General features: G+C 33.6%; 20 protein-coding genes and 5 long non-coding RNA genes across 39 annotated transcripts; 17 read left to right on the top strand and 8 right to left on the bottom strand.

Annotated features, from left to right (window-relative positions):
- The first annotated feature begins 5872 nt into the window (after window positions 1-5872).
- LOC111420574 (guanine nucleotide-binding protein subunit gamma-1-like) lies at window positions 5873-6597 on the top strand. The gene has a single exon (XM_023053591.2). It carries the CDS (start codon window positions 6129-6131, stop codon window positions 6339-6341), a length of 213 nt encoding a protein of 70 aa, XP_022909359.1. The 5' UTR covers window positions 5873-6128; the 3' UTR covers window positions 6342-6597.
- Window positions 6598-6673: 76 nt separating this feature from the next.
- On the bottom strand, window positions 6674-13195 carry LOC111420571 (DNA fragmentation factor subunit alpha-like). Its single transcript, XM_071194903.1, has one exon. The coding sequence runs from the start codon at window positions 12905-12907 to the stop codon at window positions 12338-12340; it is 570 nt and encodes a 189-aa protein (XP_071051004.1). The 5' UTR covers window positions 12908-13195; the 3' UTR covers window positions 6674-12337.
- On the top strand, window positions 11543-73607 carry LOC111420570 (ganglioside induced differentiation associated protein 2). The gene is made up of 11 exons (XM_023053588.2): window positions 11543-11559; window positions 14860-14994; window positions 31888-32087; window positions 39362-39504; window positions 39570-39702; window positions 39825-39934; window positions 50912-51151; window positions 51474-51642; window positions 66688-66841; window positions 66898-67236; window positions 72594-73607. Exons 3-11 carry the CDS (start codon window positions 31897-31899, stop codon window positions 72633-72635), a joined length of 1521 nt encoding a protein of 506 aa, XP_022909356.2. The 5' UTR covers window positions 11543-11559; window positions 14860-14994; window positions 31888-31896; the 3' UTR covers window positions 72636-73607.
- On the bottom strand, window positions 40496-42688 carry LOC139429273 (uncharacterized). Of its 2 annotated transcripts, none has more exons than XM_071194901.1 (2): window positions 42539-42688; window positions 40496-42478 (listed from the first exon to the last, which is right to left on the bottom strand). In XM_071194901.1, the coding sequence occupies exon 2, from the start codon at window positions 41633-41635 to the stop codon at window positions 40559-40561; it is 1077 nt and encodes a 358-aa protein (XP_071051002.1). In that variant the 5' UTR covers window positions 41636-42478; window positions 42539-42688; the 3' UTR covers window positions 40496-40558. The 2 variants fall into 2 exon arrangements, with proteins under 2 accessions (XP_071051002.1, XP_071051003.1); XM_071194902.1 differs by having other exon boundaries at window positions 41059-42478.
- LOC111420573 (uncharacterized) lies at window positions 42756-43836 on the bottom strand. The gene is made up of 3 exons (XR_011639959.1): window positions 43093-43836; window positions 42899-43026; window positions 42756-42832 (listed from the first exon to the last, which is right to left on the bottom strand). It is a non-coding gene; the product is annotated as an uncharacterized lncRNA (long non-coding RNA).
- Window positions 73608-78308: 4701 nt separating the features above from the next.
- Window positions 78309-79551, top strand: LOC111417715 (uncharacterized). The gene is made up of 3 exons (XR_011639955.1): window positions 78309-78459; window positions 78537-78792; window positions 79152-79551. It is a non-coding gene; the product is annotated as an uncharacterized lncRNA (long non-coding RNA).
- Window positions 79552-79853: 302 nt separating this feature from the next.
- On the bottom strand, window positions 79854-519795 carry LOC111418340 (discs large 1). Of its 12 annotated transcripts, none has more exons than XM_071194892.1 (22): window positions 519510-519795; window positions 487845-487976; window positions 284145-284278; window positions 211932-212036; window positions 196879-197046; window positions 150132-150167; window positions 136478-136516; window positions 122919-123194; window positions 122343-122561; window positions 121776-121926; window positions 121616-121715; window positions 100868-101081; window positions 100325-100476; window positions 99914-100163; window positions 92386-92488; window positions 92166-92216; window positions 91730-91771; window positions 91354-91440; window positions 87251-87400; window positions 81134-81416; window positions 80981-81072; window positions 79854-80931 (listed from the first exon to the last, which is right to left on the bottom strand). In XM_071194892.1, exons 1-22 carry the CDS (start codon window positions 519526-519528, stop codon window positions 80825-80827), a joined length of 2910 nt encoding a protein of 969 aa, XP_071050993.1. In that variant the 5' UTR covers window positions 519529-519795; the 3' UTR covers window positions 79854-80824. The 12 variants fall into 12 exon arrangements, with proteins under 12 accessions (XP_071050993.1, XP_071050990.1, XP_071050987.1 ...); XM_071194889.1 differs by lacking the exon at window positions 519510-519795 and adding an exon at window positions 508051-508138; XM_071194886.1 differs by lacking the exons at window positions 487845-487976; window positions 519510-519795 and adding an exon at window positions 326277-326618.
- Window positions 126049-127346, bottom strand: LOC139429274 (uncharacterized). 2 transcript variants are annotated; one of them, XR_011639954.1, is made up of 4 exons: window positions 126759-127346; window positions 126401-126705; window positions 126251-126342; window positions 126049-126193 (listed from the first exon to the last, which is right to left on the bottom strand). It is a non-coding gene; the product is annotated as an uncharacterized lncRNA (long non-coding RNA). The 2 variants fall into 2 exon arrangements; XR_011639953.1 differs by having other exon boundaries at window positions 126401-127343.
- On the top strand, window positions 187181-188024 carry LOC111418349 (larval cuticle protein A2B-like). Its single transcript, XM_023050869.2, has 2 exons — window positions 187181-187241; window positions 187297-188024. Exons 1-2 carry the CDS (start codon window positions 187236-187238, stop codon window positions 187948-187950), a joined length of 660 nt encoding a protein of 219 aa, XP_022906637.2. The 5' UTR covers window positions 187181-187235; the 3' UTR covers window positions 187951-188024.
- Window positions 187221-289186, top strand: LOC111418336 (larval cuticle protein A2B-like). 2 transcript variants are annotated; one of them, XM_071194904.1, is made up of 2 exons: window positions 187221-187241; window positions 288620-289186. In XM_071194904.1, exons 1-2 carry the CDS (start codon window positions 187236-187238, stop codon window positions 289124-289126), a joined length of 513 nt encoding a protein of 170 aa, XP_071051005.1. In that variant the 5' UTR covers window positions 187221-187235; the 3' UTR covers window positions 289127-289186. The 2 variants fall into 2 exon arrangements, with proteins under 2 accessions (XP_071051005.1, XP_022906618.2); XM_023050850.2 differs by lacking the exon at window positions 187221-187241 and adding an exon at window positions 288519-288562.
- On the top strand, window positions 238216-239051 carry LOC111418344 (larval cuticle protein A2B-like). Its single transcript, XM_023050864.2, has 2 exons — window positions 238216-238309; window positions 238374-239051. Exons 1-2 carry the CDS (start codon window positions 238298-238300, stop codon window positions 238962-238964), a joined length of 603 nt encoding a protein of 200 aa, XP_022906632.2. The 5' UTR covers window positions 238216-238297; the 3' UTR covers window positions 238965-239051.
- LOC111418341 (cuticle protein-like) lies at window positions 239822-240978 on the top strand. Its single transcript, XM_023050861.2, has 2 exons — window positions 239822-239922; window positions 239978-240978. The coding sequence occupies exons 1-2, from the start codon at window positions 239911-239913 to the stop codon at window positions 240878-240880; spliced, it is 915 nt and encodes a 304-aa protein (XP_022906629.2). The 5' UTR covers window positions 239822-239910; the 3' UTR covers window positions 240881-240978.
- On the top strand, window positions 246981-247751 carry LOC111418346 (larval cuticle protein A2B-like). The gene is made up of 3 exons (XM_023050865.2): window positions 246981-247064; window positions 247127-247337; window positions 247398-247751. Exons 1-3 carry the CDS (start codon window positions 247041-247043, stop codon window positions 247679-247681), a joined length of 519 nt encoding a protein of 172 aa, XP_022906633.1. The 5' UTR covers window positions 246981-247040; the 3' UTR covers window positions 247682-247751.
- On the top strand, window positions 253204-254470 carry LOC111418343 (pupal cuticle protein Edg-84A-like). Its single transcript, XM_023050863.2, has 2 exons — window positions 253204-253668; window positions 253730-254470. Exons 1-2 carry the CDS (start codon window positions 253609-253611, stop codon window positions 254273-254275), a joined length of 606 nt encoding a protein of 201 aa, XP_022906631.1. The 5' UTR covers window positions 253204-253608; the 3' UTR covers window positions 254276-254470.
- Window positions 254646-272053, top strand: LOC111418339 (uncharacterized). The gene is made up of 9 exons (XM_071194953.1): window positions 254646-254806; window positions 254861-255459; window positions 259642-259749; window positions 262628-262649; window positions 262701-263276; window positions 263875-264139; window positions 264190-264220; window positions 271158-271230; window positions 271290-272053. Exons 1-9 carry the CDS (start codon window positions 254795-254797, stop codon window positions 271983-271985), a joined length of 2382 nt encoding a protein of 793 aa, XP_071051054.1. The 5' UTR covers window positions 254646-254794; the 3' UTR covers window positions 271986-272053.
- LOC111418347 (larval cuticle protein A3A-like) lies at window positions 270206-270963 on the top strand. The gene is made up of 2 exons (XM_023050866.2): window positions 270206-270356; window positions 270412-270963. Exons 1-2 carry the CDS (start codon window positions 270345-270347, stop codon window positions 270856-270858), a joined length of 459 nt encoding a protein of 152 aa, XP_022906634.1. The 5' UTR covers window positions 270206-270344; the 3' UTR covers window positions 270859-270963.
- On the bottom strand, window positions 275509-276342 carry LOC111418342 (larval cuticle protein A3A-like). The gene is made up of 2 exons (XM_023050862.2): window positions 276241-276342; window positions 275509-276183 (listed from the first exon to the last, which is right to left on the bottom strand). Exons 1-2 carry the CDS (start codon window positions 276244-276246, stop codon window positions 275575-275577), a joined length of 615 nt encoding a protein of 204 aa, XP_022906630.1. The 5' UTR covers window positions 276247-276342; the 3' UTR covers window positions 275509-275574.
- LOC111418334 (larval cuticle protein A2B-like) lies at window positions 276997-277730 on the top strand. Its single transcript, XM_023050848.2, has 2 exons — window positions 276997-277069; window positions 277128-277730. Exons 1-2 carry the CDS (start codon window positions 277064-277066, stop codon window positions 277671-277673), a joined length of 552 nt encoding a protein of 183 aa, XP_022906616.2. The 5' UTR covers window positions 276997-277063; the 3' UTR covers window positions 277674-277730.
- On the top strand, window positions 381703-383328 carry LOC139429275 (uncharacterized). Its single transcript, XR_011639957.1, has 6 exons — window positions 381703-381948; window positions 382029-382157; window positions 382213-382404; window positions 382471-382775; window positions 382836-382998; window positions 383049-383328. It is a non-coding gene; the product is annotated as an uncharacterized lncRNA (long non-coding RNA).
- Window positions 440997-442299, bottom strand: LOC111415487 (PCI domain-containing protein 2). Its single transcript, XM_023047189.2, has one exon. The coding sequence runs from the start codon at window positions 442212-442214 to the stop codon at window positions 441018-441020; it is 1197 nt and encodes a 398-aa protein (XP_022902957.1). The 5' UTR covers window positions 442215-442299; the 3' UTR covers window positions 440997-441017.
- Window positions 453332-454943, bottom strand: LOC111415490 (uncharacterized). Its single transcript, XM_071194899.1, has 2 exons — window positions 454851-454943; window positions 453332-454796 (listed from the first exon to the last, which is right to left on the bottom strand). Exons 1-2 carry the CDS (start codon window positions 454863-454865, stop codon window positions 453453-453455), a joined length of 1359 nt encoding a protein of 452 aa, XP_071051000.1. The 5' UTR covers window positions 454866-454943; the 3' UTR covers window positions 453332-453452.
- Window positions 455864-457082, top strand: LOC111415488 (deleted in azoospermia protein 2-like). Its single transcript, XM_023047190.2, has 2 exons — window positions 455864-455933; window positions 455993-457082. The coding sequence occupies exons 1-2, from the start codon at window positions 455919-455921 to the stop codon at window positions 456992-456994; spliced, it is 1017 nt and encodes a 338-aa protein (XP_022902958.2). The 5' UTR covers window positions 455864-455918; the 3' UTR covers window positions 456995-457082.
- Window positions 462644-463937, top strand: LOC111421246 (uncharacterized). The gene is made up of 2 exons (XM_023054388.2): window positions 462644-462729; window positions 462781-463937. The coding sequence occupies exons 1-2, from the start codon at window positions 462715-462717 to the stop codon at window positions 463816-463818; spliced, it is 1053 nt and encodes a 350-aa protein (XP_022910156.2). The 5' UTR covers window positions 462644-462714; the 3' UTR covers window positions 463819-463937.
- LOC139429276 (uncharacterized) lies at window positions 464511-465351 on the top strand. The gene is made up of 3 exons (XR_011639958.1): window positions 464511-464687; window positions 464750-465175; window positions 465238-465351. It is a non-coding gene; the product is annotated as an uncharacterized lncRNA (long non-coding RNA).
- On the top strand, window positions 473010-487535 carry LOC111421243 (uncharacterized). Its single transcript, XM_071194952.1, has 9 exons — window positions 473010-473375; window positions 473441-473596; window positions 473646-473713; window positions 478917-479564; window positions 486152-486901; window positions 486958-487057; window positions 487109-487213; window positions 487270-487425; window positions 487482-487535. The coding sequence occupies exons 1-9, from the start codon at window positions 473010-473012 to the stop codon at window positions 487533-487535; spliced, it is 2403 nt and encodes an 800-aa protein (XP_071051053.1).
- Window positions 519796-526771: the final 6976 nt, after the last annotated feature.

Below are 526771 nucleotides of genomic sequence, written 5' to 3'. Positions count from 1 at the left end.
TAGTTTCCTATAATTGTCAAAAAACTGTTTCACATTAGTTTGATTAAAAGCACTAGCTCTTGCGAGGCTAGTATTTTCAGGTTTTCGATGGGATAAATCTTGGTTTCTTTTCATAAAAGCAGCTATCCAGTCTTCGCCTGCCATTTTGTTTGTGCTTGACTGTGTATTCGTTGGCCAAAGCACAAATATTAAATATATTAAATATTGTTTTAGTTTATTTTCTTCTCGAGCACTAAACACACTTCTTGCTGCATATTTAGACGTATTTTTATCATATCCATAATCTCCATTTTAGTTTTTACGAAATCTTTTCAAGCGATCCTGGAGTGTCGACTTTCGAATATTGTGTACTGAAGCCGCCTGTCTAACAAACATTCCAGTTTCAACTATAGCAGTTATTGCCGCTTGTATGGCATTTTCTGACATACTGGCAGTCTTTCAGTTTTTCGTATGTATAATGTTTCGTATGTTGCCTCTTAGTACAAAAAACTATAATTTTAATTTGTAGAAAGATTTGTTGAAATACCGGCACCACCTTTTCACAGCAGCCATTAACAGAACTAACACGACGTTTGTCCACCGTGCACACTGTTGCAACTATTTTAGACGGTGCCCTGTCTCCCCTACTTCTTTTATGGCGGCGATGTGTGTCAAAAAAGTCGAAGACCAAACGTTACAGTAATATTCAAGTTTGTTTCGTGCAAGCGTAAAGTAGAGAGTAAGTACTGGTTTGATGTTTTCAAACTCTAAGCTATTTCTAGTAACAAAACCCAATATCCTTCACAGTAGAAATGCGCGATAGATGATCCGTCCCTATACTATAGTCAAAGTACATAACGTTCCTTTTCTGGTTGTGTGTCATCCCCTGACACTTGGATGTATTTAGGATCATTCTGTTGTCAGTACACCATAAAGACAGTGTTAGTTCTAGATTTAATTGTTATGCAGTGCTAGACCAAGAATTAGAATCAATTGGGTTTAGCCGTCTTAAGAGACGTCCGGCTAAATCCAAATGTTTCTAGTTCTAGGTCTAATGTTGGTTCTAGTGACAGTGCAAGTATAAAACTAGAACTAACACTATACCTAGAACTAGAATCATTTTACCAGAACTAGAAGCCGTCTTTAGAGACGTGCAGCTAAACCCAAATGATTCTAGTTCTAGGTATAGTGCTAGTTCTAGTTTTAATTGTTATGCAGCGCTAGACCAATAAGTTAGTAAATTTCTAGTTAGCAATAGAATAAATAAGTAATAAGGTAGATTTTACTTCTAGGTATAGTGTTAGTTCTAGTTTTAATTGTTATGCAGCGCTAGACCAAGAACTAGAATCATTCGGGTTTAGCCGTCTTAAAAGACGTCCGGCTAAACTCACATGTTTCTAGTTCTAGGTCTAATGTTAGTTCTAGTGACAGTGCAAGTATAAAACTAGAACTAATACTATACCTAGAACTAGAATCATTTGGGTTTAGCCGTCTTTAGAGACGTGCGGCTAAACCCAAATGATTCTAGTTCTGGGTATAGTGTTAGTTCTATATAGTAATAGTGTTAGTGTAAAACTAGAACTCACACCATATCTAGAACTAGAATCATTCGGGTTTAGCCGTCTTAAGAGACGTCCGGCTAAACCCAAATGATTCTACTTCTAGGTACAGTGCTAGTTCTACATAGTAATAATGTTAGTGTAAAACTAGACCTAGAACTAGAAACATTCGGGTTTAGCCATGCATCTTCAGACAAAGATCCAAACAGTCAAATGCCTGTGAGAGATCAGTGTAAACTACATCAACTTGTCCACGACGATCCAGCGCCTCAGATACATATTGAGCAAAACTTAGTAGATTAGTGGTAGCAGATTTACCTCTGTGGAAGCCATGCTGACATTCCGACATTTGTGCCTTAGTATAGAATTCAATTTTGGATGCTACAATTCAAATAGCTTTGCAAAGTTATTGATGGCTATTGGCCGATAATTTGCTACAAAGCACTTACCTTCCTTCTTGTAAACCGGGCAAATCCTGCTTAACTTCCAGATCTTTAACTAAAGTTCTTGACTAAAAATGCAGGAATTTTTTGAAAGATTGAACCATTTCGTCACTACTGCCTTCGGAGATACCAAAGGTGACAAAATTAGTATCATAAACAGCGTGATCGTTACCACGCGAGGTTCAATTGATGCAGGACAGTACATAGACTCAAAATGATCGGCAAATAAGTTAACTACTGTTGGCTAATTGGACACATTTTCACAATATCAATCTTATAGTATTGTTTTTGCTCATGTTAACAAAACTCCAAAAGTTCTTTGTTTCCTTTTTTATGTCCCTCTCCAAAGATTTTGCATATACTCGACGATCTTGTCGTATAATCCCAACAAAGTCGACTGAAACTTGTGCGATGATATCTGCAATCAGTTTTTCTATACAATTTATGGTGGTGTTTTTTAATTTAAGTATTCCTATTAGGTCAGTTGAATACCATACAGGATATTTCGACCACGTATGCTTGCCTTCAGATTTAGATGAACTCTAGTGTTTCGTCTCTACATCTTACACAAAGATGCATTTGTCTAATTTTGAAAAAGGTAATCTTGTTGAGATTAGGAATTACAGAGTTAAATCATTACTGTAGTGAGTTTTGACAAACTTTGAATATACATGCTCTGTCGTGGCATGTCAAAATTGTTTGAAGCACAGCTTTGTCTATGGTCCTTCCACTGTCACAAATTTATTCCAATTTGTTAGGGAAGAGTTTGATATGAAATCAATTAGATGCTAATTAATTATCTAATTAACTAATTAGTTAAGTAACTAGTTAACAGACAATTGACGGAATTTCTGAAGGCTGAGCGCATTGTTCTAGTGAATCAGTGGTGTCAGGGAAGTACATTGTTGTGAAATTGCTCTGAACAATATAGTGGATGATATTGTTACTGCAACTGAGTCCAATAGAATCGTACCACGGGAGACGCGATTATGGATTTTGTACAACAGGCAATAGACTGTTTTGAGAGAGGCGAGTATATCACAACTACGGTCTGTAGCCTCAGCAAGGCCTTTGATTCTGTGAACCATAATTTATTAATAAAGAAGCTGAGTAGATATAACTTTGATAACAGTATAATTAAGACGATTTAATCATACCTTGGTGGCAGAAGACAAATGTCTGTTATAATGGTAGCTACTCTACTTCAGAGTACATTTCTATTGGAATTCCACAAGAGTCAGTGTTGGGGCCCCTGCTTTTCCTCATTTACATAAATGACTTACCTGCTTCAAAATCTAAGTCTTCAATCATATTCTAGGCTGGCGACACTACTTTAATCAGCAGGCATAAAATCCTCATTGATGCTGTTACAACAAAACAGCTGAAGCTGTCTTTACACTCAGAGGCGTTCTGCCAGATCTGATGGGTGAGCAATTCATAGATTTTTTGAGTGTTAGCTTGAACTCTACATTGAAATGAGAACAGCATGTAAGTATACTTTGAGGAAGGCTGAGCAACAACATTTTTGTGTTGCGTATTTAAGGTGGCAATGTAGCTGGGGAAATTGCTCGGGTTGGTCTAATTTTTTATAGATCAAAAAATATTAACAAGGGAAATGCTATTTATATTAGAGTGTCTGTTGTACTTGCACAACAATGTAGATAAATATACTGCCCACAGAGATATAACAATCATAAGCTAAAACCTAAATTTTGCAAACTGTCTAAGTCACAGAAAGGTGTAGATTTTACAGCGCTCAAGTTTTATAATAAATTACCTTTAACGGTTACACTTTTACCTCTGAGCAAGTTTGCAACATTGGCAAAGCAATTTCTGCTGTTGAGAGGTTTCTATTCTTATTCGGAGTTCCTTGAATATGAAGTTTTTGAAAGGGATTTTGTGGCATTGTATAGCTCGTTAACTTCAGCAACTGTTTATCTTCTTAAAAGATTTGTCAATTGCTAGGCGATTAACCTTTAATTTTCAAACCCAACTACTGTGGTCTTGGTCCCGTCTTTATGGAAGGAAATTAAAGAGCTGCTACTAGCTTCCAAAGAATTATGGAGGACTGTAATGAAGTGATAAATATTTTTGTATCAAACTTTTAATTTCCTAAAATCTAATACCATTAACTACTCAAACATTTTTTTAGCCAAGATCATTCAAACTATTTTTATCGGCTGATAAGAACTATTAGATAACATTTGTATTTGCTTATTATTTAAAAGCACTAACTCCATCTAAACACCTTAATCCAGTTTTCTGGTGATCTAATTTGCAATGAAATAATTTCATAAAATTTTTTTCATTTATGATTTGTGCCATAACCACAAGCCGCATACAATGCTGGTCAAAATTAAAAAAAAATTAATGTATTAAATCATTATTAAAACGTTTCAAGTAATTAAATGTAATTGAAAGTTGTTAAGTTAGCGCATATGCGGCTTTGATGAGAATCTAATCATAAATAACGGATAACTTAATTGCAATCCCAGCGAAAATAGACGACTACAACGTACTATGTATTAAATAGAACTCATCAATAACTCTATTGATAATAATAATCAAAATATTGCATCAGTCCAGGCACGAAAAACTGTCCAAGAGTACGATGAGTGTTACGATAAGCGAAAACCGAGGCAATTGAGGGGATAAGTTAAGTAAATATTAATTACATTTATACAGAGACATAGATGCCTAAAGTAAAAGGCGGAGGGGAAAAGATTAGATAGATTACGTAATGTTTGGTCACAGTTTTTTCGAGTGGGTTGAAAACATGTTACCCTAAAATAAAAGACAAATAAATAATGGATCTTTCTCGTTTCTGATTGTTACAAAATAAAAAACCGGTGTTAACATTTTTATTTAATTAGGAGTATTTTTTTTTGTCTTCGCAGAAATCGCAAGCACTTTTTTTTAGGTATTTAGTGTTTTTAAAACGAACTATAATAGCTGTCGCAATCAAAATTTTTTTGCACCAAGTGCACAAAACGTTAGAAAAACTGTATTTTCATGCATATTAATACGCTTTTAACGGTTTACTACGACTCAAGCGAAATTTTCCGAATTATTTCAACCTGAGTGGGTACTCTAAATTAATATAACAAATTGAATGTTTGTTTTAAAAGATATCTACTTCATAAAAGGTGTTTTCAGCAAATTTTAAATCATTTTTTTTTAAATTTAAGTAAAGTATTTCTGTTATACAGAGAAACGGTTTATATTCAATTAACAACGTTTTGACGTAAATTATAATTTAATTTTCTTTTAAAAACTTGTTTACTGAGATTGTTATTAAAGAATAAATAGCAATTAGCACTCTAATAGATTAATTTAATGATTCAAAATTGGGTTTTTATTATTTTTAGTGAAGTAATTAGTTTTTATTTTTTTGGTAATTTTTTAAATTAATATTGAGTTATTATTAATTAGTGCAATTTATTAATTATAAATAATTTAAAGCATTTCCTTCTTTACCGACAATAACCAACTCAACTTACTTTGTGGTAAAAATCCCTAGATAAATAACCAAACTGTCAGTTGTAGTTTCAAAACAAACTTTTGTATTCCGTGTTTTAGAGCAAATTTTTATTTAATCTCAACGTAAATTGGAATAATGATGAATATATAAGGTAAACAAAAGATTCTTTATTATTTAATACAATAATTTAAAAAAAATGATTTAATTTTGGAAAACTAACCTAATCTAAAATTAAAGATTTTTTTCACCTTATAACATTTATTATTTATATTTATTTTAAAATCCCCATTTTGTGTTAATAATTTATTTATTTTTCTTAAATAAAATAAATATTTTATTAAAAAGAAAAAAATAACACCAACATAAAAACTAAAATAATATAAATTCCCTATATTAAAATATCACTAAACTGTCATTTACAATTTCAACACACGCTATCTGTCACTTTGTGCCAATTTAAACGTTTTTTTGGATGAAACTGAACCATTTATTAAGTGAATCGGTTATTAATTCGATCAAAAAGTTCCAATAAATCGCTTTGTGCGTTATCGGGTCAAAATTTTCGCAATCCTTGCGGGAATTAGTGCGCGACCGCACCCACTTGGTTCAATTAAACGAAATCCGTCTACGGAAGAAGCCAACATAGGCCTCTCAGATACCGCGTTGATGGACATGGTTGTGTCAAATTTACAACAACAACGTGCTGTGACGGAGCAGTTGCGCCGCGAGGCCGGTATAAAAAGAATTCCGGTGTCGCAAGCTGTCGAAGAGATCATCAAATACATCTCGGAACATGAACAGGAAGATTGTCTTTTGGTTGGGTTTTCCAATCAGCGTGTGAACCCGTTCCGCGAGAAGAGTCCGTGTACGATTATTTAAAAGGATGTATTTATTAATTTCGTTATTATTTAAAAGAAAAATGGATAAAAGTATCTTAATTTTTAATATTTACAATGCGCCTAAATGTAATAAGAATAACCTCTTTTAAATCGGTGTTTATAGAGGATAATGTATCTAAAAATGTGTTTGATTTAATCTTTTTTTATTTTGTAAGGTTTATCAATATAAAAATGTAATGTAGGTTCACTATATCTGAGTAAAATAAATAAACAATAAAAGGATGTACTTGTAAAAATATGTTTGACTCTATCCTTTCTTGTTATTTTTGGAAAGATGAATCATCAGGATTTTTTTGGTTAAAACAAAACGACTTTCTACGTATTTTTTATTAAATACAATCCTTACCCATAACTTTCATTCCTTTTTGTTGTATACAATGGTAGTAATTTTACATTGCTAGTCTTTTTATTATGAGTAATATGGTGTAAAATGGGATTTACAGGCAAATAAATATCCTACAAAAAACGTTTTTTTTTGGCAATAATATAAACATCCAAAAAGGACTTTTCTATGTATTTTAAACAGATTTTCTTATATTGTTAAGGTAGATAATTCACTTTAACAATTTATTTATTAAAAAGAACTAAATTTTTGATTCTTATATTTAGGGTTTTATCATGTAAATTGTACAAACTTTTTTTGTGTTTTAAAGTTTATCTACCTAATCAATATGAACAAGATCTGGTTAAGATCTAAACATATTATCACAGCTAAAGGGGTAAAAATCTACAAATTTAATAATGGAATTTAAAATACATGGTTTTATACAGTGAATTTCATTTAAGATGCAATATACAAAAATATATTTCCATAGAAAACAGGGCGTACCTACTTAGTTTGTCCCATATAAAATGCAACATGTCAATATAATTTGACATTACAGTGAAATCTCGATATAACGGATTAATACGGGGAAGGCAGTGTCCGTTATAGCTCAATAAAAATGTGGAATAATCTAGTACTGAATAAAAAATAGAACTAGACTAGCACTAAAACTAACACTAGAACCAGAAATATTCCGTTTAGCCGCATAAAATATCACTATATTGCAGATTTTTATTAAACTAGAACTAATAACTAGAAACATTCAGGTTTAAGAAAAATAATTAAAATTCATGTTCACCACTTGGTTGGTCAACAGTAATTTTATAAATCTGAATCTGTTGTGGATTTAAGTCTGAAGCTAACTTCAGCCACATGTCTTAAGAGACGTCTCGCTAAATCCAAATGTTTCTAGTTCTAGGTCTAAAGTTAGTTCTAGTGACAATGCAAGTGTAAAACTAGAACTGACACTAGAACTAGAAACATTTGGGTTTAGCCGTCTTTAGAGACGCGCGGCTGAACCCAAATGATTCTAGTTGTAGGTATAGTCTTAGTTCTACATAGTAATGGTGTTAGTGTAAAACTAGAACTAACACTAGACCTAGAACTAGAAACATTTGGGTTTAGCCGTCTTTAGAGACGCGCGGCTAAACCCAAATGATTCTAGTTCTAGGTATAGTGTTAGTTCTACATAGTAATAGTGTTGGTGTAAAACTAGAACAAACACTATATCTAGAACTAGAATCATTTGGGTTTAGCCGTCTTTAGAGACGTGCGGCTAAACCCAAATGATTCTAGTTGTAGGTATAGTGTTAGTTCTACATAGTAATAGTGTTAGTGTAAAACTAGAATTAACACTATACCTAGAACTAGAATCATTTGGGTTTAGCCTCCCGTCTCTAAAGACGGCTAAACCCAAATGATTCTAGTTCTAGGTATAATGTTAGATCTACATAGTAATAGTGTATTTAGTGTATTTGGGTTTAGCCGTCTTTAGAGACGTGCGGTTAAACCCAAATGATTCTAGTTCTAGGTATAGTGTTAGTTCTACATAGCAACAATGTTAGTGTAAAACCAGAACTAACGCTAGACCTAGAACTAGAAACATTCAGGTTTAGCCGCATGTCTCAAAAGACGGCTAAACCCAAATGTTTTTAGTTCTAGGTCTAATGTTAGTTCTAGTGACAGAGCCGTCTTTAGAGACGTGCGGCTAAACCCAAATGATTCTAGTTCTAGATATAGTGTTGGTTCTACATAGTAACAGTGCTAGTGTAAAACTAGAACTAACACTAGACCTAGAACCACAAACATTTGGGTTTAGCCATGCGTCTCTTAAGACGGCTAAACCTGAATGTTTCTAGTTTTAGGTCTAATGTTAGTTTTAGTGACAGTGGTAGGTAACGCTAGTTAGCATAAAATATCACTATATTGCATATTTTTATTGAACTAAAACTAGAACTAACACTCGACCTAGAACTAGAAACATTCGGGTTTAAGAAAAATAATAATTAAAATTCATGTTCATTACTTGGTTGGTCAACTGTAATTTTATAAATCTGAACCCTAAACTTTCTAGGTCTAGTGTTAGTTCTAGTTTTTATTGTTATGCAGCGCTAGACCAAGAACTAGAATCATTCGTGTTTAGCCGTCTTAAGAGACGTGCGGCTAAACCCAAATGATTCTAGTTCTATGTCTAAAGTGGTTCTAGTGACAGTGCAAGTGTAGAACTAGAACTAAAGGTGAGTTTAGACATGCATACATTTAGTTACGCCAGTTCTATTTGCACGTCAGTAAAGTCAGTTTACACTACATGTGCGAAAACATAAAAATAAGTGACACGCCAGTTTCATTTTTTAAAGTGCAACTATATACACAAATTAGGACCTCAACCGAAACGAAAATAGATATATTTTAGGTTTAATTTGGATAATTGAACGTTATCTATCGTTGAATGTGTTAACGTTATTGGGATTTAATTTGAATGCAATGAAACATAACCTAAATTTGACATTACTCATTTATGTTGTCATGGTTACATGTTTTTATACTCATCACTGGCGCCAGTGATTTCATGATTTCAACTTGCATGCCAGTTGATGTTTACACATGCAATTTAATTTTACTGGCCCGCCAGTTTTTATTGGCGCCACTAAATCCATGCATGTCTAATATCATTATAACACTAGAACTAGAAACATTCGAGTTTAGCCCTAGTGACAGTGGTAGGTAGCGTTAGTTAGCATAAGATATCACTATGTTGCATATTTTTATTGCACTAAAACTAGAATTAATACTAAACCTAGAACTAGAAACATTCGGGTTTAGCCGTACGTCTCTTGGGACGGCTAAACCCGAATGATTCTAGTTCTAGTTTTATACTATCACTACAACCATGGGCGTCGCCAGAGAGGGGCAGAGGGGGGCCACTGCTTTCGAGAACTGAACAACTATCGAATGGGATGCCATATTTTGATCTGGAAACCAAGGAAGTTCAAGAAGTATTCCTCGGATTCGTCAAACTTGATGCTTTGGATGCGAAATGTATTGCAAAAGCAATAGATGAGTTTTCGGCAGAAGATCTTGATCCGGACAAATGTGTTGGTTTAGGATTTGACGGTTGTTCGACGATGTCCGGGAAAGAAGGTGGTGTGCAAGCAATCCTACGCAGAAAATATAAAAAAGTTTTGTGCTTTCATCAAAGATATTATTACATTTTTTCAAGAATCAGTTTTGAGACGCAAATTGATACCAAATGTTTCCAAGCTTTGCGAAACAAGGTGGAGCGAGAAACACAAAAATATTAGTGTTTTTAATGAGAATTTTCCTATTGTAATGGAGGCCTTTGAAACCTCGTCACGGGAAGAAAATAAGAATAAATAATGCGATTAGAAAAAATACTTATCAGCTCCATGCAGCAGCTTCTAGAGTTTCGTTTATTCTCAGCTTTATTTTGATAGCCAAATACTCGGCTATGATGGAACCTGTGGTAAACGTGCTCCAATCCGTAGCTTTGAATGCAGTTAAGGCATCCCAGCACATTAGCCTCCTTTTGGAATTTATAGAAAACCACCGTAACGGTCCAGAAAACGTCACAAATGGAATTATTAGGGACGCTACTATCGTCGCAGAAAAACTTGGACTGGGAGAAGACATGAAGTCGTTGCCCCGTATTGTTGAAAGACAACAACATCCCAGCGGCAAGCCCCTCAGAATTCTTTTGAAGTTCGCTTTTCTGAAGAAAACACCCCGTCATTTTCCTTATGTAAATTACACCCAGCTCAAAAGTTAGACATGTCCCTTGAAGACCTCGTAGAAGCTGGTGAAGTCTTTTCCCAATTTTACAATTTATCAAATATCAACAACGAAATCGAACAATGGAAAAAACTATGGCAAGATAAACCTGACTCAAAAGAAGTAAGTGTTGTGGATGTCATAAAAGATGCCGACATTTTTTTCCCTGAAATGAGAAAAGCCTTTATAATTTTGGTCACTTTACCCTGCACGACATATACTGTTGAACGATCTTTTAGCAGCTTGAGGACAATAAAACCTGGCTTAGAAGAACTATGACAGAATGTCGTCTCAATTGTCTTCCCATGATGAATGTGTATAGGAAGCATATTTTTGAAAACTTTGAGGGTTTTATTAATAGTCTGGTTGACCAATTCGCGAAGAAGCCACTAAAATTATGTTTTAAATAATTTGGTGTTATTTTTCAATTTTTTTGTCGTGCCTCCCCTGGCCCACTGGCTGGCGACGCCCTTGACTACAACTAACACAAGACCTAGAACAAGAAACATTGGAATTTATCCGCACGTCATTCAAGACGGCTAAACCCGAACGATTCTAGTTCTTGTGTTAGTTCTAGTTTTAATTCTTATTCAGCGTTAGATTGTGGTACGTCTACGACAAGTAGAACTAACACTAAACCTAGAACCAGCAACATTCGGGTTTAGCCATGCGTCTCTTAAGACGGAATCTCAGAGTTATCATAAGGACGTCACCTTTTTTAAGCAAAACGTTTTCTTTGCAAAATTACCCAATGCCTGTACTATGAAGCTATGTTGCATTTTATATGGGACAGTGCAAGTGCACAGTAGTTTTGTAACTATGATTACTGCATTCATATATTGCGAGTTATATGAAACACCCGGTATAAAAAAAAACAATCAAAAAAATCCTCTTTGTCTTCATACACGACAGGATGTTTAATAATAATGTTGTTATTTTAATATTTTGTTAATAAGTATTCGTGTATAAGTGTATTTTATAATTATGCTTTAAAAGTTTTGAAACTTCACATTACTATTTCGATTTTCTTTATCCAGAGTTATCAAGGACCTTAAAATTTATGGCGAATTCAATCTAATTCTGGGTAAGTACTCAAAAAGAAATTTCTATTACAATAAAGCTTACAAAAGCTTCTGATCTGCAGAGCTTAAAAGATTTAAACACAAACTATATAAATACGAAAACTTTGCAAACAGATCAAAAGATTATTTGGTAATAATTATTACATTTTGCTTTAAAACAAGTTGTCCTATTTGTTTGGCTCACTATTTTCATTATAATCTTATATTATCTACCATTTAAGAATTAACTAAAAGTTTAAAACATAAAATTTAAACAATCAGCAAATACATTACAAGTACACAATGTGTAACAATACCTAAAAAGATTTAAAAAGTATTTGTTATAACTAACATGTTTTAAATAAAAATGATTTAGTTTCAAAACTTTTAAACCATCTAATACACAAGGTGGTAAATACAATAAATCACCCTGTATACTAATATAATTAAATAAAGGTGTTATATTCATCTCAATTCACGTATTTAGTGTACAATGTGCGGTTCTTAAAATGCCTTAAAAATCAATCCTTATTAGTTACAATTAGAATTTCGTGGCGTCGATTGTGTTCGTTTATATTTTTATTATTAACTTTTTGCTTTTTTAAAGTGTATTTACCATATTTAAGTCGATACCTTTGAGCAAACAGATCTCGTAATAATAATCAGTGACGATTTTTTTATTTTTTCTTTGTATCATGTCCGGTTCAGTCTTATGAATTGTAATTAATCAATTGGCTTCAATTTTCATTGCTTTATCATCATCAATTTTCTTTGTAAATCGTTTTTTTTTTTAAATTTTTATTACTGCGTATTAGCAGATTCGGCGGCTGCCTCTTTTTCTTGATACAACCTCAACAAATCCATCGCATCTTGCGCCTGACGTTTCTCACTGAGATACCTTCCGGAAGCTTCTTTGAGTTGCTCCAAAAAGATTTTATCCGGAAAGGTGATGTCAACGATTGAATCGGGATCCATATCACTTAATAATTCTAATTCGGGCCCTCCCAATAACGAAACGTGACACAAATTACTTTTTAATTTTCCAACTAATCCTGCTAATTCAGGTCCGGATTTCCCATCGTCTAATTGATCCGTACTAATCCTGCAATGAGGTAATTGTGGGGCCCACTTTTGATCCTCCGATAGCGCCATTAAGTTTGTATGGGGGTCCAATGTAGCGAAATATTCGTCGTCGTCGATTTCCGTACCATCATTTTCTAATACTATCGTTATTTGACCCATCGTACCCAATTTTTCACGAATTTTTAAGGTTAGGTCTTCCAAAGAGTTTGCAACCACACCTTTTCTATGTTCCCGGGCGTAGTCGGTGATTTTAAAGGGTTTACCCGCTGTATCTAAACCGTCGTCCATTTGATTTTTATTATAAAATCGGCTATTTGTTGGGTTTATTTAAATTGGCGTCTTTAATCCGGCAGTGATTATTTTGATGTAGTTATAAAAAAAACTCGACGATTTTCACTACAGTTCCGCAACACAACTAACTTTTGATCGGATGGATTTTCTCTTCATTCAAGGGTCGCGCATGCTTCCAGAAGGTTTATCGATTTTCCGTATGAGATGAGTTTAAAATATGGGTAAAGAGGTAAAGTGGATGTTACTTGTTATAATTAAAATAGTTTTTGTTATAAAGATTTATTTTAAAATCTATTTTTAATTTAAATTTGAGGTTAATTTAGGTTATGTTTGAATTGTTTATAAACGTCAAAAAAATTATACTGCCACCTATTCAATTTGATATGAGTTAATAAATTATTGTTGGAGCTTTTATTTTATTGATTTAAAAGTTTTTTTATTTGTTAATTTTTAATTTATAAATACTGATACAATTCTTTATTATTTAATAAAAATAATTCTAAATTTAAACGTAAAAAAGAATAAATTTTATTACGCCATCTATTGGGCTATCTTGAAATTAATTAAGTTATTTAACTTTATACTTATTTTTTGATATTGAGTTTAAAATGTAGGTAAAGAGGTAAAGTGGATGTTACTTGTTACAATTAAAATAGATTTTGTTATAAAGATTTATTTTAATATCTATTTTTAATTTAAATTTGAGGTTAGTTTAGGTTATGTTTGAATTGTTTATAAACGTCAAAAAAATTATACTGCCACCAATTCAATTAGATATGAGTTAATAAATTATTGTTGGAGCTTTTATTTTATTGATTTAAACATTTTTTTATTTGTTAATAATTTATAAATACATATACAATTTTTTTATTATTTAACAAAAATAATTCTAAATTTAAACCTAAAAAAGAACAACTTTTATTACGCCATCTATTGGGTTGTCTCGAAATTAATTAAGTTATCTAACTTCAGACTTATTTTTTGAAATTGAGTTTAAAATGTGGGTAAAGAGGTAAAGTGGATGTTACTTGTTACAATTAAAATAATTTTTGTTATAAAGATTTATTTTAATATGTATTTTTAATTTAAATTTAAAGTTAATTTAGGTTATGTTTGAATTGTTTATAAACGTCAACAAAATTATACTGCCACCTATTCAATTAGATATGAGTTAATAAATTATTGTTGGAGCTTTTATTTTATTGATTTAAAAGTTTTTTTATTTGTTAATTTTTAATTTATAAATACTGATACAATTCTTTATTATTTAATAAAAATAATTCTAAATTTAAACGTAAAAAAGAACAAATTTTATTGCGCCACCTATTGGGTTATCTTGAAATTAATTATCTAACTTCACACTTATTTTTTGATGTTGAGTTTAAATGTGGGTAAAATAAAGTGGATGTTACTTGTTTCAATTAAAATAGTTTTTGTTATAAAGATTTATTTTAATATCTATTTTTAATTTAAATTTGACGTTAATTTAGGTTATGTTTGATTTGTTTATAAACGTCAAAAAAATTATGTATACTGTCACCTATTCCATTAGATATGAGTTAATAAATTATTGTTGGAGCCTTTATTTTATTGATTTAAAAGTTTTTTTATTTGTTAATAATTTATAAATACTTATACAAATTTTTTATTATTTAATAAAAATAATTCTAAATTTAAACCTAAAAAAGAATAAATTTTATTGCGCCATCTATTAGGTTATCTTGAAATTAATTAAGTTATCTAACTTCACACTTAATTTTGACGTTTTTTTGACAATTAATTTATTGTTATAACAACACTGCTTTAAGGTAAAGTAATTTCTAATAACAATTTATTAATGTTATTATTTGTTATATAATGTAGCTATTATAGAAAAGATGGAGTGGTTTGTAGTTGTTTATTAGCGCATGCGTACAATAATAATAATGTGTTTGTTGGGTGTTTTGCAGGATGTGTCACCGGAGTCCGGATTTGACACTAGGTGTTGTTGTAGCGGTACAGGGAGTGCGTGGAGTTAAAGAAAAAGTTGTTCGTTTTGGGGACCATTCGGGGCTAGGAGGGAGAAGGTGTTACAAGGTAGAAAGGTAAAAAAAACATTTCTAATTTAGTATTTAATTCCGCCCTTAAAACTCGCCCTTTATCTTAAAAAACTATCTTCGAAACTATGGATAGAAGAGATTTTTGTTGACCTTGTCCTTGCATTTACTTACCAATTGAAATCTCCTTCCCCCCAAGTACCCCTTATTTACATTTTTTAATTTAATTAAGATGTATTAGGTTAATTTGATGTTAACGTAAGAAATTCCTTGATTTTTTCTTCTAAAAAGCGGAAATGGAACTCATCGTTTAATTTAAAGTTGGAGAAAAGTTACGATCGTTTTGGGAATTCCTTGTTTTATTACGGGATAAGGTCCCCCTTTTCTCGTTATTTTTCTACGCTTAGTTTTTTTGTGATATTTTCAGGACTATTTGGAACTAATAATGACATAAAGTAAGACAACTTGATTTATTTTGAAATAAAAAGTGTTAAAAAAATGTAATTTACTGAAACCTTGATATAAAATGATCGTTGTTGGACTAAACGTACAAATAGCAATAAAAATTGCATTGCACTAATCAAGCTATTCGACTAAAATCAATACCATACCGAATAGTTTTACAGGTTTTGTTCGAAGTCATTTATACACCTAATTGAATGTACATTTTTCCCCTCAATTTAATTTAATCTCTGGTTAAAAGTCCAAAATGCAATGATTACCATAGAATTTGTATTTAATTTTTTTTAACTCGTGACTAATAGAATCGTTTCAATTTAAATCTCATTCAATTTGACGTAAACATGTTTAAAAAGCGTAATTATAGCTAATAAAAAGAGGCGAGTGCATACTTTTGTATCTACATACTATTTTTAGTACGTATATAATCTTTAGTTTAAAGGTTTGTTTTGATAGAAAATGTGAATCTGATTCATTTTTATCTTGTTATTTAAACGATAATAAGAAGATTATTTGTGCTAGGTTTAATACTTCTTATGAGGATGTGAAAATTATAATCTTTTTGATGATATAAGATTTTTGTATCATTTTTTTTATGCATTTATACTATTTTTAGAAAAAACATGAATCAAATTATATAAATAATCGCGGAATTTGTTATTTTTGGTACTTTCCAGGAAATGTTGTTCTGGTAAATCAAATATAATTAACGTTAAATTACATCTGTTCAGAGTTTTTTTATATGTTGTTTTTATATATCGTTTCTAAGAAATTGTTAAAAATTAAAATCAAGGTTTTCTTAAATAATATCTTGAGATTATTCTTGATATTTTACAAGGAATTTTGTTAAAAATTACCGCTATTTAGTAATTTTTTGTTAAATGTTGTGTAACCAAAACAAATTTGCCCGGTTTTAGTTATATTAAAAACGACCGCATAAACTTTAGTTACCCAACAAAATGTAATTAAATTTACGTGTTTGTTCCTGTTAGATTTGTCACCGTTTAATGTATATTTAATAATTTTGTTACAAATTTCCTTCATTTACTTTTCATTCAAGTTTCTTTGCCAATTAATTTTATTTAATAAACAGGTTTTAAAAAAACAGATATATTGGTTTAACCCTTTGTGTCCCTACGGTACTTTAAAACACCGGTAGTTTTAAATACTCATTTTAAACTATATAGTCATCTATTCGGCGTATTTAGAGCTGTCGATACTTTCTACTATACAAGAAAGAACCTGTGTCAAAAATAACGCAATCCGTACTGTAGGGTTTTAGATATATTTAAACTTATTCATCCAGATCAATCCAGGTTTGAGGTTAGAAGTTTAGTGAAAAGTCTTGTTGCTGAATTTTGTTGTTCAAAAAGGTATCTCTTTGATAAATGGTTATTAGGTGTGATTTGTAAGCAGCTTCGTGTATTATTTACGTATTGCAATTACAATGTTCAAACATTTCTTAATTTTATTCCGAAAAAGATACATTTTGTGACCTGTTACATAACAGGTGCAATATTGAGATTGATGTAAAAATAAGCCAAACGAATACAGATACATTTTGGTACTTGAACAAAGCTTGGACTGATGAGAAGTTTTGGTTGAGGCTGAAAAAGTTTGTGTTGAATTAGAAAATCACCCGTTGGATAATTCTGAACAGACATAGATCTAGGAGATTGTTGGAAAATTGTTATGGAATCATCACCGATTACTCATTAAAGCATCTACTTTTCAATGATCAATTCCGTTTTGAAATATCACTCTTACTTTTTCTGATTTTAATTAGTAATCTTAACCGTATTTTAGAGTAACTTTAAAAATTGTTGAAAAATCGATTTCTTGGAAAATTATTATGGAATCATCACCAATTATTAATTAAAGCATCTACTTTTCGGTGATCAAGTCCGTTTTGAAATATCACTCTTAGTTCTTGAGATATAAATTACTAGAGTTAATTAGAAATCTTAACCGTATTTGAGTAACTTTAAAAATTTCCGAAAAATCTATTTCTTTTGAAATAGTTATGAAATTATCACCAATTACTAATTAAAGCATCTACTTTCCAATGATCAAGTCCGTTTTGAAATATCACTTTTAGTTCTTGAGATATAAATTACTGGAGTTAATTAGAAATCTTAACCGTATTTTGAGTAACTTTAAAATTACCTGAAAAATCGATTTCTTGAAAAATTGTTATGGAATCTTCACCATTTATTAATTAAAGCATCTACTTTCCAGTGATCAAGTCCATTTTAAAGTATCACTCTTAGTTCTTCAGATATATATTACAGGAGTTAATTAGACATCTTAACCGTGCTTTTGAGTAACTTTAAAAATTCCGGAAAAATCTATTTTTTGGAAAATTATTATGGAATCATCACCAATTATTAATTAAAGCATCTACTTTCCAGTGATCAAGTCCATTTTGAAGTATCACTCTTAGTTCTTGAGATATAAATTACTGGTGTTAATTGGAAATCTTAACAGTATTTTGAGTAACTTTAAAAATTCCTGAAAAATCGATTCCTTGGGAAAATGTTATGAAATTGTCACCAATTACTAATTATAGCATCTACTTTCCTATGGTCATGTCCATTTTGAAATATCACTCTTAGTTCTTGTGATATAAATTACTGGAGTTAATTAGAAATCTTAACCGTATTTGAGTAACTTTAAAAATTCCTGAAAAATCAATTTCTTTTGAGATAGTTATGAAAATATCACCAATTACTAATTAAAGCATCTACTTTCCAATGATCAAGTCCGTTTTGAAATATCACTTTTAGTTCTTGAGATATAAATTACTGGAGTTAATTAGAAATCTTAACCGTATTTTGAGTAACTTTAAAATTACCTGAAAAATCGATTTCTTGAAAAATTGTTATGGAATCTTCACCAATTATTAATTAAAGCATCTACTTTGCAGTGATCAAGTCCATTTTAAAGTATCACTCTTAGTTCTTCAGATATATATTACAGGAGTTAATTAGACATCTTAACCGTGCTTTTGAGTAACTTTAAAAATTCCGGAAAAATCTATTTTTTGGAAAATTATTATGGAATCATCACCAATTATTAATTAAAGCATCTACTTTCCAGTGATCAAGTCCATTTTGAAGTATCACTCTTAGTTCTTGAGATATAAATTACTGGTGTTAATTGGAAATCTTAACAGTATTTTGAGTAACTTTAAAAATTCCTGAAAAATCGATTCCTTGGGAAAATGTTATGAAATTGTCACCAATTACTAATTATAGCATCTACTTTCCTATGGTCATGTCCATTTTGAAATATCACTCTTAGTTCTTGTGATATAAATTACTGGAGTTAATTAGAAATCTTAACCGTATTTGAGTAACTTTAAAAATTCCTGAAAAATCAATTTCTTTTGAGATAGTTATGAAAATATCACCAATTACTAATTAAAGCATCTACTTTCCAATGATCAAGTCCGTTTTGAAATATCACTTTTAGTTCTTGAGATATAAATTACTGGAGTTAATTAGAAATCTTAACCGTATTTTGAGTAACTTTAAAATTACCTGAAAAATCGATTTCTTGAAAAATTGTTATGGAATCTTCACCAATTATTAATTAAAGCATCTACTTTGCAGTGATCAAGTCCATTTTAAAGTATCACTCTTAGTTCTTCAGATATATATTACAGGAGTTAATTAGACATCTTAACCGTGCTTTTGAGTAACTTTAAAAATTCCGGAAAAATCTATTTTTTGGAAAATTATTATGGAAACATCACCAATTACTAATTAAACATCTACTTTCCAGTGATCAAGTCCATTTTGAAATATCACTCTTAGTTCTTGAGATATAAATTACTGGAGTTAATTAGAAATCTTAACCGTATTTTGAGTAACTTTAAAATTACCTGAAAAATCGATTTCTTGGAAAATTGTTATGGAATCATCACCAATTATTAATTAAAGCATCTACTTTTCGGCGATCAAGTCCATTTTGAAATATCAGTCTTAGTTCTTGAGATATAAACTACTGGAGATAATTAGAAATCTTAACCGTATTTTGAGTAACTTTAAAAATTCCTGAAAAAACGATTTCTTGGGGAATCGTTCTGGAATTATCACCAATTACTAATTAAAGCATCTACTTTCCCGTGATCAAGACCATTTTGAAGTATCACTCTTAGTTCTTGAGATATAAATTACTGGAGTTAATTAGAAATCTTAACCGTGCTTTGAGTAACTTTAAAAATTCCTGAATAATCGATTTCTTGGAAAATTGTTATGGAATTGTCACCAATTACTAATAATAGCATCTACTTTCCTATGATCAAGTCCGTTTTGAAATATCACTTTTAGTTCTTGAGATATAAATTACTGGAGTTAATTAGAAATCTTAACAGTATTTTGAGTAACTTTAAAAACTCCTGAAAAAACGATTTCTTGGGAAATAGTTCTGGAATTATCACCAATTACTAATTAAAGCATCTACTTTCCAGTGATCAAGTCCATTTTGAAATATCACTCTTAGTTCTTGAGATATAAATTACTGGAGTTAATTAGTAATCTTAACCGTATTTTGAGTAACTTTAAAAATTGCTGAAAAATCGATTTCTTGGAAAATTATTATGAAATCATCACCAATTATTAATTAAAGCGTCTACTTTACGGTGATCAAGTCCGTTTTGAAATATCACTTTTAGTTCTTGAGATATAAATGACTGGAGTTAATTAGAAATCTTAACAGTATTTTGGTAACTTTAAAAATTCCTGAAAAAATTATTTCTTGGAAAATTATTATGAAAACACCACCAATTATTAATTAAAGCATCTACTTTCCAGTGAGCAAGTCCATTTTGAAATATCACTCTTCGTTCTTGAGATATAAATTACTGGAAGTAAGTAGTAATCTTAACCGTGCTTTGAGTAATTTAAAAATTCTTGAATAATCGATTTCTTGGAAAATTGTTATGGAATTGGCACCAATTACTAATTAAAGCATCTACTTTCCAGTGATCAAGTCCGTTTTGAAATATCACTTTTAGTTCTTGAGATATAAATTACTGGAGTTAATTAGAAATCTTAACAGTATTTTGAGTAACTTTAAAAATTCCTGAAAAAACGATTTCTTGGGAAATAATTCTGGAATTATCACCAATTACTAATTAAAGCATCTACTTTCCAATGCTCAAGTTCGTTTTGAAATATCACTCTTAGTTCTTGAGATATAAATTGCTGGAGTTAATTAGAAAGTTGGAAAGTGACACTGAAGTAGTAAAACCACGTGGCAATGGGCCCAAAAAGAAGAACAATCGATAGAAAATGGAGAAAATGGGAAAAACAGACTGAAATTCCAGGATGCAATTATCAACAGGAAATAATTGGTGATACTTTTGCAACTTGCAATAATCCTACAGATTATTTTTTAACACTGATGGGTAACCGTGCGAAAGATATTACCTTTCAAAGTAATTTGTACGCCACCCAAAGGAATGAAATGCTAAACTTGAAAGAAGAAGACTTGCTGTGTTTCCTTGGCATACATTTCTTTATGAGTTATCACAGTTTGCAAGCTATAAACTCTTCTGAAGTAATGTTGAAGATTTGGATGCACCACTTGTCATACGAACAATGACCCGTAACACGGTAACTGCATTATTCCTAAGAACAATACGGATAATGTATACAAAATCTGTCCGTATTTTGAAACACTTAACCGTTAGTTCTCCAGTTATTATCATGGCACTAGGCTGTTGGCTGTGGATGAATCCATGATATCCTTCAAAGGGTGGTCAAGTATGAAACAATTCAATCCCATGAAGCTCATAAAAAGGGGTTGTAACCTCTGGTGTTTAGCAGATAAGAAAGGGTACATAAAGAAATTTGATGTGTATCAGAGAAAATCTCCTGAAACTGAAGAAAAATTTGAAGATTATGGATTAGGTGAAAGGATTGTCCTTCAACTTATTGAAGATGAATGGAATAAACATAGAACGATTTATGTCGATAACTTCTTTACAAGTATCCGTCTTTTGGAAAAACTGAAAATTGAAAAAACCTTAGCTTGTGAAAAAATTTGGTAGATGATAAACGAATGGAAAGAGGAGATTATGATTACGGGATTTCAATTTAGATATAAGTTAGATTAGTAAGTGCGTGAAATTTTGCTTTAATTTTCATGGAACAGAAGAGACCACCGTAAAAACGAAGCAAAAGATTGGAACGAAAATTGATGTGCGCTGACCTTCAGTCGTTGATGATTACAATAAAAATATATGTTCGGTAGATCATGCCGATCAACTTCGACATGTGTATGTAATCGACCGCCAAGTATGCCCATATTTGTATGAAACATTGAATCTAAAAATATCTCTCAAACTAATATGTACATTATTTGCTACATAGATTGTGCGTACATCGAATTGACCTTGTAACTGAAATGAAACGAAACGTTTAGCCGTCATTTATAAATACGTAAGTAATTTTACCGGTAATTTTAAAAATCATTGACGTCAATTTCGTTAAATTCCGTCTATGTCAAGTCGATCTTTCCGATGATAAAACAAACACTCAACTCAAAATGAAACCGATCGAAACAAAAAGATTTCGGCAAGTTACACTAAAAAGATCACATCACTAACAAACTTCGATTTTAACGTATCTTTATCCAACAACTTCAACTAACATACTCCTTACACCTACACCAAAAGTTCAAAACGTTTCACCCCTAAAACTCGATCTAAATATAGATCAAAGTTAAACGTGACATTTAAAATTTAAATATAAAGTACGACAAAAAAAAGGATAATCTTTTATGTATATGTATATTTTTTATTTATTTGGTGAAATCAATAAAGTTAAACCGTTATTATTCGATTTGAATAGTCCAGCATCCGGTTACTGTGACGACGAAGAAAACGTCACTGAACGATCGCCGATGACGTCATTACACGCTCGACCCAATTTCCGGCAACCGACGGCCTGAATAAGGTCGCTGGTTTCACGAACTTTAAATGGGTTACCCATTCACGGGCGTTCGCAACGCATGAATGAAATCAACCGACGTCATCAAAAAAAAGAATTAAATTGAAAAACTAATTGATACCTCATGTGTGTAGCCGCCTTAAATATTGAAAATGTTATAGGGTTCGCTCGAAAAGTCGAACGAGATAAATTTTTAAAGTTGTTTCTTTTTTGATCGATTTGAAACGTGCTTCGTTAGAATTGCGTGACAATGTTATTATATTTATAATGTCGCGACATTACCGTTTGGTGCATTAAAAGTTGGATTGATCTGGTGACCGTTCGTGCTTTGCTCGACGATTGAGTGAAGATTTAAGGTTTTGCGCTGAAAAGGTTATAAATCAAAAAGTAGTAGATAAATTAAAGTTTTAAATTTACCTGAAAGGTTTTCCTGGAACAATTTGAATTGGTAAAAATAAACTTTACATCGAAACTAATTTATTTCTATGGTAATGATACAATTTCACTTTAAAGCTATTTATTCTAATAATAAATTATGGAAAAAATTGCAAGGTCTTCAATTATGAAGAAATGAATGCTACAACTTTTATCCTAAAAGTTTTTTTGTAATATGTTCCCAATCCCATGTGTTACCATGTAAAACCACAGATATATCAAATTTTCATATTTTCGTATTTTTCTCAATATTTATGCGTCTGAGAGCAAAAGTAAAAGAGAGCAATATTGATAAGAATAAAAATTTGCTATAACTTTTGTTCTGACCATTTTTTTGTAATATGCCCCAAATCTTATGAGTTATCATTAAGAGTATGTAAAAATCCGAAAACATTCAATTTTCACATTTATGATTTTTCCTGGACATTTATGTATCTAGGAGAAAAAGTGAAGAAGAGCAATATTGTTAAGAATACAATTTGCTACAACTTTTATTCTAAAAATTTTGTTGTAATATGTTCCCAATCCCATGTGTTACCATCAATACCATGTAAAACCACAGATTTATCTAATTTTCATATTTCCGCATTTTTCTCGATCTTTATGCGTCTGAGAGCAAAAGTAAAAGAGAGCAATATTGCTAAGAATATAATTTGCTATAACTTTTGTTCTAATAGTTTTTTTGCAATATGACCCGAATCTTATGAGTTACCATCAAGAGTATGTAAAAATCCGAAAACATCAAATTTTCACATTTATGATTTTTCCTGGACATTTATGTATCTAGGAGAAAAAGTGAAGAAGAGCAATATTGTTAAGAATACAATTTGCTACAACTTTTATTCTAAAAATTTTGTTGTAATATGTTCCCAATCCCATGTGTTACCATCAATACCATGTAAAACCACAGATTTATCTAATTTTCATATTTCCGCATTTTTCTCGATCTTTATGCGTCTGAGAGCAAAAGTAAAAGAGAGCAATATTGCTAAGAATACAATTTGCTATAACTTTTGTTCTGACTATTTTTTTACAATATGCCCCAAATCTTATGAGTTACCATCAAGAGTATGTAAAAATCCGAAAACATCAAATTTTCACATTTATGATTTTTCCTGGACATTTATGTATCTAGGAGAAAAAGTGAAGAAGAGCAATATTGCTAAGAATACAATTAGCTACAACTTTTATTCTAAAAAATGTTTTGTAATATTTTCCGAATCCCATGTGTTACCATCAATACCATCTAAAACCACAGATTTATCTAATTTTCATATTTCCACATTTTTCTCGATCTTTATGCGTCTGAGAGCAAAAGTAAAAGAGAGCAATATTGATAAGAATACAATTTGCTATAACTTTTGTTCTGACCATTTTTTTTACAATATGCCCCAAATCTTATGAGTTACCATCAAGAGTATGTAAAAATCCGAAAACATCTAATTTTCACATTTATGAGTTTTCCTGGACATTTATGTATCTAGGAGAAAAAGTGAAGAAGAGCAATATTGCTAAGAATATAATTTGCTACAACTTTTATTCTAAAAGTTTTTTTGTAATATGTTCCCAATCCCATGTGTTACCATCAATACCATGTAAAACCACAGATTTATCTAATTTTCATATTTCCGCATTTTTCTCGATCTTTATGCGTCTGAGAGCAAAAGTAAAAGAGAGCAATATTGCTAAGAATATAATTTGCTATAACTTTTGTTCTAATAATTTTTTTGCAATATGCTCCGAATCTTATGAGTTACCATCAAGAGTATGTAAAAATCCGAAAACATCAAATTTTCACATTTATGATTTTTCCTGGACATTTATGTATCTAGGAGAAAAAGTGAAGAAGAGCAATATTGCTAAGAATACAATTAGCTACAACTTTTATTCTAAAAAATGTTTTGTAATATTTTCCGAATCCCATGTGTTACCATCAATACCATCTAAAACCACAGATTTATCTAATTTTCATATTTCCATATTTTTCTCGATCTTTATGCGTCTGAGAGCAAAAGTAAAAGAGAGCAATATTGATAAGAATACAATTTGCTATAACTTTTGTTCTGACCATTTTTTTTACAATATGCCCCAAATCTTATGAGTTACCATCAAGAGTATGTAAAAATCCGAAAACATCTAATTTTCACATTTATGAGTTTTCCTGGACATTTATGTATCTAGGAGAAAAAGTGAAGAAGAGCAATATTGCTAAGAATACAATTTGCTACAACTTTTATTCTAAAAGTTTTTTTGTAATATGTTCCCAATCCCATGTGTTACCATCAATGCCATGTAAAACCACAGATTTATCTAATTTTCATATTTCCACATTTTTCTCGATCTTTATGCGTCTGAGAGCAAAAGTAAAAGAGAGCAATATTGCTAAGAATATAATTTGCTATAACTTTTGTTCTAATAATTTTTTTGCAATATGCCCCGAATCTTATGAGTTACCATCAAGAGTATGTAAAAATCCGAAAACATCAAATTTTCACATTTATGATTTTTCCTGGACATTTATGTATCTAGGAGAAAAAGTGAAGAAGAGCAATATTGCTAAGAATACAATTAGCTACAACTTTTATTCTAAAAAATGTTTTGTAATATTTTCCGAATCCCATGTGTTACCATCAATACCATCTAAAACCACAGATTTATCTAATTTTCATATTTCCGCATTTTTCTCGATCTTTATACGTCTGAGAGCAAAAGTAAAAGAGAGCAATATTGCTAAGAATATAATTTGCTATAAGTTTTGTTCTAATAATTTTTTTGCAATATGCCCCGAATCTTATGAGTTACCATCAAGAGTATGTAAAAATCCGAAAACATCAAATTTTCACATTTATGAGTTTTCCTGGACATTTATGTATTTAGGAGAAAAAGTGAAGAAGAGCAATATTGCTAAGAATACAATTAGCTACAACTTTTATTCTAAAAAATGTTTTGTAATATTTTCCGAATCCCATGTGTTACCATCAATACCATCTAAAACCACAGATTTATCTAATTTTCATATTTACACATTTTTCTCGATCTTTATGCGTCTGAGAGCAAAAGTAAAAGAGGGCAATATTGCTAAGAATATAATTTGCTATAACTTTTGTTCTAATAATTTTTTTGCAATATGCCCCGAATCTTATGAGTTACCATCAAGAGTATGTAAAAATCCGAAAACATCAAATTTTCACATTTATGATTTTTCCTGGACATTTATGTATCTAGGAGAAAAGTGAAGAAGAGCAATATTGCTAAGAATACAATTAGCTACAACTTTTATTCTAAAAATTTTGTTGTAATATGTTCCCAATCCCATGTGTTACCATCAATACCATGTAAAACCACAGATTTATCTAATTTTCATATTTCCGCATTTTTCTCTATCTTTATGCGTCTGAGAGCAAAAGTAAAAGAGAGCAATATTGATAAGAATAAAATCTGCTATAACTTTTCTTCTGACCAATTTTTTACAATATGCCCCAAATCTTATGAGTTACCATCAAGAGTATGTAAAAATCCGAAAACATCTAATTTTCACATTTATGAGTTTTCCTGGACATTTATGTATCTAGGAGAAAAAGTGAAGAAGAGCAATATTGCTAAGAATACAATTTGCTACAACTTTTATTCTAAAAAATGTATTGTAATATTTTCCGAATCCCATGTGTTACCATCAATACCATGTAAAACCACAGATTTATCTAATTTTCATATTTTCGCATTTTTCTCGATCTTTATGCGGCTGTTTTCGTCTAATTGAGGATGAAATCAATTTATAGTTCGTGCCGAAAGGAACAAGAATATTAAGCAAGTAGCACTATTATGGCATCTAGAATTGCACACAAGTTTGTTTTTAAAACACGCACATCGATTTGTTTGGCATTGCTTCTTAGAAGGCTTGCAAGAGCATTTAAAATATCCTTGACCGGACAGAAACACATTTTGTTAGGCACATATTTTATGTCTAAAAACTGAGTATCAGCTGCAACAATGTCCGAACGATTATCTAAATGTTCTAATGTTAGTTCTAGTGACAATGTTGTATATCTTCAGACGCACGGCTAAACCCGAAACTTTCTAATTCTAGGTCTAGTGTTAGTTCTAGTTTTAACTGTTATTCAGTGTTAAATTGTTGTATATTCTTCATTGAACTAACATTAGACCTAGAACTAGAACCATTCAGGTTCAGCCGTCTTAAGAGACGCACGGCTAAACCCAAATATTTCTAGTTTTAAGTCTAGTGTTAGTTCTAGTGCTAGTGTTAGATCTAGTTTTAGTTGTTATTCAACTCTAGATTGTGGTATATTTTTATTGAACTAAAAATAGAACTAACTAATATAGAACACATCGGTGTGGATTCATTTAAACAGTTTGCTTTACAGTTATAAATTTTTGTTTTTTGCTACAACGGAAACTCCCTTCTTCGTATTAATCCACTATGTCTACTTTGATTTGTGTATTTATGCTTTGCTCCACAATTGAGTGAACATTTCAGGTTTTGCGCTGAAAAGGTTTAAATTAAAAAGTAGTAGATAAATTAAAGTTTTAAAGTTACCTGAAAGGTTTTCTTAGAACAATTTCAATTGGTAAAAATAAACTTTACATTGAAACTAATTTATTTCGACACATCTTTTATGTCTAGATTTTTAGACATATGTCTAAAAACTGAATATCAGCTGCAACAATGTCCGAACGATTATACCATCCCTTAATTTTACCAACTGCAGACCCTAACTGGACCGCGTTATACATCACTTGATTTTCATGCTGTCTGGTTGATAAAGGTTCTGGTTAGCAAAAATGCAGAATACCTAAAATACTATTTGTTTTAAAGCATAAGCACCAATCACGTTATACAATTTTAAGTCCGTTTTGTATTATACGTCTAAGAACCGACTGAGATACAATTTTTATTGCACTAAACTAGAACTAACACAAGACCTAGAATTAGAATCTTTGGGGTCTAGCCGTTTTGAGAGACGTGGGACTAAATCCGAATATTTCTAGTTCTCGGTTTAGTGTTAGTTCTAGTGGCAGTGGTAGGTAGCGCTAGTTAACATAAGATATTACTATGTTGTATATTTTTATTGAACTATAACTATGACGAGAACTAAAAACAATTGTCAATGCCAACTTTAATTTTATTATTATATTCGTAATCTTCATAAAATAACCTTTCAAGTTAATCCAAACTTGACGCATTTATCTCAAAAAACCAAAAAGTTCGAATTTTTAACTTTTAATTTTGACATATTTGTCAACTTCATAAAAAATCCTTTAAAATGAGTCCAAACTCGACATATTTAACTTTAATATTAATAGAAATACAATCACTTCCGGTTTGAAACGTCAACGTCAAATTTGACATATTTATCATCTTCATTAAAAAACCTTTAAAATGAGTCCAAATATGACGCAGTTATCCCAAAAAGCAAAAAAGTTAGAATAAAAAGCATTAAACCCGAAGTTAGCAACAATGAAGATAGCAATTTAATTTTTAAATGTTAATACCAACCTTAATTTTTGATTTTTTTTATTATATTTCCATGTTTGTGACAAATTTTAACACATTTTATAAAAATTAAGAATATGACAAACTAAAATTGACATTTCAAACCGGAAGTTGCTTATATCTCGAGTAATATTGGAATTAAACGTATCATGTGTGGACTAATTTTAAAGTATTTTTCAGGGCGATTACAAATATGTCAAAATTGACGATGACATTCTTAACCGGAAGTTGATCATAACTTCATTAATATTGTAGATAAATATGTCGTGTTTGTACTCATTTTAAAGGATTTTTAATGAAGATTAGAAATATGTCAAAATTGAGGTTGACATTTTAAACCTGAAGTTAGTTGTCATATAACAGAAGTTTTATAACTGAATTTAATCTAGTGTTAGTCACTTTTTCCTTTCTTTTTATTTTTAACGTGTTTTAGGGTCATTTCACATTGATTAAAGGTTTCTTATTATTTCTTATTATTATTTAACCTGTAAACTTGTAACACATCTTCCTTAATTTCATTTTACAACTTTTTAAACTTTAATTATGTAAGTTAGTAACTATTGATCTGATTTCGACTTTGATGTGTGATCTTTTTTAACAAAACAAAAAGAAATATTAATGCCCGGTTGCACCGTTTACATAGTTGAGCATAACTTAGTTAAGCAGTTCTTATAGTTAAGAAGAACTTAAATTTTATGTCTATTGCACCGACACAACATATACAATGCTCAACTAAGTAACGTTTAAGTATCGGTTATTTGGCAACAACGCCATAAAATTTAGTTATTTTTATAAATTTTAGTAATTTTTTAGGGTTTTTCGTGTTGTCAAGTTAATGTCAGTTGACATTTGACATATACCATGTAAATAACATTTCTACTATTCGTATCATTCCCAACTTCGCGAATATTCGAAGAGTGTTGAGTTATATTGTGAGTTATAAGGACGTTATAAGCAACTGGTTCATTGGAGACACACAGTTGTTTCTGTACAAAACAAGTAGATAGTATTAAAATAATCTAAATTCAGCCTATAAAAGTATAATTTAAAATAATGTATACTACTTACTTATTAGACTTCTATAAAAAATTCTATAATTTCTTGTATTTGTCGTAGAACATACAAACAACTTTGTTTTGTTAGACGAAATCTTTTAAAAAAATTATATTCGTCCATTTCATTCACTACTTACGCATTACTTAGCCTTTAAGCAATGCTTATGTATTACGGTGCAAACGGGCATAAGAAACTTGTTTGTAAAATGGATAGGATGAGAGATGTTAATCTATTTGTAGAGTCTCTGAAGATGGCCAAGGGCCGAAACTGGTTAGACTTAAATTCTATATAAATTAAAAACTCTAAAATTAAAAGTATAAAATCAAACTCTAGATTATTTTCTTCAAAAATTTTTACACGAATCATTTTGTCTCTAGTTTTAGTGATTAAATTTATGCCCTCTGTGCTTGTGATAGCTGTCATCAGTGTTCTGTGATAAAAATGGACAGACACTCATTTTTATCACAGAACACTGATGACAGCTATCACAACAGCTATCACAAACAATTTTTAATAGTTTGAGCTCGGTTTGTTAGCATTATGGCATTCGTCTCTGTTGGTAACAATGGTATTTTGAAGGGAGCACAATACACACGATGCATTCTTTTCTTTTGTACAATCAATACACATTACTACTTCTCGGGACTCGTTTATTTTATCTTGCAAATCAGAAAAAGGCATTAGTAAAAGTTTGTACTTTTGATTACTTCCATTGCAGTATTTTCAGTATTGACTGGTATCTCCATAACAACTGGTATTTCCTGTTGTTGTTCATTTAACTGTTCATTTTGTTCTTCTGCTATCTTCATCGTACTCAGCAACACGTAAATCACTTGTATCTTCAAGTTTCCTTTCCTCCGCTCTTGACAGTATTTCGTTAAGATCCTCTTTTGTTTGTAAATTTTTAATTCTGTCACTTGATAAAGTTGTTGAGGATAAACCAATCTTTGGGTTTGTTCCAAATAATGCCCGTATGGACTACGACCAATAATTCTATGATGGGAGCAGTTTTTTTGAAACTGAATGAAGTAGTAGCCAATTGACCAACCTGAACATATTCTCCACATCCTGATTACATCGTTCTTCATCTTTGACCTTTTTGATCTCAACAGACGTACACAGATAAATTTTGTTAAATACTCTTGATAATTAAATAACCATTTGTAGTTTCCATCCTGACATGATTGGTAATTAATCAAGTCTACTTGAGCCAAATTTTCTTGAAATAATCGGCTTGCTTACAAGATTTGCATGTTTGTTTTCTTTTTTCTTGTGACATGTTTCACAAAACTGCAAAAATGTCTCAATAACAGTAAATGACTAAACAAAGCGCCGGCAGAGGCTGTAACGCTCAATCATTTGAGTGTTTACTAAAGTCTTCGTAAGGATCTAAAACAGCTTTTTTATGAACATTGTGTCAAAGGCCTTCTCTAGATAAATGAAGACGAAAAGGGTGTGAGCAAACCCCTCGCTTTTAGGTTACTTGTTGGAGGACAAAAATATTGTTGGAGGATATTGGTGGCCCAAAACGAATTTTTATGAAATTCAAGCTTTTAATATGGCATAAATAAAAAGAAAGAAATGCAACAATGAATTGCAAGATATTCGGAATTCCAAGCAAAACGTAAAGTGTTTTCATTCAACGCACAACAACGCCAATTTTCTGCGCTGACAACTATCATTAGTGAAAGTCCATCAGAAGATTACAAACTGCGACGCTAATTCCCTAGACAAGAAATACCAAAGCTATTCACATCATTGGAAATGTCATAAAGGCAATCTCGGGTATTCTCGATAATGAAGATGTTATTAGATCGCCGAAATTGAGCAATAACCGGAAATCTGTTATTTCGAGGTTTTCTTGTAATATTAATTTATTTATTCACTTTGTAAATGAAAATATAATTTACAAATATGGGTAGTCGGTCAAAGTTGCATTAGAAATCAATAAAAACCGAACAACGGGTAGTTAATGTATTATCCACTGGACGGAAAAGAATTCCCCTTTGACCCGGTTTTTAGCCATGCATACGCGAGGTCGCCCGCCCTTTCGCGTTCATTCTCCGTTCAAGTGGTGTTATACACGTTCTATAAACCTCAATCACCCCCCCGATTCACCTCTCAGGGACTCAGAATATGAGTGACAGGTTTATAGGTCATTGAATAACACCCCTACTTAAATCTTCTTCAAATCCTTTTTTTTTCGATATTATTACTTTGCCTAAAATTACGTAAGATTTAATTTTTCTATAATTTCGAAATGAAAGAAGTGAATCTTAAAAACAACTCATTCATTGTTGTGTATTAAAAGAAACGACTTCTGTTGCAACCGTTTTTCTCAATATAACGAACAAAAAAGATAAGTTATCGTATTAAAAACAAAGATCCACGCTTATTCGAGGTCATAAATACGTTTGTATGATGTTATCGTGTAAAAACAACTATTATTTCGAAGAGTTATTAAGTTAAAGTGACCTAAATACGATTAAAAAAATAATATTAATGTTATCATTTTTTCAGTATACCTTGATGAGGATTATTATGAACCAAGAACCCCTTGGGGTCGCCCCCGATGTCATCTGTCCCGCGGGACTTCCTAGGTGGAGCGAGGTGCCGGCCCCACCGTTTTTAACCGATTATAGTGCCCTGGGAGATATTCCTGCTCATTCTACGGCCCCGTTTCAATACGACCCAGAAATCAATCACAAAATCATCTTATGGTAAGAAGTGAAATATATACTATAATATCCAGCTATGTCGAGGTCACTTACGGCCGAGGCGTTACATTTAATGTCTCGGCTCCAGACCCGAAAATAATAGGTATTTTTAAAATTTTTTTGCAATTAGACGAAAGAAGTTTTCTAAAAACCGATTGCAGGATGTGAATAAGCCACTTTTCTAGTTTATTATACAGGGTCATCCACGACGACCGTCCATTAGAACTTTACAGGGTTCTGGCCAAAATAAAAATTTGAAAATTCAGATTTAAGTACAGGGTTTTCCAATAAGAGGTGTTATTTTGATATTCAAAGAAAAATGCCATTTTTTAGTATAAATGATCGGATGTTTATTTCATTATAAAGAAGAAGGTATGCCGTTAATAGTGGAAAATAACATTAGGCAAATGACCACCACGACCACGCTTACAGGACAATATCCTTTCCATGAAATTTTCCATCACCAAATTGCAAAGTGGCTGTCCTGTGTCCTCAATTTTGCTTGTTGACGAAGCCACCGAGGTGGAAATGGGGCTCATCACTCAAGATGATTTTTCGATGGAATTCCGGATCATTTTCATGCATTTCAACGACCCAATCAGCAAAGATACGACGTTGTTGATGATCGGACGGCTTGAGTTCTTGTGTTAATTGAAGTTTATAAGCCTTAAGACCCAAATCTTTATGCAAAATACGGTGTGATGACGTTTGTGGAATGCCTAATTCCAAAGAACGATGAGGAATGGACAAACCTGGGTTTGTCCATTCCGTTCTTCAACACTTTCGGCTACAGCAGCAATATTCTCGGCTGTTCTTGAGCGACGTGCACGGGTTTTATTCTTCACATCACTAACTTGTTCCAACAGCTCGAATTTTTCCACCAATTTCTGTATTGCGGTCCGACAAGGTGCTTCACGACGACCCAAAAATGTTCGAGTTTTACGAACCGTCTCTGCCAAAATTTCACCATTTTGATAGTGAATTTTAATAATTTCAATGCGTTGTTGAAGCGTGTATCGTTCCATTTTTATTAATGGCGTACTTTCTACTTGTCAAATGTAAAAAAATGACAGCTTCAAAAGTGACATCTACCGAAATAACGGGCTATTCAAAATAACACCTCTTATTGGAAAACCCTTTATTATCAATTGCGTTCTCTTCGACTAAAATATTTTCAGATATTTAACACTTCCGGTTATACCGGTAGTCGCCACCTACTTTATTTTTTTAAATGGAACACCTGTATATTTTTACATATTTGGATTTGTCTGTTTTCAAGGTTTATGAATAACTTTACTTTTTGCAATTTGATTCGGCCGTTCTCGAGTTATTCAAATTTTTCTAGAAAAATCTGCTCCAGCAGACATTTGTTCAAAAAATCAGAGAACACTCGATTTTTGGGATATCAATTTAGGATTCAGAACATGCTTAAGCAACATGATGGACTATGTTTTGGTGCCGAGTACGGCTGTCTAGAACGTTTGGTCACTTTACTATGGCACGTTACCTTTTCGAAACTTGGAAGTACCATAACTTCATTTTTTTAAATGGCACACGCCATATTTTTTTACTTACTTGTCTTCGGTGTCTCATTTTACATCTTTTATATTCCATATGTCCTATAGCTAACATTTATAGTTTGGGAGATAATTAGGGTTTTTTGAAAAATGCACACACATCATATCGATATTTAACCTAGCGTGCCATGAATACCTAGTGCGACCTAGTGAATAACCGAATGAAGTGGAGGATTGAAAATTTGCAGACTTGTGATGTTTGATGCCAGCTTTTAACTAAAGTATTTTCAGGTTCTGGGTGCTTGTGGTTACACCGGAAGAGGTGACAATTTTCATATTTCAGGTTCTGGAATATGAAAATCTTGGGTCAAATGGAACCCAACCCTGACTTTTATTAAATTTTTCAATCAAAAATGTCAACTACAAGGTTAATTTTTGTAATTTGTAAATCATCTACTTTGACCGGCGGAAAAAAATTTTGTGTTGGGAATGTTGTTGTGGTTATGTATTATCAGAGGATCAGTAAGGAAAGAGTAAATAGTTTGACATTTTCTAAAGCTATGGTTTATTTCTGTTGGTGTGATGACTAGGTTACTTTTTGTAGTGATCTGTTCTCAAGAAATGCCACGTTTGGAATTTAGTAATGAGGATTATTTGAATCTGATAATAATATGATATGGAGAGTGCAACCAAATAATTGTGCGTACGTGTCGGCTGCAACATACAAGTAGCCTAAAATCAAACACAAATTTCAAAAATGTTATGAAATACAGGGTGTTCCATTTCAAATATGAAAATTGTCACCTAAGTACCCGGCAAATGAAAATATTTTAGTAAAAAGCTGGCATCAAACATCACAAGTCTGCAAATTTTCAAAAGGCCACTTCATATGGTTATTCACTAGGTCACAATAGGTATTCATGGCACACTAGGTTAAATACCGATATGATATGTGTGCATTTTTCAAAAAACCCTAATTATCTCCCAAACTATAAATGTCAGCTATAAGACATATAGGATATAAAACGTTCGCCGTGGATGACCCTGTATACATATTTTATTTATTAACAGTTATTAAAATTGCACCCACTAGATGTCGGTAATGTTAGGCTTGCAAATCGTGCGGGGTCAAACTGTGCGCAGGATTTCTCCTAACGCGTAAGTCGAATAATTAAAACTTGAATACGACTACTTTAGTAAACTCAAAAACTAGGGAACTACGTAGGATTTTTTAAAAATATTCATTTTTGACGAAATGGTGACGATTTTACAAGAAATATCGTATTTATCGATAAAAAACGTATATAAAAATGGTTGTAAAACAGAGAATCTGAGACATATCGAAAAACGGCTACATACTTACCTAGAATAAGAAAATACAAACTTTTGAAAAAAAAATCTTGAAAATCCGTTGAAAATTGTGGAATTTATCGTGTGCACAGATTGGAAAAATGTAGTTTCCAGAAAAAATTGTATATTTTTTCTAGATACATCTAATCAGCGATTCCTGCATCATACTTATTGCTTATTTTCATCTTCTGCAGCTTTTCTGTCTGACAGTAGGCTTCTACGAGCTTCTTTAGCCTCAGCAGTCATGGAGCACTCAGCGCGAGCAATGCGATTTAAATCCGTTTCATGACAAAAGTCGAAGCACGATCTTCCAATTGTTAATTTCAGTGCTTGCATTATTTCCATAATGCTTGTAAGACAGTCATTAAAATTGCAAGCAGCTATATCAGACGCAATGTCAACCACTTTCTTGTCACTGTGAATAGTTTTTGGTGCGATAGACCATAATGCGGCGTTGTAACTTTCTTTTTGCCAGGAACACCACGAGTCAGCACCAACTGAACAATCATCATGCTTTGGAGTTTCATCTGTTGAAATTTTATGATACAAAGTAGCCCAGATCTCTTTTTTCATGTCCTTCACGGAATCGCAATTTCTGCGAATAGCCAATCCATAATATAAGGAAAGTTCATCAATTAATTTTCCTTTGCCTCCTAATCCGCGGGTGTTTCTTTTTAGATTTCGTAACCGTGTGCCCATTCTGAACGTGATCGACGCATTCTTTTTTGGTTACTATTACACTGTCATAGGGCTGAGCGTCCATAATATCTTTGAAGGTTTTGCTGTCACCGTCTCCTACGTAAAAACAGTACTTCAAATTATGTTTTTCTTCGGATCGTTGAAACATCTCTACGACGGAGTCCACTTCCATTTTTCCTAAAGATCCGACATGGTTTATTATATCACATATTTCTTTATGATCTTCGACCCAATCTTGAAATTCCGCAGTATCTTCTTTACCTTTCCAGTAACTACACTTTTTACAAATTTTTGACTTTATACAGGTGTTTTAAAACAACGTTTAAATATCTATAGGGGTAGTACTACAGTCGAAAACAAGTCGAAAAGTGTTAATCAACATGGGTCCGAAAAAATCAACCGTTTTCGAGATACAGGATGTTCAATTTTTTTGGGACTACGTTTTTTCTTTTAAACTATAACTATTACAGATTTGATACTTGGCAAATCGGTACAGTATGAAACTGTCTCTTTTTGAGAATAGTATGATGTTTCCATTGCTTCCGGTTGGACCGGAAGTGAAAATAAATACCACTATTTTTCAGAAAATTCAAAAATTTCATTTAACGTTTAGTTAGATAGCTTAATTCTAAACAACATTAATTCGAATAAAAAAATTGTACTCCTTAAGGTTTCCGAGAAAAAAAACATTTTTTAAAATAAATTATTAGAAAAATTGGATTGACACAATGTAATACTAATTCTTTCGGTTTTTATAAGTTTCACAAATCGATGCAATATGAAACTGTCTCTTTTTGAGAGTAGTATGATGTTTCCATGTTTCCAACTTATACCAACTGAAAGAGTTGGTATAAGTTATTCCATTACAAAATGTTATGCCAAGTGTACGGCCATTACTTACCAAAATTTGGCCATTACAAGGAGTAGGCTTTGCCTTGCGTACAATCTGCTAAGATACATTAATTTGACGTTTCGTTCAAATTACGAAATAACCAAACTCCAGTAATTTGATTTTGCGAAACCTGAAGTGAAATCGTTTGCAATGGTCTTGTATTCAAATGATGAAATGAGCGATATGGTGTTTATGTACGGCCGTGCTAATGGAAATAGTTTGAGAGCACGTCGTTTCGCCGGCTACCTTCACATGTTACGTTTCAGTCACTTTTTCACCGTCTTAAAGAAACTGGATCGTTTGAAAAAAGGTCTTATAATACCGGACGGCAGAGATCCGTATGTACACCGGAAATACTAGAACAAATTTTAAATACAGTTGCTTAAAATCCCGAAACAAGTGTGAGAAGCATTTCGGCTCAAGTGTATATGTTGTTTGGAGAACTCTCCATGAGCAACTTATTTACCCTTACCATACCCAACGTGTCCAAGCCCTCAATCCTCCGGATTACCACGCACGGTTGACATTCTGTCAGTGGTTTTTACGAGAAGCTGCTGAACGTCGTGGATTCTCAGCTAACATACTTTTTACCGATGAAGCTGGTTTTACCAGAAATGGAATATTTAATTTCCACAATAATCATGTGTGGTCTGACGAGAATCCTCGAACCGTTGTTGAAACCAGACGTCAACAGCGTTTTAGTTTAAATATCTGGTTAGGCGTCGTAGGGGATAAGTTGTTGGGACCGATAGGTTTACCACAACCATTAAATGGTCTAACATATTTGGATTTCTTGGAAAACACTCTACCTCAACTTTTGGAAGACTTGCCGTTAAATCAAAGATTAAATCTCTGGTTTATGCAGGATGGAGCTCCCCCGCACTTTACGCGTATTGTTAGACAACATTTTAATGAAAGGTTTCCTGGGAGATGGATAAGGCCCCATTGCATGGCCTGCACGTTCGCCGGATTTGAACCCGCTAGACTTTTGTTTATGGGGCTACTTAAAAAGCTTAGTGTGTGCGACACCTGTAAACGATGTTGAAGACTTGCGGCAACGAATAGAACAGGGTTGCCAGACAATTCGTGAAAACTACGGGTTATTTGAAAGAGTTCGGGCTTCCTTTGAACGTAGAATGAGAAACTGTATTGATGTTGCAGGTCGACATTTTGAACATCTTCAGTAAAAAGCTTCGTTTTGATTAGTATTACGTTGTGTCAATTCAATTTTTCTAATAATTTATTTTAAAAAATGTTTTTTTTTCTTGGAAACCTTAGGGAGTACAAATTTTTTTTTCGAATTGATGTTGTTCAAAATTAAGCTATCTAACCAATAGTTAAATAAAATTTTTGAATTTTCTGAAAAATAGTGGTATTTATTTTCACTTCCGGTCTAACCGGAAGCAATGGAAACATCATACTACTCTCAAAAAGAGACAGTTTCATACTTTATCGATTAGCCAAATATCGAATCTGTAGTAGTTATAGTTTAAAAGAAAAAACCTAGAGTGCCAAAATATTTCAACATCCTGTATCTCGAAAACGGTTGATTTTCCGATCTATGTTGATTAACACTTTTCGACTTGTTTTCGACTGTAGTACTACCCCTATAAATATTTAAACGTTGTTTTAAAACACCCTGTATTTGGAATTACCCGTTTGTTCGATAGAAGTCGGGTAAAATTTTCTACGAAAATGAGTTTTTGTGATGCTATTTTATGTTTTTTTTAACTTTTTTGTACAACAAGGTCAAAATACCTGTATATACAATGGATAAAAAATGAAACAAAAAGTGGATACTGAAATCTTAGAATTTTCGGTGAGGTGTGTTACAAAAATCAATTTTTTAGGCAGAAAAATATTCCAGAAATGTTTTCTGTCAAATTCTGATTCTAAACAGTAAAATCAAAAATCATTTCAAAGGTGGCATACCCCCTTAACTAAACAAGACTTGCGTATTAAGTCCTGATTAAGCCGAGATTACTTGCTGATAAGGCACAGTAATGAGTTTAATGATTAAAATTATTATATTTTAAGTTTATATAATCGATAGAGAACAAAGAAAAAAATTTGAAAAGATTCAAAGAAAAAAAGGCTGAAAATAGAGGCAATAAGGGATTTGAAAAGACGTAGAAGGACGCCCACTATATTATTTAGCAGAAAGGCCGTGTCGCCCCCGCGAACTCGTTTTGTATCCTTGTCCCGGTGAAAGCGTCCCTCAACCCGCAATATAGTACATACAGAGAAACGGTGCATTTCAAAACGTCCATTTCCGTTCGAATAGAAAACGCGGCCGCGTATCAAATTGACAGAATTGAGTTTAAACCTTACCCGCACTCCCCACGCAATGACATCGTTTATAGAAACCCAATTCCATGTGTTCGCTTCGTTATCGATATTATGCGTATGACCTGCACACGGTTTTGTTATGTAACTGAGTAAATGATAGTTTTAAAGAAATGAAAGATAATATATTTAATATATTATGTAATGTATGGGGAAATTCAATATTTTATGGAAAATAAGGCTACAATGTCAGGGATATAAATAGAGATATTATTTCAAAATATAATTGAAATTGTGTTAAACTTTTTACTGTGCACAATTTATCCAAATTAATGTTTAAGAAATCTCTTAAATCATCAAATATTCATTAGTATGCTTGTTAATGCTAAATCACCCAGGATATGCGTTTTTAAAAATTTATAATTATAAATAAATTAGTAAGAATAAATAGAAAAAATCAATTTTTTTATATAAATAAATTAAGACTAAAATTTTATCTTAACTTTATGTGTTTTCTATTTTTATAATTCAAGGTCTGGTGATATATCTTCCTTACAAGTAGACGCAATAGTAAACTCGACTAATGAATCTATGACTGACAGCAACCCAATTAGCGATAGAATATTTGAAAGAGCGGGACCTGGATTAAAAGAAGAAATAAGTTTGGATATTAGAGGTAAAAAAAAAATATTTACATTCCTACTTTTTTCTTACTTTATGTATTATCCTAATTTTTTTTAGAGTGTGGTACCGGAGAAGTTAGAGTAACTCAAGGTTACGAATTACCGGCCCGTTACATAGTACATACCGTGGGGCCGAAATACAACATCAAGTGCCAGACTGCCGCCGAAAATACTTTACATTCCTGTTATAGGTGAATAAATTATAATTATAAATGATTGATTGAATCATTTATCAGAAAATGATCTGATAAGAAATAATGTTTAAGTCAATTAATATCCGAACTTCGTTAGTTTAACTCCATTTTTTTTGTAGGAACGTGCTGCAAAAATCCCGCGAACTTGGGATACACTCCATAGCGTTGTGTTCTGTCAATTCTGTAAAAAGAAATTATCCACCTGATGAGGGTAGTCACATAGCTTTACGTAAGCATATTATTTATAAACATTTTTAATTATTAATTTTTAAATTGAGCTAAAAGCGGTTATGTTTAGTTTTTATTGAATATACCGGAAAATTCTGGAATTCAAGTGGTTGTATTGATAACATAAGAAAATTTAGATTACTTTAATCTATTTGATGTTTTTTTTTGACGGTTAATTAGCGCCATCTGTTAGATTTAAGTATTATTAATCGATTCGTGTAAGTTGGGTTGCATACTTATTTTCAAATTTATATACAATGCAAGGTTTATAGAACATAAGGTTACCTCATTCCCTATGCCTCTGTAGTATCGATTATTACCCCGCAAATTGACGTCACTGGTTCGATACAGTCAGAATAAAAGATAGCCTATACATGTGCCTATACGTGACAACACGATGCGAGGTTTAAATATTTTATATAGACTGTACCACAGTATGGGTGGTGTTGTGTTGTTCATAGAACCAGCTACGTCACTGACCCACCTTGCCTCTCAGAGGAGGAGAATCGGTATTGGGTAACCTTATGTTCTATAGACCTTGTATACAATGTATATAAATTAATTAATAATAAAATACAGATGGAAAGTATACAAAAAAATCAATTTTGGCATCTAGTCATTCATTTCACTCTGAACTTAAACTAGTATAAAAGTAACTGTGGCATTTCTTTATAGCGTTGGTTTTCACTAAATACATCAGATCCTCATATTTTTTTTTAGCAACAGGTAGAGGATTACTGTAAACTTTTTTCATTTCAAAACCTGAAAAAGTGGAGAGAGGCGTCCTTGAACGTCTTCCACTAATTAATTTGACTTCTTTAAAATCTGGGCACTTAAAAGATGTCTTATAAAAAAACGAGTCTAAGTGACTTTTCTCAACCCTAATTACTGAGGCGTCAGCCATTTTGAAAGTCTCTCCGTCTGTGTTTTTTTGAAAATTTACAGTGGTTTGTTCAGTTAAGTGCTTTAAGTCAAAAAAGTCTTCATGCGACAGCTCTATAACGTTATAAGGTTTGCCAGTTTTTTTGAGGTTTGTATTATAGCTGCATACTGAGATGGCGTATAAATGGGACCTGATTTTAAAGCCCTTTTGACGTTCCTTTCTATTAAAGAATGGACGTTGCCCAGTAATAAGGTATTTATGATTAATTGCTTTGATTTTATAATTAGCTACGGCATACAAATAAGCTGCAATGATGAATTTGTTTTTTTGTTGGCCTGTGCAATTATCAGAATAGAATACTATTTCAAGATTGTCATTATTACAAACAGCAGCTTTTTCTTTTAAGTAGTGCAATAAACTTGTTCCTATTTCAATTGCTCCTCTCTTCCCTTGTCCCTCATGCCACAAGTAACAGTTTACAGATCCTTGTCCTTTTTGAGTAAGATCTGCCACCGTAAAATTGTAAGTTGACAATTTGGATCTGTAATAAAACGATGAGACTTGCCCGTTAGGAGTTGGTAGAGTAGCCTGCAAATCGAAACAAGCAACTTGATACAAGGAAGAACTTCTCTCTTTGTCTGTTTTCTTTTCTTCCCTGCTCAATTGTTTTTCTTCAATGTGAGAGTTATGTTTGTCTTCTAACTTTTTCTTCTCTTCTTCACTAGAATTTTCAAAAGTGACACAAGCTTGGCAGTGATCTTTTTTTGGCACGAAGAAGGCTATATTAAACTTGTGATTAAATTTCCCTGGTTTTCGCATTCAGTTTTATAATCACGATGTAACTGAGCAATGGTCTTACTTCCTTCGATATACAGTTTTTCAGAATGCTTTCTTGTATAATGACTCTCGATGGTAGGAATAGAGGAGATGTGAGCCCGAACACCTTCTTTTATACTCTTGTCAACTTCTTTATGGTTAGAATGTTTTCCTCTGTTATCTTCGCTCAAAGTACAATTTTTAATTTTTGATTTTATTGTTCGGATGCAGCGCGCAGTAATACCCAGGGTTGCTATGAAAAATGTTTTACAGACTCTCAATTTCTTACCATCTTTTATAAAAAAAAAGCATGATTTGCAGCCCTGCTTTCGGTATTGCGTGGATACTTGTATGTAGGGTTAACTTCTTGCATAAGTGATAGAATGTAAGTACGTTGTTTTACAATATCACTCATGTCCCAATAGTTTTGAAACAAAAACAACCTTTCTTCTTCAGTAAACTTGGTGCTGCATTTCTGTTTGCACTTAGAATCATCACATGGTGGTTTTATTTGTCGTCCTGCAACTTCTAATCCTTTTCCCAACGTTTTGTACGATTTGCCAGAGTTTCTCAAACGTTTAGCACGGAACTTTTTCCAGTCTGATGGTTCTGCTTTTCTTTTCCTTGTTCTTTTCTTCTTAACGTCTGTTTTGTCTGATGATTCAACAGTATTAAACAATTTATTATGTAAATCTGAACTTGACGATGAATCCGTGTTATAATTCGGATCTTTAATTGAATCATCTGATGAATAGGGTTCACTGTCAGACGAGTCACTCGATGAAGATGAAGATGAAGAATCGTCTGAATCGTATTGTTCTTCCTCGTCATCTTGCTTGCTTTTATCTGAAATTTGCGTAGGTTCACTGTTAATAACATCAAAAAATGAAAAAAAGCGCAGTTTACCATTAAGTCTAAGCAGTTGTTGTTGTGCTCCAGGAGCTACATTTTCTTTAACATCAAGAATGATAATATTTTGATCATTTTGAACATTAACGTCCATATTATCGTTAGCACTTAGAATAGTGGAATATTGTTTATTCCTATCAAACGTGTGACCTAAAATTATATACATTAATGGGTATTTATACGTATAATTGTTAAATCACAATGTACTTGCATTTTCTTTCAAAGCGTGGAAAGATGGTTTATCTTTTGTGTCTATAGTTGGTCCACTGTGAAGCACTTGCGTAAACGTTTCTGCAAAAAGATACTCACCAAGTTAATGTTATCCCTATATTTACTATGAAGTCTAAAAAAAATTACCACAGGTTTCAGAAGATGGAATTGCAGTGGCGTCTAACTGGGGGATTGAGACAGCAGTTAAAATAGAAGCTTTCCACTGTTCACTTTATTGTGGGTCTCGTTGCTTAATAGCAGTATTATTTTTCAGCCTAAAAATTGCATTGCATTTATTCAATATTTTTTTATTAACTTTTCTGGAATTTATTATTTCATACTTTATTCCAATGATTGACAACATCTTCTCTCCTCTCCCATCTTTTGTGCCAAGAGTGCTATCCATTTTCTATAGTTTATTACCATTTATCATAAACCACAAAACGACGCACAATGGTCTATACCGGCACAGCTAAGGAAACGACTTTAAATCTTCAGGCAATATCGTCATAAGTCAAAATAATCATCACAGTGTATCACCTATATTGGCACATTTAATGAAAGTGGCCAACAACACAAAGTCTAGAGTGGCATAAAGCAAAATGTGCCACTAATGCATACTCAAATCGATGCTACTTCTTCAGATGTGTCACTATTGCTTACACAAAACAGGACTTTACCTCGAAATGCAACGACATACTAAAAATATGCGACTATTGAAGTAACAGGGTTGGTGGAACACATGAAATGCATGAATGACACATTGTGCCATCTAGGAGGGACTATTCGAACTAATATTACACCAGTGTTGATGGATGAAACTGCATCAAATTTTATATTTATACTTGTGTTTAAAGGCATTTTGTATTTTTTTGAGATGTGCCACTATTGTCGCCGGTGAGCGACATGTGTCTCGGAAATGCGTGTACAATAGAAAACCACAGATTCCTGGGCTCAAAATAGGTTAATTACTTAAAGTTAAGTTATCTATATTCAAAGTTGCTTCGTTTCGCCGCTAGATGACTTCAAAGTTAGCAGAAAAATTCTTTTATTTTTTATAACTCGAAAACGCGTAAATCAATTGAAACCATTTTTCAATGTTCAATTTACGTCTTTTTATGGTTTTTGATACAATTTTAAAAACACAGGAATGATGTACACCAGTTATTTTTAATAGCCCATTTAGTTCTGAACCGTTTTTGTCTCTTATAAGATTTTGATTACATAAGTGGTTAAGCCAGAAAAGAGGTATTTTTAAATATCTGCAAGCCTTGTTTACGTGATTACAATTACAAAAAAATATTTCCAAATATTTGGTGATTTGGCACTTGACGATTAAGAAACTCAAACGCTTTTGCTACCATTAAATTGACATTAGTCATAAACTAAAATCATATCTACTTGCTCATCATATGCGTAAGTATCCATTATAAAAATAACGTTAAACACGATTTATTAATGTTAACTGACAGTGAAATGCAAAGCGTACTAGAGTTATGTTTTATCATTACAATAACAATAACACATGCATTATCCTTTTGTTTCTTAGAATTGATTAAAAGTTGTTCTTTCTAGTACTGAAATAACTAAATACGACTACGTTTTTTCCTAACACTGTATGCTTTGAGGATCATTGAATTCTCACGCTTTTGATCAATTAATGATATTGTATTCACGTTAAACATAAATCGCAATTAGTTGAAATCAGTGCCAACTACGATGAGGTAAAAAGGCCTGCAGATATTTAAAAATACCTTTTTTCTGGATTAACCACTTATGTAATTAAAATCTTATAAGAGACAAAAACGGTTTAGAACTAAATGGGCTATTCAGAAATTATAATAATGTAATCGTCGCCTGGTCAGAAAAAAAAATATGGAGTAATATCCAATGAAATTTTCCATCATTCCTGTATTTCTAAAATTGTATGGAAAATCATAAAAATACGTCCATTGAATCTAATAACTCACTTCTGAAAAATGGTTTCAATTGATTTACGCGTTTTCGAGTTATAAAAAATAAAAGATTTTTTTTTGCTAACTTTGAAGTCTTCTACCGGCGAAACGAAGCAACTTTGGATATAGATAAGGAATCTAGATAGAGCCAAGGAATCTGTGGTCTTCCGTTGTAGACGCATTTTGGAGACACCTGTATAATATACAGATGTCCCAGTATAGATGTTACAATAGGTATAATAACCTAACAATTTTTTAATTTTATTTTAAGGATGGGGAATTAAGCTCTACTTGGTGTGGAAAGAATTTCGGCCTTCACAGTGAAACGAAAACTATTTTTAGTGCAGGTAAAGTAAATTTTTTGTTTATGATACGGCAAAATTTCATAAGAAAAGTAAAGTTGAAGAAAGAAAAGTTGTTCAGAATGAGAAATTATGGCACTGCGCAAAATTTCAGAAAGATCTACCTACGTTCATTAAACTACCATATTTTAGATTAGATCAGAGTGAAGAAAAACAGCAATGAAAAATGCCATGAAAAAAAATGTATTATCCCTCAGTTTTAGTTCACATTTCAATTACTCTTGCATTGTGTTAACGTTAGAACAGAAAATTTACGTCGTACAGTGTTTAGAGAATTTAGGCATGGTATAGAAAATTGTGCAACAAAAGGTTAATGTTCTGTTGAATAAACGACAGTTATGTTTACGTTAGATTTTTTATAAATAAATAAAATTATACAATATTTATGTTATTTAAACTAAAATGTGATGGTTCAACCAAAGTAAATAGATCCTTCTGAAATTTTGTACAGGACCATAGTTTCTCATTTTGAGTTTGAACAACTTTTCTCCATAAAATTTTTCTGTATCATGAACAAAAAGGTTACTTTACCTAAACTACAAATAGTTTTTGATTCACTGTCAATGCCGACTTTGTTTTCAAAACATGAAATTATTCTTAAAATTCTCTCCACACCAAGCAGTCATTATACCTTTTGTAACATCTATCCTGGGACACACTGTATACAGGGTAATTCAAATACGACCCCACCATTGGGATCTCAAAAACCATAAGAGATACAGAAATGGTTAAATGGGGGCAAAGTTGCGTATCTTAGAGCTCATCATTTTTGAACTAAGTTTTTGGATCTAGCCCTTTTAGTTTTTAAAATATGGCCGAAAAATAAAAGTTTGTAAAAGCCATCTTAAATCAGTATTAGTCTACTATTTTAATTGTAATGACATGACACTAATGACAAAGAATAATGTCACTTTCGAAGTATTCTTCATAAGTATTGTTTGTTGGTTTCTATGGAAACCAATTCAATGTTTTTTTTTTTAATGAAATACATTGTCTAACATATCATTGAAATCAGAATTACTTATCCTATTTTTTGATATAAAAATCCAATATAACCGCCATAAGAAAAACAAAAGATGGCGCTAATAACTTGGAAACAAATGAATATCGATAGTTTCTGTTCAGACCAAAAAGCTAGTCTTAAAAAAGTGTCTTAACAATGTAAAACTTTAAAAACAGTTGCATTAGGCGTTATCGACTTATTAGAAAAAATTAAAATCAGCAAATTTCAGCTTTTTCAAAATATCTCAAAAACGAAAACAGTCAGGATTAATTTGAAATATGATTTGTTGCGAGCACTAAATTCTGCGAAACATTCCCCATTTAATCGTCGCTCTATCTTTTATACTATCCGATATATAGTCTCCGATATTTCTGGTGGTTTTTATGACCCTCAGAAACAGTAGTGGCACTAATTATCACCCGGAAAAAGTACCTGGACATGATTTATGATAGGTCCTCCTAGGGAACTAGGTCCAGGGACGCACTTCTTTTTTATTTTATTTTAAATTTAACAAAATAAAACAGAAATGTAGTAAAGAATATAAATTTACTTATACTTAAATGATTTTACAAAAAAAGCAAGTATTAATTTATAATATAAAAATTAAAACATATTTTTTATAATTATCTTAGAATTAGTGTGAAAAGATAATAAATTTTATAATAATAATCATAAATTATTTAAGCAAATGTACTTTTTAGATAGATTTAAATAAATTGTTGTATTTTCACACAAAGTAATGATATTTAAGTTTTTAAATATTATGTTATTGAAATTTTCGTTAATGTGGATCTGAACAACTCACGCCAGAGTTTGGGGTTCGTAAACTACCTGTATACAACCCCATCTTTGTTCGTTATATGACTGCAATTAAGTCATAAAAACCACCAGAAATATCGGAAACTATACCAATGGTGAGCATCGAAATCTGAACACACTGTTTATATTTTGTTAAATTGATGCGAAAGATTTTAAGGGGTGTTTTTTCAGTAAAAATTGAGAGTGGTTTCATATAACTTTTTGCTCAAAACCACTTCCCACCGAGATAGAGCCCTCTAAAGTTAGAGGAAAAAATTGTTTTTATTAAATAAATCCACTATGGAAGAATTTAGAAGAATGAAATTTGGCAGATAACTGTTGTTAATAAAATGACACCTTTTGACGAGTTTTGTAACATTAAAATGTTATTACAAGGGGGTGAAAAAACCAACTCCTATAGTACTTTGCATCAGAACTTTTGAATGCGTCTACATTTTTCTATTTAAAAATGTGTTTATATATTTGATTTAAATAGAGGTTTTTGCCTCTTAACATTTTCTCTTAAAATCGTTAGTTTGACCATAAAACAATAAAATAATACTGTAACTTGGAGGAGAAGGGGTTATGAACAAAAAGTTATATGAAAGACCCCTTAATTTTTGCTGAAAATCATTCATTGAAATCTTTCGCATTGATTCAAAAAAACCGCTGACAGACTTCTAGAGCAGATAATACATGAAAAATTAAGATAAATAGTCTTAATATACATAGGCTCGCAAATGTCTCCTTAACGAGATATAGCGAGTCAAAGTTTCTTTAAAATTAAACATTATCTGCAATAAAAAGCCGTTTTTTTTTTAAATATTGTCTTCGCCATTGCTAATTTTATCAAACGGGCTGTATTTTCGTCTAAAGTGATCAATTATCTATCAATTGGTCTCTTACAAACCTTTGATCAAAGCAAGAGTTTTTAAGAAAAACACGTTTTTAGAAAATTTGTTAATCCAATCAAAAACTGTTACTTTAATCAAAGTTTTGTAAGTGACCAATTGATAGATTATTGATCACTTTACACGAAAATACTGCCCGTTTGACAAAATTAGCAGTGGCGTTAAAAATATTTTAAAAAAGGAAATTGCAAATAATGTTTAATTTTAAAGAAACTTTGACACCCTTATATCTCGTTAAGGTGGCATTCACAAGTCCATGTATATTAAGACTATTCATCTTATTTTTTGATGTGCTACATGCCCTAGAAGTCTGTCAGCGGTTCTTTGGATTATCCTGTATACAGGCTGATTCTCAACCTATACGTATAAACTGAGGGATTTATTCCTCAGGACAAATAATGACTAATAGATGAAAAAAATTGTAGTAAAAGTTTTTTAGATAATGTGTCTGATAATCTAGATAATGTGTTTCCTGGAAGATGAAGAGGTCGAGATGGTCCAATGGCCTGGCCACAGTGATCGCCCGGCTTCAATCCTCTTGATTTATACTTTTCGGGTCACTTAGAAAGTATGGTGTACGCCACAGAAGTTAATACTCAGCAAATATTGCAAAATCAGATACATGCTGCTGCCCAGACAATCCGTCAATACCCTAGTTTAGGCCGCGCTAGTGTGGGATCGTGGATTCGGAGAGCCTAATTGATAGAAAATAATTTCAAACACTTGCTGTGATGTTATTTTAAAATGTTCTATGTTTCCTTGATTTGAAAGTAAATATCACGGATATCTATGAAACAGAAAATCTTTTGCTACTAATTTTTCCCCTATTACTCATTATTCATCATGAGGAGTAAATCGCTCAGTTTATGCGTGTAGGTTGAGAATCACCCTGTATAGAGTGTCTCACGTAACTGGTTCATTAGAACTTTTTCGCGTACCACTATTCGTAGAGGTTTAAAATTTATCGCGTTATTAAATTCTACCGGAACTAGACCATGACTTCGTTATTTTAAATGGAATGCTATAGTTTTTATTGCAGCTTTTAATTGTATGTAAAAAAATATGTTGACCTTGATAAAAGTTATTGGTAGTTAGCATTTTTCATTTTCGAGTTATTTTGATTTTAAGCGGTTTTTTGACAAATTTCACCATGCTCTTTGAAATCCCATATCATAGCCAACCTTCATTCAAAAAAGCTCTTAATTGGCACGATTACTCTTCCTATGTTGTCAAATAGATTGTCATTTGTTGTATCAGAGTACCTTATACAGCGTGGTCAAAAATTGAATTACTGTTTCTCCATATTTAATGGCGAGAAAGTAGAAAATTTTAAATTAAATGGAACGTCCCATATTCTTTTAGCCTATCAGAATGATAATTTAATTCTTTACAAATTATCAATAAACATTCCTATACCTAGGATTTATTGTAGTTTCCTTCATGTTGGGAAATTTCTCAAAACATTCACGGAATGCATGTTTTTTTTTTAATAAAAAGCCATGGAATTTTGACTTGTTGGTCCATGTTTGTATTATTGTTGTCATTAGTTAAATTTGACGATGGGTGTAAGTTATTGAACACAATGGCAAATTATTTCAACGCCGGTATTTGAAATTTATTCTGTATTAATGGCGGATGTAATAAACTTTTGGACAGGATGTGTCGAACACTTAATTAGAGATGCCTAACAAACCTAACGCCCATCACAAAGAATAAATTTGATAAAGATTTTCTTAGATGTGGACATATCGATACCAAAACAAACCGTTATTTCTGCTCAGCAGTAATGAAGACAACGAAATAAATATTTTATCTTATTTTATTGCATTTCGAAATTTAATGTAATAAAAAATTTATGGGAACAATGCTATACAGGCTGTTCCTAGAATTTGTTTGCTCAGAACTTTTTTATTCAATCATAACCCTACATTCTAAATTTTTGCAGTTTCTAATACTAATTTTAGTTTAGAAATTTTTATCACTCTTAGAATATTGATAAAAATCATCGTTTTCGTGTTAAATGCAAAAATGTTGGGTTGTAGTTCAATGAAAAATATACAACAATACAACACTGAATAACAACTTAAACTACCACTAACGCTAGCATTACAACTTACACTAGATCTAGAACTAGAATCATTCGAGTTTAGCCGTCCTTAGAAACGTGCGGCTAAACCCTAATGTTTCTAGTTCTAGCTCTAGTGGTAATTCTAGTTTTACACTAGCAATGTAGAACTAACACTATACCTAGAAATAGAATCATTTGGGTTTAGCCGCACGTCTCTAAAGACGGCTAAACCCAAATGATTCTAGTTCTAGGTATAGAACTAGAAACATATGTATTTACCCGGACGTCTCTTAAGACTGCTAAACCCGAATGATTCTAGTTCCTGGTCTAGTGCTGCATAACAATTAAAACTAGAACTAACACTGTTATTATGTAGAACTAAGGCTATATCTAGAACTAGAATCATTTGGGTTTAGCTGCACGTCTTTAAAGACGGCTAAACTCAAATGATTCTAGGTCTAGTGTTGTTTTAGTTTTACACTAGCACTGTTACTATGTGGAACTAACAGTATACCTACAACTAGAAAAAATCACCGTTTTCGTGTTAAATGCAAAAATGTTGGGTTCCGATTTCAATAATAGCACTAAAAATTATTTATTTATTCTAGTTTTAGTTCAATGAAAAATATACAACAATACAACGCTTAATAACAACTTAAACTAGAACTAACGCTAGCATTACAACTTACACTAGATCTAGAACTAGAATCATTCGGGTTTAGCCGTCCTTAGAGACGTGCGGCTAAACCCGAATGTTTCTAGTTCTAGCTCTAGTGATAATTCTAGTTTTACACTAGCACTGTTACTATGTAGAACTAACACTATACCTAGAACTAGAATCATTCGATTTTAGCCGTCTTGAGAGACGTGCGGCTAAATCCGAATGTTTCTAGTTCTAGGTATAGTGTTAGTTCTAGTGACAGTGCAAGTGTAAAATCAGAACTAACACTACACGAACTAACGTTCTAGTTCATACAACAATCGTTAGCTTTTGTCATTATCTTCTTTTGGTGTATTGATACAAACATTATATTATTAATATTTTTTAATTAAATTAATTAAGGAACCGTAAGAAGATTTTTGGAGAAATTCGGCAGCTCTTTAGACATTGTAATATTCGTAGTGGACTCAACAGATATCGGTATATACGAGGTACTTCTTCCTTTGTACTTCCCCCGATCAAAACTGGAGGAGGAAGCGAGTCGTTGGCAGCTTCCGTCGGACGTTGGAGGACCCGATGGCGAACCAATGTTACCCGATCGACAAATTCGGATCATTGATAATCCGCAACACACGTTACATCGTAAGCTTTTTTTTTTTAAATTTTAAATTGAATTGAAAAGCAAGAAAAAGACATGCTACATAGAAATTGTTTAAAACGTTGAATAAATAAATGAGTTATTCAAATAGAACGTCACTCGACACTTGATAAGACTTTGAAAGTAAATTGTCACGCATTCTCAAATTTCCAACCCGGGTTACACTTTGTGTTTGTCCTTAACCTCGGCTTGTTAATATGATCAACGAGTGTTTTGAATATTCTTGTAAGGAAAAAAATTATAAAATGAATTAAAATTAAACTTGATTGTTTTATTTTAAGTTGTTTTTTTTTGTTGATGTTTTAGCCGATGAAGAATCGATTGATTTAACGGGACAATTAGAGACTTTAGTGACAGTCGAACATGCGTTTAGTCAAATGCAGGGTGATTTGGATCAACAAAGACTTCTTGGAGAACGTCCGTACAACGATCCATTAGCTGATTTAATGGTTAAAGAGATTCAACACCAAGAACGGTAAGTTTTATTTACACTTTTAATATTATCTATGTGTCGGGGCTTTACTTACAAGGAATATTACCCGTTTGTAATGTTTCTTTACATTTGGATTAATGAACTTGTTTTTTTCTTTCGCATTTAATCTTGAAATACGACATTAATTGTCTGCTGATGTTAAGATAAGAATTGAACTTTGAAATTTTGTTGAATTTTCTGTTAGTTTAATTAACTAAATTGATTAATTTCGCTTATTCGTTTTATTGAAGCGAATAAAATTATAAAGCGAAATGATGAGTTATATAATTTATATAATGAGGAGTATCATAGTCGCTAATGTCTTTATATTATGATGTCGGTTAATTGATTTTTGTTAATTAAATCGTATACGGCTTGGAGAGATAATCGTGAGAAAATAGAAAAATAAACCTGTAGGTGCGAAATAATAGCTCACTTCCTTTATTAACGATTTAACTTGTTTTTTCTTCTATTTACAACGCACTATATCTATATTTCATGTAGATGTAGTACAATACTTTAATTCAATAACTTTATAATACAATTTTTGGTGTTTGTAACAAAAAATTACTACCTCCGTTCCAAAATAAGTGTCTTTTTTGTAGGATTATTGAATAAACAAAAAAAAGTTGTAATTATGAATTTATTTATAGAACACATATTCATTGATCATAATAGGTCGGGTATGTTTATGACACTAGAAATTTAAACTAGTGTCAATTACTAAATCTTGGTAAAAAAAAAGTTAATTTTATACACTACTCTCCAAAATTATGCATTAAGTTTAAAGTTATTTTTTTTTGAATCAACGGATGGATTTTGATGATTCTTTCTTCACGGTATAGGTTGATTTTTAAGGAAGAAATGTATTGATGGTTTCTGACAATTGTCAACGTTTTACCCATATACGGCCTGCAAAAAGAAATGTATGTTTTTTCTTCTAATTTTGCAACACCCTGTGGAATTTATCAGAAAGAACCGCTACATTCCATTTACATTATGTTAGATTGGCAACCCTTCTCTACATTTTCGTTCAAGAATCATCTCGATATCTCTTTTATCAAGGAAGATACACAAGTTTAAATGTAACGAATTTTTATTAACATTTTAAACAAGTAGGTGAAAACTAAAAAACACTACATAATCCTTAATCAATTCTCTCAAAATCACCTAATAACGTGTATTTCCACCTCTCTTACGTATCACTTCTTCACAACGGCGAGGCATACTTAAAATCAAGCGTCGAATTTGATCTTGATCAATTGCATCCCAAACCTCTCTTACCATTCTCTCAACGTCGTCCAAAACTATAGGTGGTGGATGTCGGCCCCTTAACAGACGATCAATATTATCCCATAAATTCTCTATTGGATTGAGATCAGGGCTACAGGGTGGCCAGTCCATGGTTTGTATACCAACTTCATCCAAATAGTCACGGACCGTATAGGCAACATGAGGTCTTGCATTATCATGCATTAATAAAAAATTATTTCCTATGTAAGGAGCAAAGGGTACCACGTGTTCCGATAAAATGTCTGTAATATACCTTTCACCTGTTAATGAACCTCTTCGCAAAGAAACAAGGTCTGTTCGTGCTGTAAACGAAATTCCACCCCAAACCAAATGCGTCAGATTTACTTTACTTATCTTGCTCATAATAAAAGCGTTAATGATGCTAGCATCAAGGAGAAAGTAAAAAAGGCGAAGCCACCATCGTTTGCTTCTTCTTCCAACTGTGTATATGGTTTTGATCTGGTCGAATTTATCCACGCCTCCCATTCGCTTTTAGTATACTGCTTAATGGCTAAAGGGCAGCGAATTGGCACTTTACTGCCGTCTTTCTGAGTGCTCAAAGTAGTACAAACTCCGACTTTTGGATGGAACGCACTGCTCAAAAGTAGTACCTCCTTATTACCCTGCCAAATTATAAAAGCAACATTGTCCTTCACACGCCATTTAAATTCACCCTTAGATAGCTTTAGTTTTCTAGCGTTTGGACCTTTTGTAAGTTGAGATAATCCTTCTCTGTGCCTACGCACGGTGCCAGTTGCATATATGTTATGTTCATACAAATATTCTAAAAGTTTGTTATCTGTGAAGAAGTTGTCAAATGTAACGTGAACATTCTTTATATTGTTATCAATTAAATGTTGCGTCAAGTTCTTCACGACTTTTGCTCCCAGCCCTTTTTCCACTCCATCCGTTTTCCCAGTATAAATACTAAATTCATACAAATATCCTGTCTCACTGTCGCATCTACACCAAATTTTGTATCCCCGTTTGATGGGCTTGAGAGGTAGGTATTGCTTTAGCGAAGACCGTCCTTTGAAGAGTACCATTGACTCATCAACACTCTGTGAAGTAGATAAATTGACATTATTTTTACAGGATTCGTTAATAATATTTATCAATGGCCTCAGTTTGAACAACCTATCGTATTTGGGACTATTTCTTTCAGATTGTCGCGCGTTATCATTCAAGTGTAGGCTGCGCATAATTTTCTTGAACCTTTTTACTGGCATTATTTCTGCTATGTCATTTTCTCGAAAACCTGGATCAGACGACCAATACAGGTCTATCATGGGCAGAACTTTATAGCCCATTATTATGAGAATGCCTAAAAAGGCTTTTATTTCATCAGTAGTCACGGGCGTCCACTCTTTTATTTTCATTTGGTCGGCATATAAGTTTCTTTGCGACACAATAAGTTCTTTTTCTTGTTCTCTTTCTAAGGATTGAAGCTTTGCTTAGTAGTCAAAGGAATCTTGTCAAAATCTTCAGCAACGGGCCGAGAAGTCCAATATGTTTTTTTCCATGTCTCTTCTTCGAGATCAGAATCATCAGTGTCGTCAGGTGAGGTACTGAGTTCGGAAGTTGAATATCGAGATCGCGTCAACCGCCTAGCCGGCCTTACAGTAATTGAGCTACTATTTTCAATTTGTTGACTTACATACACGAACAGGTCTTCACTTTGTAAATCAGCTGGTGGAATGGCTTCAGTATCCATAATTTCTGATGATTGTAGGCTGGTCTGATTATGCAGGAGGTGCGGAGACATTGACGGATCATCGGGATTTTCCAGTATTTTTTGAAGCCGAGCGGTGCTGTACGGAGCTTCTTCCTCTTCGGCTTCCAGGTTATCGTCAGACACTTCTGGGTCATCAGGCAACCCAAAAAGCTCTTCAAGCGCATGCTCTATTTCGAATTCTGATAAACCTTTGTCTAAGCCACTTTTTGCACTCATCTGCCAAAGCAAAGCAAAAAATATAGCAGCCACTCGCAGGCAGAGGGAATATGCTTCCCACCACAAAAAGCAATTTATTTGAAAAACCAGGATACCCAAAGATAAAAATATGTGTCAAAATACTTAGGACAAATCCAATATAACATGTAAATAATAAAACTTACCTCAAAATCTCGAAGATCTACAAAATAGACCGTTATACAAAATTTGGTACGAAAAAACACTATTTTTGAACATTCAACAGGTGACAGCAAAAAAACAATGTTATGACAGTTATGCATTTCTTCACGTCATATTATTGACAGATCACTAAATAAGTTGTCAACTTACAAAAGAAAATTAAATTTGATTATTTTCTTATAAAAAACTTAAAAAAATTATGGTGGTAAAAATATCACCTCTGCCCTAAAAAGGGTTAAATAAAGTTGTCGGTCGTATGTTGCACTGTGCATAGCGTTCATTGGGCCGTCGAATTACTCTTAAACGTCTATCTGAGCTGTATAAACAAAACCTTGATTCATCTGTGAACAGTACTTGTTCCCAGTCATCAGCATTTCAGTCAAGATGTTCTCTGGCAAATTGCAATCTCCTTCTACGATGATTTGCGTTTAAATTTGGTGCTCTGGCAGGAATCCTTGCATGTAAATCACCTTCGGCGAGACGCCTTTGTACAGTGTTAGTACTAATTCGAATATTATGAACATCTGCTACTTGTATCTGTAAGTTTCTCATTGTAACAAAACGTTCCCTTAAAGCGCGAAGTCTAATAAAACGATCTTGGTGTAGTGTTGTGACTCTCCTTCTTCCTTGTCCAGGTCGTCTTGTATGATCATATGTGTCTTGAAATCGTTGAACGGCACGTGATATTGTTGTATGAGAAACTCCTAATATCAAGCCTATTTCACGATAACTTATTCCTTCATTGGCTAAAGTAACTGCCTCAACACACTCATCGCAGTTTAAATGTCTTGAAATACGGTCCATGTCAAATAAACACTTAATAACCCAAAGCAGCAACTTGCTAAATGCGTAAATAAAATTGACAAGCACTTCTGCCAAACTGTTTGATATTTCATAGCCTGCTTGTTTCATTAGTAAGGACTATATTTCAACAAAATTAAGTCAAACTTAAAAAATGTGTATCTTCCTTGATAAAAGAGATATCGAGATGATTCTTGAACGAACATGTAGAGAAGGGTTGCCATTCTAACGTAATGTAAATGGAATGTAGCGGTTCTTTCTGATAAATTCCACAGGGTGTTGCAAAATTAGAAGAAAAAACATAAATTTCTTTTTACACCCCGTATATGGGTAAAACGTTGACAATTGTCAGAAACCATAAACACATTTCTTCCTTAAAAATCAACCTATACCGTGAAGAAAGAATCATCAAAATCCATACGTTGATTAAAAAAAAAAAAACATACATAATTTAGGTGGTGCGATGATTTTGGAGAGTAGTGTATATTCTCCGCCAAGTATAAAAATTGAAAAAAATCATGTCAGAAACTATACGAAATTATAAAGGAGTGTTGAAAAAACGTAATTTAAGCAACGAGCAGCGACAAGGTGTCTTACAATATCTGCTGAAAAACGTAAGCACGGTGCAATTAAGCAGTGCAGCACCAAATTCAACGTTTGTACGCGGACAATAAACCGAATTTGGAATACAGCAAAACAGGATTATAATGTTGGATCTTGTACAGCTAACGTCGACTCAAAGAAAAAAGGAAATTCTGGGAGGAAACGTAAAGACAGAGAAGGTATAAAGAAGTAAATCTCGGAAGTTTCCATAGCACAAAGATCAACCATTCGCAGTCTTTGTAACAATATTAACGAGTTATTGCCAACAGCGCACAGAATTTTGAAGGAAGGAGTCATAAAGAGAGTTTCAAGTACATTGAAACCTGTTTTGACCGATGACAATAAGAAGCGTCGATTAGATGTTACAAGAACCTAGCCTATATTTTCAAGAAATGTTAGAGTTTGTTCATATTGATGAAAAATGAGAAAAAAAAAAACACCTCATTGAACATGTAAGAGTAAAAGATTAGTAACAACACCTGTTGAAGTTACTCGTCATTAATGTAACGTAATTTATGTGGGCATGATTACCAAAATAGTTATTCCTGCTATAAAAGAAAAGTGGCCGAAGGGTTGGAAAAAAGATGCCCATCAAAATTCAACAAGATAATGCTCGACCACATTGTACTGGGTGTTTTTTTAAGCCCAATAGAACTTTAAATTGAAAAAAGAACACAAAAATTAAATTTTAATCCAAAAGATGTTTTTATTCTAAAGATAATGGGCATAATGCATTTCGGGCATAGGGGCACCGCGGCTGTTCTTGACGAAGCGCATTCTGGACGTTCAATTTTGGGTACAATGATGCCACCAGCGTGCGAATCACACCAAACTGTGCATTTTTCTGCATGTAATGGAGTCTGTAGGGTCTGTTGTGGATTGATTTCACTCCATATGCAGTAATTTTGTTTATTAACAAACCCATTAAACCAAAAATCAACCTAATCGCTGAACACAATTTTGCGATAAAACATCGGATCAGTTTCCAACTGCTCTAGAGCCCAATCGGCGAAAGAACGACGCATATGATGGTCTCGTGGCTTTAATTCCTCCACCAGCTGGATCTTAAACGGGTGTGGTCCAAAATCATTGCGTAAAATTTTCCACGTACTGGACGGACAGCCCCAATTCCTGCGACCGACAATGAATCGATAAACTTGGATCTTCTTCCACATTTTCGTTAACAGTGGCGAGATTTTCTTCAGTACGCACATTCCTTCGGCGTGTTGGTGTTATTGCATCATTTAGAGAGCATGTGGTATGAAATCTATCCACAGTTCGACGGATGACTTGCTCAGATGGACGATTATGTGCGCCATACAAATTACGAAGTCGTCTATATGTTGTGCGAATTGATTACTGATTTTCAAAGTAAATCTGGTTAATTTGGTAGCGTTGTTCAAGCGTCAATCTGTTTATGATGATTTGCCATAGTATACTGGTCATAAATATCAAAAAGTGAGCGCAGTATAACAGTTCGTTTAACAGTTAACCCTTTCGTAAGTTCTATCTGGCTTAAAAAAACACCCTGTAGTATAGATGATGGTGAAGTAATTCGGGCCGGAACAGCTGATGGATGGAATATTAGTTTGATTTGTCAGCCACTACACAGCCCTGACATTAATGTTGTTGATTTAGGCTTTCTTAATGCAATTCAGTCTATACAACATAAAAGCTCGATGCATAATATATAGATGAATTAATTGCTGCTGTTTTGAAGGCATGGAATGATACACCTGCATATAAATTAGACAATGTTTTTATGACACTGCAGAAATGTATTAAGTCCTCCGTGCTTCATAAAGGAGGTAACAATTACAACATCCCTCATACAGACAAAGAAAAATTACGGTTTTTCTGGACAATTACAATGAAATGTAATTTGTTCAAAAGAAGCTGTTGAAACTGCACGGATGGCATTAAATAGTTTATAATTTTTATTTAAATTATACTATAAAAAATTTGGTTCAATTATAATTTAATACAGTTCTGTTCATAAATTGAAATAGAGTAGTACTTATATTTCACTTTTTTTTAAAGTTGACACCTATTTTGGAACAAATAAAATATACAAATCGGACACTTATTTTGGAACGGAGGTAGTATTTGATTATGAATAATTTTTATAAATAACTTAATAATTAAACTTTTCATTGTAGTTTGAGACTGATTAAGCACTATCACTAAAACTAAACAAGGCCTAGAATTAAAATCATTCAAGTTTAGCCGTCTTGAGAGATGTGTGGCTAAATCCGAATGTTTCTTTAGAATCACTATCATTAGAACTAACATAAAACCTAGAACTAGAATCATTCGGGTTTAGCAGCACGTCTTGAAAGACGGCTAAACCCGAATGATTCTAGGTCTTGTGTTAGTTCTAGTTTTACACCAAAATTATCACTAGAACTAACACAAGACCTAGAAATAGAATCATTCGGGTTTAGCCGCACGTCTTGAAAGACGGCTAAACCCGAATGTTTCTAGTTCTAGGTCTTGTGTTAGTTCTAGTTTTACACTAGCATTATCACTAGAACTAACACAAGACCTAGAACTAGAATCATTCGGGTTTAGCCGTCTTGAGAGACGTGCGGCTAAACCCGAATGTTTCTAGTTCTATGTCTAATGTTAGTTCTAGTGACAGTGGTGGGTAGTGCTAGTTATCATAAAATATTACTATGTTGCATATTTTTGTTGCACTAAAACTAGAACTATCACCACGATACTCTTTAGAAGAAACGTATTTGTGGTAGAGATTTTAATTAATAATATAATATTGATTAAACAAGAAATTGTGCATCAATAAATCTTTTTGCGAAATGAATTAGTAAAAATTTATGATGACTGTATATTTCTCGCCCCACCACGATTAATTAAAACAATAACGAAGCAGTAGCGGCGTCAGCAAATAGTGTTAGTAGTGTGGCGGCAGCGTTGCTACTTCAATTCAAAATCGTATACAGACGCGAAACGTTTTCAGTCAGTTGGTTTCCGCGCTTTAACGAAAGTAGTTCGTTGCATATTTTCGATCGTTTCTTATATTACAAATTTCAATACATATTTCGTTAATAAGAATTAAAATAAAATGGAATCGGTCGTCGTTCATGACGTCGTGGAAATCGTCGATGATAGAACTGAAAATTTAAACGAAGAAGCCGAAAACGACGAGTACAGCATTTTTAATTTGTACAGATTGCTTGGTATAGCAGAAACTGTTGATGAAGATCGGTACGTTTATATTTTTTTATTGATTTTTTTTATTGTAAAAAGTAGGATGGGAAAAAGATATAAAAAGATCTTGTTGCATATAAAACTTTCTTTTCTCTCCGATCCAATGATTAATTTTTCGCGTTTCTCACGAAATCGGAGTATTGAGTCGGTTTACGTTTCGCTTCCGTAAGCGTTTCTGTCCTAAAAATAGGCTCGTTTCGGTTCGGAAATAGATTTTCTACGCAATTCAAACCATGTTTGAGTAAAAATAACTGATATTTAAACACTTTTTTTGATAAATTTGTCGCATTAACGCGTTGCAGATGAATATATTATTATCTAGAGGACACGGGTGCGTTATTTTATGACTACCTGGTGGCGCACATTTATTTTTGATAAGAAAAAACCGCATTGTTCAAAAAGGCACGTTTTGACGTTTATTTACATTTAAAGAAAAAGAAAGAAATATGTAATAAGTCGTCGTTTTGCGTTGCAACATAAGGTTTATACGACGTTTCGGTTTATACTTATTGCTGTGTTTAAAGTAGGTTTGTAGAGTAACTAAGATTTACTAACTCAAGATTTTATGATTCCTCTTTTATGTGAAATTATTGTTTGATTAAACTGTATTTTTTTAGTTAATTGTTGAAAAAAGATTCTAAGAATTTAATGAAAAATTTTATTATCGCAAAAATTTGATGATGTTGGATAAGAATAATTTAGAAGTATTGTAAGCATTCTTTTAATTTTTTGATATATTTTTTTTAATTAATGTGTAATAAAAATTTAGGTTGGGTTGATTATTAAAGATAACTGGGGAATCATACTTCTATCTACTTCATTTCATATACGGGGAATTTCATGTAACTCGCAATATATGAATGCAGTAACCATAGTTACGAAACTACTATGCACTTGCACTGACCCACATGAAATGCAACATGGCTTAGGCCCACTTTTACCACCTCTTGTTAAATTTATCCGATAGATAAGTTGGCGCTCTTAGCCAATAAGAGCGTTTAAAACCGCTGTAACCATGGTAATTACCTATTGGTTAAATTTATCAAGAGGAGGTTTTTAAAGGAAAAGTTTTGCTTTGAAAAGGTGACGTCCTTATGATAACTCTGAGTTTCCGTTTTAAGAGATGTGCGGCTAAACTCAAATGATTCTAGTTCCAGGTATAGTGTTAGTTCTACATAGTAACAGTGCTAGTGTAAAACTACAACTAACACTATATCTAGAACCAAAAACATTCGAGTTTGTTTAAAGCACAAGTGTTTAACGCACTTGTTTAAAGACCGCTAAACCCAAATGATTCTAGTAAATAATGTAATACGTATATTTAACCTTTCAACTACTTCAATAAAAATATACAACAATCTACCGCTGAATAACAATTAAAACTAGAACTAACACTAGACGGCTAAACCCGAACGTTTCTAGTTCTAGGTCTAGTGTTAGTTCTAGTTTTACACTGGCACTGCTACTATATAGAACTAACACTATACCTAGAACTAGAATCATCTGAGTTTAGCCGCACGTCTCTAAAGACGGCTAAACCCAAAGTTTCTAGTTCTAGGTCTAATGTTAGTTCTAGTGACAGTGCAAGTGTAAAACTAGGACTAACACTATACCTAGAACTAGAATCATTCGGCTTTAGCCGTCTTTAGAGACGTGTGGCTAAATCCAAATGATTCTAATTCTAGGTCTAGTGTTAGATCTAGTTTTACACTAGCACTGTCACTATGTAGTTAGGTTTAGAATCATTTGGCTTTAGCCGCACGTCTCTAAAGAGTGCTAAACCCGAATGATTCTAGTTCTAGGTATAGTGTTAGTTCTAGTTTTACACTAGCACTGTAACTATGTAGTTAGATAGTTTGGTTTAGAATCATTTCGGTTTAGCCGCACGTCTCTAAAGACTGCTAAACCCGAATGATTCTAGTTCTAGGTATAGTGTTAAGTTCTAGTTTTACACTTGCATTGTCACTAGAACTAACATAAAACCTAGAAGTAGAAACATTTGGGTTTAGCCGTCTTTAGAGACATACGGCTAAACCCAAATGATTCTAGTTCTAGGTCTAGTGTTAGTTCTAGTTTTACACTGGCACTGCTACTATATAGAACTAACACTATACCTAGAACTAGAACCTAGAAACTTTGGGTTTAGCCGTCTTTAGAGACGTGCGGCTAAACTCAAATGATTCTAGTTCTAGGTATAGTGTTAGTTCTATATAGTAGCAGTGCCAGTGTAAAACTAGAACTAACACTATACCTAGAACTAGAATCATTTGAGTTTAGCCGCACGTCTCTAAAGACGGCTAAACCCAAAGTTTCTAGTTCTAGGTCTAATGTTAGTTCTAGTGGCAGTGCAAGTGTAAAACTAGAACTAACACTATACCTAGAACTAGAATCATTCGGCTTTAGCCGTCTTTAGAGACGTGTGGCTAAATCCAAATGATTCTAATTCTAGGTCTAGTGTTAGATCTAGTTTTACACTAGCACTGTTACTATGTAGTTAGGTAGTTAGGTTTAGAATCATTTGGTTTTAGCCGCACGTCTCGAAAGACTGCTAAACCCGAATATTTCTAGTTCTAGGTCTAGTGTTAGTGGTAGTTTTACACTAGCACTGTTACTATAATTGAACTAACACTATACCAATAAACGTAGTAACGCACAATAAACGTAAACATGCTGCAGAACGCTATTGATTCGTTTCTTAGACGAATTCAAATTTGCGTTCAACAACAAAGACTGCTGTATTGAACAGTTACTTAAATTTGTTTTTTTATTTATTGTTACTTAACATTTAATTGTTTTCTTAATGCTATTAATGCACCAATCCATACTTTTTCATCTTATACGAAATAAACTTACTTACATACCGTACTTTCTCGAATCTTATCCGCACTCGAATCTAATCCGCACCTCGATTTTAAAAATGTAATGATGGTAAAAAAAGTTGGTTTTCCAATGTAATCCACATCCGATTGTAATCCGCATTTGATTTTAGAGCATACAAAATTTGTAAAAAGGGTGCGGATTAGATTCGAGAAAATACGGTATATAAAATTTTTGTTTTACCGAGATTCAATTTTTTTAGTCGTATATATAAACCACCTCTTCTCAGTGTTAATTTGTTTTATTTTTTATAAAATTAAAACATTATTTCTTCGACGCTAGTCAGTTAGTGACTGCTCAAGTAGTTGCAGTCACCGATACGTGATATTATTAGAATATAATTTAAAATGTAAGATTGTGCTAAGAGGATTTGATGTTTTAATTTAATTTTAGATGATAATTTCTTGATAATGAGCAATATAAAGCTCGAAACGTCGAAGAAATAATGTTTTAATTTTATAAAAATAAAACAAATTAACACTGAGAAGAGGTGGTTTATATGTATATACGACTAAAAAAATTACTTACATATGTTTAAAATTGTTGTTTGTGAATTTCATAGCCTATTTATTGTGGAAAAATCACGTTTATGTCGACATTTTTGAAACAGTCTAATATCTCAAAATATACACGTATTAGAAATACCATATGCTTAACAAAAATGATAGGTAAAATTAATAAAGCCTTCCGAAGTCTTAGAAAAATACAGGCTGTACCATTTAAAATAACAAAGTTATGGTTATACAAATATTGCGTAAATTAATCGCATCTGGTAAACACCCTGTCGACCCATATCGATAAACGGATATGCCAAATTGCAATCTTGAATATTTAATAATATTGCTGATAAATGAATAAACAAAATAATGAATAACTTGGCAACTTTGCATGAAGTTGTAGCATTTAAGATAGCTAATCAGTATATGTAAAAAGATATATAGAGTTCCTGTTAAAAAAATTAAGATGAGTACGGTTCTGGAATAGTGAAACTGTATTGCTGAAAATAAATTTAATCGATGCAGCTTTGATGGTAATATATGATGGCATAAAAATTAACTCTAACTAAAAAGACCAAAAAATTCTTTATCATAGCCATTGTGTGTATTATTTGGGACTTTCCTCATTAGTTGCAACAACCCAGATTATCGTGTTTACAAGTATGAAACTTATAAAGTAACTTAAACATGCTATTTCGCAAGATTCGCAACAAAAGCATTATTACAATGTTGTCATTTCTTTACGTTATAAAATAATTAGTTCGAATGTTAATAACCTTATACTTTAACAAAGTCTAGTTTTATCAATCGACTTCTTTTATCACCTCTTTAACAAACTCTTAATGTGCAACATTATCTTTCCTTCTTAACACTTGGTTGATGATGAAATTATACACACTATATGATGACCAATATCGCCGCACGTCTCTACTAGATTCTAGTTCTAGGTATAGTGTTAGTTCTAGTTTTACACTTGCACTGTCACTAGAACTAATATTAGACGTTTTAGAAAAATTTGAAATATTTGTCTTTAGTCGTACGTCTCTTAAGACGGTTATACCCGAATGATTCTAGTTCTTGGTCTAGTGCTGCATAACAATTAAAACTAGAACTAACACTAGATTTTACTGTAAACTTCAGGTTTTACTGTAATGCCAAATTATATTGACATATTGCAATTTATTGTGGGACAAAGGAAATTTTAAATATATTTTTATCGCCAACCGGCAGCAAAAGCATACATTATGCTATCCATTTGCGGCAGTAAAGTGACACTTTGTGCTACTGTCTAATAAACTGTGCATTTAGCGGCAGATAATAGTATATTAAAAAACTAATTGCGTAAGACACGCTTGAAATGCACGAATTCAAGTTTAAAAACGAGTGGCCAAGCCACGAGTTTTTTAACGAATGAGCGTTCTCCGCTTTTTTTTTTAACAAAAATAAAATAAATTTTGACAATGTAGGGAAATAGGTATGTAGTAGTTGGTAACACCGTAACACTTGAAAATAGAAATTTGAATTGACAATTAGAAATGTCAAAACACAAAATGTATTCACATGAAAAAAATGTTTCATGTACACCTCCCAAAATACGAGAAATTGCTCAGAGTTCAATGTCCTCATCATTGTGGACCTTGTATTCGATGCTAAGAACGTGTTTAAACATCCATAGACAAAAATTGTCACATTGACAACTAGAAAAATTAATGACCCAATGTCACCAACTTGAATTGGTTCATAAAATGTTACTAAAATCTCATTAAAGCATCCGATGCTGTAAGGAGTCTCATTACAGCACCCGTTTGAGTACTGTAATAGCTTTCATTACAGTCGCGAATTACGAAAGGTACTTTACCTAATTTCATTGTGAAAATTAAATTTTACATGTCTTTCTGACGTTATATTTTAAACGTGTCACATTTTTATAACTAGCGATGTAATGATATCATTACATCACTAGTGATGTAATAAATTCCATTACCTAACTACAAATTGACTAATAGAATAAGTCAACTTTTGAACAAAAATTGCTTTTTCAACAGAATTAGATCAAGTTTTGTACTTAACACGTTATGAAACGGTTAATTTTGTTTAACTCATATATAAAATATATATTAAAATTAAAAATTAGTGTTTTCATAACTGATTACGTAAACAACTATTACGTGCCGTAAATTTTGATAAACGCGTTAAAAAAGGCTTACTTTTTTTCACGGAGCTGAATTTGAACCATGTACCTCCTACTTGAAAGGGCACTTTCCTTTCCACTATACTACCGACATTTGATATGTAGTGTAACGAGGTATGTTAACAAAACAAATCGTTTGTCACATATGTCATATAACTGGTAAGTTACAATATCTTTAAATTTTGCTGTTGGCGATAAAATGTTGTATGCAACACGTCAGCAAAGTCACTTTATCGAACTCGCCAGTTACTCATCTCGCTCGCTCGACTCCTAAATTCAGACTCGTTCGATAAAACATCATTTTGCTGACTTGGTACATAAATAACTATTGCATCTTAAACGAAATTTATTGTAGAAAAATGTTGAAAATGTTTCCCCATTAGTTGCAACAACCCAGCTTATCGTATTTGCAAGTATAAAACTTATAAAGAAACTTAAACATGCTATTTCGCAACAAAAACATTATTACATTGTTATTTCTTTACGTCATAAAATAATTAGTTCGAATGTTAATAACCTTATACTTTAATTAACAAAGTTTAGTTTTATCAATCGACTTGTTTTATCACCTCTTTAACAAGCTCTTAATGCGCAACGTTATCTTTCCTTCTTAACACGTGGTTGATGATGAAATTACATGCAATACACACACAATATGATGACCAATTTGAAGTTGATGTAATTTTAATTACTAAATCTCGGCCTCCAGCGATCTTGATTTAATTAGTCAATGATCTAATAAATAAAGTATAACTTTGTTACTCAACTCTAAACATTTAAATTGAACAATGTTAATTTAAATCAACATATAAATCAATACATAGAGTATTAAATGAAACCTATTTATAAATCTAGAAAATGTCACTAAAACATTGTGTCCAGATTTGAATTTTTTATTTTAGTGACGCGCATAAAATAAAAATAAATCCTTGAAAGTCGAATTCGATTAAATCACCATCCGGTTAAAATTGAAATCGGTATAAATAAATTTAAATAAAAAAAATTGTTAATAAATTTAATCTGGATAAATCAGTCAGAAAAGGTTTTCTGTGTTGTAAAGAACTTTAATATAGTCGGGGAATAATTCCGATAGTTGAATTTTGCAAAATCAGGGTACCGTGTATACCTGACGATGCAAAACTTTTCAATTAAACCAAGCATCATCGATCCCTTTATTGTACCTTTCCCAGACAAAAGCGGGTCCCTTTTCCACGGAACACTGGGTGAAGTTGGTTGCGGCAAGTAAACTTTGAAATCGGCCTCCACAACTTTAAACAATACTTGTCCGATAATGTCTCTCCCTTCGACGCGACGCGTTTCTAAACAATACGGACTCTGAATGTTTTATCTTTTGGGTGCAATCAGATCAAAACTATCTATTACCTAAATGAACATAATGTTGAATATGATTTACTTATTTTTTCTAGATACGAACGTTTATTAAGAAGAGCCAAGGCGGAAGATTTAACAGAAGTTTCCGGTATTGGTTGTCTTTACCAAAGTGGTGTTGATAGGTTAGGAAGACCGGTGGTTGTTTTTATTGGAAAATGGTTTCCTTTTAATAAAATTAACTTAGATAAGGTACGTTACATTTCCAAATTAACTCCTCGAAATAATTTCATTTTAATCATTTTTAGGCTTTATTATATTTGATAGCTTTACTTGACCCAATAGTAAAAGGTGATTACGTGATCGCCTATTTTCATACCTTAACAACAAGTAGTAATTACCCATCGTTTTCGTGGTTGCGCGAAGTCTACAACATTCTCCCATATAAATACAAGAAAAATTTAAAGGCCTTCTACATTATTCACCCGACGTTTTGGACTAAAATGATGTCGTGGTGGTTCACTACGTTTATGGCACCAGCGATTAAACAAAAAGTTCACAGTCTTCAAGGCGTCGAATATTTATATTCGGTTATGTCACCCGACCAATTGGAAATACCGGCGTATATCACCGAATATGATATGTCTGTAAGTAATTATTCAAAATTTATTAAATACTTATAAAATCTCAATATAACGGATTAAATATTTTTAAGTCATACTGTTAATATTATCTATATACAGGATGTTTAGAAATTGGCGGATGATGTACACTGTGTTAATTAATTATCGTAGTCAACGTCATCATTACAAGTATGCAACCAAATGTGCAAATCGCGTAATGCAATACCAGTACTGTGATATTGGTTGCATACTTGTAATGATAACGTCGGGTATGATAATTAATTAACACACTGTTTATGTAGCGACATTCTTCGTCGACTCTGAATCGCAAATGTTAATGTTAAAATGTTGTATCATGCTTTGTATGGTTTACAGGAAGCACTTAAAAGAAACGTAAATATGTGGCAACATTGTATTTGTATACTACTGTGTAGTAGGTACTGTAATATTCTCTGTATTTTCAAAATAATATACAGGGTAGCTGATATGTATGGAAACGGTCAGTTATCTCCTAAAGTAAGATAGCTAGCGAAAATTGTTGAGATACAAAAGTTTTAGTATTTTTTAAAACCTATTACAATAAAGACAAATTAAGTATACAGGGTCAGTCAAAAAGTTATGACGAAACAAAATTACGCGTTTTTTAATTATTCCATATTTCAGTTCATCTCGAAATTCTAAACAAAATTCATGTAACACATCAGACTTTAACCTAACCGTTTTCCAGATATCGAGCTTTTAAAGATTTACGAATTTATCTAATTAGTGACGTAATTTATCTTTGGGCACAATTTATTTAAACTATTTTTGTATTTTTGACATGTGTTATGTCACTACGTTGCTATAGAGATGAAAAACTTTCAAAGGTACCTTGATGAATTATGAACATAATCGACAAATATATTTTTGTGCAATTTATAAGAGTGATTTTCAAAGTTCAATATCTGGAAAACAGTTGAGTTTAGGTTTATGATGTGCTGCTACATGGATTTTGTTTAGAATGTCGAGATGAACCGAAATATGGGTAATATATAGGTGTTCCATTAAAGAAAACACAAGTTGGTTTCGTCATAACTTTTTAACTGACCCTGTATACTTAAATTGTCTTTATTGTAATAGATTTTAAAAAGGTAAAACTAAAACTTTTGTATCTTAAGATCTTTTTGCTAGCTACCTTACTTTAGGTTTCCATACATATCAGCGACCCTGTATATTGAAAAATAACACAAAAATTATGTACCAAAGCTAAGTTTCTACATGCATGGATTACTGGCGCCAGTACGAAACCAGTTTAGTGGCGCCAGAAGTTGTTTCCACATAATTGTGTACTGGCACAGTAATAAAAATGGCGGCAAGTGATGTGCTTCGCGCTAGCATCAATATGGTAGTCCAAATGTGCTCCTTGGAACTGCACACATTATTAATAAAAAAAAAAGCGAATACATAGTTGCTGGGTTAGATCGTGAATTGCACGTAGAAATAACCTAGGTGCGTCTAGTACTTTAATTAGAGAATTATACCATGAAGATCAGCAAGCACTTTTTAATCATTTAAGAATGACTGAAGAGAGTTTCATGTTTTTGTTGAGGCAAGTATTCTCTAGAATACAAAAACAACATACGCATATGAAAGATGCCATTCCAGCTTACGTAAAACTGCAAGCAAACTTTAAGATTTTTGGCTTCTGGAGATTCTTCTACATCCTTGCAATATATGTATCGTTTGCCAAAAAGCACAATTTCTAAATTTATATGTGAAGTGCTTTATGGTGAAATACTTTATGGTATTCAATTGTATACGCATTGCGTATACTTCGTATTTTTGCTTTTGCCGAGGTTTCGTCAAAATTAGGAACTGTTTTCTTCATAATTAACTATCCTTCTAACAGCTTCATTTCGTACTTGTCGGTCCTTATATTGTGGATTTTTCTGGTTTCACAAACAAGGATATTGTTCATACAACAACACAATATATTTCTAGAAATAGTACTGTTTGTTCTGATGTCCATTTTTTGAACGGTTTATTAGTGGATTTGTTCATTTTAGTTGAACGAACACGTTAATAGTTACACGTTTTCTTTATGAATATTGTTACTGGCGCCAAAAAGTAGAAGTAGCGTCAACTTTATTGGCGCTATGATTACAGGCACCAATTTGTTGGCGCCAGTGGTTTTTTTGCTATTTCCATATGCAAATGAACTGGCACCAGTAAGTCGTGCATGTGGAAACTTAGCTTTATAGTGAGTTTACACGGGTATAGATTTAGTGGCGCCAATAAAAACTGGCGCGCCAGTAAAATTAAATTGCATGCGTAAACATCTACTGGCATGCAAGTTGAAATCATGCATGCATGGATCAGAAAAGTTTGCACCCTTCTGAAATCACTCGCGCCAGTGATGAGTGTAAAAACATGTAACCGTGACAACATAGATGAGTATCCACAAAAACGCAACATTTTTTAATGTCAAATTTAGGTTATGTTATGACACGATCTTTTCGTCGTATCTTTTTCTGTATTTCTTTTATCTTTTTAATAAGACTTGAAAGTGTTAAACACAATAAATATAATGTAATCTTTTAAATTAATCAGAGGACGTAGAAACAATATACTTGGTAAATGATACAAGTATGTATGTAGTATTTTGATTGATAAGTTTTATATCTAACTAAAAGTACTAGTATGCTCTACATACAAATTATTTACAAAAGAAATATAAATAAATAAAAATGAAGAAAAACGAATCATTTATTCTAGGGCAGTGGTTCTCAAACTATGGTACGCGTACCACTGATGGTACGCGAGAAGTTCTCAAGTGGTACGCAAAACAGTTTATATTTGCATTATCATTATTGTTTTTTTTTTGTTCAGTGGTACTACCTGATTTTTAAAATAGCCTTAGTGGTACGCAAGGATATAAGTTTGAGAACCGCTGTTTTAGGGGCAATAATATTCGGGAATGTTCGGCGATAATCGGTCGCTGGTCCGATCTGTGCACGTTCATTGTTTCAACTGGTTTCGACAAAGGTTGTTAGTAAACAAACCGCGTGTTACGTTGGCTTCAAGTTTTGGTGTTCACAACTGCTTCTATATATACAAATTTCTTTGGTCTAAGCCAAGGACAGTACAATCTAACAGGACTGCTACATCCATTGTTGTGACAACCTGCCCGCAAACTACGTCACACCATTTTCCACGCCCAGCTGTTGTTATGGTCTATGCGTTTGCTGTGTTTTTAGAGGTTATATCCTAGACTTATTCATATTATTTTTGAAGTTTTATGTTTTTAGACGTATTAATGTCTATCATATAACCTCTAAAAACGCAGACAGTTACCAGGCGTGGCAAATAGTGTGACGTAGAGCGCGGGCAACCAACCCGTAGTGGACTACAAAAATACAATGGATGCAGCAGTCCTGTTAGATTCTACTGTCCTTGGTCTAAGCACAATAATTGTAATCTACGAGGTATCTTTTAACAAATTACGTATTATCTAAAATAACAAAACTACTGAAATAATAAATCGTCTTATTTAAATCGTTTTACAGCTCCTTAAAAAATGAGGATGGCGTTGACAAGTATTTTAATTCTTCTTTACTGACCTCAAAAATGGACATCAAATTATTTAAAAAAATAACATGCGATATCTATGTAACTATTAAGTTTTTAACAAAACATTATTAAGAAAATCTCTTCAGTTTTACCTCTAGTACCTACTCTTTTAGTCTGCTCCGTATGTTATAAATCACCCTGTATAGTACCCAGAATTAAACAAAATTGGAATTAAAAATGGCTGTAATGATGCTTTTTTACATTTACAGCAACATCCCATAACTATTCTAAATGCATTACTAAACTTTGTGAACAATGTGTGCATCAAAATGGTAACAACTTTGAACAAAAGCCATATTTGCATTATCTTTAGTTTTTAATAATTTTTCGTTTTTTGCAAACAAAAATTAGTAGATACATAATAAGTCATCAATTAAATAAAAGTAATATAGTAGCAAAAATATTATAGTATTTTCAAAATTCTTTGTTTATTCCTGTATCCTAGCAACGCGATTATTTAATTTATCATAGCCTACTTATAAAATAATGTATTTTATTAAATTTCGTGGTTAATTATAAAGGTAAGTATAGAGTATTATATATCTTTGAAAAGCTTGAAAAAATTCTAATTCAATAAAAAAATAAAATATAGGTGGTTCCATTTAAAAAAATTTAAGTTATGTTTATAACTCAAAAACCGTGATGACTAGAAAAATTCTACATGCACCATTGGATTCTACGTAAAAAAATCTATTAGAACCCGTTTTTACTTTTTTACTAAGTTTCCAGATAGCCGAGAAACAGGGAGTGTCTGAAAATTGTAAATTTTGAAACACTCCCTGTATATCAAAAACAAAGAGAGCTCTGAAAAATTGGTTTGCGCCATTGTATGTTTCACAAAAAAGTAGCTCAGGTTCGCGAAAACCGCAATTTAATAACATAATAACTGAGATACCTTGCCAATTTCTAAACACCCTGTATATTTAATACATCAGTATATTTAAATATAAATGTTTAGCGTTCAAAGATAGAATCAATAGGTAAAATTAACACTAGATCTAGAATTAGAAACATTCGGGATTAGACCCTTGTCTCTAAAGACGGCTAAATCCAAATGTTTCTAGTTCTAGGTCTAGTGTTAGTTCTAATTTTAATGGTTGTGCAGCGCTAGAACTAGAACTAGCCGTCTTAAAAGACGTACGGCTAAACCCAAATGTTTTTAGTCCTAGGTCTAATGTTAGTTCTAGTGACAGTGCAAGTGTAAAACTAGAACTAACACTATACCTAGAACTAGAATCATTCGGGTTTAGCCGTCTTTAGAGACGTACGGCTAAACCCAAATGATTCTAGTTCTAGGTATAGTGTTAGTTCTACATAGTAACAGTGCTAGTGTAAAACTATAACTAACACTAGACCTAGAACTAGAAAGGTTCTAGTTCTAGTTTTAATTGTTGTGCAGCGCTAGACCAAAAACTAGTATCATTCGGGTTTAGCCGTCTTTAGAGACGTGCGGCTAAACCCGAATGATTCTAGTTCTACGTATAGTATTAGTTCTATATAGTAACAGTGCTCGTGGAAAACTAGAACTAACACTTGACCTAGAACTAGAAACATTCGGGTTTAGCCATCTTGAGAGACGTACGGCTAAATCTCTCTCTAGTTTTCTAGTTTTGTCTAGTCTAGTGTTAGTTCTAGTTTTAGTTGTTATTCAGCGTTAGATTGTAGTAATAAAACTAACTAATACAGAACACAACTCTTTTCCCTGTATTAGTCCGTTATATCGAAGTTTTACTATCAAAGTTTATTATAATAATTATAACTTTTTTTTATAGATAAATGGTTTAAGATATTTCCAACCAGGTGCACCAACGTAAGTAATCCTTTTTTAAGAAGAAAATGATTCGTGTTTAAAAAACTATCGCAAATAAGTAAAACAAAAAAATTAAGGAAATTTTGTGAATAAAAGTGATACCTTCTTGCAATATATTTCGTAGCGTGATCGTTCGAATCGTTAAAAGACTTGAACTAATGCGCTGTGCCAACCTCCTTTGTGTAACGAAAAAAAAGATATAAAAAAATACTTACATAAATCTTGTGCAAAAGGAGAACTAAAAAAAAAAATAATAAAAATTTGTTAGAGTTGTAGTTTGACCATCACATTCCTATTAAAAAAAATAATATCTCGATTTTTAAAATTGATTTTGTTGAGATCATCTAGACGTAGTAGTTGTTGGTAGTGTTGTAGATGTTTTTTAGGCGATAATCTAATCGAGAGGATACGCTTTGTTTTTGGGGCGGGAGAGAGAGGGTCTTTATTGTTGTTGTTGTAAAAATAAATAAAATAGAATTTGCTTTCGGTATAAACTAAGAAATAAAAAATAAAATGAAAAAATTATGAAAGGGGTAAGCGTACAAAAAATAAAAATATACAAAGACGATAATGTTGATTATTGTATCCCATTGCGTTTTTTTTAAATTCTATTATTCCAACTTTATTGTCTTATAAACGTTTTTTAAAGTATGATTGTATGTTTGCACTTCCGTGTAGTTTATTATTAGATTATATTTAAACTAATTTTTGTTATTAATAAATATATAGATTTTTGTATAAGATTCCAAGAATTATTAAAAGCAATATTTATTGTACTAATGTAAAAATAAGAACAAAATTATGTATACATATAAATATGTTAATTAAAGCCATGCCGAAATGGAAAAAAAATAAACAATGTAATATATATTATAAAACTATACCTACAATTCTTATGCAGAGTGAGTTGTTGACATGTCTTAATTTTATAACAATCGTGAAAAGTTGAAAAATAAAAAAATGTTGTTCACCCTAATTTAAATGGTATTTTGTTGATTATATTAGCTTTAATTAGTATAGGTTGTAGTCAAGTTTAATGAAGTTAAAGTCTCTAGATTTGCAATAAACGACATCTATCGTTGCAAATTCAAATCAAATTGGTTCATCACCTTACTAATTTCGTTTAGTTCTACAGTTCAACTATAGATGTCTTATTCGTGAGAAACTCGGTCAATGAAATATTTGTACAGTCTTAATCAAAAATTAAAAATTGCGTTCAAACCTTTGATTATATATAATATGGATTGAGTCAACGAGAGAGATAGCTTGCGCAAGGTGATCGAACCGAGATAGACATAGAAGCGTACTGACATATAATGGGCGTGCGTTAATTTATAAGATAAAAAACTATCAATTAGAAGTAACATTTATAATACTTACAGGTAATGTGAAACTGTATTATCGCGAACTTTGCACACGAAACAATACATTTTTAAACATAACGGTGGACTTGCTGTGACACAACAAAACGATAAACGTCAAATGGAAGAGGTTTGACACTTTTGTGCGCATGCGCCCGTCTGTTTAGTACCGTTTTATGTCTATCTTTGTTACACTTTCACATTATCGCTTTCCATCTGCGTCTATTCACCTTGAGCCACATTTTTGTTAGTAGATATATTCAGTTAGCTCAATCCATATTATATATAATCAAAGGTTCAAACCAAAGCTGACGACGATATCATTTGTGTATGATTGTGCAAAAGACAATCGTTGTGCCCTTCACCAGGAGACAATAACTGGATGAACTAATCTGCTCAAGGTGAAAAAATTCCTTTTTCAAAGGAAGTCAAATATCGAGGAGTAATCCTAGACAAAAACTTCTCATGGAATAGATATTTGTGGGGAGTTTTACACAAAGCTAGATTGTTCCAGTGGACTTGTAGTTTTTGTGGAAAAAATTGGGGTCTTACCTCTGAAGGCTGTACTGGCACTATGTGACTGTGGTTAGACCTATGATCACATACGGAGCAGCAGCCTGATATAGGAAAGTCCAACAGACTTCAGTTATCAGTAAATTTCTTTGCTAAATTCAACGAATAGCTGGATTGGTAATCTCTGGTGCGATAAGCACAACGTCAACTCTAGGAATGGATGTTCTGCTTGGCCTATCTTTTTTGCATTTGCATATAGAGAAAGTGGTTAGAACCAAGGACAGTAGAATCTAACAGGACTGCTACATCCATTGTATTTTTGTAGTCTACTACGGGTTGGTTGCCCGCACTCTACGTCACACTATTTGCCACGCCTGGTAACTGTCTGTGTTTTTAGAGGTTATATGATAGACATTAATACGTATAAAAACATAAAACTTCAAAAATAGTATGAATACGTCTACGATATAACCTCTAAAAATAAACAGCAAACGCATAGACCATAACAACAGCTGGGCGTGGAAAATGGTGTGACGTAGTTTGCGGGCAGGTTGTCACAACAATGGATGTAGCGGTTCTGTTAGATTCTACTGCCCTTGGTTAGAACTACTATTTACAGATTTAAGCAATATGCTCAAAATCACGTCATGTCTTAGCAATGGGCTGCGGAAGAGATTAAAGCACTGATATTGTGTTATCAATGCCGCCAGATTTTCGGAATCACTATCAGTTAATTATGATTAACTCGTTTATGCCCACAGTTCCAATAATGGAACATCCCCGTTTTTCTCCGCTCCACGCTTTGTTGTTAGTCATAACGTTATTTTGCAGGTAGTAACACGTTTCCAGTAAACACGTTGATTAGTGAGGGTGATTGTTTAACGAATTATTGTCAAACAATCACTCTCACTAACCCACGTGTTTACTGGAAACGTGCCTTTAATGTGTAGAAAAAGTTGGAAATTTCTTTCGTAAAAAATGGCTAGTAAAAGGTAAGTGATATTTTCTATTGTTAAATTAATATCCTCTATTATTTTGCGTTGTGTTTATTGCCCTAACAATTCTCAACACATTTCCATATATCATCTATAATAATAGATAGGATAAATACAAAAGATCCAATATTGGAACTATGCTAAACGGGTCCATAAAGATTTTTAATAATTTCAGATCCCTCACAAGTGCAAACTCATTCAAGTAATAATAAAAGATGGGGATTTTTAGGCCGCTAATGTTTTTATCACTCCTCTAGATGATGGTACTGAAAGTGTTAAAGATAGCGAGAATGAAGACTTCTGCGACGACATCAATAACTGGATGGTCGACAGCTTCAAGCGCAAGCTATGGCGAAAATTACAAATCATGGACGGACTTTCACTATTGGTGACAGCGACACTGACGAAGAGTCAAGTGGTGACAATGAACCTTTGTCAGAAATACAAAGAAAGTTATCGAAAAAAAGAAACTGCCAAAAATCCGATCTTATTCCTGGGTTTCCTTCTGATTCGGTGGAAAGCTTTGAGTTTTATCTTGATGATAGTATTATATCATTTTTGGCAGAAATGACGACATTATATGCACAGCAAAAGGGTGAACTTAATTTCCGAGTTTCCAATGAAGAAATAAAGTGTTTTTTTGGCCACATTCCTATTATCTGCCTATTGTGTTGATCCTAGATGTAGAATGAGGTGGGAACAAAGAACCGAATCTTGCAATATGGCACTAGTGAATTCTATGTGAAAAAATAGATTGGAAATGATAAAAAGATATCTCCACTGTGCTAATAATAATAACCTTCCTACGAGCGACAAATTTGTAAAACTACGAGAATAGACATTATAAAACATCAATCAAACACCACCAACATAAAAAATTTCTTTCAGTATTGTCCTCACGGTACAAAAAAGTCATTATTTTTGTGTGGTGGGCAAATACCGTATTTTCTCGAATGCAATCCGCACCTTTTTTACAAATTTTATGTGCTCTAAAATCAAATGCGGATTACAATCGGGTGCGGATTAGATTCGCAGTCGTATAGTTGTAATTTGGAAAATAGTAAAATAAAATCACATCATAACAATAAGACTTATTAAGGGTTTTAGAACGATATTTACATTTTTATGTGTCATTTTCTTCCCATACTACGTCATCTTCGGATTATACAAAACTTCTTAAATGATGTTATAATATTGTTTTCAGGGATCGTTTTCCATGTCGCCTACACTCACTGAGCAAGTTCAGAAGCTCCTTTAATTGCTCCCGGTTGTGTTAATTCTCGAGTTTGTTAATATACATATACATACACAGGTTGTAGTATGGATGTTATTCCACCAGGTATTATTATTATGACAAGAAGTCTAAACCAAGGGCAATCAGTCTATGATTAATTAATATCCTTATTTAATAATCCTCCTGGTCTAAGACTCCATACTTGTCTTAATCATCAGCTTTTCCATTATCCGTCCTTTTTGTTGTGCCCTAACTAGGACGTTATTCAGGAAGTCTTTCAGATTTCAGAATGGTTTTTCTCAATATTAATAATGTCGGCAACTTTTCCCTATCACTTGTTACTGCTAGCATCAATGTTATGCGCAATTTTTCGGAACCACTCGTTTATAAAGAAATTTCCCACACACCTCTTCTTTCCAGTGTGTAATTGGGTGGCATATCCAGATATACTACCATTTCGTTGACATTTACAGTTTCAGACAAATTGAAATTTTCTTGAAAATCATTAGGAGCTTTTGGGAAATTGTAGTTCTGCGCCTCAACCATAACACCATTCGGCGCATAAATCCCACAGTCCAACCTTAGCTAGTATTAAAATTTTTTTAGTCCCTCCTTTCATTTTTCTTGAGAGAACTAGAAAACTGCCTCTTCAATTTCATGAAATCATCTCTTCTTTGACCCGGTAAATTTTTTGCACGATGCCTCACAGTCTGCAATAGCTACCTTGTCTTTCCGCAACAGCCGCAACGTTACTCTCATTAACAGCAAAAATTGTACCAGCTTTTCGATTTCCTTAACGCTAACTTAATAACAACTCTTTAAACTTTGCTGTATAGAAGAACCTTTTAGATTTTTGCTACTTTTTTTTAATAATTACGCTATTATATAATTATTAATAATTAAGCACACACCACGTTCGAGCTACTACGAGAGCAGCATATGAACGGAATTCGTGCTAGGCAATACTATTTTTTTTTTATTATATTTATTTTCCAAATTTTTCTGGCTTGGTAAATTTGAAGTCTAGTCTAATAAAAACTCGTCCTAAGCAAGATTTCTTTAGATGTATCAGCGTCAGTCAACAGAAAAAATATATATTTATGGTTAACAACAAGCATCGCATCGTTTTGGTGTTGTCGAATTGCTCAAAGAAAGATGCGGATTACATTCGCAAACTAAATTTTTTTACCACTATGCATTTTTAAAATCGGGGTGCGGATTAGATTCGAGTGCGGATAAGATTCGAGAAAATACGGTAATACTATGGGATTGTCTGGTGCAATAACGGTATAAACGCCACGTAACTTATCCCATTATTACACCCGTCTACAACACGGGATAAGTAATTTTCTCTCGCAATTCTGATTCAGTTAGCAGAACATAATGCGTATTTATGTTAAACGATAAATATGAATTGGCTCTTCATTTGTTATTCCGCGCTAGATTATTTTATATTTAGCTATAACGGACATTGCCTTCTCCGTATTAATCCATTATATTGAAATTTTAGTGTAATGTCAAATTGTATTGACATGTTGCATTTTATGTGGGATAAAGTCAAGGTTTATATATTAACTTATATTTAAACCTTGGGATAAAACTCGTTAGAACCGTTCTTTGAAAATAACAAATGGCCGACGTCTTAAGTTGTCATCAAACTCGTTGAAGAAAAATAGTTAAATAAATGAACGTTATTCCAGAAAACTAATAAATCTTTACCCACAAGTAAGTATTGATCAAAATTATAGGAAACTCTTGTGAGTTGTTCTTCGAGTTTGATTCTTTGATTTTTCTTTTTGTAGGTTATGTTAAATAAGAAAATAAAATTATCATCCGACTCACTGCGAAAAAGAAAGGATTGGAGTTCAATGTGGTATCTGGATTATGGATTGTCTCTTGTGTTCTGGGCACTAACTAATTTTCTGGATTGTCTACAGGATTCTTCTTACGGGAAATTGAACTGCTTGTTCTTCGGAAATAGGGTCTTGGATGATCTCGAAGAAGTATCAGTAGTTCTCGGCATAGGTTGTAGGATGATTCTCTTTTTATTTTAATATCGTAAGTTGATTTGACTTTAAAAAATTATCTTAAATTTTTGTTGTTATCTCTCGAGATTCAAAATTTCTTCTATCTGACGACGTGGATTCAACGCTGGTCAGACGACGACTCTTTCACTCCCTGTTCGCGATCTCCTTATATACCCCGGCACTCCAACTGTTTTTTCCTCGTTTCTGATTGGCTCTTAGCTTCGCGCCCTTTTCAAAATTCAAAATTCTTGCTTCGAAACTAGCGTCATCTCTTGATTTTTCTCGGAATTAACCTTCAAAATTAAATTCTTTTTTTCGTTGATTTCTCCCTTATTCCTTTATGAAACGTAATAAAACTTCGTATTCAACGTTGTCTTTTCTTGTTTTCAGACATACATTGGAGTACACGCCAAATTTCAACAATGAGTAAAGTTAGAAAAATTCAAATTTAAATCAAGGATTTCTTCCTCAAAATAACGTTAAAACCTCAAAAGATGGATGAAAAATGTGCTTTAGGAGCTGAACTATAATAATTGATACTTTTGGAAGCAAACAAAACGGTTTAAGATAAAATTTTCACCAATAAAAAATCTCTCTGTCACAATTTCTAGGTTATGTTCTCTCGGTGAACTAAGAGAATGTTAAAATTATCAAATGTAATAATAGAATATTTTAAAAAATATTTTAATGTACTTATCAAAGCCTATGTAAACAAATTTAACGATTCTATCGATAAATTACTGCTCAAAAGCAAAAATATAAAATTAAAAAAAATTTCTCACAATTAAAATGGCGTTTTAATTCATATTATTTCAATCTTTGTTTCTCCAAAAATAAGTCGTAGCAGAGTTTACAAGTCGTTTATTACAATTCAAGCCAATAAAACTGGCACTGATTAACAGATTCGTCGAAATTGCGTCAAAATGCATGAAGTTGCACGTATTATTATCTATAGTATTTGCTGTTACTATTTGTTTTTGTACTATAGTCTATTTTTGCCATAAAAACTGAAATGTTTAAGGATTGAAGGATATATAAATGAGGTTGTGATCGGACCAGATTAGGGAGATAAAGAATGAACTAATAACCAAGTTTATTAGTAAAATTTCTTTATTAACTCAAATAAGTTAGGTCACAACTTTTATCTCAAATAACAATAACATTTCTTTCTTCTGATTCGCTACACATAGATAAATTTTAAGTGTGTATGTACATCATCTCATCGTCGACGATAATAATAATAGTAATAATAATAATAGTATGGACATTCGCGTCGCATATTATTAATCAATTTTTATACTTTCTTTACTCATTTATATAATCAATCGTTAATATATATATTTATAATATTAAATATTGGCAGGGAAATCTCTTATATAATTCAAATATACATACACTACAAAAAACACATGGATAAAACTATTACGGCTAAAACTCTGCTCGGTTTTAATCAACATTTGCCTATTATTTTCATCTCTTAGTTTAATTTAAAGTACCTTTTTTTTAAAATTTAATTTAAACGATTGTTGCTTTTTACTCTCGAGTATATCATTTTTTGAAAAGGATAGTCGCTTTAAATAATTTCGGCTCTCTATTACTATATTTTTAGGCATACCACTGCCATGTTCCAGGGGTTTTCGCATTTCTTTTAAATCGCTGCTTTTTTCAACTCCCAACAATTTAATCAAAATGCATCAAAACATGGTAGTATACAAATACCAAAGAGAGAGCACTAATTAATTTATGAGGGGAGCAATAATTTGTTTTCCTTAAATAACAAATTTCATTTAATTTAAATTTGTTTTTACCGAATCCGACGCATCTCCAAGATACAAATAGAGAATGTTAGAGATAGAGAGAGGAGATAGAGACGAGAACTATTTTTGTTTTTTTTTTTTTTAATAGGGGAGGAGCGGGCCTTTGAGATTATTAATTACTGTTTTCCCACCTGCAAGCATCTTCGCGCCATTTTGCGTTTCTTTCATTAACTTCATTATCAATAATTATTAATTTCAGTGGTGACGCGTCATTTGAGGAACCGTCCACACCGCAGGGGCTAAGCGTCACAGCTTTTCTTTCGTCGGTACCCATATCGATGGGCCCGATTGTTGTGCAATAACATCTTTTACTTGAGCGTAAATATCTTCTGGTGTATCTCCTTGAACAACCGCTAAAATTCGATTTTTATATTATTTGTTATGTTATATTAATGTATTTACCTGTAAAATATTCTCCAAATTCTTGTTCCATTTTTAAAGCTCTTTCAAACGTTTTTTTCGCTTGATCTTCAGTCATTCTTTTATTCATCTCACTAAAATCATGAAATACAAATAAATCGTGATTTAAAAAAAAAATTGTTAGCTGAAACTTACAGTATTGACTCGACCGATTTAGGTTTAATAAATATTGCAATTGGATATAATTGCGCTACTTGTAACCGTTTGATTGCATTTCCGCTTACATCTAAAATACAGTGTTTACCCTTATCGGCTACTTCACGAACAGATGCCACTGATGTTCCATATAAATTATCATTGTATTGCCCGGCTTCTATAAATAAGTGATTTTGGATATCTTTTTCCATTTGTTCTCGTGATGCGACGAAATGATAATCTCTACCGTCCACTTCATATTCTCTTTTAGGTCTCGTAGTATCTAGAAAAATAAGAATTTTAATATTATTAAAATAAAAAACACATTTAAATAATTTATTTCAATTTAAAGCTATTTGCGAGATATAATATGTCGAAACAACCACATGACCACATAAAATAAAATCAGCATATACAAGACTTGCGTGAGACCTGTTATGATTTACGCTGTGGAAACAAGGGCTGAAAACTCTACAACAAAAAGAATCATTCGACCCTACGATCCATAGCACCAGGCTACACCCTGATGGGCCATAAGAAAAGCGGAAAATCTAAGAAAACTACTACAGCCCGGGAACAGGTGCATAGCTCGAAGACCCGTTCGTGACGTCACACATGGATAGGCAACTATTATTTCACAATTTCAATTAGGAAATACAGCGTAACTCGGTTATAACGATCTTCCGGTATCTATTTAAGATAATCTAAATAAATTTGCCTATAACGAATGCAATTATAACGAACTAATTATTATTGAAGAACCACTTCAATAACGGTTATAACGAACGCTTACCTATTTTCGAGGGAATTCCTGAGCGAAATACCTACGACAGGTTTGATTCTACTATTTTTTAAAAGATGGCGCCATGATATTTTTCTTATCTACCGGGGAATCACAAAAAATATTAATGGGATATGGAATTAACTAAGAAAAAACGTAAAATGGCCTTGTTAGTTGATAACCAGAGCCGCGACACGTTGTCGGGCAAGTCATTGGCGGCTCGTCTCCTTCGTCATCACGCCACATATAGTATACCACGCCACTGGCTGAGTATTAGTCGGACAATCAGCCAAACACGTATTGAACGCTGCACCGCGGAGAACCCCTCCAAATCTTACATGGGCCAGCATTCAACCAGTATCGTTACGTTGCGGCACATCGATGTGTTCGATAGAAGCATGTTACTACTGCCTATAATCCCTATAACCGTTTTATACAGATGGTGACATCAACAGCCCGAAACGTCGCGGCTCTGTTGATAACTGCCCTACTCATCCAAAAATCCCTAACTTAAATTCGATCCAGTTGATCTTTATGTCACCGAATACAAGCAGTGAACGTCAGCCAGTGGACCAGTGGATAATTCATTCTCTCAAAAATCGTTACCGATAATCTGTTTTATTGAAAATTGTGCAAGAAATAGACGCTAATCTTCTATTAAAGTGGTAAATGATCACCGAGTCCACGATTAAAAATTGCTTCAAAAAAGCCGGATTCTCTGTTAACAATGAAGCAGAAATGTTTAATGAAGAAGACGACGTGAAACTTACACAGTTTATTTCTAAAAGTTGTATTGGTACCGCCGAAATGAATCTTACACAAGGCGTACAGCTCTGTTCAGATTTAATGCGAATCGTCCGCTGTTAGCTCCGACATGATGCTGGTACTGGAAGAAGACGGAGATATCTTTTGTTTCTATTCAATTCGATTTCTGAGACTAAAGTTACCCTCTTCCTTAACCCAGGTAAAACCGTCCCAGTTTGAAGTGGGCCGAAATGAATCACCCTTTTTTTAAATGTGTTAATTTTATTTTATTTTAAAATCTTTTGATATTTTTAAGAACAACAAATATACGATTTTTTATATGTTGCTCTAATAAATGATTTTAGAGTATTTCTATAAATAAAACGTCAGATAAAAATCTCAGTAATATAATTAATATAATATAAAACTTATAAATAAAGCTTTATGAAACTCTCCTTCAAGTTTTAAATAGAATTAATTATTCAATATCAAAATTACGTGCATTCAAATTTCTCCGATTTCATAAACACAACATGCCTCGTGTTCCTGGTCAACGAGAGTCAGGTTTGACTACGAGGCGAGCAATTATTACACTTCATCAAAAAGGAATAGATAAACGGGAAATTGCCGAACGTGTAGGCTTATCAGTAAGATTTGAAGAAAACGGGAAAGTTGGCCTTACAACATCTAGATCAGGCCGAAGACTTATTCTTAATAATGCTCAACAATGAAGGTGAATTGCTGAATACGTCACCGCCAATCCATTTACAACGACCACAATTATCAAGGATTTAATTCTGCGCAGTCACTGGCCAGCGCAGTCACCTGATCTTAACCCAATCGAAAATCTATGGGCTTTTGTGGAAAAACAGTTCAATAAAAATGCCAACTTTCCGATTCGCAACGTGGATAATCTGCGCCGCAACATTACAGTTGTGTGGGAATTGTTTCACGGCAAAGATGTATGCGAAAGAGTAGTAAATTCGATGTCCACCAAATTACAATGTTGCATAGAGAATAATGAGTATTATACAAAATACTGATAATATTTGATGGTATAATGGACCTTATAAAATTCTCCCCAATTAGATTATTATAATATTTATTATATTTTATATGTATAATAATTTGTTTGTATAATTTGTATAATAATATATTATATAATAGTAATATAATATTTATAATAGTTTGTATAATAATATATTATATTTCTTGTTATATAGGAGTATTATATTTTATTATTTTGATTTTATTATATTAAAATGGTTTGCGATATATTTCAGTATATAGTTTATATATAACTTACTATCAATATATAATTTTCATTTCTTATGAGGTTCGACTTATCGTTCCACTGTATTACCAAAGTAATACAGTAATTATTTTCATATACTTCAGGAATTGTGTAAAGTAAATGGATTGCTTATACTTATTTATTTTCTTAATTTTTCTTTGTGATTCAGTCATCTTGGCCATAAATCACATTACCCCGTTCGGAACTTTTACAACACTAGCAGGTAAAACCTGGATTGAATGCCTCGTGAACGTAGGTCGTTTCTAGTACAATTTTATGCCTCTACGAGCGGCTCTTTTCGCATTATATTTGAACAGAACTGTACGTATAAAGTACGTATACAGGTCTGAATGACGTGCCAAAACTTCAGGGGGTGATCCTTTAGGCAATTTTAAGGGTACTTTCATATGAACCAAAATTTTCCGCCGTTTTTGGAGGGGTGTAGCTCCTTAGGGGAGCCGAAGTCGCCCATAGTGCATATATCAAAGTACCCTTAAAATTGCCTAAAGAATCACCCCCAAAAGTTTTTATAAACCTATAAACTGTGATAAAAATGTGGCAACTTCGGAATTTTTAACAGATGACGAAATTGCCGCTACAGTCCTGAATAAAGAGACATGCGAACGAGATGATGAAGAGAAGGATAGTGATGTTGAGGAAATTGAAACGTTGTCGAATCGTTCTGCATTACAAAAATTGTATGAAACTCGGCGGTATTTACAATTTTACTAATGTATACAGGATGTCTCAGGTAACTTGTTCGTTAGAACTTTTTTAGGTTCCACTATTCGTAGCAATTTTCGAATGTTGGTAACATGAGTTGTTCATTCGGAACTTCGATCTAAAATATTTTTAAGATGACTTCGTTATTTTAAATGAAATGCTTTAGTTTTTATTACACTTTTTAATTGTACATAAAAAAACATGTTGACTTTCATAAAAGTTATTGGTACTGTGATGATATTAGCAAGAGCTGGCGTTAGTACATTTAATAATATCTAAGGATATTAAAAAAATTAGGTTGTTCAGAAAATAACAAAACAAGGGGAGTTGAGTTTGAGCTTCCAACGCGAGCGGGTCTGTCCGAATTGTATATTCTTTATAAAGTTTGTTGCAGGTTTGTATCTGATTCTGGAGGTAGAGTGTTACTTTGCGATAATGCCGTTGTGATTCTGAGAGTGGAGTCGTGAGACAATAAGACATTTTTTTTGTTGCTAAGAAACTAAATTTTAGAAACATTACAGTTTTCGAGTTATTTTGATTTTAAGCTATGAATTTTGAGCCGTATTTGTTAGAGCATATTTTTGCTTATTTTATCTATACGAGCATATTATATGTTGCATATTGGCGAACAATACAGTATGTCTCCGAATTGTGTCCCCGTAAGGTATAATTGACGATACATTTTTGAATTCAAATTCCATCTTTTATAATTAAAGTCTGGATGTCATAAAACGAAATATAACCAAGTTTTACGTCAAACGACCTCAAAGTACCAAAGTTAACGCAAGAAGTTTGTTAACCGTTGCAGGTAAAGTGGTTTTTCTGAGCAATGTACAGCAAAAGTTGATTAAGATAAAATGTTTGTTATGTTAAATTATAGGGATATGCCGAATTTTATTAATTTAGGATATAAAATCAAAATGTAACTAAATTAACATAAAAGCTTATTCAATGATACCACCACCAACACTAACACATAATTCAACCCTTTTCCGACATTGTTTATAACTTTTTCTAATATAGTCCAACGGAATTTCTTTAATAATAGTTTCAACTTTTTGTTTTCAAATCAATTAATATTTGACGATAGGTTAAAGCTAAGTTATCAAATGATAATTGTTAGTTCACTCAGATCATTTGTTTTTATTGTAAAACGCAATATTAGAAAAAAATTTTCAAGAAAAAACTCATTTTTTCTTTTGAATGCTAAATAAATAAAATTCGGCATATTGCTATAATTTAACATAACAAACATTTTATCTTAATCAACAGAAAGACCACTTTACCTGCAACAGTTAACTTCTTGCGTTAACTTTGGTACTTTGAGGATACTTGACGTAAAACTTGGTTATATTTCATTTTATGACATCCAAACTTTAATTGCAAAAGATGGAATATGAATTCAAAAATTTATCGTCAATTATACCTTACGGGGATACAATCCGGGGAAACACTGTATAACATTTTTCAAAATAAATGCATATCTTCAATCAAATATTTTGCAATAAGATTCTAATAAGTTCCAGTGTCCAACAAATATGTATCAGCCAAGAAAATATCCTCGGTAAATCAACATCTAGCATGTTTAAAACACATAGAACTGGAAAAGAAATCATGAGAAGAAAACTACTCAAGCTTTTTTTGCTGAATGTTCCACATCCAAGTCAAAAGATATTCACTTTGAACAAGATCTTTGTAGCACACTAATTTCCGCTGATATACCTCTATATAAAATGCGCAACAAAAAATTAGTATCGTTCCTAGAATCATACACAGTGTATAAAGTACCTTTAGAAAGTACTCTTCCCACAAACTATGTTAAGGAATTTTACAAAAACACTATAGATTAGACCAAATACAGAAATCCATCAACGATCGCTTCTTGCAGATGTCAATAATGACAGTATTTTGGATCATGATGAGTTGACTGCTACACAAAATTTCTTTTTAAATACAGCAGTGCTTGATAAAACGAATTACAGCAGATTTTACTCTCGTCACTATGTCACTAACTTCGAATTAATTGGGAATGTGTTTGATGCATCCGATGAAGAGGACGCTATGTCAATCAAAATGCGGCCTACTACATGACAATTTAATAAAATCAGATTTGATTTTCATTGATTCGTCAAATTATGGCTTCCTTAGTGCATCAATAAAAACATTGGAAACACCTGTGCTTCCGCTTTCTGCACAGGTTGAAGTAGTTACACAAGCTCAGGACTCAATTAATGGAATAAACAGTGAAGCTGCTAACTTAGTAAAGAAAAAAATAGCTATGGTTATTTAAAAAAATCATGGTTTTTCAATAACAATAAATACACTGTTAGTGAAGCACTGGCATTTAGATTTGCACCTATAACTTCAGCAGAAGTGGAACGAAGTTTTTCAATGTATAAGAATGTTTAACGAGCAAACAAAGTTTCCTTGTTGATAATTTAAGTGAGATGTTCGTCATTTATTATAAATCTGTTTCTGTCTTATTTTCTATTTCTTTCTATTTGCTTTTGTATTTTCTTCAATATTTTATTTTTAATTATAAATTGTTGATAAAATATTAAATTTATTTACTTACGTGGTACACAACTACCAAATTTCTCTGGAAATTCCGATATAAGATCATCATTGATACGATCCTTGAGAGGTCCCAAAACGATAACTGGTCGTGTATAAGCGATTTGCATCTGTTGAACTGGTTCGTATGATAGAACGCACTCGTCGTTAGCTGTAAAATAGAATTAACAATGCAAAAAAATATAACCAGAAAACAGAAAAATTAATAATAAATTGAGGATTTTGGTGATTTAATACAATATAAGAATTCGGATGTTGTATTTTTTTAAGTTGTAAACTGCTACGCCACAAAAATCTCTAAATAAAAGCCAATTCAGAAACAGACCTACTTCGGCCAATTTTGCTCTATTTAAATACGGAAACCCAATCCAACGTGTGTGGGGGGAGTACAGAAGGGGATAAAGAGCATTTCTACGCACGGGTGGCGAGCAGGTTTTTGTTCAAACTTTCTAAAAATTAATCAAAGGGGTTCTACTAATTCTAATTGTTGATATTTTTTAATTTCATTATTGTTTTTAAATTAATCTTTTATAACCATAAACATAACCGATTTTAATCATTAAGATGAAATGAGAATGATTGTTAAAAGTATAAAGTAGATTATTATTTTTGTGAAATCAATCGGTTATATTTTAGTTTTGTTTAAAATGTTATGAATAATAATTAATAGTTATTTTTAGAAATTATTTTTTTATAGAAATAGTTTTTTATATATATTTTTTTTTTTGATATTTACAGTTTAAAAAATGTGATAACAAAACCAAAAAAAAGCGATTGGTTCCACTTAGAAATGTTCAAATTACAAAATATGTAATGTAGTTAAAAAAATTAAATAGTAAAAATAAAAAAAGTTGCTAACTTGCAAATTAAACGTAAGAAAAAAGAATATGTTCATTTAAATTTTCAAACCAAAAATTCGTTTCTTTAATAAATTATTTTTTTGAATATTTAATAATTAGAATTAGTTAATAATTAGTTAATAATTTATAAAAGAAACTCATCTGAAGAAAAAAATATCAAAAAGATACGGACACCTACTTACTGGTAACAACGAAATAATTGGGTGTAATAATTCAATAATCAAAATTCTATTTCCTCTAGTTCCTAAGAAAAAAATAAATCGCATCTCGCATAGTTTCTGGCATTCTCTAAGTCTCGTTTTAAAAGAGAGCAGACTAATAATCGCTAATTATTAAAGGGGGAGCCAATATGCCACAAAAAATACAAAAAAAAACTGGGTTCTTGGAGAATATTTAAGAAAAAACGAAACATTGATGTTAAATTGTAAATAATTTATAAACATTATTCTAATTTAAAGATTAAACAAAATTCACAGTTATATATTACCACAATGATGAAGATTGAAAACGATAGGAAACGTCTTGATGCAATATAGTATTTTGTATTACTCGATATTAAAAGAAGTACCGAAAGTGTTGGAACTTACAGAGCAAAGTTATGGGAAGGTGCTGCAAAAAGACAAGGAAAGATAAAGTTAATAATGTTGATATCATGCAAGAAGTTGGAATTGACATAAGTACATTAGAAACAATCGAAATAAAAAGACTTAAATGGTGCGAATGTAACTTCCACGTAAATGTGACTACCAACGTCATCGAAATCGGCCGAGGTTGCTTCTTAAGTTAGATTCAAGTGAGATAGGTGCGACTCGTAATACGCTATGTATTTGGATTCACAAAGTTTTGGTATCCTTGAGGTCTAGACAAGAAAATGTCTGGATGAATTCTGGCTAAATTTTGAACTCCTAGAAAAAGTCTGAAATTGTACTGCCCATAAAACATTCCGTTTAGCCGTACCTCTCTTAAGATGGGTAGTAGGTAGCACTAGTTAGCATAAAATATCAATATGTTGCATATTTTTATTGAACTAAAACTGGAACTAACATTAATGTTGAAATGTTTGCTAAACCCGAATGTTTCTAGTTGTAGGTCTAGTGTTAGTTCTAGTTTTAGACTAGCACTGTTACTATGCAGGACTAACAGTATACCTAGAACTAGAATCAGTTGGGTTTAGCCGCATGTCTTTAAAGACGGCTAAACCCGATTGATTCTAGTGCTAGGTATAGTGTTAGTTCTAGTTTTGCACTAGCACTATTACTATGTACGTAATGTACATTGCTAGACCAAGAACTAGAATCATTCGGGTTTAGCAATTTTAAGTGACGCACGGCTAAACCCGAAACTTTCTAGTTCTAGGTATGGTGTTAGTTCTAGTTTTGCACTAGCACTATTACTATGTAGAACTAACACTATACCTAGAACTAGAATCATTTGGGTTTAGCCGCACGTCTCTAAAGATGGCTAAACCCGAATGATTCTAGTTCTAGGTATAGTGTTAGTTCTAGTTTTGCACTAGTACTATTACTATGTACGTAATGTACAGTACTAGACCAAGAACTTGAATCATTCAGGTTTAGCAATTTTAAGAGACGCATGGCTAAACCCGAAACTTTCTAGTTTTAGGTATAGTGTTAGTTCTAGTTTTACACTTGCACTGTCACTAGAACTAACATTAGACCTAGAACTAGAAACATTTGGGTTTAGCCGTACGTTTCTTAAAACGGCTAAACCCGAATGATTCTAGTTCTTAGTCTAGCACTGAACAACAATTAAAACAAGTTAGTTCTACATAGTAACAGTGCTAGTGCAAAACTAGAACTAACACTATACCTAGAACTAGAATCATTTGGGTTTAGCCGCACGTCTTTAAAGACGGCTAAATCCGAATGATTCTAGTTTTAGGTATAGTGTTAGTTCTTGTTTTAATTGTTGTGCAGTGTTAGACCAAGAACTAGAATCATTCGGGTTTAGCCGTCTTAAGAGACGTGTGGCTAAACCCAAATGTTTCAAGTTCTAGGTCTAATGTTAGTTCTAGTGATAGTGCAAGTGTAAAACTAGAACTAACACTATACCTAGAAGTAGAATCATTCGGGTTTAGCCGTCTTTAGAGACGTGCGGCTAAACCCAAATGATTCTAGTTCTAGGTATAGTGTTAGTTCTACATAGTAATAGTGCTAGTACAAAACTAGAACTAACACTATATCTAGAACTAGAAAGTTTCGGGTTTAGCCGTGCGTCTCTTAAAATTGTTAAACCCGAATGATTCTAGTTCTTGGTCTAGCACTGTATATTACGTACATAGTAATAGTGCTAGTGCAAAACTAGAACTAACACTATACCTAGAACTAGAATCATTCGGGTTTAGCCGCCTTTAGAGACATGCGGCTAAACCCAACTGATTTTAGTTCTAGGTATAGTGTTAGTTCTGCATAGCAACAGTGCTAGTGTAAAACTAGAATTAACGCTAGACCTAGAACTAGTACTATTAAGCTATAATGGTTACTGCATTTATATATTGCGAGTTATATGAAATTCCCGGTAGAGTAGTACACTGATTGATTGTGCTAATGAGAACTGACACACAGATTGTCTAAAAGAATCATGGAATGAGTGCCACACAATAAGGCGAAGGGCGGAAAGTTCAAGACAACATGGAGAGAGAATTTGGCAGAAATAATCGATATTAATTTATCGATTTCAGAAACAAAAAAAAAGAAAAATAGAATATGCCTCGTGATGAGAAGTAATTTTTTTAATACTGTCATTAAAATGACCTCAAACAAAATGTGTTTCGTTTTTTCTTAATATTAAAACAGCATTCCATAATTAATTCAAGAGGGCAAAAAACTTCTAACTTTGATAAGTTCATTTTTTTTTAGTATGCATAAAAGCTCGCAGGGTTAATTTAACATCAGAATTTCATAAAAAAAAAGATAAACTATAAAAAAAGTATAAAGTGGAATGAAAAATTGTTAATTAAATCACAAAATTCATTCCATCAAAAAATTCGAATAAAAAATAAAATAAATGTGCTCGAAAAACTAAACACTTAGTGGGCGAAAAATCAATAATCCAAAAAAAGTTAAAGAAAATCCAAAATCTATTTAGAAAAATAAGAGAAATAAAAAAAAAACGTATTGATACAAAAAATAAAATAAGAAAAGGCGCAAATAGGCCCTCAACCCGTATTAAATTTTTAAAATTGTTTTTTTTTTCGCATGCAACCACAAACACTAACACTTACTATAGTCGTCTGTATTATCATTATTCTCCAGATAAATTAACGTGATCTCTTCCATATAAGGCAGTTCTACGCGATACAATATTTCGCCTGCATTTTCGGTACACAGAGAACAAAGCGAAAACAAAAAGAATTCAATGTAGTAAACCAAAAAACACAACGCTCTCTTTTTTGAATTTGTTCATTTCTTTTTGATATGATAACGATGGTTTTTTAGTACTGTAATGCTTTTCAGTGGAGTGAGTTTTTAATTTTGAAATGAGATTAATATCAAAACAGAAGATTCGAAAACGATCTTAATTTTTTCTTCTAAATTATCATTATTAAGATATTTTCGTTTTTTTTATTTTAATTCGATACGAACTAACGGATACTGTACCTTCGGCGTTGGCGTCTTCTTGAGTATAGCACAGCATGAAAGCTGCAACAATAATACAACAGTGACAGACACGCCCTGGGTTCTTTTATTTAGCGTTTTTTTTTCAAACATCAAACATGTGTATGTTCTTTTTTGTGTAATGTAATCATTTTGTGTGAAAAATCCGTTTAAAAAATTAATAAAGATTAATACATTTCAGATTTACACAAAAAATTAGTAGATTTAAATTATCATCTCAAATATTTTTTTTGTTAATAATGTTTAGTAGGATCAAAAATGATAAAATAAAAAATCTGTACAAAGATTTAAATTAATGAGTATTTACATTATACATTTTGTACAATAAATGTACACAAAAAAAAGAAACTTGGTTTCTTATTCACAAAAATTGACGAAATATTTTAGATAATTAATTAATTTAAAAAAAAATACTTACATGATGGGTTTGAATCGGAATCTATGGCGTTAGGGGTAGTACATTGGGAATCTACAGGTCGAAATAAACCAAAAAAACGACTAATAAATAAATTATAAAAGAAAAAAATTTAGAAACGTATTTATATTATTATTACAAGTATTATTCGTGTATCAAGTGTACCTTAAAAAATGTGCAATTTGTTTTTATTTTTGAATTTACGTTAAATTGATTAACTTACGTTCCTGGTCCGAACCGTCTTCCGACTTGTCGTCCTTACTCTTCATAAACGGGAACTTCCGGCTGAATGAAAAGTTTTTCTTTTTCCTATCTAAAGTTGATTGCTAAAAGTTAAGCAAAAAGTTCATTTAAAAAATTGCTACAAAATTCGAAATTAAACGTTATCAAATAATTCATTCAATTAGTTTCAATCACCCATCATTACACAGTATATATATTTTCTAATTAATCAAAATCAAAATGATCTCTCATGATAAAAATTAAATTGGGAGCTTCGAACCACATCTACAACAAATTTTTACCCCTACACATTTTAGGAAAAGAGTTTTAACGTCTTTTTGTAAAGCTTAATCACTTCAAACTAGGGGTACACTTAGTGATGTAAAAAGTGATATTACCGATAATTTAAGTAATATTACCTGCTAAGTTACCGTAATATTACTCGTAAGGTAACCCTCTAATAAGAGACATCTATCGTCCAAGAGTTCAGTTAAAATCGCTCTATGATGTCTGAGGATGTCTGTAATATCAAGGAAATCGGGGAATACCAAGGGATAGTGACGAGTTGAAAATGTGCATGTATGAACGCATCAGTGTTGCCCAAGGTCCGTTGAGTAAACATACTGTATAAGGTTATCCAACTCCCTATGAACGCTGTTGTTATGAACGTATCCCCTCCGCAAAGGCCTATAGACAAAGGTCTTGTTGTGACGTCATTGGAAGAATTGTCATTTCTGTTTTTATTTATTAACGTAAACCAACAAAAACTCTTTATTTCTTGAGATTAATAACACTTGTTTAATTTTTAAATAATTATTAACATAAATATTATTATTATATTATATTAAATTTATATTATATCATAGTATGTTATATTTTTCCTCCAATGACGTCACGTTTCCCACCTCACCCCGCCAACGTCAAGTTATTCGAGTTGGATAACCTTATAACCAATACTCAACGGACCTTGGTGTTGCCAAACGTACGATAATTATCGTACATGTACAATTATTTCAATTCGAGTGCTCAAGATTCCGATAAATAACCTCAGGCTGACATTGAGATGACCAGAGTCATACTAAGATTGGTTTGCATGTTGGCTTTGGCAGAAGTAGGACTTGGTGCGATCAGTTGGTTCAACATGGCAAAAAAAGTTATTGAGATGAACTCATGGAAAAACAAATTTTTAGTGTAAAAAGGAGGAGCTTCAACTCAAGAAATAACACTGCCATGGGCAAGACTGATATAACTCGCAATGCAGTAACCATAGTTACGAAACTACTAGCACTGTCCCACATAAAATGTAACATAGTTTAATAGTACAGGCATTGGATAGTTTTGCAAAAAAAAGTTTTACTTGGAAAAGGTGACGTCCTTTGATATGGCTTAATAGTAGCAGTTCTAGGTATAGTGTTAGTTCTAGTTTTACACTTGCACTGTCACTAGAACTAACATTAGGCTTAGAACTAGAAACCTTTGGGTATAGCCGTACGTCTTTTAAGACGGCTAAACCCGAATGATTCTAGTTCTTGGTCTAGTGCTGCACAACAATTAAAACTAGAAATAACACTAGACCGAAAACTAGAAACATTCGGATTTAGCCGCACGTTTCTCAAAACGGCTTTTTACCAAAAGATGTGCTTATAAGCCACCCACTCGATACATGTTATGAAATCCACTCTTGAATGTTGAGTATGAAAGGGTTAAAGAGTGTGTTAACTCAAAAATAATGGTCGAATTGTAGAAACGATTCGATCTCCAATTATGTTGTAAATACCCCATTGCCGGTTTTTTATAAAACAGTACACACAAAATATAAACATTTAGCAACTTTCTTGGCAAGCCAAATTGAGAAAATCATACAGGATGTAGGCGTTAATCGCTTTCTTGCGATTGTGACAGACAATGGAGCGAATATAAAAAAAGCAAGAGAAATAATTTTCAATAAATATAAACATATCATTAATTATGGGTGTATATACCTTTTGGTCCAGAATATTTTGAAATTAGAAAAGGTTGAACGAGTTTAAGAAGACAGTGAGAAAACACTTCAATCGAGAAAATTTAGTTAGACAAACAAAACAAATATGTTTCATTAAAAATGCCTGTAAAAACAAGGTGGTTTTCTTTTATTAAATGGCTAAAAAGTTTTTTGAATACAAAATATGCTGCTCTCCAAATCTTAGCAGTTGATCCAGATGCAAAAATAACATTAAAAAAAAACAACAAGAAGCTGTTTATTGGATAACAGTTTTTTTGAGCAGATTTTCATAATGTACCACGTATTAAAACCAATTTGGGACTAGAATTAAATATTTTGAAACAAATGCTCCTACAATATCAAAGTTATTTGACACCTTTTTGGAAATAGAAGTTGCTATTATCACGACAATTATTATCAACATCGATATTTCAAGATGAGCAGGGCACAATTTAAAGTATTTTAATGTCAAGAATGAATAAATCGATAAAACCGATACATTTAGCTGCTAATTTATTGGAAACAGCAAATAGAGGACAATATTTAAGGCCAGAACAAAATTTGATTGCCACAATATTTATTTTTGAAATAACTAAAAGTTTTCAGAGGCATAATAATCCTGAAAACATAATTACTGAACTTACTGAATACAAAGTGAGAAGCGGTTTCTTTGCAAAAGAGTTCGTCATCTCTAGTGAAAAATCAAATTTAGTTACGTGGTGGCCAGGAATCGGTTATTTATAGGCAAGGATTTATTCACAGTCAAAGAAGAACGAATCGACTGACCGTTGAAAGAGTTGGTAAGGTCACATACAGAGTGTTTCTGTAAGTCGTGGCATAATTTTAATCACAAATACTAGAGTGAAAATGACAATTCGTGTAAAAAATTTTGATCTAAACCCATAAATGGCTAAGATTTTCTTCAATATTTTTAATATGGTTTGTTTTAGAAAGATTAAATTTGGCAAATAGCGCAATTTTATCATAAGAAATCGTTTAAGATCACTATTGGAAATATCGAACCACGGGATCAATCTATACAGAGTGTTGCCAAAGGTTATTTCTTTAAAACTTTTTTATTATATCATAAACCCTTAAATTTTCTATCATTTAAAAATTACTTTCACTCTTAGAATGTTTTCATTAATCGTAGGTGCCTATAGAAACAAATTGTAAATAAAGACAACCTGATAAAAAAACATTTCTAAATATCGAAAGATATTTACGTGAGACAGGAAATTTAAGATAGAAATAGAAGAAAATATTTTGAATTTTGTGGCAGATCGTTTTACTGCTAGTACACTGTTGATAGCAACAGTTTAGACATTTCAGAATGTCCAAAGGTACGTTTTGGCATGTCGTACATGAACACCAATTGTATCCATCCATTTGTTGAGAGTACACAAACTTAAAATTGCTGATCATCCGTTAAAAATACAGTGTTGCCATACTATGATGGAAAAATGTACTATTGATGCTGCGATTTAAAAAAAAGTACTTTTTACAGATAACCATTAATTTGAGAAATGCTGAAAAACTATTATACTGAAAAAAATCCAGATTTCATGCGAAGTTGAGTAATAATTTGACAGATTTCTTTTAAACGAACTTAAATCTTTTTGTGAATAACTTGAAAACAATGCGTCTAATCAAAAATTTGTAAGAGTAGAAATAATTTCAAAATGAAAGAGGCTTTTAGAAACGTGAGGAACTTGATATCAAATTTAGACACCTATATTGGCTTATTGGCAGAAAATCAACGCTATCACTAAGAAACAAGTTGCTAATATACAAGCAAGTATTAAAATCAAAATGGACATACGGAATCCAACTGTGGGGTTGTACCTGCAAGACAAATGCAAGTCTGATTCAAAGATTCCAGAACAAAGTACTAAGGTGCATAGTGAATGCAGCCTGGTATATAACAAACACCGACCTCCATCGCGACTTGAAAGTAGCATCGGTGTTATCAGAAATTGCATCATTCGCATCTAAACATGAGAAGAGAATGCACGATCATCCCAACATCGAGGCCATCCAACTTCTCGACAACGAGGATGTCCTGCGTTGCCTTCAGAGGATGAAGCTGTTCGATTCAGTGTCCTAGCGCCCGAATCGATTCAAACGCGAGCAATAGTGCGGAATTATAACAAAAACAATAATAACCTAAACGTGTGTTCTGCGTATCGCAGTGGGCGCGTTTTTGTGTTTTGGTCTTAAAACAGTAAAAATCCGACAATATTTATCTATATTATGGGTAAAGCAGACCACTGGGAAAAGCTGCAAAACATTATCTAGTTTAATTTGGTGTTAAAAATAAGTAAGTAATTATAAAGTAATAAGTAAATATGTATTTACTAGGTGTGTTATACAATTGTGCTGTGTATAATATAGAAAAAAAAATTTTTTTCACTCAAGTACTTGCGATTAATATTATGCCAAAACTTACAGAAACACCCTGTATATATCAAACAACCACAATTTAATTAATAAGAAAACACGTCAAGAGGAAGAAAGCGCAGAAGAACATATGGACGATAATGATAAGGTGGACAGTAGAAGTGCTACTGATAACTTCGTCAGAGATGAGGATGAATATGAGTATGAAGATAATCTACCACTTTCAGTACTGATTGAGAAATGAAAATTTTATGACATACTTCTTATTATACAGGGTGATTCACATAAGAACCGACACAGAGCAGGGACATATAGAGGACAATAAATTAAGATGATTTAACGTAACTTACCTCTATACTAAGTTGTACACCTCAGGAGTTATAGGCCTTCAAAGTTGAGTCTTAAATTTTTAAAAAGTCAATATCTTCGTAATACATTAAGCTAGAAAAACCAAATTTGGTATACGTTATGAGTGTACCAAGGGTATTAATTGATAGCAAATTGAACTCAATTGAGGCATTTCATAGGGTTGATTAAGGGTGATGGTATCCTAAATTTTAACAAATTTTTTTAACCTTTTGGCGGATTTAATACATTACTACTTCATTTTATGTAGAATTTAATTCTAAAACTTTTCTTACTCTTATTATTTTTTTAAAAACTATGTCGCTTTCACAAAAAACTTAAATAACTAAAGACACGTATTTCGTAATGTTACTTAAAATAAGAGAAAATTTAGTAGTCGGCTATGAAATTGTAAGTCAAACTTGACAAATAGGTTATAAAGTTATTTGACGACAAGGTTTTCTCTATCTTTTCTCCATCACCTTTCATTCATGAGTTATGATCGATTTTAACACCAAAAGTACCCAATTTTGACATTTTGGGAATTTTCTCTTTATCACCTGAAAATCATTACATCTAAACTAAATTTGTTTATGGATGACGTCTTCTTAGTTGACAATAAACAACATATTCCTAAAAAACTTTTCTCCATCACCTTTCATCCTTGAGTTATGATCAATTTTAATACCAAAAGTACTCAATTTTGATATTTCGATGATTTTCTCTTTTTATCATTAGAAAATCATTATAACTAAACCAAATCTGTTTACGAGTAATGTCCTTTTAGTTCATAATAAACAATTTATTTCAAATAAACTTTTCTCCATCACCTTTAATTTTTGAGTTATGATCTATTTTAATACCAAAAGTACTCAATTTTAACATTTTGGTGATTTTTTCTTTATCACTAAAAAATCATTATACCTAAACTAAATTTGTTTATGAAATTGTTTTTTTAGTTCATAATAAACAATTTATTTCTAAAAAAAACTTTTCTCCATCACCTTTCATCCTTGAGTTATGATCAATTTTAAAACCAAAAGTCTAAATTTTGAGATTTTGGGGATTTTCTCTTTATCACTAGAAAATTATTATGCCTAAACTAAATTTGTTTATGGATGAGGTCTTTTTAGTTCATAATAAACAGTTTATTCCTCAAATTACGTACAATTTCACAGCCGACTACTGAATTTTCGATGATTTTAAGTAGCATTAACAAGATACGCGTCTTTAGTTTTTTGAGTTTTTTATGAAAACGACAATGTTTTTTAAAAAATAGTAAGAGTAAAAAAAGTTTTAGAATTAAATTCCACATGAAATGAGGTAATAATGTAGTAAATCCACAAAAAGGTTAAAAAAATCTGCCAAAATTTAGGGAACCGTCACCCTTAATCAACCCTTTGAAATGCCTCAATTGGTCTCAACTTGCTACCAATTAATACCCTCGGTACACTCATAACGTATACCAAATTTGGTTTTTCTAGCTTAATGTATTACGAAGATATTCAATGTTTTAAAAATTTAAGATCCAACTTTGAAAGCCTATAACTCCTCAGAGGTACAACTTGGCATTGAGATAAGTTGCGTTAAATCATCTTAATTTATTGTCCTCTACATGTCCCTGCTTTGTGTCGGTTCTTATGTGAATCACCCTGTATACGCATATTTTGTTATAAATATATTTAAAATAACAAATTACGACTTAAAATCATTTCATGAATAAACGTTAAAAAGTGATACAGTACCTATGTATATCTAAAATGTATACAATATGGGTATAATATTATGGTAAAATTACATTTTCTTAAATTTCCGGTAATTTTGCATGACTAGGTACACTCTTTATCTGGGTAACTAATGATGTGCTTTCTTAATTTCTCTTTATTAAATAATAGTATATTATTCAACAAGCGTATAATGGCGGCTGTTACCCACGAAGAAGAAGTTGCAATACGAGCGAGCGAAGCGAGCGAGTGTTGTAATCTGAGTGGGTAACATCCATTGTACGCAAGTTGAATACTATACTTTATCTACAACTATTTAATTTTGAAAAAAAAATCAAAAAAAAAAACTTGATAGACATTTCAGACATAACCTCAATATAAGAAAGCTGTCATTTCTGTTAACATTTTATTTTTTGATTAGTAGGCCGTGTCAGAACTGTGGAATAATGGCTTCATTATTCAACACTTTGTCAGTCATGGGTAATGCATGTAATCCGATAATTCAATAGTTGTAGATAAAATCATTTTTATGCTAGAACGTCTCAAGTGATTATCTCTTTTCCCACTAGACTTGAAAGCGATAAAATAAAAATGAAAATAAACTTAAGTAGTATAGCTCATAAAACTGAGTTTCAAGAACAGTTAAATTTGTACTTAAAAAAAGCTAATGATTATTAGCTAACATAAATTCCGAAGATAAGCGGTTATATAAACCTGATCCATTAAAAAACCGTTTCATTCAATCTACAAACAATGTCTTGTGACCACAGCTTTCTTCTGGAATTACTTTTCACTTATAACAGCTATATACTTTTAATTTGACAATCCATAACTGTGACCACAGCGAGGTTTACCAGGTTTTATATGAGATACAGTTATTGCTGGTACAACAACCAATCAAAACTTGAGTTATCACTATGAATTAGTTACTATTTACATAACTTAATTCATCTAAAAATATTTTCATTATGGCTTATTACTCCTTAATGTTAGTGTAAGTATATTGTTAAATGTAGCATCTTGTAAAGTTTATATTTAAATAATCAGTGAAATGAAAAAGAATGAAAAAATCATCTTACTTTTTCTAAAATTGCTGGAGTATGTCCTTGAAATTTAACAGACCTATCTCTTGCCCGTTGTTTCCGTTCCCACCTCCGCTTCGAGGGGACAATTCCCATTCCCTGTTCATCCCCCGTATTAAGTACTCTCCGCGCTTGCCACCATTCATCATCGCTTGCATTCGTCACGTGCAAAATATCCCCATACTGGAAAGCCAAACCTCTACTTGGAAGACCATCATCTTTTAAGGGATCATAATCGAACAGTGCCCTAAAAAATCAATTAATAAGATTAAATAAATAATTACATCATTTAGAATCAATTTAAATAAAAGAATATTTTAATGTTGTAGAGAAAGTTGATAAAATATTAAGAAAGCTTTTTAACTCCTTTCAAAACCATTTTACTTTTTAAATTTTTAATTAACTTACCTAACATATAAAGATTTCTTTTGTGTAGTCTTCATAAGTGTCCCAGTAACTTGCTGTGCTAATTGCTGTTTCAAATCGTGTATTTTCGCTTCGAACCGATTATATTCTTCAGGTCTGTACTGGACAACTATTGTTACGGTTTGATTAGTACCCTGCGCAAAAAAAAGACCAATTCAAAAACTTTGAACTAAATTTAAATCAAATTATAACCGATTCTGCGTGAAACTTATGACAGTAATTTAATATGATTCTTTAAACTCATATCTTTTGAAACAAGATTAGAAACCTTTCCGGGTCGTAAAAGTTATTATAGTCAGAAAAGGAATCGTGTAGTACATCGTATGCCGTTAAAAAGGAAAAACGATGTCGGTAGACCTCAACCAAAACCGTATCCTTGAATCTGATACAGTCGCGTCGCTCGTAAAACAATTGTTTAACCTCATACGGTTCACCTTGTCACAAAAAATGTATGAAAAAAAATGTCATAAGAAAAACCAATAACCTATTTATTTTAATTTCATTAATTAGATTTTAATTTTTTACCTTGAGTGCTAATGCAGCCTCTTCATGAGTAGCGTTCCTTAAATTAACCCCGTTAACGCTTAAAATTTGATCTCCTCGTTTTAATTCGCCGCTTAAATCGGCGGGACCCCCGGCGAGTATAAACGATATGAAGATTCCTTCGCCATCCTCGCCGCCGACGATGTTAAATCCGAGGCCGGAATTGCCTTTTTGCAAAACGACAGTCCTCACGTCCCTAAAAACGATAATAACGAATTAAATTAAAGAATCATTACAAAAAAATCATTAAAAAGTTTAAATTAACATCAGAGATCAAAGTGTATTTTGACGATCATCGTAATTTTTTTAAAGGGAATTTATAAAACTCAACCTATTAAAAAAACACTTCCAAAAAAGTTCTCATCATTTTAAAGTTTCTCATTTTCAATTGATCTTGATGGAATATTTAAATTCGCATTTGTTGGGAATGGATCTTAATCGATTTGTTTGTGTAGAAATTAATTTACCAAATCAAAGTCTGTTTCTTCATGTATCATGATAAATTTTAATCACAATACAAAGAAAAAATAAACCGCAATGACTTTTTAGGTAGTAACATCCTAAAAATAGCATATCCAGGTGCATGGCTAACAGAAACATCTAACCACCTCCCTTCCCTTAACGTCATACCAAAGAACAGGGAAAAAATCACAAAAATAGGCACCCAGGGGTTATCGGCTTACCCAAGAAGCCGTTTCGACGGTTGTTTCTTGTCTTTACACTGCATCTTTTTACCCTAACCCATTCCGAAAAACCGACAACCGACCCTTTCACTACATCCCCATCAACTTTTAACCCCTGTAACTTTGTTAATTTTAACACCATACGGTGGCAGTGGCGGTGTCATAGGCGATCATTTTGCGCGAAATTTAACGGAATGACTGGCAGACAAACTAGACACACATCGGCTTTGTACAAAACGGGCGCAGAACTTAGGGGCGGTTTTTGCGAGAGACATGCGCACCAACGGTCATGGAACCGTCGAAGGGACCCCCTACAGGTGGTGATCGATATTGGAACGACATCAGTACCAGGAGGAAGAGAAAGAGGAAGGGAATTGGTTGATTTGACGTTTGAAATCGAGTGAAAAATTTTGATTTTGAAATTTGATTTGTTCAAGAGGATTAAATTGAATTATTTATTTATCCATTTGGAAGAATCATATTTAGCTGAAAATATTAAAGGGTGAAAAATTCACATTTTTTACTATAAAAGAGTGTAGAGTTATGACGCATTGTCCATTATTATTACATTTTTCCCATTTGCATGAATTAAATTTTGTTGCAAAAAGTTCTAAATTGTATTTTTAATAAATTGTTTTATTAATAATTAGTGTTTATTCTTTAAATCGAATTCCAATGGAAGCGTTGTCATGGAGACCGTAATAAACGATAAATCATGGCCGAGTTATAACACACCATACTTTTTGGACAGCCCGATTGAATAATGATCGATTAATAAAAAATAAATAATAAATGCGAATTAGCTTTGTTTATCCGACTAATATGTGTTATAGTTTTGCACTAGTATTGTCAGTAGAACTAATATTAGACTTAGAACTAGAATCACTCAGGTTTAGACGTCGCGAGAGACGTGGCTAAACCCTAATGTGTCTAGTTCTAGGTCTAATGTTAGTTCTAGTGACAGTCCAAGTGTAAAACTGGAACTAACACGATACCTAGAACTAGAATCTTCGGATTTAGCCGACTATAGAAACGTGCGGCTAAATAGGGGGTTCTAGTTTTACACTAGTACTGTTACTATGTAGAACTAGCACTATACCTAGAACTAGAATCATTCGGGTTTAGCCGTCTTGAGAGACGTACGGCTAAACCCGAATGATTCTAGTTCTAGGTCTAGTGTTAGTTCTAGTGACAGTGTTAGTTCTAGTTATGTCTAGTGTTAACTAGCGCGACAAAAAATGCGAATTAGCTTTGTTTACAGGATAGTAACATAGGTTGTGCACCTACTGTCATAAAGAATATAAACTTTTAATGGGGTTATACAAGTATGGATATTTGCGGTGAAAATGAGATGAGATTTCCCAGAAAAAAAAAATATATAAATAGATATGGATCATCATATTTTTATAAACAAATTGATGGCATCAAGGAGAATACATTTTCTCAAAATCATTTTCATTTCCCAAACTTGCTTGGATAAGAATCAAATAGATATGCGCTACAAAAATTAAATGAAATTTAGCTTTGATTGCTAACCCCATATTGATGATGTGGATGAAATTACCAAATGAAACCCTGTATGAAATGAAAACCCTCTATAACTAATTATTATTGATCGAAAAGCCTATTACTTATATAATTTTCAATTATCGTGTACCATTATGTTACGAAACAGATTCGCGCAGACACGAACGTCATGTTGTAAGAAAAGCACTAAGCCTCTCGGAGAATAAAAAAACAAGAAATATTCTCCAGATGATTTTAAAATATAACAATTTGTTAACAATTTTAGATAATTTAGATACGTTAATTTCAAAGATTTCAGAGAAAATGTAATATATACATTTTTAAATGCGAACGTGTCACTCATCTAACTGCAAATGTAAATAAGGGCACGCTAGTTTCGCGCCTTAATACATAAATAATCATTTATCAATAAAAATACACAACAATCTAACGTTAATATATATAAACTCAAGGTATTGAACTAAAACTAGAAGTAACATTAGACTTAGAACAGTCTCTCAAGACGGCTAAACCCGAATGATTCCAGTTCTAGGTCTAGTGTTAGTTCTAGTGATAGTGATATTGCAAAACTAGAACTAACACTAGACCTAGAACTGGAATCATTCGAGTTTAGTCGCACGTCTCTCAAGATGGCTAAACCCGAATGATTCTAGTTCTACGTCTAGTGTTTGTTCTAGTAACAGCAGCAAAGCAAAACTAGAACTAACACTAGAACTAGAAACATTCGAGTTTAGCCGCACGTCTTATAAGACGGCTAAACCCGAATGATTCTAGTTCTACGTCTAGTGTTAGCTCTAGTGACCGTGTTAATGCAAAACTAGAAATAACACTAGACCTAGATCTAGAAACATTAGGGTTTAGCCTCACGTGTCTCAAGACGGCTAAACCTGAATGATTCTATTTCTACGTCTAGTGTTAGTTCTAGTGACAGTGCTAATGCAAAAGTAGAACTAAAAACATTAACGTTTAGCCCCACGTGTCTCAAGACCAGTGTTGTTAAATACCCGGGTATTTATTTTCAATGGTAGATTTCCTTGATGTATACCCCGGAGTATGTACCAAAGATGGGTATTTAGAGGCATTTATAAAATTTTATTTAAATTGATTTAATGGCAGTTTTGGCAGAGTCGATTATCGATATACCAAACTTCTACAAGAATGCTACAATGACGGTAAAATTGCATGAAAGTGCTGAAGAGAGAGTAGTAAAGTACTGATTGTGAGTAAAACAAGGCGATACACTGTTGAACCCAAATTGTTCATCACAGTCCTGGAGAGTGCATTTAAACAACTGGATTGGACCCAAAAAGGCATAAACATTGATGGCAAATGCCGAAGTAATTTGCGCTACGCGGACGATATAGTTCTTATTTCGGATAGCCTTGGAGAGATTAAACTAATGCTGAACGACTTAAAGGAGATGTGTGCAAGAGTCGGGCTAAATATCTACAAGGAGAAATCAAAATTTATGACAAATCTTGTTCCCAGCTCTAACATCAACATTGGGGATAATAAGATTAAGAGGGTTGACAATTATGTATATCTTGGCTATGAGGTAGCCTCTGCCAGGAGGGTCCAAGTAACGCAAAGATAAATGGAGAGGTCGATCCTGGGTGTAACTCTGAGGGATTACATACGAAATGAAGACCTATGAAGAAGAACTGGCGTAAATGATGTGTTGACCACATCATGTGGCAAAGCTTAAGTGGAACTTGGTGGGTTATGTCGCAAATGAAGAATGAGCAGTGGACAAAACGGTTGCTTGAGTGGATACCGCGAGCGAACAGACGAAGTAGACGTCAAAAGAATCAAAAGAAGACAGCACAGAATAGAATCGAATGGAATAGAACAGGGGAGGTCTATGTCCAACAATGGATGCAGAGGTCTGCTTGATGATAATAATCATAATAACTTTATCTATAAGTACGAACTTGATCTAATCTAAATTACGACAGATTTGTCTGATGATATGTCTTCAACGTCCATTTCATCATCTTCGTCTTCATTTTTTTTTTGGAATCTGATATATTTTCACTGTTTATCGCTTATTGTATCACTTTTATACGCACTGTTTGTGTATTTACCCTGCCGGACCAGGGTATATACCTGGATAAATACCCATTTTAGAAATAGCTACCCGCCAGGTATTTACCCAGCACCCATCACTGGTCAAGACGGTTAAACCTGAATGATTCTACGTCTAACTGTAATATTAGTTTTAGTGACAATACTAGTGCAAACATCTACGCACTGATTTGATGAAAGGACCAAGTTGTTTCGAGGAAATCACCATACAAGCCATAAAAATAGGCAAGCTGGAAAAGTTGATTGATTGTTGCTATGTTGTAGGAAATCTCTCGGCGAACAAAAGAGGAAGAGATTTTCTCCAGATAATTTTAAAATAAAATCAATTTATTAACTATTTTAAACAATTTGGATTAGGTTAATTTCAAAGATATCAGAAAAAATATAATATGAACATTTTTAAATGCAAACATGTCACTCATCTAACTGTAAATGTAAATAAGGGCACTCTAGTTTCGCGCCTTAATACATAAATAATTATTTATCGATTAAAATGTTCTTATTCTGCACCAATTGACACATCTTTAAATAGTGGTTAAAAGTTTAAAACCACAAACTGATTTAATTTGTCGATAAAGTTGTTTAGGTCAATATAACAAGTAATATGAATGTTGTTAAAGAAGTAGAATAAACAGTTCATCCATAAAAAAAAGCGAACAGTAATTTAAATATGCTAATTAGGATGATTATACCGTATTAAACCAGACGTCGTTTCCGCGAACATTTCAAAAGCTGTAATCATTTTAACAGGCTTTTTGTAAGCGCGTTTAAAACCGGGTAGAATCTCTAGAAAGTGGCGGGTTAAATTACGGTGTGTTAAAGTTGGACATAAAAGAATTGAGGTAAAACGAGGAGTATTTATCCAATTATATAAATCTTTTTATCACCAAAATTACCAACAATTACACTAACTAGAGTGAATAAAGTGAGTGACGTAAGTATGTTACACATGGAAATAAATAATTTTCTACATAAAAATGACTTGTAATAAAACCACAATATTTTAATTTTAAACCCTTATCTTAAAACAACCAATAACATATCATTTGAATGATTAAACATTGTAATCTAATAATTGTTTGTACACCACGGTACATTAGCCTGATTAATGATGGCGAACGAAGGTCGTACCACAAATTCTCGCGTATTGTGTTACTCTTGTAAAACGTACTGAGAATATTACAAAATATTTTTTTTACATTTTCTTATTTACACATTTTATTCGTCGTTAATATACGAATTGTGAAAGGTGCCGCAAGTACACTTGTCAACTCGAAAGTGTTATTAAACGAGTAACAAAAATTGAAGAAAATTTATTGTCACCGGGTGAAAGGCGAGAAGAATAAATATTTGCTTGTCACAGAAAGATAATAATATTCGCGACCAACTTCACGATCATTACATCCGATACATCTAAAAAAAGAAGAAAATTATTACCTTTTAACCTTGTCTTTATTCTTGAATCTTCGACTCAATGTAGCAAACGTTGTCCTTAACGGAAATGTATTCTGCTTATTTCGCGTCATCTTCGACTTCTTCTCAACTTTATACATTATTTTAAAATTTTTTCAATAATCCAAACTTGTTAGATAAATTTCTTAAAAATCTGTGACGCAATCGAATTCGAATCGATTTCCAACCGAATTAACATGCAACTTTCGTAAGACGAACTTAATGGTGGGAATATTTAATTAACCATCTAACTGGGAATTCGTGACACATTTGAACTGTTAATCGACGTGAAGGCATTAAAAAAAATAATATACCGGTTTAAAATCGCCGAAAAGAGAAGTAAAAAACGGTTCATTTACGCGCATTACTCGCAAAGCATAGAATTATGACGCGGCGAAAAGAAAAGGATTTTGGCCTTCCCCTTAATTTAATTAATCGGATTATCTTTATGTAAAAATAAAAGAAATAAATAAAAAACAGGTCAACTTTGACCGACCTTTTGTGAGACACCCGTTGACCATCGAATTATAATCGGACCCCACATTAATTCACTGAACAACCTTTGTTTTGATTTACAAGACGACCCTGATTTTTGCACAAACATGTAACTTTAACATTTATTAAAAAGAAACTGGGAAAAAAACATTACGATAATTGATAATACATTAAAACCGCGACATTACGGAGTAATACGGGGAAGGGAGTCCAAAAGTTCGTAATATGAAACATTTTTAATTTGCACTTTAAAGACTCTGAAGATGCACAGCTAAAACAGAAACTTTCTAGTTGTAGTTTTAGTCCAATGAAACATATACAACTAACACTAGCTTTAGAACTAATATTAGACCGAGAACTAGAAACATTCGGGTTTAGTCGTGAGTCTCTTAAGACGACTAAACCTGAATGGTTCTAATTCTAGTGTTAGTTCAATGAAGAATATAATACAATTTAACGCTGAGTGACAGTTAAAACTAGAACTAATACTAGACTTAGAACTAGAATCATTTGGGATTAGCCGCACGTCTATAAAGATGGCTAAACCCGAATGATTCTAGTTGTAGGTCTAGTGTTAGCGGTAGTTTTACACTAGCACTGTTACTATGTAGAACTAACACTAGAACATACCTAGAACTAGAATCATTTGGGTTTAGCCGCACGTCTCTAAAGACGGCTAAACCCGAATGATTCTAGTTCTAGGTATAGTGTCAGTTCTAGTTTTATACTTGCACTGTCACTAGAACTAACATTAGATCTAGAACTAGAAACATTTGGGTTTAGCCGTACGTCTCTTAAGACAGCTAAACCTGAATGGTTCTAGTTCTAGGTCTAGTGTTAGTTCTAGTTTGACACTTGCATTGTCACTAGAACTAATATTAGACCTAGAACTAGAATCATTCGGATTTAGCCGCACGTCTTTAAAGGCGGCTAGTGCTAGCTAACGCTAAACCTAGAAACATTAGGGTTTAGCCGTGAGTCTTAAGACTTCTAAACCTAAATGTTTCTAGTTCTAGTTTCGAGGTTCGTTATACAGGGGGTGATTTATTAGCTCACCATTAAACTTTGACATATGATAGCTAATCCAATTACCAAAAAAAAATGTTAATGAACATATGTCCTATTTTAATTATTTACGAAATTATAACACTTTGGGCCGGTTGTACCACCTCCCGATAAACTATCTAACGGATAATTACCATGGATACAGCGGTTTTAAGCGCTCTCATTGGCTAAGGGCCGGTTGTACCAACTCCCGATAAATTTATCCGATAGATAAATTGGCGCACTTAGGGCCGGTTGTACCAAGTCCCGATAAATTTATCCGATAGATAAATTGGCGCACTTAGGGCCGGTTGTACCAACTCCCGATAAATTTATCCGATAGATAAATTGGCGCACTTAGCCAATGAGAGCGCTTAAAACCGCTGTATCCATGGTAATTATCCGTTAGATAGTTTATCGGGAGGTGGTACAACCGGCCCTTAGGCTCGTTACTACCATCTTCTGGTTAAACTATCTAAGGGATTAATACCACGGTTACGGCTATTTTACGCGGTCTGATTGGTTAGTAGATGGGTTTATCTATAAGATAAATTTAACTAAAAGATGGTAGTAATGGACCTTAGCCAATGAGAGCGCTTAAAACCGCTGTATCCATGGTAATTATCCGTTAGATAGTTTATCGGGAGGTGGTACAACCGGCCCTAAGTGCGCCAATTTATCTATCGGATAAATTTATCGGGAGTTGGTACAACCGGCCCTTTAAGTATTAATTTTTATATCATAATTAACTGCATCATTTTTTTTAAAACACATAAATATTACAAATGTTGTTCAAAATAGTCTCCTTCTGCTAGAATACATGCTTCACAACGACGATTTCTTATTTCAGTAGCAGCCATTTGTATTCTGTTTAATAACTGTTCACGTGTGTTAATTTCCACTTGATACACAATTTGTTTCATTTGACCGCATAAGTAGAAATCCAATGGATTAAGGTCGGAGGATCTAGGTGCCCAAGCAAATGGACCATTATTACCAATCCACTTGTTTGGAAAATATTGGTTTAACCATTCGACAACTACTCTTCCGCGATGAGGTGGGACACCATTGTGCTGGTACTACATATTTTGAATTACATTAAGAGGTATATCTTCAAGTAACTCAAAAAGTGTATTATTCAAAAAGAATCTGTAATTTACAGCGTTCAAACGTCCATCAAGTACATGCAAACCTAGTAAATTGTTGTTGAATATTCCACCACAAACGTAGATGCTGAAACGTTGTTGAAATTTCCTTGGTCTAATCGCAAGCGGATTTTGTAATGCCCAGATATGTTCATTATGGTAATTATTTATACCATCTCGTGTAAAACATGTTTCATCTGTCCATAGAACATTTGAAATGAAGTCATTGTTTTGGACATGTTGCCGCAATAACCATTCACAAAATGCTAACCGTTGCTGATTATCTCCAGAGCTTGAAGGATTATCAATGACAGCATTAATTACAGCTTCTTCGTCCTCTACATTAACTACATGCGGTCGAATAGCTTTTGCTGGAGCAGGTTTACCCGTTTCTCGAAGTCTTCTAAAAGAATCGCTAAAAACTGAATATGGCAAATGACACTGTGGAAATCTTTCTTGATATTCTCGTACTGATTGTCGAGCATTTCCATTGCAAAAACCATATTAAAACCAAAATTATATCAACATACTCTTCAGTGCTATAAGCGTACATTTTAACTATTAATACTGACTATTAATAAATTCGCTGCAGAAAACTTTAAAGTGTTATAATTTCGTAAATAATTGAAATAGGACATATGTTCATTAAAATTTTTGTTTGGTAATTGGATTAGCTATCATATGTTAAAGTTTGATGGTGAACTAATAAATCACCCTGTATAGAGGTATTACTGTTCTAATATTTCATTCAATAAAAATATACAACAATCTAGCGCTGAATAACATTTAAAACTAGACATCCTTGATTTATACATCATATAGATAATAACTCGGGGAATACCCTGAGTTGGATTCTATCGAGATTTTTAGATAATTCATAATTTTTATAGCACGATTAAAACTTCTTAATAAAATAAATAACATTAAAAAACTATTAAGTTAAAAAAAATCATTAAAAACCTTTTTTTGTTTGAATATTATCCAATTACAGTTGCAATTAAAGTTAACGATTGTTTGACAGGATAAATATTGTTTGGCATGACTCAATAATTACGTTCTCGACGGTAGTTGTAATTATCTTCGAGATCTTATGCAGCGTTGAGAGAGTTGAAAAATATTGGTAATTTCGAAATTCGATTTGCCCGTGCTCACCGACGACGACCTATTTGGTTGAAGAGAATTTTCCAGCGACGACGACGCGTTCGATCAACCCAACTCTCAACTCGCGTAATCGATTCCGTCGCTACATAACTTCCGGTCGGTGGAAAATGGATTTCCCGCCCGGCTGCCGTATCGTTTTCATCCAATCAACTTCCACTTCACCTCAAAAACCGCAACAGAAATAGAGTTTTTAACAAACTTAAAAGTTTCGCATTACTTAAAGTGTTCCTACAGAGTGTTTACTTTTTTTGAGGAAACTTTCAAAATTAGTTAGACAAACTTTTGAAAATATTTTGCAATCTAGCTTCGAATAATTTATTAATGAGATTAAAAATTATAAAATATTTATTTTTTTATTAACTGTGTGTATTTCACGTAAGAATAAACTGTATATAAACTGTATTTTAAATGTTATTCAGTTTTTATTGAATGAAAAATTAGAACAGTAAAACCTCGAAACTAGATCTAGAAACATTCAGGTTTAGAAGTCTTAAGAGACTCACGCTAAATCCGAATGTTTCTAGTTCTAGGTCTTGTGTTAGTTCTAGTGACAGTGCTAGGTAGCGCCAGTTAGCACTAGACATCACTATGTTGCATATTTTTATTGAACTAAAACTAGAACTAACACAAGACCTACAACTAAAATCATTCGGGTTTAACCGTCTTGAGAAACGTGCGGCTAAATCCGACTGATTCTAGTTCTAGGTCTAATGTTAGTTCTAGTGACAGTGCAAATGTAAAACTAGAACTAACACTATACCTAGAACTAGAATCATTCGGGTTTAGCCGTCTTTAGAGACGTGCGGCTAAACCCAAATGATTCTAGTTCTAGGTCTAATGTTAGTTCTAGTGACAGTGCAAGTATAAAACTAGAACTAACACTAGACCTAGAACTAGAAACATTCGGGTTTAGCCGTCTTGAGAGACGTGCGGCTAAATCCGAATGATTCTAGTTCTAGGTCTAACCTTAATTCTAGTGACTGTGCAAGTGTAAAATTATAACTAACACTATACCTAGAACTAGAAACATTCGGGTTTAGCCGTCTTTAGAGACGTGCGGCTAAACCCAAATGATTCTAGTTCTAGGTATAGTGTTAGTTCTACATAGTAATAGTGTTAGTGTAAAACTAGAACTAATATTAGACCTAAAACTAGAAACTTTCGAGTTTAGCCGTCTTGAGAGACGTGCGGCTAAAGCCGAATGATTCTAGTTTTAGGTCTAATGTTAGTTCTAGTGACAGTGCAAGTGTAAAACTAGAACTAACACTAAACCTAGAACTAGAAAGATTCGGGTTTAGCCGTCTAGAGAGACGTGCGGCTAAATCCCAATGATTCTAGTTCTAGGTCTAATGTTAATTCTAGTGACAATGCAAGTGTAAAACTAGAACTAACACTAGACCTAGAACTAGAAACATTCGGGTTTAGCCATCTTTAGAGACGTGCGGCTAAACCCAAATGATTCTAGTTTTAGGTCTAATGTTAGTTCTAGTGACAGTGCAAGTGTAAAACTAGAACTAACACTAGACCTAGAACTAGAAAGTTTCGGGTTTAGCCGTGCGTCTGAGGACGCACGGCTAAACTCTAAACTTTCTAGTTCTAGGTCTAGTTCTAGTTTTAATTGTAATTCAGCGCTAGATTGGTGTGTATTTTTATTGGACTAAAAATGTAACTAATAATAGACCTAGAACTAGAAAGATTCGGGTCTTAAGAAACTCTTTTTAAGAGTTAATTTTCTTACAGATAAACTTTTCAAAGCACCAAATTTCACGTTAACCACCTTCTTTTAATATTTTCTACAGGAAAGACTGTTAATTTACACTTTTACAGCATAAATAATGGCGATAAGTAGATAAACATGCCTGAAAGTATATCGATATAGAAATTCACTAAATTGGAATTTAAAACTTTTGTTACATTGAGAACTTGTGAGAACGCAGTGTATATTTTGAAATTATTGTATGTCTTTGGTACCACAACTACAAACTATATCTTATGGTTATTGCTTCAAAGAAAAGTGAGATATTGATCATAAAACGAATTTAATGCATTTAGTTTATCCATCTATTTAAATCGAGGAAATTAATAAATAATGAAAGACATAAAAGTTAGATTGGGATTTGTTTTGAGTCGATTGCATCAATATTTCTTGAAATAAATCAAGAATAACAGACTTATACACGTGTTCTATTCTGGTCGTACTCGTATAAAATTGGAAGATCTTAATTTAAACGGAAGCCAAAATAAAATCCCTAAGGTTTCACAAAGATCTGAACACGATAAGGGTTGCACCCATACAAATAAAAGAGATCTTGGAATCCATTTATTCATATCACAAGAATTTATTTCAAACAAAATCATTTAAATAATTTTACTATAAAATTTCTTCATTCAGATTATTGAGTCATCAAAATGATTTGAAATAATTCTTATTAATCATTGATTAGTATCATAAAAAAATCGTTTTTAAATTCTTCAAAATTTCCCAAAATTTTTGTGGGATTACTTTTTTCTCTTTTTTAATAAGTTTTGTTTAGAAATCCCGCCCGGATTTCTCTTGGGCCATTTTTTTTTTGTTAAAAGCAAACCAAACAAAACGATCGATAAATCAAAATATCCGTTCCGCACGTCCATATAGAAAACTGAGCATAAATCAACCGTCCAAGCCGTGTAAATCAAAATCGCGGCTTTCTGTTTTATCATAACTCGACGACCTATCGTCGATTGATTTTTCTCTCTCTTGTATTACGAGCGAAATTCGAATACGATTTATGTCACAGACCTTTTTAGAACGACAACGAAAAAGGTAATCACCAAAAAAAAAATCTATTGATTTTTTTTTACATATTATTTCACAAAATTTAAACACTTTAAAAACGTTTTACACCGAGCACTGATACATTTACAACTCACTACCGTCACTAACGGCGAGCTCTTTACTACTGAACGGCATCGACTTGGATTTTCCTACTACTACCCAGAGCTTGCAGACTTACAGTCAATGTTTGTATAGATACAATGCGCAAACAAAAGTTTATTTATTCAAAAAATTAAAATGTTTAAATAAAAATTTATAATTTGTTAAAAATAATTCCTTTTTTTAGTTTACATTTTTTTAACATCACTATTTAACCTCCAATCTAAAATGTGTTACAAGTTCATTTTAAACAGGTAAAGTCTTTCGTCCTTCTTTCACTTCTCTTCCCGTTCAGCGTTCACTTAAATTTTTTTTTAAATCCACATTTTTTACTTCTTTGAAGGGTACGCTATGTCTACTAAAAACCTCCCTTTTTCTTTAGGGATTAGAAACGGATGGGGAGGTTTGTAAATGAGGTGGGGTTGATGGCGTGTCTGCCTGGTCGTCGCAAGAACAGTTTACACAGGCCCAAAAAGATTAATGTTCGTTTCGCACGATATGCCCCGTTTTCCATTTATTCTTTATTCATTTTACCCGTGGACTCTTAAATTTGTCGCGACTAACGTTCACTTTGCATACAATCATCGCATACAATGTCGGTGCCTTTCGGTAAATTTTGCTGCGACGACCTTCGGAGGTTGTTGTCACGATTGAAATGGGGCCACCGGCGACGATGAATGGAATTGTTGAAGTATTTTTCTTTTTTTCTTTAAGATCAATTCAAAGCGAAAATAACGATTTTTTGAGCAAAAATTTAATGATTTAGTTTATTCGCCTCATTAACATAGGTATTCTAAGTGTCAGTAAAGAAAATTTATTCGATTTTACTGTTATTTACTAACCAAGTAGGTTTGATCAATATCAGAGAGCTCTAAAATTTAAAGAATGTGATTGAATTAGTTCTCATTCAATATACAGTAAAACCTAGATGTAACTGACTAATATGGGGTAGGAAATGTCAGTTATAGTCAAAAGTGGATTACAACTAACATAATTTTTGAAGAAACAGCCCCCTCCTGAATGACTTTCCTATTTCGTAGTCACCATATTTATCAACATACAACACAAAAGCATTTATTGCTGCAATGTCAATAAAATTGAAAAATAAAACCAACAGCCATCGTTTTGTATTACGATGGTAGGAATATTCCTTGACCGTTTTATCTACTGTATCAACCGTGCCTTTGTGATTATTGTAGTCGAGAATAACTTGAGGCTTATAGGCTGTCTGTTCACCTGACACATTCAGTTCAGAATGTTGTGTGCTTAGCAATTGAACACTTCTATTCTTCTTTGGTACGTAAGAAACTAGAATTGCATCTTTAGAGTACAGGATTTCACTAAAATCCTCTGGATGGATTTTTGAGGGAATAAATTCCTTTGCGATTTTCTCTTATTGTTCCTGTTACAGTTTTGTTTTGGTCTAGAAGCTTCTGTGATTGCTGCAGCGATGTAAAGAAATTATCAGTAGTTACGCCATATCCATTGCTTAATCCGTCAACTAAATCTAAAACGACTCTTTTACCTAAAAAAATGCAAATAATTACATAGTCTTAGCTACTTGTAAGTATACACGGTGTTCAAAAAATCACATTCATGTTTATACCCTGCTCTTTTCTGGTGGATTGTTTATCATTCCTGTGTACACTTGTAGATTCCAGCAATATGAATTTGTTGAATCGCACAGGGCCAAAACTTTGACAACATACTTATGAGGTTGAGATTTTATATACAGGGTGATTTATTAGCTCACCATCAAACATTGACATATGATAGCTAATTACTAAGTAACACTAAGTTTTTATTTTAATATCATAATTAACTGCAACATTTTTTTTAAAACACATAAATATTACAAATATTGTTCAAAATAGCCTCCTTCTGCTAGAATACATGCTTCACAACGTCGAATTAAAGAGATCTTCAGCCGAATTAAAATCTGGTTGAGTTCTTATTTCAGTAGCAGCCATTTGTATTCTGTTTAATAATTACTGTTCTCGTGTGTTAATTTCCACTTGATACACAATTTGTTTCATTTGACACTATACGTAGAAATCCAATGGATTAAGGTCGGGGGATCTAGGAGGCCAAGCAAATAGACCATTATTACCAATCCACTTGTTTGGAAAATATTATTACAACTATTCTTCCGCGATGAGGTGGGGCACCATCCTGCTGGTACCATATGTTTTAAATTACATTAAGAGGTATATCTTCAAGTAAATCAAAAAGTGTATTGTTCAAAAAAATCTAATTTACAGCGTTAAAAACGTCCATCAAGTACATGCAAACCTATATAAATCGTTGTTAAATATTCCACCCCAAACGTTGATGCTGAAACGTTGTTGAAATGTCCTTGGTCTAATCGCATGCGGGTTCTGTAATGCCCAGATATGTTCATTATGGTAATTATTTATACCATATATTGAAATGAAGTCATTATTTTGGGCATGTTACTGCAATAACCATTCACAAAATGCTAACCGTTGCTGATTATCTTCTGGCTGTAGAGCTTGAACATTGGATACATTGGAAAATTTTATTAACTATCATATGTCAGAGTTTGATGGTGAGCTAATAAATCACCCTATATACTCTATACGGATACCTTCCTCTAAAAGGTACAAGCTACTCATCGATACAAACTCCAGCATTAGAAATGTAGGATTTTTACAGTTTGAAGCAAAAATGTCATGAATATGACGAATAGCTGCCAATTTATCAACTTCACGTCTATCTGGTCGGGTTGCTAAATCGTCAAATATTTAGTATGAACCTAAGTAAAGATTTCATTCTGTTTCGAGACATTGTGGAACAAAAAATTGGTTCTTGAAATGATGGATATTTAGTACTTCATAATTCCAATCTTGGTCATGGTTTGCTTTGAAGGAGAAAGAAAGCATTTATTTCTACCATGTCAAGGGGTTTCTTGAATGACGACATCCATAATTTCGCGAAGGATATTTCTAGAGGATCGTCTACTCAACCTAGGTATGATTTTGTTCCATATTATACCATCTTACTTGAAAAGTAGTACTTGTGTTATCATTATCCTCAGCTGAATCACTTAAATTTGAACTTTCATGATCCGATGGATCATCTTCCAACACTTCATTTTCGTTTTCTGATACATTTTATAGACTCTAACTCTGGCATGGTAAGATATTTTCGTGCCATTACAAGACTGTCACTGACTGAGACAAACTTGCATCTAAATTGAGATTATAGCTTTGTTCGTTGGGACTGCACTACTCTGCACGACATGGCACTCGTATGACGTCATAGTGCAAGTAAGTTCAATGTCATGTCAACTTAGTGCAGGTCAGAAAAGTGTATAAACCGTGGTCGCAACGAACAGATTTTTATCAAAAAAAGTGTATAATATGTTGAGGTTATGTTAATGTCAAAAAAATATAACTTTATAATAATGATTTTCTCTTTTTATAATAATTTTATTACAACTTCACCAACAGCTTTAATTTTATCTTCTGCAGAGTTCGAGAAGAATTTGGCCTTAACAATGACGGGCTGATTTGGAATTTTTCCTTTGCCTAATAATTTATAATAACCCTAAAAAAAGAAACAAATTAATATCTTATTTATAGTCTGTTGTCCATTTATCTATCTACTATTTCGTCCATTTTCTACTGCCTCTACTGGGGTTTAATGTACTGTGTTCTCTAATACAACAAATATTAATTATTATAAGGTTTTATTTCTTAATATTTAATATGAATATTAATTATTACAAAACACGTTTTCAAATATTCCGCCATTTTCGTTACACTGAATTACACTGCACTTAATCGAAAGCAAGTGCAACAAATCTGCACTAACTTGCACCGGCTGCACGAAGTTGCACTACGCATGGCCCAACGAACAGTATGAGTGCAGCTGCACTAAACTGCACTATCCCCAACGAACACACAACATCTGCACTAAACTGCTTAGTGCAAGTGAGTGCAAGTAGTGCAGTCCCAACGAACAAAGCTTATGTCAACACATTTAGCGCGCGGATTTCAAAAATAATCTTAAATTATCATTGTACCCAAGTAGTCAAAACATATTTTTTGACAAATCTAGTTGCTCGATCAAGGTAAAAATAAAGTACATACTCATTTAAACATACCAGAGATTCTAAAGGAAGATTTATAGTATGATTGCCCTTTAGAAATACTTCAATTAATATTGGTGATTCTTATACAATGGCAGAAAAGGTGTTACTTCGTAAGGAATCTCGTTTTCTAAAAAATCCAAACTTTCAATATCAATAGTCTAAATACATGGAGTATCTATCGCTCGGTCATATGATCGAATTTTTAGAAGAAATCTCTTCAGTAGGCCAACATTTTGTTCTTCCTCATCATGGAATGATAAAATTGCTGCTGATATTGAATTGCCATTTAAGCAGATTTTATGTAGCGATAATCCATCTGATCCAATAAAAATCTGTCAATTGTGCACTCTAGAAGAACACTCTAAAACTTTAATATTTGGGTACGACATTATTTTAAATGATATTTATATAGACGACATTTTATCGGGTGCTAATGGTACAATGCATGCTAGAGAAAAAATTCAACAATTAAACAAGATTCTTATGGCGTGCGGTTTTTTTGCCAAGAAATGGTCATCTAATTCATAAGAAATAATTAGCTCGCTACCTGAAGAAAATATTGCAACTTCTGATTCATGATCCTTTGAAAATAATTTGATATATCCAACCTTAGGCCTAATATCTAAAAGTAATGATGATAGTTTCATTTTCTGTGGAAAAACATTTTGATTGGCAACATTCGGGTTTAGCCGTCTTGAGAGACGTGCGGCTAAACCCGAATGTTTCTAGTTCTACATCTAGTGTTAGTTCTAGTTTTGCACTAGTATTGTCACTAGAACTAACATTAGACTTAGAACTAGAATCATTCTGGTTTAGATGTCTTGAAAGACGTGGGGCTAAACCCTAATGTTTTTAGTGTTAGTTCAACTTAGTTCAATAAAAGTATACAAAAAGTACCTTGTTAACGTAATAACCTTGATACTTGAAAAACTATTTAAATAAGATTGTTAAAACATTGCACTTGATAATATTTTCGATATGATTCACTCCAAACAAATTTTTTATAGTTGAGTAACAAAATTTTCCTTAACGACTTACTTTTAACACTTTTCCAATTCTTTTCTAGTTTCGTTTTATACTTTCTTTATCAATTTAGAAAAGCTACAATGTTTGTCAAGAGAAATAAACTAATCGTTCACGTCGTTGCATAAAACATGAAAGAAAATCTCCAACTCTAATTACACAGATGTCGTGCCGGCGTCGCCGCCATCGCTCGGTAAATACAAAAAGGACCATTATGCAAAGTGAAAATTTCGCCTTATACGGGAAAATCGGACCCTAACCTCGTTCGCGGACTCTTTTAAATTAGTATAAACGAGAAATAAAATTTTCGACGCTCTTTCGAGACGCGCGCTCTAGAGAATAAACGGTCCTTTTAAACTAAAAACCACGTAAATGGCGGTTTGCTTTCTATACTGGCCGATTAAAACTAATGACACCGTCACGTTCGCTACGATTCTCTTCTCTTATGGAAGACTTCTTGAACGTCGCCGTTTCGCTTTACACTTTGAAGACGATATTTTGACATACTTCCTGGTTTAAAAAGACTTTTTTTTAAGAGGTGCTTAAAAAAGCGTTTTTATGTAAGACTCTTGGAAAAAAGGAAAAAGCTTTAAAAGGTTTTTAAAAAGCTGAGATTTTTTTATTTTAACCGCTACAAATGTATTAAATTTCGCTCGTATTAATCCTATCGTTTGTAACACGGTTGAAAACAATCTATTTACTGTTGAGCCGTTGCCCAGAGGCTCTACCCGAGTTCATTCATTAGACTAATAGCAATTAATATGTCTGCCACGCCTCAGGCCGCCCATAGAATGTTCGTTTGGCTTATTTTCCATCTAAGGACAGAGAGTAGAAACTCGACAGCGACTGCATCCGGGAAGTTTGCACGCGTTTGAAACTTTGAAAAACCTCACCAAACGACGTTTTGCAACAAATCTCACTTTATATCACTACTATTTACTATCCTCTTTAATGTCGATAAGAAAATAAAAAAAGATTACGTGCAAGTACTATAAAGCGTAATGAAGATATTAAACATTGCTTAAGAAAGTCTCTAGGCACTCACTGACGTATAGAAATTGTGGTTGTGGTAAAATTATATTCTTGGTTTAACCTAAATTGGTTGATTTAATATTTTGTGGTGTAATATGAAAGATTACTATTAATATTCAATTGAATGAGGGTTCATTTTCAAGGTCGATGTTGTTAAATTGAAAATTATTGATTTTATTGTGGTTATTAATATAAGATGTTTTTAATTGAAAAACTAAGTTGCTAAATCTAATTGCCTAGCATTCAACTTTATAAAATGTTATACTTAAAATTCAATATCTTCAAGTAGGCCACATAAATTCTGAGTGATAAAAACGGATTAAGATCACCATAGAAGAAATTTGAAATTAGGCGATCCTGGAGGTCATCGTATATCCATATTTCTGCTGACTTCGAGAATGAACTCTCAGAACAGTGATTGTTATTCTTGCTGTGTGGTTACTCGCAACATCTCATCAACATACACGATAATTCTTTTTAAAGAGAATCATTTACATATCTACTAAGATGAAAATGAACTTCATTTACAGCTATAACATTTTCTCGCGAACTCGAATACCAACGAGTCGATGCCTGGACTATTTGAGTTACTGTGCGATAGGAAAGTTCGAGAGCAGTGCCATGGCGACAAGCAGATCTTTGAGGGCTTATCTCGATCGCTACTTGGACAGCTTCCACGTTCTTGTTTGACTTCATCTCTTTCTCGTGTATAACTTGTTATTTCAAAGTTGTCATCTCAATTCATAATGTCATAATTGTGTTTATAATTTCATTTAAGTTTGGAATCTTCAATATCTTTCAACGCTTACTATTAGCCTTACCATCGCCGTATTATTAGTTTTTTTTACGAAAATTGCCTTGGATAGCTTTGCTAGATTAGAAGCGACTATAACTTATAATTTTCTTTCAAGCTATATTTTAAATTACCAAACTTTATTGTGAACCACTTAAAACAAAATAAGAATATTAATGATGTGCAAAAAAGCACATGGTCCACACTCCCACATAACGAGGTTATATCAGAATGAAAAAAATAATAATAAATAGACAAATCGCATATAGAACGGTTCGGTTTAGATTCCCACGACCTTTCAAAGATGTTGCTCTACATTTTACATCGTGCCGATGCTTAGTAAACGCATCCGTCCTGTTTTAATAAACATTAACCTATAAACATAACTAATATGAATAATTATTTGGAAAAAAGTTCGATGTACATAGTTAAAAAGGTCAGTATTTAAATAATAAGACTTGAAGACGATGACTTAGTAATCAGAAAAAAGTGGGAAAAGAAGGTTGCGTAACTTAAGATCCGAAGACCTTGACTCGAAATTTATGAGTGGTTGGGCAGTGAGTCAATGAGTTATGATTCAGCAAACGCACGCGGATAAAAAATAACAATAATAATAAAGATTCTGATAAGAAATTGTTCAAAAATGTAAACTGATATTTTTACACTAAATAAACATCAATATTTTATGATAACCCAGTTTATTTTTAGTTACTTACTTCATTAAAACGAACGTATTAATTTCAATCACTTCCGGTTGATAAAAGTAGTAACCCGCCCACAGTTATTAAACAAAAATAACATTTTCTCTAATCGTGTTATAACATGAAATTGTTAATTAATTTTAAATAAATCAAGAACCACACCGTTTAACTATAAAACAGCCTCGGGAGAGTTGTTATAAAATACTCTTCGCGACCAACGCGACAGTTTTGAAGTTCTTACGAAGACTGCCTCCGCGCGTTCGTTTAAATTGTTATTCCATGGGTGTCCGTGTCTTTCATTCAAGCCGAACCGTCATTCCATTCTTACTGCATTGTGTGCTAATACGCGCATCATACTAAAACGCGAAGCGACCACTTTAATCGTACCTCCAGATCGTTCCGAATAAAAAAACAACGACAATAAAATCAACCGAAGAACAACAGAATGTTAAAACCTTAAAATCCGTTACAAGCATTTTTCAAACCATCTCACATTTTAAATGATTTGATCTCTCGATTGAATACCCGTTGAAGAGGAAATTTCAGAAATGTACTTACCGCGTTATATCTTCTTGGCTGACTGCCCTCGGTGTTGAAGGTGCTAAAGCCAAAGAAGAGGAATGATGACTTTCTGGGTAAACGTGAGATCCTTTTGTTGCTGAAAATTTATATAAATGTTTTATTTAATCAACATAAAATTTTTCTTTTATTGATTTACATAATTGTGGTGAGTAAGAAGGTTCTGGGGTGACCGGCATCATAAAGGCACTGTCTGGTTTCGCGACGATCAGCACCACCCTATCTTGGGTTGTCTTTAACGTCGCCACCGCGTCTTCGTGAGTGACGTTTTCCAAATTTGTCTCTCCTCGCTGTAACAAAAAATAGAAACAAATTGATTAAAGCAAAAAAAAAAAAACTTGGAACAAGCTCGGTGTTTACACCACGGTAAAACCAAGTCGTAAATTGACGTAAATTTACGGCAGTTGCTTACAACGTTTTTATAAAGCTGAAGCGAACTTTTACAAAGTTTTACTCCAATAGGTTTTATGAATTTACACTATAAAAACGAAAAGAAATTATATTTTCATCGTTATTGTTATTTGACAAACACAAAAATGTATTACGAAAAATTAAAATTAAATTACTTTGTAAAGCTTTAAAAGTTTTAATTATGTTTTCATAAAGTAAAAAGTTGAAAGCTTGCATTACAAACTAAAAAAGTTTAATAAAACTTAACTTTTCCAATCCTTTAATAAAATAGTTTTACAATTTAAAATAAACTTACAGCACTATCCCTAACTCCGACCAATTTATCTCCAACAGCCAATCGTCCGTCCACTTGGGCAGCACCCCCTTCCATGACCTTAGTAACATAGATTCCATTGTCTCCGGGAATATGTTGGTTTCCGATCCCTCCGGCTATGCTAAATCCTAAACCCTTGTTTCCCTTCACCAGCTCAATTTCGAGAACGCGTAAATTTCTTGATTTCCTCCTACGAACCCACTACAAGAAGAAAAAGGATTGAATTAAAAATTTGAAATAATTATTAAGTTTTTTATTAAAAACCTTTCCAATAATCACCACCCCTTCAATAGCAAAATCATAACTTTGACTAAATTTAACAATTTTCTTTGAAATACCCGGAGAATAAAAGACGTACATCTTTTAAAGAGTCCCAAACACAACTAAACAATGGGTTTCAAGAAAACCGACTGCAACAATGTCGCAAAGCGCCGTGTTTGATTTACGTTAACCGCAGTATCTCGCGTGATGATATTATGAAAGATAACGGGAAACGTAAACGAAACGATGAGCGATTAAAACTTTGAATATTGATTGAATTAAAATTTAAAATCTCACCAATCGAACGGAGTTTCCGGCTTTTTTCAAGGCATCGACGGCGGCCGCATGGGGTACATTCACCACCGAGACTTCATTGACTTGGAGAATGGAGTCATTCACTTTAAGGCGACCGTCGGTGGAGGCAGCGCCGCCAGCTATAAGTTTTGTGATGTAAATCGCCGTGTCGTCGCCGATGTGAGGGTTGTCGGTTCCGCCGGCGATACTAAATCCCAAACCGGCGGTTCCACGTTCCAACATAATTTCTTCATCCTCCCAATCATCATCCCCATTCACCTAAAATAAAAAAGAAATCAAATTAATCAAGAAAATAGTAAAGTTAAGTAATGATTCTTAACATAAAGTAAATTAACTATTGGATTAATTTAACACGAATTGGTTAATAAATAAATATCATCAGTTGAAAATATGAGATGAAGCATCCGGTCCGTGAGAACATCTATCTTGCAGAACTTATTCAACAAGATGTGATAATGATTACTGGTGTGAAGTTATCCATAAATCCCAGCAATAAACTTAAAACATTAATAATTCCGTAACCAATACGATTTGGGTAACCAAATTTCACACACAGGTCACTCTTACCCTCAAGAACAGCTAACCACCCCCATTTGGTAAAAAAAAAATTTTTCAACCCTCACCCCCGAAAAAGGGATGTTTTCGCCCTGATGGGCACCTTCGAATTAAACGAAATTTTACCACATAATAGAACACACTTCTAAGTATTTTTATCAATTTTCAAAACACCGTAAGCCCTAACGGTTTTCGAGAAAAAAAATCAGTATTATAAACCGCGGATGGGACTTTAGGGGTGAATTTGACCCCGTTGAGCACCTTCAAAATTGATGAAATTTTAGGATGATTTAGAGGATGCCTTTAGCAATTGAAATCAACCATCCAAACACCGTAAGGTATAACGGTTTCCGAGAAAAAAAATGTGTTATTAGACACTATAGGTACACAGCCCGGCGCGGACTTTGGGGGTGAATTTGACCCAGTTGGGCACCTCCAAAATTGACGAAATTTTAGGATGATTTAGAGGATGCTTTTAGCGATTGAAATCAACCATCCAAACACCGTAAGGTATTACGGTTTCCGAGAAAAAAAAAGTGTTATTAGACACTATAGGTATACAGCGCGGCGCGGACTTTGGGGGTGAATTTGACCCCGTTGGGCACCTCCAAAATTGACGAAATTTTAGGATGATTTAGAGGATGGCTTTAGCAATTGATATCAACCATCCAAACACCGTAATGTATTACGGTTTCCGAGAAAAAAAATGTGTTATTAGACACTATAGGTATACAGCGCGGCGCGGACTTTGGGGGTGAATTTGACCCCGTTGGGCACCTCCAAAATTGACGAAATTTTAGGATGATTTAGAGGATGCCTTTAGCGATTGAAATCAACCATCCAAACACCGTAATGTATTACGGTTTCCGAGAAAAAAAAAGTGTTACTAGACACTATAGGTATACAGCGCGGCGCGGACTTTGGGGGTGAAATTGACCCCGTTGGGCACCTCCAAAATTGACGAAATTTTAGGATGATTTAGAGGATGCCTTTAGCGATTGAAATCAACCATCCAAACACCGTAATGTATTACGGTTTCCGAGAAAAAAAATGTGTTATTAGACACTATAGGTATACAGCGCGGCGCGGACTTTGGGGGTGAATTTGACCCCGTTGGGCACCTCCAAAATTGACGAAATTTTAGGATGATTTAGAGGATGGCTTTAGCAATTGATATCAACCATCCAAACACCGTAATGTATTACGGTTTCCGAGAAAAAAAATGTGTTACTAGACACTATAGGTACAGATCGCGGCGCGGACTTTGGGGGTGAATTTGACCCCGTTGGGCACCTCCAAAATTGACGAAATTTTAGGATGATTTAGAGGATGCCTTTAGCGATTGAAATCAACCATCCAAACACCGTAATGTATTACGGTTTCCGAGAAAAAAAATGTGTTATTAGACACTATAGGTATACAGCGCGGCGCGGACTTTGGGGGTGAATTTGACCCCGTTGGGCACCTCCAAAATTGACGAAATTTTAGGATGATTTAGAGGATGGCTTTAGCAATTGATATCAACCATCCAAACACCGTAATGTATTACGGTTTCCGAGAAAAAAAATGTGTTATTAGACACTATAGGTATACAGCGCGGCGCGGACTTTGGGGGTGAATTTGACCCCGTTGGGCACCTCCAAAATTGACGAAATTTTAGGATGATTTAGAGGATGCCTTTAGCGATTGAAATCAACCATCCAAACACCGTAATGTATTACGGTTTCCGAGAAAAAAAAAGTGTTACTAGACACTATAGGTATACAGCGCGGCGCGGACTTTGGGGGTGAAATTGACCCCGTTGGGCACCTCCAAAATTGACGAAATTTTAGGATGATTTAGAGGATGCCTTTAGCGATTGAAATCAACCATCCAAACACCGTAATGTATTACGGTTTCCGAGAAAAAAAATGTGTTATTAGACACTATAGGTATACAGCGCGGCGCGGACTTTGGGGGTGAATTTGACCCCGTTGGGCACCTCCAAAATTGACGAAATTTTAGGATGATTTAGAGGATGGCTTTAGCAATTGATATCAACCATCCAAACACCGTAATGTATTACGGTTTCCGAGAAAAAAAATGTGTTACTAGACACTATAGGTACAGATCGCGGCGCGGACTTTGGGGGTGAATTTGACCCCGTTGGGCACCTCCAAAATTGACGAAATTTTAGGATGATTTAGAGGATGCCTTTAGCGATTGAAATCAACCATCCAAACACCGTAATGTATTACGGTTTCCGAGAAAAAAAATGTGTTACTAGACACTATAGGTACAGATCGCGGCGCGGACTTTGGGGGTGAATTTGACCCCGTTGGGCACCTCCAAAATTGACGAAATTTTAGGATGATTTAGAGGATGCCTTTAGCGATTGAAATCAACCATCCAAACACCGTAATGTATTACGGTTTCCGAGAAAAAAAAATGTGTTATTAGACACTATAGGTACACAGCGCGGCGCGGACTTTGGGGGTGAATTTGACCCTGTTGGGCACCTCCAAAATTGATGAAATTTTAGGATGATTTGAAGGCGGACTTTTGATAGAAAAAAAACTTTTGATAGAGAAAGAAATTTATTATATTAATGGTCTGTTTTACTTATAATTAAATTGTGTAATGGATTGAGAATATGATTATAATTACTTGCTACCGCGTTCCAGACCGTTTCCAACCCTTGTTCATTTAAGTAAATGCCATCCCTGTGTAGAAATTTGTATTAAATACATAAGAAAAGAAACATTTTTACGTTTTGTTACCCTTCCATCATGGTTCTGTTAACAATTGCTTCAATGTCGGTACAATTGATTTGCTTTTCAGCACAAAACCGTCGAATGTAATGATTGATTTCCTATAAAGGCATGGAGAGTATTTATTTATAGCATGACAGAGAAGTTATAATATCTTACGTTCACAGACTCGAAGTTTTTGCAGGGAGGAATTGTGCAAATTTGTATTCCTTTAGGATTTAAGGAAAGAAGGAAGCGGAAGAGGTGAGAATATTGGGACTTCAGTTGGGATGGTGATGTTTTATGGAGTATATCTTTAGTTCTTATCATTATAACGATATGACGTTCAACAATATCTCCACAAAACCAAGGGTAACATGTTTTTGGAATACACTTTGCGCGCCGCAAAAGTTTTAGTATTGTTTGACCGCCTACTGCTAAGTCGAGGAAATATTTTCCGTTGCTTGACTGTTTTGGTTGTCGTCCTAAAATATATACCATTAGTAGGAATTAATTTCACATCTGTTAGAACAAATACTTTGTAGTTAGTTCTAGTACGTAGCATTCGGCAAAAATTACTATCGCCCAAAAACAGTAATTTCGTCGACATCTTCACTGGTCACTGGTTTTAACAAGAGATAACTAGAACAGCTGATCTCTGCAATAGCTGAGGAATCTTTATATATTATAAGTTTACTCCTCACCTTTCGGGCAAAATCTAAAAAATGTGTATGACGCTCTAAAACAACACCGAATAAGTCGGCAACTATTTTCCCGGAATGCACTTATAATGCAAAAAATATGGACATATTTTTTCCTTAATACCTGCGCCTTTTGTAACTGCACGTGGCGGAGTTCTTACCCTTTGCCAGTAACGACTAAAAGCCCATAAAACTACAAAATGCCTTTCTTAACAAAATTTATTTTTTCCATGAAATATTAAGAGTTTCGCAGTTTTCATAATCTATTAAAATCGCTAAAGGCACCTACTATCTGCTCTACATACGTGTACAATTTAATAACGAAATTGTTTCTCTGAAGCCGTGGTCGGTGTTTGGATGGTCGATTTAAATTGCTAAAGGCATCCTCTAAATCATCCTAAAATTTCATCAATTTTGGAGGTGCCCAACGGGGTCAAATTCACCCCCAAAGTCCGCGCCGCGCTGTATACCTATAGTGTCTAATAACACATTTTTTTTCTCGGAAACCGTAATACATTACGGTGTTTGGATGGTTGATTTCAATCGCTAAAGGCATCCTCTAAATCATCCTAAAATTTCGTCAATTTTGGAGGTGCCAAACGGGGTCAATTTCACCCCCAAAGTCCGCGCCGCGCTGTATACCTATAGTGTCTAGTAACACTTTTTTTTTCTCGGAAACCGTAATACATTACGGTGTTTGGATGGTTGATTTCAATCGCTAAAGGCATCCTCTAAATCATCCTAAAATTTCGTCAATTTTGGAGGTGCCAAACGGGGTCAAATTCACCCCCAAAGTCCACGCCGCGCTGTATACCTATAGTGTCTAATAACACATTTTTTTTGTCGGAAACCGTAATACATTACGGTGTTTGGATGGTTGATTTCAATCGCTAAAGGCATCCTCTAAATCATCCTAAAATTTCGTCAATTTTGGAGGTGCCCAACGTGGTCAAATTCACCCCCAAAGTCCCCGCCGCGCTGTATACCTATAGTGTCTAATAACACATTTTTTTTCTCGGAAACCGTAATACATTACGGTATTTGGATGGTTGATTTCAATCGCTAAAGGCATCCTCTAAATCATCCTAAAATTTCATCAATTTTGGAGGTGCCCAACGGGGTCAAATTCACCCCCAAAGTCCGCGCCGCGCTCTGTACCTATAGTGTCTAATAACACATTTTTTTTCTCGGAAACCGTAATACATTACGGTGTTTGGATGGTTGATATCAATTGCTAAAGGCATCCTCTAAATCATCCTAAAATCTCGTCAATTTTGGAGGTGCCCAACGGGGTCAAATTCACCCCCAAAGTCCGCGCCGCGCTGTATACCTATAGTGTCTAATAACGCATTTTTTTTCTCGGAAACCGTAATACATTACGGTGTTTGGATGGTTGATTTCAATCGCTAAAGGCATCCTCTAAATCATCCTAAAATTTCGTCAATTTTGGAGGTGCCCAACGGGGTCAAATTCACCCCCAAAGTCCGCGCCGCGCTGTGTACCTATAGTGTCTAATATAACACATTTTTTTTCTCGGAAACCGTAATACCTTACGGTGTTTGGATGGTTGATTTCAATCGCTAAAGGCATCCTCTAAATCATCCTAAAATTTCATCAATTTTGGAGGTGCCCAACGGGGTCAAAATCACCCCCAAAGTCCGCGCCGCGCTGTATACCTATAGTGTCTAGTAACACTTTTTTTTTCTCGGAAACCGTAATACATTACGGTGTTTGGATGGTTGATTTCAATCGCTAAAGGCATCCTCTAAATCATCCTAAAATTTCGTCAATTTTGGAGGTGCCCAACGGGGTCAAATTCACCCCCAAAGTCCGCGCCGCGCTGTATACCTATAGTGTCTAATAACACATTTTTTTTCTCGGAAACCGTAATACATTACGGTGTTTGGATGGTTGATATCAATTGCTAAAGCCATCCTCTAAATCATCCTAAAATTTCGTCAATTTTGGAGGTGCCCAACGGGGTCAAATTCACCCCCAAAGTCCGCGCCGCGCTGTATACCTATAGTGTCTAATAACACTTTTTTTTTTCTCGGAAACCGTAATACATTACGGTGTTTGGATGGTTGATTTCAATCGCTAAAAGCATCCTCTAAATCATCCTAAAATTTCGTCAATTTTGGAGGTGCCCAACTGGGTCAAATTCACCCCCAAAGTCCGCGCCGGGCTGTGTACCTATAGTGTCTAATAACACATTTTTTTTCTCGGAAACCGTTATACCTTACGGTGTTTGGATGGTTGATTTCAATTGCTAAAGGCATCCTCTAAATCATCCTAAAATTTCATCAATTTTGAAGGTGCTCAACGGGGTCAAATTCACCCCTAAAGTCCCATCCGCGGTTTATAATACTGATTTTTTTTCTCGAAAACCGTTAGGGCTTACGGTGTTTTGAAAATTGATAAAAATACTTAGAAGTGTGTTCTATTATGTGGTAAAATTTCGTTTAATTCGAAGGTGCCCATCAGGGCGAAAACATCCCTTTTTCGGGGGTGAGGGTTGAAAAATTTTTTTTTTACCAAATGGGGGTGGTTAGCTGTTCTTGAGGGTAAGAGTGACCTGTGTGTGAAATTTGGTTACCCAAATCGTATTGGTTACGGAATTATTAATGTTTTAAGTTTATTGCTGGGATTTATGGATAACTTCACACCAGTTAATGATTTAGTACGGATGAGTTATGTTCATAGAGAAGCAAGTCGATTGGAATAATTTAATATTTTGAACCGAAAGCTATTATTATTTATGAAAGTTGATTTATAAATTTCCCGTAATCACTACATACACCAGATTCGTTTTTTTTCTTTCCTCTTTGTAGATTTTCGCTTTAAATCAGATGAACGCGCAATAAATATCAAGAGTTGAGTGGTGCTACACCCTCAGAGATAAAGCGTTAAGTTGCTACAAGTCCAAAAAGTTACAAAAACAAGCGCCTTTGTCTTGGTGCAAGTTTCTTTACACAATTAGTAAGGAAAGATAGTCAAATTAAAGTCCTCAACAAGAAGTGTTGAGATGCTCAACTCCAATTCCTCCAGTAAGTGGAAGACGTTAGCTCAGTTAGAGTATAGCTTTCATAACTTTAGACGTGTCTGATACCTTCAGACAAGATTTACTCCAAATCACGAGATACAAATGTCTTAAGCAATATGTATTGACATAATACAACTGGAACCCACCATATTCTCGTCTTTGCAAATGTTCTCTTTAAACCGGATGAACACGCAATAAATATCAAAAGTTAAGTGGTGCTACACCCTCAGAGATAAAGCGTCAAGTTGCTATAAGTCCAAAAAGTTACAAAAACAAACGACTTTGTCTTGGTGCAAGTTTCTTTACATAATTAGTAAAGAAAGATAGTCAAATTAAAGTCCCCCGCAATAAGTGTTGAGATGTCCAACTCCAATTCCTCCAGTAAGTGGAAGACGTTAGCTCAACTAAAGTATAGCTTTCATAACTTTAGACGTGTCCAACGCCTTCAGACAAGACTTACTCCAAATCAGGAGATACAAATGTCTTAAGCAATATGTATTGACATAATACAACTGGAACCCACCATATTATCGTCTTTTTTTCGTCTTTGCAAATGTTCTCTTTAAATCAGATGAACAAGCAAAAAATATCAAGAGTTGAGTGGTGCTACACCCGCAGAGATAAGGCGTTAAGTTGCTACAAGTCCAAAAAATTTCAAAAAACAAACGATTTTGTTGTGGTGCAAGTTTCTTTACACAATTAGTAAAGAAAGATAGTCAAATTAAAGTCCCCAAACAATAAGTGTTGAAATGTTCAACTCCAATTCCTCCAGTAAGTGGAAGACGTTAGCTCAGCTAGAGTTAGCTTTCATAACTTTAGACGTGTCTAACACCTTACAGATAAGACTTGCTATAAAATCAGGAGATACGATTGTCTAAAATAATATGTATTGACATAATACAACTGGAAACTAAACATACTGGAATCAACCACCAGATTCTTGTTTCTCCTTTCATTTTTGCAAATTTTCTCTTTAAATTAGATGAACAAGCAATAAATATCAAGCGTTGAGTGGTGCTACACCGGCAGAGATAAAGCGTCAAGTTGCTACAAGTTCAAAAAGTTACAAAAACCAGCGACTTTGTCTTGGTGCAAGTTTCTTCACATAATTAGTAAAGAAAGATAGTCAAATTAAAGTTCTCCACAAAAATTGTTGAGATGTCCAACTCCAATTCCTCCAGTAAGTGGAAGACGTTTGCTCAGGTAACGTATAGCTCTCCTAGATTTAAACCTGTCTAACGCCTTGCAGACAAGACTTACTCCAAATCAGGAGATACAGTTGCTTTAAGCAATATGTATTGACATAATACAACTGGAACCAACATACCAGAACCAACCACCAGATTCTTGTTTTTTCTTTCGTCTTTGCAAATTTTATCTTTAAATCAGATGAACAAGAAACAAATACCAAGCGTTGAGTGGTGCTACACCAGCAGAGATAAGGCGTCAAGTTGCTACAAGTCCAAAAAATTACAAAAACAAGCGACTTTGTCTTGGTGTAAGTTTCTTCACATAATTAGTAAAAAGAGATAGTCAAATTAAAGTCCCCCACAATAAGTGTTGAGATGACCAAACCCAATTCCTCCAGTAAATGGAAGACATTAGCTCAACTTGAGTATAGCTTTCAAAAATTTAGACATGTCTAACGTCTTATAGACAAGACTTACTCCAAATGAGGAGATACAATTGTCTTAAGCAATATGTATTGACATAATACAACTACAATAAAAGAAAATTTTGTATTATAATAATTCACTTTATTGACCAACAAAGATCAATTATAGAACAATATTACAAGAGAACAAAAGAAATAGCACATGCTATAAAACAAATATAACTCACATAAATACTCCTACACTATTATTATTAGTTAGTTTACACATCCTCTACACCGGGGAGTTGGCTAAAATATTGGATTTGCAATTCCTCAGATAAAACTCGCTGGTACTACGAATCTCCTATGTAAATCTCCTTTGAATCCTTTCCAGTATAAGTCTATGACACACATATAGTGGTGACCAAATTACAGAGCCATATTTCATTTAGGACAATACAAAGGTCAAAAATCAGCAGAAGATACAATATCTTCAATGTGCGGAACAAAAGACAATTTCCGATCAAAAGTAACTCCCAGATCCTTGATTCTAAATAGTTTCTCAAGAAGAACATCTATATAATAAGAAGATGGACGAGGAGACAGCTAATCGTTAGCTGATAACGGCTACACCATTCCACAAAGACGCCCAAGTCCGACTGAAGACTGACAACATCACGGTCCGAAAAATTACGTCAAAACAGCTAGTATAGAATTTGTCTAGAAGGTTATTCAAGAAGACAACAAATAGTAGGGGGCCTAGATTAGAGCCCTGAGGAACACCAGACCTAGCCGTAAACTCTATAGACACATAACTGTTGTAGTACACATAATTTATACGACCCAACAGGTAAGAGGTAAATAGTTTCATAAACTTAGGAGATAGGCCAAAAGCACTAAGTTTATACAAGAGGATGTCATGATGAATCAGAACGAATGTCTTAGAAAAATCAATGTATACCACATCCACCTGACCGCCCCTATCCAAAGATTTACAAATCACATCAGTAACCACCGCGAGAATGGTAATCGTTGAATGACGCTTGATAAACCCATGTTGATATGGTGACACAAATGACTGAACCTGGGGATAAATCATCATGTAAATAATCTGTTCAAATACTTTAGCGAAATAGGACAATAACGATATCGATCAATAATCAGTAATGTTGGTACGTTCGAAATGTTTGAATATAGAAATAATGCGTGAGTGCTTCCAAAATTTAGGAAACGAGCAAGTGCTTAAGGATAGGTTAATTATTATATAAAGCGGAACTGCAAAAACTGCACAGCAATCACGAATGAAAAATGCAAGAAGATCATCATAACCAGCAATAAATTTATTAGGTAATCTTTTTAGGAAATGAAAAACCTGCTCTTCAGTTACACATCATTTTGTCAGGAAGTCGAGAGGTCGTAGTTTTCTGTCTTATATAACTCCAAAAGTTACGGGGATCAGAACTAAGCGATTGTTCAGCACTAATAGTAAAGGAAGCATACGCATCAGAGATTTTCTGTTTAGTTAAACACCTGTCTTTTATATTCCACTATTGCTTCTCCTACGCTTCTTCCTATAATACTCTTTCAATTTTAATAGCTGCTTAATTTCTGGTGAGTACCAAAATAGGGTATGAGAATCTACGACACAATCTCTTAGGAACAAAGAAATCCAAAGTCTCATGCAACTTTGTATGCAAAGCATCATCCGCATTAACCTGCACATTTAGAAAAGCTAGAAAAGTTGGCTCTTCGAAAATTATAGCGACCACCCAAATCATCATGGACAAGATTAAACCGATGATCAGTATTTGTCAGAACCAAATCCAATAGACGATTGTCACAGTTTAATATATGATTGAGTTGACGAAGGTCCAGAAAGTCACAGAAATTACGAAATAACTCCGTTTTTCCACATTTGATTGATATGCCAGGTGCCTTAATACATTCAGGCAAATTAAAATCACCAAGGGTAGGTCAATTCAAAGCTTTATGTTCCAAGGCGTCCAAGAAACATAGCAAATCAGGTTGCGGATTATCAGGAGGTATGTACAACACCACGATATACAGGGTGTGTCAAATGTCTGGAATATAGCCAATCACTTCGCCATTTGTAGTTTTAAAGAAAAATGTTTTATACACAATTTTCTTTATTAAGCGTGACGCATTTTTTGGCGATATTTACTTGTTTATATTGTTTTTGTTTCGTTGCTATGGCAACCAACATTGTTATTTTAAATAGGATGCATGTTCTTTTTGCATACTTTGATGGAGGATAAACATATCAAATATGGTTGTATAACAAAAAAATTGAGAAAAAATGTGTTTTCTGAAAATATTAAGTCAGCAATTAATAGCCTTAAATGTCAAAAAAATGACAGATTCAATAAATATGAAAAATTAATGACGTATAAGTACGGTGATACACATTTAATGTAGTTTCGTCATTGGTAGCTGTCTTCGGCCGTCCATTTTTTGGAAGGTTTTTAACACTTCGGTGTTAAAGAATTTTTTTTTAATATTTTGGATACTGTGGATTGTGTGATTTGTGTATCCGGGTAAATATTATTGAACAGTATACAAACTTCACTTTGAGTGCGTTTTCTATCACCATTATTAATATTTGGATCCTTTGTCGTTCGCTTAATTGTGCCATATTTGTTTAAACTGTCAATTATTTGACATTTAAAGCTGTCAACGGCATTATACAGATGGCCCAAAACTCACCTATTTTTAGAAAACGCGTTTTTTCTCGATTTTTTTCTTATACAACCATATGATTTGATGTGTTCATCGCGTAGAGGGATATGTCCTCTATCAAAATATGCAAAAAAACATTTGCATCCCATTTAAAATACCGATATTAGTTGCCATAGCAAAGAAACAAAAAACAATGTAAACAAGCAAATATCGCCAAAAAATGCACCACAATTAATAAAGAATTTTTTATTTGAAACATATTTCTTTAAAATCACAAATGGCGAAGTTATTGGCTATATTCCAGACATTTGACATATCTGTATAAGGTCACTGACCATAAAGAGCACTACCAAATCAACAATCGACAAATGGTACAAAAGACTGAATATCTGTAGAATCAAACAGTTCAACATCATAATGACTAGCTACAGCAAGCAGAACTTCTCCACCTCTGTTATGTCCAACCAAATCAAACTTACCATCAGCTAGTACGAGGTTGCACTTATGCACTAATAATGTATTAGATCCAAGATCTAAATTAGTTTCCGATAGAGCAATTAAATCATAGATACAATTAGAACAATTAACATCAAATTCACTCGTTTTTGTACGAAGACCATTAACATTTTGATAATATACATTAACAGATTGATACATTTTGTTGGGCAAAATCAGTTTTCCGAAGCCTTGACTTGAATGCCATGGATGTACTTTAGTGCCAAACCCTTTTAATTCAGTCTTCGCTTTCCTATAAATATCAAGCTGGAAAGGAGTACGATCATTAATAGGTATAATGAAGTTTAAGTGTTTCCAAAAAGTTTTGGTTTATAATGTAATAATAAGGTAAACTCGAGGAAAGCTATTCGGTTTCAGCTTTGACAGACACACCGTTACAAGTACAACAACTTTCCCTGCATATAAAAAAAAAGAAACTTTTTTCATTAACCCCTTTTTTGATCCATCAATTATATTATTAAATTACTCATTACTTGGTGTTATCAAAAAAATGCTGATCTGTGCGTTTTCATTTGCAGTTGTATTAGAATTTTTTGGTGTTGATAACTCATTATGCAAACACAATCAAACTATCAACGATACGAACTACCGAATTCGTAAAAATGCTTTTTGAAATTATAACTGCCTGTGAATATAATACAAACTTGTGCATATACAAACAACTCGTACCCAATTCACTGGTTAGGTATATTACACAGCGAGTAAATTCGCCAGCGAGTATCGAGTAAACAGATCAATGTAATTGACGCTCAACTTCAATGCCAAATAAATCAATGTAACCACCAACAATTTAGTTATCATCAAGTTTAAATTCACCAATCAATATGTTACGTTATTACTAAATACATTAATTATTATCGTTATCTGCTTGAAGAAAATATAAATTATTGGTTAGACTTTAAACACGTGTTTAAACAAAATTTCAAATCAGTGCCAAATTGAAATCGGCACGAGCCGACCAATTAATAACCTAACGCCGTGTAATTTAAATCTATTTTTACAAAAGCAAATTGATTATTATTAAGCCAACCGTAGATAAAAATAACGCCTCGAAAATACAGATATACACACGCAGACACGGAGAGATGGATCATCGCTAAAACTGTATCGCAGGCTTTTCCAGACACAATCCGCCGTTTTTAATGGATTTTGTCGCTTTAAATATAACGAGATCGTAATGCTTAAACACCCAAATCAAATAAAATCGCGTAAAATTAAATATCAAAATAGCTTTTTAAATTATTTTTTTTATTTACCAACCCTAAGTGATGAAGAACTATAATGAAAACCAAATTTTTTGTCACTTTCTGCACTTGTTTTATTACGCGAGAATCCCATTTTTTTCTCAGACATGCAAAAACGTGTTGGAGAACCCGAACGAAATGTTTTTCGTGGTGGCGGTGGGGACGCGAGCGTCGCGACGCCGTTCTCTACACACTGAACGTTACTGTTTAGAAGCGTCGCGACGCGCCCCGGGCGTCACGTAATCGACCATTGTAAATTCGCCGAGCTGGCAAACGATCTCAACTAAACTACCTCTCTATTTCACTACATATAAAAAAATCAACCTTGAAAAAATTAAAACAAATTAATTTTTTTTTAATATTTTAAAATCGATATCAATTTGAACGAAAGAGGTACTTAAAACTACTTTAAGGAAAAGGATACGAAAAAAAGAGTTTAAAAAGGAAGTTGAAAATACTTACGGGTTTGATGTCGCTTGAGCTTAAAAGCGGGGAGTGGGCCTGAAACAAAAACAAGACACAATTTCAGTCTTAGAGTTCTTTTCAGAGTTCTTACTACGATTCCTTTTCATTTAGATAAAGCCGCGACGTCGGCGGCGGGGCCAGACGAAAGATTTATCGGGAAAGGTCCCATAATGGAAACGGATTCCAAATTCCGCTGCCGATATCTTGATTTATTATTATTATTTTCAGGAGGTTTTAAAAACTTTCCAACGATTTCAGGAATTTCAGAGGCCAACTTTCCCAATAACCCGCGTTCCGAGAGATAAATGCCGAGATAACGGGATAGTTACTATACTAAATTACGTTACAACAAAAACGACGGGAGGTTGTTGCGGGCGTTCGATAACTGCGACGCACGGGGGCACCCCCTATTTTATAAGCGGAATTAATTGCGCGTCGAAACTTGAAACTTGTCAATCGGGAACAGCTCGATTTCCAATTATACGCGGACATAGTATTTCCCGAACACTAAATTTACTACCACCCGTCAGTCAACAATTGGAAATGATTGAAGGTTCATTATATTACGGCCAACGTTTCGGTTAATATACTAATTGGAAAATAAGGTTTTTAATGCAAATCGCCCAACAATTTTAATGCACACACATTCGCACAGCAATCCACGTCGTAGCGTTCAATCTACGTGGCTTTATATTTATACCAAGCACGTTAAAATCTAAGAGTACTGCTACATTCCGGAAACAGGTGTACAGCGCGAAGGCCCGTTTGTGACGTCATCGATGAATAACAATTAAAACTAGAACTAACACTAGACCTAGAACTAGAATAGTTTCGGGTTTAGCCGTCTTGAGAGACGAGCGGCTAAATCCGAATGTTTCTAGTTCTCGGTCTAGTGTTAGTTCTGGTGACAGTGTTAATGCAAAACTAGAACTAACACTAAACCTAGAACTAGAATCATTCGGGTTTAGCCGTCTTAAAAGACGTGTGGCTAAATCCGAATGTTTCTAGATCTAGGTCTAGTGTGAGTTCTAGTTTTGTACTAGCACTATACTTGAACTAACACAAGACCTAGAACTAGAATCATTCAGGTTTAGCCGTCTTGAAAGACGAGCGGCTAAATCCGAATGTTTCTAGTTTTGCACTAGCACTGTTACTAAAACTAACACTAGACCTAGAAATAGAATCATTCGGGGTTCGTCGTCTTGAGAGACGTACGACTAAACCCGTAACTTCTAGTGTTAGTTCTAGTTTTAGTTCAACAAAAATATACAACAATCTAGCGCCGAATAACAATAATTATAACTATAAGTTCGTTTTTTTTCTATAATACTTGTCAATATAAATTTTTTAGGGTTTCTGTTGGTATTATCTAGGGACCCTTATAAAATTTATGTTGTTTTCCTGATTTTTAGTAATATTTTCAGTAACTAAATAGTTGAGGTTAAAACGGTTAAAATACTAATAAATTTAATTAAAAAAAAATTAATTGAATGAAATAGAACAAAACAAATGGTAAATAAACACCCCAAAACATTTTTTATTCATCGTCTTCATCACTGAATTCATCTTTATTACCTTCTGATTCAGACTCTTCGAGGTTTATGATAAATGGAGGAAGATCCTTAAAGGAAGTATTACCCATATGAGTATGCCAGTCTTTTTCTATTAAGTTCTCAACGTGAGTTATGCAATTGTTCCATATTTCTGCTGTGCAATTTGACAAAGCAGTATGCCACACGTTAATCACACGATTTTTCTCGTGGAAGGACATCGTTGAATCGTTGATATGCTTATTGTAATAAGTCTTGCAATAGGCCCAAACTAGTTCTATTGCATTATGTTGACAATGATACGGAGCAAGTCTCAACACTTCAATATTATGCTGCAGAAGAAGATCATCGACGACATACCTTTTTTTATTCCCAAAGTTGAGCGTTTGTTTCGCGTTCATTAACATTTACATTATGTTCAAATAAAAATTGTATTAAAACACTTTTCTTTGATGATCGTGTGGGTGTTTTTTCTTTGAGGACTGAATGATAGGGCGCATTATCCATTATCACAACATTTTTGCCAGATAAATTTTGTACTGCTGGAATTAGATTTTTATTGACCCAATTATAAAAGATTTGGAAATTCATCGTCTTGTGATAATCTTTATCAGTATTCTTACTATTAAAAAAGTAATAAGCAATTTTCTAAAAAGCCACCTCTGTAACCTGCATGTAGTACAGTAAACCTGTCTCCTTCACTTTTTATTTTTATGTTAACCGAACGTTTATCATAGTCTTTTACCCACCTACGTAATTCAGAACCATTCTTATATATCCAAGTTTCGTCCAAAAATACAAAATTTATATCTTCCCCCGAATATTTTAACTGTAGATAGCGCATCAAAAATATTACTTTAGCTGTAATCACATGATTTCTTTCCATTAAAATTTTTCGACTATTAATTTTTTTAAATTTGAAACCCATGTCTCGAATTACTGTATATAATAAACTTCGTGAACCAGTGAATTCGAGTTCTCTTTTTGCAAAATATAACAGTTCATTTAAGTTAAAATGTTTCCCTCTAATCAAATTTTGAAAAATTTCAGCTGCAAGCTGTTCTCTTAAATAATAATTGTTAAACCATATCTCTTTTGTTTTTCTTCCTGTTTGTGCATTTTGCAAATTTTCTCTATTACGGTATATATTGTAAATAACAGTTTTAGTAACCTGATAAATAATTTTGAATTAAGGAAAACGAATTTGTTGAAATACTAAAATACATTAAATATTTTACAAAGACGAATGACTGTAAGTTCCAATTTGCACCTTAGTACTGCTCGTTTTAGTTCGACTCCCAATAAATTGCGTTTTTTTCTTGCGTTCATTTATGACATATTTATTTCAAAACATGATAAAACAAAACTCCCTGTTAATTTTGCCAACTTTACAACAATTTGACAGGTATTATAGAAAAAAAACGAACTATAGAACTACCGTCCTTGATTTATACATAGTATACAGGGTAATTCAAATTCGACCCCCACCATTGGGATCTCAGAAACCATAAGAGATACAGGAATGGTTAAATGGAGGCAAAGTTGCGTATCTTAGAGCTGGTCATTTTTCAACAAAGTTTTTGGACCTAGCCGTTTTAGTTTTTATAATATGACCGAAAAAGAAAACAATGACTTTTTCGTTTTTTACGTTATATCTTCTTTATTTTTCGTTTTTTCGTGAATCTGAAAAAACATTCTTAAAGCAACTTTTTATGAAAAATGTCATGACACAACTAGAAATTTTCTCTGACGTTTCGTTTTCGTGAAACTGTCATCAGGTTTATTTTTTCTTATGAACGCCATATTTGATTTTCACACCAAAAATCCTATTTTTTGAATAGGATGAATGAATTCTGATTTCAATGATATATCACGCAATGTATTTCATTTAGAAAAACATTGAATTATTAAAAAAAGAATAAACCTGATAATAGTTTCACGAAAAGCAAATGTCAGAGAAAATTTCTATCTGTGTCACAACATTTTTCATAAAAAGTTGCCTTAAGAATGTTTTTTCAGATTCATGAAAAAACGAAAAATAAAGGAGTTATAACGAAAAAGTCATTTTTTGGTTTTTGGGCCATATTTTAAAAACTAAAACGGCTAGATCCAAAACCTTAGTTGAAAAATGATGACCTCTAAGATAAGCAACTTTGCCCCCATTTAACCATTTCTGTATCTCTTATGGTTTCTGAGATCCCAATGGTGGGGGTCGAATTTTAATTACCCTGTAGACAACTCTGGGAATACCCCGAGTTTATTTTTTATCAACAAGGAATAGACCAACTTGGTAAATAATCAGAGTTGGATTCTATCCAACAAATTCTATATAGTGCTCATATATTCTATGAGCACTAACATTTATATTTAAATATACTGACTTAAGAATATTTTGGCCGTTATATCCGAAGTTCGTTATATTGAGATTTTACTATATTAATCCCAACGACATCCCAATCCATTAATATTTAATAAATTCCAAAAAGATTTAATTAATCCAAATAAATATTCCAAATTCATTTTATAATCTTTTAAAATATAGCATAAAATACAATCATAAACCTTAATGACTATAAAAAAAACGAATATAATAATATACCTTGGGGATAAACAGAACTAAATCAAACTATAAAAGAAAAAAAACCCATCGCAAAAAATTTCGCAACGGGTACAGAAAACGATACGATAGAGTGGACCATATTGGACTTACCAAAGTTATAAATCGAGTCATAAACTTTTGGGGTCCCAATATCGTTTATAAGCGTCATCAATTCAACCCAACCAAAGACTGTATCAAGCAGAAAAAGAAAAGAATAAAAAAATGCTTAAAAAGATTATTGTGAGAGGCAAAAAATCGCAAGAAGTTTTAAGGAACATCAACGCGTACGTTACAGATTTTGGAGATGGTAATATAGAGAAGAATACGTGATTTTCTGAGGGAAACGAAAACGACGGGGACGTGTCTACGAATTAATGGGCCATTTGGAGTCGTCACGAAGGTAGTTAGGAAATCGAAAAGATATTAAGTTCATCCTTGTATTCGTTCGGAATCTAAAAACGAATGTTTAAGAATCACAACGAGATTTTACGTTAAAAGCTACAAACTTTTACATCCATTAAATACATTAAAAAAAAGCTGCAGTCATTGTACAGGATGATATTTTGGCAAAGTTATTTAAATCTCAACATTGTTTTTCAATGCTCCCTTTTGGAACTATGTGAAAAAAGTCCTGCAAAATCAAATACATGAAAGCGAACACCAATTTATGAATGAATCTCTAAACAATCCTAATGTATAGGGGAAAGGTGGGTAGGTTTCGGTCGTTATTGGTTACAGATTTAACAAGCCTGGGGTGTATAAAAGAAAAATTCACCGCTAGAGAAAAACTCCTGTTCAGCAAAATAATGTATCCGTAAGAAATATAGCATCAGATTTAGGATTTTCTCGATCTGCTTTACAAAGACATATACAGCAAGCTAAAAAATTTGCTGTCTGAGTGGTTTTGCGGAGAGTTGCTGTCTGAGTATCTACTGACATATAGTAAAATTCATTATGGATTGATGACAAAGCAAACCCGAAAATTTGCATACGAATGCAAAATTAAGAGGAACACTAGTAACGATGTGTTGCTTTCGTATTTCCAAGAATATAAGTAAATGAACCCATGCTTATGAATGGGCCGGAAAATAGCTTGGGATTAGTCCATAAATCAGAATGGAGGATGAATGAGAATTTTGTATCAACTTTAAATCATTACATAAAACATTCGAAAGTTTCAAAAGAAAATCCCTGCTTGATATCATTTCTGTTAACCTTTCCGCCGCATTGTAGCCACCGGCTACAACCGCTAGATGTTTCTATATTTGGACTATTTAAAGCGCGCTACAATGCAGCTTCTGCATGGATGACGTCAAACCCCGGAAGAACTGTAACCTTGTACCACATTCTGGATTAAGTAAAGTTGCCTGCGATGTTTCAATGTCCAGACAGATTATTTTATCCGGATTTCAAAAAGCTAACGTTCACCCATTTAATCTTATTTTATATTTTACCACTGATGATTTTCTGACGTCTGCAGTTACTGATCGTATACCAGCAGAAATCCTAGAAAGTCCAGGCCCACTGTCAAAAAACGTAGAAACACAGGAAGTTTTTACATCGGAAATTTATGAGAATTCTGAATCGTTCCAAATCCACCACACCACTATCCAATAGAAACCAATAGCTACTTTAAAAAATATAACATTAATAACTCCTAAATCCGTGATGGGATATCCCAAGGCAAAACCAAGAACTGCATCAAATAGAGGTCGACAAAAGGGACGTACAAGAATTTTAACAAGCACGCCTAAAAAAGATAAAATTGAAAGGCATAAGAAAACGGCAAATACAGTACAAAAGAATTTAAGAGAACAACCTTCAAAAAATATCAAAAAGAAAAAAATACCCATACCAGAGGAAAGTGATACAGCTGACTATGATGTAGGTGACAAAATGTCAGAAAATTTTAAGAATTCTGCGATTTCCGCTATTGTTGGAGATTACATATTAGTCAAATTTCCAACGAAACGAACCTGTCTGCATTATGTTGGGAAAATAGAGCAGATACAAGAAGAGGGTAACTATGTCATAAAATTTCTTCGAAAAAAATCAAATTCTTGGACATTTTACTACCCCGAAGAAACGAATATATCTAAAATTGATTTTTGTGATTTAGTTTTACGTGGAAGTCCTCCTTGTAATGCAGCTAAAACAAGTAGAACACAGAATTTGTTTACTTTTGATATAGATTTAAGAAGTTTTGAAAATTTGTGTTGATTTAAAGGTACCTACAATTTAATATTATTTGTATATTGAGAATTTGTATTCACTTTTGCCATCTTAATCCGAAGTTATGGTAGAAAACTAAGAAGGAATTAAAGGCTAAAATGAAAAGTCTTTTAAGTTCGTATAGGAGAGAAAGAAATAGAGAAAAGAATAGCAATGTAACTGAATCAGGTTACTTTAGGCCCACTTCCACCACCTCTAATTAAAGTGGTTGATATCTTCAGCTAACGAATAGCGCAATTGGTTTACCAGTTTGAGGTTCGGTATAAAAATTTATCTGTCGAATAGGTTCGACTCGTTTTTTACTAGATGGCGTATCATTTATATCTAACCTCTGTTTTGACATAAACTAAAGTGCGCGGCGTGTCTCGCATATGCCGCGTAGCACTGCGTTCTTTGATACGTCCAAACTGGCGTGCGGCAAAATTGTGTCCGACGTACGCCACGCACTTTGTGGACACACCTTAAGAATAACACTCGAAACTTAATTTTTTTCCTCTTGATTGACGTTATCTTAAGTAGAATCAAATTTCATAAAAAACAGTAAGTTTTCGGATATTTATAGTGATCCATCATCGTGGAACAACCCGTATTGTAATCATGTAAAATTTTGAGTTCATCCATTTTCTCGTTGCCCTACAAAAATCCGAGATACTTCAATGTAGGGCACTCCACTTTATTTAATCTACCGTCATGTTTATATTACTTCCAGCGCTGTGAATAAAACAAAACGCGATTTGAAGCTGCGGTCATAAACTTGTAAAATGTCAAAATAACATGAACCCGATTTAATATTAACAGAAAATTGTTTTTAATTCTTCTAACTTCTTCCGCATAAAATGATGGTGTTTGTGCAAGCAAAACACTCAGTGTCCATATTGAATTAATTAACGCTTTTTGATAAAACCGTCCTTGAGTTCAATAAAAATATACAACAATCTAGCGCTGAATAACAATTAAAAGTAGAACTAAGACTTAGAACTTAGAATTCGAGTGTAGCCGTACGTCTCTCAAGACCGCTAAACCTGAATGATTGTAGTTCTAAGTCTAACGTTAGCTTTAGTGACAATACTAATGCAAAACTGGAAGTAACATTAGACCTAGAACTTGAAACATTAGGGAGCCCCATGTCTTTCAAGACGGCTAAACCCGAATGTTTCTAGTTATAGGTCTGGTGTTAGTTCTACTTTTAGTGTAAGAAAAATATACAACCATCTAGTGTTGAATAACAATTAAAACTAGAACTAACACTAGACCTAGAACTAGAAACATTCGAGTTTAGCTAAACTTTAGTTAACCCTAAACTTTCTACATTCAGCGGCATAAAAAACTCATCACCTAAAATGATGACCAGTTTCAAACTGCAATAACTTTTGAACGTATTGCTCGATTTGAATAAGGGTTTTTTTATTTGAAAGGTCTACCCTTTGTCAATATTTCTGTAGGTGCCTTCCCCATTTTGGCGCTCTTCAATTTCAGGAATGGTGACTAACGCTAATGCGTGTTTTCTTTCATACACTTTGAAGCTTGCTGTGGGGTGCACCGACAAAAGAAAATAATTTTAATCATAAGGAGCTTGTAGTCTTGTCTGTTCTGATCACTTCTGTTTGTTCAAGTTTCTATTGTTGTTAACACCAAAGTTACAAGCTCTAAAAGATAACGCAGCTTGTTCGACAGCGCCATCAGAAATTAAAGCAAGTCATGGATGTCGATGAAATTTTATTAAACTGGTATTTCCTGTCTTCGCTTGAATGGTATTCCTCATCCTTCGAGGCATACTTCGAATAAGGTTTTGAATTTCATTTTGGGGAATCTGGTTCCACTATTCTGCTAGCGCTATTCGGAGATCATCTAGCGTTTGTATAACGGTACCACGGGCTCTAATTCGTTTCCCTAGCATATCCCACATGTGTTTTATGGGGAGTTAAATCATCCAGGTATTGGGACATTATGCGGGCTGTATGGGAGCGAGCATTATCGTGCATGAACAAGAAGTTGTCACCAATAAATGGGCCGAAGGAAACACGTGTTGAGCCAAAATTTCTTCAATATACCGATCCGCGTTTAGATATGATAAAGCAAAGCTCCGTACGTGCTTCGAAGCACATTCCCCCCAAACCATTACAGATCCTCCCTGGTATTGTACTCTTTCAGAGAAGTTGCACTGAGCATAACGTTCTCCTGCTCTTCTCCAAACTCTCTCTCGACTATCTGGAGAGTACAAGCCGAACCTCGACTCGTCTGAGAGCAGTACGTTTCGCCACTCTGCATTGGTCCATTGAATATGATCTCGTTCAAATTGTAATTAAGCAACACGATGTTCTCGAAGCAACTGTGATCCAGTTGCTGGTCTCTTTGATCTCAATCCCGCGTCTTCAAATCTCTTTCTTACTGTGCGTTCACTCACGTTCACCCGACGCACTTGTTCCAAACGATTTCTTATCTCAAATGCTGTGGTATGTCGATTTCGTAACACGGTCGTTACAATATATCGATCACCACGAGGTTGTCTTCTTCCTGACCCAGGTTGTCTGATAAAGGTGCCAGTCTGCCGAAATCGTTGAATGGCGCGAGAAACCGTACTCTATATATATCGCCAACAACAAGAGCAACATAACGAGTGCTACAGTACTGCTCAAAAGTATATGACAATTTGGTTTTTCCCACATAACTTTGAAACTTTATGAAAGCAGACCATTTTTTCACCATAGTTTTTGCAATGCATTTCAAATGACATAGACTTATGTAGAAGAATCCATTTCAACTTAGAGTTACTACTTAACTATTTTTATTAAAATACGAAAATACGCTATAAAGTGATGTCAACAAAAATAAATGATAACTCAAGAAATATTAACATAACAATCGTGAACGACAATCAGTCATATAGAGCAACCTAGTACTTGGTTGGGTAACCCATACTGTTGATCACAGCCTGACATCTGGGCATGGAATAGATCAATGCATCGATAGTGGACTGGTCGATCTTCACCCACTTCGCCTACAGCTGTTGGAGCTTTTCGTCGGCGGAAGTGGTCCGAATGCCCGTCAACTTGTGTGAAAGAGTGTCGCACAGTGGTTTGAAGATGTTGAGATCCGGGCTCTGGCTGCACCAGTCCATTACCGCCACTCAACGCTGCGCGATCCAGTTGGACATTCCTGGATGTGTGCTTGGGATCATTGTCTTGCTGAAACAGCCAACACCGACCCATGTTTTTGCATGACCAGGGAAGCATGTCATCTTGCAGACAGTCCCTGTCACCCCCACACCATGACGGAACCACCGACATGCTTCATCGTGGGATGCAGGTGCTTGGGCTTGAAGCGAGTGCCCGAAGGGTGTTCCGAATAGCAGGAGCTTGCTCTCGTCGCTCCACAGGGACGTTCTTCGACTGCTGCCGGGTGCAGTTGAGGGACGCGTTCGCCTACTCCACGCGCGCCTTCCTGTTCTTAGCTGAAACGAGTGGTTTCATTACCGGACATTGACCAATGAGTCCTGCATCCTTCAGCCTCCTCTTGACCCCCAATGTCCACCGTCGTGAACCGTGTGTTCGCTCTGCACAGCATCGCGCCGTTCCTGTCCTCCAGCCGAGTGGTGATTCGAGGTATTTTCGTTTCTTCGTCACGAAGCAACCAAGTGTCCTCCACGTCTTCAATACCGATGATATCTGCGTGGTGAGCTGCATCTGTGTGCATCCTTGTCGAGCACCCTATACGATGGCCTTCTGCGGCAATTCCGACAAATGTCGAACTCCTTTCTTTTTACTCATTCTTAAGAATAATATTTCATAACTTTCAGAAAATATCACGTGAAAATAACGCGAAACAAAAAATTAAAATAAAAGTTATTTCTAGGCCTGACATCGATTTTCAAAAGAAATTTGTCACGCCTCTATGCTTTGACATATATTGTATCCTCTGGAATATAATATAATTGTATTCACTCGTTATGCATTGCTTGAAAATTGTGTGAAGATTCGTCCAGTATTAGAAAAGTTATGTAGGAGAAACCAAATTATCATATACTTCTGAGCGGTACTGTACGTCCATCTTCCATCAAAGCCACTGCCTGAGCGACTTCTGCAAGACTTAAAGGCATTTCTTGTTTAGCACCAGTGTACGACGTTAACGACACTAAACGTCACTGAAATGTTTTCGTCAATTTATATGACTTGCTTTAATTTCTGATGTTGCTGCCGAACAAGCTGCGTTATCTTTTAGAGCTTGTAATTTTGGTGTTAACAACACTAGAAACTTGAATAAAAAACAGAGGTGATCAGAAGAGACGAGACTACAAGCCCATTATGAATAAAATTATTTTCTTTGGTCGCTGCACCCCACAGCAAGCTTCAAAGTGTATGGAAGAAAACACGCATTAGCGTTATTCCCCATTGCTGAAATTAAAGAGCGCCAAAATGGGGAAGGCGCCTACAGAAATATTGGCAAAGGGTAGACATTCCAAATAAAAAAAACTTTATTCAAATCGAGGAATACGTTCAAAAGTTATTACAGTTTGAAACCGGTCATGATTTTAGGTGATGCGGCTTTTATGCCGCTGAGTGTAGTTCTAGGTCAAGTGTTAGTTCTAGTTTTGCACTAGTATTGTCACTAGAACTAATATTAGACTTAGAACTACAATCATTCAGGTTTAGCCGTCTTGAGAGGCGTATGGCTAAACCTGAATGATTCTAGTTCTAGGTTTAGTGTTAGCTCTAGTGATAGTGTTACAGCAAAAGCGGGTTTAGCCTCATGTCTTTTAAGACGACTAAACCCGAATGTTTCTAGTTCAAGGTCTGGTGTTAGTTCTACTTTTAGTTTAAGAAAAATATACAACCATCTAGCGCTGAATAACAACTAAAACTAGAACTAGCTGAAGTAGGACAACCCTTATTGTAATCATGTAAAATTTTGAGTTCAACCATTTTCTTGTTGCGCTACAAAAATTCGAGATACTTCAATGTAGGGCACTCCACTTTATTTAATCTACCGTCGTGTTTATATTATTTCCAGCGCTCTGAATAAAACAATACGCGATTTAAAGCTGCGTTCATAAACTTGCAAAATACCAAAATAACATCAACGCGATTTAATATTTTAAAATGGTTTTTAATAACTTCTTCTGCATAAAATGATGGAGGTTTTTGTGCAAGCAAAACACTCACAGTGTCCAAATTAAACAAAGAGGAGACCTTTTTGATAAAGCCGTCCTGTTGCTTTTTCTTCCTCCTGGACGTCATCCTATAAACCCGATTTTTATTCCTCGATCCTTTCACCGTACATAGTCACACAGCACCTTTCCTTTTTTTTTCTTAAGATTTTTCTCACTTATCGCGGTTTACTCGCACGACACTGATGGTGAGTTTAAAAACCGATCACGTGGATCTTTCGTGGACATCTGTATACATAAAGGAATATTAAATAAAGGAAATTTGAATTTTTTAAAAGGATAAATAAGCAGTAGGATGAATCAATTATGGGTTATTACAAAATTTTCCCAACCGGTGATTTTTCGTGGTTTCTTTGAAAAAATGGGATATCATTAAAGTTTTTATTTGAAAAATAAAAAACTTGTCTTCAAGGTTAACGAACAAGTTACAATTATTTTCTAATAATGATGCATTAAATGCGTGTGACACGATACGCTTGTTACATTCTATGAATGTACTTTTTTCTTTTCAATAATAAATCTTGAAACCTTAAAAATAAATAAAAATTATTCTGTAACCTGCAACCTTAGGGTTCAGGTTTAATGACCTTCCCATAAACAGTTATTTGAACTATGCCGTGCTATTTTTAGCGTCCGCCCAGCAATAACAAACATAACCTTCAAAACCGAATCTTTTTAACCAGGTAAGCACATATTTAAGTCATTAATCCGTGAAATTATAAGGCAATTATAATGAAACAACAATTTAAATTTATAAACTAAAACATAACCTCAAAAACATTTCAAACACAGTTATATCCAATCCTTTTATGATTTACCTCAAATAAAAGTTAAAATTATATTCGATTAAGTGATTTAATCGTTTTTAAGGCCTAAAAACCTTTTTGCTTTTGAAATTGAATCAACGCAGGTGTTACGCGTCGGTTTTGTAGGTTATGTTCGACGAACAGGTAACGCCTATGAATTCTATGATATGAAATGGGGTGAAAAACCACCGGTAAGGGTCGTTATTCGTTGGGGGATACCTGGAGGTCCAACAGGTGTCGATCGCGGGCACTTTCACTACCCGGAAAACGAACAATTCGCCCGAAAATCGGGGGGCGAAAAGTAGTTGGGACGCGACGCCGTCTAGCACTACACCGAACAACATGAATGTAGTCGATGTAGTCGTTAATCACTTTCATACTAATAACAAAATTAAATTTCTTTTTTAAATTAATTTTTGTTTTAAACAAAAATATTTTTATAGAATTCTCATTAATAAAGTAAGAAAAAATTAAATGTTTTCTAATTCTCCTTTAAAAAATAAAAAAGTACACTAAAATGAAGATAGGTACGAATTCATTTGAATTTAAATGAAGTTTTAAAAATGTAAATATTTAATTTTTAAATGTAAATTTCCTCTTGTGGAATCGTTTAATTAACGCTTAATAAACTTATAAAAAGTAATATTTAAAAATTAACTTTTTCAAATTAATAAAGGTGTCATAATTTCAAAGTTAAATAAGACGAAGTTAGGTACGGATATATTTAAATTTTATATTAAATTTATATTCTATTTGGATAATAATTTAAATACATTTTATATAAATCAAAAACAAAATAAATAGCAACAATTTAAACCAGATAAAATAAGAATAAAATAAAACAAAATCAAATACACGTTAAACGAAAAGCAATTATTTACGGTGTAGTGAAAATATTAATAAAATCGCACTGTAATAATTTCGTTTTAATTCGGTTCCCATTAATTTAAAATTTAACTTATCAATGCGAAATAAATAAATAAAATTCGTTAGTCGTATAGATGACCCAAATAACACGTCCGCGTTTCGTGTGTTATCTACATACACATTTTATTGTTTTACCACGGTGCTACTACAATGTTTTATAACGACGATTTTATTACATTTTACGACCGAGAACATCGACAAAGAATTCAATCTCCAAAAAGCCTTCAGGGAATAAAGTTTTATCTCGACGCTTTTTGAGTGGGTTATGTAAATTTTTTGATGGAATCGAAATTGACTGCAAAATAAACTTCTTAACGAAATTTTCAGATAAAACATTGCAATTCGCTCAATAGATTTATTAAAAATTACTCACCTGATCACTATCATTTCCTTGCCAACTATCTGTGCCCTAAAACAAATAAAATAATTTGCTTAATTTTGTTTAAACGTTTTTATAGATAATTATTAAAAATTAAAATAGTAGTCAAAGCATATTAAACATGTGGTAATCCGAGGGGTTTTCAACATCGTAATTCAAACGCGGATTAATTTCGAAGTATATAATGAAATCCCATTGTTCGTTGTCTCATACGCACACACAGATGTAATAATATGGGGAGATAGGGGGTATCAAGAGTGGGTTTTGGGGTTCTGAACGCTTTTGGGGAAAGGATAAATTATTAAAAGTCACTTTTAATTGGGTGTCTGGCACGGGCTGTTAACCCCTTTTAATGCTCGAAACGTGTACGTCCCGCACTACATAACACCCTCTATATACATATATGAAGTGGAGAAAGAGAGGGGTTGGAAAGCTGTTTGCGCTTCCTCTTTAATGGCCATCCAACATGAAGCAATTAAAAATTTTTGGCTTTTGACTTTTCTAATTGAATTTGAGAGGAAAATCAAATAAATAAAATTAATAAAAAGGGTTTTAAAAAACATTCAGTTCAAAATTACAGTAAAATCTCGATATTACAGATTAATACCTGGTAGAGAGTGTCCATTATATGAAAAATTTTTAATTTGCTCTTTAAGACGGCTAAAGAGTGTGTCTCTTATGACATGACGGATAAACTCGTTACTTTCTAGTTCTAGGTCTAGTGTTAGTTCTAATTTTGCATTAGTATTGTCACTAGAACTGATATTACCCATCTTGAGAGACGTGGGGCTAAACCCTGATGTTTCTGGTTCTAGATGTAGTGTTAGTTCTAGTTTTGCATTAACATTGTCACTAGAACTAACACTAGACCTAAAACTAGAATCATTCGGGTTTAGCCGCACGTCTCTCAAGACGGCTAAACCCGAATGATTCTAGGTCTGGTGTTAGTTCTACTTTCAGTGCAAGAAAAATATACAACAATCTACCACCGAATAAAAAGAGGATACTTTAATTAATAATTGGTGATATTTCCACAAGGATCCTTTTAGAAATTAATTTTATAGCGAATTTTGAAAATTATCGATGAAAATTGCAACGTTGAAAATTTTATCAAAACTTCAAATATTGTTTTCTCAAAAACTCAAAGTTATTTTTCAAAACGAGTTGGTTCATTGGAAAGAGCACACTCTTATTAACACTTTGGGAAATTTTCATACTCATATTCCAAGAAGTGGATTTTATACGAATTTTTAAAACTTAATCAGCGAAAATTGCAAAATTCGAAAAAATTGTCGATAATTTCAAAAAATTTTTTCTCAAAAACTAAAAACGATTTTTCAAAATGGCTTTTAGCATTAAAAAGAGGATACTTTAATTAATAATTGGTGATATTTCCACAAGGATCCTTTAAGAAATTAATTTTATAGCGAATTTTGAAAATTATCGATAAAAATTGCAACGTCGAAAATGTTATCAAAACTTCAAATATTGTTTTCTCAAAAACTAAAAGTTATTTTTCAAAACGAGTTGGTGCATTGGAAAGAGGACACTCTTATTAACACTTTGGGAAATTTTCATACTCATATTCCAAGAAGTGGATTTTATACGAATTTTTAAAACTTAATCGGCGAAAATTGCAAAATTCAAAAAAATTGTCGATTATTTCAAAAATTTATTTCTCAAGAACTAAAAGTGATTTTTCAAAACGGCTTGTTGCTTTAAAAAGAGGATACTTTAATTAATAATAATAATTATTCAAAGGTACAAGTATTGCTTGAGTAAACTTGTTATAGAAAAATCATGTGCTATGGCTACATCAGTACCTTGCGAACGATTGTTTTCAAAAGCAGGTATTCTATTACATGATAGTCAAAGGAGCCTGAAAGACAGACCTGGGTAGTAATTAATTACTTAGGAATTAAATTACGTATTAATTACTATTTTTGGCCAATGTAATTGTAATTGAATTACTTTTCATAACAAGTAATTAATATTCGTATTTGCTATTCTTCCAGAAAGTAATTGGTAATTGATGTGAAATCAAGTAATTTCATTATCTAATGAATTACTAGAAATTAAATTACTTGTTGGACTATATTGGTAATATTTCCACAAGGATCCTTCAAGAAATTAATTTTATAGCGAATTTTGAAAATTATCGATGAAAATTGCAACGTCGAAAATTTTATCAAAACTTCAAATATTGTTTTCTCAAAAACTAAAAGTTATTTTTCAAAACGAGTTGATTCATTGGAAAGAGGACACTCTTCTTAACACTTTGAGAAATTTTCATACTCATATTCCAAGAAGTGGATTTTATACGAATTTTTAAAACTTAATCGGCGAAAATTGTAAAATTCGAAAAAATTGTCGATTATTTCAAAAATTTATTTCTCAAGAACTAAAAGTGATTTTTCAAAACGGCTTGTTGCATTAAAAAGATGATACTTTAATTAATAATTGGTGATATTTCCAGAAGGATCCTTCAAGAAATTAATTTTATAGCGAATTTTGAAAATTGTCAATGAAAATTGCAACATGGAAAATTTTATCAAAACTTCAAATATTGTTTTCTCAAAAACTAAAAGTTATTTTTCAAAACGTTTTGGTTCATTGAAAAGAGGACACTCTTATTAACACTTTGGGAAATTTTCATACTCATATTCCAAGAACTGGATTTTATACGAATTTTTAAAACATATTTGACGAAAACTGCAAAATTCGAAAAGATTGTCGACTATTTTAAAAATTTATATCTCAAGATCTAAAAGTGATTTTTCAAAACGGCTTGTTGCATTAAAAAGAGGATACTTTAATTAATAATTGTTGATATTTACACAAGGATCATTGAAGAAATTAATTTTATAGCGTATTTTGAAAATTATCGATGAAAATTGCAACATCGAAAATTTTATCAAAACTTCAAATATTGTTTTCTCAAAAACTAAAAGTTATTTTTCAAAACGTGTTGGTTCATTGAAAAGAGGACACTCTTATTAACACTTTGGGAAATATTCATACTCATATCCCAAGAAGTGGATTTTATACGAATTTTTAAAACTTAATCGGCGAAAATTGCAAAATTCAAAAAAATTGTCGATTATTTCAAAAATTTATTTCTCAAGAACTAAAAGTGATTTTTCAAAACGGCTTGTTGCATTAAAGAGAGGATACTTTAATTAATAATTGTTGATATTTCCACAAGGATCCTTTTAGAAATTAATTTTATAGGGAATTTTGAAAATTATCGATGAAAATTGCAACATCGAAAATTTTATCAAAAATTCAAATATTGTTTTCTCAAAAACTAAAAGTTATTTTTCAAAACGTGTTGTTTCATTGAAAAGAGGACACTCTTATTAACACTTTGGGAAATTTTCATACTCATATTCCAAGAAGTGGATTTTATACGAATTTTTAAAACTCAATCGGCGAAAATTGTAAAATTCGAAAAAATTGTCGATTATTTCAAAAATTTATTTCTCAAGAACTAAAAGTGATTTTTCAAAACGGCTTGTTGCATTAAAAAGAGGATACTTTAATTAATAATTGGTGATATTTATACAAGGATGATTGAAGAAATTAATTTTATACCGAATTTTGAAAATTATCGATGAAAATTGCAACGGCGAAAATTTTATCAAAACTTCAAATATTGTTTTCTCAAAAACTAAAAGTTATTTTTCAAAACGTGTTGTTTTATTGAAAAGAGGACACTCTTATTAACACTTTCGGAAATTTTCATACTCATATTCCAAGAAATGGATTTTATACTTAATCGGCGAAAATTGCAAAATTTTAAAGAATTTTTAAAGAATTGTCGATTATTTCAAAAATTTTTTTCTCAAGAACTAAAAGTGATTTTTCAAAACAGCTTTTTGGATTAAAAAGAGGATACTTTAATTAATAATTGGTGATATTTACACAAGGATCATTCAAGAAACTAATTTTATGATGAAAATTGCAACATCGAAAATTTTATCAAAACTTCAAATATTGTTTTCTCAAAAACTAAAAGTTCTTTTTCAAAACGAGTTGGATCATTAGAAAGAGGACACTTTTATTAACACTTTGGAAAATTTTCACATTCATATTCCAAGAACTGGATTTTATACGAATTTTTAAAACATATTTGACGAAAATTGCAAAATTCGAAAAGATTGTCGATTATTTCAAAAATTTATTTCTCAAGAACTAAAAGTGATTTTTCAAAACGGTTTTTTGCATTAAAAAGAGGATACTTTAATTAATAATTGGTGATATTTACACAAGGATCATTCAAGAAATTAATTTTATAGCGTATTTTGAAAATTATCGATGAAAATTGCAATATCGAAAATTTTATCAAAACTTCAAATATTGTTTTTTCAAAAACAAAAGTTATTTTTCAAAACGTTTTGGTTCATTGAAAAGAGAACACTCTTATTAACACTTTGGGAAATTTTCATACTCATATTCCAAGAAGTGGATTTTATACGAATTTTTAAAACTTAATCGGCGAAAATTGCTAAATTTGACAGAATTGTCGATCATTTCAAAAATTTATTTCTCAAAAACTAAAAGCGATTTTTCAAAACGGCTTGTTGCATTAAAAAGAGGATACTTTAATTAATAATTGGTGATATTTCCACAAGGATCCTTCAAGAAATTAATTTTATAGCGAATTTTGAAAATTATCGATGAAAATTGGAACATCGAAAACTTTACCAAAACTTCAAATATTGTTTTCTCAAAAACTAAAAGTCATTTTTTAAAACGAGGTTATTCATTGGAAAGAGGACACTTTTATTAACACGTTGGAAAATTTTCATACTCATATTCCAAGAACTGGATTTTATACGAATTTTTAAAACATATTTGACGAAAACTGCAAAATTCGAAAAGATTGTCGATTATTTTAAAAATTTATATCTCAAGATCTAAAAGTGATTTTTCAAAACGGCTTGTTGCATTAAAAAGAGGATACTTTAATTAATAATTGTTGATATTTACACAAGGATCATTGAAGAAATTAATTTTATAGCGTATTTTGAAAATTATCGATGAAAATTGCAACATCAAAAATTTTATCAAAACTTCAAATATTGTTTTCTCAAAAACTAAACGTTATTTTTCAAAACGTTGGTTCATTGGAAAGAGGACACTCTCATTAACACTTTTGGAAATTTTTATACTCATATTCCAAGAAGTAGATTTTATACGAATTTTTAAAACTTAATCGGCGAAAATTGCAAAATTCGAAAAATTGTCGATTATTTCAAAAATTTATTTCTCAAGAACTAAAAGTGATTTTTCAAAACGGCTTGTTGCATTAAAAAGATGATACTTTAATTAATAATTGGTGATATTTTCACAAGGATCCTTCAAGAAATTAATTTTATAGCGAATTTTGAAAATTATCGATGAAAGTTGGAACATCGAAAACTTTACCAAAACTTCAACTTTAAAACGGGGTTGTTCATTGGAAAGAGGACACTTTTATTAACACTTTGGAAAATTTTCATATTCATATTCCAAGAACTGGATTTTATACGAATTTTTAAAACTTAATCGGTTGTTCTGTAATTGAACTTGATTATTATCTGCAGTGTCCAACACCTAAAAGAGATACTAATTCCTGTAAATGGTGGAGTACTAAGTAATAGGTTTTTAATATCCCAAAGCAGGATATTTGGTAACTATCCGGTATCCGGCCGGTTTTTAAAAAATGACCGGATAGGCCGGATAACGGATAGTTGCCGGATATCCGCTCCACCACTAATAATGATCTTGCGATCTTTGATTCGAGGTTCATCATAATGATTGAAAGAAGAAATTTGAAAAAACGATGAAAATATATTTATTAAAAAATATTTAAAATCAGTGCTACTAGTTTCGGGAGTAACTTCTCCCTTCTTCTGGCACGACTGAAATGTACTAATTATTTGTTATTATTAAAATTAACTAGATAATATGAAGTTAATAGTTATCGTCAAATTACGAGATTTTAGTCGGAGAGTAGAATTTAATTAACATCTCAAACGATCCATGAGAAAAAGTATAGAAAATACGACACATTGAACAACCTCTAAAGTTTAAATTCCAAAAATTCCAAATTATTAACAAAGTTAAAAGCCTGATGGGCAAGATATAACAAAAGAATTTAAGAATTGAATGTTAAAACATGATTTTCATCGTTAAAGAAAAGCCAAAAAAGTTTGAACGTTCTAAAATTAAAGCTGAAAAGATAAGATTATAAGAATTTATGATGGAAGCTTAGAAATTTTTTTCTTTCGACTAATAATGATGTATTAAATTGTTGATTGTATTAATAGTATGACTTAAAAGTATTTTATCCGTTATATTCGAAGTCAATTTTAAAGAGATCCAGGTTTTACTGTATTGAAAAGGAAATAATCATTTTAGATATTTTTTAGTTGTTGAAATATTTAATACAATTTCTTATCCTTTACTGGAGAATCAAAACGGTGAATTTGAATAATTGAAAATCCTCTAGAACGACTTTTCATTCAAAAGTTGCTGCTCGCTGTTTGTCCAGTTGAAAAACACAGAATAAAGAAATGAAGTGAAACGAGAAAAAATTGAGTTTTCGTTTCCTGGTTTGTATTTAAATATTCAAGGGTGCAATTTCCAGGAAAGAAAAACTATTTATTTTTACCGTGCCGGGTGACGTCCATTATCTCACCCTCAACAACGTCGTTTTACAATATGATTTATTTTATAACATAAATCACTTGGACGCCGCGCGACATTCCATTTTTCTCGCTTTTCCCCTATTTTTCTCCTTTTGGACAAGTTCCCAACCGAAGAACAACCACCCGTTGGGTCGTTTCCACACCAACCCATATGTAACCAACATCAACGCAACACCCTTGAGGACATTTTGAAAAATATCCTTCTGAAATCTAATTTTAGCTCTTAACATTTGATAATTTTAGGGGTTAATGTGGAAATTACTAAGTACAAACGTTTTAGGGGGTATCAGGAGTTTGGGTTCAGCTCCGTTCAATTCTGGGTAGAGAATAAATCAACGGAATACGAGCGGGTCTTGCGTCGAGTTGGTCTATGCTCTTAATTAAAGAGGAGCCGATAATTAATAGCGAAACCCGTCGGGAGACAACCGGAATGCGCGTCCGTCGACATTCCACGCCGATGTAACGACTTTGACCCTTAACTCGAACTGCTGAGGTGGAGGTGATGGACGCCACTGGCCTCAAGCATCCCAATAATACCTCTCGACTAAACCCAACCGATTCGAATAGTTTTACTTACAACGTGAAATGATTTTAAAGTTTTCAAGAAGTCAAATCAAATGAACTTTTTTATTGGAATTTGGTATGTTTCAAAATAGTTCTAACTTTCTACATGATCAGATAAACATTGTATCGGTGCAATTTAGTTGACGTGTATTTCATCCTAATTGGGTAGCTTGATTTCCGATATCTACGACATAAACCAGTGAACAGTATCTGATTGAAATGATCAAATATTCGAATAATTGATGTGGAATACGTAATTTCTCGTTTAAAATATAACAAATAAAGTTTATACAGTTAAACGTGTGGGTAAAGTATTATAGATGGGAAACCAAAAAATTTCAGAAAAAGTAGGAGAGGTTAAAGATCCGCAAAAAATACCCAATTAAATGGAAGAAAAAATCAAAAGTCTGTAGATAGACCAAGAATGCTAGAAGAAAGCTAGAATAGGCAAGAATATAGAATATTCAAGTAATGAAGAACAAACAGAAGGTAAAGAAGGAACGAGAAAAGAGGATCAAAAGTTTTGCATTAGCACTGTCACTAGAACTGATATTAGACTTAGAACTAGAATCATTCGGGATTAGCCATCTTGGAAAACGTGCGGCAAAATCCGAATGTCTGTAGATAGACCAAGAATGCTAGAATAAAGCTAAAAAAGGAAGGAAAAAAAAGATAGAATATTGGTTCAAGTCATGAAGAACAAAGAGAAGATAAAGAAGGAAGGAGCATAGCAAAGAGGATCAAATGAGTTAGAACTAGAATGTTTCTACTTTTAAGTCTAGTGTTAGTTCTAGTTTTGCATTAGCACTGTCACTAGAACTAACACTAGACCTAGAACTAGAATCATTCGGGTTTAGCCGCACGTCTCTCAAGACGGCTAAACCCGAATGTTTCTAGTTCTAGGTCTGGTGTTAGTTTTACTTTCGGTTCAAGAAAAATTTACAACAATCTAGCGTCAATCTAACTAATTAAAACTAGTTAGTAAAATGTTTCTTATTTCATCGTAATATCTCAATTGGTCCTTGAGATACGTTTTTTTAAATTTCTATACTTAAACCCAACAACAATCAAATGCAGAGTTTAAAAAATCAAATGGCACACTCAATCTTCATTAAATTTGCTTTAAAATGTTTCTTATTTCATCGTAATATCTCAATTCATTCTTGAGATACAATTTTTTAAATTTTTATACTTAAAACCAACAACAATCAAATGTACAGAGTTGGGTTTAAAAAATCATAACAACGATGTTTATGGACAATAAGAAATTATTTATGGCACACTCAATCTTCATCAAATTTGCTTTAGAATGTTTCTTATTTCATCGTAATATCTCAATTCGTTCTTGAGATACGATTTCTTCAATTTCTATACTTAAACTCAACAACAATCAAATGCAGAGTTATGTTTAAAAAATCATAACAACGATGTTTATGGAAAATAAGATATCGTTTATGGCACACTTAATCTTCATTAAATTTGCTTTAAAATATTTCTTATTTCATCGTAATATCTCGATTCGTTCTTGAGATACGATGTTTTAAATTTCTATTCTTAAAACCAACAACAATCAAATGTGCAGAGTTGGGTTGAAAAAATCATAACAACGATGTTTATGGAAAATAAGAAATTGTTTATGACATACTCAATCTTCATTCAATTTGCTTTAAAATATTTCTGATTTCATCGTAATATCTCAATTCGTTCTTGAGATACGACTTTTTAAATTTTTATTTTTAAAACCAACAACAATCAAATGTGCAGAGTTGGGTTTAAAAAATCATAACAACGATGTTTATGGACAATAGGAAATTATTTATGGCACACTTAATCTTCATTAAATTTGCTCTAAAATGTTTCTTATTTCATCATAATATCTCATTTGGTTCTTGAGATACGATTTTTTAAATTTCTATTCTTAAACTCAGCAATAATCAAATGTACAGAGTTGGGTTTAAAAAATCATAACAATGATGTTTATGGCCAGTAAGAAATTATTCATGGCACACTCAATCTTCATTAAATTTGCTTTAAAATGTTTCTTATTTCATCGTAATATCTCGATTCGTTCTTGAGATACGATGTTTTAAATTTCTATTCTTAAATCGAACAACAATCAAATGTGCAGAGTTGGGTTGAAAAAATCATAACAACGATGTTTATGGAAAATAAGAAATTGTTTATGGCACACTTAATCTTCATTAAATTTGCTTTAAAATGTTTCTTATTTCATAGTATTATCTCATTTGGTTCTTGAGATACGACTTTTTAAATTTCTATTCTTAAAACCAACAACAATCAAATGTGCAGACTTGGGTTTAAAAAATCATAACAACGATGTTTATAGAAAATAAGAAATTCTTTATGACATATTCAATTTTCATTAAATTTGCTTTAGAATATTTCTTATTTCATCGTAATATCTCAATTCGTTCTTGAGACTTAGAGCTAGAATCATTCAGGTTTAGCCGTTTTGAGAGATGTGCGACAAAACCCGAATGTGTGTAGATAGACCAAAAATGCTAGAATAAAGCTAGAAAAGGAAAGAAATAAAAAGATTGGTTCAAATATTGAAGGACAAACAAGGACAAGTAAGAAGATAAAGAAAGAAGGAGCATCAACTTAAAAGTGAGAATGAACTTCAAGCGAGAGTTAAGGAGAAAAAAAAGGTGGATTCCTTAATTGAACGTGTGATGATGCTCGAAGAAGAAGTAGTGCCATAAATGCAGAACTGAGGACGAAGACAAATGCGCCAGGAGTACATCGGAAAATATAGGCATACCGAAAGCAAAATCAAGATATATAAAACGGTTATGAGATTCATCTTAGCATACGTGGCAGAGACAAGATCAGATATAAGCAGGACTCTACACATGATGAGAACACTAAGTAAGATACAAGGCAAAGATGACAGACGGGATAAAAACGCAAAAATAAATGCAATGATGAATGGTGAACTTGGTGTACAGAATGTTATCCCTAGATGGTAAGATTTCAAGTATCCTCTATCTCTTTGTTAGGATGCGATGTAACCTTGCAACTTCTTGGCGCTACTCTAGAACTCCATACTGTCTCAACAATACCGCCTATTATAATATTCTCTCCTTTTTTTAGTTCTTATGGTACTCTCGCTCTTTTTAATTATAATAGTTTTTGTATTTTTCTGGTCTTTCCAAATAATTATTCCACTCTATCCTTTTTGACAGTAATCCATTAATTGTCGCTGGTAATTTAGTCTTCAAATTCTTATTAAACAATTCAGCAAGAGAAATCTTGATGGATCTTATAGCAAGTTATGCTGATTAAGTAACATCATTAATTTAAAGTCTAGAAGATATATTTCTAGGATAATTTGTACACAACTAAATTTTTTTAACTATCTCAAACCTCAAATCTTATATTTTAACTCCACCAAGGACTAAATTAATTCAAAAAAAGTGAATTCAAACGCAATGTATCAATAAAACTCATAGTTAATAATAGGTATAATTGTAATTAAAACTAGAACTAACACTAGACTTAAAAACTTTCGGGTTAAGTCTTTCGAAAAAGTTTTTCGAAAGTTTCTAGGTCTTAGTGTTAGTTTTAGTGATAGTGCTACTATTAGTTCTAGCTTTAATTTAAATAACACCGGCCGTGAAAGCCTTCGTACTTATACAGGGTGTCTTAAAAAAATGTACTCACACTTTAACTGTCGCCAACATGGTTTTAATATTGTAGGTGTAATTAATTAATCACAGCATGGTAGGAAATCAATTTAGTTTGGAAGAGAAGTTTGCCCTAAAATGTTATTGGAAGACCGAAAACGCAATTGAAGTACAAAGACGATTCAGAAGGGAATTTGCAAAACCGCCACCAACGCGACGGACCATTGCTCGCATGAGAGATAAATTTGAAGCAGATGGAACCGTCTAGAACATCAGCAAGAAACGTTCTGGACGCCCACGGATATCCACGAGCCCTGGAAAAGAAGAGTAGGGGGAGGAAACACTCATTCGAGCACTACAGAAATCTCTTCGACAAGCTGCCTGGGAAACCCACATCTTAAAAGATAGCGTCTATCGCATCATGAAGCGTCTGCACTGGAACATGCTCTCAACGAAGACGATTCTGACCGGCAAAATCCGATCCTGGCAAAATGTGCAGAAGATGCAGGGTTTCCACACAAAATTGTGTGGAGTAATGAGGCATCCTTTAAATTAAATAGGTCCATTAATCGCCAAAATTGCACATACTGGAGTCTTTTTAATGGAACTGTCACTGGTGTGAGATACCTAAACTTGCTACAGGAGTTAGTCGGCCCACAAATTTCAGAGATGTTTGATGATGACCGAGATTTACTTTCAGCAAGATGGAGCACCTTCCCACTATGTACCATCGCTATGTACAAGCTCACCTCGATGCAGCAATGCAGAAATTGGAAATTAGGACAATGTAGCGATATTCCTAATCACCTGTTTCGTAACGTTTGTGAATCAACAATCTCATCTTCAATTACATTTGTCTTCTGTATTCTTCATTTCACTCCATGTTCATAAATAATGTTTTTCTCGTCATTCGAGTTGATTGATGTTAGATAGTTGACCCAAATAATGCACAAGTTAAGTTAAAATCTGCATAAACATTTGTGTTTATTACATACAAATCTATTAATGTTTATGTTACCTTTTCAACACTTATAGAATAGAGTGAGTATTGTTTGAAATAATTTGTTAAAATATTTACAATTTCATTAAATAGATTTCTGAAAGTTTCAACATCAATGAGCAAATTTGTTCAGTATTATTCCAACAATTAATTAATTATTACCGTTAACAATTGTTCGATTTATTGCGTACGGTTCGTTGAAACTGGATAATCTTTAAATAACATTTACGTTTTGTTGAAATACATCTGTTTTGTTCTCGTTTGTATGAATACGTTTGTAGTTCAGCGTTGGTTATTATCGCGGATTTTCCACACATATACACACCCTACCAGTTTAAGCCCTCCCCTCATTCTGCTATTTAACACCACCGTCTATTTTACTCCCTGTTATTTAACTCCTTCCCATTCAAACATTAAACTTATCGACGATGCCAGCTGTATTTCTCTTTCTCTCTTAACTTAACACCTCTCCCCTTTGAGTCTGGAGAGCTACGTTAGCATTCATTGCAGAATGGCAATTCTATTCTATTGCTGCAATAGAAACTAGCCACCAGAGTATTGTTAACAAAGAGACGTTAGTAAATCTTGATTATTTTGATTGTTAATGAAATTGGAAAATTTAATAGTTAAATATAAAGAATAATAATTAAGTGCTTCTTTTTAGGGCAATGATTTTTTTGTTGAGTTAATAGGATGGAAATTGCGAAAAATGGAAACAGAAAACCGTGTAAAGTGGAAATCTGTAGGTACGCGAAATACGGTCGATGAGCATTTTTGAATTGCAAAAATGGGTGCAAAAAATTGCTTCATGTGTTTTTTTTTGTGTGTGTTATTTTCTAAAAATTTCCTGTATTAGAGTTTCTCATTTAGATTTTAGTATAAACCCTTCCAAATTTTAATTACTTTTATGTTTCATTGTTGACTCTGTTTTCCAATTTATTTATGGAATACAAAAATACATACCAACATTGGCCATCTAACCATTAAATACACTTTAGCTCTACCAAAAAATCTAAATTTTCTTAGCCTTTTCAGTTTTCTATTACTGAATCCCATACCATTCACATTTTTAATTTAATTATAAAGTCTTAAAAACTCTATTAACAATAAATAAATTAATTATTTATCACTTTATAATTAAATCTTAAAATTTAAGATTAATTCGTTATTTACTTATTAATTTTATTAATTAAATTATTTTTGTTAACCACGAGGTTTTTGATTTAGAGTTAGTGATTTATCTCAGAATAAAAACGGATCGCGTGCGAAGTCCAGCAGACGACTGCACAGGTTTCGTCCGGTTTTCAGCGGGCGGCGCGCGCATCAAATCACCTGAAACGCCACGGAATACTGAAAATCCCGACCAGCCACCACGCAGCCTCTTCGAGGGAAACTTTTACAGACAAGCAACCTGACCTCTGACACGTCTTAACGTCGCCAGAAACTCACGATGAATCTCCCGGATTATTCCATAACTTTCAAAGAGATTTGCAGTTTTCCTTACAACACCTACCAAGCTTCTCCAGCTTCAACTACAGCTTTAACGTTAAATATTTTTACGAACAGTTTTAAATTTAATTCAAAGAAAAAATTTTTACTTCCTAAAAATTTTTTTTGGATGCTTTTGAGGATAATTTTAAATCTGTATATAGGCCTACATCGAATTATTCTTTCTTTCTATGACGAAATTATCAGTAATAGTGCTTTAAATTTGTTTAGTTTACAACCTATTTCAATGAAGGAGATTGATAATGCTATAGTTAAGCTAAAATCAAAACGTATAGAGGGGCCTGACGGAGTTCCCTCGTATATTATTAAAGGCTGCAAAGAATCGTTTCTAACACGCTTATATATCATCTTTAACTTGTCAATTTCAACAAATACATTTCCAAATCAATGGAAACTTGCAAGGGTTACGCCAATTCATAAATCAGGCCACACGGGCGATATAAAGAATTACAGACCTATTTCGGTAATCTCTTGTTTTACAAAAGTTTTCAAGCAAATAATTTATCACAGAATATTTAATCATGTTAAAATTGCGTTACATATTGACCAACACGGATTCATTCCTAACCGCTCTGTCGAGACCAATTTGTGTATCTTTTCTGACTATGTGTCCAGAGCATTGAGGTCTTATATATAATCTAGAGAGCGTATGTGGTGGTGGTGGGGGTAATCAGAAAGTCAGACATGTTGGATGTACCGACCTGAACTTAGCTATAGTTTCAAGTCTCTATTGTACCTACAATTATAACCTCACAATTCTCATAAACATATTGTTATTTTTATTAAAATTTGATTTTTGATGAAAGTTTTCGAATTCTTTTCGTTTCACATATGTTTTTTATAATTTGGTAGGTTGGACGATTATTTACAACAATCCATAAAATGTTTCTGGTTACTTGACTTGGAATAACAATTGAAGACCAAACCATTTTATTTCTAACAAAGACTGCCATGCAAGAACAAAATTGCTTTCCTGTCAATGTTAATCGGTCAAACTGTAATTTAGTAAACTTAAAGTGTTTTTTAAATACACTTTATTATTATGGAACCGGGGAAAAACGGATAAATATGGTTATTGCTTTATTTAATGAAAAATTTCCAAATACTGGATTTCAAAATAGCACTTGTTGGCGTTTAATCAAAAAATTTCTTACAGCAGGAAGTGTTCACTATAAAAAACAGATTATTATGAAACTGATTTGAAACTGAGTTAACTATGATTAACTGTTTATTTTTGTGGGCGAACACACACTTAATTTTTTGTGAACATTTTAAGAACGGTTTGTTTATTTCTCCCGAACAATCTGAATCTCAAAATAAAAAATTGTAATAAAGTACTATTGATGAAATAATAAACAATGGGTTTTGTCAAAGCAGGCCGATGATTTCGAAAATTTGCATATGACCATAACTTTTCATGATGAATAAAATTTCTTAGTAATATTTTAGCATACTGTAAATAGAAAAGGTACTTTACCTGACACACAAGAAGTTTTCGCTTCAGTGTCAACATTAACTTGATTTTTAAAACTTGAAAATATGTTCAAAATTAATCTTTAACCAAGCAGGGCTAAATCCCAAAAAATGACAATTAATATCGAAAAAAATTTACATTTTATAAGAGTCGTTTCACCTATCCGGGGACACACTGTATATACTGATTTTGCAAAGGCGTTTGATAAGGTGGATCACAAAACCCTTCTACATAAGCTGGCGCTTTATAATTTCTCTTATCCAACTCTTACTTTCTTTGCATCGTACTTATCCAATAGGAATTACTATGTCACATATAAAAACACACGCTCAGATGTGTAGGGGATAGATTCAGGGGTTCCGCAGGGCAGCAATCTAGGACCTTTGTTGTTTCTATTATTCATAAATGATTTACCTTTGCTAATTAATCCATCTAGAATATTCACATCTGTTCGTGATATAAGCCAGTTCTTACAGTCTGATCTGGATAATGTGTATAATTGGTGTCGGCTGAAAAAGCTTCACTTTATTGTGGCCAAATGTGAATCAATGACATATTTTTTGGGGAGGAAGCCGATAGAATTTGTGTATAGAATAAATAACATAAATTTGAAATCATTTGTCAGAAAGAGGGACCTAGGTATTGTTTTTACCAACAATTTATGCTTTGCCGAGCACGTGAAAAGCATAACTTCCGCGGCACTTCGTCTTTTAGGATTTATTATAAGAAATGAAATTATTATTCAATTCATTGGTGCGATCTTAATCGGTATACTTATTAAAAACAATTTAATGCCTTTATCGGGTATTAGATCGTACGAATTTGCGCGTACATTATTTGATATAACTAAGTTATCTATCAGAAGGAAAATCATATCACTGTTTTCTATGTAAAATATTAAATAATAAAATAAATGCACCTTTGACGGCATACTGTGGACGATTGAAAAATCTATTTTACATTCCTCGCTTTACCACTGAGCTCAGAAGAAATTGTCCTTTTATCAGAATTCTCTTGCTATATATAACAAACTATCCATGGCTTCCTTCATCCCACTATTTGGCTTTGATGTAAAAACAGCCCATTCTTCTGTTCCCTTTTTATGTTTATTGTTTTATTTTGTTTATTTTTGCTTATTTGCTTTTTTATTGTTTGCTTATATATCGAGTACGGCTTAGTTTAGTTTAATATTTAATTCGATTTTATTTAATTATTATGTATTAATCTAGTATAGGTAATTCCGAAATCTGTAATTAGGGGAAACCCTGTTTATTTTGGATGAATAAATAAATAAATAAATAACAAACCACTGGTCTACAGTGGTTTTATTGCCCTAGATATAAGATTGATTATGGATATATTTATGCTCACAATTCATGAAATTTGCTCACTTTTTCTTTAAATTTTTATTTTCATTTTACATTACAAAAATCGGAAAACAAGAAACAAAATAACTCATATATTTATAATGTCAGTTTTGTTTTGAAAAATTAGGATACATCGAAGTAAGTAGAGAGGAAAATGTCGAAAATATATGTTATATTTCCATAAAACACCTTTTATGAGCTTTTCTTTTATAATTTTTCGGGGGCCAATCTCTTTTTAAAGACCAGAAGTAATTTGCCATCATGTGACAATCCAGATGATACCGGAGATAACTTGATACTTATATTTGCTCCTAGAGTCCGAACGTTTGTCAGCATATTTTGTACAATTTCTTCATAATTTGGTGCTTTATGGAAATTTTCGACTACCAACACAAAACTTTTCTAAGCTTCTCTTTCCGGAATAGTCACAACTTTAATAAAATCTGTGTTTTTCATCAATTGCCGTATTTGAGGACCATCAAATATTCCACCTTTCAACTTTTCCATTATTATTATTATTATTGCTGCCGGGCTGAGGAAAGCGGCCCCTCTCGTTACCGCGACCTATAAGATCTATTGTAACTTTAGCCCTCCAAAGGTTTAGGGCAAATGTAGGTCCTTAATGAACCTTAGTATTGTCCTGAGGTCTTGAACCTTTATGTCGGTCGGTAACAGGGGAGTTTTACCGAAGACGTTGTGCCTTAGACGGCCTCTGGCGACGCAATTGCACAGTATATGTTCAGCAGTTTCTGACTCGTCGTTGCATAGTCGACAAGTTTGATCCTCAGCTTGTCCAATGTGGAAGAGGTGGTATTTTAGGGGCACATGGCCGATTAGGTAGCCTGAGAGCGTTCTTAGATCCCCTTTGCTGAGACATAAAACCTCTTTGGTTTTGTTTTGCGACGGAGTTATCATACTCTTCGCTTGTCTGTGACCTGGAAGTTCTTTCCAGCGTAAGGCTATCTTTGAAGCCTCCCAGTTGTTGATTATTTGTTTTAAGTGGCTTTTTTGTAGTCCACATCCAGGTTGGGGTCCAATGAAGGGCGTGTTTGCTGCCTCTAACTTTTCCATACTAAGCTTCAGAAATTTTCTACAAATGTAATTAGAACAATCTCCTTCCTTGTCTAACGCTTTTACAAGTTGCTTTATCATTCCTAACTTAATATGTAATGGTGGAAGTATGATATTGTCTCTGCTCACCAACACCAACGGCTCCCTTATTATATTGGCTTTACCGATAGATAAAGAATTTCTTACAGGCCAAACATCTTGTTCCCAATGAAGTTGCTTTGCTCTACTGTCCCACATACAAATGAAGCAAAAATTAACCATTTTCAAATCCACACAGATCGGCCATTGATGCTCCGAGCAATTAATTTTTTCTAAAACTAATTTTATATTTTCATATTGGCAATTGGAATTGATGCAAATTTATTTCCATTGTGCAGTAAGACGCATCTTAAACTTCTTTTACAACTGTCAATAAAAAGGCACCACTCAGTAGGTTTGTATTCTTTTAAACCCATGTCTAGAAGCAGCTTCGCGATATCATTACAGTACACGAGTCCTTCATTTTCACTAAAAACTTGTAATAACTCACTTTCTCGCGTTCTGTATGTTGTAATTGTTACTGTTGGAGCCAATAAATTTTTTTCTTTCAATCTTGAGGCTAACAGTTCTGATCCTTGTTTTGCTAAATTGAGATCACGTATTAAATCACTGAGTTCATTTTGAGAAAATAACTTCGGCGTAGATGTTTCACCCTCCCATTCAATTCCACTGGTAGACTGTCTCGACTTCTGTGAATTTGGCAACATCATTGTTTCTGAGGCGAATTACTTTTGAAACGTAAATAGGTCAAAAAAACCTTTAGCATCTACTACGCAAAAGTAACAATCATCGAAATGATTTTTAGGCTCCATCCAGATCATTCCACTGGTAGACTGTCCCGATTTCTGTGAATTTGGCAACATCATTGTTTCTGAGACGAATTACTTTTGAAACGTAAATAGGTCAAAAAAACCTTTAGCTATCTACCTAAATTCTTAGGCTCCATCCAGATCATAGGAATACCAAAGTCTAATCCAGAATATTCTCCTTTTTTCCACAACCGTAAAGACTCAACACAGGACTTACAAACTTTATGAGGAATCCATGATTTACTTAGTTTGTCCATTTTAAAACCGAAATATTCAGCATAAGTCTCCTCAACAAAGTCTGTGATATTTCTTTTTTTTTATATAAACACCGCAAATATAACGAAATAAATCACTACTATATTTACACTTACTTCGTGACGAACTCATGTTTTAAGAGACAAGACAAATATACAGGGTGATTATTGATAGCTCTATGACAAACTTTGGCAGATGAAAGGTGATGCGATTCTAAGGAAAAAATGTTATATGAATATGGGTCCGATTCATTTTGGTTAAAAAGTTACAAGCCTTTGAAAATTTTACACAGTTTAATAGGCAAATGAAAATGTAACATAAAAAATAAGCTTAAAAATTACAAAAATTGTTCGAAATGTCCGCCTTCAGCTTGAATGCACGCCTCACATCGACGAAGCAAAGATATTTGGATCATTCCGTATGCTATTAGCTGCATCTTGAATTCTGTTCGGTAGTTGCTGACGGGTAGTAATTTCTACATGGTACACAAGCTGCTTCATGTGTCCCCAGAAATAATAATCCAGCGGATTTAGATCTGGGGATCGTAGACTACTGGACCTCCATTGCCAATCCATTTGTTTGGAAAATGTTCATGTAACCAAGCGATGATTTCTCTTCCTCGATGTGGTGGTGCACCATCGTGCTGATACCACATATTTTGAACGATGTTAAGTGGTACGTCGTCGATAAAATCGAAAAGGTTATGTCCCAAGAAATTTCTGTACATATTTGCATTTAAGCGTTCATTTATCACCCATACAGGTAGCAAAGAATTGTTAAAAATGCCACCCCAAACGTTTACACTAAACCGTTGCTGAAATCTTCCTGGTTTAATTGCATGTGGATTTTGCAAGGACCACACATGTTCCTTATGATAATTATTTATGCCGTCCCTAGTGAAACACGCTTCATCAGACCACAGATCTTGGGAAATGAAGTTATTATTTTGAGCATGTTGCTGAATAATCCAGTGGCAAAATGCTAAGCGTTGCTCAGTATCTCCAGGATGTAATGCTTGAACATTTTGGCGATGAAACGGATGTAACATTTCTCGATTTAATACACGCCATACAAAACTTTGGGATATTTGTAACATACTCGCTATACGCCGAGTACTAATTGAAGGGTCGTCAAGTACTAAATCAATAACACGTTCTTCATTTTGTACATTCACATCATGGGGCCGAACGGAATGTAGTGGAGCGGGGTTACCTGTTTCTCTCAGTCTGCGAAATGATGCACTAAACACTGTATGGGCAGGTTGATGTCTATTTGGAAACCTACGAAGGTATTCTCTTGCTGCTTGCCGAGCGTTTCCGTTACAACGCCCGTATACAAAAATAATATCTGCATATTCAGAAGAACTCAGTTTTGTCATCACAGCCAACTCTGTATTTGTGTTACTATCCGTCAGCAACTACTGGACAGAATTTAAGATGCAGCTAATAGCATACGGAATGATCCAAATATCACACGTCGTGTGATAGAATCTTTACTTCGTCGATCTGAGGCGTGCATTCAAGCTGAAGGCGGACATTTCGAACAATTTTTGTAATTTTTAAACTTATTTTTTATGTTACATTTTCATTTGCCTATTAAACTGTGTAAAATTTTCAAAGGCTTGTAACTCTTTAACCAAAATGAATCGGACCCATATTCATATAACATTTTTTCCTTAGATTCGCATCACCTTTCATCTGCCAAAGTTTGTCATAGAGCTAATGAATCACCCTGTATTAGAATGGGCATTCAGTAATTGAAACAAAATATTAACACATGACAACTTATCCAGATTCACGTGTAAGTACTTCAATATTGTCAAATAACTGTGAGCTCAGCTGTTCTGCGGAGCAAGGAGTCTGAGAGTGGGGATCACGTGAAGTTTGTATGCGCGAAAAAGTTGCGCAGAAGCCTAATCATGACTGGGAAAATAAATTTTATTACTAACAAGCCGATAATTGTTCAAAATATAAGATATGTAAAAATCATAAAAAACAGAGCACAATCAGTACTTTTATGAATATATTCGTAATCTGGGCACTTGAAAACATAAAAATTTGCAGATATCTAGGACATAGGTTTACCAGGAAAGTAAATTAATTATTATAGAAGCGGAAAATAATATAACTGATAATAAACCTTCTATTTTGTTGATACTTAACGATGTTTGTAAAGAATGAATTATTACTAGAACGTGATAACCTAAGGTTTATGCAAAACTGAAGGAACTCTTTCCAGTTCCTTACCTTCTCTCTTACTTTTACACTTCTTCGCCAAGAATTACAAGGTTTCACTTTCTTTCAAAGCAGTATAACCCAACACAACGCAACGAAACGCAATATAACGCATAATATCAATTTTGTTTTCGCTACCTGCACTTTTCTATCATAACCTTATGCCCTTCTTAGTTATTTCCACATTGCTGTTTCTTTCATTCTTCTATAAGCTATTCATTTACAGTATTCTCTGCCATATTTCTTTACATTTCTAATCTCTTTTTACCGGAAAAAGGTCAAATTCATACTGGTTATACGGATTGTTTTGGTAACAACTTCTAAACATTCTTTTTAATTTCTTCATCTAAAACCGTTTTTGTTATTTCTCCAATTTTAATTCTTTTTAGGATTGAGGTGGTTTCCTGGAAAGACATTCCATTAACGAAGGGGTTTAGAAAGTTTTTCTACCGCGACGAGTTAATCTTTCAACGTCGTAAAAGCTATGGAAAAACTTCCTACAACTCCTAATCCTCTTCTTACAAAAACAAGGAAAAAGAAAACACGAAAATAAACAATTATTATCAACACCTTATTCATATCTAAATACTTTAATAAATTCTTTAAATCGTGTATTTTAAGTGTCTGAAAATGCATTTCTCTTCGTTGTCGTTTCGAGTATTTCACCACTTTGCAATCTTCTAAATTGAATTTTAAACAAGTCCCACGAAAGAAAGATGAAATATAAAAAGAGAGTTGAAGAAAAAAGAAGATAAAGGAAGAGTGGGGATTGAAAACGCAGTCAGTGAACGCAATTACGTAACGCGGGGCTCACGTGGAAATGAAAATCCCGATGGAAAACAATAGCTCGCGGGTTTTTCCCCTTTTGCATCATCGTCGTCGTCGTTTTCAGTGCGTCGTCAAAGGGACATCCATTTTCATACAGAGCAATACGAAATGTGTCAGTTTGGACGAGAAAAATGGACGGATGAGAATGAAAATGGGTGGTAAGAGTTGGCAAACTGGAATTGAATTGCGGTGGAGTTTTCAAAAGAAGAGGTGAAAAAAAATCCGCGCACAGAGTAACCCTTTTGAAGTTTTTTTGCAGTTTGTTTTCCGGTTATTTCATTTTTGGACATAAAGGACTTTTGAAAGTAATAATCTTAATAATTTTCATGAAAAATCGGGAGAAAAAAGAATAGTGCACTGAACGTTATCGGAATACACTTACCGCCGGGGAATAACTATGGTATACGTAACCGATTTGACAGTTTTATCGTGAAAATGCCGTTTCCGCGCAGTTCGCGAACTCAGTTAGCTTTAAGTTCGCCATCGAAAGATTTTCCACAGTAAACACATCGATTCTCGAACGGTTATTAGATCTAGGTCATAGTATAAAAGTGATTTATTACCCATTATGCTACTCCAAAAATTTTTAGTAAAAGAATACATTAAAATCATACTTTTTATTATACCATATATATGGAACTACCTATGATCACCTATGGACCTGCTAGTTGAAGAGATAACGGATCGTAAAATCGTAAAATGGAAGGAGAGCTGCAGCAACCGGGAACAATGAACAAAAAAACTCATTCTAGATGTATAAGAATGGGTGTCGAGAGAATTGGGTGAACTAGATCATTTTCTGATATAAGTGGGCATGGGATAATGAGGACGAGGCGACCAGAAGAAGTCGTCATGGAGAGGACACGGTAATGCCGCTGTGGGTGACAAGAAGCTTCCAGGTACTAGGAAAAAATGTGTGCGAGTAGTCTAGTGTCAATTAGGAGGCAGCCAGAGACGAACCACTCCGAAGTAATGCCCTCAGTTTCTAGAGGAGAGGGCAAAGGGTTTTGGTCGGTCGGTGATTCTTAAGCAGATTTCCTAATGTCCTCTATATAAAGAAGAGTTCGGTTGGGTTGAGTTAGCTTAAGTTGGGTTGAGGGACTTTTTGGGACGTCTACTACAACAGAATCCTTCGCATAAGAACCGAAGTGAGAGATGCGGACGACTTTATGGTCATGGTGCAGACTGCAACACCAGAAACTGTTGTAGACACATGAAGTGGTGAGGATAGGAGAAAAATTTGGAGACATGGTACTGGAATTGGCCCCTCAAAATACAGAGATCGTTATATTGGAAGAAAGGAAGAAGCTAGAGAATGGATCCTAGCTAGATCCAGATTGAAAGGGCGGTAACTTAGTAAGCAGCACAAGATCTGCTAAGTATCTGGGATTCTACCTTGATAAGGACTTGTATGACGATGAAGAGATTTATACCTTCGGTGCCTCTGTATGCAGCTTGGGCAAGAGAGACATCGCTAAAACATATCATGTAGAAGAAAATGCTAAGAGCGATAGAAAGAAAAGTAGCAATTTGTGTCACCTCTGCATGCAGAACAGTAGCAATAGAGACTGTTGGTGCCGTAGCCCATATGATTTGCTAGCGTGGGAGAGCACTAGAAATTGATAAACCAGAGGGGTACAAAAAGGAAGTTAACAATGTATGTATGCGATAGTAAGAAAGATGGCAGCAATACATAGCATGGAAGGATGTCCTGGAAACGGAGGATACTCTATCATGGGGCTACTAAGGAAATTATGAAAGTGAAGGAGCGAGATGGCGGAAAAAAGAAGAGTGATGAAGAGATTTCCTCTAATGAAGAGTACATGCATATTGCGATTCCAGGATGCTGAAAACCTAGAAGTGAAAGAAATGGGGGGAATTTTTAGTATCGTAACTCTGATGACTGACATTTAGTTCAGTAGAGTTCCACACTCCAGATCGAATCAATTTTTTAATTCATAAGCTCAGTGCATAAATCATTTCTCCTCCCCAGTGCCAAAAAAAGAAATGTTAAGTTGGATTGAGTTAGGTTGGTTGAGTTTTAATATATATTCAGGGTGTGTTTTTTCTCTTTTTAGTATGGAGATTTCAAAAACTAGCGGAGATAGAGAGACGATTATATGGAAAAGACTTGCAGTTTTATGAACTCAATTTAATGAGCTTTTTGTTTTTTGAATGAAATGCATGGCTAACCAGATATCTTAAAAAAAACATTTCTTTATTATATCGTTCGATACCTATTGCTCAGTTATTATTGATTTTAGGAAAAATGTGTAAAGGAAAAATTTGTAGCGTATTATATGTTTAATAAAACAGTCTAACTGATTTTTTTATTTAAGCAATAATTTTTGAGTTATGACACAAAGTTGTAATTTTTTTAATGGAAACCATAGTTGGCCATAACATTATAAAAAGGCCTTTTCTCAACGATTCTAATGATATACCACGTGACATAGATATTTTTATTAATAAATAAATTATAACCATTTATTCTGTTAATTTGCAAACTGCTCAGGTAGTATGCTATAAATACGTTTGGTTATGACAGCTTAAGGTAAACGTAAGTTTTGTTTAGTTTCTAATTAACGTTGATTGAGATTTTGTAAATTATAATCAATATCAATTGTTTTGCTCAAGAAAAGCGTTACATTTATTGCCATAAAAATGCAGTACAAGCTGCAGAACAGTATTTTGAACAATATTTTGATCATCGCCTACTTTTAACAGTCTAATTAATAATTTGGGCGAGTATGGTTCTTTCTGTAAACCAACTAAAGATGCAACAGGCGTCAATGAAGAGACAGAAGTAAATATATTAGCACGAATCCATCAAGATCCATCGGTTTCAACACGACAAGTTGCAACTGAAGCAACTCAACTGTCGTAAGAGTACTAAAAAGCATAGATTTCATTTATGTAAAATGGCAGTTTCACAAATACTACACTCAGATTACCAGATTGCAACTGGTGGATGGTCTCCGCCAGAAGCTCATTCCGGGGGGATTACCAGCATACGTGCCAGTACTCGAGTCGAGTACTTTTTATCGTCGATGTATTTTCGATAGTTCGAAGGGCAGCCATGGAATCTGTATTATTGCTAGTTTTAGCAAATTTCTACACGGAATTATTCGAAGAAGACGCTTTGAAGAAGAGCCAGTGGAAACCAAAACTATGGCTTTGACATGTGGATGACACTTCTTGGATCATTTGAACTCACAACATTCTATGATCAAGTTTACCATGGAAATAGAATCTGCCGAAAAACTACCCTTCCCAGATGTGTTGGTCACCAGGACGACAAGTGGAGATATAGATCTTGGTGTATATCGGAAGAAGACCCATACCAACAGGTATCTGCAGGCATCATCATCCCCAACAGAAGAGGTCCGTGATCCGTAGTTTATTTCAGCGAGTAGCGAGAATATGTGAAGGAAATAACTTGAAGAAGGAGCAACACTTTCTACGAGGCGTGCTGCAGAAGAAGGAATACACTTCGAGGGACATCAACCGGACCATCAAGCAGCGAAAGCAGAGGGAGGACGCGGTAAGTAGAAAACCACTTGGATTTATCTGTCTTCCCTATGTTTCAGGTGTAACGGAACGAGTTGCTAGGCACCTCAAGAAGAACGACATCGTAGTGCGGTACGGATAGCCAAGGACAAACTAACTCCATTAAAAGGAGCGAAAGTCTACCGACTATCGTGTAGTTGTGGGAAGGTTTACGTTGGCTAAACTGGACGTATCGACGAGTACCGCATCAAGGAGCATGAAAGGGATGTGAGGTGGAAGAAGATCTAGCAGTCAGCGGTTGCGGAACGTTGCCATGCAGAGGGACACCGAATAGACTTTGGTCAAACAAAGGTGCTCGCTAGGGACAACAGATACTGCCAAAGACTGACAAGAGAAGCCATAGAGATCCATCGACATAGAAATAACGTCAACAGAGAAGATGGCTGAGAGCTTAGCAGAACATGGAAGATGGTGGTGAACACGAAGACCTCCTCCCGCCTCACACCGGACGCGACGCAATTAGTTAATAATTAGCTTGTAATTAGCGTTAATAAATTATTAATTAGTTTTTCGACTTATACATACAGGATGTCCCGAAATTCAACATCACGCCGGCACCGGGTGAGAGGCCAACCCTGTTCTAGTAAAAATAAGAAAAAAATTCTATGTCTCTTAGTTTAAGTAGTAATAAACATATTTTTGAAAGTGTTAAAAATCGTTCCCGTACATTATATCTTTAGGTACTACGGTCAGAAATCTATCAATATTAGCAAAATCTTCTACAAGGTGATCTACTATAAGTACGAAGGCTTTCACGGCCGGTGTTAATTGAACTATAACTAGAACTAACACTAGAAACTGTCGGGTTTTGCCAGGCGTCTTTTAAGAAAAGGTTTGACGTTTTGGATGCCATGTTGCAACCCAAGGTTTATACAGGGTGTCCCGCAACGATTGTACAAGACTGCATCAGCGTATTCTCTGATCGAAAATAGACAAAAAAAGTCTAATAAACACAGGTCTGAAAATGTACCATTTCGAGATATTCAAAGTTTTAGTTTCATAAGTTGACCTATTGTTAACATCATTAATTGTAACGATTTAGATGCAGTAATTATATGATTACCATGGTTACGATGGTTAAGATAAAATTTAATAAATAATAAGATAATATTAAGTTAATTAATACAGTTCATTAATAATTTAACAAAACAAGTAACAAAGACTGTCGAAGAAAATCGTTCAACTAGCATAAAAACAACGAATATTTAACAAATTGGAAAAGATTCATGTCATAATTTGTTTTACTGTGTCAAATGCATTACTAATTTTATTTTTCAAATCCTGCACAATTTGAACGTCTTCAGAATAAACTATTTGTTTTAAATATCCCCAAAACCAAAAATCTAACGGATTTAAATCTGGTGAACGATGTGGCCACGGGACAGGACCTCCTCGGCCAATCTACTTATTGCTAAATCTGTTATTTAAGTATGCTCGAGTAGCGCGTGGATAATGTGCTGGTGCTTCATCGTGCATAAAGTAGCAATTTTCTAGAATTTGTTGAGGTAATTCATCAAATGCCTCTGTAAGGTCATTTTGTAAAAAATGTATGTAAGCATCGGCTGTCAATCTCTTTGGAAGAAAAAATGGACCTAATAACTGATCACCTATAATTCGAGCCCATACATCAACACTGAATTGCCACTGATGATGAGTTTCTAGTATTGCATGGGGATTTTCATCATTTCAAACATGTGCATTATGAATATTAAAAATTCCGCTTTAAGTAAATGTTACTTCATCTGTAAATACAATGTTTATGGGAAAGTCGACGTTTACTACCTCTTCCTATATGGCTCACCTACAAAAAATCTCTCTTTTTTCGCCATCATTTTCTGTTAGAGCTTGAATGGTCTTGTAAGGATAAAGCAACTGCTCCCTTAACATGCGGTGAACGGTTGTTTTGTTAATGTTTCTTGTGCAGAATTTTTTCTAATGCTGGTTGAGGCCTTTTCATCAACTCTTCTCAAAATTGCTTCTTCTAATTCCACCGGCCTTGTAGATAGGGTGTAACAATACACCATATCCGCCATCTCTTCCTTGGAGTAATTAATAGGAGCCATACTTAATAGTTTTATTAAATTAAATAGTAAAATAATAATTTCGTGAAGTATTATTATTTTTTTTTGATTAAACTACTTATCGTAATCATAGTAACGACTTAATTATTATAAAAACAAATTTAAATTCATGATGTTAACAATATCAACTTATGAAACTAAATCTTTGAATATCTCGAAAATGGTCCATTTTCTGACCTATGTTTATTAGGCTTTTTTTGTTTATTTTCGATCATAGAATATGCTGATGCAGTATTGTACAATCGTTGCGGGACACCCTGTATATTAAAGGTTGTCTAAGTACCTATGCTGCAATATTTTGATTTAGTTTGTGGGCGAGGGGCAAGAGCAGGAATGTTTCGTGACGTAAGCGATCACGGATTGCGCACGCAACCTCATGGCCATGTGGTGCTCCTTGCATTTGTTTAATTTGAATTACTTGGCGGTATTATTTTCCACATGTGACGTAATGCGCAGTATGGTTGCGTACGAATCTAGACAACCTCTTATACATAAACCTTGGTTGCAACCTTCTTCAGAAACTGGTTCGAAGTGACGATATCGAAAATCGGGAACAACATACATGTGTTGTGCCTTCGTACTTATAGTAGATCACCTTCTAGAAGCTTTTGCTAATATTGATAGACGTTCTGTTAGAAAAGCTACAAATTCTGTTTTAAAAAGATGTCACTTGTGCATTAACCATTATGGTAAACACTTTGAACATATAAAATAAAAAATATAAATATTCCTACGCGTGGAGAGAAAAGTAGGACCTAACAAACGTATTCCTACGCGTGCAGAGAAAAATAGTACCTAACAATATTTATGTCTTAATTTAACTATCATTAAATTGACTTCATGAAACTGCAATTCTTTCCCTATTTAATCGTAAAGAGCTCAGCTAGTTTTCGAAATCTCCATACTAAACATGGAAAAAAACTCACCCTGTATATTCTAGACCAAAATAAAATTTTATTTTCTTACCTTTCGATAGTGCGAAGCCGAATTCGTATCGGAAATAGAAAACGTATCGACGAAACTGTCGAAACGAACCAGTTTTTTCGGTGCCGCCTTTTTTCTCGGGCATAGCGAACACATAACGACCCCGTTTCTCGGTGGCATCGCAAAATAAAAATACCTCCGATACGAAAATAATAAAACCCCCCCAAATTTCAATTCTTTCAAAATTCCAAAATCAAATAAAAAAGCTCATCACCCCCATCACTTTAAGTTTTGCTCAAGCGCCATCGCACGGTTAGTTTCCAAGTTATAAATTTCACAAACGACCGCCATCTGTCGGAGTTATCCCAACTATTTTATTCGTAGCCGCCGCCGCACTGCTGAAATTCTCTCCTATTATTATTGATTTTTAAAAACTAGGTTTTCGTGAATATCTCATAACACGTGCGTTGTTTATTTACAATGTCCCTATCGATTTTTGACGCGAAAATGATTGCCTCAGAGGCCGAATTGAGCGCGTATTAATTTTTGAAATATCGTTGGCAAGTAGGCGGCGTTTTGGCAGCAGAACGCAAATTCGATCGTAAATTATCGCATAAACGGCAACACTTTTACGGTTTGACAGTTTTATCCAGAGATCGCAATATCGTTCAATCTAAATACTTCAAGTCATTAATTTGAATTTCTTATTAAGATCAATGTGTTAATAAATATGAACTTTTGTTCTACTTTGTTAATTGATTTAAACTTGAAGTTGAATGAAAAAATTATAAAATTGATGTGATGATATTGTCGTGATTATCACCCATCTTATTACAATTACGATAATAAATTACAACTTGAAGCCGCTTTTACGGTTTATTTCATGAAACCTTTTAAAATCGATATTGAACTTTCATTCACGTTTTATGTAAAGTTCATTCATAATTTTGTTAGCAACTTGTGGAATATCAAATTGTATTTAAATTTTTATCAAAATCATGTTTTATTTTTAGGACAAAAAGTGAAAAATGGACGAAATTGAATTTTAATACTGATTTTTTTGTTAATACTGAAACACCTCGAAAAAGCTTTAATTTGATACTACTAGGTCAGTTTTGAGACGTTGAAGACATCGTCGTCGACGACTTTTTGGAAATCAATAATTTCCAGGTCCCCGACGGATTGTTGGGTTTCGTTTTCGACGTTGCAACGTCCACATGCATCACTTTCAGCGATTGTCATGTAGCCCGGACACCTGAAACCGCCCCGGCATTTCAGTTCGGAAACGCACACGAGACCACCGCACCATCAAACCAACTGTCATTTACAATGCGACAAAACGTGGTGTGGTAAACGGGTTGGTGGTGGTGGAAGTAGAAACGATTCGATTTGGTGGCGGCGCCGGTTGTTGGTTTCGAAAGGGGGAAAGATGATGTCGTAGCGTTTCTACTATAGATGGCGTGGTTAACTAAAACGAAATCGATTCGGATTTTAAAGCTTTAAAACGTTCTAAAATATTCATCCCTTTCTGAAACAATTTATCCATTATTAAGTTAGATTGTTAAATTATAGAATAGAGCGGAGCTTGAATATACAGTGAATTTTACTTAAGATGCAATATACAAAAATATATTACCATAGAAACCAGGGCGTACCTTGTCCCACATAAAATGCAACATGTGAATATAATTTGACATTAATAAATAACATCTAGGTCTAATGTTAGTTCTAGTAACAGTGGTAGGTAGCGTTAGTTAACATAAGATGTCACTATGTTGCATATTTTTATTGCACTAAAACTAGAACTAACACTAGACCTAGAACTAGAAAGTATAATAATAATAATAATAATAATATTTATTGATCACAATGTACTACACTTCAGAATAAACAACTAAAAATGGTTTCCAATAAACAACTGATCAATCTTATGGTAAGGTTCAATATATATTGTTCTTCCACCTCACCATAAAGTATATAAAGAGAAAAAAAAACAGTATAGCGTGTTAAATATAAAAAAAGAATCGCGACAACGGTATAAAGCTGTAAACAAAACAAGAGTTTTAACATATAATACTTAGGTGAATACTACCAAAGGCCACAACAAGTCGTTATCGATACCATGTCAGTACTCGAAAGGGTTCCCCAGAAATTAAGAACAAATTTAGGTAGAACAAAAAGATTACAAAAACATTCAAACGCAAAAGCAAGATCTGTGACTATTAAGAGATTTGCAGGTATTGCGAACACTGCTGCCCAAACAGAAAATCAGCATAGCGCCTCCTGGCGGTGACGGCAGACCTACACTCTGTCAATGCGCAACCAGAAGGGAGCTCATTAATTACTTTGCATATCTGGTATGAGAAGCATTTTTTAAAACTCATAGTGTGGAATATTGGTGGAGATAGCCTTCCCTTAAACCTCACATTAACCGAGTGCACGTCACCCCGAAAAGACAACTTTTTTACAAGATACGCTGGTTTATGTAGAGTGAGTAATTTATGGTAAAAACCTACAGCATGCAACATTCTTCTCCCCTGTATGTTCAACCACTTTAAAACCGGCAGCTTACAGCTGACGTGATCTCTGCGTTTCAACCCAAAAATTAGTCTGATACAGGTGTTTTGTACCTTTTGAATTTTCCTCTTCAATGCACAGGACAGAAAGGGTGCATACAATGCATCGCCATAATTAAACATTGATAGTACTAAACTTTCGCATAGGCGCACTTTTGCACTATGATTAACAAAGGCTCTGTTAGTATAAATAATTCTAAGGCTACTGTAAGCTCTTTGAACGCATTTATTGACGTGTTCATTAAAAGTAAGGCCCTCATCGATTAAAATGCCTAAGTTTTTTACTGTTTTTTGAATAGGTAGTAATTCGTTATTTACACAAATTTGTAAGTCATTAATGACTTTTTGTTTTTGTTTCTGAGGACCAAACAAAATAACGTTTGATTTTTTCTGATTAATTTTAAGTCCATGTCGGCTTGAGGTGATACGCAAATATTCTAGATCACTATTAATTCGCACACAAGCCTGTTTTATATCATGAGCCGGAAAAGAATAGTATATTTGCGTGTCGTCGGCGTAAAAATGGGTCTTGCAATGCATAACCCCTTGGTTAAAGTTTGATGTATATAAAGCATAAAGCAAAGGCGAGAGTATAGAACCCTGAAGAACGCCCGAACTAGTGTATTGATATTCAGATTGTTCATCACCCATAAATACGGCTTGTTGTCTATGTGTTAGAAAATCATATAATAAGCGGGTAGACTTATCATCAAAACCGGAATACCTCAAAATTGATGCCATTGTCTCATGATTGACCGTATCGAACGCCTTTGAATAATCTAGAAGGCAAAGAACTGTTAAATTACCTCTATCTGTTTCACGAATTATATCATCAATGATATGCATCAATGCTGTCGTGCAACTGTAACCCCGTCTGAAACCTGATTGGTTCTGTGGTAGTATGTCACTCTCCTCCACAAAGGAGATCATTTGTTCATAAAGAATTTTTTCTGCAACCTTTGCTAATACTGGCAGAATACTACTGGGTCTCAGGTCGCTAAGTACCGTAGGTTTAGAGATTTTGGAAAGCGGTTTTATTACGGCTTTCTTCCATGTCATTGGAAAAACACATGTTTCGATGCACGCATTTATAGTATCGCGAATATAAGGTAATATATGTGGACAGCACAATTTTAAGCATTTAATATTGAGACGATCATGACCAAGCGCATTGCTCTTAATTGAATTAATTCCACGCTCCACATCCATATCCTCCACCACGCGAAAGCCAAAAGACAAGTTATTCCGTTTGTTGGAATTATAAAAGTTGACCAGTTCTAAGTCAGGAACACCCCCCCCGATACCGCTGCAATAAAGTAATTATTGATATCATTGGGTGACCCAAGGTGAGGTAGAACTGACATGTTTTTTCTTTTAAATATCGGGTTTAGCCGTCTTGAGAGAAGTGCAGCTAAACGCGAATGTTTCTAGTTCTAGATTTAGTGTTAGTTCTAGTTATGCACTATCACTAGAACTAACACAAGGCCTAGAACTAGAATAATTCAAGTTTAGCAGTCTTGAGAGACGTGCGGTTAAGCTCGAATATTTGTCGTTCTAGGTCTAATGTTAGTTCTAGAGACAGTGGTAAGTAGCGCTAGTTAACATAAGATATGACCAGAGCCCGGACAGTTTAGGAAACGTGCGCCCCTCCACACTAAACGAATGCCTTGATAAGCGTATGCTTCGATTTAATTCATTGAATATTGAGACTGGAGTGGGAGGCGTTTTAGGATCACTTTCCTAAACTGTCCGGGCTCTGGATATGACTATGTTGTATACTTTTATTGAATTAAAACTAGAACTAACACTAGACCTAGAACTAGAAAGTATCGGAATGTTTCTAGTTCTAGGTCTAGTGTTAGTTCTAGTTTTACACTAGCACTGTCACTAGAACTAACACAAGACCTACAACTAGAATCATTCGGGTTTAGCAGTCTTGAGAGACGTGCGGCTAAATCCGAATGTTTCTAGTTCTAGGTCTAGTGTTAGTTCTAATTTTGCGCTAGAACTAACACTAGACCGAAAACTAGAAACATCCGGATTTAGCCGCACGTCTCTCAAGACTGCTAATCCCGAATGTTTCTAATTCTAGGTCTAGTGTTAGTTCTAGTTTTACACTAGGACTATCACTAGACTAACACAAGACCTACAACTAGAAACATTCGGGATTAGCAGTCTTGAGAGACGTGCGGCTAAATCCGGATGTTTCTAGTTTTCGGTCTAGTGTTAGTTCTAATTTTGCGCTAGAAGTAACACAAGACCTAGAACTAGAATCATTCGGGTTTAGCCGTCTTGAGAGACGTGCGGCTAAACCCGAATGTTTCTAGTTCTAGGTCTAGTGTTAGTTCTAGTTCTACACTAGGACTATCACTAGAACTAACACAAGACCTACAACTAGAATCATTCGGGTTTAGCCGCCTTGAGAGACGTGCGGCTAAATCCGAATATTTCTAGTTTTCGGTCTAGTGTTAGTTCTAATTTTGCGCTAGAACTAACCCAAGACCTACACCTAGAATCATTCCGGTTTAGCCGTCTTGAGAGACGCGCGGCTAAACCTGAATATTTCTAGTTCTAGGTCTACTGTTAGTTCTAGTTTTACACTAGCACTAGAACTAACACAAGACCTAAAACTAGAATCATTTGGATTTAGCCGTCTTGAGAGACGCGCGGCTAAACCTGAATATTTCTAGTTCTAAGTCTACTGTTAGTGCTAGTTTTAATTGTTATTTAACGTTAGATTGTGGTATATTTTGCCACTAAACACGTGCGAACGCATAAATTTAGTTTAGTGAATTAGCAATATGTAGTATAATATAATAACAAACATGTCGGGGCGATGGAGCGAAAATACTACTGTGAAGTTTGTTAGTAAAAATGTCAAACATGAATGTTTATGGCGTATTAAATGTGTTACTTATAAAGTACAGGTACAGGTTAGCAAAACAAAAAGCTTATGAAGATTTGAAAAAAGTTATGAATATGCAGGTTTTACAGAAAAGGAGATAAATTTGAAAATAAAAAAAAATTAAGGATTCTATGAAATCTGTATCTAGTGCCTATACTGCTTATGTTCCATCTATAAAATGCTTTCAAATACTGGATAATATGTTAAGAGATAGTAATAGAAGAGCAACTGATGCTCCTAATGAAATTCTTCTCATACACTTTCTAACCAATATACGCTTATTAAGTTTTTCAGACACTTCTTCTTCAATGTTCATCTTGAGTACCACTGTCTTGAGCGTATTAAATGTGGTCAGTTGCCATCTAGTAAACGTTCCAGCGGTAAGTGGCTACTCGCTACTCGAGTAAATTACTAAACATGTCAGTACGAGCCTTTAAGACGATTTCTAAATCCGGCTTCGCGAAGGTAGAATGTTGATAATGGCAATAATATACGAAATGCTCTTGTTTTCAGTGAAGAAAAGACATCATTTACTCCCGCCCAAAATTCAAAGAGAGATTTATTACTAAATTCTCTCTTGATTTGGCCGCTTGCAGTAAAGTCTATAAAGATTTCTTCTTTTGGGAGACCATTGGGAGAAGTTCGAAATGGATCACTTGCTACTAAGTTCTCTTCAGCAAGAAAATACTTTTTAAAATTCTGTGCCAACATGGCTTAATGACTTTCTATTATTACAAAAACAACTTTCACATACTGTTCTTCTTTCTTGTATGTTTTGACACACTCATTCACATTTGAAAACATTTCTAGTTTTTTTTTGTTTCACATTTCTGCTCCATAGCTCCAACTTTATACAAAAAGCACTAACTTTATAATTGCTATCCAACATATGAGTTTGCTCCTTGAAGTTGTAGTTTCAGGGCATTTAATTTCTCGAATATATCTGGCCTCGCATTAAAATAGCAACGTCGAATATTCTGCACCCATATCTTTGCAAGGTGCATTAAAGATTCTTGATTTTAGGGGTCTCATTTTTAAGTAATTTACTACAGTTACAACCGTCGTTAGCACAATGTTGAGACCAGGACTCATTTCTTTGGAAGCCAGAGCTTCTCTGTGGATCACGCAATGGGTCCAGAAACATTGCGGAGATTTTTGTTCCACAAGTGGTTGGGTTATGCACCACATATTCCAACGCAATTCTTCTATTCTATGTTTGCCTCATTAATAAAATCATTTAAAATATCAAACAAAGCGAGTGCTGTTGCTTTGAGTTCTATAGGTTTGCAGAAAAGTAGTTCTTCTACTGCCGATATACCATCACAAAATCGGAATTAAATGAGCGTCTTTATTGCTATATGTTGCCTCGTCAAGCTGAATCGAAAACAATTTGTCACGCAACATTTCAAGAAGCTGATGCTGTACATCTGGGGCTATATCACCAATTCGCCGGGCAACAGTATCATTTGAAAGAGGTAGGGATTGCAATTGTTTGGCAAAATTATCTCCAAACCTAATTTCTACAATCTCCATCGCAGCTGGCAAAATAAAGTCTTCACCAATGGTGTGAGCCTTTTACATCTGGCTGTTTTATATGATATTTTATAAGAGGCAAGTAAAGCTTTTAAAAGAAAAACAGAATATAGCTGCGGGGTTCGATCGTGGATTGCACATAGAAATTACCTTGGTGTAAGTACTTTACTTACAATTAGAGAACTATGTCATACACATCAAATATACACATTATTATGTCATAATTATGCACATCGTCAGCTGATGCTCTACTTCTGCACGACTTTAAAACCTTGTATTCACTTGTATACGCATTGCGTATACTTGTTTGTCTTAGTTTGTCTCTTTTGTATTTTTTTTCCAAATTTTGTTTGTTTTTCTTGTTTTGCTGTAGTTTTAAAAGATTTTTCTTGCTTGTTATTAATGTAGCTTTCTGGGCAATTGCTCTAGCTCGAGAAGATGATTGGATTGAAGCATTGGATTCAGTTTTAGAGGCGGTCACATTTCATGAAAAACGTTCTCCAAATTTTCGATTGTTCTAGTTTGACATACATTAACAAGAGTGTCATCGAATTCACTGCCACTTGATGACATCGATATTGGCTCAGGCTCAGTGCTTGGTTTAGGTTGCAAAATATCTGATGATGCAAATTGGCTATCTTGAAAAAGCTCTTATAAAGCTCGGAAAGCTTTTTCGGCAGTTGCAACTGTAGCTGCTTTTCCATATGCTTCATTCAGCAATTTACAAATCTGCATTTGGCTTATTTCGTCCCCTTTACATTGACCAAGAAAAGTTTCTTGTGTCTAAGTGATAGTATATTATAGTATAAGTGAGGAAACTATGATTTTTCATTAACGCGTATGTCGAGCTTTATAGAAGTGAAATATTTAATTAATTTTCCACGTGTGCTGTCCACCGTTTTCTAGTTAACATCCGTTACGTTTAAACAAAGAGCTGTTCCAAATTTCTGCTGTGTGTGATATGTCCATCTAGTAATAAAAGTGCCTTTTGTTAATGCTACAATTGACGTGATGTTCAAAATGTTGAGCAACATAAGTTGTCTATATTAAGAATACATTAACTTTATAGTTTTCAAGTTACGATGGTGGTCTAATCAAGGCAACGCTCCAACTTCAGCTACTCTCCCCTACTTCGTATTTTTGCTTTTGCCGAGATTTCCTCAAAATTGGGAACTGTTTTCGGCATAATCACAAGTATTCTTCTTAAGGCTTCATTTCTTGCAGTTCGGTCATAATTTTCTGGAATTTTATGATTCCACAAACACGGGTATTCTTCATATGTTTCCAAAAACGTTATTATTTGTTGTGATGTCCACTTTTTTGACAGTTTATCACAAAATTTTATACAGAGACGTTTATACAGTTGCTCGTCAACTTTATCGGTGCTACTGGCGTCAATGGATTATTGCTATTTCCACATGCAATTAAACTGGTGCCAGCTGACTGGCGCCAGTGCATGTGGAAACTTACCTTAAGTTGCATTTTATGTGTCATCTATTTCAAGTTATATGAAATTCCTGGTATATTAGAAATCCCTACAATACAATATTTATAAGATAATTACGACATTAACGTATAAAATATCGATTACTCAATACATTATTAAGATTTATAATGTCGCAAAAAAAAATTATACATTATTTTTATATTAAAGTGTCATTTACAAGATAATTAATAAGCTTCTCATAAATTGATACAAATAATCTCTTATGTCGATCAACTTTCTATCTCGTTCTATACAAGACTGCTCCAACAAGTTAAAATCTAGGTCACCTTTCATTGCGGTCTAAATCATCGGTCTCATTTCCCAAAAATTTATTTATTGACGATTTGTGTAACCTTCACGAGGACATTTAAAATTCCGTGGAAAAAGTGAACACGCGGGGCGTGGTAAGCAACTAAATCCAGTTTACCGTCTTCGTTGTTACCACATTGTTCTGGTATAAAAAGTCCGCCCGCCGAATTCGAAATCAGAAGTCGCTTGGATTTCGATATAGAAACACCAACAAGAATAACAATGAAAGTAAGAACACAACCATTCTTAAATTGTAATTTTCTAATAATATCTTGTTTTATAGCTCTTCATTTTCGCCGCTATCTTGGCTTATGCCAAAGCAGGAGTTATTAGCTCTTACGCTGCCGCTCCTGTAGCTTATGCAGCCCCCGCTGTCCATACTTATGCTGCTCCAGCCGTTCATAGTTATTCTGCTCCAGCCGTTCATAGTTATGCAGCCCCCGCTGTCCACACTTATGCTGCTCCAGCCGTTCATAGCTATGCCGCTCCAGCTGTTCACACCTACGCCGCTAAAACCATCGCTCCAGTTGCTTATACCGCCCCAATTGTTAAAACCGTTGCCCCAGCTGTAGCTGTTGCCAAAACCATCGTCAATGAAGAATACGACCCCAACCCACAATACTCTTATGGATACGACGTCCAAGATGGACTCACCGGAGACTCCAAAAGCCAAACCGAAACTCGTAATGGCGATGTCGTCCAAGGATCTTATTCTTTAACCGACCCAGATGGCACCAGAAGAACCGTCGATTACACCGCCGATCCCATCCACGGATTTAACGCCGTTGTACGCAAAGAACCTTTAGCCGTTGTCGCTAAAGTTGCAGCTCCGGTTGTTGCTAAAGTCGCCACTCCTGTTATTGCTAAAGTAGCTACTCCTTTAACTTATGCCGCCCCCATCGCTAAAGTTGCTGCACCAGTAGCTTATTACCACTAAGAATCATGTGAATTGACTTTGTATATATGTATTTATTTTTGATTTTTTTAATAAAGAAATGATTATTGCATAAATTTGTTTTCACCATAAATTCATCTGTTTTAAGTATTCATTTCCTCTCATTAATTCCATCATGATCCTTTTAGATGTTTTCTTTCGAATCTCTAAATAAATCAACCTAAAAATCTCAAGAACGATGTAGCAAATTTAATGAAGATGTAGTGCTTCAAAAATGATTCCTTATTTTGCATAAACTTCGTTGTTATGATTTTTTAAACCGAACTCTCCACACTCATTTCCGTGGAATTAAAAAAAAACGGCTTTTGTAAAAATGTTAAATTTAAAAATGAATCATTAATTACCCAGAGAGGCTTATACTCGACTCTTTAGCAATATGACATAAAACTGATAGAGTAACAACATTTGTGAAACATCAATCGATAGATAATTGAATATTTAAATATTAAATTTAAAATTAACTAGATTAGCTTATACTCAATTCTCTCACGCTTTTATAACAGATTTACAATTGGCAGAAAATTAATTAAAACGACTGAGTAAATCGAAAATACGATTACATAAACTAATTTGTATTGTACATTGTTAAAATGGTGAAATACGGTTTAAAACAACAGTTTATTGATAAATAAAATGTTTAAATCATCATAAATTGAAAATTATGAAAAATGTTGTTATTTAAAAGGTTAAAAAATTTTATTAAAACTCGAAAGCGGGAAAATGCAGAAAATGATGTGGATTAAAATTGTTGAGAATTATTTTAGTTCTAGTGTTAGTTCTACTGACAGTGTCGTCTTGAGAGACGTGCTAAACCTGCATGATTCTAGTTGTTGGTCTTGTGTTAGTTCTAGCGCAAAATTAGAACTAACACTAGACCAAAAACTAGAAACATTCGGATTTAGCCGCATGTCTCTTAAGACGGCTAAATCCGATTGATTTAAGTTATAGGTCTTGTGTTAGTTCTAGTGATAGTGTTAGTGTAAAACCAGAACTAACACCAGATCTAGAACTAGAAAGTGTGTCTGAAGAGATCTAGTGTTAGTTCTACTTTCTACTACCCGTTCAATAAAAATATACCACAATTTAAGGCTGAATAACAATTAATAATAACACTGATTGACAAAAATGAACTTTTAATTTATCACATACACTTTTTGGGCATTTTTGACTTTATTTAGACTCCCTAAGGTGGAAAACAGACGTAGAAAAATTTTGGTACCCAAATTTTTTTGGCTTGAAGCTGGTCTCTTGCTTCCATTTGCCTTGGTATCGTTTTTCCATGCTGGAAATATCCTGATGGAATCTTTCTCCATGTTCAAAAATTTCTTCCTTTACTTTAGCGTCACTAACTTTAGGAACTTTTTCTTTCAAGTACATAAAACCTGAATCGTTGCGATCTATGGCTTTGACAAAATTTTTTATCAGACCTAGTTTTATAGGTAGTGGTGGCAGAAGTACTTTGGTGGGCTCGAAAAGAGGAAGATGTAAAACTTTTTTATTTCCAGGAGGACTCGTGCTTTGGCCAGTCTTTCTTGTAGTAATGATTGTTTCGATCTCTGCTGTCCCACTCACATAAAAAGCAACAATACTTTGTAAAACCCAGCGGCAATCCGGGAAGTAACGCAATGACTTTGAAGTTACCACATAATTTAAATGAAAATTGATTATACCAAATTTTTTCTAGTATCGATTTCATGTTTTCGTAAGTTTCTTTCATGCCGTAAGCATATGCTACCGGAACAGAGTGTAATCTATTTTCATTTTGCAAGAGTACAGCTTTTAAACTGATTTTTGACGAGTCTATAAACAAGCGCCAATCTGGTGGTTCAAATTCAATATCGACCAAGTTCGTGACCGAAGTAATATTATTGCAATACACTACATTTTCTTCTTGTGAGAAGTATTTTGTTAGTTCTTTGTCACGGCTACGAAAAAGACACACCTTCGTATCGGGATGACGCAAATTTCTTTCTTTCAACATGGATCCTAATACTTCAGACTGCCTTTTTGACAATTTTAAGTCGCGAACCAGATCGTTAAGATCAGCTTGAGTTAAGAAATGAGGTTCGTCATATGAAGGTAAATCGATGACATCATTTGCTGCGTCATTTGTCTGATTTGGCATTGCAGGTACAAGTAAATCGGCACTATGACGAAGTGGTCGTGATGCAGAATGTACATTTGAATATTTCACAGTATGTTTTGACGCCACATTCATTCCATTTATACTAGTCAAGCAAAAGTAGCAATCAGATACGTGATCTACAGGTTCTGTCCAAATCATGGGCTTTCCGAAAGCCATATATCGCATTCCTTTGGCCCGTCCTGTAAGATTTTTTACGCATGTCGTACGTATATGAGGCGCCCAATACTTATCTTGATGAGCCACAGAGAAACCAAAATATACACGATCACACTGCTTCACCAGTTCAGTGAAATTTTGTTGCTGGCTTTTGAAAGTCAGTTCACCACATAAGTAGCAAAAACTGTTAGGATGATTAATACATTTTCTTTGCATGAAGCTAACAATGATTATCGTATGTATGCTAAACTCACAATTTTACACTGTTAAATGTAGTAAAATCATAAGTGGCTGTCACACCAAATTTGTGGGTGACAGAAAAATATAATTTCTGTTTTATAATAAGGGCATGCAGTAAAATAATAATTAGCATACAGAATCCGTGTGGCAAAAACCTTGTTGATCAGTGTAATTAGACCTAGAAATGATTCTAGTTCTAGGTCTTCTGTTAGTTCTAATGATAGTGCTACTGTAAAACTAAAACTAACACTACACCTAGAACTAGAAAGTTTGAAATAACAATGGCACTCTTCCTCATCAAAACAACAATAACTTTATAAATCTCAAAACAATTTCTGCTTAAAATCGTTACAACATCAAGTGGCAAGGAGAAACTAAAGAACTTATGAATTCCGGCAGATATGATTCGTATTTATCGCAGTTGAAAAATATATGATTCAAATCCCCCGTCTCAAACTCACATGAACAATTGGGAGACTGTAAAACATTAATTTTATTTAGATGGGCACGGTAACATCCTTGGCCGGACTTCAGTCTGACAACAGTTGAAAAGAAAGTTCTAGAAACGTCACGCCCACTATACCATTGATGGTAAAGTGTACGAGGATTAACTCGAATGTACTGAGTCTGCTTGTGCTAATATGTTTGATTCCAGTGTCTCCTTTATAAGTTTCTCCCTGCAGATAGATGAGACCTCAGAAGAAGAAAGTGAGTTTTTAACCAGCTTATCGTTCTGCAAGGCTGTCTTAGCTAGCTTATTTACATGCTCATTATGGACAAAAGTTTTACCACATGGCCAATATCATTCAGCCTAGTGACATTGTTCAAAATGTCTACTATAAGCTGGTACTTCGAGAAATATTTCCTGTGTTTTATAGATAGTACGACAATTTTTGAATCGGTAAATATACTAACGCTACTATTTGGACGTATATTTCTATCTATATACTTTTAAGGCCTCCAAAATTGCTATTGGTTCCACCGCAAAAATACTAGTGGATGGATTAAGTTTAAAACTGGCATGCTAATATAATCAATAGCGGGTATCAAAAAAGCACAACCAACACCACCACTTGCAGATTTGGAAACATCAGTATAAATAAACAAACTACCCTCTATTAACACCCTGCAGTTGTTGATCAACAAACAATTCTTTGTTTTTCCTAACATCATTCTCTGTGTTGGGGATGGTTTACCCAACGTAAATTTAGGGCTGCTGACGAGGATTGTTGAAAGTATAGATAGGACTAACGCTCCACAGTTGTATTGACGTACTTCTTACTACATTAAGAACTTGCTTACAACTGACTTAAACCTATCTAAATTCCTAATTGGCAAAATAAAGACAAGGAATAAAAGAAAGAGAGGAAAGATAGGATTGATGACCAATAGGGTCGACACAAGTCGCGGGCAAGGTATTTCGCGAATATTGCTAAGGAAAAGGATCATGTTAAACAATCTTATTACATTAATAGAAAAGAAAATGATTTTGGCTTTTAAAATAAAGAAAAGAGAATAACATTAAGAGAAGAGAATAAAAAGAAATAAAAATTATACACTCGCAACATCTGCTCTGTGATCTCGGACATAAATATCTCGATCGCGAAAGATGTTTACAATACTACGTGTCACTTTAGCTGGAAATCCAACAGAGTTCATCTTTTGCTCCAATAAGTCCAGGTTTACCGAATTGTATGCGCTTTTCAAATCAAGAAATAATCTGGTGCAATATTGATTTTTTGAAAAAGTAAGAAGTTGAACCTCGGTAACCAAATCTACCACTGCATCCAGCGAACTAAACGATTTTTCGAAGCCATATTATTGACAAGGCAGAATTTTAATTTGATTCAAGACGCGAGAAGATTTTATTAATCGCTCGTATTTTTTCAAAAAACACGATAGTAGTGAAATAGGCCGGAAAGAATCTGCACCACAAGACGGGTAATTCTTTGGGATGGGCACAACTACAATACTTTTGAATTCCTTGACATAATTAAATGCATCTTAAGTGAAATTCACTGTATAAAAATCTTTTTACCAATTATTTCACATTTTTTCAAAAAAAAAAAACACATACAGTGATACAATAAAGTAATATAATATATATGTTTATTGATGATGCAACAAAGAATTTACAAGCCCACAAAAAAAATAATACATAAAAGTAAATAAAATAATAAACACTCTGAAATTATCAACAAAACCGGACTTAATAACAGCGCATCATCAAAAAGAGCCGAGTCAATGCAGACATAGCTTGTCTGCTATTGTTTTTCATCGGCCCTTTTATAATAGAAATAATAAATAAATTGGTTTCAAACAAGATAGCACTAACTATATATATATATAAAAACTATATTAACAGAAGTAAGCACCTAAATTAGTTAGCAATGAAAGATAACAATAATAAGGAATAATAAAAAAAAATAAAACAAAATTAAAGAACAAAGACATAGCAAAATGAAGAAAAGGTTGAACAAGCTGCCGCGAACAATCTCCCCCTGCCCTGTTAGGTCATACAATTCAGAAATGTAAAAAGTGAATATTACCTCTTAATAAGAACTTAAATTTAAAATTTAAATTTAAATGCTGTTCTACTCAATCAAAAGAATTTTTTTATAATATGACTTGAAACTTCGCTCACTCAGCTGCTTGACTGAATCAGGAAGGCTATTCATAATAGTAGTTACATTATAAGAGTAAGATCTTTTAAAGATTTGAAGTTCATGGCGTGGTATGCATAACATGTACCGATGTCGTATATTAATATTGTGCACGTCACTGCGACACCTGATTCTATTGGCTAAATATGGTGGACATTTATACATAATAATTCTGTGAAAGAGACAAGCAGTGTGAAGGATTCTACGACGCGTCATATTCAACCAATTTGCCCAATTCAGAGTGTGTGATATGTTTTCCCGTCTTTTAATACCATATATAAACCTCAGACATGAGTTCTGCACTCTTTGGATACGCACTTTGGTTACAGAGTCTAAGCATGGATGATATAAAGCATCTCCGGACAGAACAAGAGCTTCACATAATTGGATTTTCAAACGTTGGTTAAGTAAGCTCCTGTTACTGTACAATAATTTAAGCGTCACGTAGGCTCTACGAATTAGTGAAGAAACATGTCCACGGAATCGGAGTGCGGTATCAAGACGTATACCCAAATCACAGCACTCGTCCGTAAAATTCAATTTAACACCACCCACTCCGACACTCAGAGACCCCTTGACCCTGTTCACCACACCACCACTCCCAAATACCATAACTGCTGATTTAGACGGATTAATAATCAAACAATGATTTGAAGCTTCGTGGGCCAATTTGTCTAAATCAGAATTGATAGCTCTTTCAGCCTTGTCAATGTTATTCTCATTGAATGAGTAATAGACCTGAGTATCGTCAGCATACATGTGAGCAGTGCAATAGTCTAGTACTTTTGGTAAAGCAGCCGTATAAATTAGATAGAGCAGAGGGCCAAGAATTGAACCCTGCGGCACGCCTGAGGACACCACTGCTGCTGAAGATTCCTTTCCATGAAGCTTAACAGTTTGTGACCGATTCAGGAGGTAACTATTAAAAAACTTTATGGCACCCTCCGAAAGGCCAATATGGTGGAGTATTGCTAAGAGAGTGGGGTGGTGAATGGTATCAAAGGCCTTAGAGAAGTCCAAGAGAATCAGGATCGTGGCGCTTTTTTGGTCAATTGCATGGAAAATATCATCCGTGACATCGAGAAGGGCTGTCGTACAACTGTGTCTTGAACGAAAACCAGACTGACGGACTGGTAGAATATTAAATTTATTTAGATGCAGGGTAAGTCTACATAGAGCCCGGAAAATGATAATGTCTCAGTTCTCGAAATGTATTTCAATGAAAATATGAAATTATTTCCATATTTTACATAAAAACTAACTACATACATATAAACTACATATATAAGTTATTATTAATCAAAGGGAACACAAAACATAATCATATCTTTAACTCAAAAAAGTCTACATACAGCCCTAAAAAAAGTCTATCGGTGGTCGTTATAGCTCAATAAAAATATACAACTATCTAGCGCTGACCGCTGACTAATAAATAAAACTAGACTAACACTAGCACTAGACTTAGAACTTAAAACATTCAATTTAGCCGTACGTCTCTTAAAACGGCTAAACCTGAATGTTTCTAGTTTTAGGTGTAATGTTAGTTCTAGAGACAGTGGTAAGTAGCGTAGTTAGCATAAGATATCATTACGTTGCATATTTTTATTGGACTAAAACTACAACTAACATTAGAGCTAGAACTAGAAAGTATCTAGTTCTAGGGTTAGTTCTAGTTTTACACCAGCACTATCACTAGAACTAACATAAGACCTAGAACTAGAATAATTGGGGTTTAACCGTCTTGAGAGACGTGCGGCTAAACGCGAATGTTTCTAGTTTTAGATTTAGTGTTAGTTCTAGTTTTGCACTATCACTAGAACTAACACAAGACCTAGAACTACAACAATTCGGGTTTAGCCGTCTTGAGAGACGTGCGGCTAAATCCGAATGTTTCTAGTTCTAGATTCTAGTGTTAGTTCTAGTTTTGCACTATCACTAGAACTAACACAAGATGTAGAACTGGAATAATTCAGGTTTAGCCGTGTTGAGTGACGTGCGGCTAAACCCGAATGTTTCTAGTTCTAGGTCTAATGTTAGTTCTAGACACAGTGGTAAGTAGCGCTAGTTAGAATAAGATATCACTTTGTTGTATATTTTTATTGAATTAAAACTAGAACTAACACTAGACCTAGAACTAGAAACTATCGGGTTTAGCCGTGCGTCTGAAGAATGTTTCTAGTTCTAGATCTAGTGTTAGTTCTAGTTTTACACTACCACTACCACTAGAGCTAACACAAGACCTAGAACTAGAATAATTCGGGTTTAGCCATCTTGAGCGACGTGCGGCTAAACCCGAATGTTTCTAGTTCTAGGTCTAGTGTTAGTTCTAGTTTTACACTAGTACTATCACTAGAACTAACACAAGACCTAGAACTAGAATAATTCTGGTTTAGCAGTCTTGAGAGACTTGCGGCTAAGCCCGAATGTTTCTAATTCTGGGTCTAGTGTTAGTTCTAGCTTTACACTAGCACTATCACTAGAGTTAACACAAGACTTAGAGAACTAGAATAATTCGGATTTAGCCGTCTTGAGAGACGTGCGAGTAAATCTATTCTTGTAACCTTCACTTCGTAGCACAAGTCGAACTGTTTCGACTTTGTATTAAAATAATATAGACTTCTAATACCCTTCGTTTAAAAAATTCATTGAATTATATTTCAGGAGTTGAGATATTATCATTTTCTGGGGTGTATGTAGACTTTATTTTATCACTGTATGAATAAACAAATCTTAAATTTAAAAGATGTTTCAAATTTATTATGACTTGACAAGTTTGTCAAAACATTTTCTTAACCCCACAAGAAAAAAAAATTTTTTTTTGTGCTTTTATTATGTTTTCAGGTTAATGGAAAGAGTGTCTCGCGTGTTTATTGACACGTTAATCCGCGAAATCCCGATGGAGATTTGCCAGAGCAATATTATTTTGAGTCGTCCGGAGATACCTTGGCACGTCTACGTAAGCTCAAAAAGCAAATTTTGAATACAACCAGACGGTTATTGTTATAATTCCGACGACCTGCGTTTCTATTTGACTGCTCCCACCCACTAATTTAATTTTTTTTACTTCGAAATATTTTCAGGATCACGAGATTCCAAACAAAATCGTTGCCAAAAACTTTCCAATCTTTTTTTTTCGGCTTATAAACGTTCCAATTACGCAAATTCGGTTTAAAAAAACGTTGAATTATTACTTAATCTAACCTAAATACCTTGTATTTTAAAAATTTTAAAATTAAGAAAGAAATTTTTTGAAATAAGATGATTTCTCTTGCTAACTGAATTTTAAAAGTAACTTTAAAATTCTCTCTTTAATAAAGTTAGGGGATTTCTGTTTAAAACGGAAGTAAGTATCATCGTATCATCAAACTTGGTCAGAGTTAAAAGTAACTTGGGTATTTAATATTAAAATACCACTTTAAATCTTTGTTAAAAGATTTTAAAGTGAACTATTTTAAAATCGTCCTTTAGATTTTAAAAAGTATATTTTTTTACAAAAAAAATGATTGACGTGACTGTTAAAATTTACAATTCATTTCGGCGAAAGCTTCAAAGCTTTCAAAGGAGTAGTAGAAAAAACATTACGGCTTTTTTCAACGTCCCTTTTGATCTACGCGGCCGTAAATGTACGAATTAGTTCTTCCATTAAATTGAATTATCCACTTAAAAACTGTTATTAAACAAAAATCATTTTTTACATTCATTTACCTTAAAAGTTTCCTTTGGACACGAAATTTGTTCTCTATCAACTGAACTTTTCCTCCTATTACATCGTTCCAAAGATCCATGTTTGGACATACCATCCATGGCGATATGATCGCGGATAATCGGCGGTGATGGAGGTGGTGGCATTTCATCTTCTTGATATCGGGGTTTCTGAAATAATAAAAAATTCAATCATTTCTCAAGTCAATCTTTCAAAAAGCTTATTTGTGTACGTTCTAATTTTACCAGAACATTTCGAAAACGTAACATGTTACGGTAAACATTCCCTGTTGTTTAGAACGTTTGCCAATTCCGCCCGGATGACAATGAGTTCAAAATTTAAGTTTATTTGATTCCAAAATAAGATTGCTTTTTAGAAATAACTATTTTTTTTAATTTTGTACAAAACAATTCCATGAAAATATTCCCGTTTAATGTTGTAAGCAACACGGATAATGTTTATTTTTAAAATTTTTTATTGACGGCATTGCAAAGTTGTGTTGCGTGCAAAGTCTTCTGGAAAACGGACAAGCGTACATGGATACGTGGCCTTTGCCGTGTTTTTGTTTGCGTGACTCACGAAATATCGCACGTCTTGCGAGGAAGAAAATTGTGTTTTGTTGAAATAAAACGGTAAATGTAAAGCGCTTCGTTTATTATTCAAGGCGGTAATGAATTTATATTTCTAATGGTATCACATACAAATGTATTTTTTTAAATTTATTTATCTACTTCCATTTGGAATTTCAAATAAAAACAAAAACGTATGAACATAGATTTAAATTTAAAGTGTTGTTGATGTAGAAAGAAAATTTGTTTATGATTTTATTATTTTTAGACTTTTTCGCACAGGCAAATAAAACTTTTATGTTGCAGATTTTTCCTGTGAGGGTTCTTAAAACAAATCATATCTTTCACAAAATAAATTTAGACTGTCGTGCCTGGAATTCCACGAGAATTCCAATTTCATAAGATACTGTACTTGGGACTTGGAAAAACTTCAAGCGGCAGTCAACAAAATTTATAATTGGACGAGGTATTGAAAAATATAGCTTAACAGAATATCTTGATCTCCGTTTAGTCTGAACTGGAAGCATCTGAAACCTGGGTACATTAGAGTCAAAAATATCTCTAATCAAAGAGACCATAATAGTAACTATCTGAACTTACATATTTGCAGTTTTAAGTAGCTTGTATGAGGCTGACCGAATAGATGCAGCACGTATAATTAATGAAGCGACAGATCGATAGTCTGGACTTACCATTATTAACATATAGTTTATGATATAAAGAGGACGACTTAAGCTTTAATTTGCGATATAACTCGCTTCTGATCTCCCAAAAGTATAGGAGATGTGATTTTCTAAAAATTGACTTCAATCAATATTTACCAAAATTTATAATTTTTTATAAATCATTTTTCCTCCTTATTTCCATTATTAACATATAGCTTATGATACATCGTTTTAAAGAGGACGATTTAAGCTATAATTTGAGATACAAATCATTTCTTCATTCCTCAGAATAATCCGGAAGCGATTTTTTAAACTTTACGTTAATTTAATATCTTTTATCTAACCTCCTTTTTACATCATTTTAAAAAATTCTTTTCTAACAAACTTTATAATTTCAAATAGGGTATCATACGTCGCTTTAAAGAGAATAATTTAAGTTTTAATTTGCGATATAACTCGCTTCTTATCTCCCAAAAGTATAGGAGATGTGATTTTCTAAAAATTGACTTCAATCAATATTTACCAAAAATTATAATTTTTTATAAATCATTTTTTATTTATATTTCCATTATTAACATATAGCTTACGACACGTCGTTTTAAAGAGGACGATTTAAGCTATAATTTGAGATATAAATCATTTCTTGATTCCTAAGAATAAACCGGAAGCGATTTTTTAAACCTTATGTTAAATTAATATCGTTAATCTAACCTCCTTTTCACAACATGATTTTAAAAAATTCTTTACTAACAAATTTTATCATTTCATACACGGTATCATACGTAGTTTTAAAGAGAATAATTTAAGCTTTAATTTGCGATATAATTCGCTTCTTATCTCCCAAAAGTATAGGAGATGTGATTTTCTAAAAATTGACTTCAATCAATATTTACCAAAAATTATAATTTTTTATAAATCATTTTTTATTTATATTTCCATTATTAACATATAGCTTACGACACGTCGTTTTAAAGAGGACGATTTAAGCTATAATTTGAGATATAAATCATTTCTTGATTCCTAAGAATAAACCGGAAGCGATTCTTTAAACTTTACGTTAAATTAACATCGTTAATCTAACCTCCTTCTCAAAACATGATTTAAAAAAATTCTTTTTTAACAAACTTTATCATTTCAAATAAGGCATTATACGTCGTTTTAAACAGAATAATTTAAGCTTTAATTTGCGATATAACTCGCTTCTTAACTCTCAAAACTATAGGAGATGTGATTTTCTAAAAATTTATCTCAATCAATATTTACCAAAATTTATAATTTTTTATAAATCATTTTTCCTCCTTATTTCCATTATTAACATATAGCTTATGATACATTGTATTAAAGAGGACGATTTAAGCTATAATTTGAGATATAAGACATTTCTTCATTCCTAAGAATGAACCGGAAACGATTTTTTAAACTTTACGTTAAATTATTATCGTTAATCTAACCTACTTTTTACAACATGATTTTTAAAAATTCTTTTCTAACAAACTTTATCATTTCAAATAGAGTATCATACGTCGTTTTAAAGAGAATAATTTAAGCTTTAATTTGCGATATAACTCGCTTCTTATCTCCCAAAAGTATAGGAGATGTGATTTTCCAAGAATTGACCTCAATCGATATTTACCAAAATTTATAATTTTTTATAAATCATTTTTCCTCCTTATTTCCATTATTAACATATAGCTTATGATACATCGTATTAAAGAGGACGATTTAAGCTATAATTTGAGATATAAATCATTTCTTCATTCCTAAGAATAAACCGGAAGCGATTTTTTAAACCTTACGTTAAATTAATATAGTTAATCTAACCTCCTTTTCACAACATGATTTTTAAAAATTCTTTACTAACAAATTTTATCATTTCATACACGGTATCATACGTCGTTTTAAAGAGAATAATTTAAGCTTTAATTTGCGATATAACTCGCTTCTTATCTCCCAAAAGTATAGAAGATGTGATTTTCTAAAAATTGACTTCAATCAATATTTACGAAAATTTATAATTTTTTATATATCATTTATCCTTGATATTTTCATTATTAACATATAGCTTATGATACATCGTTTTAAAGAGGACGATTCAAGCTATAATTTGAGATATAAATCATTTCTTCATTCCTCAGAATAATCCGGAAGCGATTTTTTAAACTTTACGTTAAATTAACATCGTTAATCTAACCTCCTTCTCAAAACATGATTTAAAAAAATTCTTTTTTAACAAACTTTATCATTTCAAATAAGGCATCATACGTCGTTTTAAACAGAATAATTTAAGCTTTAATTTGCGATATAACTCGCTTCTTAACTCTCAAAACTATAGGAGATGTGATTTTCTAAAAATTGACTTCAATCAATGTTTACGAAAATTTATAATTTTTTATATATCATTTATCCTTGATATTTTCATTATTTACATATAACTTATGATACATCGTTTTAAAGAGGACGATTTAAGCTATAATTTGAGATATACATCATTTCTTCATTCCTCAGAATAATCCGGAAGCGATTTTTTAAACTTTACGTTAATTTAATATCTTTTATCTAACCTCCTTTTTACAACATCATTTTAAAAAATTCTTTTCTAACAAACTTTATAATTTCAAATAGGGTATCATACGTCGCTTTAGAGAGAATAATTTAAACTTTAATTTGCGATATAACTCGCTTCTTATCTCCCAAAAGTATAGGAGATGTGATTTTCTAAAAATTGACTTCAATCAATATTTACCAAAATTTATAATTTTTTATATATCATTTATCCTTCATATTATCATTATTAACATATAGCTTATGATACATCGTTTTAAAGAGGACGATTTAAACTATAATTTGAGATATAAATCATTTCTTCATTCCTAAGAATAAACCGGAAGCGATTTTTTAAACCTTACGTTAAATTAATATCGTTAATCTAACCTCCTTTTCACAACATGATTTTAAAAAATTCTTTACTAACAAATTTTGTCATTTCATACACGGTATCATACGTCGTTTTAAAGAGAATAATTTAAGCTTTAATTTGCGATATAATTCGCTTCTTATCTCCCAAAAGTATAGGAGATGTGATTTTCTAAAAATTGACTTCAATCAATATTTACCAAAAATTATAATTTTTTATAAATCATTTTTCCTTCATATTTCCATTATTAACATATAGCTTACGATACGTCGTTTTAAAGAGGACGATTTAAGCTATAATTTGAGATATAAATCATTTCTTGATTCCTAAGAATAAACCGGAAGCGATTTTTTAAACCTTATGTTAAATTAATATCGTTAATCTAACCTCCTTTTCACAACATGATTTTAAAAAATTCTTTACTAACAAATTTTATCATTTCATACACGGTATCATACGTCGTTTTAAAGAGAATAATTTAAACTTTAATTTGCGATATAATTCGCTTCTTAACTCCCAAAACAATAGGAGATGCGATTTTCTAAAAATTGACTTCAATCAATATTTACGAAAATTTATATTTTTTTATGTATCATTTATCCTTCATATTTTCATTATTAACATATAGCTTATGATACATAGTTTTAAAGAGGACGATTTAAGCTATAATTTGAAATATAAATCATTTTTTCATTCCTAAGAATGAACCGGAAGCGATTTTTTAAACTTTACGTTAAATTAATGTAATTAATCTAACCTCCTTTTTACAACATGACTTTTAAAAATTCTTTTCCAACAAACTTTATCATTTCAAATAGAGTATCATACGTCGTTTTAAAGAGAATAATTTAAGCTTTAATTTGCGATATAACTCGCTTCTTATCTCCCGAAAGTATAGGAGATGTGATTTTCTAAAAATTGACCTCAATCAATATTTACCAAAATTTATAATTTTTTATAAATCATTTTTCCTCCTTATTTCCATTATTAACATATACCTTATGATACATCGTATTAAAGAGGACGATTTAAGCTATAATTTGAGATATAAATCATTTCTTCATTCCTAAGAATAAACCGGAAGCGATTTTTTAAACTTTACGTTAAATTAATGTCGTTAATCTAACCTCCTTTTTACAACATGATTTTTAAAAATTCTTTTCCAACAAACTTTATCATTTCAAATAGAGTATCATACGTCGTTTTAAAGAGAATAATTTAAGCTTTAATTTGCGATATAACTCGCTTCTTATCTCCCAAAAGTATAGGAGATGTGATTTTCTAAAAATTGCCCTCAATCAATATTTACCAAAATTTATAATTTTTTATAAATCATTTTTCCTCCTTATTTCCATTATTAACATATACCTTATGATACATCGTATTAAAGAGGACGATTTAAGCTATAATTTGAGATATAAATCATTTCTTCATTCCTAAGAATAAACCGGAAGCGATTTTTTAAACTTTACGTTAAATTAATGTCGTTAATCTAACCTCCTTTTTACAACATGATTTTTAAAAATTCTTTTCCAATAAACTTTATCATTTCAAATAGAGTATCATACGTCGTTTTAAAGAGAATAATTTAAGCTTTAATTTGCGATATAACTCGCTTCTTATCTCCCAAAAGTATAGGAGATGTGATTTTCTAAAAATTGACCTCAATCAATATTTACCAAAATTTATAATTTTTTATAAATCATTCGTCCTCCTTATTTCCATTATTAACATATACCTTATGATACATCGTATTAAAGAGGACGATTTAAGCTATAATTTGAGATATAAATCATTTCTTCATTCCTAAGAATAAACCGGAAGCGATTTTTTAAACTTTACGTTAAATTAATGTCGTTAATCTAACCTCCTTTTTACAACATGACTTTTAAAAATTCTTTTCCAACAAACTTTATCATTTCAAATAGAGTATCATACGTCGTTTTAAAGAGAATAATTTAAGCTTTAATTTGCGATATAACTCGCTTCTTATCTCCCGAAAGTATAGGAGATGTGATTTTCTAAAAATTGACCTCAATCAATATTTACCAAAATTTATAATTTTTTATAAATCATTTTTCCTCCTTATTTCCATTATTAACATATACCTTATGATACATCGTATTAAAGAGGACGATTTAAGCTATAATTTGAGATATAAATCATTTCTTCATTCCTAAGAATAAACCGGAAGCGATTTTTTAAACTTTACGTTAAATTAATGTCGTTAATCTAACCTCCTTTTTACAACATGACTTTTAAAAATTCTTTTCCAACAAACTTTATCATTTCAAATAGAGTATCATACGTCGTTTTAAAGAGAATAATTTAAGCTTTAATTTGCGATATAACTCGCTTCTTATCTCCCAAAAGTATAGGAGATGTGATTTTCTAAAAATTGACTCAATCAATATTTACCAAAATTTATAATTTTTTATAAATCATTTTTCCTCCTTATTTCCATTATTAACATATAACTTATGATACATAGTTTTAAAGAGGACGATTTAAGCTATAATTTGAAATATAAATCATTTTTTTGTTCCTAAGAATGAACCGGAAGCGATTTTTTAAACTTTACGTTAAATTAATGTAATTAATCTAACCTCCTTTTTACAACATGATTTTTAAAAATGTTTTTCTAACTAATATTATCATTTCAAATAGAGTATCATACGTTGTTTTAAAGAGAATAATTTAAGCTTTAATTTGCGATATAACTCGCTTCTTAACTCCCAAAACTGTAGGAGATGCCATTTTCTAAAAATTGACTCAATCAATATTTACCAAAAATTATAATTTTTTACAAATCATTTTTCCTCCATATTTCCATTATTAACATATAACTTATGATACATAGTTTTAAAGAGGACGATTTAAGCTATAATTTGAAATATAAATCATTTTTTTGTTCCTAAAAATGAACCGGAAGCGATTTTTTAAACTTTACGTTAATTTAATATCTTTTATCTAACCTCCTTTTTACAACATCATTTTAAAACATTCTTTTCTAACAAACTTTATAATTTCAAATAGGGTATCATACGTCGTTTTAAAGAGAATAATTTAAGCTTTAATTTGCGATATAACTCGCTTCTTATCTCACAAAACTATAGGAGATGTGATTTTTTAAAAATTGACCTCAATCAATATTTACCAAAATTTATAATATTTTATAAATCATTTTTCCTCCTTATTTCCATTATTAACATATAGCTTATGATACATCGTATTAAAGAGGACGATTTAAGCTATAACTTGAGATACAAATCATTTCTTCATTCCTAAGAATAAACCGGAAGCGATTCTTTAAACTTTACGTTAAATTAATATCGTTAATCTAAACTCCTTTTTACAACATGGTTTTTAAAAATTCTTTTCTAACAAACATTACCATTTCAAATAGGGTATCATACGTTGTTTTAAAGAGAATAATTTAAGCTATCATTTGCGAAATAACTCGCTTAACTTCCAAAAGTATAGGAGATGTGATTTTCTAAAAATTGATCTCAATCAATATTTACCAAAATTTATAATTTTTTTTAACTCAAACTCCTAATTTCCATTATTAACATATAGCTTATGATGCATCGTTTAAAAGAGGACGAATTTGAAATATAAATCATTTTTTTATTCCTACGAATAAACCGGAAGTGAATTCTTAAACATTGCTTGGTGATTTTACAATTATATCTTAATAACAGTAATAAATATCTATATAAAAATAAAATACCTGTCCTTCTTCAACCCAACAACAAGAACATTTAGAAGTATGAGCCCCATTATTTCCTTTTGCATGGTCCTGAGGTAAATTCTGTTCTTGTCTCAACTTCTGCCTCCGTTTTCTCACTTTATTAGGCACTCCGTACATGTAATTTGAGAATCTCCTTCTCGAATGTCTCACAATTGATACCCAATCGATCATTGTTTATCACAAAAACACCAACAGGAACAAAATGAAAACCCGAACACAAAATAAGAATTTTAACCTTCTTTTTAACTGAATTGTTACAAGTCGATGTTCAAAAAATGTTGTACAATTTTTTATTGAACGTCTTTTAAGTGTTTTTACTGGTTTCTTGGTGTGCAACAAAACGACGACGCCAATTTCAGGCCGGCGTCTACTACTGAAAACGAAGCGTTCGTTCAGGATTTTCAGCTGGTGAACTTCTCACATCAAAATTAGATCGTGCAAAAGAGGAAGGGGGCGACTACGGCGACGGCGACGTCGAGAGACGTGGTTTTTCGCGTTTCCGCGCATTTTCCCGTTGTGTTCCGGTCCTTAATAAAAGTGGGAGACCCGAGTCGAGGATGCTCGATGACCCACTCAACGTAAGCTAGGATCAGGAACCGTTCGATTTCTCACCTTTTACTAAACCCCAAAAAAAAATTAATTTAAAACATAATATGTTGTTGTGAATGTCGGTTCTATTTAGATTTAAGAGAGTTTTATTTAACTCACGGGAATGTAAATAGAACAAATTGTTGTCGGGGGAATGGAATTTAAAGGATTCCGGTGAGAATGAGTAGTGAGGAGTTTAAAATTTTCTGTTCTGTGTGTCATTCATTCATGTAAATGCAAAATATTTTTGGCAAACGAATTTAGTTTGTTGGGAATACATAAAAAACATGGATTTTTGTATATTAATGGGGCGCGGGGTATTTTGAAATATGGTTATTGCATAAAGTTGTGAAATTTAAATTAATGGTTTCGTTTAAAATAAATTTTAAATGTAATGGAAATATGGAAAATGCAGAAAATAAACAAATTAAAAAGATAGTTCGAAATAAATACGCTTTTATCTGTTTTATTAATAAATATCAAAGATGAATAAATAATAACGGGATTTTATAATAGATTATTAAATAAGTTTTAATAATTAGAATAGTATATTGTTTTATATGGAAGAGAAGCAGTGCTTTTTATGGCGTGGTCTGTCGCTTAGCGACGAACGCAGTGAGTCGCTAATGACAGATGAACCGTTAAAATTGTGGCAACTTTGTTGTCATTTAATGACGTTTGAAGAAAAAAGTAATTAAATATTATAAAAGTTGTATAATCGACATTTTAACTGTCAAATTTGATAGTTAGATTTTAATGACAAAAGTCACTCATGATAGCTTAAAGACAAAATTGACAATTTGACATTCTAAATGACCTATTTACTTTATTTTCTGCTAACAATTGACGTTCTAACTGTCAAATTTACTCATTTTGCATCACAAGAAGGTTTTAATGTCAAAAGTGTCATCTGAAACTGTCAGCTTACAGTTTGATATTTTAAATGACATGTCAACCTCAATTTTTGCTACCAATTGACGTTCTTACTGTCAAATTTGCATATTTTGCATCACACGAAGATTTTATGGTCAAAAGTGACATCTAAATGGTAGCTTAAAGACAAAATTGATAGTTTGATATTCTAAATGACATATTTACCATATGCTACCAATTGACATTCTAACTGCCAAATTTGATCATTTTGCATCACAAGACGATTTTAACGTCAAAAGTGACATTTGAATGACATATTAAAGATTAAATTACAATATTCTTGTAGTTTGACATTCTAAATGACATGTCAACCTCAATTTTTGCTACCAATTGAAGTTCTAACAGTAAAATTTAATTACTTGACATCACACGAAGATTTTAATGTCAAAAGGAACATACAGTGTGACCCATTTGAAAGCGGAGCACCCTCGTAAAATCTGTATTGTTATTTGAAATGGGCATATACCAAATTTCATCAAAAATGGTTACAAATTAACACCGTTCAGATAATTGAAAAATATAATTTTTTATCAATTAATTTCATGTGTAACAAATGTACCTAAATAGTTTTTGTATTGTTGTCTGTATTTTATTAACTTTTTTGTCATGGTTTACTAGATCAAATCAAATAAATTCATAAAAAATGATATTTTTCAATTATCTGCAACGGTTTTAATTTCTAACCATTTTTGATGAAATTTGGTATATTTCAAACGGCGTTTAATGCAGTGGTGTACTCAGATTTTTTCTAAAAAATTTCCTAATATGACTGATGATTTCTTCATTTTTAGCACCTAAAAAGTGAAATAGTAGGCCTTGGCTTTACTAAGAAAAACATGACTCTTTGTCCGAAGGTACAATTCTTTATGGTCTACAATTCAAAAAAAAAATTTCGAAATCGAATAATAAATACATATTTTACGAAGGTGCTCCGTTTTCAAATGGCTCACACTGTATAAACAATAGCTTACAGACAAAATTAACAATTTGACATTCTAAATGACATATTTAGCTTATTTTCTGCTACCAATTGACATTCTGTCAAATTTGATCATTTTGCATCACAAGACGATTTTAACGTCAAAAGTTACATGTGAATGACATATTAAAGATTAAATTACAATTTTTTTACAACTTGAGATTCTTAATGACATGTCAACCTCAATTTTTGCTACCAATTGACGTTTTGAGACGTTTTGATTTCAATCAATATTTACCAAAATTTATAATTTTTTATAAATCATTTTTCTCCTTATTTCTATTATTAACATATAGCTTATGATACATTGTTTTAAAGAGCACGAATTAAGCTATATTTTGAGATATAAATCATTTCTTCATTTCTAAGAATAAACCGGAACTGATTTTTTAAACATTACATTAAATTAATATCGTTAATCTAACCTCCTTTTTACAACATGATTTTAAAAAATTCATTCCTAACAAACATTATCATTTCAAATAGGGTGTTATACTTCGTTTTAAAGAGAATAATTTAAGCTATCATTTGCGATGTAACACGCTTCTTAACTCCCAAAACTGTAGGAGATCCCAGTTTCTAAAAATTAACTTCAATCAATATTTACCAAAAGTTATAATTTTTTATAAATCATTTTTCCACCTTATTTCCATTATTAACATATAGCTTATGATACATCGTTTTAAAGAGGACGACTTAAGTTATAATTTGAGATATAAATCATTTCTTCATTCCTACGAATAAATCGGAAACGATTTTTTAAACTTTAAGTTAAATTAATATCGCTAATCTAACCTACTTTTTACAACGTCATTTTTAAAAATTCTTTTCTAACAAACTTTATCATTTAAAATAGGGTATCATACGTCGTTTTAAAGAGAATAATTTAAGCTTTAATTTGCGATATAACACGCTTCTTTGCTCCCAAAACTATAGGAGATGCGATTTTCTAAAAAATTACTTCAATCAATATTTACCAAAATTTTTTATTTTTTATAAATCATTTTTCCTCCTTATTTATTTATTTATTTACACATTTATTTTCCATTATTAACATATAGCTTATGATACATTTTAAAGAGGACGACTTAAGCTATAATTTGAGATATAAATCATTTCTTTATTCCTAAGATTACATTCCTTAAATTACAATTTTCTTACAATTTGACATTCTTAATAACATGTCAACCTCAATTTTTGCTACCAATTGACGTTCTAACTGTCAAATTTGATTATTTTGCATCACACGAATATTTTAAGGTCAAAAGTAACATCTAAATGACAGCTTAAAGACAAAATTGACAAGTTGACGTTCTAAATGACATATTTACCTTACTTTCCGCTACCAATTGACGTTCTAACTATCAAATTTGATCATATTGCATCACCAGAAGATTTTGACGTCAAAAGTGACATGTGAATGACATATTAAAAATTAAATTACCATTTTCTTACAATTTGATATTCTTAATGACATGTCAACTTCAATTTTTGCATCCAATTGACGTTCTAACTGTGAAATTTGATTATTTTGCATCACACGAAGATTTTAATGTCAAAAGTAACATCTAAATGATGGCTTACAGACAATATTGACGGTTTGATATTCTAAATGACATATTCAGCTGATTTTCTGCCACCAATTGACATTCTAACTGTCAAATTTGATCATTTTGCATCACAAGATGATTTTTACGTCAAAAGTGACATGTGAATGACATATTAAAGATTAAATTGACGTTCCAACTGTAAAATTCGATCATTTTGCATCACATGAAGATTTTAATGTCAAAAGTGACGTTTGAATGACATTTTAAAGAGTAAATTACAATTTTTTTATAATTTGACATTCTTAATAACATGTCAACCTCAATTATTGCTACCAATTGACGTTCTGACTGTAAAATTTGATTATTTTGCATCACACGAAGATTTTAATGTCAAAAGTGACGTTTGAATAACATCTTAAAGATTAAGTTTTAATTATAATTATAATTTACTTACAATTTGACATTCCTAATAACATGTCAAGCTCAATTTTTGTTACAAATTGACGTTCTAACTGTGAAATTTGATTATTTTGCATCACACGAAGATTTTAATGTCAAAAGTAACATCTAAATGATAGCTTACAGACAAAATTGACGGTTTGATATTCTAAATGACATATTCAGCTGATTTTCTGCCACCAATTGACATTCTAACTGTCAAATTTGATCATTTTGCATCACAAGATGATTTTTACGTCAAAAGTGACATGTGAATGACATATTAAAGATTAAATTGACGTTCCAACTGTAAAATTCGATCATTTTGCATCACATGAAGATTTTAATGTCAAAAGTGACATTTTAAAGATTAAATTACAATTTTTTTATAATTTGACATTCTTAATAACATGTCAACCTCAATTTTTGTTACAAATTGACGTTCTAACTGTAAAATTTGATTATTTTGCATCACACGAAGATTTTAAGGTTAAAAGTGACGTTTAAATAATAGCTTAAAGACAAAATTGACAGCTTGACATTCTAAATGACATATTTAACTTATTTTCTACTACCAATTGACATTCTAACTGTCAAATTTGATCATTTTGCATCACAAGAAGATTGTAACGTCAAAAGTGACATTTGAATGACATATTAAAGATTAAATTACAATTTGATATTCTAAATGACATGTCAACCTCAATATTTACTACCAATTGATGTTCTAACTGTAAAATTTGATTGTTTTACATCACAAGAAGGTTTTAACGTCAAAACTGACATCTAAATGATAGCTTAAAGACAAAATTGACAATTTGACAATCTAAATATGCCTTAATTTCTGCTACCAATTGACGTTCTAACTATCAAATTTGATCATTTTGCATCACAAGAAGATTTTAATGTCAAAAGTGACGTTTGAATGATATCTCAAAGATTAAATTACAATTTTGTTACAGTTTGTAATTCTAAATGGCATGTTAACCTCAATTTTTTTTCAGTTGTTCTTATATCAACGTTTGAAGACGTACGGCTTAACCCGAAACTTTCTAGTTCTAGGTCTAGTGTTAGTGCTAGTTTTAATTGTTATTCAACGTTAGATTGTATATTTTTATTCAACAAAAAGTTGAACTAACACTAGACTTACAACTAGAATCATTCGGGTTTAGGCGTACGTCTAAACCCAAATGCTTCTAGTTCTAAATCTATTGTTAGTTCTAGTTTTGCACTAGGACTGTCACTAGAACTAACACTAGACCTAGAACTAGAATTATTCGGGTTTAGCCGTCTTAAGAGACGTACGGCTAACCCGAATGTTTCTAGTTCTAGGTCTAGTGTTAATTCTAATGTTAGTTTTATTGTAACTAACAAACACAGAACGCAACAAAGAGGATGGCTGTTTGAATTTATGTAAAATTCTATTGAAAGTCTTTTGGTTATAACGGACACTTCCTTTTCAATATCAATCCGTTATATCAAAGTTTTACCGTACTATAAAGATCCTTCTTTAATTTAAAACTCTTTACGACCTCCTGTTAGGTTAAAAAATAGAATATTAACGACCTTTGCGTACACATTTAGAAAATTTAATAGTTTACCCAAAGCGTAAGACTCGGGGTGATTCATTTAGAAACGTTTTTGCTAAAGAAAATCAATTTTCGCAAAATAACTTTTCGATGAATCACCAGAAAAAACTAACAAAGAGTTACCAACAAAATAAAGAAAAAAACTATTTCAGCACGTTTCGTTTCGTGTAATTACAAACAAACTTTACATTGTTTTACTACCGAATTTTACGACTTTTGGTAAACCTCTTTCTCTATAACGATTTTATGCCGTTCCGTCTATTTCCAGCAACTTTACGATTCGCCGTGATTAGATGACCGAAAAACTAGTTCACTTTAAAGTACTATTTTGTTTCATAAAATTTCCAAAAAAATAATATATGTGTAAAACTGTGTAGGAGTAGATTTTACCGTTGGGAAATTACTGTGCCCCGGTTAAATGTAAACGCCAAATTAGTCGCCTCTCGACGAGTTACCGCCTGTTTGTTTGTTCTATCACGTGCCGGATAGGATAAAGTTAAACATTGTATCGTCTCATCCACCGCTTTGAATTTAATTCTAAATAAACAAGCGTTATTCTAAATAATTAAACGATATTTTTGATATAAACAATATCAAATATTCGCTTGAACAATTATTTTAGCTAATTTTTAATTCAAACACTTCCTTTTTAAATGATTTTTCACTTCTTAATAAAATTTCACTTCAATCTTGAAATTTTCGGTTAAAATTTTCATTATAGATTTAATAATTTTAGATAGAGATTAACAATTTTAGGTTATGTCCCGGGACGAGCGCGAAAGCACAGCAAAAGCAGACTGGGTACAGCTCGGACTTGCACAAGCGCAGCTAAAGCTCGACCTAGAGAGCTTTTGTTACCGGGCAACCTCATTACCCACAAATTCAACAACAATTTTCACACGCATCTTCGTTTAAAATCTAATCAACAATAATTTTCTTTTTTTAATTCAAAAATAACAAAATTTTTTCAAAATTTACTAATTATTTGATTCAGAGACATCTTTCGTTAGCTCCACAACGTTCAACTTTTTTAAGCTCGCCGTGAGATGGCGCTTAAAGTAATCGATTCCACTTACTTGAATATAAGTTTGATGGATGTTTTCTCTGCTGGCCGATTGAGTTTGAAGGTTGTGCAGGGCATGGCTTATTTGAAGGGAGGATTCCCTGACATCAGTGCAACCCTGAAATAAAAATAAATGATGAAAATACAGAGCAACAATCCGCAAATTGCATATTGGGGGAGAAAATTGGTGTGGTTGTGTTTCAATTTGGAGCGAATTTAGTTTTGGGATGAGTCCAATTTCGTTCCATGAAAGGGAAAACTAATCCTATTTTTAAGATAAAATATATGGTAATAACAAAGTAAATTTTCTATTTTAGTATTTAAGTTTGCTATCTTTATATTAAAAAAATGTATATCATATACTTTTCTCTCAAATGCGTAAAGCTGGGTTTAAAAAATCATAACAGCGATGTTTATGGGAAATAAGAAATAATCTATGGCACACCAATTCTCTATTAAGTTTCCTTTAAAATGCTATTTATTTCATCATGATATCTCAATTCGTTCTTGAGATACGATTAATTAAATATCTGTGATTAAAATCTCTAACAATAAATTATGCAGAGTTGGATTTAAAAAACCATATCAGCGATGTTTATGGGAAATAAGTAATTATTTATGGCACACCAATTCTCCATTAAGTTTCCTTTAAAATGGTGTTTATCTTATCATGATATCTCAATTTGTTCTTGAGATACGATTAATTAAATATCTGTGATTGAAACCTCTAATATTAAATTATGCAGAGTTGGATTTAAAAAACCATATCAGCGATGTTTATGGGAAATAAGTAATTATTTATGGCACACCAATTCTCTATTAAGTTTCCTTTAAAATGGTGTTTATCTTATAATGATATCTCAATTTGTTCTTGAGATACGATTAATTAAAATCTGTAACAATCAAATGTACTGAGTTGGATTTAAAAAATCATAACAGCGATGTTTATGGGAAGTAAGAAACTATCTATGGCACACAAATTCTCTATTAGTTTCCTTTAAAATGCTTTTTATTTCATCATGATATCTCAATTCGTTCTTGAGATACGATTAATTAAATATCTGTGATTAAAATCTCTAACAATAAATTATGCAGAGTTGGATTTAAAAAACCATATCAGCGATGTTTATGGGAAATAAGTAATTATTTATGGCACACCAATTCTCCATTAAGTTTCCTTTAAAATGGTGTTTATCTTATCATGATATCTCAATTTGTTCTTGAGATACGATTAATTAAATATCTGTGATTGAAACCTCTAATATTAAATTATGCAGAGTTGGATTTAAAAAACCATATCAGCGATGTTTATGGGAAATAAGTAATTATTTATGGCACACCAATTCTCTATTAAGTTTCCTTTAAAATGGTGTTTATCTTATCATGATATCTCAATTTGTTCTTGAGATACGATTAATTAAAATCTGTAACAATCAAATGTACTGAGTTGGATTTAAAAAATCATAACAGCGATGTTTATGGGAAGTAAGAAACTATCTATGGCACACAAATTCTCTATTAGTTTCCTTTAAAATGCTTTTTATTTCATCATGATATCTCAATTCGTTCTTGAGATACGATTAATTAAATATCTGTGATTAAAATCTCTAACAATAAATTATGCAGAGTAGGATTTTAAAAATCATAACAGCGATGTTTATGGGAAATAAGTAATTATTTATGGCACACCAATTCTTTATTAAGTTTCCTTTAAAATGGTGTTTATTTCATCATGATATCTCAATTCGTTCTTGAGATACGATTAATTAAATATCTGTGATTAAAATCTCTAACAATAAATTATGCAGAGTTGGATTTAAAAAACCATATCAGCGATGTTTATGGGAAATAAGTAATTATTTATGGCACACCAATTCTCCATTAAGTTTCCTTTAAAATGGTGTTTATCTTATCATGATATCTCAATTTGTTCTTGAGATACGATTAATTAAATATCTGTGATTAAAATCTATAACAATAAATTATGCAGAGTTGGATTTAAAAAACCATAACAGCGATGTTTATGGGAAATAAGTAATTATTTATGGCACACCAATTCTCTATTAAGTTTCCTTTAAAATGCTTTTTCTTTCATCATGATATCTCAATTTGTTCTCGAGATACGATTAATTAAAATCTGTAACAATCAAATGTGTTGAGTTGGGTTTAAAAAATCATAACAGCGATGTTTATGGGAAATAAGAAATTATCTATGGCACACCAATTCTCTATTAAGTTTCCTTTAAAATTCTTTTTATTTCATCATGATATCTCAATTCGTTCTTGAGTTACGATTAATTGAATATCTGTGATTGAAATCTCTAACAATAAATTATGCAGAGTTGGATTTAAAAAACCATATCAGCGATGTTTATGGGAAATAAGAAATTATTTATGGCACACCAATTCTCTATTAAGTTTTTTTTTAATATGCTTTCTATTTCATCATGATATCTCAATTTGTTCTTGAGATACGATTAATTAAAATCTGTAACAATCAAATGTGCTGAGTTGGGTTAAAAAAATTATAACAGCGATGTTTATGAGAAATAAGAAATTATCTATGGTACACCAATTCTCTATTAAGTTTCCTTTAAAATGCTTTTTATTTCATCATGATATCTCAATTCGTTCTTGAGTTACGATTAATTGAATATCTGTGATTGAAATCTCTAACAATAAATTATGCAGAGTTGGATTTAAAAAACCATATTAGCGATGTTTATGGGAAATAAGAAATTATTTATGGCACACCAATTCTCTATTAAGTTTTTTTTTAATATGCTTTCTATTTCATCATGATATCTCAATTTGTTCTTGAGATACGATTAATTAAAATCTGTAACAATCAAATGTGCTGAGTTGGGTTAAAAAAATTATAACAGCGATGTTTATGAGAAATAAGAAATTATCTATGGTACACCAATTCTCTATTAATTTTCCTTTAAAATGCTTTTTATTTCATCATGATATCTCAATACGTTTTTGAGATACAATTAATTAAATATCTGTGATTAAAATCTCTAACAATAAATTATGCAGAGTTGGATTTAAAAAACCATATCAGCGATGTTTATGGGAAATAAGTAATTATTTATAGCACACCAATTCTCTATTAAGTTTCCTTTAAAATGGTGTTTATTTTATTATTATATCTCCATTTGTTCTTGAGATACGATTAATTAAATATCTGTGATTAAAATCTCTAATAAAAAATTATGCAGGGTTGGATTTAAAAAACCATATCAGCGATGTTTATGGGAAATAGGTAATTATTTATGACACACCAAGTCTCTATTAAGATTCCTTTAAAATGGTGTTTATTTTATCATGATATTTCAATTTGTTCTTGAGATACGATTAATTAAAATCTGTAACAATCAAATGTGCTGAGTTGGGTTTCAAAAATCATAACAGCGATGTTTATGGGAAATAAGAAATTATCAATGGCACAACAATTCTCTATTAATTTTTCTTTAAAATGGTGTTTATTTCATCATGATATCTCAATTCGTTCTTGAGATACGATTAATTAAATATCTGTGATTAAAATCTCTGACAATAAATTATGCAGAGTTGGATTTAAAAAACCATATCAGCGATGTTTATGGGAAATAAGTAATTATTTATGGCACACCAATTCTCTATTAAATTTCCTTTAAAATAGTTTTTATTTTATCATTATATCTCAATTCGTTCTTGAGGTACGATTAATTAAAATCTGCAACAATCATTTGTGCTGATTTGGATTTAAAATCATAACATCGATGTTTATGACTTTAATAATAAATTATTTATATTAAATTTGCTATAAAATGGTCTTTATTTCATTATTATATCTCAACTCGTTCTTAAGATTCGATTCTTTTAAGTTTCTGGTTTAGAATTTAACAATCAAATGTGCTGAGTTGGGTTTAAAAATCATAACAACAAAGTTTATGGAAAATAGGAAATTATCTTTGAAGCATTTTCATTAAATTATCTATAAAATGTGCATTATTTCATTATTATCTCAAGCCATTCTTAAGATACGATGTTTTACGTTTCTATTTTAAAACTGTATGTTTAATGTTCGCATTGGCTAACAGTTTGCAGCTGATGATGTACTTATAATCCGAAACCGGTAGATTTTTTAGGAACCTATATTCTAATATCTAGCTTAAAAGAAATTGACATAAAAAATGACATAATAATTTTATCGTTTCAATTATCTCCAAAATAGTTTATTTCTGTCCAAAACATTTGAGAAGTAGTAATAAAGTCTTTATTGTTAAATAAGAAACTTTTAAGATTGCTATCTTTAATTGAAATAGTTTTTTTGGTTCACATTATTAATTATCAAAAAGTTAATTGGAAAGTTAATTAGAAAAGCCTCCGTGTGCTATACTGTCCTAAACTCTAATCAGGACTAAACTGAAATTCCATTAAATTACCGGTGTATTTCTGATAGAAACCACAAGTGGAGAGACAGCGAATGTAGTGAGTAGTACAGCGATCGATATTATCACCTAAAGGTTCGGGCGGCGGAGTTCGTGGGAACGACAACAGATGTCGCGGGTCGTAATTCAGTAAAATAATTGCGAACGCTGTCACGTGACGGGAACGTATATTTTGTAACGCCATCTGGTGGATTTTCCCTCAAATAGAGACGAATCTTATCGTTCTCAAAAATGAAAAAAAAGATTAAAACTCATCCTGCTTTTCTTGTGGTAGTTAAAATCTTGACATTTTCCAACTTTATTTACTGTCGAGATTATATTTGTGACGTTTAAGTTTCCTTAGGAGTATTTCGAATGTGAACCAGTTTATTAAAAATAATTTGCGGTTAATTGAAAATGAGAGGAAAAAAAGTTTTAACTTCGCGAGTTGACCTTTTGGGCGAAATCTCGTTTCTGCCAACGCGAAAATTTAAATTTATCGTATCTGGGCGTGGTCGTAACGTTGTATAAAATAATGTCGCCTCATATCTCACCTACAAGTTTCTTGTTTGTTATGCAACAACGTCGCAAAACTCGCGAAATAGCTCCTCATAAATTTTACAATCTACATTTTAATACTTAAAAGTGAACGTAAAAAAAACCTCATAAAATAAACAAGATTGTTTTTTAATTAATTAATGTATTATTTATCACCTATTAGCTGTAAATTTTGTTTTGATATTTTAAAGCTCCAAATGTTATTAAATATCATATCGATGTTATTAATCGTTAAAATATAGGGTAAAAAATTTTATAGAAATATTAATGAAAGTAAAGTATCAATAAAGCAGATAAAAGCCCGAAGAAGATTAATTAAGTTATAACAAGAAAACCCAGCCCAAGTAATTCCATGGGGACATTAAAGTAGATCAACTCCCCTAATTTGGCAATATTAGTCCCAAGTTGTTTGTATGTCTTAAGTTGGAAAATTGAAATGAGCTAAACGTGAATATGGAGATAATTCCAAATATATCAAATTTGGGATATTTAACTTTGACGCCTTACAGGTTGGTAACACTGAATGATGAGATAAAATCATCTATCTAAGATGTTTTTCGGATTAATATGGTACCTTTTTTATATAAAAATTTTTTTATTATTTCTAGATTGTAAGCCATCTTAAAAGACGTACGGATAAACCCAAATGTTTCTAGTTCTAGACCTAGTGTTAGTTCTAGTTTTAATTGTTACGCAGCGCTAGAATGTTGTATATTTTTATTGAACTAAAAGTAGAACTAACACTAGACCAAGAACTAGAATCATTCGGCTTTAGCCGTTTTATGAGAAGCACGGCTAAACCCGAAAAAAAAGTTAGTTCTAGTGACAGTGTAAGTGTAAATCTAGAACAAACACTATACCTAGAACTAGAAATATTTGTGTTTAGTCGTCTTAAGAGACGTGTGGCTAAACCCAAATGATTCTAGTTCTAGGTATAGTGTTAATTCTACATAGCAACAGTGTTAGTGTAAAACTACAACTAACACTAGACCTAGGCTCTGAAGACGCACGGCTAAACTCGAATGTTTCTAGTTCTAGGTGTAGTGTTAGTTCTAGTTTTAATTGTCATGCAGCGCTAGATTGTTGTATATTTTTATTGAACTCAAAAAACTAACACCATACCAAGAACTAGAATCATTCGGCTTTAGCCGTCTATTTCGAATAATTCTAGTTCTAAGTATAGTGTTAGTTCTAGTTTTACACTTGCACTGTCGCTAGAACTAACATTAGACCTAAAACTAGAAACATTCGGATTTAGCCGTGCGTCTCATAAGACGGCTAAAGCCGAATAATTCTAGTTCTAGGTATAGTGTTAGTTCTAGTTTTACACTAGCACTGTTACCATGTAGAACTAACACTATACCTAAAACTAGAATCTTTTGGGTTTAGCCACGCGTCTCTAAAGACGGCTAAACCCGAATGATTCTAGTTCTAGGTATAGTGTTAGTTCTAGTTTTCTACTTGAACTGTCACTAGAACTAGAAACATTTGGGTTTAGCCGTGAGTCTCATAAGACGGCTAAAGCAGAATGATTTTAGTTAAGAATTAATTAACACTAGTCGTTGAAGATATTATTTCTTTCCATTTTTATCAATTATAATAAAAATCTACTATGTTTTTTCTTTTTGTCCTATTTATAAAAATGGATAGTATTGTTTTTTAATTCTACCGGTTTCGGTCTTTTTTACGAAACCATCTTCAGGACCTTCGAACTACCTATTTTAAATAATACAATTCATTTCATTTTATTTTACGAACTTAAATATAAAATGTCAAATATAAGACAATTGTTGATGATATGGAGGTTATGTCTTCGAAAATTAAACTTACTTTAGACCGAAATAAAAAACATAAAATATCCATTTTAATAAAAAGTACAAAAAGAAAAAACATAGATTTTTATTATAACTAAAACTAGAACTAAAACTATACCTAGAACTAGAATCAGTTGGATTTAGCCGTGCGTCTTTTAAGACGAAAAGATAGCAAAAATTGAGGTTGACCTGCCATTAAGAATGTCAAATTGTAATTTAATCTTTAATATGTACAGGGTGTCCAAATTTCGATGGGTTTGCAGGGTATCTCAGTTATTATGAAAGATTAGAAAGTTGCGGCTTTCGCGAACCTGAGCTACTTTTTTGTAAAACTTGCAATGGCGCAAACCAAATTTTCATAGCCCTCTTCGTTTTTAATATACAGGGAGTGTTTGAAATTTACGATTTTCAGACACCTCCTGTATCTCGGCTATCCGGAAACTTAGTAAAAAAGTAAAAACGGGTTCTAATAGATTTTTTCACGTGGAATCGAATGGTGCACGTAGAATTTTTCTAGTCATCACGGTCTTTGAGTTATAAACACAACTCAAATGCTGAATACTCAACTTCTAAAATACTTAACTCTTTATAACTCAAAAACCGTGATGACTAGAAAAATTCTACGTGCACCATTGGATTCTACGTGAAAAAATCTATTAGAACCCGTTTTTACGTTTCCGGATAGCTGAGATACAAGAGGTGTCTGAAAATCCTAAATTTTGAAACACTCCTAGTATATCAAAAACGAAGAGGGCTATGAAAATTTGGTTTGCGCCATTGTAAGTTTCACAAAAAAGTAACTCAGGTTCGCGAAAGCCGCAATTTTCTATCTTTCATAATAACTGAGATACCCTGCACACCCATCGAAATTTGGACACCCTGTACAGCGTATAGGTATACCTATACGCTGATATGTATGTCTTTCAAATGTCACTTTTAAGCATAAAATAGTGTAGCATAAAATAAGATAAATATGTCATTTAGAATGTCAAATTGTCAATTTTGTCTTTAAGCTATGATTTAGATGTCACTTTTGACATTAAAATCTTCGTGTGATACAAAATGTCCAAATTTGACAATTAGAATGGCTATTGGTAACAAAAATTGTGGTTAACATGTCATTTAGAATTTCAAACTGTAAAAACATTTTTTCTTCAAACGTCATTAAATGACAACTTTGTTGTCGTGTTTACTCGCGGTAGAAGTAAGTCATTGTTGCATAACGACGGTTGCTAAGATCAACATAGCAAAAAAGTACTTCAGCGTTATGGCGCTAAAGTAAATTTCACTTTAGCGCCATAACGTTGAAGAACATTTCACTTTAGCGCCGTATTATTTGCAACGTTTGAAGAAAAAATACTATGTTTTATTCGGAAGAGAAGCAGATTCGTTTGTGGCTGGTCCGTCATTGCCGGACTCACTTCGTTCGTCCGGCAAACTGTCGGACACGCCACAATTTTAACGGCTCATCTGTCATTAGCGACTCACTGCGTTCGTCGCTAAGCGACAGACCACGCCATAAAAAGCACTGCTTCTCTTCCATATAAAACAATATACTATTAAATTTATTCTTTAAGATGTCATTGAAGTGTCAATTTGGACATTAAAATCTTCTTGTGATGCAAAATGATCAAATTTGACAGTTAGAACGTCAATTGGTAGGAGAAAATAAGGTAAATATGTCATTTAGAATGTCAAACTGTAATAGTTAAAAAAATATTGTACAATACTCATGCGCAAAGGATTTTCCAGCATTCGCACGCAAATGCAGAACTCACTCCCTTCGGTCATTCGTTCTGCAAACTAGCGTGCTCATGTGAAAAGCGAGCCTTTCCGCATTTGTATCGTACAATATTTTTTGTAACGAATAAAACGTCCCTGTGTGACGATATGAGTTGCATCTGGGGTTTTTGACAGGAAAAAATCAGCCGAAATTCGAAACGTCAATATTGATTTTATTGATTGCAAATTGATTTTTATAGATTTTTTTAAATATTTTAAAACTGTGTTATCTGCACACGAATGTATAAAACGTTCTTATTAACCTTTTCTTATAAACATGCACATTTGGTCATTATTATTATATTCCTGTTAGTTGCGGTAACAAAGCATTTGTGCGGGAAAACGCGTTTCCCGCACGTCCTCTCTGTGCGGGAAATAGGTATCTAGATGCTATGAGTACAAAAAAACATTTTTGCGCTGCATGACAATTAAAACTAGAACAACACTAGACCTAGAACTAGAAACATTCGAGTTTAGCCGTGCGTCTTCAGAGCCTAGGTCTAGTGTTAATTGTAGTTTTACACTAACACTGTTACTATGTAGAACTAACACTATAACTAGAACTAGAATCATTTAGGTTTAGCCGTACGTCTCTTAAAACGGCTAAACCCAAGTGCTTCTAGTTCTAGATATAGTGTGAGTTCTAATTTTATATTAGCACTGTTACTATGTAGAATTAACACTATACTTAGAACTAGAATCATTTGGGTTTAGCCGCACGTCTCTTAAGACGGCTAAACCCAAATGTTTCTAGTTCTAGGTATAGTGTTTGTTCTAGATTTACACTTACACTGTACTAGAACTAACTTTTTTTTTCGGGTTTAGACGTGCATCTCATAAAACGGCTAAAGCCGAATGATTCTAGTTCTTGGTCTAGTGTTAGTTCTACTTTTGGTTCAATAAAAATATACAACATTCTAATGCTGCATAACAATTAAAACTAGAACTAACACTATACGTAGAATTAGAATTATTCGGCTTTAGCCGTCTTATGAGACGCACGGCTAAATCCGAATGTTTCTAGTTTTAGGTCTAATGTTAGTTCTAGCGACAGTGCAAGTGTAAAACTAGAACTAACACTATACTTAGAACTAGAATCATTTGGGTTTAGCCGTCATAAGAGACGTACGGCTAAACCCAAATGATTCTAGTTCTAAGTATAATGTTTGTTCTACATAGTAACAGTGCTAGTGTAAAAGTAGAACTAACACTAGAACTAACACCAGATCTAGAACTAAAAACAATCGGGTTTAGCCGTGCGTCTTCAGACTATGTCTCTAAACGCTACGATTGTTTCTAGTTCTAGGTCTAGTGTTAGTTCTAGTTTTAATTGTTATGTAGAAATAGAATTAACACTAGACCTAGAACTAGAATCATTCGGCTTTAGCGGTCTTATGAGACGCACGGCTAAACCCGAATGTTTCTAGTCTAATTTTAGTTCTAGTGAGAGTGTAGTGTAAAGCTAGAAGTAACACTATACTTACAACTAAAAACATTTGGGTTTAGCCGTCTTAAGAGACGTGCGGCTAAACCCAAATGATTCTAGTTTTAGGTATAGTGTTAGTTCTAGTTTTATGTTGGCAATAAGTAGCGATAAAAACTTTAAGTTTGGTATAACTTAACCTTAAGTGTTCTTTTGTATCCTGAAAAAGTTTCATTTCTTAATTTCTTATCGTTTCGAAGAAAACAATTTCTTTCTTTAACCTCACTTCAATAATCGTCAAATTATATTGGCAATTTTTAAAGTTTTATATAAAATAAAGTTCTCTCCCTGGAAGCTTTTAATTTGGTGTAAACTAATCTCAATTATTCTTTTATAATCTGAAAAAGTTTCATTTCTTAATTTCTAATCGTTTCGGAGAAAATCATTTTTTAACCTTACTTTCAACAAACATCAATTTTAGTCAGCGTAATTACAATAAGTAAAATTATTTTTAACAATCGCATTAATATAATATTTGTAAATTATAAAATTGCAATCAACGAGTCGTTTCGTAAATTATAAAGTTCGGAGTCAAGTTTATCACGTCAATTAGTAACGGAGGACAGACCCCGTCTTATTACAAAATTTAATTAGTACACTAACGATGTTTTCTCTATCGAGAACTTTATAAACTTTTAATCATTTTATTTTCCCAAAAACTTTAAAAGGTCGTTTCCTCGATTTAAAACTCAATTCGCCCCGAAATTCACTAAATAGAGCAAAGCCAACCAAACCGTACTTCTATTTTATTTCACTTCTAATCTTGTTCGTTTTTTTTGGCTTCTTTTTATTAGAACAGAGTTAGTAAAACCAAATCCTTGTAACTCTAAACAGTGTGGTCAGACTCGAATTAATACGCCAGCAGGCTGTTATGTAGCATTAGCACTGTAAATCACGAGGGCCGGCAATTTTTATTTGAGATAAACTGGACGTGGACTAATAGCATTTTACGCCCGATTAATCCATCGATTTTTTTTCATTCTGCGAATATAAAGATAAAAAAAGTAACAAACAATATCGAATAATTCGTTCATATTTCTGGGTACTCAAAACAATTTTTTCGAAAATATCGTTTTCAATTTTACTCCGTACAATAATAAACGTTTTAAATAAACAAAAATTTTTTTTAAATCACTTTACGTCATATTACACGAGAGAGATGACGTAGAAAGTCAATGGTAATTCGCCACGTGAAGCGTGAAACTCAACGTTTACGTGCGTGTGCGTTAAGTGGAACCCAGACTACAACGTGGTTCGAATTTCCATAAACCGCTATTAGATCGACCTTATACAATTACACCGGTTGAAAACGACACAATCAAATGGAAAAAATTATTATGTGTATCAACAAGATAGAGAGAGAAAAAAAGACAAGGCCGTAGTCACGTCTCGATTTCCTAAGTGTGTCGTGACGTGTATTATGGCAAACCACTTTCGCTGGTGCAATGAAAAAATTTCGTTTTGGTGCATACGAAAAACACAAAAAAAAATTGTGCAATATCTTTTTCCAGTACTAATGTCTCAACATCAACTACATGATGAGAAAACTTGAAAGATTACGAAATACCTAATACAGTACCAGGACCTGGTTACAAAATATTTTTAAGTCATACTAAAAATGGTACGTCTTTTAAGACGCCTAAACCCGAAACTTTCTAGTTCTAACTCTAGTATTAGTTCTAATGCTTAGTTTTAGTTTTAGTTGTTATTCAACGTTAGATCGTTGTATATTTCTCATCGAACTAAAAGGCTTAATTGAACTTTGAGTTTATAAAAGAATATTTGAGGTTAGTTTATACCAAACTTGAAGTTTTTCTCGCTGCTTATTGCCAACATAAAACTGGAAATAAAACTAGAACTACCTAGAAGTAGAATCATTTGGGTTTATCCATACGTCTCTTAAGACTGCTAAACCCAAGCTTCTAGTTCTAGGTATGGTGTTAGTTCTACATAGTAACAGTGTTAGTGTAAAACTAAATCTAACACTATACCTAGAACTAGTACCTAGGGCTAAACTCAAATGATTCCAAATGATTTGATGATGTAGTTTTACAATTGCACTGTCACTAGAACTAACATTCGACCTAGAACTAGAAACATTCGAGCTTAGCCGTGAGTTTCATAAGACGGCTAAAGCCGAATGATTCTAGTTCTTGGTCTAGTGTTAGCTCTACTTTTAGTTCAATAGAAATATACAACAATCTAGCGCTATATAACAATTAAAACTAGAACTAACACTAGACCTAGAACTAGAAACATTCTAATAGTTGTATAGTTCATACTATACCTAGAACTAGAATCATTCGGGTTTAGCCATACGTCTCATAAGACGGCTAAACCCGAATAATTCTAGTTCTTGGTCTAGTGTTAGTTCTACTTTTACTTCAATAAAAATATTCAACAATATAGCGCTGCATAACATTTAAAACTAGTCGTTGAAGTTACTATTTCTTTCCATTTTTATCAATTATAATAAAAATCTGTTTTTTCTTTTTGTCCTATTTATAAAAATGGATATTTTATGTTTTTTAATTCTACCGGTTTCGGTCTAAAGTAAGTTTAATCATTAATCATATAATTAATCATTTGGGTTTAGCCGTACGTCTCTTAAGACGGCTAAACCCAAATGCTTCTAGTTCTAGATATAGTGTTAGTTCTAGTTTTATATTAGCACTGTTACTATGTAGAATTAACACTATACTTAGAACTAGAATCATTTGGGTTTAGTCGCACGTCTCTTAAGACGGCTAAACCCAAATGTTTCTAGTTCTAGGTATGGTGTTTGTTCTAGATTTACACTTACACTGTCACTAAAACTAACTTTTGTTTTTCGGGTTTAGCCGTGCATCTCATAAAACGGCTAAAGCCGAATGATTCTAGTTCTTGGTCTAGTGTTAGTTCTACTTTTAGTTCAATAAAAATATATAACATTCTAGCGCTGCATAACAATTAAAACTAGAACACTAGGTCTAGAACTAGAAACATTTGGGTTTATCCGTACGTCTATTAAGATGGCTTATAATTTAGAAATCCAAAAAACATCTGAGATAGATGATTTTATCTCATCATTCAGTGTTACAACTTACCAACCTGTAAGGCGTTAAAGTTAAATATCCCAAATTTGATATTTTTGGAATTATCTCCATATTCACGTTTAGCTCATTTCAATTTTCCAACTTAAGACATACAAACAACTTGGGACTAATATTGCCAAATTAGGGGAGTTGATCTACTTTAATGCCCCCATGGAATTACTTGGGCTGGGCTTTCTTGTTATAACTCAATTAATCTAATATATTCACCTGAAAAAAATGTCTCCCGAAATAAGAGAACTTGCTCAGAGTTCCATTAAAACACTACTTCCAGAGAAGTCTCACAAAAGGTACGAACAACAGTACGCTAAATGTAAGGCGTGGTTCAAATTTTCACATTAACAACTAGAAGAATTAATGACCCAATGTCACCAACTTGAACTGGTTCCATAAAATGTTACTAAAATCTCATTACAGCATCGGATGCTGTAAGGAGTCTCATTACAGCACCCGTTTGAGTACTGTAATAGCTTTCATTACAGTCGCGAATTACAAAAACCTTTTACCGACGAAGGGTTAATAACCAGCTTGTAATTCAACACCTCCCAATGTTTTTTTTGTTTATTACCGACTTGATTACTTTAGACCGAAACCGATAGAATTAAAAGACATAAAATATCCATTTTAATAAAAAGTACAAAAAGAAAAAACATAGATTTTTATTATAACTAAAACTAGAACTAAAACTATACCCAGAATTAGAATCAGTTGGATTTAGCCGTGCGTCTCTTAAGACGAAAAGATAGCAAAAATTGAGGTTGACCTGCCATTAAGAATGTCAAATTGTAAGAAAATTGTAATTTAATCTTTAATATGTATGTCTTTCAAATGTCACTTTTGACATTAAAATCTTCTTGTGATGCAAAATGATCAAATTTGATAGTTAGAATGTCAATTGGTAGCATAAAATAAGATAAATATGTCATTTACAATGTCAAATTGTCAATTTTGTCTTTAAGCTATCAGTTAGATGTCACTTTTGACATTAAAATCTTCGTGTGATACAAAATGTCCAAATTTGACAATTAGAATGGCAATTGGTAACAAAAATCGTGGTTAACATGTCATTTAGAATTTCAAACTATAAAAACATTTTAAATTTATTCTTTAAGATGTCATTCAAGTGTCAATTTGGACATTAAAAACTTCTTGTGATGCAAAATGATCAAATTTGACAGTTAGAACGTCAATTGGTAGGAGAAAATAAGGTAAATATGTCATTTAGAATGTCAAATTGTCAATTAAGTTTTACTGTAATGTCAAATTATACAGTGTGTCCGTAAAGTAACGGATATAGGCGATAAAATAATAATAAACGCTTTATGGAAAAATCCCTGAAACGGGTCTAAAGATTTAAATTTTTTGGTGTAGATTTCAAATTTATATACATATATTTTTTTAAATGGCAATCCCCCATTTTTATTACGGAATATGAAAGAGGATTTTTTTCTAAATCTAGTACAGTCAATGTTAATATTGGTTACATAAGAAAATTTTCGAGAAAAATTACTTTAAAGTTTAATTACTTCAAATTTGTATAAATCATAAGAATAGCAGTAGCCATGAGTAACTATGGTAACCAATTATTTTAAACAATTCCCTGAGTGTCAAAAACTTATTTAGTAAAGCTTCTTGAAGTGTGGTGGTGCGCCGTCTTGTTGGAATAACTGCCGTTGGAATTGAGTAGTGTCAACACTATCGGGATGGAAGGAATGACATCGCTTTGAAAAAATTTAAACATTTCTTTCCACTTAAGGTTTCCTCAAATCTTTTGCGGATGTTGGTTGAGCGACTTTCTTGGCTAATTTGGATTTTGGGTAGCGCAGTACCGACAACTTTGTCTATTTACTTATCCACTCAATGTAAATGACCCTTCGTTGACAAATTATGTTTTTGACAAAGTCTTCGTCATCGTTGCAAAATTGTTGTTGCAAAAACTATAGTTCGTTTTTTTTCTATAATACTTGTCAATGTAAATTTTTAAGGGTTTGTGTTGATATTATCTAGGACCCTTATAAAATTTATATTGTTTTCCTGATTTTTAGTAACATTTTCAGTAACTAAATAGTTGAGGTTAAAATACTAATACATTTTTAGATAAATACGATTTTAACGAAGTACGTATTTATTGTAAAAACATGCTACAAAGTAATTAAATAGAAAACACCTTTTCTAGGTAAATAAATTGCAAATAAACACCCCACAACATTTTTTATGCACCTTTTCTTTTTGAATAATGAAAGCTCAAACGTCAGTGTGACATATCTATTTCAAAACATGATAAAACAAAACCTCCTGTTAATTTTGCCAACTTTACAACAATTTGACAAGTATTATAGAAAAAAAAAATGAACTATAGGATTCATTGCTCGTGAATCAGGTTTACTTTATGGGAATGATATTTTGCGGGTTTTAAAATTTTATGAATCGTTAATTTACCAAAATTAGACCCAATACTCCTTACAGTAACATGAGGGTTTTCTTGCCCAACCAAAACCACGATTTGTTGAACTTCCCTTAATACATTTAGTAGGTCAGACTTCGAGAAATGCTTCGAGAGATGGCCATGCTGTTTAAATTTAGTCACAGCTAGGCTCACCAAACTTTTAATAATGAGTTGACGATCTGAACATGTTGTATTAAAGAGGTCAACTACTTACTAAATCAGTTTTTGACACTTGGGAAATTGTTTAAAATAATTGGTTACCATAGTTACTCATGGCTACTGCTATTTTCATCATGTTAACAAATCTGAAGTAGTTAAACTTTAAAGTAATTTTTCTTGAAATTTTTCTTATGTAAGCAACATTAATATTGACTGTACTAGATTCAGAAAAAAATCTTCTTTCATATTCCATAATAAAAATGGGGGATTGCCATTTGAAAAAAATACCAATGACGTCATAACTCGCTTAAAAATGGCGGAAGAAATTTAAAATCTACACCAAACAATTGCAAAAAATTTAAGTCTTTAGACCCGTTTCAGGAATTTTTCCATAAATCGTTTATAATGATTTTATCGCCTATATCCGTTACTTTACGGACACACTGTATAGACATGTTGCATTTTATGTAGAACAAAGTAAATAGGTACGTCCTGGTTTTTATTATGTTTAAACAAATAAATAATTAAATTCGTAACTATTCGTAACCTCTCTGGTTTTAAAACTCCCGCCAAAAAATAGCTTTGAATAACTACAATAATTAATAATAATTTAATTATATTAAAAAATATAGAATAGTCTTATAAAATGGCACCAATTGACGATTAAGTGGTTATCACCTAGTTCTGAATATACCATACTTGCCATATTATCATTTGCAATATATATTACGAGACATCTACGGGTATGCGTTATATTCTTGTAGAAAACCAAGCCCACGATTAGATTATTCCAGATGATTTATTTAAAAGTGCCCTCCTCTAAAAGTTGTTAGCATAATTTTCTCATTATTTATATATAAAAACAGTGAGTCATACAACATGATACTTTCATAAAAATAGTTTAACCCTTGTAGAAAGATCAAATAAAAAGTAAAGAAATGAAATGAACCAAAAGATGCAATAAGTCACATGAATCGTCCAACAAAGAACAAGCGAAACTGTGGCTTTAAATCAAAAATTACAACTCAACGTACACGAATAACTCGACGAATGATATATCGTCGACTTAATGTATGCCCTATCGTGAACGACGACCCGACGGTGAGTAAGAAATGGGTTATTTGAATTAATAAAGGAATAAACCGATTTATTATCTCCCATCTCGAGTTTTCTTGTTGAAGACGTTTAAACCCCAAACGTCTTATTATGTTCAAAAACAGATTAAAACTGTAGCTGTTGAAAAGCTTATTACTGTAGAACTTGAAAACTATGTTAACTATGTTAACATATGTTTCCTGTTGAAGGATTTATTGTATTAGTCGACCATGAAAGCATAACACTTATGTGTGTACAATAAAAACGGTTAATAATTGCAAGAAATTAATAACAAGAAAACACAGCCCAAATAACTCCATGGGATATTAAAGTACCTCAACTAACTTATAAACTCTCTGGAATTATATTTAACCTCAAGACATACAGACAACTTGGGTCTATTTGGCAACAATATTTGGGAATTTTGACATTTACGCCTTATAGGTTGGTAACGCTGAATTATGAGGTAATATCATTTATCTTTTCGGGTTAATATGATACCTTACTTGTATAAAAACATTTTTCTATGACCATTATTACCGAAATTCATGTTGAAATGTCAAATTCATGACATTCAAATGTCATTTGAATGTTCTATCACTTGCACCTAACAAAAACTTTATGTTGAAGGGAAAGTTTCTTTTGACTGCAGCGCCAACTTTATTTTTGTATAATAAATAACAACTGAAGTCATTTACGAACTTTAGCAACAACTTTTTACAAAACTACAATATCTCAACCCATTCCAGAGATACTTGGCCTCTGGAATCTAGCGTTGAATAACAATTAAAACTAGAACTAATACTAGACCTAGAACTAGAAACACTAAAAAAACGCACGGCTAAACCCGTTGTTGTATATGCAGCTCTATTGTTGTATATTTTTATTGAACTAAAAGTAGAAGTAACGCTAGACCAAGAACTAGAATCATTCGGATTTAGCCATTTAGACGCATGGCTAAACCCGAATGTTTCTAGTTCTAGGTCGAATGTTAGTTTTAGTGACAGTGTGAGTGTAAAACTAGAACACTATACCTAGAACTAGAAACATTTAGGTTTAGCCGTCTTAAGAGATGTACGGCTAAACCCAAATGATTCTAGTTCTAGGTATAGTGTTAGTTTTACATAGTAACAGTGCTAGTGTAAAACTAGAACTAACGCTAGACAAAATCACACATTTAGCTTATTTTCTACTACCAATTGACATTCTAGCTGTCAAATTTGATCATTTTGCATCACAAGAAGATTTTAACGTCAATAGTGACATTTGAATGACATATTAAAGATCAAATTGGAATTTTCTTACAATTTGACATTCTTAATGACATGCCAACCTCAATTTTTATTACCAATTGCCGTTTTAACTGTAAAACTTGATTATTCTGCATCAAACGAAGATTTTACGGTCAAAAGTGACATCTAAATGATAGCTAAAAACAAAATTAACAGTTTGATATTCTAAATGACATATTTAGCTTATTTTCTGCTACCAATTGACATTCTAATTGTCAAATTTGATCATTTTGCATCACAAGAACATTTTAACGTCAAAAGTGACATTTGAATGACATATTAAAGGTTAAATTACAATTTGACATTCTTAACGACAGGTCAACCTCAATTTTCTGCTACCAATTGACATTCTAACTGTCAAATTTGATCATTTTGCATCACAAGAACATTGTAACGTCAAAAGTGACATTTGAATGACATATTAAAGATTAAATTACAATTTGGCGTTCTTAACGACAGGTCAACTTCAATTTTCTGCTACCAATTGACATTCTAACTGTCAAATTTGATCATTTTGTATCACAAGAATATTGTGACGTCAAAAGTGACATTTGAATGATATCTTAAAGATTAAATTACAATTTGGCATTCTTAACGACAGATCAACTTCAATTTTCTGCTACCAATTGACATTCTAACTGTCAAATTTGATCATTTTGCATCACAAAAACATTGTAACGTCAAAAGTGACATTTGAATGACATGTTAAAGATTAAATTACAATTTGGCATTCTTAACGACAGGTCAACTTCAATTTTCTGCTACCAATTGACATTCTAATTGTCAAATTTGATCATTTTGCATCACAAGAACATTTTAATGTCAAAAGTGACATTTGAATGACATATTAAAGGTTAAATTTCAATTTGACATTCTTAACGACAGGTCAACCTCAATTTTTTGCTACCAATTGACATTCTAACTATCAAACTTGATCATTTTGCATCACAAGAACATTTTAACGTCAAAAGTGACATTTGAATGACATATTAAAGATTAAATTACAATTTTCTTACAATTTGACATTCTTAATAACATGTCAACCTCAATTTTTGCTACCAATTGACGTTCTAACTGTCAAATTTGATTATTTTGTATTACACGAAAATTTTAATGTTAAAAGTAACATTTAAATGATAGCTTAAGACAAAATTGACAATTTGAAATTCTTAATGACATATTTACCTTACTTTCTGCTACCAATTGACGTTCTAACTATCAAATTTGATTATTTTACGTCACAAAAAGATTTTAATGTCAAAAGTGATATTTGAATAACATATTAAAGATTAAATTACATTTTTCTTACAATTTGACATTCTGAATGACATGTCAACCTCAATTTTTGCTACCAATTGACGTTCCAACTGTAAATTTAATGATAGCTTAAAGACAAAATTGACAATTTGACTTTCTTAATGACATATTTACCTTACTTTCTGCTACCAATTGACGTTCTAACTATCAAATTTGATCATTTTACGTCACAAAAAGATTTTGACGTCTTAAAGATTAAATTTACAATGGGCGCGTTCACCAGAGAATTCCGTTTACGTTGGCAAACGCAAACGGGTTATGATTGCGTTGGTGATTTGGTGAACGGCCAATTTTTCTATAGACATATGGTTTGATAACAACAGATGGCGCTTTAATGACAATTATTTACAATTTTAATTAAGTTATAGATCGTACCGCTCAATTTATCATGAATTTCTTCATTTTCAAAGATAGTATACACTAACCCATTAAATAAATAATTTCGGGCTTCTGCCATTCTTTTTTGTTGATTTTAAATTTAAGATGACACAAACACCAAACACCGTCATAAAATGGTGGCCATTAACCCAACACGTTTGAAGTTAGCGTTGCGTTCACCAGAAATGTTGCCAACAGTTTGGTTTCCGTTTGCAAACGTTGATAGTTGGTGAACGCGCCCATTATTCTTACAGTTTGACATTCTAAATGGCATGAATCATTGTGGTTAGCCGTCTTGAAAGACGTGCGGCTAAATCCGAATGTTTCTAGTTTTCGATCTGGTGTTAGTTCTAGTGGCAGTGGTAGGTAGCACTGGTTAGCATAAGATATTATTATATTGTATATTTTTATTGAAGTAAAACTAGAACTACAATCATTCGGGTTAGCCATACTGAGACACGTGCAGCTAAATCCGAATGTTTTTAGGCGGTCGGCAACATCTCGAATTTAGAGTATCTCGAAAAATAGAGTATAGATAAAAAGCAGAAGAAAATGGTTGGCATAATGGAAATTATTTTAGTGATTACAGTGTTGATGCATAATCACGAAGTGCCCTGTATCGTATCAAAGTTGTTTTGGAAGATTTTTTAAGGATTCAAGTATATCTTAAATTCAATAATATTAGAATTTTATCTCATGCAAATATACTCAATCACTCTGTATATTTCCTTATACAAAAAAATTGATAGTGAATGAAAAATGTGATCCTGAAGACATTCAATTTTTTGCTATGTTCGTGACCTTCAATGGGGTTTTGTCGAGCAAGTTACGACATCGTGAGGCGAACGTGTCGGTCTTCTGGACACGCAAAACGAACTCTAGGAGAAAAGAAAGAGTCGAAGTGTGTGATGTGAGAGGGAGAAAGACGCTGGTCGTAGGATCCGCATGGTGGGCGGCCAATGGATTTATAGCGTCCGCTTTTGGACGTCGTTGTGACCGCCGGTTTTCCGCTTCGCTTACGAGATAATTGCTGTGACCATTTTGAAAGAGAAGTCGGGTCAAAATCAACTACTACAAATTAACTTCTTATGACCATGTTTAATTTATTTTATTAAAAACTTTTTAATTGTAACTTTTAGTAAGTACGACGTGGTGGCAAGTAAAATACGTACAATATTAATTACCATAGGGCCATAGTTAAACTAGTTGGTCGCCAAGTGAACAGAAACCGCCGCAACAGCAGCGCGGTCGGAGTATGGGCACGTTCCCGAAGGAGTTGTTCTCCGAAAACTCCTTGAATCCGATCCGCAGTCGCCATTAAACGTAATCGTTAGCCAGACCAGAATGGATTCTAGTCTCTCTGTCAATGAATTAATATAGTCTCCATTCCCATTCAAAGTACACGACGAAACTTCGGGAAACTTGGCCCGCACGGAAACTCCCGCTCAAATTGGCGGATTAATACCAATTTCTCGATCCGTTTAATAAAGATCTCATTCCGCTCGACGGAGGTTTTGAGAAATATTCGCGTATCTCTCGCTCACTCCTCTAATTTTATAAGGGTAATCCTTAGGGATCGGCGAAGCGGTTCTCGTATTTGTTGTAACGGTAACGTTCCGTCGTTTCCGTCCAGGTTTTACGGTCCGGGTCTTTCGGTTGCGTCTCAGAAACAATTTAAACTCTAGCGTTTGGAGTTATTCCCCAAGGAATAACGGCTCTCTCCCCATTCTGGACAACCCACCATTGCAAATTGTACCGCAAATAAACCTTAGTTTGCCTTTCGTCTTTAGCTTACGACTAACTCGCCTGTTAAATACTAACAAAGGATTTTTGACATAAATGTTTTGGACGTATAATGACGTGATGTTAATGATAATATCAAAGATGATCTATTGGAGCGCAAGTATAACATTTGTAAAGTAACCCAAATGTTAAAATACAAAACAAAAGAGCCTCTTCCTTTATAACAAACATATAAGGAATGCGTGTCAAAATCGAAGAATACAGAAAGCCAAAACAAATGCCCCAGTGCAAAAGGTGTCAAGGTTAGAGCCACACCAAAGGTTAGTGCCACAAAAATCCGAGATGTGTTAAATGTGCTGGTGAACACTGGACCAGCAAATGCACTAAAGCCAAAGAAATCCCGGCTAAATGTTTCAACTGTGGAGAAAATTATCCAGCGAACTACCGAGGATGCATTGTGATTGAGGAATTACAAGCCATCAGGAATAAGAAAACAGTAAATTCAAATAAAATAAAGCCAGGCGTCTCGTATGTCGAAAAAGCGAGTGGTGACACTGCAGAGAAAACTGTAAGTACATTAATCGATAAGAAGGCTGACAGTAAATTAGATCTAATACTAGAAAGAGTACTTCAACAAGAAGCAACAATAATTTCATTGACAGCAATTTAACCCATTTAGTCCCACTGGTGTGCGTCTTTAAAATTATTTTACAGCCATACATTACCAGACTTCAAGGTGCTAGCTGTTTGTACAACACTATAAGGTTGTTAGGCTATACATATCAAAATATTTCATAATTCTTGCTATTTAAACCATATTTGCATCAATTCTTTTCTATTGAACATTTCTGTTCAAAATATACAATAGAAATAAAACTATTTTTAGTACATAAAATTCTTTAAAATTTTGACATTTACAAGTTTTTAGTGCATATTTTCCTCATATATATCTTGCAACGCGAAATAAAAATATGAATTCTGAAAATACGTCTTGAAACATTAATGGTGCAAAAACACACCATTGGGATGATTGATGAGATATAAAGGTTACATTATCTTTCATATTATCAGAAACCAGTTTAGACGCATTTATTCGGTGAATTCCCTAGAAATAGTCGTTTATGGACATAGTGTGTCAATATATGTGTAGTAAGTTTAGCGTTCATTTACATGAAGAGTGCTTCGCGAGTTATCACAACAAATGATTATACCCTGTTCATTCCATTGATGCGTTTTTGCACCAAGTTTAGTACTTATAAATATTTCTTATCTTAAACTTCATACTAAAGTTGGTATTTGTTAGCATTATGTTGTATTAGTATTATTATTTATTTACGGCTAATTTATTACTTAGTTAATAAATAATAACCAAAATTTTTGTGTGTTGTTGTTCATTTATCTCACCAGCGCAATTTTTTTTAAACAACTGTGTACATTTTTATACTTTTCATTCCATCTTATCTTAACGAAAATTATAAAAAATCGATTTTTAAAAACCAAGGAGCGATTCAAAAAAGAAATAAAAATGTTTAAAAAGCAGTGTGGAAGAATCGTATATTAATATCAACCATTACAATATTTATCACACAATTCACCCAAGTAATGTGGCTGGAGGTGGAAGTGCAATTAGTATTAAAAGGAATGTTGACCACTATTTGAACAATACAATTAGTACTGAACAACACCAAACCACAGTGCTAAAAGTTCAAACTATTAATGGCTTAATATCTGTAGGAGCAACGTACATACCACCGAGACATAATCTCAAAAGAGAAGATCGAGGCACAGCTTGACAACAAATTACCTACTTGATTTTTTTATTACGAAAAATATATCGCTTAACTTTTTAAACATAGAAGAAGAGTTAGGGCTGGACTCAGATCACCCACCAATAATTATTACTCTAAATAACAAAGTATGTAACAAAGAATGCTTTTTATTACTAACTAATAAACTCACTAAGTGAAAATTGGAATCTATTTCAACAAACATTAGACAATAAAAGTCATCTTAATGCTCTTATGAAAACAAACGAAGACATTGACAATGAAGTAGAAAAGTTCTTAAAAGACATACAAAACGCAGCCTGGGCCTCAACACCAATGTTAACACCAAAACCCAAATCTAATATTTATCCTAAATTCATGAAGAGACAAAATTGCAGAAAAGCGGAAAGCAAGAAAGAAATGGCAATAGAATTCCTAGTGGGAAAAATAAATTAAATAAAATAACACCCGAATTAAGAGCATTAACAGATAGCCACAAAGATAATAATATTCAAAATTACATAAAAGACCTTACTGACGATGCCAGTACTGATTATTCTCTGTAGAAGGCAACAAGAAAGCTTAAAGTTCCAAAAACACACCTCCAATTCGAAATAATAATGGAAATTGGCCTAAGAGCAATCAAGAAAAAGTTAATTTGTTTGCTGAACATCTGAAAGAAACTTTTACATCAGACAGTCCAACAACTATGCTAAATAGTGTCCCTAGCGTAATTCAAAGTGATCAGCAGAGTAATATACCATGTATAAGAATGAAAGAACTTACAGAAATATTTTCCAAGCATATGGAAATTTGCTGAAATGATAATGATACCAAAACCTGGTAAACCCCCCACAGAATCTCATTATTACCTTTACTATCAAAACTGCTTGAAAAATTACTATTAAAAAGACTAAAACCTGTCATAGAAGAAAAAGCCCTAATACCAACACATCAATTTGGGTTTCGGAATAAACATGCAACAATAGACCAAATGCATAGAATAACGAATACTATCGAAATAGCAAAGGAAGAAAATAAAGTTTGCTTCGCCGTATTTCTGGATGTTGCACAAGCTTTCGACAAAGTCTGGTTGGATGGTCTAAATTACAAAGTAGACCAAATACTACCATCAACGTGTAGTTGTATCTTTCTGATCGATATTTTAGAGTAAAATACGAAAACGCTTATGCACCACTAGAAATACTAGCCGGAGTTCCTCAAGGAAGTGTGCTTGGCCCAACACTGTACTTACTCTACAGATTCGACCTTCCTCAGGTACCAGAAACTTTAACAGCTACATTCGCAGATGACACAGCGATCTTGGCTTTTGCAGAAAATGAAGTAGTTGCAGCCAAAAAGATACAATTGGCCTTAAATTGAATAGAAAACTGGACCAAACGATGGCCAATAAAGCGAAATACAAATAAATCGACATACTTAAACTTTAGTTATAAGAAAATAAACTATGTCCCAGTACACATAAATGGCAATACAGTTCCTTACGCCGATACCACAAAATATTTTGGTATATTATTTAATGATATTAAATGGATATTTTATTTTTACTTCTCTACCGGTTTCGCCACATAATTATAGCATTATCGGGAGAATACGTCAATGGTTAAAAAAGCATCCTATGATAGAAGTTACTGAAGAAGTTACACCAAGGTGCATGACACAATAACGTTTCATAAAATTTAATCCTTTCTAATCGAAATTTTATAAGATACTCAGTGTAATTTAAGGGTGAAAATACATAAAGAAATGCCCAGTAACTTCTATCATAGAATGCTTTTGTAACCGTTGACGTATTCTCCTGATGATGCTATAATTATGTGGCGAAACCGGTAGAAAAGTAAAAATAAAATATCCATTTAAGGTGCAAAAACGAATTTTATTTACATATCTTGATATGACGCTGGATGATAAACTCAAAGGGAAAGCTCACTTCAAAAAAAAACGTGAGGAACTTGATATCAAATTTAGACACCTATATTGGCTTTTTGGCAGAAAATCAATGATATCTCTAAGAAAAAGTTTCTAATATACAAGCAAGTATTAAAACCAAAATGGACATACGGAATCCAACTGTGGGGTTGTACCTGCAAGACAAATGCAAGTCTGATTCAAAGATTCCGGAACAAAGGACTAAGGGGCATAGTGAATACACCCTGGTATATAAAAAACATCGCAACTTGAAAATAGCATCGGTGTCATCAGAAACTGCATCATTCGCATCTAAACATGAGAAGAGAATTCACGATCATCTCAACATCGAGGCCCTCCAGCTTCTTGGCAACGAGGATATCCTGCGTCGTCTTCAGAGGATGAAGCGCATTTTTGTTTTGGTCTTAAAATGGTATAAATATGATAATATTTGTCTATATTATGGATAAAGCAGATTGGACCACTAGGAAAAGCTGCAAAACATTATCTAGTTTAATTTGGTGTTAAAAATAAGTAACTAATTAGTATGTATTTACAAGGTGTTATACAATTGTGCTATGCATAATATAGAAAAGAAAAAAAAATGTATAATGACAACCTACAAATTCATTCTTAATACAGTTACATTGAAGAGTATATAACCTAATTTTTCCAACACAAACTTTCTATGCAATACGCGCTTTTTTAAAACTTACATGTTGTGAATATCAATTAGTTGAGCGTTCTTTGATGACTTAATTGTTTTGCTTTCTTTAAAACTCAAAGAATAATTAAAATTTATTGCTGTATTTTTGGATGCACGAGATGTGTTGAATTGGATTGAACTAAGAAAATCTTTTTTATTAACTTTGATCACGTTTCGTTTTAAACTTTTCCAAGTCCTTAAACATTCAAGTTTGTAGTCCACTCATGCCGTTCGATACCCTAAATTTAAGCGACCGATTTCTCTAAGTTATTTACGATTCAGTTTACGCACGAATTGTGTCGCCAATTACAAAACCCATCGGTATAAAAACGTTGTGATGTCGAAGTGGTGTCATCAGTTGATCGTCGTACATCAACCAACCATCAATAAACAAACCAACAATGGCCTTTAAGGTAAGAAGTGATTACAAGTGTAGTGAAAAAGTGATAATTGAGTGAATTTCGGTTTTGTTTCCAGATTTTCGTCTTTTTAGCTGCTGTAGCTGTGGCGAGGGGTGGAGTTTTAGCTCCTGTAGCTAATGTAGCCATCGCCGCCAAGTTAGCAGATAGCGAATACGATCCAAATCCTCAATACACCTTCGCTTATGACGTCAACGACGCAATTACGGGAGATTCAAAAAGTCAAATTGAGAGTCGTAATGGAGATATCGTCCAAGGCCGTTATGTTGTTGACGATCCTGATGGTACAAGAAGAACTGTGGATTACACCGCTGATCCATTAAATGGTTTCAATGCTGTTGTTAGTAAAGGACCTCAAGTTAAAGCTGTTGTTGCACCAGCTGTAGCGAGAGTTGCAGCTCCAGTTGTGGCTGCGCCTGTTGCTGCTAGAATTGCTGCACCAGTTGGAGTTCCTGCGCCTATTGCTGCTCCAGTAGCACCTGTTTTAGCAAGGGCTGTACATCAAGTTGCACCAGTTGCTTACCCAGCTCCCGGTTTTCCTAAAATAGCTGCACCCGTAGCTTATACATCACCAATCGCTGCACCATTTTCTTACCCACAACCTGTTGTTAACCCTGTTGCATACACATCACCCTACACTTACGTGTAAAATTTAAGATCAGACTATTTTTTGTATGATAAAAACTCGAGCCTACTAGAAAATGTAATATAAATATATGTATATAAGCAGCAAAAATTTGTTTTATTGTAATTTTTTATCAAAAGGTGATTGTGATTCAATTTAAGTTCTTGAACTTCGTGACATTGAGCGAGAGCAAGCTCAACGACTGTGTCCATACCTAAGTAATCAAATTTAAAGTTTCGATTAGTTCAGAAAGTGAAATAATCCTTCAACTAGACCGTGAAGGAGTTAAGGTCGGTCGACGCGAATTCCGAATTGACAATTTTACTCGTTTCCTATTCGAATGCGGATTACTTAATAAAGGTTTTACCTTAATAAAGTAATATGCAAAAGGCGAACGAATACGTGGGAGCTCTCCAATGTCCTTGCGATAATCGTGACTCAACTGATTTTATTGTGTTGGTCATTGGAACTGTACCGGAGATTATAATTGCTATGGGAACGATATTATTAGATCTTTGTTGATAAGATCAATTCCGAACATAGAATGTTTGTTTTTATTAAATTTAATTTCTTAAAAATCGCAAATATATTAATATAACAAATATGTTACATCAGAAATACATTGACCTCGTCACAACATTTTAATCAAACACCAGAAAAGAAAATAAATATTAATATCAACCTTCTAAAACAACGTTCTAAGTCGATATATAAAAAAAATTACTGTTAATGTATGGAATCAAATTGGTAATAATTACCTTTTACATCATACAGTTATCTTATTTCCAAAAATGTCCGTTCTACTCGGGTGGCGCACACGGCGTTCGTCCTTGCTATTGGAGCGGTGAATTAACTTCTTAAAAAAAATCTTAGACAAGCCGGAAAGTACCACTATATAAAAGGCCGACGTTAACTCGATCATAGCGTCATTCAATTACGAGTGTCTTAGTAGAAGAGAAATAGATCTAAAATGGCTCTTAAGGTACTAAAAGGTTTTTAAAACATCAATATCAAATTAACGTATACTTTACTTCCAGGTAATTATTTTTGGAACTCTTTTGGCTTTAACCACAGCTAGTTACGCTCCAATTGGCATCACCAAAACCGTCGTTGACACAGAATACGACCACAACCCCGAATATACTTATTCATACGGTGTTAAAGACGTTTTAACTGGTGATTCTAAAAGCCAATCGGAAACTCGTCATGGAGACGTCGTCGTTGGGCAATATTCTTTATTAGATTCTGATGGAACGAAGAGAACCGTTGATTACACCGCCGATCCTCACAATGGATTTAATGCCGTTGTTAGTAAAACACCGATTGTTGCACCAGTTGCTAAAGTTGTTGCCCCAGCTCAAGTTGTAGCTAAAGTTGTAGCTCCAACTTACTCAGCTCCAGTTCAAGCTTATGCAGCTCCAGTTGAAACTTACGCAGCCCCAATTCAAACTTACGCAGCCCCAGTTCCAACTTACGCAGCAACCAAAACCATCGTACAAGCACCTACAGCGTACGCAGCTTCAATTCCATCCTACTCAGCTGCAAAAACCATCGTTCAAGCTCCCACAGCATACGCAGCTTCAGTCCCATCGTATGCAGCTGCCAAAACGATTGTGCAAAGTCCTTCAGCATACGCTGCTTACTCCGGAGTAGTCGCACCAGCTGTTGCTAAAGTGGTAGCTCCAGTTTACTCCTCCTTAGTAGCTCCAGCAGTATCAAAAACAATTAGTTATGCTGCTGCCCCAGCAATTTCGGCTTACTCCACCGGTGCGGTAAGCTATGCAGCCCCAACTCTCGGTTATGGAGTTCCAAAATTGGCTTATGCAGCTCCAAATTATTATTCATCAGCGGTGGGAAGTTACGCCTCCCCGTTGTTAGCTAAAAGCGTTATTGTACCGGAATATACGGGATACGCATCACCTAAATACGTCAAGTGGTAGATTCAGGTCGAAGGAGAGAGCCAAACATTCCTCGTATTATTACTGTTACCGATAGGCTTAGAATAATTATAAAAAATAAATAAATTATTGCTGCATTATGACTGTGTTTTAATAACTAATTTATGCAGCAACCAAAACCATCACATAAGAACCTTCAGCATATGTAGATCCACTTAAATCTTATCCATCTCAAGTTGTAGCTCCAGTTGTAACTAAAGTTGTAGCTCCAACTTCCACATCTCTAGTTCCAACTTATACGCAATTCCAACTTACCCTGCTACTAAACCCATCGCTAAAGCTACCACAGCATGTGTTGCTTCACTTCTATCTTTTCCAGCTACACAAACGATTGCGCAAAATCTTTGAAGCTACATACTTTGAATCAGTTATTGCTAAAGTACTACCTTTAATTTACTCATGTCAGTAACTCCAGGAGTATCAAAAACGATTAGTTATGATGCTGCCCCAACAATATCGCCATCCTCCACTGGAGCGGTAAGCTATACAACCCGAACTCTTGGTTATGGAGTTTCGAAATTGACTTAGGAATCCCTAACTTATTATTCATCGGCGGTGGGAAGTTACGCCTCTCCATTATTATCTAAAAGCGTTATTGTAACGAGATATGCATCACTAAATACGTCAGTTTCGCAAAAAAAATAAAATTATCATTACCGATAGGGATGGAATAATAATTATAAAAATAAATAAATTATTCTTGCATCATGACTGTGTTTCGTTTTCATAACTAAAACTTTAACTTCCTCGTTTCAAGCTGCCGCTAACGAACGAAAAGCAGGAGAATTCCCGCTAGAAAATGTTGGAGACGAAATTGACTTCCGAACAAACTGGGTCCGACTCCATCAGAAACTTTTGCGAGGTCCCTGATTATAATAAATAGGCGAGTCGGGGATCGCGGGATCTATTAAAACTCACGTCTCCATCGAGGGGCCAACTTTGGATTCGATGTATTTCAAGAAGATTTTCGGTTCGTAGATAAAGACAAACTATACTGGGACAAGTTACAATTAGGTTAAGCAACTTCGAAAAGCGTTTATTTGAATTTCAATATATCTGTAAGTGTATTTTCTGTTACATATTTTGTAAGATAAGCTTAAAAAAGATGTATACAAAGTTGGCGGTTTGTAACTTAACCTCTAAAAGTTCTAGTTCTAGGTCTAGTTATGCAATGCTAGACCAAGAACTAGAATCATTCGGGCTTAGCCGTCTTAAGCGACATGCGACTAAACCCAAATGTTTTTGTTGTAGGTCTAATGTTATTTCTAGTGACAGTGCAAGTGTAAAACTAGAACTAACACTATACCTAGAACTAGAATCATTCGGGTTTAGCCGTCTTTAGAGACTTGCGGCTAAACCCAAATGATTCTAGTTCTAGGTATAGTTTTAGTTAGTGGTGGAACGGATATCCGGGTAACAACGGATCATTTTTCTGCTCGTGATGCTGGCATGTGTGGGGTTCTTGTGCTCTTGGACTATTCCAAGGCATTTGATAAAATTAATCATGAGCTACTCGTGGCAAAACTAAAATATTATGGGTTTGGAGGTTGTTCGTTGCGCTTGATGGCGTCGTATCTATCAAATAGAACACAATCTGTTAAATATAATGATAATGTTTTTCCTTCCATCTTAATAAAATCAGGCGTTCCCCAAGGGTCCATGCTGGGACCACTGTTGTTTTCAATTTACACAACAGATATCTTAAATCTTAAACTACACTCAAGTATACAAGCATATGCTGATGCCGACACTCAGATTAATTCTAAATTTAGATTGTCTGAATTTGATGAAGCTATGACTAGGGTTAATCGTGATTTGGAGATGGTGGCTCTGATTTCTTACCAACACTGGTTGCAAATCAATCCGAACAAGTCATCCATACTATATTTTGGTAACAAAAAAGCTCTTGAGTTTCTTTCCGGAAACTCAAATATTATTATTGCAGGTAGTTTGATCCCTGTTGTAAATGCAGCGAGAAGCCTTGGTCTGGTAATTGATTCCAAATTGAGATTTGAGGAACACATTAAAAATTTGGTGCAAAAGTCGTTTGCTTCGTTGAGATTGTTGTACTCAAGTCGTCATTTTTTAAATCATAATTTGAAGAGAACATGAATCGCTTGTACTCTCAGTGTTTAATTATTGCGATATCATTTATGGCCCTTGTTTGACGTCGGTACGCAAGTTGAGATTGTAAAAATTCAAAACTGCTGCTCAAGATTGATATTGAGTCTACGTAAATATAACTATGTCTCTCATGCATGGAAAGGGTTGAACTGGATAAAAATGGACAATCGCTGGCGGCATCATATGGCCTGTTTTGTTCATAGCTTGCTGACTTCCCCTACGCCTCCTATACGTTTGCGTGAGTTGCTCATTGGTAGAAATACAGTGAGCGGGCTTTCTACGCGTTGTTGTAACATGTTTGAAATTCCTCGTCATACAACGGCAATGTTTCAGAGATCTTTTTTTTATAATGCCATTAAATTATATAATAATCTTTCAGTTGATTTAAAGCAAATGAATTCAACACGTTTTTCCAGGTAGAGTAAGCAGTTATTTTTGTCATTATCATAGATGTGAATAAGATTCAGATGATTAAGCTCCGCTATTATGTAATTTATTATGTATTATGTTTTAGTTCTTTAGAGTGTTAAACTTTTATTTGATAGAAAAGGCTTGACATGTTATTATTCCTTTTATTTGGGAGAGTAACTGATTTTCAAGGCTATTCTGTACTTAGAATAGCCTTGAAAATTGATTTCTTGGAATATGAGTATGAAAATTTCCCAAAATGTTAATGAAAGTGTCGTCTTTCCAATAAACCAACACGTTTTGAAAAATATCTTTTAGTTTTTGACAAAATAATATTTGAAGCTTTGATAAAATTTTCGATGTGGCAATTTTAATCAATAATTTTCAAAATTTCCTATAAAATTAATTTCTTGAAGGAACCTTGTGGAAATATCACCAATTATTAATTAAAGAATCCTCTTTTTAATGCAACAAGCCGTTTTGAAAAATCATTTTTAGTTCTTGTGAAATAAATTTTTGAAATAATCGACAATTTTCTCGAATTTTGCAATTTTCGCCGATTAAGTTTTAATAATTCGTATAAAATCGATTTCTTGGAATATGAGTATGAAAATTTCCCAAAATGTTAATTAAAGTGTCCTCTTTCCAATGAATCAACCCCTTTTGAAAAATAACTTTTAGTTTTTGAGAAAACAATATTTGAAGTTTTGATAAAATTTTCGATGTTGCTATTTTCATCGATAACTTTCAAAATTCGCTATAAAATTAATTTCTTGAAGGATCCTTGTGGAAATATCACCAATTATTAATTAAACAATCCTCTTTTTAATGCAACAAGCCGTTTTGAAAAATCACTTTTAGTTCTTGTGAAATAAATTTTTGAAATAATCGACAATTTTCTCGAATTTTGTAATTTTCGCAGACTAAATTTTAATAATTTGTATAAAATCGATTTCTTGGAATATGAGTATAAAAATTTCCCAAAATGTTAATAAAAGTGTCCTCTTTCCAATGAACCAATACGTTTTGAAAAATATCTTTTAGTTTTTGAGAAAACAATATTTGAAGTTTTGATAAAATTTTCGATGTTGCTATTTTCATCGATAACTTTCAAAATTCGCTATAAAATTAATTTCTTGAAGGATCCTTGTGAAAATATCACCAATTATTAATTAAAGAATCCTCTTTTTAATGCAACAAGCCGTTTTGAAAAATCACTTTTAGTTCTTGTGAAATAAATTTTTGAAATAATCGACAATTTTTTCGAATTTTGCAATTTTCGCCGATTAAATTCTAATAATTTCTATAAAATCGATTTCTTGGAATATGATTATAAAAATTTCCCAAAATGTTAATAAAAGTGTCCTCTTTCCAATGAACCAACACGTTTTGAAAAATATCCTTTAGTTTTTGAGAAAATAATATTTGAAGCTTTGATAAAATTTTCGATGTTGCAATTTAAACGATAATTTTCAAAATTCGCTATAAAATTAATTTCTTGAAGGATCCTTGCGGAAATATCACCAATTAATAATTAAAGTATCCTCTTTTTAAAGCAAAAAGCCGTTTTGAAGAATCACTTTTAGTTCTTGAGAAATAAATTTTTGAAATAATCGACAATTTTTTCGAATTTTGCAATTTTCGCCGACTAAATTTTAATAATTTGTATAAAATCGATTTCTTGGAATATGAGTATAAAAATTTCCCAAAATGTTAATAAAAGTGTCCTCTTTCCAATGAACCAACACGTTTTGAAAAATATCTTTTAGTTTTTGAGAAAATAATATTTGAAGTTTTGATAAAATTTTCGATGTTGCAATTTTCATCGATAACTTTCAAAATTCGCTATAGAATTCATTTCTTGAAGGATCCTTGTGGAAATATCTCCAATTATTAATTAAAGATCCTCTTTTTAGAGTTGCTTCGTTAGTTAAATCAGCGTCAAAAAAGTTCATTTTATATCTTTGATCCAAATAAGTTGACATATCTTATCAGCTTTCTTGTGGCAGTATAGAGTATCACTTCAAAAGTGCACCAGAGATTATAACCATAATGGCCGGATAGATATGCCGGATAACCGGATATCCGGTAGAAAGGGATGCCGAATATCCGGTATTCGACTTTTCGCAAAATCACTATCCGTTCCATCACTAGAGTTAGTTCTACAGAGTAGTAGTGCTAGTGTTAGTTCTAGTTTTATGTAGAACTAAACACTATACCTTAAACTAGAATCATTCGGGTTTAGCTGTCTTAAGAGACATACGGCTAAACCAAAACGTTACCAGTTCTAAGTCTAATGTTACTTCTAGTGACAGTGCAAGTGTAAAACTAGAACTAACACTATACCTAGAACTAGAATCATTCGGGTTTAGCCGTCTTAAGAGATGTGCGGCTAAACCCAAATGATTGTAAACCTAACTGTCTAACTGCATAGTTACAGTGCTAGTGTAAAACTAGAACTAACACTATACCTAGAACTAGAATCATTCGGGTTTAGCCGTCTTAAGAGACGTGCGGCTAAACCCAAATGATTCTAATTCTAGGTATAGTGTTAGTTCTACATAGTAACAGTGGTAGTGTAAAACTAGAACTAACACCATATCTAGAACTAGAAACATTTGGGTTTAGTCGTCTTAAGAGACGTAGGGCTAAACCCAAATGATTCTAGGTTAAGGTGTAGTGTTTAGTTCTACATAGTAATAATGCTAGTGTAAAACCAGAACTAACACTAGACGACGCACGGCTAAACCCGAAACTTTCTAGTTCTAGGTCTAGTGTTAGATCTAGTTTAATTGTTATGCAGCGCTAGATTGTTGTGTTTTTTGTTAAACTAAAAGTAGAACTAACACCAGTCCAAGAACTACAATCATTCGGCTTTAGCCATCTTTAGAAACGTGCGGCTAAAGCCAAATGATTCTAACTTTTGCGAGGTTCCTGATTATAATAAATAGACGAGTCGAGAGGCCAACTTTGAATACAATGTATTTCAAGAAGATTTTTAGTCCGTAGATAAAGACAAACTATACTAGGACAAGTTACGATTAGGTTAAGTAACTTCAAAAAGCGTTTATTTGAATTTCAATATATCTCTAAGTGTATTTTCTGTTACATATTAATTTACATATTTTGTAAGATAAGCTTAAAAAAGACGTATACAAAGTTGGCGGTTTGTAACTTAACCTTCTTCGAAGGTTTAAATTCCACATTGCGAAACTACTGCGGATGCAGATTAAGCGAACTAAACCCGCGACTTACTTAACTTGGGATCTCGCGATCTGGGATAACACCATAAATCACGACACGTTACTCCGATGCTTTTACAGTTTTACAGTGCGTATCTTAAGTGATCCCACACACGTTGCGGCAGTGAGTTATTCGAGCCGATCCCTCTAAGGACACCAAACGAAAAAGACATACCAACAAAAAAAACCAGCATAAAAGCTCAAAGGTATCGCCGCACATTTTTTTGATTGCGTACACGTTAGAGTCGCTATTCCTCCCCGTAAGGGACCCGATGGGAGTGGCTAAGAATTTTTAAAATTACCCTAGGACTATAAATACTCGATGGTGCATTGGAATCTAGCAGTAAGATTTGAATACCCCTTCAAAGATGGTCACTTGTTTCTCTTTTAAGGTTGGTGTCTTGTGAATTATATTAATTACAAAAATAGTTTTTTTGATTTAAATTTTTCTTAGTTTGTTATTTTCGCAATTCTTGCGGAAATAACTTCATCGAAATCATCAATCATTCCAGTTCACGAAGTTGAATATGCACCAATTACCACAAAAATCGTTGATCCAAACTACGATACTCACCCACAATATTCATTTTCGTATGGAGTTGACGATGTTGTTACTGGAGATTCGAAAAGTCAAACAGAAACGAGACATGGTGATGTTGTAACTGGTTAGAATTGTTTTTTTTTACTTTGGGGTTGTGCTAAAAAAAGCTTTTTGCTTTGTTTAGGTCAATACTCCTTGATAGAGCCTGATGGTACAAGAAGGACCGTTGATTACACAGCCGATCCAATTCATGGATTTAATGCTGTTGTAAGGAAGACGCCGATTGTTGGAAAAGTTGTGGCTGTCCCAAAACAAGTTGTTTCACCCAACATTCTTACGAAGGCTTTGGTTGGACCTGTTAGTTACGATGGGCACATTTTTGCAAAATTTCCTTTTGCTTATGGAGTTCCAATCAAGACATTAATACCTTATCATGATGCGATAGCGTATTCTAAGTTGCATTATTAAAGTTTGAAATGTTAATTTAACTAAAAGGAAATGTTTTTGGCAATATAAAATATAAATTCAATAAACTCTTTGAGTTGATTAATTTATTCTTTTCCATAATCCTAATTAATTATTTATTATGACATATTTAATTAATGCGATAATTAATTGATTAATGTATTTATGACGACTATTCATTATGTAATTATAAATTAATTTAATTTGTTATTGTCTTATTATGTGTTTTTGCATCATGTACAAATCATTTCAACTTTTCAAAATCATAGGGATTATGATCGAATATACAGTGAATCTCACATAAGATGCAATATACAAAAATATGGAAAATATATGGAAATAAAAATCAGGGCGTACCTACTTACTTTGTGCTACGTAAAATGAATCGTCTGAAGACGCACGGTAAACCAAAATGTTTCTAGTTCTAGGTCTAGTGTTAGTTATCACTAAAACTAACACAAGACCTAGAACTAGAATCATTCGGGTTTAGCCGACTTGAGAGACGCGTGGCTAAACCCGAATGATTCTAGTTCCAGGTCTAGTGTGAGTTCTAGTTTCAGTGGATCTAGTGCTAGTGGAAGACAAGATATTGATTGCAGAAGACTATATGCTGCTGGCAAGAGACTAGTTTTGTTGGCAGAAAAATAGATACTGTTAATGAAAGACTAGATACTACTTGCAGAACACTAGATATGTTGGCAGAAAACTAGATGTTGATTGTAGAAGACTAGTTACTTGCTTTGTGGTTTCCCAAAAAATTTTAAACTAAATATTTAATGTTGTAAAGTAATAATTAGCATTCAAAGTAAGTATGGCATAAACCTAGTAGGTTTATATATATCAGTGTTATTAAATAAATATAAATAACTTTCACAAAAATGAGTAGGTGAGTAGGCTAGCATCATTAAAAACAAATCTTTCAAGTTTAGTTTTTTGAAAAATTCTACGACGTCCTCTTCACCATCTTCAGGTAAAAAACGCGTAGTTGGGTTGGGTTGTTCAGCCAAGCACTCTTCTTTGTTCCATAAGTTACTGGAAGCTAGGTTCTCTCTCTCATGACGCTATAATACGACTTTGGACCTTGGTGGTCTTGCTCTTTAAACATTCCTAGGTATTCCTTCGTCTTCCCGTTCTCCTATTCCTTGCATTTTTTCGTTAAGGATTACTGTTGCTAATATATGCTTCATAGCGAAGTATGCAGTATTTCCCATTTAGGGTCACATTTACTAGAAGATATATAAACTGCTCTACTTCTTCTATCGTTTCTACATATATTTTTATTGAACTAAAATTAGCTACTAAATTTTACCTAGAACCTAGAACTAGTTCAGCCGTGCGTCTGAAGACTGACGGCTAAACCCGAAACTTTCTAGATCTAGTATTAGTTCTAGTTTTAATTGTTATGCAGCGCTAGACAAAGAACTAGAATCATTCGGGTTTAGCCGTATTAAGAGATGTACAGCTAAACCCAAATGTTTCTAGTTCTAAGTTTAATGTTCGTTCTAGTGACAGTGTAAGTGTAAAACTAGAACTAAAACTATACCTAAAACTAGAATCATGCGGGTTTAGCCGTCTTGAGAGACGTGCGGCTAAATCTATATTACGAGTTGTATGAAATTTCCGGTATATTAACCAAGTCATGTTTTGGCATCAAAAATTTGACCGATATTAAACTCCAGTAACTTTTTAAGGTTTTTTGCATTGTAAAGTTTATGCTAGTTACTATTAACACTTCATGTCACTTATTCGATAAATGTTCTCACCTAACTTATTTTAACTCCCTAAGGTGGAAAACAGGTGTGGAAAAAATTTGTCACCCTTATTTTTTTTGTGACTTTATTTATAACTAACCTTAAAATATGTTTCTTAAAACTAAAAGTAAAAATTTTTCGGAGTAGTTGACTTGAAATTGTGCCAACATACTTCTATTCCTTGATGGAAATATTTGGATGGAACCTATCTCCATGTTCGCTGCTAACGGCTCCTAGGTTCTCGGAAAATAAGTCGAAATAGGAGTGTAGAAAGGGTATTTTAAGTGACATATTACAACCTAATGCTTGAAATGTTGAAAGTAGTCACATCAAAAAAAATCTGGCGATGGATCCCACTGGGAAAACATAGAAAAGAAAGTCGCTGGAGGAAATTAAGTATTGCTATTAGAGGACTAGATATTACTAATGAAATGCTAAAAACAACTAATAAAAGATTAGATACTATTTGCAGAAAACTAGATACTGTTGACAAAAGATTAGATACTGCTGGCGGAGCATTAGATCTGTTGGCAAAAGACTAGACAGTGCTAGTGGAAGACAAGATATTGATTGCAGAAGACTATAAGCTGCTGGTAAGAAACTAGTTTTGTTGGCAGAAAACTAGATACTGTTAATGAAAGACTGGATACTAATAAAAATTTAATGTTGTAAAGTGATAATTAGGGATCCAAGTGAATCTTGTATCTACCGAGGTAATAACATCCAATGAAAGAATTAAAGTCGAGGGATATATTTATCATCCCCAATATTATTATTCTTACGAAATTTTACCTCTACCTCCTTATATCGAACAACAATTGTACATTCAAGAACAAGATTATCTTATTGGACATTATAATTTAAAAAGCGGCGATGGGAAACAAACTATAATCGATTACGCTGGAGAACCAGTTCATGGATTTCATGCTGTCGTTAGTGGACTAGATATTACTAATGAAATGCTAAAAACAACTAATAAAAGATTAGATACTATTTGCAGAAAACTAGATACTGTTGACAAAAGATTAGATACTGCTGGCGGAGCATTAGATCTGTTGGCAAAAGACTAGATAGTGCTAGTGGAAGACATAATATTGATTGCAGAAGACTAAAAGCTGCTGGTAAAAGACTAGTTTTGTTGGCAGAAAACTAGATACTGTTAATGAAAGACTGGATACTAATAAAAATTTAATGTTGTAAAGTGATAATTAGGATTCAGAGTCAATGTGGCAAAAACATGATGAGTAAGGCTAGCATCATTAAAAACGAATCTTTCAAGTTTAGTTTTTTGGAAAATTCTACAACGGCCTCTTCATTATCTTCAGGTAAAAGAAGCATAGCTGGGTTGGGTTGTTCAGCCAAGCACTTTTCTCTGCTCCATAAGTTACTCGAAGTTAGGTTCTCTCTTTCATAACGCTATAATCCGACTTTGGACTTTGGTGGTCTTGATCTTTAAACATTCCTAGGTCTTTCTTGGTCTTCCCGTTGTCCTGTTCCTTGCATTTTTTCCTTAAGGATTCCTGTTGCTAATATGTGCTTCATAGAGAAGTATGCAGTATTTCCCATTTTGGGTCATATTTACTAGAAGATATATAAACTATACGATATATAAACCATTCCATCAAGCTATCAAGATCCGACTGCATCGAAGCCACGTCATCATCCGAGGTCATAGGGCGAAATATCTTAAGATCGTCAGCATTGTTACATATTTCAGTTGTATATTACAAGCAAAAAGATGAAAAAGTCAAAGAAGTGGGAATTGTGGTTTTGATTTTCCGTTAGACAATTTTTGGTCATTTAAATCGTACCATAACAGAGCTATGAATGATGTTACGGCTACACCAGAGAATGCTGAAAGACTAATAATAACATTTATTGGAGAAGCGGTTTCGAAGTTAGTGCGTGAGATATATCCATTGTACAATGATGTAATCTGACGTTGAATGATGACGATCATGAATTTCTTCTATCAAAGGTGACGTCCCACTCCTAAACGAAGATGAGAGTACTGGAACAGCTGTACCGTTCATAAACTCTTCATCAATACCAAGAAGACAGTCTACTTCTTCTATATCTTCTCTATATATATTTTTATTGAACTAAAATTAGAACTAACCCTAGACATAGAACTAGAACCTAGAAGTAGTTTAGCCGTGCCAAACCTGAAACTTTCTAGTTCTAGGTCTAGTGTTAGTTCTCGTTTAAATTGTTACGCAGCGCTAGACCAAGAACTAGAATCATTCGGGTTTAGCCGTCTTTAGAGGCACACGGTTAAACCCAAATGTTTCTAGTTCTAAGCCTAGTGTTAGTTCTAGTTTTAATTGTTATGCAAGAACTAGAATCATTCGGGTTTAGCCGTCTTTAGAGACGTGTGGCTAAACCTAAATGATTCTAGTTCTAGGTTTAATGTTAGTTCTAGTGACAGTGAAAATGTAAAACTAGAACTAACACTGTACCTAGAACTGGAATCATTTGGGTTTAGCAGTCTTTAGAGACGTGCGGCTAAACCCAAATGTTTCTAGTTCTAGGTCTAATGTTAGCCTTAATGACAGTGCAAGTGTAAAACTAGAACTAACACTATGCCTAGGGAATGATTCTAGTTGTACGTATAGTGTTAGTTCTAGTTTTACACTAGTACTGCTAGTATGTAGAACTATACCTTAGCCGTGCGTCTCTTAAGATGGAAAGTCAGAGTTATAAAAGACGTACGGCTAAACCCAAATGTTTCTAGTTCTAGGTCTAGTGTTAGTTCTAGTGACAGTGCAAGTGTAAAACTAGAACTAACACTATACCTAGAACTAGAATCATTAGGGTTTAGCCGTGCGTCTCTTAAGATGGAAAGTCAGAGTTATAAGCAAAACTTTTCCTTTGCAAAACTACCCAATGCCTGTACTATTAAGCTACGTTGCATTTTATGTGGGATAGTTCAAGTGCATAGTAGTTTCGTAAATATGGTTGCTGCATTTATATATATTGCAAGTTATATGAAATTTTTTTTACGTTCCCATGAATTGTGTAATACATTTATACAGGGTGTATCACGTATGAGTAGAAAAAAATTTGAGGGGTTATAAGCCCCTTTTTTGTGAATAAAATATTCTTATAACACAATGTCCTATTCTTTGCCATTCTTAAGATATGATACGATAAAGTTAAGTGTTTGAAAGTTTAAGTACTGCTGTATAAAAAATTATACTAAGCAGGCTTTGCTTGTGTATATAGCTTTAATTTGACACATAAAAGTCATTTTGAGATATTTTTTTGAGGTTGTTTATACGAATAAATTTATCACTTCTGTTTTATCACTCTTTAATGTGAAAATTTACAAAAATTTAGGTTTTAATAAATAAATTTGCTTATTGTATTAAAAACAACAAAATTACAAAACTAGAAACAAATTACAAATTGCTAAGCAACGCCTGCTTCCTATAATTCATTATCCAGTAGTACTCAAACTTGTGAACCCTTAACTTTATCGTATCATATCTTAAGAAGGACAAAAAATGAGACATTGTGTTATAAGAATTTTTTATTCAGAAAGAGGAGACCTATAACCCCTCAAATTTTTTCTACTCATACCTGATACACCCTGTATTTTTTTTCGTTTTAAATCAATCAATTACATACACTTAGTTTCCATAAAACATCCAAAGAGAATTGAAATGTTTGCCACACCCGAAGGCGTATCTGTTTAGTTTAAGAAACAGGGGGTATCTCTCACGTGCAAAAACTATAAATCACCTACGGCACAAGCCACAAGATCAGATACACACATTCGGTCGTAAAGTTCCGTTGATATATCGCCTGGTGAATCTACGAGATAACGCCTTCTCAGACCAATAAGACCAAACACTTCGGTCAATATGGCGATGGGAAGAATAAGAAAAAGACGAAGGTCCATTACAAGTTTGTGGCGTAATCGGTCAAGTTCGATATCGAGCTTTGGAGACGACAAATTGTGTTATGAACGAAAATGAAACAGAGATAGTCCTTAAAATTTCCGCTTTAAAAAGTTGCGTTAACGAGAGATTTGCAGCAATATCCGTTGTTATGATGCCGATAAAAAGGTACTTGTACAGCATCTTAACGACGCAATTTCCCGGTTTTAATTAAAAAATTAAACGGCCAGAAATATTAAAAGGGGTTTTTAACGGTCCTTGCTGATAACGGTCTTTTATGTCGACCAGTCTCGGTCGAAAACTTTGGAACGATCACATCAAAATGGACCTAGCCATTGTAAGTTTAAAAGGTGCTTTTATTACGTTCTTAAAAAAAATCTTTTCTAATACAAATCTAGATCATTTTATCTACGCTTTATGGGATCCAAGTGAATCTTGTATCTACCGAGGTAATAACATCCAATGAAAGAATTAAAGTCGAGGGATATATTTATCATCCCCAATATTATTATTCTTACGAAATTTTACCTCTACCTCCTTATATCGAACAACAATTGTACATTCAAGAACAAGATTATCTTATTGGACATTATAATTTAAAAAGCGGTGATGGGAAAGAAACTGTAATCGATTACGCTGGAGAACCAGTTCATGGATTTCATGCTGTGGTTAGTGGTTCAGAAGTTCATGCAGCTTTGGCTGCGGTTTTAGCAAAAACGTTAAAATTCGGCGGAGCGGATGCTAATACTAATGAACAAAACATCACACTTCCTAATTACCAAGTTCCGGTAATAAATACTAATGACATGGAATTGGTAGGGATTCAAGGAAAAAAGAAGAAATTTTGGGTCCCACATAAACAGCATGCTATTGTAGACGGTCTCAATCCGTCAGATATACGCAAACAATTAAAACGCAAAGGTTTACTTAACACTAAATATTAATAAAAAATAAATCTGATTCGATAATTATGGGTCGTAATTTTAAATGTTACACGGACCTGAAAGTAGTCAATTAATGTGGCCTCCACATATTTCTTTCTCAATGTATTTCGTCTCGACTTGAACAAAGATAATTGTAACAACTTTTCGAACACGTTTAAAACCTTGTAAAAATATTATTTTAATAAAGAAATTAATGCGTTATAAAATTAGTTTAGAAAAAGATCAAAACAATAAGAAATAAATACGACACGCACACATTAATCACCTACTCGTTATGTACCGATTCAGGAAACAAGGTTCCCATGAAGGTCGCCGAAGAACTTCTTGTGTGGTTAAAACCCGCCGGACGCTTGTACGTTGACATTTAGGTGTTTTAGGCGGTTTTTTTGTGTGTATCTGGTGACCTTAAAATGGGAGTGGTCTCTGTGATACGCTAAAACTCACTATATAAACCTCCCGTGATCATTTCGGAAGCATAGTTTGTTCAGAATCCGACATCTGAAGAAGTCTTTTGCTAAAATGGCCTGCAAGGTAAATAATAATCCATCATTCAATTCTTCATAATTAAATATTTTTCTTTTTCAGTTTGTAGTCTTTGTAGCATGCGTGGCTGTTGCCTCTGCAAGTGTAGCTCCTCTTCATTACGCAGCTCCAGTTGTTGCAAAAACTGTTGTACAAGAATTGGATCATCAACCTGAATACTCTTACTCTTACGGCGTTCATGACTCTATCACTGGAGATTCTAAAAGCCAAGTTGAAACCAGATCTGGAGATGTTGTTTCCGGACAATATTCCTTGATCGAAGCTGACGGAAGCAAACGTACTGTTGATTACACCGCCGATGCTGTTAATGGATTCAACGCCGTCGTCAGCAAATCTGTACCAACCGTTGTTGCCCCAGCTCCAGTTGTTGCCAAAACCATTGCCGCTCCAGTTGTTGCTAAAACCATCACCCCAACTGTTTATGCAGCCTACAACGCCCCAGTTGTAGCTAAAACTTATGCTGCCCCAGCTGTTGCTGCTTATGCTGCACCTACTGTATACTCAGCCCCGGCTGTATACTCATCCCCAGCTGTATACCCAGCCCCATCTGTCTATTCAGCTTACACCGCTCCAGTCACAAAGACCATAGTGCAAGGCCCATCGACGTATACCGCTTATTCCGGACCTGTTGCTCACGCTTGGTAAATTCTTTTTGGAAAATTAAAAATAAAAAACATTTTGTAAATAATCATGTGACAAATCAATAAAGATTTTTATTTTTCGACCATATTTCTTGTGTCTTGATGACTAACCTAAACCATCCGGAATTTCATAAACAATTCTTAACGCCTATAATAAATAATCTAATAAAACCGAATCCCAAAATATTAAATTGGGAAACTTCTCGGAACATCTTCGAACGTTTCAGTTTCTTTATACGAGACTAAGATAACGCGGCTACTAGCCCCGTGAACACACAACTTTCTCGATTCGAGAGACAACGATAAAAGTTCGATGGAAATCGTATTTTCAACGCCGTCAACCGAACGAACTTTTGGTTTTTCAAAACTTTTGGTGATTTTCAATTTATATAGGACCTGCAGTATGCTCTCGCTTGTAACTGAAAATTTAATTGGCTTCATCGGCGCGTGCCTAAAACGGTTATTTGGATATCACGGTACCGAACGTGTACCGATGACTAGGTGCATCATAAAGACTATCAACGAGAAATTACGACCGAATTGTAGTATGAAATATCTTTTTCTGCAAATGATTGTAAAACTGATAGAATCACAAATGGGAGAAACTGATTTTTTTGTGCTAAATTTAGCAAAGACGAACAGATCCTTCTTCAAAAACAATATTGTATTAATTCTGCCATGTCACAATATTTTTTTACAACAAGCTTGGAAGCTAAACTAATTAATATTACGTTTACTATACTCAATTTTTTGTGGAAATACCTCAAAAATGTCGCTGAAACACTTGTAACACAACAAAAACACTTTAAAGTTATTTCCAAAGTAGGATATGGAAACTATGTTTTTGCAAAAACTTTGTAACATGACAGAAGTACTGCAAACTTATTTCTGAATTAGGCAAAACATGGCAGAATCACTATAGAGTTATTATTTATTTTATTATTATTATTGCTGCCGGGCTGAGGAGGGCGGCCCCTCTCGTTACCGCGACCTATAAGATCTATTGTAACTTTAGCCCTCCAAAGGTTTAGGGTAAATGTAGGTCCTTAATGAACCTTAGTATTGTCCTGAGGTCTTGAACCTTTATGTCGGTAGGTAACAGGGGAGTTTTACCGAAGACGTTGTGCCTTAGACGTCCTCTGGCGACGCAATTGCACAGTATATGTTCAGCAGTTTCTGACTCGTCGTTGCATAGTCGACAAGTTTGATCCTCAGCTTGTCCAATGTGGAAGAGGTGGTATTTTAGGGGCTCATGGCCGGTTAGGTAGCCTGAGAGCGTTCTTAGATCCCCTTTGCTGAGGCATAAAACCTCTTTGGTTTTGTTTTGCGACGGAGTTATCATACTCTTCGCTTGTCTGTGACCTGGAAGTTCTTTCCAGCGTAAGGCTATCTTTGAAACCTCCCAGTTGTTGATTATTTGTTTTAGGTGGCTTTTTTGTAGTCCACATCCAGGTTGGGGTCCAATGAAGGGCGTGTTTGCTGCCTCTTTGGCCAGCTTGTCGGCCTTCTCATTGCCCTCAATGTTGCTGTGACCTGGAACCCATCATAGGGTAACATCATTGCCCCTAGCGAGTTCTCTCAGGTTGTTGGTGCACTCTCTGATCAGTGCGGAGCCACACGTGTAGGCCTGAATTGCCTTTAAGGCGGCCCGACTGTCTGTGAAAATGTTTATGGATGCACGTTTTTGTCCCTTTTGAACCTTCTGTAGGTTCAAAGCGGTGCAGAAGTTTATAGCAAGAACTTCTGCTTGGAAAATTGTTAAGTCCGAGCTGAGGGGCAATTTGATGTGGCTATTTGGTCCACTGATGCCCATGCCTACTCCAGATCTTACTGTCTTTGAAGCATCGGTGTACCAGGCTAGGGCTCCTCTTTTTAGTTGAGGCCCTCCTTTCGCCCAATCATCCCTGCTACTAAATATGACCTTATACGGTTGGTTGAAATTGTATTCCGTCGGTATAAGGTCCGTTTTAATTTCAATCAGGTGATTTAGACATGGGTCTTTGAGGATCTCGAGGTGTCCTCTGAGATTACCCTGCATCAACTTGACTGAAGAAACTGTTTTCAGTGATAAGGCACTTAAGGCTGCCTCCTTTTGTATATATATGTGGAGCGGTGTGAGACCAAGTAGGGCTTCCAAAGCAGCCGTCGGACAGGATCTCATTGCACCCGTTATGTTAAGACATGCTAACCGCTGGATTTGTGCCAGCTGTTGTTGAGCTGTCTTATGTTTTGTTTTTGGCCACCAAACCAATGAGGCGTAGGCGACCATGGGTCTGATTATTGCTACGTAGGCCTAATGAGCCATTCGTGGTTTGAGGCCCCAGTTCCTTCCTAGGAGCCTGCGGCAGATCTGGTTTGCCATGATGGCCTTTTTCCTCACCTTATCTAAGCACTATAGAGTTACTTCTAAAGAGGATTAAAGTATGGAAACTAAGCTAAGTAATGTTTACGTTAAGTAATGTGTACAGGTTGTCTTACCATCAAAGTAAAGTTCTTTTTCTTTGCTCAGTTTATCTTTGCGCATGTCTTTAACCTTCCTATCCACCTCTGTTCGGGTCTTTCGTTATTCCTGTCATAATCGCGCCCCTTTTCTTGGAATTATACCTCAAATCATCGAGTAAATCGAATAAACCCGCTTTCTTGCTATCAATGAAAGAACACAATTTATCGGTGGTTTTTCTGTGATCATAACGCGATGCTAAACAATGCAAAGCTTTACTAACCAAGTGAGAATCGCTTTCAACTAAAACTTTATAAACCACTTTATCCACTGACGGTTTTAACTCATCCAAATCTTTTCGAGATAAATGAGACATTATTAAACTTTTTGAAAAAACGTTTATGAAACGTTTTTAGGTTGACAACAAAGTAGGGATATTTGACATTATGATTTAACACGAGTGAAGTTTGTAATGATGAATTTATTAATAGATGGCGCCACTAATTCATTCAATTGGTCTAAAAAGGTACATTTGGACAAAATAATAAAATTAAGTAAATGTTTCTAGTTCTAGGTCTAGTGTTAGTTTTAGTTTTGCACTAGTACTGTCACTAGAACTAACACAAGACCTAGAACTAGAATCATACGGATTTAGCCGTCTTGAGAGACGTGCGGCTAAACCCGAATGTTTCTAGTTCTAGATCTAGTGTTATTTCTAGAGACAGTACTTATGCAATACTAGAACTAACAGTACACCTAAAACTATCACTAGTTCTAGTGGCGTTAGATTGTTGTATATATTTCATTAAAATAACACTAGACCTAGAACTAGAAAGTTTCGGGTTTAGCAGTGCGTCTGAAGACGCACGGCCAATCCGAATGGTTTTAGTACTAGGTCTACTGTTAGTTGCAGTTTTGTAGTAGTACTGTCACTAGCACTAACACAAGACCTAGAACTAGAATCATAGCTGGTTTAGCTGTCTTAAGAGACGTGCGGCTAAACCCGAATGTTTCTAGTTCTAGGTCTAGTGTAGTTCTAGTTTTGCACTAGTACTGTCACTAGAACTAACACAAGACCTGGAATTAGAATCATACGGGTTTAGCCGTCTTGAGAGACGTGCGACTAAACCCGAATGTTTCTAGTTCTAGGTCTAGTGTTATTTCTAGTGTTATTCTCTGATTTGTTATATAATTTACAAAAAAAAACAAAAAACTGATTGATAAATAAATAATCCAAGAACAACATATAAAATGTGGTAGAATCAAATTAATTTTTAGAATTCAATAAATATTGTATCGTACATCATCGTCCACCATCCTCTTCATCTACGGCATCGCCTCTTCACATGGTACCAAAAAAAGATTCTGATGACTGGAGACCATGTGGGGATTACCGCTAATTGAACAACGTTATTGTGCCAGATGGCTATCCGCTACCTCATATACATGATTTCAATATTCATTTGCACGAATGCAAAATCTTTTCTAAAATCGACTTGGTCAGAGCTAACAATGATTTTTGGCCTTCGAAATGCAGCGCAAACATTCCAAAGGTTCATCAATGAAGTACTTTCAGGACTAACCTTCATTTTTGTATATTTAGACAATATTCTTGTGGAAAGTCGAAATGAAGAACAACACATACTTCATTTAAAACAATTATTTCACAGATTAACTTCCTACAATATCAACATACAACCCAAAAAATGCATTTTCGGTGTTAAATCATTGAATTTTCTTAGTCATCATGTTTCAGCAGATGGCATTCGACCACCCCAATCAAGAATCAAAGCCATAACACATTTTCCAAAGCCAACGACTCTAAAAGAGTTACAAAGATTTTTGGGAATGTTAAACTTCTACCATAGATTCTTACCTAACATTTCAAATATTCTTGATTCCTTATACACACTTTTAAAATCACTTCACTATCAAATACAAAAAACAATTTCAGCAACATCTTGGACACTGCAACACGACAACGCTTTTTTTCAGTCAAAGATCTTCTTTCAAAATCTATCTTTCTAGGACATCCCTCTTCACATGCTACCCTATCATTGTCAACTGATGCATCTAACACAAGTATGGGAGCTGTTTTAACAGAAACCATCAATGGGAAATCTCAACCATTAGCATTCTTTTCCAAAAAATTTACTTCATGCCAAACCACATATTCAACTTTCGATAAAGAACTATTAGCGATCTACTCTGCTATCAAATTTTTCAAACATTAATTACATGGAAATCAATTTATGGTATATACAGATCACAAACCCATTGTCACATCAATTTTTTCGTTCACAGACAAAACTCCTCGTCAAACCCGATATATAAGTTATGTTGCACAATTTACTTCAAATATCAAATACAAACATCGAATCTCTAAATTCATCTTATCCAGATTTTCTAACCTTTAGCAACGCTCAAGTTGCTGACACAGAATTGTCAAACTAACTGAATACGCAATTTTCCAACAATTCTTCAAAATCTTATCGTTTGGCACATCAAACAACATCACAATCTGATATCAAACTGTGGTGTGAAACCTCTTCATCATCTCCAAGAATTTATATTCCGTAACATTTCAGACAAGCAATTTTTGACAAAATTCATAGCGTATCTCATCCCGGAATACGTTCCACGTATTCATGCAAACAAAACAAGATTCTTTTGGCCACACATGTCAAAGCAAATTCATGTTTGGACCAAAACCTGCTTAAAATGTCAACAAGCAAAAATCCAAAAACATACAAAATCGCCAATATCAAAATTCATAAAATTAGATTTGATCATATACATATCGACTTGATTGGACCACTCACTCCATCCCTAGGTTGTACCTACTTATATACTTACAGTAATCGAACGCTTCACTCAATGGCCAGAAGCTTTTCCGCTGAAAGATATCACATCTTCTACTATAGCCAATTATAGCGAACACACTCTTCCGGTACTATTTTAGCCGATTTGGTATACTTACCACAATAACACATGATCAGGGACGGCAATTCGAATCAAACCTCTTTTCAAAATTTAACACATTACTTGGCACACGACAAATACACACATCATCTTTCCATCTTCAAGCAAATGGAATGGTAGAACGATTTCATCGATCATTGAAGACGGCATCAATCTACCCCTCATCCTACTAGGATTAACAACATCACTTAAGGAAGATCTAGGTTGCTCCTTAGCAGAACTGCTTTACGGGCAACCACTAAGACTTCCTGGAGAGTTCTTCATACCTACTAATTCATCTATTGACTATGAGCCTTTCCTCTCCAGTTTAGGAGGTACTTTTTCCAAATTAAAGCCTGTGAATACGTCTTTTCACTCTATTCAAAAACATTTTATTCATAAAGACTTGCACAAATCAAATTTCGTTTTCATTAAAATTTAAGGTTTGAAACCATCGTTATCTCTGTGATACGAAGGACCTTTCAAAGTTTTGACAAAATCAACCAAATGTTTCGTAATTCAGAAAGGCGATGATAAAATTATTGTTAATATCGATCCGCGTTTATCTTTAACGAAAGTATTAAATTTAATAATACATAAACATGTGTCATCCTCGAATAGAAAGTATCTCTAATATCTTGAGAGACGTGAGGCTAAACCCGAATGTTTCTAGTTCTCGATCTAGTGTTATTTGTAGAGACAGTACTAATGCAATACTAGAACTAACAGTACACCTAGAACTATCACTAGTTCTAGTGGTGTTAGATTGTTGTATATTTTTCATTGAACTAAAACTAGAACTAATACTAGACCACTCACTGCCTCACCATTACTGACAGAATTGACGCAAATGATAATTGATAGCAAAACAGTATTTTTAGTATATCCAACTCATCTAAACTTTCCTGGGAATCTAATCTTTCCATGTTATTCGATGTTATAAAAGGTAAAAAGCAATGTGTTGGAAAACGATATTAAGATATTACTAAAAATTTTAAATTGAGAGGGTAAAGATTTTTGAGTCATAACTTTAAAATGAGGATGTATACGAGGAATTTAATGAATGAAGATGAGTCATGTAGTGAAGTTGTTGGTATAGTAGTAGTAGTAAAGATGGCCTCGAGCTAAGTCGAGATTCAAAAGGATGTTCCTCCTTGTGTAATAACAAAGGTCAACGTCTCCTCTTTATTTATATAAAATTCCAAAACATAAATCGAAATATCATAAAAAAAATTATAAATACACAAAAAACATGGCAATAAATATTTTAAAATAGCACAAAAACTTATTTTTAACTTGTTCCAATTTAAATCGAGAAAAATAATAATCTTCAATTAACGTTTCTCAATGGATCAATTTACGAGACCGAGAAAAACCAGGTCAATATCAACGGCCGAAAACGAGAAAATAAATCACCTCTCAATAGCCACTCTTGATTTCATTGCGTGTCTAAAAAAAGATTGATAAAAAAAAAGAGTGAAACGAGCGAAGACCAAGTTGAGGTGAGCGTTAAAAGCGAACAGGTGAAATGCTACGCGAAATCTGGTTACTGGATACTTTTGGTGACCTTTCCGGACGACTTGTTCGTCTCACAAAAAAGGAACAGCTGCTTGCCCAAAAAATCGAGTCAAGGTCTTCGGGGTGAAGAAGAAAAAAATGAAATCGAAGATTGAAGAGTGAATACCAGGAGGGTGGGTATAAAAATCTGAACTGTTTCGGTTGAGATATCACAACCAACTTAAACGTTTTAAGAATTACATCTTAAAAAACAACAAAAATGGCTTTCAAAGTAAGTTTTTATTTTAATTAATTAATGTATTAATTATTACAATTTTTTTAGATCGTTCTTTTGGCTGCTTTCGTAGCTGTATCTCAAGCTGGAATTTTAGGAACCCCAGCTGTGACTTATTCAACATACTCAGCACCAATCACAAAAATTGCAGCACCAGTAGCTTATTCAGCACCTATTGTTAAAACTGTTGCCCCAGTTGTTGCTAAAACCGTCGTTCAAGAAGAATACGACCCCCATCCTCAATACTCATACGGCTATGATATCCATGATGGAATCACCGGAGATATTAAGAACCAACAAGAATCTCGTGATGGAGACGTCGTCCAAGGATCTTATTCTTTAATCGAAGCTGACGGAAGCAAACGTATTGTTGAGTACACAGCCGATCCCGTACATGGTTTTAACGCTGTCGTTCATAAAGAACCAGCTGCAGTTCCAGTTGTTGCTAAAGCAGCAGTTCCAGTTGCTCCAGTTATTGCGAAAACTTATTCCTCCCCAATTATCGCTAAGACATACGCAGCTCCAATTGTGGCTAAAACTTACGCTGCTCCACTTGCATATGCAGCTCCTGTAGCTAAAGTATCTTATGCAGCACCAGCTGTACATGCTTATAGCACTATTCATTAAGAATGATATTGAGATGAATGATTTGTATATTTGTATTTATTTAATGTTTGTGAATAATGTTTTGGAAATTTCAATAAAATGAAATTAACTCATATTTTGGTTTTATTTTCCAAATAATAGAAATGCCAAAGCTAATTTGTGGTTCAGAACAATATATATTTCGATAATATTAATTTGAGTCATGAATAGAAGCTCAACTAATGAATATTTCCATTATCATATTTAATTAGATAATGAATCCTATTGTTTAATTAACAATTGAAATAATCCGCTATATTATTGTAACGCTGATTGACATAAATAGGTCAAAGCAAATTGAATTATGTCAAGTATAAGAAATCACGACGAAAGTTGTGATTAGAAAAGAAACTCGTCCAATTAAGACGTTAAATGTCGTTGGAAATGCAATCCAGTTTGTTTTGAAAACGATTCAACCGGTTTATCGATACATTAAAAACTTGTATAAAAGGTTATCATTTTGAAACTGACGAGATAGTCGGGATAAAGCATCGAGAATAGCTTCATTGAAAATGAGCTTGATTAAAGTAAGTGCTGCGACAAAAATAATAAATTTAATATTTATCATTGTTTTTAGTTTTTTTTAATTTTCATTGCCGTATCTGGGATTGAATCAAAATTGTTAGAGTATGATACATCGCATCAAAATTACCAATGGGGATATGACATTCAAGACGAAATTACCGGGGATTTCAAATCCCAAGAGGAGAGAAAAGAAGGTGACATCCTCCGAGGATTCTATTCGTTCATCGAAGCCGATGGAAGTAAAAGAATCGTAAGATACATCGTTCACCCTAAATTAGGATTTAACGCAATAGTTTTAAAAGAGCGAGCTAAAGAGAGTAAATAAATTATTTAATAAAAATTTTCGCCGTTTTTATTACAATTCTAGTCAAACCTCAAGAACTAACACTAGTTATTTGGTTATTTTGAGGTTATATGCTTTGCGATTATATTGTTTTGTGTTTAAGCTAAATCTAGCTTTAAGACTAGATTTGGTCGCTTTTAATTTAAGTTACTTTGAATTGCATTCAGGTTGACTTGGTTTGGTTTGGTTGGCTATGATTCATTTAATAATAATAATTCATTTATTGTTCACAACTTAATAACGAAACTTGTATAACATTCTTTACATTTTTTAAAGTAATGTATAAAGAAACGGTGATGTTCGACATTCCTTGTCACTCTTCCACAAACACCAACAACAACAAAAATATTAACAAGAAAAAATTCAAGAAAGAAAGTAACCCATTATTACAAAAAAAACATTTGCAGTACAGTAACAATAACAATAATTCCTGTATTAAGTACTAATATCTGACATTCTGCAAAACGCATTGAGCTGAGACAAGACTGTCCGATATCGACGTCTGAAAACCCCAACGGATGTGCACAGTCTCATGAACTTAAAGATTTCGAGAGTAAGGAGGTCGTGCTGACATTATAATGTTGAAGTAAGTTGCCACACAATGCAATTTTCTTCGAGTTATCATATTTAGCCAACTCACTTCAAGCAATTTGTGACTGATGTGTTCTCGCCGTCTTATCCCGAAAATAAATCGAAGGCATGCATTTTGAATTTTTTGTATTTTGTTTACTATTCGCTTAGAAAGAAAAGGGGAGTATAAAATATCCCCATATTTGAAAACTGACAACACCAAGCTTTCACAAAGCAAACGTCTGCTGGTGCCAGACAGAAAATGACGAGCATTATAAATAAATCTTAATTGATTGTAAGCAGAACGGATCTTTTTATTGATGTATTCATTGAAAGTTAGGTTCTCATCAATGATCATACCAAGACTCTTCACTGAGTTTTTACATGTCAATTGTTTGTTTCCTATTCTTATGTCGATTCTATCTTTAATCATCTCTCTACGTTTCTTTACCAAAAACAATAACGTCTGTTTTTGATTGGTTAAGTAACAAATTATGACGACCAGACACTTCCACAAGAGTGTCCAGATCGGCACTGATACGCACGCAAGCCTCCTCCACCTCGTTCTCTGCAAAAGACCCATATAGCTGTGTGTCATCTGCATATTGGTGAATTTTACAGAAAGAGGCAGATTTATAGAAAGCGCATATATAGATCGAAAATATAATAGTACCCCTGTAGTACACCAACCCCCACAGGTAACGCCTCAGATTCCCGACTGTCCAAGCCAACGCACTGCATCCTACCGCCTAGAAAGCTGTTTAGCATGTTAATCACCTTATCCCTCAAACCAATATAATGCAACTTTGTCAATAGAATTTTGTGACTTAAGGTATTGAAGGTCTTGGAGTAGTCAAGAAGGCAGAGGACAGTGGCTTTACTATCGTCCATCGCTCTCACCACATCATCCACGATATCAAGCAATGCAGTAGCGCCGCTGAAACCAGCACGAAAGACAGATTGTCAATCGGGTAGAATGTTATTATCCATAATATAATCACCTATATCCACAATCACCTTGGGCAGAACTGGAAGAATAATAATCGGTCTTAGATCCGTAATTTTCTGTGGATTATTAACTTTGGGAAGGGGATTTATTAAAGATATTTTCCATACTGCTGGAAAAGGACTAGTCCCAATTGCGCAATTTATAATATGCCTAATATATGGTGTAATATGTGGGCAACATAGTTTAATAGTTTGCATGTTTAATTTATCATGACCTGTGGTATTACTCTTTATCGGTCTTACAGTTTCTTCTCATTAAACTCAAAAACAGCCCCACGTATAGCTTTATTTAAATAATGATTATAGAGGTCTACGTCATACTCCAAGGTACCTCTCCCTGCAAAATGTTTATTTAATTCATTCAAGTTTCTGAGGTGTACAAGTATTGCTATATGCTTTTTATTAAAAAGTTCGGCCTTTCTTAGAGCTGTCCACTTATTGTCAACACTTCCTATTTGTAATTCAAGATAAATTCTACGTTCTGTACGAGTAGCTTCCGTGACTGTTTTTCTCATAGCTTTGTAAAAAGTCCATTTATGTGGTAATTTAGATGCTCTAAAATCACGATATGCTTTATCTCTAAGTTTTTGCATGAACCTTTTTTTGCAAATTTACAGGTCCTTAGTGGACAATGCACCTCCAGAACGCTAAGTATGGCGCTGCTTAAGAAATTTACTTTAGTGTCGACATCTGCCATGTCAAAAATACAGAAGAATGGAATCTTGTACATGAATGAATCTATCGTACTGAGAATCACCGAAACAGCGAATGGTTCTGACTATGGGCGCCCTTGGTGGAGACTTTAACTTCAATTTACCACAGATTAAAAAGTGATTAGAAATCCCAACCTCCTCCAGAACACCAACCTCCTCAACCATGTCGACGTCGGACACCAATATTAAATCAATCAAGGTAGAAGACGACTGCGTTACACGTGTCGATTTATCTACTATTTGACACAATCCAACAGAGCACAAAGATCCTGCAATGCCTTAGTCTTTCGATCAGTTAATTGCATCATAGCAATATTCAAATCCCCAAGAATTATCACCCTATCTACCACAGGCAATAACGGAGAGGGAGTTTTCTAATTCATGAACAAACACGTTATAATTGCAACTAGGCGGCCTATATAGCACCGCTACGGCCAACCATAGCCCGTCCAGCCGTATCTTAATCCACAACTGCTCCACTTCATCGCCCACATCAAACACAATAGCCCTCATCTCCTTTTTTACGTACACTGCAACCCCACCCGCTCTAGTTTCTCTATCTTTTCGAAATAAGTTGTACCCATCTACAGTTATAATGCTATTATTGACCTCACCAGACAGCCACGTCTCGCTCAATGCAAATATACAATAATTGCCATGACTTAATAATGTTTTAAATTCATCAAAAGATGCCAGCAAAGATCCATTTAGATGGCCAAAACTAAACATCTGATTCACTTACAGAAACTATGTAAAGTTCATGTAAATCAAAACAAATCAAAAATAAATGTATACCGCAAATCATCTCCCCTCCGAGACATTCCATCCTTGTTCATCAGACAGGTCTTATATATGCCGTACTCGTCTCTTACTGCGAGGTACCTCCTTCGTCTCTGGCTGGTGTGTCTTCATAAGTTCTAGTAGTTCTTCCTGTAGCACAATGGTCTTTTTATGACCATTGTGCTACATATTGTGCTACATGCTGTCATAAAAAGACCATTGTGCTACAGGAAGAACTACTATTATTAAGAGTTTATTGTATACAGTAATTGTTTACAATTCTATACATTATTCAAATATTACTTTCACTCTCTACCCTCTTCCTCCATTTCCACGCCCTCGGCTCCTCGGCCCAATCATCCCCTCACCCATCCCTTTGTCTCCTCACCCCCATCACCATTCTCATCCATCGTTTCCCCTCTCCCCCCTCTCCTAAGATCTGCCTTCGGTCCATCTCCTCCTCCCTCAAATCACTGCACCCATTCAGCATGTGTTCTAACGTTTCCCATTCCTCCCTGCACAGCCTACACCACCTCTCCTCATCGGCCATCCAGTATTTGTTGGCTCTCTCCTCGTTTCCACAACGGAACCTAGCCACCAACTTTTTCCCTTCCTCATCTCTTTCCAATAACAAGTATCTAGGCAGCCCCTCCGTAATTATGTCCCTGTATCTTTCGTTATACCTTCCCTCTTTTATTTGTGTCCTTCTTTCCTGTCTCTGCACATCTCGGTCCCTGTCTCTCAACTCCCTCCACATCTCCCTACCCACCCTTCGTCTACTATTTATCTCCGTTACCGAGTAGCCCGCTCGTTTATAATAGTTGTCTCTGTGTCCTTTCCCATATCTGACCTTTCCCTCCAACACTCCCCCAGGATCCCGCAGCTTGGCCTCCCTTCTATTCTTTCTTCATATTTCACTGCCCTCCTGCCCGCCTCCACCCTGACCTTATCCACCTTTACCTCTTCCCTCACTATATACCCCGGTGTTTCTCTCGCCACCCCAAGCACCCATCTCCAATATCTAGCCTGCACGTCCTCCAGCGGTCCCTGCTCCCTCCATCCCCATACCTCTGCCCCATACATCATCACACTGCTAACCAGACCTTCAAACATAATCTTCCTCGCTGCCACATTCCTTCCAAAGACTCTCTTCCCCCAACCCCATACTTGTCCCATCACCTTATTCGCCTTTTTTGCCATAGCTATCACATGCGACCCCTCCCTGTTATCCTCCCTAAACACATACCCCAAGTAAGTATACTCCCTAACCTCCTCGATCTCCTTCTAGAACTTTATGATTTCAGTTGACTTGCTAAGGGTTTAGCCGAGTCCATACTTAGGTTCGGCCAGATTGATATAGCTTCTTTTGAATCTAACAACTATGCCTCAAATTTCGATTACAATGCTGGACTTGTTGTGAGTTTGTGTTGCTTTGGAATTATTCAGCAATTATTCAGCTTAATGACAAAAAAACTTTCTCTCTTTCATGATTCATCATTTTAGACTTATGTTGTTTGTTATTGGTTTGGACTTGTATAGATGAGATACTTCTTTGTTTACGTCAGTATGTAATTTGTATTGCCTTCGACTCTCACAAATGGGGAGGCTTCAGTCCCTTGATCTATTCGATTTAATGCTCGATAGAACATAAAGCTATCCAATTCCAAAGCAAAACAAACTCACAACAAGCCCAGCATTGTAATCGAAATTTGAGGCATAGTTGTTAGATTCAAAAGAAGCTGGTTCTATATTAACATGGCCGAACCTAAGTATGGACTCGGCTAAACCCTTAGCAAGTCAACTAAAATCATAAATATGTATGAAGAGACCATTGTGCGACAGGAAGAACTGCTGGAACTTATAAAGACGCACCAGCCAGAGGCAAACTAGGTACTTCGTTTTTTTCCATGTTTAGTATAGAGATCTTGAAAACTAGCGGAGATAGAGAGACGATTAAATATGGAAAAAATTGCAGTTTCATGAACTCAATTTAATGAGCTTTTTGTTTTTTGGATACAATGCATGGCTAACTAGATAACTCGAATAACCTGTTTTTTTGTTATATCGTTCGATACCTATGGCTCCGTTATTATTGATTTTAGGAAAAATTTGTAGGGTATTACATGTTTAATAAAGCAGTCAAACTGATTTTTTTATTTAAGCAATAATTTTTGAGTTATGACATAAACTTGTAATTTTTCTAATGGAGACCATAGTTGGCCATGACTTTATAAAAAAGGCCTTTTTTCAACGATTCTAATGATATACCACTAGACCCAAAAGTAGAAATATTTGGGTTTAGCTGCACGTTTCTCAAGACGGTTAAACCTGAATGATTCTAGTTCTAGCTCTAGTGTTAGTTCTAGTTTTACTTGTTATTTAGTGCTAGATTGTCGTATATTTTTATTGAACTAAAAGTAGAACTAACACTAGTCCTAGAACTATAAACATTCGGGTTTAGCCGTCTTAAGAGACGTACGGCTAAACCCGAATGTATCTAGTTGTAGGTCTAGTGTTAGTTCTAATGCAAGTATTACCCCGAATACAGAACACAATGGAGTGGATAGCTATTCGAATTTGTGTGCGTTAAAATTATTCATTCGTTTAGTTTAAAGTATAAATTAAAAATTTTTCAAATAACGGCCAGTTATTGTTACGATTATTATGGAAAATGTTGTCAAAAAATAATTTTCAATTCTTACAAAATAAATTGTTTTAACATTTTTGTTTGCATTTTAATTATAACGTGACATTCGACGAATCCATATGCATGAGTTCGATTGAATTTGTCCACCCAGTTATTAACCATACCATGAAATACAATCGGAGTCTGTTTTAAACTGAAATCGCGAATCGTAATTACCATGAGGCAATAGTGGATGCGAGAAAAATGCGACAGGAGGGCCCATTGTTCTCTTTCGAGATTGCATCTCAAGAACGGGCCGCATATCTCGTGGAATGTATAAAGAAAATTAGGTAATTGTGCCCAAAATGAAAGCCGCGGGGGTTGGGCACTTCGTATATAAGTCGTTTATTTCATAGCCTGGAGGTATACGGTGAATAGAAGACGAATAGCAAACTATTCTTGCAACTCTACCAAAAATAAAAATGGCTATTAAGGTAATTAATTTACATTAAGATTAAATTAATCTCATATTTTTAATCCCCTATTTAGGTGTATCAATTATTTTTTATAATTTTGATTAACGAAATCGTTAAAGGAGCTATTCTTCAAGCTCCAACCCAGCAAGGTTATAATCAAGCACAAAATTCTGTTTACAACACTGGATTTTCCGGCAAATATAATCACGAACAAGAACCGTTCGATCCACATCCAAAATATAACTTCGCCTACGATGTTCAAGATCATAAAACGGGCGACGTTAAGAACCAACAAGAATCTCGCGATGGGGATGTCGTTAGGGGTGCTTACTCACTTATTGAACCGGATGGAAGTAAAAGAACTGTCGAATATACCGCTGATCCTAAGAATGGATTTCAGGCTATTGTAAATAGACAGCATGGAGCAGCTCCGGCTTATGCCCACAAAGTGAACAACCCCACATATAATAATCCTCCTATTCAATCTAATAAACCTTCCCCAAATCCTTATTACCAGTAATACTACTTTAATAATAAGACTAATCGATTTTGTACTGAATTATTTAGGGTTGCATAGAATTGTATATTATTTATAATCGATCAATAAAGTTCTAGATTCTTGCCACTTAATTTTTTTAATATTAAAAAAGATTAATGAAAAGGGATTACAAGGAAATGTGATACAATTTTTGAGGACACGGTCATCAACTAACAAAACCAGTCATTTGAACTCATTACGCGGAGTACCCACTCTTTCGGGCGGGGTCAACACTGTCCAGATTTACAACTTTCTTACGACATCTAGCAACTATAAAAAAGTCTCGACCGCCGAATAAAAATCAGAAGTCGTTTGTATTTCGATTCAACAACGTCAAGAAGAATAACAATGAAAGTAAGTCTTCATTTAAAATTCTAATTATTATCCAACACAAAACATTTTCTTTTAAACAGCTTTTAGTTCTCGCCGCATTTTTGGCTTACGCCAAAGCAGGAGTTATCAGCTCTTATGCTACAGCCCCCGTAGCATACTCAGCCCCAGCTGTTCATACTTACGCCGCCCCTGCTGTTCATTCTTATGCTGCACCAGCTGTTCATACTTATGCTGCACCAGCTGTTCATACTTATGCCGCCCCAGCTGTACATACTTATGCCGCCCCAGCTGTTCATAGTTACGCAGCCCCCGCTGTACACACCTACGCCGCCCCAGCCATCGCAAAAGTAGCTACATATGCCGCTCCAGCTCCAATCACCTACGCTGCAAAAGCAATCGCTCCTGTTGCTTACTCCGCCCCAGTTGTTAAAGCCGTAGCCCCAGCTGTAGCTGTTGCCAAAACCATCGTAAATGAAGAATACGACCCCAACCCACAATACTCCTTTGGATACGATGTCCAAGATGGTCTCACCGGAGATTCCAAAAGCCAAACTGAAACTCGTAACGGAGATGTCGTCCAAGGATCTTACTCCTTAAACGACCCAGATGGCACCAGAAGAACCGTTGATTACACCGCTGACCCCATCCACGGATTCAACGCTGTTGTACGCAAAGAACCTTTAGCTGTCGTTGCTAAAGTTGCTGCCCCAGTTGTTGCTAAAGTAGCCGCACCAATTGTTGCTAAAGTAGCCGCTCCAGTTACTTATTATCATTAAGAGTCGTGTGATTTAATGTAAATATGTATTTATTTCCTATTTTTGGAATAAAATTTTGAAATGAAAAAGTTTTGTTTTCTTTTATTCATATTACATATTTAATAATAATAATAATAATAATAATAATAATGCCTTTATTAATAAGTCGCAAAAAAAAGGAAAGAAAATAATAATACACTCTTAGAAAATAGACTTATTTTCTGGACGAAGTTCAGTTTGGTTATTAACCAACTGCTCTTCCACTTAATCCAGAATATATAGAAAATATATATATAAAGCAAAAATGAGAATGTTTTTAACAATACTAATAAACAAAATAAAAAAAAAACAAAATAACAAAATACGACGACATGCCAGTATAAAGCGATACATTAGTAACTCAGAATATAATAAAAAAAAGAAAAAATCATGATGACTCAAGCAGGAGGGAGGATTTTAATTTACTCTTGAACGAAATACAGTTCAATCCTATAAGGTTCATAGGTAGATCATTGTACGTTTTAGCTATCTGGTAAGAAAAGGATCGGTGCGAGGCGCGGCGTGGTACCGTCAATACATCTTTCCTCCTTATATTAATGTTATGGACATCGCTTCTGAAAGATAGGCGTTGCAGCAAGTAAGAAGGCCGCTGACTTTTAATAATTTTATAATAAACGCAAGTTGCATGCAGTTTACGTCTGTTTTTCATGTTCAACCACCCAGTCTCTGCCAACTTATGACTAATATGGTCATATTTACGAATTCCGTAAATAAACCTCAGACAACCGTTCTGAAGGTTCTGGATACGACGCCCACTCGCCTCCGCTAAATTTGGACCATAAACAACGTCGCAGTGATTTAATTTGCTTAGAACCAAGCTATCACACAGCATAATTTTTAATTTTTTACTTAAGACATCCCTATGGGCATACAAGAGACGCAGGGCGCCATACCCACCCCTCAAGCACCTGGCCACATGCTCCTCAAACCTCAACTGATGATCCAATGTGACTCCTAAAATTTTTATATCATCAGAAACAGTAAGAGGTTCGCCATCCACCACCAATTGACCGGATATCAAAGGCTTAATCGCTCTCCTTGTGACACTACCGCAAAACAGAAGAACAGAAAACTTAAATGGATTTAGCACAAGTTCATGGCGTTTCGCAACATCAGAAAATAATGCTATATCTGAGTTAAATTTTATGCAGGCATCAACCCAATTATTTGGATTAAAATTCAGCAGAAGCTGTGTATCGTCTGCATACAAGTGAATCTGCGAATGTTCGAGAACCTGGTCAAAATCAGATGTATAAATAGAGAACAATAGTGGCCCCAAAATGGACCCCTGAGGGACTCCACGAGTAACAGACAGAGCGCTCGACACTTGACTATTAATCTTCACAACCTGAGACCTGTCCGACAAAAATGACTTTATCAAAATTGCAGCTTGATTTCCAAGTCCAAAATAATTAAGTTTAGATGCAAGTATATTATGATTTATTGTATCAAATGCTTTGGTGAAGTCCAACGATAACAAAAGTGCGGCTTGCCCGGCCTCTCTAGAAGCAAATACATCATCAGTAAGGTTCAATAAAGCTGTTGCGCAGCTGAAACCCGAACGAAACCCAGATTGTTGATCTGGCAGTATACTATACCTTTCGCAGTGTGCTCTAAGTTGCTTTTCCAAGACTCTCTCTAAAATTTTTGACATTACTTGGAGGATACTGATCGGTCTAAAATCCCTTAGGGTAGAAGGGGAAGATACTTTAGGTAATGCAATTACTTCAGCCATTTTCCAGGCATCCGGAAAAACTGATTGATGAACAGCAGCGTTTATTACGTGAGTAATATAAGGAATGAGAAAAGGGGTACACAAGTCAATCATCCAGATTGAGATACCATCAGAACCCACCGCTGCAGTTTTAATGTTATTAATTATTATAGATACTTCATGTTCATCAACAGGCATAAAAGCATAATTTAGGTCCACTTTTATCATCTATTGATAAATTTACATTAACCTCACTTTTTTACCCAGTGAAGTTAATACTGACTGTATGGAGATTGTATAAACGTGATGGAGATACATTTTCCAGATTTAAAATGGATTTAATTGATTGATGTTTAAGGAGACTTTTTGCATCTATCTAGTTTAATGAGTATTTGATGTAGAATTCAAAGACTTGATGATGTAATAAGAACAAAAGGAGGCACAATGCACTCCGAGATGCAGTATTGATGTAATTTTTTATCTCGATGGAGATTTGATTGTGTTCAATTTGGACAGAAGCACAATCGAACTTAATGGACACTTCTTCCAGACATAACAGAGATTTAAAGTGGATTTGATTGAGGGTTGCAACTCGCCAGGCAGAATGAGGATTTGATACAGAATTTAAAGACTTGATGTAGAGTTTTGATGCAGATTTTATGTAGCATTCATAGAGACTTAATGCTGGACATACTTGGGAAAGATGAAAAGTTAATGCAGAGATGATGTGGACTTTATACGAGATTTCCTCGAAAAAAAATTGATGGAGATTTTGTTCAGGCAAGATAACGAGAATTGTATATTTTTTAACATTTATTGTTAACAAAATGGTATGAAATGAACTTTGTGAATTAATGGAAAACTGTTCTAATTATTAATAAAGTCTGATTATCTCATATTCAGTTATTTGAATCGATTCTCAAGTTCATGGTCAAACACAACCTGCTGCACGAATAAATATCATTAGTACGAATAAAACGAATTGTACTTTTCTGACATATATTGCAAGAAATTGTCGCCACATCATTTAAATCAGTATGTAGTACATTGAAATCAAGAATTATATTCGAAATCCATTCTACCAGTTTTTAACTTAGAACTTAGAACGTACTAAGTTTTTAAAATGTTAATGTGATTGCAAGATTTACTATAAACTTTCATATTTTAATTTGTAACTTTGGAAATGATGTAAATCTTGATATTTGATATTTTAATATATTATTGTGTCCAAAAACTAGTCTTTGTCTGGCTTGTAGCCGAAACTACTAAGACTCAAGTGTATTATCTAATTAAGGACCAGTTTAAAACTACAAAAAACATTTTATATTATTTTTCCTAAAGATTGAAATCACACATAACGTTTCAGCATAAAACCCATTATTTGACAAACGATACAAAAGGATTTTTTTTAATCATGAATACAAACGATGTTATGAATGAGCAATACAAATGATTCTTTTTTGTGGGTAAATGAGATTGCTTGGAAACAATATTATTTATATTGCCAATGTTATTAAAAATCTACATTCTCTTTTAGGTGACATTAATATGGATTAAAAAAGACAAGATACGAAATTTGATAGCAACTAATTGGGTTGCTAAATGTAAACTAAGCTAATAATAGGAGTTCTAGAAGGATGTAAGTATAAACCAATAAGCCGATTATAAAATAATAATCTTGGTTGAGATAAAAAGGAAGTGATACCACACTTTCACTGTAATTAAAAATACAATAAGCGGATATTATCAAACATTTTCGATAAAAAAATAATTTTTATATTATTCAATTTATTTCAATTCATAAATATATACATTCAAAATGAATTCACAGAATTCTTAGTGATAATAAGTTACTGGGGCAGCTACTTTTGCGATTGGGGCGGTGTAAGCTAAGGGGGTGGCTACTTTAGCAACAACTGGGGCTGCAACTTTAGCAACAACGGCTAAGGGTTCTTTGCGTACAACGGCGTTGAATCCATGGATGGGATCGGCGGTGTAATCGACGGTTCTTCTTGTGCCATCGGGATCGGTTAACGAATAAGATCCTTGGACGATATCTCCATTACGAGTTTCGGTTTGGCTTTTTGAATCTCCGGTGAGACCATCTTGGACGTCGTATCCAAAGGAGTATTGAGGGTTTGGGTCGTATTCTTCTTGGACGACGGTTTTTGCAACAGCTACAGCTGGGGCTACGGTTTTAACAACTGGGGCGGTGTAAGCAACGGGAGCGAATGATTTTGCGGCGTAGGTAATTGGAGCTGGGGCAGCATATGTAGCTACTTTAGCGATTGTTGGAGCAGCGTAGCTATGAACAGCTGGGGCAACATAGCTATGAACTGCTGGTGCGGCATAGCTATGTACAGCTGGGTAAGCTACGGGGGCGGCTGCGTAGGAGCTAATAACTCCTGCTCTAGCATAAGCTAAGATGGCAGCAAAAACGAAAAGCTATAAAAAAATGTTGTTATAAGTAAGATTCAAAATTTAAACTTGATAATAACTTACTTTCATTGTGCTATGTTATTTTTTGTAAGTGTTGTTATATCGAAACCAAATCGACTTCTGATTTCGAATTCGGCGGGCGGACTTTTTATACCAGAACAATGTTGTAAGAACGTAGTAATCTGAATTTAGTTGCCCACCACGCCCCACATGTTGACTTTTTCACGGAATTTTAAGAACGTCCTCGTAAAGGTTACACCATTCGTTAATAAGTAAGTTTTTGAAATTGAGTGGTGCGAAGAAATGACCCAGATTTTATTTCTTTTTAATTAATATATTAAAAAATGTTGGAACAAACTCTAAACGTTGAATCCACCTAAAAGCCGCAAAAAAAAACAATATCGATATTACATTTTTCCCCTTTATTTTAAATCCAATTTCCAAATTATGTATAAATCCAATAATGTTTTTGAAATATGTAATTACATTTGTATATTTATCGTTTTTTGCAAATAAAGCTTGTTTTGTTGAATTCAATTAAAAATATTTTTTGTTGATTATTATTGTGAGTAATTGATTTCGAGTAATATGTTACGTCGATCGACTTTCTATGTAGTTACTGGTTGAATAATTCGAATTGATAAAATGTGGGTCACATTTCTTTGCGTTCTCAATTTCTTAATTATAAGAATTGAGTGACGATCAGCGTAACCTTCTCAAGGCCGCTCTTAAAATTCAATGAAAAAAAAGTTTAACGAAAGGTGTGGTGGAGCCGGTAGATCCAGATTGATTTCATTACAACATATTTCGAGGTATAAAAGAAACATTGACAAAATTTCAAATCACAATTCGTTCGGATTTTGATTCAAAAACACCAAGAATAACAATGAAAGTAAGTTTTTATTCGAATTTTTTAAAGATTTATTGATAACGTTTTTAATTTTTCGTAGCTTTTCATTTTCGCCGCTATTTTGGCTTATGCCAAAGCAGGAGTTATCAGTTCTTACGCTGCCCCATCATTAGCTTATGCAGCTCCTGTTCATAGCTATGCTGCCCCAGCTATTCATAGCTATGCTGCCCCAGCTATTCATAGCTATGCTGCCCCAGCTATTCATAGCTATGCTACCCCAGCTATTCATAGTTACGCCGCCCCAGCTCCAATTACCTACGCCACAAAAGCAATTACTCCAGTTGCCAAAACAATCGTAAATGAAGAATACGACCCCAACCCACAATACTCATTTGGATACGATGTCCAAGATGGACTTACAGGAGATTCAAAAAGCCAAAGTGAAACTCGTAATGGAGATATCGTCCAAGGATCTTATTCTTTAACCGATCCCGATGGCACAAGAAGAACCGTCGATTACACCGCTGATCCCATCCATGGATTCAACGCCGTTGTACGCAAAGAACCTTTAGGCGTTGTTGCAAAAGTTGCAGCCCCAGTTGTAGCTAAAGTTGCAAAAGTAGCCCCAATTACTTATTACCACTAATGTGATAAATTTTGTTAATATCTTATTTATTACCCAAATAAAGTATTTGTCTAAATATTCAAGTTATTATTTTTCATTCACCGTGTTGTTAATAACACAGGAAAGTTATTTTCTCGGTAGTATTCAGGTCAATGTCGGCGACGGCGTTCGTTGAATGAAAGCAAAAGTATTTTCTTCGCGACGAAAACAGGACCGGACCGGAATTAATCGTGCTTTGTCAAGTAATAAATAAAAATAAAAAATAACGTATGGCTTCGATGACAAATTAGCGTCCTTAGCGTCCTCGAGTCGACAATGCATCACGCAGAACTGGCCGTAGATACACCGCAAATTAGGTCGATGATTTATCACCGCAGGAGTTCATGAATATGGAACAAGAAGTGGAGGCGGAATTTGTCACGAAAATTGCGTTGGTTAATCGAACGCGATGGGTTATTTATTGGGGTTAACCCCAGCGCAAATTATTATTCCTCTAACAAACCAAATATGCCAAGTTAAACTCTGCGTATTCAAACCTAAGCCGAACCTGATCCCCATAAGAAATGTCGATCACAATCGGGTTATTACAAAATTTCCCCCGCAATGTGAGCCAATATAACGCAACTTAAAGTGTGTTAAGATTTAAAACATCTATATGAATATGAAGAAAAATAAAAATTTAAGATTTATATTACATATTGAAATCTTTAAATTTTCTCAAGTGTTCTGGAACTTCTACGCCCTGTGAATTGCAACCGTACTTATGTCATAGATTGTAAAACTTGGGAAGTTACGGTTCGGGGGCTGAATCGTTCACCGGAAGCGAATAAAATTTTCAGCGCTGCGTATAAAGTTGATTGAAATTCCAGCGTTAGAAAGTCCAGGAGACTAGCCAAAACGACTTAACACGATTATAAAAACCACCGACGAAAACAACGTTAGTTACAACATACATCAAAAGGGATGTTCTTTAAATCATTTGAAAGACAGGTATCCTTTTATTTATGCATGTGCGAAATTTTTCTTCGACGTAGAGAAGATTTAAGAACGCAAACAAGCGGAGACATAAGAAAGAATTGTAATCGGCTTATGGTGTATGAAGAGATCCTTGAAAAGTACGCCTGCATTCCTTAAATATCAAGGAGAGTCTCGCGTCACACCACCTGTATCGAACAATTCAAAAAAAAATGCAAAAAAAATCAAAAACGCACTCTGCATCAATGGAGGTTCGTTAGTTATTGCCTCGATAGGTGGCGCGTAATTCAATTTCGAGCCGCGCCCCTAAATGGAACTTTGCCTACGTTTCACAGGAGGGCTTATTTACTGGCGGCTATAGTCGTAAAATACCCCCTTCTGTCATAAAGCGAGACGTTTTAGGAAAACAGACCTTATCGAAACCCGTTAACCCGATTTTAATTACAATTCCCTTCATTCCAACTTCATTTTCTGTTAATCAACCTTTCAAGAACACATAAAAAATTAAGTGGACTCGTCTATATTCAATTTTCTCGTATTTTTATATGGCACTAATAAACTAAAATCACTTTTACTATTTTAAGAGTATTTATTGTGCTTCTCTTAGAACTTAATATCATTTGACAGATCTTGTGGTTGAAGTTATTGATTAAGCCAAAGGTGAAAGTCAAAATAATCAAATATAATGCCAAGAAATTCAAAGCACTATTTAGAGTCTAAATTTAATTAACATTTTAACGAAAGCAAAAAGAACGCATCGTATGCCAAAGACAACCAAGATGTAATCCAATAAGGTGGCAGAAAAAGTGAAAATGAAGAACTCACATCGCTTTAAGATTTTTTTACTCAAAAATTTTCTAATTCAACACATTATTTATCACGTAGCAACTTATAGAGGAAAGAATAAGCTTCATTTTGATATAAGAATCACTTCATTACTCATCATAATAAAGAAGATATGATTTCTTAAAGTTTCAGTTTGTTTCGAAATTTTTATTTAACCTCACATCGCTTTAAGATTTCATTTTTCTCAAAAATTTTCTAATTCAACTCATTATTTATTATATACCATCTTATAAAGGAGAACTTGAGCTTTATTTTGAAATCACTTTGTTGGAGGAAAAATTAAATTAGATGTGATTTTTTTAATTAATACTAGTCAAAAAATTAATAATTAACCTAACATCACTTTAAGATTTTTTTACTCAAAAATATTTTAATTCAACACATTATTTATCATATAGCATCTTATAGAGAAAAGAATAAGCTCCATTTTGATATAAGAATCACTTCATTATTCATCATAATAAAGTAGATATGATTTCCTAATGTTTTAGTTTGTTTTGAAATTTTAATTTAACCTCACATCGCTTTAAGATTTCATTTTTCTCAAAAATTTTCTAATTCAACTCATTATTTATTATACACCATTTTATAAAGGAGAACTTGAGCTTTATTTTGAAACCATAATCACTTTGTTGGAGGAAAAATTAAATTAGATATGATTTTTTTAATTAACACTAGTCAAAAAATTAATAATTAACCTAACATCACTTTAAGAGATTTTTACTCAAAAATATTTTAATTCAACACATTATTTATCATATAACATCTTATAGAGGAAAGAATAAGCTTCATTTTGATATAAGAATCACTTCATTATTCATTATAATAAAGTAGATATGATTTCTTAAAGTTTTAGTTCGTTTTGAAATTTTAATTTAACCTCACATCGTTTTAAGATTTCATTTTTCTCAAAAATTTTCTAATTCAACTCATTATTTATTATATACCATCTTATAAAGGAGAACTTGAGCTCTATTTTGAAATCATAATCACTTTGTTGGAGGAAAAATTAAATTAGATATGATTTTTTTTAATTAACACTTGTCAAAAAATTAATAATTAATCTAACATCAATTTAAGATTTTTTTACTCGAAAATTTTCTAATTCAACACATTATTTATCATATAGCATCTTATAGAGGAAAGAATAAGCTTCATTTTGATATAAGAATCACTTCATTATTCATTATAATAAAGTAGATATGATTTCCTAAAGTTTTAGTTCGTTTTGAAATTTTTATTTAACCTCACATCGTTTTAAGATTTCATTTTTCTCAAAAATTTTCTAATTCAACTCATCATTTATTATATACCATCTTATAAAGGAGAACTTGAGCTCTATTTTGAAATCATAATCACTTTGTTAGAGGAAAAATTAAATTAGATATGATTTTTTTAAAATTAATACTAGTCAAAAAATGAATAATTAACCTATCAATTTAAGATTTTTATTATACCTTTGGGGCTAAGTGGTATACTGTATATACCCGATATTTCAATTTTACAAGCTTAAAACCCTCCTAAAACTGTACTCTCTATGATCTATTAGAAGAAATATCGTGCAATAGCTACTTGAAACGGACTACGCTGAAAAAGTCACTATGGCTTCCCCACCAAATTTATCGAATAGTGAGGATGATGATAACGATCTCCCATTGTCACATTTTGTACACAGAATAAATTTATTTGGAAAAAGTCCCCAACTGTCATTATGAGCAACCAAGAGTGTGCTTTTACTGAAAATGTGAACATATCGGATGAAATTAAATCACCAATCGAAATTTTTCATGCCTAATCGATGAAGATATTATAGATGTTGTCTTCCAAACAAACCTTTACGCCACTCAGCGTGGGAAAACATTTCTTCCTGCAACTACAAAAGAAATTAAAATATTTTTACCTATAAATATTTTGATGGTTGTGAAAAGGCTTAATAATAATTATTGCTGCCATCAATAATTTGAAAAAACAACGAAATCATGAAATGTTCATATTTTCGTATTTTTCTCGATGTCTATGCGTATGAGAACAAAGGTTTAAGAGAGCAATTTTGTTAAGAATAAAATTTGCTACAACTTTCGTTCCAAAAGTTGTTCTGTAGCATGCTCAGATTCCCCAGTGCTGCCATCAATAATTTGAAAAAATAACGAATTCATGAAATTTTCATATTTTCGTATTTTTTTTTGATATCTATGCGTCTGAGAGCAAACGTGCAAGAGAGCAATTTTGTTAAGAATAAAATTTGTTACAACTTTCTTTCGAAAAGTTTTTCTCTAACATGCTCAGATTCCCCAGTGCTGCCATCAATAATTTGAAAAAACAACGAATTCACGAAATTTTAATATTTTCGTATTTTTCTCGATGTCTATGGGTATGAGAACAAAGGTGCAAGATAGCAATTTTGTTAAGAACAACATTTGCTACAACTTTCGTTCCAAAAGTTGTTCTGTAGCATGCTCAGATTCCCAAGTGCTGCCATCAATAATTAGAAAAAACAACGAATTCATGAGATTTTCATATTTTCGTATTTTTCTCGATGTCTATGTGTATGAGAAGAAAGGTACAAGACAGCAATTTTGTTAAGAATAAAATTTGCTACAACTTTTATTCCAAAAGTTGTTCTGTAGCATGCTCAGATTCCCCAGTGCTGCCATCAATAATTTGAAAAAACAACGAATTAACAAAATTTTCATATTTTCGTATTTTTCTCGATGTCTATGCGTATGAGAAGAAAGGTGCAAGAGAGCAATTTTGTTAAGAATAAAATTTGCTACAACTTTCGTTCGAAAAGTTTTTCTGTAGCATGCTCAGATTCCCCAGAGCTGCCATCAATAATTTGAAAAAACAACGAATTCAAGAAATTTTCATATTTTCGTATTTTTCTCGATATCTATTAGTCTGATAGCAAAATTGCAAGCTGGGGTTACTGGTCATCGCAGGCAGTGTTGAGAGATTCCAACATTTCAATTCTAATGAGCAAACTATATATTTGACAAACTATATATTTTTACTATAAATTACACGAGATTGAATGATTCGACAATACATGCCTAACAAGCCCATAAACTGGAGCTATAAGGTTAGGACTCGAGAAGATGCAAGTGGCTAGATCGACAATTTCTAAATATACACAGGAAAAGTTAGTGAAACCGCAGAAAAACAATTAGGATCTCGGGTTATTACTGATTTGGCCAGGTCGCTGGTTGGAAAGCAGCATTTTGTCTATTTTGACAATTTCTTTACATTCAGTTGCAGAAAGACAAGATCTACGCCACAAGAACCATCAGGAAAGGAAGAAAAGGAATATCGGGGGACTTCAAGCTGAAGCGAGACAGAAAATGTTCCTTGTCCGATGGTCTTGAAACACTATAACCAATACATGGGTTTCGTTGAAATAACAGATATGCTGAAAAAAACCTATGAAATAGATAGGAAGAGCAGAAAATGGTGACCACTCATACTCTGGCACATTATAGACGTAAGTGTAGTCAATGCATTCATAATTTTTCAGCAAAGGTGGACATATTCACTTGGCTTCACCTTTTTTAGCATCTCTCTTTGTGTTTGGTCACTCTGAAAGTACATAATTTTTAAATACGAAAATAATTTAGAAAGAAGCCAAAGCTAAACCAGAAAAGGACCAATAAAAAACTGGAAAATACAATTCCTGTATGCTTAAAACATTATATTAAAACAAATACGAAATGTATTAAAGTTATGTTATCGCAGCAAATTGTGTTTTTGTGATATCGTATATATAACATAAAGATAATGATAGAAATTAAAACATTTACATTATTTATTGAGATCTTAATGATACATTCATCTAAGCTTCTTTCAAAGTTCATCTTAAATTTGATCTAAAAATGCATATAAAAATTCGTCTCAATCCCATCTAACAAATCGAATAAAAAAAAAAAAAAATAGGAGTAGTAAATCGAGTGAATCACCAAATGCAATTGAACGCTGTAGGAGATATTGGAGATGCCGTACCATCTATTGAAGAAATACCAGACGAGTAGAAGCACGTATAGGCAACCCAAACGTCTGTCTGTTGAATTTTGTATGGCGAACCTGAGGGGTTGTACAGGACGCACGGCTGTAAACTGGGGGTACGACGTGTCGTAAAAGTTTAATATTGCATATGACCGAGTTGGAATTCCGACGAAACGGAAAGACAGGGAAATGCAACCTCCGGGAGCGTAAAACGAGCTGTAAACGCGTCTGAGTGCGAAAGAGTTGAATCTCGACGAGTGGTCCTGTAATGTTTTTCGCACGAGCGATTTACTTTACATGTTAAACCGACGTGAAAAGTCAAAAAGCTCGTAAAATACCATTTTGTTTATTTTTGATTATTATAATCATAATTTCAGTTCTAATTATAATTTTAACAATTTGCTATCATTTAGTAAGTATCAAAGCAGAACAGATTATTGAGCCGTCACGTTACGTAAATCATTATATTTACGCCCTCAAAATCTACTTCCCAAGCATTATTAGCGACCCAATTATAATAAATCACCGTCCCGTCAAACCGTAGCGATAAAATTTTGCACCAGACTAGACAACGGTTGTAAATTGCTATCGGCGATTAACCCAGTAGTATAATTCACGTTTAACAATAATTCAAAGGTTTATAAAATTTATTAAATAGAAAATAATCTGACTTACATCGTTTGGATATCCAGGAGCTATGGGCCCATCGTTTGTCTCCCATTTATTGGCGATCCTTATGGTTTCAGCGGTTTTCTCTTGAACTGATTTGGTTTCGTCAAGAAGAGTTAATTCATAGAATTCTTGAATATCTAGAAACAAAAAAATCCAATTATAAATTTCATTAAGTCTGAATACAACTTGAAATTTTAGAAAGGTTCTTTTTTTCATTTATTTTTTTATAGGTCAGTATTGGGGTAGTTTTCGAGGTTTGATAAAGGTTTGATATTGTTGAGAAAAGCGTCTGACACCTGCAATATCCGACGCTGTTGGACGAAGCCTCCTTAATGAAAAGTCCCGAAACGCGCCTGAGGGTTGCTGTAAAACTTCGAAAGGGCCGAGGGCCCTTATGAACTCGCCACCCCCCCGTTCAAGGGCCCTCCCATGACGTATACAGCCCCCCGGGCGAAGAGATAAATTAAACTGCGTGAATGGCAGTAAACGCTGCTACAGGTTGGATGGGTTTAATGAAATTGTAGCCGCCATCAACGGTCGGCGATACGCCAACGGCTACGTCATCTTACGCCGGTCATAACGGCGTAATGAGTTTTCAAGCTGTTAATTTTATACTTAAGTTACAAGAACATTAAAAAAAATTAAATCAACAAGATCATAATTCTTATAACCCAACAAGTTATAAAAATGATAAAATAAATGACTGAAAACGTTTAGTTTTAACTACTGTAAAGTACTACCAATACTCTAGCAAGGTTGTAGAAATCAATAGCAACAAGATACAGTACTTTGGAATTAGTAGTGTAGAAACGCCGGTTCTGCAGTGGAAGTTGCTCCCTTTGTGACGTCACGCTCCAATGTTATTTATAAGTATAGGGAGCGGTGCCAACCTAAACCTGGGGAAAAAGATTAGGTTGGTATTGGAAAAGCAACTAGATGTGGTGACTTTTTTTTAAAGTAACTAAAAAAATTTTAAAAATTCGCGCTATTAGTGGAATTAAACTCGATTGGTTGAAACAGCAAGATGGCGGCCAAAATCTCAGTGATTTCTGGTGATTTGTGTTTTGAGATATGTTGGTATGACTGATAGTTGCCGGCGCGTTTGAATTTAATAATGCGCTTATGAATGGTGACGGCGCCCCCTCAACGAGTGATATAAATAAAACAAATTTAATTAATAAAAATAATAATATATTTATTTAAAACAATAACAATTTGTTTTCTTCTATTTTGTAACATCAACCCTCTTATATTTAAACATATTAAAGACACTGAACCTCTGATGATTGAATTTTTCATCATACTTTCAGGTGTGGTTGTTGTAGATTGATCTTGTTTTACGGAGGTTCCTCCTTTCTTAGGATTTTTAAGTTTAAAACTTACTTTTAGCATCTTTAGGATGTTCCTCCATAGATTTTGAACCAATACTAATTGTCATCAACCGAAGTAGTTAGTAATAAAAATTGTTTATCTTTCGAATATCAGCTGGAGAGGATGCTAATTTAGTGTAGTAGTAACTTCTGAGGTTGCAGCTGAAGGTGATGATGAAGATTCATCTTTCATCATACTTCCAGGTGTGGTTGTTTGAGGTTGATCTTGTTTTACGACGGTTTCTCCTTTCTTAGAACTTTTAAGTTTAAAACTTACTTTAGCATCTACAGGATCTTCCTCCATAGGTTCCGAACCAATACTAACTGTCTTCAATCGAAGTAGTTGGTAATAAAAATTGTTTATCTTTCGAATATCAGCTGGAGATGATGCTAATGTAGTCTAGTAATAACTTCTAACGTTGCAACTGAAGGTGATGATGAAGATTCATCTTTCATCATACTTCCAGGTGTGGTTGTTGTAGGTTGATCTTGTTTTACGGAGGTTCCTCCTTTCTTAGGATTTTTAAGTTTAAAACTTACTTTTAGCATCTTTAGGATGTTCCTCCATAGATTTTGAACCAATACTAATTGTCATCAACCGAAGTAGTTAGTAATAAAAATTGTTTATCTTTCGAATATCAGCTGGAGATGATGCTAATGTAGTGTAGTAGTAACTTCTAAGGTTGCAACTGAAGGTGATGATGAAGATTTATCTTTCATCATACTTCCAGGTGTGGTTGTCGTTGATTGATCTTGTTTTGCGAAGGTTTTTCCTTTCTTAGGATTTTTAAGTTTAAAACTTTTAGCATCATTAGGATCTTCCTCCATAGGTTCTGAACTAATACTAATTGTCTTCGACCGAAGTAGTTAGTAATAAAAATTGTTTATCTTTCGAATATCAGCTGGAGAGGATGCTAATTTAGTGTAGTAATAACTTCTAAGGTTGCAACTGAAGGTGATGATGAAGATTCATCTTTCATCATACTTCCAGGTGTGGTTGTTTTAGGATAATCTTGTTTTACGGGGGTTTCTCTTTTCTTAGGATTGTTAAGTTTAAAACTTATTTTAGTATCTTTAGGATCTTCCTCCATAGGTTCTGAACCAATACTAACTGTCTTCAACCAAAGTAGTTGGTAATAAAAATTGTTTATCTTTCGAATATCAGCTAGAGGTGATGCTAATGTAGTGTAGTAGTAACTTCTAAGGTTGCAACTGAAGGTGATGATGAAGATTTATCTTTCATCATACTTCCAGGTGTGGTTGTCGTTGATTGATCTTGTTTTGCGAAGGTTTCTCCTTTCTTAGGATTTTTAAGTTTAAAACTTACTTTTAGCATCTTTAGGATCTTCTTCCATAGGTTTTGAACCAATTCTAATTGTCTTTAATCGAAGTAGTTTTTAATAAAAATTGTTTATCTTTCGAATATCAGTTGGAGATGATGCTAATATAGTGTAGTAGGAATTTGTAAGGTTGCAACTGTAGGTGATGATGAAGATTCATCTTTCATCATACTTCCAGGTGTGGTTGTTGTAGGTTGATCTTGTTTTACGGAAGTTTCTCCTTACTTAGTGTTTTTAAGTTTAGAACTTACTCTCAGCATTAAACTAAAACTAGAACTAATACTAGCACTATCACTAGAACTAACACTAGACCTAGAAACTTTCGGGTTAAGCCGTGCGTTTTTTGAAAAATGTTTGACGTTGACGTTTCGCATGCCATGTTGCAACCTTCTTCAGAAACAAGTTCGAAGTCCAATTGTTCCCATGGAAGTTCCAATTGAAACAGTCGTTATCAACCAATCAAGTGTCCCATTAACAGAGGAAGAAACTAAAGTACTCGCCAAAGGCTTAAATTATGCAGTCGCTCCAAAGAGGGTTCCCACTATAACACGGCTTAACCCGAAAGTTTCTAGTTGTAGGTCTAGTGTTAGTTCTAGTGATAGTGCTAGTGTTAGTTCAAGTTTTAGTTTAATTAACACCGGCCGTGAAAGCCTTCGTACTTATATTACTTTTAGAATCTTTAGGATCTTCCTCGATAGGTTCTGAACCAATACTAACTGTCTTCAACCGAAATAGTTGGTAATAAAAATTGTTTATCTTTCGAATATCAGCTAGAGGTGATGCTAATGTAGTGTAGTAGTAACTTCTAAGGTTGCAGCTGAAGGTGATACTAATGTAGTAACTTTTATGGTTGCTTCTTCATCAGCTTAATCACCGGTTAAAAACGAACTGAGTGAGTCAGGTCTTTCGAATGCAGCGGTTGACAGCACAGGGAGCTGCAGAACTGGCGTTTCTACACTACTGGAATTATAAAGCAACCTAAGATGCTTTGTGGTTAAGATCGTTTGGAGTTGGATTGAAATACTTTGTGGTTACGTTCTTTAGGTGTTTTTGGGATTGTTTAAGACTTGAGTAACTCTGGTGTTGGATTAGTTTCTGGGCTAGAGCAGATTTTTTAAAAAAGAGAACTTTTTTTAGTTGATTGTTTTCCCAGAAACCAGACCACAAAGCAAGTGTTCAAAGAATTGCTTTGGAGTTGGATTGCTTTATGGTTGAGATACTATATGTTTGGATTACCTTGCTTAGCACTTGGATTGGATTGCTTTGTGGTTGGGTTAAATTTTCATAGCAACTCAAATATCAACGTTAAAATACAATAAATTAGGTTGGGTTATTTTGGGATTGTATTGTTTTTGATATAATTAAAAAATATACATGAGTTTACTTTAATGGATTCGAATAATCTATTGCGTCAATCCAATTTGTGGATTGAATAATTTTAAGTGATAAAATGTGGGTCACATTTCTTTACATTCCCAAATCCTCCAATTAGTTACAAAAAAGATCGGACGATCGACGTAACCTTATCAAGGTCGTTCTTAAAATTCCTTGAACAGAAAGAAGTTCAACGTGGGGCGTGGTGAAGCCGGTAGATCCAGATTACCGTCTCTTTCGTTACAACATTTTTTCGGTATAAAAAGTCCGCCTGTTAAAATTTCGAATCACAACTCGTTTCGATTTCGTACAGACACCAACAAGAATAATAATGAAAGTAAGAGTTAAACACCTTTCTAATTTTAATTTACACTAATTATTTATTTTCTTATAGGTTTTTGTTTTTGCCGCAATCTTGGCTTATGCTAGAGCTGGAGTTATTAGCTCTTATGCTTCTGCACCTTTAGCTTATACATCACCTGCTGTTCATACTTATGCTGCCCCTGCGATTGCTAATGTAGCATATGCCAAAACTATTGCACCAGTTGCATATACAGCCCCAATTGTTAAAACCCAAGCTGTACCTGTTGCTAAAACGATTGTTAATGAAGAATACGACCCCAACCCACAATACTCATTTGGATACGATGTCCAAGATGGACTTACAGGAGATTCAAAAAGCCAAAGTGAAACTCGTAATGGAGATGTCGTCCAAGGATCTTATTCTTTAACCGATCCAGATGGTACAAGGAGAACCGTTGATTACACCGCTGACCCCATTCACGGATTTAACGCAGTTGTACGCAAAGAACCTTTAGCTGTTGTTGCTAAAGTTGCAGCCCCAGTTGTAGCTAAAGCAGCTTACACCAAAGTAGCCGCTCCAGTCACTTATTACCATTGATGTGATTTATTTTGTTAAGATCTTATTTATTGCCTAAATAAAAGGACTTTTTAAATTTTATTATTTATAAAATAAAATGTTATTAGATAATAACTGTCGATCAAACTATCGATTCTTGTAGTAATTAAGGATTTATGTTCCGGGGCGATGAATAATCCACGTTACCTAAGCAGTTGATAAACAGATATACCTCCCTACAGCTATTACGTTAAACTTCGTGTTGAATGTGGATCTGCAGGCCAATAATAGGGCAATCCCGATCCGTTCGATTGAGGCCAATTACCTGTTCGGAAAGCCCTCTAGACCCATTACTCGTTAAGCGTTTGGGCTTAGACAAAGATTAGTACCGTGAACAATATAGCACTCAATTGCGGTAAATTATCATAATCGCAAAAGTCATTTCGATAATACATTTTCATCATTTCTCAATCTAACCATTCAAAACGAAATGAAAAAGATTTCATTTCGTTCACCATTTCCATCAAAGATAAATACGAACCAATTCAGCGTTTCCTCTCTGAACGTTAAATCCTGGTGGGACAAAGATAACTCTTCCGGTACAAAAGCTCTTTCATCGTTCCCTCGATCTTGTAGCTGTTGATTAGAAAGGAGGACAGTGTTATTTCGACGTAACGTACCAGGCAACCTCAAATCTAATTCCGATCGCCACCATTCGGGCGTTTAGAGCGTCAACATCGTCGCTTCTACACAGAATAGCGCAACATGATACGATTTCTAAGGCTCTCTTTGTGTGGTACTGGAATGCAGTCCGGACGTAGAAGCAGCTTCCGTAACGCGATAGCACATCAACCTAGTAAACAAAAGCTTCCTGCTTGGTGAGCTTTCACACGTCAGACGACGACGACAACCGCTATTCATGTAGAAAAAATCTTCGAAGCATTTTTAGTGACACAGATATCTCATCTCTAAATAGATATCTTACTTATTAAGTCTACAAACAGTATTTTTCTTATGTAGTTTGGTTCCCTAAACCCAAAAATCACATTTAAAATTTTTTCTATGGATACGTTTTGGAGCTATGATTTATTTTTTTTTACGGGTTAAGTTGACTATTTGCAGCATATTTCGATCTGGTCGTGCTATTCATCAAATTAAAGAGTATTGTATAGCCAATAAATGTTATTAATACTTTTTCCAATCGGTTCGGTAGTTTTAAAACAATGGTCCATAATATGTAAAAAAAAAGATTTTTTTTAGACAAAATGTGAACCAAAAATTCATTCAATATCCGTGGAGGGTCGCAGAAAAATTCTTTTTTACCTTCTACGTAAAGTTTGCTCTTTTTAGACGACAACAAGGTACGCAGAATGAGAATCTGCGGAGAAATTACCAAAAATTATGATCTTCTATATGTGAGAGCAGAGCTTTTTCTTGTACATGAAATTCCGCGCAACTAGACCGTTAGAAATTTTTAGGTTTTGTACGTTTCTGGGATTTTACGTGTAGGAGCATGAATAGCTCCCAATCTTTCGATTTAAAATAAATTCAAGATAAATTAAACTTCGGTTTTTGCACTTTAATGGATTTTTATTTTTAATTTTCACTCAACCGGTTTCACTGTGTTTATAAAGCATCTTCAGGAGTTATCCTACATAAATACAAATTTTCTTAAATAAATCTCGGATTAACGTGCTAAATTAAGTGGATTCTTAAATTAATACAATAATAAAACTTACGTCAATTCCTTACAAAATATACATTAGATTCATTCATTTGGCAATTCCTCATTTGTTCCTACCGTTAGATCATGTAAATGATTCCTTTAAGTTGTGATTATGAAAAATTAAAACATTTTAGATAATTGAAGCGTCATGGAGTTGTGAAAGTTATTATTGTATTAATTTAAGAATCCACTTAATTTAGCACGTTAATCCGAGATTTATTTAAGAAAATTTGTATTTATGTAGGATAACTCCTGAAGATGCTGTATAAACACAGTGAAACCGGTTGAGTGAAAATTAAAAATAAAAATCCATTAAAGTGCAAAAACCGAAGTTTAATTTACACACATAAAATGGAAAGAAAATCACCAAAAAATATTAATAAGGTTAGTACGACCCATTTCTACGAATACAAAAGATACAAATGTAGATTATTACAACAACTACAACATATTCATTTTCTTAAGACATGTATAGAAGAAAGATTAAGCCCAAATTTTTTGAAACATAAATATCCAAAAATTTTAACAGAGAACACAATTGAAAAAATAAAATCAATAGAAATCAGAAGAGAAATCAAAAAACACTATAGAAAAATAAATGGATTCAACATAAAAATATACTATTATTACCAGGAATTTACCACTAAACTGCATCACCTGGAAATAGAAGAAATACTGACGAAAATTAAGGAAACACTAGATTCTACACTAACAAGAGAATGGGAAAGAAAAGAAAAGAAATTGAACCAACTTCGTAAAGAAAAAGAAACGAAGAAAGAGAAAAAAGTAAACAATACCAACCTACATAAATTTCATGACCGAGTTACTAATCTTTCGAACATTAATTTTAACACCGAAGAAATGAAACTTCTTAACAAAGGTATTAAATATTCCATAGTAAATACACCAAACCTAAGAAAAGTGGCATTGGAAATGGAAGCTGTAACAAGAGGAATGAAAGAGGAAGAGGAAATAAGAAAAAATATACAACAACTTCTAATACGAGAAGACATAAAGAAGAAGAACAAGAACAATGAACAGAAGATCAGAAAAACAAAGAAGAGAGGTAAAACTGATAGAGTCAATAAAGAAGAAAATAAAAGAAAACGACCTAATCTTCACCAAGGCGGACAAAAACGCAGGTTTGGTAATACTAAGCAAGGCTGAATACGTTAACAAAACAGAAAAATTCCTCAGACAATAACTATAAAAAAGTTTTGAAAAATCCTAGCAACCATTTTCACCTAAACGTCAAAAAAATTATCAATGAGGTTAAAGACACCCTTAAAAAATTCAATATTAGGACAAAACAAATAATTCCCATGAACCCAAAAATACCTAGATTGTACGCCCTCATAAAATTGCACAAAATAAACCGCCCAATAAGACCCATAATAGCCTCCACAGATGCCAGTACATATAAGATTTCAAAATTTTTAGTACAGTTTTTTAAAAATAACATAGACTTCAAACCCAATTATACAATTAACGATAGAAGACAAATAATACAAAAACTAACAGGCATGAGACTGCCGAATGAAAACACTATAATATCCTTTGATGTGGTGAACCTTTACACTAATATCCCCACCAAACAAACTTTGAAAATTGTCGAAAACATTCTAAATTCACAGTTAGATGAAAATGATAGCAAAAACATTTTTAAATTACTCCAGATATGCTTACAACAAAACTTTTTTAATTTTCAAAACGAAGCATATACGTACCAAGAAGGACTCCCCATGGGATCTCCTTTAAGCGGTTTATTGGCGGATATTTTTATGAATGAGTTGGAGACCAATTTTATAATGAATGAAAAGAACCCTTATCTCGAGAATATACTAGTATGGCAACGCTATGTAGATGACATTTTGGTCATTGTCAACACCAAAAAGACAGAAACCATAGACAATCTACACCAATACATCAACACATTACACACAGACATCCAATTTACAATTGAATTTGAAAACAACAATACAATAAATTTTCTCGACATCACAATAGAAAAAACCAAACAAGACATACAATTCGAAATATACAGGAAACCGACTCAGACAGACGCTACGATCCCATATGATTCCTTTCACAACATAACCCATAAAATGGCAGCATTCAGGTCCTACATCCATAGAGCTTATAATTCTAATTTAAACACAGAAAGATTTAACAAAGAAATTAAAATAATAAAAAACATCGCCATAAATAATTCATTTCCAGAAGAAATAATAGATAAAATGATCCATAGATATCAAATCAGACAGGACCTAAATAATATTACACAGTTGCAAAATCAACAAACACAAAAAATCAAAAACTACAGATCCATCACACACCAGGGAAACATTAATAATAAGATAAAACAGACAATGAAATAATACAACATTCTAATAACAGACAAACCAAATAAGACTATAGGCGATCTGCTCTTGAATAACAAAGATAAAATAAACAAATTGGATGACAATGGAGTGTACGAACTGCAATGCGATACATGTCATGCTACGTACATCGGGGAAACAGGCAGAGCCCTTAGATTACGAGTCAGGGAACACAAAATAAAACATAATTCCAATTTTGGCAAGCATATAAACTTTAAACTTAACCACGAATTCAACGACGAAAAAAACACGAAAATACTACATCACATTAACAAAGGTCATCTCATGGAAATCCTCGAAGGATATGAAATTAATAAATTCATAAACAATAACCCTGATCTAACATGTCTCAACGACCAAACCCAAACTGCATACAAACCACTATATTCTTTCCTAAAACAACCCTACACCCCACCCCGTAAACCCCCAGATAGACGAGGATTTCAGAATACGATGTCGATCTGAATTCGCACTACTCTGGGTCCCTTGGACATCAACACCCCCCCCCCCCACCCTTCCATAAACTATCCTGTTATCCCATCAACCCCTTTAACCCCCATCCCTATCAATTTATAGACTCTATATTACAACCAACCCAACATATCCCCCCAGGTTAAACGAGGATAACAAAACAAGATGTCATTTTGTTATTGCAATAACTCTGGATCCCATGGACATCATACCTATCCCTTATTATCCTACCCATAACCTTTAAAAAACCCCCCTCTCTATTTTTAAAATAAAAAAAAAAAAAAAAAGTGGTTTTAATAATTATTGCTGTATGCATTACAATAATTCGTTACTATCCTCAAATTAAATTTTGATTTCAAATATATTGCCAAACGGGAAAAATAAAATATCCCCAAACAAATTGACACATAACCTCAAACTAACTTTCACAACTCCATGACGCTTCAATTATCTAAAATGTTTTAATCTTTCATAATCACAACTTAAAGGAATCATTTACATGATCTAACGGTAGGAACAAATGAGGAATTGCCAAATGAATGAATCTAATGTATATTTTGTAAGGAATTGACGTAAGTTTTATTATTGTATTAATTTAAGAATCCACTTAATTTAGCACGTTAATCCGAGATTTATTTAAGAAAATTTGTATTTATGTAGGATAACTCCTGAAGATGCTGTATAAACACAGTGAAACCGGTTGAGTGAAAATTAAAAATAAAAATCCATTAAAGTGCAAAAACCGAAGTTTAATTTACACACATAAAATGGAAAGAAAATCACCAAAAAATATAAATTCAAGATGGCTGCCACAGCCAGTGTACCGGAAGTAGCCTACAACTTCGTTATTTTAAACGGAATGCTGCAATTTTTATTGAATATTTGAATTGAAAAGCAGTTTTTTTTAATCAAAAATTCCGTCTTATTTTTTACACAGGGTTTGTACTTTTACAATAGGAAGATGCCCAGGTTTTTCCTTTTTCTATATTTTTCGGTATTCAAATAAAATCACCTAAGGAAATAAAAGGTGCATGTAATGAGAAATGTTATCTTAAATGTTATTCTAATTTTAAGGAAAACGAAACGTAAAACCATTTTTGGCTCTTACTAGAATATGGGAAATTTACAGCAACAAAGAGATATTATAGCACATACTATGGAAGCAGTAATTCCTAGGTATAGATATGTCAGAGAAGAAAGCATGAGAGCACTCAATAATGCATTTCATTTTCAATTAAAGAATCATCGAATTCGAGTTTGTAAACTTTTTTTTGGCACACTGAATATTACAGATCGTATAATTCGAACTGTATTGGCAAAACGAACAAATGTGCCGAATATACCGTATTTTCTCGAATCTAATCCGCACCTTTTTTACAAATTTCATATGCTCAAAAATCAAATGCGGATTACAATCGGGTGCGGATTAGATTCGCAGTCGTATAGTTGAAATTTAGAAAAAACCAAAAAATAAATTACATAAATAAATCATCACATTATAATAATAAAGCTTTATTAAGGGCTTTAGAACAATATTTACATTTTTATACTATATCATCTTCATCGGTAGTATCCTCAATCTTACTCTCCGGTGAGTCGGAGTCAACTCTCTCAGTGTTATCTTCCCATATTATGTCATCTTCGGAACCATCCAAAGCATTGGTTATGCAACATTTCTTAAATGATTTAATAATAATGTTCTCCGGGATCGCTTTCCATGCCACCGACACCCACCGAGCAAGTTCAGAAGCAGAAGCCCGTTTAATTTTTCCCGTTTCTGTTAACTCTCGAGCGGGATCTGCAATCCATTTTAGATATTGTTTTCTTAAATTATCTTTAAATGGTTTATTAATAGATACATCCATAGGTTGTAGTACGGATGTCATTCCACCAGGTATTACGACAAGTTCCGTGTGTAATTCTTTAAGGCGATTTTTTACAGATTCAGTGAGATGTCCTCTAAATGAATCAAGAACAATCATTGAAGGTTTATTTAATAATCCTCCAGGCCTACGACCCCATACTTGTGTTAACCATTCCAACATCAGCTCTTCCGTCATCCATCCTTTTTGTTGCGCTCTGACCATGACATCTTTCGGGAAGTACTCTGATTTTGGAATGGTTTTTCTTTTCAATATTAACAATGGCGGCAATTTTCCCCCATCACCAGTTGCTGCTAGCATCACTGTTACGCGTAATTTTTCACAACCACTAGTTTTTAAATAAACTTCCCTCACACCTTTTTTTTCTAGTGTGTAATTGGGGGGCATATCGAGATATATTGCCGTTTCATCGGCATTCGCAATTTGACACAAATTGAAGTTTTCTTTTTTTCTCAAATTTATAATATATCGTTGATAATTTAATAACTTTTCTTGAAAATCATTAGGAAGCTTTTGACAAATTGTAGTTCTGCGCCTTAACCATAGCCACATTCGGCGCATGAACCGCACAGTCCAACCTTTGCTAGCTTTAAAGATATCTCGTCGAATATTCAACGAACTTGCTACTTTCATTGCTTCCTCACGAAGTGTATCGTAACTTACATACAGTCCCTCCTTTCGTCTTTTTTGAAAGAACCGGAAAACTACCTCGTCAATTTCAGGAAATCGTCCTTTCTTTGGTCCTGTAAATTTTTTGCGCGATGCCTCACAGCCTGTAATAGCTGCCTTGTGTTTGCGCCACAGCCGAACGTTACTTTCATCAACGCCAAATATTATACCAGCTTTTCGATTTCCTTCTTTTTCCGCCAACTGAATAACGTCTCGTTTGAACTTCGCCGTATAGGAGAATCTCTTCGATTTCTGCTGTCTTTCTTCCATAATTACGCTGTTATAGGTATATATAATTAAGCACACAACGCGTTCGAACTACTATGAGGGTATGAACTGAATTCGTGTTAGGGATTACCATGAGTTTTTAAAATAAAATTTATTTTACAATTTTTTTTCTGGCTTGGTAAATATACCGTCAAACATTCTATTTGAAAAAAAAATCGTAAGCTAGGTATCGTTAAGTGCATCGGTGCCAGTCGGCAAAAAAATATATTTGTGGATATAACGTGCGTCTCGTCGCTCGGATTGTACAAAGAAAGATGCGGATTACATTCGCAAGCTAACTTTTTCTACCATAATGCATTCTTAAAATCAGGGTGCGGATTAGATTCGAGTGCGGATAAGATTCGAGAAAATACGGTACTTGAACTAGAAAAAGGGGGAAACATAAAAACCATAAACAAGTTGACAATGAAATAAAGGAGAGTGTCAGAAGGCATATTGCTGCAATACCAACAATTGAAAGCCATTACACACGAGCGCATACTACTCGCCGTTTCGTTGATGGAAGTAAAACCATTGCAGAAATATATCGAGACTACGTGAATAACCAAAAAGAATCACATAAACCTTTCGCAAACTATGTTTTATCGAATATTTACTGCAGACGAAAGAAGAAAGAAATTTCTCTTGTTTTACTACCAAAAAAGGTAGATGCGAAACATGGATTGCTTTTGAAAATGCTACCGGTGAAGAAAAAGAGAATTTGAAACCAAAATACGAGAAACATTTAAGAGAGAAAGATCTCGCTAGAAAGAGAAAAGAACTGGATAAATAAAAAGCTAACGAAAATGTCATAGTTGCTTGCTATGATCTACAGGCAGTGTTTCAATGTCCCAAGGGTTAGGTACCGGCGAGACGATAGCAACAAACCGCCCAGCAACAAACTTTTTCCTTTATATTTCCACCTACTTCTAGGGCCCATATCTTTGTTATTTAGAAAGATAGCGAAAAACTAAGCACACGGTTGGAAAGCTTGGTCTTTTCTCTATCTTAAACCGCTATTTTCCTCCGCCGATATGTTGATAATGAGAGCAAAAAAAAATAAGAAACGTCGCGCTGCCACGAATTTTTGCCGCGGCTAAACCACGCTTGGGTGAATAACTCTCTTATATGACGTGGAGAATACTCTAGAACTATATTCATCTTATGGGAAATTTCCTGCTCTTTTCAACGGTATATAATACATCTCAATCACACGTTTGCACAATCGTTTTTCAGCCCAGCAACAAACTATCCCCTTGTATTTCCGTCTACTTTTCGGTTCAATATTTTCGTTATCTAGAAAAATAGCGAAAAATTTGCAGCCCTTATTAGAAGGAAATTCAACAAATGGTTTACATATTCGAAAAGAGCTAACCTTGGCCTGTCTTATTTCGAATTTTCATTTACAGGCGCCGTCAATATCTGCCAGCGTCTGTAAAAGAAACGAACCTGAAAGACAACCTACAGGTAGCAGAACGCAATCACTTCTTAACCTAACTTTCTTATATGATGAAGGAAAAATTGGAACAAAGTTTTACCTGAGAGAGAATCCTAACTTCATTTCATGTTGACAGATAACTTTTCATTCACTCTTAATTTATTTAAAACCGTTTAAAAACATATAAGTACGAAGGGTTTCACGGCCGGTGTTAATAAAACTAAAACTAACACTAGCACTATCACTACAACTAACACTAGACCTAGAACTAGAAACTTTCGGGTTGAGCCGTGCGTTTTTTGAAAAAATTTTTGACGTTTCGGGTGCCATGTTGCAACCTTCTTCAGAAAACAAGTTGGAAGCGAACCCGAAAGTTTCTAGTTCTAGGTCTAGTGTTAGTTCTAGTGATAGTGCTAGTGTTAGTTCTAGTTTTAGTTTTACGTTTAGAAACATGTTAAACTGTTCAAAAAGGAAAGATTATTTCATGTTACACCTATTTTATCAGAATCTGGAAGAATTTGAGTGATTTTAGACTCGAATTGTTGAATTGTGTTTTGATGGTTTTGAATCTGGTAACGTTACCAACTTTGCATTTTAACTCAGTTCATCAATTTAAAAAACGCGTATGCAAACGCGTAAGCGAAGTGCGTCGGACACCGTTGGAAAGAGCAGAAAATTTCCCATAAGATGAATATAGTTCTAGAGTTTTCTCCCCGTCATACAAGAGAGTTAGTTATTGACCTAAGCGTGGTTTAGCCGCGGCAAAAATTCGTGGTTTAGGTAGTTCATAGTCAGAAAAAAGGATTGTGCAAACGTGTGATTACGGTGTGTCACACATCGTTGGAAAGAGCAGGAAATTTCCCATAAGCTGAATATTGTTGTAAAGTTTTCTCCCTGTCAAATAGGAAAGTTATTAGTGCAAGAAATATTTGCGTGTTTTTATCGGTAGGGGCTTTTTCAGGTGGGTTTTTCTTACAGACGCTGATAGATATTGGCGGACGAAAACTCGGTATAAGATAGTCCAAGGTCAGCTCTTTCCAAATATATAAGCCATTTATTGAATTTCCATCTGTTAACGGCTGCACAAGGCCGTGAAGTTTGGTAATTTTGAGGTAAATTGAATGCAGCGCGACGTTTCTTATTTTTTCTTGCTCTTATTATCAACATATCGGTGGACAAAAACTCGGTTCAGGATAGAGAAAAGACCAAGCTTTCTAACCGTGTGCTTAGTTTTTCGCTATCTTTCTAAATAACAAAGATATGGGCCCTAGAAGTAGGTGGAAATATAAAGGAAAAAGTTTGTTGCTGGGCGGTTTGTTGCTATCGTCTCGCCGGTGGGTTAGGTTGGGTTGGGTTGGGTTGGGTTGTGAAAGATTTGTCTAACCAGATTCTGCCTTCCATACTCCAAAATAATGAAAACGATGATTTTAAAATTAGCGAGGTGAGAGTAATTAAAGTCAACAGAGATTATCCAACATCATTTTTCTACAAAACAAGTTTTGATGATGGAGAATTTGTAGATGTCAAGTTAGATAGAGTCAGGAAACGACGTAGAAAAGGACAACCCCAAAAAATAAATTTTCAGAATATCCAGCTGCGACCGGCTTTTTCCAGAAAACCACACACACCAGATAGAAAAAAAGCCGATTTAATTGAACTTATCAAAAAAAAAAACTATATCCCTAAAACGTATAGGCCATTCTTCGAATCTTTATAATTTAAACTGATGATCTCTTATTTCCTTAAATTTAATTTTTCACAAATTTTGTGAATTATTTTGTATTAATTTGAATTTGTTAGCACTCTAAGTTTCTTTTTTAGAATTTTTAGTTTAAGACTTTGATATCCATACGTTTTTTTTTTTAAATACAACCTTTTTTATTGCGTTATATAGGAAATTATTATTAAAAAATTTTTCATTATCACAACTTAAAATTAAATTAAAAAAATAACCATTAAACCAAAATAAAATCACCTTTAAAACTTTGATCTGTTGGGATATATAGAACAATCATAATTGAAACTGTATTTAAAAATTTGGTCTCCATTTGAGTTGCGAATTGTTGAGCAGGAGACGGTCAGGGATTTGATTTTTGCCATTAAGAGTGGGGCTTATGATTATGATCGGGTATCTGTTTCTATGTTGAAACTGGTGGTTCTTCAACTGCTACCTCATATTATAAATAGTTGCATTGCTAGTGCTTATTTTCCTAAGTTGTGGAGGACTCCGATTGTACTGCCTTTATTATTTTGCATATACTGCTTTTATGCCTAAATGTGTTAAAAATTGTCAGATACAAAGGTATGCGGATGACACACAAGTATATTTGCATTTTGCCCGAGAAGAATTTATTACTGCTATGGCAAAGGTTAATGAGGACTTAAGTAGTTTGAATACATTTTCAGTTGCTCATTCTTTAAAGTTAAATCCTTCAAAAAGTGTTGTGTTACATGTCAAAATATTGACATTAATATTAATGATCTTTCAATTCCTTTTGTTAATGAAGCTAAAAATCTTGGGGTATTCAGGCGTTCAGGCGGGCCATGTTTCGGAATTTGTTTGAGGAGCAGTTTGATGTTTCTTGATAATTATGAGCGTTTTGTAATTTTTAAGCACATGCGTACATTATTGAATGAACTGTTGTATATTTTGCTTTTATTTTGTTTTGTTTTTGACTTTGATTTTTTTTTCCTTTATATTTTTAGGCTTGTAATTAATATATTTAGCAAGGGATATTTGTAAACCAGAGAGTGGTTTTACCACTCACCTGAACTATCCCTTGTGGTTCACCTACATGATTATGTTAATATTTAGAAATTATTATTACTTTTTTTTTTATTATTATTTTATTTGTTATTATTGATTGTTTTCTTTCTTCTTATTATTGATGGGTGAATAAAAGTATTATTATTATTATTATATATTGTAAATAAGGGCCCAAGATGCAATAATAAAATTAACAATTTTTAAACTTGATTATCTTAAATTGAAAGTTTTTGACTTGTCTCGGTTTTCTAGCAAGTTAATGACTTTAATGACACATGTATGTAGTTGATTGCTGGATTAGCGAAGGATCGTTTTCGAAATCGTTTCAACATCTTAAACTTTGATGAAAGCCTCTTAATTGAAAGGTCTTTGATGTTTCAGGTACTACTAGGAAATGCGGTATTTGCTCGTTTTGTGCATAAATGAACAGGGAGGGTGTGCTACTTACGCGTTGATTCGAATCGTAACGTGGTAATTTCCCTAATAGAAGGCGTTTACTGTTTGTGCAGATCTATTCAGAACATTTTCATTTATGTGTTGAATAAATGAAAATGTTTTTTTTGTTAATTTGAACATAAAAGCTTTCAGCGTTGTAATAGTTGTTCGTGAATAGTTTAGATGTAGTGTTGTTAATTTTTAGTGGAATCGTCAATAGAGTTGGTGTAAAAAAAAACAGTCAAATAATGTCAATTTAGTGGACGTTAAAGGGTTAACGAGCGGGTGCACTCGTGTCGTCCGTTAAGCAAATGGCTCGCGTCGGCCTAACCAGGTACAAATGGGGCGTATAACCGGATAAATTACTAGGGCCATAGTTACCTGTGGATCGTCAGAGAGAATGGCGATATTTTCCCCTTTTTATTTTTTCCCAACTCTTTTCAGTCGCCCGGATGAACACAAAAAAAAACGGGTGACTTGGAACGAGTTAATTACAAGCTTTAATGGGACAAATTTAAAAAGATCCTCATCTCAGAAGAGTACCCTCCTAAAAAGTAATTTTGCGGATGAAAATTCAAGCTCTCAGAGACTCGTGGAGTACTCTTTGAACATACCTACACCATCATTTATCCATTCAAATAAAGGAAAAAGAGAGGTGTGTGAAAAATGCTTTTAAAATACACATCTAAGTGATGAATGCGGCGGAAACCGTCGGGTCAATTACAAAGGGCGTAAGATCTTTGCCCCAATGGCGAGGCTGCTTATTTTCCATTCGCGAGTTCTACCAGGGAATCGATAGTCAATTTTCTCGACGTCGAGCCCTTTAAGGATTACAGTGTGGCGCGCCATTAATTGAATTGAGTCGGGGGTGGCGCGCTACTTTGTAATATACGCCTCCGGCTCGCGTTGGTTAATAAATTCCACTTGATCTCCCGTCCATGTACCTTCCAGGTTTTACGCGGTGGGTGGGAAATTGATCGTGAGGATTTCCTGGGATATCTTTTTGAAAAAAACGATGGAAGGGGTTGAGTTTGATTGGGATTCGATTTCAGTTTATAACAGATTATTCGTGTATTTATGACTTTTTTTGAAATTCAATCTAATGATAATAATAATCCAAGATATTTAGACATCCGATTTTAAAAAGAAAACATCGTCGTTTATAGATCACCAATTATAATACTCATAAAAAGCTAGATATTGTTGGCAGAAGACCAACAATATCTAAACACCATTAATGGAGGACTAGATACTACTTGCAGAATACTTAACTATTGCTAATTGATGATTAGATCGACTTTTAAAAGGGTTAGACACTTAACAGAATATTGTAATTATCCTTGTTGCAAGGTAAATAATGAAAAATCAAAATAACCTCATACTTGCTTTTATTGATGTGCTTCGATACTAGTTTCGAGGTATTACCTCATCTTCAGTCGAAATGTCAAAGTTAAAGATGCTCACAAGCGAGAAAAATAATAAAAAATATGTTAAATTTGAACATGTTGAAATAAAATGTTTTAGATACGCAGTAAAATTATTTGAAGGTCAAAAGGGTTATAATGGTTGAAGACCAAAAACTTTTTAGTGGTTAAAAAAAAGCGAAGACAAAGAAATAAGCATAGGCTGCGAGACTTTCAAAGCAAAACAGGACCGAAAAATGTTATTGAAATTTTAAATAATACGTTAGAAGTCCCGCAGCGATGCGGTGGAGGAACCAGAAGAGAAGAGACTGTTAACAGAAGACATTACAAATGGAAGGTTAAATAATGGTTGAAGAACACCAGATATGGTTGGCAGAATCTTAGTTAGTCCTTTATCTTGGACAAAGGACTAACTTGGACATCACACATTAGTTGCAAAATCAAAAAGCAACGATTGTACTGACTCAATGCCGAAGGGCTATTGGGAATACTTGGGGATTAAATCCGAAAGTTACAATGTGGATCTACACTTCTGTGATAAGACCCATGGTAGCTCACGGAGCCATAGTCTGGTGCTCAGCACTAAAACATGCATATAACGCTACATTGCTGCATCATTTGCAACGACTGGCCTGCCTGCTAATCACAGGCGCTATGAGATCTACACCTACGATTGCAATGGAGACTATGTTAAACGTGCTGCCCCTAGATATTTTTATCAGGGAGGTGGCCGTGATGGCATTGCTTCGGTTGCGATCAGTAATTGAAAAGCAGGTTGTTAAAATGGGAATAGTCCGGAGCAAGCTCTGGAGTGAGGCTGTTAGTAAACAACCCCTCCTTAAAGCTCGCACAGACTACATTACACCTACTTTCTTAGGCAAGCCACACTTTGGCATTGAAACGATACCCCAGAGCAACTCAAGCTCGGGCAAAACGCTGACCATCTACACTGATGGATCAAAGAAGGCTGGAGGTTCAGGAGCGGGAACCTTCTCGCACGATCTCCAGCTGCACCTTTCCACTTCGTTAGGATCGTATTGCACGACTGCTCAAGCCGAATTAATTGCTATAAACATAGCAGCCGATGCGGTTATCGACCCCAAAAAAGTCGGCAGAAACGTTGTAATCTGTACTGATAGCAGACAGGCTATGCTGGCGGTTGGCAGGCATCATACTGCATCATCGTTGGTGAAGTCCTGTCGGCAATCACTCGAAGAGGCAAACGTATACAACGTCACGATAAAATGGCGAAAAGGACACATCGGAATTAAAGGACATGATCATGCGGACAGGTTGGCGAAACGGGCGGCTAACAAGTCACCGATCTCCCCTGAACCGTTTGTACCACTAGCTGTTAATACAGCATCAAAACTGATAAACTCCATCTCCCACCGAGCTTTTTGCGATAGATGGGATGGGACAGCAGTAGGTGCCTTTGCTAAGAAAACTCTGCTCTACCCTGACCGGAAGACATCCACTCAGTTTCTGGGAGGCTTCTCACCCACTTCCTGACCGGACACTGCAGGTTACGTACGCACATGTTTTACATGAAGCTGGCGAATACACCCCTCTGTAGAGGGTGTGAAATGGAAGACGAGACGGTAAGTCATATTGTTTGTGACTGTCCAAACCTCGTGTACTTAAGGGAATCTATTTTCGGAGTACCATGGCTCCAAATTTCGGATATAAGGAACATACCTTTCTGTTCTATATTAACGTTCATGAAAAGATTGGGCTGGTTTTCTGACCCTTGAATGAACAGTAAATTGTGGGGACGTACAAAGGGTCCGCTGGGACCTAAGTGCTGTGAGTAACTCACCCCTACGTGAAACTACATACATACATGGTTGGCAGAAGATCAAATACTAATGGAAAAAACACTATTCCTAAACACTATTAATGGAGGACTAGATACTTTTTGTAGAATAGGGGAAATGTAGTAACAGTGAGACGACAAAATTTTAACTGAAATATCTACTTTAAAAAAATATATCTTTTCCACAAAAATGTGAAAATACGTTATAAATAAGCGTTTCTCAACTCTAAAAAACGACTATTACTAATCAAAAAAATGGAATTCACAGAAAGAAAAGCAAAATGATATTCATTCTGACATTACAAAAAATTAAGTAAGTACAGTACACGTTTAAACTAATATACTATTTACTTCTAATTATTATAAATATGATTATATCAATAGGTACTGTTAAATGCCAAATGAAACTAACAATAACCTCATCAGTACTAAATTAAAAGTAGCTTTAATAATTATTAGTGACTCCCTTGGGTTTGCCTCGCACAGCAAAGTTTTTCAAAAGAAGGTTTTATATTACAAATAGCCACTCTCGTTCTTTGTCTACAGTATATCCCCGGATCGAGTTACAAAGACAAAAAAAAATTTTATTGCTGATTTTCCAAACTTATCTCAGCATAAATAATGCGTCGGATATGTTCAAACCACTAAGGCCCGTTACTACCAAACCAATAACTGCTATCTATCAGTTAAGCTATCTATAAGATACAATTTATCTCGTAGATAACAGGGTCGTCCGTACTACCCTAGATAAATGGAGGTTATCTCATAGTTAAGAAATCTTTGAGATAATCAAGGAATCTAGGGATTTTTTGATATATTATGTTAAATTGTGGTCAAAAGACCTACCATTAGATATTTTGACGATATTCTAACCTGTTCTAACCTTAAAATTAAAATTTGGAAATGGAGACTGAGAAAATGCGACGAAACACCAATTTCATCAAAGTAAAATCTCGTATTATTGTATGTTAAAATGTGATGGTAAACAATAATGGCACAACTAACATGATGAACGACTGAAGATGCCAATTGTACACTCACACCTGCAAAATCTGCTATGGATAACAATTTTGATAAATTTTAAATTAAATAATAGCAATCAACAAATTACTTACATCATGGATGGAGGTTTTGTTACATCTTCTATTTGATTCAAAAGGTGATGAAAACTTTTTTTCGAGAGACGAAATATCGTCATAAATTCAACATCTGAATGAATATTTAAATGGTCAACTCTACGCCTTATTATCTTTTCGCTTCTTATAGGAAATAATTCATTGATTCCTGCAAAAATTTGTTCTTCATCTCCAATGTCGAAGAAATTATCCATGATGATTTTATCTAATGTTAATTATTAATAGTTTTTTATTTACGTTTATACTACTTTTCTTATTTTAACTGAAATAGTAAAACGCACGAATTTAATATATCAGTATAAATTCTATTTGAGGTTAAGTATCCGCAGTTATCCCTTAGATAGCAACTTATCCGACACCCAATCCACGGGTTACAGATATTTCAAAAGTTATCCCTTGGATAGCGGTATCTATAAGATAAATACAGTGGTAGTAACCAATTTTTAAGCTATCCGATAGATAACGCTATCGGCGATTTTAACTATGAATGGGTCTATGAACTCTTAGGTCCATTACTACCATCTTTTAGTTAAATTTATCTTATAGACAAACCCATCTACTAGCCAATCAGAGTGCGTGAAATAGCCGTAACTATAGTAATAATCCCTTAGATAGCTTAACCAGAAGATGGTAGTAACGAGCCTTAGCCAATGAGAGCGCTTACAACCGCTGTAACCATGGTAATTATCCCTTAGATAGTTTATCAGGAGGATGGTAAAAGTGACAACTTTACCAAACAACTTTAGACAAATTAAATAAAGCTTTAAATTTGATTTTTTATAATTGCTAAAATAAGAATCGCTTGGAACGTAACAAGATTATAACTTTTACTTGCATTTTATGAATTTTTGCGGACGACCTTAAAATAAATTTTTTTTATTGGCTTATTCGAAAGTTTTTTAAAATTGACTAACCCTATATTTTTTAATTTTTGACTCTGAGGCTTAGTTTTTCAAAAAAAAAATAATAAAGTTTGAAATTACAGGGCGCGAACCAAGGTTTATATATAAACCTTGGGCGCGAACTCCAAAGTACGTCACTAAGGTTTGAGCGTACGATTGGAGCGGATAAAAATCAATAAAATTTCTGGAGAGAGACAATGCTACGAATCTTATGCGCTAGAAGAAAACAGGAGCGAACGTAACGTCTGTGATTTCTTTCTTCTTACTTAAAACGTCATCCGGAGTCGGAGGTGGGGAATTTTAAACTTTTACATTAATTATTGCAAAAATTAAACAATTTTCGAACGTGAAAACGGTACTAATCCGTCTAATTTAATTTAGATTATCGATTTTTTGCAAGACGGTCTTTCTAATCGAGTGACCTTAACGGCCTTATTGTTTCTCCCTATTTATAGTGTAAATGATTGCGCCAAATTGCAGAGTGACGATCTATGCAGGTTCTGTTCTGATAACTGTTTTGTTTTAAATATCTCTAAATGTATAACTATAACATTTACTAAAAAACAGAATCATATCTCTTATAATTATACACTTGGGAATAACGTCCTAAATAGGAACTCATCTGTTCGAGATCTTAGTATCATCCTTGATCAAAAGCTATCTTTTGGTCTTCATATTGATGGAGTGGTGAACAATGCATATAGGACGCTTGGTTTTGTAATGCGTTCTTGTGAGGATTTTACAAATCCGTAGGCGATCATCAGTATTTATAATGCTTTTATCAATAGCATTTTGAACTTTGGTAGTTGTATCTGGAATCCCCAGTGTTCTGCTATATCGACAGACTTGAGAGGATTCCGATGAAATTCTTAAAATTTTTTTCTTATAAATCGCATAATGCTTACGTAGACTGATGAATACGTGGAAAGTATCGTTTACTCACCCTCCGTCAGCGGAGACTACTTGCGAATGTCATGTTCCTGTATAGATTACTCAACGGATTCTGCAATTCTCCTTACCTTTTGTCTCGTGTCGATTTACATGTTCCTCCCCGTCAACTCCGTTACGATTTCCTTTTCTATGCACCTACACAGCGCATAAACGCTTATAGAAATTTTCCTATCATTATAATGGAGAGAGCAGTAGACCGTCTCGGCATTGACTTATTTGTGTTCAGTAAACAGAGGTATAAGTCCCTAGCTCGAAACATTATCATAAATGCGGAATCTGACTATTTTATATAATACTTTGTAAGAAGCAAGTAAAGCTTTTTCTTTCACAAAGTTTTTTTGAAGAATGATGTTTGCTCTTCATATGATGTCTGCTGCCAAAATTTTATTAGGGTCAAAATTGTTAACGTACAATATACCTAGTATTTTATTATTATATGAAAATGAAAGGCAGGGGGCGCCATAAAAATTGTTATTGAAAATTGGACCCCGAATACTGAAAGGTTGAGAATCGCTGTTATAAATAGTTTTGGCGAAGGAAGAATCATTTGAATGTCCTTTTTGGAGACAATGGAAATATCTGGTTCATCAGGTACAATAAAACGCTCAAAGCACTTTGCAGTTTTCCTTAAGAATGTCACTTAAAACTCATCTTCTGCTATTTGAGAAACCACCTTTCCAAAATAATAAACAGATTGTTTACCTGCCTTGAATTCCACTAGAACATATTCGTCATGAACAAATATAACGTAATGACCGTATGAACGATGTTTTGAAAGTTTGACCTGAATCATTCATCATCCATGAATCTAGAGCTGCACTGTAGAACGTGTGGCAAGGTTTTATCAATCCAGCATCTAAAGGTTGTAGTTTGTTCGTACAGTAGGGTGGAATAGTTAATATTGTAATACCATTATTTTTACACAAATTGATTGCCTGTATTGAAAGATGACTTTGATGGTCATACATTATGAGCGGCTAGGTATTTTCTTTAGAGCTATTGGTGTGCTTTATAAAATGCATGACAATTTTCACAAAACATTCCTTTTGATGCTAAGCCAAGGGTGCCTGGTAAAGCCCCATTTATCATCAAGTTCTTAAAGTGGACAAGAGGAAATGATACAGCATGTAGTTACAAGTGTTCCTCTTTCTGGACTTGTAGCCTTACTGACTTGACGTGACCCTTTTTCGGCAAATACTTTCTTCTAAATTCTAAATTCTACTCCCATCACCAAATCTTTGATGTCTCATTATGACTATGCACAAACATTAGTAGTTAACTGAGCCAATGTGGAAGTGTTTTCGTTGAAATTTTATCTAAAGCTTGAATTACATTTGCCTAAACTGTGATAGGTCGTTTACTGTTATACTTGGGGTCTGTTCATATTACAAGCTATCGTCTCGGTGTTCCGACCGTCTCACTGTTACCACCTCTCCCCTACTTGATAATGGTGGTAGAGGGTTAAATATTGCGAATGGATGATTAGATGGACTTTTAAAAAAGTTGGACATTACAAATGGAACACTAAATACTGGTTGCAGAACACCAGATATGGCTGGCAAAAGACCAGACACTGCTAACGGAAGCCTAAACATGATGGAAGAGTAGATACTGCTTGCAGAATACTAGATTACCTTAGAAGGTGAAGTAGAAGTCAACTTAGAAGATAAACTATTATAAGATTAATGATATGGTTATGATATCATTGCTTATGATAAGATTAATAATATTACGAGATAACAACGAACGTAGGCTCAATCCGAAAAACGCATACCTTCGAATACTTGTCACGAACTTTTGAAGTACGGCTTGGTAAAATTGCGAATAGAACCAATCAAAAAAATATTTTTTTGTTGATAATATATTGCAGATTACTTAGTTTCCCCATCCCAAATTTTGGAGTTATGTACATACATATTACAGTTTGTTATTGCATAAACGCCAACATTATTAATGCACACACTGGGGAAGCATATCAATTATTAGAGCTTCATGACCAAACTGTTCTGTAGTACTAATCTATTCCATACCGACTGGGAAGCCGATCAAGTTTTCAACCCGTTTCTCTAGAGAGGGGTCGAAACGATCCCCGTTCCGGCGATATGGGAAATTGATTTACCCGAACATCGCAAATTGGAAACTAATACTTATTGCGTCCGGCGAAAGCTGTAATTAAATCCTATGGCTAAAACTACCCGGTTCGATCATATTTGATCTTTTCCCAGAGACCGTAAAACATTAAACTTAAAAACTAATTATTATTTACGAGCAATATTTCAAAAGCTGCGAAAATTACGTGTGGAAAATGTTGAATAGAACGAAAATTACGTGTCGCTCTTGAAAATGTACAACAATAAAGAGCGCACAATGGCAACGTATTGCAACATTGTAAGGTGAAAAGAGAAGCCTCAAGATGGAGACTTCTTATATCGAGTGAAATAAGGCAATTGTACGAATAAGGATTCCTAAAAGTATTTTCTAACTTCAAAGCATCAAGTTCATAAAAAAGAAATTGATTCTAACATCAATAATTCCGTGTGTTCTCTTGGAAATAAACCTAATTTTTTACTTTGTTCTCAACATGAAATCCAACAATTTCAGTAAACTGTTATTGAATTTATTGAACGTAAAATAATTTATTACTATAAATTATTACGTCATCAATTTTAGATTAGTTCCAAGTGATTAAGTTTTGTTTAGGTTTAAAATGTGGAATGCCCTAAATAGTTTAATCGCTTTTAAAGCGATGAGGTAAATCTCTACTTGATTGATTTTCCGTTAAAGCTGGGATTTAATATTTTCTTGTTATTTTGGGTTGGCCAAATAAAAGGAAGCGCTGGCCGAAGGAAAAACTGGGTTGTATTGATTTAAACTCGGATTTCCGGGGGAACATTTTTTCCGACCCTTTTTATGCAAACCAAGTAATCAGTTAGGGGTTTTCCTTTATTTATTACAAGTTTGTTGCTTGGTAATTACTCAGTAATTAGATACCGTCGGGTTTCTTGTGATTTAGTTCCAGGAAATTGAAAGGAAGGGGAGTGCTTTGATGTTAAATTGAGGAGTTTAATCCAAATTGACTTGATTTATATTTAAAAAAATTAAATAAATCTACTTTGAATGTATGTTCGCGAAAACCGTTGGGATATTATTCGATAAACAAGGTGAAATTGGATTAGTTCGTGTATTCGATATGCGAACTAATCCTGAGGAAATAAGATATTTGTTGTGGATGCTGAAAAATAACAAAACAAATATTTTTGTATCTTCGCAACAAAATCGTGATACGCTAAAAATAGGTTTTCGAGCTCTCTCAACCTTAACGACGTTCACCTGTACTCTCCCGAAGTAAAACAAGAAATTACAAGCGATTAGAGGAGTCGTCGCCGGACGAAACAAATTAGAATTTCAAATTTATTCACCAGTGACAAGGCAAAGTGTAGGCGCCTCCACCATTATTGTCCCAATTATTTATCTCGTTTTCTCGTTTGTTTTACGCCTCGTTTCTTCGTCCTTCCGCTTTTGCATAACATTTGAATTAATCGGCCGCATAATACACCCATCTCCATTTAAGGTGTTTCTAGCGCGAACGAAGGGGATTTGAATCTCTTTGTAACGTCCACTTTAATTTCCTATCAAAGCGAATAGAACGAACCGAAATGCTTTCCTTCGATCCGCTTGTTTTTGTTTTTCTTAGCCGATGTCGTCTCATCGGATCAATATCGGCCTTATTTATGTTGTATAATGAAGCTGGACGGAGTCTGGATGACAACGATGACATTTCGATCCTAGATGTTCCTTAAGCAGCAATAACAAGATGATTTAGAGGAGCAACCGTTTCCTTTCCCGCTGCCCTTTAACGTTTCATGATGGTTTGCTAGTCTGAAATAGTTTCCATGGAAGATTATGGAAGGTCTTTAGGACATCCGAAGGTGATCATAACTGAAACTAACTTTGAATAGAAATTTGATATATCTTTATATCTTATAGCAAGTTGTAAATAAACAGAGTATTAATCAATATTCCCTCTACTCTATTTAGACTGGGAAACTATCTAAAAGGGATTCGTTGCAAGCGACTAAGTAATCATGGGCGATTAGTTACTGGTTTGTCATTGCAGGGAAAGCACTCTCCAATATCGTGTGTTCAAACTCATCAATAGCTGTATAGGTACCTTTGGTGCTTTTCTCTACCTAGGAAATAAAACAGGGCAACTCTTTGATTGTGATAATTAAACGGGTTCAATCGATTGCAAAAAAGTATTAAAACCAACATTTTATTCATAGCTGTTAATGAGGATTTTTGATTGTTGTAATCCTAGAAAATCTCCATTACCTGGATATTGTAATATATTGCGGAATAAGCACTTAATAGAACGAAATAAACCAAAAAGTGACCGGCTTTGGAAATTATGAATTAGTAATTCTCTATCGAGTAACGAGGATTATCGCGTTGCCGTTGTTCTCGGTGTTACATAATTAACGATTATTCCTGCTTTGATGACTAAAATTTTTAATTCTCCTTTGTTTAATATTTGAAATTGAATAATAGCGTTTCCTGATTGGTCAATTCCGTTAACTTGAAATTCGTTTTTAATTCGTTAATTAATTTAATTTGATTAAATATTATTTAAATTTTTTTAATAACTATATTTATGTATGAAATCTCATAGTTTTAATGCTTCTTTAAATTGATTTTCAGATATCTGATCATTTTCTTCTATATTCAACGGCAAAATGCTCAAATCTGGAGGTTATCGATTTTTATCTAAAATTTCATTAATTCACACAAAGGAGGGCTGTTTTCCATTATTATTATGCTAAGATTATCATTTTCAATAGCTTCAACCGGATAAATAAGGATTTGAATAAGAAATCGAGAAAAAATCAAATTGAGGTTATCTATCTGTCAGGAGGTTTTTAAAATTACCTTTCTTTTTCATATAATAATAAAATACGACGTATATTATACGTTGAAAATGTTGACAATTATGACATGATAGTTTTTTAAAGAGAGTTTTTTTAAGATTTTCGTCCTCCTTTTTATATCTTTGACATAGAAGAGACTAACGCTAAAGCCGAATTCTTAATGGAACAGATAACTAATATGAATATGTTAAATCTCCATGCACCCGTCAAAGTAAGTACACATACTGGTCCTCCGTCACCTTGGATAACACAGAATATAAAATTTATGCAAAGCTTAAGAGATAAAGCCCTTATAAATTATCAGTCAAATAAAACATCTGCTAAATAGAATTATTACAAGTCATTGTGTAATTTGGTTAATAAATCAATAATTCTAGAACGTAAGGCATACATTGAATTTCAATTGGGAATTACAAATAGCAGCTGAAAGGCATTGAGAAATGCTGAAATGTTTAAAAGAAATATTATTTCAATACCTAAACACCTTGGTTCCCCAAACGCTATGTAGTGTGCCATGCCTCGTCAAACCCGATATCTAAGTTATATTGCATAATTTACTTCAAATATTAAATACATCAGAAGAAATTCAAATGTTGTTGCTGATACTCTATCCAGAACAAACATCGGATCTCTAAATTCATCTTATCCAGATCTTCTAACCATTAGCAACGCTCAACTTCCAACAATCCTTCACAATACTTCTTATCGTTTGGCACATCAAACAACATCACAATCTGATATCAAACTGTGGTGTGAAACCTCTTCATCATCTCCAAGAATTTATATTCCGCAACAGTTCAGACAAGCAATTTTTGACAAAATTCATAGCTTATTTCATCCTGGACCATTCATGCAATCAAAACAAGATTCTTTTGGCCACACATGTCAAAGCAAATTCATGTTTGGACCAAAACCTGCTTAAAATGTCAACAAGCAAAAATTCAAAAACATACAAAATCGCCAATCATTAACAACAAAATTCCTAAAAGTAGATTTGATTTGTTCTCATACACATATTTCCAACAGGTGAGTATGTAAATACAAGGCAAGGTAAGTATTTTTTTCTGTATTAAAGTGATCTTTGCAGCTTTCATACGATTTTAGGTTGCATAGTGACCTGATTGCTTTTTTTTGAAGGGTGAAGATACGAACTGAGTCCGATGCCATACCCCAGAACAGTATTTCATAACTTGCAACAGTTTGAAAATTTGCAAAATAAGCTATCTTTGCTGCTTCGTGAATTGCGACCATTTTCATTCACCTGATAGTATATATTGCACTAGCTAATTTGGAAGCTAAATCCGATATATGTGACTGCCAGGTAAGTTTGTTATCTATATTCATCCCTAAGTACTTGATATTACACACTGTTGGATCATTTTTTGGCGCAAATTTTAAATACTGTGTTTTCTCAGTATTGATTTTCAATTTGTTGTTATGGAACTATATTTCTGCTCTTTCCAAGTTTTTATCGCTGCACCTTTTCACTTCTTGCTCTGTTTTTGCTGTTGTTATAAATGACGTATCATCGGCATACACACATGTTACCTCTGATGTTAGATTGAAAGGCAAATCATTTATATATATAATGAACAGTAGTGGACCCAAAATTGATCCCTGTGGTACTCCGTTCATTGGCCGCTTTGTTAAGGATCATAATAGAATAACTTTTGGAGAAGTATAGTATAGCAAGTAAGTTCTACATGTTGGTTCTACATTGTCTGGTGTATAAATACCTGCTTTAACGAAGTGTTCATTAATTTCTTCGGGATCAAGTGATACAGTTAATCCATTATTTGTTTTATGTCTTCCTTCTTTATTTATCAGATGCCATATTGCCTTTTGTTTGTTCTCAGCGTGAATGTTTTGTTGAGATGCTTTATTTGTGATGAAATTAAGTTACTTGGTCGACATTTTTGAGAAATTAAATACCCTGAATCTACAACTCTAAGGAGCAAACGCACATATGTTGGATAAAAATGATAAAGTTAAGGTTTTTGTAGATAGTTGGAACTGTGGAGCAGAAATATAAACAAAAGAAAATTAGAAATGTTTGCAAATGTGAATGAGTGTGTCAAAACATACAAGGAAGAAGAACAGTATGCGAAATTTGTTTTTGTAACAATAGAAAGTCATTTAGCCATGTAGGTACAGAATTTTAAAAAGTATTTTCTTGTTGAAGGGAAATTGGTAGCAAGTGACGAGTGGGTTAGGGATCCATTTCGAACTATACCCGAATGTAATTGTTGTTTTCTTTTCTTAACATCGTGTATACATATATATTGTATGTGAAGGTTGAATTATTTTGTACTTTATCGATGTTATATGTTTATTTCATTCTCTACATGTTTCGAGGGTGGACAACGAATTTGGGACACCCTGTACTGGAAGGTAAAGTATACTTACGGTACAACTTGTGAATACGAAACATGTAGAGAATGAAATAAACATATAACATCGATAAAGTACAAAATAATTCAACCTTCACATACAATACCCGAATGTCTCTCAACTGCAGGAGAAGAAATCTTCATAGACTTTACTGCAAGCGGCGAAATCAAGAGAGAATTTAGTAATAAATCTCTCTTTGAATTTTGGGCGGAATTGGATGATGCCTTTTCTCCACTGAAAACAAGAGCATTTCGTATATCATTGCCATTTTCAACATCCTACCTTTGCGGAGCCGGATTTTCTGCGGTGGCTGCTTTAAAGACAAAATATAGGTCTCGACTGAATACAGACAAAGAACTGAGAGTGGCCATTTGTAATATAAAACCTTCTTTTGAAAAACTTTGCTGTGCGAGACAGGCCCAAGGGAATCACTAATAATTATTAAAGCTACTTTTAATTTCGTACTGATGAGTTTATTGTTGATTAGTTTCATTTGGCATTTGACAGTACCTATTGATACAATCATATTTATACATACATACATAGTTTAAAAGTGTACTGTACGGCTGAGAAGCGTTAGGTTATATACAATAGAAAACATCAACGGCCAATAATACATAACGGAATTTATCAGTAAATAATATTTTATATTACAAAAAACAAATTTATTATTATTATCATTTAAATCCTTAAAATAATGTATTAAGATTGGGTATACATATTATTACAGTAGCAACACATTATTTTCTCATTTTTCATACAATATTTTCAGAAGTAAGATTCAACAAGTTCCTATATCAAGTTTATATTTGGTATACATCAGAGTGGAAGACTTACTTTACTCTGCTTGCCTTTCTCATAAGATAATAATAAAATATAAAGCATCTTACCTTTTCAGGAAAATGCAATTTCTAACAATTTATGGGCGTCGTCTTCAGTTAATATTGTTTTTAAAGGGTCGTCCTCTATATGACGAAGTTATTTCAAATTCATACATCGAATTGAATATATAATTAATATATTTAATGAGTTGCGAATAAATTTGGAAACCTTATTGTGGAATCCCAATTAGTATCATTTTCCATTTAAATATATAAAATTATTAAAATTACAATCGTTTGTTATTAATTGCTATTTTTAGATAATAGCATATTGTCGCAGTTGAAAAACAAACACTTTTATGTATGTAATGAAATTGTTAACACAAATAATGTGCTTTACTCTATATTTTAATTTTATATATTATTGTCATATCGAAATATTACCTTAATGATCAAATTAATTCATTTAAACTACGATTTAGCCTCATTTCTCTTCGGTAATATCTCCCAACTGAATCGTAATTTCTAATTTTCTCTCGATACGATTTCACGATAAATTCTAAACTTTTCCGGTGAATACCCCGAGTTTTGAGAATTAACTCTACGTCTAACAAAGGGGAAAGAAAACATGTCTATTCCTACCTCTAAATAATTACGTTTTCTTAACATTATCTAAGAGTGGTTAAGTGCAAAACGTTTGTATTAAATTTCCTTCCTCTATTGTTACGAAGCAACATCACTCTCTCGCCTTAATGCACTGTACCTCTCCAGAGATACAATCTGTTTTCTGATGAATGAGTTAACTTAGTAATACCAAGTTTTGTGTGTGACATAATAGGCTTACATTTCATGGTATATGTTGCAGATAATTTTAAAAGGGTGCGGTTTTGAATTGGTGAAATGAGAATAGAAGAAAAATAAATTGGAATGGTTGTGAAAATTCTCGACCGGAATAGACAATTAATCCGTACCGAAGAGTTTTAAATAATGCAGGCGAAAGCAGCGATCCTAATTAATCAACTAGTGGATGGATCCCGCGGGATAGCTCTTTGATTTCGTTTTGTAAAAGGGGGGTCTCGAGTTCCGTGGGATTTCAACCCGCCGGTTACGAGTCCATTTACATTCGGGACGTTGGCTAATTGAAATCTTTCTCGTGCGACGTTTTTATTCTCGCTTAGGGAGGGAAAATATGCAAATTAGACTTTAAAGGTGCTCTGAAAAGAATTTTCATATGTTTTTACTTGAACGCAAATAAATAAATTGCGTGATCCCCTATAATATTATGTGTTACGGTTGTTATGGGAAAATTTATCACCGGGATGTTTTCCTCGGCTTAGGAGACGATAAATCTCAGAGAATTAAACGGAATACCGCCAGATTGATGCACGGCGCCCGCAGGAGAGTTTTAGTCTGACGATAATCCAAACTAAAACCGGAAGATCTGAATGCTCTTAACGAATTTAGAAGCCGCCTCCTTAATGTCCTGTGAGCGATAACAGTGAGAAGAGACAGGGACAAAGGGACGCGAAAACTTTTAAACGAATTAAGTCGTCCGGAGGCCGGGAATCTTCCGTTTCCACTGCCGTTTAGTTGCGAGTACAAATTAGCGGAATTTTGCGAATTAGCGCGAGCATCAAGGAGGCTAATGGTCGACTGGAAGTTTTAGTGCTTCAAGTTTCTTGCTCGCAAAGGGGTGAGCCCGGTCTATTTCAATTTTACAGAACCATAAAATTTTTAACGCAATGCCCTCCTGCAGCACATTGCTACAGAATTATTTATCTTGACATTTCACGAATTTGTCAGAAAAAACTTTTTCCCTTTACCTTTCATGAAGATGCTGATTCATTTATGCATGAATTTATTATTTATACGGACTAATACGGACAAAGTAGTCCGGTCGTTGAAGACGCACGACCAAACCCGAAACTTTCTTGACTTACACTAAGGGAAATTATTCTTGGCTTTCAAGAAAAACTTATTCTTGAATGTATTTTTTAGAAACAAGTATAAGATACTCTTAAAACAAAAATAAAAAAATTCATTCTTCCGTCAATAATTTATAATACTCAAAGGAAGATTTATACAAGATTGTTGTTATATCAATAAGTTTTTCTAAAAACAAAGATGCGTTATTCTTAACTTAACCCTTTGTGTCCCGACGGTACTTTAAAGTACCAGTAGTTAACACTCATTTTAAACTGTAGTAATCTATTCGACCCATTTAGAGCTGTCGGTACTTTCTACTATACAAGAAAGAATCTGTATAAAAAATGACGCAATCCGCACTGTAGGGTTTTTAGGTATATTTAAACTTATTCATTCAGATGTGAGGTTAGAAGTTTAGTGAAAAGTGGTGTTGTTGAATTTTGTTGTTCAAAAAGGTATCTCTTTGATCATTATAAAAAGAAAGCATTCAGCTTTAGTTTAATATAAGTCTCATTCCTTAATTTCAATAAACACGGTTTCCAGGAATTTTTAAATTAACATCTTTTTTGACACTCTTAGGTTATACGAAAATGTAAGTTTTATTTCAACATTCTTTTTGTCAATATTTTTCCAATCAAACCCAACAATTAGTATACATCATTTTAAAGAGAAAGCTTTGAGCTTTAATTTAGAATAAGTCTTATTCCTTAATTTCAATAAATACGGCTTCCAGGAATTTTTAAATTAGCATCTTTTTTAACACTCTAAGGTTATACGAAAATGTAAGTTTTATTTCAACACTTTTTTTCCTAATATTTTTCCAATCCAACCCAACAATTATTATACATCATTTTAAAGAGAAAGCTTTGAGCTTTAATTTAGAATAAGTCTCATTCCTTAATTTCAATAAATACGGCTTCCAGGAATTTTTAAATTAGCATCTTTTTTGACACTCGTAGGTTATACGAAAATGTAAGTTTTATTTCAACATTTTTTTTCCTAATATTTTTCCAATCCAACACAACAATTATTATTATATATCATTTTAAAGAGAAAGCTTTGAGCTTTAATTTAGAAAAAGTCTCATTCCTTAATTTCAATAAACACGGTTTCCAGGAATTTTTAAATTAGCATCTTTTTTGACATTCTTAGGTTATACGAAAATGTAAGTTTTATTTCAACATTTTTTTTCCTAATATTTTTCCAATCCAACCCAACAATTATTATACATAATTTTAAAGAGAAAGCTTTGAGCTTTAATTTAGAATAAGTCTCATTCCTTAATTTCAATATATACGGCTTCCAGGAATTTTTAAATTAGCATCTTTTTTGACACTCTTAGGTTATACGAAAATGTAAGTTTTGTTTCAACATTTTTTTTCTCAATATTTTTCCAATCCAACCCAACAATTATTATACATCATTTTAAAGAGAAAGCTTCGAGTTTTAATTTAGAATAAGTCTCATTCCTTAATTTCAATAAATACGGCTTCCAGGAATTTTTAAATTAGCATCTTTTTTGACTCTCTTAGGTTATACGAAAATGTAAGTTTTGTTTCAACATTCTTTTTGTCAATATTTTTCCAATCAAACCCAACAATTATTATGCAACATTTTAAAGAGAAGGCTTTGAGCTTTAATTTAGAATAAGTCTTATTCCTTAATTTCAATAAATACGGCTTCCAGGAATTTTTAAATTAGAATTTTTTTTGACTCTCTTAGGTTATACGAAAATGTAAGTTTTGTTTCAACATTCTTTTTGTCAATATTTTTCCAATCAAACCCAACAATTATTATACATCATTTTAAAGAGGAAGCTTTGAGCTTTAATTTAGAATAAGTCTCATTCCTTAATTTCAATAAATACGGCTTCCAGGAATTCTTAAATTACCATCTTTTTTGACACTCTTAGGTTATACGAAAATGTAAGTTTTGTTTCAACATTCTTTTTGTCAATATTTTTCCAATCAAACCCAACAATTATTATACATCATTTTAAAGAGAAAGCTTTGAGCTTTAATTTAGAATAAGTCTTATTCCTTAATTTCAATAAATACGGCTTCCAGGAATTTTTAAATTAGCATCTTTTTTGACACTCTTAGGTTATACGAAAATGTAAGTTTTGTTTCAACATTTTTTTCTCAATATTTTTTCAATACAACCCATCAATTATCATACATTATTTTAAAGAGAAAGCTTTGAGCTTTAATTTAGAATTAGTCTCATTCCTTAATTTGAATAAATACGGCTTCCAGGAATTTTTAAATTAGCATCTTTTTTGACACTCTTAGGTTATACGAAAATGTAAGTTTTGTTTCAACATTTTTTTTCTCAATATTTTTCCAATTAAACCTAACAATTATTATACATCATTTTAAAGAGAAAGCTCTGAGCTTTAATTTAGAATAAGTCTCATTCCTTAATTTCAATCAATACTGCTTCCAGGAATTTTTAAATTAGCATCTTTTTTGACACTTTCAGGTTATACGCAAATGTTAGTTTTAACCCAATACTCTTTTTCTCAATATTTTTCTAATTCAACCCAACGATTATAATACATCGATTTAAACAGAAAGCTTTAAGCTTCAATTTAAAATAAGTTTCATTTCTAAATTTCAATAAACACGGCTTCCAGTAATTTTTGAATTAGCATCTTTTTTGACACTTAGCTTATGCGAAAATAGGGGGATTACATATTTTGCTAAAATTGATTCCAAAGGCCTTTACTGAGTGTATTTTGATAGCGTTTTAATTCTGCCTGATTCTGTCACAAAGTTTCAAAATTTTTGACTTCCTGGGGCAAAAAGGGTTAAGAAATCTATTCTCGATACGAAAATGGGATTGTTGGGATTGTTAAGATACTCTCTCTCAAGATTATTGATTTACTTTCACTAAGAATTCGTTTTCTTGAGAATCAAGAATATTTGTATACTTGCTTTGGAAATATATGGTTTTTCTTCACTCATAAAAATGATCTTATGGATATACAAGAATATGGTAAGCTTGAGCCAAGAGTAATAATCTTCGGTCAAGAATATATTTCTCTCAGTGTAGAGTTATAGGTCTAGTGGTAGTTCTAGTTTTAGTTCAATGAAGGATATACAACAATCTAACCCTGAATAGCAACTGTTGGTAACAGTGACAAATATTATGTTGGTAGTAAAAAGGAACTGATTTGACAAGTGACAATAAGAAAGAGGTCTGCAAGGTCCGTTGAGTATTGGTTATATACAGTATGTTTACTCAACAGACAAAAGAAATATGTATTTTTAAGAGAAGGTAATGCTCGTTTAGTAGGAAAATGAACCACAAGTGGATTATATGCATTGGAAATGAGAGTGGTTGTACCAGAACAGAGTGAAAGAGCCTTCATAGGCACCAAAATATTATCATCACCAAAATAAAAGATATGTCGAAAAGGTTCTAAAAAGATTTAAAATAAGTTTCAAAAACGAAGAACATTAATGCAAAGGATGTATAAAACATCATAGGAAACCATTCGGTGAAAGAAAAAATAGACCAACCCAGGTAGCAGAACAAATATATGCTAATGTCTGTGGACGAATGCAAGTGACATCGATTATTCGAGGTTTCGTAAAGTATTTTTTATAAAACAAAAATCGGACGTTGCAGATTGTTTAAAAACTTTTTTAAATGAAGCGAACGGATATAACGTAAAAGAACTTTTGTGTGATAGTGGAAAAGAGTTTGATAATTCGAGTGTACGCGAGTTTTTACGTATTTACGCATAACAATGCCTTATACGCAAGAACAGAACGGATTTGCTGAATGCGAGAATAGAACATTAATGGAAAGTGCGCGAACAATGATACATACAATGGGTTTACCGGTTTCTTTGTGGACAAAAGCAGTTTACACGTACCAAAACAGAACAGACAAAAATTTTGTCAAAAAAGTGTAACTGGTAATTTGGTGGGATATTGTTCTGATAAAGACGGTTATTGCGTGTGGTTAAGGTCTAAAATAAAATTGTAACAGGCCAACAAGTTATTTTTGGGAATGACGATTCCAGGAAACAAGTAAATTTTAGCAAAAACGAAGATAATGATGAAGAAGAAAGAAATTATGAAGGTGTAATATAATATGTAATAGCTGATGAATAGGAAAATCAGACATTAGAAGATGTCTCGAACCAGGAATTGATGAAATTGGTAGAGAAGTACAAAGAACAAGAAAGCTGCCAGCACGTCTTGGTGATTATGTCTTTCTGGGTATAGAGGAGATACCAAAAACATATCAAGATGTGATCGAGTCAAGTGAATCAGAACGATGGTTATCAGTAATGGACGAGATGGATTGATTAGTGAAACACGTTACGTGGGAACTGGTTGTTTTGCCACAAGGTAAGAAAGCGATTGAAAATCGTTGGGTTCTCTGAATTAAAACCAAAACAAGTGGAACCATTGAACGTTACAAGTCTCGACTTGTTGCCAAAGGGTATGAACAACATCAGGGCATCGATTACTAAGAAACATTTAGTCCCGCTGCAAGATTTGACACTATTCCATTGATGTTAAGTGTAGAAGTGACAAGAAACATGTAACTAAGATAGTTTGATGTCAAGACAGCGTTTTTAAATGGAAATTTAATGGAAGAAATTTACATGAAGCATGTAAACGTTGGTATGAACGTTTACTCTTATACAAGAAAAAGTTGGGTTTTAGTCAAGGGATTGCTAATCCATAGTTATATACGGTGCCGAAGAAATGGAACGATTAATGGTAGCCATTTATGTTGATGATGGTTTGATGGCAGGTACTAATGACGGTGAAATAGAAAAGTTTGTCAACACACTACAAAAGGAATTTAAAGCAACTGCAGATGTAGCTGAATGCTATCTAGAGGTGGAAATTGTGAGACTTTAGCAGAGTGCTTATATTCAAAGAATAATAGAAAAATTCAATATGCTAGATGCTAATGGTGTGTCAATGCCATCTAAAAAACAAGATGTACGAGAGAATGAAAATAAATTGGATCCGAAGTGCCCATGTCATGAAAAGTAAGTCGGAAGTGCTAGAAATAAATTCTAATGCCGAACTTTGCAGAAGATGTGATACCGCGTAAGTCAAGAAGTTAAGCCGCTGAGGCAACAAGAAAAATTTTATGATTAGTACAACTACTGTCAGAAGTTTCTTGTTTAAATGACGCCTCTACATTGTACGTCGGCAATGCAAGTGCGATAAAATTTATCAAGAATCCGGAATTTTACAAGAGATCGAAGCACATTGATGTAAAATACCATTTTTGAAGAGAACAATATCTAAGTGGTGTCTTCAACGTGGAATACGCGAAAAGCGATGAACACTGTGCATTTTATGAATGTTTCTAGTTTTAGGTCTAGTGTTAGTTCTAATTTTATGTGGAAAAAGTTGTTCCAGGGATAGGACCAGGTTGTATTAAAACAGCAATTTTCTTATTTCGCCAATATTTTGCTTTATATTAAAGCATCCTCAAGGGTGAGGTTACAAATTGCGAAGAAACAAGCAAAACACAAATATAACGGCGAACGGTTCGACATGTTATAACATGAGGAAGCTTCAATATAAAGCGAAATATTGGTGAAATAACAAAATTGCCGTTTTAGTACAACCTGGTCCTATCCCTGGGACAACTTTTTCCACGTATATAACGGGATCGAACAAATTCTCCTGCTTCAAGTTCTAATTTTACACTAACACTATACCTAGAACTAGAATCATTTGGGTTTAGCCGCACGTCTCTAAAGACGGCTAAACCCAAATGATTCTTGTTTTACACTTGCACTGTCACTAGAACTAACATTAGACCTAGAACTAGAACCATTTGGGTTTAGCCGTCTTTTGAGGCATGGTTCTAAACCCGAATGTTTCTAGTTCTAGGTTTAGTGTTAGTTCTAGTTTTACAGTAGTACTGTTACTATGTAGAACTGTTACTATGTAGAACTAATACTATATCTAGAACTAGAATCATACATCATACATCATTTGGGTTTAGCAGCACGTCTCTAAATACGGCTAAACCCAAATGATTCTAGGTCTGGGTATAGTGTTAGTTCTAGTTTTACACCAACACTATTACTATGTAGAACTAACACTATACCTAGAACTAGAATCATTTGGGTTTAGCCGCACGTCTCTAAAGACGGCTAAACCCGAATGATTCTAATTCTAGGTATAGCGTTGGTTCTGGTTTTACACTTGCACTGTCACTAGAACTAACACCATACCTAAAACTATAATCATTTAGCTTTAGCCGCACGTATATAAAGACGGCTAAACCCGAATGATTCTAATTCTAAGTATAGTGTTAGTTCTAGTTTTACACTTGCACTGTCACTAGAACTAACATTAGACCTAGTGGCAATGCTAGGTAGTGCTAGTTTGTACTAGATATCGCTATGTTGCATACTTTCATTGAACTAAACCTAGAACTAACACTAGTACTGTTACTATATAGACCTAACACTATACCTAGAACTAGAATCATTTGGGTTTAGCCGCACGTCTCTAAAGACGGCTAAACCCGAATGATTCTAGTTCTAGCTATAGTGTTAGTTCTAGTTTTACATTTGCACTGTCACTAGAACTAGCACTATATCTAAAACTAGAATCATTTGTGTTTAGCCGCACGTCTCTAAAGACGGCTAAACCCGAATGATTCTAGTTCTAGCTATAGTGTTAGTTCTAGTTTTACATTTGCACTGCCACTAGAACTAACACCATATCTAAAACTAGAATCATTTGTGTTTAGAAGCACGTCTCTTAAGTCGGCTAAAACCGAATGATTCTAGTTCTAAGTATAGTGTTGGTTCTAGTTTTACACTTGCACTGTCACTAGAACTAAAATTAGACTAGTGGCAATGCTAGGTAGCGCTAGTTAGCACTAGATATCGCTATGTTGCATATTTTCATTGAACTAAAACTAGAACTAACACTAGACCTAGAACTAGAAACATTCGAACTTTCGCTTAGAAACAAACTTTCTAGTTCTAGGTCTAGTGTTAGTTCTAGTTTTAGTACCCGAGGAATACCCCGAGTTTATCTATGAACATGAAATAGAGCAACTTGGGGAATAACTCGCATTGAATATATTGACTTAAAAATACTTTGTTCGTTATATCCAAAGTCCATTCTATCGAGATCCGTTATATCGAGGTTTTACTGTATCTATATGGTAATATTTGTGTGAAAATAGGAAATGAGATCGTGAAAAATCACAGTTTTATATGGTTATTTATGATCACGTCACGTCAAACTGAAAAATACGATCGTTTAACGTGAAAATACTACACGCATAAATTGAAAACGTTGCGTAAGACCCATTTTTCGATAATCCACCCCCTTGTTCGGAAGTAATTTTCACTATCACTTTATACAAACAATCCCAATACACCCAACGATACACGTACAGTTGATTTATCGGTGACCCCGGGAATAATTTCAAATAATAGAGTCGTAAATTCACCTCCGCCCCAGCTTTGTTAGGGTCAGGAGGGCACGCGTAAGATACACCCTCATTTCCGATAAAATACGCCTCTCCATCCCTCGTATAAATAATATCTATCTCACCCCAACTTCGATGTACTTCAAGAAAGAAAGAAATCTTCGAACTGACAAAAGAGAAAATCGTACGAACCTCGTCGCAAAGACATCGTCAATATTAGCCACTTCTTTCATGCAAAAACCGGTGGAAGGGTATAAGAAGGTTCTTGAAAAGGATAATGGGATATTCGACAAGAACCGCCCCAGACGTAAAAGCGACCTTATTGATCGATTGCACTTCTTTCCTTCTCGCCACGACGTCGACGAGGACGATAAGGTTTTAAGGTCTCTTTGTCTAATTACCCTATAAAATTTGATGGTAAAACTAATGCCACTCGTTTTGCTTATACCTACGAATTACGGTTCGCTACATGCCGCATTAAGTTTTAAAACACTGCCCGAAATGCACCGTTCATGAAGTTGAGTGCTAGCGATTCGCTTCGCAGAGCAAAACTCATAAATTTATGAATAATGCACTGGGAAATCGATAAAACCCTGCTCTTTTAAATAAATCTCTATGACTTCAATTTAAAAACTTTATTATAAATTAATTTAAAGTATTTAATGTATAAAGTATTATGTATTTATAAAATATAAAGTATTTTATGTTTTGACAAACCCTATAAATGAACACACTATAAATCATGTGTAATTTACCGGAGAATGTTCATATACGACATATATTCTGAATCGGACTGCTCGTTAAATATGTCTATTAAGTGTTGTTCGACTAGTTACACAACGCATAAAGGATACAACCCGCTTAATTCAGGCGTAATTTGAATCCAGATCTAACGGTAATAATGAACAGTTCCAATTGCCTACAATTACACATTAAAAGCCATTCAATTACCGTACGAATTCATTCGTACTATCTGGATATAGCACGAAATAATAAATTCTGTGTTTACTTTACTATGACAAATTCATATGCGTGGAATCCAATATATATTATTATACCTAACAAAGCATACTCATTTAGTGCAAACACATATTTGTTTTTAAATTATTGGTATACATAAATGTTTTTTTGAATCTGAGAAGGGATCAAAATAAATCTAAGATATTAGACGTTTCCTAAGATTTGCGCTAAAGAAATATGTAGTGTAGTATGAACTATGCTAAGATTTTAATTGTGCTCGAGATACCACTGAATGTTACTTGAGGAAGTATTTGAGATCGTTAAGGAGGTCCATTCTGATATTCGCAGGATAATTGTAGCGAACAACAACTTAGTGGGATTCGCAAAGTTCTATAGAAAGCGTATTACTGATTTTGAGGGTTTTCAAGACTAATTTAAAGTGTTGTGTAATACTACTTACCTTCTTTTGGTGGATTAAATCCATGAACTTCACAAAAAGTGGTAGGTTGAAGTGCATGTCCTGGACTGATAGGAGGAGGAGGTAAATGTGCAGCTGCGCTTCCTTCAATAGTAAAGAACGTAGAAGATGAGCCTCTATCATCCACCTGTTGCGATTGTGCGTGTGTGGATGCGTCGTGTCTTTTGCACTTTGCACACCTTTTCATTTCGGCTCGCACGCGCAATAACCAAACCATCCCGAATAACGCCATATCACCGTACGTCATGGCGCCGACATTACGTGTTTCGATCGCTAACATACACATCACCCGTTTCGACACTAAGTTTTCGTTTCTTTAACTGTTTTTCGTTTATTCACAAAGATACATAAGTATATAGACGGACGTTACCCTAAAAGAACTTGTTTGATAAGGGTGAAAAGAAACCTGGAGTGTTTGCTCGCGACTACACAGTCCGAGATGATTTGATACTCGACGTTCGCAAGTTGTGCGAAAGTTTCTTAATTGCGTCAACAGTTGCGAATTTGAACTCGGTAAAGAGTGAGAGAGACAGAGGAAACAGCTCGGCAAGTTTTTGTCAAGTGTGAGACAAACTGTCGATTTAAGTTAAATCTTTAGGTTAGGTTAGATAGTTGAGAATTGCTCTGTTCGACGTTCGTTTAGCAGACAATCTCCAGCGGGGAGGGAATAACTAAATTTGCAGAACCTGTTCTACAGACGTTAGCAGTATGTCCAAGGAGGGTAGGGGTAATCCGGGGGGAACAGCGTCTTCGAATGTACGTGTTCGCAATTATAGATAGTCCCTATCGGCGAATTTAATTGCCACATTCCCAAGATGCGTGCTGAAGATCTCGATAAATCGAATCATACACCCAGACAGTAGCAAATTAGGAGCAATTTCTTGGTACAGTTACAGAATATCTAATAGGCACCATAACTTATTTCTTTAATAAATGCAATATTATTATATACACTTAACCGCAAAATTAACGCACCACTCTGATTTTTGGTTTTATTTCAAGAAATATTATATATTTCCGATTCATTAATAATTGTAGAGATTAACGATTATGCTAGTCAACGTAGCCAAGATAGGCCACGAGCTAGAAATGCGGTGGAGGATCGATTTTTGATGCTTCGAGCACTTAGGGAACTGCACGAAGCCTCAAAATACAACTAAGCGAGATTCATGGCACTGCTGTTAGTCAAGATACCATAAGAAGAAGACTTCGAACTCAAAATTTACGACCTCGAGCAGCAGCTACTGGTCCCAGATTATCTGCAAACGACGAAGAAACAGATTGGCTTTTGTAAGAAAGCACGTGGATTGGGAAATCCATCATTGGGAGCAGGTGTTATTTACGGATGAGTCACGGTTTTGCCTTGTAAGTTCTGATCATCGTCCAAGAGTGTACAGTCCGAGAGTCCAAGAGTGTGTTAATTTTGCGGTTCAGTGTATTTAAGTAATTTGATTTTGCAATACAGGATGTTTCTAAATGAATATCGGGGTTTTAACGTTTTGTGGTATTTATTACATAAAACTTAAAATCATAATTAATATATGAAATGAAAGTAACTCAAACAGTTCTGTTTGTAGGTATGCGCATGCGCTAGAAAGCCTATGAACTGGCGCCTCTGCGCACGCGCTACAGCGGTAGTAGCAAAAATGGCGACGAGAGAACGGAAAGCTTCTTGTGTTCTGAAGTTTGCAAAGTCCGAATCTGTAGTTATTTTGCAACGTGCGTTACGGATTAAGTTCAGATGGTATACGTGCCAACTTTGCACATGAAATGTTGTTGCACGATGATTTTTTGGATCATGTTGTTTTCAGTGAGGAATCCACATTTCATATCAATGGACATGTGAACACTCATAATGTGCGCACTGGGGATCAGAAAATCCTCACGAGATCTGCTCTCTCAGATCAGTGGTGGTAAATTGTGTAGTGTCGTTCCATCCATAAATACTGGGCGAAATAATAAAAAGCAAATATCGATCTATTTAATGAATGCTTCTGAAATTAATGCCGCTTTTCTTGATGGTGTCCCCATCATAAATAATGATGAGAATGGTGAGGATGAATTTATTGACAATTACAATAATACCAATATTTGACAATGTAGGTATGAACTTTAGGCTGGCATTCATTTTAACTTTTTATAGCTTGGTTGAAACCGGTGATTTTTCGTTTATTGGAATTACTGATTTCATCAATGTTGTTCTTCTACCGAATGGCAGCCTCTCGCTCAAAGAGAACAGTTTCAATTTAGAAGTGTCTCATTCAATGAGGTAAGAGACATCCGGTATATCCGGTATAAAAAATTCTAATAGCGCTGATTGTTACGGACTGAACAGCAAACTTATCAAGGTGATTAAACATTTGATTGTTGTACCTATCTGCAAGCTGATAAATCAGGCCGTTACGGCAGACACATTTCCGGATTGCTTGAAAATCTCTAGGGTTGTTCCCATTCACAAAAAAGGATCGTATGATAATGTGAGCAATAACAGACTAATTTCAACTGTTCCTATTATTGCTAAGATTTATGAAATTATATTAAAAAAGCAAATTGTGAATTACTTGGAAGCTAACGATTTACCGTTCGTGGGTCAGTTTGGGTTTAGAAAGGTTCAGAATTGCTTCGAAAATACATTGTATGCTCAGGCTTCATTTTACGACCTAACAAAGGCATTCGATTGCGTTTCACACGATTTGTTACTACATAAGCTTCAAACACTTCATTTCGGTCCATAAAGTATAAACCTTCTGCGGTCGTACTTGTCTGGGTGGGTGCAACACGTTCAGTATAAAAATCAGACTTGTTCTGATTTGCCGGTTTGCTGTGGAGTATCTCAGGGACCGATATTGTTCCTTATTTTTATTAATGATCTGCAGTCGGTTAAGCCTGACAAGACACATATGATCTTGTTCGCTGATAACACTGCCATTATAAACAAATGCAATTCGGAGGCAGATGTAAAAGCTATAGGATTCTGAAAGAAATATTTTGGAATGGTTTGATTCTAATTTTTTTTCTTACTTCGACATATTGATTTGCCCAGTGAACCATTGAAGTACTTAGGAGTATATATAAATACGCGTAATCGGGAAAATTTGATTGTACCTGGTTGCCGCAAGAGCTAAAAATGGTATCTCCTGCCATCTAGCATCAAGAGCTTTCCAATGCAAAAATTTAAATAAAAATTTAAGATCATTTGATTAATAAGGCCTTTTATGATACTAATGAGTATTTGACAAGTGAATTTACAAATTTGGTGTAGTTTTAGTTTTTGTATTTTATTGTTGCATGACAAAGATTATTTTATGATTAAAATTTTGTTTAAATTTATATTTCTATCATGTCTTGTTACTTGTCACCTACATACACATGACCTGTGAAAATACAACTATATGATATCACTAAATAAAATTATCACAATTGTTATTATTCGTTGGTGAAGACACGGTACGAAAAATAATATTAAGTAGTGACATGATTGGGATGATGCTTTCTCGTGTACTTTCTTACATCACACATATAATGAATAGTTGCATAGAGTTTAATTACTATCCTGAACAGTGGAGATCGGCTACCAAAAAATTCTTCGCCAACAGGTTATAAAGATCTGCGTCTTATAAGTATACTACCTGCCCTAAGTAAAATATTGGAAAAAATTATATGTGGTCAATCAGGGTTCGTCACTGGCCGAAGCTGTACAACTGCTTTATTACATGTTACGGATGACCTTATAAGAGCAAAAGATGAAAATGATCTCAGCATATTGGTTCTTTTGGACTTTAGCAAAGCGTTTGATACTGTCAACCATCGTGTATTGTTGGCGGTTCTTCGACATGTTGCTTGTGATGAGTAGTTTATTGAGATGATGTATTGCTACTTGACCAATCGTAGACAATGTGTGAATCTGCATAGTGAGTATTCTGGTTTTTCAGATGTGACAAGAGGTGTTCCCCAGAGTTCTGTATTAGGATCAATACTTTTTTGTATCTATACGTTCTTGCTACCCAAGTGTTTTAAATTTTCTGATGTTCACCAATACACTGATGATACACAAGTATACCTCAGTTTTCCTAGAGACCAGTTAGGCACAGCAGTAGTTAGTATTAACGAGGATCTGCTTCGTCTGTCAGATTACGCAACAAAGCATTCATTAATTTTGAATCCAGAAAAAAGTTTGGTAAAGATAGAGTAGTAGAATCTGTAAGTCGCAATGTTGATATTACACTTGGTGGTATGAGAATCCCGATTGTATCGCAGGCCAAAAACTTGGGTTTAATTATTAACAATTCTTTCAGATACAGTAATTATATTTTTAAAATAATTGGTATTGCTAAAAAACAACTCTATGTGAGGCTGTGGTACTTTCGTTGTTTAACTATTGTAGTCCGGTTTACGGGCCATGTCTTGATTCGGTTGATATTGGTAGGGTGCAAAGGGTGCAGAGCGCTTGCATGCGATTTATTTTTAATATACGAAAAGTTGACCATATCTCCCATAAATTAAAGGAATGGAAATGGCAGTCCTTAAAATTGTTTCACAGAGTAGTAGTTACCGGCAATCCTCCATATTTGTCCCGTAAGGTGACATTTAGAAGCGACATTCATAATATTAATATTCGTAGAAAAAATCGCATCACATTCCCTGCCCATAATACAGCTTTATTTAGGAGATCGTTTATATATAATATATATTCCATGTACAACTCTCTCCCTCAAGATGTTAAGGATGAATATATTGAAAGGTTTAAGGGTGTCCTATACAGATATATTTTTAACAACAATGCAAGGTCAAATGCTTAATTCCGGTTTTTTTTTTGTTTTTTATTATGCTTTAGTTTGTTTGCGGATTGTTAGGATAGGCGGTTTATATTGCGGTTTGTATTCTAACATGATTTAAGGGTTCGGTTTAAAAGCAGAGAATGTCTTACGGGACATTTATCTCAACCGCCCCTTGAGGTTCCCCAAATACATAACTGTACTGTAACTAGTATTAATATGTTATTTGTTGTGTAATACGTTGTGTTAGGGAATAAAGACATTTATTATTATCGAATTGCAGTGAGACTCTCCTAAATTGATTGTTTTGGTGCCTTTTCTCGGCGGAAAGTGTATGGCCCACAAACTTTTTTCTTTGGAGAAACAACTGTAACTGGGATTTCCTATCATGATGCTCTACAACTATGGCTATTTCCCCAATTGGTAGAAGACGAACTAAATAACTCCATTTGGCAGCAAGATGGAGCATCGCCCCACTGGCATAACGAACTACGCGATTGATTAAACGTCACGTATCGACTTGAAAGTGTAAAGCTTACAAGTGTTCAATGGGGTCACATTTCAATTGAGTTACTCTTTTATTTCATGCATTAATTATGATTTTAAGTTTCATGCAATAAATACTACAAACTATTTCATTTAAAAACATCCTATATAACCACTACAATGTTGGAAAAGTTAAATCAATCGAATGGTTAAACGAGAAAATAAGTTTCAGTCTCAAGAAATCCTGAAATGCGGTAGAGCATTTTCAACTTCTTCACGACCATTGCCTGAACTTTTTCCAATGAAACTAACAGGACATGGAAGACCATTACGTCGGCAACCGCTTATAAAAATTTAATCCTCGTCCTGTGCATTTCGTGAAATGCACACGGTATTAAAATTTAATTTTATTCCGTCCGTTTGAAAAATTGTGAGTCGAGTTTTAATTAAAATATTTCCGCAGGTTGTCAACTGAATTTTACCGAAAACTTTGGGTTTAGCAAATAACCCTTACGTAAACCCAATATTCCCCGACTATAAACACCACGTTTAATTAGCATAAATTGTAATTAATTACCGAATGTGAATATCCATACGAAAAGGTAACCGCTTTTCCAAATAGTTTTAAGCGAAGTAACACCAACGGAGCAGCTTTTGTTCGGGGAGACATGCAACAAATCGTTTCAGCATTGTTTCTTTGTTTGTGCGCAGTCGTCCCATTGCGGCGAAACAAACGGAATTTACGTAATAAAATAAATGAGGGGCGACAATGGCCGCGGATAATAAATCATAGTGTGCCGCGATAACGAATGGTTGTGTAGCCATAGAGGCGATTTTGTAAATCCCACCACCCCCGTCCCTGTGTACTGTCCATGACATTTTGTGAATATTTATACATAGTAAATCAGCGGATCGAAAGCTATGCATATATCGACCAGTCGGCACTACCAATTTGTTTATTAGAGATTAAACCGAGCAGATACCACGCGTAAAACGACCGATTTCGACACGGAATCCTAGTCGCACATATCCCCAATGTTTCCAAGCACAACGCGCACTCGCTCGAACAGAAACGGAAAGCAATATTGTGGGTGCCATAAAATTCCGGGAGCTGAGTTACCGAGGCAGATTTGTACGCAGGATTTCAGCTGTCGGCGACCCGAGGACAGTTTAATCCTGTCCCAGCCATCCTACAGGACGATTAGTGGCCTTCCGGAAGATTGATGCCATGGTCGAACTGCCTTTATTACAGTTTAATTGGGTTGGAGTGTGGAGTTTCGGTATTTCTCGAATTTCTAGTTCGCCTCACTCTCTCAAGCCTTCCGGGATTTACCACAGGATAACGAAGATTAAGGATCAGAATGAACTCTCCAAAACTAACTTTGCTTTTTAAAGACACTATCTCATTTCCTTTATCCTTCTTTGTACAATGAGATTGTTATCAATGGATGTGTAATCTTACCAATTACTCAAATTGAGAAGTTAGATAGCAAAAGTTTTTTTCTGAACAATGGGGTAAAACCAATAAAAGATTTCTGAAATTGAAGTATTATTGAGAATAGAAAATTCTTTGAGTATGCGAGAATCTGGCATAAAATTCCTCAAATTCTTATAACAACTCCAGTGTTCAACCCTAACGGTCTTAAATCTGCTCAATATTATCCCTTACACGAAGGTACTTTATTACCTTCTTCACCATCAATTGTACCATATCACATCATCTTAAGGAACAAATTTGTCCCAACCTCAAGTTAATTTTTCATTTTCATTAATATAACCTAGATACTCCCCATCAATGTCCTTGACGTCTATCAGGGTCAAGCCTCACTCTTCTCAATATCGTCTTTGACATCTATCACCATCGTTACGGAGATCTCCAGCATCATCCCAAAGTTTACCAAGGTTGTTGCAAACATTTAGGTGTTAGCAACTATATCCTAACAAAAGGTAAGTGATTCCCAAGCTTTATAATAACATGCCACAATCATCGTCATGATCATTCGTGTAAGACATCCGATAAGATCATCCCAGAAATTCTATTGTTTTAGAAGTTATTGTATCACTTGCCTATAACTAACTTAAGTCTACAATCAATTCTAGACAACATGTTTTTTTTGCTGATCGCTCGGTGGAGAGTAACTTACTTGAATATACCCAGTATATCTTATCTTCTCTGGATGATTCTTGTCAGGTTGATTCAGTTTAAACGGATTTTAGTAAAGCTTTCGACCGGGTGGATCACAACTTACTTCTGTTCAAACTAAAGAAGTTTGGTGTTCAGGGAAATCTTTTGCAATGGCTTGCTGCCTATCTGAAGGAGAGATGCCAGATTGTTTCGGTTAATGGTTTTTTCTCTAATCCTGTGTCGGTTCCTTCTGGTGTTCCGCAGGGTAGCCCTTTAATGTTTAATATTTATGTTAACGACATATTTGACGTCGTTAATTATGCCCAATGTTTAATGTATGCTGACGATTTAAAACTCTTTCTCCGTATCTCCTCATCTCTTGATTGTTCTAAACTGCAATCTGACTTAAACAATCTACATGCTTTTTGCTTAAATAATCGCCTTTCATTAAACTTATCAAAGTGTAATGTTATTTCCTTCTCTAGGAGGGTGAACACAATCCACTACAATTATAGCGTCGCTGGTGAGAGGTTGCAACGTGTCTCATTTATTAGAGATTTGGGTGTTACATTTGAGTATAAATTATTATTTGATAAACATATCGATACTGTTGTCTCCAAAGCCTGGCGTATGTTAGGATTTATTATGATCAACGGTAGCTTTTTCAAACATTGCTGCAATTAGTAATCTCTATTTTGCCTATGTTTACAGCACACTTAACTTCTGCAGCGTCGTTTGGAATCCTCAGTATGTCTCGTATAAATCTAGAATTGAGCGTATTCAATCTAAATTCCTCAAATACCTTTGTTTTAAATTTTCCATTCAATACATTGATTACGAATCAACTTGCATTTCTTTTTGTATGTTAACCCTCAACCAGCGTCGCTTTTGTGGGGATATATTATATTTTTACAAACTTTTGAACAACAAGTGTGATTCTCCAATGCTTGTTGGTTCTATATGTGTTCACGTTCCTCCGAGATTAATTCGCTTTGATTTTCTATTTATGACACCTACTCCTAGAACCAATGCCTGTCAAAACTCTTCTTTATTGAGAATGGCAAGATCGGCAAATCGTGTTAACATAGGTCTGTTTCAGCATTCTTTCTATGCATTTAAAAAACTGCTCTTTGCTGCAGTTGGTGTGTTGCCTCGAGCGTTCATTTGATATTTGATATATGATATATTTATATCACCTACTTAGTTTTAGTTTTTTTTCCTTTTGAATCACTTTTGTACCATTAATGTTAATTCATTATTATTATTATTGTGAACTGTAATTCTATTTTATTTGTATACAATTGGTTGTTTGTGGTACAGTATTATTGGGTTCGACCTGTTTCTGTACCCACATGAAATAAATAAATAAATAAATAACGATGATTGTGGTGAAGTCTTTAAGAACTTAGACATTGAAAACTTTGTGGAGTCCGTTTTGATTTTGCAAGTTAAATAATTAAATTAAATGATTTAAAAGAAAAACTTCTTTTACTTGCCAAATTTATTTATTAATTAAATCAGAAACTAAGTTCCGGTTTCAACTCCATCATCAGTCTGAAACTATAAATAAATGAAAATAGACAAACATACACGTAAAATATTAAATAAATGTTAAAAATGTTAAAAAACAAAAAAAAAAACTTACAGTCAATGAAACTATATAAAACACATAATATTGATGTAAAAATATACATGTCACAGAATGAAAAAACTGAAATTAGACATATAACATTCGAAAATTTGTATAAAATAAATTCAAAGAAGGATATTATCGGCGAAGAGAAATTGCAAGAGTTAGAACCGATATAGAAAAACCCCTTTTTTAAAACAAGTTCGACGAGCACAATGTGAACAGAAACCAAAAAATTCGTCATTTCAAATACATAAACAAAGGTTTATATTGAATTTCAACTTGATCATTAAGTAAAATGTTATCGTTGTTAATTTTATTGTTAACTTCATGACCTGTTTCTTTCCCGTGTTTAAAAACGTTAGAATTAGATTTAGTTTTGTGTTCATGGATACGTGTTTCTGCCAGTTTGGCCAATATAAACACCTTTACATTCAGAACACTTGATTGAATACACACCATTTTCTTTCATTTTACTATTAATCTTGTAATGATAATTAGAAAAGATAGTAAGTATGTTGTATGTATTTAGAAAAGATGAATTTGGAATGATAGGTAATATTATTAAAGTCAATAGGTTTATAAAAGTTGAGTTCTTTTTCGGGTTTCGAATATAAAGGATCGGCCTGAATATATATTTTATTAAAAAGATTGCATTTTTAACAACGAGTTTTATAAAGTCAAAGAAGGACTCCCCACGGGAATGCCTTTATCAGGTCTACTAGCTGATATTTTTCTGGACTATATTGAGAATAATAATATTATTAACGATAATAACCATAATAATCATTTTGTGACATGTATATTTTTACATCAATATTATGTGTTTTATACAGAGTGATTCGTTAGCTCTATGACAAACTTTGGCAGATGAAAAGTAATGCGATTCTAAGGAAAAAATGTTATATGAATATGGGTCCGATTCATTTTGGTTAAAGAGTTACAACCCTTTGAAAATTTTACACAGTTTAATAGGCAAATGAAAATGTAACATAAAAAATAAGTTTAAAAATTACAAAAATTGTTCGAAATGTCCGCCTTCAGCTTGAATGCACGCCTCACATCGACGAAGTAAAGATTCTATCACACGACGTATGATATTTGGATCATTCCGTATGCCATTAGCTGCATCTTGAATTCTGTCCAGTAGTTGCTGACGGGTAGTAATTTCTACATGGTACACAAGCTGCTTCATGTGTCCCCAGGAATAATAATCCAGCGGATTTAGATCTGGGGATCGTGGTGGCCAGACTACTGGACCTCCATTGCCAATCCATTTGTTTGGAAAATGTTCATGTAACCAAGCGATGACTTCTCTTCCTCGATGTGGTGGTGCACCATCGTGTTGATACCACATATTTTGAACGATGTTAAGTGGTACGTCGTCGATAAAATCAAAAAGGTTATGTCCCAAGAAATTTCTGTACATATTTGCATTTAAGCGTTCATTTATCACCCATACAGGTAGCAAAGAATTGTTAAAAATGCCACCCCAAACGTTTACACTAAACCGTTGCTGAAATCTTCCTGGTCTAATTGCATGTGGATTTTGCAAGGACCACACATGTTTGTTATGATAATTATTTATGCCGTCCCTAGTGAAACACGCTTCATCAGACCACAGAACTTGGGAAATGAAGTTATTATTTTGAGCATGTTGCTGAATAATCCAGTGGCAAAATGCTAAGCGTTGCTCAGTATCTCCAGGATGTAATGCTTGAACATTTTGGCGATGAAACGGATGTAACATTTCTCGATTCAATACACGCCATACAAAACTTTGGGATATTTGTAACATGCTCGCTATACGCCGAGTACTAATTGAAGGGTCGTCAAGTACTAAATCAATAACACGTTCTTCATTTTGTACATTCACATCATGGGGACGAACGGAATGTAGTGGAGCGGGGTTACCTGTTTCTCTCAGTTTGCGAAATGATGCACTAAACACTGTATGGGCAGGTTGATGTCTATTTGGAAACCTACGAAGGTATTCTCATGCTGTTTGCCGAGCGTTTCCGTTACAAAGCTCGTATACAAAAATAATATCTGCATATTCTTCAGTCGTAAATACATGCATTTTCGTTTTCGATCAAAACTCTGACAATTATAAACTTTGAAACACACAGAATAGTGTAAATTAAAATGTTTGACATAAAAAACTCAGTTTTGTTATCACAGCCAACTCTGTATTTGTGTTTCATAATTATTGTTGCAAATCTTTACTTCGTCGATGTGAAGCGTGCATTCAAGCTGAAGGCGGATATTTCGAACAATTTTTGTAATTTTTAAACTTATTTTTTATGTTACATTTTCATTTGCCTATTAAACTGTGTAAAATTTTCAAAGGCTTGTAACTCTTTAACCAAAATGAATCGGACCCATATTCCTATAACATTTTTTCCTTAGAATCGCATCACCTTTCATCTGCCAAAGTTTGTCATAGAGCTAATGAATCACCCTGTATAGTTTCATTGACTGTAAGTTTTTTTTTTGTTTTTTAACATTTATTTAATATTTTAACGTGTATGTTTGTCTATTTTCATCTATTTATAGTTTCAGATTGATGATGGGGTTGAAACCCGAAACTAATTTCTGATTTAATTAATACATAAATTTGGCAAGTAAAAGAAGTTTTTCTTTTAAATCATTTAATTTCTTTGATTATTGATTCAACATGATTCTAGAATAGTATTTTTGGATTTTTGTGTGTTTTAAAATAAATTTTGGGTTGAAATTTTATAGAGAGAAATATAATGTTTTAGTATCGATTTTTGAAAAAAGGTTTTCGATGTAATTTTGCTCTGAAAATTTTATACCATTAATTCATTACGAACAAGTAATAAAAGCTTTATTATAAGCTTTGTAACGATAATAGTAACAAAGATTATTACTCCATCAAAATATACATGGTCGGTCGAAATGGTGCATATTTATATGCTCATATTCTTTAATGGGTTATCATAAAAAGGGGATAAATTAATGGAAGCCAGTATGGTTTTATTACATATGCATAACATAATGTGCTTGATGGTATTACCCACTTAACTCGCAATTAGTTGAATATTATTTTTGAAAGAATATCTTACTGATAATTTTTTTTTTCATGTAGGAATCTTTTGTGCGTATTTCTTTTTGTCGCTGAAAGAGACAGGCAACAATAGAACGGAAAAGTCGACGTAGCGGCAGTTGACACTTCGTTTTTCTCGCTTTCCTCGGGATTTTCTCCACTCCGACGCCGCTGGCACGCCTCTCCTTCTTTTTGTCCAAACTCCGGCCCGAAGGAGTTTGTCTTCATTAAGAGGGACTTTGTCTCGACGTGTTACACTTGAGACTTATCCCCGGGCTCCGTTTCCTCAGTAAAGAAAATACTCTACAACGTTCGTTGGGGTTCGAAGCCGAAATAAAGCCCCCTGTAAAGGTGTAAATCTCCAAGCAGTAAAGCTTTTTTTAGTAGCACGTAAAATTTACATACTTAGAAATTAGTGCATTAAAAGTTTTACGGTGGTACAGCTAAGTGCCCAGTGGTCGTTACACGAAGGTATTTTATACGTTAAAATGTTTTACTACCCTCCAGGCACAAGTCGGTCGTCGAGTCCGCGACTTCATTATCATTTCACGGTTTCTCCAGTTCCATCTTGACGTACTTTACTTAAGAAACTTGTTATGTTTCATGAAACTCTTGGAATTAGTTTGTAAAAATGTTTAACGAGAAAATTGTCTTCCTACAATAATAAAATAAGACAACATCTCTCATTAACATTCCCGTTTAAACATTATCCCAAGTTGAAACACTAACACCTACTTGGAAACCTCTAATCCTCCCCTAAATCCGTTTTCGCAACCCTAAAAACCTCATAAGGTCGTCTTCGACCAAGACGATTAGTGGTTGCTACTGTAATCAATGAGTTTGGGATCAAAGGAAACTTTACGGGAGTTTGGGTTGATGCAAATTTAAATAAAAACAAATTTTAATCGTGGTTAATAGCTACTTGTTAATAAACGAGTCGTTTTGGTACTCCAAGCGTTGTGTTGTGCATCATTTAGCGTTTGTTAAATTAACGAACGTTTATTATCGCGCCGTCAACAGCAGCTATAGGACTCCTATAAAAACCTCTCGACGCTGTATCACTGTTCTTGCGGAGGATTTAACGGCCCAAATAACTCTTTTAAGGGGATTACACTTCGCCAAATCGTTATATATGTATACATATGAATGTGTATGTGTCTATTTCGAAACGGAAAAACAAAAATACCAACGGTATATTGGTATTACGTGGAGAATGCTCGTAAAGTCGTAAATTTAGCAACGCCCAGTTTAAACTTAATCCTCATCGCAAGCGATTCGTTTTTTTTTGGTTGCTTTTTTCGTTTTTGTTTAGCTTTTTTTTTATTTCGACGATTTCGACGTGTTTTTTGTTGTGCGAGCGGCGTCGTTCGTTCGAGCGACGTACCAGGGATATAAACGGTGAACAAAATTGAATCCCGGCGCCTCCGCGCCATATTTCTGGCGGGAGAGCGCTTTTGTTTCAACGTAACCCGTAATCTCGTTATGTGTGAACTTTCGGTTATGGACACCACTGACAGAACAATATGCGTACACCGTGGTATCGTTTTATCTGAAATTCTCGTGAGGTCAGTTTTTGCTTTGTAATCTTTCGATTTTTTCCCATTTTGTTCCATTGTCAATGTATTGGAAACTGTTCATGCTACTAGATCAATTATAGCAATTTTTGTGGAGAATTTTGTAGCAAAAGTTTTGTATAGAATTTCAATGATATACAAAATCAGAAACATTTGTGATCAGTCTAGGGCACGGAACTTTTGTAACAAAACGATACGATTTCCCCCCTCCACTTGTTGTGGTCACTCAATGACGTCTTTAAAAAACAAGCCCAGAATAGTTATTTAACCAACAAGTCTATTAATGAAGGCGATTAATTATCGAGATATTTTAATTATTGAGATAATTAATCGCATTTTAATATACGAGTTAGTTACAATATTTTTCCGTTGACCGTCTTTTCAACAAAATAGAGAAAATCTATCGTTGAAAAATCTCCCAATTCTGTCACTGGCAAAATAACCTCACTTTTAATGTGTCATAATTTATTTTTGTAGTCTTACCGAATAGATATAGTGGTCGGTTGGGTCGGTATTACAAATTTCATTGGAGAATATTTATTAAATTGACTACTATTTAGTTCGGTCGGACTTTCTTAAAATCGTTTATTAATAGAAAATCGTTTATTAATAGGTGTCATTAATGAATGATTTTGTATACATTTATAAATCTTATAAATACACGGTCGACGGAAAAACTATTAAATGTTTTTTATTTAAATCAATTGTCATTGCCAAATTTTTATAAAAAAACGGTCTGTACCACCCTAGATACCATGTTCTATGACCACGCTTTATAATATTTTCCACTAAATAATAAGAAAGGTTGTGTATATTCTAAACGAAGTTGTCACTGATTGTCACTTTAAAGACGAAGCCACTAATCTCTCGTCACTTGGCTAATATCTACGTTTTGAAATTAAAACTCGTGAGCAATATATTAAGATAACATAATTAAGTGCTATAATTAAAATTTGAATATTGTTTAAAAATCAGAATTACTGGAAGAATCTGAGTCTTCCGCTAGTTGGATGATGACAGGAGGTAAATCAGTTATTAATGAATTTCCCATTAATGTTGTCCAATCTTTTTTAATTAGTTCTTCACAGTGGCGAACTCTATTTGCCCACATCTCCGGAGTGTAATGACCAAGAGCTTTTTGCCAAGTCTCCTTGACACGACAGATCTTTTTCTCTGAGCTGGACTGAACATGTTTATTGTAATAAGTTTTTAAGAACGCCCAACATAGTTCAATGGGATTATATTGGCAATTGTATGGAGGAAGGCGAAGAACAGTATGGCCATGGTCTCTTATTAATTTGTCAATTTCAAAGGATTTTTCAATTTGAGGCTTGTAATAACGGATTACTTCCCATAACGATTTTTTGTTTAAGGTTGGTTCAAACTGTATATTATGTTCAGTTAACCATTTTTTCATATCATTTTTTTTGTGCAGAGACTTGGAGCTTTCTCGATTTGTTTTGAGTGATATGGAGCATTATCCATTACTACCGCACACTTCGCACCCAAATTATTTAATGCTGGAAGTAATTGATTTTTCACCCATTCCATAAAAATAATTGACGTCATATTTTTATGATAATCTCTGTGCTCCGTGTTGTCAGTGAGCAAGAGATCGCAATTTGGCAAAAACCCTGACGAAGTGCAAAAAGATTGCAAATCTTTTTCCTTCGCCTTCTGCTCTTTGCGGAATACCGAATCTTTCATTTTCAGTTGCCCATTGATAAACTTGGGTGCCATTTTCGTAAATCCAAGTTTCGTCAAGAAAAACAAAAGTATACTCTCCGGATTCTAGGTATTGCAAGTATGTCTTTAAAAATGTAATTCTTTTTGAAACTATATGTGGTTGTTCAATTAACACTTTTCTATTGCTAATCTTTTTATATTTATATCCCATAGATTTTATAATTTTATGTAATTTTGATCTACCATTAGTAAAATCACATTCATTTCTTGCAAAATTAAGTAAATCATTAAGATTAAAATACTATTTCTTTTCATGCAATTTTTGTATTTGTCTTCCTAACTCTTCTTTAATAAAATATAAATTATTATCCGTTTTGTAGTTCATTTTACAACGCCCTTGTGTTTTTGGTTTTTTTTACAGTTTGATATTTTTTGTAGGTTTGAATAATTTTAAAAACCGTCGTGCTGTGAACCTAATACAATTATGTTGAATATAAATTTAATTTTAAAACTCAAGTGCAATACACATACATCAAAAATACGTGAAGCTTTATCACATATATATTTTAAATTCGTATTTGGTGTCTCCGTCTGTACTTCTTCACAATACCTAATTATAGAGTTTTTTTCGCGTTTAGACAGTTGACATCCCGTTCCACCCTTTCTTAACATTTTTATGGTAGATTTAGCAGCAAAAAAATTATATGAAAATTGTTTTTTAATCAATCTTAACAAATTTGATAGACAGTTGTGGCACACAATTAAAGTAAAAGTCACGACATGCGCTTTTACTTTCAATACCAACTTGACGACACTTTGACAGTTGATTTAAATAAAAAACAGTTTATAGCTACTGAGAACAAGTGGAGGGGGGAAATCGTATCGTTTTGTTACAAAAGTTCCGTGCCCTTGTAATCACACAAAGGCTGAAGCAAGATGATTAAACATCTCTCTTGAATATGTAATTAGGAAAACGGAAATAGGAACTCGTTTAATTGGCTGCGTAGTTCGTTTTTTTTCTATAATACCTGCCAAATTGTTGTAAAGTTGGCAAAATTAACAGGGAATTTTGTTTTATCATGTTTTGAAATAAATAAAAAAAGGTATGTCGTCGATGATCTTCTTCTGCAGCATAATATTGAAGTGTTGAGACTTGCTCCGTATCATTGTCAACATAATGCAATAGAACTAGTTTGGGCCTACTGCAAGACTTATTACAATAAGCATATCAACGATTCAACGATGTCCTTCCACGAGAAAAATCGTGACTAACGTGTGGCATACTGCTTTGTCAAATTGCACAGCAGAAATATGGAACAATTGCATAACTCACGTTGAGAACTTAATAGAAAAAGACTGGCATACTCATATGGGTAATACTTCCTTTAACGATCTTCCTCCATTTATCATAAATCTCGAAGAGTCTGAATCAGAAGGTAATAAAGATGAATTCAGTGATGAAGACGATGAATAAAAAATATTTTGGGGTGTTTATTTACCATTTGTTTTGTTCTATTTCATTCAATTAATTTTTTTTTAATTAAATTTATTAGTATTTTAACTGTTTTAACCTCAACTATTTAGTTACTGAAAATATTACTAAAAATCAGGAAAACAACATAAATTTTATAAGGGTCCCTAGATAATACCAACAGAAACCCTAAAAAATTTATATTGACAAGTATTATAGAAAAAAAACGGACTATATGTAGAAGGTGCAAAGAAAACATACCGCAAGTAATCAGAGCTATCCAATTACATCAAAATCCAGACACTACAATAAGTGGTTATATTTCGAGGTTATGATACAAAAGAAATTCTTGTGTGCTGGAATTGAGAAGTAAGAGATAGAGGCAAAAATTAAGGTTCGATAGTAAACTGCAGCGCCATAGGAGTGAGAGAAAGAGAGAATTCTTCACACAGAGGTTCGAAAGCTATCATCTATACATATAATGAAAACTGCCAAAAAAAGGAGAAACTGATTTTGGGAAATCCTTAAAAAGGAGAAGGAGAGAAAACTAAGTATTGCACATCATACTGCGTGACTTTACGGACACGCTATATACAGTAGACGCTGTATATATTGGGAAATATTGCAAAACCCGTTTGTAATCATGTCCTGGACGAAACCTATTTGCACAACAATAAGTCTCTAATTTTAGCACAGTTATACTGCCCTGTTATGAATAAGGTTCGTATCTGCATCTTTTGCAGATTTTGAGTTTTTTGGGTATATCACATCATGTCAAGGTTTTACGTGTATTTGTAATGTTAAAATGTCGTAGACCTTTCATAACTACCCAGAAAAACATGTTATTTATTTGTCGTGTGTGAAATTATTATTGTTTTGTTAAGCAAAAATGTCGAAACTTTCTATTTTTAAATTTATATGTTAACATACCGCACAAACAACTTCGAATATTATTTTTGGCAACTCTTGGGTATTTGCCTAACAATGATAGAATTATTCGAAGTCACTTCTGCTGCGTCGCTGATACCGGCAGAAAAATCCCGAAAATAATATAATCAGAGAGCATATCTCTATATATCGTTCATCCTGCAATTTCTCATAACAGGAGGGAGCACGCTCCTAATAGGAGATACCTTCCAAGTGATAACTTCAAGACAAAACATCCAACTATTAATTTTTCCTATTATTTATATAGAGAAGTAGTCAGTAAAATGAATATTTCATTCGCTGCACTTGGACACGAAGAGTGCTTTCCTTGCGCAACATTCAAAAATCATGGCAAATTTTATAAATGGCAAAATATCAAATTAACGGTGACGCCAATAATCCCAATACACTGGCATGTTCAGCAGATCTTCAAAAGGTAAAATACATATCTTCTTCCTGCTAGTTCCTTTTTTTAAGTTATTATGCTTCCGCTGTGCCAAATGTTCAAGGAGGTGATTTTCGTACCTCGTATCATAGCATTCAATGAAAGTATTGTTCCAATAGGAAGAAAAGATAAAAAAATCCAACAGCAGTAGTTTGACATGAAGCGTTTCTATGCCTTTTTTCTCGATAATAAATATGTGGAAAATATTATTTACCTAACGTTATGTAACGTCACTTTTTATAACTAGTGATGTAATGATTTCAATTCCATTACCTAACTACAAATTGACATCTGTCTAATAGAATATGTCAAGTTTTGAACAAAAATTGCCTTTTCAATGGAATTAGATTAAATTTTGTACTTGACGCGTTATGAAACGGCTAATTTTGTTTAACTCACGTAATAAAAAATTAAGTTTATATTCTGATTCTATGACAAAAAATAAATAGATTTTGCTAACTTCGACTTTCTGAGTAATAGTACTTAGTAGTGGTGGAACGGATATCCGGCAACTATCCGGTATCCGGCCATTTTTTTAAAATCCGGCCAGATGACGGATTGTTGGTGGAGTACCTATTACTTAGTACTCCACCATTCACAGAAATTAGTATCTCTCTTAGGTGTTGGACACTGCAGATTATAATCAAGTTCAACCCCAATAGCACTTTTTCATTAAACACAACTTTATTTATATCAAATTTGTCATTAGCAATATAATTAGCATTATAACAATCCCAATACGATATATAATGCAACAAGCCGTTGTGAAAAATCGCTTTTAGCTTTTGAGAAATATATTTTTGAAATGATCGACAATTTTTTCGAATTTTGCAATTTTCGCCGATTAAGTTTTAAAAATTCGTATAAAATCCATTTCTTGGAGTATGAGTATGAAAATTTCCCAAAGTCTTAATAAAAGTGTCCTCTTTCCAATGAACAAATACGTTTTGAAAAATAACTTTTAGTTTTTGAGAAAACAATATTTGAAGTTTTGATAAAACTGTCGATGTTGCAATTTTCAACGATAATTTTCAAAATTCGCTATAAAATTAATTTCTTGAAGGATCCTTGTGGAAATATCACCAATTATTAATTAAAGTATCCTTTTTTTAATGCAACAAGCCGCTTTGAAAAATCGCTTTTAGTTTTTGAGAAATAAGTTTTTGAAATGATTGAAAATTTTGCAACTTTCGCCGATTAAGTTTTAAAAATTCGTATAAAATCTATTTTTTGGAATATGAGTATGAAAATTTCCAAAAGTGTTAATAAGAGTGTCCTCTTTCCAATGAACCAACACGTTTTGAAAAGTAACTTTTAGTTTTTGAGAAAACAATATTTGAAGTTTTGATAAAATTGTCGATGTTGTAATTTTCATCGATAATTTTCAAAATTCGCTATAAAATTAATTTCTTGAAGGATCCTTGTGGAAATATCAACAATTATTAATTAAAGTATCCTCTTTTTAATGCAACAAGCCGTTTTGAAAAATCGCTTTTAGTTTTTGAGAAATAAATTTTTGAAATGATTGAAAATTTTGCAACTTTCGCCGATTAAGTTTTAAAAATTCGTATAAAATCCATTTCTTGGAATATGAGTATGAAAACTTCCCAAAGTGTTAATAAGAGTATCCTCTTTTCAATGAACCAATAGGTTTTGAAAAATAATTTTTAGTTTTTGAGAAAACAATATTTGAAATTTTGATAAAATTGTCGATATTGCAATTTTCATCCATAATTTTCAAAATTCGCTATAAAATTAATTTCTTGCAGGATCCTTGTGGAAATATCGCCAATTGTTAATTAAAGTATCCTCTTTTTAAAGTTGCTTCGTTAATTAAATCAGCATCAAAAAAGTATTCAAATATCGCAATAATGTGGTAATGTAGGGTTTTCGTAAAATCACTATCCCTTCCATCACTAGTACTTATGCTTAACAGGGAAACTGCACTTTATTGATAACAGAATAAAGAAATTCAAAACCACAAAACATTAACGCAATCAGACGATCAGTTTTGCAGCCACCTCAACAATCCTCGTCAATATGCGATATAAGATGGTCCTTGTTCATGAACTGACAGAATTTGGTTGGCATAATCAAGTAATAGTATCTAAACAATTTATTTAATCGTCACAATTTCATCTTTCTGACTGTGTTAATGAGCAGAATGATGTTGGAGTGAAAACAACTCAAAAAAGCTCCAGTAGAGGCCTTTATAAAGTGATTATGTGTTAGCTTATTGAGCCTTAATTCTTTGAAGAACGATTTTTTTGCTCCATCCCTTGATGAACTTCATTTGGACAATTTTCCATGGACTCTTCATATACAGTGTTTTATTTATCTTCAAAACTACGGAAGTATTCTTCTGCACTCTAACTATCTTGAAATGTCTCTCTGGATAACCAACGATATAACTGAAAAACCAATTATCACAACATAATGGTTTTTCAGACCGCAAAATGAAAAGTAATTCAAAAGTCGATATTACAAAGACGATGCAAGTTGAAGATAAAATACTTTGTGATTTACTCAAGTAAGACTTTACTAGGTTTAATTAAAAAAAAATGTATACAACAATAAGTATAAAAAATTGATTGAGGTCTTTAAATGAGTAATTGTTTACTATTAAATGGCATGATATAATCGCTATTAGGGGCAATTGTAAAGATATGCCCACAAGCTTACAATTTACAAATTGTGCTGCAACCAAGAGATCGATTGAACGGTGAAACCTTTGAGCGGGCAGTTTCCGATTTCAAAGGGCATACGCCAACGTCGTGAATCAATTAATGGCCGATTGGAGAGCCGAAGGGCTAGGCGTCGACTGAATCGATGAAAAAGCGATTCGGTTTCCGCATACCGCGTTAATTACCAATTCGAACCAGATTTGTTCTCGGTAAACGAGCAAGGTATGTTTTTTCGAGAACTAGTTATTGAAAAAGTTAATAGAAATCGACGCTCTCCAACGAATCGCGATTTTGTTGTTGGGGTACAAAAATCGGGATTCTTTTATAATTTTCGATTTGTTCGCCACTGAATAATACATTTACTGTTGGCAGCTAGAGGGCGCCGTAAAGTCGAAAGGGGCCGCGTTTATAATGCTAGATCGGTCGAGTGGACAAAACACGACTGCATTATTTAAGGCGCTCCGATAGATGGCGTCGGCCGTATCAAATATGTATGAGGTCCATTTCGATACACCGAAAGCTCGTCTCGATTTAAAAACAACTCCCATAAAAAGATCTCAAGATGAATTTGATTTTTATCAACAAAATCATTAATTAAACTTAAATTTAAAGAATTGTAATTAGGAACATCACACGACTTCAAAGTACTATTTAATTCTATTAATTTTAATTGATCAGAAACGCTTCTCGTTGACGCTCGCGGTATTTTACGAGGGTTCCCAAAGATGTATTGATTTGGTTGCTTCACTAATTAGAAGCCCTCAAGGGGAATTTCAGCCCAATCGAAAACGGAGGGCAAGAGGGCATCAATCAAAAGGAAAACACCGACTTGTTAACTCGTTGGCAGATGCCAATTCAAGATGTCATCGTGACCGAAGCAGATTAATCGCTGTTTCGACAGACTAAACGAGGATTGATATGTTGCCGTTACCAGAACCCAGCGCTTCCGCGCCATTATTTTAAAAGTCTTCGCTAAAAATTTACAAACCGCCTCCTCGCGCGGAAAATCGAAATCCCTTTACAAAGATGGGAATAAACGGTCTTTTAGGAGACCGTTCTTTCGAATGTATCCACTCGGAAAGCCTCTCTACCCTTCCTCCTTCTCCTTTAGGATTTAAACCTGGAAATCTCCGAGATTGAGTTTCAAAAACAACTTTTACTTTGGATCGATAGCAATCAGGAGTTTGTTTGAACTCTAAATTCAACCATTGTGTGGGGATTTGTAAATAATTTTGTTTGTTTGTGAAATTAATGTTAACTTAAGAAACTAACCGAAGAGAACAATACAGCAAAACAATATACCGGATTAATACGGAGAGCGGAGCGTCTGATTACGCACTAAACCCAAAACTTTCTAGTTCTAGTTAGTTCCAATTTTAATTCGATGAAAAATTGATGAAGTCGTATTTTTAGATATAAACGTGTTCTTTTTTTGACATAAATGGATAGAAAATTAAAAATCCTTTAAAATGAACCCAAACTCGACCTATTTATCTCCAACCGTTATCGAGATATCTTAATTTTTTGCAAAAAATGGCGTTTATTTGACATTTGACAGTTTATAACCCGACTTTTTTTTTTAACGTAAACATATCGTGTTTGGTATCATATAAATGTATTTTTGATTCTTATTAAGATAATTTCAATATTTATCAAAAAATCGTTAATTTAATTTTGACATTTGACAGTTTCTAACCTAACTTTTTTATATTTTAACCTAAATACATCATGTTTGGTATCAAATGAAAGCATTTTTGATTCTTACTACGGCCGATTCTTGATGTCATCAGATATCTTCATCAAATATGTTCAGATATCTTAATATAAACAATTTTAAGCAGTTCAAACAAAGACACTTAGCACACAAAGGAAAAAACCTTTAAAATGAACCCAAACTCGACATATTTATCTCCAACCGTTATCGAGATATCTTAATTTTTTGCAAAAAATGGCGTTTATTTGACATTTGACAGTTTATAACCAGACTTTTTTTTTTAACGTAAACATATCGTGTTTGGTATCATATAAATGTATTTTTGATTCTTATTAAGATAATTTCAATATTTATCAAAAAATCGTTAATTTAATTTTGACATTTGACAGTTTCTAACCTAACTTTTTTATATTTTAACCTAAATACATCATGTTTGGTATCAAATGAAAGCATTTTTGATTCTTATTACTACCGATTCTTGATGTCATCAGATATCTTCATCAAATATGTTCAGATATCTTAATATAAACAATTTTCAGCAGTTCAAACAAAGACACTTAGCACACAAAGGAAAAAACCTTTAAAATGAACCCAAACTCGACATATTTATCTCCAACCGTTATCGATATATCTTATTTTTTTGCAAAAAATGGCGTTTATTTGACATTTGACAGTTTATAACCTGACTTTTTTATTTTTTAACGTAAACATATCGTGTTTGGTATCAAATAAATGTATTTTTGATTCTTATTAAGATAATTTCAATATTTATCAAAAAATCGTTAACTTAATTTTGACATTTGACAGTTTCTAACCTAACTTTTTTATATTTTAACCTAAATACATCATGTTTGGTATCAAATGAAAGCATTTTTGATTCTTATTACGGCCGATTCTTGATGTCATCAGATATCTTCATCAAATATGTTCAGATATCTTAATATAAACAATTTTAAGCAGTTCAACAAAGATACTTAGCACCCAAAGGAAAAATTCCGGATTTTGGGTACTGTAGGTAAAAACCTTTAAAATGAACCCAAACTCGACATATTTATCTCCAACCGTTATCGAGATATCTTATTTTTTTGCAAAAAATGGCGTTTATTTGACATTTGACAGTTTATAACCTGACTTTTTTTATTTTTTAACGTAAATATATCGTGTTTGGTATCAAATAAATGTATTTTTGATTCTTATTAAAATCATTTTAATATTTATCAAAAAATCATTACTTTAATTTTGACATTTGACAGTTTCTAACCTAACTTTTTTATATTTTAACCTAAATACATCATGTTTGGTATCAAATGAAAGCATTTTTGATTCTTATTACGGCCGATTCTTGAAGTCATCAGATATCTTCATCAGTCATGTTCAGATATCTTAATATAAACAAGTTTATTAAACAGTTCAAACAAAGACACTTAGCACACAAAAAGAAAATTCCGGATTTGGGGTACTGTAGGTAAAACACTTTAAAATGAACCCAAACTCGACCTATTTATCTCCAACCGTTATCGAGTTATCTTAATTTCTTGCAAAAAATGACGTTTATTTGACATCTGACAGTTTATAACGTGACTTTTTTATTTTTTAACGCAAACATGTCGTGTTTAGTATCAAATGAAAGCATTTTTAATTCTTATCAAGATCATTTCAATATTTATCAAAAAGTCGTTAATTTAATTTTGACATTTAACAGTTTCTAACCTAACTTTTTCATTTTTTAACTCAAACATATAATGTTTATTTTTTAACGTAAATATATCGTGTTTGGTATCAAATGAAAGTATTTTTGATTCTTATTAAGATCATTTCAATATTTATCAAAAAATCGTTAATTTAATTTTGACATTTGACAGTTTCTAATCTAACTTTTTATTTTTTAACCAAAATATATCATGTTTGGCATCAAATGAAAGCATTTTTGATTCTTATTACGACCGATTCTTGAAGTCATCAGATATCTTCATCAGTCATGTTCAGATATCTTAATATAAACAAGTTTATTAAACAGTTCAAACAAAGACACTTAGCACATAAAAAGAAAATTCCGGATTTGGAGTACTGTAGGTAAAAACCTTTAAAATGAACCCAAATTCGACCTATTTATCTCCAACCGTTATCGAGATACCTTAATGTTTTGTAAAAAAATGGCGTTTATTTGACATTTGACGGTTTATAACCTGACTTTTTTACTTTTTAACGCAAACATGTCGTGTTTGGTATCAAATGAAAGCATTTTTGATTCTTATCAAGATCATTTCAATATTTATCAAAAAGTAGTTAATTTAATTTTGACATTTGACAGTTTCTAACCTAACTATTTTATTTTTTAACCCAAATATATCATGTTTGGTATCAAATGAAAGCATTTCTGATTCTTATTAAGATCATTTCAATATTTATCAAAACATCGTTAATTTAATTTTGACATTTGACAGTTTCTAACCTAACTTTTTTATTTTTTAACCAAAATATATTATGTTTGGCATCAAATGAAAGCATTTTGGATTTTTATTACGACCGATTCTTGAAATCATCAGATATCTTCATCAGTCATGTTCAGATATCTTAATATAAACAAATTTAAACATTTTAAACAAAGCCACGTAGCACACAAAAGAAAAATTCCGGATTTGGGGTACTGTAGGTAAAAACCTTTAAAATGAACCCAAACTCGACCTATTTATCTCCAACCTTTGTCGATATCTTAATTTTTTGCAAAAAAAATGGCGTTTATTTGACATTTGACAGTTTATAGCCTGACTTTTTTATTTTTTAACGTAAACATATCGTGTTTGGTATCAAATTAAAGCATTTTTGATTCGTATTAAGACCATGTCAATATTTATCAAAAAATCGTTATTTTATTTCGACATTTGACAGTTTCTAACCTAACTTTTTTATTTTTTAACCCAAATATATCATGTTTGGTATCAAATAATATTTTTAAAGAAATTATTTCTTGTTGGATCGTGTAATTAAACTTTGTAATTAATTTATTTAATTTCCAAATTAGTTTAGTGCGTGCGAGAATTTGTGAACATAATTGTAGTGTTAAAATGTCGAGCAATTCGAGTATGCCAGAGGGATTTCGAATTCGGATTAACATATTAGTTCTTGTTAATGCCCGATTTCAATCGATTGCGTATCCAATCGAACCTAGTTAAAATGAAATTTGATTCGGAAATATGATTTAATAATATGCCGTTATTGGATGAATGAAAAGTTTTAACCCCGAAATCGCGTAATAAGTGTTAAAAACTACACCTCCAACTAGTTCAACGCAAATTCTCAATCCCAACAAAACAAAGTCCATCGCCGAGGTTGCTGTTGAATAATGCACATGAACAGCTCGCGTAGTTTGACCATCACCAACTCGGGACTTCCAGATTATAATTGATAATCAACTTGTGCTACCCTCCCATTATAATAACCGAATAATTTCATAACACCCTTCGCCTTTAGGTTGGTCGACCTTTTCCCTTTACGGGTGAACAACGTGTATATCCCTATACATTAGTTAAATTTGGTACTTTCAGAGGTTAGTCGTTTTGGGTCGTATGTTTGTTACGGACAAAGAGAAGGTATAGAGAGAGTAAGGCTTCCAAAGAGAAGATAAGCCACCGAAATTTCAATAAAGACCGGCGTCTCTAAGGCGGCAGCTCCCCGCGTCGCCAAAGCGGTCTAATTAAATAAGTTCCTCGGAGATTTTGGTCCGCGTCAATCGAGATTTACGCCCGTTTTAATGGAAATAGCTGCGACGACGCGACCGAGAAATTGCGGAGTTTTGATTTACGCGATTGCAATACACCGTCGAGAAGTTGTGACGCTAATTAAGCCGCAGATAAAATCTCATTGATTTATAACCCCCGCCTAAGTTAAAAGAAAAATATTCGTCTTAAAATAAACTCATTTCCATATAAAAATTGATTCCGCATTGTTCTCTCCACCGTCGGCGTTAACTACTGTATTTTAGTGCTTGGCGAAGGAAAGAGAATTAAAAAAGATGATGGTAGCCCGGGAAGTGGAGGAGGAGGATGCGGATTCGAAAAGGGAATTAAACGGTACCGTCGGCGACTAGGAGATTACAGTCGGCAGCCAGTCCAATTTCCTGCGCAGGGTCGCGAAAATTGAATTTTAAATGAGACTTTTTAATCTGTCACATTAGCGCCGGATGAATTTTAGATCGGGACAAACGTCGTGCTTAATTTTCATCTTCTCTACAATTACTAGATGCCCAATTTACCATTCACTACGCTAAATCACCACGATTATATGCAAAGTAAACAAGAAAAAGATAAATGATGTTTTGCATTTTAAGTCGTTTTCAAACCAATTTTGATTAAGAAAGGAAAAAAGTTTTGTAGTTGATACTAAAGACTTATTTACTTGAAAATTCTACTCGATAGCAGTAGAATGCGTAATTACTTGATTTTCTGCAAGACAATTAGTGATTAGATTTTGTTTATGGGTTTATGGGTAATTTAACAAAACTCTTAAACTTTCACTGGTCGCAATGAAATGGTATGAAGTTTGAAGCTGTTGGTAGTAGTTTGCAAATCTCTGGCTAAAATTCAGATTTATTAAATCTTTATCTAAAAGTCAGATTACAATTATATTTGCATCTGCCTCCGATGTTTGCATCTAAAACTTTATGCCACATAATAAAAACCACAAAAATAAGCAAATCTGACAGTTTCCTGAATTATGATTTGAAGACCTTGGCGTAAAAAATGTGCAAGCTTCTATCTATTTTACATACAGGGTGTCTCAGCGAGACCGGTCATTAGACGTTTCTGGGGTTTGAGAAATAATTAGGGTTTTTTGAAAAATGCTCACATATCATATCGATATTAATCTAGTGTGCCATGGAAAACAAATGTTTAATGACTTTTTGAGAAACGTCAAAGTCTGATTTACGTTGTTTGATGCTTGTGAGTCTAAAACCAGTTAAAATGGATATTAATAACGTAAATAATGTTTATACAAATGAAGAAATCCATAATTTATTTTTTGTGCACGAAAAGTGCGACAAAGTTCTTAGTAGAACTTGCAGATTGCTTAATGAAAATTATCCACATTTACATCCGATGACAAAAGGTAAATTTAGAAGAATAGAAGCAAATTTTTTGCATTTTGGACGAATTAATCACGTGTTAAACTGACCAAAAAATGTAGTAGATAATGCAACGGAAGAGGTGAATACCTTGGCTTATTTCGAGCCCAGTCCCAACACCTCAATTCGAGCTGCCAAAGAAGATCTGGGAATCATACTTCGAACTTTGTCGCGCCTTTTATGCATAAAAAATTAAATAAGAATTTCTTGATTTGTGTAAATATTACTTTCGTTATTGTTATCGATTTTAACTCTTTTCAGAACTAATATTAAGGGACCTAACAGATAATTATTAGCTCACATGCATCAAGTGACGTAAACAAGTGAGTCTTCGACGAGAACTCATTGAAAAAGCTTGTTTTTCATGGCACACTAGGCTAAATATCCATATGATATGTGTGAATTTTTCAAAAAACCCTGATTATCTCCCAAACTATTAATGTTAGGTATGGGACATATGGGATATAAAAGATGTAGAATGAGACACCGAAGACGACTAAGTAATAAAATATGGGGGGTGCCATTTAAAAAAATGAAGTTATGGTACTTCCAAGTTTTGAAAAGTTAACGTGCCATAGTAAAGTGACCAAACGTTCTAGACAGCTGTTCTCGGCACCAAAACATACTCCATTATGTTGCTTAAGCATGTTCTGAATCCTAAAATGATTTCCCAAAAATCGAGTGTTCTCTGATTTTTTGAACAAATGTCTGCTGGAGCAGATTTTTCTAGAAAAATTCAAATAACTCGAGAACGGCCGAATCAAATTGCAAAAAGTAAAGTTATTTATAAACCTTGAAAACAGACAAATCCAAATATGTAAAAATATACAGAGTGTTCCATTTAAAAAAATAAAGTAGGTGGCGACTTCCGGTATAACCGGAAGTGCAAGAAATCTGAAGATATTTTAGTCGAAGAGATCGTAATTGATAATACTTAAGTCTGAATTCTCAAATTTTTATTTTCGCCAGAACCCCAGAAACGTCTAATGACCGGTCTCGCTGAGGCACCCTGTATATTTCAAAAGATGGCTCCATTGCAGCAACGTAATATTTTTCAAGTCATTTCAAGAAAGAATATAAAGACTTTTGGACTTAAATAATTCAGTGATTGATAGTGATTACAGTCCTAACAGAACTTTTTCAGTATCTCAGGCTAAGTAAATAACAGCTATCTTGCAATGTAGAGCCTAGTCGCGTTAATTAATGATTTGTTCTTGAATTCTGTGGACTCTCACCAGGATAATTCCAGATATTTTTCTCCTAGTTTGGAATTCGGCCAGTGTAGTTTCTACACGCTAAATCATCACGATTGTGTGCAAAGTAAACAAGAAAAAGATAAATGATGCTTTGCATTTTAAGTCGTTTTAAAACCAATTTTAATTAAGAAAGGAAAAAAGTTTTGTAGTTGATACTAAAAGACTTATTTACTTGAAAATTATATTTGGAAGAATAATCTATCTTATTTTTAATTAAATTTATAAAATTGTTTCAAGTATATCTACCAACAATGAAGTTGAGGTAACGATAGTAGTAGAATGTATGAATAAGTAGAAATTCGTTGATTTTCTGCAGGACAGTTAATGATTAGATTTTGCAATGTTTATGGATAATTTAACAAAACTGTTAAACTTTCACTGGTAGCAATGAAATGGTATGAAGTTTGAAGCTGTTGGTATCAGTATGCAAATCTCTGGCTAAAATTCAAATTTATTAAATCTTTGTCTAAAAGTCAGATTACAATTATATTTGCATCTGTCTCCGATGTTTTAGAAACTTTATGCCACATAATAAAAACCCCAAAAATAAGCAAATCTGACAGTATACTGCGTTATGATTTGAAGACTTTGGCATAAAAGAGGTACAAGCTGCTATCTATTTTACATATATTTCCAAAGATGGCTCCATTGCAGCAACGTAATATTTTTCAAGTCATGCCAAGAAAGAATATAAAGACTTTTGGACTTAAATAATTCAGTGATTGATAGTGACTACAGTCCTAACAGAACTTTTTCAGTATCTCAGTCTAAGTAAATAAGAGCTATCTTGCAATGTAGAGCCTAGTCGCGTTAATTAAAGATTTGTTCTTGAATTCTGTGGACTCTCACCAGGATAATGCCAGATATTTTTCTTCTAGTTTGGAATTCGGCCAGTGTAGTTCCTACACGCTAAATCATCACGATTATGTGCAAAGTAAACAAGAAAAAGATAAATGATGCTTTGCATTTTAAGTCGTTTTAAAACCAATTTTAATTAAGAAAGAAAAAAAGATTTGTAGTTGATATTAAAAGACTTATTTAACAATAAAAATTTAAATTCAACAATATTACGTTGGCCAAACTGGACGTAACATCGCGTGCCGCATCAAGGAACACGAGAGGGATGTCCGACTAAGGAAGATCCAACAATCTGCAGTTGCAGAGCGTTGCCACAAAGGAGGACACAGCATAGAGTTCGAGAAAACCAAAGTGCTAGCAAGAAACGGACATTACTTCCAAAGATTGACGAGAAAGGCGATAGAGATTCATCGACATGCTAGTGAACTCAACGAAGCCTTCTCCACCCAGATTTGACAAAAACAACTTAGTTGACAATTAGACACTAATTAGTTATTAATTACCTTTTCATGTATTTATTATCAAATTTTAACCGAATTCGTCACTTCGAACTTGTTTCTGAAGAAGGTTGCAACATGGCATCCGAAACGTCAAACATTTTTTCAAAAAACGCACGGCTTAACTCGAAAGTTTCTAGGTCTAGTGTTAGTTCTAGTTTTAGTTTAAGACTTATTTACTTGATAATTATATTTGGAAGAATAACCTCTTATTTTTAATTGAATTTATAAAATTGTTTCAAGTATATCTGGCAACAATGACGTTGAAGTAATGATAGTAGTAGAATGTATGAATAAGTAGAAATTCATTGATTTCTGCAAGACAGTGATTAGATTTTGCAATGTTTATGGGTAATTTAACAAAACTCTTAAAGTGTCACTGGTCGCAATACAGTATGCAAATCTCTGGCTAAAATTCAGATTTATTAAATTTTTATCTAAAAGTCAGATTACAATTATATTTGCATCTGTCTCCGATGTCTTAGAAACTTTATGCCACATAATAAAAACCCCAAAAATAAGCAAATCTGGCAGCATGTTGAGTTATGATTTGAAGACCTTGGTGTAAAAGAGGTGCCAGCTGCTACCTATTTTACATATGTTTCAAAAGATGAATCCATTGCAGCAACGTAATATTTTTCAAGTCATTCCAAGAAAGAAAATAGAGACTTGAGCGTTGAATTCTGCGGACTCACCAGGATAATTCCAGATATTTTTCTCCTAATATGGAATTCGGCCAGTGTAGTTCTTGACTTTTTTTTAACTGTGTAGTTTTGTTAGAATCTTTTCATACTTTTCCTACAGTTTGTAATTCGACAAGTTTGATTTTCTTAAAACTTGAACTCTTATTGGAGTAAGTTCAAACACCTTTATTGCTATTTGATGTTTGTTGGCTGTAATTCTCGTCTAGCTTTTGACGTGTAGAGTTTGATAATAATAATAATGACTTTATTGCCCATACAAATACAAATACAAAAAAGATAATATAATTACAATTAAAACATAAAGATAGTTATAAAAAAAAACAAATAGAAAATAACTATAATAGAAAAAAAAATGGGTAAAAGGCGAAGTTCAGGTCATCCATCCTGAAATGGATGATCTGTTCTTCCACTTGACCTGAGCTTCACTTATCAAAATAAAATTTTATGGGAATTTAAACAGAACAAAATAATGCCGCGTCACAGGGCGACTTCCGCCCGCTACACGTGTTTTACACCTTGACTCCGCAATAGATCGTTTCGATAACGACTTCTAAAAGTAGCTAAGCTGCAATAGGGACCAACCGGGAGACTTTCTATATATTTGATATCTGATATGAGAAAGATCTTTCATACAGAGTAGTTCTAGATTCTTCTAGATCTTCTAGATCCTTCTATTAGTTCTACTTCTAGAGTAGTTCTAGATTCGATAATTCTTCGACAGAACATAGCGTATCCTAATTTTCAACGATTAACCATATTCAACCATTCAATTTCACCCAGCTTGGACGATACATGATCAAAGTAATTCCAGACATTTTCCTAATGTTTAAAGTCTTCCCTTGCAGTTTGCAATTCTAAGGATTCAAGATATTTGATGAAGGGATTTGAGTACATTCAAAAACTTTAAAGGTACTCGATATCTTTCCAAGACTTTTCTGACGGATATTCAAGTATGTTGGAGAATTTCCAATGATTTCTTAAGATTTGTAAGGATTTCTGGAATTTATTTATTCATGAATTTTCAAAACTTGCAGATTCAAAGTTGTTATTTCCAAGCATTTGTACGTTCAATAATTTCCAATGATTGTCTAAAATTACTACGAATTCATAGATGTACTAGAAACATGTTTGAGATTTCAAGTTTCTGGAATCTGGTGACTCCCAAAATATATTCAGGTTGGATTTTCAAAGAATATTTTTTAGTTTTGTAATAGTACATATTAAAACAAAGTTAATAAGAATGAAGAAGTCCAAAGTGTCACGTCCATTTGACCAAGTCCATTTCGATCTCATTAACGTGGACGGGAAATTGTGAATCCCTCCATTGTTTCAATACCCTCTCCGGTGTCGCTTTAACGATTCAAGCATCCATTCGGTGAATTGGCAGAGCTGGGGAATGGTTGGCCTTCGCGCAGACAAACCGATTAGTGCCTCACCAATTAAACCGGGACAAGCGTTTGCACGGCTCTTTGCCGGGCGCGCGTCTGCATGAGATGGTCCCGAATGCGTTTTAGGGCCGTTGCCCTTACGAGTGGCCTTTCCCAAACTGTCAAAATCGCGGCCAAACAATTAAGGACTCGACGAGCACACACTAACACGATTTTGGCCGAGTTTCGAGTTGAAATCGTTTCGATCCCTTTTGAGAGGCGCTTCCGGAAATTTCAAAGCGTGAATTCCAACGCGAATATTTTCGATTTAGATTAAAAGTTATACGTGAATTACATTTTTTGTTATTATTTTGGTTGTGATGATCACTTGCAACCGAACTAAATAAAAATTGAATACTGCGATTAAAGCGTTTTTTGTAAACATTTTTGTATCAATTTAAAACCCATCAGTCAAAAAAGAGTGTCGACAAAATTTCAATTAGTGAGATGATTCGAGCTGCACAGATACCAACATTCCAATAACTTCAATTTTTTTTAATTATCATCACGTAAATCCCTATTTGATCCATTTTTCGTGTAAATAACGAACGAAGGTTTAAATTATTGAGGATTTGTAAACGAAGGAGTAATATCCTCCAATTAAACGTGGCAGTTTGGTTCCCCAATTACCGTTAATTGCTGCTGCCCTCTTTACAACCTGAGAAAGTCGAGAAGCTGGAAGGATAAACGGAAATACTTCTCCCGTACGATAATAATTTACATCACGTAGCTGTATGATAGCGGGGTAGAATTGTTCCAATATCTTGGGGTTGAAGCCGGCGCTAAAACCGCTCCGACGGCGGCAACAATAATTGGATTACTCTGGGATATTGCACCCCCTTCGAGTATGTTTCCCCATACGCTAAGATTCGTTGACAAAAAAGAAATCGTATTTCACGCTGGAATAACGCAACGTATTACCCACATGAAGAAATTTGAAATTTTAAAATTGTTCTCGAATCTCCTAGTTATCTTTTGAATTATAAAATAGATTCGTATTCGTTGAATTTAATTCACAGTTAGTGTGCTGAAATATGCTTTTAAAACTAGGTATACAAAACAAAACATGTATTTGTTATACATTTCGGGAATTGCGAACTGCATTGTCGTACAGCGTTACGAATATCGTTAATAGTGAATAAATTCGGACGCGATTCCCAGTTCAATTAAAATTTATGATCGTAAAAATGTTTATGGAGTGTTGGTCGCGAACAGCGAACGGTGGTGCGGTGGTCGCGATACGGGGACGATATTATTATTATAAAGGCCGATTTATTATTTACGGAATGTTTGTTTGTGTTGTTTACACGGGTACCATTTTTTGGTTAGGTCATTCTTCCGACAAAATTTATGTTATTGTTTGTTTGACAACACAATAAATCTTTAATTTACTAGAAACCCAAAAAAATTGCTTATAAAATTTATCTTATGCCCACTTTTACCACCTCTAGTTAAAGTGGTTGTTAACTTTAACTAATGGTTAGCGCAAAAATCGGCTTTTACCACCATATTTATCTTGTTTATAGCGCTAACTAATAGTTATTTTCGGTCTATCCTTAACTATCGGTTTGGGGGTCCTGTTAAATATTTACCTCATTGATAAATTTGGTTCAAAGTATTTTTAACCAGATGGCGTAACATAAATCTAACCTAAAATCATAATAAACGCTTACGTTCGCTGAAAATTCCATAATAGTGAGTAAAACGCGTAATAAAAGACAAAATAAACCACGTCCGCCATCAAACTGATGAATTTATTAAAAGATTTCGATTATTAAAGGAATGTGTGTTTTCACCACATTTTAGCACAAATTGGTAATGACATCAAACCACGAACGAGGAGGTATTATATATGTATAGTAGGTACCTAGTTTTTATCAGTAGAAGAATTAATAACTAATTTTTTTTTAGAAATTCTGCTGAAATAGGGGTTATTTCAAATAGATTGTTGCTTACTTTAAGATTTTTTTGCTACAGGCAACATGTTATTGGATGTAGCTGACTTTTGTGGAATCAGCGAATCATTAGCTTCAGGTCAATAATAGAAGATTAGTAGTCAATCAATTATTTTTGGAACTTATAAAAATAAACTTTATTATTATAAAAAATAATAAAAAAAAGCGTTATTTACAATAAATATGTACATTATTATTATTGTCTTTTTCTTTTCTTAATTTTTTTATCTCCACTTCTTTTTTCAATTTTATCATTTCCATCTCTTTCCTTCTCATTTTCTAACATTAATGTTGTTAACATTAATCTTTTCTTTAATAACTCATTATATGCATCCTGGACAGCTTTATTGGACACTACACCACATAAAGCAGATCAATTTTTTATAAATACATAGTAGGTTAGTTAGTATTTTGATTGTACTTTTACCTTTCCTTGTTGTTTGCAAAACCCAAACGTTATTTTCCATGTACTAATGTGGCTATTTTTATTCTCGAGGACATTTTTATGATGCGCCACCAAGTCAAGTAAAAGTGTTATTTCTTCAGGTTTAAAATTTGCGCCCCGAATACGCTTTTCGGTCTGATTTGCGGTTTTTATTTTTTCGTGATCGTTAATTGCCACTAACAGAACTGAGAGGTTTATGAGAATTACCGACGGACAAAGGAGATAGAAACCTGTAATACCTCTTTTACAAGTGGTCACCAACAGTCATTATAATATTCCCCTAGATTTTTACGTTAACTACTACATAGCCTATCCATTAGTTAGATCGAAATGGTAAAATCGTTTCGCAGTTAACTAATAGATAAACGTTATCTTATAGTTAGACTAACGACCAGTTTAACTAGAGGTGGTAAAAGCGGGCCTAAATACAGTAAAACCTCGATACAACGGACGGAGAAAAATACTGTATCTTGTTGTAAAACACTAGATTATGCTGATAAGATTCTATACTGTTTTCTTAAGCCGAGATATTGCTAGCAGAAAACTAAATACTGTTGCAAAAGACCAGTTACTGCTGACAAAAATAGATGCTGCTTTTAGAATAGTTGATAGTAGTGATGGAACGGATAGTGATTTTGCGAAAAGTCGGATACCGGATATTCGGCATCCCCTTCGGCCGATATCCGGTTATCCGGCATATCTATCCAGCCATTATGGTTATAATTTTTGATGCATTTCTGAAGTGATGAAATTAATAAGAAAGCTGATAAGATATGTCAACTTATTTAGATTCAAAATACAAAATAAACTTTTTTGATGCTGATTTAACTCACGAAGCAACTCTAAAAAGAGGATACTTTAATTAATAATGGTGATATTTCCACAAGGACCCTTCAAGGAATGAATTTTATAGCGAATTTTGAAAGTTATCGATAAAAATTGCAAAATCAAAAATTTTATCTAAACTTCAAATATTGTTTTCTCAAAAACTGAAAGTTATTTTTCAGAACGGGTTGGTTCATTGAAAAGAAGACACTTTTATTAACACTTTGGGAAATTTTCATACTCATATTCCAAGAACTGGATTTTATACGAATTGTTAAAACTTAATAGGCGAAAATTGCAAAATTTGAAAAAATTGTCGATCATTTCAAAAATTTATTTCTCAAGAACTAAAGGTGATTTTTCAAAACGGCTTTTTGGATTAACAAGAGGATACTTTAATTAATAATGGGTGATATTTCCGCAAGGGTTCTTCAAGGAATTAATTTTATAGCGAATTTTGAAAGTTATCGATGAAAATTGCAACATCGAAAATTTTATCAAAACTTCAAATATTGTTTTCTCAAAAACTAAAAGTTATTTTTCAAAACGGGTTGGTTCATTGGGAAGAGGACACTTTTATTAATATTTTGGGAAATTTTCATACTCATATTCCAAGAACTGGATTTTATACGAATTGTTAAAACTTAATCGACGAAAATTGCAAAATTTGAAAAAATTGTCAATCATTTAAAAAAAATTTATTTCTCAAGAACTAAAGGTGATTTTTCAAAACGGCTTTTTGGATTAAAAAGAGGATACTTTAATTAATAATGGGTGATATTTCCACAAGGGTTCTTCAAGGAATGAATTTTATAGCGAATTTTGAAAGTTATCGATGAAAATTGCAACATCAAAAATTTTATCAAAACTTCAAATATTGTTTTCTCAAAAACTGAAAGTTATTTTTCAAAACGGGTTGATTCATTGGAAAGAGGACACTTTTATTAATACTTTGGGAAATTTTCATAAACATATTCCAAGAACTGGATTTTATACGAATTTTTAAAACTTAATCGACGAATAATGCAAAATATGAAAAATTTTTCGATCATTTCAAAAACTTATTTCTCAAGAACTGAAGGTGATTTTTCAAAACGGCTTTTTGGATTAAAAAGAGGATACGTTAATTAATAATTGATAATATTTCCACAAGGGTCCTTCAAGGAATTAATTTTATAGCGAATTTTGAAAGTTATCGATGAAAATTGCAACATCGAAAATTTTATCAATACTTCAAATATTGTTTTCTCAAAAACTAAAAGTTATTTTTCAAAACGTGTTGATTCGTTGGAAAAAGGACACTTTTATTAATACTTTGGGAAATTTTCATACTCATATTCCAAGAACTGGATTTTATACGAATTGTTAAAACTTAATCGGCGACAATTACAAAATTCGAAAAAAATGTCGATCATTTCAAAAATTTATTTCTCAAGAATTAAAGGTGATTTTTCAAAACGGCTTTTTGGATTAAAAAGAGGATACTTTAATTAATAATTGATGATATTTCCACAAGGATCCTTCAAGGAATTAATTTTATAGCGAATTTTGAAAGTTATCGATGAAAATTGCAACATCGAAAATTTTATCAAAACTTTAAATATTGTTTTTTCAAAAACTAAAAGCTATTTGTTAGAACGGGTTGATTCATTGGAAAGAAGACACTTTTATTAATACTTTGGGAAATTTTCATATTCATATTCCAAGAAATGGATTTTATATGAATTGTTAAAACTTAATCGGCGTAAATTGCAAAATTTGAAAAATTTCTCGATCATTTCAAAAATCTTTTTCTCAAGAACTGACGGTGATTTTTCAAAACGGCTTTTTGGATTAAAAAGAGGATACTTTAATTAATAATTGGTGATATTTCCACAAGAATCCTTCAAGAAATTAATTTTATAGGGAATTTTGCAAGTGCTACATCGAAAATTTTAACAAAACTTCAAATATTGTTTTCTCAAAAACTGAAAGTTATTTTTCAAAACGGGTTGGTTCATTGGAGAGCAGACACTTTTATTATGTACCAAGTGTTTTCTCCATAATCATCAAGGATATGTTAAATAAATTTAGAGAAGAAACTTGATGAAATTATATTTATTTGAGATTCGGTGCGATGTACATTTCGTGTATTAACACGTCTTTAGGCACGACTAAATATAAAAAGCGATAAAAAATCAAAAAAATATTACAAAATGAAACTTAAAATATTTACCGTCATGTGAAAAATATGTCGAGAAAAAAACTATCATATGGAACAAATCAAATTGAAACGAATGAACATGGTGTAAAAAAGACTGGTGTTATTTGAGGTTATATGAGAACAAATGGGAGGAAATCAAATGAAATATATAAGTGGTGTAAAATGGGAGAGGAATGAAATAAAATTAGAATGTGCACTTGGGTGGAAGTATAAAGATTTAAAAAGGATGTAAAAACTAAAACGTAATGGAGTGCAACTTAGCGTGTCGACGACATATTTGGAACTGGTTTTGGTATAATATGAACAGGTGGAGGGTTGGTAGAAATGGAATGGAATGACAATTTGCAGTAAAATATTAATTATGAAAATAAAATTATAGAACCAAATGAAAATAGGAGGGACTGTAACATACCGAACTTCAAAGAAATCAATGACACCCACAATTAAGGATTTTAGGATATAAACGATTATTAAAGTAATAAAGTATTCTTCATAAATGTCTAGAGTCTTGGACTTTTTCATATGTTTAATGAAGGATATGTTATTTTTATTTGTTTTATGATTTTTCTTTTATTAATACTTTGCGAAATTTTTAGACTCATATTCCAAGAACTGGTTTTTACACGAATTTTGAATTTTGAACAGTTCCCGTGCGGTTATTATAAACATTTCGAAAAAAATTTATTAGAAAAATCGCTTTAGAATAATGTATCCTACAACCGTATAATGTTCTGATGCGGAAGATGCGGGACAGCCTGTATATTACTAATGAAAGACAAGAAAAACGACAAAAGAGTAGATACTGCTTCTAAATAACTAGATACTACCGCTGAAAGATTAATAAGGTATTGTTTCCAGAAAAATACTGTATCTTGTTGTAAAACACTAGATTATTCTGATAAGATTATATACTGCTATCCTAAGCCGACATATTGCTAGCAGAAAACTAAATCCTATTGCAAAAGACCAGTTACTGCTAACAAAAATAGATGCTGCTTGTAAAATAGTTGATAGTACCGCTGGAAGACTAAATAGTACTTTCAGAAGACTAAATATTTGCGCGGGAAGACTTGTCATTCTTGGCAGAAGACCAAATCTGTTACAGAACATCAGACACTGCTGATATAGTCTTGATAGTGTGTTTAGATATCATCGCCAGAAGCCTAGAATTGGCAAAAGACTTCACTTTATTCGGGCAATTTCATAATTACAATCTTGTATACAAAATATAAGTACCTAATATAATATACTTAAAAGTCCCAGGCTAAGTATCTCTGGAATGGATTGAGGTAGCTTAATCTTGTAAGAAGTTATTGTTAAAGTACGTAAATAACTTCAGTTCTTAAGTATTATTATTATTCATTATACAAAAATATATCAAAAACTGTGCTACTTTCCTTATTAACATTGATTTCAAAACTTAGTAGTTTCGAAAATATTCAACATTAAAAAAAAGAAAAGAATTAAAATAAAATTACGAATAAAGAAGATCACAACATTATTTTCTAACATAAACAACAAAACACCATAATACCCCTATGATATATAAAAAGTATAAAAGGTATAAAAGCTGGGGTATATGATACCCCAGCTACTACTACCAGTACTTTTAAAAACTGAATATTTTGAAAAACAAAAAAAAACGCGCTAGATCGTGTTCTATATAAATTTTATAGAAATAGTATTTTATTTCCGAGGTATATCATACCCGGAACACCTCGTATGCGGAGGAATAACAAAACTAATTAAGAAAATAAAAAACAGAATTACATTTTAGGTTGCTAAATAAATTTTTCACCATAATAATAATTGGAACAACAAAAAAGAACTTATAATAACTGCAAAATTACTTCCACTTTCATGCACGCACAATTCGAATCGTCTTACCAATTCAACATTACATTCTCTTACAAGACTATTTGTACCAATCATTTGTACCAATACAGGTACTGAGTTACTACCTGTGCGTTATGTGGAGGTGCACCATCGTGTTGAAACCATGTCATGACTATTTGTTTGTACAAACTAAGATTGTCTTGAGCCCAATATCGATTATTTTACTTGCAAACTATTCCATTATTATGGAAACAACTTTCGTTGCACGACAGAATGTTATTGAAAAAGTTGTCTCTTTATGCCAAAACTGAAAATTCTGCTGAAAACTATAGTCAATGGATATCATCACCTGATTGTGTGTGAATGTTGAACAAAATTGTACTTATACGGCAAAAAGTTATTTGTTTTTAAATTCGATGACATGTAACAGAAATTTGCGTGTCCTCTTAGTTGCCGCAATGATTTATGCGAGTTGTCATTTATTATTTGCAAGATCATTGCAGCTTCCATCATCTCAAACTCATTTTTCTCTCTGTCGTTTCTGTTCAATAAATTTTCCAAAATTGGTAAGGTTTTGACAATCACCATAAATTAAAATCATATTTAACTTTTCTTAATAGTCTCAGTATTAATACTAAATATCTTCAAAACTACTAAGTTTTTCAAATTAATCATAACGAAAGTTGCAGAGCTTTAAATATTGTATCACTTGCACCTAATAAAAATTTTATATTGAAGGGAAAGTTTGTTTTGACTGCAGCTCTTTATGTTTGTACAATAAAAAAGAACAATTCTTAAGAATTGAAGTTATTTACGAACTCTAGCGACAACTTCTTACAAAACTACAATATCTAAATCAATTCCAGAGACACTTGGCATGGGAGTTTTTAATGAAACACTGTATAAAAAATATACCACATTCGATACAAGAATGATTTTCAAAAAAAAGTTTTAGAAATATTGTCGCGGGAAGACTTGTTATTGCTGGCAGAAGACTAAATTTGTTACAAAACATCAGACACTGTCACTAGAACTAGAAACATTCGGGTTTAGCCGTGAGTCGCATAAGACGGCTAAAGCCGAATGATTCTAGGTCTTGGTCTAGTGTTAATTCTAGTTTTACACTAGCACTATCACTAGATAGGTCTTGGTCTTGGGTTTAGCCGTGAGTCGCATAAGACGGCTAAAGCCGAATGATTCTAGGTCTTGGTCTAGTGTTAGTTCTAGTGATAGTGCTAGTGTAAAACTAGAATTAACACTAGACCAAGAACTAGAAACATTCGGGTTTAGCCGCACGTCTTTCAAGACGGCTAAACCCAAATGATTCTAGTTCTAGGTCTAGTGTTACTTCTTGTTTTAATTCAAGCAAAAAATATACCGCAATCTAACCCTAAAGAACAATTAAAACTAAAATCCTTGATTTATACTCCGTATAGACAACTCGGAGAATACCCCGAGTTTATCTATGAACATGGTATAGAGTCATTTATAGAATAATTTTAAAATCATTTAAACAAATCCGTTGAAAATAAACTAAAATATTATATATATATATAAATGTAATTACGACACAATATAAATTCTTAAAGAACGGAGAAGTAAAAACGTAAGCGAAAACGTTTTAATTAACCCAGATGTCACAAAAAAATAAGAACCGGTAAGGAAAGGTTGTCAGAAAGGTTTCTGAGCCATGATTAAATGAAAAAATAGTAAGAAAGGATTGGGAACAATTAAGGATAGCTATTAAAATTAATTTTATTGTAAAGAATTTAAAATCGAAGATGTCTAAAACAACATCAATTTTGTTATTAGATAACTAAAAAAACTTCCAAAAATGTTATGAACAATTTAGTGACGTATTTTTGATACGAAAATACACGGAGAACTTTAATTACAAGCCGTATTCAATTTAACGGCAGTAGTTGAGTGCCCTACACTTAACTTTCCCGCATTTTTTATATGACACTGATACACTAACAACATTTAAGCCTTTTTAAATTTTTAAACTTAAAAGGTGGTAACATAACCTCATTTACAAGTAAGAGCAAAAATTACTCGCTCACTATAGATAAAAGAGTTGGTACTATAGGCATATACACTTCGAAGATCGAATTATGTACTAATGGTATTAGCATACAAGGAACACTTAAATTGGACAAAGGACTCCACTTTGCAGCAACTCATATGCAGTAGATGACTTTGCCGTATCGATTCCATCATCACAATGCGAGGCTTTACGCATCGTGATGGCCTGAAGGTTCTCGGCATATTGCTCCATATAGTTTAGTTCGAAGATATTCGTCTTCATAAATATGATGCTAAACCTTCTAGCGTCCGCGTAAAGTACAGGTACAAGTAGTAGTGGGAAGTCATCTTTTCCTTAGTATGGGTGGACTATGTGCCATGATTTATTAAGGAGTCCATAAATTAATTATATTAGCAAATTAATCGTGTTCGATCGATTAGACCCAAAGGGACGATATATTATATCCCTTAGGGTATGTTGCCCAAACATATGTATTGATTGCTTTTTATCAGCATTTGCAGAAGAGGAATCGAGATGCAGGGTCTTCAAAATCACAGCTTTCGACTTCTCAACACGGAAAGCAACGCTTGAACTACTGTAAATTCTAAAAAGGCTTCAGTGATGAATCCTGATTCTGTTTGAGGGTGCATGATGGTCCTATGAGGAGCAGAGAAAGACAGAACGAATGTTACAACTGCATCCTGCAATATGGACAGATAGGTACAAGATGTTTTATGTATCGATTTAGAGAAGATAATGTCAATCTCTTGATATGGTTACCCAGATATCAATTGGCTCACTGGCTATCACAGTGGCTGTCATTTATTTGATGACTTTTTTTGATACCATAGCAGAACTAAGTGGAGAATGATTTATAGACAAATCTGTTAGAAAAGACTAAATTCTGCTGGTAGAAGACTAAAAACTGCTGACAGAAGACCAAATACTGCTGACAGAAGACTGACAGCAGATACTGCTTTGAGCAGTATTAAGAAGTACCGCAGAATCTTTTTAAGGGAGACCAGAGCTAAAAACTTAATGTGGACCTACGATGGCATAAGAAGTTTTTGAGTTATCCTATTTGGATGCATACACACAAAAATATCTCAATTAAATTAATGATAAGTTTGCAGTAAAAAAGATATACCTTCCGTGTGAGATGAATACTGCTTCTGCTTTTATACTTTCTACATAACTCTTTATTAGTTTCGTAACTTTTGACGTTATCCTCAAAATCCGAATACGTTGAAAATAGTCACGAATCGTTGACGACAGCACCATCCGCCGACATTAAATTTAATATCGAGGGCTCGTTGCCGACTTCGCGTCGCGGAACGTCGTCGTGATGAATAGGCTAGGAAAGGTCGAAGAGTTGCACGCGTGAGAAGAGACAGATGGCGTGGTGGCGCTTTCATCTCTCTGCGAAGGGACCCTCGCGCTCACGTAGTTTCCTTACTTTTACCTTTTATTGCAGTTATAAAGGTAATGAAAACGCTCCTTTGGGGTGCCGTTCTAGCGAAATGACGTTCGAAATCTCCCGGCCGACGTTGAGGCTCGTGCAGAGAATTGCATTAATGTTACCCCGCGAACGTGTAACCGGCTGCAAACTAACTTTTAGCGTTGACTGCCGAAAACTGTTCAAAATTGTTAACGCGTTGCCGCAACCGTTTTAATTACGAAATTAAGAGGTTTAGATAAACACGTAACATTTCATAAATTTATGGCAAATTTGATAATAATTTTTTTAATTAAAATAATATTTCAGTTTGGAGGAGAAAATCGATTCATTTCCTTCTAAAATTGGGCCACTGTTGCAATTCCCACAAAAAGAGCCTCGATTTTTCTATCCAGATATACACTTCCTTATTTACTTTTAGAACCTTTAAATTAATATTCCTAAATTCCTGTACCATTTTATGATGCTAGCAGAAGTCTGGTTATTGCTGTTGGAAAGCAAGATACTATCAATGGATGATTAGATACTGCTGGTAGAAAACTAGATGCTGATGGCAGAAGACTAAATACTGATGGCAGAAGAAAAATACGTTTGGAAAAGACTAAATATTACTCTCTCCGTCCAGAAATAAGTGTCCGATATCGATTTTTCTTTGCCCAAAAATAAGTGTCCGATTTACTTAAAAATTAATTTATTGAAACTTAACTACAAATATCGTTTCTAAGAAACCTTAATTTCGAAATTAAGAGATTTAGATAAGCACACGTAACATTTCATAAATTTATGACAAATTTGATAATAATTTCTTTAATTAAAATAATATTTCAATTCGGTGGTGATTAAAAGAAAATGAACAAGACAATAAAAAAATATTAAATCCACAAATTCTCGCTTCATTTCCTTCTAAAATTGGACCTCTGTTGTAATTCCCACAAAAAGAGCCTCGATTTCTCTACCCAGATCACGTTGTGCTCAATGTAAAGGATTTCAAATTGCAGTCGTCAGATGGGAATGCCGAGGGAATCGCTCTTCCAGATCGCTTTTTTACGTACCCGATGACCCCCTTTTATTTTCTTTACAAGCGTCCGAACCGTTGGGAGCATTATTCAACTAGAAATCGAGGTTTTTCAGTCACTAACTGAAAATGACCAACTCAGCGAAAATTTTACTATAAAACGTTAACTTATCAGAATCTGTTGCATTTTTTTATTGGGTTGAATAAATATCAACGGCAGGTGCAGATGCGGAATAAAATAAAAACTTATTTACTTTTAAAATCTTTAAATTAGTATTCGTAAAGTCCAGTACCATTTTATGGTGGTAGCAGAAGTCTGCTTATTGCTGTTGGAAAGCAAGATACTATCAATGGATGATAGATACTGATGGCAGAAGACTAAATACTGTTAGAAAACATTAAACACTGTTGGCAAAAGAACTAAATACTGATGGCAGAAGACTAAATATTACTGATAAAAGATTAAATACTGTTGGAAAACACTAAATACTGATGGCAGAAGACAAAATACTTTTGAAAAAGACTAAGTGTGGAATGCCGAGGGAATCGCTCTTCTAGATCAGTTTTTACGTACCCGATGACTCCCTTTTATTTTCTTTAAAACGTCCGAACCGTCGGTCGGGAGCATTATTCAACTGGAAATCGAGGTTTTTCAGTCATTAACTGAAAATGACCGATTCAACGAAAATTTTATAACAAAACGTTAACTTATCAGAATCTGTTGCATTTTTTTTATTGGGTTGAATAAATATCAACGGCAGGTGCAGATGCGGAATAAAGTAAAAACTTATTTACTTTTAAATTCTTTAAATTAGTATTCGTAAAGTCCAATACCATTTTATGATGGTAGCAGAAGTTAGCTTATTGCTGTTGGAAAGCAAGATACTATCAATGGATGAGAGATACTGATGGTAGGAGACTAGATACTGATGGCAGAAGACTAAATACCGTTAAAAAAGACTAAATACTATTGGAAAAGACTAAATACTGTTGGAAAACATTAAACACTGTTGGCAAAAGAACTAAATACTGCTGACAGAAGACTAAATATTGCTGGTAAAAGATTGAATTCTGTTGGATAAGACTAAATACTGATGGCAGAAGACTAAATATTGCTGGTAAAAGATTAAATAGTGTTGGAAAAGATTAAATACTGATGGCAGTCGACAAAATACTGTTGGAAAAGACTAAATATGGAATGCCGAGGGAATCGCTCTTCTAGATCACTTTTTACGTACCCAATGACCCCCTTTTATTTTCTTTACAAACGTCCGAACCGTCGGGGGCATTATTCAACTGGAAATCGATGTTTTTCAGTCATTAACTGAAAATGACCGATTCGACGAAAATTTTACATCAAAACGTTAACTTATCAGAATATGTTGCATTTTTTTATTGGGTTGAATAAATATCAACGGCAGGTGCAGATGCAGAATAAAAGAAAAACTTATTTACTTTTAAACTCTTTAAATTATTATTCGTAAAGTCCACTACCATTTTATGATGGTAGCAGAAGTCTGCTTTTTGCTATTGGAAAGCAAAATACTATCAATGGGTGATAGATATTAATGGTAGAAGCCTAGATACTGAAGGCAGAAGACTAAATACTGTTAGAAAAGATTAAATACTATTCTAAAAGATTAAATACTGTTGGAAAGCATTAAACACTGTTGGCAAAAAAACTAAATACTGCTGACAGAACACTAAATATTGCTGGTAATAGATTAAATACAGTTGGAAAACACTAAATACTGATGGTATAAGACAAAATACTTTTGGAAAAGACTAAGTATGGAATGCCGAGGGAATCGCTCTTCTAGATCACTTTTTACGTACCCCATGACCCCCTTTTATTTTCTTTACAAACGTTCGAACCGCAGGGGGGGGGCATTATTTAACTGGAAATCGAGCTTTTTCAGTCATTAACTGAAAATGACCAACTCAGCGAAAATTTTACAACAAAACGTTAACTTATCAGAATCTGTTGCATTTTCTTTATTGGGTTGAATAAATATCAACGGCAGGTGCAGATGTGGAATAAAATAAAAACTTATATACTTTTAAAATCTTTAAATTAATATTCGTAAAGTCCAGTACCATTTTATGATGATAGCAGAAGTCTGCTTATTGCTGTTGGGAAGCAAGATACTATCAATGGATGATAGATACTGATGATAGAAGACAAAATACTGATGGCAGAAGACTAAATACTGTTAGAAAAGACTAAATATTATTGGATAAGACTAAATACAGCCGCTCCTGAATGGTAGGGTAGATACGATTCCAACGCGTTTTATCTTCGAACGATCGTATGAAATAAAGGTAGGAGAACAATCCAGATCTGACGAAACTGTTCTCCAATTATGGGTGGACGGATCTCGTAGGGAAACTGGCTCTGGTGTTTCGGTTTATTCCGTCGAACTAACAATAAAAATTTCTAAACCGCTGGGAATTTGGCCCACCGCGCTCCAAGCGGAGCTGGTGGCCATTTTTCTGGCGGTTGAGGAAATTTCCAAAAAAATTAGTAACAAAAAAATTATAATATATTCTGATTGCTCGGGCGTTACCGCTGTTCATCCTCGTTGCTTCAGGACTGCCATAACAATCTTTGTGAGGCAGCCGCTAGCAATGAGATTACGATCTGCTGGACAAAGGGTCATTCGGGAAATAAGCTTCATGACATGGTGGACAAACTGGCAAGGAAAGCTGCAGGCGAACCTCCGGGATCGCCGGAACCATACATTGCCCCATCAATAAGGTCTTTAATAGAGCTTCAAAAAGAGGAAACAAGTAAGAAGTTTCTAAACTACTGGGACAGGACACCAGGATGTCGCCAAGCCAAGGAGGCTCTGATGTACTCTGATCCTAAACAAACAGATTTATTTATGAGGCTGTCCAAGACACTGGCATCTACAGAAGCACTTACTGAACATGGGAATAAGTGACACCGACATCTGCAGAGGATGCGGTGAGAAGGAGGAATCAGCGGAACACATTTTATGCGACTCCAAACATTAAGGTTAGCCATTTTTGGAGATATCCAGATTAGCATGAGTGGAATCTGGGCAGCACAACCAGGACAAATTCTAGCCTTTGCCTCCAAGGTAATATGGCTGGAAGGACCCTAATGCTGACCAAATGAGGGAAGTAAGTACAAGGGATCTGCTGAGGTCAAAGTGCTGCGGGCGGTTCAACCTGCCTTCCCGCGCATCCAGAATCCAGAGACTAAGTACCGTTGGAAACCATTAAACACTGTTGGCAAAAAAATCTGAATACTGCTGATAGAAGACTAAATATTGCTGGTAAAAGATTAAATACTGTTGAAAAAGACTAAATACTGATGGCAGAAGAATAAATATTGCCGGTAAAAGATTAAATAGTGTTGGAAAAGACAAAATACTGATGGCAGTAGACTAAATACTTTTGAAAAAGACTAAATATGGAATGCCGAAGGAATCGCACTTCTCGATCACTTTTTACGTACGCGATGACCCCCTTTTATTTTCTTTACAAACGTCTGAACTGTCGGGGGCATTATTCAACTGGGAATCGAAGTTTTCCAGTTATTAACTGAAAATGACCAATTCGACGAAAATTTTACAACAAAACGTTAACTTATCATAAATATCAACGGCAGGTGCAGATGCAGAATAAAATAAAAACTTATTTATTTTTAAAATCTTTAAATTAGTATTCGTAAAGTTCAGTACCATTTTATGATGGTAGCAGAAGTCTTCTTATTGCTGTTGGAAAGCAAGGTACTATCAATGGATGATAGATACTGATAGTAGAAGACTAGATACTGATGGCAGAAAACTAAATACTGTTAGAAAAGACTAAATGCTATTGGAAAAGACTAAATACTGTTGGAAAACATTAAACACTGTTGGCAAAAAAACTAAATACTGCTGACAGAAGACTAAATATTGCTGGTAAAAGATTAAATACTGTTGGAAAAGACTAAATACTGATGGCAGAAGACTAAATATTGTTGGTAAAAGATTAAATAGTGTTGGAAAAGACTAAATACTGATGGCAGAAAACAAAATACTTTTAGAAAAGACTAAATATGGAATGCCGATGGAATCACTCTTCTAGGTCACTTTTTACGTACCCGATGACTCCATTTTATTTTCTTTACAAACGTCCGAACCGTTGGTGGCATTATTCAACTGGAAATCGAGGTTTTTCAGTCATTACCTAAAAATAACCGACTCAACGAAAATTTTACAACAAAGCGTTATTAGAATCTGTTGCATTTTTTTTATTGACGATTTAATTTTTTATTGGGTTGAATAAATGTCAACGGCAGGTGCAGACGCGGAATAAAATAAAAACGTGGACGCTTGGACGTTTGGAGTTTTTTAGTTTTTGTCTGTTTGGGATTTATGGCACGCACGCTAATGAAACTGTAAATTTATTTTGAAATGCAACGGAAAAGCATCACGTGTATATTTCATTGGGTTTTCATCGAATAAAAAGGTACTTTTCCGATTACTGGATGCCTCGGAGAGTTGACAGCCGCTGGCAAAGTTGCAAAACCCATCTATCAGTTGAATAGAAATAGTTGGAAAGTTAAAACAAGAAAAGCGCTTTCGTCTTCGAACGGAATGAGAGAGAAGTTTAAGTAATTAATATCGAAGGAAGTAATTAAGAAATGAGCGGAGCTCTTCACATCCGATCTCGTTCTAGAAATTCACGAATATATAGATAGTAGTACTAACGTTGTTCCATTTAATGACGCTCGCTTGACGCCCGCATCTTGTTGCTTGCTCCACCGTTAATTTGCATTCCCGGCGGCTCAATGGATCACGGGGCAATTCCCATATGTAAATTTTCGACGATGAGAGACGCAGATACCGTTACGGAATTGTTAATATTCGCCCACACCTGTCACCGTTAATCCGTAAGCCAAACGTGACGCGCCTCCAATACTTATTTCAGAAACCGTCCCTGAAAATTATTCACGCGTAGATTTCGTTTAATCGACGAAAAAAACGCTATAGAATTCCCGAGTAATTTAGATAAGGGTCCCAAGTAATTGCGAACCGGTTTCTACAAAAACCTAATTAAGAAATCAACGGGGTACCCGGTTGAATCAGAATTGTTCAGGCTGAATTTTAAGTATTCGTTTCAAAAAAACACGAAATGTAAATTTTAACTGGGCGAAAAAGTTACACATCTGTTCAAACAGATAAATTAATTTGATTTTTATAACAATTCCAAAATGAAAGGTTTTTTGTTTCATTTTTTTTTATCGAATGAAAGTTGGACAGAATAACGATTGTTATTTGATGCGAGAAATTAAATATTAGCTGAAAATTGCAAATCTAGTGGAAATGGCGTTATTAAATAAACCTCCTTATTTACTTTTAGAATCATTAAACTAATATTCTTAAATTCCATTACCATTTTATGATGGCAACAGAAGTCTGGTTATTGCTGTTGGAAAGCTAGATACTATCAATGGATGATTAGATACTACTGCTGGAAAACTAGATACTGTAATGTTTTTCCAAATGAACCGCAAATAGTCCCTCTTCTTTTGAAAAGAATTATTTTAATGAAAACAACATTACTAAATTTTGTAATAATTTGTTTTTTTATTAAATTGAAAAAAATTGAAATATTTAAACAGAATTGTCGAATTATCTCAGGGTTAAAGGCAGGTTCTGGTAATACTGTCAAGACAAACATGTGCACAACTTAAGGTGCAATCAAATTGAGATGTTGTCGACAAAATTAACAAAATATACTGATTATATAAACAAATATTCTAAATTAGTTGATTCGAAATAATATTTATCAACTCGGATATGTTATGGTCTTAAACAACTCGTCAAATATTAAATTAATTAGAAAATTGTAATCGTAATCTCAAAATTTATATTGAACTTATCAAGAACTTCTCGTATTGAAGGTAAGAAGAGTCTTTTTCTTTAAAAAATGTATCAACAAAAACAATAAATTATAAAAAAAAAATAACTTAGTGTGGCTATGGGGTATTAGCCAACATAATAATACAATAATTATAAAATTAACTTTTGGCAGACTTTTTATTTTGCGTCTGTTCTGTTTTGCTTCAAAAACAATTGTGTGGCAAATATAAAAATAATAACAAATGAAAATACATTTTGTTTTTAAATGGAGCTGCTGCCACAGCACGCTACATCCACTTCCCCTCCTATAAAGAAAGAACAGAAAGAGGGATAACATTTAGGCAAAAATTTGAATCAAAATTTAAAATGTACTTTTTTAGTTTCATTAATTATTAAATTGTTGACTTCAGGAGAAACGTTTTCGTTCAGAAAGAAAGCCGGTTTCAGCAAATCGAGGCTTACATTTATTTCTTTACTGTCATTCAATACAACGAAAAATTTTGAAAATCTCTTCAACACTTTGAAGGGACCTTCGTACCTAGGAGACAACGTAGGTTTAATTCCAGTAATTGTAATAAATACAAAGTTTGACCTGAATAATTCTTTGTAAACAAAAGGTTTTTGGCTGGAATGTATGGTTGACTGAACTGGTTTAATGTCAGCAAAAGATGATTTTAAACGTGATAATAATGGTTCAGTTTCAATTGATGGTTCGGTAGGTAAGAAAAATTCTCCTGGTAATCTGAGTTGCTGACCATAAACCAATTCAGCGGATGAGCAATCTAAATGCTCCTTTAGGGATGACCTGAGACCTAGGAGAATCAAAGGCAAGTCATTGTTCCATCTAGTAGAATTACCTCGAGCAATAATCGCTGATTTCAAAGTACGGTGAAATCGTTTAATCATACCGTTACTTTGTGGGTGATAAGCAGATGTGTGTATTTGATGAGTACCTAAAAATAATTGGAATTTTGAAAATAATAGTGATTTGAATTGTCGTCCTTGATCGTGAGTGATCATGGTAGGAATACCGAAACGGCTGAAGTAATGCCTGAAAAGAGTATCTGCAATAGAGGCTGCAGAGATATCTTTTAGAGGAAAAGCCTCTGGCCACCGTGTGAAACGCTCAATGACTGTGAGCAGATAAGTACATCCAAGAGATGGAACAAGTGGGCCAACCAAATCAATGTGAATGTGTTCAAATCGAACTTTTGGAACTTTGATTTTGAGAATTGGCGATTTTGTATGCCTTTGTATCTTAACTTTCGGGCATTGTAAACATGATTTTGTCCAAATACGAATTTGTTTTGACATATGAGGCCAAAAGAATTTTGTTTTTATTAAATGAATGGTTGCTCGAATGCCAGGGTGAGATAAACCATGAAATTTTTGTATAACTATTTCTCTAAATTGCTGCGGAATGTAGATTCGCGGAGATTCCGTTGATATTTCACACCATAAGTTGATATCAGGTAGCGTTGTGGGTTATAGCAATAACTGATAGGGTGTTGTAGTGTGAGTGTGAGAAAATTGTTTATGTAGTAGGTTCGACAATTCGATATCTGTGACTTGAGCTTTGTAAAGTGTAAGTGTGTCGGGGTACTGAGAATTTAGGGATTCAATATTTGTCCTTTACAAACCGTCTGCAACAATATTGGAATTTCCCTTAATGTATCTCACATCGGATGTATATTGTGTTATGTAATTTAGGTACCTGGTTTGTCGTGGTGTTTTTTCTGTTGATGAAAATATTGCCGTAGTTATAGGTTTGTGGTCGGTGAAAACTGTAAAATTGTTTCCGTGTAGGAAATGATTAAAAAATTTTATGGCAGAATATATTGCCAATAGCTCTCTGTCGAACGTTGAATATTTAACTTGACTTGGAGAAAGTTTATGTGAATAAAATGCTAATGGTTGCGGTGTTTCATCAATAATTTGGCTCAGAACTGCTCCTATACCTGTATTAGAAGCGTCTGTGGTAAGTAACAGCGAAGCGTGAGGAGATGGATGAGCCAGAACGGTAGATTTCGTTAGAAGATCTTTAGCTGTTGCGAAGGAAATTTCATGTTCATCTGACCAAGATGTTATTAATTTTTGTTTAATTGAATAAAGCGATGATGAAAGATTATGAAGGGGTGATAAAATATTAGAAATGTTCGGTAAAAATCTATGATAAAAATTAATCATGCCCAAAAATCTTTGTAGTTCCTTCATGTTTTTGGTTTGGGAAATTTTGAAATAGCATCAATCCTAGACTTAGAAGGTTGAATACCATCGCTAGTGATATGATGGCTAAGAAAATCAATGGAAGTAACTCCAAAAACACATTTAGATGGTTGGATGTTGATATTGAATGTACTTAACCGTTCAAATAACTTCTCGAGATGTACATAATGTTCTTCTTCGTTATGACTTGCAATGAGAATGTCATCTAAATAAACGAATAAGAAGTTGAGACCCGAAAGAACTTCATTTATGAATCTCTGAAAGGTCTGAGCAGCATTACGGAGGCCAAAGGGCATACGAGTAAACTCGAAAAGACCAAAAGGAGTAGTGATAGCTGTCTTGGGAATGTCTTCTTCTTCCACCGGAATTTGATGATATGCCCTTACTAAATCCACTTGTGAAAAAATTTTGCATCCATTCAAATGTAAGTTGAAATCCTGAATATGTGGAAGGGGATATCGGTCCGGAATAGTAACGTTATTTAATTGTCGATAATCTCCACATGGTCTCCAATCATTGGAATCCTTTTTGGGGACCATGTGTAGAGGCGATGCTGTTGAAGAAGAAGAGGGTCGACATATTCCCATGGCTACCATCTGATCAAATTTCCTTTTGGCTATTGCGTGTTTATGTACATCTAAACGTCGAGGACGACAAAACGGTAAATGCGAATTAGTTATAATTTTGTGTGTTGTTTGATGTTTGACTGGTGAAGAAAAATCCGGTGTAAAGGTTAGTGATGGGAATGATTTTAAAAGGGTTGTATATATGGATTCGAAAGAAAAAAGTTTTGGTGTTGGTTCATTTGTTTTGATACTGGTACCAATTGAGTATAATTCTGTTTTTGAATCAATTAATCGTTTGTTTTTAACATCAACCAAGATACCCAATTTGTTTCTATGGGAACCTTGGAGGGCAAACTCAGAATAATATTTTCTTCGTGACAGGAACAGTTGGATTCAGGATTGAGAACCAATTTTTCTCTTCATTAGTGATGATGGTTTATTTATTTATTGGCTACCAGAAACGGAACCAATTGCTTTACTTGATCAGCAGCGAATTTAATCGTTTCTTCGAAATTATTGAACAGGAACGGATATTTTTCTTTAATAGGGACAGGATGAATTGTTTTTTCAGAGTTGAACAGGAACGGATATATTTTTTTAAACTCGTTAACACGTTGATTTAATTAATTTTCAGCAGAGCAAAAAAAATGTGTGTGTTTCTTTAGACAACAGGAAGCACACTCTTTTTGTTGATAAATTCCGTTTTTCGGATATTAAATTTCCAAATAACCTCTCCTGATTGGTTAAATTTATGGATTTGGAATTTGTGTCTTAGTTTTTTCAATGTAGCCAACTTTGACATTTGAAATGTCTCTAATTCAATTTGTCAAATTATTAATTAAATTTTTAAAATTATTTATAATTATGCGTGATATTTCGTAATTTTGATGCTCTTTTAAATCAATTTTCAAATATCCATTCATTTTCTTCTGATCTCAACGATAAATTTTCCAATATGTTCAAATTAATTTTGTAAATTTTCATCCAAATTTAATTATTCCATATAAATATTAATTATTTTCTTTGTTAACCAAGTTAAGTTTATCGTTCTAAATAGGTTTGATCCGGGTAGATAAAGATTTAAAAAAATAATTTTGAAAAATTTAAATTGAGGTTATCTTTAAAATTACTTCGCATCGACTTTACAAGTGAAAGTTTAGGATTAGAACATTAAAGAACAATAAAATGTACCGAAATTCACTAGCGTATAGTATTTAACATTATTTTATAATTGTTCAAAAAAAACTCTTCTACGATCAATACGATAATCAAACAAGACTAAACTACTGGGTAAACGGTTATTATTACAATACTGATGGCAGAAGACTAAATACTGTTAGAAAAGACTAAATACTGCTGACAGAAGACTAAATATTGCTGGTAAAAGATTAAATACTGTTGGAAAAGACTAAATACTGTTAGAAAAGACTAAATTCTGTTGTCAGAAGACTAGATACTGCTGACAGGAGACTAAAAACTGCTGACATAAGACTAACTACTATTGGAAATGCTTAATAGCAATTGAAACGACAATTGAAACAGTCACGGGAGTTAGACTACCGCACTGAGAAAAATGATATGGAAAATTGAACTAAATCAATTTAGTTGTTAGACAAATAGTCATTTATGCTAGAAAATTTATTCATTTACCTAACGTAATTTAGCTGACATATACAATTCTAATTAGTCAAATTTATGATAGTTAATTTATCTATTTACTGAGGTGATATAACTAATTTTTAGAAAAAGAAACTACATCGTGGAAACTAGTTGATAAGTCTAGTTGTTGAGTAGTTTAGTTACCTTTTAGCTTAGTCTGAATTTCTATATACATTTAACAATGAAATATTTTATCTAAATGGACAAATGTACTATTATTAAATACTTTATTTAAATGTATTTTAGTCGTTTTGTCTACCTGTTATCACCGTTACATCGATCGTTTATAGAAAACATTTCTTAATACAAAAATTGTTTTTTCATCATCGAAAACGATCGATAAAGTATCTGTTTTTGAGGATTCGCAACCAACTTACAGTTACAAACTTTCTTCCTTATTACAGTTACAAACCTGTAAGACTGTACTCTTGTTTTGTTAGAGGGAAGTCCACTAATATTAATACGTTTTGTGGTACTCTCAGTCGTCACAAGTCGTCATTAACGTGTTCAGGTATTCGGAGTGTTTTTACGATTTGGTAAGAAATAAAAATGGATGTGCAAGTTCAAGATACTGTAACTACTTTGTTACAGCAGTGGGAATTACACGTATTAATTCCAGATTTTCAAGGCAAGTATTTTACTATGTTTTCAATTATATTGTAATATTAACTTATTATAATTTCATTATATCATTATAAATTTCACAGAACGTGGGAAATCCCCGCGTTATATGGGAGAAAACACGTGTTATACAGAGACATGAAATTGCATAGTATGAAAACGCGTTATAAGAGTACCGTGTTAAATGGGGAATCACTGTACTTTGTTTTTTGTATGTACAATCAGAAAAAGAGAAATAAATTTTTTTTTCATCGGTATTGAATCCGGATTATCGACGGACCGGATTTTTGACGGCAGACATGTTACTTGTAGTTGTATAAGTGTTTTAAATGCAGCTCTGTATATGGTATGTGTTATGTTACAGCCAAAGGAATAGACATCGACGTCCTTGCAGAACTACTACCAACGATATTGATCATTTAATTCCTGCAGAACAATTCGGTCTACGAATTAAATTTAGAAAAAAACTTTTTGTGTGGAAACAACTCAACGTAAGTTGACAGCTATAATCTATAAGTGTCATGATTATGCCACAATCTATAAGTTTATTTTCTTTAAATGCTTTTTATAGGGATTAACAACACCCCTGGCAAGTACAATTACTGCATCGAATTCATCATCATCAACAGGAAATAATTGGATAAATACTAATATAATAGATACAGATGAAAATGGTAATCCTGAAAATCAACCGATCTTTGTAAGTTGTTTTATATTCCAGTTTATTTCCTAAATCATAGATGTATTTATTTTAGAAGTTAGAAAATCTCTTATTAAAATCGGTTAGTGGTCAGTTAATTTTATCAGAATATAAAGTTAGTGGATTAAGTTCGAAAAATCGAAATATCCTTACCACGATAATCGTGGAGGATTGAACATCTGTAGATCGCCAATTGTGCCAAAATGTCGCAAAGGAAATAAAAAACCTATTCCCATTAGAATTGGAGGTACGTTTCCAAATTAATACTACCAGTACATGATTTTTTATGTTTTTAATTTCATGTGCCTTTCAGGTAACGTATTTGGGTACCAAAAAACAACGGGGAAAACTAATAGAAAAATATTATTCCCTTCGAAAGAAGTGTAAGCATTCGCTTTCTATCGGACAGAAAAGAAAAACGGGAAACGTTACTGATGCCTCTAACGAAGCAGATACTGATGAGGAGACGTTTGACATAAATACATTTAGCGATTATGAATGGTTAAAAAACAACTACTCCCCAAATGATATAGTGTTTGAAAAGTGGATAAGCACGTATAATGTTCGTCAAAAATAGCAAAATAGCCTATTTTAAAACAAAACATTGCTGTAGCACTGGTAAGTTGTTTCTTAGTTGTAGCAAAATGTATAAAATCATTAAAATAACTTAATTTTCAGATTGAATTAGATTTTGAAAAATTGCATCCAAAACGAAACACACTATTATTTTCCAAGTGGACGATATTTGACACCTTTATAAAAAATATATACCATAGAGATATAAAAGATAAAAAATCTCGCACACTTTTCAATTTATTACAGTCATCTAACTTAAATGAAGGTTTTTTTTGTATTTTTTGATTTGTTTTCTTATTTATATAGACATTTTAGATTCAAAAAATTACCTCTTAATTATAAATCTGAATGCCATACTTATTCCTGCTATAATTAAAACTGGACAAGACATTTACAGACCAACAATACTAGATGGCCAAGAAAGTTTCGCCTATTATTTAAAGGTATATTTAAAATTAATTTTTTATAATTATAATTTCTTTTATAGTTTGTGTTCTTGATAATATATGTATTCTTTATAGTTTAAGAAAATTAATTGTTGATATTTAGTGTAATTACTACAATATACTTTATAGATATATCTTGATAAAGTATCTAGTGATACGGATATGAATAATAAACATTAATAGACATTTTAAACACAAAAAATGATCAAAAGATTTACAATATTTTGATAAACGAACTATCGTCAATATTAAATTCAACTATTTGTAGTAGTTAATATAAATATATTATTATATAATACATCAAAACAATGTGGTAATAACACCTACCAACAATGGGATATTTTGACTACAAATCGTCGATATTACAGTGAAAAATTTAGGTACGACATCTATATTTAAGTAATAAAGCTATCTACTACCATTAATAATAAAAATAACATTAATAGTAAAAACATCTATTAATATTATATAATGAAACTAATTTTATTAGGTATTTATAAGATATATTTTTCGATCATTTATCTATCTTAAATTATCGAAATAGAATTAGTTTATATAACTAGTAGTAGTAGTTAGCTAATTTTTGACTATACATTCTAGATAATATGACTAAATTTTAGGTAGTTTTCCCACATTATTTTTCTCAGTGCGCAGGTAAACGCATTTACGCTAACTCCAAATAAGCAAATAATTACTTCCAGTTTAGAAGTTTATAACTATTTGAGATTAAGTGTGCTATTTGTACTACTGGAGATGATCAAAATTGAGCTTTTTACGACATACTTTTACCTAGCCGATTAAGAGAGCATAAAGAACAGCAAATAAGTTTGCCAAAAAGAAAAATACGTTGATAGTCCGAAATTTGCCATTCAAGGTGCTTTATTTTCCTCAAATTATATGATAATAAGAACAATACATGTTGCATTTTGCATTTTTCTCTCAACTCCATCTTTCTTGGAATTAATATACACTTGATATGTTATACAGGGTTAGTACAAAAGAATCATCGGATTTGACAAGGCCATAATTCAGAAAGTATGGCAGATAGAATATATTATGCGCATACTCAAGTCACATTCGCAGTTATCAAAATGGTGACTATGCAACAGAAAGCGTTTTGTGTATTAGAGTACGCGTATATCGACTGTTATAGTGTAACGTGTATTCCAAAGGGAATACCAAATTCAGGACATCAGATCATTCTACGATGGTATCGACAATTCTAGATCACAGATGTACTTGAGAAACGTAAAAGCACCGGCAGACCACGAGACATTCAGATATGGGGAACGGAAAATCCTCATGACATTATCCAACATGTAAGGGATTCTCAAAAATTGAATGTTTTCTGTGCCCTATCCCGCACAAAAATGTCTGGGCGGTTTTTGTTTCATGAAAAAACTGTGTATGTCGTACATCGGTATGTTACAATTGTGATTATTTCCGCAAATGACGGATGATTCCAATAACTTTAAATACCAACAAGATGGAGCTTCCCCTCGCTGGCATAATAAAGTCCGTATATACCAAAACGAGGAACTCCCGCACCGTTGGATAAGCCGTCGACGTCGTGCTGAAGGAGATTTGGAATTGTTTGCGTGGTCTCCCAATTCTTCTGATCTTACACCGTGCGACCGAGACACATTGCAGCGTGTATGGGCTTAAGTTGACTATCGTTGCTACATCTGTCGTGTTACTCGAGGAGCCCACATAGAACATTTGTAATGTGCTAAAACTTGAGTATTTTCTCTATCTATAGACATGTCATTTACTATTCTATCTATAATACCAACTGAAATATAGCTTCGTCAAACCCAATGATTCTTTTGTACTAACTTTGTTGATGTCAGATTTAGATATATTACATATCAATAATTGATATAGGGTAATCTCTTTAGATAGTAATCAAAATAAATGTCATAAATGGAATTCTAGTTAAATGACTATATGAGAAAAATCGTTTAAAATAGGAAATTTCGTTGAAAAAGATGAGATCTCTTTGGGAATAAAGTTAAGTTTCATACGGATCGTTCGAAAGACAAGCAGCGGTAATCACCGGTAAAATTGAGATAACTCAATAGTCGTGAGGCAGATGGGAGTTGCGAGTGCGGAAGAAATTTGCCGAGTCGACTGCGGCGGAATTCGCCGTTCCCAGAACCCAAATTACTTCGGAAGACCGAGAACGAAACCCACCTTATCGCCAGGTTCGCGTCGCACTACCAATGTTAGTTCGCGAAATCTCGAGGAGTAACGTTCCAACTTTTCGGCTGTAATAACCGGATACAAGAAGTAAAAATAGATATATTACAAAAAAAAATATTTTACCTCTTCATGGTTAAGTTGTGTAGTTGAATTTTTATTCAGAAATGAAGTTGCGTATAAGTATGTGGGTCGACACGCCCTGTTCGTTTTAGATCCGAGTTCAAGCGAACGGAGACCGTATAAATTGGAAGTTTACAGGAAAGCGGAAGAGGCAGTAAAACGAGCTCGTTTTTATCTTCCGCTTTAGTAGGGGGGACGATTCCGCCGCATCATTTTCATAAAAATTTAATGTACACCGTGAATTTTGATATTATCGTTGGAGGCAATAAAAGATTACGATCGCGCTTCGGGCTATTTTAGGATTTTCACTCGTTTTGAATCAGTGTTGAAAAATTGTCTATATCATAATATTAATATTTATGTACGTGTAGTAAGTATTTTTTTATAGGATAATTTTTTTGGTTTATCGTCCCATAGATTTTACGATATCCATCGATGTTTATTGTTATCCATTATGTTTATTAACTGTTAGAAAAGATTAAATTCTGCTGGCAGAAGACTAAAAACTGCTGACAGAAGACCAAATACTTCTGGAAAAAGACTAAATACTGATGGTAAACATTAACTACTGTTGGCAGAAAACTAAATACTGCTTCAGAATGCTAAATACTGCTGACAGACGACTAAAAACTGCTAACATAAGACTAACTTCTGTTGTAAATGCTTAATACTGCTTGGAATAGTATTAAGAACTACCGCAGAATCTTTTTAAGGGAGACCAGGAATAAATATAACAATTGAAACTATTTAAACAATTCCCAGCAAATAATTACTCCCAGTTTAGAAATTTATAACTATTTTAGATTAACTTCTTATATCGCTTCTTATTAATGTTTTAAGTATTTTTTATAGAATAATTCGTCGCAGTGCAACGAAATACTGTTAGAAAAAACTAAATTCTGCTGGCAGAAACTACAAATTACTGACAGAAAACCAAATAATTCTGGAAGAAGACTAAATACTGATGGTAAACACAGGGAGAAGACAGCTGGTGCGTGTGGCAGAAACGAACAGCTCTTGAAATTTATTTTGCACCGCATCCTACTCCATTGCTCCGACATACAGCAGGAAATATTCTGTATATACTATATGAAGATTTATCAAGGGATGAATTACTGGAAAGATGTTTAGGTGGCCACACGCAAAACACAATTGAAAGCTTTAATTCCACAATTTAGTTCCTAAACATTTGCAGTCCGGACTAAAAGTCATCGAATTGGCATCGTACTTAGCCGCGGGCTTATTCAATGAAGGAAATTCATCTCTTCTGATGATCATGAACGAAGCAGGAATTGTAGGCACACAAAGATTCAATTACGCCGAACAAATAGTTCTAAACAGAATCGACGTAGTTCATTGGAGTCGAAGGGAGGTCGGCAAGCTCGAAAAGCACTGCTGCAGGCGCAAAATAAAGCCTATGAGGAAGAAAAAGGACTAATATATGGTGCTGAAATAGCGGATTAATCGGTGACTACTTTATATTATTGTTAACTTTTCTAAATTTCTAGTTTTTGAGATTTTTTTTTCAAACGGGTGTTTCTCAAAATGACGTATTTCACATTTGCGGGAACTCTAACTCAAAAAGTAACAAACCAATCATTATGAAAATTGATAGTATGATTCTTTATGAAATTACGAAATATATGAACCAACTTTTGAGATTATATTATTTTAAGAGTGTTTTTTTTGCATAATTAGTAAAAAGAAATGTGAAATTTTAAGTACATTTTTCCAACATCTGCAAATTTTTTAATTTTCGATACATTTATCTGCATTGAGGTTTATATTCTTAGAAAAAAAGTTATTAATCTAAAATGAAAAACTTTTTGATATCAAATGGAAATTGAAACGTCCAGCGGACTTCAGAGTATAACTTTGTTATTTTTCGATAAAATTATTCAAAAAAATTCACAAAAATTGTTCGAAATATAAACAAAATAATGTCAAAATTTGATTAAATTCTAATTAATTCTTCCCACCCAAAAAAAAATCCAAAAAATCAATGAAAATGAGCCTCCTAATGTGGTTTGCCCCCTTAAACAACTCCCAGCAAATAATTACTACTAAATTAGAAGTTTATAACTATTTTAGATTAAGTGTTTCTCCTTGTACTGCTGGAGATGATCAAAACCGAGTTGGAGACGATAAAAGATTACGATCTCGCTTCGGTCAGTTTTAGGATTTTCACACATTTTGAATCAGTGTTGAAAAATTGTCTATATCATAATAATGTTTATGTACATGTAGTGAGTATTTTTTTATAGGATAATTTTTTAGATTTATTACCCCATACATTTTACAATATCCATCGATGTTTATTGGCGTGAATAATCGTCGAAGCATAACGGTGCAGGTCGCAATGCAACGAAATACTGTTAAAAAAGACTAAATTCTGCTGGCAGAAGACTAAAAACTGCTGACAGAAGACCAAATACTTCTGGAAGAAGGCTAAGTACTGATGGTAAACATTAACTACTGTTGGCAGAAAACTAAATGCTGTTTGAAAACACCAAATACTGCTGACAAAAAACTAACTACTGTTGCAAATACTTAATACTGCTGGGAGCAGTATTGAGAACTACCGCAGAATCTTTTTAATGGAGAACAAGAATAAATATAACAATTGAAACGACAATTTAAACAATTCTGCTTTAAACAACTTCGAGCAAATAATTACTCCTAGTTTAGAAGTTTATAACTATTTTAGAGTAAGTGTTTCTCTTTGTACTGCTAGAGATGATCAAAACCGAGTTGGAGGCAATAAAAGATTAAGATCTCACTTCGGTCTATTTTAGGATTTTCACTCGTTTTGAATCAGTGTTGAAAAATTGTCTATATCATAATATTAATATTTATGTACGTATAGTAAGTATTTTTTTTATAGGATAATTTTTTAGATTTGTTGCCCCATACATTTTACGATATTCATCGATGTTTATTGGCGTGAATAATCGTCGAAGCATAACGGTGCAGGTTGCAGTGCAACGAAATACTGTTAAAAAATCGAATTGTATGTTAATGTCCATTCTTTAACCAGTTAATAACTAAATTCCAAGGATTAAAGTATAATATTGCACTTTTACTGGTTTAATAATGTTAATATATTTAAAAAACAATAGTTTCTATTTTACATGTTTCGCCCGTTCCATGCGAGCATCATCAGAACTACAAAAAATTTTTTACTTTCTCATTAGATCAATCGGAATGAATATATTATTTGATTATAAAAATATAAAAAATCAAAAACAAACTTAAATAAATACTTACATTGAAACTTATAAGTAAAAATTCAAATATTTTTGTTACAAACTATTATAAAAACCATTGATTCTGCGTTAGGTGGTAGCTGTAAACTTCTTTGATTCACGTACACAATAAGAAGTTAAGTTGTATTAAAACAAATTAAAAAAACATTAACAAAATACGTCTTATTAAAAGGAGATTTTAAGTCGAAATGTGTTTTGAGAACCAGAAATGTGTTTTTCAAAAACGTGTTTCTTATGTTACAGGGTGATTCAAAAAACCGCTGACAGACTGCAAGAGTAGATAATACATGAACAATTAAGATGAATAGTCTTAATATACATGGGGTTGCAAATGCCTCCTTAACGAGATGTAGCAGGTCAAAGTTTCTTTAAAATTAAACATTATCTGCAATATAAAGCACTTTTTTAAAAATATTGTCTACGCCATTGTTCTCTACGCGTGTAAAGTGATCAATTATCTATCAATTAGTCTCTTACAAAACTTTGATGAAAATAGTTTTTAAGAAAAACACGTTTGTAGAAAATTTGTTAATTCAATCAAAAACTGTTGCTGTAATCAAACTTTTGTAAGAGACCAATTGATAGATAATTGATCACTTTACACGAAAATACTGCCCGTTTGACAAAATTAGCAGTGGATTAGAAAATATTTTTAAAAAAGGGCTTTTTATTGCAGCTAATGTTTAATTTTATCTTGTTAAGGAGGCATTTGCGACCCCATGTATATTAAGACTTTTCATCTTAATTTTTGATGTATTACCTGCCCTAGAAGTCTGTCAGCGGTTTTTTGAATCAACCTGTATAAAGAAAAATAAATTAAATGCCTTAATAAATTTATCAATAAAACAAAACTCAGCATGTCAATATTAATCAACTGATAAAGGTATTAAAAATTCAAAAATTATTATCTCAACCATTAAAAATTCAAAATAAATACTAAAATTAACAAAGTGCCTAACTATGAATTAACAAAATGAAGATAAATAGAATTAATACTTATTTGAAATTGACAAAAATTAGACAAAAAATAGCAAAGCTGGGTAAAATTGGATAAGGAAATAACTGTTTGAAGAAAACTGGAAGACAGACAAAGAAATAGAAATAGAAAAGGATGAGATTAGTCACTGGGAATCCAATATCTGCGACATCTAAATGAGGCTGGTTATAGAAGTCCTCGGTATATTGGAGAATGGATTAGAAAGGGATTTATAAATCGGATTGTTAGAGTAGCAGACCTGATCGTTCAAGCATTCTACCTTATGTATGTTATGTTAAAAAAGACTAAATTCTGCTGACAGAAGACTAAAAACTGCTGACAGAAAACCAAATACTTCTGGAAGAAGACTAAATACTGATGGTAAACATTAACTACTGTTGGCAAAAAACAAAATACTGTTTGAGAACACTAAATACTGCTGACAGAAGATTAAAAACTGCTGACATAAGACACCGTGTACCAAGGTACACCGTGAATTTTGATATTATCGTTGGAGACAATAAAAGATTACGATCGCGCTTCGGGCTATTTTAGGATTTTCACTCGTTTTGAATCAGTGTTGAAAAATTGTCTATATCATAATATTAATATTTATGTACGTGTAGTAAGTATTTTTTTATAGGATAATATTTTTGGTTTATCGTCCCATAGATTTTACGACATCCATCGATGTTTATTGTTATCCTTTATGTTTATTAACTGTTAGAAAAGAATAAATTGACAGAAGACTAAAAACTGCTGATAGAAGACCAAATACTTCTGGAAGAAGACTAAATACTGCTGGTAAACATTAACTACTGTTGGCAGAAAACTAAATACTGCTTCAAAACACTAAATACTGCTGACAGGAGACGTAAATGATCTCGCTTCGGTCTGTTTTAGGATTTTCACTAGTTTTGAATCAGTGTTGAAAAATTGTCCATATCATAATTTATGTACACGTAGTAAGTATTTTTTTATAGGATAATTTTTTTGATTTATCGTCCCATATATTTTACGATATCCATCGATGTTTATTGGCATGAATAATCGTCGACGCATAACGGTGCAGGTCGCAGTGCAACGCCCCGCATATTACGTCTAATTTATATGTGATTAATTATAACCCTTAATTAGCAGGATGTACGGCGGCTGTGGATTTGTTAATTACCGATTCGTACCACCAGTTGGCGCTGATAAACCGCTCATCATGGAATTTTCCGAACCAAATTTTCAATCCGCATTTTCGGTCTTAATTCGCCGGAGTAATCCAGTTAATTTGAAATTTTGAAACGCGCATTGTTCCCCTAATTAGCAGGTTCCACTTCTAACAACATTGTCGTTTTGAATGGATTCTCTCTCATAGTTGCTAACTATATATAGGGATTCCATATCCGGTTAAACAAAAAAATTCCTGCACACAGCGAAATCGAAAAATAAATCACTACAATTTGTTTTCCATGATAACTAATTGCTTAATTGCACACGAACCCGCATAGTTTCATTTAATTAAAATACTCTTTGCATTGTGTAATTGCTTCTATTTTCAATTATTTCGACCACTTCAAACAAAATTAATTCAATGACAAATACCTATTTCTTTTTTATCATTTTATAGATAAGTGATATAAATTGTATAGGTGAAACTGCATCGTTTAAAACAATAGAAGAGTATTAAAAAAAACTTCCCGGTGAGCTAAAAGCTCAAAACGGCGGCGCGATGAAATGTTCCACACGTAGGGCAAACACAATAAATCTCCGGGTCTTTTTTCGGGGCGCCCTGAAAAACACCAGCATCCCTGGGAGCGCCGCGACGTCACGTTTTCAACATCGCAACGCAGTTCTAACCCTCCCTCCCACCTCCTTGAGCACCGTTAGTCGTTTCCGCTTTGTTACGCCGGAATAAACTGTGTAAACTGGCCTCACGTCGCATCGCCCACGGAATGTTTTCCCCACCGGATCGAACAGGAGTTATTTCGCCGGCCTAAAATTAATTTTTTCCGGTCCAAAAATGCAATACAAGCGCACAAACTCGTAAATACGTGCTCGTTTGTGAAAACGCAACGTAAAAACCGAAAAAAAAGCTGAACAGATCGTGATTGCCATCGGTTCACAATGAGCCCAAATTTGCGAGCTTTGTCGATACGCGCTTATCTCGACCGAATATCTGATAGAGAACGCTTTTCCGGGTAGTAGCTGTGTAATTACGCACAATTTCCCTCATAATTGAAACTCGAGAGTCCCTAAATGGAACGATTTCGAAATGGTGTTCTAAATCGATTCCATAAAAACTTATGCAAGCAATCGAAGCAATATTTGTTTACAAATTTAATAAGATTTACAACATATTCTAAAATAAAAAATCCTTGTTATATTACATTTGAAGCGATTCGAAAAAAAAATCGCACGACTTTGGGATTTGCAATTAACTGAAGCATGCGAACAATCATCGGCGTAAATCGGGTTTGATATAACGTGGACCGTTCTTGTCTGTACCGCAAATAATTACCTAGAGACAGGAGAGTGACACCAAAAGCAGTCCGTGCCGTAATTGGAATTGGAAAAACGAAAATGTAACATGTCCGTAGGGCATTTTTCGAAATCCCTATAACCAGGGAACCAAAATCGATAGAAAGAAACGTAACCAATAAAATTTGTTCATAATTAACCTAAAATATATAACCTATAACCAGGTAAAGCTTAACTATGATAGTTCTCTCTGTATGTAGCAAGAAATACCAAAATGTTAAAATGGACAATTTTGGTTGTAAACATAGATTGTAACGCAAGAATCAAAACCGATAGAAAGAAACGTCAGTAACAAAAATTGTTCATAATGAATTCAAAATATATAATCCATAACCTGGTAAAGCCTAACTATGACAGTTCTTTATGTATGTATGTAGCAAGAAATACCAAAATGTCAAAATGAAACATTTTGGTTAAAAACATAGATTGTAACTCAAAAACCAAAACCGATAGAAATAAACGTCATCAACAAAAATTGTTCATAATGAACTCAAAATGTATAATCTATAACCTGCAAAAGCCTAACTATGACAGTTCTTTATGTATATAGCAAGAAATATCAAAATGTCAAAATGGAACATTTTGGTTAAAACGTAGATTATAACTCAAGAACCAAAACCGATAGAAAGAAACGTCATTAACAAAACTTGTTCATAATGAACCCAAAATATATAATCCATACCCAGGTAAAGCCTAACTAGGACAGTTATTTATGTATGTAGCAAGAAATATCAAAATGTCAAAATGGAACATTTTGGTTAAAACATAGATTGTATCTCAAGAACCAAAAATGATAGAAAGAAACGTCATGTACAAAAATTGTTCATAATGAATTCAAAATATATAATCCACAACCAGAAAAAGGCTAACGATGACAATTCGTTAAGTATGTAGCAAAAAATATGAAAATGTCAAAATGGACAATTGTAGTTATAAACATAGATTGTAACTCAAGAACCAAAACCGATAGAAAGAACCGTCATCAACAAAAATTGTTCATAATGAACCCAAAATATATAGTCCATACCCAGGTACAGTCTAACTATGACAGTTATTTATGTATGTAACAAGAAATATCAAAATGTCAAAATGGAACATTTTGGTTAAAACATAGATTGTAACTCAAGAACCAAAACCGATAGAAAGAAACGTCATCAACAAAAATTGTTCATAATGAACCCAAAATATATTATCCATGCCCTGGTAAAGCCTAACTATGACAGTTATTTATGTATGTAGCAAGAAATATCAAAATGTCAAAATGGAACATTTTGGTTAAAACATAGATTGTAATTCAAGAACCAAAACCGATAGAAACAAACGTAACTAACAAAAATTGTTCATAATGAATTCAAAACATAAAATTCACCACCAGATAAAGGCTAACGATGACAGTTTGTTAACTATGTAGCAAGAAATATCAACGTCAAACTGGACAATTGTAGTTATGGTTATAAACATAGGTTGTAACTCAAGAACCAAAACCGATAGAAAGAAACGTCATCAACAAAAATTGTTGATAATGAACCCAAAATATATAATCCATAACCTGCAAAAGCCTAACTATGACAGTTCTTTATGTATGTAGCAAGAAATATCAAAATGTTAAAATGGACAATTGTAGTTATAAGCATAGATTTGTAACTCAAGAACCAAAACCGATAGACAGAAACGTCATCAACAAAAGTTGTTCATAATGAACCCAAAATATATAATCCATAACCTGCAAAAGCCTAACTATGACAGTTCTTTATGTATGTAGCAAGAAATATTAAAATGTTAAAATGGACAATTGTAGTTATAAGCATAGTTTGTAACTCAAGAACCAAAACTGATAGACAGAAACGTCATCAACAAAAATTGTTCATAATGAACCCAAAATATATAATCCATAACCTGGTAAAGCCTAACTATGACAGTTCTTTATGTATGTAGCAAGAAATATCAAAATGTTAAAATGGACAATTGTAGTTATAAGCATAGATTGTAACTCAAGAACCAAAACCGATAGACAGAAACGTCATCAACAAAAATTGTTCATAATGAACCCAAAATATATAATCCATAACCTGCAAAAGAATAACTATGACAGTTCTTTATGTATGTAGCAAGAAATATTAAAATGTTAAAATGGACAATTGTAGTTATAAGCATAGTTTGTAACTCAAGAACCAAAACTGATAGACAGAAACGTCATCAACAAAAAGTGTTCATAATGAACCCAAAATATATAATCCATAACCTGCAAAAGCCTAACTATGACACTTCTTTATGTATGTAGCAAGAAATATTAAAATGTTAAAATGGACAATTGTAGTTATAAGCATAGTTTGTAACTCAAGAACCAAAACCGATAGACAGAAACGTCATCAACAAAAATTGTTCATAATGAACCCAAAATATATAATCCATAACCTGCAAAAGCCTAACTATGACAGTTCTTTATGTATGTAGCAAGAAATATCAAAATGTTAAAATGGACAATTGTAGTTATAAGCATAGATTGTAACTCAAGAACCAAAACCGATAGACAGAAACGTCATCAACAAAAATTGTTCATAATGAACCCAAAATATATAATCCATAACCTGCAAAAGCCTAACTATGACAGTTCTTTATGTATGTAGCAAGAAATATTAAAATGTTAAAATGGACAATTGTAGTTATAAGCATAGTTTGTAACTCAAGAACCAAAACCGATAGACAGAAACGTCATCAACAAAAATTGTTCATAATGAACCCAAAATATATAATCCATAACCTGGTAAAGCCTAACTATGACAGTTATTTATGTATGTAGCAAGACATATCAAAATGTCAAAATAGACAATTGTAGTTATAAACATATGTAGATTGTATCAAGATAGATAAACATAAGGTATGCTCATAGGGCGAACGAATTGGACCTCGCGCGTCATAACCGCGTCATAGCCATTCTAAACAAACCTACACTTACAATAGTAGACAATAGTTGTTGCTAAACTATGACGCTACGAGAGCCCAAAATGGACAATTGTAGTTATAAACATAGATTGTAACTCAAGAACTGTCAAGAAGCAAAAATGATAGAAACGTCACCAACAAAAATTGTTGATAATGCAAACTAGCAATGTTAAGATCACAAGTAATTGGAGCGCTCTTAATTCTGCGGTACCTAGAATGTTGGGGAATAACTCGAGTAGGATTGTATTTATGAGCGCTAACATTTATATTAAATAATGTTTTGTAATTAAAGGACAAGAAAAATTTAATCAAATTAAAAGATTTTATAATTTATCCATATTTTTTTTTAACATTGACCACATTTGAAATTATGACATGATAATTTAGTTAAACCAGGATGCGTATTAAATGATGAGTTGCAAAATTGCCCTGTTCATTGTGCGGTTTATGTGGCTGCCACTTGTGAGGCAACAACGAGGACTAATTTCAAATTAATTTCGTGCTCGGGGACAAGTTTTAATCATTTACACTATTAGTAGGGGACCCATTCATTCGGTCGCCAATGAATGTTTCAGTTTCCCAGTTCGAGATATTCATTGAACTTGAAATATTCAATACTTGTATAGTTACCTCAATGGTAATCGATAATGGTAAGCTTACAACTTCAAAAGTGAACCATTGCCAACACGTTATAAATATTTTTAGCGTTATCTAGATATATATCTAGACCCTAATAGGGTCGCCCGTTAGTGAAATATAGTAATGCTAGGATTAAGGGAATGCACCGGTAACCCGAATTTATGTGGACTCTCCTCGCCAGTTTTGGTACCACAAGTTAATACCTTTGAAATATGTGTTTACACGACGACATTTCACCACTATCACACCGGTTCGTGACAGGAAAAGGGTTTCCTTTATTATTTGTTTGAAGACGGTGAGTTCATTTTAAAAGGTGACATCTCATCTTATAATAAAAGACCCCCTTTGCGGTTGAAAATTAAAAAGGGCGACGAAAAAAACGCGTATAATAATAGAAGGGCTATCTTGCGTGATTAAAGAACGGCAAAGAAATCAAGTTTTGTAGGAGAAGCACGTAGCTGCATGATTCTCCGGTTCAGCAGAAATTTTGTACCGGCAAAAATCGCTTCGTTGCAGATAGTATAATGAAATAAGGCCTTTGTCGATGTTATAGGGCAAAATGCACCATGGCTTCCGTCAAAGGCCGTATTTGCCTTGCGTTCGCATTTTCTCTTCGCGCTTGAAAGAAAATTTACTTCCACAGGGGAATTGCCTCCCAGTTTCCCCTAAGTTAAATCTCCTTTCTTATAAAAAATGACTTTATTTTCTTAATAATACACAATAATAGCGTTCACATAGTGTTCTTAGATAAAATTGTAAATATAATTACTAATATTAAATTTATCTTAATATAACTAGATTTCGAAAGTGAATCGTTGTCTATAATCGATTTTATGAAATCGATGTGGGTATCAACTCTAGTATACACTCCAGGAGATTGTCCACAAAAAATTCCAAACGATAAAATCCCGATTTGTACCCCATCACACATAAGTGGCCCCCCAGCATCTTCTCTACAAAAATCAGATGTGCCGTTAGTTAACTCGTAAGCGCATATTGTCCATTGATCGATGTTCGGACACCTCCTATTTTCAATGACACTAACATTTCCACACCTATAATTCGAATGATTTTCTTTGTCCTTTTTAGTTTTTGAACGAAACTTTAACGACAAAGTATCGAAACCTAATATTAAGCAATTTTTAATTTGATTTTCTTTAACCATTTTCTGCCACATCGTTGGCGTAACCAAATCCACCAATTTCGTTTTTACATCATCCATTCTTTGGCCCAATTGCATAACGCAAACGTCGTACCCTTTAAGAGCGTGGTCATATTTCTCGTTGGAATTATGGTACGTGTAATGTTGCCTAATTACATTGGTAATCTTTTTATTTGTTGATACAACAATATCGTCGTTTAGGCAACAATGAGCAGAAGAAAGAACGTAATTCGAGTGGATTAAAGTTCCGGCACAAATTTTATTTTCTCTGTTACAGTAAATTGTTACTAAAAAAGGGTAATCTTCATTTTTGCAATCGAATATTTCTACAATTCGAAAATTTAAACCTTCTCCAAACTTATTTGTATAAATGATGGAAAAAATTAATAAAACTGACATCATTTTGAATGATTTTTGACAATTTTGATTAATTTTGATTTGTTATGATTTGTTTCATTTAAAAAGAAAAAATGAGAATACCGCACGATATCAAACGGGGGGCTCTTTTGACGTTAACTCATTGTCGCGGTTTTAATATTCATGAAAAGAACTCCCGGTTTTTCTCTGACATAAAAGGGTCTCTCGCTCTTCCAATAGCTTTTTCCCCATATTTGTTATGCAAATGACCTGTTTGCTCCCGAACTCGTTTAGGGACGAGAAAACGGTTTTCGATTTTTATTACGCACGTATTGCTGTTCTTTTTCCTGGTTGTGTATTTAAATGCGAAGCCATATCTGGAACGTTTCGTTGACTATAGTCAGAATAAAGTTGTTATCTCAATTAGAATAGAGTGTATGCGTGTCATCGCAATAGTTGTTTAGTATCCTATTAGGTGATATTGTTCCAGAGTTTTTAGGTTTACGTTTAATAACATTGTTGCGATTTGGAAAAGGTAAATAGTTGTTTCACATGGAATAGTAGCTATTTTAAATTGAAAACAATACATTTATCAGATATGGTATCTCATATTCTTTATTGGCATGGATAAATTGTTTTGAGAGGTGCAGGTTGACGAGCCATGTAGAAATTTGCGTGATTTGGGGTTGAGTTGAGTTGCGTTAGGTTGTGAAAGTATCCCAGTGAACCTCAAATTAGTCAAACTTGCACGGGCTCTTAAATCTCGAGGAGGTGTTGATTCTGCTGGCATACTTTCTTATAAGTTAGCAGTTAGTCAAGCTAAAAGAAATGCTACTGACAAATTTATTTTGAATCACAAAAATCAGTCTTCTGCTATTTGGAAAATAATCAATACTAATAAAGCCTCTCAAAGAGTCAACGAAATGGATAGTAATTTAAATGCTGAGCAACTTAATGATTTCGTTTTGAATATCCCTGGTAAATTAGCTAAAAATATAAGTGGTGGTGCTGATCCTTTGTCATTATTTAGTGAACATGTTAATTGGTAATAATAAATATTTTACATTTCAACCTTTCTCTCAAGTGGAGGTCCAAGACTCCTTCGATGCCTTCAAATCTGGAAAAACTGTTGATTTCTTTGGTCTAAATTCAATAATGTTAAAAAAAAGTTAAAAATTGTCTGATACCAGTGTTCCTGTTTAACCAGTGTCTATCCGCTGGCTACTTTCCTGGCGAATTTGGGATTGCAAATGTCATACCGTTATTCAAAAAATGGTGATATTAATGAGGCTTCGAACTACAGACCAATTAGTATATTACCTGTACTATCAAAAATTGTTGAAAAAAATATTAAAAAATCAATTAATCAAATATTTTCCCATCAAGGTAAAAATGAAAGTCAAAAACCGCGCCAAACACTTCCGCTCACTCTCATATAGAGGCCGAGGGATATCCACCAAATGCGCTACTCACATATACACCTCAATATGCCGACCTATTATCGAATATGCCTAATTAATCATGATTGAAGCGCCGAGAGGATGACAGTACCATCTAGAAGTAGCAGAGAGAGCAGCCCTGAGAATTATCACTCGCATTAGACACCCTCACAACCCACTTTTCAACCCTTCCAACGAACTCCTGTACGACCTTACAAAGATTCCTCCTATAAACTCCCGTCTACAATCCTTATCCCTTAAAGCTATGAACTATGAACTATGAAGCTATGAACTTATCCCTTAAACTATGAACTTCCCTAAAAACGCCCTAAAAAATGTCATCATCACTCCCCTCTCCCTTACCCACTGTCCCATAACACGGCTCACACTGCTTAAAAAAATAAGGCCCAACTGAGAAGACCTAAATACAACCAAACAGAATTCAAAGTCACGGGCAGGAAGACTAAGGTCTATAGCCCTTTTGGACTCTTTTTTTATATTTGTTTTATATATGTATTTCTTTTCGTATTTGTTATTATTTTTATATAAGTCCAAATAAATATTGTTTTCTTCTTCTTCAAATATTTTGAAGATAATAATATTTTTAATAAACAACAATTTGGTTTTAGAAAGGGAAAGTGCACCGCTACAGGTTTCGAGGCTTCAAAATACACCGAACCAAGATTCTCAGATTTCACAAATCAAAAGCTTTTTGATTGTGTATGTCATTCAATTTTGATTCGTAAATTGTACGCGTATAATGTCGCCCCAGAGGCATGTAAACTTTTGTCATCCTATCTTACAAATAGAAAACAATCTGTTAAATTTAACTCTTTGGTATCTAACCCCACTATCAATAATCTCAGATTGATAGTGGGGTTTCCCAGGGGTCAATCTTGGGCCCTATCTTATTTTTAATATATATAAATGACTTGCTTTCATTTTTGAATCCTGAAAAATCAATTGTGAGCAGACGTCACAAGTTTGTTAAATAAACATTCATCTAAAGCAAAAGCTACCGAAAATAATAATTTAATGTTCATTTCGGCTAGACATTGGTTTACAAGTAATCAGCTAACGTTGAATAATGATAAAAGAGTGTCAATGACCTTTTCATTAAAGCACACAGATAAAAGTTTGGATTCTGATGGTAGTTTCAGATTTCTGGGCGTGCATGTTGACACGCCGCGATTAATAAAAGAATATTTAGTATACAAAGAAGAGCCATTAGAAATATCGCCAAATTAAACTATACTGAAGAGTGCTGCTCTTCTTTTATCAATTTAAAAATTTTGACACTGCCTTCATTATATATCTTTGAATGTTTGAAATTTACAATGTTACTTCATTGTCAACTAAAAAAAATGATGATTTTCACAATTACAAAACTAGATATCATGACATCCGACATAATGCATTGAGACTGACCAGATTTAGGAATGCCTATAATTATTATGGAGTAAAATTTTTTAATAGTCTGCCTGGTAGTTATAGGAATTTAAGATTTAAAGTTTTTGTAACTAGGATTAAGTATGTTTTATTGCGTAGAGCATATTACTCTATTGAAGCACAGTCGAATGATTTACAGGCCTTTGAATGTGTTTAGTATAAAAACAGGTTACCTTTTTTCCCTGCCACTACTGACACGGATTATTATGACTGTGTATTTATTTTTATGTAAATGCTATGTGTAATATTTTATATATTATATTTTATTATATTTTTCGCTTTGCTTGTAAATTTTATATGGATTAATATTATTACAATTTTACGTTTATTACTGTTCAAAAACCGATACTTTATTAAGGATACAAGAGCCAAAAATTTGTGTATACACTATAGAATGTCTAGCAAATGGGGTATTTTGTATAGTTTGTCGGGGAAACTTGCTAGTTCTAGGTCTATTGTTAGTTCTAGTATTATTTGTTATTCAGCGCTAGACTGTTGTAATATACCAAGAGTATCTAGTCTTCTCGAAGCAGTTTCTATTCTTTTTACAGCAGTATCTTTTGCCTCCAATTCTAGGGTTCTGATGGCGATATCTAGTATTCTAGAAACAATATCAAAACTATATCAGCAGTATCTGATGTTCTGTAACAAATTTAGTCTTTTGCCAGCAATAACAAATCTTGCCGCGACAATACTTCAAAAACTTTTTTTTTGAAAATCATCGAATGTGGTATATTATATTTATACAGGGTTTCACTTAAAACTCCCAAGCCAAGTATCTCTGGAATGGGTTGAGATATTGTAGTTTTGTAAGAAGTTGTCGCTAGAGTTCGTAAATGACTTGAGTTCTTAAGAATTGTTATTTTTTAATTTGCAAGAATAAAGATGGCGCTGCAGTCAAAAGAACCTTTCCCTTCAACATAAAGTTTTTATTAGGTGCAAGTGATAGAACATTGAAAACTGTGCATGTTTCGTTGATTTGAAAAACTTAGTAGTTTCGAAGATATTTAGTATTAATGCTGAGACTATTAAGAAAAGTTAAATATGATTTTAATTTATGGTGAATATCAAAACCTAACTAATTTTGGAAAATTTGTGGAACATAAACGACAGAGAGAAAAAAGATTTCGAGATGATGGAAGCTGCTATGATCTTGCAAATAATAAATGACAACTTGCATAAATCATTGTGGCAACTAAGAGGACATGCAAATTTCTGTTACATGTCATCGAATTTTAAAAGCAAATAAATTTTTGCCGTATAAGTGCAATTTTGTTCAACATTCACACACAATCAGGCGACGATATCCGTTGACTTCAGTTCTTGGCTGAATTTTCAGTTTTGGCATAAAGAGACAACTTTCTCAATTACATTATGTCGTGCAACGAAAGTCGTTTCCATAATAATGGAATAGTATGCAAGCAGAACAATCGATATTGGTCTCAAGACAATCTTAGTTGCTACAAACAAATAGTCAAACAACCTTATAAACAACAAGTCATCGTGATCTCAATTGCTGACCTAAAATCCTGAACTGCTGAATGTTTTGCTGGATGTTTTGCATTAAAAACACCGACATGGTTTTAACAAGATGGTGCACCTCCACATAACGCACAGATAGTGACTCAGTACCTGTACCACAGATATCCAGGACGATGGATTGGTACAAATAGTCTTGTAAGAGAATGTAATGTTGAATTGGTAAGACGATTCGAATTGTGCGTGCATAAAAATGGAAGTAATTTTGCAGTTACTATAAGTTTTTTTTTGTTGTTCCAATTATTATTATGGTGAAAAATTTATTTAGCAACCTAAAATGTAATTCTGTTTTTTATTTTCTTAATTGGTTTTGTTAATCCTCCGCATACGAGGTGAATTAATCTCACATGTCATACTATGTAGGGTATGATACACTGGAAATAAAATACTATTTCTACAAAATTTTACATAGAACACGATCTCGCTCGTTTTTTTTTGTTTTTCTTTTTTTTTCAGTTTTAAAAGCTGGGGTCCCACCTCGTATGCGGTGGGGTGTCATAGGAGTATCATGCAGAGGTGTTTTGTCATTTATGTTAGAAAATAATGTTGTGACCTTCTTAATTCGTAATTTTATTTTAATTCTTTTCATTTTTCTTAATGTTGAATATGTTCGAATCTACTAAGTTTTGAAATCAATGTTAATAAGGAAAGTAGCACAGCTTTTGATGCTCTATCAAAATCTGTCAATCAGTTTCGTTTTAATGCAGCGCTATCTTTATTTCTGTAGAATGAAAAATAATAATACTTAAGTATTGAAGTCATATACGTAGTTTAACAATAACTTCTTACAAAAAGATATCTCAATCCATTCCAAAGGTACTTGGCCTGAGACTTTTAAGTGAAACAGCCTGTATATTATATTACTTATATTTTGTATACAAGATTGTAATTATGAAATTGCCCGAATAAAGTGAAGTCTTTTGCCTGTAATTTTAGGCTTTTAGTGACGATATCTAAACACACTATCAAGACTATATCAGCAGTGTCTGATGTTTTGCAACAGATTTAGTCTTCTGCCAGCAATAACAAGTCTTCCAGCGACAATATTTAGTTTTCTAAAAGTAGTATCTAGTCTTCCATCGGTACTATCAACTATTTTGCAAGCAGCATCTATTTTTGTCAGCAGTAACTGGTCTTTTGCAACAGTATTTAGTTTCTGATAGCAGTATTTAGTTTTCTGCTAGCAATATGTCGGCTTAGGATACCAGTATATAATCTTATCAGCATAATCTAGTGTTTTACAACAAGATACAGTATTTTTCTGGAAACAATACCTTATTAATCTTCCAGCGGTAGTATCTAGTTATTTAGAAGCAGTATTTACTCTTTTGTCATTTTTTTGTCTTTCATTAGTAATATAACGAGAATATTTAGTATTCAGGAAGTATTTATGTTCTTTTTAGGGCAGTATCTACACTTTTACCTCCATTATCTACTATTTTAGGAGTAGTTTCTAGTTGTCTGCCAATAATATTTAGACCGATGATATCTAGTTTTCTAGAAACAATATCTAGTCTTGTATCATTCGGTAAGACACACGGCTAAAGTCAAAACATGTTAATTCAGGTTGTTGTAATTTCAAATGTGATCTATAAATTAGAAAATCTTTCTATTTAATAAAATTTTTCATAAATTTTTCAAATTAATCAATTTATTTATTTTATTTATTTCAATCATTTTATTTATATCCTTTTTTATATTCTCAACTACTTAGTGAAATTGGTCCCGGGCAAAACCCGATGATTTATATAAAGGAAAATTCTAGAACATATTTCACCCCCTTAAATCAAATTGAATCCCTTGACCTGGCGCACACATTCCCGCATCCGCGGCAATTTTTTTTTCGGCCCTTTTCCTGGCGTCCCTTTGACGGTGCCCACTTTATTATTGGCCACGATTGGCCGATATAAATTCCTAGAGAAGCCTCAAACAAACGCGTTCCCCCCAAGCTCGCCGCAAAAACCCTCTTTCCACCCTCGACTCCCCGAACACTCGGTAACGATAACGGTGACAAACGAACGACGCGACGCGATGGAAAACAAAAATACGTCGCCTTCCACGGTCGACTGCCTGTCTCATATTTTTATTACGCGTATCGCTCCGGGAACAGGACCGTACCGGCATATCACGTCCTTCGTTCGGAGATAAATCGAATTTTTCCGGGAAGTCAAACTGACGCTGCGGCGTTCCCGCGGGACTTGATTCGCGGTGACTAGATGCGCACGAGAGAAAGGCGTCGGCTTAGGGGATGGGTGGTAACATCCCTTTCCATCACGTCGTAAATATTTATCAAGGGAAGTATAGGTTGTATTCTCCCTGACTGTCGAGGAGGCGTGCTGGCGTATCGAGACGTGAATGAATGGTATCACAAAAAGAAGTGATTTGTTGAGCTCATATATGAAATAGATTCCGATAGTTCCTATTTTGATACCAGAAACAAAGCTCCATGCATTAAGTTCAGTTTTATATTTCTATAGATCGAAATTTTATGCGTACATACGATTTCATAACGTTAGTTTAGAAACATTTTTTTCAGTGTGTCCAGATTTCGATGCTCACCATTGGTATATCGGATTATATGAGAGATACAGCAACGGTTAAATGGGGAATGTTTCGCAGAATTCAATGCTCGCAACAAATCATATTTCAAATTTATCCTAACTTTGAACTCCGAAAAACTGGAACTACGAAATCCACTGTTCATACATAGTACGTTGAAGAAAAAGAAATACCACCCGTACAAACCAATAATAGTGCAAGGTTTAGGCCACTTTAAGCGATAATGACCTGAAAATGTAAAAACGATGATGATTTTTCTAGGAGTACTTTGAACAGATAAAACACGGTTTACTAATTGTGGAGTGTTCAATAATTATTATTATTGGTCTACTGAAAATCCACATTTGGTAAATCAAAGATTTCTTGGTACGTACCTTGATGGACATCTTTTTTTATTATAATTTAACTGGCGGCAGATACTTAAGGCTACTAATAAACGAAATTATGCCTGTCATCAGACAAGTTATTAACCCCGAAAGCATCCAAAATATCTGGCTTCAGCAAGATATCTGCCTGGCACATAATGCTCGTGATGTACAATTTTTTAAAGAAAACTTTAACAAAAGAGTGATTTCAAATCATCGACCAGTACAATGGCCTGCGAGATCACCCGATCTTATCCCTCTTGATTTGTATCTGTAGGGCGCCACTAAAAACTAAATATTTGATTTTGAATCAGCAGAGACTCGGAATATCTTAGAACTAAAAGTGCTGGATGTGTTCAGGAAAATATACTGTCGAAGAATACACGCAACTAAAATGTTTTGAGTTTAGCCGTGCGTCTTGAGACCACATCCTTATAGAATATCAGACACTACTGATACAAGGCTAGTTATTGTTTCTAGAAAACTAGATATCATCGGAAGTCTATATATTGTTGGCATACAACTAGAAACTACTCCTAAAATACTAAATAATGGAGGTATATGTCTAAATACTGTTGTAAAAAGAACATAAATAATTCCAGAATACTAAATATTCTCGTTATATTACTATATATTACTAATGAAAGACAAAAAAATGATAAAAGAGTAGATACTGCTTCTAAATAATTAGATATAACCGCTGTTGCAAAACACTAGATTATGCTCATAAGATTATGTACTGCTATCATTAGCAGAGATATTGCTAGCGGAAAACTCAATACTGTTGCAAATGACCAGTTACTGCTGACGAAAATAGATGCTGCTTCTAGAATAGTTGACAGTACCGATGGAAGACTAGATACTACTTTCAGAAAACTAAATATTGTCGCGGGAAGACTTGTTATTGCTGGCAGAAGACTAAATCTATTACAGAATATCAGACACCACTGATATAGTCTTGATATTGTTTCTAGAAAACTAGACATCGTCACCAGAAGCCTAGAATTGCAGGCAAAAGACTAGATATTGCTGCAAAAAGAATAGAAACTGCTTCCAGAAAACTAGATATCATCGGAAGTGTAAATATTGTTGGCAGACAAGCAGAAACGACTCCTAAAATACTAAATAATGGAGGTAAAAGTCTAGATACTGCTGTAAAAAGAACATAAATAATTCCAGAATACTAAATATTCTCGTTATATTACTATATATTACTAAAAAAAGACAAAAACATGATAAAAGTGTAGATACTGCTTCTAAATAACTAGATACAACCGCTAGATAAGATAAGGTATTGTTTCTAGAAAAATACTGTAAATACTCTTGTTGTAAAACGCTAGATTATGCTCAAAGATGCTGCTTCCAGAATAGTTCATAGAACCGATGGAAGACTAGATACTACTTTTAGAAAACTAAATATTGTCGCGGGAAGACTTGTTATTGCTAGCAGAAGACTAAATCTATTACAGAATATCAGACACCACTGGCTCTCCACTACTTAGAAATATATGAAATTATACACAATGCTAAAACGTTTAACAAAATGGAACTGGATTATAGCTGGAGAACAAAACAGAGAAAATTAACTAAATTACGAAGTCTTAAACTTGAAGAAGAGAGAAAGAACATTCACCCCATACATACATCGACACACAAATTCCATCCGAAAATCACAAATCTATCAAATACAACTTTTAATGACGAAATGGAATTTCTCAATAAAGGACATAAATTCATAACACCCCAACAATCAAATATGGGAGAAATAGCTATTGAAATAGAGGCCGCTACACACGGATTACCACGAGAACAAGAAGAAGAACTCAGAAAAGACCTAATTAAACTACTTAAGAAGGAAGAAAGAATTCATACTACCTGAACTCAAGATAATTCAAGAACCACCATACAACAAAAGAAGACAATATATAACATCAAATAAAACCTTAATAAAACCATACAATTCTTTAATGAAAGCAATTTCATTGAAATAAAACCAAAAAAATTTTAAAAACAATAGAACCTTTCCTAAAAAACAAAAATATATCAAAACATGATGCCAATGAACCCACAACCACCTATGTTATATTCCTTGATTAAACTTCATAAAAAAACTGCCCCATTAGACCTATTATATCATCAATTAATTGTATCACTTACAAAATTAACAAATTTCTCATTAACATTTTCAAAAATGAAATACAACTTGAACCAGAATACACCATAAAAAATAGAGATGAACTTAGTTAAAAACTAAGGTCAAAATAGATATACCTTAGCACATAAGAAGGAAACTAATATCTTATAAATGTACTAGCAAAACAAAACGAAGTAAGTTGTAGCACATGATTTTTTAATAATTTTCTAAGTTTTAATTTATTAATTTTCAATAACATTGTTAGAAAAACACATTCATATTTGTAAAATCTGTAACATCAGCATAACAATAGTTTTATATATCTTGTATGTTAATTTTTAGAGCCTCCGAAGATGGCGTAGAATGCCGAAACGAGTCAGGTAGAGTTTACAATACAAATACTAATAAAAGCAAAAGATATACGTTTAATTATTTCATATATGTATTGGTAACAAGGATCCACACCATGTACCACTGATATAGCCTTGATATTGTTTCTAGAAAACTAGATATCGTCACCAGAAGCCTAGAATTGGAGGCAAAATACTAGATATTGCTGCAAAAAGAATAATAAATGCTTAAGAATAGCAACTGCTTCCAGAAGACTACGTACTCTTGGTATATTACAACAGTCTGGCGCTGAATAACAACTAAAATTAGAAGTACACTAGAGTGTAGGTAGTGTTAGTTCTAGTTTTATTTCAATAACAATATGCAATATATTGATATCAAATGGTAACTAGCGCTACTTAGCACTATCACTAGAACTAACACTAGATCTAGAACTAGAAACAGTTGGGTTTAGCCGCCTTCAGAGACATAGCCGTGTGCACGTTTCTTTGTGTTCTAGGTCTAGTGTTAGTTACATTTGAAATTACAACAATCTTGCGCTGAACTAAAATGTTTTGAGTTTAGCCATGTGTCTTGAGACCACATCCTTACAGAATATCAGACACTACTGATACTAGACTGTTTGATATTGTTTCTAGAAAACTAGATATCATCGGAAGTTTAAATATTGTTGGCAGACAAGCAGAAACTACTCCTAAAATACTAAATAATGGAGGTAAAAGTCTAGATACTGCTGTAAAAAGAACATAAATAATTCCAGAATACTAAATATTCTCGTTATATTACTATATATTACTAATGAAAGACAAAAAAATGATAAAAGAGTAAATACTGCTTCTAAATAACTAGATATTACCGCTGGACGATTAATAAGGTATTGTTTCTAGAAAAATACTATATACTGCTATCCTAAGCAGAGATATTGCTAGCAGAAAACTAAATACTGTTGCAAAAGACCAGTTACTGCTGATGAAAATAAATGCTGCTTCTAGAATAGTTGATAGCACCGATGGAAAACTAGATACTACTTTCAAAAAACTAAATATTGTCGAGGGAAGACTTATTATTGCTGGCAGAAGACTAAATCTATTACAGAATATCAGACACTACTGATATAAGGTTAAAAAATAATAAAATTAATCGTACTTCTTGGTGATATGTTTTATTCACTCGACCGGTTTCAATACCTACGGTATCATCCTCAGGAGATCGTTAAAAAAGAAAATAATTAGTGTCTAATTGCATAATCTGTTCATTCCTGTGTTTGATGGTTGTACTCGTTTATTACTAGTGTATGATGTTTCAACTTAATCTTATACATTTGGTTGATAAAACCGAAGATTTTCTTCTATTACTACTGATATAGTCTTGATATCGTCACCAGAAGCCTAGAATTGGAGGCAAAAGACTAGAGGACCCTAGTCCTCTTTCAGAGGACTAGTTACTCTTGGTATATTACAACAGTCTGGCGTTGAATAACAAATAAATCTAGAATTAATACTAGACCTAGAACTAGTAGTTAGCCGTGCTAAAACTTGGAGATAAGTTTGAGTAACCTTGAACTACTTTAAAGCACAAATTTGTTGACAGTTTTACCAAAATACTAAATTATCAGAATGAGTCCGCAACTTTCAAGACACCAACAAGGCTAGAACAAACACATCCAATTCTTGTTAATAACTTATGATTTACAACTGATGATGCACCTATTTGATGCGTGAAAAAGAATTTGATTAATTTTGTGAGGATTTAATGAATGAAGGATCTTCTTTAGCAACACTATGTAAAATGGAATTAGAAGCTGAGTAAAATATCGGTTGCAAAACCTGGATATTGGTGAAAGGCTTTGTGTGGAACAGAACAGATTTTTAGCAGCGTGTCTATCAATGTCACGAACTAATTATGTGTGTTAGTAGTAGATAAGCCACAAAAAATAGATTCTGCATAATACATTGTTAAATAAATATAATTGAAATAAAACTATGTGTATTTATAGATGGATTTTTTAATTTTCAGCTCTACAGGAGCAACGTCATTAAACATATTTTTAAAAAACATATTTGTTTGTTATTCAAGCTGTTATCTTCGTGTGTGACACATGGCGCATAGTGGGCAAGGAAAGCATATTGAATATTATTGAATTAATAACAAGGTAACAAAGAGGAGGAGAATTAAGTAATCAAGAAGATAACAGCTTGAATAACAAACAAATATGTTTTTTAAAAATATGTTTAATGACGTTGCTCCTGAGGATAATTGAATGTACGATCGAAACCGGTAGAGCTGAAAATTAAAAAATCAATCTATAAACACACATAGTTTTATTTCAATTATATTAAAATCGAGATGGAAAGAACTAACCAAATGAATATTATTGTTAAATAACTTTACCAAAAATGTAAATACTTAATTTTGATCGTTAAGAAATCTGAGTTTATTTTGAACAAGGTAGAAAAAGTAAAAATCCACTAGAGAGAATTCACAATGCGGAAATTAAAGTGCAACAGTATATGGGCCACTGGAAAAACAAGTACTACAGGAGATACTCGTATCTAGACCTTCTTATGTATTTTTAGCAACATACATTGTAGGGTATTTCTACGTAGAGATTGAATTGAGAATGTGAATACACGTAACTTTTGGCAAGAATTAAACGTGAGTGTTTATCAATATGAATGAGAAAATAAAATTTCCTATACTACGCTAAATAGGCTATATTTATTTTTGTAGGCAAATTTCAAGCAGGGCATTCAGTCAATTTGCACAGATAATATTTCTATTGTCACCGTTCCTATTGAAAATTTGGACGATGAACGGAAAACTCAGGTTAGATGCGGCGCCCGTAGATTTTCAATATTATCATAGAAAACAGGTTTAGGGTACGTGACTGGAAATATACCGTCGAAGAATACACACGTTCGAAGCGCGATACGCCGAGTCGAGCATATATTTTTCATCCCCGGTTGATTCCACAGAGGAAAATTGTCCCGGGGCGAAACTCTATAGTGCTAAGCCTCAAGGTACCAAAAAATAAAAGTAAACGCTTCCTAAGAAAGAACATGTATGAATTTCATATGCGAATATCGTACGGTGGAGCGTCTTTCCTCCTTCTCTATCTAAATTACGTAGTGAGCATCCGGGCGAAACTCCCAAAAACAATAAAAACAATGGGCCCCTCGTATTTCTCTCGACCTGCCAAGTAGTAGTCGCCCATAACTCAACCCAATGGGTCCTAGACTTAAGGGCGTATATAGGGCCACGTTATATATTCGACCCGTTTCGCCGCTTATTGCCAGCATTGTCTTTATTCACGACCGTAAAAAGATGCGGCGCGAATTTTAAAAAGTCCTACGACGTCGCCCAAATCGTAAAGTGCCGCGATATACGACCACCAAAGACAACATTCCCGCTTATTGTCATTGCTTTCATCGTAATTTTCGCAACCTAATCTCTTTAAAGCCTTTAACGACCGACTTCTTTCAGTTTAACCAATCTTCGCTGTGTCACCTAATCTGTTTGAACAAACTGAGTAAGTGAAAATCCTAAACGCAAACAACCAACGTTTCACCTCCAATCTTGAGCTCCTAGCTTCCCCGGTACGGAGCTAGAGTTAATTGAAGGGTACTTAAACGGCATACTTCCGGCGTTGTTAATCAAGCAAGGGTAGGTATTACGAAAGCTCCGTATTAGCTCGCGCCTCCGCCAAAAGTGACGTCTAAATTTTAAACTTCAAAACACGACGCGGTCAATAATCGACCTCGAAGAAACATCGTATGTCGTCAACAACTTTACTTGTCCGCAAACCCTTAAGTTATTGCGACAAGATTAATGGGAACGGAAGAACGAAGTCACCCCCAGGAAACGACCAGGCGTGATTGAATTATAAATTGAACAAATATCTTTTGAAAGGCGGCGACACAATGATGCCATAAAAATACGTTAAATAAAACGGTATGAAAAGAATGTCGTTAAAAGTAACTAAATCGTGAAGATTTTGAAAGAGATTTCGAATCGGACTTGGCCGAGTTTAAATTAGCTTTGTAGTTTTGAGGTATTGTTGGGTACAGGCTGCGGGCAATTGTAAGTTTGCTGAAGGTGAATTGTTAATTGGACCCAATCCTAAAGTACGTGTAGTTATAGTTATATCACAATGGGAGGAAACTTTATACACGCCCGAGTAATTAAACACAAAAGGTAAAGGTCTTTGTAAAAGTTTTATCTGTAAAGTATCTAACAATAAAAAATTATAGCATTTAAATATCTGTGTATTCAAAGAAAATTAAATTGAATCATATTTTACTTGCGATATTGACCACAAAGACCTTTGTGAATGTAATAAATGAATGTTTTAAATGAAGTGTGGATTCACCACTAAACCGCACGAAGTTTAGTGAGTAGGAACAATGTGAAGTTAATTATGCGTTATGCGGAAAGTCGTAATGAGCTGTAAAACAACTTAAAGTTCACTGAAAGCTAATTTCATACAACATCGGGAATTGCAAAGAAATAATAATTTAAGATAAAAAATGGAAATAAAGCATTTATTCGTTTAATATAGACAGAAAAGTTTACACAGTAACAAAGCGATTTTTCTTTCAGGAATAAATAAAAGAGGAAATAAAATTGAAATAGAAAAAGTTATAAAAAGAAAATAAAGAAAGAAGCATTTTTACACTTTTTATGTAGTTCCAAATGAAGCTGAAAGAAATTGGTCAAAGCATCAAGATCAGCTGATGCATAACATTGATTCAATTGACTCAATACTGCAGGTATATAATTAGATTCTGTTTCCAGATGAACAAATGTTGTTTGCAGAACTTTGTATATTGCTGGCAAAAGACTAGATAGTGCTAGCAAATTTTTATATATTAACAACGAAACTAGATATTTCTGACAGGTGAGTTTTACATTGATGGCAGAAGATTAGATGTTACTAACAGGCGACTAGATATTGCTGACAGAAAAGCAGATAAGTGACAGATGGCTATATATTAGAGTAGAGTAACGACGCACAGTGGTCCACAAACGGTAAAATGTGAATGAAAATCAAATTTTCGAAATTTTTTTTTTCGTTTTTTTTAACATGTTACATGTACTTTAGGTCCTAATAGACTGAGAGGTGAAAGGAATAAAGTCTTATGTACTCTCTAGTGCCAACTGTACGCAATAAAACTGTACTACAATTCTTATATATTAAATATCATAAAATGCTACAACTTTAGATGAAGAAAATATATTGTGTTCCACTTTTTCAAGACAATGCGTTGTTGCTATCTTGAACAGTATAGAAAGGTCTTCATTTGGCACTTTTCTAATTTTTAAAATATTTTTGCAGAAATACGCAATAAGCACTTCTTTTAAAGCTAATTAACACCTACTTGAAGTTACAACCAAATGTTTTAACATATATATCTCGCAGAAGACGCAAGAAGAACTTTTGTCGCTAGAATATTCTTATTCTTTGAGATGTGCTCTATATAACATGATAATCACATCTTGCTTTAACTTGCTCCTTACCAAGATATTAGCGATCAAAGATGATCAGTGCCTGAGTGTGTTATTTGACTGTTTTCATATAAAATGCTTATATTCTTTTTCTTAAAAGATAAATCTCGTATATTTGGTGTAAACCCGCATAACAATAATAGAATACCAGACTTAAAGTTTCAGGCATATCTAACAACCGGAAGTGGTTGTTAGATACAGTGCGGCAAAAAACTGGAACACTTGAAATATCTACTTTTTTTATAAGTAGGAAGGTTTTCACGGCCGGAGTTAATTGAACTAAAATTAGAACTAAAACTAATACTAACTCTTAACTAACTAAACTGGTTCGAAGTGTTTCTGAAGAAGGTTGCAACATGGCATCCGAAACGTCAAACCTTTTCTTAAAAGACGCACGGCAAAACCCGAAAGTTTCTAGTGTTAGTTGATAAACGGTAGAGCTAGAAGGTTTTAAGTTTGATTTGTCTGTTCTCCATGCATACATTGGGTTTTTTGTGTGTCTGCTTCACATTTCATATAGATTAAAAATTAGAACTTGGAAGGTGACTGGTTCATACGTACTTTTACTAAATTATCATTAGAGATTTCATTAAACAGTGGGTACAATATTAATTGCAATGAATTTGATAAATACTGTTTCAAAACTGCCGAAAAGTACGTCCATTTTATGGTTGGTACTATATGCCAATTAGCGTTCATAAAATTTTGATACATGGATCTGCAGTCATTAAAGAACCTCTACTACCTATTGGAGAGTTGTCGGAAGAAGCGCAAGAAGCTAATAACAAAAAAATCTGAAAATTTAGAGAGGGCCACACAAGGAAATGTAGTAGACTGGATACGAATGAAGATCTATTTAAAAGACTGCTACTCAGCTCACATCCATTTATAAGTAATTTTCAACAGCACATTTCTAGAAAACATAAAAAGATGAGTATGGAGACTAAAAGATTACTTATAATAGACAATGTAGAAGACCAGGAAGAAGAAAAAGATCGCTAAGAAGAAGATGAATATGACGAAGAACAAGAATCAGAACAAGAGCTATATGAGGCAGGATGCAACGAAGATGAAGATGACGAAGAATGGTCTGAAACAGAACAAGAAGAAACACACATTGTTAAGCAACGTAGATAATTAATAGAGAATTAAATTCCCTTTCTGATAGGCTAAAAAAGCACCATGTTCCATTTAAAATTTTCTGCTTTGAAAATGGAGAAACAATAATTCAATTTTTGACCAGCCTGTATAAGATACTCCGATACAACAAATGAAAATCTATTTGACAGCATCTGAAGAATAATCGTGTCAATTTAGACCTTTTTTGAATGAACGTTGGCTAAGATATGGGGTTTTAAACAGCATGGTGAAATTTACCAAAAAAAAATTAGAACCAAAATAACTCGAAAACGAAAAACGCTAGGTACCAATAACTTTTATCAAAGTTAACCTATTTTTTTTACGTACAATTAAATGGTGTAATAAAAACTATAGCATTCTATTTAAAATAATGAAGTTATGGTCTACTTCCAGACTGGAAGTGGCAGAAATCTTGAAAATATTTTAGATTGAAAGTTCCGAATGAACAACTTAGTTAGTACTTCCGGTTGCCATATTTGATCCAAAAGTTCACAAAGTCTTTAGCATATAGTCCTATAGCCACATACCAAGTTTTAAAAAATTATCTCAACCCAAACTGCGTTAAAATATGTTTGTTCGGGTTTTTTTGAATTTAGACAACTGTGCGACGGGTAAGAGTCCGCATGGGGCAAGATTCCTATTCAGTTTTATTCTGTAGGCGGTATGTGTGATGGCAACACTTTAATGGTCTTTAATACCTACCTTTAGACTACATCTGTCAACGTTCGTTCCGGTGTTAGTATCAAACAGTCTTGGAAATATGAGGTATTTTTATTTTTCGTTGCTTTGCATGTAATATTTGAGTAGCGTGTGGGAAGGTGTAGTTTCTTACTGTTGCCAATCGCGCCAACAAGTAATTTTCCACTAATTTCTACGTACATTTGTCCGTCATTTATGTGTGGTTTAGGTTTCTCATTTCATTGTCAGATGGCTATACCGGGTTGTTGTTGAAAATATGACCATTTGGGGCAAGTGTCCTATTCCGCTGTGGGGTAAAAGTCCGCGCGGACTCTTGCCCCAAATTCTTGCATTTTCACGAATGTTACTCTAATAAATTTGGTTCCACGTTTTTTTTTGTTAATTTTTAGGAATTACAAGCGTAAAACCGAAAGAAAAACTGTACTGAAGAAATTTTGGAGCTAGCTAGAAATAAATTATGTCAGGGAAATTCTATTCGAAGCGCTGCAAAGGATTTGGGAGTAAATGAATCTACTTTACGAAAGCGACTTAAGTCAGGGACGAGTGCAACTTCCCTTGGACGATTCCAGAATGTTTTCACTGAAGGGATGGAAAACAAATTAGCTGAACACTGCTTTCTGATTACGCAGAAATGAACAATGTAAACAATCCTTTCTCTAAAGTGTTAAAATTGACAGGGAGGGACTGGGCATACAGATTTATTTCTAAACACAATCTCTCTTTAAGAACGTCAAACCCTACTAGTCTAGCGAGAATTATGGGTTTTAATCAAGTGCAAATCAATGGTTTTTTCGATAACTTAGCCAGCCTGTATCAAAAATATCAGTTCAGTGACCGTTAGGACATATGTAATATATTTTAAGTTTACTATACTACCGACCAAATAACCAAGCGAAGCCAAGCGCACTTCGTAGTAGTGCTGTAGCTGTTCTGTTCTAAAATTCGAAATTAGTAGCTAGGGGATATCAGATCATAATGATATCAAGTGGATGATTGTGAACAATTGTCACAAGACCAGACTTATCATTCAGTGTATCATATCTCAGCAGATACTTAGATAAATCCACAACCAATACATGGAATGCAGGATTATGTTTTAATTTGTAAAGGAAAATTAAATGGTAAAAATGAATTAGTGGGAATGTGCGATGCGGACTGGTGAATTGATCATGGTGAAAATTCCATAGCGTGGCATTGTCGCAAACAAAATTGTAACATTTTCGTCAATGGAGGCGGAGTACATTTCGGCGGATACAGCAGCTCATGAATTAGTAAATTAAAGGGAATACTGGCCGAGATAAACAACAACAGATTTGCTAAGTTAAAAATAGACAATACCAGTCCAATCTCAATGATAAAGACATGTGAAAACTCTAAAGGATCCAAACATATCGATATTAAATATCATTTTATGAAGGACTTATATTTAAAACAAGAAATAATAATACTCTACATCACTTTAACATAAAATGTTGAACAAAAGTCAATTCTAATAAATCAAGCTTAAAGCCTTTTTCGCATTTATGAATGAGATTCACATTTTCATAATCTATTTTATGTTTTGTTTCTACTACGTATTAATAAACGTTTGAGTTTTCTTTAGTTTTATGTTTTTGACTTCGCTTTTCAAGCTTTCTTCCTGTTTGTCCAACATAAATACAATGAAATGTTATACTTTGAGAAGATTGAACTTGATATAAAAGTGATAGGATTGTATATGTTTTTTGTTTTTTCAGGTTTAACATATAGTGGATCTGTTTGAATATGTACTTTTCTAAAAAGATTATTTATTATTTTATTAGGGAATCCATTCTGAACCGCTAGATCATGTAGGTAATTATATTCCTTGATTTTGTTATCTTCTGACAAAGGATATTTTAAGAGCCTGTTTATCAAAAACCTAAAATTGGCTACTTTTTGGTTGGGAGGGTGGGCAGAGTCGTCGATGAAAAAAGCTTATTAGTTAGTTTCAGTGTGATATCTATTGGAATGTTAGAATATAAATTAGTTACGTCGAAGGAGACTATAATTTTGTGTCTAAAGTCTATATTTTTTATTCGTTCAATAAATTGATAAGAGTTTGATACTGTATATTTTGGTTTGAAATTTGTTTCTTTAAATATGTTTAACATGAAACTAGCTAGTTTATATGTAGGAGAACCTGTAAAAGATGTTATAGGTCGAATTGGCATTTCTTTCTTATGTAATTTGGGTAAAGAGTAAAGAAAATAAAGAGTAAAAAATATTTGTTATTTCTGTTTTTTAATGATGGTGTTATCATATTATGTATGTGTTTATGTAAGACATAATTATTGTTTTCCATAAAATTACAGATTTTGCGTATATATATCTCTTTATCAAGGATGACTATACCAGCTCCTTTGTCAGCTTTTACGAAAATTGCATCATTTTCCTTGATTTTATTTTTGATGGATTTTATGACTTTGTTTTGTTTTGATTTGTTGTTGTTTTTATTGTTTGAGGATGTCGTTTCTACCTTTTTCAGAAAACCAATGAGATCATTTTTAAGGTCAATACTGTTAGGGTGATTTTTGATTATAATGTCAAATTCTATGGCAATGTCGGAGAGTTTGGGTTTATGTTGTATGGCGAATTTATATCCTTTATTTAAAAAAATCCGTCTCTGGTTTATCAAAGTTGATGTTAGTGTAATTTCTGATTTGATCATTAATACCTGTGCTGCTTTTAGTTTTATTCTCGATTTTTTTGTTGGTTTATTTTATAAAATGTATTGGGCTTAGCACGGCTAAACCCGAATGTTTCTAGTTCTAGGTCTAGTGTTAGTTCTAGTTTTACACTAGCACTATCACTAGAACTAACACAAGACCTAGAACTAGAATCATTCGGGTTTAGCCGTCTTGAGAGACGTGCGGATAAACCCAAATGTTTCTAGGTCTCGGTCTAGTGTTAGTTGTAGTTTTACACTAGCACTATCACTAGAACTAACACAAGCCCTAGAACTAGAATCATTCGAGTTTAGCCGTCTTGAGAGACGTGTGGCTAAATCCGAATGTTTCTAGCTCTCGGTGTAGTGTTAGTTCTAGTGGCAGTGATAGGTAGCGCTAGTTAGCATAAGATGTTACTATGTTGTATATTTTTATTGAACTAAAACTTTCTAGTTCTAGGTCTAGTGATAGCTCTAGTTTTACACTAGCACTATCACTAGAACTAACACAAGACCTAGAACTAGAATCATTCGGATATAGCCATACTGAGCGTCGTGCGGCTAAATTCGAATGTTTCTATTTCTCGGTCTAGTGTTAGTTCTAGCTTTACATTAGCACTAGAACCAACACAAGACCTAGAACTAAAATCATTCGGGTTTACCCGTCTTGAGAGACGTGCGGCTAAATCCGAATGTTTCTAGTTCTCGGTCTAGTGTTAGTTCTAGTTTTACATTAGCACTAGAACTAACACAAGCCCTAGAACTAGAATCATTCGGGTTTAGCCGTCTTGAGAGACGTGCGGCTAAACCCGAATGTTTCTCGTTCTCGATCTACTGTTAGTCCTAGTTTTACAGTAGCACTAGAACTAACACAAGACCTAGAACTAGAATCATTCGGGTTTAGCCGTCTTGAGAGACGTGTGGCTAAATCCGAATGTTTCTAGCTCTCGCTGTAGTGTTAGTTCTAGTGGCAGTGATAGGTAGCGCTAGTTAGCATAAGATGTTACTATGTTGTATATTTTTATTGAACTAAAACTTTCTAGGTCTAGTGTTAGCTCTAGTTTTACACTAGCACTATCACTAGAACTAACACAAGACCTAGAACTAAAATCATTCGGATATAGCCATACTGAGCGACGTACGGCTAAACCCGAATGTTTCTATTTCTCGGTCTAGTGTTAGTTCTAGTTTTACATTAGCACTAGAACTAACACAAGCCCTAGAACTAGAATCATTCGGGTTTAGCCGTCTTGAGAGACGTGCGGCTAAACCCGAATGTTTCTAGTTCTCGATCTACTGTTAGTCCTAATTTTACAGTAGCACTAGAACTAACACAAGACCTAGAACTAGAATCATTCGGGTTTAGCCGTCTTGAGAGACGTGCGGCTAAATCCGAATGTTTCTAGTTCTCGATCTAGTGTTAGTTCTAGTGGCAGTGATAAGTTAGCATAAGATATTACTATGGTATTTATTTTTATTGAACTAAAACTAGAACTAACACAAGCCCTAGAACTAGAATTATTCGGGTTTAGCCATATTGAACGATGTGTGGCTAAAAATCTTTGTAGTTCTCGGTCTAGTGATAGTTCTAGTTTTACACTAGCACCATCACTAGAACTAACACAAGACCTAGAACTAGAATCATTCGAATTTAGCCGCACGTCTCTCAAGACGGCTAAACCCGCATGTTTGAACTCAAGAAATTTGCATAATTGTCAATTTTTTCAGCATACCTTGCGTTTATATGACATACATGTGTTAGCTGAATGTTAAACCAGAATATAACAAATTTGATAGATATCGTTTTAAAAATAAGGCCGTTATAACCTAACAAATTTCTAGTCCTTACTGAAAGAGCTTTATTTAAAGGGTTCTTTCGGATTTCGGGTCTTTATAAGAATTTAAATGAAAATGTTTGGCTTACACCATTAATTCCATAATAATCGAAAGAATTCAAATTACATTGTTTTGTAAAATCAGAATTGGTTATATTTGTGTATAAAATAAACTCGTATTTAACATTTAATAAATCCACGAGCTAATTAAATTTAATTAAACAGATTTCTCTAAATATGACATTATAAGACCACAAACAAACAATTGTTACATTTATTGTTTAAATATTCAGATTATCTCAATACCATGTAAATTTGTAAATAAGAAAAATAAAAAATTTTAGCATGATTTTAGTTAAAAAAACCAAACTTAGATCTATCTACTATATTTTTGTTTTAAGTAGTTAATTAGTACTTCCTATTTAATTAAAACTATGATGTTAAAACATTCATCGTATACATATAAAAAATGCTAATTATGACCAACACGAAAAAGCTTCCAGTGTGTTTTGGGAAAAACTCTGTAATGCTGATTTTCCGACGAAACTTTGATGTTAGTGCGGTTTTAACACGGTTGCTACATATTACTTATTGTTAGAATAAATATTAATTAAACTAAATAATATTTGGATGAAAACTAAATTAGAATGTTCAACAATTCCGTGAATATATATCACTCCTAACAGACGTCGATTTTAATTTAGTATTCTAATTTCAGGAAGAAAGAGGTGCAATAAATCTTTTATCGAGTGGATTCCCAGAAGTTTTGCTTACGATTATTGGGACCGGTTCTTGTAAAGCTTGAAAAGCTCGAGTTCGACGGGGCACTCGTGTTGTCTATTTCTTTTTGGGCAGTAAACTACACGGCGCTTGTACGTGCAAGTCGGATCGACGTGCTGAAACGAGATTATCCCAGACTTCTTTCGGGCAAAAGAAGGAACAGATGGATGGTTCGTGGAAATCCTTCCCGTGTAGTGGTCCGATATTCAACATGTCTGGTAGTTTGTCGACGCAGAAACGATCACTACGAGTTACAGTGATATAAATCACACGGGAACTGTAATTCCATTACTTTGAAATTTTCCTTTCACTTTTTTTCGCCGGGTAATATTTTACGTCTATTACGTCGTCTTATCTTTTCAGACCGTTTCAACAAAGTTCTAAGTAAAATAGAGAACGCCTGCGGCCCTTTTGAGTGGACACGAAAGCAAAAAGTCCCTCGGCCGTCGTCGCGTTATTCGGTTTTGTGCGAGCACAACTTTTAAAAGTTTCGTTTGGGGACGCAACCCGAGATAAACTCCGAAATAGCCAGGCGTCCTTACCAACTTTTTGCCCCACTTTTGCGTCCCCCGTCCTTTTACAAAGTATACTAGTGTATTTTTCATATTATGTCCTAAATTTTTGATTTATCGTGACTCACGATTCGTGATACGTATTTATCATTGAAAACTTTTGACGCGATCCGTACAACTAGTGCACTGTTATATCATATTGAACAAAAGTCGAATCGATATCCCGTTGGAAACAAATCGGAACAATGAATACGCCAGTTCCCAATTTATGCACTAGTTCGATTATAAAACCAAACGAATCGAGTTTTAGGGATTTTTAGGTAAATTCAAAATTTGATCGGAGACAAATAGCAAAATTGCCTTTCAGTTAGTCATTATAATGAATAAATTGAATACTTTAGTTCGTTCAATATAAAATGTATGGAATCGTAATTAATTTTTCGACGTAATTTATTTCAGGGTTGATTTGAGTTGCGAATATGTCAAAGCGTAGGAATTAATATTATTTGGAACGCACCATATTGAATTAAATGCATAAAACGTTAATGGTAATACAGTAAAACCTCCATATAACGGATTAATACCAGGAAGGGCTTGTTCGTTATAGATATAATTTTAATAATGTTTGGGAAATTAATATGAAACTCTTAAAGCCTCTGTTTGTTTTATATTAAATGTATGTACTTGGTACCGGTTTCGATCAATTAATAATCATCATCATAACTTTATCATTAAAATTCATTCCAACTTACAACCTGAAACCGATGGAATAATACGTCATCCATAAAAGTTGGTCATAAAGATTGGAAAAAGTATTATTCATAATCAAGTGTTATTTTGTTAAGATTAGATACTAGATATTGAGCATAAATCGCCAAATCTTAAAATGTGACGTTTTTATTATGAAAATCGATTGTATCTCAACAGTTAAAAGTTATAGAATGAAACTTCATCTATAAAAATTGATCATAACAATTCCAAACATCATGATTTATAATCAGATTCAATCCTGCTAAGATCACTTCATTGATATTGACCATAAATAACCAAAATTTTAAAATAAACAGTTTTTATTACAAAAATCGATTGTAATTCAAAAGCTAAAGCTCAGGGAAGGAAATGTTGTCCATGAAAATTAATCATAACGATTCCAAATATCATTATTTACAATCAGATTCAATTTTGCAATAATAAGCTTCTAGATATTTAAACAAGAATCCTCAAAGTGTTAAAATTAACTAACTTTATCATTAAAATTCATGCCAACTTACAACTTGAAACCAATGGAATAAAACGTCATCCATAAAAGTTGTTCATAACGATTCTAACAGTTATTATTCATAATCAAATTCTATTTTGTTAATATCAATTACTAGATATTGCGCATAAATCGTCAAGTCCTAAAATGTGACGTTTTTATTATGAAAATCGATTATATCTCAAAAGCTAAAAGTTATGGAATGAAACTTTATATATAAAAATTGATCATAACAATTCCAAACATCATTATTCATAATCAGATTGAATCCTGCTAAGATCACTTCATAGATGTTGATCATAAATCAACAAAAACTTAAAATATAGCGTTTTTATTGTAAAAATGGATTGTAACTCAAAAGCTAAAACTCATGGAAGGAAATGTTGTGCATCAAAATTGATCATAACGATTCCAAAAATCATTGTTCATAATCAGAATCAATCGTACTACGATCACTTCATAGATATTGATCATAAATCGCCAAAAACTTAAAATATACCGTTTTTATTGCAAAAATCATTTGTGACTCAAAAGCGGAAACTCATGGAAGGAAATGTTGTCCATGAAAATTGATCATAACACTTCCAAAAATCATTATTTATACTCAGATTTAATCTTGCAATAATCAGCTTTTAGATATTTAAACAAGAATGCTCAAAGTGTCAAAATTTACTAACTTTATCATTAAAATACATGCCAACTTACAACTTGAAACCATTGGAATAAAACGTCATCCATAAAAGTTGTTCATAACGATTCTAACAGTTATTATCATAATCAAATTCTATTTTGTTAAGATCAGTTACTAGAAATTGCGCATAAATCGCCAAATCTTAAAATGTGAGGTTTTTATTATAAAAATCGATTGTATCTCAAAAGCTAAAAGTTATAGAATGAAACTTTATCTATAAACATTGATCATAACAATTCCAAACATCATTATTCAAAATCAGATTCAATCCTGCTAAGATCACTTCATAGATATTGATCATAAATCAACAAAAACTTAAAATATAGCGTTTTTATTTCAAAAATCGATTGTTCAAAAGCTAAAACTTATAGAAGGAAATGTTGTTGTCCATGAAAATTGATCATAACGATTCCAAAAATCATTATTTCTAAGCAAGTTCGATTCTACAATAATCAGCTTCTAGATATTTAAATAAAAATCCTGAAAATGTCGCACGTCTCTTAAGACGGCTAAACCCGAATGTTTCTAGTTCTACGTCTACTTTTAATTCAATAAAAGTATACAACAATCTAGCGCTGAATAGCAACTAAAAGACCTAGAAATTATAAACATTCGGATTTAGCCATCTTAAGAGACGCACGGCTAAACCCGAAACTTTCTAATTCTAAGTCTAGTTTTAGCTCAATGAAAAGTATACAACAATCTAACCTTGGATAGCAACTAAAACAAGAACTAACACTAGCATTAGAACTAGCACTAGACCTAGAACTAGAAATATTCGGATTTAGCCGCACGTCTCTTAAGACGGCTAAACCTGAATGTTTCTTGTTCTAGGTCTAGTGTTACTTCTAGTTCTAGTTCAATGAAAAATATACAACAATCTAACCCTCGATAGCAACTAAAATTAGAACTACCGTCCTTGATTTATACATGGTATAAACAACTCGGGAAATAACCCGAATTTATCAATGAAGCTGTATTAATATGATCAAAACGTTTTATTGGTGTCAATTTAAAATTGTATATATAAAATAACACAAAATCAACAAAATTAGATCGCAATTTTTAATCGAACCATGTAATCGCATAGAGATCTCGTATATAAACTGTAAGTATCTGTCAACTCTTGTATACAAAGATGGGGCCCCAATTCCGCATCCCCAACCAGCCGTAACGATTCCAATTTGTATGTTTTCGCAGACAACGGGGCCTCCGCTGTCCCCGTGACAAGCGTCTCCTTGCATCGTATTTCTGGCATCCTTCGCACAGAGCATGTTGATTCCTTTGGAATAAAAGAAACCGCATTCCAGGTCGGATATCGGTGTCACGTACAAACACTGCAGTTGCTTATTGTAAGGAACGTTTACTTTCGCAGAGCGACCATCCATGTATTTAATACCTTGGTAACCAAACCCCAACACCAAACTTAAATTACATTTCCCTTCTTTCATCATTTTCTCGTAAATAATAGTATTAGCCAATTTTAAATAACTAACGGCTTCGTTTTCGCGAATTGGACTCGCTAAATGAATCACGCAAACATCGTGTCGAACACCTCCTTTTCTTGTATAATTCGGATGTTTGATTGAGTTTAAAACACGGGATGTTTGAACCATTTTACTTCTTGCAAACGTACTTCCCGCTTCTATTGATATATCATCTTTCGCGCAACAATGAGCTGAGGTTAAAACTATCTTACTGCTTAATAAAGAACCTTGGCACCACACCGTTTTATCAACGTATAACGTCACCAAGTATGGATACGCTTCTGATATGCAGCTAAATCCACCCACAATTCGAGTCTTTGCAATTCTCGCAGAATCATTTTTTGATTTACCCACTGTTGATTCAACGAAATAAAGTGTTGTTAGGAGAAAAGTCAAAATCATGTCAAATTAGATTTATAAAAAAACAAGTTACTTAATCTTAATTTCTTTTATGTATGCAATTATGCAACAAGTGTTTTATGTATCTATGAGATATTATGATTTTGTTGTAAAGATTTTTTTAATTTTTAAAGAGTCTAATTAAAATTTCTTTCATTTAGAACATAAAATATTCCTGAAAAGACTGATTAAAAAATTAAATAAATCTTTCTGCGCTAACCCTATTAAATAGGAAGCATAATGAACTCTCCATCTCTTTCATATCTACTAGAGACGTTTTATGGGGATCTCTCAGTTCAGTTACAGTTTTTAAGTTCAATTTTTTTCAGATTTACGATGCAGTTGAACGACGTGAATGGTGGAACTTTTAGAGGCATGTAATTGTGTTTTTCTTAGCTTAACCTGAGTTATTACTACCACAAACTCCTCTGTTATTACCATTCGTCGGGATTATAATCTCTCCCGCCTTTTATACCAGACGTTTTTAATTTATTCCACAAAAAGACGGTAATTTCTCGAATATTGAATTTGAGATGAATTTCACAATGTAAGTTTCGTTTTAATCTCAAAATACTTAAACAATAATTAAATCGTTCGAATTTAATAAACGTCAAAAGCAACCTCAAAGTGATCCTTTTCAAATGTGTACTAGTTAACCGTTGAAAGAAATCGAAAAAGTACATTCAAAGATTTGGAACGTTGATAGATTGGAAAAGTTGCGATGCTCAAAAGAATTCCACGTCGGGTTTGAAAAGAGTTTTCGTCCGAACAAAGGGCTATTAAAGATTTCTTTTGGACACTCCAAATTTCTTATACTTACAAATTGACAATTAATTATTAAATATTATCCAGTTTATTATTATTATTACTATTTTGTGTTGCACTTTTCACTTTTATTAAAAAGTTTTTTGTTACAAAAAATATTTCGCTTAAAAAAATTGTTCGATACAAAAACTCCTCAATAATTTATTATTTTAACGTTTCACTTATAATAAACACGCGAATCACGTCCGAAAACATCCCGTTCATTTTCAGGGAGGTCCTGAAACGGGACGCGATTTCCCGCGGACTGGATCTTGCTCCATTTCATCCCCACATTTCCACCAAACAACGCATGCGCTGAATCTAAACGCTATCTACCGTCAACATGAACAAAACAAATTTGATTTGTATAAATCAAAAAGTATATATTTTTTTATTTCAAATTCAATTTAGAATTGTTTGCCAACAACGAATCTAGTAAATAGATTAATTTACAACCACTCCATACACATCTGTCATATTCACGTAGATATTCCCCCAAATTACTTGGGTATTTATGTCAACCGGTATTCGCGTTATGAATCCCTTATGTGCGTGCTAGAACATGTCCGATGCAGCATCGATGTCAACTCAAGCGTTCTGACGTTGCGGCTAAGTGTACTCATAATAGATGTGGACACACAAATGTATATTGAAACCACCATGCTCCGATTAGAGATATCTAAGAAGATATTTATGGACATCCATTAAGATGGATCAAATATACATTTACTCCATCAATATTGACTATACATATAGTGAATTTCACTTAAGATGCAATATACATAATATTTTTCCATAAAAACCAGGGCATACCTACTTGCTTTAACCAATATAAAATGACACTAAGACTAGAACTAACGATACTGTAATTCATAGCTCTAGAAACGTTAAGTATCTAGGAGTGTTTTTTCAAAGATATGACCATGACAGAACACGTAAAGGAAGTAATAACTAAAGCAAATTTTATGTGAACCTAATTAGTACTGTCCAAAGAAAATCTCGGAAAGGATGGCAGAAATGGGTTTGCGGCTGGCCATAAAAAAGACGGAAATGATTATTCTGAAAGGAATTTCTTCTTCCCATCATTGAAGGACATAGAAATAACGCTGGGTTAAGTTAATTGGTCAAATACTTAGGGGGTGTTCCTGGACAAAGCCCTTCGAATGACCAAACACATAAGAAGGATAACAGAAAAGACAGCTAAATTAATGCCTAAGAAAGAAGGACCTTGCCAAGCACGACGTAACGTCTTGGCTACCAGCATAAGATCAATACAAAAAATATGCTAATATGTTGAGATGGATTGGAAGAAAATAAGCCATAAACGTGACATCTGCATACCGAACCTGCTAGAGCAAGAGAGAAGTGAAAATTGGAGAAGGGAAAAAGGAAAAAAAATAGAGACATAATGTATGCAAGTCAAAAACCCAAAGGGAGTATTACACCACCCAGGCAATTACCGGACATGGAGTATTCACGTCGTATCTGAAAGAAATTAAAAAACTAGAATCAGATCTGTGTTGGTTCGAGGAACACCCCCTGGCACACGAGCTTTGGGTGTGTTAGATTTGAGAGACAGAGAAATGAGTTGGAACTGAAGGTAGGACTGAGATTCGAAGAGAAAAACGTAGTGAACCTCGTAATAAGGGGTTTTGAGTTTTGATGGACGTGACCATCACAGAATACGTAGAGGAAGTAATAACTAAAGCAAATTTTATGTGAACCTAATTAGTACTGCCCAAAGAAAATCTCGGAAAGGATGGCAGAAATGGGTTTACGGCTGGCCATAAAAGAGACGGAAATGATTATCCTGAAAGGAATTTTTTCTTCCCATCATTGAAGGACATAGAAATAACGCTGGGTTAAGTTAATTGGTCAAATACTTAGGGGGTGTTCCTGGACAAAGACCTTCGAATGACCAAACAGATAAGAAGGATAACAGAAAAGACAGCTAAATTAATGCCTAAGAAAGAAGGACCCAGTCAAGCACGACGTAACGTCTTGACTACCAGCATAAGATCAATACAAAAAATATGCTAATATGTTGAGATGGGTTGGAAGAAAATAAGCCATAAACGTGACATCTGCATACCGAACCTGCTAGAGCAAGAGAGAAGTGAAAATTGGAGAAGGAAAAAAGGAAAAAAAATAGAGACATAATGTATGCAAGTCGAAAACCCAAAGGGAGTATTACACCACCCAGGTAATTACCGGACATGGAGTATTCACGTCGTATCTGAAAGAAATTAAAAAACTAGAATCAGATCTGTGCTGGTTCGAGGAACACCCCCTGGCACACGAGCTTTGGGTGTGTTAGATTTGAGAGACAGAGAAATGAGTTGGAACTGAAGGTAGGACTGAGATTAGAAGAGAAAAACGTAGCGAACCTCGTAAAAAGGGGTTTTTGAGAAGGATTATAAAGGCGAAAAGACAGGAAGAAATGACTTAGAGAACTAAGCATTGAACAGGAAGAAAAATAACTTACAGGTGAATTAAACAAATAAAAAGGTGAAATAGTGAAATGATTCTAAAAGATGGCACAAATAAAAAAGAAAGTAATAAAGAAAAAAGAAAAGAAACTATTGATCTCTCATTAGCAAGTTGACAAGGGTAGATTTAAAGGCTCTGAGAGATAACCTCTTTAGGTCATCAGGCAAATCGTTGTAAAGTACAGAAATCTGGTACGTAAATGATCTTTTGACCACTTATAGGCGCTAGTTAGCATAAGATATTACTATGTTGTATATTTTTATTACACTAAAACTAAAACTAACACTAAATCTAGAAATATTCGGATTAAACAACCCGATACTTTTAGTCCTAGGTCTAGACCTAATTCTAGATTTTCACTGGCACTATCACTAGAACTAACACAAGACCTAGAACTACAATCATTCGGGTTTAGCTGCACGTCTCTTAATGTGATGGGTGGAGCAATATTAGGAATGAAGCTATCATCAACTTCATAGTAACAAAACCAAAAGCTATTTTTGTGGATTTTATAAATACTAAGGCACACCGCAGAATATTTGTCTAAAAAATTAAGCGAGGTGATTGAAAAATATGGACCTGAAACATTTTTCTGTGTGATAGGGGACAACGATGCAAATATGCAAAAATCTTTTAAACATATCCAAGGAAAATACACTCATATAATTCCTTTAGGATATCTAGCTCACACTTTTCATTTACTTTGTCGGGATATACCAAAATCTAACTCTATTCGGGAATTTATGGATAATTTAACTGCAATTGCAAAAAAGATCAAAAACGTGCATATTTTGAATGGTTTATTCATACAAATTAATAAAGACAGGAAACTGAATATTTCGTTAAAATTGCCTGGTGTAACACGTTGGGGTAATTCTCTGGCCTGTCTCGAGTCTTTTAAAAAATCTGAAATGTCTCTTCAGCATCTGGCTGTAAAAGAAGAATCATCTGAAGTGCTACCAGCAGATATGAAAAGAAACTTATTAGATGATCTAACATTTTGGCCTAAAATTGATAAGATTATTCGAATACTGAAACCAATTGTGGAATGTTTAGAAAAATTTCAAACTCAAGACAAGAAAATTTACTCCAGAACAACAAATTGATGCAATGGACTTCATATATAAAGTATCCGTGGATATGAACGTTGATTCTCTGGATAATGTTATGACGGATTTAGCACATTACCGCTCAAAACACAAATATGGTTTAAAAACTTCCTTTGGAGTTGTATCCACTCTACATCTCCAGTTTTTTGGTGGAGAGGACTGTGTGGTACAATGTCATTATCAAAAGTTGCAATAAGATTTCTAACTGCTCCAGTTTCGTCAGCAGAAACTGAAAGATCATTTAAAACTTTTTCGTTCATTCATCATAAAAGAAGAAACAGATTGACAGCGGAAAGAGCTGAAAAGATTAAGTACATATCTCACAATTGGAAAATCAATTTCGAGTCCAATAAATCGGAACAACAACCAAAACCAAGTACTTCATATTCTGCACAACTTCCTTCAACTTCAACTCCTGATATTGTTGACCAAGAGTTTGAAAGTTCCGCTTCTACTTGCACGACGAGAAATGAAGATAATGATGTTGTGACGAGTCTTATGGACATGGAATCAGACTCATGGTCAGATACCGACTCAGACACCCACATGGAAACGAGTCACGACATCGACAACTGAGACTATTTTGTTTGGTTGAAAATTAACATAAATGATTAACATTCGTTTATTATTTTGTGCTTTTTATTTCGATTTATTCAGTCATTTTTACCTTAAATTAAAAAAGTAAGTTTACTTGAGAATATACCGGGTACATGGTATTTACCCAAATTGCAATATACCCAGTATTTACCCATTAGGTACATACCGGGTGCATCTTTGGGTATATACCCAAATTTCAATATACCGAGTATTTGCCCGTTGATGTTTGAGAGACGTGAGGCTAAATCCAGATATTTCTAGTTCTCGCTCTAGTGTTAGTTCTAGTTTTGCACTAGCACCATCACTAGAACTAACACAAGACCTAGAACTAGAATCATCTCGCTCTAGTGTTAGTTCTAGTTTTACACTAGCACCATCACTAGAACTAACACAAGACCTAGAACTAGAATCATTCGGGTTTAGCCGTCTTGAGAAACGTGAGGCTAAATCCGGATGTTTCTATTTCTCGCTCTAGTGTTAGTTCCAGTTTTGCACTAGTACCATCACTAGAACTAATACAAGACCTAGAACTAGAATCATCTCGCTCTAGTGTTAGTTCTAGTTTTGCACTAGCACCATCACTAGAACTAACACAAGACCTAGAACTAGAATCATTCGGGTTTAGCCGTCTTGAGAGACGTGAGGCTAAATCCGGATGTTTCTATTTCTCGCTCTAGTGTTAGTTCAAGTTTTGCACTAGTACCATCACTAGAACTAACACAAGACCTAGAACTAGAATCATCTCGCTCTAGTGTTAGTTCTAGTTTTGCACTAGCACCATCACTAGAACTAACACAAGACCTAGAACTAGAATCATTCGGGTTTAGCCGTCTTGAGAGACGTGAGGCTAAATCCGGATGTTTCTATTTCTCGCTCTAGTGTTAGTTCCAGTTTTGCACTAGTACCATCACTAGAACTAACACAAGACTTAGAACTAGAATCATTCGGTTATTATAAAGGCGTTACCTTTTTCCAAGCAAAAGTTTTCGTTTGCAAAACTACCCAATGCCTGTACTATTAAGCTATGTTGCATTTTATATTTGACAGTGCAAGTATAGAATATATAATATATTGCGAGTTATATAAAATTCCCGGCTATCGTATAAAAAATTCAAAAAATTATCAAATATAACCTTGGTAACCTTGGTTTGGGAGTATCTATGTAACCAGTTTTGCTGAAAGATTGAAACAATATTGTCCAAATCATAAAATTAAACTGTTTTTAGTAATACATCTGTTCTACGCGATTTAAATTGCAATAAAAACTAAGTTTCAGCTTGGAAAAGTCTTAGAAATCTGTTTGAATGATGATTACAATAATTTTATTACAGAAATATTCAAGCATGTCGGATTGCAGAATGATACAATATCAGATTGCAAAAGAAGTTTTGGAAAGGAGTTTGAAGGGTTACTCAAGTGTTTAAATGCAGATTCAATTTGAAAATCACTTTGTAGAAAGGTTAAAGTATCTAATTGCAATAAGATTTAAGTTCAAGTTTGTGAAAAAACTTGGATATCACTCTTATGATGATTAAAGTATCTTGCATAGAACTTTATGTCCCAATTTAATCATGCCAGTATGCAGAAAGATTAAATATCTGGTTGCAACAATATTTAAGTTCTATTTTGGAAAAAGATTTGGAAACCACTTATTAATAAAAATAGTACAAAGCACTATACTTTAAGGAATTAAAACTGGATAAAATTTATTTTAAAATGCTCTTAATTTGATCGTAATATCCCAATTACTTCTTAGTGGAGAAATTATAATTAAATTATAAAAACCAAGAAAACTCTAGATTCATCAACGACAATAATTTTCAAGGTTGTTTTATGTGTAATGTTTGATGTGGTTTAAAAAATCATATCTCAAAATGTTTTAAAACAATCATATTTAATTAAATTGTCATAGTGTTTTGATTTGATGTTAAACGGAAGGAGCTTTAACAGCCTGTTACGTCACCACGCCAACCGATATCTAAACGAGCACACTTTTGACGTGAAAAGTTGTTTTGCGCGAATTCCGAGGCCATTAAACTTTCGCAGTAAACCGCGGCGAGCTCCCCGAACTTGCCAAGTTATTGATTGGCTAAGGATTGTTTCAAAACTAAAACCGTTCCGCCGCCGCCGGGTAAATTTCAAGTTTTCGTTGTTCTTTCCATCGTATACGAATTTTCCGCATCGCACGCGCCCGAATGAAAAATTATCGAGAACGCGCTAAGGTTTTGTTATTTACATTCCCCGCATTTCTGAGTTGTGTACTAGCATTATTTGCCACGTAAACGGATTTTCCTATCTGCAAATTTAGCCTTAACTCCTCCTTTACCTCAACCCTCCGCTACGCTTTCCCTCGTCGCCTTTCGGGTCTAGCACTAACTTCGTAATTTAGTTAGAAGGACCCCCGTTTGATCAAAGGGCTCATTTGGGCTGTGAGCTTTTTCTATTCTGAAAGTTAGTAACTTGACAAAGAACGAATTTTGCTAAATTCGACAACAAATCAACGAGCTTTTATCGAAGCTTTCTTTTATTTGTTAGTTACAAAGTTTTTGTTTAATAATTAATTAGAATTAAATAAGATTTGGACAACTAAAATCTATGTAACAAAATTAACTTACAATTTCAAATCGAGCATTCAATTTAAAGAAAAGTTTTGTATAGCAAACTTTTTTACTTTTCTAAATGTTGAGAAGTTATGCAAAAAAGGAATATAAAGGTTTCGAAAACCAAGTTTTTTAAGGAGCAAAAAAGTTTATCTATTTTGTTGATTTAAACTTTGCAACTTATAATAAAGAGTAAGATTTTGATTTAATTTTTGGTTCAAAAAAGAATTCACACACCGTTGAACACAAAAAAAATGCGAGGTACAAAATCTAATTTTAAACTATCCTGGTGGAAATTTATCCGCGAAACTAATTTCCCTCTACAGCAATTATCGAGCCGATACTAAAGCCCGGTTTTGCAAAAATCCCGCCACGTCCGCAACAATTACGGCTGCGTGAGGCGCACTTTCGCATTTAACTTTTAATTGGACCACCACCATTCGACGATCCTAGTGGCAAAGGTAAAAGCTGTGTTGGACTCGGCGACGATGAACTTTAAATATTGTTGAAAAGGGGTTACCGGCGAAGCTCGGCCGAGAAACCCCGGGTCACGATAGCTGAATACTCAACAGTGGACGGCGTGGTATTTCAAGAATTCACGGTAATTACAAAAGGGGTAGCTTCACCTACCGGACGTGAATACAAGAGACTGCATTCAAATCGATGGCGGTAACCCAGCTACCATTCAAGCAAAAACCCACCTCGCAATGAGAAAATTATCGGCCACTGGGGTTATTTAGGATCTATTTAAAACCGGAAATTGCCTCCCATTGATAACCGTTACTTTCCAATCTAATTAAATTCTATTTACTTCCAATAATCATCTCCTCTTTCACGTGTAAACGTGGAATCAAAAGGTTTTTCTTTTTTTGGAAATACCCAAAACCAATTTTTCCAACAAATATCAAGCCATTTATTGGGAAACCTCAATGATATAAATCAATCGGGTTTCTGGACAGTTTCCAATTGCTTTGATTCATCACCGTTCGGATAACAAACAAAGAGGTTAAAAAAACGTGTATAAAAAGATTCGATTCAATCGGTTTGTATCAGAGAAATGATAAAACCAATCCGGTCACGTAAAAGACGAACGGCGCCATCTGTGTTTGAGCTTTAAAATCCTACATTAAATGAAACGTGTGATACAAAATCGATTGAAGTAAAAGTTAAAGAATAATGAAAAAGATGGAAAGTATGCAACAGATGTGTTTTCCGTTTATCTTTGATGTATATGTTACTGTAAAAGCCCGAACATTTAGCAACTCTGAATGGTACAAGTCCGAAATGTTCTGTGATCATCGTGCATTTCGAACTTTTACCATCGGTAAATCTTAGGTTTTACCGCAGAGACACGGTAAATGTCGAAAATTAGACACGTATCGACGTGTTCAATACATGTCTTCGTACTCGTAGGCAGTCTGCAGCCCCCGCTACCCATACCACCTCCCTTCACCGTCCCAACTCGTCTCAATCGACCGTTTCACACGTTTGAAAGTGCGCATTTGTTTTGATTGCTGTTTGTTTCTAATGTCCGAAAGTAATTTATGAATCGAAAGTGATATTAATTGGATATATGTGAGTGTTTTCTCTGAGCGCGGAATATATGGTGTGCATGCATAGAATGTCCTCAACACACCATTAAACGTGTAACAATAAAAGTTGCCGTAATACACCATAATTCACATCTCAGGTGGTACCATGCCTACCAAATTTCGCAGAGCATATATGTTTCTGTTCAATTTTTTACTAAGTCCACTATGTGACCCTCCCATGTTCACTTAGAATCTATTATAATTCCCAGATACTTTATGGAAGTCACGATATGGTTGAACTGAAGGGGTCGGGAGAAAAAAGTGCCAAGCATCATTTTGGCCTAACCGAATTTAGCAGTGCTGTCTATGAGTAACTTCAACAAACTACAAGCAGCACCGTTTAGATTTCAATGATTGCCGTTAGATTGCTCTGTATTTGCATTGCATTTTATTACCTCAACTGGTTGTTTGCAAAGTTTTGGGGAAGACAGTGTCAAGCTCCTCATGAGAAATAGAGGGAAAGAGGAAATGTGTTAGAAATCTTAAAGATTATTATGAAAACCTAGAAGACTTGTATGAAGAATTTGATGACAGTGACAGCGATCCTAATTATTTAGCAAATGATGAGGAAAATGATGTTTCACGTTTTGAGGTGAGTGTTGCTTAGCATTATTTAAATCCTAACATATAACTTTGCGTAACGTAGGTTAGCATCATGTGTTATAAGTGCATGCATATAAGTATTATGGTACTTTTAAGCATAAACAAATTAATGAACAGTTATTTTACATCAAAATAAAGTGTAACCATGTTGGAAAAGTGTTTCTAATAGAAATAAATCAAAAAGTAATTTTTGATGGTTGGCACTGTGTCCACTTCTGACTCCGGTAAAAAGCCCAAGGAAAAGGAAACGTAAGTCACACATGAAAAAAGTTGAAATACCAAAATCGTACCAGACAAAATTAGGAAAGAATGTACCAGGCAGAACTTTAGGTGAGATGTGCAAATGCCCCCTAAAATGTCATGAGAAAGTCACTGAGGATCAAAAATCTACTATCTTTAATGCATTTTGGGATATGCGGAATTTCAATAATTATGCAAAACGCGTATCTTTTTGGATGCATAGAAAAAATACCAACCAAACGTCGTTACTGCCAAAATCCAGAGGGTTCTTACAAACAAAACACTTTCATTTTTAAGATTAAACTAAAAAATGGTTCATCTCTCAGAGTTTGCAAAAAATCTTTTATGAGCATTCGCGGTCTACAAAATTCAAGAAGTAGAATCAACAACATTATTAGAAAAATAGTTTCAGAAGTATCCATCTTGTGACAAAAGGGGCACCCATGATACAAGGCCGAACAAGATTTCTGCTGAAGCAGAAAATGGTGTGCATAAGCACATCAAAGCGATACCCAAATATCAATCGCACTATAGTAGAAAACAAAACCCAAATAAAGTCTATCTGGCTTCTGATATGACCATTAGAAGTTTATACAATGACTATTACCTAAACTTTTGTGAAGAAAACGAACTCCGCACAGTTAGTGAGGATAAGTACATCGGCTTCAAACTTCCAAAATCAGACACATGCAGTAAATGTGACAGCTTGCAAATTATCATTGATGATGCTAATGCTAGTGACGAACAAAAACAAAATGCAAAAATACAAAAAGAACTCCATTTACGTAAGGCTGACAGTGCCAGAGAAAAATTGCAAAATTACACTGCTGAAAGTAAAGAGACACCCGGTGAGGTGCCACCAAAACTGTGATGTGGACCTGCATTTTAATGCAGGAAACTGTGAACCTATAACGTAGGTATCCATAACTGCACTTCTGGACAAGGTTTTATGTTCATGTGGGATGAATCAGTTGGAAAAAGGGGTAGTGATGAAATAGGAAGCTGTATTGTAAAGTACTTATTAGTAGCAAATGTCCACGCAAGTTAGTTGGTAATATTTACCGACAACTGCGGAGGACAAAATAAAAATTGGAACATAATGTCGCTTTGGTCACACCTTGTAGCTAGTAAACGTTTTGAAACAATAGAACATTACTTCCTGATAACTGGGCATACTTATCTTCTATCAGACCGTGACTTTTCAAAAATAGAAAAGTATCATACCAAGCACTGCCAAAATGTGTACAGTCCTGGGCAATGGAGAGAGATAGCAGCAAAGTGTGGAACAAAACACAAGTTCATCGTAACATGCATGATGAGCGAGGATTTCCTCGATTTGTCTAGGGTGCAAGAGACCTACTTTAACACAAAAAGCAAGTTTTGTACAGATGGTGTTACTCCTCCACGATTTTCCAAAGCTATTTGCTTTAAATTTGACAGCGAAGAACCTTTTCAAATGAAACTCAAACGCTTGATGAACGAAGAGTTTTTAGTGTTGAACCTAAAGAAACGTGGAAGGAGTTCTATTCCAGCACTACATTTAAAAAGAAATGCGCCCAACAAAATCAATAAGAAAAAATTAGATGATGTCAAATCCTTGATGCAATACATTCCTCCCATCTACCATGGATATTACAATGGCCTACAGTCTTCTGCTGAAGTAGACGACCAAAAGGACGATGTTGTGGTAATATAGGCCTATTTGGAAAGTACCTTTTTGGTTAAGAGTATTTTTTGTCGATTTTTGGGGAAAAAATGCCAAGCAACATTATTCAGTGCATATTTTTCTATACAACCATTTTTATCTTATAATAGCGTTTTTTTACCTACATCTTCACTTTTAACGGTATATAGATACATGACCTTTGTATTAAAAAACTTTGGTTTGTTGTCTGCACTAAAATGTTATTTATGGATTTAGCCAAACTTTCAACTTGCTTTATCTCAAAACAACAAACATGATGCTTGGCACTTTTTTCTCCCGACCCCTTCAACTGTTCTCGATTAAAAGAAAAGTGTATAGTCTGCGTCTTCGACTGATTAACACTAAGAGAATTCGCTATAAACTAGTCAAAAAGAAGTGTACGTGACCTCTCGGATTGTCTTTTAAGATCATCGGGTAGTTTGTGTACATCGATGGTAGTCGTGTCATCAGCATACAATATAATGTTCGTATTCTGTGAATTCCTATAATAGTAAAGGTCCGAGTGCCGATCCCTAAGGAACTCCACACTCAACAAGCAGCTTTTCAGATATTTGTGCGTTGTTAAACATATTGAAAAGAATTTCTCAAATAAGAGCCCAACAAATCTATACCTCCATCTGTAATGTTGTAATTGCGAAGCCTCCACAAAAGCAGACCATGGGATACGCGGTCGACAGCCTTGGCTAAATCATAAAAAGAGGTTTCCGCAAATAATTTATTCTCAAAACACCGTTGGATGTGACCGGCCAGTGCTCCAACCGCCGCGATTGTCGATTTACCCTTCCGGAATCCATATATTGCGCCGGTGAAGGAAGGGTATAAAGAAATCAAGTACTACGTTTGTTACGACGACTTATTTAACATTCTCGAAGAATCGCACGTTGCTGTTGGACCCGATGGAAACACAACAATTCTTAAGGAATGTAACCGCAAGTATAAAAATGTAACAGTTGAAGCTATTATCACATATTTGAAGCTATACCAACCTTGTGTGGAGTATATACCAAGCTTGTTGTGGAAAATTCCGTGAGATGTGGTTTTCGAGATAATGGTGGACGAATTTAATGCCAAAATTAAAAAAAAAACATGTTTATTACACCACACTCTGAATAAAACCCAAAAAATTAACATTTTTACAGAAATACAAAATTAATAATAACATACCTGAGTACAAGGACAAACGCTTATAAAATATAAGCTGTAGAATCCCAAGAGGTCACTCGAGTCTGGTGTCACAGTTCAACGTAGAAAGCCAACACAAATCAAGACCAGACTCGAGGAACGCTCACAATTTAAATCCTCACTTATCACATGGTACACAAAATTCAACGTTTAATCCAAATAAACGCCAATACAAATGCGAATATTATGTTTCAAGCTTATACTTATCATAGTGGAGTGAACTCACGTTGTCAAATAGATCTAATAGATCTACAAACTAACCCTGATGGAAATTATAAATGCATTTTAGTTTACCAAGATTATCTCATTAAATTTGTGATTCTTCGTGCACTTTAATCTAAACGCGTAGCAGAAGTTGCAAACCATCTTTTGAATATTTCCACCACTTTTGGAGCTTCGAACATCCTTCATTCCGATAGTGGTCAAAAATTTTGTAACCAAGTTATTGAAAGTTTATGCTCTATGTGACCCGAACGTTAAAATAGTACATGGAAAGCCCAGACACAGTCAGAATCAAGGATCAGTAGAGCGGGACAATCAAGACATCGAAAATGTATTGAGCACGTGGATGGAAACAAAGCAGTTAACAAAGTAGTCAGAGGGTTTGAAATTCATCTAGGCAATGAAAAATAGAGCATATCACGAGAGAATAAAATGTTCATGGACATTACAAGGTCAGCAGTACCTAAAGACATGCTTGAAACAGTAACATCTGAGAAAGAAGATTTAGAAAATGTATTGCATGCGCAAAAAAATATAGAACAAAATATTAACGTCGAAAATGCCATTAAACAAAATAAGGAAGATAACCTAAAAAGGACATAAACAGAAACACTGTGAAGAGTAAAAGACAACTAGACGAAATGATTATTAAATTCAATAGAAAATGCAACTCAATCTCAAGAAGTTTTTATAACTGAAGAGCCAATATTGAAAAAGAAATAATCTATCCTGGCAATAAGAAAAAATTCAAAATTCATTTTGGAAAACCAAGCTGAAAAAATGAAAGCAACGTCAGCAAATAAATATCAATAAGTTGGCCAAAATGTAAAACATTGACAGAGCTAAAACTGACCCAATAATCAGTCTTAAATAGTATTCTAAGAATTAAGAACTAAAGACAATGTATCGAAGCGGGTAGGAAAATGATTAACAATTCATAAATCCTATTTGTCCTTGCTAGATTATAAACGTTAGTTAATTGTTTCTGAAGAAGTCCTCACATCCTCACATTTACCAACTCATGTTGGTAAATCTTAAAATTTACTAGGTAAACTTAAGATTTGCCGTTATTCGGACTTTTCCAGTAACATGTACAACAAATATTAAGTTAGAAATTGATGTTTCAGTCTTCAGTCCAATTAAATGTACCATTAATCCAAAATTTTTCACCGTTAATTTTCCTCTATATGTTTTCCTCTTACAATGTATTTTAATACACTTAACATTTAGCAAAAAAAACTAAGAAAATCTTTCTCAAATCTCAAACCAGACAAATGTTATTAAAAACCATATATTAGAATGATATTAACCATATTTAAGAAACTTTTATGAACATATTAATTGTTACACACAAAAGTTGTGAGATCCATATTTTAAAGGAATTTAAATTAAAAATTAGGATTATCTTTTAAAAAGAATAAAACTATTAATCACGAAACAAAAACTATATTTTATAACATCCTAGATAACATAGGAAAAGCATTTTGTTTACTAACAACAACTTTCCGATGTTATTCCGAAATGTACCCCTTAATTTTTCCTTCGTATATTAAATTAGCCACGATACATTGAGTTTCACTTAAATCAACATCGGATTGTCCTAAAAAAGTTAAAAGCTAAGTAAAGCGTCTCTCATTACGATTAAACTGCAATGATTCTAGTTCTAGGTCTTGTGTTAGTTCTAGTGATAGTGTAAAACTAGAACTAACACTTAACTAAATAGAGAACTAGAATCATTCGGGTTTAGCCGTCTTTAGAGACATGCGGCTAAACCCTAATGATTCGAGTTCTAGGTATAGTGTTAGTTCTATATAGCAACAATGCTAGTGTAAAACTAGAACTAACACTAGACCTAGAACTAGAATCATTCGGGTTTAGCCGTCTTTAGAGACGTATAAGGTTATTTCTACATAGTAACAGTGCTAGTGTAAAACTAGAAGTAACACTAGACCTAGAACTAGAAACATTCGGGTTTAGCCGTGCATTTGAGGATGCACTCCTAAACCCAAAACTTTCTAGATTTAGGTCTAGTGTTCGTTCTAGTTTTAATTGTTATACAGCGCTAGACCAAGAACTAGAATCATTCGGGAGATGTGTGGCTAAACCCAAATGAGTCTAGTTTTAGGTATAGTGTTAGTTCTACATAGTAACAATGCTAGTGTAAAACTAGAACTAACACTAGACTTAGAACTAGAAACAATCGGGTTCAATGACGCACGGCTAAGTGTCGTCTAGTGTTAGTTCTATTTTTAATTGTTATGCAGCGCTACACCAAGAACTAGAATCATTCGGGTTTAGCTGTCTTTAGAGACGTGCGGCGAAAGTTTAACATGATAGAATGTTACATATTAGAAAATAAAGTAAATTTTATATAAATTTTTAGTAGTGTAATTTTTAGTTATAGTACCGTAATTTACAGGAAACTGTAAATTTAACTTCTTTGACGACACCAAGGTTCGTAAAGCGCATTGTACCGGTACACGACACTACAAAAAAATTTATTTTTAGCTCTATTCTAAAACAATAGACCTATCTAACCCCATATTTTTGTAATCAGAAAAAAATAACGAATTAAATAAGCGAATAATCAGTGGTTGCTTTAAAAAAACGAAAATTGTCATCATATCTCAAAATCTAAAATCGAAATTTTTTTTTGCTACGTCATCAAATTCTTTGTAAAACAGTGTCCATATAATGTCTTAGTTATAATACTCCACTTATAATAATAACCAAGATAATTGCACTTGCTGGTTTTACGATATTTTCAATTTTGGCCTCTAGGGGAAAAACAAAAGACGATAGCGCTTTGAGGTTTTTGGCATTAGCAATTTCTCGAAAAACGAGATCATGACATGTAAGCCACTTTTTTTCTAACTGTTATAGTTTCCGAGATAGCCTATTCGGACATCGAATTTGAACCACCCTGTACACTGTGTTAATTAGTTATTGTAACCCACGTGACCTGTGTAATATTAGATGCATATCTCAATATGTAGTGGTAGCTTGGATAATTTTCAATTACTAACCAGATATTGACCAGCGTTATTGTTCTGATTGTCCGCTTTGTGAATTTCCGTATTTTCTTTGTTCTTTAACCGTTTTTTTGCTGCCTTTATATTTTTCTAAACAGTTCTTTTTAGAACTATCGTTGTTTCTAACGGTTACTTTAAGCGGTAAGTCAATAAACAAATCAAAATAACCACTACTTTCAACATTAATTTCAATCTAGCCATAGATGCCACTAAAAATTATTTTAAATAAAAGGACAGAAAGTTATATCTATATAAATATATTTTAAACAGCTTTTAAAATTAATGAATTGTCGCCATCGTTTTTAGGAACTTTCGTCACGTTGCAATACCAATACTGTGATATTGGTTGCATACTTTCGATGATGACGTCCGGTAGGATAATTAATTAACAACTGTGCTTTTAAGCTATGTTGCAATTTATCGCATTTATGTGGGACAGTGCAAGTTCATAGAACTTTTGCAACTATGGTTACTGCATTCATATATTGCGAGTTATATGAAATTGCCTGTATAAGAATATGAACCATATTTAAGAAACTTTTATGAACATATTTAATAGCTACAAACAAAAGTTGTGAGATCCATATTTTAAAGGAATTTAAATAAAAAAATTATATAATCACAAAACAACAACTATATTTTAAGACATACTAGATAACATAGGAAACGGATTTTGTTTACTAACAACAACTTTGCGATGCTGATGCGAAATGTACCCCTTAATTTTTCCTTCGTATATTAAATTAGCTACAATACATTGAGTTTCATTTAAATCAACATCTGATTGTCCTAAATAAGTTAAAGCTTCTTGTAAAGCGTCCACTGGGATTTGATGAGTTTGCAAAATCATATAAACCTTCCGAAATAAATTCCTATATGCAATAATCTTCAATTTATCGACAATCAGATAAATTCCACATTTAATAAAGAATGTTTCGTGTGTTTCCATCAGTTCATCAAACATTTTTAAATTTCCTTGTGTGACAGCTTCAACTAATTCCCAGAATTGGATTACATCATATTTTGCGAGAACTTCTCGGTTTGGAATAAATCCCAATAACATTTTAACAGGGACTAAATAAATTAAAATTAATCGCTTATTTCTTGTACTTGATTTGTGGCAATTCTCAAATGCATAAGTTAGGTATTCATTAGCTGATTTATAATCTCCATCAAACATGGCTTGACGACCAACGTAATATTTATAAGTAACTTGTTGACTTAATGAGAAATTTTCTTTAAACGGTGATGATTCAATAGCTCTTATTAAAGGTTTACACAAATGTAACTTATTAATACGAAAATAAACCTTAAAGAGTTGATTTACTAGATTCAACATCCCCAATCGTTTCGTATCTTCTTCTGATGATCTATTATCGGCTGCACAAACTCGAAAACACCCCATAAGACATTCAGCAGCTTTCTCTAAAATTTCTCCAGGTTTATCTGTTGTTCCTTCTCTTTCTTTTTCAGCCTTTTGCGCTAATAACCTCAAATCCAAACAAACGGCATACATAACAGGCAAAAACCAGTTCTCTTCTTTTTGAGCTTGAATAATTTTTGTTAAAATCTGAGTCATCGTACTTTGATATTGATACGCATCAAGAGGATTCTTTTGTGATAACGCATGCAAACATTTCAAATGATACATTACTAACTCATCCATAGGAGACGCAACGAATTTTTCAACCATATTCTCCGGGTTCTCAATGTGCAGGTTAACACTTGCCACATGATCGTGTCTTAACGAGATAAAATTTGCTATTTTATAACCATCTTGAGTTTTCCAGCTTCTATCGATTATTTGTAGATAATGAGCAAGCGACATTAACGTCATTATTCTTGATTAAATTGAGAAATTTGCCAAACTTATCTTGATATTAACCTCAAACAACAATCGCGTATAAAATGACAGGATAAAATTGATTTTTAGGTTAGAATGTCGATAAAACAGGAATTTCAATTTCTAAAAACGATGTTTTAAGGAATAATTTGTTATAATAAATTCATTATTGATTTAATTAAGTTATAATAATTTAAGTACATTATTATAACGAAAATTTAATGTTAATTATAAATTGAAAAGGTAATTTTAACATTTTAGTACTAACTTTGTACGGTTGTTAAGAGATGGCGCACATTTCTATTTAAAATTGATTTTAATTTATTTTAAATTATTAATTGATTTGATTTATTGTTATTTATTATTTGTTATTATTACTATTTATTATTAGTCGATATAAGCAAGCGACATTAACGTCATTTTTGATGATTAAATTGAGAAATTTGCCAAAACTTATCGATACTAACCTCAAACAACAATCGCATATAAAATGACAGAATAAAATTGTTTTTAGGTTAGAATGTCGATAAAACAGGAATTTCAATTTCTAAAAACGATTTTTAAGGAATAATTTGTTATAACAAATTCATTATTGATTTAATTAAGTTATAATAATTAAACTGTATATTAATTAAAAATTAAAAAGGTAATTTCAACATATTAGTACCAACTTTGTATGTTTGTTAAGAGATGGCGTAAATTTCAATTTAAAATGATTTTAACTTATTCTAAATTATTTATTGATTTGATTTTTTGTTATTTATTATTCGTTATTACTATTATTTATTATTTGTAGATAAAGAGCAAGCGACATTAACGTTATTATTGTTGGTTAAATTGAGAAATTTTCCAAACTTATCTTGATATTAACCTCAAACAACAATCGCGTATAAAATGACAGGTTAAAATTGTTTTTAGGTTAGAATGTCGATAAAACAGGAATTTCAATTTCTAAAAACGATGTTTTAAGGAATAATTTGTTATAACAAATTCATTATTGATTTAATTAAGTTATAATAATTTAACTACATTATTATATATCTAAAATTTAATATTAATTTAAAATTAAAAAGGTAATTTCAACATTTTAGTACCAACTTTGTATGGTTGTTAAGAGATGGCGCAAATTTCAATTTAAAATTATTTTAATTTATTCTAAATCATTTATTGATTTGATTTATTATTTTAATTTACGTAAAATTATGTAGATTAAGAGTTGAATTAGATTAAAATAATTATGTAAAATGCATTTTGTAATGTATTAAATTAAACTTTAACCTTTCACTAAGAGATGGCGCAAATGGCGCGAAATACAAACCGTTCAATATTGGGAATTTGAGATGTAGGTCAATCTTTCTCGATTTTAAGACGTAACCCAACAATTTAAATGTAATTTATCGCCGCGACATGGGAATTCAAACGTCCGATAGCGGGTTATTAATCGTAATTTAAGGAAAACGTCCAACAATAAAGTTTTAATCATTATATAAGAGGTTTTTTTTATCTTACCATGCAACATGAAACGTGAGGAGTTAATTAAATAAGTCGACTCACCTAAAAAAGAAAGAAAAGGAATTAAAATTAATATTGTAAAAGAACAGATGTTTGCATAATCAACAATAATTGTTCTTTGACCCCAAAAACAATCATTTACACTCGGGTACCTTTAATGCTAATTACTAATTGCCTTAAACAGACAGAAGCAAAATGGTTTTGCCCTATCGAAGCACATTCATATGGAGATTTTATTGCTTCGATAGAACAACAACGCCATTTACAAACAATCAATACAGTAGCAGTTTATTCCTGGACATTCCGGGGGTGCTGTATTTGATGGGGGTTTTGTGTGGGTTTGTTACAATTATACCAAGAGGGATATTGTTTTGAATTGGGCAACAATACAAATAGCCAATAATTTTTCATTTGGAAGTTCGTACCAGGAAACTCGAGGTATAATAAACGGCCCGCAATGCAGACCGAAAGTCGAAACGAAAGCAGAAAAGTATCGAAATAATTAACCAAAAGAGGAACAACGAATGAAAGAAAAAAAAAACGGTGACGGTAAAAGGTAATTGAACGCGATGAAGATTTAGGATTTTTCGCCGTCTCAAGAAAGTAAAAGTAAAAAAAGGAGATAAAAAGAAACACGAACAACCAGACACCTGTTTCGAAAACGATTTTAACCACTTTTTAAGATGAAGATTATTCATAAAAAAAAACTTAGTGACAACGTTTGGGTACAATTTATAAAGCGAAAGTGGCTGTTCGAAAAAAAAGCTCATTTCCATTCAAGGTTGGAATAATTAACCGAATTTTTGGAATTTATAACTTTTCTTTTGAAACTGGTGAAGTTTTAGTCCCTCAAAGGAAGGAATGTGAAACTGACGCATAGTTGAATTAACAAGGTCGTGGATCAATATTAATAAATTATAAAAGTTATTAATAAATTTCGTGCTCAAATTCCGTTCAAAATTATTTTAATTATTAAATTATATATATATCGTCAAAATAAAGTTTCAGTTTATTCTGAAAGTTCAGGATATTCTGTTGGTTTTCTTTTGAACACTAATTATAGTATGAAGAAACCGCAATTATAGTGTGAATAAATGTTCGGATAGGTCAGTTTTGGTTTAAATCCCAATTATAGCGTGAAGGTATGTCGGTTTTCTTTTGAACCATAATTATACCATGAAGAAACTGCAATTATAGCGTGAATAAATGTTATTTATTTATTTATTTCATATTCGGGATGCATACGGGAAGAATATCCCCAACAAAGCATCCTCATAATAACGAAAATTAATATAAAAAAAATTGTGATATAAACTAAAATAAATACAACGATAAAGCGATCAACAAAACATCCGCTATACATTACTTAGTACATATTTTCTAAAAGAGCGTAAGGAAACGTCAAAGAGAGGTACATGGTTCAAGCCTTGGTTATAGGAATTATGAATTCGAACTAATGGAGAGCTTTGATAAAGGTTGGTGTTAGATCTATCAAGACGAAATGTAGCGTTGAAACGTGTAAGCCGTTGCGGTACATTGAAACTCAACTCAGGCAGAAGATCGGGGGTATCCAGCATGCCATTAACAAGCTTGAAGAGGAAGATCAAGTCAGCAACAATTCGACGCTGCTGTAGTGACAACAAGTTGAAAACCACGCAACGCCTATCGTAATCGCAGTAAGGAAGATGAAATTTATGTGCCAAATAACGTACAAAGCGTCGCTGAATAGCTTCAATACGACCACGATACACCGCATACATGGGGTTCCATATTACGGAACCATAACATAGCACACTGTTAACAAATACCAAATAAAGGGTTTTTATACACAAAAAAATCGTGAAATTCTTACTGACCCTGATAACAAACCCCAAATTACGTAGAGCTTTCTTCACCATAAATTCAATATGAAGATGAAATCGCAACTTGGAATCCAATATGATGCCAAGATCTTTTACTTTATCCGTGGACGGGATAGCAGCACCGTTAAAGTTGTAAGGAAAGTTAAGAGGATAACGTTTCCTAGTACATGTAATTTTTTGGCATTTGTCATAATTTAGGTGAAGTTTGTTGAGGCGACCGTACTCATGCAGGAGGTCAAGATCCTCCTGTATATAGAAAAATTTATATATATTATGTATATAGAAGGTCATCTCCCCACTATTTTTTGCTACAAGCGCTCCCAAGGGGATTGTGAGGGAACTAATTAGGTTAAAGCGCGAAATTTAAATATGGGTATTTCTATACCGGTTACCATTACTTTATTTTGAAGAGGTCAAGCGCATTTTCCAAATAAATAGGAAAAAATATGAATTTAAAGTTTTTCCAAGATAATATTCATAATTTTTAACGTATATTGCTCTCATTGGCTGAGAGCGCCAATTTATCTATCGGATACACTTATCAAGAGGTAGTAAAAGTGGCCCTAACTTATTTAAATACTTAACTAAAGGATATAAAACACTAAGCCAAAAGAACGTAAGGAAGAAAATTTGCTTATACAACGGGGTTATCACTTATCAGTCTTATCACACTAAACGACAAAACAAAAATGTGACGTAATGCAGATTGCTGCAAATTCAGTCTACAACGTCATCCAATGGATTGTGAGGGTATTAAATCTCGGTCTACATTTTTATAGTAGTAAGATTGCACATCATGCTCCTGTAGTCTAAGGCTGTCCAGATTAGACCCGATCCTTGTGAATATTTTATTATCGTCGGCATAGAGTAAAAACTTCGAAAATATAAAACACGAAGAAATATCATTTATGTACATTACGAATAGTAAGGGTCCAAGATGACTGCCCTGAGGCACACCGGATGTGATAGGTTTGTAGCCAGATATAAAGCTACCAATCCTGACTGCTTGACTTCGGTTAGATAAATACGACATAATCCAGTGAACAAGACCATCTGGAATATCAAAGAAGAAAAGTTTCTGTATAAGAATAGTATGATCGATTTTGTCGAAGGCTTTGGAGTAATCGGTGTAGATTGCGTCAATCTGAATATCCTCGTTTAAAGCAGAATGAATAAAGTTTACATAAGACAACAGATTAGACTCCACCGATCGCCCAGACAGAAAACCATGTTGTTCATTGATTATAGAGTGAGAAATAGACAGACTAAGAATTCGTTTAACAACTGTTTAACACCGGATTTAAATATTGGAATAATGAAAGCCGTTTTCCACATATTTGGAAAAACACCTTCAAGTAAGGACTTCGAAAAAATACGAAACAATGGCGTTGACAGCTCAGTAGCAAACTCTTTTAAGAATAAAGTTGGAATACCATCCGGGCCAGGACTAGACGACTGGTCAAGATGCAACAGAACATTATGAATTGCATTAGCGGAAAACCACGGCACATAGTTATGGTAGGTTAGTTTTGTTTTGAATCCCAATTATGGCGTGAAGGTATGTTAAGACAAGCAGTTTTCTTTTGAACCCTAAATATAGCATGAAGAAACCGCAATTATAGCGTGAATAAATGTTAGGATAGGTAAGTTTTGTTTTGAATCCCAATTATAGCGTGAAGGTATGTCGGCTTTCTTTTGAACCATAATTATACCATGAAGAAACCGCAATTATAGCATGAAGGAATGTTAGGATAGATCAGTTTTCTTTTGAACCGTAATTATAGCGTGAACGAATGTCGGTTTTCTTTTGAACCCTAATTATAGTGTGAAGGTATGCGGGCTTTCTTTTGAACCCTAATTATGGCGTGAAGGTATGTGGGCTTTCTTTTGAACCCTAATTATAGCGTGAAGGAATGTCGGTTTTCTTTTGAACCCTAATTATACCGTGAAGAAAACGCAATTATAACGTGAAGAAATGTTAGGATAGGTCAATTTTGTTTTGAATCCCAATTATATCGTGAAGGAATGTCGGTTCTCTTTTGAACCCTAATTATAGCATGAAGGAATGCCAGCTTTGCAAGGAGGGAGGACATATTAGAATGTTGGCTGCGAGGGTGAATAAGGCTATGAGACGGATTTGGGGATGGGGAAGGGAAAGGCGTAATGATGTATGGGGTGGAGATATGGGGATGGAAGGAGTAAGGGCTTTTAAAGAATATGCAGACCAGATACTTTAGGTGGGTGTTGAGGTTGGCTAGGGAGACGATACACAGCGATATACAGGCTGTTTCAGAATTGCACGGCACTATTTTAGCGTTGTATTCTTCAGCAGGAGAGTTCATATAAACATATGTCCCAAATTAATTTAATACCGAGATATTTAAAGTTGAAATAAAATATCTGAAAGTATTGCGTTAATCAAGCCATAAACAACAATCGCATATTGTTTTTTTGCTTGACAGATGATTAAATATCTACTATTAAATGAAAAAATCTAATGGATGAAATCTATGGTTTACTCTACGTCTATCGGCACCCAAGAAGAGCTCAGAAATCGCATCGTGGAAGCCGCAGTAATTATCAATGGCCGATGAAGCGTGGATTCATCGTGCTCAATGTTACATTCAACAAAACGAGAACCATTTTGAACATTTACGCTGACCGCTTCATTGACAAATTAAAATTTTTCATTTTCAATATCTCGGTAATAAATTAATTTGAGACATATGTTTATATGAACTTTTTTCTTTATTTTATGATGAAGAATACATCCCTAAAATAGTGCCGTGCAATTCTGAAACACTCTGTCTAGTCAGGGAAGAAATGATGGTAGATAAAAAGATGGTGGAAGGCAGAGGGCATTGTAAAATCTTGGGGGAGTGTTACAGACAAATTGAGGCAAGTAAAAGCGTTATGGGCAGCGAGAAATGGAGGAATACTACAAAGGGGTGAGGTATTCAACGGAAGAAGAGAACACGAATGAGATGTGGAAAGAACTGGAAAGCAGGGACAGGGATGTGGGAATGCAAGATAAATAGACGGCGATAAGGAAAAGCAGGTAAAATCCAAAATATAATGAAGTTGTAGTAAAGGGGCTACCAAAGTACCTGATAACAGAGGGGAAGCCAGTTGGTAACCAGGTTTAAGTGTGGGAATGAAGAAAGGGCCAACAGATTTTGGATGAAAGATGAGGAGAGGATGTGCAAGCTGTGCAGGGAGGGCTGGAAGTCTCTATCATCTGCTGGTGAAGTGTAGTGAGTTGAAGGAGGAGGTGATTGATTGGAGAATTGGGAGTGATTGGAAGGAGGTGGTCTCAGCAAGGAGACGTAGGGAGACAGGGAGAGGCTGAGGAAAGAGGTGGGATTTAGATTAGTTATGGATAATGTTTTTCTTTTTTTTTTAATATTATATTTTTTAATTTTCTAGAGACAATAAATTATTATTATACAGGTGAGTTATTAGTATCACGTAAAATTATTTTCACTTATACAGGTTGTTCCATTTAAGCGTAACGGAGAGTATGTAGATTTTTTAAATGGAACATCCTGTATATTTTATCATATTATGAATAGCATTAAATTTGAAAGAGTTATCCATGCTGCAAGATAAATAATCAAATAAAACTGTCTGCCTCATCAACAACCATCACACTGCTGCCTCATCACACTCCAAATGAGTCTCGCCTCATCTCATCCCACCAACACATCTTCTTAAAGTTTTTCTAATTTTTAACATTCCACACTTTTTAACGTCGCCATTCCTGTTTCATCTTTTATCTTCATTTTGTTTATCCATCAGATAGCAAAATGTTTTATTTTTATCTGATTTCCAGTCTACACCTATTATAGCTTCATCGACTTTGTCGCTGATGATGGGGTAACCCGAAACTAGTACGACTTTATATAAATAAATGCAAGTTAGAAGTTTTTACATGGTTTTATAGCATTAAATTTGTTTACATGTATAGCCGTATATGTTACTAAGTCATAGCGTTCATACTTCCTGAGATATTCAATTGTTCTTCCAAAATGTGCCCATTACAGGATCTTTTTAAAAACGATGTAAAAACGACATTTTTTCCGATTTTGCCTTGAAACTACGTCAGACAATAGTCAAAGCCAGTAGGTAGATGATAGTTTTCAAAGATATTAGATATACTATACAGTGTGTTTATAAAGCTTAGCTACTTTTGATGTTTTTCAAATGGCTTTTTCTTAAGATTTGTAAATGGAACACCTTGTATATTGTGTGCTAATTGAATTGCTCATCAAGTTCCCTATAATTAATGATAAGTATGTCATATATATCTAGTATATATAGTTTTCCTGATATTTAGAACTTAAAGGGTTCTTAAAGGGAACTTGGGGTCTCCTTTTGCTGTAAAGTTTTTGGGCGTTTATCTTGATTCTGGGCTGTGCTGGGAGGAACATATTTTGACATTATGTAGTAAATTAAGTCGCAGCATCTATTTGTTGCGAAAATTGCGTTCGAACGTATCTCCACCAGTTTTATGCACAGCATACTTTGCGCTGGGTCAGTCCTCAATGACTTATGCATTGTTAGTCTGGGGCTCTGCTGCTGGTTTTGAACGCGTATTTAGAATGCAGAGAAGGGCTATACGGGTATTAAGAAATTTAAATTATAGAGACGACTAGAAGCAACTATATTGATTTACAAATATTAACTCTACCGTCTCTCTACATTCTCGAATGTAAAAAATAGAAAAAGTAAAGTCTCGAATGTGTTACATATGTTAAAAAGAATATTAATAAGTTTGGCACGTATAAGCAGGTGCATAACTATGATACTAGGAAAGATAGCGATCTGATACCCAAATATACACGATTAACAAAATGCCAAAAAAGTGTGAATGCGTTGGCGGTGAAATTTTTTAATAAATTGCCATTACACGTCCGTCAGTTGCTATTGAAGGGCTTTAAAGAGTATATTAAACAAACTCTTGTTACAAGGGCGTACTACTCGACCTCTGAATATATGAGTCTTGAGATGATTACCACCTTTAGCACTTAATGTTGTCTATTATAATCTTATGTTATTTTTTTTCTTTAACATGACACTACATAATATATGTAAAATTTGACAAGTGTGAACATGTATCTGTAACACAATAAAGATTATTTATTTATTTATTATTGGGACACAAACAGGGAGGATATCCCCAGTGAAGCATCCTCATAAAAACAAAGCACTTAACTACATACCAAGCAAAAAAACGAGAAAAAAAAAATAACAATAATTATAACATTAACTATGAAAATAATAATAACAGCATTGATAGTTGCTAATTAAAAAAAATTACAAAAAAAAAGCGAAAAATATTATATAATTGTACTACAATACAGAAGTTAACAACTAAGGCCGGGTTTATACAGACGATTTAGCTGTAAATTTAAATTTAAAAATTTAGCTGTAAGAGTTAAATGTATTGAAACCCCATGTATCGTTTATACAAAGCTGTAAGATTTAGCTATAAACATAAAGTTGGTTAACTTTTCTAAATTTGCAGCGTCACACATGCTCAAAACAACCTCAATCAGCTGTATCCAATGATCGGCCGGTGTAAATAGCGCGTTCTAAACTAACCTCAACTGTTGTTTATTTCTGTGCCAACAAAATGAATGAATTCGATGGAAAATTAATTAAAATTGTTGAGAACTACCGATATATTTACGATAAAAAATGTTCTGAACATAAAGATAACTGCCTATATATATAACTAACTGCCTGACTTCTGTCAGAAAGATATGACATTATCCAGCGCACAATGCCGGCAGGAATGTTAAAGGAGGACAGCTTTTGTATAAGAATTCCATGGTCAATCTTGTCGAAGGCTTTAGAGAAATCGGTATAAATTGCGTCAACCTGTGAGTCCTCATTTAAGGTAGAATGAATAAAATTAACATAAGACACTAAGTTAGACTCAACCGATCGGCCAGACAAGAATCCATGTTGTTCAGTAATGAGAGAGTGAGCAATAGAGTGGTTAAAGTAATCGCAAACAATTTTTCAAAAACCTTGGGAATAGACGAGATAATAGAAATTGGACGGTAATTAGATACCAACTGTCTATTCCCTGATTTAAATATTGGAACGACAAAAGCTGTCTTCCACGCGCGCGGAAAAGTACCTTCGAGTAAGGATTTTGAAAAAATAAGAAAAAGTCTTCTTTTGAAAAAAAAGGGGTCGACAGTTCGGCAGGAAACTCCCTCAAAAAGGAAGATGGAACACCATCCGGACCAGAGCCAGAGGACTTGTCAAGATGGGTCAAAACATTGAGGACTGCGTCAGCAGAGATCCAAGGTGAAACACCCTGGCCACCGAAGACCATTGAGCGGTCAATACTACCATCTACGAAAACCGAGGCGAAATACTCTGCAAATGCACAAGAGATATCAGGACCTGAGGTCACCATTGACCCATCAACAGAAAACATAGCGGCTGGCAAGCCAGACACATCCCCTTTCCTGGACTTAACAAAGGACCAGATTCCTTTGGGATTTTCCATAACCCCCGCCTGAATCGAGTTTAAGTAATTTCTATAATCAGCCGCAATAAGCCACTTAGACCTGGAGCGCAAGTTAGAGAAAGCCAAGTAATCACTATTATGGCGAGTAGATTTCCATTTTTTATGGTAAAGTAGCTTTTCTTTAATGAATTATGAATTGTCAATAACAAGTTTCGATAATGTATAATAATATATGATACAATATAATAATATAAAGATGAACCTGGAGGTAAATATCGCTAATTCATTGTAAAGTTTTATTCAGTTTTGTTATACTTGACGTATTTTGAAACAATTTTACATCGACTTAAGCCTAGTAGTACACACAAGTTTTTTTTTAATTTTTCAGTTTTTTCCGTTAGGGCGAAAACAATTTTTTCGATTTTTTTCTATCTCTTTTAGTTTCGAAGATAGCCTATCCGTACAACGAATTTTTAGTTTTCGAATAGTTTAAAAAGTAATAAAATTAAGATGTTTTTATGTTGTCACCCTTCGTGCGATGGTATGACAATAAGATTAGGGTGAGAATAGGGTTCAGCCGAGGTCGTTTGCGATTGAGGCGCAACAAATGGAACCACATCGATATAATATTGGAAACACATTATGTCGAAGTGGTATTGAACGACACAATTTGTGGAAACTGGAATATTATTGGAGTATCATAATGTAATCATTATTTTTGTAAATTGAAATTTTAGTGTAGATCACTCCAATTAATTATAGAAGCCATATCCTTATAAAAAATATTCTCAGTTTCTCTCATATTAGCATGAAATATTCAAAAATTAATAAAAAAAAACAATAATAACCGGATATACATAATTTATAAAACCGAAACTGGACGTAAAAGGAATACCTTGATCATTTCCATTCGAGATTCGAATAAACAGCCGGATCGTTGCAATAAATCGTTGTGATTTGTTGCCGGATTTTTCTTGAAACTCACTTTTAACACCAGGAATTTGAAATCTACCTCCAAAACACGTTTTGGACGTTACTTATAGGAAGAAAAAGATTTAATTTAGATAAGTATAGTGCCAATTAATGTTATTTTTGAATATCATATTTCAAAATCATCGTTTTTTTTTTAAATTATGAATGACCATTCCATTTCAGTTTTTTTCCAGTTTTTTATACATTAACTTTAAGCTTTTCAAAAGATTTATTGATACTAATAAATTTATGTAAATTAGAATAAAAAAGAATAACTCTTAAAAACAAAAGTAAGCACCTTTATTTTAAGACTAGCAAAACATTACATAGTCATCACACGTAATCAATTCATTTTAAATCAATTTATTTTTCAATCTTTTCATTTTCCAATTTCTCCCTTTAATTATTTTCGTTAACAATTTCATTGGGCTCATCGATTTTCGTGTCAACGGTAGTTTCAATTGGTTTAGCGTTAGCGTCGTAACCCAAATGTTCTTCAGTAGACGAACTGGTGGAAATTCCCGAGATAGATGCGCTGGAACCGAAAGTGCTCGTTCCCAAACTACCAAATCCACTTGAAATACTTTCGAAGCTACTTGCCGATGGCACACCGAAAGTAGACGAGGTAATTGCGCTATTTGCGATTACTCCGGTCGATGGGGCAGAGATAACGTCGGAGGTTAAATGTTCTGTTGATGGAATACTAATCGGGTTGGAGATTATTGGTTGTTGATCGAAGTGGTTAGAAACAAATTGGTTAGTGTCAAATCCATGAGAAACAACTGGATGAGAAACAACGGATTGTTGATGAACGATTGGTTGATGGACAACTGGTTCATTGATATAAACTGTTTGTGGAACATTAACCGTGTATGGTTTTGGTACATGAACTGCGTAAGGTTGTGGGACGGGGTGTGGTACTTGTTGTTGTACTTTAACGTAAACTGGAGTTTTCACTTGATAAGGAACCTTCCTATGTACGGTAACTGAGTATGGTTTTGGTACTTCAACTGGGACATGTTCGTGTTTGGTTACTTCAACGTTGTATGGTTTTGGTACCTCAACTGGAACAGCAACCTTTTTGGTGATGGTGACAGTGTATGGTTTGGGTACTTCAACCGGAACTGGGACTTTCTGTTCAACAGTTACTGGGTATGGTTTTGGAACCTCAACGGGAACCTTAACATGAACTGGAACGGAGTATGGTCGTGGTACTTCGACTTTGTAAGGAATTGGAACTTTTCTATCAACGGTAACATGGTAGGGTTGAGGAACTGGAACTCCAACTTGTCTAGTTACAGTTTGGATTTGGGGAACAACCACTGTTTGCGGTGCTTGATGAATAACTGGAGTAGAGTGAGCAACCACGGGAGTTTGGTGGAAAACTGGAGTAGAGTGAGCAACAACAGAAGAAGCTTGGTGGAAAACTGGAGTAGAGTGAGCAACAACAGATGAAGCTTGGTGGAAAGTTGGAGTAGAATATCCAAGAACAGAGCCGTGTGTGTTGTGTTGCGCCAACGGTATTGATTGAGCAACGTAAGGTGTGAAATAAACGTTTGGTGTCAAAACCGATTGTGAAAAGGATGATACAGGAATTGCTGAAGAAATTCCAGTGCCAACAACGCTAGGAGCGACTTCATTAAGGTTGGAGAATCCGCTGGAATATCCATAACCGTAACCCAAAGATCTCTTTGGTTTCGGTTCTTCCTTTTTAGCGGCAACAGCCGCTACTAACAAAACAACCTAAAATTTATACAAATTTGAAAACGTTAATTTCACCAAATTGGATGAACTTACCAAGAAAAATTTCATATTGTGTCAGTTGGATTTACAACTCACAAATGATGCGGGTTTTTTGAAAAACGTCCTTTTTATACTGAATCCCGATCTGAAGGACTCCCGGATTCGCCAAACACGCACGAAATATTAAATAATTCTAATTTATTCGATCCCAATAAAACGTTGGTTTTCGAAATAATTTTGTATAACAGGTCACTTAGTGACATAATCAAGGCGAATGGCATCTTCACGGATGCTGTATGTAAATTTTTATATCGATCGAATTAATAATTTGAGAAGCGATTTTTTGAATTTTTGTTAAAATGGTTTCTTCGAAATTCAGAATCGTTTTAGTCGTTTTGCTTTTATATGGGACGTCACAAAGGCGAATGCTATCTTTCGGATTCGGTTTTAAATTTCCCATTCGAGTTCCACGAGAGAAGAGTATTCAGGCATGTTGTAATAGAAAAACTTTCCTCTGTGACGTGCTAGACGAAAGATGTTACCTCACATGTTACTCGTGAGGAAATATAAGAAAAGTTATAATTTCCAATTCTTATTCGACTCTTTAGGTTGGTTAATAAAAAGGTTACGTCTTCACGAAAAATATATTATTTTTGATAGCGATTTATGTTATATCTAAAATTTTTAGCGAGTAAACACAAAAACCCTTTCTTTTCATATTTATATCTAAGACGTTCAGGAGATACCCTGTTTCGCGTTTACGTAACGAAAATATCTTTTCTGGGGCCCTATAGCGAGGACAAAATGCATTTTCGCTGTATGTACGAGAAACTTGAATAGCTCTGGGGTTGTTTTGTTTCGAGTCAAACGGCGCCGTTGATAGCGCTTTGTTCCCGTACAAAAGCTCCTTTTACCTGGACACGACGTCGGCCACATGAAATAAACAGTCCAGCTATATCTCCAATGTTTATTCTAACCTTATTAAATATTACGGTGAGACGATATGCAAAGCGAGCGACAAAATTAGCATTTACACTACTAAACGACCTTCGGAAGAATCTGGTATAAATACAAGATTTTTTCGTGGGATCGGTATCATTTGGTTAACAAACAAGCTCAAAGATGAAAGCGTTTTTGGTACGTAAATCATTTCCCAATAAATCGTTTTCTAATAATAATTACTTTATTAATTATAGGTTTTATTGTTGGCAGTTCTTGCCGTATCTGCTAAAGAAGAACCCAAAAAGCCTAAGAGAAGCTTAGGTTATGGTTTTGGGGAAGAAAGTGGTTTTAATTCCATCGTAGCCGGTTCCGGTGTTATTGCAACCGGTTCGGCCTCATCTTACACTGGTGGATACACCTCTGACGTCATCGGAGGTGTTTACACTGCCCCAGCACCAGCTGTAAATGTCGTCAACCAAGTTCATACCGTAACCAAGGATGTTCAAGTACCCATCCCTCAACCTTACCCAGTTCACGTAAACCGTGATGTCCCAGTTCCCGTACCAGTCCATGTCGACAAACCAGTTGCTGTTCCAGTTAAGATCGCTGTACCATATGAAGTACCAAAACCAGTTCCATACACCGTTACAAAACAAGTTCAAGTACCATATGAAGTACCTAAACCTTATCCAGTCCATGAAGTTAAAATCGTGAAAGTACCCGTTGAAGTTCCCAAACCGTATCCAGTACCCGTTATTAAAACTGTTAAAGTACCTTATGAAGTACCAAAACCATACCCAGTAACCACCGTAAAAGATATCCCAGTTCCAGTACACACACCTGAATATATTAAGGTTACCGAACAAGTTAAAGTACCAGTACCACAACCGTACCCAGTTGAAGTACCTCACCCAGTTCCAGTTGCAGTCAAAACACCAGTTTACGTCAAAGTACCTCAAGTAACCACTTACGCTGCACCTTATTACGGTTACTCCGGATACTCAGGATATGGATCATCTTATGGATATGGATCATCTTATGGATATGGATCATCTTATGGATATCCCACCACATCTTACGGATATCCCACCACATCTTATGGATATCCCACCACATCTTATGGATATCCCACCTCATCTTATGGATATTCTTACCCAGGATATGGATATTCCAATCCAGGATATGGATACACTTATCCAACCACTTACAACACCATCCCAACATTCCCAAGTTACGGATATGCTAAGGCTTGGTAAATTTAGATATGTTTTGATTGTTCGAATTGCTTGATTGGTACTGTTAAGATCGACTAGTCCAAAAATATATGAGATTACAAAATTTCAATAGTTGTTTTATTTATTGTTATTTCGCCTCATATGAAGTCATAGAATATGTATTATTCAAAACAACCTCATCTACGTTTAAAGCCTTACTAAGCCGAAATTCAAATATGTTTTACCTCAAACGCTTAAATAAACGCACAAAATCCTATGTTTTGACTAATTGAAATATTGAGAAGATCACATGCGCGTAAGATGGTGTTATAAGAAGTTGCAAGATCGAATGCACCAAGAAAGAGTATATCAAGAACTACAACACGAGAAAGAAACAAGAGATTTATACACGCAGGGTCATATTTTAATATCTAATTTAAAATTTTGAAATATCTAATTCTATTCTTGGTATTTATTTATTTCACCATTTGCGATACATACAGGCAATCCCCACAATAGTATCCTCTAAAATACAGTTAATAAATACGGTTAAAAAAAGTTTAAAAAAATACAAAAGAATTCAATTAATTAAGAAACTAAAAAGTAACAGGAATGATATACCAAATTAGTAAGTATTTTATAGGACAAACCACACGGTACTCTTGCCAAGGCTATATACAGTGTGTCCCGTTAAGCGTACAGAGCGGCTGTATCTCGACAACGGTAAGGCCTAGAGGTTGGGAAAAAATCCTTATAGGCAAAGTGGGCAAGAGAAATAGCTGTAAAATTATTTTGAAGTTCGTAATTCGACCGCTAGGGGGCGTAACTGCCATAGAGAAACATAAAATTCCCGCTATCTCAGAAAATTAGACTATGAGCTATAACTTTGACAACATCATTTAGTAGCTTGGATAATACCGCATAGCTTTTGTTTTGCGAAGTGAGGGAGAGGAAAATGCGTTTCAAATGTTTACAATTTAATATCTCTTGGACCATTTAACCGATTTGAATATTTTTGGTCTTGTTTGGAAGAGCATTTTATGCTCTTTTAACGCTTTTGTCATATTGGCCGCGTCAACATCAATCACTACAAAAAATTTGTGGTCTGGTAAATATTTTTCTAATATCTTCTCCATTTCGTGTGTGTAATGTATCCCGAAGTATGTCTATTTGCTTTGGTTAGCAAAAATTCGACAAAGAACGGCTCAGGTTTTGTAATAACGAAATTGATAACACCTTCATTGCGCATAGTGCTCCAACAATCACACTATGAATGCAAATTGCTTTCTGTTTGGTAATGGAAAGGTAGGTCGCAATTGTTTAAAAAATTCTTTCCACAAAGGGTGCTCGACCATTGACAACGGAGAACCCCTCACATGCTGTCCCGTTAAGCGTAAAAGGTTTCGGAAGAAAATCCTTATAGGCAAAGTGGGCAAGAGCATTTTAAGCATTTTATGCTCTTTAAAAAGATATTTTCAGTAAGACCGTTCGGTTTAAAACAAATAAGCTAGAGGGCGTTATCTGCATTATTTTTGTGATTTTTGAAAAAAAGTTAAATGGAACGGTACTATTTACTTCACAGACCTTTAGTTACCATAAAATTTGCTAAGTATTAGTGAAAACCGCATCTCGATATCTCCATCCATTCTCTAATTATAGAAGAAAATGTTAAAAATTTGCATGTCTTAATCGGATCAAATTACCTTAGCAAACAAATAAGAGAGCACAAAAATGTTATTAATTACCTAGAACCTTCCTTCACACTTTATCCAAGCTAAGCACTGGTTCGAAACTACTTTTGAGGCGTGTTTAAAAGCCAACGGATCAATGAAACATCAACAATGATAATAAAATAAAATATACCAAAACACTTAGAATTAATTAAATGTATGGCAAAAGTAGCTCACAAATGTCCTAAATGCCTTCCATAAACCTCGATGCATTTATTTCATCCAGTTTCGACGGAAAAAAAACGCTGTTTAAGTCTCAGCCCTGGACACGTTTCTAATAGCAATTAGTATTTTGTCATATTTTCCCTGGTTATTGGTTTTTCTTGAAAAGTCAGGTCGTTTAGTCTATCCCATAGATAAAGGGGTGAAAGCAATGTGGGGTTTGGTTGAATAAAGAACGCATCCTATGCCAGTTTACACTGGCTTGTTGAAAGATGCTTCATGCATCCATAGCATTTGTGATAAAAGGTTTGGATTTGCCCGAATCATATTTAAAAGTCGATGATAATAGTTCGGTCTGTTATCAGAACCGGTATCTGTTAAGGCCTGATATAAAACAATATGGTGGAGAATATGGATAATAATATATAATCGCTGGCATCGCTGCAGATAACGCCCTCTAGCTTATTTGTTTTAAACCGAACGGTCTTACTGAAAATATCTTTTTAAAGAGTATAAAATGCTTAAAATGCTCTTACGCACTTTGCCTATAAGGATTTTCTTCCGAAACCTCTTACGCTTAACGGGACAGCCTGTATATTATGTGAGGGGTTCTCCCTTGTCAATGGTCGAGCACCCTTTGTGGAAACAATTTTTTAAACAATTGCGACCTATCTAGCAAATTGGCATTTATAGTGTGATTGTTGGAGCACTATGCGCAATGAAGGTGTTATCAATTTCGTTATTACAAAACCCGAGCCGTTCTTTGTCGAATTTTTGCTAACCAAAGCAAATAGACATACTTCGGAATTCATTACACACACGAAATGGGGAAGATATTAGAAAAATATGGACCAGCCCATAAATTTTTTGTAGTGATTGGTGTTAACGCGGCCAATATGACAAAAGCGTTTAGGCTACTTAAAGAAATATATCTTCACTTGGTACCTTTACGATGTTTGGCACACACACTGCATCTTTTATGCAATCATGTTTTAAGTTCTCCCTCAATCAAACAATGTATAATCCAAATATCATCCGATGTTATAAAAGGAGCGAAAAATGTTCAAGTTTTTTCTGCTTTACTATCCGAAATAAATAGCAACAAGAACTGAAACATAAGCCTTACATTACCTTGCAAATCTCGTTGGAGCCCTATACACTTGGCTGCTACAATGTTAGATCCAACCTCCAAAGAATGTAATCTCTCTCACGAAGAGGAAATTGAAACGAATGAATGTAGACGTTATGGCTGATTTGGCAAAGTATAATGAAGGTTTGTGGAGTAGAGCTGTTATATGGGAAAATACAAGCCTGGCATCGATGAGCCCATTGTCGTGGTGGAAAGGACTATGCAGCAGTACTACATTAAGCAAAATTGCTGTTAATTCTGGTAGAGGTGTCGCTGACACGCTTCTTCGTATAGCCAGAAGAACACTACCACCATTCTCCTTATGAGAGATCGAAGACTTTCTGTCTCGTCTAAAAATAATATAATCACTGTAAAGCAGCCTCCATCAGTCATCAGTCATTAAGATTAGTCTCAGTGAGACAAATAACGTCACAATTACAATTTAACGAATCTGTTTCAGTTTTACTTGATATGCTTAATGTTCAACATTTAGAACAGGTAAAATAACATTGATTTCAGTGAATTTAATGTTTATACTTAGTGCCTGGAAGAGTTAAAACACCTCTTTATTAAAAAAAATTGTTCGTAATAATGTTTCAATAAAACAGTGAAAATGGCAAAAAAATGAAATTTTGCATGATTGTCGTAAATTAACGATATCTTCGGTAAAATACATTCGACCATGGAGTCCAATGCTTCGAAATTTAGAGAATTAACTGTTCTTACTACTACAGAATAGCTAACATTTTTGTTCATATATAATTGTTTTTCGTTACGGTGCGATTAAGTGTTAAAAAAATGCCAAAAATGTGATTTTGTTGAGTTGTTTTAGGCTGTAGCAAAATAACGGAAAGTGCGATTTATGCCATCAATACCTCAAAATGTTGGTCTGGATCTCTACTTTCATGTCCATATAGCTACAGAAGCACACTATGCAAAAGAAAAAATATACTGTAAAATATACTATAATATATTTTGTATATCTCAAAAACTGGACGTGATGGAGAAAAACTAAGGACAGTTTCAGAATCAGCACAACATTCTACGTTATAAAAAAAATATCGCAGTCTTCGAGGAAAAAATTGATTAAAATTTGTAAACTAGTGTAATTGTTCAAGATATAAGATATGTAAAAATCATAAAAAACAAGAGCACATTCACTACTTTCATGAATATATTCGTAACCTGGGCACATAAAAATTTGATTGAAGATATCTAGGGCACCAAAAAAAACTTTGTTGTTGTAAAGTTGTGTTATTATTGTTTCCGCGGCATCGCATCGAGGCCATGAAAAAATGATGTATGTAAACCGAAAAATAAAGTACGTCAAGTATTACAAAGAAAAACAGATTTAGTTTTCTCTTTTGGACATTAATGGGTTAATGTGTAAAGTGTTGTGGAATGGTTTTGCATAATATCTCTTTGAATTAAAAAAGAAATTGGCAGATCCGTTTAGGTTGGGTACTACTTCATTAACGAAGATTTAACATTGTGAAATTAGGCGATGTTGCGCAATAGATAGTATAAATCTCTGACAGCAATTCATCGTAAATGAGAACCGCACTTAAATCTGTCCTAGGCTTAATTTAAGAGGATTTCTCGCATCCATAGTGGTTAAATATTCATCATTAATTAATATTCAACCAATTTATAAAAAAATATGTAGAAATCGAGATATCGGCCCCCAGCAATCACCCAGAAATTTTGAATTTTTATTGCTAATGATAAACAAGAGATAAAAGGTCAAATTAAGAAAAGCAGAAGAGTGCACACACAATTCTCTATGTTTATGTGTTAAAAACTGTACTTTTGTTTGTAACTAAAGTCCACTCTAAAAATTAAAGAAAATCTAACAAAAGTCTTATTCATCATTGTTTTAAGCGTTAAACTTTCTGTCAATTCGATTTCTAAATAATATAAAAAACACAACAACAAATTTTTGTTATTTATTACTTTTGTGTGGGATTTTCTTTTCGATTCCTTTGATATATCTTCAATAATTTATGACCATATAGATTTTGAGGTGGAGACAACAGGCAATAGATTTTGTACGGAAAAAGCAGGTGCCACATACACATACATTATTTTCCGCTGCGTTCGACGTAAAAACAAACGGCCATTAATCCCATTCGCAATACCGGTCGGTGTGCTCTCTTTTTTTTTATTATTGTTTAATTCTCGATGAACTCGCGTTTAACGTACCGATTGTCCGATGTGACGGGACGTCAAAAGCAGATTGCTTCGATGGCGACAACGTATTCCATTTCCGGTGTCACGTAAAATCAAAAATTATGTTGGATTAAAATATAGGACACGACCTATTTTATATTTTGTTGAATCAATAGAGTCATTTTTTAAGTGATATAAATAGTTTTATTATAGGATTAAAATTTTAATTAAAATAATTCGGAAATTAAATTCCGGTGATATTGATTTAATAATTTAATAATGAGATGGGAAATTAATGAGTTTCTGTAAAGAAAATAATAATTAATTTATAGAAGAAATTTATTATATATTTAGAGGACCACCTGCTGCATTAATCGAAAAAACACACCTCCAATTTTTAAACAGATACAGTTCCGTATAATAAAACACTTCTTGTCAAGCGTTTTATCGTGAACCATTTCTTCTCGGAATTGGTGGGACAGACGGGTGAAAGTGGATTTGGGCGAATATAAAAAGTCGAAATTTCAAACTTAAAGCATCATTCGGCAAAGTTCTCCAACATATACACAAAAATGAAGTCTTTATTGGTAAGATGTTGAATGAAGAAATGTTTTTATCTAATCAATTTTTTTTCGTAGATCCTTGTAATTTGCTTGGGAGTTGTTTCTTGTGGGAACTTACATGGTTTATTGGAACCACCGGTATCAAGTGGAGGATATAGTACGGGTTACGCAACGGGAGGTTTTTCAGCTTCAGCTGCTTCATCCGGTCATTCAGAATACAACACTATAGAGTATTCCTCAAATGAGGCATCACATGGAATTAGCCAAGGAATTGATTTAACAAACGTCCAAGAAGGAGCTAGTTTTTCTCATGGTTTTCATGGCAAACCAGGAGTAGTACAAACTGGGACTACTGTTAATCATCAAACGCAAAAAGTTGCAATTCCAGTACCACAACCAATTAAAGTGCATGTAAATAGACCGGTTCCTGTTCCCGTTGCTGTACCAAGACCCGTTGAAGTACCAAGACCAGTTCCAATTCATGTACCACAACCTGTACCCGTTACCATTACAAGACCAGTTCCGGTAACCATCCCAAAACCAGTTCCTGTTCCAGTTCAACAACCTGTTTATGTTAGAGTTCCACAACCAGTTCAAGTTCCAGTTGCTCAACCATATCCTGTGGTTGTACCACAACCTTATCCAGTTAGAATTCAAACTCCGATTAGTGTAGGAGTTCCTGTTTATCAAAGTGGTGGAGTTTATGGTGGAGGAATTTATAATGGAGGATTTTCTAGTGGAGGAGTTTATAATGGAGGAATTTTTAGTGGAGGAATTCATTCTGGTGGAGTAACTGGAGCATCCTCTTTAATCGGAACTGGGGCATCGTTTTCAGGAGTTACTAACAACTACGGCAGCGGTGCTCACTTAGGTTTGGGAGCTTATCAAGGATCATTACAAGATTGCCCAACCCCAGCGGGATTTGAAACCCCGATAAGTTCAGGATTAATTGGAAAATACCCCACAGATTTTTCACATTACGGTGGTCATTCATTCGGAGTAGCTCCATTAAATAACAATATTAATAACGGATGGGTTGGAAAGCATCAAACTCAAATTTACGATAATACAATTAGCCAAGCTTACGATTCAAACGGAGGATATAAATATTAACCACCTCAAGTGCTTATTTAGTTGTTTATAGATGAAATATTATCTTTCAAAATAGGTTAAAATTAAGATTTGTTTTCTAGTCGTAAATGTTATCGTAGAAAATAAAGATTTTTAAAGCACATACTGATTTTATTTCAAAAAATGATAAATGAAATGAAAGTGAAATATGTAGATGAGAATCGTCCGGGTTTTTTTTCGGTGAGTCATCGCGAGCTTTCGCTCATATAAAACTCGAGGAGTTCGGGTGTGGTCAAAAAAAGTGAAATACCATATGAACGAGTTCTTTATTATATGGACCATCAGTGAAAGTAAATGTGAAAGAAAAAAAATACCAAAGAAGAAATTGAAAACATTAAAATTTAAACAATACAAACCCAAACGTTTAAGTTTATTGGTGAAAGTTGATTTCGGACATTTTTAGATGACAAAATTTATTTACAGTAAAAAAATGTAAAGGATTAATAAGGGGAAGGGAGTATCTGGTATTCACACCATTAGTTAGTTCAATAAAAATATACAATCTAGTGCTGAATAATAACTAAAACTGGAGCTAACACTAACACTAACACTAGACCTAGAACTAGAAACATTCGGGTTTAGCCGCACGTCTCTTAAGACGGCTTAACCCGAATGATTCTAGTTCTAGGTCTAGTGTTAGTTGCTATTCCAAAACTAGAACGAATCAATGAACTAGTTCAGAGTTCTTGAGCACACTTAAGTGTTTTTAATTATTAATACCATTCTGAAGAAATAATGGAGAATTTCATAACCTCAATACAGAGAGTGCTTAAAAGAAACACGAATAGTAAATTAAAAGAACTTGAAGAGTTTGAACAGTTCATTAGAGAATTTGAAGAAGTGGCGAGGCAGTTAAGTTCCACAGGAGTTGAATTAAAAGAAGAAGACTTTTTAATTAAAAGAAGATTTTTAGATACAGTGATGACCATTTTGGAAAATACACCAGTAAATGAATTAAAATTGGATGTGGCAATAGGAAAATTATGAGCAGAAGTGGAGAAGAGAAAAATAAAATATGGTAATATGGAAAGAAAAGTTGAAAATGAGAAACTGGCTGCATTTCAATTTACAAGAAATGAATTATAAAAGAGATTGTCCAATATTGTAAGGAGCATAATAATGGATGGAATAGAGAACGTGGAAGTTTTAGAGGAAAAGGTCAAAGAGGATATAAAAATGGATCAGAAGGAGGCAGAAACAATAAAGAAGAAGATGAGAGAAGTAATTATCCACCATTGACAGGAATTAGTATCACTTTTAGGTTTTGGACACTGTAGATAATAATCAAGTTTAACCCCAATAGGACTGTTTTCATTGAATACAACTTTATTTATATCAGGTTTGTCTTTAGCAACTTCATTGTAACAATCCCAATACGATATATAAAATCTCTTGTTGCAGTTTCGTCTAGTTTCCTTCTGTTCGCTTGTAATTCATCATCATATTCATTACTAACAGAACTGTCGCTGTTATCACTTTCGATTATTAATTAAAGTATCCGACAATTTTTTTGAATTTTGCAATTTTTGCCGATTAAGTTTAAAAAATTCATATAAAGTCCATTTCTTGGAATATGAGTATGAAAATTTCCCAAAGTGTTAATAAGAGTGTCCTCTTTCCAATGAACTAACCCGTTTTGAAAAATAACTTTTAGTTTTTGAGAATACAATATTTGAAGTTTTGATAAAATTTTCGATGTTGCAATTTTCATTGATAACTTTCAAAATTCGCTATAAAATTAATTTTTTGAAGGATCCTTGTGGAAATATCACCAATTATTAATTAAAGTATCCTCTTTTTAATGCAAAAAGCCGTTTTGAAAAATCACTTTCAGTTCTTAAGAAATAAATTTTTGAAATGATCGACAATTTTTCAATTTTCGCCGATTAAGTTTTAAAAATTCGTATAAAATCCAGTTCTTGGAATATGAGTATGAAAATTTCCCAAAGTGTTAATAAGAGTGTCCTCTTTCCAATGAACTAATACGTTTTGAAAAAGAACTTTTAGTTTTTGAGAAAACAATATTTGAAGTTTTGATAAAATTTTCGATGTTGCAATTTTCATTGATAACTTTCAAAATTCGCTATAAAATTAATTTTTTGAACGATCCTTGTGGAAATATCACCAATTATTAATTGAAGTATCCTCTTTTTAATGTAAAAAGCCGTTTTGAAAAATCACTTTCAGTTCTTGATAAATAAATTTTTGAAATTATCGACAATTTTTTCGAACTTTGCAATTTTTGCCGATTGAGTTTTAAAAATTCGTATAAAATCCATTTCTTGGAATATAAGAATGAAAATTTCTCAAAGTGTTAATAAAAGTATCCTCTTTCCAATGAACAAACCCGTTTTGAAAAATAACTTTTAGTTTTTGAGAAAACAATACTTGAAGTTTTGATAAAATTTTCGATGTTGCAATTTTCATTGATAACTTTCAAAATTCGCTATAAAATTAATTTTTTGAAGGATCCTTGTGGAAATATCACCAATTATTAATTAAAGTATCCTCTTTTTAATGCAAAAAGCCGTTTTGAAAAATCACTTTTAGTTCTAGAGAAATAAATTTTTGAAATAATCGACAATTTTTTCGAACTTTGCAATTTTTGCCGATTGGGTTTTAAAAATTCGTATAAAATCCATTTCTTGGAATATAAGTATGAAAATTTCTCAAAGTGTTAATAAAAGTGTCTTCTTTCCAATGAACCAACCCGTTTTGAAAAATAACTTTTAGTTTTTGAGAAAACAATATTTGAAGTTTTGATAAAATTTTCGATGTTGCAATTTTCAACGATAACTTTCAAAATTCGCTATAAAATTCATTTCTTGACGGATCTTTGTGGAAATATCGCCAACTATTAATTAAAGTATCAGAAATTATAATCATAATGGCCGGATAGATATGCCGGATAACCAGATATCATTTTTTCCATTGCCATAGTTGAAATGTGTGTATAATAAATCAAAATTTAGGGGTATTTTCCATCATGTAATTTTTTTTTGTTACTGCCAAATTCAGTCACTTTGAACATCTTATTGTTAGACACAAAAAATTAAAAAACATTAAAATTACGAATTATTTAATGATTATACAAATACAGGATATCGTTTATGGAATATACAGGGTAAAAGTTACAAGAGATATATATTCAAGGAAGATTATTTTTATTATAAAGAGAAAAGGTTATATATCAAAAATGATGAAGATAATGAAATGAAAGAAAATAATGAAGAAAGGGAAAATAAAGAAGAAGCAGAAATTGAACAAACTGATGATGAAAATATCGAAAAAAACAAAATTGAAAATGTCGAGGAGCAAGGAAACAAAAGAACAAGAAAACTTCCAGAAAAATACAATGATTACGAAATGTACATGACGTTCAATGTATTATCCTATGTAGAAAACCTACCCGATAGTATTGAAGAATTAAATGAAACGAAAAAAAGACCCACTTACGTCTAAACCAATCGACGAAAACTTGGAATTTCGATATAAAGCACGTCTTGTATTCTTTTGATTATCAAGAAGTTTATTCGCCTGTTGCGAGACTGGCAACCATAAGAACATTGTTATCGATACGTACTTGTTATAGACTTCATTTTAAACAATTAGATGTCAAAACTGCATTCTTGAATGGTGACTTACAGGAAGATAACCTGGTAAACCAGGATGTGTACCCAAAATTAAATAAATCTTTATACGGACTTAAACAAGCATCAAGGTGTTGAAATGGCAAAATAAACAGTTATCTGTTAGATTTAGGTTTTGTTAAATCTAAAAATGATTACTGCTTATACAGGTGATTCACATAAAAACTGACACAGAAATTGGAAGAAATTGGTAGTCAATTAAAACAGATAGGAGAACCAATTTTCGACCAAATGTTAATGACAAAGATAATCATGTCGTTGTCAGAACCGTACAAACATTTTGTATCTGCATGGAAGTCAGTTCAATCAATCAATATATGAATTAACATCACGGGACATATTAAACAAAATTAAAAAAAAAAGAGATAATCGAATATGTCATATTTGTAAAAAACAAGGTCACATCACAAAAAATTGCTGGTTTAAAGATCAAAGAAACAACAAACATTATGAGAAACCTTATAAAAACGATAAAGTCAATCCGTTCATAAGCGTAGCCTTACTAAGTGAGACAATAAACAAGACAGATTGGATATTGGACAATGGTGCAAGCGATCACCTGTGTTCAAGGAGAACAATTTGTAGAAATGGAAACATTGGAACCAGCAAGAAAATAAAAATTGGAGATGGAAATTTCTTAGATGCTACAGGAGTAGGAAGAATTCGGTTAAAGGCATTCAATGGAAAGAATTGGTAGATTTGAAAAATATTTTGTATGTACCAGGTTTGAAGGTAAATCTATTTTCTTTGGGAATTACACTGTCGAAAGGATATAAAATCACATCAGATGAAAAAATATGTAAATTTATTAAAAATAATATAGTTGTTGCCATAGCATTAAGAGATGGAAAGCTGTATCGAATGAAACATGCAGATTTTGGATATAGAGCAAATGTAGGAGTAACTGTAGGTACCTTACAACGATGGCATAAACGACTTGCACACCAATCAAAGATATACACGAGAGATTTGTTAAAGCGCCAGAACATCAATTATGAAGATTCAGAATTTTTTTGTGAAGGTTGTAAAGAAACGAAACGAATCAAAGTTGCTAGAGACATCTTTTTCAAACCAGACGTTCAAAATAAAAGTATTGAAAATCAAGAAAAGAAAGAACACGAGTACATAAAAGAAGATTCGACAGAGAAAAAGGAAGAAATAAATGGAGAAGACGTGAATGGAAAAGAAGTGAATGACAAGGAAGTGAATGGAGAAGAAGTGAATGGACAGAAAAAAGGCGAAGAAGGAAAAAACAGAACTAGTGCAAGAATAAGAGCGATGCCAGAAAAATTCACAGATTTTGTTTTGCTAACCTATGAGGGTTAGCAAACAGGGTGTCCAAATTTCGATGGGTTTGCATTGTATCTCAGTTATTATGAAAGATAGAAAGTTGCGGCTTTCGCGAACCTGAGCTACTTTTTTGTGAAACTTATAATGGCGCAAACCAAATTTTCATAGCCCTCTTCGTTTTTGATATACAGGGAGTGTTTGAAATTTACGATTTTCAGACACCTCCTGTATCTCGGCTATCCGGAAACTTAGTAAAAAAGTAAAAACGGGTTCTAAGAGATTTTTTCACGTGGAATCCAATGGTGCACGTAGAATTTTTCTAGTCATCACGCTTTTTGAGTTATAAACACAACTCAAATACTGAATACTCAACTTTTAAAATACTTAACTCTTTATAATTCAAAAACCGTGATGACTAGAAAAATTCTACGTGCACCATTGGATTCTACGTGAAAAAATCTATTAGAACCCGTTTTTACGTTTTCGGATAGCCGAGATACAGTTTTGGACACCCTGTACAGCGAGCCAGCTAATCGTTGTTTTAGTTTTGTTATATGATCCGATCAAGTGAGAGTTTGATTCAGAGTAACACCCAGAAATTTTACTGTTTGATTTGTTACCTCGCCTCTTCGTTTGGTATAAAAGGTGAGTATTTTAGTTTTATCCGTATTCAGTTTTAATTTATTGCAGTTAAACCAGTCTTCTGCTTCACGTATTGTCTGTTCGGTTTTTAGTTTTAGGATTTCTACATTTGTATCTCTATTCATAAGCGAAGTATCGTCGGCATATAAGCACATTAAGTTTGTTGGGATATTTTCTGGTAAGTCGTTTATGTACAAAAGAAAAAGAAGGGCCCCAGTACCGAGCCTTGCGGAACACCCGTCGTTATATCTTTCCATTCTGATTGGCGATCTTTCCAGTATACACATTGTTTTCTTTCACATAGGCAAGATTTAATTTGTCTCAGAGCTCCATACTGAAATCCGTATCTCTCCAGTTTATATAACAGTATCCTATGATCAACGCTACCAAAAGCTTTACTAAGATCACAGAAAGCCACCTGTGTGTATTGCTGAAGATCAAAACCCTGAATGATTTCTTTTTGCAAGCTTAGGAGTGCTGTACTGGTAGATTTATCCCTCTGATAACCGTGCTGGAATTTCGTTATAATATTGTTGTCCTCTAGATAACTCAAAATTTTGGCCTATAGTTTTTACAATCATTTATATCACCATTTTTGTAAATCGGTATTACTTTAGCGATCTTTAATTCTGAGGGAAAGACCCCCTCCTTTAGACATTTGTTTAGTATTTTGCACAGTTGTTTGGAAATTGTTGTATCTATGGACTTTAATAGCGTTACTGATACACCATATATGTCTTTCGTGTTTTTATTGTTTAGAGATCGTATAACATTTATGATTTCTTGCTCATCAATTTGTTGAAAGTTTTCTATTTTCGAGTTAGTTATGAGTGGCATTGTGGTTTCCTCAATGTTAGAAGAGGAGTATATTTGTGCGGTTCCAATATTTACAAAGAAATCGTTCAGCTTATTCGCGTTTAGATTAGAATTATTTGTGTATTTCGGGTTTTTTGATTTACTTGTTTCCTCTTTTACCAATCTCCACGCAGCAGATATTCTATTCGCAGAGAAATGTATGTATTTTCCGTATGCATCTCTTTTTGCTTTGTCCATTTTTACTATATACTCAGATTTTACTATTTTGTAGACATCTTTATAATATTGGTCATGCGTAACTTCAATGATCGTACTTAGCGCATCTAAACGATTTTTAATTTTCTCAAGTTAATCATCTAGAGAATTTTCTCGTGATTATGATTTCTGGACACGCGGTGTTTAGGCTTTTCATGAAAAGGTTATGAAATTGAGTATATGATGTCTGAGCATCATATTCTTCACCATTTATGACACCCCAATCTGTTTGTTTCATTATTACCTTCAGTGCTTCAATGCTTTTATTGTTTATTATGTTTTGTTTAGTTTCAGATTTTAATTGTAATGTTGCGATTTGACTTAAATGGTCACCTAGGTGCATGTTAACGGAGACGGTATCTTGAGCATACATATACCTATCTACAAAGATGTTATCTATACATCGTTTTCCACCAACTCTAGACGGCTCGCTAAAAAGTGGATGTAGCCCAAACTCCGCCATCAAATCGAGGAAATTTGAAGTGATTGCTGATGATTCGTTGACACAGATATTATAGTCGCCAATGAGAAATAAATTTTTATTTTTATAAGTGTGTTTTATTTGAGTTAGCATATTTTCCAACTTTTCCAACATTTCAATTTTATCTCCGTTCGGAGGATGGTAAATCGCAATTATTACACTATTTAATTTAGGTAGAAGAATTGCACATATTTCCAAGCATCTTACTTTGGAGAACATTAATAAATCCAGGACTTGTGTAGTCAACGTCGCGTCGGTTTTGTGACAATTACAATACCTCCATGTGCGTTTAGAGATGGCGCTCTGCAGTAGTGAGCTGCAATGTTATAGCACCCCAAGTTTATAGATTCTAGCTCCTGCTCTCCCAACCAGTGTTCAACAAAACATATTATGTCAATGTTATATTCATTTTGTAAAATAAGTTGTAAGCGGTTTAATTTGTTAGAGAGCCCCTGTATGTTAATGTTTGCTATTTTTATATCATTTCTATTATTAGTAGCAATAGTAGAAACTGTACGACTTTTAAATGTGTTATTTCGAGAAATAATTATGTTTGACTCTTTTTCCGTAGAATTCGGTCTAAAAAACGATTCAGACACGTTCCAGACGGCCAAATCTCCGGATTCTTTACATAATCAAGTTTTGCTAATGGGACGGATAATTTAAACGACGAATAGTTTTGAGGATACTTAGAATCCAGCTGACAACACTGGACAGAATTAAATCCTTTATTATTTAAATATTTTTCTAGGTCGCTTGACTTTGTTTTTGGATCAAGACCATAAATATGAAGATGAGCATATCGAATTGCTCGCTTCAATTCACTATCATTTGCTGTTCCATAGGTAGTTCCTAACAAGGACCCACGCTTTTTGCGCCTCTGAACCACTGTGAAGTCGTTAGCGTCAATAGTTTTTTGAAATAGACCTAGACCTAGAACTACAAATCCTTTTTCTTCCATTTCTCTTCTTTAATCTGTATTATGCAAGAAAAAACATTTAAATCTCATAAATATTTAATCCTCTGCATCATTGACATTTAAGACGTTTGTGGGACGTCTTTGATTTTAATAGAAATTATAAATAAAAAGTCGAAAATTAATGTGAGAATTCCGTTAATGTTCCGTGGGCGGGTCTTTTAAATTGAATAATATTACGGGATTCTAAAAAACCGAATTAAACATGCAACAGAACATTTTTGCAACGCACCAGATGCGTTTCGTCGCTACATGAATAATTCAAAAATTACCTTTTTTTCGCCGCTAACACCATATTGAGTAGATTTAAAATTCAGATGTAATATTACGAGAAATAAAACCCTATAATTTATTTAATTGCAGAAAGATTAAAAAGAAAGAAATTTTTCTACATAAAAAAAAGCTCGGTTCATTTTAAATCATTCCTAAAATGAATCGTAACAAAACAAGTCTTAATAAAAAGCTCTTTGTTAATATTTACAAAGACTATTTCGGCCCGGTGATAACCCGGTTACAAATAGCGGCTTATTACCCGCCGAAAAATCCATCTCGAAGAAAATCCTACATCGTTTATGCAACAACAAGCATATTTCTGATGTTCGTTTTGATAGGAATCGGTGAAGCTGTGAGTATTTTCTTTTCAATTCGAGATGGTGACATCGATAAAATCACAAACGACGCATTAATGTTTGTCACCGATTGCGGGCAATATTTCAAATTTTACATCTTAATAACAAAAAATAAACGAATTCAAAAAATGGTTCGATCAGTTAACGACGAGTCCTATCAACCCGAAACAAAAATTCAACAAGAATTAATAAGAAAAAACATGAGAAGCGCTCAAAGAACCACAATGACTTATTTTGCTTTAGCGATGAGTACAGGTGTAATTTGGTTGTTATATCCTTTAATAACACAAACGAAAGCTGAAATATTTAGCGTTTACGTCCCTTTTGATACATCTTATTCCCCTGTTTACGAAATCTTTTACTTCGTTAAAGGGTATTCTTTAATGTTACACGCAATGGCGAACACTTCAAAGGATTCAATCGTTGTTTTTATAATGGCTCACATCTGCGGACAATTAGATATCGTTGATGACAAATTAACGAAATTGAAAGAAACCGCATTGGAAAAAATAAAGAATGGTTATCAAAAAAATCTTTCCGATACAATGAACGAACTGTTAATCAAATCGGTACAACGACACAAATTAATCTTGAATTTAAACAAAGAATTTAACGATGTTTACACTTTCGCTATATTAGCGCAATTTACAACAAGCGTTTTAATTATTTGCGTGATTTTGTATCAAATTTCGGTTCTTTCTGTGACGAGTATGGTTTTCTTTTCAATGATTAATTATTTATTTTGCATGATGCTCCAACTTTCTGTGTATTGTTGGCATGGAAATGAAGTTATTCTTAAAGTATGTTAATAATTAATATTAAATGAGTTGAGAAGAAAAAATAAATTGGAATTTTTGTGTTTTAGAGCAGTCATTTATATAGAAGTGTCTATAATATAGATTGGCCGGATACTTCGATTACTTTCAAGAAAAACATGTTATATTTTATGTGTAATGTGAAAAAACCAATTAAGATTTACGCGGGAAATTTCTTTGAAGTTTCATTAGAATCCTATATGGCCGTAAGTTTTTTTATTTAATGTTGTATTTTATAACTTTATAATTTTGTAGATTCTAAGATCGTCTTGGTCTTATTTCGCTGTTTTAAAAAATTCACGGGATGAAATCAAAGAAGATTAATCAAAATTAAATAAATTTTGCACTTAAAAAAATTATTTAATTAATTAATTAAGCACCAACACAACAATTAATTACACCACTTTACAAATTTTAATTAATTTTCTCCTCAAAGATTGCGATATTTTTTTTTTATAACGTAGAATGTTGAGCTGATTCTGAAACTGTCTTCAATTTTTCTCTATCACGTCCAGTTTTTTAAATATTTCGAAAAATGTGGAAACTCCACATAATAACACATAATTAATGTGTATTTAATTATACTTAGTGCCTGGAACACTTAAAACACCTCTTTATTAAAAAAAATTGTTCGAATAATGTTTCAAAGATCCAGTAAAATGGCAAAAAATAAAATTTTATATAGAATTAAAGTCTAACTAGTTTCGGCCCTTGGCCATCTTCAGAGACTCTACAAATAGATTAACATCTCTCATCTTATCCATTTTACAAACGACGCACAGTGGTCCACAAGCGGTAAAATGTGAACGAAAATCAAATTTTCGAAATTTTTTTTTTCGTTTTTTTTTACATGTTACATGTACTTTAGGTCCTAATAGACTGAGAGGTGAAAGGAATAAAGTCTTATGTACTTTCTAGTGCCAACTGTACGCAATAAAACAGTACTACAATTCTTGTGTATTAAATATCATAAAATGCTACAACTTTAGATGAAGAAAATATATTGTGTTCCACTTTTTCAAGGCAATGCGTTGTTGCTATCTTAAACAGTATAGAAAGGTCTTCATTTGCCACCTTTCTAATTTTTAAAATATTTTTGCAGAAATACGTAATAAGCACTTCTTTTAAAGCTAATTAACACCTACTTGAAGTTACAACCAAATGTTTTAACATATATATCTCGCAGAAGACGCAAGAAGAACTTTTGTCGCTAGAATATTCTTATTCTTTGAGATGTGCTCTATATAACATGATAACCACATCTTGCTTTAATTTGCTCCTTACCAAGATATTAACGATCAAAGATGATCAGTGACTGAGTGTGTTATTTGACCGTTTTCATATAAAATGCTTATATTCTTTTTCTTAAAAGATAAATTTCGTATATTTGGTGTAAACTCGCATAACAATAATAGAATACCAGACTTAAAGTTTCAGGCATATCAAACAACCGGAAGTGGTTGTTAGATACAGTGCGGCAAAAAACTGGAACACTTTAAATATCTACTTTTTTTATAAGTACGAAGGCTTTCACGGCCGGAGTTAATTGAACTAAAATTAGAACTAAAATTAGAACTAACACTAGAAACTTTCGGGATTTGCCGTGTGTCTTTTAAGAAAAGGTTTGACGTTTCGGATGCCATGTTGCAACCTTCTTCAGAAACACTTCGAACCAGTTTTATATGATATTTAAAAAAAAATTTTTAAATGTTTGGATAATTATCTAAATGTAAATGTAAATTCTATATTACATTGTAAGGTTTGATGGTAGCGGATGTCATTCGACTTATAAACAAAAGTTCATCACAAATGCAGAGGGAAAAGATGATTTTCTATTTGTGTCGTCCTAGTCCCATTACGATTGGAAGACAATGATAATAAATTGTATTGTGGAAGAACCCCACACCATCATCTATACGGTTTTGTAGATCGATTAGATTACAATGGGTGCATGAAAATGCCGCTCTTATAAGAACCGAAGAAAGATATATATTTCAAACCAAATAAGCTCCCTTCAGCCATATACCTCAAAATGTGTAAGTGTTAACTTTTCTCTTTATTTCACGATGGTGGATGGCAAGGTATAAAGCCTTCGTTTTCTTAAAACTTTATTTGAATTATTCATACATGTTGTAGGTCTGTAATTCTTTGATGGGAATTTGAAGGAATCATCTGGAATGGAATGTTATTTATGCAGAGCAAAAATTTCACAGATGAACGGTAGAGCTAGGAGGTTTTAAGTTTGGTTTGTCTGTTCTCCATGCATACATTCGGTTTTTTGTGTGTCCGCTTCACATTTCATATAGATTAGAAATTAGAACTTGGAAGGTGATTGGTTCATACGTACTTTTACTAAATTATCATCAGAGATTACTGGTATGACAATTTTATAGTAAGCGCGCATGTACTAATCACTTTATACTTCATTTAAGGAATTGACGAGGTATTAATATAGCGATTTGGCGTTGTTTTGGCTGCAATAAACAGTGGGTACAATATTAATTGCAATGAATTTGATAAATATTGTTTCAAAACTGCCGAAAAGTACGTCCATTTTATGGTTGGTACTATATGTCAACCAGCGTTTATAAAATTTTGATACATGGATCTGCAGTCATTAAACAAGCTCTACTACCTATTGGAAAGTTGTCGGAAGAAGCGCAAGAAGCTAATAACAAAAAAATCCGAAAATTTAGAGAGAGCCACACAAGGAAATATAGTAGACTGGATAAGAATGAAGATCTATTTAAAAGACTACTCAGCCCCATTTCACCCCCCCAGCTCACATCCATTTATAAGTAATTTTCAACAGCACAGAGAGAAAACATAAAAAGATGAGTATGGAGACTAAAAGATTACTTATAATAGACAATGTAGAAGACCAGGAAGAAGAAAAAGATCGCGAAGAAGAAGATGAATATGACGAAGAACAAGAATCAGAACAAGAGCTATATGAGGCAGAATGCAACGAAGATGAAGATGACGAAGAATGGTCTGAAACAGAACAAGAAGAAACACATATTGTTAAGCAACGTAGATAATTTATAGAGAATTAAATTCCCTTTCTGATATGCTAAAAAAGCATGGTGCGTTCCATTTAAAATTTTCTACTTTCTCGCCATTGAAAATGGAGAAACAATAATTCAATTTTTGACCATCCTGTATAAGATATTCCGATACAACAAATGACAATCTATTTGACAGCATCTGAAGAATAATCGTACCAATTTAGGCCTTTTTTGAATGAACGTTGGCTGAGATATGGGGTTTTAAAGAGCATGGTGAAATTTACCAAAAAAAGTTTAGAACCAAAATAACTCGAAAACGAAAAACGCTAGGTACCAATAACTTTTATCAAAGTTAACCTATTTTTTATGTACAATTAAATGGTGTAATAAAAACTATAGCATTCCATTTAAAATAACGAAGTTATGGTTTACTTCCGGTAGACCGGAAGTGGCAGCTATCTTGAAAATATTTTAGATTGAAAGTTCCGAATGAACAACCCATGCTACCAAAATTTCAAAATTGTACGAATAGTGGAACCTGAAAAAGTTCTAACGAACCAGTTACGTGAGACACTCTGTAGTTAAAGATGTATTTATAGAAACCTTACTTCGAAGTAAACTATATAACCAATTTAGTTTAAACAATTTTGTATTTAGCTATCCTTCATGATTTAATAGCGTTGTATAAAATTTTGTATTTATCCTGGACCTAAATTATATGAAAAAAATAGAATGTGGCCTCAAGTAAATTAGTACTTCCGGTTGACATATTTGATCCAAAAGTTCACAAAGTCTTTAGCATATAGTCCTATAGCCACATACCAAGTTTCAAAAAATTATCTCAACCCAAACTGCCTTAAAATATTTTTGTTCGGGTTTTTTCGAATTTAGACCACTGTGCGACGGCGCACATACGTTGATTTTAACGATTTAAGCGGTCAAAAATCTATTAAAGCTTTTCAAATCTATTTTGTTGTACTATCGCGCCCGATCGAGCTATAATTCTTTTTGATTATGATACTTTGTACTTTCATTTAACTGATGACGATTAAATCAGCTGCGGATACGGCGCGTTTCATAAATTTCAGAGACTTATCCGTTATGACTTGAAATAGAGGAAAAAACACGGAATTTGATTTTTCTATATTATTCTGTTTTCAAGTGATTTCAACATCATCTAGCACGTCTAGAATAAAAGGAGTAACTCGTCAATATTTATATGATCAACTGCAACAATTCAATTTTCTAACTTTAGATGAAAAGTTGAATCATTTGGAAAAGCATCTCTTGTCGTACTCCTGTAACGCTGAAGATAAGATAAGATGTCTGAAGAAAAGATTTGGTTACTTTAAATCTTCAATAAAAGTGAAATGGTCGAAAGCTCATAGAAAAGAAGATGTTTTCAAAAAAACGAATAAGGTCTGGTTGGATGGAACCTTTGAACTTCCAAGTGATCGTCAATGTCGGCCGGGACGTCCTTCTAAACCATTTAGTGAATTGAGTGAGAGATGTAAGCGCCGAAAAACCGAACAGGATCGCATGACTGTAGACGATGAGGTTATTATTCATGCTGCACAAACAACCTTAAGAGAAAGAGGCAAAAGAGATGCATCCTAAATTCTGAAAAACATCACAAATTCTCCTACTCGTGCTGGAAAATATAAGAAAGCTTTCCAACCCAAATATTGCCAACAAGAAATTCGTCCACTAACACCGCAAGAAGCATTAGCCATGTTTGTAGAGGCTGATTTAACTAAGCGGCAATATGAAGTTATTAGAAGTAGGAACAAAGCTCTTTATCCGTGTTACAATCTAGTAATTAAAGCAAAACAAGATTGCTATCCACCTAAAGAATGTATAAGGGTCACAAGTACCTGCGCCGAAAGTACATTACAAGGCCTCATGAACAACACCGTTACGCGCTTTTCAATTTATCTGGAAGAAGTACTGGCAACCCTCAATGAAGAAGAAAGAAATTCATTGCTAATTATTTGTAAATGAGGATGTGATGGTTCGCAGCAAGCTAAATATAAACAGAAATTCGATAATGATGCCGATTCAGATGGTCATATATTTCTGAGTTCTTTCGTACCAATACAAATAGTTTGTGACATGGATAAAAAGAAAGTCATTTGGCAAAACCCAACACCGTCTTCGCCAAAATATTGCCGACCGATAAGATTCAGATTTCTGAAGGAAAACGCGGATGGTACTAAAGAAGAAATTAGTTTTGTCGAAGAGTTTAGTTGCTACCGAAGTCATTTTGAACGAAAAGACATTCCTGTTTGGACATCTATTGAAAATGACTATGGTTGACGGAAAGGTTTGCAACGCAGCTACTGGCACAAAATCAACGACACGGTGTTATATATGTAACGTAACATCAAAAGATTTCAATAATCTGGATCTAGAAAAAAAAAAGTAGTGAGTAAACCTGCTATCGAATTTGGTTTATCTGTTTTACACGCCAGAATACGATTGTTAGAGAGTATTTTACATTTTTCTTATAAATTGCCAGTCAAGAAAGGTTTAGAAAAGAGACGGGATTATTAATAGATATGCCAAAGGCTAACTATGGAAATACTAACGATGGAAACACTAGCCGAAGATTCTTCGAAAATGCAAATTTAGCTGCTGACATCACAGGAATTGATTATAATTTATTGTACAGACTTAAAGTAATTTTGGAAGTCATTTCATCTGGTCATAAAATTGATACCAAGAAATATGATGAATATGCCCTGGATACGGCTAAATTATACGTTCAATTGTATGAATGGCATCCGATGACACCATCCATGCATAAGATATTAATACATGGTGGTACCATCATTAAAAATGCTTTGTTGCCCATAGGGCAATTATCAGAAGAAGCCCAAGAGGTTCGAAACAAACATTTTCGAATGTACCGCGAAAACTTTGCCAGGAAATTTTCAAGAGAAGATTGTAACCGCGATATATATAATAGATTATTATTAAGCTCAGACCCAATTTTGAGCAGCACAACACAAATTAAAAAAAGGTGTAAATCGAAATCATTCTGCCCAGAAACAATAGAAATGTTAATATCAGCTGAGCCTTATATTGAAGCCAGATGGCCAGATTTCGGAAATGAATGCTTATTGCGATTATTATGTCTTTTAAGATACCTTTCTTTATGTGTTAAGTTAATATGTTTGAATTTTCTGTATTTGTTTTTAAATAATCATATTAATTAGTAATTATTGTGAAAAATACCGAATTATTATTGTTTATCTCATTTAGAACTGATATAGATCATAAAATAATTTTGACCGCGTAAATCAATCAAATCAACCTATGTGCGGCGGTAGGTAGCGCTAGTTAGCATAAGATATCACTATGTTGCATATTTTTATTGCACTTGAACTAGAACTAACACTACACCTAGAACTTGAAATATTCCGAACTAAATCCGAATGTTTCTAATTATCGGTCTAGTGTTAGTTCTAGTGGCAGTGCTAGGTAGTGCTAGTTAACATAAGATATTACTATGTTGTATATTTTTATTGAACTAAAACTAGAACGAGAACTAGAAACAAAAGAGTTTAGTCGTGAAAAAAACTTTCAGTTGTCAATGTCAAATTTACTTTTATTATTATATTCGTAATCTTCATAAAATAACCTGTAAGGTGAGTCCAAACTTGACGCATTTATCTCACAAAACCAAAAAGTTCAAACTTTCAACTTTTAATTTTGACATATTTGTCAACTTCATAAAAAATCGTTTAAAATGAGTCCAAACTCGACATATTTAACTTTAATATTAATGGAGATACAATCTCTTCCGGTTTGAAACGTCAACGTCAATTTTGACATATTTGTCAGCTTTATTAAAAAACCTTTAAAGTGAGTTCAAAGATAACGCACTTATCTCAAAGAACAAAAAAGTTAGAATAAAAAGCATTAAACCCGAAGATAGCAATTCAATTTTTAAATATTAATACCAACATTAATTTTTTATTTATTTTTTTTTTTTTATTCTATTTTTGTTTTTGACAAATATTAAGACATTTTATAAAAATTAATATGTCAAAATGACGTTGACATTTCAAACAGGAAGTTACTTATATCTCGAGTAATATTGGAATTAAACGTAGTATCATGTTTGGACTCATTTTAAAGCATTTTTCACGAGGATTACAAATATGTCAATATTGAAGTTGACGTTCATAACACGTTGAGTACCGCGTGGCCACCGGTGGAAGATAGCACTATGGTGTGTTTTCTATTCTGGGACCAAGATTTTTTTGTTGATTAGCGTTGTAAGTTGTTTCTTCTCCTACAGGCTGCTTACTCGGTCATTCCTTTGCTCATTTTTGAGCTCCAATTCTCAAGTGTTACCTTTAATAACTTGAAAGAGCAACAAATTCATCAAATTTTTATATTTTCGTATCTATCTCGATATTGACGTATCTAAGAGCAAAAGTGCAAGAGAGCAATAATGTTAACAATAAAATTTACTACAACTTTTGTGCTAAAAACTTTTTTGTAACATACTGCGATTTCTAAGGATTACCTTTAATCACTTGAAAAAGCAACAAATTCATCAAATTTTTATATTTTCGTATCTATCTCGATATTGACGTATCTAAGAGCAAAAGTGCAAGAGAGCAATAATGTTAACAATAAAATTTACTACAACTTTTGTGCTAAAAACTTTTTTGTAACATACTGCGATTTCTAAGGATTACCTTTAATCACTTGAAAAAGCAACAAATTCATCAATTTTCATATTTTCGTATCTACCTCGATATTGACGTATCTAAGAGCAAAAGTGCAAGAGAGCAATATTGTTAACAATAAAATTTGCTACTACTTTTGTACTAAAAATTTGTTTGTAACATACTTCGATTCCTAAGGGTTACCTTTAATCACTTGAAAAAGCAATAAATTTTCATATTTTCGTATCTACCTCGATATTGACATATCTAAGAGCAAAAGTGCAAGAGAGCAATATTGTTAACAATAAAATTTGCTACTACTTTTGTACTAAAAATTTTTTTGTAACATACTTCGATTCCTAAGGGTTAGCTTTAATTACTTGAAAAAGCAATAAATTTTCATATTTTCGTATCTACCTCGATATTGACGTATCTAAGAGCAAAAGTGCAAGAGAGCAATATTGTTAACAATAAAATTTGCTACTACTTTTGTACAAAAAATTTTTTTGTAACATACTTCGATTCCTAAGGGTTAGCTTTAATCACTTGAAAAAGCAATAAATTTTCATATTTTCGTATCTACCTCGATATTGACGTATCTAAGAGCAAAAGTGCAAGAGAGCAATATTGTTAACAATAAAATTTGCTACTACTTTTGTACTAACATTATTTTTGTAACATACTTCGATTCCTAAGGGTTAGCTTTAATCACTTGAAAAAGCAATAAATTTTCATATTTTCGTATCTACCTCGATATTGACGTATCTAAGAGCAAAAGTGCAAGAGAGCAATATTGTTAACAATAAAATTTGCTACTACTTTTGTACTAAAATTTTTTTTGTAACATACTTCGATTCCTAAGGGTTACCTTTAATCACTTGAAAAAGCAATAAATTTTCATATTTTCGTATCTACCTCGATATTGACGTATCTAAGAGCAAAAGTGCAAGAGAGCAATATTGTTAACAATAAAATTTGCTACTACTTTTGTACTAAAATTTTTTTTGTAACATACTTCGATTCCTAAGGGTTACCTTTAATCACTTGAAAAAGCAATAAATTTTCATATTTTCGTATCTACCTCGATATTGACGTATCTAAGAGCAAAAGTGCAAGAGAGCAATATTGTTAACAATAAAATTTGCTACAACTTTTATACTAAAAATTTTTCTGTAACATACTGCGATTCCTAAGGGTTACCTTTAATCACTTGAAAGAGCAACAAATTCATCAAATTTTCATATTTTCGTACTTTTCTCGATATTGATGCATTTAAGAGCTAAGGTGCAACAGAGAAATATTGTTAACAATAACATTTGCAACAATTTTTGTTATAAACGATTTCCTATAACATGCTCCGATTGTCAAGTGTTACCTATAATAACTTGAAAGCGCTACAGATTCATCAAATTTTCATATTTTCGTATCTATCACGATATTGACGCATCTAACAGCAAAAGTGCAAGAGAGCAATATTGTTAACAATAAAATTTGAACAATTTTCAATAGTTTGAGGCTGTCTATTCTGAGAAATCTTATATTTTTAGAGAGATGAAAACTAAAATCTCGTTTTTCTCAACTTTGCTCATTTGTCGCTTAGTCAAGTGATGCATAACGCGGTCCAAATGTTCTACAGGATAGAATAAATAACTTTTTTGTTTATACATAATTTTTTTTTGTTTTGTTTTATATGTTGGTGCGATGAAGTGTAAAAAAATGGGAAAAATGTCAAAAAATCTGATTTTGTTGAGTTGTCCATATAGCTACAGAACCACACTATGGAAAATAAAAAATATACTGAACATGAACCGTTACTAAGTTTTTTAATTTACGATTTTCCACATTTTTGGGGATATCTCGAAACTGGACGTGATGCAAAAAAACTTAAGATAGTTTCAGAAACAGCATAAGATAAAAAAATATTAAGTATTGTTGATGTTATTAACATTTTTGCAAAGTTTACATTAATTTATATGAATTCTAAAAGATTAATTCCCTATTATTATTGTTAAATTTGTAAGTTTTTTTCTTGGGATGATTGACATTTGTAAACAAAACTAACCTTACCCAATATTTTGTCCCGAGATGACTGACAAAGAGCCACGAGACGCATCGTAGACGCCACAACAAGAAGAGGAGCATGTTATGGCTCAAACCATTTCCTGATACAAGCAAAATTCAGATGGGGAACTTAGACAAACTTAGAAAAAGAAATAATAAAAAAACTATCTTAACGTCGAAGATTATTGGAATAACATCAAAAAAGTAGTTAAAGAAGTACCCAAAACAACAAAAAGCAGCAAAGAACAAAATAAACGAGCTACCAAAAAAAGATAATTAAAATTGTCTGTAATTTGACGTGTATTAAAAAGTTCTGCAAAGAATAACGTTGCTGTAAGATGGTAATTATTATCCTAACAAAAAAGTAGTCTTCAAGATTGAGATCTGGTGAACGAGGAGGCCATATTTAGAAATAAAACCACGGCAAAATTACGGCAAAATGATTTGGAGCTTCGTCTTGCTAAAACCATACCTGATTTAAATAGAATCCAAGTATGTTTTTCAATAAAGCTTCGATCTACTTAGGAATCAGTAGAATTTAGAGGCTGGACTCTACAATCTTGATCAGAAAGACTGCCACAGATAGTAATACAACAAGCGCAGCCACTTGAAAAAGCCTGCATCGAGTTGGTTTTGGAATGTTGGAGCTAACCCAACCCACAACATAAAGCCATCTTCCACCCTCTGCTTTTACGTCTCTTAAGACGGCTAAACCCGTATGATTCTAGTTCTAGGTCTAGTGTTAATTCTAATTATCGTTCAATAAAAATATACAACAACCTAGCGCTGAATAACAATTAAAACTGAAATTAACACTAGTTAGTTGTTAGTTTTAGTGTTAGTGCTAATTTCAGTTCAATGAAAAATATACAACACTGAATATAGAACACAGATATACAACAATCTAGCACTGAATAACGACTAAAACTAGAACTAACACTAGACCTAGAAAAATCGCTTAAAAAGTGTTATTTCTAGAGACAATACTAATGTAACACTAGAACTAACACTACACCTAGAACTATCACTAGTTCTAGTGGCCTTAGATTGTTGCATATTTTTTATTGGACTAAAACTATAACTAACACTAAATCTAGAACTAGAAACATTCCGGTTTAGCCGCACGTCTCTTAAGACGGCTTAACCCGAATGATTCTAGTTCTAGGTCTAGTGTTAGTTGCTATTGTAAAACCAGAACTAACACTAGCCCTAACTAGAACTAGACATCTGCAAACAATAACGTTTCTCTAAGATGGTAATTATTATCCTAACAAAAAAGTAATCTTCAAGATTGACATTTGATGAACGAGGAGGCTTTAGAGATAAAACCGAACACTTACGCCAAAATGATCTGGAGCTTCGTCTTGCTAAAACCATACTTGATTTAAATACAATCCAAGTATGTTTTTCAATAAAGCTTTGATCTATTTAGGAATCAGTAGAATTTAGAGGCTAGACTCTACAACCTTCATCAGCAACACCGCCACAGATAGCAATACAACGAGCACAGCCACTTGAAAAAGCCTGCATCGAGTTGGTTTTGGAATGGAGCTAACCCAACCCACAACATAAAGCCATCTTGCACACTCTGCTTTTAAATCGTAATAATACTGAATTACAGTCACTACACATATTTGGAAACTTTTGAAAGTTTTGGAAATGCACTTGAAAATTTTTATGGCACTTGAAAATATGCCATAAAAATCAAACAAAGATAGTATCATGAGCAATCTATTTGTTGAACAGATCGCTTTTGAAGTAAATAAACTGTTACACCGGGGTATATAGTGAGGGAAGAGGTAAAGGTGGATAAAGTCAGAGTGGAGGGGGGCAGGAGAGCAGTGAAATATGAAGAAAGAATAGAAGGGAGGCCAAACTGCGGGATCTTGGGGGAGTGTTGGAGGGAAATTAGAGAGGGAAAGATCAAATATGGGAAAGGAGACAGAGACAACTATTATAGACGAGCGGGCTACTCGGTAACTGAGATAAATAGTAGACGAAGGGTGGGTAGGGAGATGTGGAGGGAGTTGAGAGATAGGGACCGAGATGTGCAGAGACAGGAAAGAAGGACACAAATAAAAGAGGGGAGGTATAACGACATAATTACGGAGGGGCTGCCTAGATACTTGTTATTGGAAGGAGATGAGGAAGGGAAGAAGTTGGTGGCTAGGTTCCGTTGTGGAAACGAGGAGAGAGCGAACAGATACTGGATGGCCGATGAGGAGAGGTGGTGTAGGCTATGCAGGGATGAATGGGAAACGTTGGAACATATGTTGAATGGGTGCAGTGAGTTGAGGGAGGAGAAGTTGGACCGAGGGCAGATCTTAGGAGAGGGGGGAGAGGGGAAACGATGATGAGAATGGTTGTGGGGGTGAGGACACAAAGGGATGGATGAGGGGAGGATTGGGCCGAGGAGCCGAGGGTATGGAAATGGAGGAAGAGGGTGGAGGGTGAAAATAATATACTAATGACATATATTATATTAGGATGTATTAAGGGGAAAATTGTAATTATCAAAAACAATAAATGCTTATTAATTGTTAGCAATATCAACGTTTCCACATTGTACGAAACCACATCGTTAGAGATACTTGTACGGTACCAAATAAAGCAAATGAAATAAAGGGTAATTGAAGTGGTTTTACGCACCATTTTGCATACATACCTCAAAGTGTTCATTTGCATATCCATTTATCTTCTTAAACAATTCAAGACATTAAAATAATTTCCATTCGCTTAAAAGACAATAAATTGACTAACCCACGAAATAATAAATAATGTACCCCGATTAATAGCACTTATTCTCGCGAAAGGTGTACTTATGTAAACGAAACTTTTGATTGTTCTCAATTGCACCAGTCAAAAGTTGTTAATAGGCGCCCTCAAAACTAGGTTAAACACTCCAATTAAATCCTTGCGGTGCTTAAAAGATCCCCAACCACCGTCACAAGCTTCATTTGATTACGCGACATTCAAAAACAATGTCAATTCCCGAGATGGACGTTACCAGGTATATACGCTCAAATATAGCGATATTAAAGATTTGCACATTTTGGCCCCCAAATTCCGACGAAAAAATAGTCAGGATATTGTGGTACGTTTACTATTTCCTGTTTATCTTATTGGTTTTGATTGTTTTCAATATTATCGAGTACGTTAATTTCGTTTTGGCGTTTGGCAATTTGCAAAAGATGATCGAAATATCGTTTTTATTGTTTACAAATACAACGCAAATTTCGAAAATTGCCATTTTTATTTATAACAGTAAAGATATTCAAGAAACTGTTAATTATATGAATAATCCCATTTTTAAATCGAAAACTATAAAGCATTATCATCTTCTTAAGAAAGAAATGGATAGGTATTACAGAGTTTGGTTGGTTTACATGATAATCTGCGCGTTAACTTGTGGTTTATGGGCTTTATTTCCTTTCGTGGATAACACCGTTAAAGATAAAGGATTACCATTCGATTATTACTACCCTTATGATCGAACGGGGAAATTTGGTTATCCCTTAACTTTTTTGTATCAATCGTTGGGGATGTTTATACACGGGACATCACACGCTGCTTTGGATTCTTTATACGCTGGGATGATGGCTTTTGTTGGGGTACAAATCGACATTTTAAATGATACTTTAGAAAATTTACACGAAATGGGGAATTTGGGTGGAAATCATGGCTTTGATAGTATGGAAAAATCGGATAAAATGAATTATAATTTGGTTTATTGTATTCGTAGACATTGGAATATTCTTAGGTAAAGAATATCAAAAAAAATGTTATTATTAATTATTAATTTTCTTGTGGTATTAGATTTGTTGATCAACTTAATGTTTATATTTCGTTTACCACTTTGATTCAATTTGGGATGGCTGGAATTATTTTATGCGTCGCAATGTATAGCATGAGTATGGTAAATAAATAATTTGATTATTATCAAATTTATTTTAAGATTTCTTTTTAGTTATCACCAACGAGTGGTAAATTTGCTTCGGATCTTTTCTATTTTATGGCGATGGTGTCTCAATTATCGGTTTATTGCTGGTACGGAAACGAAATTATGATCAAAGTAAAACCGATTTTATCATAATTAAAAAAATGTCCTCAATATTTACATATTTTTAGAGTGATTTACTGTCGTCATCAATTTACAAGTGCGATTGGACGGACACCCACTTAACATTCAAAAAGAACGTGCTCCTCTTCACGTTATTTGTGTCGAGCTCCTCCAAGATTTTCGCCGGATACTTCATCACTTTATCCCTTAATACTTTCGGAGGGGTGAGTATATGGAATTATTCTGGGAGTGTAGGGATTTATCCCGGTTCTTTTCGTAGATCCTTAGGGCGTCTTGGTCCTATTTCGCTGTATTGAAAAATGTCCAAGAATAAGCCGGAAATAACTCGATTGCAACTTTAATCACATTTAGAACCACCAGAAAATAACACAAAAACGTATTTTAATAAACACAAATTTCAACAAAGCATTTCTCGTTATATTACTGGAAATGTATGTTAATATCCCCTTTAAGCGAGTAATATTTCCCCTGGAATTCTCGAGGAATACAAGAGCAAGTATAACCACTCCGCTTATTAACTAGATTATGAGGCGCTTTATGTACGTTGTAGATCGATAATGTGTGTTCAGGAATTTCCGTATTGAAGTTAAATCAAAATTAATAAATTTTATGTATCACTTACCTAATAAGGCCTGAAACAGTCTAGATTTGAAGATCCGTATCACCCTTTCTATAGCTAAACGTAATTGGCGATCCTGAGGTTTAATCAATTTTGAATGGTAATCTTCTAGAAGTTCTAAAGCCCTATGGGCCTCTGAAATAATAAAAAGTAATAGGTTAGAAATATATACATTCTGAAACACCTGGGAGATAGAGAGTTGAACAAGAAGGCAGGAAAGCTGTATGGATTGTTTATTGACCTGAAGGCTGAGTTGGAATTCCAGTTCCAGTTGAGTGGAGTTTTTGGAAATGGATTCTTGAAAAAGAAGTTGGAAGCAGCAGAAGCTGTTCCAGAAGGTCAAGAAGTAGAAGAGTCAAAACGAAAAGTGAGTGATAACATCGCTGGTGGGAAGAAACTCGTATCACGATGAGATTTTTAAACCTGTGTGAGTAACATTCTGTAAAACTAGTATTAATTTACAGAATGTAACAGAACTGCTTTCGTTCTGTTGATTTGGTATGTCTTCGTATTTTTGATTTATTGTGTGTTTTCGTATACCTAATTTGGTACGTTTTTGTTTGATAAGTTTTGTTCAATAATTTTTGTTTGGTTAATTTTGTTCAATAATTTTTGTTTGATAAGTTTTGTTCTACAATTTTTATTTAATAAATTTAAAGTAAAGATAAAAATTTGAATTTTCTTTTATCTTGACCAAATTAATGAAGAGAGGAAGGGCGCCAGGAGGGGATGAGATCCAGAATGGCATAGTTAGGCATGGTTAGAGGCGACGGAGACAGTGAAGAAGAATCTATGGAAGATAATAAACGACATATGGATAAGGGAGAGGTTTCCGAACAGGTGGAGGATGGGGATAATATGCCCACTGTATAAAAAAGGGAGTAAAAGGGTGGTGAATTATAGAGGGATCACCCTGTTGAACAAAACTTTCAAAATTTATGCAAAGATATTGCTGTGGAGGTTGGAAGAGGAAATGAAGAGGGGGGAATTGTTGCCGGATGAGCAGGCGGGATTCAGGAAGGGAAGGAGGAATTGACAATATACACATACTGAAACACCTGGTACATAGGGAGTTGAACAAGAAGGGAGAAAAGTTGTATGGATTGTTTATTGACCTGAAGGCTGCATTCGGTAACGTGGATAGAGAGAAGTTGTTGGAGGAAATGAGGAGGAGAGGTATCACAGAATAACTGATAGGTTATGTTTGATGGCTTGGTAAGGAGCACAATGATGTACGACGTAGAAGTATGGGGATGGAAAGAACAAGGTTTGCTGGAGCATATACAAACACGGTAGTGGAGATGGGTACTAGGGTTGGCAAGGGAGACTCCGGGGTATGTAGTGAGGGAGGAGGCTGGGAGAAGAGCAGTGAAGTATGAAGAAATGATAGAAGCAAGACCGCATTGCAGGATCCTGGGAGAATGCTGGAGGGAAATTAAGGAGAGGAGGCTGATCTATGGGCAAAGAGACAGGGAAGAATATTATAGAAGAGTGGGATACTCACTAACTCGGATCGAAAACAGAAGAGCGGAAAGAGATGAAATGTGGAGAGAATTGAGATAGGGACATACAGAGGCAGGAAAGAAGGTCACAGATACGAGAAGGGAGATGCAATGAAAGGTGTGGGGAGATAGTGATTGTTGATGGAGGGGGATGATGAAGGGAACAGATTGTTCGCCAGATTCCGCTGTGGCAATGAGGAGAGGAGGAATAGGTACTGAATTGTGCTAATGCACAACTAGAACCAACACTAGACCTAGAACTAGAATCATTCGGGTTTAGCCGCATGTCTTTAAACACGGCAAAATGATTCACAAAATCACAGTAACACATATCCAGCTCCAAAGCAGTTCAAAATAAAGAAATTTGATTGTAATATACAGGATAAGTATGGAATGTATCTAGTAAATACCTAAAAGTGGACGGCCTAAAACAGCAAGAGATGACGACATCAAATTAAATATGCTCTTGGCTATTCAAGAACAACCTCAAAATTCCCTACGAAATCTGGGCCATAATTGCGTCATAATTTGTTGGAACCTGCACTTTCTTGAGGTTTAATGGTGTAAACGGCGTCATTTCAGTACCTACTTTGATTTTAATTAGCTGATTAAATATTTCCAGAAAACTGAATTTTTCTCGTATATTTTCTTATAAAACCTAATGATGTGATATATCAATCGAATAGAATGAAATATGATTTATCAAAATATGCAAAAAAAAACGATGTATCCCATTTAAGATAACAATATCGGTTACCATAGCAACGAAACTAAGAACAATACAAGCAAACAAATATAACCAGAATTAATCAGGAAACTTTTTTCATTTAAATCAAATGGCATATTTACTAGCTATATTCCATACTTTTGTTCCATCCTGTATATTGTAGTGACCTTGGCTTAAAATTGTGCGAAAAGTATACATTGTTACAAGCTCTGCCTCGGCCGCAAGCACCTCTATATAAAATTGAGCAAAAGTGTACAGGGTGGTTCAAATACGATGTCCGAATAGGCTATCTCGGAAACTATAAGAGTTAGAAAAAAAGTAGCTCACATGTCTCGATCTCTTTTTTTAAATAAATTCCAATGACGAAAACTTCAAAGCGCTATCGTCTTTTGTTGTTCCCCTAGAGGCCAAAATTGAAAATATCGAAAAACCAGCAAGTGCAATTATCTTGGTTATTATTATAGGTGGAGTATTATAACTAGGACATTATAGGGATACTTTTTTACAGAGAATTTGATGACATTAGTCGAAAAAATTTTTTCGGTTTCAGATTATGAGATATTATGGCAGTTTTCATTTTTTAAATGGAAACAACCACTGATTATTTGCTTATTAAATTCGTTATTTTTTTCTGATTACAAAAATAGGGTTCGACAGGTCTATTTCTTATTGTTTTAGAATAAATCTAAAAATAAACTTTTTTTATAAAATTTCTAAACGCCGCCGAAATCTAGTGTCATCGAACAAATCAAATTTACAGTTTCCTGTAAATTACGGGGCGATATTTAAATTATGGAGTATTATTTTTCTGGTATTTAAAAACAAATAATTATGTTTATTACACCAATCGTTAATATGGAAATATTTAATAGATGGCATTGTTTTGGATTGGAGAAATATGTTTTTTTAATTTTTAGTTATAGTACCATAATTTACAGAAAACTGTAAATTTAATTTCTTCAAAGGCACTAAAAAAAAAGTTTATTTTTAGCTTTATTCTAAAACAATAAGAAATAGACTTCTCGAACCCTATATTTTTGTAAGCAGAAAAAAATCACGAATTTAATAAGCGAATAATCAGTGGTTGTTTCCATTTAAAAAAACGAAAATTGTCATAAAATTCTCAAAATCTAAAACCGAAAAAATTTTTTATCTGAGACATTACAGGTGAGGCTATACTGATATAATATTGGATAATACATATTGTAGCGCCTCGGCCGCATGCAACCTCGGCTTAAAGTTAAATGAAAAGTGTACTTTGTTACAAACGTCTGCCTCGGCCGCAAGCGACCTCGGCTTAAAGTTCAGCAAAAAGTATACATTGATACAAAATTCTGCCTTGGCTGCAAGCGAGCTATATTGATATAATATTAGATAATATACAGTATGTCCCCGGATCGAGTTACAAACAGGAAAAATAAATCAACAGAAATATTTGGATATGTTACAAAATTATTTTAGTGAACCACTTGATGAATTACCCTTAAATTTTATAGGGTCAATTTACTTTCAGCGAGACGGCTACCTAGCTCACCATCATACATTGTGACCAAATGGTCCTATTTTATGACCAGCACATAGTCCTGATCTTACAATTATGGATTTTTATTTTTGGGAACGATTGAAGCAAATTGTTTACAGTGAACTATTACAGGGCGATGCAGAACTATTAAAACGAAGAATAATTAATGCGACAGAATCTCTACCACTGGCGGAAATTCGTAATTCTTTCAAAGAATTTAGAACTTGTCTTCAAATGTGTGCCGAATAGTTGATTCGTTCACTTACAAACTTACATAGTGTGTTATTACTTTATTACATACATTTACATTTAAAATATTTTATTCAATTATTTAGCCATATTTTAATTTGATTTGTCCGTATATTTTTCACTAACATAAGTTGTAACTTTTATGGTTTCTATGGTTACATATAAATTGAACTTGAAAATTTTTCAATTTAGAAAAAAGTTCAATTTTTGCATAAAAATGAGAATAATTAGTTAACTTCTATAGTTAAAGTATAAAATTCGTGCGATTTAGTGGTTTGAACATATATATTGAAAAATCAGTAATAAAATTTTTTTTCCTCTTTGTAACTCGATCCGGGGACATACTGTATATTGTAGTGCCTCGGCCGCATGCGACCTCGACTTAAAGCTAAATGAAAAGTATACATTGTTACAAACTTCTGCCTCGGCCGCAAGCGACCTCGGCTTAAAGTTTAGCAAAAAGTATACATTGATACAAAATTCTGCCCTGGCTGCAAGCGAGCTATATTGATATAATATTAGATAATATATACAGGGTGATTCATAAGTAATGGGCCAAATTGTAAATGTACGTTCAGGAGGCCAAAATAATAATATTTTCATTAACAATAATGGGTCTTAGTCTGCTCCTTACTGAGATACAGGATGTTAAAGCGAAAAAAATAAAATAGATTTTTGTTAATAGATCAGCTACTTTTCTACATAATGACTCATAGTTGACTTATAGTTTTTGTAAGGGTAAACAATAATGTGTGAGAGGATTTGAGTTAACTCGTAGATGTCGCCACATGCGCCATATGAATTATGAAACGTCAATGAGCTTTTACGTTTAATGAATAGTTTAAAACATTTTATTGTTAAGTAAACTGATTCATTCTTGTCCTAACATAAATCAAAATGCCGAGACATAATCACTTTTCAAACGAAGAAATGAGAGACATGTTATGCGTTTACGCACAAGAACGTTTTTCTGGGCAAGCAGCATCCAGAAAATATCGTGAAATGTACCCTTACAGAAGGCAGCCAAACCGGAAGATATTTCAAAATATTTATAATCGATTGGGTGAAACAGGTTCATTTCGTCCAAAATATCATACAGGACGTCCTAAGATTATCACTCCGCAGCAAGAAGATGAAATTTTGGTAAGAATTGCGCAAAATTCTGAAATAAGCACTCGTCGATTGTCTGCAGCAACTGGAATAAGCCAACCATCCGTGACTAGAATTTTACACAAGGAAAATTTATATCCCTATCATTTTATACCTGTGCAAAATTTACTTCCAACAGATTATCGAATCAGAGTTCAATTTTGTCAGTGGCTAAAAGGAAAATTGAATAATAATCCAACATTCCTAAATAACATTCTTTTCACGGATGAAGCAACCTTTACCAGACGCGGAGTTTTTAATTGGCGAAATAGTCATGCCTGGGAAACCGAAAACCCTCGTTTAAAAAAAGATAGACATTTCCAGCACGAGTTTAAAATAAATGTGTGGTGCGGTGTAATAGGCAATACATTACTGGGCCCAGTTGAATTACCTCCTAATTTAAATGGAGTCATATTTAATTTTTTTAAATAGTGACTTAGTCGACCTCTTGGGAGATCTTCCATTACAACTAAGAAGAAATATGTGGTTCATGCAAGACGGTGCTCCTCCACATTTTTCACGTGCTGTGCGCGAACATCTGAATGAAACATTCCCTCACCGTTGGATTGGATGCAGCCAATTCAATACGAAATAATCCTGCTACATTTTTTAAGTCAGACAATCCTTAACCAAACGGTTAAATGCGTGTATAAATGCTGGTGGTGGTCATGTTGAAAACCTTTTGCAGTAGCTCATAATTAAGCTTAAATTTAATTTAACTTCGCACAACATTAACATGTAGGTTTTGATAACAGTTGTCGTAAGTGGTCTTAGTTCAAGTCTGTTCTAATGTTGTATTTCGTTTTATTAACTGGCGTACAATAAATTGTTTTATTACGTAATTTTTTTATGGTTTCAGTTTAATATTGTTATCAATTATCAATTACGGTTAGGTAAATGTCAACATTCCATGCCATGCTTGTGTCTTAACAGATTAATGCTACGTCGACCACCGTGAAATGTAGTGTAGTGAATTAGTAAAATTCAAATATCTCGAAAATCGTTAATATTTTCAAGATCAAAGAAGTATAGCTTTTTTCTACAGAAATGATGGGGCTATCCAAATTAAACAAGTATGTTGTAAAATAATGAGCGATAAAAAATTTGTAGCTGATTTCATCTAATTCATATGGCGCATGTGGCGACATCTACGAGTTAACTCAAATCCTCTCACACATTATTGTTTACCCTTACAAAAACTATAAGTCAACTATGAGTCATTATGTAGAAAAGTAGCTGATCTATTAACAAAAATCTATTTTATTTTTTTCGCTTTAACATCCTGTATCTCAGTAAGGAGCAGACTAAGACCCATTATTGTTAATGAAAATATTATTATTTTGGCCTCCTGAACGTACATTTACAATTTGGCCCATTACTTATGAATCACCCTGTATATTGTAGTGCCTCGGCCGCATGCGACCTCGACTTAAAGTTAAATGAAAAGTGTACATTGTTAGAAACTTCTGCTTCGGCCGCAAGCGACCTCAGCTTAAAATTGAACACAAGTGTACACTATTGCTTAGTTAAGGCGATATTGGTACAATATTGGATAATCCATATTGTAGCGCCTCGGCCGTAAGCGAACTCGGCTTAAAATTGAATAGCAGTTTACACTATTGCTTGGTTAAGGCGAGATCGCTTGGGTCTGAGACGTTACAGGTGATGCTATATTGATACCATTTTAGTTGATTCTTGTTTTAGGTGTAGTGTTAGTTGTAGTGACAGTGTTAATGCACAACTAGAACCAACACTAGATCTAGAACTAAAATCATTCGGGTTTAGCAGCACGTCTCTCAAGACGGCTAAACCGGAATGATTCTAGTTTCAGTTCTAGTGTTAGTTCTAGCAACTAGTACTAACTCTAGATCTAGAACACTAGTCTTAAAACTAGAGATAAACAGATTTCGCCGCCTTAAGAGATGCACGGCTAAACCAGAATGATACAGAACACAACGGTGTGGATAGCTTGACACTCCGTTCCACGTACTAATCCATTATGTCAAGGTTTTAGTGTATAATCTCGATTTATATACAGTGCGCGTCAAAAGTAAAATTTGTCATATTAAAATTTTTCAATAATGATAATTTTTGTTGATTTGTAACTAAAAGTAAAACTACGTGATTAACATTACCCACGACAGCTTTACCGTGACAACTTTACGTCGTCATGACGTGAACTTGGAAGCTAAAGTCGTTCCATCAAGCTAGCCGAGAGCTTTAGGTTGATTAAAAAAGTTAACTAAGAGAGTTCTCCCCTGTGTCGTCTCTTAACGTTCTCGCATCTTTCAGAATTTGCAACGATACGAAAAAGATATCACTATATATTGTATCCCGAAGGAATATCGATCGGATAATGTTATTTCCCAATGGAAACACGATTGGTAAGATCGAATGTCGCCCCTCTCGAGACTGAGACGATAAAAATTTCGATATGAAACGGCACCGCCAAGATTATTTCCGGTGTCTTAATGTGGAAATGTTAAAAATGATGAAAACAATTTAAAACCCAAGAAAAAAAATAATAGAATAAAAAGAAAACTTTAAGAAGTCTTAGTAAGTGTGTTATCCTATTTTTTGTATTTTTTTGATGTTATAGAAAGAGAAATTGAGTTAGGACGTCTTTTGATATGGCCCGAAGAAAATTTCCTTTGTAGGTCAGCAAAGACGAGAAAATTACATTTTCGAACTTTGATACGCATCGGTGGCGTGAGTGCTTGAGCTTTCTGAATGCGCACACGAAAACCCGACAAAACGATATTCTAATGGTTTATTTTAGTTTGATTAAATTCAGGGGAATTGGAAATTTGAAAATAACATATTTACTCATATGTTGAGTAAATAAAATTTAAATAAAAATTAATTTTGTGCTATCTATAAAATTTGCTGTTACAATTTTTTTTTTAATTTCTAACTACAATTTTTATTTAATAAAAATTTAATAACAACCCCTAATGTGTAATAATTTCTTTAAATTCCATAATTTACCGGACGTAACGGCGTAATCCCATCCAATCTACGGTTGGGGATACTGCAAGCTGGACATAAAGCTCACGGAGATATACTTTACCGCGTCCGGTCCGCGAAATCGATGGCCCATAAGTTCGCAAAAGCTCGACGCAGCGTTAGATAACAATCGCGGTGGCGAAGAAACCCACCTACGAACAGCTTTTCTACGTTGTGTTTACCGAGCAGCTTTAAAGTTAAAACCCAACTTTAACACGATTACGTCGTGGCCAAGTTTTAATTGTCCCGGGTTCTTTTTCAACCGCACAAAGAAACTATATTATGGAGCCTTAAATTACACCTTAACCAGCGAGGGAAATAGTCCTACATTTTATACTTAACATAAAAAAATTAACCAAAAAAGTCTTCTCTTGTTGAATATTAAAACGCCTGATATATAAGCAAGCGATTTAACAAAGTACCCAATCTAATTTGCATGTTATTGCAACTTCTCGATTCTAAATGCGTTGAAATCGATTTTAATTTTTCATTTTCGCTGTGATTTTGTGAATATAAAGTTTCGAATTTTGTTGGAAATTTAATTAATTAAATTTGTGGTTGTCGAATAAATTGTTTTTGTACCGTTTACAATTTACCCATCGGAGTAAAACCTCCGGAGGTAAAATAGGTTTAGTGATAGCTTTCTAAAAATAAACGTCCAGTATCTGATCGAACATCAAAGGACGATTTTGTGGTGGTATCCGTGTTGGAGGAAAAACGCTTCAACGGGTCACAGGTCGTTAGCGCCACCACTCGTTTTCAAGGCGATAACCAGCTTTTCCAATTACTCCCGGTTGCAATCCGGTCAAGCGTGAGGTTAAAAACTCTAACACTATTTATCGATATTATTATACTTTTTAGAAATGTAGTTTTAAAACATATTCATTAATACAGTAAAACCACCAGATGTATACTTTTTAGTCATACAATTCGTGTTATTCCCCAAGTTGCTCTATCCCATGTTTATACATAAACTCGGGTTATTCCCCGAGTTGTTTATACAGTGTATAAATCAAGGACGGTACTTTTAGTTTTAGTTGCTATTCAGCGTTAGATTTTTGTATATTTTTATTGAACTAACACTAGATCTAGAACTAGAAACATTCAGGCTTAGCCGTACCTCTCTTAAGACGGCTGGTAGGTAGCGCTAGTTAGAATAAAATATCACTATGATGCATATTTTTATTGAAGTAAACTAAAGTCAAAAACAACTTTGGCAGCGAGGTACATGACGCCACAACGCTTCCCAAAATTTAATCCTCTCAAATCAAAACTTTACAAAACTTTCAGTGTAATTTAAAAGTGTAAACACAAAAAGAAATGCCCAATAACTTCTTTAGTAAAATGCTTTTGTAATCTTTGACGTATTCTCCTTATGATGCTATAACAAATAGCGAAACCGGTAGAGAAATAATTAAAAAAAATCCATTTAAAGTGCGAAAACGAATTTTATTTATATCAAACAAAATGGAAAGAAAATCATTAAATAATAAAAATAATAATAAACTAAAGTCGTCTTATGAGACTCACAGCTACACCCGAATGTTTCTAGTTCTAGGTCTAGTGTTAGTTCTAGTGATAGTGCAAGTAGAAAACTAGAACTAACACCATACCTAGAACTAGAATCATTTGGGTTTAGCCGTCTTTAGAGACGTGCGGCTAAACCCAAATGATACTAGTACTAGGTATAATGTTAGTTCTACATAGTATCAGTGCTAGTGTAAAACTAGAACTAATACTACACCTAGAATTAGAAAGTTTCGAGAAACCCGAAACTTTCTAATTTTAAGTCTAGTGTTAGTTCTAACGCTAAACCTTACATTAGTTGTAAATGATTCTAGTTCTAGGTGTGGTGTTAGTTCTAGTGACAGTGCAAGTGTAAAACTAGGACTAACACTATACCTAGAACTAGAATCATTCGGGTTTAGCCGTCTTTAGAGACGTGCGGCTAAACCCAAATGATTCTAGTTCTAGGTATAGTGTTAGTTCTACATGGTAACAGTGCTAGTGTTAATTCTAACGCCAAACCTTACATTAGTTGTTATTCAGCGTTAGCTTATTGTATATTCTTCATTGGACTAAAATTATTTCTAGGTTTAATGTTATTTCTAGTGACAATGCTAGGTTATCGTTTATGATAATAAAATCTCAATCGGTATCTTCTTACTGTTTATTTACTTATTCTAGTTACAATCATCCACATTAACATAAGTATAATGCCATACATAACCTTACCAATCACCGATCACCGCACCCAACCCCAACCACAGAATAACTGTAGTAGTTATTCTCAATTCTGTGCCTTAACAGTTATTACGTAACTACCTTACCGACATGCTACGGTAACGCCATCTATTTAATGCTGACGCTCCTTCTCAAGTTATTTTGGTAGCACTAATTAACTTGCATAAAAAAATTAAATTAATTTGGTACAGTTCCTGAACATTTTGAATTTACATTTAAACAAAGCTTTCGTTTCACGTCTTTTAATACACTTTGCAAATACATCAAGTCGCAAGTTGTAGTAGCACATACAATGTATTCCTCTTTTGCTGTAGATAATGCAACTAGAGCTTTCTTGTAGACCGCACTATTGGATTACTTCCATAATATATTATTGTACCTGTAATGCTTTTATAACAGGTATATAATCCGGATACCGGATAGTTACCAAATATCAAATATATATAAAATCTCTCGTTGCAGTTTCCTCTCGTTTTCTTCTCTTCGCTTATAACTCATCATCACATTAATTACTAACAGAACTGTCGTTGTTATCACTTTCGATTATTAATTAAAGTATCCTTTTTTTAATGCAAAAAACCATTTCGAAAAATCACTTTCAGTTCTTGAGAAATAAATTTTTGAAATAAACGACAATCTTTTCGAATTTTGCAATTTTCGCCGATTAAATTTTAAAAATTCGTATAAAAACCAGTTCTTGGAATATGAGTATGAAAATTTCCCAAAGTGTTAATAAAAGTGTCTTCTTTCCAATGAACCAACCCGTTTTAAAAAATAACTGTTAGTTTTTGAGAAAACAATATATGAAGTTTTGACAAGATTTTCGATGTTGCAATTTTCATCGATAACTTTCAAAATTCGCTATAAAATTCATTTCTTGAAGGATCCCTGTGGAAATATCACCAATTATTAATTAAAGTATCCTCTTTTTGATGTAACAAGCCGTTTTGAAAAATTACTTTCAGTTCTTGAGAAATAAATTTTTGAAATGATCAACAATTTTTTCGAATTTTGCAATTTTCGCCGATTAAGTTTTAAAAATTAGTATAAAAACTAGTTCTTGGAATATGAGTATGAAAATGTCCCAAAGTGTTAATAAGAGTGTCCTCTTTCCAATGGACCAACACGTTTTGAAAAATAACTTTTAGTTTTTGAGAAAACAATATTTGAAGTTTTGAAAAAATTTTCGATGTTGCAATTTTCATCGATAACTTTCAAAATTCGCTATAAAATTTATTTCTTGAAGGATCTTTGTGGAAATACCACCAATTATTAATTAAAGTGTCCTCTTTTTAATGCAAACAGCCGTTTTGAAAAATCACTTTTAGTTCTTGAGAAATAATCGACAATATTTTCGAACTTTGCAATTTTCGTCGATTAAGTTTTAAAAATTCGTATAAAATCCATTTCTTGGAATATGAGTATGAAAATTTATCAAAGTGTTAATAAGAGTGTCTTCTTTCCAATGAACCAACACGTTTTGAAAAATAACTTAGTTTTTGAGAAAACAATATTTGAAGTTTTGATAAAATTGCAATTTTCATCGATAACTTTCAAAATTCGTTATAAAATTCTTCATAGAGGTTCGTGAGTTAAATTAGCATCAAAAAAGTTTATTTTGTATCTTGGATCCAAATAAGTTGACATATTTCATCAGATTTTTTTATTAATTTCATTTTTATTCAAATATCGCAATAACTTGGCAATGTAGGGTATCACTTCAGAAATGCACCAGAAGTTATAACCATAATGGCCGGATGGATATACTGGATAATCGGATAAACGGATATCCGGCCAAAGAGGATGCCGAATATCCGGTATCCGGATTTTCGCAAAATCACTATCCGTGCCATCACTACTGGAAATCCTTTGAATGTTGTAGGTATCGCAAAATTTTCGAATTGCGATAGCTCAACCACTGATGTTTATTCAAAAATGTTGTTGCATTTTCCTTGTTTCCTTTCTTGTTTTCAACTCCTTCAGGAATTTTGATGTAGGCTGTTTATCCAAATACTCATTTAGGAATGCTGCAGGGATAATAGGATAATATAACAATAATCTTATTGTTGGAATACGTGCCACAGGACTGTACACATTTTCATAGCACTCCTTCTGAAATCCTTTTGCCATTAACCAAGTTTTTCTCGTTCCATCTTGTTTGGTCCTAAGTACCCGTCGAATATCTATTGCGTTTTCTCCATTGGGTAGATCAGCTGGTATCCAAGTGCCACGTAACCGTAGTTTCCATGTTTCTCCTAAATTGACAGTTTCATTGTATGTCAATGGATTACCTGTACAGTAACAGTACGCAGTATACAGTTCATAGTCGTTAAATTTGGAAGGAATTTTGACTTTCCTTTAATTTGTATATATGTTATCTAACCATTTACTTGACTTTTCATCTGGAAATTCTACTTCTGTTTCATTTTCTTCATCTTCTATTACTCTTTCATCCTTGTTCTGTATTTATTTATATTTACTTTCCAAAAACGTGTTATTTGCGTTGAAATGTTATTTCAACCCAAATAACATTTATTACAATACACTACAATCATCTTTACTTGTTCTTTTGATAGAATGAGTGTATTGAGTAAATAAAACAACTCATTCCATTTAATAAAAATCTGAAAAATTTAATTTAATTTTCGTTTTGTTTTATTACAAGCAATCCAGGTGAATGTTTCTTTTTACACACGGTTTTGACTGGGATCATTCCGTTAGGAGAAAAAGTTATTAATATTAATGTGACTTCCAGGTTAATATGGGCGTGCAGATTTCCTACGGGAAAATTGCAAGCTACTATACAACTCGGCGGTAAGTTCGATTTTTCACATTTAACGCTCCGAGATTTTCCAACGAATAAAAAAAGATGTTATTTAAATTTTTAAAACGATTTCACACCTCGCGTAAACAAAATGAATTTACGCGCGTAAATTCATCTCTACGCCCCCCGACGGGGTGAGTAATTAACAGATTGAGCTAGTAAACTTTGCTATTTCAACCTAGAACTTTTCCAACTCCATACTTCCAACAATCAAACATTACCGTGTTTGCGCCAGACTGTTTAGGTTAGTACCGCTCGTCAATTATAGGATTAATAGAATCGGAGGTAGATAAAAATACTCAGGGTAACGCGGATTAACGTTTATGCTCCGAGGCGACACACCGGATCGTAAAACAAAATTAAAAACGGTTCTACGGGTTGTATTAAAGTTACGAGAACACATTACGGAATTAAATTTTCAAAAAAGTAATTGGAAAGTTGAGGTTATTTTTTTATAAGGAAAAAATAGATAATTGAAAGGTATATTTAGAATATAATATTTTATTTCTGAGTACTTCCTCAACATCACTCAACAATCTCCTGGTGGCTTTTAAAAACTTTCCCTTCATCTATCAACATCGTTCTCAATATCTCACAACATCTCTATCATCATTCCTCATCTTATCAATATCGTTTATCTGTCACGTTGTCTCTGATACTCTCTAACATAATTCTTGTTATTGCACAACGCTGTATGAGCCTCTCATCTACCGACCACTATCTCAAAATTTTCTGAGGAATCTATCAACATCGCTAAATATTGTTCTTTATATTTTCCTTCAACGACAAGATCACGATGTTAAAGGATGCTGTTACTATTTCAAGTTAAAAATAGACCAACTCTGTCCCGTTTGATCGGCTATTTTTATTGGTGTTTTTAACATTAGTAAATCCGAAAAATAACTCTTATTCTTAACTAAATGATTGGTACAACCTGAATCAACATAAAATACTAACTTATTGCTATTAACATTCCTCTTTTCCATGGTATCACTCATAAAGCATATACCTGACTGCTGTTATGCTGAAGTTTCTCCATAATTACCTCTCTTATCTTTTTCTTGATTGTTTCTGCCTCCTTCGGACCCATTTCTATATCCTCTTTGATCTTTTCCTCTAAAATTACCACGTCCTCTATTCCATCCATTACTATAATGCTGGGTTTCTCATTTTCAGTTTTTCCTTCCACGTCACCATATTTTATTTTTCTCTTCTCTACTTGTGCTTTTAATTTTCCTATTGCCATATCCAATTTTAATTCATTTGCTGGTATATTTTTCAAAATAATCACACTGTATCTAAAGATCTTGGCATTGCTAATAAGAAGTTGCATACTAAGTCTTCTCCTTTTAATTATTATAATTATTAATATAATTATAATAATAAAATTATTATAATAAATAAATTATTTTATTATATTAATAATTTTATTATTTATTAATATTTAATATTAATAAATTATACTTTTAGAATTTTTATAAACTGTTCAAACTCTTTAAGTTCTTTTAACTTTTTTGATATTAACTTAAGAATAAGTAATCATCCTTTAACATCGTGGCCTGGCTCAAAATCTTAATCTTTCTCAATATATTCCGCATCATCTATCAACGTCATATTTGACATATAAAATCTCATCTGTCATCAAAGCTTTGATACACAGAATAGAGAAAAAAAAGCGAAAATTGTTAGATACGATCTTTGATTATATATAATATGGATTGAGCTAACTGAATATATCTACTAACAAAAATGTTGCTCAAGGTGAATAAACGCAGATGGAAAGCGATAATGTGAAAGTGTAACAAAGATAGATATATTATATGTCAGTACGCTTCTATATCTATCTCACTTCTATCAGTACACCCATTATATGGCAGTACGCTTCTATGTCTATCTCGGATCCATATTATATATAATCAAAGGATACGATCCTATTGAATTTATTTTAGTGTAATATTTATTGTTAATTTCCGCTATTGACGTTTATTAAAATATTTTAGAGCTTTTGAAGCACTTCAACACAAATTTAATAATTTAAAATCATATTTTATGCAGAGTACTTTCTAAATACAAAACACTTCATCCCTTTCATAGAAGCCCGGTTAATCTGATCCAGCTTATCTTGGACAATTAAGGTCAGCGATGTTTCAAGAACGAGCGATAAATTCATTTGACGTTAACCAACCATAAATGCTCGAATATTAATATAAATATACTTATAGTTTATAATACAGTGAATTTCACTTAAGATGCAATATTCTAAAATATAGGTAGTATCTCCATAGAAACCAGGGCGTACTTACTTTGTCTCACATAAAATGCAACATGTTAATATAATATGACATTACAGTAAAACCTCGATATAACGGATCAATACGGAGAACGCAGTGTCCGTTGCAGCGCAATAAAAATATACAACAATCTAGCGCTGAATAACAAATAAAACTAGACTAACACTAGCACTGGAACTAACACTAGATCTAGATCTAGAAGGAAAATGATAGGTAGCGCTAGTTAGAATAAAATATCACTTTGTTGCATATTTTTATTGCACTAAAACTAGAACTAACACTACACCTCAAACTAGAAACATTCTGGATTAGCCGTCTTTAGAGGCGTGCGACTAAACCCAAATGATTCTACTTCTAGTGTTAGTTCTAGTTTTAATTGTTATGCAGAGCTGGACCAAGAACTAGAATCATTCGGGTTTAGCCGTTTTAAAAGACGGACGGCTAAACCCAAATGTTTCTAGTTCTAGGTCTCATGTTAATTCTAGTGACAGTGCAAGTGTAAAACTAGAACTGACACTATATCTATTTTTATTGATCTAAAAGTAGAACTAACACTAGATCAAGAAATGTAAGCTCTAGTGACAGTGCTAGTGTAAAAACTAGAACTAACACTATACCTAGAACCAGAATCATTTGGGTTTAGCCGTCTTTAGAGACGTGCGGCTAAACCCAAATGATTCTAGTTCTAGGTTTAATGTTTGTTCTAGTGACAGTGCAAGTGGAAAACTAGAACTAACATTATACCTATTTTTATTGATCTAAAAGTAGAACTAACACTAGATTAAGAAATGTAAGCTCTAGTGACAGTGCTAGTGTAAAAACTAGAACTAACACTATACCTAGAACTAGAATCATTTGGGTTTAGCCGCACGTCTCCAAAGACGGCCCAAATCCGAATCCCGAATGATTCTGGTTCTAGGTATAGTGTTAGTTCTAGTTTTACACTAGCACTGTTACCCAAATGATTCTAGTTCTAGGTTTAATGTAAGCTCTAGTGACAGTGCTAGTGTAAAAACTAGAACTAACACTATACCTAGAACTAGAATCATTCGGGTTTAGTCGTCTTTGGAGACGTGCGGCTAAACCCAAATGATTCTAGTTCTAGGTATAGTGTTAGTTCTACATAATAACAGCGCTGGTGTAAAACTAGAACTAACACTAAAACCCAAAACTGAAAACATAAACAAAATATATAAACCCATCCCATACAACCCAGTTACCTTTTTAAGCAAAAGAATCTTTAATAAATATAATATCTATAAGTACGAAGGCTTTCACGGCCGGAGTTAATTGAACTAAAATTAGAACTAAAACTAGAACTAACACTAGAAACTTTCGGGTTTTGCCGTGCGTCTTTTAAGAAAAGGTTTGACGTTTCGGCAACCTTCTTCAGAAACTGGTTCGAAGTGACACTTCTTCCAACCAGTTTTCTGAAGAAAGTTGCAACATGGCATCCGAAACGTCAAACCTTTTCTTAAAAGACGCACTGCAAAACCCGAAAGTTTCTAGTTTTAGTTCTAATTTTCTTAATATCGGCACTTATAATAGAAAGCATGATAAATGCGGCGTCTACTCGATAAAATGTACAGAATTTAAATCTATTTATGTCGGACAAACGGGAAGAAAACTTTCTAATCGGTTAAATGAACATTAAAATGTTCATGAACAATGTTCAAATGAACAATTAGATACAGGACATAATTTTGACTATGAAAATGCGGAATTAATACATAATTGTGATAAGGGATACAGAATGGATTTATTAGAATTGATGGAAATTAATAAATATAATGACCAACTACAAAGTAATTATTATAAACCTCTATTCGCATATTTGTATAAATTTAAATTCAAACCATACATATAAGTAATATATTTCGAAGTCTCGTTTTTTGTGTTTGTTATTGGTTTAATATTTGCGAACTTGTTATTTAAACAGATGTTTTCTTCGGGCCATTTCCTTCTCTTTCAACTTGTCACTAGATTTTAACTCTTGTTTGTGCGTTTGATATGTCGTTTAATTTTAATTATAAATAGTAAACATTTTATTCATATAGTGTAAGGATTTAGCAAATTTTTCAAATATTTTCCTGTTTTAATAGTGATTTTGACAGTAAGTTGATTTATATGGGATTTTGTATGATTTTCTTTTTTAATTAGATTCGGCTGAGGATGAGCTTAATGGCTCGAAACTAGTCCCGTATAAATTAAAACATTTTGGCAAGTAAGAAGTTTTTATTTTCTTTTTTATATAATTAAAACTAGAACTAACACTAGACCTAGAACTAGAAAGTTCTAGTTTTACACCAGCGCTGTTATGTAGAACTAACACTATACCTAGAACTAGAATCATTTGGGTTTAGCCGCACGTCTATAAAGACGGCTAAACCCAAATGATTCTAGTTCTAGGTATAGTGTTAGTTCTAATTTTCCGCATGCACTGTCACTAGAACAAGCATTAAACCCAGAACTAGAAACATTCGGGATTAGCCGTGCGTCTCATAAGACGGCTAAACCCAAATGATTCTAGTTCTAGGTATAGTGTTCTAGTTTTACACTAGCACTGTTACTATGTACAACTAACACTATACCTAGACCTAGAATCATTTGGGTTTAGCCGTCTTATGAGACGCACGGCTAATCCCGAATGTTTCTAGTTCTGGGTTTAATGCTTGTTCTAGTGACAGTGCATGCGGAAAATTAGAACTAACACTATACCTAGAACTAGAATCATTTGGGTTTAGCCGTTAGTTGTACATAGTAACAGTGCTAGTGTAAAACTAGAACACTATACCTAGAACTAGAATCATTTGGGTTTAGCCGCACGTCTGTAAAGACGGCTAAACCCGAATGATTCTAGTTCTAGGTATGGTGTTAGTTCTAGTTTTCCACTTGCACTGTCACTAGAACTTACATTTCTTGGTCTAGTGTTAGCCCTACTTTTAGATCAATAGAAATATACAACAATCTAGCGCTGCATAACAATTAAAACTAGAACTAACACTCTGAAGACTCATTTGGCTAAACCCAAATGATTCTAGGTATAGTGTTAGTTCTACATAATAACAGCACTGGTGTAAAACTAGAACTAACACTATACCTAGAACTAGAGTCACTCGGGTTTAACCGTAGTCTTCAGACTGAAAGTTAAAAGTCAAAGTTATCATAAGGACGACACCTTTTCCTTTGCAAAACTAATCAATGCCTATACTATTAAGTTATGTTGCATTTTATGTAGTACAGTGAAAGTACATAGTAGTTTCGTAACTATGGTTACTGCATTCACATATTGCGAGTTATACGAAATTCCTCTTATAAATTTTATTCAGAATACTGAAATCTATAGTAACTCTAAAGGCGTGGAAAGACGTACTTTCGTTGAAAAATAGCATGAAATTGCAAGAAATTGGCTGAACCAATACATTTTAAATCGCCTCGTGATTGGTTAGTTGGGCGTAACATACTATTTTTCCTCTCTTATTTCAATACTCAAACATCGTTAAACTGGTTCGATCAAACGTGAACAGACAAATATCAATAGGTAAATTTCAACGGCTTCAAAAAATAAAATATCTAACACACACGTTTTAATTAAAAGTAATAAACTTATTGAAAAACGCTAGTTTTGGTGTTTATCGTGTTAAATTATTACGCCACTTTATGGGTAGTAAATTTCAAAAGATGAAAAAATGTTGTTCAACTTTAGTCCGCGTCGTAAAATAAATAATCCCGTATCTAGAGAACGCGTAACTTTAACGTATTTTGACAACAGGATATTTTTTGTTCCACGCTTTCGGGGTTTCCCAGAACAATCTCAAATAATCCTCAAACTTGTCAAAAATATATGCGGACAAAAACTTACCAAAAAAATACTGATTTATTTCCATTTATTATTAATTTTCATGAACTGTTTAAGGTATTCCAGAAAACAGTTTCTATTTGGGAGAGTAAACTTAATCCAAAGTTACATAATGATGATTTGATGAGGTTTTTTTCTGGAACTCTTTCATAGCAAATCAAAAATAAGTCTAGGATAAAAAACTAATTTAACCTGCGGAAAAATATTGCTCCAGAGTGACGAGAATCCAGCCTACGCAGCTTGATTGCAAATACGTGCTCGTAGCGCTCCACCAGATTGTTTTTCTTTTTTCATAGCTACTTTTTTTTAATACAAGGTGTATCAGAAAGTATTTGAAATCTCCATATAGGAGATAGATTTATGTATATCTGCTAACAATCATTGAAAGCTTTAATCAACAATGGACACTGGTAGATTTGGAATGAAAAAATAATTGTAATTATATTGTTTACGTTATTTAATGTATATGTTAATAGTACTAGAGATTTAAAAGGTAGCCAATTTAATACGAATAATTTAAGCTCTTTATGACCATGAACAAAACAAGCTTCAAATTCCCAATTATTAAACTATAAAACATACCAGTACCATTTTATGTTGATATAAAAACTTAATAAGTTATTAATAAATAATGCTTTCATTAATCAATATTTTTATAAACTATTTTAATCGCAAGGTTGATCATAACCAGAAAAAATGTTTCAAGTTTATGTGTCGGAGACGGATGGATGGATTGGAGGCGTTCCAAAACAGCAAAGGTGACGTCAGAATGGGGAAAAGGCGAAAACATCCACAGACAAGGAAGGTAAAACGGATTGTAGCGGTGGCAACACTACCTGTCACTCTGTAGAAGCGATCGCACGAGTACAAATGGTGATGATGAGGATCGTGTATGAACTCGTGGAACATTGCACCACACCGGCGACACACACAGGTGCAAACCTGCCCGGCTACCGAATACTACCCTTCGCGCGCAAGGGGTCGAAAATAAGCGCTTTCCTCCACCGGCGCCCTTCTGTGCGAGCGGGGGAGGGGATCGATGTCAGTCTTGCGCCCTAACGAGAACCACGTGGCGAACAAAAAAAAAGACAAGGCGAAAACACGTTATAAAATTGTCAAATTTGAATATTTTTGGGTAATAAAATTTATCTACATTTATGTCCATTCCTTTAAAACATTGTTTTATTACTAAAGCTGTAAGCATAAAAACGACCCTTTGGTGCTAAAACAGAAGTTAACACCCACTGTAATTGAGCGTTTTCCCCCCTGAGTTCAGTTCAGCAAACCGGGGTTCCGTTAAAGTTTAGTCTGGATAGGGTTGGCCCCATTTAAGACCGATTGAGCAATAACCCGTTAAGCAAAAAAGCGTTCAAAAAGCTCGGAAACCTCCGAACCAACCATAGATATGGCCACGTTAACGATTCCCCTTCAAAGAGAATCTTCTGGTCCATTACGAAACGACCATTATGAACCGGCCCATAAAAAAAAAGCTGTACGTGAGCTTTTTCTGCAAAGCTTATTTTCTCTATTTGCGTTTTACATATCCCGGATGCAGAAAAAATTTTTTGATTCTACATTTTTCTTTTCAATAAAATTTGAAACTTATTTTATTTATACTTAGTTTTTTTATTTTCTAAAGTTTTATTTAAATTTAAATTAAAGAAAAAAAGAATCTTTTTGTACGAGTAACACAAACATCCACTCAAGCACCACGCTTAAGTGATCGTTACATTACTTCTACCATGCACTATACGTGTACAAAGCTCGTTCGAGTCTCGTGAAGTGTACGACTACCATTTCAGAATTTCAAAGAAGCAACACGTTGCCTGTTCTTAGCTTATGTCTATCCGAGAAAGTAAATTGACCGGATAACCACATCAAATAACCCCACCTTCGCCTAGTCTCTTTAGCCAATTTACGTTCGAAAATACAACGGAACCCGTTAAATCGGTTATATTGCGCGATGAAAACTTTTTTGCACATCGAAAAAGCGGATTTTCACAGAAAATGGGCCTTTTGTTTCGCGCGCGCCATCTATACGATGCGGGGAGCGCGGTAATCCCCCTCGGTACAATGGATGTGCGCCCTACTTTCAACGGGCAGGATGTTGCCCGAGATAAGGGGAGAGAACCGTAGACTGGGTATATGGACCGCCGAAGACGCGTTGTCGAATCGACCTGGTGGTCTAGTTTTGAAGCAGTCGAAAATCCTGGATGAGTTTTCCATTTGGGAAATCCTCGAATACGTGCAGGTGAATAACATTTTCGCCAACTTTATAACATCTTTGCATAACGTAAAGAGGGATTCTGGGAATTATTTTTCCGTGGTTAAAATATTCCGTGGGAACGTAAACTCAACAATTTTAACTGGGTAATAGCAAAAAATAATAAGCTCGTATGTAATGGTATTATGAGATCACATTTTCTGTTTCTTATTTTGCTGTTTATTTAAGGCACTCAACTTGTATTAGCTTATCCTTATCATTGCTTCAATGAGTTATTATCTCCTCTCTAAAATTAATGAAATACGAGGATCGTCTCTTTACTTCGAGTTTAGCAAAGCTGTACATAAGCTTTAAACGAAATTTCCATTAAACCGGTTGAACGTTTTTATTCAAAACCCGAAACAAACACATAAAGTATATTTAGCTATATCAGGTTTCATAGAGAGTCAATTAGAGGTTCAATCTAGTTTTGCACTAGCACTGTTACTATGTAGAACTAACACTATAATAACTAGTTCTAGGTATAGTGTTAGTTCTAGTTTTACACTTGTACTGTCACTAGACTAACATTAGACCTAGAACTAGAAACATTCGGGTTTAGCCGTGCGTCTCATAAGACGGATAAAGCCGAATGATTCTAGCTCTTGGTCTAGTGTTAGTTTTACATTTAGTTCAATAAAAATAAACAACAATCTAGCGCTGCATAACAAATAAAACTAGAACTAACACTAGACCTAGAACTGGAAACATTCGGGTTTAGCCGTGCGTCTTCAGACGCATGGCTAAACCCGAAACTTTTTAGTTGTAGGTCTAGTGTTGGTTCTAGTTTTACAATAACACTGTTACTATGTAGAACTAACACTATACCTAGAACTAGAATCATTTGGGTTTAGCCGCACATCTCTAAAGACGGCTAAACCCGAATGATTCTAGCTCTAGGTATAGTGTTATTTCTAGTTTTACACTAACACTGTTGCTACGTAGACCTAACACTATACCTAGAACTAGAATCATTTGCGTTTAGCTGCACGTTTCTAAAGACGGCTAAAACCGAATGATTCTAGTTCTAGGTATAGTGTTAGTTCTAGTTTTACACTTGCACTGTCACTAGACTAACATTAGACCTAGAACTAGAAACATTCGGGTTTAGCCGTGCGTCTCATAAGACGGCTAAAGCCGAATGATTCTAGCTCTTGGTCTAGTGTTAGTTTTACATTTAGTTCAATAAAAATAAACAACAATCTAGCGCTGCATAACAAATAAAACTAGAACTAACACTAGACCTAGAACTGAAAACATTCGGGTTTAGCCGTGCGTCTTCAGACGCATGGCTAAACCCGAAACTTTTTAGTTGTAGGTCTAGTGTTGGTTCTAGTTTTACAATAGCACTGTTACTATGTAGAACTAACACTATACCTAGAACTAGAATCATTTGGGTTTAGCCGCACATCTCTAAAGACGGCTAAACCCGAATGATTCTAGCTCTAGGTATAGTGTTATTTCTAGTTTTACACTAACACTGTTGCTACGTAGACCTAACACTATACCTAGAACTAGAATCATTTGCGTTTAGCTGCACGTTTCTAAAGACGGCTAAAACCGAATGATTCTAGTTCTAGGTATAGTGTTAGTTCTAGTTTTACACTTGTACTGTCACTAGACTAACATTAGACCTAGAACTAGAAACATTCGGGTTTAGCCGTGCGTCTCATAAGACGGCTAAAGCCGAATGATTCTAGCTCTTGGTCTAGTGTTAGTTTTACTTTTAGTTCAATAAAAATAAACAATCTAGCGCTGCATAACAAATAAAAGTAGAACTAACACTAGACCTAGAACTGGAAACATTGCGTCTGAAGACGCATGGCTAAACCCGAAACTTTCTAGTTGTAGGTCTAGTGTTGGTTCTAGTTTTACAATAGCACTGTTACTATGTAGAACTAACACTATACCTAGAACTAGAATCATTTGGGTTTAGCCGCACATCTCTAAAGACGGCTAAACCCGAATGATTCTAGCTCTAGGTATAGTGTTATTTCTAGTTTTACACTAACACTGTTGCTACGTAGACCTAACACTATACCTAGAACTAGAATCATTTGCGTTTAGCTGCACGTTTCTAAAGACGGCTAAAACCGAATGATTCTAGTTCTAGGTATAGTGTTAGTTCTAGTTTTACACTTGTACTGTCACTAGACTAACATTAGACCTAGAACTAGAAACATTCGGGTTTAGCCGTGCGTCTCATAAGACGGCTAAAGCCGAATGATTCTAGCTCTTGGTCTAGTGTTAGTTTTACTTTTAATTCAATAAAAATAAACAATCTAGCGCTGCATAACAAATAAAAGTAGAACTAACACTAGACCTAGAACTGGAAACATTGCGTCTGAAGACGCATGGCTAAACCCGAAACTTTCTAGTTGTAGGTCTAGTGTTGGTTCTAGTTTTACAATAGCACTGTTACTATGTAGAACTAACACTATAGCTAGAACTAGAATCATTTGGGTTTAGCCGCACATCTCTAAAGACGGCTAAACCCGAATGATTCTAGCTCTAGGTATAGTGTTATTTCTAGTTTTACACTAACACTGTTGCTACGTAGACCTAACACTATACCTAGAACTAGAATCATTTGCGTTTAGCTGCACGTCTCTAAAGACGGCTAAAACCGAATGATTCTAGTTCTAGGTATAGTGTTAGTTCTAGTTTTACACTTGTACTGTCACTAGAACTAATATTAGACCTACAACTAGAAATATTCGGGTTTAGCCGTGCGTCTCATAACACGGCTAAAGCCGAATGATTCTAGCTCTTGGTCTAGTGTTAGTTTTACTTTTAGTTCAATAAAAATAAACAACAATCGAGCGCTGCATAACAAATAAAACTGGAACTAACACTAGACCTAGAACTGGAAACATTCGGGTTTAGCCGTGCGTCTTCAGACGCATGGCTAAACCCGAAACTTTCTAGTTGTAGGTCTAGTGTTGGTTCTAGTTTTACAATAGCACTGTTACTATGTAGAACTAACACTATACCTAGAACTAGAATCATTCGGGTTTAGCCGTCTTTAGAGATGTGCGGCTAAACCCACATGATTCTAGTTCTAGGTATAGTGTTTATTTTTATTGAACTAAAAGTAAAATTAACACTAGACCAAGAGCTAGAATCATTCGGGTTTAGCCGTCTTTAGAGACGTGCGGCTAAACCCAAATGATTCTAGTTCTAGGTATAGTGTTTATTTTTATGCACGTCTCTAAAGACGGCTAAAACCGAATGATTCCAGTTCTTGGTCTAGTGTTAGTTCTGCTTTTAGTTAAAATATATACAGGGTCCTTCAGCTCAGCTCCCGTCTTCTGTAGCTCAGTTATTAATTAAGTTAGGAGTTTAATATTTTGCAGGCTTATACTGTATCTCAGGCCGCTTTTCAGGAAATTATTATTAATTATATAGAGTGAACAAAAAGATTTTGTAATAACAACCCATCACAATTCCTGACATTTAAAATGTTATTCGCCGAATAAAAATCCATCGTGGCTATGAAAAACAATTGACTAAGAAATCATATTTTGACGTTAGTAAAGTAAATGTTTTAAACATTGTTACCTTCGCAGTACTAATTGTTTTAGTATATTACAGTACAAGTGAGGAAACTATGATTTTTCATTAACGCGTAAGCCGGATTTCCACAAGAGCGGAAGGCGAATGTTGTGGTTCCAACAAGACGATGATCCCGAAGATACATTATACCTTATGAAGGAATGGTTATTGTACAATACTTCAAAACAACTAAAAACAACACCACAGTCTCATAGTTCATATCCAGGATATGAATCCTATTGAACATTTATGGAGAAAAGTTATGTTAATAACGCGTTTGGCATCAAAAGGAATTAGTTGCCATAATATGACAAAATAAATGACAATCCTTAGCGTTGTAAATATTTCATGCTTTTAGAAATGAAAATTGAAATAATTAAAAATTGGCTTCTTGCTTGAAATGTAGTTTCCTTATCTTACACTTGTTCAGGTGCAGTTTGGACCTCGCTGTCGCTGCTAGTTGCTTGTCGACGTAAACATGGTACAGACTGCGTCAGTTATCTTGTTCGGGTGAGATTCTTTGCTCCTATATTCTTTAATTGAAATTGAATCATGTATAACCAAGTCTAATCGCTAATTTAGACCTTATAGGATTTATACAAACATTTCTAAATGAGGAAAATTTGTCTTAGGATTGGATTGGGCTGGGATTAAGTCAGGTTAAGTTGGGTTGTTCATATTCCCTTCATGTAACCAAGTGGACCGGGACACTTGGTTAGGGTTGGGTTGAGTTGGGGTTGGGTAGTAAGGTTAAATTGGGTTGTTCATATTCAACCAAGTCAATCAGGACACTTGCTGACACAAAGGGAATTGCTTTTGACAATCTAAATAATTAATTGTACAGGTGTACATTAGCGAAGCCCTCAGCTTTCTCTATCTTACAAATTTAGCATCTACTATTCTGATTTTATTATGTTTTATTCCTTGAACTCTAGTTTCAAAAATGAGTTTGCAGTGGAAAGTTCGACTTTAGAAATAAAGGACAATAAATGAAACTAATTATATCGTAGCTTCACCAGCTGGAATTATTACAATCTTGCCTGTTTAAAAGGATTAAAGATGGTTCTTTTCTGCATAAAATCATTAATCTTGTCGTATGAATTTGCATAATCGTTTCCTAAACTTTCCAAAATCGTTCTGTTGAATTGAGTTCATTATGACTAATAATAATCTATATCAGTGTAAAACTAAATTTCTCCAGACGCACGGCTAAACCCGAAACTTTCTTCGAGGTCTACACTGAGAGAAATGGATTGTATGAATCGTATTATAGAAAATTATATTGTATTATATTCATTATATTTATATGCTTCAGTACAATCTCGTCTCGCTGTCACTAACGTATTAAATTTACATTACCTTATAGTATATTTTTAATGCATAGCTAGTACAATCCATTTCTCTCGGTGTAGTGTTAGTTCTAGTTTTACACTAACACTGTTACTACGTAGAACTAACACCATACCTAGAACTAGAATCATTTGGGTTTAGCCGCACGTCTCTAAAGACGGCTAATCCCCAATGATTCTAGTTCTAAGTATAGTGTGAGTTCTATTTTTAGTTCAATAAATATATACAACAATCTAGCGCTGCATAACAATTAAAACGTCATCAAATGTCATTTTTTTATCTAATAAAAGTATCTAATCATATTTGTACAAGTGTCAGAAAAAGATTTCAGAATGCATAATAATTATGACATTATAATAGTTACGATGGACTTCAGCTCTTTGCCAATTAGAATACAACGCGATGTATTCACTTCGATGTATTCAAATTGAGTTAGCCGAACACCGAATCGGAACTTAATTTCCGCAAATTTGCTACGAACGGTTGGCGATATGTGTAAATAACGGTTAGAGGTTAATTTACACCGTACGTTTCCCTTCCATTCCTATTTTAAGGGTTTTATCGTCATTCATTCAAAATGGATTAAAATCGGTTGCAAAAAAGTCTACACCAGTTTGCATAAAATGAAAATACCCTTTCACATTGATGCTTTGACTACGCTCGTTTAAAGGGGAGGATAAAATCTGACACCATTTACAATTTATGTCGATTAGATTTAGACTGGCGTAACACATAAATTACTTTAAAAATGTTGGTGTAAAAATGGCAAAAACTACTTTGTAGCAATCTGTAGAAAAACAAATTTAGTTTTACACTGATATAGATCGCTATTAGTCATAAATGAACTTAATTCAACAGAACGATTTTGTAAAGTTTAAGAAACGATTATGCAAACTCATACGACAAGATTAATGATTTTATGCAGAAAAGAATCATGTTTAATCATTTTAAACAGGGAGATTGTAATAATTCCAGCTTGGTGAATCTACGATGTAATTAGTTTCATTTATTGTTCTTTATTTCTAAAGTCGAACTTTCGACTGCAAACTCATTTTTAAAACAAGAGTTCAAGGAATGGAAAAACATAATAAAATCAGAATCGTAGATGCTAAATTTTTAAGATAGAGAAAGGTGAGGGCTTCGTTAATGTACAGGGTGGCCAAATAAGTGTGCAAAGTACTGTATCCGGGAAACTACTTGCATTAAAAAAATTTATAACTAAAGTGGGCATTTTAAGAAGAAGAAAACCGTCCCTCAATATCATGTTCCTAACCTAAAATATCGGTGTAAGAAGATTTTATGAGAAAAATCAATGAATTTCAATCAGTTTTTTTTATGTGTCTTAATTTAGAAGATACTTCACCTCACTTTGAGAGCATTCTTCATTCTATTGTTTTTCAATGCATTTAGAAGCAACATTTTGGCATATTGAAAAAAATAAACATAATTTTAAACTGATGATAATTGCAAAACTAACTGCTACTAATTGCCATAAAGAAATTATCTCGGACTTCTAAAAATTTGTTTAATGCCTCCTTAAATACTTAAATTGCCGTCTATCACGTTCTATCCATTGCTGGAGCCTCTCTTGCGTGGAAAAAACTGCGCCTTAAATTTCTGCTCTTGGTAGGTTGTGAGTGACATTCCAAATCGTATTTTCCATGTCTTGTATGGTTGTAGGTTAAGTTTGAAACACCATTAAATGTGAGTATCTGGCTGGCCATGGAACTAGACTTCCTTTTTCCGATCCATCGCTATTGAAACACTGAGTTTAGAGACAATCGCTTATTTATATTAAAATGTGCTGAACAACTGTCCAGTTGTAAGAACAAATTTTGCCATGTTTCCAATGCCACATCTTCTAACTAAATCGGCAAGTGATTGCCCAACTGATCAAAACCATGAACATTTTTCACCGATATTTTAGGTTAGAAACATGATACCGAGGCGCGGCTTTCACTAGCTTGTTTAGGCTTCATTTTGCCATTTTTGCATGAAACAAAAAGTAATACCAATAGATTTAACTTTTCTAAGAAAACTCACAATTTCTATTGTAATATCGAAAAATGCTCTCTAGTGGCGACATACCAAATTACAATCACCACAAAAGGATTTGTAGTCCAATAAAAGCTGTTTTCAACATTACCAAGCTTATTAAATTTCGTACAGCCATTTTAAAATTATTGGCATTTGCTTGCCAACATTTTCGAACAACCCCCACCACACAATAAGTCTGTATTGTAGTACTTTGCACGCTAATTTGGCCAACCTGTACACAATTAATCATTTAGATTGCCAAAAGCAATTCCCTTCGTGTAACCAAGTGTCCCGATCGACTTGGTTGAGTATGAACAACCCAATTTAACCTTTTTATTATTATTAAATGCTTTGCATACTTTCACAGTATAGCAACATATGGTATTCTTACATGGGGTGCTTCAAACGATATTGAGGTCATCTTTAAGCCCAAAAAAAAGCCGTTAGAATACTTGCAAAATTGGGTCCAAATGAGAGATGTCGAACGATTTTCATGGCACTAAAGATACTAACAATACCATCATGTTTTATTCTATCCTGTTTGAATTACATACATACAGAAAAAGAACACGTACCCAAGAACGCACTACCACTATATAGAGTTTCAAAGTCACAAAATAACTTCCATTATCAATCAGTTAAACTGTACAATGTACTCTCACCAAAATTAAAAGCTTTGAACACTGAGAAGTTCGAAAACATAATGAAGGGAAAATTGTTGCAACATGAGATCTATGCAACAAGTGAATATTATGAAAAAATACAAAGTATTAAGTATGTAAACATTTTTTTTTATTGTGGACGATTTAAATGTAATAAGGCTACGTTTTTGAATAAAGAAAAATTAAAATAACAATTAAAAATGTTGCTGTAAGGCTGAGGGGAGCAGCCCCTCTCGTTATCGCGACCTATAAGATCTATTGTAACTTTAGTCCTCCAAAAGTTTAGGGCAAATGTAGATCCTTGATGAACCTTAGTATTGCCACGAGGGCTTGTACCTTTATGTCGGTAGGTGTCAAGAGAGCTTTACCAAAAATTTGGTGTCTTAGACGGCCTCTGGCGACGCAATTACACAGTATATGTTCAACGGTTTCTGACTCATCGTTGCAAAGTCGACAAGTTTGATATTCAGCTTGTCCAATGTGGAAGAAGTGGTATTTTAGGGGCGCATGGCCGGTCAGGTAACCTGAGAGCGTCCTTAGAACCCCATTGCTGAGAAATAAAACCTGTTTGATTTTGTTTTGCGACGGAATTATTATACTCTTCGCTTGTCTGTGACCTGGAAGTTCTTTCCAGTGTAAGGCTACCTTTGTGGCCTCTAAACTGTTGATTATTTGTTTTAGATGGCTTTTTTGTAGTCCACAATCAGGTTGGGTCCAAGGACGTATTCGCTGCCTCTCTGGCCAGCTTGTCCGTCATCTCATTGCCCTCAATGTTGTTGTGACCTGGAACCCACCATAGAGTAACATCATTGCCCCTAGTAAGTTCTCTTAAGTTCTCTTTGATCAATGCGGAGTCACACGTGTACGCCTGAATTGCCTTTAAGGCGGCCCGACTGTCAGTGAAAATGTTTATGGATGCACCTTTCTGTCCCTTTTGTATGTTCAAAGCGGTGCAGAAAATTATAGCAAGACCTTCTGCTTGAAAAATGGTTATGTCCAAGCTGAGGGGCAGTTTAATGTGGCTATTTGGTCCACTGATGCCCATGATTACTCCGGATCTAACTGTCTTTGAAGCATCGGTGTACCAGTCTAGAGCTCCTCTTTTTAGTTGAGGCCCATCCTTCACCCAATTATCAATTTAACCTTACTCAACCCCAACCAAACTCAACCCAACCCCAACCAAGTGTCCCGGTCCACTTGGTTACATGAAGGGAATATGAACAACCCACCTTAACCTTACTTAATCCCAGCTCAATCCAACCCTAAGACAAATTTTCCCATTTAGAAATGTTTGTAAAAATCCTATAAGGTCTAAATTACCGATTATACTTGGTTATACATGATTCAATTTCAATTAAGGAATAGAGGAGCAGAGAATCCGACCCGGACAAGATAACTGGCGCAGTCTGTACCATTTTTACATCCACATCCCCTCAAGCAACTGGCAGCGGCAGCGAGGGACAACAAGAAAAGGTCCAAACTGCACCTGAACAAGTGTAAGATAAGGAAACTACATTCCAAGTAAATTATTTCAATTTTCATTTCTGAAAGCATGAAATATTTGCAGATAAACCTACAACGCTAAGGAAGCTATGATGTTTTGATCAGAACTATTCAGGAAATATTGCTCGCTAATTCCAGAAGAATTAGTAGACTTGGAAATGTATTCGTTCATTATTTATTTATTAGTTAATTATCACAACATTATTTTGTCATATTATGGTAACTAATTCCTTCTGATGCCAAATGCGTTTCCAACAATCCTCTGCTCACAACATAACCCATAATTAAAAATACATTTAGGACAGTCTAAATGATAACCACGATATGGCTGTATAAATACATATATGGTATATAACGCTTTAATTGGTGCAATTATATATAGATGTATATATAAATACAGTTTAATCAAATTATAACTTGTAATATTTGTGGGTAACGCTAAATGTATTGAAAAGCACCTATGTTGGAATAAAGTTTAAAAATTTCTAGTATAAGAAGCTAAGAAACTAAGAAAATCACGACTTATTACTAATATCTGGCACGAGATCAATTCCGACTCTATTTTTACCTAGAATTATCGCAATCCTACTTATTTCCGTCCATCTTTACCGAAAAAAATAGATAAATAAAAACTTTGATATCAAACATTACAAAGAAGAATCGATCTAAAACAATAACAAGAATTAAATATTGCATAAATAACTATAAACACGAAAAATAAGATGTAAATACACCCAAAAAGCGTATTTTGTGTGTCACTAGATCATGTCATGCAGCTTTTACCCCCACCAAAATACCCGCCCCCAGTTGTAGGTAACACGCGACCACGTGGAAAACGCCAAATCCATTGATATGGACGACAGGTTCGATTCGAGATTTAAATCGACACCGACGTAAAAAGTGATCGAAACAAAATCGTATTTACCTTGTTTACGAACCGGCATCTCTCCTCGTTGACACCGATAAAAATGTTCACCCCCTGAAAGCTCCGGTCAAAGCACCGAACAACAAGAATGTCAACAACAAAGTTCACCGCAAACGAAGAGACTGCGACGATTCGTTATTATTTAGATTTTCGTGGTGGTTAAAATCAAAGTTGGCGCCGAAAGGCGTCGTCGTCGTTGATTTCGTGAAGGTGATTAGGAACCGGAAGGCCGCGGCAAAACGCGATGCAAAACGGCGGCGACGGTCGCGTGTCCCGGAACCGACCGAACGTGCACCGCAGACGTTCTTCGGCGCCGGTCAATATGGCGCCGCGACGGACGTCGCAGCGTATTGGTCGATTCGACGACGACGTCGCGACGTCACGCTGCTCTACGATACCATAGACATCGTTCGGAGCTTCCCACGTTAATAAACGCGACATCTGTGGTTGCATAGTTGAGAGGGTTTTTTTAGGATGCAGGATTCTTTTTGGATAATCTAAAAAAGAAATTAATCATTAAATTTATATAGTGAATTTCACTTAAGACACAAAATATACAAAAATATATTTCCATAGACACTAGGTCTGAAGACGCACGGCTAAAGCCGAGAGCTAAATTGTTGTATATTTTTATTGAACTAATAGTAGAATTAACACTAGACCAAGAACTAGAATCATTCAGGTTTAGCTGTCTTTAGAGACGTGCGGCTAAACCCAAATGATTCTAGTTTTAGGTATAGTTTTAGTTCTAATTTTATTTGTTATTCAGCGCTAAGGCAGTGCAAGTGTAAAACTAGAACAGTATACTATTAAGACTCTTTTTCTCGTCGATGTTAATTATCAGAAAATTATACGATTTCTTCAATATGATAATGTTTATTAACAATTTTATTAATTACAATCTTATATTGACTTTTTCATATTATTTATATTTTTCGTTAATCATTTTTTTTTATTATAAAAATACAGTAGTCGTATCCCACTTTTTATAATTAGTTTTTTTTTTAATATTTTGATTCACAACAACTTGCGCCCGGTGAAATCAGCCTTTTGATGGTAGAAATCTACTTTTCTGACATCCAATAGGCTGATTCTCATCACAAGTAAGCATTTGCCCAACTCAAGGTTTTATGGTCTCTTAATTAAAACATTGGGCAAATAATAACATGATAAATTCGTCTAATATTTAAGTCACAAAACAATAACTCTTACATCTCAACATTATAACGAGATAACGAATCGACGTTGCCACACATTTTTCCAGGCTTATAAACTACCGTAAAATCTAACGTTTGTAAAGAAAGCGCCCATCTTAATAGTCTAGCGTTTTTATTACTCATTTGTTTTAACCAAGTCAGAGGACAATGATCTGTTTCAATAATAAAATGAGTTAAATATAGATACGGTTTTAATTTATTCACTGCCCAAACTAATGCAGCACATTCTAACTCACTTGCACTGTAAGCTTGTTCTCTCTCAGTTAGCTTTTTGCTTAAGTACAGTATAGGGTATTCTTTATTGTCGTCATCACGTTGGGATAAAGTAACTCCCATTCCTCGTTTTGAACAATCAGTTTGTACTATAAATTTTCTTTTATAATTGGGAGCTTTTAACACTTTACTACTAGTTAATTCTTGTTTTAAATTATTAAATGCGTTTTCCTTCTGTTCATCCCATTCAACCTTGTTTTTGGCTCCTTTTCGTAAAGCGTCTGTTAAAGGACTAACAATTTCTGCATAATTTGGTATGTAATGGTTATAATATCCAGTTATCCCTAAAAAGATTCTAATATCTTTTTTTGTTACCGGTCGTCGAAATTCTTTTATTGCAGCTACTTTTGCTTCAGATGGAGTTCTATAACCTTGTCCTATTTTATGTCCTAGATAAACAACTTGAGCTTTTCCCCACTCACATTTCTTTGCCTTTATTGTAAGACCTGCCTTATGCATAGCTGTAAACACAAGTCGCAAATGTTTCAAATGATCTTTCCATGTCATTGAATGTATTGCTATATCATCTAAATAAGGTTCGGCAAATTCGTTATAACCTTCCAAAATTTTATCCATTAATCTTTGAAAAGAAAATGGAGCGGATTGAAGTCCGAATGGCAAAGTTACTGGTTCAAATACTCCTCGATGAGTTATAAAAGCTGCATATTTACTTGCACGCTCAGTCATTCCAATTTGCCAGTAAGCTCGTACAACATCTATAAGACTTAAATATTTTGCGTTACTACACCGTTCCACACAAGCTTCTATGTTAGGTATTGGGTGTTGTTGAGGTATGGAAATAGCATTTAAAGCCCGATAATCTATTACTGGTCTTGGTTCTTTACCTTCTATTTCTATTATAATCATCGGCGACGAATATGGACTGTCACTTGGTTTAATTACGCCTAAGTTAAGCATTTTATCTATTTCTTCATCTATGATTTCTCGTACTCTCGGAGATTGTGAATACGGTTTGGTTCTGATAATCCTTTCTTCTTTCAAAGCAATATCATGTTGAACCAAATTGGTTCTACCAGGGCGATTTGAAAATAACCCAGGAAATTCTCCAATTAAATTCTCCAAATCCATTCTTTGCTCTTCTGTAAATTCTCCAATTCCCTTTGATTGTTGTAAAACTTCTGTAGCCAGTAAAGTTGCTTCCTCTTTCTTTTCCAATTTATATATATTCATTTCTGTTTCTTCTTCCCCCGAAGATGTTACGTACATCGCAACTATTTCAGGTTTTTCATAATAAGGTTTCAATAAATTTACATGTATAAGGGTTTGCTTTCTTCTTCCAGTTAGTTCTTCTAATATGTAATTGGTATCTGATATTTTCCTTACTACTTTCTTTGGACCTTCCCATTGCATTTGTAATTTATTCGTTCTAGCTGGCTGATATATCATCACTTTATCTCCTTCTTTGTAAATAATTTCCTTTGCTTTTTTATCATAATATTTCTTTGATTTATTCTGTGCTTCTTTCATACTAATTTCTACAATTTCTTGCATGTTTTTCAATCGTTCAAGTAATTTCAATACGTAACTAACTACTGGTTCATTAGTATCTCTGCCATTCCATAAGGCTTTTAACATACTTAATGGAGATCTAATTTGCCTTCCATAACATAACTCCGCAGGACTGAAACCATGTGCCGCATGTGGCGCACTTCTTACGGCAAATAATGCTTGATCAATGTACTCGTCCCACTCTTTTCCATGTTCGTAACTCAAAGCTCTGAGTATTCTTTTAAACACTCCATGAAATCTCTCTACTGCATTTGACTGAGGATGGTATGCAGAGCTGTGGATTATTTTAATACCACTTTGTTCCAAAAATTCCGTAGTTAGGTTGCTAACAAACACTCTCCCCAAATCTGTCTGTATCTCTGAAGGGAAACCAACTCTAGAAAATATGCTCAATAATACCTAAAACTAGAATCATTCGGGTTCAGTCGTCTTTAGAGACTAGCCGCACGCTAGTTCTAGGTATAGTGTTAGTTCTAGTTTTAGTTCAATGAAAATATGCAACATAGCGATATCTAGTGCTAACTAGCACTACCTGGCATTGCCACTAGGTCTAATTTTAGTTCTAGTGACAGTGTAAGTGTAAAACTAGAACTAGAATCATTCGGGTTTAGCCGTCTTTAGAGACGTGCGGCTAAACCCAAATGATTCTAGAACTAGGTATAGTGTTAGTTCTACATAGTAACAGTGCTAATATAGAAACATTCGGGTTCAGCCGTGCGTCTTCAGACGCTAAAATGACTAAAATGAGGAAAATTTGTCTTAGAGTTGGATTGGGCTGAGATTGAGTAAGGTTAAGTTGGGTTGTTCATATTATCTTCATGTAACCAAGTGGACTGGGAAACTTGGTTAGGGTTGGGTTGGGGTTGAGTAAGATTAAATTGGGTTGTTCATATTCAACCAAGTCGATCGGGACACTTGGTTACACGAAGGGAATTGCTTTTGACAATCTAAATGATTGTGTAGGGTGGCCAAATAAGCGTCCAAAGTACTGTATCTCGGAAACTACTCCTTGTATAGACTTGTTCTTTGGTGAGGATTGTTCGAAAATGTTTGCAAAAAAATGCCAATAATTTCAAAATGGTTGAACTAAATTTAATAAGCTTGGTACGTTGAAAAGACCTTTTTTTTGGACTGCAAATCCTACTTTATTTGTGGTGATTGTAATTTGGTATGTTGCCACTAGAAAGCATTTTTCGATATTACAATAGAAATTGTAAGTTTTCTTAGAAATGTTAAATCTATGGGTATTACTTTTTTTTATCATGCAAAAATGGCAAAATTAAGTCCAAACAAGCTAGTGAGAGAAGATTTTATGAGAAAACTCAATGGATTTCGAACAGTTTTTTATGTGCCTTAGTTTAGAAGATACTTCACCTCACTTTCGAGGGCATTCCTCATTCTATTGTTTTTTGAGAGTATTTTACACGCTTATTTGACTACCCTGTACATTAAAAAAGCCCTCAGCTTTCTCAGCAATTTAGCATTTACGATTCTTATTTTATTATGTTTTCCTATTCCTTGAACTCTTGTTTTAAAAATGAGTTTGCAGTCGAAAATTCGTCTTTAGAAATAAAGAACAATAAATGAAACTAATTATATCGTAGATTCACCAAGCTGGAATTATTACAATCTTGCCTGTTTAAAAGGATTAAAGATGGTTCTTTTCTGCATAAAATCATTAATCTTGTCGTATGAATTTGTATAATCTTTTCCTAAACTTTTCAAAATCGTTCTTCTGAATTCAGTTTAATTATGACTAATAACAATCTATATCAGTGTAAAACTAAATTTGCTTTTCAATAGAGTGCTACAAAGCAGTTTTTGCAATTTTTAAAGTAATTTATGTGTTATGCTAATCGAAACCTAAGCGGCATAAATTGTGAATGGTGTCAGATTTTATCAGATTGAAAAGAAATTAATCATTAAATTTATACAGTGAATTAAACAAAAATATATTTGCATAGACACCAGGTCTCAAGACGCACGGATAAATTCGCAACTTTCTAGTTCTAGTTTTAATTGTTATGCAGCCCTAGATTGTTGTACATTTTTATTTAACTAAAAGTAGAACTAACACTAGACCAAGAACTAGAATCATTCGGCTTTAGTCGTCCTATGATACTCACGGCTAAACCCGAATGTTTCTAAAAACCCTGTTCTAGTGACAGTGCAAGTAGAAAACTAGAACTAACACTATACCTAGAACTAGAATCATTCGACTTGAGCCGTCTTATGAAACGCACGGCTAAACCAGAATGTTTCTATATTTATTATCAAATAATTATAATTTCGGTGCTACACGTGTTTCACTATACAGAGTGATTCAAAAAACAGCTGACAGACTTCTAGAGTAGATAATACGTGACAAATTAAGATGAATAGTTTTAATATACATGGGGTCGCAAAACTACGGGGGGTCGACATGGAATCGGATCAAACTACGCCATTGCTCTATACGCGTGTAAAGTGATCAATTATCTAATCAATTGGTCTCTTACAAAACTTTGATCGTAGTTTCGATAGTTTTAAAAAAAAACTTAAGTTAATTCAATCAAAAACTGTTGCTTTAATCAAAGTTTTATAAGAGACCAATTGATAGATAATTGATCACTTTACACGAAAATACTGCCCATTTGACAAAATTTGCGATGGAGTTGAAAATATTTTTAAAAAAGGGCTTTTTATTGCAGATAATGTTTAATTTTAAAGAAACTTTGACCCGCTATATCTCATTAAGGAGGCGTTTGCGACCCCATGTATATTAAGACTTTTCATCTTAATTTTTGATGTATTACCTGCCCTAGAAGTCTGCCAGCGGTTTTTTGAATCACTCTGTATAACAGCATCAACAGGCACGACGTCATGAGGCTATAGACTTAAATCGGAAGGGATAGACTGGACATCAAGCAACAGCATTGCAAGCGTGTTTACAAGTACTGACTTTCTTAGTAAATGTATATAAGTATTAGTAATCGAGATTTTCGTCAGGTAATGTTCATCATTACCTAGACGATATGGGTAATCTACAACTTGAAGTGTTAAACAGAGCCGAGATAGATCATATTATTGTGTAAATTAAGAATGGAAAAATTAGGAGTTATCTTTTTGGAAATAAACTGTAGCGCAAAGAGTATCCGTGGTTCGTCCACGCTTTTCTTAACCTCTAAATTATTTCTTCATGAAAAGTTCCTTGTTTTAGCCCAAACGGTTTGTATAATAATATAAATGTTCCAAAATGTGATCACAGTAATGTAAAATTGAATTTTGAAACAATTAAAATTGCACTAAAATAAATATTAAACTTGAGTTAGGCCATCTTTGTTCGTGGTAAAACAATGCTGTTGCTTGATGTCCAATCTATCCCTTCCGATTTAAGTCTATAGCCTTATGACGTCGTGCCTGTTGATGCTGTTATATAGCGAAACACGTGTAGGCCTCACACGGCTTTCATTTTACTTCACATTAAGATATCAAACGAGAATGTTGCTAGTTCTAGCGACAGTGCAAGCAGAAAACTAGAACACTATACCTAGAACTATAATCATTCGGGTTTAGCCGTCTTTAGAGACGTGTGGCTAATCCCAAATGATTCTAGTTCTAAGTATAGTGTTAGTTCTACATGGTAACAGTGCTAGAGTAAAACTAGAACTAACACTAGACCAAGAACTAGAATCATTCGGCTTTAGCCGTCTTATGAGACACACGGCTAAACCCGAATGTTTGTAGTTCTAGTGACAGTGCAAGTGGAAAACTAGCACACTATACCTAGAACTAGAATCATTCGGGTTTAGCCGTCTTTAGAGACGTGTGGCTAAACCCAAATGATTCTAGTTCTAGGTATAGTGTTAGTTCTACATGGTAACAGCGCTAGTGTAAAAGTAGAACTAACACTAGACCAAGAACTAGAATCATTCGGCTTTAGCCGTCTTATGAGACACACGGCTAAACCCGAATGTTTGTAGTTCTAGTGACAGTGCAAGTGGAAAACTAGCACACTATACCTAGAGCTAGAATCATTTGGGTTTAGCCACACGTCTCTAAAGACGGCTAAACGCGAATGATTCTAGTTCTAGGTATAGTGTTAGTTCTACATGGTAACAGTGCTAGTGTAAAAGTAGAACTAACACTAGACCTAGAACTAGAATTATTCGGGTTTAGCCGTCTTTAGAGACGTGCAGCTAAACCCAAATGATTCTAGTTCTAGGTATAGTGTTAGTTCTACATGGTAACAGTGCTAGTGTA

Source organism: Onthophagus taurus, chromosome 3, assembly GCF_036711975.1.
Source record: "Onthophagus taurus isolate NC chromosome 3, IU_Otau_3.0, whole genome shotgun sequence".
In the NCBI taxonomy this organism is placed as follows: domain Eukaryota; kingdom Metazoa; phylum Arthropoda; class Insecta; order Coleoptera; family Scarabaeidae; genus Onthophagus; species Onthophagus taurus.
The sequence above is the reverse complement of the archived record's forward strand: the minus strand, read 5'-3'. Positions and strand labels throughout refer to the sequence as shown.

What these genes read in the sequence shown, in the direction of transcription:
- LOC111421243 (XM_071194952.1), top strand. Translation starts at nt 473,010, where the DNA reads ATGGCTCACATCTGCGGACAATTAGATATCGTTGATGACAAATTAACG. An exon ending in TACCTTTCTTTATGTGTTAA is followed by an intron (nt 479,565 to 486,151) that starts GTTAATATGTTT and finishes GGACGTTACCAG; the next exon opens with GTATATACGCTCAAATATAG. An exon ending in CAATGTATAGCATGAGTATG is followed by an intron (nt 487,058 to 487,108) that starts GTAAATAAATAA and finishes ATTTCTTTTTAG; the next exon opens with TTATCACCAACGAGTGGTAA.
- LOC111418346 (XM_023050865.2), top strand. Translation starts at nt 247,041, where the DNA reads ATGGTCACTTGTTTCTCTTTTAAG. An exon ending in TCACTTGTTTCTCTTTTAAG is followed by an intron (nt 247,065 to 247,126) that starts GTTGGTGTCTTG and finishes AATTTTTCTTAG; the next exon opens with TTTGTTATTTTCGCAATTCT. An exon ending in ACATGGTGATGTTGTAACTG is followed by an intron (nt 247,338 to 247,397) that starts GTTAGAATTGTT and finishes TGCTTTGTTTAG; the next exon opens with GTCAATACTCCTTGATAGAG.
- LOC111415487 (XM_023047189.2), bottom strand. Translation starts at nt 442,214, where the DNA reads ATGACGTTAATGTCGCTTGCTCATTATCTACAAATAATCGATAGAAGC.
- LOC111420570 (XM_023053588.2), top strand. Translation starts at nt 31,897, where the DNA reads ATGAGGATTATTATGAACCAAGAACCCCTTGGGGTCGCCCCCGATGTC. An exon ending in AATCACAAAATCATCTTATG is followed by an intron (nt 32,088 to 39,361) that starts GTAAGAAGTGAA and finishes TTATAATTCAAG; the next exon opens with GTCTGGTGATATATCTTCCT. An exon ending in TCACCGAATATGATATGTCT is followed by an intron (nt 67,237 to 72,593) that starts GTAAGTAATTAT and finishes TTTTTTTTATAG; the next exon opens with ATAAATGGTTTAAGATATTT.
- LOC111418343 (XM_023050863.2), top strand. Translation starts at nt 253,609, where the DNA reads ATGTCGACCAGTCTCGGTCGAAAACTTTGGAACGATCACATCAAAATG. An exon ending in TCAAAATGGACCTAGCCATT is followed by an intron (nt 253,669 to 253,729) that starts GTAAGTTTAAAA and finishes ATACAAATCTAG; the next exon opens with ATCATTTTATCTACGCTTTA.
- LOC111418339 (XM_071194953.1), top strand. An exon ending in ATGCTTATAGCACTATTCAT is followed by an intron (nt 263,277 to 263,874) that starts TAAGAATGATAT and finishes CATTGTTTTTAG; the next exon opens with TTTTTTTTAATTTTCATTGC. An exon ending in AAAAGAGCGAGCTAAAGAGA is followed by an intron (nt 264,140 to 264,189) that starts GTAAATAAATTA and finishes TTACAATTCTAG; the next exon opens with TCAAACCTCAAGAACTAACA.
- LOC111420574 (XM_023053591.2), top strand. Translation starts at nt 6,129, where the DNA reads ATGGACATGGTTGTGTCAAATTTACAACAACAACGTGCTGTGACGGAG.
- LOC111418340 (XM_071194886.1), bottom strand. Translation starts at nt 326,580, where the DNA reads ATGTGTATGTTAGCGATCGAAACACGTAATGTCGGCGCCATGACGTAC. An exon ending in ATTTAATCCACCAAAAGAAG is followed by an intron (nt 284,279 to 326,276) that starts GTAAGTAGTATT and finishes TTTTGTTTCTAG; the next exon opens with ATATTCAAGAATTCTATGAA. An exon ending in TTCCGATTCAAACCCATCAT is followed by an intron (nt 91,772 to 92,165) that starts GTAAGTATTTTT and finishes TTATTGTTGCAG; the next exon opens with CTTTCATGCTGTGCTATACT.
- LOC111420571 (XM_071194903.1), bottom strand. Translation starts at nt 12,907, where the DNA reads ATGGACGACGGTTTAGATACAGCGGGTAAACCCTTTAAAATCACCGAC.
- LOC139429273 (XM_071194901.1), bottom strand. Translation starts at nt 41,635, where the DNA reads ATGCGAAAACCAGGGAAATTTAATCACAAGTTTAATATAGCCTTCTTC.